Here is a 576,716-nt window from a genome sequence, read left to right as displayed (position 1 = left end):
AACAATCCAATACAAACTTGTACTAAGAATTGTGTATGGAATGTGACTGCTCTTGAGAAGTTATTAACATGAAAATACATCCTCCATTGTCTGTACATTCAAGACAATGGACATCCATGCTGCTGACATTAGCTAGTGTGTATGCAAGTTTTGATGTTGGCTCCACTGCCGGCAATGTTGCGAGGTAAACACATCTTAAAGTACGTACCCATCATTAGTGCTCCTAATTACAAGTTAGTGATAATTGTACCCACTTATATTGAATTGTAGCAAGCACTATAATTTTATATATGGATATGCATACCACTGGATGTCCGTACATTAAAGGACTTCACTGTATCCACTTTTTTTAACCTTATTTTAACTTATTCTCTTGACACTGCATCTTATTTTTTTAACAATTTTTCACATCCATTCAGAGACTTGAGACTGGTGCTGGTTTTAAAAAGTCTGGGGACTGGGTCTTTGTTTTTTTCCACCACCTTTTTTCCACAAAATTGCACATGTACTGAAATGCACACTTTTTCTTAACTAAAATCACACAAATATTGCATCATATCGCACCATATTGCATTTTTTTTGCCGCGTAATTTGCATCTAGTTAAATAGTCGGATTCTGGCTAAAAAATGTGATTTGAAAAATGCATTAAGGTGCATTTTCGGAACCTTCCTAAAAATCACATCCTATTAAATATCCCCCTTGGAATGGTGCCATTTACAGCAATCTGATGTAACTTGCATAGAGTAAGATTTGGGTGTGGTGTTTTCAAACCATCAAATAATTTTTCCGCCAGCACGACATGCGAGGGGATGTGTCTTTGTGACACATCCCCTCGCATGGTTGCAAGTAGGGTGGCCAATCCTGGGATCGGGATCGGCGGGATCCCAGGATTTGGCCCTAAAAACACCAGGATTTGAATCCCGGGATTGGAAGGTCCAATCCTGGGATTCTGGGATTAGTCTGCGCATGCGCAAATATAATGCCGGGCAGCGTCTGAGCATCTACTCAGACACTTCCCGGCTGCTACTGACCCCGGCAGTGTGCAGCATGACATGATGTCAGAGGTCACGCTGCACAGCCTGAGAGCCAATCACCGCAAGGCCTCCTCCGGTTCCTCATCATCTCACCGCCTCCGGCCCGGGTCCTGTCACAGCAACCCCCCGCACACTCAGCTCCGGCCCTCCTCTTCTGTGCACCGCCTCCTGACAGCTGCACACCCGGTCCTCTGCTCTGCGTACACGGTCCTCCTAACAGTCGGCTGCCCGGGTCCTCTACTGTGTGCCGCACGGCCCGGCTCCTAACAGCCGCACATCTCCTCCTGCCTAAGTCCAGATCCTTGTAAGTACATTACTACACTGCGGGCCAATTAATTTAGGGTTAGAGGGGGGATTAAAGTTCATCATTACATTGATGAACTCAATTCCGGGTATCCCGGGAATCCCGGTATTGAGTATTTTTTTTTATCCCGAATTCTGGGATTGAAAAAATGCCCCGGGATAGGCTTCCCTAGTTGCAAGGGGATACAGCGGAGATGGGGGGTGGTGATTCTGTGGGCGGCAGGGCTGCTTACTGAGTCAACCCGAATCAGGGCCTTGGGGTAAATGTAACAACCTGCAACCTGGAGTCATCGGTAGGCTCCCAGCAAATGGTCATAATATTTTAAAGTAGTATTCATTCTTTTATTGAAAGCTTGCTTTTGTAAAATATCGGGCAGATTTGCCAGGAGCCTGCCAAAATATGTAGTTTGCAGGCTATTTATTAAATGTGCATTCATTTTATTTTTAAAGTTACAAGCTTTGATTTTAAATCAGATGTCTAAATATAGTTCACTTTTTCTGCATTTCATAAATGTTAATTTTTTCGATAAATGTTCTTTATTTTCATATTTTTTGTGATAACTGTTTTTATTGAAAGGGAGATAGAAAACATACACATAGAAACAAATTAACTGATCTCATTTAAAAACATATACTACAAACGTACTGTATATATTATACTGTGTATCTTAAAAGTTAATAAGATTCTTTAAAAGGTGAAGAATCTATCCTTAAGGAAATTCAAGTCACAATGCTTTTCTTACTTCACGTTCATATTAAAATATTCCCAATACATGATCCTAGCTTTTCTCCAGCAAACTATTAAGTATTATTTTTACAAGTTCAACTCTCCCAGGCCTACAGTAGGAGTTACTTTAAAATGGGTTGCTACAGTATAATTAATTTATAACTTAGCTTTAAAACATAACTGTACAATAATAAATCATATGTGTGTCATTAAGATACCAGCATTGTTAATTCACTATAGTCATTCCAAAATGTTGACATTTTATAAAAATTGTGAAACAATACTTAAAATACAGTATCAATATCAGGAATTCAGAAAAAGTCGGTGGTTAAAAGTTGGTTGGTGGTAAAAAGTAACTGCAACTTTAAACAAATGCTGCTACAAACACCTTCCCTTGTGTTCATCTATACTGAGATGCCCGGTTTTGGCATCTGTGTATGCGGTAGGGGTGTGAACCCACACATTTTTCAGGTTTTGGAGGAAATTTACTAAGATGTGTATCCTACTTCACATGTGATGTTGCTATGGGAATCCAATCAGATTCTACTTCTTATTTATTTAGCACCCTCTAAAAGATAGTAGACAGGAACTGATTGGTTGCCCATAGCAACATCACATGTGAAGCAGAATACACATCTTAGTAAATTTTGGATTTGGATCTGGATCACCTCCATGTTTTGATTTGTATTTATTTCCAAAAAATCATAAAAACAGTTAAAATCACATTTTTTTTTAGTTCCGACAGTATAATCAGAATCAGAATCACTTTATTGCCAAGTATATCAATGTACAGCATACATAATATACAGGGAATTTTTTTCCGATAACCACTGCTCCCACACAGTGTACACACATAACAGACCAATATAAAAACCAATATAAAAAAGAGGATCATTTCAAGGGGAGGTCATCAGGGTTGTATTTAGATTCATGTGTCGAGTGCCTAAATTAGCGCAATGGGGTAGAGTCGGTGACTTTTAACCTTTGAGTTTATTATTGATGTTGCCTGTGGAAAAAAACTGTTTTTGTGCCTGGCTGTCCTCCCCAGTTGGGAGCTGTATCGCCTGCCAGATGGTAGCCTTCTGAACAGGTCATTTGCAGGGTGGGAGTGGTCACTTATAATTCTTTTGGCATGTTTTGTAACCATTGACCTATACACATTCTCAATCGCCGGGAGATCTGATCCTATGATTTTTTCCACTGCTCTTACGATTCGCTGTAATCTATTTCTGTCAAAAGCCGAGGCCGAGCCATACCAGACTGTGATTGAGGTACAGATCACTGATTGTATAATTGCAGAGTAGAAGAGCATTAGGAGTTCCCGCGGCAGTTTGAACTTCCTTGAGTTGACATAGGAAGAACAGGGTCTGTTGGGCTTTTCCCACAATGCCATCAATGTTAGCCCTCCATTTCAGGTTCCTGGCAATGTTGGAGCCTAAGAATCTGAAGAATTCCACTACTGCCAATTCACTACCTTCCACCTTTATCGGGGGGAGAGTAGGGGGGTTCTTCCTGAAGTCTATGATCATCTCAACCATTTTTGACGCATTCAGCTGTAGGTTGTTGGCACTACACCAGGTGGCTAGCCTTTCCACCTCTTTCCTGTAGGCGTTCTCATTGCCTTCTGTGATCATTCCAATTAGCGTGGTGTCATCCGCAAATTTTAGAAGCTTCACCGATGTGTCTCCAGAGGTGCAGTCGTTTGTATAAAGAGATCTCAATGACAATCATTTCCACTAATTTCCAGACTATAACACCTCAAAGCTCACAATACTATTTTTAGGACAAAATGTTGCACCAAGGTAGCTGGATGGCTAAGCTAAGTGACAGAAGTGGGTGAAATATGGGCTGTGCCTGAATTTTCCCAGATGTAATGCTCACAAAATATTGGTGGTGTTGTCAGATATCACAACTCCAGTGGAGAGTCTATCTCTGAAGACACAATTGTTTCCTCTGCTTTAACAAGCTTTATTTTGAACATTCTTGAGAGGGAGGAGGACTTCCATCTCATGAGAATCTGAACCACTGAACATGGGACCTTATTCTGATTGACTTGCAAGGCTGCCCTCCGCCCACAGTGTTGGCCGCCCCCCCTCACACATAGTACCCCCCGCACGGCTGCAAATGGATGATTTACATCATCATCCATTCGCAGGCGGGGAGAAATCATTCGATGATTGCCAACCATCGAATGATTTCTCCCGTGCATACAGTTCAGAGAGACCTATATAGTTACTCTAAACTGTGGGCGCTCTGTGCAAGGACAGGGCAGGCAGCTGACATCCGGTGATGTCAGCTGCCCCCCCACCCCGCATGTCCATCATGGCCTCATTAGCCTGAGAACGGGCTACGCCCATGGAACACTGGGTGTTCCCATATGCTAATGGGGCTTCCCGGTGCCCCCTGGCCTTCTTCGCCCCCCCCCCCACTCGGCGTGTACAGGGTGCGTGCACCCAGCGAACCAAAAGTTTGCAGTGGGTGCACGCACCCTGTGTCAGCACATACACAGAAATGCACCTGCGCAAGGCCTTAGCCTTTCATTGCCACTACATGTAATGTTTCTTCTCAGATATAATTTTTATTATAGTAGCATTTTGCTTTTTGGATTTTTCATGCCCTCTATGACATTGGGCATTGGCCTTAGGGGATGACATTGATGGACTTGCATTGTTAATGTCATGACTGGTGGCAGCAGCTTCAGCCCTAGTAGTAGGAAGTTGTTCCCAATCTTTCAATATTTTTTCCTCCAAATTTCTGCCTCCACTGTAATTAATGGCAGACAGGCAGCACCCCTGTAATTTACAGAATAAAGGCAGCACCCCTGTAATTAAAGGGCAGACAGGCAGCACCCTTATAATTTACAGCAGACAGGCAGCACCCCAGTAATTAAAGGGCAGACAGTCAACACCCATATAATTTACAGCAGACAGGCAGCCCTGTAATATATTGTATGGCAGACAGGCTGCACCACTGTAATGCAGGGCAGAGAGGCAGCACCCCTGCACTCTATGTCAGACAGACAGCCAGGGCCGGCTCTACCATTAGGCAGCTTTAGGCAGCTGCCTAGGGTGCCGGGATCTGGGGGGCACCAAGTCTGCAAATCAAAAAATCAAGGATGGCTATGAGGATCCTTGTTGTAATTAATGCAGGTGGCTGCTCTGGAACTTCTAAGACCTCACCCCCATACTTTCCCCTGAGACTGTACATCCCTACTTTGCTGCCCCCTCCTCCTTGTACTCTGTTGTGGGTGGCTTAGTTGGAGGGTGCAGAGGGCCTCCAGAGAAAGCAGAGGACTTGCCCACCTTACTGGGGGCTGGGAGGACCACATGATTTTTTTTGCGGGGGGGAGGGAGGGAAATTTCGCCTAGGGTGCTGAGAAGCCTTACACCAGCCCTGCAGACAGCCCCCATGTAAATGTATGGCAGACAGGGCAGTACCCCTAGAATACTCAGACCATCACTGGGTGATACTGCTGTGCAGAGTAGGCACCAACTAAATAATAAACCAAAGCAGATTTGACTAAGTTTGTGATGTTAAGGGGGGTCTCTTTTCAAATTTAGTGTTTTGGGTCTGTATCTTCGGACACTCAAGTCGGAGCTTCATATATACATAGGTCGGAGAAACCTGTTAGTGTGGATCCCTAATACAAGCACCGCCAGCTACATATTGCTCACCTTGTGAGGATTGGCCCTGGATAAGGTGGAGTGCTAACCAGCCGGTGGGATGCTCCATTTAAAACACATTGGAGGAGGAGCCCTTTATAGGCTTATTGAAAGCCCTGCATAAATTGATTAACCCTGAACAGTAGTTATTATTACTACACTTATTAACAAATATGATGCACTCATTATTTGAGGAATACTAAACAGTCTCTTTCTGTGCACAAGGTGATAAACTGACATCTGCATCATTGGGATGCTCATAAAACACTGGTGTTCCCCTGATGCCGCCCCCTGCCCGCCACTCCCTCCCCTATCAGTGCAAACACCTCACCGAGTGTGAAACTCACAGAAGGCATTCACACAGGGGTCTGCAAATGTGAAAATAAGCACATGCGCATGTGCAGACCCTCAACCACCGGAACGTGCTGAATTCAGCCCCGTTCTAACATGCCTGAATCAGGCTGAAAGAGAGAATAAGTAAGGATATGTTTGGACTGTACAGTGGGGATACAATCGGATAGGAAAGGTTTATAAAGGTTAGTGTATGTGCGTCATTATGGAATTGGATACGTTTGACTGAAAAGGCACATTTTCAGGGAATTCTTGCAGGTTTGGAGAATAACAGAGAATCTCATTGTGTGTTGGAGGACATTCCACAGAGTGGGTGCAGTTCAGAGAAAGCCCTGCAAGTGTGAATGGGAACAAACAATGGGCGTGGATGAGAGATATAGATCTTGTAAACCTATGCTTTGCATCAAGCAATGGACCTACTTAACCTATGGCCCATATTACAGACAATCACTATTAGGCATGCATGTCCACTTACACTGTGGTTACATTCAGAAACATGTGACCCCAGTCTAAGGCTAGTGGGGTGCGGCGGTGCAGCATTTTGGGGTGGAGTTGCAGGGGTGTGGTCCAGACAATGCAGGCATACCTGGACTGTCTGCAGGGTGGGTCACACATAGTCGCTGTAACCCAAAACATGGCAGCACACTGTCTGGTTTTCAGCTCTTTTCCATGGCCAGGAGGCGACCCTTAGCATTGTTAGTCTGTGCTTTGCATCAAACATTGGGGCAGCTGTATTAAGCCTTAACAAGAGATAAATGCAAGGGGGATAAAGAGAGATAAACGTCCAGCCAATCACCTGCTAACTGCTATGTTACAGGTTGTGTTTGAAAAAAAGTCAGTAAGAAGCTGATTGGCTGGATGTTTATCTCTCCTTATTACCCTTGCATTTATCTCTTGTTAAGGCTTAATCCATCTGCCCCAATGGGCCTAATTGAACTATGGCCCAAATTACAAAAAAAACCACTGTTACACTGTTACAGTTAATATCCCCTTAAACTGTGGTCACATTCAGAAAAAAAGTGACCACAGTCTAAGGGCTAGTGGGAGGGCAGTGATGTAGCATTTTCTGGGTGGCATTGCAGGGGTGTGGTTTGGACATTGCAGACATGTATGCAGGGCTGGCAACAGAAATCTTGGCACCCTGTACAATGATATTTTTGGGGCCCCCACCTAATCCCAAATCCACACAACTCTCTTTTGCATTTCGCTGCTCCAGATCCTGCTTTCAGGTGCGGACTTCTCTCGTTCTCAGTACTGCTGGGCCTGGCTCCTGGCTTCTGCCTTCTGCTGGCCTGTCACTTTTACAAAAGAACGCCAAGCACTATGAGCAGGCATGGAACAGAAAACCAATGCATGAGGTTACAGTGCCAGCGGCAGGTATGGCTGTGCGCCTGCGGCCCCAGGCCGTGTGCGCACAAACAGAGTAGACAGCTCTGAGCATCAAATGGCAGCGTACACAGCAGTGGCACACAGTGAGTCAGTCAGACTGAGCCACACACAAATGGTGCACGGCTTGGCCACGAGTGTCACTGACAGGCCATCTAGTACAGGCGGCAGCTGGGATGGGGCATGGAAGCTCTGGGACCCTTCAGATCGCTGGGGTAGCTCTTGGACCCCCTCTGTCGCCTGCCCTGCGTGTATGGACTGTTTGTGGGATGTCCTTTGTGACCTGAAACAGCCACTGTGATCCAAAACATGACAGCTTACTGTCTGGCTTTGCAGCTTGGTTGCACAGCCAGGAGACTACCCTTAGCATGCAAGCACCTTGCTGCATAGCGAAGCATTGGCATGATGGGCAGTGATTGTGCAAAACTTTGCAATCAAGTCATGCTAAGAAGCCAGCATGTGGGCTGACCTTGCCCTGTGCTTAGTGGCGTCCCACATGCTACTGCCAGGAGTTGTTGTTTTGCAAAATAAACACTCAATCTGAATCAGGCACAATTTTGTAAAGTAACTTTGTTTATTTCCCTAACTGTGTGGTATTAATCTGCTATATTGGAATATTGCTTCATTCTTTCTTCAATTATATTTTGCCATCTCTTGCCAATCTTATTTGCCTCTTCAGCCCTGAGATTTAAGACCTGGTGGCACCCTAAATGCCAGTATGTGTATAAAACATTAAGGGAATTAAGGGTGGTTGTTATATGCAGAAGAACCACCAAAGTGGCTCTAGTGGTTTTATGTAATTGTGCAAGAGTTTCCTTTTCCCATATTTATTATTAATATTATTAAGTTTCTTATATAGCGCATACATATTCTGCAGCACTTTACAGCGAATATTAGAACATTCAAATCAGTCCCTGCCCCATTTTATCTTACAATCTATATGCCCTAACACATGTACACGCACACACAGACATTCTAGGGTTAATATTTTGTTGGGAGCCAATTAAACTACCAGTATATTTTTGGATTGTGGGAGGAAACCCACACAAGCACGGGGAGAATATATAAACTCCGCACAGTTAGGTTCAAGGTGGGAATCAAACTCATGACCTCAGCACTGTGAGGCAGTAATGCTAACCATTATATCATCCGTGCTGCAACATATTTAGGCCAGTGTGCACTGGCCACTTTTCGAATTTAGTGTTTTGGGTCTGTATCTTCGGCCGTGTTTTGGATCTGGATCTATTCCAAAACACCACCCTTCCATGTTTTGAGTTTGTTGTTTTTGCTCCTACGCTATAATAAACCTCAATAACATTAATTTCCACTCATTTTCAGTCTATTCTGAACACCGCACACCTCAACTACTATTACTATGTAACCTCAACTACTATTACTATGTACTGTGACTAGTGGGCAGTGGTCTGATATGGCACACTTAGTAGTACACATGGACTGACATGGCACATTTAGCAGCATGAAACTTAACTTAAAACAATGCTATCTCACAAATACCACCCAATAAAATTAAAATCTTTAATCTTAGTAAATACACCCTATCTCCAACAGAAATGAGGGTCTTAGAAAAAGGTTTGAAGTATGCTCCAAAAGCCAATCTCAACAAATTTGAAAGCTTTGTGGACGTACACAAGTTTGTTAGAAAATTATGCATTAAAAAATTCTTCCTTAATAAAGACTCGGAAACACCATCAGAACCTGAGGTTATGGCTACCACAAGCCATTTCAAAACCAAATCAATATTCTACCCTGCTCATGTGAAGGGGAATTTTCTTGATACATTTAGTACTCTAGTCCTGGAAGATATCAAGAAAGTGACTTCAAAAAAGACCAAATATAACCTCACTAAAAAAAGAAAAACAATCTTTAAAGGACCTCAGTACCAATAAAGAAATCATAGTGAAACCAGCTGATAAAGGTGGTGGAATTGTTATCTTGGATAAAGATTGGTATATAAATGAAATGATTAAACATCTTGAGGACCATTACACCTACCGCAAAATTAGGTTAGATCCAACTACTAATATTCAAAAAAAAACTCCTCATATTTCTGAATAAATATAAAAACTTAGATGTAATAACAGAGAAAGAATTCAAGTATCTTAATATCGAAGAGCCCATGATACCTGTGATATATCTTTTACCCAAGATTCATAAAAATCTCACCCACCCCCCCGGACGACCCATAGTCTCCGGAATAAACTCAATAACCGCCAATCTGTCAGAATTCACCGATTTCTACTTACAACCATTGGTGGTAACTAACCCGTCTCACTTGAAAGACACCAACAGTCTGCTCAATCTCCTACCTACCATCCAATGGGAAACAGGTTACTTCCTTGTAACGGCAGATGTTAAATCGCTTTATTCTATCATCAACCATGATAAAGGCATCAGAGCCATAACTAAATATTTAGAAGGGAGTAATCTCCATACACACTTACAACAGTTTCTTATTGAAAGTGTGGATTTAATTTTAAACAACAATTATTTCATGTTCGATGGTACCTTTTATACCCAGAAGGTGGGCACAGCCATGGGCACCAGGTTCGCACCGAGCTACGCCAACATCTTCATGGGCCTCTGGGAGGAGGAACATGTACGGTGTGGGTGTGGCGTCGGGGCGGACCTGGTGTCCTGGTCAAGGTACATTGACGACATCCTGTTCGTGTGGCGGGGCGACCAGGACAGCCTGAAAGTTTTCTGTGACTATCTGAACAATAATAATGAAAATATCGAATTGTCTTTCAATATTAGCCAGTCTAAGGTTGACTTCCTGGATATCACCATTTATGAGGAAGGTGGGAAACTTGAAACAAAGACATATACCAAACCCACGGATTGCTCCTCATATATACAACCTGATAGCTGCCACCACAACACGTGGCTTAATGCCATCCCTGGCGGACAATTCAAACTTCTTAGACGCAATTGCTCAGATACTGGAGTATACCAACAACAAGCCACTAGGATGGCAGATCGCTTTATTGCTAGTGGATATCCACCGATTACCATTTCTCAAACTTTAGCCCAAACAGAAGAAATAGAGAGAGATACACTCCTAAAACCTAAACCCGCCAATGAAACTAAGAATGGAGACTTCAACTGGGCATTCATAACCAACTACAATGCCCAACACAAATTAGTTGAAAAATCGTTTAAGAAAAACTGGAATATCCTTTTAAAAGATCCAGTTATAGGCAATCATCTACCAAAGATCCCCAGATTTATATACAAAAAGGCTCCTAACATCAAAAACAAACTGGTACGGAGCTCTTACAATGCCCCTAAACCAACTGGGAGAGTTCTTACTAAAGGCTTCCATAGGTGTGGCCTATGTAGAGCCTGCAAATTGATAAAAAGTGGCGGTTGCTCTAAAACCACAACTGTAACCATCAATCATACCCCTATCACTATTGAAAATTTTATAACATGCAATACATCCAACGTGGTTTATGCTATTGAGTGTTCATGCCAGCTCTTCTACATAGGTCGAACTTTGAGACCTCTAAAAACCAGACTGGCTGAACATCCTAATAATATTAAGAAGGGTTTGGAAACTCATAGCCTATCCCACCATTTCAAAACTACACATAATTCAAATACAGGAGACATAAAGAGGTTTCTGGGTATCAAAATTGTTACAAATGACCCCAGAAAAAAGAATAAGACTAGCCCATGAGGAAATGAAATGCATCTACAATTATGACACCTTGCACCCACACGGGCTCAATAAGGATTTCGAGGTCATGTGGTTTTTATAGGGGGTATTAATTTATCCTTTTATCCACCTTTTTCTTAGTCAAGTTTTAAAACCCTTTTAAAATCAGTTTAATCATGTCATTTTAGTATTTTTTTTTAAATGGGAGGACATTCAGATTATCAAATATTAATATCTATATTTTATAAGTCTGATCCATATTCATGTTTAATATGCCTTTTATGATATCTCGTATATTTTCGTTATACACATAATTATACACACCGTACTAATTATGTTATATATATTTCTCTGTTTCTATGTTCCCCTATTGTATTTAACTCTACAAAGAGTATCTAAGATACATCTCCAATACCAAATAATAAAAAAGATAGAAGCTGCCGTATGCCAGTGACGTGCACATCATTTATTGGAGAACCAGCCCCGTGCCTGCATTGTAGAAAATACGTAATCAAATCACGTGACCAAAAGCGGGGAAGCCCTCCGCCTCCAGACACAGACGGAAGTGGGGAATCCTCAACAGCATCTCTATCACGCGACGCCACCGCCCACAAATGACGCTGGCACAGACACAGAGAGAGACTCCAGCCGCGTCACTCATCACGTGACCGGAAGGACAACGCTAACGCGAACACAAATCGGATAGGTTACCTGTCCTATTTATACCGCATTAGATCATCATTCTGGACACATCCTTGAGAAAGACCGGAGTACCGGTAGAAACGCGTCGGTTCACTCACCAGGACACCCGTGGGACCTACTGTTTTGCCGAGTTTTGCTGTGCCACCTTTGAGAGTTTCCGGGACTTTTAAATTTCGAGTGCATATGAGAACTTATTCCAACTAGTTCTCCTCAACTTCTGGTAATTGTCCGCTCCCACTGCGGTTTCTATGTTATTTTATCTATATGTTTTTATAGCATTACCTGTCATTCCATATCTATGTATGTTTGCACTGAATAAAATAGTGTTACACTATATGGCCATACTTTGTCTCCCATATATGTTACACTTCCGGATACGGATTTGTGATTGGTGAATTTGAAAAATCCACCACCCAACGCTGATTGCTATCTTTACTGTGCGGAGGAGAGGAGACTCATATCCCCAGATAGGGATGTACGGTATCTTCTCTTTTTCACTGTGGTGAAGGGAAACTGTTTCCAACGTTGACTGCTGTCCTTTGCATACGGAGAAGAGGAGACGCATATCCCCTATAAGGGATGTACGATATCCTCCCTATATACATGTGGTGAAAGATAGTTTGATCTCTGTATACATGGTGGAGGAAATCTATTGAGACAGAGGAAGTATCTCTCACCATATAAAGGAAGGCGGGAGCCATAATTGTAGCAGAGTATAACACAAAAAGCAAACATCCTTGCAGGAAAAAAAAATATTTTTTTTACTTTTAACTTAAAAAAGGGAGTAACTCCTCTGGACTAATACAGGACACTGGGCACCACAGCTGGACTGAGATGGTAAATAAAAAGTGACGAACAGAGGGGGTTAGTCTAGTTCATTCTTTCTTACAAAATCCTTCTTAGATGGACAAAACCATGTGCACTGCGGGTGGGGCAGATGTAACTTGTGCAGAGAGAATTAGATTTGGGTGGGGTTTTTCTTCAAAGTGAGATCTATATTGCAGTGTAAAATAAAGCAGTCAGTATTTTCCCTGCACAGAAACAAAATAACTCACCCAAATCTAATTCTATCTGCACATGTTACATCTGCCCCCCCTGCAGTGCACATGGTTTTGTCCATCTAAGAAGGATTTTGTCAGAAAGAATGAACTAGAATAAACCCCAGAGAGCGCACTGTATTGATCTAATTTACTTATTTTTATTTTATTTAGTATTATAAAGATATATATATAATCTAAATCACATGTATAATAAAACAATAATAAAACAATACTTAAATATACCTTAAAAAAGATTGTAATAAATGTTACATTCATTAATTCTCAATATGCAACGGCATCCACCTTATTGAAACAATTATATTGATAAATTTCCTTCTAAGCAACTCAGACCCATTTAGACAAATTATAACTTCCCTTGTATATGGATAGTTTTTAAATATCTTTTTTTACTCCAAATGGATAAAAGTTTGTAGCAATAGTAGTGCAGCGGAGACTGGGGCACTGTGCTGCACAGCTGGACTCATATGGCACACTTAACACCCCTTGCATTAAAAAACTTTGTTCTTTTATTTAAAAAAAGGGTAGCATCGCAGGACTGATATAGTAGACTTATCAGCACCCCATGAATTATACGTCATACTTGGCCCATCGTTGGACTGATACAGCACCCCTGGAATGATATGACAAGCTTAGCAACCCTTGCAAATTGTTATTTTTATTAAAACATGGGGGGGGGGGGGGCAGCTTCCCTGAACTGGGATGGGACACTTGGCAGCAGAGCTGGACTGATACAAGACATTGGGCAGCACAGCTCTACTGATATGGGGCAGCCCTGTAGTTAAAAAAAAAAGAGAACCCCTTAGTTTCCCCCCACAACAGTCCCATATAACAGCCCCCCTTAGTAGTGCCACCAAAATAGCAGCCTTAGTAATGCACCCCTAGTAGTTGTTCCTTCAGTAGTTCCCCCTTAGTATAGTTTCAGAGTATATACAGAAACTATTAGGCCACACAGTGTGTACAGATGTATTTTATACTGTGCAGAAAGTTCACTGTGGCGCTACTGCAATGTTTTAACATTAAGGCATACCTCTGGCTCCCCATTGTAGTGCTACAAATAGCAAAGTAGCGAGAGCATGTTTATGCATACTTCTGCTGCAGCATACTTTTGCCAGTACTTACAGCTCATGTCATTATACAGTAAATGGACATATCTGTATGCACAATATATGATGGAACAATGTGAAGTTATTTTACAAACAACAGAGAGTGAAGAAATCAGATGCGATAGGTAAACACTTCAAAGTTAGCAAAAGATACATTAATTGCAAGTCTTAAACCTGTCACAATATAGGTCACAAAACAATCATTTGCAAGCAAAGAAAATCGAATCCTTTGCTGGACCAGAAGTGTGATGACAGAGATCAGTCAGCCCTTAATGTAAAAGATAACCACAGAAAGGACTCTTGGTATATTGATTCAGGTGCAACAAGACAATGCAATGAGGAATGGGTCACCATGTTAAGTGTGTGCGACCTTACTATAATCAAAATAATTGGTAATCAAACATTGAAAGACAAAAACATTGGAATAATCATACCAAGAACAAAAGTCACAGGTCACCAAGATATATTTTTTTGTACCATAGTTGGAAACAACACTTATTGCCATGGGTGTCCTATAACAGATAGGCCACAAAGATCAGTTTACCAAAGGAAAATGCATTATGAGAAACCAAAGTAGGAAATTTATTGCTGCAGATAAAAGACAACAAATGATGGCAGCTGTCACAACCATTAAAACTCTAACATAGAAAGTATGATCACCTTGTAAATGACAGTGATCAAAAGCTGCAGAATGGCATGGTCACTAGAATGTCAATGACTAACACTGAGAAACCCATGTGAGAAAGCTGTAAGAAACCAATCTTCTGCACCCTACAAGAGGGTAAGCAGGTCTATCCTTGAGAGGTTTGGCAGGACAAGGGGGTTTATAATCATAAACTAAACCTGACAACCCCCTAACTCAATTACAAATATTGCATATACCTCACAATCTCCCTTTCCTTACTCAATTACTGTTTTTATTTGTCTCAAGCCTGACAACACCTCTAGTAAAATCATGTCCCAGAACTTGACCACAAAATAACAACCCATCCTTATTTGACAATCTAAATCACATCCAACATCTGTTTCCCTCCTGACATAAAACCTTCTCTCCTTCAATGAAAAGCATGTCCCAGATTTCACCATTAAATCTAGTTACCCCCTTCACCTGTTAATAAAATAAATTCCCAGAACTGCCCCACTCCCCATGATGACAACCCTGTTCTCCTCAATGAAACTCATGTTCCAGAAATGCCACCCCTAAAATGTTGTCCCAAAACTGCCTCCTGGACCTATTGTCCCAGAAAGAAAATCACGTTCTGTGACTGCCTTCCCTATACCAAACAACCCCCCTTCTCCTTCAATTGAAATCATGTCGCTATACTCCCCTCAATAAAAGATTGATTTCTAATGACTTATGCGGGGCAGCTCAATACATCTACTCACACTTCTTCTGTATCATCTCTAAAGTACTGTAGCTCTCTCTCTGTTTGTGTGACCACTTACACTGCAGTTGCCATCCAGTTGATATATCCACAAACCCTGCAGATAGCACTTAGATACTCACATAACTGTAATAGGTGAATGACCACCAATTGACTTTGCACGCAGCTTGCAGTTCAGTGACGTCATGCAGGCTGCACTGCCCCATGTCTGGGCTCTGGAATCAGAACATAACTGGTGGCTGGGAGGCTAACAGTGAATGCTGCTCAGCCACTCCAGTTGTTGCTAGGCAGCATCTTCTGCCAGCCTCCTTGCTGTGATGCAAAATTTTTACAAGTGTACTGCCCCGTGGTAAATGCCACTCTGCCTCTATGTGCAGCCTGCCCCTAATGACAGGAATCTAAAAAGAAAACAGGAATTCTAAATAAAATGGTGTTGATGTTGAGCTTCTGGATCATAATTTGCTTGTGGGCCATATCACTAACTAAACTGAAAAAAAAAATATGGTGAGTTATACAGCAATATAATTTTAAAGGAAGGATACATGTAGTTTATTTGTCTTATTTAATAAAAATGTCCTATGCTACTAAATGTGTTTTACTCCAGTGATCCATTTAAGTGTAGTGTAGTGTTACAGGTGCGGTACAATACAATTCCTTAGAATGAAAAAACATGTACAGCTAAAGCCCATTTGCTGGAGAGAGCATTTATTTGCCTAAACCTAATTTCTATTCTGTTCAGCAAGTTAGCAAATGAATGAAGCAATTTCTTTTGGCCTTCAGAATAATAAACATTTAAATTAAATACTATGTCATTTAAGATTATGTTCTGCCATGTGAAGCTGATTAAACTAATTCATTTAAGAGATATGGACTTTATAAAAATCAGTTAATGTTCTACTGAACACAATTGTGCATCCTATTAGGTTGAAAATTTAACAAACATAGCTTCTTTAAGTACTTCATTGTCATGGTCACTTAGAAACCCATTCAGTGGGAAAAAACCTCAGTCTATAGCTGATCAATTATGATCACGAGCATCACAAAGCTAAATAAATTCTGGATAAATCCTAGATTTTAAAATCTTAAAGACAATGGGGGGATGGAATAGGGTGTGAGAGTCAGAGTGTAATATTTTGTGATTTCTCCATTTTGTTTTAAAGCAGCAATCGTGTTCATGGCAAAATCAACCAGGTTTGCAGTGCAAATGATTGGCACTTTTAATAAGGGGGTTACTAGGGGGTTAATTTACTAAGATGGAATGTTTATTGAAATGAAAATTTACAAGGCTAAACTATTTCCTGAAAATGACTGCACCTTTCAAATCTTGCAAATTCAGCATGGCTGCTGAACTCCAATAGTATTACATATGGCCGTATATGAACATTTACATTATCAATCACAAAATGATTATATTCAAGACCAGCTATATCAGTGGGTCTCGACTCCAGTCCCCAAGTACCACCAACTGGTAATGTTTTATGGATTTAGATCTTAGAAAGTAAAAGGGTTGGAGAAAGAAGAAGAGGACAGAACACATCAACAAGACATAATGAAGAAGTGCAAGTCAAGAAAACAGCAAAAACATTACAGATATACCAAGAGCCGGGCTTAGACCCCATGAGGCCCCAGACAAGATACTGGTTTGGACCACCTCCCTGACAGAATCCTATATTTTTGTTCCTGATTGCAGGCAGGGTCTGAGTGCTCTAGTAATCAGACCCAACTGTGCATGTGAGAACCTCTGCTGCTCTGCGGAGTCTGAGCACTAGAGCGTTTAGACTCCACTGTGCAAGCGCAGATAGCCAGAAAATGTCAGAAATGCCATATTGTAGGCAATATCTACAGTGCTCCTGACACTACTGTGGGATTACTGGAGGGTAGGTATTTAAAAAATAGGTGCAGTGTGCACGTGTGGGCTCCTCTAGGCCTCAGGGACCCATGTGCACTGCGCACAATGTACCCATTATATATAATAATATAATGCCACTGTCTTCTTTATAAGATGGCTGCCTCTCAAAAGATAAGTTTGTCACAGAAACAACTGCAACAGAAATAATACTTTTAGGCAAATAGGACTGCACTATCATTTTTAGCAAAGACTATGGGGTATATTTACTAAAGGTCAGGTTTTTAGAAGTGGAGATGTTGCCTATAGCAACCAATAACATTTTTTTTTATTTAGCACCTTGTAGAATATAATAGTTGTCTGATTGGTTGCTATGTGCAAAATCTACACTTCTAAAAACACACAATTTGGTAAATATACTCATATGAGTAGAAATTACATAGTTACCTAGTTACATAGTAGTTGGGCTGAATAAAGACTTGCGTCCATCGATTTCAACCTTGTTTAGCATGTAGGATCTATGAGCTTCATCTCTTATAATATACTATGAGTAGAAGTAAAATTTAACTGAATGTACGTTAAATCCGTATTGTGAATTAGTCCGAAAATAACAATCAGATGTATTAAATATTATTTCATATTATGTGGCATAATATGAACTGGGGTACTCTGTGCCATAATGGGAACTGGGAGCAGTGGCGTCACTAGCCAGGTGCGGGGGGTGCGGGCTGCACCGGGTGGCACCAGTCTCTGGGGTGACACCCAGAGCTCTGAGACGGCAGGTGTTCTCTGTCCCGGCCCTGGCTTAGTCAGTCACTCTCAGTGACAGCCATGCCAGGGCAGCAGGCTGTGAGCGGCTGCGGCGGCGCACAGACCGGGGGGGGACTACAAGTCACAGCAACAGCATGATGCCGCAGCCGCACTGCACGGCGCACACACAGCAGGGGGAGAGGGGGCGGGGCGGCATAGCATGATGCGCAGGGAGGCTGGGCGGCTGGCAGCGTAGAGAGGGTGCCTCCCCCTCCTGTGTGGGGATTGGCCACCCCAGGGGATGGAGGGACCTTGTTTGGGCCCACAGGCTGAGTGAGCCAGTCTGTCACTCAAGGGGGGGGGGGCGCGGCCGTATTGAATCCGCGGCCAGCGCCATTTTAGGTTGCGCAGTCAGTGACTAGTCTGAGACTGAACTTCAAGCAACGCAACGAAGAACCATTACCATTCCTAACTCCTAACCAGCTGGAATCGAATCCCAACGTTTGGGTGCAGCAGGTGAGGCTTCTGGCACTGTAGGGGGATACAGTATGATATCAGTGTCTGGCACTATGGGGGCATATGTGAGTGTAATGGGCATCATGGTGTCGGGTATATGTATTGCACTGTGTGTGCATATCTGGTACTGAGGGCATATCTGGTTCTGTGTGGGCATGTGTGGCACTGTGGGGCATATGTGTTTCTGGCACTGTGGGGGCATATCTGGAACTGTGGGGGCATATGTGTATTTGGCACTGTGGGGGAATATCTGGCACTGTGGGGGCTTATGTGTCTCTGGCACTGCAGGGGCATATGTGTATCTGGCACTGTGGGGGCATATGTTTAATGGACATCACATTGTGCGGTGTAATGGGCATCATTGTATGGGGCGTAATGGGCATTACGGTGTGGGGAGCATTGGGTAATTGCCATCACAGTGTGGGGTGTAATGGGTATCAAGGTGTGCGGCATAATGTGTAATTAGCATCACATAGTGCGGTGTATCGTGTAATTAGCATTGCGGTATGGGGCGTAATGTGTAACTGGCATCAGGTGTGCGGCATTATGTGTAATTGGCATTACGTCATGTGTAATGGGTATAGTTCGCTAAAATGTGCAATCTGCAGGTACACAATACAATCATGGTACAGACCATGCCCCTTTCTGATAGGCCCCCCCCCCCAATTTTTCGGTGCGCCTCCGGGGCGCACAAGCATCCACTCTCCGTCTTCCAGAAAGTTGGTGGTGGGGGGGTGACACCATGAGTTCCTACAGCGGGTGACACCAACCCTAGTGACGCCACTGACTGGGAGCATTATGATATAAAATAAATAACATGAAGTATATTGCATATATGTGGACAGGGGGCACCGTATATACGGTTTGGCATTATTTAGTTCTGCTTTATAAGCTGCGTACAGTTGTGAACTAACAAACAGATCAGCGCCACCCCTATGAATACCTGACCCTTCCACCTCCCACATCCCCTCGCAAGCATGCAAAGGGATCTGTAAGAGAACACATCCCCTCACCTGTGGCTGAAGAGGAGAGAAATCATTTGATAGTCGTCGAACATGAAATGATTTCTCTCCCCTTCAGTAATAACAGTCAGGGCGGTATTCAATGAGCCTGATTCGCCATGTTTTTATGGCGAATTTGTGCTGTTTGGCGAATTTTTGACTAAAACGGTGAATCACCCTATTCAATGACCAGATGGCGAATACATTTGAAGGGTTTTTTCGCCATGATTCACCGAGTAGCAATTGCTATCTTTTTATGGTGAAGTGGAATGTGAACTTTTAAAATAAAGTGTTTGGTTTTTTACATTTGGTGTCAAAAAATCAGGAATTTTATTCTGAGGAGGGGCATGCTATTTTTATTCATGTGCTGTAAGCACATGAATATATATTTAATTAAAAAAAAATATATATATATTTTTTTTACACTGACCAGCCAGCAGGGGGCGCCGGAGCCGAGCCGCTCATTAGATATTCATATATTTACTGCACCCGATTGTTACATATGCATGTTCGGGTGTAGTGAATATACCGGTCCCCTGCTGGCACCCCCGGGGGGCAGCCTGTGCTGCCTGGCACCCGGGGAGCCCACCTCCCCCCCACATATGCTCTGGGGCAGGCAGAGAGACTTCCATCTCCCTGCCTGCCACCATCCTCAGGCTCCCTGCGGCGTTCGCCGAAGGAGCTCATATTCGCCTGTCAGGGGCAGCAAGCCCCTGACTCGTTGAATACCGGAGCCGGCGAGGCTCCGGAACGTGGCGGATGCGCAGCGAATCCTAAACAGGTTCGCTGCACCTCGCAGGTATTCACATTGAATACCGCCCTCAGTCTTAACTGATTTTTATTCCCGCGGCAGATCATCATATAACGTCAGAACAACCCCTCCCCCCCTGTGCAGGCATTGACCCGCCTGTGGTGTGGTTTCATGGGGATTCCAACAGTCCGGCACTCTTTTCATGGGGATACCCATAAAACTCTTTGCGTTCCCCTGTCCCAGCCCCTACCCTCCCTCAACAAAGCGAATGCCTCAATGAGTGCGATACAAATGGGATGCGCATGTGCAGACCCCCAATATCGGAAGCAATCAGACAAGAATCAGGCCCATAGTGTGAACTAGTTGCACTGTGTACAATAATTTGGTCCCTCAAGAGATCTTTGAAGATATCAAATATTTCAGTATTCACAAATTATATCTTTTGTCAGGGAGTTCAAGGGAAATCGTTAACAACTCTAGTATGTATAGGGCTTTAATATATGTACAGTACAGTATTTATCTTCTAATTCAATGCTCTTTACAGAACACAGTGTATGTATAGCTTTATCATAGTGCATTTAGATAGTATTATTGGTAGCAATAAAAAAAATGTATCCATGAACAAATAGCGATGTTAGTAATATTTACAGTAGAATGCATAAATGGTACTTGCGGGTTGCAATTATATAATGAAAATACTCCATGAAGCCCACTCCTATGTCTTTTGAAGACATTACTGGGTAATATATTTTACATGTATAATAAATATTCTGTTTATTTGTGCTTTACAATGACTGTAGCGGCTTTAGTATGAACTAAAAACATTATTTCCTTTTATATATCTGTTACACAAAAAATACAGTATGGTTTGTGTTTCTTTTCATCACAATATATTTAGAGATTGATGCTGTCTTGGGCGCAGTATGTTTTATTATACCACACAGAAAATCAGACATTTCCTATAATTAATTTGGCTATAGAGCTATTTTTATAATTCTTGTAAGAACAGGATTTCATATACTAATAACACGATCTTTGAAACCTGTATCTTACTCACTACAGTGTTCCTAAGCCACCAAATTGATGTCTCATTAAATCCCTTCTTGAGATGCCATTATACTTTTCACATTAAGCTGCTGCTGATTAAATTGAAGTACATTATTTAAGTAAGTGAAATCACTTGCTAACAACCGTAGCTCATTCTAGCCTGATCTGTGTTTCCTATGTTTTAGAAGTGTAATGCAGCCTATGCAAATTAAACTAAGCACATTTTTGTGATAATTTAGCCAGGTAATGATAACCTAGGTCAAATTATCTTTTTAAAAGAAAACCATGTAAGTTAAGGACAATTTTGTTAGAACATTATGTGCAATGCATTTAGGACCTTATTCTGGTCCATGCGCACCATTGCGAATTCGCAACAGTGCGCAATGTTTTCTTAATGCGCATTTCTGCACATGTGCATGCACTGGGTGTGTGGCCACAGCGAACAGAGTATTTGCCGAGTGCTCGGACGCACCAGTGCAGGCAGAGGGGCAGCCGTGGGTAGTTGCGCAAATGAGAATGCCCAGCATTTCATGGGTGTTCCCATGAAAATGCTGGTATCTGCCATGGTAATTACCCAGTAACGTGGGTGCTGGGGGCGGGCAACTGACATCACCAGATTGCAAAGAAAAGGGGTTTATAGGAACTGGCTACCTATTGGCGCTGTTGCAGCCTTGAGTCTGTACTAACCCACAGCTATCACCTAATAGCAATACACAGAATTATACAATACAAAAGGTTTGGGATTCCAGACTTCTAAGGCGCAAGGGTAGATGGTGAGGCTATCAAACGGCGATATTCCTCTTGAGCTTGTTACTCTCTTCAATATTCACACTCGATATGATATGGAAAGGAACCACAAATAAGAAAAAAAAGCCAACTATTATGTGCTGTTTCGCATTCAAATTCAAGGTGATTATGCACAAATACAGATAATATGGGCGTACCCCACTCACGGTATTGGCGGAGGGGTACAAGCACGTAGCGTTATCTTTAGGGACTCTCTGGTTCTTTGTGTCCACCTTTTGTTCTCCCGTGTACGTGTATGTAAGTGAACAAATAAACAAAATATCTCTATTAGTGCGTGTTCTTTGTCTAGTTTCTTAAAACAAGTGTTTCCAAGGTACAGGACACCTAAAGGTCTCCTTTAGGTACGCCCACAATAAAGGAGAAAACTTTGTCCTGTACCTTGGAAACACTTGTTTTAAGAAACTAGACAAAGAACACGCACTAATAGAGATATTTTGTTTATTTGTTCACTTACATACACGTACACGGGAGAACAAAAGGTGGACACAAAGAACCAGAGAGTCCCTAAAGATAACGCTACGTGCTTGTACCCCTCCGCCAATACCGTGAGTGGGGTACGCCCATATTATCTGTATTTGTGCATAATCACCTTGAATTTGAATGCGAAACAGCACATAATAGTTGGCTTTTTTTTCTTATTTGTGGTTCCTTTCCATATCATATCGAGTGTGAATATTGAAGAGAGTAACAAGCTCAAGAGGAATATCGCCGTTTGATAGCCTCACCATCTACCCTTGCGCCTTAGAAGTCTGGAATCCCAAACCTTTTGTATTGTATGACATCACCAGATGTCAGCTGTCCGTCCTATCCTCGGTCAGGACACATGCAAGCCTAAGACACCTGAGAGTGTCTTAGATTTGCATGTGCACACCACATCATTCGATGGTCGGTGACCATCGAAAGATGTGGGTGTAACCCTATGGGCTGCAAATGGATGTTTATGCAAAACATCCTTTCGCAGCCGTGTGGGCAAATTTGCCCTGCAAACAGGGGCGGTGGCTTCTGCTAGTGGCAGGTGGGCTAAAAATTACACACAGTGATGAGAACTTTACAGCGCTGCTTGTCAACCAGAATCATCCTTGTAATGTGTTATTGTTGCTATGGATACTCTGTGTAAAACAGGCATATATTATTTTCAACTTTGTAAATCAGCATTCTACATTTGTATTCAATGTAGAAAAGGAGCATATATTTCAAATATGGGTTGCTTTGTTAAAGTAATAACATTAATAAATATTGTATTAAATTTGAAGCCATGTTAGAATGGAACATTGCTCTTTAAGCATCTCTGTTTTCCATCACAGACTATAGAGAAGACTTGTTATAACGAAACTACCATGTGTGCAATCTGACATAATAACTACAGTATGCCCAGTGGCAGAAATATTGAAATTGAATTACCCCCATTGAAGGGAAATTTTTGTATTTTATCTGGAAAATATATTTCATGGATGCATTATATTATGGGGAAAATATTTTTTTTCTATACATACATGTAGAGTTAGTAAACATGCAGGGTCTGATACAGCTTTGCAAGCAGATAATAGCTCTCAGTAGCAACTGTGTTTCAGGATCATCATCTGACCTTCGGAGTTCCACATCGAACCAAATGCCAGCTTGGGTCATTCGGCCAAGTTCAGATCTTGGGCACCAAATGTAATAGGAGATTTTGGGAGGGTTTTCCATTTTTTTTAATGCGGCTAAAGCGGCTAAAAAAACAGGTTGATTTTGCCATGTAAATGATTGCCAATTTAAAAAAGAGGAAAACTCTCCCAAAATCTCTCACTTTCTGATTCCCACACCCTATAATTTATTTATTTTATTTATTAACAGTTTCTTATATAGCGCAGCATATTCCGTTGCGCTTTACTATAGCAGTCAGTGATACAACAAAACAGGGTATTTACAGACAGTCAAAATGTAGGAGGGCCCTGCTCGCAAGTTTACAATCTATAGGGATTACATTTAGCATTGGATCTTAGAAACTAATCTAACATGATTTGGATTGTATGTACTGTAAGTTCTACCTTAATGCTTTCAGGTGCCATTTAACACTTAAAATAAATGGAAATAAATTAATAAATTGATGTAAACTATAGTGTAGGAACAAAACAGGTCAGTATTACAAGTCGAGTATCCCGTATCCGAATATCCGTTATCCGAATTATTCCGAAATACGGACATTCCAGAAAGTGAACATTTTTTTTTTTTTTTGCTAAAAACTCACTGGGGACATTTGTAACAGCATCACTGGGGACATGATATGTAACTGGCACTATATATGTGCAAGACAATGATTGCTTGGCATTCAAATTCAATATCTGAGATAGTACACACATTTTGTTTCACGTTTTGAAACCTTGTTTTTTGAACAATTAAAATATATTTGTGTGTATTTTATGTGGTAATAAAATATATTTGTGTGTATATTATGTGTTTATACAGCATAAATGCAAGATACTTCAAAATACATCATTGAAATATTAAAATATTCCGAAATACGGAATAATCTGTTATCCAAAATTCTCCTGGTCCCGAGCATTTTGGATAAGGGATACTCAACCTGTATATGAATTTACTGTAGCTGTTTTCCATATTTTTTTTACCCAAAATCAGAACACTTTGTTTCAAAACACAAACCAAAACACAACAATGAATAAACTTTAATTGATACATTTATGCATCTCAGTTGCAATTTAGTTTTTGGGAAAGAGGGTGTAACTGAGTGAAAAATGGACATGGTCACATAGGAGAAGTGTGACATGGGCATGTAGACAGAATTGTGGGTTTGTAAGAGATTTGCTTGATTCACTATGGATGTCTTCTATCAAAGATACAGTAGGTTTATTGCAAATATGTACGGCTAGTGATGACAGCAACTTTCATATGAGGTTGCATGGGGTGGTGTGGCCATACTCTGAATGCACATGGCTATTTGCTGTCCACAGTGACAAAAATGGTGAATGATCTGGTAACTGACACTACTTATTCTTCTAGATCTTTCTGCTGCATTTGACACTGTTGATCATACTCTTTTTATACAAAAGCTGCACTCCATAGGTCTTAATGATTCAGACCTTTCCTGGTTCTCATCTTACCTATCTGATCGCTCTTTCAGTGTTTGCTTCTCTGACTCTACCTCCTCTTCACTACCTCTGTCAGTCAGAGTTCCGCAAGGCTCAGTCTTAGGTGCTCTGTTTTTCTCAATCTATACCTCATCTCTTGGCAAACTAATCAGTTCTTTCGGATTTCAGTATCACTTGTATGCGGACGATACTCAAATCTATCTTTCAACCCCAGAGTTGTCACCAGTGGTCTTGGGCCGAGTCTCTGAATGGCTCTCTGCCATTTCATCCAGGATGTCTTCTCGCCATCTCAAACTCAATACTTCCAAAATGGAATTACTTATATTCCCACCGGCCAAGAACAGTTACCATCCTGATAACTGTTGACAACTCGACAATATACCCTAGCCCACAAGCTCATTGCCTAAGGGTCATCCTCGACTCTGAACTGTCCTTTGTTCCCCACATTCAATCAGTTTCCAAATCATGTTACATGGATCTAAAAAAACATATCCAATATATGACCTTATCTCACACAAGACACTACTAAATCTCTTATCCATGCGCTCATTATATCCCTCACTGAATATTGCAATAGTCTTCTAACTGGTCTTCACAAGAACAGACTCTCGCCACTGCAATCCATTTTAAATGCTGCTAGGCTGATATTCCTTGCAAGACGCTCATCGTCTGCTGATCCGCTCTGCCAGTCCCTCCATTGGTTGCCTGTATTTTACTGTATTCAATATAAACTACTTCTACTCGCATATAAAGCTATTAACCGTACTGCACCAGCTTATATCTCTTTACTTATCACAAAATATCTCCCATCTCGACCACTCCGCTCTGCACAAGATCTGCACCTGTCTGCTGCACGGATCACTAGCTCCCAGTGCAACGGAATCTGCTGCACTGTATAAGAAACTGTAAATAAATAAAATGCACTTAAGGGTGCAACTCTAAATCATTAAATGTGTTATGTTATTGAAATACATATGTGCAAACCACTGTACTGTATGATTGCCAAGATGAGTCACTTCTCTTATCCCAGAATGAGGGAATTGCTAACAGGAGTCTCTGCAGTGCAAGAGATAAACATTTAGTTAATTGTTATAATAGGCAAATAACCGACAAGATAGACAATGAAGTGTAAAATCTCATATTATGACTTCATAAAACTAGATGAATTTACATTTTTCAGTAATATAATTAATTTTTACATTGCTATATGAATCTCAAAATGAAATAATCACAAAGCTGCAGTAATGTAATATTTAGTTTGGCAAGTGAAGCTAAGAAATAGTGTGTCCTTCGGGACTATAATTACCCAAGTGACACTTTTAATTGCTTTGCCCTCCTTGTTGAAGATCTGTCCAAAGACCTATCAACAATATCGTAAAATCGCTCTGGTAAATTAAAATAAAAACATAAATTGAGATTTATATAGTAGCATAGTCAATGAAAAATAATATGATCTCGGAGGAACTACATATTTTATTAAGTTTATTAAATTGTCTTGACTGGTAGAAAAGGCTTTCAGATTACATTATAGCAACAGAATATGTGTTTGAAATACAGTACAGGCTTTTCAGTCACTGTGCAATTAGAGAGAGAGTGTACTGTAAAAAAAAAACAATTACAGGGTCAATCAAACTGTATTGCTTTGTAATCAAAAATACTTTTCTCTCTTTGAGAAGCTTTATATAAAACTTATCTCTTGGTATACCAGTGCACTTGGAGAGTTGTGCACTCACTGTGATAAGCACTATCAATGTACATTAAGCATGCTCTGTTTCCATGCTTATTTGCCCTGTGGATACCAAATATTTATATATGAAAATATAGTCTAAGTACATGTGGTGGTGATTTTTCGGGTGCGGCTATGCTTGAACCTTAACCAGACCATAAGGAATGGAACCATAGTTTAGGGATTAACTTTAATGCATGAGGTAAGAATACCATTGTATCAAATATTTCCACAGTGACCAGATGAATGGTGGATATCTACCAGATGGACCTTTAAAAAATGTGGTCAGTTTTATGTTCGAAAAATATATTGTTATACAAGCAAGCACAACAAAAAGTGCTTACCAGGCTGATGCTGAACCTGCATTTAAGGTGCAGGACACAAACGAGTAGTAGAGTATCTCACAAGTGCACATGCACATTATCAACGTGTGGAAAGCTATACCAGTGTGTTTTTTTACTACCCTTATATCAACAATGCACACAAACACATTATCCAGCGCTAGGAAAAATGTTCTCTTCTTGATTTCCTTGATTTACTCCAAATGAGTGCCATGTAATATGAAGCGAGATTGTACATAGTGAACCTGCATGCACATTTGGCAAAAACAAGAGGCAGCAATTGTGTATTGGATTAACTATTAACAGAGCTGACAAGCAACTTTACTTTTTATGGGACTTTTGCAGATGGCAAGAGTGGGGTATTCAATCTTTTTTTTCGCTAGACTTCTTTGAAAAAGGCGACGAAATGCATTGAGACGCCTCCTCATCCCTTATTTTGCTTTTGGACTGCTATACAGCAATTTAGACTATTGTCATTTTAACCTTCGCTGGAAAAGAAATTGTTAAGCTAAGTACTTCTTTGTGTGTGCTATATAAGAAACTGTTAATAAATAAATAAATAATGTACATTTGTTAGCATTTTTTACCACAGTATCCCATTTTTATGGCAGGTACGTTTTTTTAAGTCCCATCCATATATTTTTAATAAATGTACCCTTATTTCACATAAGTCACATGGGATAGTACATTCTTAGTACTGAATGTAACAACCATACAAAAACTATTAACCAGCAACATAGCAAAGTACAGTATCCTCTTCCTAATCAGTGAAAGGACTCACATCAAGCACAGATATTCTACAGCCTCCATAGGCAAAAGATAACAATTATTTGTTTGGTAAGCACATTTTTTATTAACAGTTGAACAGACCAGCACTCCACGGACTCTTCTCACGATATTCACAAAAAATAACACATGCTGCTAGCAATAATTTTGCAATGTTTCGGGCCTTTATTGGCCTGTCACCAGGCAGTTACAGACAAGAAAACATAAATCAAACTGACCTTTTATCCCTGTGAACCTCCGTTCATCAGAAGCCGGGCCTCCATTCACTTCCTGCTTCCGGGACCGGAAGTGCAAGACTCTAATGCCTCAGACACTGTTCTTGGTTACCTTGGTGACCTGGCATCTTAGAAATGGAGTCAAAAACAACAACTGAACCACCAATATAGTGACACATGGATGCTAACAGTTATAAAGGTGACGTTAAACTGATTAAAAAACATACTGGATCCACCACAATAATCTGCATGTACTGTGCTACAACAAATCATGTTACAGACAGACATTCAAGTTTAAATGGTCATTCTCCCTTGGTTTTACAGTGTCTAGCATGAAAATCCATTTGGATTCTAGCCTTAAAGGTTTTCTATGTCTATCCCCCCTGCGATTGTCATCTGGTACATGATCTGTTACCATGTGTTTAAATGTGGAAACTGCATGCTTTAAATCTGCATTTTGCCTAGCCACTGGCTGATCAGATGGTTTCCCACCCAATGCAGCACATGGCAGATGTATGCATCACTGCCCTCTCTTTTTTTATCGTCTTTCCCACATAACGCACACATCAGGAGCATTTTATCAAATATATGACATACTGTAAGAACTGTTACAGGGCAGGGGGTATCTCATTTAAAATTTCTTCCCTGTGTGAGGATGCACAAAAAACTTCCCAGAGATCATATGATTGCAGGTGGTACAATCCAGACAAGTAAAGCATCTTCTCTTTCTGGGGACTTCTGCCTTGATGCTCTTATTATGTTGGGAGACATCTGATTTTGCCACATCTGTAGCATGGCATAGCCTTGGCATTTTCCAGACTTTTTGATGATATTCTATTTTGTATTATAGTCCTCAGATTTTTAGTCTTGCTTTCTATATCTGAATGGGTCTAGTAGGATTATTGTACCCATCTCACTACTGCTTGTGATTTTTGTTGTTTTTGGTGCAGGGTATCATCTCTAGGGATTCTGTCAACACAAGATCTAGCTTTCTTAATAATATCCTCCCTATATCCCCTCTCCCTACATTTTTATCTGTTGGTTTCACAAAAACGTTTGTGAATAGCTTTGATATTGATGTCTTAAAAGGTTGCTGTTTTAAGACTCAAAGAGTATGTATATTTGATGGTGCTACCTTTTTTATTAATCTCTTTTTTAAATCATTGAACTCTGAAAAGCTGCCTCTCCAAAACAGAATAACATCATCAATGTAACGTTTGTAAAAATATATTTCATCTCTTAAGTCTCTGTTGAAGAATAACTGCCTATCAGGGTAATCCATGAAGGCGTTCACATACGTAGGTGCTATGTGCAAACCTATTGCTACTCCCGCTTGATGCAGGTAGTAGTGACCATCAAAATAAAAGTAGTTCCTGTGGAGATATCCAGAGTACACAACCAGGTGTCCATTGTTATCTCTTCTAAATCTTGTAACATCAACAGCAGCTGTGTTGTGTTCTTCAGTTAAGTATCTCCAGCCTTTTCACATGGCTGCAAATAATCTAAATATTTGGAAATGTTATCAAACAGAGTCACTTGCAGATATTATGGGTCTCCCCAGTGGATGCACAAGACTTTTGTGGATCTTGGGAAGTGAATATAGCAAGGGTACTCTTGGTTTATCCACCATCAAGAACATTTTGGTGTCAAGATTAATAGAACCATTTGACCATGCACCATCCAGATCTGCATGTACTTCCATCTTTTAAAAAATCTGTTAGAACTTTAGGTCATTTCTCATACACTTCAGCCACTGCTAGCTGCTTGTATATTTATTCTGTATATTGTAGAACATCCATGGCTACAATCTACCTCCTTATCTGCAGATCTAAGCACCACAACTTTATAATTGCTAAGCTCTTTGAGTGTGTCACACTCTTCATTAGTAAGATTATTCCATTGGGTTTTGGGATTCTTTTGTTGTTTAGTTGTAACCTGGGTGTCCAATGACTTCATAAAACTCAATATAGCAGAATCGCTGGATGGGGGATCAAAGTTTTACTTGAGTTTGAAGGTATGTCATGGAGATTTTGCACTCTGTAGATTTTTTTTGTTATAAAAATTGTCTTATTTTTAGTTTTCTTGTTAGTCTATGTTGGTCGACTTTCCACTTAAAGGCTTCAAACGAGCTGGTGGGCACAACATATCCTAGGCCCCTATTATTAAGGACCCTCGGTTCCATTGGTGAAAACTCGACAAATTGTATACTACTGTTTCTTCCAGCTGTGCTCACCCCTGAAGGGGGAGGCTGCTTGGCATATATATATATATATACATACAATCGGGGGTGATCCGGCACTCCAATATACAATCAAATAGGTGCCCCGGTGCCTCCTCCAAGAGGCCTGGTAGCCACAATATAACTGGCGGGGGGGGGGGTGGGAGCGGCACTCGGCGGTCTCCAACAGCAGTAATCACAGCAAAAAATGCAAATAATCAACGTTTCGGTTTATTAAACCTTTGTCAAGATCTTGACAAAGGTTTAATAAACCGAAACGTTGATTGTTTGCATTTTTTGCTGTGATTACTGCTGTTGGAGACCGCCATGTGCCGCTCCCCCCCCCCCGCTTGTCGGAGTTACAGTTATATATATATATATATATATATATATATATATATATATATATATATATATATATATTGGTCCAAGTAGTCTAAGGGCAGTATTCAATGAAAAAAATTCTCTGTGCATGGCGAGAGATTTTTTCTCTCGCCATGCACTCTCCCTGTTCCGGAGCCTCCTGCTCCCACTATTCAATGTATTTAAGACTCGCCGCCACTCGCGGCGAGTCTTAACCCCTGCAGCGGACGAGCGTCCGTGGCAGGGAGCTTTCAGGGAGCCGGGGGACGGAAGCAGCCAGAGAGATTAAAGTCTCCCTGGCTGCTCCAGAGGAATGTGGAGGGGAGGAGGGCTCCCCGGGACCCAGGCAGCACAGGCTGCCCCCCCCTATAGCCAGCGGGGGACCCAGTATTCACTGCACCCGATCGTGCATATTAACGATTGGGTGCAGTGAATATATGAATATCTAATGAGCGGCTCGAGCGCTCCGGCCCCCTGCTGGCTGCACTGTGTAAAAAAAAAAATAATAATAAAAAAAAATATTTTTTTTAAATTAAATATATATTCATGTGCTATAAGCACATGAATAAAAATAACATGCCCCTTCACAGAAAAAAAACCTGATTTTTTGACACCAAAATTTAAAAAAAAAAACCTTTTAGTTTAAAAGTTCACATTCCAGCTCTCCATCAAAAGATGGAGAATTTCTACACGGAGAGAGACGGCGAAAATCACTTAGAAAGACGGCGAATATTTCACATTGAATAGGGTGGTTCACTTTTGGAGAGCAAAATGCTCCGTCCAAGGCAAAAAAAGCAAAAATTCTCCATAAAACACAGAGAATTTTTCTCATTGAATACTGCCCTATGACTCAAATGCTAATTTAAAAAAATATGTGACAAGAAAAAGATCAAATATAATAACAATACGTGATCATGTAAATATGTTAGTTCAAATAGGAATTGAGAAACAAGGTCCAGAAGCAAAACACTTGGCCCCAGGCTTGAGAGGCGGCAGCCTTTTTTTCTGTTGACGATTTGGTGGGTCGGCTGTGTACAGTATATAGAATGAAGATATGCAGACACCACATCAGTTTTTGTAAAACAGAAAATGAAAATAATCACTTCTTTACCAGTGAAAATTGTTTACTTTCTCATGGGATTTTTCTAACAAAACAAATATAATTTAAACAAATGTTTGTAATACCCCTTTCACACTGATTATATCAAATTGCACTTTTTTATTTATATTGACTAAACCTGGCCTGGGCGGCACGAATCCTTTTCCAGCAAGTGGAACGCAAATATGCGTTCCACAACCACTCAGAGGATCTGTGTGACGCCACGCGCCGGGATTACGAGTGTGTGGAACGCAGAAACTTCCGTGTTTGTGTTCCACACCCCGACCTTATGGTGGAAGCCAGGTCATGTTCACCGGAAGTTGTAAAATAACGCGGTGGAGCGCGGAAGCACGGGATGTGAAACGCATGCCAGTAACTGGCGTGCTTCCTGCACTACGCAGCAGACGATAATTATATATTTATTTATACATTGATTGGCGGCTCCCCATTGTGTGACTGCATATAGTAATGAATTGTATTATGTATTTTTTAGCGACGTGGTTAAACAGGAAACAGGAAGAAAAGGAACTTCCTGCCCAGTGGGTATATAAACCCCTGACTACTAGTACTCTGCACACCTTGATAAAGACCCAAGTAGGGTCAAAACGCATAGGTGAGCAGAGAAAGGAGGACAACCTTTGGATCCAGATTGAAGGACTGGGACTCTAAGTCGGAGACACCTGGGTTGCAAGTCCGGACACTATTCCAGGTTGTAGACTTCGATGTTAACATCCACCCTATTTTAAAGTCTGGAATCCACTGTATTGTTCCTCACTATTTTTTTATTTTAATTGTATGGTGTATCCTGTTGTTGGAGGAACTTGTATTAAAGATTCCTGTGGAAAAGTTATTGTTTGGCCTCTAAAGATACATTCATTTTGCCGAGTGAGTTGGGGTATGCACCTCATTCCTATTGGTCTTCTGAGTCTAGACGCTATTTTAAAAGATACCTTGATAGGCTTCCCCATTCCCACCATTTATGTGAGTTGGGTACGCAACTTTGTCATATTGGTGAAGGGCCAACCAGCACGTCTTTCAGAATAAGCTGCACGGGTGAAGAAAGATTTTAAGAACTGTCTGGACATACTTCACCATTTTTTGTTTATGTATTCTCTTTTTCATGTATATATGAGCATGAGACTTCATCTGTAAGGAACCATTCCAATCCATTTGAGGACCAATTTTGGTAACCACATATTTAAAAGGGAAGTACTCCTCTCATTTTATAAGAGCCAATATATCTCTGTCTGAAATCCGTTTTTCTGAACTATATGAAGAGGTCTGTAAAGACTGGCGGTCAGGTTTGGAGATTTACAATGCAGTAAATACAAGAAAGTTGGCTACACAAAACTAACCCATTTGTGTGTGTTTCTGAGTCACAAGCAAATCCAAAAAGTTGTCACTTCTTGTGAATTTACATACACTGAATATATTAAAATAACATTTGTTTAATTTGTTTTAGGCAAATGGGTTTGTCTATGAAGCTAAAAATAAATATAAATCATTCTATGCAATGTATACAAAATAAAAAAAATAAAAAAATAAAAAAGAACATGACATGTAATATTGTACTATAAAAGAATCTAAATAAAGCATAAATAAGGAATTGAGGACTGCAGCAAAATATGATATGCTGATATAATACCCTATGCACAGCAGTTATTTATAAAGGCAGATGGGAGAGTTATGCATTAAAAAGTATTAGAGACACAATCGTCACCTGATATACTGTGATACACTTTACTATTTTCTATAAAATATCCTAATTAAGTGCGACAAATGTCTAATTAAATTAACATATGAGAAATATTTGCACATATTTAAGGTCACAGCTATTATTTCTAGTAAAACAAATGGTGGTCATTATTGCAGTGTCCCATGAGGCCCAGAATGAAGAGTGTAGACTAAAATATACAGTAATTGGTTACAAATAAAGCTCTTATAGCTTCACAGTACATTTAAATACATGGCTATTAATTCCATGCAAAGGTATATGTGATTTGCTTTACATGATAGATTTTTTTGTGCAGCACATAATGAGTAAAAATATACACACATGTAGTTTAATATTTACCAAGGAAATTCAATGTGTGTATATAATCATTATTCTATATGCAAATCTGGGTAGTATTAATAGATGAACAATTTTAGCATTGGTTACTTTGTTATCTTATACATGTGATGTTTCTGTTAAAAAATAAAAAAAGAGCTAACGTAGTTTTGAAATATCATTTATGTGACACTGGGGCAGATGTATTAAGCTTTAACAAGAGATAAATGCCCAGCCAATCACCTGCTAACTGCCATGTTACAGCCTGTGAATAAAGTCAGTAAGGATTGGCTGGACGTTTATCTCTCCTTGGCCCTTATTCTGATCTGTGCGGCCGGAGCCGCATACGTTGCTCCGGCCGCACAAACCAATCCCCGCCTACAATACGGATCGCCACGGCCGTCCGTACGCGGACGGCTGGCAATCCGCATGAAAATGGTGGGGCGTACGCCTCCACCATGGTGGGAGCTGCCCCCTGCATTCGATGGTCGGCGACCATCGAAGGCAGGGCCGCACGCTCCACCAGCTCACGCAAGCTTAGACCACACGGACAATCGTCCGTGTGAAAGCTTGTATGGGGGCGGAGAGCTGACATCCGGCGATGTCAGCTTTCCGCCCCCATCACTGGCGTCATAGCCTCATTACCATGCATACGCCCCGCGTTTGCATGGGAACGCCCATGAAATGCTGGGCGTATGCATAGGGTAATGAGGCTATTAAGCCCCTCACGCCCCTATACGCCCCCTTTGCGGCGTATACATTTTTTGTGCGGCGATTTCCCCTGCACATGCGCAGAGTGACCTCTGCGCATGTGCAGAGTGAAAACATCGGCGGTACGGCCGCACGCGGGCCGTACCGCCGAGATCAGAATAAGGGCCCTTATCACCCTTGCATTTATCTCTTGTTAAGGCTTAATACATATGCCCCACTGTATGGTAAGAGGAATGTGCAATAAGTTTCCGTTTACACAAAAAGCATTATACTTTTAAAAGATGTAAATTATGTTTTTTTTTCATAGTAAAAATACATGCATGGTGAAGCACGTGGACCAGTCTGAAGCAGGTATCTACATGCTAGATATGGGGTGGGTAATAAGCGGCCCTTCAGCTGTTGATGAACTATACATCATAGCATGCCTTGCCTTAGTTTTGCCATTTGTCCATGCTGAAACTGATATAAGGCATAATGGGATGAGTGGTTCATCAACAGCCCAAGTGCCGCTTATTGCCCACCCTTGTGCTAGATAAAGGTCTCCACTGCAACTTTTGGTGGAGTGTACATAGAAATGGCTTCCAACACTCATGGCTGGCAATGGTTGGAATACCAGCTCCCATGCTGCTGCATGAGTGGTATGGTAGCTACAGTACATGACCAGTCTTGGCCACAAAAACAGCCACCATCTGCTTGACCACACTGTGCTCATATTGCAACTTTTGTGGCAGTGCACCCCCAGCTAAGGTCATCTGGGGTTGAAATTGTACATCTAGGATTCATCACCACTGGTTACCTCCCAGACAGACTTTGAGCTATTGCCAACAATATAAACTAAAAAATTAGGTGAAAATTTTGATACAAATAATGAATAATATATACACATTTACCACTTAAATATTTAGAGCAGCTCCCATATGGTATTCTTGGTCATCCATATAAAGCTAACATAAAAATAAAAAAGAGACCGCTTCAGAATAAAGAAAATAGTTGGTAATTTTTTTTTAAAGCGTAGATAAACAATAACAAATATTTTAGACACAAAATAAAAATAATATATACATATACCCAATTTTACTTATGCTGTGTACACACTTGTACAATCTGCATGAGACCAGATGAGATTTTGACTATGTATACAATTTAGACTATGTATACAATTTAGACTTTCTGCATGACATCCAGATGAGATTTTGACTATACAGTCAAAATCTCATCTGGATGTCATGCAGATTGTACAAGTGTGTACACACCATAAGAAGACAAATGAAACAATAATACAATTAATGATCAAAATGTTTACTGTATCACTATAAGACCACCAAATGGTCAGGATTGCAACTCTGGTATCTTATACATATAAATTTCACACTCAGCAGTTGAATTTGATATAATGATACCTATTGAAAAGCTCAAATGTGCAGTCTCTTAGGGGTGCCGGACAGTTTCCCGACAGTTGGGACCCTGACAGTCATTACCCCGATGTTGGTTTCCCAACAGTCAAAATACCGACACTCAGGGTCCTGACGGCCAACGGCTATTCTCCCTCGCCACCGTGCCCACAACATGGCAAGTGCAGCGAGCCTGTAAGGGGCTTTGTTGCGATTGCCCCGGTGTCTGAGTCCGGCCAGTTGGGATCCCTACGTTGGGCTAAGGACTGTCGGGATCCTTACTGTCAGGACCATATACCACACCCATCTCTTAGCAATCAAAATCATCTCCCTTTGGAATAATAATCAAGTTGAAAAGGGGAGCAGGTAAATAGTCATCGTAGTGTGGAAAGCATGAATCCCACAGATTTTCTTTATGTGTGAGACAGAGTGATTCCTTAAGACAATTGCTGTATATTGGTGCCAATATTTAAATTCAGTAGTATAGTTCAGTTACCTTATGCTTTCACGTTAATCAGCAGGAATAAAGAGGCTTTAATGTCTTTAAGCCACAGTGTGCATTGCTGCCTCAGGCGGGTGCATCCCGTGGCATCGGGGATAGAAAATGCCAGCTAGCCGCTTAGCCATTCAGCCTTAGGCAGGAGAATGTGTGCACAGGAGAATGTGTCCACAGCTGATGGAATAAGCTGCGGCTGTTCGGACACTCGGTCAGTATCAATCTGTGTGTGCAGTGGTGGTGGAGAGCTCCACCTGTTGTTTCCAATGTTGGTGTCACAGGTGGGCAGCTCAACACGGGAGGCTCTCACATGAAAATTGTCTGCTTTGGAGGTAGCACAAATATAAATGCTGGTTGTAGCAGACACCAGATTATGTTGCAGGATCACCATCTCTACGCATTTCTCCACCATGGATTGTGGCAGTTTTCTCAGCTAGTATGATGTGACATCACGTACCCAAGCATCCTTGTGCTCTCAAATCAGCTGATAGGGCACCCCGCATGCAGAAAATTTGCTCAGGCCAATCTTTTTTAAAGTTCACAACCGGTCTGATTGTGTTTACTCTAACTTTAGAGAATACTTTATACATGAAATACAAAGCACAAAAGATACACATTTATAGGAATGGCTCCATGGAAGTCTGCCAATTTCCAAAAGATTATGGGTGTAAATGTAAATGTGCATGGGGACAAGAGTGCCAATGTGATTTTAAAGGTTCACTATGTAGTTCCCAATTTGAAGATGTCAACACTCAGGAGGGGGACAATGTTTGGTTGTAATGCTGACTTGATAATAGATCTATTAAAATTATATACTGTATGCATTCTTTAAATTGCCTTATTAAAAGGTCTGCATTACAGCTTCAATTATCACCTTCTCCTGAGGCTGTGAGGATAAGTACACCCCAGGGCTTAAAATGTGGGGTAAACCCTGCTAATTTAAGTGGTTGATGTGTATAGGTAGGTAGAAGGAGAATGCAATACATTTTACACAGAAGCTCGTTATGTGTTGTTAGATATTTCGGTACTTGTGTAGTTTCACTCGCTTCGCTCGCCCGCGCTGTGGGCTCGGTGGCTCGCTACGCTTGCCACGCTATCTAAAATCAACTCCCTGCCAACATGAATAGTGGGGGTATGAACTATCCATGTTGGCATGGAGTTAAGTTAGTTTATTTTAGATAGTTTGTGGCAAGAGTAGAACCCGCCGTGAAACTACACAAGTACCGATATTTCCATATACATACAAAAGGTGCGTCTGAACGCTCATGCGCCCCAATCTCAGCAATGGATGCATGAGCATGTTTGATGTCCACGTGTGCATCAGCTGCCACAAACGTATCGCTGGCACACTAGACAGGGATGGCTCCATCTGGGCTGAAGCCTGAGATGCCAGGTCTAAGTGAGCTGCCTGGTCCCTGGCAACTCTGCTAGCATCTGGCCTCTTTTCTTGCCAGTTGCAGACAAGATATGAAGAGACTGCTAATTAATTTTCTATGCAAAAATTTTTGTGCAATTGAGTCTGTACTGTATATGAAACATAATGATACTATCAAATTGGCTCCCCTCACCTAATCAGGGCTGAGCTCCAGCAGAGTTCCGTGGCTGTTTGCATGTAACCGGCTCCATAAACTTCCATTTTATGAACTTAACATGGGAGCGCATGGCCGGTTCTCACCATAGAACCCTGAGATTATACAATTTCTAATTGTCGATACATCTAAAACATAATATGAGAGGTTTCTTTCTAGCTTTATTGACAGCTGGCTTTGAGGGACTAGAATTTTATTACTGGTTAATATTCAAAGTGCTCCAGAGATGGAACTAGTGAGTTATGGGCCCAGGTACAAAAATATGCTTTGAGCCCTATATTCCACCATCTTCCATACCTGATGTTTTTACAGTTTGTTTAATTTCATCTTTTCCTTCAGCCTTCTTAATAAAAAAAACTTTTTAACTTTTATTTTGTACATTTATTTTGTAAGTCCTCATAGAAATTAAAAGATTCAATTTGACTGGCTGGGGTGAATTTGAGGACTGAAAATAATTTTTGGTACTTGTGTAGTATCACGGCTCCCACGATGGGCATCGTATAGTAAAAAATTGCATTGCATCGCATGCGATCGGATCGCATGCGATCGCATGCGATTTTGATCACAAATGCATCCAAATGCATTTAAATTAGTAGGAAACATGTTAAATGCACCCCAAATGCCATTTTACACACTGTACCACCCCCACTATCAACGCCAACCCGAAGCGTGGCGAGCGCAGCGAGCCCGCGCGGGGCGGCGTACGCGTCCTACGACCTTTTCATACCCCCACTATCCACGTCGGCGTGGAGTTGAGAATAGAAAGCGTGGCGAGCCCCGCGTGCACCTGTGAAGCACGCGAGGGGACGCGGATACCTGGGAAGGTATCCGCGTCCCCTTGCCACACTTTCTATTCTCAACTCCACGCCAACGTGGATAGTGGGGGTATGAAAAGGTCGTAGGACGCGTACCGCCGCCCCTCGCCACGCTTCGGGTTGGCGTTGATAGTGGGGGTGGTATAGTGTGAAAAATGGCATTTGGGGTGCTTTTCACATGTTTCCTACTAATTTAAATGCATTTGGATGCATTTGTGATCAAAATCGCATGCAATTTTTCAAAAATGCATCAAAAACATTTGGCATGCGATGGCATGCGATGGCATGCGATGGCATGCGATAGGAGCCGTGATGCTACACAAGTACCTAATTTTTTTCTAAGATTAACAATTGTAGTTCTTCTTTCTCATTTCCCTTCAATGTACTGTACTTAAAAACCTCTTACCTCTTTTAGTCTACCCTACTTTTTTCTTATTTTTTGTTACTGTGTTTAAAACCTCTTTTTGAGTGCTAACCTTAATCTTAAACATGCCTTCCAACATGCAAAATCTTAAGTATTTGAGCTACATGATATCCTCTCTGGTCACTTTATGGCTCATTCCACCAATGACCACTCTGTCTTGAGTCCTGATGCCCAGTGTAATTTTCTTCCTGACATTGTTATTATTTGGAAACAGCCTGCTCTGATTGTTTTTCTTCCTCTCTACTCTCTTCCACTAGATACTGGGGAAAGATTGGAGTTCTATTTCAGATGGGATGTTGCTATGGGCAACCAATCAGATCCTGTCTATTATCTTCTAGGGTGCTAAATAAATAAGAAGTAGATACTGATTGGTTGCCCATAGCAACATTCCATGTAAAATAGAACTCCCACCTTATTAAATTCCCCACCCTGTCTCCTATTCTCCCTATTTCTCATTCTTATTTTTGCAGTTTCTTCCAAATGATTTTTCTTCTCAATATTTTTCTTCTTATCTTTATTAACATTTTCAAAAAAGTTTATGTCTCTATAAAATTTATTATCTTTTATTTTTCTTGTTTGTGTGGGGGTACTTAATATGGGATTTTGACTGTTGGAACATCCAGGCAGTCAGAATCCCAGGCCATTTTCGCCCAGCTCGACTGAAATTTGAGTGTCAGAAAGTGGGTGTGTCAGCTGAAATGGCTGCGGATTCTCAAAAATCGCCCGTGAATTCAACAATCCGCCAGCGTTTCTGAAAAAACAGATCTGACTTGTTTTACAAGTGCTTTCCCCCCCAGCGGAAATAGTAGCAGCCAATATTGAATGCCCCCTTTTACTCTTTCAAATCATAGGGAACTGCAGGTTGGATTTGGCAAGATTTTATCACATGTTTCTTATCTTTTCTTTAGCTTTAGCTGCTCCTTTTCTTTCTCAGTTTTTAACTGTTAAGTGCAATTATCAAAGATTTTGGATTGTCTCAGTAAACAATTTCAGTGCATTATGTATCCCTAAATAGTTGCACCATAATCTGTAGTGAATAAATCTCTTCGTTCTGCATCTTCAAAGTGCTTCTATGTTCTTTTAAAATAAATGCAATAAAACTTAAATGAACTCTGATTTAAAATGAGATTCCACTTTTTTCTAAAAACTTTATTTATATTAATGCCTGATTTGATGATTCCAGGCATTTTAGGTCAGGTTCAGAAAATCTGAATATTTAACATGCTTATTATTCTGATTCCATGACCTGGCGAATGTGGGATCGATACATTGCAACATACATCTCTGAAGTATAGAGGTCTTTACATTATATAATCAAAGTTTGTTTTTAAAGATTTTATTTATATCATGAAATGTAAAAATGTATATGCTGGTATATTAATACAAAATGTTGCATTAATAGAAATATTTTTAATATAAACATAACAAGTTATTTTCTCAACAAGTAGATACTCTATCATAGGCTTAGGTCTTTGACAGGCATTTTAAAACTATTATGTTGTGTCATACAGTCCAATTTTTAATTGCTAGTCTACAGATGGTCTGGAAATGCTCTTGACATAGTTTTTATCAGAGTCTATTTTTCTCTATTTCTTATGCTCAAGGAAGGTTGCAAAGGTGACTTTAGAAGACATCTGGATTCCTCGGTAAGAATGTTAGACATGCCCTTATGCTTATGGTTTAGAATCAGATCATTAGATTTAAAGGATCATTAACTTATAGCTTCAGCTGTAGTCTTTTCACAATATAAAATTTAGGGGAGCTGCAGGAAACTTTTGAAATCGTTATTTATGCTTAGTTATATGTATAAAGTTAAATATTTCAGAAATTCACAATGCTTGTTTTGTAGGTGCTTACAGTAATATTACTATTAAAAAATGTAAATTTTCAGTAGTACATTTGTAATTTTACACTCTTTGCTTGTACGTATTAGATATTAGAATAATCTGGTGCACACTGTCTGTGAAACATAGAGCCACTTATCTTACAGTATTTATTACACTAGAGTCTGAGATGATTGGACTATTAAGAAATCTCATATGCATTTCCTTTATAATACAAATGGACATTTAAATGACTTGAGAATTCAGCATAATGGCAAATTTCTATTTAAAAAACATGAATTATCAACAAGGAGGAAAACTCCAGATACTGTAACTTGGAGGATATCTTCCTTAATATACCTACTAGTGGTAACCACCATAGTATTTGTATGGAAGCTCTCAATACTTTAAAATCTGTACTACAAAGAATGGTAAGAGTCTTGGAGAAGTACACCAAACATAAAATTATCCCAGAAGGACTAAGGCCCAAAGTATTGTCTGAATTTAAATTGGTAACAGCAAATCTAACAACAGATTAAGAAGCTGCATTACTGAAATGCTCCAAGGATTTAATGCACATTCTCATCAAACATAATCACATTATCCTAGACCAATGTAAAAAAGAAATAGATTGTAAGCTTGCAGCAGGGCCCTCTAACCCCCAAGTCTGTCTGTTACCCAGTTTGTTTTATCACTGTCTACTATTGTAAAGTGCAACGGAATCTGCTGCGCTATATAAGAAACGTTAAATAAATAAATAAATAAAAAAAATACCTTGTAAAGAAGTGGGATAGTTGGTTGAAGGACAACTTTTTTTTAAAGAAACCTTTAAAAAGTATCAGAAAACCTAGAAACCTATTATAGTAGTTTAACATCATAAAGCAGAAAACAAATTCAATCAAGATAAAAATACTTCCAAACAGGAAACATTTTTAAGTGAAGTTGATCAGATTCCAGAAGACGACCCTAAAACCACAGGAACAATACACATCATCTAAAGCTGTATCATCTGGTGTGGAGGATTTTATTGAAAATCCTAGATCAAGTAATCAATCCTTTAGAAGTGACCACTATAGTTACCACATCTTTTTTTATAGGATGAGGGAGATGCACAAGATACCATGAAAAAGAAAAATGAGAAAAACCCATTGCACCAACAAGGATGGAACCAACAACTAACACCATACTATTAGACCAGGACATGAAAGGGGAAGTAACTCAAAAATAAAACAAAACAAAAAACCTTAATTGACATTGTAATTAAAATCTTGGGGAAATACAGGTATATATCCTTTAGCCAACCAGAATTGTGAAATACTTTAGATGGGAGAAAAATCTCAAACTGTTTGGAGGCAAATTTCTTTTAAAGAAATGATTTGCTAACCAAGACAAATTGATGCCAAAATTTGATTTCATAGAATGCGGTTATAGCAAGAGTAGGTAGACAAATTTTGCAAAAAGATGATCTTGTAGCACATCAGCAGCTAGAACAATTACAACAAGAGACCCTACAGAACACCATGCACCAATTTCCACCCAGAACAACTCTGCCCTGAGGTAAGGACAAACTACAAATAAAACCAGAGAGGAGATGGATTGGTAGTAATGCAGACTTTGAAAGCGATTTGAAAGAGTTGTACTGATGTGGTTATAAAACCATCTGATAAAGGTTCAATGTTGTGCTTTGACCTACTGAGATTAACCACAAGGAGGCACTGATACACCTGAAAGACTCGTTATAAATAGAATTGTGGTCAATCCCACAGATAGGCTTAACCTGATCCGAATCAGATTCCTGGATCAGGCACTCTCAGCATATGTATCTTGAAATAAGAATTAGAATATTTAAAAACATTAAACCCCAAAACACCACAGAAATTCTACCAAAGTGGGAATACTTACATATTAGATGTAATTGTTCAGATAAAGCATTTGAGAATAAATGTATTGAGAATTCTCCTTGAGAATGGTAAAGCGGGAAAACAGTAATGCCGCTGTAAGAATCATTTTGGGTAAAAGAAAGATGCAAAAATGATGCCTAATAGTATCTGAGTCTCAGGGGACCTGTAATTGTGGGAGGAACTATGGGAAAATTTAATAAGATGAGAGATTCAGAAACTGACAGATTCGGTAAGAAATCTAAATTTTTTTAAAGTTGCAATCATTTACACTGCAAAACCAGTTTGATTTTAAAGTGTAAATGATTGACACTTAAAAAAACTGGAGATTTCTTACCAAATCTCTCACTTTCTGAATCTCTAATCCATTTAAATTATCATCAAAGAATTATGCTAGGCAGGATACAGGACATCAAACCAAGACCTTGCATTTACAGAGTTTAAACTTGGAATTTTGCTACCCTTTGCATGGCCACAGGCCCTCCACAACAAAGGACAAGATTTGGAACAAAAACACAGACACAGACAAGTCAATAAGGTGGCACCACATTATTTTTTGCAGCCTTTTTTGGCCATTGGTGGTGGTGGGGAGTTGGGTGTGGCTGGTCTGTGCCCTCATCGGCCTGTGGGGTTTGGGGGGCTTTACTGCTGAGGAAGGGGGTGGTGGTGGGTCCCTTCTGGCAGCACGGGGTGGGGCAGCTGGATTATTTGCTGCTTGGGCTGCAACAAGTGCCCTGGTGGTGCTGGCAATTTCTGCCAGAATAAAATTATTGCCGATGGTCTGCTGCGCCATAGTGGTCTGCGCAGCCATCTTCACCAGCACCACCAGTTGCCGGTCCAGCCAGTCTGCGACCTCTACCCCCTGCTGTCGAATCTTCCCCAGCAGCTATGTGTTCATGCCCCCCTCGGGCTGTGTGGGGCACTGTTCTTCTTGTCGCCCTGATTTGAAAGCTGGTGGGGATGGTGGAGACTCCTCCTCAGCTGTGAAATAAACAAAACATTGTCACCATTACATCAATATACAGTGTATGTGAATAAGAATAAGACATTTTGCACATTTACCTTCTAGCTCTGAAGCAAACACCTCCACCGGGAGCTCACTATACATTGTGGCAACCCCCCTGATCCCTGCCACATCGATACAGTCCTGTGCCTGCAGTTCCAGGGGGGTCAGCTCCAGGTGGGATGGATAGGCTCCACCCCCAGTGGTCTGGCTGCGGGCCCACCATCCACTTAGCTTCCTCTTCAGGGCACATTTGAAGTCCTGCCACCTTAAAAAAAACGAGAAAAAAATGTAAATCAACTACATATGTAATGGTCTTAGCTGCCACACATCATTACTAGTGAAAAGTTAGCATTGTGGCTGGTATGATCTGAATCAATATACGTTTGCTGCTTCCTGATTGTGGACTCCATAACACAGCATCAAAGTATAACATATTGTAACCCATTGAAGGGAAACGTCATCCACATGTTTAACGGCTAAAGTTTTGGACATGTTACAGTTGTTAGGCGCCGTACCTGGCGTCGCCACCGTCCAGGTCCCTCGGCAGCGTCTGCGCTGCTAGGACGCTGGCCATCTTCCGTCGCACGTCACCAGGAAGCTTCGGGGACGTTGCTAGGCAACACCCCAAACTTCCGCTGCGGCCGTCTCTGCAGGGGGAAGACTCTGCAGGGCGGACAGGAAGTGATGTCGCCACAGGGGGCGGCTAATTCAAATATAAGCCGGCATCTCTCTCACACAGACGCCGGTTATAGCGTTCTTTTAGTGTTACACTGAGATCGTGTTCCTGGTCCTGGAGTCTGTTGGAGAAACCCTTTTGCCGTGCCTGGTCCTGCGCTGCCGTGGTCCTGGTGCCTGTGGATTGCCGTGCTGTCAGATTCGCCATCCTGGGAAGTTTGGAGGGGCTTGTCTGTGGATCATCACCTTCCAGATAAGTCAGGGGTCACCCTGTGTTCTCTCCTGCTATCTGCTCATTTACCATCCCTAGGGCATTGTTGTCAGTATTATATCTCCTGAAGCATTGTTGCTAGTTTTCTTGTCATTCCACCTCTTGGGCATTGTTGCTATTTCTTTATACTACATCTCTTGAGCATTGTTGCCATTTATTATTCTTTGTTACACCAGTATCATCACCCCTCGGGGAATCCGGGGACTCCTATCCTAGAGTGGGGTTAGTTAGTTGTCCCCTTGCTCTCCTCTGGCCTTGGTGGGCGTGTTGTCACTCTCAAAGACCAGGTGGCATCGGGGTTGGAGCTGGACTAACCGGCTCCTTCGGACGCGGCTAATATTGGCTAAGCCTAGTTCAGCACACGTCCGCCAACCCTAGCTCGAGGCAACGGAGGTAGGGCAGGATAGGTGGTCCTTGTTCCCTTACATTATAACCGGTCATTTACAGGGTCCTCAGCAGTGTAGGAGGATCTTCTTATTTTTTTTTTCTGCCCAGGTTATTGATTCTTTTTCTTGTGTGTCCATCATGGACCCCGCGGCAGGGAATCCTGCTCAAGTACTCTCTGACCAGGTCCGTCTCCTCACTCAGCAGATGGTAGAATTGTCCCTGCGAGTGGAGACACAGGAGGAGGTTAGAAGAGTAACACCTGCTATATCCAACCAGTAAAAGAGCCCAAGATGAATATACCCGACCGCTTCACTGGCGACCGGAAGCAGTTCTTCAATTTTAGGGAGAGCTGTAAACTATACTTTCGTCTCCGTCCCGTATCCTCCGGCTCCGAGTCTCAGAAGTTTGGGTTGGTGATCTCCCTACTCCAAGGGGATCCACAGACCTGGGCCTTTGGATTAGGGGCAGATAGTCCTGAGCTCAGCACTGTGGATGCATTTTTTAACGTCTATGGGGGTGTTGTATGATGATCCCGATAAGGCAGCCTCCACCGAGGCTCACATTAGGGCCTTAAGACAAGGTCGCCGTACTGCAGAGGCCTATTGCTCCAAATTCCGTCGCTATGCTGGGGATACCACTTGGAATGATCCTGCACTGCGGAGCCAATTCCGTCTTGGCCTGGCAGATCAGGTCAAGGATTTCCTGGTGCAGTATCTGGCGGCTGCTTCCTTAGATGATTTGATGCAGTTGGTAGTTTGCATCGACAGGCGCATCAGGGAGAGGCGTTCTGAGCGAGAGCTGCCTTCCTGCCCGCTTGCTGATGCAGGGGGAGATTTCGTAGGTGGGACTGAAGAACCAATACAGATTGGAGCGTCTCGCTTATCTAACCAGGAGAAGGCATGCCGACGTTCCTTGGGGTTGTGTCTGTATTGCGGGGGTAAGGGGCACCTTGTTGGCACATGCCCAGAGCGCCCGGGAAATGCCAAGGCCTAGGGGTTAGGGGAGGAATCCTCTTAGGCCAATCTCGGTTGTCTCCCAATAACTCGCTTTTATTATTAGTATGTTTAGGTCTAGGGGTTCAACGATGGGAATCCCAAGCTTTTGTGGATTATGGAGCAGCCGGGAATTTCATCGATTCCCGGTTTGTCCAGGATCTTGCCATTCCACTAATTCCACTGTCATCCAAGTTATCTGTTTTTGGCTTGGATGGTAGTCTTCTTCCCAGGGGACTGATCTCCCATCGTACCGTGCCGTTAGACCTAAACATAGGCTCCACCCATTCTGAAAAGTTAGAATTTTTTGTTATCCATAGTCCCTTGACACCTGTGGTGCTTGGCTTGCCTTGGTTGAAATTGCATAACCCTCATTTCGATTGGCAGACTGGGGAACTGCTGTAGTGGGGTAGGTCATGCGCTGACTCATGTCTACACCTTCCTGTCAGGGTCTCTAGTCTCGTCAATCCCCTACTCCCTGCTCCTTATGCTTCGTTTGCTGACATATTTTCAAAAAGGGAGGCCGATACGTTACCACCCCATCAGCCATACAACTGTGCCATTAGTCTTCTGCCACAGGCTAAGTTACCTAAGGGTCGTTTGTACTCCTTGTCGTTACCCGAAGCAAAGGCTATGGAGGAGTATATAGCCGAGAATTTAAAAAAGGAGTTTATACGTCCCTCGAAGTCTCCGGTAGGGGCAGGGTTTTTCTTTGTTGGTAAGAAAGATGGGACCCTACGTCCATGTATTGATTACAGACAACTCAACCTGATTTCTGTCAAAAACTCATACCCTTTGCCTTTGATTTCCGTTTTCTTTGATCAACTTCGGTCCGCCACAGTATTTTCTAAGATCAATCTCCGAGGGGCTTATAATTTGATTAGAATCAAGGCAGGGGATGAGTGGAAGACCGCTTTTAACACTCACACAGGACATTATGAATATCTGGTTATGCCCTTTGGGTTGGCTAATGCCCCTGCTGTCTTTCAAGACTTCATTAACTACGTCCTTCGGGATTTTTTGGGTATTTTTGTGGTTGTTTATCTGGACGACATTTTGATTTTTTCTTCTTCTTTAGAACAACATAGAATACATGTTAAAAAGGTATTACTTAGACTCAGGGAGAACTGTCTCTATGCCAAGCTTGAAAAATGCGAGTTTGAGGTCCATAGTATTTCCTTCCTTGGCTACATTATTTCCCCGGAGGGGTTCTGTATGGATCCAGCCAAAGTTCAGGCTATAATGGATTGGGTGCAGCCCACTACTCTTAAAGCGGTCCAGAGGTTTCTGGGATTTGCGAATTACTATCGCAGGTTCATCCCTGCGTTCTCAGATATTGTTGCGCCCATCGTAGCACTTACTAAGAAAGGTGCTGATCCTGCTGTGTGGTCTACAGAGGCCTGTAAATCTCTTCACCTTCTCAAAGAGGCATTTGTTTCCGCTCATATCTTACGCCATCTGGATCCTGACCGCCCTTTTATTCTGGAGGTAGACGCCTCTGAGATTGGCATTGGGGCGGTACTGTCACAGGACATCCCTGTGCCTTCCATTCTCGTAAATTCTCTTCCGTGGAGTGCAATTACGATGTGGGGAACAGGGAACTCCTTGCCATAAAATGTGCTCTGGAGGAATGGAGGCACTGGTTGGAGGGAGCCAAATTTCAGGTGACCATTTTCACGGATCATAAAAACCTCTCTTATCTACAGGATGCCAAGAGGCTTAATGCCCGTCAGGCGAGGTGGACGTTATTCTTTGCGCGATTTAATTTTCTTATTACTTTCAGGCCAGGGTCCAGAAACACCAATGCAGAGGCCTTGTCTAGGAGTTTTTTGGGCCTCCAGGAGAGGGAATCAGTGCTAGAGCCCATTATTCCATCTTCCCGGATTTGTGTTGGTATAACTCAAACTCTCTTAGATAAAGTCTTACGGGCACAATCGGAAGCACCCGAGCTCACTCCCTTGGGGAGATTGTTTATTCCCTCCAGACTCCGAGGAAAAGTTCTAGTCGAGTTTCATACAGTCAAGACTGCAGGTCATCCAGGTACATCTAAGACATTGGATTTAATTTCTCGTTCAGTGTGGTGGCCATCGATGAGGGGAGATGTGGAATCTTTTGTCAAATCCTGCGAGGTCTGTGCGAGAAACAAATCCCTCCGCACCCCACCTACAGGTCAACTTCTTCCATTATCGTGTCCTGTAAAACCATGGACCCATATCTCCATGGATTTTATTGTTGATTTGCCCTGTTCCACCGGTCATGATACCATCTGGGTGGTAGTGGACCGCTTCAGTAAGATGGCTCATTTTATCCCTCTTGTCGGTCTTCCCTCCGCCCAGAGACTGGCTGCATTATTTTTGCTTCATGTCTTTCACCTCCATGGTCTGCCGATGGACATTGTCTCGGATAGGGGGGTACAGTTTGTCGGCAAGTTTTGGAAGTCACTCTGTTCTGCCTTAGGCATCAACCTCAGTCCATCTTCAGGATATCATCCCCAGTCTAATGGGCAGACTGAAAGAGTCAATCAAACATTGGAACAATTCTTAAGATGTTACGCTTCCAAGTGCCAGAATAATTGGTCGGAAAATCTGCCTTTGGCGGAGTTTGCATATAATAATGCATGGTATTCAGCTTCCAAGATGTCCCCATTTTTTTGTAATTCTGGTCAACACCCCAGAGCTAATTCGTTTGATCCCGGATCTTCTTGGGGCGGGTCTTGGCTGTCACAGAAGAGGGCCATTTGGAGCAAGGTTCATAAGGCTCTTCTTGCTTCTTCTTCATCTGCCAAACGGTTCTCCGATCGGCACATTAGGCCCTGTCCGTTTAGAGTGGGAGACTGGGTTTGGCTTTCAACCCGGAACATTAAGCTTCGCCAGGTCTCTCATAGACTTGGTCCTTGCTTTATTGGCCCTTTTAAGATTATTAGACAAGTCAACCCAGTGGCCTTTAGGCTCCAACTTCCCCGGACTATGAGGATTCACAATACCTTTTATTGCTCCCTATTCAAGCAGGCTTCTCAGCCCAGGCGCCAGAGACCCGCACCAATCCTTGTCCAGGGTCACAAGGAATTTGTGGTGGAAAGGATTCTGGATTCCAAGGTGATCCGCAATCAGCTCAGGTTTCTGGTTCATTGGAAGGGATACGGCCCTGAGGAGAGATCCTGGATTCCGGACAACCAGCTCCATGCTCCTTCTTTGAAGAGGAAGTTTTTTGAAGAATTTCCTCATAAACCCAGGGTTGGGGGTCCCTTGACCCCTCCTCAAGGGGGGGGTCTTGTTAGGCACTGTACCTGGCGTCGCCGCCGTCCAGGTCCCTCGGCAGCGTCTGCGCTGCTAGGATGGCGGCCATCTTCCGGCGCACATCACCAGGAAGCTTCGGGGACGTTGCTAGGCAACGCCCCGAACTTCCGCTGTGGCCGCCTTTGCAGGGGGAAGACTCTGCAGGGCGGACAGGAAGTGATGTCGCCACAGGGGGCGGCTAATTCAAATATAAGCCAGCGTCTCTCTCACACAGACGCTGGTTATAGCGTTCTTTCAGTGTTACACTGAGATCGTGTTCCTGGTCCTGGAGTCTGTTGGAGAAACCCTTTTGCCTCGCCTGGTCCTGCACTGCCGTGGTCCTGGTGCCTGTGGATTGCCGTGCTGTCAGATTTGCCATCCTGGGAAGTTTGGAGGGGCTTGTCTGTGGATCATCACCTTCCAGATAAGTCAGGGGTCACCCTGTGTTCTCTCCTGCTATCTGCTCATTTACCATCCCTAGGGCATTGTTGTCAGTATTATATCTCCTGAAGCATTGTTGCTAGTTTTCTTGTCATTCCACCTCTTGGGCATTGTTGCTATTTCTTTATACTACATCTCTTGAGCATTGTTGCCATTTATTATTCTTTGTTACATCATTACGCATTGTTGCGTCCAGTTAAGGGTTACCGCCCAGTATCATAACCCCTCGGGGAATCCGGGGACTCCTATCCTAGAGTGGGGTTAGTTAGTTGTCCCCTTGCTCTCCTCTGGCCTTGGTGGGCGTGTTGTCACTCTCAAAGACCAGGTGGCATCGGGGTTGGAGCTGGACTAACCGGCTCCTTCGGACGCGGCTATTATTGGCGAAGCCTAGTTCAGCACACGTCCGCCAACCCTAGCTCGAGGCAACGGAGGTAGGGCAGGATAGGTGGTCCTTGTTCCCTTACATTAGTAAGGTGAGTTACCCCACATAACTATTTTTACTTTGACCATTTCCCTAAATCCTTTGTGGGTCATGTTCAAAACCATACATATTTATTCTCCTCTTTTTTGAACACACAATTATGGGTGAACCATCAAATATACAATTCTTGTCCATGGTGAAAGGTGTCAGAATCACACCACCTGGACAGCACTCCGCTCTATAAATGTGCTCACATGTGTAAATGAACTAACTACATATCAACAAACACACCTTTTGTCCTAAAAGGTCTATATCATTTTTTTGTTGTGACACAAACAACTTCATATCAGTTAAAAACACACACTTGCCTTTTGCGCACAACCTTGACATCCCTGTGCTGTGGTGCCACCTTATTTACTTCATCTGTGAGTTGGTCCTAAATCTTGTCATTGGCAGCTTCCTGCTGGAAAACTCGATTCATTCTCATGCTCGGGGTACCAAAATCTGAAGTTCACACTCTGTAAATGCAAGGTTCTTGGTCTTTTTGACGGCATCCTGCCCACCACGTTTCCTTGATGATGCAGACCCAGTCCTGGGGTGGTCAGTCACATCAGCACGCAACTGCTGTGTCACAGATGTCTCAGGTAATGGCACATCTTGTCCTGTCTGGGAGATTGTGCCTTGTTCTGGCTGGGAGGTTGGGCCTTGCTCTGGTTGGGAGCTTGGCCCTTGCTCTGACTGGGAGGAATGGGGTTGGTTCTCCCTTCTCCTTCTCGACTCCCCTGCCCACTTGAGGACGTTCTCTATCATGGAGATTATTTTTGACAAAATAACCTCTGGGTCTGATCTGCCTCCATCTGATTCAGAATCAGACATGTTTGCAGCAAACTTTATTTCTGGGTGGTCACCTATATATACGCTACATACTGTACCACCGATTTTAAAAAAAACAGCCGAAAACGCAGAATGAATGCACGTGTGCAAGCGACAGATCACACACAAGTTGAATGTGTGGGCCATGCCCCACTGTGTTGAAGTGTCATTCCTCAATCAATATGCGCACAAGAGACGCGCACGTCCCGCTTCCAGTGCTTCAAAGGTCAGTCTTGGGCCCCAACATTACTAGTGGCGGCCCTGCTTACAGGTGTTATTATATGCTTCAACATCCTACTCACTATGCAAATGCATTGCAGAGAAGGATAAAATGGACACATCTGTAAATCATCTCACATACAACTATTTTGCGACAACAGTGAACATTTTAAAAGATAGATATACTACTCCAAAAGTGATAAAATGGAGTGATAAACAAGCAACCAATCAGCTCCTGTCAAACACAGTCTGTGACATGCAAACAACCAACCAATCATCCATCCATTAATCTATCAAAGCATACTGCCGTTAGTTCATTTTTAAAACTGTGTTTCCAAGATCCCACATAAAGCTATGATGCTAATTAACCTTAATATTTATTAACCCAAACTTATTTTAAATTTCATATGGGAGTAATTTGCATGCTAAATGAACATTCTCCAGTATACATATCAATTAGGCTCCCTGAAAATGTTGCAGCAATTTCGTAAGAAAACATTACACTATTTGCATCGTTGCATAACATATTTGCTTTATATACAAAACCATAGTGTCAGAATCAAGTAAAACCCCATTTTGGTAAAAAATATGGGCAGGGGGGATTTTTTTTAAATTGATTCAAAAACTGTAGTTTACATAAATAACCCTTATTTACAGTATAACAGGTTAAAACCTTTAAAAATGATGGGTTTGTCCCGATCTGCTCCTTCAATCTCTGTCTTCAATGTTCCCTCTCTCCATATCCAGCAAGTTTGAAACAGATCATCTTGCTTTCACTTTCTGTTAAGGAGTAATTTGGTCTATTCAGTGGCCTTGAGTGGTCACTGACGGTACTTCACCTCATAGAGGTGAGGAATAGTTAACCTTTTATACAGATGAGCCGTGCTCATTCAACCTGCCGGGGCGCCACAGCTTTCCGTCTCAGTGCACCATTTGCCTATTATGTGACGCTCATGCATATGAGATGCGCACCCCATTTGCAGCAATGGGATGCACTTGCATGCGATATGCTTGTGCGCCCCCATCTCAGCGAATGGCACGCCAAGATGGAAAGCTGTGGCACTCTGGCATATTGAACGAGCATGGCTCATCCGTATATATTGGTGTAGAGTTTATGACCCTTATGGGTGCAGAACACCAACAGGTATACAGCAAGCATTCATTTTTTTCCTAGTGTGGGTGTCAGTGTCTCCCATAGAATGCAGAAATGTATTGCTATTTCTCAGTCATGCTCCTATTTAAATTATTTCCTCCTAATCAGTCTTGAATTGGTTTGTATTAAAATAAAAACTATTGTACAGTAGTCAGTATTTAATGATACTGGCAAACAGAACATCAATCTAATAAGCTTAGTTTTTTATGAATGAGCAAGATGTAGGATACAACAGTGTTTCAGTGCTGTGCTGTTTTTCCTTCATAGATATGTTTCCTTTGAAGATAGTCCAAATATGATGGGCAGAACATCAGGATTAAGCAGAACAAAGAAATGGATAAAGAAGTATTTCTACCGGTTTAATTATTAGTTCAGGAGCAAGAATAAAGTAAGATGAAAGACTGATTCTTTAAGATTTTCATGGATTTTTAATGGTTTTGCTCGTATATTTTCACACTGAATATTTATTTTTAACAATTGGCTTCAGTATATTTGTCCTTTCTATGACCCCTACAGTAGAAAAGGTATAAAATGCTCTCTTACTAGTTGAATAGTCATAATTAATTTATATATATATATATATATATATATATATATATATATATATATATATATATATATATATGTTGAGCTTGTTTTCAAGTTATAATATATATAAATGAATTACAAGTTACAAGTTTGCAAGTACTATACAGACAGTAGTACAATCCCTCAAAGGAATAGAGAAGGGAAAACTGACTAGGAAAAGGCAAGCAGAAAAGATGCCAGAAACAGAGGACCGTATGCAGGGCCTAATTCAGGCTTCCACACATATCTCCAAAAAACTATTCAGCGAATTCCGGAGATCTGCTCCAGTGTGCGTGCGCAAGTACTTAAACTGTGGTCTTAACGCGCCAGGTTTTGACTGACTGCTACAGACAAAAAACAAAACTTTTTTTTGGGCCAGGTCTGGAAAACACAGGCGTGTCTAGACACTAGCTTGCTGTGTAGCGAAGTGCTCAAACTTTAGCAACGTGCCTGCACATAGCGAGGAGGGACCCGGAATTTGGAGCAGTCTTGCCCTGTGCTAGGTGGCCCTCCTGCAGCCTAGCACCAGGAGATGTCATTTAGCAAAATTCTGCAAAACTGAAAATTAAGCGGTAATACAGTGTGAGTCTGGTGGCCATGTGTGTTGCCGGCTGAACTCAGAGATTTTTTAAAATGGTAGTCATTTATTTGTACAATATTTGTGCATTAGCACTGTTATTATATTGATTCTCTGATATGGAGGAGTGCTGCTAACTGCACCCACAAAAAGTAAACAAATTGCCAAAAAATATGTTGTGCATGTAAGACACCAGAACCTTGGCATAGACAGATGTACAAATTAGCGGTCAAGGCCTTGACAATAGCCTGTGGGAGCCTGTGATACACAGCATATCTCTTTCTGAGAAAAATCTGCATTTTTGTGACTACGAAGCGTTATATACTTACCTACCACCTGAAAGTCATCTGCTTATTAATTAATGCCTTTTTGGGTATCCAAAACTCCTTGTGAAGTAGGTGACCGTAAATAAACCCATTATAAATATCCATTCTACCGATCCTACTGCAGCTAATTACAGGATTAACAGTATATTTCTGTACTAAATAGAGGTTATACTAATATTATATATATTTATTGCCCCTGATAAAGTCCTGAAGGATGAAATGCGTACGGATGGGGATTGTCTCTGTTTGTGGTACATCTTGAAAAAATGGAAATGTTCAGCTGAAGAAAACACATATATTGTATCATTGAATACATGTATATTTGATTTTATCTATTTGAGCTATCTGTTTTAATAACCACCTGAAAAGTGGGTACTGGTGACAAATAAATTGTAGCGCACTGCTGATCTGTGAGTGTAATATTCTCCTGTGCAGTTTGCGGCCAGTAAAGTGACTCGGGCTCCCCGAAGGCTTAATATGCCCCTGAAGGAGTCTGTAATTATTTTAAGACAATAGTTGTGACATTACCTCTGAAGGCCAATAAAGGTTTAAAAGGCCCCTGCACTGTAAGCTGCTTGGAGCAGAGCCCTCTTCCCTCCTGTTCTCACAGCCCTCTTGTCTCGCACATCAATTACAGCTCTTTTACCAACCTACCATCTATACATGCATCTCTTCTCACTTGTGCTCATTCATTTCTATGACTGACAACTGGCCCCTGGTAGCATGCAGACTGCTTCTTTACATCTCAGCTGTATTGTGTACAAAAAATTGTGCTGCTAATTGTTACCTGTACTCTGTTTTATGTTCTTGAAGGGTAGATTTATTAAGCTTGGTGAAATGATAAAGTGTCTGGTTTTTATCACCGGCCAATCAGCTCCTAACTGCCATTTTTTAAACCAAGTCTGTAACTTCACAGTTAGAAGCTGATTTGGTGGTGATAAAAACCAGACACTTTGGGCCTTATTCTGGTTGGTGCGTACTTTTCCGTATACTTTCGGATGGCGTTTTTTAGCCGTCTGCGCATGCGTGGGGAACGCTATGCGCATGTGCCACGCATGGTCTCCGTACTTGTACTCACTCATACCGTACAGAAATGTGCACCGCAATCACTCGGGAAATATGGGCGTATTATGGGCGTCATTCGGAATGACACAGGGGCGTACTTTCAAAGTGGGCTAAACTGGGCGGAAACATGGGCGGACACTGGGGAGTGCACTTATTTTGGTGGGCGTGCATTCGGACAGCACACCGAATGCACGCGAACAAAAAGGCCAGAAATATGCGGTGTCCATAAGCAAGTATTGCTTTGCGGACACCACTCGGTCATGCGCTAGGCAATCGGAACGCCTAATCAGTATGGACGCACCTCAACCAATGTCAGCTGAACACAATACAAACACCTACTTTACTCATTACTTGTTAATTACACGCTTGTCACTGCTTCAATTGGAACCATTGCAGCTTAAATGGAACATTACTAAACACACACATATATGCTGCACTTTTCACACACTTTTACACTGCAAATAATGAACACAACTTAATATTAATAATACAAATACACATGTCACTTCTACATGTATCAATTAAACCACACATTTGGGGGAAACAAAAAACCATTTATTAAAGGAACTTATAAAATACATTAGAAATCGCAACAAAATAAAAGGTAGCATAGCAGGAAGACAATCAAATAATATATCATAAATCCATGTCTTCTAGACATACATAGCCACAGCAGAATCATTAGGAACACATCAGGTGGCTTCACAACAAAAGTATAGCACCAACACTTCAAGTACAGCAGACAGTAATGCTAGCCGAAACAGGGCAACAGGGGAACCAAACATGACATTCGAAGCGAGGGCAAATGTGGGTACCCTCGGCACGGAATTGGACACAGGAAGCTGACACACACAGCTCAATGAAAGATTTGGTAAGACATAACGGTGGAGATTAATGCGGACACAAGTTCATTTGCGGGCACGTTTGCCCCTGGCAGGCTCCTTGCCACGTGCAGCAGCTCTTCGGCCTCGCCCACGGCCAGAGTCAGATGGTGGGTCACGTGGAGCACATGCTGGGGAGGGGGTGGATGTTCTTCCCCCTCTGGCAGCAGGGAGTGATGATGGTGGTAATGCACCAGAAACGGATGACATTAGGACCCTATTGCTGGCAACTAGCTCCACCATAAGATCATTATGGCGGAGGAGGAGGTCATTTTGTCGCAGGGCTTGATCAGCCAGCACCTGCAGGCTAGCAGCAATTGATTGCTGGGTGGCAGTCATAGCCTGCAGGCTCTCAGCGATAGTCTGCTGGCTGCTGATCAAACCCTGCAACACCTCCTCGGTCCTACGCACCCGCTCTGATGCCGACTCTCCCTGCTGCTGAATATTGCCAAGCACATGCCCCCACGTGGCCAATTCAGCCGCGGTCAGTGGCTGCTGCTGCACGGGCCTGCTACTGGGGCCAGGTGGCACAGACTCCTCAACCTCCTCAAGAGATTCTTGACCAAGCGGTGGGGATGCTGGTGAAAGAGAACATTACAATTACCACACATTCCATGCCAAATTAGAACCAGCTACTTATGGCTTGCCAAATAATTACCTTCAAGCAAAGAAGCCATGACTCTCGCTGGGGACTCGCTGTCCATGGTGCTCACCCCCCGGACCTCCTCGACTGCAATGCAGCACTCGGCCATCTCTTCCAGGGGGGTGAGCTTCAGCTTTCCAGGCATGGGGCCAGCCCCAGAGGTGTGGCTGTGTTCCCACCGCTGGGTCAATTTCTTCTTGAGGTTCGTTTTGAAGTCGTGCCACCTGCAATCAAAGTTTACATATTAATACATGTCACTCCTCATGTTTGCTGTAGCACCCATTGCAATCTGCAACATAATACAACATGGGCCTCATGACACCAAACTTAGAATATATGAAATTTGAAAACCAACCCTTAGAAGATACACTCACGCTCACCCTACAATAACTATCAATTAAATGACATGGCAAACATGTCTGTTCCTCCAAGCAACGTGACCGCCCATTGACCAACTCCATCTAATATCTAATGTAAACATTAGTGGTCTTGTACTGCTCCAACGTAACACACATGAACTTGCCTCTTCTTAACGTGCTCCGTCTCACGAACTTGTGGAGCCACCGCATTAATCTCCGCCGTTATGTCCTCCCAGATCTTCCATCTCCTTGTGTGTGTCAACCAGTCCTGTGGACACTCGATCCAATCCCGTGCCCGGGGCACCAGGATGGCAAGCTCCTGCGCTTCGAATGCCATGTTTCTGGTGGTTGGTTCCTCTGTTGACCTATTTCGGCCACGGCCACGACCACTGGCACCGCCACGGCCACGGCCACCTGTCGCTGTACTTGAAGTGCTGGCCAGGCTACTCTGTTGGGAAGCCACCTGCTGTGTTCCCAATGATTCTGCTGAGGCTGAAGATGGGCCAGCTGCCGATTGGCCTGATGTCGATGGGCCATCTGGCTGCTCTTCCCCCAATGGCTGGTCTGGGTTGATGGGCACATAGGTGGTGCTGGAGTCCATGCGTGCAAATAGGTCCTGCCACTACTGCTCTTCCTCAGATAGAGATGCAGACATGTGTGCAGCAACATTGCATTTGTCAAACACACCTTTATATACTATTTCTGTAATTGGCGTACATCAGCGACACCCTGCGTTCCGTACGGCCGCGTTCCGTACGGCAGCGTCAACCGTGCGGCGCATAGGCCACGCCCCTAGCTGCGGAAAATTATTTGAAAAAAACCTGGTAAACTTAGTAAGTCTGATTTAGTAGGTAAATGCAGATTTGTACACCAATGACCAAATAAAACTGAGGTCAGACATGAAATGTATATGTGAATGTACATCTGTACTGAGCACTTGTTTGGTATGTAGTACAAATGACAATACCCATTCCATATGTAAATCCACTCCACCACTTAGGCACAAGTAATCAGTGCTAGCATCCAAATCACATGTGTAAGCTCTCCAAATTCAGCCTTGATGCTAGCTACTTTTCATTCTACCTCTCTAGTATGGGCCAGTAGAAGGTAAGTGTACACATGGCAGCATGGCCTAATTTTGGGAAAAGGTCTGACACTATTTGCTATGTTTCAGCTGCATAACTTTCACTATAAAAAAGCTGTTTAGTACCTTGTGGAGTTAGGTGTAAGTGGCTAGTGATGCAGACTATTTCACCTGTTGCTTATACCCATGTTTGGTGAATGTCATAGATTATATATAATGGGTTCCCATCTTATTTTACACTGTCTGTTTAGGAGATAGTAAGTAATGGCATGGTCTGCTTAACTATGCAAAGGTACAGCAAGTGTGGGTTTGCGATGCAATGGGTTAGCCGTCTGTTCTGGCGCATACACGCTGTTACTGTAAAAATGAACAATAAAGTTAATACCAAATATCACTCTGATCAACCAATGACAGGACATGATCGCTTGATTTGTGCCATTGCTAAGATGGCGGCCTATGGCAGAGCAGCCCCTTTTTCCCCTGCAGAGCTAAGGACACTGGTCGCCGTTATGGAGACCAGGCTGGGCCGTGCAGGGCCCTTCATAACGAATCGACAGAAGCGCAATGCCTATGCGGTGGCCCGCCGGCGCATATACGCCCGCATGCAGGTGCGGCGGACCATCGTACAGCTGGAGCGGCGGTGGTCAGACTTGAGACGTCGCCAGCTGGATTTGCTCCAGCAAATCAGGGCCAGCATTGCGAGATGTGAGTGTTTATACATTAAATGGCCATTTGTACATGATTGCTTACATTATTTAAGCCAATAAGGTAACCAGCCTGATCATGAGTTAAACATGGCATACACTATATGTGTGCTACTTCCTGTTTGACACCCTGTAATGGTCATAAAATATGTTATTGGTGAGGATTAATGCTTGTGATGCTTACAATGGCCCAAATGTCACAGCATACCTGCCATGCTACAGGCTGTGTTTTGTAAAGGGCACTAAGGAGCTGTTTGCCTGTCCAATTATCTGTACTTATAACCTTTGCATTTATAGCTTGTTAAGGCTTAATACAAATTACCCCTAATTGGCACTTTTTTGTTTTTTCACAAACACAGCACGGGATCGAGCAAGACAGGCCCGGGAGGAGGCAGAGGTGGGCCAGGAGGAGCTTGCAGAACCAAGGGCCGAGGAGGTGCTTCCTGAGGAAGGGATGGCGGAGGAGGTGGCAGAGGAAGTGGAGGAGGAGGGGTGGGCTGTGGAGGCGCTGCCAACAGAGGAGGAGGTGCCACCAGAGGAGGCCCCTGAGGAAGAGGAAGAGGAGGAGGTGGAGGCCTGTGAGGTGGTCCAGGCGGCTGAAATTGGTATGTATACATAAGGATTACTTTTTCCTTTTGTCATCTACTATTTGCTATGTAGCACTGGTGATTCAATTGTGTTTTTCAATACTATAAAGTGATAAAACAAACTGGGTAGCAACAGACACGCTTAGGGGTTAGCTAGGTGGCCAAACCATCCCTTTCATCCAGGACACATATTAATGACACAGGTTGTGGGGATGGCTTTCAGGTCGATTTTAAGTGCCACTGAACCTGTGTAGTTAATCTGTATCCTGGAAGAAAGGGATGACGTGCTCATGTAAGGGTTACATGTCCCTGCTTCAAGCGTACAATCTGTAGTCTCATATAGGTGAGTAGAGTTTACAGGTGATTAATTTGACCAAACTAGATTCAGTATGGCATAAATGGAGTATGGACAGGCGGGCCTTAGACTGGAGTAACAAGTGGTCAGTGCCCCTGGGCCCTCCTCTAGCTAACCACCACCTGCGGGCTGCATGTATGTTTGGCACCATAATTGTGTGTTGATTTGGTCTTAGTAATGATTTTGTGCATGGGAGTGGGTTAGTGCTGCAGCTTCACCTAACTGGCATTATGACAATGTTTTAAGGAGCAGACCATCAGCAGGCAAGCCATGCTTGATTGCAGAAATGTACTGAGCATTCGTGAGAGTTGACTAACTCCCCTGCCATGCTCCATCATATAACAGACACTGAACTTTGTTTGCAGAATTGGGATTGATGCAGCGCGTGACATGCTTCTCAGAGCTTAGTCATGGGTGGGTTTGTATTCAGAAGGAGCACTATGACTGTGAGGTGTTCTACAGAGTAAAGGGTAGAGGGGAAAAAACAGGCTTTCCATGTAGTATGTATGCATGTATGTATAGATGTATGTGTCATATATATAGTTATATATGTGTCTATATACATATATATATATATATATATATATATATATATATATATATATATATACATACACACCTGTCACGGTGCATGTTTCAAATTTAGGTATGACTATGTTAAATGTATGCATGAATATCATTATTAATTTGACCATTTTTATTTTGTCCACAGATGAGCCAGCCCAAGCACAAGAGGGTCTCCGTGGGGCCCTCTTACGTATAAGAGGCCACTTGCGCCAGGTCCTGGCAGAATTAGACCAGCTCGTGGATGGGGAGATTTTTTTTTTTTTGTTGCTTTAAAATCATTTTTGTATGCCAAATAAATTGTTTATTACAGTTCGAAGTTGTATGTGTGATTTTTAAAAAATTAAAAGTATATTTGTAACCTGTTTATAATCTTTTAAATAAGCAAAATTTAAATACTGTATATAGATGTATGTTAGGATCACATGCTGTAAGGGTTAATGTGTGTAATGAATGTAGTAGTAATGTGGTTCAGTATATATTAGAATTTAATTGATTGAAATAGATAACAATCCCTTTTTAATGAGGTTGCCTAATTGCCGAAGTGGGTCATGTGATCGCTGTGTGTGGTCAGAAAAATAGTGTTGGATTTAGCGAAAATACTCTGCATCGGTGCGTACGGCCAGCTTCCTATCCGTTCTAACGCGGTAAGACCGTGCTTACGCTGTAAGACCGTGCAGAATCCGTACGTGTCCACCGCACACGCAAGGTTTGTATGTCGTCCGTACACACGCCCTGTTGTTAAAGAGTGAGTCCGTCCGAATGCGGAGGACCGGTGGGCGTTTCTACGGACGATGTCCGCACGCCACCGCACAGCGTGGCGTGCGGACCGCTCCATAGGAAATCGGGAAAGTACGCACCGATCAAAAAAATGCCCTTTATTACTTCACCATGCTTAATAAATCTGCCCCTCAGTTACTGTTATGTTTAGTCATGTGTACCCTGTATTTTTCTAATTATGGGACCTATGTACGGCTCTGCTTGTTGGGCCTTAGAAATAAAATGTAATAATAATAAAACTGTGTCTGACACGGTGGTTAATAATAAATATATTTCCCAGATGAACAAACAAGAATTTAGAGATAGCGCTGATCCAAGTACTTTTATAAAAATCAAGTTTTTAATTTTGAAAAAATGGTACAAGTTATAATTATAATTTATACACAATTCACCGGCCGGTACTAAACAGACATACAGTAAAAGAATTATATTTATAATGTGACTGTCACTTTAAGTATAGCAAGGGTGATAATGATAAAATGCTTTTCCTGACTCCAGGTTAGTATAAATGCTAAAGTTCTGTAGCAAACAGTATGATGCAGGTTAGTCAAGTCACCAACAGGCAGCTCTCTCACAGCTCCTATTTGATAGTAGGTAGTGGCATACATTCTCCAATGGTTAGTATAACTGAATTTCAGTCAGTGATTTTAAAACATAAGAAGCTCAATTGAGCTATAACTTGCCAGCCTCCCGATTGTAGCCTTTAATACGGGGTAGTGGTGTCCCAGCTGCTGATTCCCTGCATGTGCAATGCAGCTTTAAGCGGGTTTCTCCACACTCCTGGACAGAATGTCAGTGAGGTCAGCGCTTGCAAGGCTGTATAGCAGTACCGGCACCAATGGATCTCCTTAACGCGTTTCCCCGTCTTTGTCTCGGCAGCTTCCTCAGAAGGACGAGTATTTCCCAGATGTTAAGTAATCGTAATTACCAATAAAGGCAGATGACGCTAAAACACAAGAAAAAACATTTACACAAAAATATGTGTAGGGTTTAAAGAAACAGCACTATTCTCTTGGGCCTTTGCTGATTCCACAAATATTGGGGGTGGGGATGTAGGGGTCCCCAGTATTTTACAAATAAGCTCCAAGCTCAACTAGTCAGTAAGGTAATGCCACATCCACATGAATATCGGTTCCCTAGTTTTGCTACTTTTTACCAAAACCAAATTGGGTAATCATGATAGTATAGAACTCTCTGTATGGCCTTTGTGAATCTGAAAAACTGGATATGTGGTATACAGAACATTCCTCCTACCAATGTGGTTTAAAATCTAGTTATTTCTCTGTCCAGTTATTTGTCCTTGAGTAAAGACAGAACAGTCCAGGGGGTAGGTTGAAACAGCCGAGGACACAATGCTCAATAAGTTAAGAGCTGTGGGCATCTGCAGAATCCAAACAGTTCCAGTAGAAACGTAACCAGAGAGGCATCTTAGCAATTATGACAGTTTCAAACAGCCAACAGCAGAAAAGAACACAGAGAGCTCCACAAGGGCAGCCACAATCACATTCTGTCATTGATACAATCAAATACAAGTCTGAAGCCAGATCAAAACACATAGGAAACACAAAGAGCAGGAAAGTCCTGAGCACAGAAATCAATCAACCAGTGCAAAAACAGAAAAGGAGAGTCAAGACCAGCAGGGAAATGGAACCGCAGCTCCAGCAGCCCTGGCATGGACAAGATGGAAAAATACATGATGGGTACACTACAGCAACAGCATATCTGAGTCACCAGCACACCATTCCAGAGATGTACAGTACATATAGGACTTAAGCAGAACGTGTAATGCTAAGGCAGGATATGTAACTGGGTAATGGAGCTGTATTATGATGTGTGTCAGTATTACTGTTCCTGCTATCCCAGGCTGGACTCCTGCAGTATTACTTCTCCACTCTGTGGATTGTCTCTCTGCATCTAGAGGCAATTAGCTAATCAGCTGCACCTGTGACTCATTTTTATAGTAAATTAATGTCACAGTGAAACAACCCAGAGCAGAACTTTGCAAACAGAGGTATAAATTCTTCAGGGAAGACTGAGGTACAGGCCCCCTAACAGGCCCCCTAACAGCAGCAGCCCCTTAGCCTATCATCTTGGCAATTAGTTGAACATCAGGAGCACTGTTCCTTCTGTCTAATATTTTTTTTAAATAAGCAGACAAATATAAAAGTAGTCTGTTTCTTAGGGCCCCCATACACTATGCAATTTAGGCTCAATTTCATTCGATTCCAGCAGATCGGGCCTAGAAATTGGCTGAAATCGTCCCAAATCTCATGTGTATGACATCCGATCTGATCTCATGCATGGTGCTATGCACATTATACTGGAGTACTGGAGTAGGAGTATATAAGTGCTGAAAATAGGATAAATCGGAATCTGACCCATCAGCGGCACATTGCGGATGCTTTGTAAAATCCTCGATGTATTGCGTCCAATTCTGTCCGTAGGAGTGTGCCATCAGTGCAAAAGAATGCAGTGATTGGGTCCCTTGTTTAGGGTTGTGGGCCCCTTTTTGGACAGCAATCCTCTTTTAAATATTTGTATGCATTTAATTTGAGAGTTCCTTGTCATATAGTTACTTTATCCTTTATTTAAATCACACATTTCTTAGCCATACCCAGGACCTTCACTCACATCCTTTTTTATTTAAAGCAAACACTTCAAAATACAGTACTGTCCTGACTGGGATTCAATCACTTGACCTCCACTTTGCAAGGTCTTCGGATCCATGGATGTGAGAGCATTTTGAATGTGTGCCTTAAATAAAGGTTTGACTAAACATACTTAAGGATGTGAGAGGGAGATGGGGGGGTACCCATCCTACCAAGGATGGGTGCACTGGATCTCCGACCCTGCTAATACTAGGCCACCTGTATTATGAACTGGCCAAGTTATGATGACCCTTGCCATGGCTGAAAGATCTGATTGGCAGGGACATCAGCACTTGGAGATGACATAATCTCCAAGTGTTCACTGTAATCCAGAATAACTGGTTTCAGTGTTAAAGTTGATGGACCCATGAAATAACCTGGGTCCATCACTCATACCTGACAATGGGGTACATATTGAATCCTCAGCTTTGGCCTGTGTTCTGTGTCCCTGGTCATAGCTGGGTTAAAGTTGGGGTTTATATGTGAAAGGGGTATTATTTTCATATACTCAGCTCTGGAGCACAAGGTTCATCTACAAAACTGAAATGTAATAGACCCTCAAAAGAGATGCGGTCATATGTTCGACAGTAAAAAGTTCGACAGTCATTAGGTCGACCACAATTGGTCATCAGGCTAAAGGTTGGCACACGTGACATGCATTAGTGTGACATAGACAAAAGGTCGACACGAGCAAAATGTCCGCATGGAAAAGGTCAACATTAAAAAAGTTTTTCTAGATTTTGTTCATTAATGCATCAATATTGTATGTGCATTGAGTAACATTGGTTTACTCATTTTTTCTCACAAATAAAGGAGGCTTTTCTTCCGGCAGGCAGGTCTCCATGTAATATGTTATAAATTCCAAACAATAATTCAGTATTAAAATGATTAAGAAATAAAACATGTAAAGAGGCCTAAATTGTGGGTATTGCTAAGTACAAAATAAATTAGCATTCTAAGTTTAGCTTGTTGGCATTATTTCAGTTCATTAAGCATTCCATTTCACTTTTTAATCATAAATGTAGTTCTATTCCTGTTATCTTATGTACTGTAAAACAATTAGTCTAACATGTCAAGATGACTAAGTGCAAAGGATGATAAAACTGTTTAATGCTGTATATTTTCAAATAATGTTCTTGGTGTGTGTTAATGAGCTTGTTTAATATTAAGTTACACTACGTAATATGCATACAATACACATGCACATAATATAAAAAAAAAAAACATGATTTTATAATTTTTTTCCTTCAAGCCAAATATTTTTATTTTAGTTCTAAAGTCCTAAAAGTAATATTAGAAAAAAATATTTGTAACATCAAAAAAGAATGCGATTTATATTTATTTAATTTGTTAAATCAAAATTGCTGCCAATCCTGGTTGTATTGGAAAAAAACATAACTTTTTTATTTACTTATGGAGGAAGATACATGTAATTCTATAAAAATGCCTCTGTATTGTTTTTTTTATTAACCTTGATGGTCTGCTACCATTAATGGTTAAAAAAAATATATAATATGGAAAAGGTCCATTGGCATGTTTACAGTGGTTCTGTATAAGAGTTCTATGGTGATCATCAATGTGGACTAGTTTTAACCTTGGTTCCAAATAAGCCAAGTTTAGGAAACTATCTGTTGGCTTCTCGTGAGTCTTACAATTGTTGAAAACTCAGGTTTACATCTTTGTGGCCTCCGTGGTATTCATTGGAATCTTATTTGCATCATGGAAGTACCAAAATTGTAGACCTAACCTTAAAAATGGAACATACAAAACATTATTTGAGAAAGTAATAAAGTGCAGTGAAAGAACTATATTATATAGAGTGAACTTCATTAAGACCTCTTCCTTTTACAGTATAGGGGGCGAAATAAGCACAAAATATTCATACAAACAATGATAACATATTAATTTGTTTAATTAACGTGTGGACAAGGTGAGCATCTACTTCTGTTAGCTCCCAGAATGTTATTCTTTCAAAACTGTTAAAAGGTTTTGTAGCATTTTTTTATCTTGCTGACATTGTGGTTCTGACATTTTACTGCTAACAAGGACATTATAGACTAAGGGTTGGCCACATTTGGCCTGCGGGAGGGATATGGCCCATGAACTGATCCTGACTGGTCCTCTTGCCATCCACCTGTGCGCATTGTCAAGCGACCCAACGGGCTGAGCTGCTTGCCATTGCACCACATTGCATCCCAACCCATGGCACCGCTGAGGAAAACTTTGTCTCATAACGGAGGCAGCTGGGATTTCCTTTGTGATGTTAGATGCTGGGCGACGTGCTGAGCCAAAGCGCCAGTTAAAACCCGTTGTGCTGCTTTGATCCACTTTTGCATGTTGGCACTGTCCCCCACCACCCTGCATCTGATGTCACAAAGGAAATCCTGGCCGGCTGCCCTCATGACACGATAAATTGAATTGACCATTGAATCATTTCTCCAGCAGTGATTACATGCCAGAGATGTTTTTTCATAACACATCCTCTTGCATGGTTGCGAATGGATACAATGTAGGGGGATGCTTTTTTTGGCAGGCTGGTGGGGTTGGCACACTCAGACTCAGTAAGCTGTGATCTTTGCAGCTTACCGAGTCCTCCAGAATCAGGCCCATAATGCATACCATCAGTGCCTGGATGAAACACTTTGAAGTCTTTGATCAGGAACTGTAATGAAGTTGATATCTATGGTTTCTGTATTTTAAGTTGGTAATGGGTATAGCACATTAATACAGCATTTTCTGTGCAGAATCTTTAATTTAAACATTTTTTACATTGCGTTGATTACATTTTTCTATCTTTTGGAAACACTTTAAGAAAGCTTGATTGTAATTTACTTTCAAGATCAAATCAATATTATTTGACAATACGTCACTGCATTCAGTGATAGCTTCTTGTACTGTATATTGTATCACAATGTGATTAAATTGTAATAAACATAGGAACTGAGTAATTGTTTATTATATGTTTGTAATGGAATGTACGTTATACAGTATCACTGAGATGTGGTGACACCTCTTGGCTACATCTATCCAAGCAGCCTTTTGACCCACAAGTTACGATAAAACCCATTTATTTATTTTTTATTTCAAGATGGCTCAAAATTATACAGCATAAATTTCAAGAGGAAGAAGGTAAAACAGCCATCACCACATAGATATGCTCTAATAAATATCCATGTGCTGAAGATCTTAATGGTGACTATTAGAAATAACGAGATGCGGTCAATTGGTCTACAGCAGGCATGTCCAACCTGCGGCCCTCCAGCTGTTGTGAAACTACACATCCCAGCATGCCTTGCCATAGTTTTAGCATTCCCTAATATCAAAACTTTGGCAAGGCCTTCTGGGATGTGTAGTTTCACAACATCTGGAGGGCCGCAGGTTGGACATGCCTGGTCTACAGCATGATGGTCGACAGTCTTTAGGTAAAACCCCATGTCAACATTTTGCCTGTCGACCTAGACATTGTCGAACTAATGACCTGTTGAACTAACGACATGTCAAATGAATGACCTTTCGACCTAGAACCATGTCGACCTAGACACATGTTGACCTTTTCCCATGTCGACCTAATGGTGTTGACCTAATGACTGTCGACCATCATGCTGTAGACCAAATGATCCCAACCCGAAATTACTGTGTTGTGTGTGGATTTAATACCCACCTTATCAAATCTCTTTAAAAAATCATAACGAATGTATAACATATCATGGCTTCAATGAAGCCTTTAATATCGTCATTGCTAAACTAATTAAGAATGCTAAATGTATCATGTACAACAGACTAGCCTCTCTCTTTAACCAATGCTTTAAGTTATAAGCCAAGGTAATATTGACACAAAAATATGTGCCATATATTTTAACACCACACCATACTATATGATGTGGAAGGATTTAATTTTCTTTATATTTTGGATGCAATGCTTAATACAATACAGTTTAAAGAGCTCAGGTCCTAGGCAGTGAGGCGGTGTCACATTATCCTATACTGTATGTATCTAAGCTAAAAAAGACTTGATGAAACAATACAAGGCATTACAACTTGATGTAGAATCGGCATTCAGAAATGATCAAATTAATCAAACCAATGCTAATTTAAATGTAATTGCCAGGCAGCGTTACAAGGACTCAACACTTTGTAGCTTATTGAGTCAATCAGACTCTTATTACAAATTATTGGAAAATAAATAACACCCCCTTTTAGAATTATACAATAAACTATTACAGAAGCTTACATCTCTTACAGAGGTGTACTGTATATAACACTAAACCGGGCAAAGACTTCTTGCTAGCAGAATCCTTCCATCCAATATCCCTTTTAAATTCGGATTTTAAAATACTATCCAAGGTAATGGCAAATAGACTGTAAAATATCCTGCCAGATCTACTTACTTCACATCAAACTGGATTTGTATAGGGAAGACATTATGTGGCTATTGCAGCAATTCGCATGGTTATTGCAGTGGTCTTGGCGGGTACAGCTGTAAAAAAAAAAAGAGAGGTATGCTGCTTAGTCTAGACACACACACAAACAAGGCCTTTGATATTGTGGCTTAGCCTCATTTGTTATTCTAAATGGAGATGAGAGATTTTGATCCATTATTTATTAAGCTAATATAATATTTCTAAACACAGCCATCCGCAACTTTACTAATAAATGGAACATGGGGTGAGCCAACATATATTGTATATATGTATAGAGAAAAATATCAGGGATGTCCCCTCTCTCCTCTCTTTTTGTTAATTATGTGTAGACCCACTATTTCATATTTTCCTACCATGGCCTTTTTTTCATGGTATATGGGTAGCAAAATGGAAATTAAATGATCCCGCCATAGAGCTGGAGGGCTGTAGCCATCTTCTTTTATTATATATGGGCAGAGCTAATCTAATAAAAATGTGGACCATTCCCTGATTATGGTCCACACTTTTATTATCTCAAAAAGACCTGCAACTACTAAAATCTTATTTAAAAAAATGTATTTGAGCAGCTAAGCGACCCTGCATAGGATTAATAAAATCCCAACAAATAAAACCTAACAGAGGTATCAATTTTCACAATTTGATGAATTATAATCATGTGGCCATTTTACATTTTCTACGAGGTTGGCTGCAAGATTATGATACATATGCTAATGCCTCATCTGATCAACAATTTTTAGGGAGTTGTAGCCTTTTGGGATTTTTACACATGCATGATAGTGACATCCCAGAACATGTACACAATAATTCTCTTTTATGGACTACACAACTGTTGTGATTTACAGTATACTCAGACACAGACACAGACCTTAACCCTAAAAAGTCTATATTTTTGTTATTTTTGGGAAACCCAGAGTTTCAGAGGGGGCAGGTGTCATTTCCCTTCATGAAACAAAGCAAAACATTATGTATCCTCCATGATTAAGTGATTTTCCATAAAAGATTGAAAATACTCTAGACAATATGCTTCTATGGGAACAGGGTCTTAGAAAAGTAATATCATTGCATTATAACTTTTTAAGACAACAAATGAAATATCAGGAGGTACTGTACGTACTGGGAAGAGTAGATAGGCACAAATTATTCAAACACTGTCATGCAGCATTCTTTTGAAAGGGCTCCTGCTCATGGAAATTTACTTCCAGCAATTTAATACCAAAAACTGTTTTGAAATATATTTCATAAAGCATACTTTTCCCCAGCATCATTAATATTTGGCATGGACATTCCTTTAAGTCTCCTATCCTCGTTGTAATTTCCCCATAGCGGACCTATATCACTACTTCTGGAAGTACCCTCTTATAACATCACTTTGGTTACAGGTTAGAAATGTGCTTTAGAACATTTGGTAAATTCCATTTACTGATGTATGGGCACTTTTTGGTGTTTTACCAGAGGGTTGGCGAGTGGATATGGGACACCACTGCTTATCATCAGTTCCGTGGCCCAAAAATTGATCTCGCACACATGGGTTGATGCTACGCCTCCTACACCACGACTATTTCAGGATAAAATTTTTCATGTCTTTAATATGGATTGGATAGAGACCACACTGGAAGAGGAAAGAAAAACTACCAAATTCTTTGAAATTTTTGAAAGCTATTTTACCACCCTTACATATCCTAAATCAGAGATGTAGAATTGTTATTAACCAGGTGCGATATCTGGAGATCCCCCAATCCAATCATAATATTAGGCAAACTAATTTGTTAAGCTGTTCGCCCTGTGTTCCTGCTACCTTCTCTCACTTTGTTGGGGACAAAGGTGAGGACATCTATAAGGTAATTCGTGCTCCCAACTCCAATAAATTCTGAATATTGTACCACAATGAGCACAACACAAATGACTGATGGATACATTACTAATTGTGATTAATTTGCTTGTTTACAGCATTTGTATGTATGATATATTTACCATCATTACTGTATTATTGTATAACAATGTCAACTCATCTTCTATGTATTGTTATAATTCATCTTCTTGGTCTTTCAATAAAAAGCTACAGATAGAGCCATCCTCATCTAGCCCTTCAATAGGATTAAGTGAGCCAGAGCTGTCAGACTTAATCCTCTGCTAATCCCCTCCTGTATTCAGGGCCGGCGCCACCACTAGGCAGCTCTAGGCAGTTGCCTAGGGCGCCAGCCACTGGAGGGCGGTACTGAGCTGTCAAGTACCATAGAAAGTTTAAACCTGAAGAAGTGCCTGAAGTCATCCCAGCAGAGTCAGGGAGCTGGGAGCAGGTGAGTTAAGTGACACGACGCCCCCCCCGGCAATCCCCGTGCGGCACCCACCTGCAATCCCACGGCATCCCCAGACCCCCCCTGGAGCGCTGTAATCCAGGGGATTTACCTGGGGTGCAGACGGTGCTTGTACCGGCCCTGCCTGTATTGTATTGCAGCTGAGAACAATAGATGATAATAAACCTTGGTGAGCCATTGGTATAGAATACTGTGCCCGAAGCATGGTGAGCATGGATAAGTGTTACACTAATTCAACTGTTGTCCATGTCAACATGTGTGCTAATTTAAACCAAAAAAAGTGAAAAACTCATGTCGACCTGGTGATTGTCAACCTCTTGACCAAGTCGACTTTTTGACCCTGTTGACCTTTTGGATGTTGAACTTTTGATTTTGACATTTAGAACATGTTAACCTTTTGACCCTGTCAACTTATTGCATGTCAATCTACTGACGGTCTATCTAGACCAGGGGTAGCCAACCCCAGTCCTCGAGAGCTACCAACAGTTCACATTTTCCAGACAACCTAGCTGCTGCACAGGTGCACTCATTACTCACTAACACATTTTAAAAGAGCCACAGGTGGAGCTAATTACTTCACTTGTGATTCTGTGAGATCTGGAAAACATTAACTGTTGGTAGCTCTCGAGGACTGGAGTTGGCTACCCCTGATCTAGACACTGTAGATCTATCCATCCACAACTGAAAACTGAGGATCTTCCATTAACAGAAAAGAGGGGCAGATTTATTAAGCTCTGTGAAGTGAAAAACTGTCTGGTTTTTATCACGGGCCAATCAGCTCCTACCTGGGATAAAAACCGGACAGTTTATCACTTCACTGAGCTGAATAAATCTAACCTTGAGTTTCATACTGACAGATCCAGTATGAACATACCTGGCATGGAAAAAGAACAGCAGGCTGTGGTTGAAAAGTATTCAGGCCACATATTTGGTGTGGTCTTTGAAGAAGTTACACCTCGTTTGCAGTAGGCCTGCTGTGATCTGGTATGTGTCATATACTGTAACTTGCATGTAAACTGATGACTTTCTGCTAAGATCTACCTGACTGTGAAAATCTGTGAACAAATAAACCTGCAGGTGTTTATTTACGAAGATGGGAGTTCTATTTCAGATAGGATGTTGCTATGGGCAACCAATCAGATTCTGTCTATTTATCTATCTTCTAGAAGGTTCTAAATAAATAACCTGGTTTTGACTCTTAATTGATTCCCGTTGTAAAAATTTGGCCAGTCTTGGACAAAATCAGGGACTTTTGGCAACTCGGATCCTATTACATTTACACCACATTTGGAAATGTAATAAGACAGATTGTAAAAAGGCACATTGCCTTGTATGGTAAACAATTACCCTATTATATAAATACAATTCTAAGCATAATTCTAAATTTGATCAACATGCATAGATGTGTCAGTGTGTAATTGTACTGAATAAATACACAGTAATTCAAGATAAAAGATTTGATTACATCAAATATAAATACATATTTTTTCCCTTAATTATGAAAATGTTATTAAGGGCCTTATTCTGATCGGTGCGGCCCGATCAGAAATATGCGGTCATGTCCGTGCAGGCGAATCCCCGCCTTCCATACGGATCGCCACCTCCGTCCGTACGCGGATATGTGGCGATCCGCATGAAATTGGATGGGGATACGCCTCCTCCGTCTTGGGAGCAGCCCCTGCATTCGATGGTCGCCGAACATCGAATGCAGGGCCGCACGCTCCACCAGGTCCCGCCACACAAGACCACACGGACACTTGTCCGTGTGAAATCATGTATGGGGGCGGGCAGCTGACATCCGGCGATGTCAGATGCCCGCCCCCTACACACGCGTCACGGCCTTATTACCATGCATACGCCCCGCGTTTGCATGGGAACGCCCATGAAACGCGGGGCGTATGCATAGGGTAATGAGGCTAAGTAGCCCCTCACGCCCCTCTACGCCCCCTGTGCGGCGTATAAAGAATACGTGCAGCGAAATCGCCTGCACATGCGCAGAGTGACCTCTGCACATGCGCAGACGATCAACATCGGCGGGACGTCCGCATGCGGTAAAATCCGCACCGATCAGAATAAGGCCCTAAATCTTGTACTAAACATTGTCATTCTTGTGCATTAATTTTCCATGACCGCAGAGTATACTGACCTTGGCTTTGTTCCTGACTCTCCTCTGTGTACTCTTTGTGGCTTACATAAATTATCAAGTCTACTAGACCATGGCTAACTGACTTGTTTTAGTGTCAACAACCACCTATCCATCTTACCAATAACCACTTTGGGACATGTGTACCAGTCACAGCACAGTCCAAACCTCCTTGCGGGGGTCCCTTGTAAATACAATCAGTGCATTAGTGTCACATCTTGGACAGCAGTTTACTCTTACCAAGTTCAGTGTGGATAGAATAAAGAGGTAATATTATTGTGCAAAATAATGCAGTTCTGACTTCTGACTCAGGTCCGATGCACATGAGACCGAGCATCGGACCCAAAGGCATCCAGTTTGGGCTGATTTCTCGGCCTGATCTGTATGGAACGGGTGAAAGTGGCCCACATTGTTGTAGTGTATCGGGGCCTTAAGTGCTCTTGCACAGAATGACTAGGCTCTATATAAGATCACATAGGGGTTATTCTGGTTGGTGCGGGAGGACCGCGTTCGCACGGTCAGGAGTTTTTTTTCAACTGTGCATGCATACCATTCTCTATGCGCATGTGCGGCGATAGCCCACCGCACGCGAACGTACCTTCCCGAGCAAAAAATCCTGTCCGCTATTGCACGGACACAGTGGGCATCTTTATGGGAGAGGCCAGAAAACTGGGGTATACTGTACCTGGACGTACACGGGGTGTGCATTCAAACTGCATGGAGGGACAACCGCCTCGTTTGGCGAGCGCATAGTGCATTTTTGGGCAAAAACAGTTGGACGCCAAAGAGTGCTCTTAGAGTTTCCGCCTGAGTGCGGACGCCCTGGTCTGCTAGTTAACGGCAATTACAATTAAATGGCATACACCTGACTGCTATATTAAGCAATGCTGCAGCCTATTAAGAGAAATGCCTAATTTCAGTACCTGCAAGCCAGACACAGCCCTGAAATACTTTGGAAGGTTCTCTTTCTACACTTCTCACCATTTAAAGGTTGGTTTATTTTAATGGAGTATTAATCCAATTACACATGTTTCAATATGTACATTAATTCATTTTGTATACATCTACAATCTACACCCTTAATGCAAGTGTGTTTTCCATATTTTGAAAACAGGATCCACAAATCATAGGAGTCGACATGTGTCAACTGTTTCATTGCAACACAAACATACAAGTCACATTACTTATTTTCACACATCTATCAAGTCTAACACCAACAATGTGTTTTTGGGTCAGCTTTTCTACTTGCAATGTTTGTTAAATGTCTTATGCTCATGGACACGCTGAGTCTCCGAGCGATAAAGGCTGAGATCCGTCCGAGCACGGTGGCATACGCTCATATGTATGCCAGATGTTGGTGGAAAAGGCTGAGATCTGTCCGAGCACGGTGGCGTATGCTCATGTGAACGCCACTCCCCATTGGTGGTTGCTGACTTCGTCCGTGCACGGCTGTGCTGTGGGCGGACTCACGCTCTCCCGAGAGAATGCGAAATTTGCTCGGACAGACCATGCGAACGCGGTCCCCCCGCACCAACCACAATAACCCCCATAGTGATATATCTAGCAGTCATAGTCATAAAAGTGTATTAAGCAATGTAATAGTCCTACAGTGTATATAACATAAGTGGATACTTAATTAGTGTATGAGGTTTATTATTTGTAATGTATCTTAAATAACTGATGTGAATAAATATTTCAATCTGTGGACTGTGTCGGTATTCTCATTTCAGAAGATCTTATTCTCCCTGGTTTGGCATTATGGACTCATCTCTTATTCCTATGTTTAATAATGTTTGCCTCAGAAGGCTGTATAAATGTATAATTTTCAGATACTGTAATTAGATTCCTCTCCCTTATTAATAATATACAGAGAGTTTAAAATTCAACACCAGCTCACGGTTATTCAGATCTGTTTGATTTAGATTAGTATTGGAGATTCTCCCAATAGTATCACCACCAATATCCACAAAGATTTCCAATATTCATAAAGGTAATATGTAGTATTACATCTTCTGATTAACCACTGTTTATAATACAGCTTATGTGACTACTTTCAATTGCTCTAAATTGACTTTATATAACAATACAAATTATTCAGTGTCTTAATAATTTCACTCCCTCCGTGTATTTTACATCCAGCAGAAATAAAGTGTCCTGCTAATGTATTAACACATTTGTAGTAAGCTGGGATGTCTATTTAATAGCACCCTTTTCTATAATTGCAGTAGTGCATGCAGGGGGATTTCTGAGTACCCAGAAACCTCCCAGGAGTCTAAGGGTCTTAGCCTGAAAGCTGAGGGTCCCCTCTTTCCATGGGTACAAAATTTTTAAAAATCGGCCCTTGGGAACCGGAGATATCTGACTTCAAAGCAGTGGTCCCCATCCAAGCCTGTTAATTGCTCTTCCCAGTCAGATATTTAAGGTTCTGTCTGACTTAGAGTTTTTCTGAGGGTATATTACAAAAGCTGGGACGCTCCCTCTTTGAAGGACACTAGTAGCTTGTCTCTACTGTTCCCAAAACCAGAGCTATCAGCCTTCCAGCAGCTGGTTACTGCTCCAGCTCCACACACCTGGTATGTAGTTTTATATACTCGTTGGCAGATTGCTCTGCCTCCTTAACTCGGATCATCTAGTCCCTAATACCATTTGGTAGGTGGGATTCTCTAGTTTTTAATTCTATTAAAATCTAAGAAATCTATTTCCGGGAACTGGAGATATGTGCAAGCTGTCCTCCCACCAGAAAATTATGAATAATAAGCCCACTCCACTATACACCCCTCCTCTGCGTATTAAACATCCTCTACTACCCTGGAAGTTATGTATCAGGGCCCCTTCATTTAGCCCCATGCCCCCTTCTCCCACCCCATCTCCCACCATCTGTGCAGTAAAGGGGTAATTAGTGGAAATTACTGATCCAGGCCCTACATGCTGAGCGGTTGATATAATACCCCATACCACCCGCGGGACATTAAAACTCCCCCCATCCCAACCACTGGAGTATCGGTAGGGGCCCCAATACATTGCTATGCCCAGGGGTCTAAACTGCTGTTGACGCCCCTGTATGTATACAGATGTATCGGGCCTTATTGTTGCTGGCGATCCCACAGCAGCATGCTGCTGTCGATCCGCCAGCAACACGGCGCCTCTATCTGACTGAGACGCGCGTGCGTCCCCCACGTACGTGCGTCTCAGTATCCGGGCGGCGGGGCGGCGAGGCGGACGCAATACTGTCCGCCTCCCGCTCGAGGGGGCTGGGGGGGACCTCTGGCCACTGTGGGGGGTGCGGTCGCCCGGTGTGGGCACCGGGCGACCGAGGGCAGCACCATTGGAATGGGATGGCATACAGATTGCGGCGGGGCAGGGGATGGCGATGGCGATGCCATCGCCATCCCCTGCAAAGATGAATCCTGCTACATCTGTATATATGTATGTATGTATATGTATATATATATATATATATGTATATGTGTATGTGTGTGTGTGTATATATACATATATATATATATATATATATATATATATATATATGTATACATATATATATATATAGCGGTGATGTTTCAAAATAAATGAAGACTGGAGGCGGCACTCTCAAAAGGCAACAAACTTGTATTCAAAACATGAAGAGCATAGTGCAAAAAATCACAGCAAAGGTGGTGCGTAGCAACAAAACTAAAGTGCAGAGAACTAGTTTTGTTGCTACGCTTTAGTTTAGTTTTGTTGCTACGCTTTGTTATGTTGCACAGTCAGCAGTCCTGAGGAAGGGGCGCAAGCCTCGAAACTGTCGACATGCTAATGCTGACACCACCTTTGCTGTGATTTTTTGCACTATGCATGTTTTGAATACAAGTTTGTTGCCTTTTGAGAGTGCCGCCTCCAGTCTTCATTTATTTTGAAACATCACCGCTATACTTATATTGTGGAAGGCACCTCCTTGTTGCCAGCTATTGTACCAAGTGCCGGTCGTCACCCACCGACATATATATATATATATATATATATATATATATATATATATATATATATATAATTATTATTATTATTTATATACATTTGGTCTATCTATAATACTTTAACTGACCCGGCATATACTGGGTCACTTAAGTGTCCATCTCCATGCTTTGCTCCGCCCCTCTGGAAACCCCCTTCTGAAAATCCTGCGTTTGCCCCTGAATTGCAGTAACATAATAATATACAGTAATTAGGGAGGAATTTTGACAGGAACTGTGCAGATGGGTCATTTTAACCTGCATACTCATTCTTAGCCAAGTCTTCAGCTTTCTTCATGTAGGCCCTTATTCAGATCTGATCGCAGTACAAATTTGTTCTCAAAATGGGCAAAACCATGTGCACTACAGGTGGGGCAGATGTAACATGTGCAGAGAGAGTGAGATTTGTGTGAGTTATTTTGTTTCTGTGCAGGGTAAATACTGGCTGCATAAGTTTTACACTGCAATTTTTAATTTCAGTTTCAAAACACCCCACCCAAAAGTGGCACTTTTACATCTGCCCCACCTGCAGTGCACATGGTTTTGCCCATTTTGAGAACAAATTTGTACTGCGAACAGGTCTGAATAAGGGCCAGAAGTTGTTCCTGGCTGCCTGGATTCCTGGGGGTAAATTTTACTAAATCTTCTAAGAATAAAAAGAGGTGATGTTGCCAAGAGCAACAAATCAGATTCTGTCTATAATTTCTCTATTGTATCCTAGAAAATGATAGACAGAATCTGATTAGTTGCTATGGGAAAAATCTTTTTATTTTTAAAGCTTTAGTAATGTACCCGGTAGATACTATGGGCTCCTGGTGTTCCTTGCTAGTTCTGTTGTATACTTGCTAATTGAGTTATTGACTTTTTCTTGCCACGTGACTTGTGCAAAGATATATATATATGGCTGGGTATGTTTGAGAAATTTTAACTAAGATGTATTTGCCTTTGCTCTCTATATATGATTTGGACATTACTAAGTTTCAACTGGACAGCAACTGAGTAAAAACAACTAAGAAAACCATCTCATTGGCATGTACACCATAATGCTGTATGCCATATTCTAGGTTTGTTCATATTTCAGTCGTATCTAGCATTGGGTACAGTGAGTCTGATTCAGACCTGTGCACTAGGCTGCGTATACTCGCAGCCTAGCAAACAAGTAAACCCCACCCACCACCCTGCTGAATGCCCAACCCCCCACCACCCAGAACCTGCTTGCTAGCATGCAAGTGGATTTGTTCACATACACATCTCCTCGCATGTGGACGAATGGAAGAGAAATAATTTAATGGTCGCTCACCATTGAATGATTTCTCAATGATTTCCGTTCGCTAATAAAAGTCAGTGAAGACAGACTTTTATTTTTAATGGAGATGGCCGATTTCAGGATGGGAGCAGGCATTGACTCACCTGCATTCGCAGGGATACACCCAGTGTTTTCATGGGTGCACCCACCATTTTGTTGGCACACTGAGCAAATCTTGTAGTATTTACTGGTTGGAGGGAGAGCCATGTAAAATACAGACAGTGTTAGTAACAAGTGCTCTTTTTAGTCACTGCTGAATATATTTTAAGTTTCCATTTATACATCACTGTAGACATCAGGCACATTTGAAAGTGCAATTCACGCCATTGCATGGGAGTTCAACACCCAAATTTGGAGCCCAAAAACATGCGATCTTCTGGATGAACTATATTATCTCCAATACCCAGTGCAATGTAAATCCTCACTAAACCATTGACCATAGGATTTATATCTGCGGAATGCATCCTGTTGATGGACACATATCGGTGACCAAAGGTGGGGATGCCAGCATTCAGAATACCAATGCCATTATCCTGATGGAGGGAATCCCAACAAGGATCAGGTAAGTATACTTACCTTCCCCCTAACCCTCCTCTTCACAACCTAACCCCAATGCCACCTTACCCAAACCTCAACACTATTGTTTAACCCTCATATCCACCCAGGTAAACCTACCCCCCACCCCCCACCCTGTATCCTAAACCTAAACCTCCTTATAAGTGCCCTAGCTTTCCTCCCCACAGTCTAACCTATCATGCAACCTAACCCTAAGGCCTAACCCTAGTGCCACCCCCCCCCGTGCCTAAACCAGTGGTTCCCAAACTTCCTTGAATCACAACACCATATCAGAATTTTTTTTTTAAAGACACCCCCTGCGCCAAATGTTTCTTATTAATACGTTTGGAAAAACATTAAATCAAGTTAACTGTGTCGACTTTTCATCCTTACTGTCAGTTATGTGATGGTGTAAAGAGCTGTGCTTATGTCCACACATTTTATAATTATCAGAGATCCTCATTGGTTTTTCCTATACATTTGACCATAAATAATTTTATTTGGTCCTGCACCAACCCAAGGTACAAGAGCCTCATAGCACCCCAGGGTGCCTAGGGACACAGTTTGAAAACAGATCGGCATAAATCTAACCAGGCCTTTCCCCAGCCTATTTCTAAGCTGACCTGCATACAGGTTGAGTATCCCTTATCCAAAATGCTCGGGACCAGGAGAATTTTGGATAACGGATTATTCCGTATTTCGGAATATTTTTATATTTCAATGATGTATCTCGAGGTATCTTGCATTTATGTTGTACATATACATCAAACACATGAAATAAACACAAATATATTTTATTTGTGCATAAAACAAGGTTTCAAAACATGAAACAAAGTTTGTGTACAATCTAAGGCACTGAATTTAAATGCTAAGCAATCATTGTCTTGTACATATATAGTGCCAGTTACATATCATTCCCTCAGTAGTGCTGTTACAGATGTCCCCAGTAAGTTTTTAGCAAAAAAAATAATTTTTTTTTCACTTTCTGGAATGTATGGTTTTCGGAATAATTCGGATAATGGATATTCGGATACGGGATACTCAACCTTTACTTACATTCGGCATCAAAGCAGACAGGATTCCCGCGCTGACATCCCCATTGAAGATGGGTAATGTGAACACCAGCATTCTCGCTGCCGCATCACATTTTTGTACCCCATTTTATTCAATATAAATAAAGGATAATAAGAATAATGTATAGCCCAGCTGCAGCCTGAAATATAATATTGTTACATGGTCAGACATGTGCAGTACAGTATATCACATGCTGTTTCTCTTGTGGTGCTAGTGCTGGACAACTATTGAACATCTTGGCTATGGTTGCTCACTTTGATTTAATTATAAAGATGGTTGGAAAGCAAGTGTACTGTTACCACATTTCTGTTCATTAATTTCACAATTTCTTTTTTGGGGATTATATCAGAGATTGATCATGTTAAATGGCCATGGACACACGTTATAAGCCCATGCATGATTTCCCAGCCATGTTACACTTGCATGTGCATCTACTGTATTAATGCTCCTGTGTCTCTTAATCAGTTCTACCTCTTGGCATAATTATTTTAGTAATCATATATATATATATATATATATATATATATATATATATATATATTTGCTTATTACTTTGGCTTAGCTATAGGGGATAGAAATATTCTGTTTTGATGTCACTGTTGTATATTATTTCTGTGATTTGCAATATAATTAACTATCTGCCCTTCAGTCTAAGGTTATACTTTCAATATATCAAAATTATTTTAGCTATCAGTGGACCTGCTATGTATATGTTATGTTTTTACATTTTTAATCTTTTCTATTAACTCTTATTATTGATTGTTTTATTGGATTTTTGGTAAATATGTTTTCTCTGCTTTGACGAGTTGTGTGACCATTGTTATTATTCACCATTAGAATATTATTTCCTCGCTTGATTCATTTGATGTACAGTATGTGAATTATGTACTACATACAGGTATGTCTCCATCCATCATTGCTGAAGTAATGCCAACCAGCCCCTCTCAGCATGCCAGTGTGTGTGTGACGGAGTATGAATTTGTTTACAAAGTCCTGCAATGGAGCCACCACAGCTTTTTCCATACCAAGTTCCATTGTGGCTAATAAACAGACACAGGGGCCATTTCAGACCTGCTCGTATCTGGCCGAATTCAGGCCCTTTGGGGGTTTGCCCACATGCGTTTATGCACATGTGCAAACCCTGGGAGCAAATGGCTTTGTCGAGTTTCACACACGCCGAGCCTTTCGCTCCAGATGGGGGCAGAGACGGGGCTGGATCAGGGGAATGCCCAGTGTTTTATGGGCAATGATGGGCATTACCCTGGGAACGCAGGCGGGCTGAGGCCTGCAAGAAGTAGGCGGCTGACGTAACATGATTAAGGCCAACATTGTCCTATATCAAATTGACAAGCAGATTTATCTGGAACCTGGCAGGTCAATTTCACTAGGCATCTCAGGCTGCATCCATACTTATTACGAAATTCATATACTGTATATGGTATTCACATTTAGTGTTGTACTGCTAACATTACTCTATTTTGTTATGTGAGGATTTATGTTAATGTAGTGTTTGTTATTTCCAAAAGAATTAGCCATGGGCTTTGATATATAACAGTTTAGAGTAAAGAACTTGTGAATATGTTTTTCTTCTAAGTACAGTAAATGTTTACCATGGCCGGATATGATAATGCTTGGATTTGTCCTTGGTCACTTAAGCCCTTTCAACTGGCCAATTTAGAAAAGTTAAGATAAAAAAGTTAATTGATATCAATAACAAATATCTTTGCATCATTTTTTTCTCTTAATTCAAATCCTAATCACACATACAAAATTATTATAAAATACGCTAGTGAAATTTTAACAAAAACTAAGTTGTTTATAAATTACTGCTTTTTTCAAGGTGTAAAAATAATACTTCAATTAAAAAAATCTACTTTGTGCAATGCCTACGGTATAGCACAGTAAGAACTGTGTGTTGTAATATGTATGTGCTGTACAATAGGAGATGTCAGAGAAAGGAGCAATACCTTGTAATGTTCTAACAGCAACTAGCAGACCATTTATAATTCACTGTAATGGATGCAGAAAATAAAATATACTTTCAACATAGAGTAATATTAATAAACACTATAATCACTATACATTTTGTGTCTATACATACTGTACAGTCATTTTATATGAAATTACATTTTTAGGTCATCACAAAACTTTTATTGTTTGATGGAACTTATCCAAAAGATGCTTCATTCATCTTACTTTAATGATTGACATTTTGGCTTGACTGCCCAGATCTTGTTATTTGAAACCCCTCCCTGGGAAACTTCCAATTTCAAGGAGAAATTACCTAATTCTGTGAAAGTGTCTATGGGATTATGTTTGTACCCTGTGTGCTTCTTTGCTGAAAGCCATACTGCATCTATACTCTTACATCCTTGTTTAATGCAACTCACATACACATAGTCATTTTAGTGTATTATTAATGTGATAGCAATGAGAATAATTGAAAATATTTACGTTTTTGTAAAATGTAGTAATAAGTAGATAATTCCTTAATACTGTACATGTAGAATTCATGCATTGCCAAGATTTACTTTTAGACAAAAATGGGGTTGAACCAATTACCCATGAGTTGACTCACCCTAGAATCAGATCATAACACTTGCCTGTACCCAGAGGACTGAAGTCCACTGTCTCTCTCTGTGGCTCTTTTTTGGGCGCTCTCCACTGTGGCCTCCAGTTTCATCCATTCCAAAGCAGTGGCGTAAGTTCGTCCCAGTTGAATAGAGGCAAGATAAATATTGATGCCCCCCACACGCATGTGTATATGTTTAGAATAAAGAGATGGTGAAGTGTCTATGGTCCTGCTAGGTAGGGGAGTCAGCCACAGAAGCACATTCAATTAACTGATTCAAACTCACAGGGGAGGAGAGGTGCCCCCTTGGGAGCAGGAGCCCGGCGGCAGATGACTCCATTGCCTCCCAGAGTTATGCCTCTGTTCCAATGGGAGCCTATAATGAGTCTATACAAGGTGCTCCAGTGTCCCATTTGGAGTTGTTCCTGCTGGCCCAAGTCTGTGGGCACTACCATGTTGGAGTGAGTTCACTGACTGCTGCCTTACCAAAGACAACCCAGTTCCTAGAGCTCTTTCCAATCAGCAACCATCAAGAGGGATAAAAAAAAGAGTAGCTTCAGTTTAGGCAAGGGGCCACTACAATGTTTCTCTATGCTCCATGTGAAAGAGAAGTCCTACACTCCCCAGAATTTATTCATGCATATTCATCTGAGGTTAAGCATACCAGTTCCAGCATTGCTGGTTCCCGCCTGATGTCCAATAGAAACTTTAGCTCTCTAAAAAAATTGCACCCTATTACATTTTGCCCCTAGTCTCTATGCACCAAGTTACTCCGGGTCTTTTTCAATTAAATATATGTCTTAATCACAGCAACTGCCAATTACCATATATACTCGAGTATAAGCCTACTTTTTCAGAACATTTTTTATGCTGAAAAAGCCCCACTCGGCTTATACTCGAGTGAGGGTCCCACTTGAGTCAATACGTTTTTACAGTTTTTTGTTGTAAAATTAATGTGCCTCGGCTTATATTTGGGTCAAATTATACTCGAGTATGTACGGTATGTCTCAAAATGCACTAAGCAGGATTGTTGCATCTCTTGACCTATCAGTCTGCGCACATTCAGATGCAACTTTTACTCAAAGATAATTGCTTTTACTAGAAGCAACACATACTGTAGATCAGGCATGTCCAACGTTGGCCCTCCAGATGTTTTGAAACTACACATCCCAGCATGCTTTGCAATAGTTTTAGCATTCTCTAATAGCAAAACTGTGGCAAAGCATGCTGGGATGTGTAGTTTCACAACATCTGGAGGGCCAACGTTGGACATGCCTGCTGTAGATGGTGACACAAGCATGAAAAAAGATGAAAAACTGCTGCAACAACATGCTACTTAGAGCCAGTCCCTTTGTATTCTCAATGCTCATCATGCAGGCTTATTGTATGTTTTACTCTATATCTATAGGCTGATTGCTCAAAAACACACTACTTGAGTTTAAACAGTTATCCGGTATCGATTGGTCGACATGGATTAGGTCAACAGACAATAGGTCACCCACTATTGGTTGACCAGTCAATAAGTCAGCAACTACCACTATGGGACAATAGCTTGACAAAAGAAAAATTCAGCATGCACAAGTAGACATTGACAACAGATCAACACAAACAAAAGGTTGACATGCCAATGGGCAACACAAGAAAAGATTGGCATACATTTTTTATGAGTTTTTTTAAACCGACTTGTTTTTACTTTATGATCCAAGTGGGAATAGCATGGCGAGCGCAATGAGTTATGCAAGGGGACGTGGTACACTTATATGGTGTCCATGTCGACAGATGTCAACCTAGGCACAAACATTTGAAAAACTCACATTGATCTTTTCCTGTGTTGACTATTTCCTTGTCCATCTATTGCTTATTTCAAACTTTTGTCCATGTCGATCTAGTGCATGTTGACCTTATTCATGTGTCAACATAGTGCCTGTCGACCAATAGTGGTCAACTTATTGAATATTGACCTAACTACTGTCGACCTAATGATCCACAGCCTTCCAGCACACTGTCATAAGAACCTTTATCTGATTTTGTATACCCCTAATTTGGAAACAAATACAGAACACAGCACTTCTTATACCATACAAAGACAGCTTGTATTACATTTTTGGGGTATGGTCTTTCCAATCAATTTTATTGCAAAACACACAACTTGCAATTTCCCTTATTCTAGGTTTCAGATGACCATCATTCAGTATATATATGAATTTAATAAATGTTCTTATTTTAAACCAAAAAAGGATGATGCTTTGCAAAACCAAAACAACAAATACAGCATCCTTGTGTCTTAACATTAGCAATATGTTCTAATATTAACATTCCCAAGTGAGTTTTATTGATATTATGAGAAACAAAAGAAGCTAGCATTTATTAGAAAATTATGCGGCATCATTTCCTTTTTTTTAACCATTATATGGAAAGAATTAGGAACCCAAAAGAGAACAAAAAATTATTTTGCCTTATAATTCAGTCATCAGCTATTTCTAACAATTAACAAAATATCAGATGCCTCTTTTATTCCAAATAGGATTATATTTTATTTAGCTTTGTTTGTACGAACCTAAAATCATACAGCTGATTCATATTCAACCCACTATGTTTGAGAATGACAAAAGTGTCAATAGGTCAACACTATCTAGGTCAAAAGTCAATAGGTCAACCACTATTGATTGACAGGCAATCAGTTAACACATGAAAAAAGTCGACATGTCAATGGTCGACACAGAAAAGGTCAACATCCGTTTTGTTTTTGGAACTGACTTACTTCAAGTGGGTTTAGAGGTAAAATGTAATAGTGTGTTAAACCCAGGGAGGCACCAAGCAGGAAGCATAGTGAGCGCAGCGAGCCATGCGAGAGGACCCAGTATACTCTACAGTGTCTATGTCGACAAATGCCACAAAATAAACTTATGTTGACCTTTTCCTTGTGTTGACATTTTCATTATGTCGACCTTTAAGCAATGTTGACCTAGAACGTGTCAACCATTTGCATGTGTCGACTTATTGCCTGCCGACCAATAGTGGTCGACTCATTAACTGTCGACCCAGTCACTGACGACACAATCATCCACACCCTTCTTTAACATATGACCAATCGTAATATAGAATATAAATAGATATATACTGTACTCTGCGCTATAAGTTAAAAATATTCTATAATAAAAGGGAGAAATGAGCGCTAAAACGGGGCAAATGGGTTAAAAGAAAAGAAAGATAGGGAAGTAAAAAAAAGAGCGCCTGTTGGAGAAAAAAAGGAATTATTAAGAATTGTAAACATTTATTTTTTCTCCAACAGGAGCTCTTTTTTTAAAATCTTTCCTAGATTTCTTTTCTTTTAACCCATTTGCCACATCATAGAATATCCCAAACTATGATATAGTTTTCAAAGTTAATTCAGTTATATGTTTTGTGATTTCCAGTATCTTTGATAAAGCATGTCTTATGCTTTGTACATACGGTGAGATTTGACATTAGATTTGGACTATATAGTCAAAATCACATGCAGATCGTATACAAATCGTATGAAGATTGCACAGGTTTTTTACCTTGCGATCCCGATGCACGCTCCCGTGACAGCACAAATCGAAACACAGACAGACAGGGCAGTAATGACTAGATAGTGCAAATCTAATGCTGATTGTATGAATTGTATGTAAATCGTACAGCGTTAGCAAAGATTGCATAGCACTCGAATCAATGGTGTGTACACATGGTGAGATTCCCTTGCTATTCAACTTATGTACACACTTGTACAATTTAGACTATATTACAATTTAGACTATATATAGGTCGACAGTCATTAGGTTGACACCGTTGGGTCGACAGGCAACAAGGTCGACAGGATTCTAGGTCGACATGGATGAAGGTCAACAGGTGTCTAGGTCGACATGGGACAAGGTTGACATGGTTTTAGCTTGATAAATTCATTAGGTTGACAGGTCGTGAGGTCGACATGGGTTTTTTCACTGTTAATTGAGCCGACATGTGCCTACAGGCGGTATTTTATGCCCAACCACCCACTAGGGCATGGTGGGAGAATAGTGTGCAGAGCACAGTGAGGCACCGTTCCCGAAGCATTGCGAGCAAAGCAGTTGACTTCCAACTGTGTCCATGTCAACTGTGTCGACATTCGGGTAAAAAAACAATGAAAAAACCATGTCAACCTCGCGACCTGTTGATCTAACCCATGTCGACTTAATGCATTTGTCAACCTAAACCCATGTCGAGCTTGTCCCATGTCGACCTAGACACCTGTCGACGTTCATCCATGTCGACCTAGAACCCTGTCGACCTTGCTGCCTGTCGACCCAACGGTGTCGACTTAATGACTGTCGACCTAAGTGTGGTCGATAATACGATCCACACCCGTGTAGACACCATAACTCTCTTATTTACTAAGCTCATTTTTTTATATGCTGTATATCAACACAATCTTAAAAGGGAAAAAGAAAAATGAAACAATCTAAACAAACTTGTTGAACATTGATCAGACTGATGTTTTGAATGTATTTTCAAAATATCAGTTCAAGTAAATGACCTTTTTGTCCTTTCTTATTCTTTAGTGTGTGGCAATACATGCTTAAAGTTAGGACACGCTGAGAAAAGTCATAGTACACACAATAGAGAGATTCTTTTCACCAGGTTCAGTAGATCAATTAATTTGCAGTAGGTAAACAGGTTCATCCTTCCATATTAACTGCTGAAGCTTTTTGAGTAAATAGTTTCCCAATTAAAAGTCTCCCATAAAAATGTCCCTTAAGATTTTTCAGAAGGTCACTTTTATTTGCAGCTATAAGTAATTTGTAAACAACAACTCATCCTTCTTCTGGTCAACAAACATTTCACTATAATAACCTGAGACAAACTCAATAAGGTGTCGACTACACCGATTGTAAATGAAAGCTGTGGTCATTGGGGGTTATTCTGATTCACTCGGAAAGGCACAATCACTCTCTAATGGACAAAACCATATGCACTGCAGGTGGGGCTTATGTAACATGCAGTTTGATTTGGGTGGGGGGTGTACTTCAAATTGATATCTATACTGCAGTGTAAAAATATAGCAGCCAATATTTACGCCGCACAGAAACAATAAAACACCCAAATCTAACTCTCTCTGCACATGTTACATCAGCCCCACCCAGGGGCGGGCTGGGTCGGGGGGCAGGGTGCCATGTGCCCCCCGGGCCGCTCAATCTATTGTGTGCGGGCCGCCTGTTTGGTTCTGAGGCTGCTGCTGCAGCCACTGCTAACCAGTCTCCGACTGGTCTTCGGAAACATGGCCGCCGGCCTCCTGCACTGAGGACGTCTAGTGCAGGAGGCCGCTACAGAGAGTGGCTGTGGACTCTCTGAGGAGCTCAGACCTCTGTGGCTGCCAGCAGCTGCTGCGCCTGTATCACACTGCATTACAGGCAGCAGCGTGGACAGCACAGAGGACCCCTCCCTGCTCCTGGTCAGCGTCCCTGTAAGGATCGAAAAAGGGGTGGGGCTAACGTCCGGAGGGGGCGGAGCTACACGACTGTGAAGGAGATGATGAGCTGCCAGCCTGAAGTGCCCTGAACCAGTTAAGTAAAATGTGAGTGTACTTTAACTGGTGTGGGCATGTGTACAAACAGCGCTACTAGTGTCGGAAAGTGGTGTGGGCATATGTACAAGCAGCGATACTAGTGTCGGCAACTGGTGTGGGCATGTGTACAAGCAGCGCTACTAGTGTCGGCAACTGGTGTGGGCATATGTACAAGCAGCGATACTAGTGTCGGCAACTGGTGTGGACATATGTACAGGCGCGTTACTAGTGTCGGCAACTGGTGTGGACATATGTACAGGCGCGTTACTAGTGTCGGCAACTGGTGTGTACATATGTATAATCAGCGCTACTAGTGTCGCCAATTGGTGTGGACTTATGTACAGGCAGCGTTACTAGTGTCGGCAACTGGTGTGAGCATACGTATAATCAGCGCTACTAGTGTCGGTAACTGGTGTGGGCATGTATACAAGCATCGCTACTAGTGTCGGCAACTGGTGTGGGCATATGTACATGCAGCGCTACTAGCGAAGGCAACTGGTGTGGCATATGTATAATCAGCGCTACTATTGTCGGCAACTGGTGTGGACATATGTACAGGCAGCGTTACTAGTGTCGGCAACTGGTGTGGGCATTTGTACAAGTAGCGCTACTAGTGTCGGCAACTGGTGGGGGCATTTGTACAAGCAGCGCTACTAGTGTCGGCAACTGGTGTGGGAATATGTACAGGCAGCGTTACTAGTGTCGGCAACTGGTGTGGGCATATGTACAAGCAGCGCTACTAGTGTCGGCAACTGGTGTGGGCATATGTACAAGCAGCGCTACTAGTGTCGGCAACTGCTGTGGGCATATGTATAATCAGCACTACTAGTGTCGGCAACTGGTGTGGGCATGTGTACATGCAGCGCTACTAGTGTCGGCAACTGGTGTGGGCATATGTACATGCAGCGCTACTAGTGTCGGCAACTGGTGTGGACATATGTACAAGCAGCGCTACTAGCGTTGTCAACTGGTGTGGGCATATGTACAGGCAGCGCTACTAGCGTCGGCAACTGGTGTGGGCATATGTATAATCAGCGCTACTAGTGTCGTCAACTGGTGTGGGCATATGTACAGGCAGCTTTACTAGTGTCGGCAACTGGTGTGGGCATATGTATAATCAGTGCTACTAGTGTCGGCAACTGGTGTGGACATATGTACAGGCAGCGTTACTAGTGTCGGCAACTGGTGGGGGTATATGTATAGGCAGCACTACTGCTGCTGCGTCTGGTGTCGGTGTGGGTGTTACTTATAAGCAGCACTACTACTGTCAGAAACTGGTGCGGTTGTTATGTATAGGCAACGCTACTATTGTCAGCAACTGGTGTGGGTGTTACCTATAAGCAGTGCTACTACTGTCAGCAACTGGTGTGGGCATTATGTATGAGTTGTGATACAACTACTGTCGGCAACTTATGTGGACGTTATGTACAACATAAGTTGCGCTGCTACTGTCGGTAACTGTGTGCAATATATATATATATATATATATATATATATATATATACAGCGCTACTACTGTCGGTAACCCTGGGCCATTATGTAGTCATATGCAGGTGTACTCGGGGCATTGCGTGGAGCATAATGTGTGTCGTAATATCATATGGGCATTATGCTGTGTGGCATAATACATAATGGGCATTACTGTGTGTGGTATAATGTGTTATGGGCATTACGATGTTATTAATACTTTTATAGGGCCACGCCTCTTCCCCATGAAGTATCGCTCCTACATTTTGCCGCGTGCCTTCGGCGCGCACTCTCCTATTTTTAGTGTGGTGGTGGGGCAAGCACCAATTTCCTTTCTGGCACAGGGTACCAAAGTGGCTAGTAATACCACTGGTTCTGGCATAACTAGCCAGGGGAAGCATCCTGTGGGGCTCCTGATATTATACAGGGGAGCAGCCTGTGGTGTCCTATTATTGTTTTTTTTTTTATTAATGCATATACGAAAAACCTCCATTTAACGATACGCTATTACTTATGGGCCGGTGCTCTGGACTTGCCCCCCAGGCTAAAAGTTGCCAGCCAGCCCCTGGCCCCACCTGCAGTGCATAGGGTTTTGTCCATTAGAGACTGATTGTGCCACTTCGAGTGAATCAAAATAAACCCCATTGTCCAACTAGCTCCCATATTTTTACAGTAGGCCCCCTTACACTTCTACAGTATATTACAACAGTACCCACTAGAAAGGGATCTGCTTTGTATTTCATCTAACAGAAGGCAAGGGAAGAAGTGACACATCAAATCAATTTATTGAATAAAATATAATAAATAAATACATAAAAAAATAAACAACAGGACTGTATGCCCTGCTTGGGATCAAACCCAAGAAGCATGCATTGCAAGTTGCTTACCATACCCCAGGCATTTCCAACCACGGTCCTCAAGGCACACCAACAGTGCAGGTTTTAGTGATATCCAGGCTTCAGCACAGATGGTTTCATCAGAATCCCTCAGATACTAATTAAGTCACCTGTGCTCAAGCCTGGATATCTAAAAAACCTGCACTGTTGATGTGCCTTGAGGACCGTGGTTGGGAATGCCTGTCATACCCACTAGGCCAGTGGTAGCCAACTCCAGCCCTCGAGAGCTACCAAGAGTTCACATTTGCCAGACAACCTAGCTGCTGCACAGGTACACTCACTACTCACTAACACATTTTAAATGATCCACAGGTGGAGCTAATTACTTCACTTGTGATTCTGTGAGGAGATCTGGAAAACACTAACTGTTGGTAGCTCTCGGTGACTAGAGTTGGCTACCCCTGCACTAGGCCATAGCCATCTGCAAAATGATTAGACACGAGGGCCTGCATCCTACAGTATACATCATAATTCGAATGGCAGCACAGCAATGGAGACCATGTGGAAGTCATATTTATGAGACACTATACAGTACAGAGTGAGTGGTACAGTGAATTACATGTTTCTTTCCATTTAAGAACAAAACCAGGAATACGTTTAGCTATATTAAAGCTGATTCTCCAAATAAAATGCCAAACTTAGTACACAGAGTAAAGGCAAAATCATGGAAGGATCCGATGGCTATTAAAAGCATGCATTTTACGGTTTAGGAAAGTGACATCTGGTGGACAGAAAGTAGTATTGCACATTGCAATTAATTAACGTGGCATTACATTTATAATGGGACTTGTAACGCAAGGATCTAGCACAAGTTGCATGGGGCACACTACACAGTACACAGCAATGATGTATGTGGACACATCTGTAGTATTAGATAATAGGTATCTATACTGTACATTGTATTTTGGTTGCTATATTGTATCCTTCATTATGGGAAGCTCTTATATAATCCATCATAATAGTAAAACTAACAAGTTATTTTGGTACTCTTTACCTAGAACGGCGCCGCGGGCGTCGGGGGTAAAAAATCGCGGCCATCGCGGGCATCGCGGTCATCGTATGCACATAAAAAAACGGGTGCGACGCGATGCCCGCGATGCCCGCGATTTTCCCATAGGGATCAATGTTAAAAGTCAGATTGGACGCGATTTTAGTGTTAAATGCCTCAATGGCCGCGATTTTTACATAGGAAACAATGTTAAATGGGCCACAGAGCCCTAATAGTCCCCCTGAAGTCTTAAATGGCCCCCACAATTTTTAACGCCACCCCACGATCAACGTGAACCCGAAGCGTGGCGAGCGCAGCGAGCCCGCGAGGGGCGGCGGTACGCGTCCTCCGACCTTTTCATACCCCCACTATCCACGTCGGCGTGGAGTTGAGAATAGAATAGTGTGGCGAGCGCAGCGAGCCCCGCAAGGGGACGCGGATACCTGTGAAGCCCGCGAAGGGACGCGTTTACCTGTGAAGGTATCCGCATCCGCTCGCCATGCTTCGGGCGCGGTGGCTCGCTGCGCTCGCCACACTATTCTATTCTCAACTCCACGCCGACGTGGATAGTGGGGGTATGAAAAGGTCGGAGGACGCGTACCGCCGCCCCTCGCGGGCTCGCTGCGATCGCCACGCTTCGGGTTGACGTTGAACGTGGGGTGGCGTTAACAATTGTTGGGGCCATTTCTTATTTTAAGGTGACTATTTGGGCTCTGTGGCCCATTTAACATTGTTTCCTATAGAAAAATCGCGGGCATTGAGGCATTGAACACTAAAATCGCGTCCAATCTGACTTTTAACATTGATCCCTATGGGAAATTGCGGCCATCGCGGGCATCGCATCGCATCCGTTTTTTAGTGCATACGATGGTCGCGATGGTCGCTATGGGCGCCGTTCTAGGTAAAGAGTACCGTTATTTTATATCAGTATTGCACAGATTCATAAAGGCCAGTTACAAAATGCAAACCTTTAATGCAATAGACATTTTCTAATTACTATTTGATGCAATAGGTGTACAATAATAAATATAAATAAAAAGCCTACATTGTGTAATCTGTCTGCAAAACATAAATGCCTAATCTTCACCAAGTGGCAATGAGCATTTCAGTCCCCTTTGGCAATGCGCATTTTACTCCACCTTGACAATGAGGTGAGCATGTAATCCCCCTTGGCAACAAGCATTTCACTTCCCCTTGGCAATCAGCATGTAACCTCCCTTGACAATGAGCATTTAACTCCCCATGGCAACTAGCATTTAACTCCCCTGTGGCAATAAACATGTAACCCCCCATTGCACTGAGCATGAAACCCCCTTGGCATTGAGTATGAAGCTCCTGGCATCAAGCAGGAAGCCCCTGGCATTGAGCATGAAGCCACTTGCAACACTTATATGACATTATATGTAATGGGCATCACGGTGTATGGCACAAAGAGTAATGGTCATCGTAGTGTGTGTCACAATGTTTAATGGGCATCACTGTGTGTGGCACAATGTGTAATGGTCATTTTGTTGTGTGGCCTTGTATGTAATGGGCATTAAAGTCCGTGACATAATCTGTAATAGATGTTACATCTTGCAGAATAATGTGTAACGGGCATTGTGGCGTGCAGAGTAATGTGTAAAGGGCATTACAGCATGGGGAATAATGTGTAACACACATTGTGGTGTTTCATATAATGTGTAATGGGCATTACAGCATTTGCTATAATATGTAATGGGCATTACAGTGGGCCATTAAATATTACATATCTTGGACCACCCATTATCATATTTCTAGATTCGCTAGCAGGTATGTGAGTGGCCATCACTCAGGGAACAATGTCGAGGGCACTGTATTTTGACTTGCAGTGTACCTGGAATTGCCCTTCACAGCATTCAGAGCTACAGTATGGCCCTCATTCTGATTAGCAATCTCACCCATGCATTTGCACGGGGAGTTCTATGGTGAAGATCTGCACATGCGCATAAGCAAATAGGTGCATGTTCAGGTCTTCACTGTGGGTTCCCTTGTAGACTGGCATAGTCTCTGATGTAATCACAGCATGGGGGGTGCAGGAGGTGGAGATGGGCGGAGGTGGGCATTGGGCATTTGCATGCAAACACCCTCTGTTTCTTGGGTGTACCCATGAAAACACTGGGTGTACCCATGAAAATGCTTGGTGCACCAAGAAAAATGCTGGGTGAACCATGAGGGCGGGGGAGGCCTTCCCAGGGTGGGCGGTTGACAATACCAGATGTCAGCTGCCCGCCCAGTTCTCGGAACAGCTCACCGCTAATCCAAGTCACCATAGAATGAGTTAGATTAGCAAATTCTACAGAAAGCATCCGATGGTCGGTGACCATTGAATGAGTTTGGGCACCCACAAAAGTGTGCGAATGGATGTTTATGCAAAACATCCATTTGCACCACTGTGGAGAAAGTCAGCAAGTAGCGGGGTTTGGGCAGCATTACAAGGCTCGAAAAGCAGTGAACTAATTGGTTGCTATGGGCAGCATCACCTCTTCATTTGAAGATGCTTTAGTAAATTGAATTCATTGTCTCATGTAAAAAAAAAAAAACAATAAAACAGACAAAGGCACAGATGGAGTAGTGTTTAGCATTATTGCCTCATGGAAAATCTGTGTTGCTTGTATATATTAGAAACTTTAGACAGTCATCTACACTGAGGCAGGGCTTACATTGACATATTTTTTTCATTTGTACAGCACTACATAAATTATTGGTGCTATATGAATAAACGCTAATATGAGAGACAAAGGGAGAGATGTATTAAAATGGCATTTACATTTTTAATATAACGGATCCCGCTTCTCCTGCATAACGAGAAGAAGCAGGCACCCATTACTGCCAGATGTATTAACCCCCCCCCCTTCCCCAGCCGATAAGGAAAAATGCTATGCCCAGCATTAACGGCTCTCCTTATCAGCGTCCCCGGCGTCCCTGCGCATGTGCGATCTCCCTTTCCCCCCAGCTGGCTCTAATGGGCATGCGCGAGATCTCGCTATTACCGCGAGATCTCCAGCGCAGGCCAGAGCCACAGCACGGATAGTGTTGTCCCCACAGTGTGGGATAGGATAATGCTAGCCCTGAGCTGGCGAAAGCGACTTGGCCAATTTAACACCTGGGATGCTGTTAATACATCGCCCCGGCCGCTAATCACTTGGGGGGGGGGGGGTGTGATTGCACGGGACTGCCCTGCCGAGTATAACATTAGGTGCGCTAGTAATACATTGGGGAAAACATAATCCCTCCAGTTAACTAGCATTAAGTGCATTTCTGCACTTAACACTTAACGCCAGTTCATACATCTGCCCCAAAGTAACAAATAATTGATAGTAGGGGGAACATTTGCAATCAGCTAATTACATATGGTTTTATAGTGCTAGTGATCATTATAGCCATCGGCTGTTTGAACTTGCCCTTGAACATGCACATTTAAAGCATACACTGTATGTATCATTTTCCTTACATGCATCCATTCATAATTGTGCGAATATGACTTTACTGTACTATGATGGAATGCAGAATGAGTGGCAGAATCATGAAAATCTGCTTGAGTGCATATGTGTATGTGTCCAGTCTTCCGGGCATATGCTGAGTGAAATCCTGTAATTACGGAAAACTGGTGTTTTACTCACTCATCATTGGACCCATTATTATAGATAACTGTACGCTACAATTATTTATTTATACAACAATAAAGATGTATGTTCACATAATAGGTGTTTTTATTCTCTGTAATTTAAGATATTCACAGGGTTAAAGTATCACTAAAGTAACCCCATTGCAAAAATATCTTGTCTGTTGAGATATTCTTAAGTCCCAGCTGTCCATTTCAGTGCTAAATGATTTAATATGTATGGACTATAATTTACATAGCAAGTAGTTGCGTGAAATGAATTATTTATTCACTGACAAATACCCTTTTTCCAGTCTACTGTCAGATACAGAGATGAACCATATTTGACCCATTGTGCAAATTTGCTTTTGAGAATTTATTATCTTTGTATATAAGTGACATTGAAGTCATGAGTAAGTTCTGTCACTGGAAATGCAAGTAATTTAAGCTATGATTAAATAGGCTTTAGCATTTTTGACTTAATGCAGTATTCCTTTATCTGGAAGAAATAATGAATAAAATAAATGAAACAGCCTGACACTCTAAAATTTCTAATTGTAAAAATATAATAGTACATTTTGAGAACACTAATCCTAGTGTGAGTGTAAGCTCTGATTATCTTTTTTTATAATAGAAAGAGAAATTAATATTAACTATAAAATAATTTAAACTACCTAACCTTAAATGATATTGAAACGTAATTCTGGCCAAAATTATAGTCTCTATTAGTGAAGATATGAAGTATGTGCACTGTACAAACCCCTATCATGGACCATTGGCATACCTTTGTCAGTTCAGTATCCATTTTCACACAGAAGTACTATTCAGAGATCTAGTATTTCACATTATAGGGTATTTTCTTTACTAATGCTTTCTACTCAATTTAGACCCCATGAGGACCTAGAATTTAGAATCTATCTATCTATCTATCTATCTATCTATCTATCTATCTATCTATCTATCTATCTATCTATCTACCTATCTGTCTATCTATCGGTCTTTCTATCATGTGTCATTGACAATAAACTTTGTCAAATCCATAATAAATTAGCTAATAAAGACCAATGAAACACTAATTACAGCTGTTCTAGCTAGCTTATGGTTAATGTTAGTATTAATCAGCATGATTAACGAGGTCGTAGCATTTGACCATGTAATATTAAAGCTCTTCACTAATGAACATGCTATGACATGATGTACAGTAATTGACATTAATAAATGTATAAGAAAGTTTTTTTTGGACACTCTTTCTTGCATAAAGACTATATATAATAACATCTTCTCTAAGGGAGCATTAATTTGACCATTTCACATACTCGGTCAGCTGATGCCCACATTGATTTACATAGCAAAAGGCTGATGTTCCGTTCTGGGTTGTGACTAAGGGGTTATTCTGATTCACTCGGAAAGGCACAATCACTCTCTAATGGACAAAACCATATGCACTGCAGGTGGGGCAGATGTAACATGTGCAGTATTTTAAAAAATTCTGTTTAAAGCTTTTTAATTAAGCCATCTAAATCAGTTTGGATGCTACGGAAATACTCCTTATAATAATTTCTTAGATTCATTTAAAAGCCTGGCTACAACAAAATATCCACTAAACTTAGACATGGATTTGGGTTTATTATATTTTTGATTTGTAGGGCAGCTGGTGCCATAGGCAAATTTGTGAAGGTAGATGTACGAATAGATTCAACTACTAATGATCAAGTAAAAGAAGCTGAAGAAGTTGAAGCTCAAAATAAAATATTTTAGTATGTATAACATTTGGAAATATACATCAAATACAACAATGAAGTATTTAACTGACAGCAGAAAATGAAAGTTGTAGGATGCCTTTCTGAGTCACTAGACTTAAATAGTATTTGAGATATGTGAAGGAGTCTTGAATATAAGAATATAAAAAAAAAGTTCTACAAGGATAACAGTAAACAAGTTATCACAAATGTAATATTAAAAACAATGACAAAGTGTACACAGTATAATTGTGAAAGGAGATATTTTACTGAGTGAGAAGGGTCGATATATTCTCCACTGTTTTTTTTTACTTTAAAAATACTTTAAACCTGCTCATAAAAAGTGTTATGCATTCAAATTTGTCCTATGGCATAGCATTAGCAACATGAAAAATTCCAAACTTTAGTGCAGACAAAAAATTGGAGCCAGCTAAACAACACAAAATAAGTGCTATCACACTGTAATGCTGGCCATACATCAGAAAGATCGATCTTAAGACCGATTGCGCTCATGATTGTGTCCAACTTCCCTTCAATTCCCCCGGCAGTCCTTGGTGGTTTTTGGACACACAATGTGCACACAATCTGCATACAATCCATCTTACAATCAATTGAGATTGTATAATTGGGTACAATGTCTTTCTGATGTATGGCCAGCTTAAGTCATAAGTGAATTAAAAATAAAGTTAAAAGGTTTCACCCTATTAAAAAGAACCATAGGGGTTTTACTAAAAAAGCAATGTAAAAGAGGAGAAATACTTAGAAGTACAACATTTCACTGAAACGTATGTTTATTTTAATGTCCATCAGCCCTAGTTGATCAACTAATATTAAATAAGGTGAATATTTAATTGGAACAGTATATCAATTACATCAACAATGCTTTAAGGGCATACTCATCATCGTGAACCTTCAGCTCCTCAGTCATTTCATGCACCACAACCAATTTTTTTTTTTTTCGTTTGCCTCAGGCTGGTGAAACGAAATCCCCAAAAAGCACCCCATTTTGAAAAAAACAGGGCTGCTTCTGGTGAAAACAAACATTAGTGTTCATTCTAGCACCCGCCATATTTGAAAACCCATGCAGTTCCTCTTCCCTGCCTGGGGTGTCACTGTCTTCTGTAGTGCTTCTAGCACAGTGTGGTCTGTATATCAGCACTGATATGCAAACCGGACCTTTGCTAGAAACACCACAATAGACAGTGACACCCCAGGCAGTGAGGAGGAACTACATGGGTTTTCAAAGATAGCGGGTGCTAGAATGAACACTAAACATGTTTGTTTTCGAATGTGGATCTTTTCTTGGGTAATCCAATAGGATAGCAAAATAAAAGGCAATCGATAAAACATCGGTATGTGTTACTGGGGATAATAGAATATCCCTCTGTCTGATTGTTATCAAGTTGCATATAAAGCATAACAATACATGAAGCAGGTCACTTATTAGAGATGTGTATTGCCCTCTTAAACAGACTGTATACTTGTTCCTAAGTTTACCTATTTTACTCTCAGTTGTGATTCTTAGTTTGCATAGATTGATACCTAGGATTATTATTATTATTTTTTTTTGTAGCAAAGGAATAGTCAAAGATTAAGCATAGCAATGCATGGGGCGTAGCATCAGACCAGTCCTTGGTCTGTTTAACAACTTATTGGCACTTGTCCCTCATTTTTCTTCATTTTGCAGATGACACAAAAGGTATGCAACAGGGTGGACACACCAGGAGGGGTAAAAGAAATGATTGATGATCTAGGTAGATTAGACAAATGGTCAAGAGCATGGCAACTACAGTTTAATGCCCAAAAAATGTAAATTTTGCACTTGGGTCACAAAAATCCAAAGACTAAATATAGTATAAATGGCACTATAACGGAAACTACCGTTAATTTCTAGGACTCCACCTCATCTTCCTACCTCTATCAGTTGGAGTACCATAATACAGATTCTTAGGTCTTGTGCTTTTTTCAATCTTAATCAAGTGGGTGATTCTGGATGACATGTGTTTTTGAAATCCCGCCCACCACCCGCATAGACTGCCACCCCCCTTTGCAGGGCAAATTCACCCGCACAGCTGAGAATAGATGATTTGCATAAACATCCATTCACAGCATATGGGGCGATGCCCACATCATTTAATGGTCGCCGACCATCGAATGATGTGGTGTGCACATGCAAATCTAAGATACTCGGGTGTCAGGCTTGCAAGTGTTCTGGAGGGGAACACCTGTGATGTCAGTTGCCCACCCACAGCACCCGCGTCACTTGGTAATTTCCATGGGAACACCCAGTGTTTTCATGGGAATGCTCATGAAAAGTAGGCCATTTCCATGGACACATTCCCCAGCCCGCCTCCCCACCCCTTTTGCCCGCAGTGTTGTGTGCGAGCATCCGGCAAACATTCTGTTCGCCATGGCCACTTGCACACACATGCGCAGAAATGCACATGCACAGTTGTGAAACATTGCACACCCTTGCGAATTTGCTCGGGTTGCGCATGGACCAGAATAAGGTCCAAAATCTCTTGCCAAACTAATCAGCTATTTTGTTTTTTTATATCATCTGTATGTGGATCCTTTCATCTTGGATGTCATCTCCCCATCCCAAACTTAATATTTCCAAAACAGAATTAATTATATATCAAACGACCAATAGTGTTAACCAAACTGATATCTCTATCTCCTTTGTTCCCCACATTCAATCAATCAATTCAGTCAAAATAATGCTACATGCTGTTAAAAAACATGTCCAAAATATGACCATAGCTTTCACAAGACACTGCAAAAACTTGAATCCAGGCTCTTATTCTCTTCCACATTGAGTAGTGCACTAGTTTTCTTACTGGTCTTACCAAAAGAGACTCGCACCACTACAATCCTTTTTAATGGCAACTGCATTGTTAATCTTCCTCACTAGATGTTCATCATCTGTGAATCCATTCTGTCAATCCCTCCATGTGTTACCTGTATTGTACCATATTCAATTTAACAGATTGAATATGATTTGTGCAGCCATACTATCTGGTATTAAGGGTCTGATTCTGGTTCACTCACAAAAGAAAATTCTCTCTCTAATGGACAAAACCCTGTGCACTGCAGGGGGGTAGAGAGATTTAGAATTGGGTGGGGTTTTTACTTCAAACTGATATCTATATTGTGGTGTAAAAATAAAGCAGCCAGTATTTTCCCTGCACATAAACAAAATAACTCACCCAAATCTAACACTCTCTGCACCTGTTACATCTGCCCCCCTGCAGTGCACAATTTTTTGTCCATTAAAGAGGGAATTTGCTTTTGCAAGTGAACCAGAATCCAGCCCTAAATGTGTAATATCACTTTTCAAAATAAAAAGTAATGTTTTTATCCATATTTTACAAGATATGACAGGCACCATTATAAAGTTAATGATGATGTCCTGCCTGCTGTATATTTTCCCCAGGCACAGTTTTTTATTCTGTCCACTTCTATTTACTGGGCATTTATGCAAAACAAATATATAACTCTTCAGATACATTTATTTAAATCTAAAATAACATTTTTAGATTTACTGTAGATCTAATGAATATACTCTGTATTTAACACAGCACTAACTATTCCTGTACTATTTTTGTAGCCCTGTTTAAATCTATATTTATTGTAATGTTTATTTTGTGTGAAAGCTAGTTAAGGCTGCTTTGCTCTTCACCCACATTTTCACTCTCTTTTTGCCTGCAGCAAGCTTTCACTTCAGGGCTGCTGTGAAACAATTATAATAAAAGTAAGATATTATTGACTTTGAATTTTAGCTGTGCTGGAACTGTCACTGGAAACGATAGGCAGCTGGGGAGTATAAAGTATGTAAATTGCAACTTGTACTATTTACAAATGGACCCACATTTCTATTTGTGAGCAATTGGATGTTTTCTTTAAGATTTCAATAGAAAATGTTATATAAAACTTAATAAAATAAAAATATATATGCAAAATGATTTATTGTATTTGAATATACAGTACTCAGCATCAGTAGAAGAGCAACGTGTCCGATCAAAAGCCTTCAAATTGGGAGGCCCCAATAATCTTCCTACAGTATATGTGATACCCTGCCCAAGCCAGATACAGTATCATCATTAAAAACATACCTGCCTACTTTTTATCACTCCTCTCCAGGAGAAATGGGGGGACATGTGTCAGGGATGGAGCGAGGCTGACTTTACCAAGCTTCGCCCCAAAACAGTCAGCAGCGCTAATTTGCGGGTCTGCAAATTGGGGGTGGTGCTAAAATGACACGACATGGACATGGTTATGTCCATTAAAGAAGGAGTTTGCATTTGCAATCCAAACAGAATCAGGACCATAATGCCCCCCCATTAGTGCCGCTGCCTTACAAACATAATGCCCCCACTAATGCCGCTTACACATAATGCCTCGACTAGTGCCGCTTACACACATAATGCCCCGACTAGTGTCGCTTACCCCCACTAGTGCCGCATACATATATATGGGTCAACATTGGCAAAAGATTGGCAAAAGTTAAAAAGGTTGACACATGAAAAGGTCAACCTGACTTTTTGATATATTTTTCCATTTTTATGGACTATTTAATGACTTACCATCCACGTGAACTCTGAATGGGAATGGAAAAATGTTCGAATGTCAAAATTGACACTAAAAAACATAAAAACTCATGTTGACTTTTTTATGTGATGACCTTTTCCATGACAACTTATTTCTTTTATGGTCCTTTTGTCACTCTTTTGTCATTGTTGACCTATTGGCTGGTGAACTTTTGGGGCGGTTTTCATTTGTTTTTCACCAGCATTTCAGCTCACATTCCCCGGTGGTGGTGAACTAAATTTATTGTTCAGAGACGAACTGCTCAATTTACCATTGGGTCAAGACTGGGAGTAAATGTTTCTGGCTGGCTGAGCTATGGTACTGATTTAGGGAATTAGTGGTGTATTGGTGAGAGCCTGAAACTGAATACAAATGGTATGAACACTAATCACGAAAAAAGGGTGGGATCACTAAAGTCTGGATATGCTTGCATTATGCAACATTGAAAGGGACATGATCTCCTAGACTTTAGTTGTATGTCTTTCATAGATGACTGGGGTCATATTCTCTGTATTATTGAATTGCTTGGGATAATGCTTATGGATGTTGCTTTCTGGGACTAATGAATTTCATATATGTTCTGTCAGGATGCAAGTCATAGAAGGGGGTTAACCGATAATAGACTATCCGGTTACTGTGTGGGCATACTTTACCTGTATTTGTCAACCAATTAGGCGGATGTTGTGTGTTGTATGGTCTACTAAAGTGCACATCAAAAGCTCAATAAATTCACAGTGATGCTTATATGTATATTTCCATACCTTGATTTTCAAACCTTCTTAACAGAAATACACATTTTCTCATATAGTCGTAAAATTACCTTTTCAATTAAGTTATTAATATCTAATTAACCACTCGAGAAACTGAAACAGTGTCATCAAATAGACCAATAAACACTAAAAATTGCAGCCACACAGATCTATGCAATTTAACTCAAGTATTTGCAAAGCTAGGTTTAATAAAATGTAAACATTAACAAACTGTTCAATTTAATTAACCTGTAATGGTGAAACGTTACATTACTGAAAATATTATATTACATTTAAATATAGATAACTTAGTTCCTGAGAAGCCAGAGAAAAATCCCAAACAGTCATGTTAGAATAATGATAAGGTCCATTGACCATCATTTCAAATACATCAATCACTCCAAAAGTCACTCAGGGCAGCACGGATGGTGTAATGGTTAGCATTACTGCCTCACAGCGCTGAGGTCATGGGTTCGATCCCCACCACGGCCCTGACTGTGCGGAGTTTGTATATTCTCCCCGTGCTTGCGTGGGTTTACTCCGGGTACTCCGGTTTCCTCCCACAATCCAAAAATATACAGATAGGTTAATTGGCTTCCAACAAAAAATTAACCCTAGAATGTCTGTGTGTGCGTGTAGGGAATATAGATTGTAAGCTCCACTGGGGCAGGGACTGATGTGAATGTTCAAATATTCTCTGTAAAGCGCTGCGGAATCTGTGTGCGCTATATAAGAAACTGTTAATAAATAAATAAATAAATAAAAGTAACCAGAACATATTAAAAGCTAAAGGCTAAGTATTAATTATTAGCTCTACATGTCAGTAGGTGATATTTTAATTTGTATTTCACCCTGCAGAAAAGTTATTATCAATTTATAGGGTGTTTATTTGACGGCAAATGGAAATATTAAATCTGGTTTTCTTTTAAAAGACTACTTCTCTAGAAAAGGTCAAGTATGTTTTTCAGATAGATTAGTTTATTAAATTCTTAATTATCAGATGCATACATGCACAAAATAGCCACTGAATATATATATATATATATATATATATATATATATATATATATATATATGCTATTCTGTGAGGTACAGCACATGAACCTTTATGTGTGTATTTTACCCAAATGAAAAAATAATAAAAATTTGGGATATGGATTCAAAAAGTATAGTGGAAATTTTGGTACTTGTTTCCTAGCACGGCGCCCACGATATTAAGTTGTATGACATCGCATGCGATGCGATTTTAAATTGTACAAGCCCCTATACGATTTGTAATTGTATAAGCACCCTAATGGGTGCTTACAATGTTAAATGCACCCCCACGCCACCCCCACTATCAACGCAAACCCAAAGAGTGGCGAGTGCAGCGAGCCTGCGAGGGGTGGCGGAACGCATCCTCTGACCTTTTCATACCCCCACTATCCACGTCGGCGTGGAGTTGATTTTATATAGTGTGGCGAGCCCGAAGTGTGGCAAGCGCAGCGAGCCCCGCGAGGGGACGTGGATTACTTCACATATATTACGCGTCTGCTCGCCATGCTTCGAACTCGGTGGCTCGCTGCGCTCGCCACACTATCTAAAATCAACTCCACGCCGACGTGGATAGTGGGGGTATGAAAAGGTCGGAGGACGCGTATCGCTGCCCCTCACAGGCTCACTGCGCTCGCCACGCTTAGGGTTGGCGTTGATAGTGGGGGTAGCGTGGGGGTGCTTTGAACATTGTAAGCACCCATTACGGTGCTTATACAATTAATTATCTTATAGGGGGCACATTTAACATTGAAAACACCCATTAGGGTGCTTATACAATTTTAAATCGTATACCATTGTATATGGCAATACAATGGCATACAATGCAATGGTATACAATTTAAAATTGTAAAACATCGGCTGCCATCGCGTAACAGCGCATCGCATACCATCGTATGCCTTATTGTAGGCGATTCGATGGGCGCCGTGCTAGGAAACAAGTACCGACATTTTTATGGGGGCATTTTATGTACCCATTACTTTTCGAGATCACTGTCTTATTGGTCTCATGTCTAAATGAAGCATTACATGTTCTATAAATAGTTAAAAAAGTATTCGAGACATTCTCTATGATCCTTTAACTGTAGAAGTTAGAGCACAATGAATAGTGCCTTAATAATGGGTTGCAATTAAAATACTGCAATCGAGATCACACTGGTCAGGATCCAGACATCGTCCAGAATCACCACACTAGAATCTTGACCAGGGTTAGGACAACGGTGCCAGAAACCGACATAGGAGATCATGATCCTCTGACTTCTGGGTGAGCTGAGTATGTCTCTGGGGATGGGGAGTTAGGTTTAGGACATACTTGCCTACCTGACCCTCCCCATGTGGGAGAAAATGCTCTGTTCCTGACTTCCCTGGTAATGTATGATTGCCATCACCTGTGGTGAGCTAGGTAATTGATAAGAAAAGTGTCACCACAGGTGATGGCAATTATGCTTTACCAGGGAAGTCCAGGAGCAGAGCATTTTCTCCCTCACGGAGAGGGTCAGGCAGGCAAGTATGGTTTAGGCACATACTGGGGGGTTAGGGGTAGGCTGCTAGATGGTGAGGTTAGGGTTATTCTGCAGGGAGAAGAGGTTAGTGTTAGGCACCTCCTAAGGGAGATAGGGTTAGGCACCACCTAGGGGGATTAGGATTAGACACTAAGGGGGGGGGGGATTAGGGTTGGCTGTAGGAGGCAAGGATTGGACTTAATGGGTTGGTATTGGGTTATCTTACATTAGGAACCTTTGTTGCCAGCGTTTGTGATGCTGGCACCGGGATATTGATTGTTTGCATCCCGACCATCAAGAAATCATTGTGAACCATTAATAACTGTGCCAAATGTATTGGGATTCAGTGGCAGAATAGAACTGCTATATTCAATGCTGAAGGCACCTTATGACTACAATACACAACTAAGTACAGTATGTGGTTCTAAAGTGGTAAAAGTAGAATTGGAAAATAACGTAGTAAAGCTTTTCCCCTTGCAAATTTCTTATGTAAACACAATGGCCCTTATTCTGATCGGTGCGGCCGGAGCCGATTATGCGGCCAGGAGTGTGCGTGCGAAACCCCGCCTTCCATACGGATCACCAACTCCGTCCGTATGCGGTAAGAAGCTGTCTGAACGGACCGCACGTGTATTTTTCACGGAATACGCCTCCTCCATCTAAGGGAACCTCCCCCATCATTCGATGGTCGCAGACCATCGAATGCAGGACCGTGTGCTCCACCAGCACCCGCAACCTCAGACCACACGGACATTTTTCCGTGCAAAAGCAGGGATCTGGGCGGGCAGCTGACATCCGGCGATGTCATATGTCCGCCCCCTACACGTGCGTCACGGCCGCATTACCATACGTACGCCCAGCGTTTTCATGGGAACTCCCATGAAACGAGGGGGTAAGCATATTGTAATGAGCCCAAATAGCCCTTCACGCCCCTCTCCACCCCCTGTTCGGAGTGTTCACATATCATGCGGGATTTGGCCGTACGCCCCGCTCGCACATGCGCAGAGACGCCTCTGCACATGCGCAGACACAAAACATCGGCGGGCCGAACGCACGCGGATATATCCGCACCGATCAGAATAAGGGCCAATGAGATGCCCTTATCAGTATGAAGGGAAAGGTCCTGCTTCATCTGCCTGACCTCACCATTATTTCTGTGTACTGACTCGGCTTTTATTCTCAATTTGAAAGAGCTAAAATATTATATACAATTTGGCCTTTGATTAGAGAGATATAAATTCCTATCACTATCCCAAATTTTGTTCTAGATTTTGACATATATAATATTCCATGTGCCTCTGCAGTTTTTTCAAGGAGCAGAGGCAGCAAAACACGTTGGCCACTGGCGCTTGTACTTTCTGTTGGTGTGACTCCATACATCATTTCCATCACCTTACAGAAATTGACCTTTCCAGCCCACCTTGCTAAATACCTTGTCATTGCTATCTACAACTACTGAACCCCCCATCCCAGCTACAGCCTCTATTTCATGGCGCGGTAAGGCCAAGGACTGCCTTGCAAACATAGTTTCCCTAGCTTCTCAATGCCCACTCAATGCCCACTCAAGTCTGAGTGAATTCAGTCTTACTCAGGCTGCAGTCACAGATGAACATCACCAATGATGGTCCTGATGTTCTTCTAGAACTGTGATCTCATCAGAATTTTGCAAGCAAATATGCATGAATCGCCATAATTTTCATTGCTAAGGATTGCATTGGGAGCCAATTAATATTTTTGGATTGTGGCAGGAAACCAGAGTACCCAGACAAAACCCACTCAAGCATGGGGAAAATATACAAACACTGCAAAATTAGGGCCATTGTGGGAATCAAAACCATGACCTCAGTGCTGTGAGGCATTAATGCTAACCTTTACACCATCTGTGCTGCCCAGAATTTGCACCACCAATTGATCTGAACATAGCACAACATTCCTCATACAGACCATTTACATTTTAGAATATACTACACACACTCAGCTTTACAGAACCACAACAAGGGTGTTATTCTTCACTGACCCAGCTCTATTCACACTGCATACTAGAATTGAAACAAATATGGCACAGCATGTACTCCTTTATTCAACTTCCACCCATTGCATAACACTGGTCAGCACCTAATCTACTACATCAGAAACATTACATTAGTCAGAAACACTAATACTTCAATATGATGAAATCCTGGTTTATTGCAAGATTGTAAGCATGATGTGAGCTTACAAGTCACCTCGCCAGTAGGCAGTGCACGAGTTCATTTCCAGACACTGTCCAAGTTTAATGACACTCTGGACACTTCAAGATTGTCAAGAGTAACACTAGTGAGTTGTCATAGCAAGAGGAACACTTTATGTATAGTGTACATTTTAGCTTTTAAAAATACATAGAATTGCTGCATCATCATCATCATCATTGACTAAAAACATCCATAGATTTTAAACACATAGCAAAAAGTAATACCATCTACATTTAAACCTTTTGACTTAACTTCCATATTTGCAGTAAACTATAAATAACAATTGACAGATTACAGGAAAAGCATACTGTAACATGATTTTAGTTTTCTCAGAAGAACATATTTCAAAGATAAATGCAGTTAATCTAGAACTGTCTGACCCCTATCTAATATGATTGTGTACAATTTCACTGTACAAATTCATAAGGTCAAAAGAGTTAGTGGTAAATTATTAATAAACATGACATGCATCATCTAGCTTAATTATATTAAGGGTTTACTAACAGATTGAAAACCAACTGTGTATCTTTAACTGTAAATTCTGCAAACCATTAAGTCAATTAACACATACCTGCCTACTCTTTCTTTCCATGGTCCTAGGAGGTCCAGATGTGAGCAGAGAGTGAATCATTACTGGATTACCCATGCAATGTAATGCCATGCTGTGATTGGTGGCATTATACCAGCCACAGCCATGGCAATGTAATTTATAATAAATTGCATCAACACACCTTATTGAGATGATAGAGAGTTGTTTACTCTAGCTAGAGCAGTTTCACATTTATGAGTCTCACAGAAGCTGGTGGGAATGGGCAAATTAGTATAACAGGGTATACAGTAACATGAGCAGCAAAATAAGTGTATTCCAGAGCAAATTTGTTCAAAACAGCTATAGATGTTTTATATATACAAATCAAAGAAACATAAGTCTACATGTGCAATAGATATACTGTATAATTAGAAACAAAGCATTTTATTCAAAATTAGCAAGCACCGTCGAGAGAATATGTCCTATAATCTTCAGAAACTCTTTTAACGTGCTAGTGCTCCGGTTAATGCTATAAGCATTGTTATGTTGTCAGTACATATTTTAGTGATATTCCTAGAAGTGTCTGTACTATAAATTTTAACTGTGTAGGGATTATGGAGCTGGTTATGGGTAACACACATTTGCACACACACAGCAGTTATAGACTGTTATCTGACCATTGTTAGAGGCCGCGTGAGCAGCTCCGGCGCTCACGCAGCAGCCTCCAAGCAGCGTGTCCCGGATGTTGCCAGGCAACTAGGATGCCGCTACGTCAGCACGCTCAGACGTCCGGCGGGCGTCACTGAGTGCCCTGGATCTTCTGCACGGCTGCTTCCTCCCCTGCCGCAGCGATTGTCTAAGAGACGGGGAACGCCAGGCGGCCATGCGGAGGAACAGGTGCAGCGTTCAGTCTGGGGACAGAGGATCTTACTCTGTACTCTGCAGAAATTCAATCCTACTGGTGTTTTCCTCCAGATAAAGTTGCCCGAAAGACATTCAGCAACTGGGAGGCACAAGAGGACATCTCTATCTTCTAGTTGACATCCCTATGCACCCACAGAACTGCCTATAACTTTCTTTGGCAATTAAAAGCAACTAATCATAAGCTAATAACTACAAATTATCTTCTCAGCACCAATTGCCATATAGAGACGTTATTAACCATCTGCATGAAGGGCTCTTTACTTAACCATAATTTACATATATGTTTTAATAGTTGTTTTATTTATTTGTACTTTATTGTGATTGTGTTATGATTTTATAATAGAGTGGCCACCTATTAGCTGTACAGCTTATTATATTATTTTGTTTACATCCCTTGTAATTAAATTGATGTTGTTTTAAAAGTATTCCAACTCTGCGCAGTTTTGTGTTTTTTTTCTTAGTCTTTTTCCATTATTGGGGCATTGAGCTGCCCTAAACAAGACAGCAGCACCGTTAGGAATACCTTAACATATTGCACAATATTTATTTTATATATTTTTTATTTTTACTGTGAATATCGTCACCAGATTCATATAGCGCTGGTCTTCTGTTTCTTATATGAAATCAATATCCACAGCGGCTGCAGGTGCTTGTACAGTCTCCCTTCTCTCAAGCAAATTTCCATATTGAATATGAATTAATCAGGTAATGATAATTTCACCGGCTGTACACTGGGCCCTACTGCGTTTTGTCCCTGGTGGGGACTTTGTGAAAGAGCATAAAGTTGACTTCTGTCCTGCATTCAGCCAGTTATGTATCTAAAGTACCTGGTCTACCTCCAGTGCAGGAACCCTCTGTGATCTCAGTCTGTATATTTGATGTTAATAAGGAACCATAACTACAAAATTATTTATGAAACAAATGGCAAAATTAGGAAAAATCATTCAGATGTCTGGTCCATTAATGGATTTTAATAAGGTATAATATTGATCTTGGAGAAAACTTATGGCATTATCATGCAAATCATATAGATAATGCCCAACTTACAAGTTGTATGCTTAATTGTAAAATAAATTCTAAGGAATTAAATCTTAAGATCCAAATGTAAAAGTAGTTGAAGAACTACATGATGTTTCTACATATTGTGGATCTGAGACGCACCAAAGTCTAAGGCAGGTGGAGTGCCTCTCCGCCGGTGCCCGCATGATCCCCTCTCTGCCGGCATCCGCCAGCGCAGGGGACCTGGTGGTTACTGGCGTTGTGTGAAAAGCGCTCACTAGGCTTGTCATGGATGCTGGGGACAGAGCCATGGATGCCGGGGACATAGCTGGGCTGCTGCGGAGTCACTACACTAACTCCGCTAGGCAGCCATTGGGCTGCCACGGAGTCGCTATGCTAAGTACGCTAGGCAGCCATTGGGCTACGCTGACAGTGTAGCTTAGCCTACGCTGAAAACATAGCGTAGCCAGGCACCATGTTATTACAGAAGTACCGACATTCCTTATCTTTATACCCAGAGAGTATGATAATATACAATGGTGAATGGATTCCAATGCAAGAATGAGTAGTCTTAGTAACTACAGGACATCTACTGTATGTGAATAGTTAATTATATCAACATTCAGTTATACTGTCATGGAAAATTCTTACAGTTTAGAGATAATGTGGTATTAAATTATTGCCACGTTTTTTCCAGGTAAAAAATCTGCATTTTTTCCCCTTTTATAGGGCAAATTGCTTTCGCCCTTTTCAATGCCCAGGCCAATTTTTGATGGGTTGATTAGAAAATACACTGCCAATCTACAGTTAGTGTTTTTGACCACTTTTAGGCTGAATTTGTGGTTTACTTCAGTTCCTTTCACTCATGCCAATTCGCCCACACAAAAGATGAAAAGGCATGGGCACAAAAATACTCAAAAATGGGGAAAAACGCCCACAATTGAATACTGTGGGAACACTATGATGTTTGTGAAGTAGTTCCTAACTTTCCTTGAATCCCAGTGCCCTGGAGCACCTATAGGGCCAAAGGTTATTAATCAAAAATTTGGTAAGAAATCTGCAGTTTTTTTAAAGCGGCAATCATTTACACTTCAAAATCAATCTGGATTTGCAGTGTAAATGATTGCTGCTTTAAGAAACCTGGAGATTTCTTACCAATTTTTTTGTTAAAAATTATATATATTTGCAGACCTCGGGAAGATGCACTAAGCTTCAAAAGTGATAAAATGGAGAGTGATAAACAACATTGGCTGCAGCTCCTACCTACCATGTCACAGACTGTTTGAACAATGTCAGGCAGGAGCTGATTGGCTGGTTGTTTACTCTCCTTTTTATCACTTTTGAAGCAATGTCAGTATTACTGTATCTTAATATTAATAGTGTAGACAGACAGACAGACAGACAGACAGACAGACAGATAGATAATGTGTTTATATACCTAAAAGGCCATAACATTGAAACCACTGACAGGTGAAGTACAGTAAATTACATTGGTTGTCAGGTATGGATATTAAATAATGAGATTGATGCTATCATTTACATTTACAGTCTAATTTCCTAATAGCTACAGTTCATATTTTGACAGTCTCACCTGTCAACCGGTTGGATATATTAGGCAGCAAATAACTAGTCAAACCTTGAAGATGATTTTTTGGAAGCAGGAAATGAGCAATCATAAGGATATGAGTGACTTATGCTGGGTACACACCAGGACGACTAGGGCCCAATCCCCTCAATCTAGATCCAATTCCGACCAATTGGATGTAGATTGTGTGGTGATTGGGCCCTTTTCTGTCCTGGTGTGGACCGATACCGATCCGATGCGCGGTCCCGCGGGTCGGTCGGTCGTTATTCAGATCCTACCTGCTGCAGGTAGGATCTGAATAACGACCATACTGCCGGGTGCGGGTCGCCATTGGATCGGACCCACTCACGGTGCACATCGTGAGCGGGTCGTGCCCCCCCGCGTCACCGTGAGCGGGTCGGACGAGACACTGACGACCCGCTCACGATGTGCATCGTGAGCGGGTCATCGTGGTATGTACCCTGCATTAGATAAGATCCAACTTGGATTTGCTAGATGAAAGAGCATTACAAAAATCACGTTTTGTGGTGTGTTCCCTGTATGCAGTGGATAAAACATACTTAAAGTTGTACAAAGAAGGACAAATGGTGACTGGGTCATGTGCGCCCAAGGCTCACTGGGGAGCAAAGGATAGTCCATCTGGCTCTATCCCACAAATGACTTACTGTAGAACAAATTACAGAAAAAATCCTATCTGGCAGTGTTAGAGAGGGTTTAGAATAAACAATGCATCATAGCTTGCGGTGTATGGGCTGCATAGCTTTAGACCTGTTAGGGTGCTCATGTTGCTCCCTTTCCACCACCAAAGGTGCCTACAATGGGCAGAACTGGACCATGGAGCAATGTTATTCTTAATCACATTTTATTTTGCATAATGTAGATAGTCAGATGTGCTTGAATCATTTAACAACTTGCACTATTGGAGGAAGAAAATCCTGCAGAGGTACTGTGATGCCCTGTGTAATGCTTTGCTTGGAAATTGTGGGTCCTCCATTCATGTGGATGTTACTTTGACATGTACTACATCTTAAACGTTGTTGCAGACCAAGTACATCTATTATTGGAAAAGGCGATCCTTAATTGCTTTGGCCTCTTTCAGCAGGATAATGTTGTCATAGGTATACAATATGGTAGATTTTCTGTGACAGTTAGGGCTAAATGCTTATATTACAAACTGTTTTTTAGAGGTCTCACAGAGAGATGTGTTTCACAAGAAAGGACAAAGATCACAGACTAGTTAAATAACCAGACAGACAACTGTTTGGGTTGCAGATAGATCTTGATTGACTACCTTGTTGCTTAATCTATGAACACATGCTAATAATTGAAAAATGTTATCACATTAATGACATGCTTGTGACAATACTACATAATAATACTAAGGTTAAATTAATAGTTATACATTAACAATAATTTAATGGATGATGGATGGATAGATGTAGATAAAACAATCAATAAACCAAAGAAGTACAAAAAAAAATTGCCAAAAATGGAGCAACCAAAAACTTGCCTGCATGCTTAATGACTATATGCAGAATATAATTCAATGTTGAATCCCTAAAGAGGTAAAAATAATCTTTGGAGCTTGCAAAGTAAAAAGAAAAAAAAAAGACTTCAATTTTGACATACGTGCCTCCTTGAAAGTAGAAAATGTTCTTTAACATTCTAAGTGATTGGTTTGTGCACTGAACTAAATGGAATTGGCTATAGCATTTAAACATAATGACTTAAATAGAAATGGCAATATTTTTCAAGGTCAGTAGAGGTTTTTTGTGTTGAGTTTTATAATGACAAACCTTTATTGCCTCACTAAATATTGTACCTTTTTATTCATTAATTTGTTTACAGGCAAAATACATACAATACATTCTAAATTTCTGTAAGCAACGAATACAGCTGCAGCAGCAGCACACCAACAACAAAACTTACTTTCAAAAGTACTGCATCCTTTAAATTTGGTGACATGCAAATGATTTGTACAGTAGTATGTTCTGTACCTTACAACCATTTTGATATTCTTCTATTAGTTCTATTTTCAAGTGAAAAAAATATGCTCTTGACTGATATTTTAAAAATTGACATTGAATGTGTTTTCTGATGGAGTATTATTTCCTACGGGCATTTTCAAAAATCCTACATTCCACTGCTCTGAGCAAAATGGAGTGATTGCACTTTTATAATTGTCACATACCTATTGTCAAATTGATTTCTCCTGACCCTTTTTGTATAATTTGCTATAAAGTCATGTAAAGGTTTATACTGAGCAAACTAGTGACCATTTTGATGTGCACTGTAGGTGGGGCAGATGTAACATGTGTGTGCAAATCTGGCTCTGGTACTTGCCAAGGACTCCTCAGCCATTTACCTCACCACACATCCAGTGGCATAGCTAGAAATTTTTCTCCCCCCCAGCCAAAATAAATTCCGAGGCCCCCAAGAAGGGGCGAGGCGATGGCCTATGGGCACCGCTGGCTGAGCTGACAGGTGACCCAGGCAGCAGTAAGTGCTGAGCTGGTCCTGCTCCATGCATATCTAATGAACGGGGACCCAATGCAGTGCATATTTAATGAGCGGGTCCCGCCCCATATGGTGGGGACCCGCTCATTAAATATGCACTACACTATGTCCCCGCTCATTAGATATGTACAGAGCGCCTGGGTCAGCTGTCAGTTCAGCCAGCAGCACCCACCACAGACCCCACTAGCGCTGCTCCCCCAAGAAACATATCCCTGGCAGAGAGAGGTAAATTTGGGTGGGGTGTGTTGAATCTGAAATCTACATTGCAGTGTAAAAATAATGCAGCCAGTATTTACCCTCACAGAAGCAAAATAACTCACACAAATCTAACTCTTTCTGCACATGTTACATCCGCCCCACCTGCAGTGCACATGGTTTTGCCCATCTAGAGTTTTAAAGTCATAACAGTATGTCCCATAAAATACCTGTATTTGTTTGACAGGTCTCCATGAAACAAATGGAATAATGCTAGTTTTGGGGACGGAGTGAGTGAGATATTCAAATCTACACATATAAGAGCAAATACATTGCCACAATTGCACCAAACGAGATTCAACTGAGATGGCCAGATTTTATGGAGGATCTCTGGAGTTAAATATAAGCAATGTAAATGATACAGGTTGTGTATCCCTTATCCAAAATGCTAGGGACCAGAAGAATTTTGAATAAAAGATTATTCGTATTTTGGAATATTTTTATATTTGAATGATGTATCTTGAGGTATCTTGCATTTTTGTTGTATAAACACATCAAACACATGAAATGCACACAAATATATTTTATTTGTGCATGAAACAAGGTTTTAAAACCTGAAACCAAGATTGTATACAATCTCAGACATTGAATTTAAATGCCAAGCAATTATGTCCTAACACATATTTAGTGCCAGTTACCTGTTATTTCCCCAGTAGTGACAGTTACAGATGTAGGCAGTAGGTGTTTAGCAAAAAAATAAAAAATAAAAGTAAATTTTGGAGACCATGGTTTTCGGAATAATTTGGATATTCAACCTGTAATAAAAAAAAAAATTGTGAATGGGAGGCACAGTTAGATAATTTAAAACAAGACATAAAATTAATTGCCAATCATCCTTGTACTTATGTTTTTATGTTTGTGCAAATAATGTTTTGTCTATCAGCCATCCTTGGCCAGGGCACGCCAGACCCTCCCTGCTGATGAGTGCCGGCGGCAGGGGCTTCACTGAACTGAGACGCGCGTGCGTCTCACACGCACGCGCGTCCCAGTCTCTCTGCAGGGACGCTGGGTGTCCCTGCCCATCTCCACTTCACAGAGACGGGCAGGGTTAGGGGGCGTTGGAGGCGGCGAGGGCGACGGCCGGCGATGGCGGGGGAGGCGGCAGGGACCGGAGGAAGGCTCCGGAGGAGCGTCTCATGCACACACGCCCCCTGGCGGGGCTGGCATGATGGCAGGGCTGGCATTGTCATTCTTCACTATACTATATATATTTTTATGTGCATGAATCTAATTTTATTATGTTTGTTTTCAAAAGAATCCCATGAATTTGGCCCTAATTCAGTTAGATTAGGGTGGGGTGTGTACAAATTTAAATTGCAGTGTAATAATAAAGCAGCCAGTATTTACTCTGCATAGAAACAAATTAACTAACCCAAATCTAACTCTCTCTACACATGATATATTTGCCACACTGTCAGTGCACATGGTTTTGCTCAGTTTAAGAAGAGGTTTGTTCTGTGATCAGGTCCTGCGATCTAGCCCTTTGCGTCATGTGTATACTCAATTAAGGATAATTATACAATTCAGGATTTTTTTTTTGGTGATATGACATCTGTCATTATAATAACTTCTACTATTTAACAAATAGAATTAGCACCATCTAGAGGCAACAGTGTGGCCCGCAAGTTGGATGAAATGTACTAAAATTACTACACTTTATGCTTTATTTCAATGTGTTTTGTACTGTATTTAAGGCAGGGGTGGGGAACCTCAGGCCCAGGGGTCATATGCGGCCCCCGTAGCCGGTCTGAGTGGCCCAACCACCCGCCGGGTGGATTTGCCGGGAGTCCAGTACAGGGGAATGCTCGCGAGAGGTCGGTAGTTCTTGCGAGATTCCTCTTAATCAGCAGCAGCCAGAGACTGTCAGTCCTATTCAGCGGCAGCCGCTGGACCATAGGACGGCTGCAGCAGGACAATTTGTAAGATAAATTTTTACATATGGCCCCCAAAGGATATTTTTCCCCATACAAATGGCCCTTGGCACAAAAAAGGTTCCCCAGCCCTGATTTAAGGGAACATCTTTCACAAGGAGGATCAACAACTCAGGAATTACACTTCATCCGTAGAATAAATAAGTCATTGTTTTGGAGTACCATCTTTATTAAACCATCTGGTACTTGTGTATTTTGGCGGCGCCCATCGCATCGCATACCATAACGCATACGATGGTATGCGATGCGACACGATTTCGTTCGATAGTGTACGATAGTGTACAATGGCATAAAATTTTCCGAGGGGGCGCGGATACCTGTGAAGCCCGCGAAGGGACGCGTTTACCTGTGAAGGTATCCGCGTCCCCTCGCGGGACTCGCTGCGCTCGCCACGCTTCGGGCTCTGTGGCTCGCTGCGCTCGCCACACTATTCTATTCTCAACTCCACGCATACGTGGATAATGGGGGTATGAAAAGGTCGGAGGACGCGTACCGCCGCCCCTCGCGGGCTCGCTGCGCTCGCCACGCTACAGGTTCACGTTTATAGTGGGGGGTGGCGTGGGGGTGCATTTAACATTGTAAACACCCATTAGGGTGCTCAAAAGCACCCTTTAGGGTGCTTATACGATTTTTCATCGTATAGGGGGTCAAAATCGCGTCACATCGCATGCCATCCGGTACATGGCATGCGATGCGATGCGATGCGTTCATCGTACGATGTACATCGGGGGCGCCGCTATAATACACAAGTACCAACCATCTTTATCAACGACTGTGGTCCAACAGGGTAGCAGGTTTTTTTTTTTTTTTAAGATTCTTGACATTCTACATCTTATTGTGTCTGGGCCTTGACCTACAACAGTTACAGGTTTTATGTTTATTCTGCCCTATCCTTTGCATCCATTCAACAATGAGAAAGGTTGGCACTTGCTACACTATTCAAATGAGGGGAGTTACAGTAAGTGTCCCTGCAGCAGATATTTAGCAACACCTAATTAAACTGTCAAAGAAACAGAACATAAAAATCATATTATAATTAATCTACATCATTTATTGAGTGGCATGTCACAAAGGCTTTTCATTTCTTTAAATGATTCGACCTTTTTAACAACTGTATCACAAGCAATTCCTGCACAGTAGACATTGCTTCTTACATTTGATATAGGACTCAGCATCAGATTAATGAAAATGTGTCTCAGAGGGCTAAATGTTTAAAGAATCTTAGGGGTGGTCCGACTCCTAATGGCCTGCAAGGCCAGGCACATCTCTCCTGATCATAATTCAGCCACTTTAATTTGAATAATTCCATTCACTTGACTTTACCACATGGCTGTAAATGGTAAGGTAAATGTTACTGTACCTTAATACCTAACAGGTCACCCTGGGGAAGATGTATTATAGCAGTGCTTAGTGCACCACTATAATACTTCCTGCTTTACCTCATTAACAAAGCAAAGCAGGAAGGGACATGTGTTTGCATCTTGTCAGTCGAAGCAGGGAGGGTAAACTTTCCCCTCTGGCGATGTCCCCATCCTGGAGACAGCACGTGCTGTCTCTACCTGCCCAGTCAGCTCACTGGTCATGAGATCTCACTATTATTGTGAAATGTGAGATCTAGAGCGCAATCCAGACTGCACAGCGGGGGGAGCGCAATGAAGCCCCTTGCGGGCTCGCTGGGCTTGCCACGCTGCGCTCACCTATTTGATTCTCCCTCTATGGGGGTCGTGGACCAGCATGAGGGAGCAGTTGGGATTCCGACATCGGAGTAATGACAGTCGGAATCCCAACTGTCAGGGAGCTGTCCGGCACCCGCCCAGAGCCAGCTGTGCCCTGCAGTAGGAATAGGACAATGCTAGCCCTGAGCTGGCGAGGCTGCCTGGGCAGATTAACACCTAGAAGGCTGTTAATACATCACCCTGGATGCTAATTCCTTGGTGGATTGAAAGGGACTGCTTCACCGAGCATTACTCAGCAGGCTGTCCCTAGCACACATTAGGTGCTCTAGTAATACATTTGAAAACACGTTATCACTCCAGTTAACTAGTGTTAAGTGCAGCAAATGCACTTAACACTAGTTAATACATCTGCCTCATATTTTCTTAAATACAGTACAGTACAAATCCAACAAAATGGATACCTTGGTCAGAAGAAATTACTTGAGTTATCCATTTGCCCACAATTTTTTGTGTCAATGTGTGAACATAACAGAAATTCATTGGCATAATGCACAAATTTGGAACCCTTTGAATGAACAAAATTAGTTAAATTATTACTTAAAGCTTGTCTATAAATGGACAGGCTATCTGTTCCAGGTGTCCATATTAAACACTTAGGGGGTATTCAATCCTGGGTCCCCACTGTTGGTATGTCCCAACAATCAGACCCTGGTCTGTTTTCGACCCGCTCACCAGTTTTCGGCAGGCGATATTCAATGTCCATCCTTCTGTCACGCCAGGGGGCTTAGTCGACAAGACTGAGACCTCTGGTGGGGACCTGGACCGGTACCTGAACCGGGGAGGTTGGAGAGGACCCTTGCGCATGGACTGCGCGACAGTGCACCCGGAGCCAATAAGTAGTCAGAGGTAAAATACAACCGAGTTTATTTAGCAGATGGTTGTAATATGACAGGCAGTAAAGTATGCAGGGATAATGACACAGTTCATGCAGATTGCAATACTTTACAGATATGATGAGAAATGGTATCGATGGTGGAACATCGGATCCGGATATCGGATGTGGAAACTGTGGGTCCGGAATGACGGACGGAAGGCTTGGAAGCTTGACTGTGGGTCCGGAATGACGGACGGAAGCTTGAGCTGGAGATCCGGAATATCGGACTACAGGTGATGTGGGAACATCGATGGTTGGTGGTGATGCTGGAGCATCGAAGGACCAGAGTCCCGGAGCTAGGCTTGGTCGCTGGGCTGTAGAGGCAGGATCACAGGCGATGGAATAACCTGGACTTCACAGGAGATGGAACAACCTGGAATACACTGCAGCATAAAGACAACACCAGCAGAGAATACACTTGCACGGAGACAAGGACAGCTGACCATACACTGGAGACAACTGAAGCACTAGCAAAGGTTCTGAGAGCTCCCAGCATACTTATACCCACTGAGTGGCCAGGATTGGCCGGGCAGGTATGACTGGGAGATCAGAACCTTCAGGATTGGACAGCACAGACATGTGACTGGGAAGAACATGGCAGCCCCCATGTCTGCTATGGCGGGAAAGTGTGTTTGTGCACACCATGCTGGATACTGGGAGCAATGGCGGCGGACAGGTGGATTGCCGTGCACTGGGGACTGTCACTGGGAGACAGGACGCCGGCAGAGATGACGTCTGGACCGCAAGCTGAACCTGCGGAGGCACTTAGCCGGTAAGAAAGTCTGTCTGACAGCTTGGATCGTGACAGCACCCCCCCTTTAAGGGTGGCCCCAGGACACCTTTTAGGCTTGCGGGGAAACTTGGAGTGGAACGCCCGGATGAGTCTGGGAGCATGGACATCGATGGCATTGGTCCATGATCGTTCTTCGGGGCCGTAGCCCTTCCAATCGATCAAATACTGCAGAGGACCATATCGGATGCGAGAGTCCAAGATTTTACTGATCTCATATTCTGTTCCACGCTGGGTGCAAACCTTAGGAGCCTTGGGGAGCTTGGAATGAAAGCGATTCAGAACCAGCGGCTTGAGCAGCGAAATGTGGAATGTAGCTGGCACTTTCAAATAGGGCGGCAACTTGAGCTTGTAAGCTACAGGATTGACGACTCGCTCAACTGGAAAAGGACCAATATATCGGGGAGCGAACTTCATCGATGGCACTCTCAATCGGAGATTCTTGGTTGACAACCAGACACGATCTCCTGGACGGAGGGCTGGCACAGCTCTGCGTTTTCTGTCGGCAAATTTTTTGTACCTGCTTGAAGCCTTCAGGAGTGAAGAACGAATGAGCTTCCAGGATTTAACGAATTGCCGGATGGTCGTGTCGACCGCTGGAACAGAGGACACAGGTTGCAGAGTGAAGTCAGGAACTCAAGGATGAAACCCATAGTTGGCAAGAAATGGAGTGACATTTGATGAAGAATGATATTGGTTATTATGGCAGAACTCTGCCCATGGAAGGAGTTGAGCCCAGTCATCTTGGGAAGAAGAGACATATGTGCGGAGAAATGCTTCAAGGTCCTGATTCACCCTCTCCATTTGGCCATTTGTTTGAGGGTGATAGGCTGTGGAAAACTTTAGCTTGATTTGAAGCAGGGAGCACAGGCTTCGCCAGAATTTGGCTACGAATTGGACTCCTCTATCGGAGATGAATTCAAGTGGCAGTCCATGAAGCTTGAATATCTCTTTGATGAAGAGCTGGGACAGCTTGGAAGCTGACGGAAGACCGGTGAGGGGAACGAAGTGAGCCATCTTGGTGAACCGGTCAACAATCACCCAGATGGTGGTGAACTTGTCAGACTCTGGAAGATCAGTTACAAAGTCCATAGAAATATGCGTCCAAGGACGATGTGGCACTGACAGTGGCATCAATTGCCCAGGAGGAGACTGACGACTGGTCTTGTGCTGAGCACATTTAGCACAAGAGGATACAAAGTCCTGTACATCCTGTTTGAGGGACGGCCACCAGTAGGACCTGGTGATAAACTCGTAAGTTTTCTGAATGCCTGCATGGCCAGCGAATTTTGAAGAATGCGCCCAACAAAGCAACTTCTTTCTTAGAGCTGGCTTTACAAATCTTTTCCCTGTAGGGGGCGTGAGATTAGAAACTCCCGTTGCGGAGAAGGCCACTGGATCAATAATGAAGTGTTGATGTGTGGACTTAGACTCACTATCTTGCTCCCATGAGCGGGAAAGGGCATCAGCTTTTCGGTTTTGTGTCCGTGGACAGAATGACAGCTTGAAACGAAACCTGGAAAAGAAAAGTGTCCATCTGGCTTGACAGGGATTTAAACATTGAGCAGACTTGAGATACAGAAGATTCTTATGGTCTGTGATAATTGTGATCTCATGAACAGCGCCCTCTAGAAGATATCTCCATTCTTCTAATGCCAACTTGATGGCGAGGAGCTCTTGGTCACCGATGGCATAGTTACGCTCTGCAGGCAGGAACTTACGGGAGTAGAACCCACAGGGATGAAGACGACCATCGGGCGCTTTCTGCGAGAGGACTGCCCCAACACCCACGGAGGAGGCATCAACCTCGAGAATAAAGGGCAAGGTGGTATCAGGTTGTCTTAAAACAGGAGCGGAAGTGAACCTCTGTTTCAACAGATGGAAGGCTTCGATGGCTTCTGCCGGCCACTTCGCTGGATTAGACCCCTTTTTCGTTAAGGCAGTGATGGGAGCCACAATAGACGAGAAATTACGAATGAATTTTCTGTAATAATTGGCAAAACCCAGGAAACGTTGAATACCTTTCAGCGAAGAGGGAATTGGCCAATCTTGGATGGCCTGCAGTTTTCCTGGATCCATTTGAAGACCAGAACCGGAGACAATGTACCCTAGGAAGGGTATAGACTTCACCTCGAAGACACACTTCTCCAGTTTACAGTAGAGATGATTAGCTCGCAGCCGGGACAGAACCTCTTTGACCCAATAACGATGTTCAGTGATGTTATTGGCGTAGATTAAAATGTCATTGAGATATACAACTACATGACGATACAGAATGTCCCGAAAAATCTCATTGACATAGTGCTGGAACACGGCTGGGGCATTGCTGAGCCCAAAGGGCATGACGAGGTACTCATAGTGGCCGTCTCTGGTATTAAACGCCGTCTTCCACTCGTCGCCCTCTCGTATGCGGATGAGATTGTATGCACCCCTCAGATCGAGTTTCGTAAAGATGGTTGCACCGCTGACACGGTCAAACAGCTCGGTGATGAGGGGCAATGGATATCGGTTCTTTACTGTAATGTCATTGAGGCCGCGATAATCAATGCAGGGACGTAGGCCTCCATCCTTCTTCTTGACGAAGAAGAATCCTGCGCCAGCAGGAGAAGTCGAAGGACGGATGAATCCCTTTGCCAGATTTTCCTTGATGTAATTGGTCATGGCTTGAGTCTCTGGAAGAGAGAGAGGATAGGTTCTACCTCTGGGTGGTTCTTTGCCTGGGATAAGTTCGATAGGGCAATCCCACGGTCTGTGAGGAGGTAGGACATCAGCGCCAGACTTGCTGAATACATCTGAGTACTCTTGGTAGGGAAGAGGCGGAAGGTCTGCTGCATCGGCTGAAGAATGACGAGCTGGGAGTACCTTTTGGAGACAGGTACCGGAGCAGGAAGGATCCCAGGAAAGGATTTCCGATGTCTTCCAATCAAGACGAGGATTGTGAAGACGGAGCCAGGGTAAACCCAGAACCAGATCATGAGTGGCTCGGGGTAAAACCAGGAAGGACAAAAGTTCAGTGTGCAGGACTCCCACTTTTACTGTAAGTGGCAAAGTTCTGCGGGAGACTGTCGCATCAGGAATCCTACTGCCATCCACAGCAGTAAGGAAGACAGTCTTGGAAAGACTTTCAGTGGGCAACCCCCACTTGCGGACCAGTTCTGCAGTAACAAAGTTGCCAGCGGCACCGGAATCAAGAAGTGCGGAGACAGTCTTGAAATGCTGACCAACTTGTAGGGAAACTGGAAGGACACAATCAGTTGCTGATGGAGAGGACTTAATTACTCCTAGCCTACCCTCTCCTTGATGGGCTAGGAGGAGGAGTTTTCCTGACGCTTTGGGCATGCAGAAATTTGATGTGCAGGATCGGCACAATACAGACAGAGCTGTGACAACCGACGACGTCGACGTTCTCCGGGAGACAAACGGAAGCGGTTTATCTCCATTGGTTCTTCTTTGGAATGGACTGCGGGAGCAGTGGGTAAAGAAGGTGGAGGAGTTGGCACTTTAACTGAAACGCTCTTGTGACGTTCTACAGTCCTTTCTCGGAAGCGTAGGTCTACTTTGATACACAATGATATAAGGTCACTTAGACCTGAGGGTAAGTCTCTGGTAGCGAGTTCATCCTTAATACGATCGGATAGGCCATGCCAGAAAGCTGCGTATAAGGACCCATCACACCAGGAGAGTTCAGACGCCAGAATCTGGAACTGGACCAGATATTGCCCGACGGAGCGGGATCCCTGTCTGAGACGAAGGAGTTCAGTGGAGGCAGATGCTGATCGCCCAGGCTCATCCAAGATACGCCGGAATGTTGACACGAAGTCCTTGTAGTTGGACAGGATGGCATCAGTCCCCCCACTATCCTTGTTGGCGTGAAGTTGATTTTATATAGTGTGGCGAGCGCTGTGAGCCACCGAGCCCGAAGCGTGGCGAGTGCAGCGAGCCCCGCGAGGGGACACGCATTACTTCACAGGTATACGCGTCCCCTCGGGGGGCTCGCTGCTCTCGCCACACTTTGGGCTCGGTGGCTTGCTGTGCTCGCCACACTCTATAAAATCAACTCCACGCCGACGTGCATAGTGGGGGTATGAAAAGGTTGGGGGACACGTACCGCCGCCCCTCCTGGGCTCGCTACGCTCGCCACGCTTCGGGTTGGCATCAATAGTGGGGTGGCGTTAACAATGGGGGGGCATTAAACATTCTTAATACCCATGAGGGGGCATATACAATGAGAATTTGGCCATGTTGGCCCTTTTCCCATTGTTCCCTATGTAAAATCGGGTTGATCGCATCGGATGCCATTATAATGGCATGCGCCCGATGCGATCAACGCAATTTTAACTTTAAAACTAATTTAACATTGTTCTCTATGGGAAATAGTAGGAGGGGGACAAAGGGGAGCTGCTTGTCCCTGTTATATTAGTTTCTTTCAGTGTCCTGGTATTTACATGAATCATCAAACAGGACCCCTGGAAATTCAGATCTTTTGCAGTTGCTAGGAAACTGTCCCCTCCCATCTTGGCTTGGTGTCACTGTCTATATTGGGAACATACTAAATCTAAGAAATTTTTAGACGTTTCATCATCAGGGCCAGTAACAGAAATCTTGGGGCTCTTGTATACTAATGTTTATTGTCTATGCACCCCACGGCTCATCTCCATCATGCTCAACCAGCACACACACATCCATCCTGAGTGTGCTAATAATTAGAACACCACAATTGAAACACTCATACAAAAAAAAAGAGCCCAGGCTTTTAACATAAATTATAAATAGAATTTGAAACATAAAGAGGCTTCATTAGTAAAGGCAGAATTAAATATATAAGTTAGGGAGCATTATTCCTGATGGACTAAATAAAGGATTTTAAATTAAATGGTTCCAGTAAGACCTTCACAAGCACATTCCATTTTAAATCTTTATAAGAATGTTCATAAGATCTTTATAAGATCTTCCTTTTAATGTATGGCTGCCCTGGTCTTATTGAAATTGAAGCTATCATTGTTAACTTTAAAATAATAGAAAGGTGAATCACTATTTAGCAAAAACCAAAAGGGTTTTTAGAGCACTTGGAATGCATTTTCTGTCTTTTAAAAATGCACGATTGCTTTCCAACCAAAAATGAATCGGATATAGGTGTGCCATATCTTGGATATGGAATGCAGGATTAATTTCCATTTTATTATAAATAAACTATGTACTGATCATAATTTGCAGGTAAAAAGTGCAACATTAAGGGTCTCTGATGCATTTCCAATTTAGATGTGAAACAATGGGGAAAAAACTGTTTAGATCTGGGAATGATGTCAGCAACAAAGATAACATACAAAGGGCTTACACACATGGTTTAAGGTTGCCTGGTTTATTACTAAGGTTTGTGTCATATCATTTTTAAAGTGCCCATGACACTTTATTTAAGTTGATATGAGTATTTAAAAGGAGAAGAATTTATTACAATAGACTTACAGTATTTTAGTTAATAAATGTAGGGTCATACAGTATTAAACACTTTAAATTTACTTACACCATAAATGCTTGAATGAGGCAGGTAGGAGTCATACTGCATTGAGGAAGAGTCATTGGGGGAAATTTACTAAGATGTGTATTCTACTTCACATGTGATGTTGCTATGGGCAACCAATCAGATTCTGTCTACTATCTTCTAAAGGGTGCTAAATAAATAAGTAGATTTTGATTGGTTGCCTTTAGCAACATCACATGTGAAGTAGAATACACATCTTGGTAAATTTCCACCATTGACTTGAAATGTGTTGACAGCACTTTGACTATACAGACCTGCACCTAAGGAGGTTTACACCATCATTTCTGTATGCTGGTGACTGCCTTGGAGGGAGAAAAGAAAGTAATCTAGATCATATCATTCATACTTAAGCTAGCCGTGTATTAGAACAATTTCAGGCCCAAATGCATGATTTTGATGGCTTGTGCAAAGCCTTGTGTGTGTTTTTGTGCACATCATGAGTTGTTTTGGTATGCTTATGATCCAATGCGCTGGCCCATAGATCGTGAGATGGATTGTATGATGTTATGTACTACACACATGATCTGAAGTTGCTAATAACGAAGAGTATGCTGGCAGTTGCAGATCTTATGATAGCTCTTATGTGACATTACCCATATCATGTGTCTGGGAAGCTGTTGGGAAGTTCAAGGGAAATCGTGACAAGATCTTGATTAGATGCTGGTCTTCCTAATGTATGGCCAGCTTTACTCCTATGCTCCTACCTGGAGCCATTCATGTACAGTTTCAATTTTTGTGTACAGCATATATCATGTTGGATTTGATCAATATGAAGAAAGATAAAAAGCAAGAACTTTCTGAATAAATATCTTTATATTTTAAGAAGTTTATTTCGATCCCCTGCTTATTATCTACCTGTGAACTGGCAGCTCTGAATAGAGGTATGTCTAGACTCTTATGGTGTGGAAAAAGACCAAGGATGTCTCTCAATAAACTTATGCACTCTAAAATTAAAGGTGGCCTAAAAATACCGAAGTTTCAATTTTACGTTTGGTTGGTACATTTCAGGTATATTTCTGATTGGCACTATAATAATTCTATTTACACCAAAGCAAGTCTAGACAACCATCTATTTTCCCCTTATTCCCCCAGTGCACTCCTTCACACTCCGCTTAATTTAATCCCACCAAATATCCAAAACCACATTATTTTCAAAAGTACTTACAGTATGGTGCTTGGTTGCAGATCAACAAAAAACTACATAGGGACCATAAGCTTACACCATTTATACCAATATGGGGAAACCCCAACTTTCCCCCCTCACTACATAACTCATCTTACAGCACGTGGAGACACAAGGGACTTGACTTGGCTACTAAACTATTCGACCCAGGACACATCATCTTCCCCTTCGCTGCTTTAAAGCTTAAATATGACTTGCCTAATAAGCACTCCTTCATGTTTTTACAAACCAGACATTACGTTACAACTTTTCTATTTGTCATTATGTCTCAAACAATCAATGACCCTCTGGCACATCTTTTTTGAATGCTCCACCATCATTCTTTTAAAACAAATCAATTATAAGACATTTTAATTAATAACATGACCGACTCTCACCTAGAACTGTTAAGTCAAAACTGGTCTTGTGATATCCCTGATTGCTCTTCCCCCACTGACCTATTCAAGCAGTACCCTAATACTATGAAGATACTACAATCATCTTACCTACAAGAGGTACACTTAAAGGTTATTCATCAAATATATATGGCACCTGCCCAAACCAAATACATGTCTCCTGATGCCTCTGTCTGAAATGCAAAATAGGGAATACCAAATTCTTTCATTGTTTCTGGTCATGCTCAAAGATACCTAAATTCTGGAGAAAAACTACCCATTATATAAATTCTGTATTCTTAACATCACTCCAAATAGACCCTTTGGTTTGTCTATGCCTGAACTTTAGTAATTGGCAACTCAGTTCCTCCTTCAAAAAACATCCCCTTGCTAGTCATAATACTGACTATTGCTAAGAAACTAATATTGACACATTGGATAGCCCCATCCTCCCCTTCCATAACAGATCTAAAATCCAAGCCTCTAATTTTACTATATTTTGACAAAAGATCCCTGAGATATGGCTCTCACCCCTGGCCTGCTAAATTTTTATCTAAGTGGAATGCCTTTATAGACTCACTAGACCCTGTTTTAAAGACTCAGATCATATCTACATTTCCTTCACTGCAGTTTCACATTCTTCAGCTAAGTCGATGATCACCCCCCACAAATGAATCCACTCCCATGTAACGCCTCATTAACACATGTTCCTGGCATTCACTCCAATACACTCAATACTTATTTCCTCCTCCCCTCCCCCTATTCCCTTCCATCCCTCCATGTTTTTGTCTCGAGTTTTATATGTCATCCCTAAACTTTTTGTATTTTCCATTTATTTAAACAAGAACAATATAGCTCAACTTGTACTGATATTGTTATGGTAATGTTAAGTCATTATTACCATATTGTTCTCTTAAGCACAAGTTATTGTCTACTGGTCCAGACTATTGGTGGACATTGCTATGTACAACCCAATTTTCTTGTAATATTTGTCTGCTATTATTATTATGCTTTGTAAGCAATTATTTACCCCAAATAGGTACTTATGTATTATCTGCGCTCCCATGTTAAATGCACCCCATTTTTTCATACCCCTACTATCCAACTACGCATGGAGTTGATTTTATATAGTGTGGCTTGCGCAGCGAGCCACCGTGCCCAAAGCGTGGCGAGTGGACGCGGTCTCATAAGAAAAACGGGAGCCCAGATACTACATAAGTACCCCCCAAATACAATACAAAATTATTGAAATCAAGAAGTTTATTTCACTATGTTTCTATTTTAATGTGTTCAATATATGTGGATAATTACAAGCAAAACTTAGAGCTCTCCTTGTACATTAAAGAGTGATACAGGAAGGACACACAAATTATCATCTTTAACTGAACTCTAATTACAAAGACATTGAAACTGAGTTTATTTATAGACTGATAAGGAGATATATTTAGTACTTTATTAATTTGAAAGACATTTGTTTGAGTCGACATCATTAAAAGTTGTTGATCCATAGTATAAGAATTAATATTTGTTATTTCCTTGAGGAGACTATGTTGATTATATTTTTCTAACAGACATTCCATTGTTCATATAAACCTTTAATTCATTGTGCATTTAATGTAGATAAAATGTAAATATTTTATATGATTTTTTTGGTAGTATATTCTCAAAACGTTGTACTACTAGAATACTAGATTGATTATTATTGATGGGTGGGATCCACTAGAGCAGCGGTTTCCAACCTTTTTTTCTCTCCCGTACCCTCCTTGATTAGGCTTTTCATTTATAAGTACCCCCCCCTCTCAATTTGAAATAGCCTCAGTACTTATGAGTGGAGTGGAAGTGAGTGGTATACGTATCCTTATATTAAGGATCCCTTTGTGTCTGACCGCTGGCTGTGTACTGTCTCCAGGCTTCCTGCTAACACCCGTAGAGTTAGTGCTGCTGCTTCCTACAGATGAATGCTGACGGGCAGCTCCCAGTGGATTGCTGTTTGGGTAAAAGCAAAAGAGACACTGATGACACTGCAGACAGAAAGAGAAGTGGTGTCACTTTTTTTTATCTCCACAGCAATGGGAGACATCTTATGGGAGACATCGGGAGACTTCTTCCTCTTCTTCCGCCATTACCTATATTCATTTCAAGTACCCCCAACCGGTCTGAAGTGTACCCCCACCAGAACTTGTACCACAGGTCTGGAATCACTGCACTGGAGCACACCTGGGATGATTTAAACCATAGAACACCTGTTGCATTTTTGTTTTTTAAATAAACACTGTGGGGTATGTGTAATAGGGTCCTAGTTTTCCATCGGTGAGGGATGTCGGTTGATAATGTCTAAATTTATAAAGTGGCAATCATTGACAATGCAAAACCTGTAAATGATTGGGGTTTTAAAAAATATGTGTCCCCCACTGCTGTATTCCTGCTTCAGTTACTTTAAAATACTGTAGTGAGAAATGTCTTCCTGTCTAGTTAATGCACATCTGCCACACCACTTTCAAAATGTTTACTTTGGCTCTCCATATCATCCAGTATTTAGTTCAAATCACGAAACAATCTTTATCTACAAAGTTCTTACTCCACAACCTTATTTAAATATCCTCTCTGGATATTCAGACATTCTTTATATAAGAAGATCTGTGAAATGTATTTTATGTTCCTCATCCTGTACATAAAATGATGAAAATAATATGTGGAATTTAATATTTTTTACTTTTTTTTTTTACAAAAATCATTGCCATGCTGGAGGGTTGCACGGACAAGGGCACTTTTTCACATCTCTGGTGATCATGTCCGAAGCTTGCCAATATTTGGCAACAAATCATCACCTTACTCTCAGGCCTATTAATACCAGTATTCCTTTTGAGTCCAAATACTTTCTACTTTCCTTAGTTCTCCCCTCTCTTTCTCATCACATAATTTCTGCTATGACATATCAAAAAGCTGTTGACTGAAAACAGCCCTCCCTATCCCCCATACAGGTGATTATTTCCCGAATTTCTACAATGTGGAGTACATGACTGCTATAATACGTACTGTAATTTGCCTAAAACATTTAACAAAATCTGGTCTCCCTGGCTAATTTCTCAATAAGCTCCCTCCCTGATTTGCCCCTGATATACTTTTTAGTACCTCAATAAATTGAACATCTGACAACTCGGTTCTCCTGGGTTTTTTTTTTTTGAAGACTTGTGGGGAGGCCACCTCACCAGCCGCCCCACATCTGCCTTCTAAACCCTTTCTTTGCACTTCTCCTATTGATGGGTCGATTTGCTAACTCAGCCAGGTTTCTTATAAAACTGGATCACTTTATTGTAATCTGAATAATTGTGTTATTTTACTGTTACTGTAGTTTGTCATGTTTGTCAAAAAAAATCTCATATGTTAGTATACAGTGTCTGATTTAGATATAAACAGCTCCTTAATTAGAAGATCAACTATAAAGTTAAATAAAAATATGTTGTGGCTTTTGTTTAATTTATTTTATTTATGTAAGGAAATAGAAAATGATTTGTTTATTTAATTATCTGATTGGATGCAATCCTAATTGTTCTGCCTGTATTATTACAATATATGAAAAATAAACTGATTGACTTAACTGTTTACTCTTGTCCAGTAGTTTGGGAGAAATATGAGTAAAATATACAGTAAATGCCCTACTATGTTGCATTAACCTATATGTGGTAAATATTAGCTAGTGTTAATAAGAGTGTAGATTACTATCATTGATTTGTATTATGTCACAGTGTTTAATAGTGCTGTCAGTGGACTGGACTAGAGAATCCAATCCCGGGGCATTTTTTCAATCACAGGATTCGGGGTTGAAAAATATTCAGTCCTGGGATCCCTGGGATCCTGGGATTGGCTTGCTTAATAAAAAAAACACCCCTGTTGCCCTGCATATTTACTTACATGGACAGGTGCAGCTGGGAACTGAGCGGGCAATGTGGGATGGTGCCAGGCAATGCGGCTGAGAGCGAGGTGGGCGGTGCAGCTCGGAGCAAGGTGGGTTGGACAGGTAGTGCAGCTGTGCAGCCATTGCAGTGTGACCTCTGACCATGTTTCGCGGCTCAGAGCCAAACAGCCGGGGACGGAAAAAGCCAGGCAATGTCTGAGTGGGTGCTCAGATGCTGCCTGGCATTAGATTCCACATGCGCAATCTAATCCTGAAATTCCGGAGGTTGAAATCCAAGCAAATTTGGGGTCAAATCCCGGAATCCCTATGATCTCCATCCCGGGATTGGCCACATTAATAAACAGGACATTAATAAAACAAACACATAAGTGGTACACAAAATAAATGTTAACTTGAAAGAAAGGGCCTAGTCATGAGTGAACTTACATTCTAATTATGTGTGCACAATTGAAACAAGAAGAGCAAGCTTGACAGTTGGTGGCAGTTGCTGTGACTTCCCTATGACTATTAGTTCAGAAACAGGAAAAATTCAGTGAAAACATAAAAAAAAAAAAAAAAAATGCGGACAAGCAGAAAAGGCACCAGCTAGATAAATTTAATAGAAAAGGTTCTGATGTGTTTATGATGCTCCTCATTTTCAGAAATCCTCCACGGGATTGACTTCCTTTTACTGCTCAAAACCTTCTGTCCAGGTGCATCCATGCTAACATTCCCACCACCAAGTTCAAACTTAGATCACTTATGGATCTTTCAACAGGCCTAACAGCTATAATGTAACACTGTATTTTTATGACTGCAGCAGGTGTTCCTTCAGGGTGTGTGTGACATCTCTACATCGCTTGACATAGACATGATCATGGACCTAAAGAGACATATATTGTTGTGTAGGACAGTCCTACAGTATGCCCTTACCAAATAGCAAGCCTAACCAGACACACCACTAGTCTCTTTTTGTTTCACCGGGTCTGGGGGAATTTCAATACTTAATCCAACATTTTAGAACTATGTTATACCTTTTTCACATCACAAAATTGTGTCAGACCCGGGTTTTGAACCTGGGTCCAACCTGGGTCAGATCCTTGTTTAGTGCTTTTTAGACCCAGGTTATTCTCAGGTTGGTGCATTTTGATGCCTTATTAAACAACCTGGGTCAACCATGTTAAACTTGTCATTTGAATTTAAATTTACTTTTTGGGTTCACATTTATGATGTTTCACATGAAACAAAAAGAGAGGCTGGGGAATGTTCTGAGAAGTCCAGCAATGATGGCTGACAGATCAGTTGTCACAGCACACAGTACTGACTTCACATTTGTTTCTGCTGTACTTCTGGTAATTCTTCCTCACCCCTCATCTTCAGCAGCTCCCTCACCTCTTAATCACTCCAATAGCCTTTGTTAAAGAGCAAAGTGTGTGGGGGGAATAATAATGTGCTCTCTGAATATAGTGTGCTCAGTACAGAAAATGTTCTTGTGCTCAGGCTTGTGACATGGAAACAGAAACAGCCATTCAATATCCTTTTTCACAGATCGAGGTAAAATATCCCAGGTCTATAGCTTTTCACAACACAACGACCCAGGTCCGACCCAAGTTTAACCCTTCTTTTAGTCCAGGCTCAAAACCTGAGTTGGTCGACCTATTGAGTAGTGGTCACTGGTGCAGTCTGACCCAGTTCAGTGGAGTGGGATGAAGAATGCTATCTAATTACCGCGGATGTAACATCCTTATACACTATAATTAGACATACAGATGGAATACAAGCAGTTGAGCTGGCCCTCATGCAAACAGAGAATACTGAGGATTTGAAATCTCTGTTAGTACAGGGTATTGAATTTATTTTGGTTAATAACTATTTTAACTTCAACGGTACTTTCTATAACCAGGAAGTCGGCACGGCCATGGGGACCAGATTTGCCCCCAGCAATGCCAACATCTTTATGGCCCACTGGGAAAATCTTATGGTGTGGCAAGGGCATAGCTGGGCGGCAAATCTGGTTCAGTGGTGGCGTTATATCGACGACATACTTTTTATATGGAGGGGTCAGGAGACAGAGCTGAACAAATTCTGGGAATACCTCAACCAGAATTGTTTTAATATCCAATTAACATTCAATGTAAGCAAAGTGGAGGTAAATTTTCTGGATTTGAGGATCTATATTGACAACAATAAGATTGAAACTTCAGTGTATTACAAACCTTCCGATTCTAATTCCTATATCAACCTGTTTAGCAATCACCTGAAACGGTGGATAACGAATGTCCCCAAAGGACCATTCGTCCGATTAAAATGGAATTGTTCTAACCAAACCAATTTTGAAATCAGTGCTACCAAAATGAAAAATAAGTTTTTAAATAAGGGGTACAACACTTCATTAATAGAGAATGCGTTGGAAGAAACCAGGGCTCTCTCGAGAGATGACCTCTTAAAGGAAAAAGAAGCCAATAACTAGGAATCCAATAACTATACCATAGCATTCAGCACCCAATTTAATGCATATCATAGATCTATTGAATGCATTTTTAAGAAAAATTGGAAGGTATTATTAGAGGATCCAGTATTGGCCAAAATTCTTCCCCGCACCCCCAAGTTCATCTATAGACGGGCCGTTAGTCTTAAAGATAAATTAGTTAATAGTGCTTTCATGGAAAAAGGAATAATGTCTATACACAATAATGGATTCCATAGGTGCGGAGACTGCGCCATGTGCAAAACATATCTATCGCCTGTTAGAAAATTCACAGAGATTGAACTAAATAAATGTTTGTTCAAACCCAAACAATTTATAACATGTAATACGAATTACGTGATTAACGTCATCCGGTGCTCCTGCGAAAAATTATATGTGGGAAAAACTAAAAGAAATTTGAAGGTACGCCTCGCCGAACACGTTCAGAATATTAAACGAGGATTTAAAGATCATCCATTTTCCCAGCACTTTTTGGATGTACATAATTGCTCCCCTAAGTGTATTACTGGGTTTTGGGGCTTAGAAGCGGTAAAAACCAGTTGGCACCATAACAATAGAGACATCAGATTGGCAGGCAGAGATGAGATGGATATTCAATCTTTCCACTCTTACTCTGCATGGCTTAAATCACGAGTTTGAATTTAAATGGTTCTTATAAGCCGTTTGTGATGCCATCTATTATTGTTATCAATGGTTGTATGCTCTGCTTTTATTGCACTAGAAATGCACTTTATGTATTGTTGTTTTGCTATTGTAAATGTAGGAACCATGAATGTGTCTACTGTTGTACAGGGGAACCGAATAATAGTGACACCAGTAGTCACCGGTTTGTGTACACATAGATCAATAGATAACCTCTGTGATTCAACAAATCATTCAATATATAACCGATACATCCCCAATATATATTGCTTTGAAATATGGTTTGCAGAAGCATTTGGTAAAAGGGTGCGTTATGCTCCACTTGCGGATCGGAAATGACATTTCCGGATTTGCGGTCCACTAACATCCAATCATCTTCCGGACATGCGTTCCACGTCCTGGAAGATGCATAACATTACTGCACAGACTGGGCGGCGGAGGACTTCCGCCGACGTCTATTGCTATGCGGCTCAAGAGACAGACAGCTGACTTCCGGGTGTGCGTTCCATGTCCCGGAAGTAGCGTCTGAGCTCCGATACGCAAACTACATCTAAAGATGCGGTTTATATAGTTACATTGCCGGATTACATTTTATATATCCAGCGGCACTATCCTCTAAAAATGCATACCATTAGGAGACCCGGTTTTTTATAGTTAAAGCACAGTATTCGGCTTTACTTAATTAAGGTGACCCGGAAATGGTTCCTACATCCGGTATAAATATCCTGTCAATCCACTCACTTGGCATCCTTGAGAAAGGCGGCTGGGACCGCCGAAACATGTTGGAAGCTAAGTGAGTTTTATTCTTGTTTTTATTTGTTATTGTGGCTTTTGGCCATTTGGCCACAATACTATTGTTATTAAATTACTTTTTACTGAGACCGGTACCCCACTTTTGTTTTCTGGTACTGCATATCCCATTTGGGGAAGTCTGTGGGAGAATAATCTTGAGGGGAATTCTGCACAAAGATACCATTATATGTGTATCTCATCTGCCCACGTAGTGAGTATGGTACGCTGTCACAGTGTCCTTCTTCCTATTTTTACCAGCGTGCATGGTCTGGTTCTATTGGTTTAAAGATACCTTTGTATGTCTGCAAATTCCTGATTTATCAGTGAGTACGGTATGCATCTCCTTGATCACTTTGTCACGATTTTCGTTATTAATTGATGCCTATCCACGGTGGTGACCCGGTAAAAGATACCTTTACACATCTTGTACCGACCATCTCAAAGTGAGTCTTGGTACGGGACCTACATCACCTTATATTTACTTTTGGGTATCCCTTGACCCCCAAGAAAGTTTATTTTGATCAGTGTCACTTACACACTCTTCTTCTGCACTAATCTGAGAAAAAAAAACACCAATATCGAACAAACCAGTCAAGCGCCATCGAAATTCCACCTTTGTTCGGGAAAGAGTCTGACCCAGTTATTTATGTGATGTGAAATGGGTATTACTGATACCTTTATCTTTTCAATATATGTTTGTTCTTTTTACACTTCTATTTGTTATACAGGAAGTGTTTGTTATACTGGAAGTGCCCCCGCAACCATTGTTCAGTATGACTGCACCTAGGAGAGACACACTTATGTTGCTCTCTAGAATCCTGTGGTGATTTTTAAACAGGTTTGTGTACAGATTCTAAAAGCAACTATAAAATACAGAACAATATCATTCATTGACATCATAGCAGCTCCCAGTCAGCAAATGTTTATTCAGTGTCTGTCTTATACACTGTAAGCCAGTGTTTTCTAAACTGGATGTAGGGCCGGTGCTAGGGGGTTCGGCGCCCTCCTGCAAACTAAAAAATTGCGCCCACCCAAACTTTACAAAGGGAGGGGTTTGGCCACACAATAATGCTCCCACTCCAAATTACACCACACAGTAGCACAATCTTATTCACCTAACACAGCACCAGTGCCGTAACTAGCAATCTTGGTGCCATGTGTGAAAAAATAGGGACAGTGCGCGCCGAAGGCGCGCGCAAAATTGTAGAGGCGTGGCTTCATGGGGAATTGGCGTGGTCACATAAAAGTACCAATAACACCATAATCCCCATAACACATTATGCTTCAAACCTCAAAGCCCATAACACATTATAGTAACCACACACAGTAATGCACATTATTTGTAATGCCACACATCATGATGCCCCTTGCACAGTATGCAGAACACCATAATGCCCATTACACATTATGCCACACACTGTAATTCCCCTTACATAATATGCCATGCATTATAATGCCCATATGACATTGACACACATTATGCTACACATAATGCCCCGAGTACTCCTGCATATGCCCACATTTGTAGCGTTGCTTATTCTTAACACCCACACCAGTTGCGAAAAGTAGTTGCTCTGCTTACAAGTAGTGCCCACAGCAGTTGCCGACAGTAGTAGTGCTGCGTAACCATATACCCACTCCAGATGCTGACAGTAGTACCTCTGCTTATACATAACACCCACACCAGTTGCCAAAAGTAGTTGCTCTGCTTATACACATGCCCACACCAGTTGCCTGAAAGTAGTACCTCTGCTTATACGTAGTGCCCACATCAGTTGCCGACAGTAGTAGCACTGTGTAACCATATGCCCACACCAGTTGCTGACATTAGTAGTGCTGCCTGTACACATGCCTACACCAGTTGCCGACATTAGTACCGCTGCCTCTACTCGTGCCTACACCAGTTGCCGACATTAGTACCGCTGCCTCTACACGTGCCCACACCAGTTGCCGACAGTAGTAGCACTGTGTAACCATATGCCCACAACAGTTGCTGACATTAGTAGTGCTGCCTGTACACATGCCTACACCAGTTGCCGACATTAGTAGCGCTGCCTCTACATGTGCCCACACCTGTTGCCGACAGTAGTACCGCTGCCTACACACTTGCCCATACGAGTTGCCGACATTAGTAGCGCTGCATATAGACGTGCCCACACGTTGCCGACATTAGTAGTGCTGCCTATACACGTGCCCACACCAGTTGCCGACGTTAGTAGCGCTGCCTATACACATGCCCACATCAGCTGCCGACATTAGTAGCGTTGCCTATATGCGTGCCCACACCAGTTGCCGACATTAGCAGTGCTGCCTATATACGTGCCCACACCAGTTGCCGACATTAGTAGCGCTGCCTACATATGTGCCCACAACAGTTGCCGACATTAGTAGTGCTGCCTACAAACGTGCCCACATCAGTTGCCGACATTAGTACACTTACACTTTACAATGGTGGCAGCTCATTCGCTCCTGTTTCCTGGTGTCTTCAGTCAGCGAGCCTTGCTCCATTGTAGCTCCGCCCCTTCTGGTCCATGTAGTTACGCCCCCTCCGTCCGTGTAGCTCCGCCCCCATTCGGACCCTGCCGATGACTATCTGATAATAAGCCAGGAGGGATCTCTCTCTGTGCCTCCGGCGCTGCTGCCTGTGATGAAGTGTGACAGGCGCAGCAGCAGCAGCCGGCAGGCACGGAGGACAGCAGAGGATGCAGAGCAGGGACAGTGGCGCCTCTCCTGCACGGCGCCTACCTGCTTTGCATCCTCTGCTGAGTGGGTAGCGCCGGCCCTGACTGGATGCCATGACACCCTAGGGTGTCATACAGAATTTACAGTGGTTCCAAGGGTTAATGGACTAATAATTATAATTTATGGCTGCTGTAATAAGCCATATCAGAATTGTGTGGATGCCAAACCTATATTATGTAGAAAAAAAGAAGGATAACAGGTAAGCATGATTACTTAATTTAGTAATGTCTGAATTTCTCAATAACAAATATTAGGCCTTGGGGTGCTGTGAAAAATTATAATACTCTATGGTGCCATGATTAAAGAAAGTTTGGGACACAATGCCACAGTATAAGCTAATATACTAGATATTGTAATGTTGAAATATTGCAGATTAACTTTAATAATGTTTACATATATTTATTGTAGAGATGTGCAGGTTCTGATTTACTCTGATTTACTCTGATTCCAAAGCAGGATCTTATTGGCTATCCCAAATCACATGACAGTTGTTTACAGTTGATAGCCAATAAGATCCTGCTTTGAAATCAGAGTAAATCAGAGCCTGCACATCTCTAATTTATTTAGAGATCCAAGATAATGCCAACTATAAATGCAATGTTTAGATAATACAAAGATTTTGCAGTACAAAAGGGAGAATCAAAATCACATAATGTTTTTACTTAAATTAGTCAATGCACGATTTTGATTATCAATAAACAAAATATATTTGAAGTCTGAAGAGAGTCACATAGCAAAAAAACTGATCTTCTTGTCAAATACAGTTTTACTAATTATCCAAATTCCAAGGCAATCATACAAACATAATCATTCACCTCACGCCTGGAAGCATAAGTCTTGTTCTTTTGATGAATATTTATAAGACAGTGTAAAGCAGCCTACTTTTCCCTTCAGGCAAGACAATTTGGAGTTCATCAATATGTATTACCAAGGACTTTTATAAAAGGCACTTCAAAGGAAATTTATCAGGCATTCCTTTTGTCTTGATTTCTGTTAGACTGGTACTTCCTTTTGACAAGTATCAATAAATTATCCTCTGATGACTAGAAACTTGATGTCTTATTCAGAAAGCCCCTCATACAGCATTATTTGAACTATACTTTAGCCTCCCAGTGAACTTGTTTTAATCTAATATGTAATTTGAAAACTTGCAAATATGGAAATTAGACTAAACATAGTAACATATACAAACTAATTTTGTGGAACAAATTTCTGCCTTTTGTTTGAACTTTCCTTATTTTCTGCTATAATTAATTATTCGTGACATAGATTATATTTTTCTACCATCCTAAACTTTAATAAAAGCTACAGTATTCTTATGATTTAAAAATCACCAACAGAGATGTCCTCATACACCTCTCCCTATAGCGTGAGGCTCCTGTGCTGCTAAGCCACACTCAAGCAGTGTAGCAAAGTAACTATTATTCGCAATTGTAGATGCAGCTGCACACCAATCAAAGGGAGAGATGTATCAAGCTTCAAAAGTGATAAAGTAGAGATTGATAAACAAAAAGCCATTCAGCTCCTACCTGTCAATTTTCAAACCGAGCCAGTAACATGCACTTAGGATCTGATTGGCTGGCTGTTTATTACTCTCCACCTTATCACTTTTTGAAGCTTGATACATCTGGCTCAAAGTATGCAAGAGATGCTGGACTGATATATAACCACACAGGAATTAATTTTAAACTAGTACAAACACACATATGAAGTAAATGGAATTTGGAATAAAAAAAGCCATGGTTGATGCATCGTAGTGCTACATGGTTATGGTATAAAGGGCCAACAGTCTCTAGGCCATCACCAAATGGTAGACATGTACAAGGTAGACATAGACAAAGGTAGACACAAACCAAACATGGTTGACACATGAAAAGGTTGACATGAGTTCTTATATATTTTTGGTGCCAATTTGTTGATGTCAGCAGATGCACCCCAAGTCGTTTGGTTGCTTTCAGTTTTTTTTCTTTGTGCAAATAAATAAGAATAAGAATAAGTATCCAGGAACCTACAGTAGTGTGCCAACAGTGTACAGTAGTGCCACAACAAAAGCCACAATGCATGAGAACATATCTAGAGGTTCATGTTCTAGCTACCGCCTGCTTTCACTACTGAAAACAGTCAACAGATACATTTATCAAGCAGTAAATTATATTTTTTATATATTATCCTTCAAATGTTGCTTACTGTATAGCATACTACTACATAATTCTAAAAAAATAGAAAAGCACACACTGTTAAACAATCAAGATGAAATTCCATTAACAGACCATACATGCCACTCGCCATAATGATAAGCTACTGTAAATGCCTGAGTCTCTCAAAGTCAGAGTACTGTAACTAGATCACACTGGTTACGTCAAGTTGCTATACTGGGACTATGTCAAACCAATGAAGACATTCAAATGGAATTGCTCATTATGTAAGACTGTAAAGGACAACCATTGATGTTCATTATTTACTGTAAATGGTATTCATAATGAAAATAAAGTTGTTCCTCATATGATGATTGCTTAGTTATGAGCAGAAGATAGTATGCAGATCCTGTAATCAGTAAATCAACAAGTCAAAAAAGCTATTACAATGTATAAAATTAAGTGAAAAATTATTCAACATTAGTGCCATGTGCTGATGGATTCTGCTGCACTCTGTTAATATGTTATGTTATGGAGTGCTGTACAACTTTAACAAAAGGAATTTAATTTGTAGCCCATATGCTTCTTAAATACTTCTGCTTAATGGTACTTCTGATTAGAGATGAGCGGTTCCGATTCCACAGAATCCGAACTGCTCCAAACACAGTTGGCCCGATGACCTACGAACCGCGGTCGCGAGGTTCCGGCTTTGTTCGGAAACCCGAGCATGGCCGAATGCGGGAATCTGGCATCTGATTCTCACGAGATGCTGAGTCTATAAAGGCTCAGCATCCCTAGAATTCGGCGCCATTTCACACTCACGCTTCCAGCTGCGCACAGCTCTGCTACTGTAGATATGCTGCGTGCAGGAACCTGGGTGAATTTGAACTTGAATCATCAATCACTTGTCAGTTGAGGGGTTTTGTGTACAGTGTAGAGGGGTGTTGTGCAGTGCAGAGGGGTTTGTGCTGTGCAGAGGAGTTTGTGGCAGTGCAGTCAGTGCAGACTCAGCAGTGGGGTTGTGCAGTGCAGAGGGGTTTGTGCTGTGCAGACTGCAGAGGGGTTTGTGTAATATATATATATATATATATATATATATATATATATTAATATAATATATATATATATATATATATATATATATATATATATACTTATTTATATTGATGTACTGGTTGTGTGTTAGGCAGGCAGGCTGTCAGTCAGTGTAGTGGGGTACAGTAGTACACAGACAGGCTTTCAGCTTTTGTTATTTTTTTTTCATTGTGGTGTGTTCGTGGTCACTGTGGTGTGCTGCACTGCAATCCAATACACCATATACTACTGTCAGAAGCAGTTGTGTGTGTGATTGTTCTGCATCCACGGTCCACGCAGTGTTATCAAAGGCCCATCCATAAAAAAGTACAATATAAAAATAAATTTGGCTGTTCTTTATTTTTTTGCTGTATACTGCACCCCAATAGTATACACCAAAAGTTGCGTGTATGTGATTGTACTGCGTCCAAGCAAAGTTATACAAGCTGCGCATTAAAAAAAAAAAAAAATCCTAATCAATTTTTCTCGTCTTTAATTATTCATTCTTTGTAGTGCACCCATAGTATATGCTGTCAGAAGGTGGGTGTGTGATGGTTCTGCGTCCAAGCAGCATTATACAAGCTGCGCATTAAAAACAAATTTAATTTAAAAAATCCTAATCAATTTTTCTCGTCTTTCTTTTTTGAGCTCTGTCCTCAAAAACAAGAAAAAAATATTTTGCTCTTATTTCAATTTAATTTAAAAATGGAGAACAAACAGCTTGGACCAAATATTCCCATACCAGCTGCTGCCATCATTCATGGTGACGAATATACAGTAGTGCTATTACTAATACTAGCACCATCGCTGATGCTCATCCTCAAACTGGGCAAGGAGAGTTACCCCAAAAAGTTTCTAAAACAAAAAACCTCAAACAAGAATAAAAAGAAAAAGTAAGTCTGATCCACCTGTAGCTGAAAGAATGAAAATTGCCAGAATGCCATTCACATCACGCAGTGGCAAGGAAAGACTCTTCCCTTACCCTCTATTTCTGAGTCAGACTTGGGAATCTGCAGCTGCTAGTGAGGCATCTCATGCATCTGACAAAGAAAGACCTTTTCATTCTGCTTTCCTACGTGAGAAAACAGGCCAAACCACTAAATCTGCGGTAGAGGAAATAGAAGCACTCTCTTTTTTGGGGGGCACACTTTATAAAACTTATTTAATTACTCATTTAAAAAAAAAAATTAGATAATTGCAGAAATACATATATGACATACACAGGACACATACAAACATATACATTGAATGATACTTATGAATACATTAAATCTTTGATCATTCAACAGATAATACATTTTTTGAACTAATCAAATAATCTTAAATTGTCAAGGACTGTCACTCAATATTCTATAATGAAATCTTTTTATAACGATTACACATTGGCTAATAGTGTGTACAGAATTTTTTGAGAAAAAACAATATTTTGTATCCTTTCCTCTCCAAAAGAATGGTACCTATATATAATTTCAGCTTATAATGATGACTATGGTGCCATCTAGTGGAGAAACACTAGAGAAAAAAGAAAAATCTTTAGATCAGGTAAGGAACAAAAATAGGAAAAAAGGAGGAATTGGATTGTGGTAGTATATCCCTGCAGTGTGCTTTACACAGTAACTGCTGCTGATTGTTATATCTCGGTTGGCTTAACCAGTCCTCACAATTGAGCGAGTCAACCCGTGTGACAGTAGCAGATATGGATATTGGAACAGTGACTACGTTCTACGTTAGGGTGGGGATCCCCCTGATTGGCAAATAAGGCCCTTGCAGGGTGTTGTCTCCATGATCGCAGATGAGTGTGCCCAGAAAGTGGTTATAGATGGTGCAAAGGAAATGTACTTAATATTTCAGATAACGCCAGTCATATCATATCCTTTTTAAGGAACAAAAATCTTGCACCTCTTTTTTTGCAATTATGTGCTTTTTGAGGCATACTTTTTCAAACTGCTATCCTGTCTGCTAATCACAGAGCTGAGCAATGACTTTATATGGATGACTATATGGATCGCTTTTCATTATAATATTAAATTATTATATGAATGATGGGTACTTGTTTCCTAGCACGAGCCCCCCGATTTTGATTGTATTACATCTTATACAATCGCATCCCATGCAATATAGCGGCATGCGATGCAATGCATTTTTATTATTGTACAAGCACCCTGATGGGTGCTTTTAATGTTAAATGCACCCCCATTGGCAATGCCACCCCCACTATCAACGCCATCCCGAAGCGTGATGAGAGCAGAGAGCCCGCGAGGAGCAGCGGTACGTGTCCTCCAACCTTTTATTACCCGCACTATCCACCTCGGCGTGGCGGTGATTGTAGATAGTGTGGCGAGCGCAGCGAGCCCGAAGCGTGGGGAGTGCAGCGAGCCCCGTGAGGGGACACGGATTACTTTATATGTATTGCGCGTCCCTTCGCGGGGCTCACTTCGCTCGCCACACTTCAGGCTCGTATTCCACGTCCCATCGCAGGGCTCTCTGTGCTCGACACGCTTCGGGCTCGGTGGCTCGCTGCGCTCGCCACACTACATAAAATCAACTCCACGCCGACATTGGATAGTGGAGGTATGAAAAGGTCGGAGGACGCGTACCGCCGCCCCTCGCGGGCTTGCTGCGCTCGCCACGCTTCGGGTTTGCGTTGATAGTGGGGGTGGCATTGACAGTGGGAGTGCATTTAACATTGTAAGCACCCATCAGGGTGCTTGTACAATAAAAAATTGCTGGCATGCAATGCTATGTGATATTTCATTGTACAAGCGCTCCTGTTAATTTAGCATGAATATTGCATCACATCGCATCACACGCATCGCATACCACTAAGTATGCTATGCGATGGGCACCGTTCTAGGAAACAAGTACCGAATGATGCACTATTTTTTTGATCATAGCTTCTTTTATTATGGGTGGGCCCAGTGGCAATTACATCTTGCACCTCTTTTTTGCCATTATGTGCTTTTTGAGGCCTACTTTATCAAACTGCCATCCTGTCTGCTAATCACAGAGCTGAGCAATGAGATTGTTATATGGATCACTTTTCGTTATGAAATTAAATTATTATAAGAATGATGCACTATTTTTTTGATCATTGCTTCTTTTATTGTGGGTGGGCCCAGTGGCAATTACATCTTGCACCTCTTTTTGCCATTATGTGATTTTTGGGGCCTAGTTTATTTTTTTTAAGGCAGCTTATTGGGTGTTAAACTGATAAAAACAGATTAACACTTGCAGTTGTTAACAAGTCAGTGCTGCACGAAATGCCCACTGCTCCTCAACTGCACATCGTAAACACGATTAAGCCAGATAGGGGTCTTTTTAGGGCCTAGTTTTTCAAATTGCCATCCTGACTGCCACTGCAGTGCCACTCCTAGATGAGCCACATGTTTGTGCCACATAATTGTGTGGCTTAGCATAGTTTTACAGCTTCCTCTGTGCAACCTTTTGCCCTAAAAACAATATTGTGAGGTGTAAAGTGGTCAAAATTGTCTGGAAAAGGCTGGAAATTTATGTTATTGAGGTTAATATTACTCTAATTACCCACCCTCCCTTCCCCCAATTAGGCAGAGACAGGTCCAGTGGTGGGAGTTTTTGCATTCCCCTGCAAACTACAATGCTTTTTCTGTGAGAATTTCTGTGCAGAGCCATTGTGGAGGTTAAAATGTTCCACCTCACCATTGGCCAGATGTACTAAGCTTGAATAGTGATAAAATGGAGAGTGATAAACAGCCAGCCAATCAGCTCCTAACTGTCATGCCACATGCTGTGTTTGAAAAAATTACAGGGAGGAGCTGATTAGTTGATGGTTTGTCACTCTCCATCTTATCACTTTTCAAGGCTTAGTACATCTCGCCCCATTAAAGGTGGTGGAACTTATTTCCACCCTGTTCCCTCTCACTTTAACCCCTGCTAAGGATGCATGACCACAGTTTCTGAAATTAGGCCACGCCTCCAGCCAGGCTCTCTTCTTCCCTGAATATGTTTTATGACCTCTAATAACCTTTGTTTGTCACAGTCACTTAATGATATATCCCCGTTCTCACAACCAGCCTGTTTCCAAGTACTTTAGACTGTAACCGTGTCAGATATGTTCGTCACGTCAGCACTCACTTGAAGCTGGCATGACGTGGTTTTTTAATGCAGAGTTAGTCAAATCAATCTTCTGGTCTGTTACACAATGTATACTACACTACCACAGCATGACTTCCACTCAAAAGTAATAATCCAAATTTGGAATCGGAATAACAAAGATCAATACTTATTAATTCAAAGTTTAATTTAAAAAAAAATAATCACAATGCTTAAGACAGTAGCTACAAAAATGATTGCATACATTGACATAAGGATACTATAATGCAAATACAGTAGGTTTGTTCGAATTGAAAGAAATAGGGGGCAGATGTATTGAGCCTGGTGAAGAGATAAACTAGAGATAAAGTAGAAGGAGATAGCACATCAGCCAATCAGCTGTGTTTGAAATAAGACAGTTGGGAGTTAATTGGTTGATGCATTATCTCTTTCCATTTTATCTCCAGTTTATCTCTTCCCCAGGCTTAATACATCTGCCCCTAGGCCACTTAAAAATACAGTATAAAGAGGACTTTGTTAATAGTTCACAAACATTTTCAGAAAAGCCCCATGCAGGATAAACTGTCAGAATTGAACCTTAATTTTAAATTGTCCACGTGCCTTATATTGCAAATTGGTAAAACAGCTACCTCTCCTTTCATCTGCACTATTAAACTGTGTCAATGCAAAATACCGCCTCCTGAAGTACACAAATTCTTTGTCCTAGTTTTATTTTAAATGAGGGGGGGGGGTGTCTTCCTGACAGTCCTCTTAAAAAAACTCTCTTGTACAACTGGTAACCTGTTTTTCCTGGCCTGTGCTTGGCTTCAAATAGCTCATATATCATATATATATATATATATATATATATATATATATATATATATATATATATATATATATATATATATCCATCGCAGCAGTGGCACTCCGGTCTTACCCAAAAAATTTGAGACAGGAACACAGATTAAAGTGCAACGTTTCAACGGGTTATTTGCGTTTTTATCAAGCGCAAATAAAGCGTTGAAACGTTGCACTTTAATCTGTGTTCCTGTCTCAAATTTTTTGGGTAAGACCGGAGTGCCACTGCTGCGATGGATATGCTAGGATATCAGTGGTCAAACTGATAACCTTCAGGGGGCACACGGCAAGTTGATTACCGAATCCAGGAGTGCCGACACACGAAGTCTATATATATATATATATATATATATATATATATATATATATATGCAATAAGATCGCACTCCATACAAAAAATATTCAACCGCTGGGGTGACGTCCAGAACTTTCCTTACAAGAAACAAAGTCCATGTATATAAAGACCAAAAAGACACACTCTCCAGACTGTTTGATGCAAAATAAAAAGCTGTGTATTTGTATTCACATAAACATCAAATGTAAAAAGAAGGGTACTCAACGTTAGCGTTTCAGTCCATAAAGGACCTTCCTCAGGAGTTAGGCAACAAGGGCATCCATTTGGGGTGAAGCACAGCGTGGACCACACAGCAGGTTCCTACACCTGTAGGAACCTGCTGTGTGGTCCACGCTGTGCTTCACCCCAAATGGATGCCCTTGTTGCCTAACTCCTGAGGAAGGTCCTTTATGGACTGAAACGCTAACGTTGAGTACCCTTCTTTTTACATTTGATGTTTATGTGAATACAAATACACAGCTTTTTATTTTGCATCAAACAGTCTGGAGAGTGTGTCTTTTTGGTCTTTATATATATATATATATATATATATATATATATCTCGGGTGACGGACGACACTCTCAATTTATATCCATTTGTGCTGAGGTGTTCACTCAAAAATATCCTTTTTAGTTAGAAAAGAATATCCAAATGTAGAAAAGTTTTATTGTTCCTCAGTGAGAAAAACAAAAAAGCAATCTAGCAAATATGATACCTTTTAATGGCTAACAAAAATAAATGTTGTTAAAATGCAAGCTTTCGAGACTACTTAGGTCTCTTCCTCAGGCATGGTATAACAAGGTGTGTGAAGAAACACATATATATATACACAGCAGAGTAGGAACAAGATGTGTTAGATGGACATTTTTAAGATCAAAACAAAACAAACTAACAGAATGAGCTTGTAAATTGAGTCCTTAATTAGTTTGTAGATAAGTAGTGTGAAAGTTTTATTGTCTCTAAGTTGATGACAGACCAGAGTTAGAGCTCCGATGCCCTCACTCTCTCTGGGCTAGATTCCTCAGATGTTGTAGTGGGCCATAAATCCCTCGGATAGATTCAGTCCTGTGTTAAGGGTGTCAAACGTTGTCATTAATTTGTATTCCCAGACCCTCCTGTCCCTTTGTGATTTGAAATTTCCTTTTAGTATAATCACTTTCATATGATCCTGATTGTGTCCTGGGCTGCAGAAATGTTTGGCCACAGGAAAGTGTGTCTTTTTTTCCTTTATTGTGTGGCGATGGGACCTCATCCTTGCCTTAAGTTTTTGTCCTGTTTCTCCAACATACAGACCCCCAATAGGACATTTGGTGCACAGAATCAGGTACACTACATTGGTAGTAGAACATGTGAATGTCCCTGGGATCTTATAGTCCTGTTGTGTGTTGGGGATCCGTACACTGTCTGTAGTGAGGATATGGGCACAGGTTTTGCAGCTCCTTACATTGCAGGGATAGGTTCCTCTTTGTGTAATGGATGGCAGTGAACTTCGGATTATAATATTTTTCAGGTTTGCAGGTTGTCGGTAACATAGTAGTGGAGGGTCTGGGAATATTGTTTTCAGGCGGTCATCTTTGTGTATGATGTGATGTCGTTTTTTTGCAGTTTTTCTTAGCACCTCAAGCTGTGGGTTGTAGGTGACTACCAGAGGTACACGGTTATTTCTTTCTCTTTCTTTATATTGGAGAAGTTGATTTCTGGGTATCCTGATGGCTCTGATAATCTGATCGTTGATTGATGTGGGATGATATCCCTGATTTAAAAAAGTCCCTTTAAGTTGTTTTAAGTGGACATCTCTATCTGCTGGGCTGGAGCAGATGCGATGATATCTGATGGCCTGGCTGTAGACAATGGATTTTTTGATGTGTTTCGGGTGGAAGCTGTCCCATCTGAGGTATGAAGGCCGATCCACGGGTTTTCGGTATAGGGTTGTCTGTATTGCGTTGTTTTGAATTGTTATAGTGGTGTCAAGGAAGTTTATCTCGGTATATGAGTAATTCATTGTCAGGTTTATTGTTGGATGAAATCTGTTAAATTTTTCATGGAAATGTATGAGTTCTTGTTCAGAATCAGTCCAGATGATCAGGATATCATCGATGTAACGGAAGTAAGCCAAGGGTTTGATTGAGCAGGATGCCAAGAAGTCACTCTCGAGTTTTGCCATGAACAGATTGGCGTATTGCGGTGCCATTTTACTGCCCATGGCGGTCCCGGTGCGCTGTAGAAATATTTCTTTGCCAAAGGAAAAATAATTGTGTGTAAGGATGAATTTTGTAAGCTGTATTGCAGGACCAGGAGCAATCCCATTGGACTCAAGATATATCTGGCATGCTGTCAGTCCATCTTCATGGGGGATATTGGAATATAGGGATTCCACATCCATGGTGGCCAGGATGGCTCCATTAGGGAGGGGACCTAGGGTTGATAATTTATTCAGTAGGTCCGTGGTATCTTGGAGAAAGCTGGTTGTATGTCTCACCAGTGGTTTCAGGACACCCTCTACCCATCCTGAGATTTTTTCAGTGAGGGTTCCCACGCATGAGATGATTGGCCTCCCTGGGTTGCCGGGCTTATGTATTTTGGGAAGCATGTAGAGTATTCCAATTCTGGGACTGTCGGGTATCAAGTCCAAAAGTTCTGTAGACTCTGCTGACAGCCCCCTGACAAGCCTTCTCAACTCCCTTAAATATTTTTGAGTTGGATCTTTGTCTAGTTTGGTATAGTATTGGATATCCATCAGCTGTCTATTTGCTTCCTTAGTATAGTCCGATGTGTCCATGATGACTATGGCCCCACCTCGTCTCGAAAGCTTGCATTTTAACAACATTTATTTTTGTTAGCCATTAAAAGGTATCATATTTGCTAGATTGCTATTTTGTTTTTCTCACTGAGGAACAATAAAACTTTTCTTATCAACTGGCTAACACGGTACCAAACCTTTTTCTTTTGACTAAATGGAGGATACCAGAATGTACCGCACACACATGGAACTAAAAGGTTTACTGAAGAAACTGGCTCAACTGGACAGCAACCTATTCTTTCTAACCAGATGCAAGAAGGAACACTTAATCCCCAAAGGACTTTGCCTTAAGAACCCCATTCTGCACACCTACAAAACTCAATATGCACATCATCTCTGCTACAGGACTTCTGAGAGACTGCGAAAACACCTTATTCATGTCTTCTACAGCACCAAGAGAAATGTCCAAATGGAAATACAAATTTTAAAGCGCTCCCTCACAAAGGACTCAATACAGATACTACAACAATATTATAAAATACTACAGCTATGTCTAATCAATAACAAGAAAAAGAAACTTCACAGACTTCGCATAAAAGCAGGACTTTATTCAAGCACACAGAAAGTCCACCCCAAGTCTGGAGGGATAGAACAGAACTCCCAACAAGACACAGGTAAATTTAACTGTGTGATTAATTTGTCATCTCACAAACCCACTAAAGTAGAAGTCAGTGTGCTATCTAGAGGACTTACATTCTGTCCGACCAAGCCTCTCGACAAAACAGAACTATGTAGTGACATGGAAGAATATTTTAGGAAACTAAGACTGAAGGAGTTCTTCCATGACAGAGAGGAGACAGAACCTACAAATAGCCAAACACAAATTAGACCAGTCCACAAGAAGAGTTCTGTCTGGACACCACCACCTGGCCGCAGTACCATTTTGGACCTATATATTGACTCTTTTAGAAATGTGGTCCAGTCAACAATATTGGAAAAACATAAAAAGGAATACTTTAACATCAGTGTGCAAGAAAGAAGAGCTATTCACACCTTAAGAAACAACAAGAAAATCACCATCAAGCCTGCAGACAAAGGTGGGGCCATAGTCATCATGGACACATCGGACTATACTAAGGAAGCAAATAGACAGCTGATGGATATCCAATACTATACCAAACTAGACAAAGATCCAACTCAAAAATATTTAAGGGAGTTGAGAAGGCTTGTCAGGGGGCTGTCAGCAGAGTCTACAGAACTTTTGGACTTGATACCCGACAGTCCCAGAATTGGAATATTCTACATGCTTCCCAAAATACATAAGCCCGGCAACCCAGGGAGGCCAATCATCTCATGCGTGGGAACCCTCACTGAAAAAATCTCAGGATGGGTAGAGGGTGTCCTGAAACCACTGGTGAGACATACAACCAGCTTTCTCCAAGATACCACGGACCTACTGAATAAATTATCAACCCTAGGTCCCCTCCCTAATGGAGCCATCCTGGCCACCATGGATGTGGAATCCCTATATTCCAATATCCCCCATGAAGATGGACTGACAGCATGCCAGATATATCTTGAGTCCAATGGGATTGCTCCTGGTCCTGCAATACAGCTTACAAAATTCATCCTTACACACAATAATTTTTCCTTTGGCAAAGAAATATTTCTACAGCGCACCGGGACCGCCATGGGCAGTAAAATGGCACCGCAATACGCCAATCTGTTCATGGCAAAACTCGAGAGTGACTTCTTGGCATCCTGCTCAATCAAACCCTTGGCTTACTTCCGTTACATCGATGATATCCTGATCATCTGGACTGATTCTGAACAAGAACTCATACATTTCCATGAAAAATTTAACAGATTTCATCCAACAATAAACCTGACAATGAATTACTCATATACCGAGATAAACTTCTTTGACACCACTATAACAATTCAAAACAACGCAATACAGACAACCCTATACCGAAAACCCGTGGATCGGCCTTCATACCTCAGATGGGACAGCTTCCACCCGAAACACATCAAAAAATCCATTGTCTACAGCCAGGCCATCAGATATCATCGCATCTGCTCCAGCCCAGCAGATAGAGATGTCCACTTAAAACAACTTAAAGGGACTTTTTTAAATCAGGGATATCATCCCACATCAATCAACGATCAGATTATCAGAGCCATCAGGATACCCAGAAATCAACTTCTCCAATATAAAAAAAGAGAAAGAAATAACCGTGTACCTCTGGTAGTCACCTACAACCCACAGCTTGAGGTGCTAAGAAAAACTGCAAAAAAACTACATCACATCATACACAAAGATGACCGCCTGAAAACAATATTCCCAGACCCTCCACTACTATGTTACCGACAACCTGCAAACCTGAAAAATATTATAATCCAAAGTTCACTGCCATCCATTACACAAAGAGGAACCTATCCCTGCAATGTAAGGAGCTGCAAAACCTGTGCCCATATCCTCACTACAGACAGTGTACGGATCCCCAACACACAACAGGACTATAAGATCCCAGGGACATTCACATGTTCTACTACCAATGTAGTGTACCTGATTCTGTGCACCAAATGTCCTATTGGGGGTCTGTATGTTGGAGAAACAGGACAAAAACTTAAGGCAAGGATGAGGTCCCATCGCCACACAATAAAGGAAAAAAAGACACACTTTCCTGTGGCCAAACATTTCTGCAGCCCAGGACACAATCAGGATCATATGAAAGTGATTATACTAAAAGGAAATTTCAAATCACAAAGGGACAGGAGGGTCTGGGAATACAAATTAATGACAACGTTTGACACCCTTAACACAGGACTGAATCTATCCGAGGGATTTATGGCCCACTACAACATCTGAGGAATCTGGCCCAGAGAGAGTGAGGGCATCGGAGCTCTAACTCTGGTCTGTCATCAACTTAGAGACAATAAAACTTTCACACTACTTATCTACAAACTAATTAAGGACTCAATTTACAAGCTCATTCTGTTAGTTTGTTTTGTTTTGATCTTAAAAATGTCCATCTAACACATCTTGTTCCTACTCTGCTGTGTATATATATGTGTTTCTTCACACACCTTGTTATACCATGCCTGAGGAAGAGACCTAAGTAGTCTCGAAAGCTTGCATTTTAACAACATTTATTTTTGTTAGCCATTAAAAGGTATCATATTTGCTAGATTGCTATTTTGTTTTTCTCACTGAGGAACAATAAAACTTTTCTTATCAACTGGCTAACACGGTACCAAACCTTTTTCTTTTATCCAAATGTAGACATGGGTACAGAAGGAGGCCACTCTCCAGACTGAAGTTTTCACAAAATGCTTATTTATTTATTTACGCTGCCACATCACGGGTCAACGTTTCGACTCCAGACGGAGCCTTTGTCAAGAATTAGGGGGTTATTCTAGTTCATTCTTTCTGACAAAATCCTTCTTAGATGGACAAAACCATGTGCACTGCGGGTGGGGCAGATGTAACTTGGGCAGAGAGAATTAGATTTGGGTGGGGTTTTTCTTCAAAGTGAGATCTATATTGCAGTGTAAAATCATGCAGTCAGTATTTTCCCTGCACAGAAACAAAATAACTCACCCAAATCTAATTCTCTCTGCACATGTTACATCTGCCCCCCTGCAGTGCACATGGTTTTGTCCATCTAAGAAGGATTTTGTCAGAAAGAATGAACTAGAATAAACCCCTTAATGACAGCCAGAATTATTTACAATCAGTGAGAAGACACCTACAATAAATACATAAAGAGTGTACATGTAAACAAAACATATGTATGTATTATGTATATGTTTTGTTTACATGTACATTTTTTATGTATTTATTGTAGGTGTCTTCTCACTGATTGTAAATAATTCTGGCTGTCATTAAGGGGGTTATTCTAGTTCATTCTTACTGACAAAATCCTTCTTAGATGGACAAAACCATGTGCACTGCAGGTGGGGCAGATGTAACTTGTGGAGAGATAATTAGATTTGGGTGGGGTTTTTCTTCAAAGTGAGATCTATATTGCAGTGTAAAATAATGCAGCCAGTATTTTCCCTGCACAGAAACAAAATAACTCACCCAAATCTAATTCTCTCTGCACATGTTACATCTGCCCCCCCTGCAGTGCACATGGTTTTGTCCATCTAAGAAGGATTTTGTCAGAAAGAATGAACTAGAATAAACCCCTAAGTCTTGACAATGGCTCCGCCTGGAGTCAAAACGTTGACCCGTGATGTGGCAGCGTAAATAAATAAATAAGCATTTTGTGAAAACTTCAGTCTGGAGAGTGGCCTCCTTCTGTACCCATGTCTATATATATATATATATATATATATATATATATATATATATATATATATATATATATATATATATATATATATACAGATAAGTATATACAGTAAATAAGTAATGTTCTTAAATCAAAGATCCCTGGGCGGCACCTTTCTGAAACTCATTTTAAAGTACATGGATACTGGACATATTCATCCATATCATATCCAGTCACAAAGACCAAGACGTGTTGCACATCACAGCCTATTATCCCCCTTGAGATTAGAGGTGTTGTCTACCCAGAACTGTATACAAGCTATATCGGATCATACATGGATGCTGTACTATTAGCAGTAGTGGGCAGTATTATGCCATTTATGGTTTTGAATAATAACATATTTGTTCCATCTATTTACCTGTTCTGAAGGCCACTGTATTGTGACATAGCTCCGATAGCAAACCATTTGTCTATGCCAGTCTAAGCAGAATCCATAGGAACAGACAAAATGTTGACTTCATATCCTACATCACACTGATTTATGCAACCTTATACTGACTATCAATATGGGACAAGAATCACATGCATTAAACATTAACCCAGTTGCATATGATGCGTACATATGAAGATACATGTGAAATAAAACAATCTGAAAGTTCTTGCTCAATTACATTACCAGTTGGTTCCTATGCTTTTTATTAAATGCCATATACTGTATGTATCCATTTTAATTGATCCTATTGAATCCAGTCTGCGTTTTGTGTAGTATTCGCACTGTGTTTTTGTGAGATCGGATCCCAGCAGTGCTGTCTCAGGGATAACTCAGGATGATTCTTCCTTGGAAAGGAAATTCCTATGCAGATCTCCAGGGAACAAAAGATAATTGTTATGTTTTTGCAGTGTAAATGATTGCCGCTTTAAAAAAACTGGAGATTTCTTACCAAATTTCTCACTTGGGCCCTTATTCTGGTCGGTGCGGATATATCCGCGTGCGTTCGGGCCGCCGATGTTTTGTGTCTGCGCATGTGCAGAGGCGTCTCTGCGCATGTGCGAGCGGGGCGTACGGCCAAATCCCGCATGATATGTGAACACTCCGAACAGGGGGTGGAGAGGGGCGTGAAGGGCTATTTGGGCTCATTACCATATGCATACGCCCCGCGTTTCATGGGCGTTCCCATGCAAACGCTGGGCGTACGTATGGTAATGCAGTCGTGACGCACGTGTAGGGGGCGGACATATGACATCGCCGGTTGTCAGCTGCCCGCCCAGATCCCTGCTTTTGCACAGAAAAATGTCCGTGTGGTCTGAGGTTGCGGGAGCTGGTGGAGCACTCGGTCCTGCATTCGATGGTCTGCGACCATCGAATGATGGGGGGGGTTCCCTTAGATGGAGGAGGCGTATTCCGTGTAAATTACACGTGCGGTCCGTTCGGCCAGCTTCTTACCGCGTACGGACGGAGTTGGCGATCCGTATGGAAGGCGGGGTTTCGCACGCACGGTCCTGGCCGCATAATCGGATCCGGCCGCACCGACCAGAATAAGGCCCTTGATTCTCTCACCCTATAACATTTCCCCTACTGTGTACTTACTCACCGGTTAACAGATTTCAGTTAAATACATGCAATCCGACCATAAAGATGCTCCCATGAGAGTAATGACGATTATAGTCGCATAGTGAATGGGGGCCTTTAAGCCTTATACACACTAGGCAATATAGTAAAAGATATTGCTCTGAAGGGCCCTACTGTCTTTTAATATTTTGCCTACTGTGTACACTGAATATCATTACCAATGCATGTTCTGATGAGGGAGGTCCTCGATAATGATGTAGCTCCTCTGTCGCCCACCACTGTTGCTCTCTTCCCCACTGGCATTGGCAAGTGTGTATGCACTTACCGTTGCCAGCACCCGTTTTACTCAAGTTAAGACTGGGCACTTCCAATAGGTCTGGGTGGACAAAGCACTATACTCACACTGGGCCTGATTCCTAGACAGTCACAAGTGAGCGATTATTAATGGACTGTACCATTTCAATGCGGCTTGCAGTGAGATATCAGTGGCAGAGTGATTGACAGGAGGAGGCATTTTAGGAACCTAAAGGGGGGTGTCTGCATAAAATCAGGCATACAGTATAATGAGCATTTTGAAGGTGTCTCTGCATGCGACAGTGACCATGTATACATAAAATGTAGCACCAGCCCTGATCTCCCTTGTCTATTCTGCATGGCCATGGAGGTACTTAGGGAGTCAAAGTTTCTTGCATCATGGTAGCTGAGCATATTGCGATGACTTTGATGGGCATTTCTGTTCACTTGTGGGCAGCTGCTACACTTGTTATGCCTCAAAGTTTTGTCACTAAAAAAATTGCTGCTGCATTAGCATTGTTACCATACCGGATCCGAGGGGGAGCACTGCTGTCTCCATCAGGTCTGACTAGGACCCGCTGTGGCTCTAAAAGTAGACAAGTCCTGCAACATGTGCAGTGCTACCAGCTAGAAAATACTTAAATGAGACTCTGCCCCCCTGGCTGGTAAAAATTTGCTGCGCTAGAGCTGCCGACCAGGCATCCATTGTCACAACCAAGTGCCCTGCAGTCCCTGCTCCTTGTCATGGATACATATTACTGTATATCTGCAAAGGGAACAGATTGTAGCTGAAAGCCCAGCTCATCATCACACGGGACCAGAAGTCAGGCACCATTTTGGTGGCAGAGTAGGAGACACCTAGTAAACATGGTGGCATGGGGTGACATTTATTAGAGATCGATGTTGGGTTTTTGGCGATTTATATCGCAAAAACGGCCGTTTTTTTCATTTTTTCCCAAATCGACTACTTAATGGGTGGCGATTTGCGGCATAAATCACACTTTTTGCCGCGAAATCGCACTTTCTGAAAGTGGGATTTTTTTTAACTCCGGAATTCGCATCCAGATGTTTTCCCCATTGAAAAATATACAATTCGCATTTTTAATGAGATGCGAATTTGGAAAACGCCAAAAAAATGGTCTAAAGTTCAAAAAAAAAAATAGACCTGATCCTGACTGGCGATTTTGTCAGAAAGATGGCGATTTTGTCAGAACCATGCACAGATCATTGTGATCTGTGTATGGTTATTTGGTAAAATATGGGTAAAAGTAAAAAAATAAATTGGCGTGTGGTCCCCCCTCCTGTACATAACCAGCCCCGGGCTCATTGAGCCGGACCTGGTTCCAAAAATACGGGGGAAAAAAAAGCGTAGGGGTCCCCCGTATTTCTGAATCCAGCCCCGGACTCTTGGTCCGGTCCTGGTTCCAAAAATACGGGGGACAAAAAATCTGGGGGTCCCCCGTATTTTTAAACCAGCACCGGGCTCCAACAGCCCGCAGTGTCATGCCACAGCCGGGGGACACTTTTTACACAAGGTCCCCCGGCCGTACCATGAGCACCGTGGCTGGTCAGCCTTGGACAAGGTACCTGGAGGAGTGGTGACCCCCCAAATAAAGGGGTCCCCCCAGGCTTCACCCGTCCAGGGCTGAAGCCCGGGGCTGTCACCGGCGTCCCTGGCCATTGGACGCCGGCCTGATAGGGTTAAATTCACATTCCTAACATTGCTTAATACAGGAGAAATACAAGTGCCAGCAGACCTCCCCCGCATGCTGGGACTTGGAGAACCACAAGTCCCAGCATGCGGGGCATTAATGGGCCCGCAGGGACTTGTAGTCCACCTGTAAAAAGAATGTTAAAATAAAGCACACACACAGAAAAGTAAAACTTTATTACATACACACATCCACACACCTCACTTTTACACCGCTATACATACCGATCCAGGATCCAGCGCTGGTCTCCCTTCTGCTGCAGAGCCGGTCAGCCCGCACTATCAGCGGGGACAACCGGCTGTCTCCGATGCAGCTAACAGCTTCTGTCGCGCTGTCCCAGCGCGACACAGGCTAAGAGCGTGATTGGGCAATGCGTCTCCATGGAGATGCATAGCTCAGCCCTGATTGGCTGAGCTATGCGTCTCCATGGAGACACAAAAGCCGGAGACGCTCTCAGCCTGTGTCCCGCTGGGACATTTTTTTTATTTTTTTTATCACAAAATCGCACATTTTAACAAAATCGCACCTTTTCATGACTAAAAAATCGCACTTTTCATCCCGAAAATCTGCCTACATCGCACTTTCTCACACTTTTCATGCCGGAATACACACCTCATTAAATATTCGATTTCTGGGAAAAAATGCGATTTAAAAAAACGGCGATACAGGGCGATTTGAGCAAAAATCGCATTTTCGGAAAAACGGTCAACACAATAAATCTCGCCCATGGTGTCTGAGAGAGGCGGGGGATTAAAACAGTCAGGAGCTTGGGTGTGGAGGATGTGGTGGATTAATGGCTTTCACTCTTCTACACTGCAGTGAATCAGAAGGGGTTACTCAGTGTCTTCCTGTCTGCTAGAGCTCAAACTGGGATTAAGGGACATTAACTTTCTTGTCACTTTTCAAGTGTATTCAAACAATGTTGAATACACTTGAATAGTGACAAATAGTTTGCAGACTGTTCCTTATCCCCAGCATGAGTGAGATTTCGCAGATAGGTAGAATATACAGCAGTTGTCCAGCAGGCAGCCAGTGCAGTAAAAATTATTGGGGTACTGCAATGGTCAGGTATAGATTTGGGTTACCTATCATCTTGTGTGATTATCTCTTCAGCCTGTGCTAAATCTAGAGGACCTCAGTATTACTGTTACCCCTACCCAGTCCACCCTACCACTACCACAATCACCCACACCAACCTCCCCTAAATGCCATGTATCTCTGCAACTTTCCCCAGCCACTCACTACTACTTTGCAAAATTTACCCTGGATAATGGCTACACATGCGCCGCCACCATCACTGCCGCCACTGACATCACCCTTCCCATCTCATCAAATTGACATGCCCTTCTTCCACTACTGTGGTACTCCCCTTTCATTTTTTACTGGATCCGCCTCTGATTGTTACCGGATCTTAATCAGCCCCTCTATCCATTAGCAGATCTCCTTTGTTTTATGACCCCAATTACTTTATGATTGTAGTCTTTTAGATTTAGATGTACATCTGATATTAACTTTATCATTAGTATAATATATCATCCCAATGTAATTTTCCAGAACCTTTTGCTTTCTTTTCAATATCTACAAAAATGATTTTCATTACCTGACACAGAACTTTGTACTGTATCTATGATCAAATTAACCATTGGCTGTATTCTTCACATTAAATATGAAACCCTAGTTATCCTAATGATCTTTAGACTTACCATGGCCATACAGCTACAGATTTATTGTCCAATCTGGCTGGTTGTAACAAAAACCTGGTAATGGATGAGAGCAAATGACAGTTAACCATTCGCTTTGAAAGGCTGGAAAACTGACACAAACTGTCATTCAGATATTACTGGGTTATGTTCCAACCAGGCAGATCTGACAACAAAATCTGTAGATGTATGGCCAGCTTTACAGATGGATAGGGAAAAAGAGCAATATCTATTTGGTAAAGCCAACTCACAGATCTCGCTCCAAACTCAAAGTCTCTATTCCAGGCTAGTTATGAAATTGATCTTTGTTAAAACATTTCTGACAGTTATTTACGCTATATGTATTCAATTTAACCCATGACCTCAGTGCTGTGAGGCAGTAATGCTAACCATTCCACCATCCGTACTGCCTTCATTTTTTACAATACATATATTTTTGAATATCAATCTCTCTCTCTTTCTCACTTTTCCTCTCTCCTCTCTCTCTCTCTCTCTCTCTCTCTCTCTCTCTCTCTCTCTATCGCAGAAATTGAATTACTTAATTATCTTTTTATCCATCCAAATGTATTTGTATAAAAATAAGTCTCAAGGTGCCCATACACGTACCGATTACCCGGTACGTTTTGTACTAAAATAGCATCGCATTGTATGTGATGCGATCAAAAGACAGTACAAAAAGTATGTGCAGCACATACTTTTTGTACTGTGTGATGAAATGCCGCGGGAGTGCACATCTCATAGCATACATCGCGCTGGGAAAAATTGGTGCGTGTATGGGCATATATTAATAAAGTGGGGGGGAATGGGGTGAAATTGAGTTCCAGCACCTCTAATGGAACTAGTTCAACCTCCACCTGGGCCCTGAAGAGTAATTCTAACATAGCAATATAGTTTTCATGGTGTGCCAAAACCCTACCACTGGCCCTTGCTCTGCCTAATGGGAGGATGGGAGGGGGATAATTAGGTGGCAGATGGAAATGAGTTCCCCCACCTCTTCAGGACCACTTTATGCCCTTATAAGAGCTATGAAGAGATTTCTTCATTGGGTCTAGAGCAAGTTGATTGACAAGTGTTGGGTTGACACTGTTAGGTCGACATGGTTCTAGGTCAAAATGTGTCAAGGTTGACATGGGTTTAGGTCGACAGGTCATTAGGTCGATACATGCATTACGTTGACGGGTCCAGGTCGACAGGCAAAATGTCAATATGGGGTTTTTCACTGATTTTTGAGCCGACATGTGCCGACAGGGGGTATTTCATGCCCTACCATCCACTAGGGTGTGGTGGGAGAATAAAATAGTGTGCCGAGCGCAGCGAGGCACCGTGCCCGGAGAGCGATGCGAGGGGATGTGGTACAGTACATTGGAAACTGTGTCCATGTCGACTGAGTCAACATTCGGGTCAAAAAACAGTAAAAAAACATGTCAACCTTTTGACTGTCGACCTATACTCTGTTGACCTATTACTTGTGTCGACCTATTGACCTGTTAACCTAGAACCATGTCGACCTAGACCTATGTCGACCTAGAACCATGTCAACCTAATGGTATCGACCTAACGCTTGTTGACCATTTTGCGGTAGACCAAACTATCCCAACCCCATTGAGCATAAGGGAAACTTTATTGGTAATCCTCAGTATCAACATGATGTTCAATTTCTGTATATGAGCCCTTCCAGGAGGATTAGAGTTTGTGCTTGCATGTGCATGTGCAGTGGTTCCGAGAGGGGGGGGAGGGCATGGGTACTCTTTACCTGGGCCCAGGTCTGATGGAGGGGCTCAGGGCCCGATAACCTTTTGCAGAGAGCTGTGCAGTGGGAGAGAGGACAGACTGCTGCTGAAGCCGCTACTCGGTGCTGTGTGCTCATCTGGGGAGAGAAGCATCGGCAGCCTATAATTTCTCTACATGAGTGGGTGTGTGATCCCAACTGCCACCTGGTTTAGGCACCGGCGACCGTCCCATTGGCCATGCCCTCTCATTTTTCCGGGGCCTGGTAAAACTGTAGGCATCCACGTGCATGTCAAGATAAGAATTATCTTTATTCCCCCTACATTAACCTACCTATAGAACACCCAGCCTACTGTTACAGTTTTAATGAACAGCCATCTTGTGTGAAATTTAATAGGATGCAGCAATCATTTATACAGCAAAACCAGTTTTATTTTGCAGTGTAAATGATTGCTGCATTAAAAAAACCTGGAGATTTCTTACAAAACCTCTCACCTTCTGAGTCTCTCATCCTATTAAATTCACCCCATGGGACTATTCATATACTCTCACATTATACACCACTAACAAATATTGTTTATTTAGTAAATCAGGGGTCTGAAATAATGCTTTGTGTGGGCTGCAAGGGGCAAATTCTTGGAGTGCTACATACAACATTGGTCCATCTGCCAAAATTCACTGGTCTGAAAATAGAGTAGCACTTCTTATTCAATGGGAGGATTGTCTTTGTCCAAAGGGACAAAAACAATATTCATGTTAAAGTGGGACTAATTAGGAGGAGGAGGAAGTTGTATTAATTCAAATAGTGCCTGTCAATGAGTTTCCATTTTATGCGACCATCACAGGTAGTCCCAGAGAATTTCTGATGGTCTGGGGGATCTTGGGGAGGGAATGGCAATGTATGAGAGTGCTGCAGTCAGTTTTAAATGTTCCTTTTTTTTTCCCAGTCCCAGTTTTTCCAGTTATTTTAACACTCAGACTGGTATACACAGATGGGCACATGGTAATTTAAGATACATTAACATAGACACCTATTTTCAGTTCTTTCATTCAATTATGGTACTGCCTCTGGTAGAAGGCTGAAGGCTGAGTGGGCTAAGCATCTATTAACTAGCTTGACAAGAAATGCACTAGACGTGTGCCTGTCATTCAGTCAAGAGGGTGTCACATAGAAAAACATTAAGGAAAAGTTAAATGCCAGATATGCTGACAACTTGTAATTGTATAAGGTTATCTTTAGGGCCATGTCATTGGCAGAAGACTCATTTCATGCAGAGTTTTCTGGGGACCGAGTAGGAACTGCAGTCACTGTCTGTTAGTCTAGCAAGCCAAACCCTTGTTACAGTTACAGTACATATGTTATTTTTCTAGAGAAGGTGCTTAGTTGAGTATGTTATGAGATATGTATGGGTCTCAGAATTTAGTCTGAGAATGTGAAAGCAGGTTGTGAAAGAAGCTGATGAGTTCTTTGCAAATTGCATTGGGTGGAGAATACTGCACTGTCAAAAATCTAAATTATAAGGAGATTGCAGCAAATTCACATTGCACCAGTGATCACATGGGCCCAACCTCTACAATGATCTTCAGTTTTACACACCTATTCAACAATACAGAAAATGTCTACAAATGATAAGACATGCTGCTGCTTTAAGTGCTACAGTATAAACAGGTATATTAGTAGCAAGATTGCCCTAAAGGCCCTACTGTAGGTAACTCCTGGGACTTGGGCTCTAATACCCAGAGTAGCCATTTACCATAAACAATCTAACTTTGGGCATGGAGGTAATTATACAGGAAACTCAGGCACAGGTGGTGAATGATCTGGAGTACCAAGTTAATGTGGGAAAGTCCATGCCCAAAAACTGGAGACGTCAGTTGCAATCAATAATATTAAATGGAAAGCATGCCAGCAGATATTGGATTTAGAAGCATCTATATCCTGGTTCTACCTTAATTATGTTGCTGAAGGACTGCTGTGCTTATAATGTAAAAACACAGGTATTGGTATGGCAGGAAGATGGGATAAAGACAAATATCTTGCTACAGTATATAATAACATCAAATATAATGGGAAGATATCAAAGTGCATTTTAAATAAAAGTTGCACTGGAACATATTTTAATGGGGTAATGGCATGACTGATGTACATTATCAGCTGCATCTTATGATAATAATAACAACAATAATAATAATAATAATAATAATAGTATAATTTTATTTATATTTTCAATAGGAGCAAGATGCTTTACAGATAGTGGGTGAGATTCTCTAAAAATTGCCGCTCAGCTCAGCCCCCCCTTCGCCGCCCATCGCATACATAATTATCACATATGTTCTAACATATGCGATTATTATGGCAAAGGACAGCTCTTGCGTTAAGAGCTGTCCTTTGCGGTGAGAGTCGCCGGGTCCCATCGGGTCCTGGCGGCTCCCCCCTCCCTCCCTTACCCGGCGCTGCTGCTGCTGCGCCAGGCTCTCCTCCTCCCTGCACCCGGAAGACGATTTTAGTACAGGGAGGAGGAGGTCACAGGTCCGGGCAGCACAGCTCTGTGCTGCCCGGACACAGGTAAGGGGGGGTCCATGTGGGGCGGCGGGGGTCCGTGCGGGGCGGCGCGGCGGTGGGTTTGCATTAGAAGCCCATAGGCTTCTATGGGGCATAGCCAGATTTATTTGGCGATGCCCCCCGCCGCGGTAACCCAGTGGGGGATGCTTAGAGCATCCCAAAATGCGGTAAAAACCCAGATAACGGGCTTTTTACCGCATTTTTTGCTTAGAGAATCTCCCCCAGTATCAACATAATACAAAAATTAAAAAATACAGTAAACATGATGATCATATAAAGATGTGGTAGTAATTTTGGAACATCAGTTCGAAGCATTATTCATACTACCATTTAAGGATCCTGGTGAGGCAGCCTTTTATTGCACAACATAATATTACACTGGGCAGAAATTACATTACATGGAAAAAAAATGCTAGGCAAGCCATCAAAACCATGAATTGTTTATTATAAAGTGAGCTTCAGGCAATGCAGCCATGTTGGGCCGACTACATTGGTCACAATGTGCAATAAGCAATGTTGGAAATAAGACAATAACAGGATATCCAGTGCATAAATATTTAAACAGGTTAAACTATTAGATACGATACATATCTAATGCAGCTTATATGGTAATTCAGGGTGCAATTTAGCCTGTGGCAAACTCTGGTTCCCCAGTGTTTCACTGAGTGGTGTACAGGGAAAGAGCATTAGGTGGTTAAAGAAGCAAGGCGGACGGAAAGCAGAAAAGTGAGGTCTAACTGCTCTTCCTTTCCACAGTCTTCCTGTGTTGAGTGGCTTCCTTGGGCAGTGGACAGAATCCCACAAAATGACAGTGTATATCTCAAAAGTTGAGCAACACGCTCATTGGTGATCCCATCAGGTGGCATTATAGCTTCTCTGGCATTGGCTGGCAGGATCACTGGTGGTCCAAGTAGTGTGACTTTTGACTGACACACACCAATCAAACCACAGGCCTCCACTGCCATTGGAAACTGGAACATATAATCCAGGTGCTATGCCCATGCTATGCCCCTATTAACATCATACCTTTTTGCCCTGCTGGAAGCTTCCAACGGTAAACAATATTTAAGGTAGCCCCAGAGGTGTAGGTGGCTCTCCCAACCCCCTCATTCTGACCGCTTCCTACTGAAGCTGGCAAAATTAGGTTAAAAGCATTTGAATCCTATCAGCGCTGTGAAGGTGGCAAAGCTAAATATGGATATGCGATCATTTATTCCAGACCCCTGCCATGGACCCATGAGTCTCAGGTATTTCCTCATCTTGGGGGTAGAGCCTGATGACTGGACAGTCGGAACACCCCCCCAAAGTGACGTGCTGCATCTACATTTCTTCTCTGGCTTTCAGAGAGAAGAAATAGAAAATGAATAAGCATGGCTTACATGTCGCTAATCTTTAGCAATGCCACTACTCTTCACTCCACAAAAACCAATCTTTAGCAATGCCACTACTCTTCACTCCGCATTTGTAGCGCAAGAGATTAGCACACTAACCAGACACATATACAAACAGTTTATCATGCTAACCAATCTGGTGCAGAACGGATATGTTTTCATTAAATAAAATGTAAAATATTGTGTATTGTTTGATATTTGCATTAAAACAAAATATACTTAAATAGGTCACAATGTTTAAAACAGAAAATAATTTTCTTTCACTGAAAATAAATAAAATACATTTATGTGTATACTATATGTAATTGTTGCTTGTAAGAACATGTCTTCTATCTACTAGTGAAAGTGAAACACTGAATCTGTTTTGCTAGTTATTGGTAACAGGATAGCAATTACCTCAGACATATTTAATAACTGTAGAAGGGCTAGCTGCTATGTTGAAGTATATTTGTGCATGAAGGGTGAAGGAATTTAGGAAACATTTCAGTCTTTCTGCAAGATTTCCGTCTATCTTTTTTAATGATTAGAAAGTCATGCTTCTTCTGCAGTGTTCTTTATGCCTCAACTCCTTAAAACCTGACCTGAAGCTTAATAAGCTTTAGATAACATAATCTCCATATAATAGGATTTTTTTGAGGCCAGTTGCTAAGTATATGAATTATTACAAGGAAAGAAAGCAAAATGTAATATCAAAGAGCCAACTTTAGAAGTTCAAACAGAGGGCAACACATACTTCCATCAACAAAATTGTTTAATAAGAGACAATCAACAGTTCACAAAGTTAAAGGTTCTCAAATTAAAGGTGGGTTGCAATGTTGTACAGTATTTCAAATTCCTCTATAATAGTGAATGCACAGTTTTTTTGTTTTTTTACACATTTATATTTAAAACAGTCAAGCTGAACAAACAAGCAATAACTGATTACAGGCACGTAGATTCATACATGATTTGCATGTAATGGAATTAAAAGTACAGTATTCACCCATATGAATGAGGGATAAGACTATTCTAAGCGGTACTTGTTTCCTATCTGGGCGCCCAGGTTTTCTACGTACGGCACCGTAATGAAATCGGATCGCATCGCATCGTACACATACATGATATTGAATGATGCGATGCGATGCGATGCGATCCGATTCGATTTCCCATAGGAAACAATGTGAAATGGCTCAATTTAGCCAAATTCTCATAGGAACAATAGTAAATGGGCCAAAAACACCCCTGGACATTGAAATGTCCCCCCAAAAGTAGTTGACGCCACCCCGCCATCAACGTGAACCCGAAGCGTGGCGAGCGCAGCGAGCCCGCGAGGGGCGGCGGTACGCGTCCTCCGACCTTTTCATGCCCTACTATCCACTAGGGCGTGGAGTGAGAATAGAATAGTGTGGCGAGCGCAGCGAGCCACCGAGCCCGAAGCGTGGCGAGCGCAGCGAGCCCCGCGAGGGGACGCGGATACCTTCACAGTTATACGCGTCCCCTCGCGGGCTTCCCAGGTGTCCATGGCGACGCGGACACCTGGGAAGCCCGCGAAGGGACGCGTTTACCTGTGAAGGTATCCGCGTCCCCTCGCGGGGCTCGCTGCGCTCGCCACGCTTCGGGCTCGGTGGCTCGCTGCGCTCGCCACACTATTCTATTCTCACTCCACGCCGACGTGGATAGTAGGGCATGAAAAGGTCGGAGGACGCGTACCGCCGCCCCTCGCGGGCTCGCTGCGCTCGCCACGCTTCGGGTTCACGTTGATGGCGGGGTGGCGTCAACTACTTTTGGGGGGACATTTCAATGTTCAGGGGTGTTTTTGGCCCATTTACTATTGTTCCTATGAGAATTTGGCTAAATTGAGCCATTTAACATTGTTTCCTATGGGAAATCGAATCGGATCGCATCGCATCGCATCGCATCGTTCAATATCGTGTATGTGTACGATGCGATGCGATCCGATTTCTCTACGGAGAATAGCATGGTGCGCAATTAACTTAGCGGGCGCCCAGATAGGAAACAAGTACCTTCTAAGCTTTTCTATACACTTTGGTCCATGCTAAGGATTGCTAATAGAAAAAAATGTGTTTTTTTTTGCCAGATCCTTGAAATCCTTTTATTATAATTATGAATGAAGTTCACATTCCCCTGTAATTAACTCCTCAGCATGGATTGGTACATGTAGTACTTAGGCAGAGTTCTCTGAGTCCCGTGCAGAGTTTTTATTATTTCCAGAATGAACGGTTTACTCTTTTGTATTTTTTCTGTTATATATTTTTTTATCAATTATTATTAATACTTTAGACTTGGAATACAGAAAACAAAAAAATTGTATACAGTATACAATAACAAATTTAGGTATGGCGTGGTGTAGTTAATCACACACTCTCCTATTTCCCAGAGCCCACTGTTTCAATTGTGCAAAATGCAACATGGTTGCCCAATATGGTCTGGGAGACAGACATGCCACATCACCCCAATAACCATTGTGCTGTATATAGTCCCGTCACTCTTGGCCAAATAGTCCTTCCTCAACTGGGACTTCTAATAAATAACCAGTTGGATTTTTCTTTTAACAGTGCTTAGCTTTTACCTAGCTTAGCTTTTACTCTTGCAATGACAAGGGCCTAGTGTCTTCTTTAGCTGGGACTTCTACACTGCCTCTTGATATGACAGGGCATTGTGCACTTTGGTAACTTAGGCATAGTAGCAGCCTACAGTAGGTTACCTGTAAGTTTTAAGACCAATATCCATTTTTTTTGTCTTGGGCCTAGTGCCTTCCTACTGTGTGTAATTTGTGCATAAAGCCTGTACATGAGATGGTCTAGTGCAGGGGTGGCCAAACTTGCCCTCAAGGTCTACCAACAGTTCATGTATTTCAGGCAACCTGTGGATCTACAGTAGGAGAATGCAGCATGTTTGAAAATGTGACAGTTAGTAATGACTACTGCTGTGCACTGTCTGATGGTGGTGTCATCAATGTCACTCTTCCCCTAATGTTTGCCACCATTAGGGCTTCCTCATTCTGTCCACAAAACAGGGACATTTTAACATATATGCGCACTGTGCAGTTGCCCAGGGCCCCATCATTCTAGGGTTATCCAAGCAGGGATGGGTGATCAAAGCATTCTCAACCTTCTTCCTCCATGCCTGCAGTCAGACTGTGAAAAGCTGTCAGCATGCTGATTGGTGGCTAGTTGAAGCTATCCAACAATCAGCATGCCGACAGCCATTTACTATAGAAAAAAATGTCACTAGTCACCTCTGTGTTTGTGTTAGCAGAAACTTTAAATATGGGCAGTATATCACATAATATCACTAATATTAAGAAGCTACAGCTGCTGAAGAAGCTCTGCCATAGTTTTTCTCATTTTACAGATTATTGGGTTTATTTACAAAGCTTTGGGTTGTAAAACCTGGCAATTCTTGTTATGTTTCTGCATGAAATTTAAACAAACCATGAATATACTAGCCATGTTTTACTAGTAAAATAATTGCCCTTTTAATAAAAAGCATATACATGATCAGAAGCACCCCTATATAATAGAATGTTTTCTTCTGAATTTAACTCATTAAGGCAAGAAGAACTTCTTACAATTACTCAAAGTACCAGTAATACAGCAGATGCTTTTCTTTGATTACAGATGTGTCCTCAGGGCCGGCGGAACCCGCTCAGCGAGGGATGCAAAGCAGGGAGGAGCTGATCAGTAGAGGCGCTCTCCCTCCCTGCTCTGCACCCTGATCCTGCTGGCTGCCGCTGCCTGTCATACTGCATGACAGACAGCGGCACCGGCAACATGAGGCACTTATCCCCGCTGATGTCTTGCATGCAGGAAAGGGTGAGGGTCGGGGGAGGCAGAGACTTGATGAGATCTGCAGAGGATGGCTCCGGAGTTACTGCTGACTGCAGTACTGCCAGGAGCCACTAGATGCCCCCTGCTGATCCCAGGGCGGGTGCTAGGTGTGAGGTTATCAGACTCACTGTAAATCTGTAATTACTATATTTTATTAGGTGTAGTAATTAATGTACTATTTTAGTCCATCGGTACCCTCATATTCCCCATAGATGTTTCTATTCCCCATATCTGTGTGTACCATAGTATTAGATGCTGTTAAGCAAATCTGGTCGGACAGGAAATAACCTTGTGGTGAATTCTTTCCTGGGTATGTCCAATTACCATACTTTTGTTCCTGCTATCAACAGGAAATGTTCACAGGGGGTAATCAGGACATAACCAAATTACCTTAATTGTATTTACACTCCTTTGTGCCTTTCTGGACTCTAGTAGACTCTTTGGGGCCTGACCCAGCAGGGGGGGGCAGCAGCAGTACCTGGGAGGGGGGATAAACCTGACTCTTGAATCCACCAATCGAGATCGAGTGCAAGCCCACTGATGGTATGGAGACGCGTGGGAAATTAGAAGTTTTTAAAATGACTTGCACACAAGCCAGGAGGGAGATTTTTATGGACTGTCCTGGACTAAGAGGTTGTGCTCTGTCTGGGTATCGTGTGGACTTATCTGCTATCACTGCTGTGTGGAGGAGTGATAGTTTTGTGCTTTGGAACTGCTGCTGCAAGGACTGCCATTGGACTGCTACCCGATAACATTTATATGCTACATTTGCCTCTTGTTCCTGTCTTTATCTACATGTGTGTGCTGTGATAAAAATAAACCATATTTTGGTTTCATCTGCTCGGTGTCTGAGTGATTGAGGAACTCGTATCTTCACATTTGGCGGCAGCGACAGTGGGATCATTCAGACACCAACCTTCGAGCACAGAAAGCACAGAGAACAGAGGATCAGACCATATGTAAGGAAATGGAAAATGCAATAAGGTGATGTTCAGCAAGTGAGCAGGTGTCAGTCCTGTGAAAGGGAAAATGTTTCCAAGGAAAGAAAATCGATGCCTCAAGACCCCTGTAGCAGAGGAGCTCAGGGATGGAGGTTCTTCAGTGTATCGGCAGGCTGGGAAGCCGGATCTGTTATTTATTGTCAGAAAAATGCAGTATATCTGGAAGTACTGGGAAGAAGCTCAGCAGATGATCAGCGGGTGGAGAGTATCCAGCATACAGGACAAGTTGTGTTACCTGGGGGATGCATTCCTGCACTGTAAAGGTGAGGCCACCTCGTGGAATCTGCTTGGGGAGCCAGAGTTTGTAGAATTTACAGAGGAAGTGATTGCTACAGTTACCCAGATGCTACAAAGAGGACAATATTCTGAGGCTGAAGGACAAGTCCAGAATAAATTGATGCCCCAGATAGAACCAGAGGAAAGGTCTAGAAGGGGGCTACTGCAATCTGGGCAGACAACCGAGGGGTCTGCCACAGAATTAATTGTTACCGCAAGAGAAGGGTCATTGTCAGGGGGGCCCCTAACTGCCCTTGAAGAAATGAGTATGGAGGAGCTGATAGCAGAATGTCAGCTGCGAGGTATACCCATCCAATCCTGCACTCGCGGGGAAATCCTTCAGCAGATCCTTCACGATCAGGGAGATCCTACAAATGCATTTGCTGATTATCGGGCATGGATCCTCCATTTTGGTGCACAGTTGGGTGTGTGGGAACAATTGGAGTGTCTGGAGGAGTGCTTCGTGGTGGCAGAGGAAGAGGCGATTGATCGCGGGCTCCTGGATACCCCAGCCTGGCAAGATCAGTGTCGCAGGGGGCGTGATGAAAGGCAACGCCTGCAACAGCTTCTCCCACAGCCTAGGGAAGAAGCTGGTCAGTGTTCTATACAGGGGGAGGTTATCCCCAAAGTGAAGGAGGTTATTCAGGAGGAGCTGCACTACAGCTTCCCTTTTGCTGAGATGGAAGATGAAGAGCTATTATCCTGCTGCCAGGGGATCTATGAGGACTGCGTCCAAGAAGAGATCGCCGTGGTTAGAGGAGTGTTCGCCAACATCCAGGCCACAGGAATGCCAGTCACAGATGACGTCTTGTTTCAGGCTGCCCAGCATATTCAGCTGGGGAAGGTGGTTATCCTGGAGACTGAGGACTGCGCAGAGGAAGCGGCAGGTGAGACCCAGGCTTTTGAGGGGGTAGGACTGGCCTTGGACCAGCCTGCCCTGCAGCCACCAGCGGAATTGTTCCTGATGGAGGGTCCCTTCTCAGCCCTGGGCCTTGAGACCAAATGCTGTAGTGAAATTTGCCATGCCCCTAGTTTGGGTTTGAGGGAGGAAGGATGTGACAGAGTGGCGGAAGTGCCAGGGCCAGAGTCCCTATATTGGCCAGCTGTTGGGCAGCTGTTCCTTGTGCAAGAGGGGGAGGTGGAAAGTGCTCCCTGCCCCATTATGCCAGGGGCAAAAGTATTAGTACACCCTATAGGTGTACCCAGTGTAAAAGGTTACAATTTTGCAGAGGGGGGGTACCCAGCATCTGAAGAGGAGGAATTGCTAACTCACTTGTTAGTTAACATGCATAACTTATATTGTGATATTGCCCTTGCTGATTCTGCAAACCAGCCGCCTCTTCCAAGATGGGTTTGGTATGATGTCACTCTGTGGGACTCAGGTGGTGCGCCTCTAGCCCAGATTCTCTGCTCTGAATCACACTACAGGTTGTTATTGGTTCCAGAACAGCTTGGTACCGGGACTACAATAGTAGGGGAAGGAATGTGAGGTATTCAGACTCACTGTAAATCTGTAATTACTATATTTTATACTATTTTAGTCCATCGGTACCCTCATATTCCCCATAGATGTTTCTATTCCCCATATCTGTGTGTACCATAGTATTAGATGCTGTTAAGCAAATCTGGTCGGACAGGAAATAACCTTGTGGTGAATTCTTTCCTGGGTATGTCCAATTACCATACTTTTGTTCCTGCTATCAACAGGAAATGTTCACAGGGGGTAATCAGGACATAACCAAATTACCTTAATTGTATTTACACTCCTTTGTGCCTTTCTGGACTCTAGTAGACTCTTTGGGGCCTGACCCAGCAGGGGGGGGCAGCAGCAGTACCTGGGAGGGGGGATAAACCTGACTCTTGAATCCACCAATCGAGATCGAGTGCAAGCCCACTGATGGTATGGAGACGCGTGGGAAATTAGAAGTTTTTAAAATGACTTGCACACAAGCCAGGAGGGAGATTTTTATGGACTGTCCTGGACTAAGAGGTTGTGCTCTGTCTGGGTATCGTGTGGACTTATCTGCTATCACTGCTGTGTGGAGGAGTGATAGTTTTGTGCTTTGGAACTGCTGCTGCAAGGACTGCCATTGGACTGCTACCCGATAACATTTATATGCTACATTTGCCTCTTGTTCCTGTCTTTATCTACATGTGTGTGCTGTGATAAAAATAAACCATATTTTGGTTTCATCTGCTCGGTGTCTGAGTGATTGAGGAACTCGTATCTTCACACTAGGATGTCCGGCGCCCTCCTGCAAACCATAAATTTTGTGCCCTTTCCCATTGCCATTGCAACAAGCTGCAGCCCGTTTGTGGGAGTGTATGCACCGTCCACCATCCCCGCTGCCTATGGCCTGTTGCGGCGGCATCACTTCAGCATTTCATGCAAGCCTCCATCAACACCCACCCTCCCCACAGCAAATGGCCTGTTGTGGGGGCATTGCTTCAGCATTTCATGTGAGCGGTCGAGACAATGCAGGCATGTCAGGTGGAGGGCTTCGACAGCTGGGTGACATCACACACAACCCAAAACATGGCCGGCCTGTGTCTGGCTTCACAGCTACTGTAGACTGCACAGCTAGGGTGCAGCCAATACTGCGCAAATGTTTCACTGTGTAGCAAACCATTACTCCCCTCTCAGACTGAGGGGGAAAGGAGGGGAGAGAAGCAGGAGATGGAAGAAGAGGGGAGGAGATAGAGGGGGCGGAAAGTTGAGGAATGGGCTGCATTGCACACTGAGAAGAGGGAAGGAAGGGAGGCGGCGCTGCTGCCTGTTTCTCATTTGATTGACAGGCGCAGGGAGCAATGGGTAGGGGGCGGACCCTGACATCACATCCAGGCATTCACAGTGTCAGTGAGTGAGGGGAGCCGCTCTTCAGGCTGCTGGCTGCCTGTCACAATATTTGACAGGCTGCGGCAGCCAGTAGCCATGATCAAAATAAATATAAAAAATATAAAGTTTAGCCAAGCGCACAGCACTGGCTGCGCAGGCTGTACAGAGACTGGGCAAGGGGTGGAAACAATCATGCACTGCCGCACCACACTCTCACTGTTATGACAGCACTGCCTGCCACAGCGCAAGAGTTTGATGACCTTCTGTTGAGGAACAGGGGCAGGAGGAGGACTTTGGAGGACAGACAGTGTGTGTGTGTGTGTGTGCACTCGGGTAAGGGACCAGCTTTTCATACTGCCACCCACTGTCAGACAGGCGCTTCGGTCAGCGTGCAGGCAGTGACAGTGAGGGCTGAGGCAGCTTTAGCAGAGCAGGGAGAGAGCGCCTTTTCAGCATGGCGCCTCCCTGCTTTGCAGGAGCTGCTGAGTGGTTAGCGCCAGCCCTGGCTGATCCCACTGTGGAGCTCTGCCCTTATCAGTGGAGAGAGACAGCCCGGGACCCGGCTGGAGAGAAACTGGCTGATGTGAGTTTGTTTTGTATGTCTGTCTATCTATATATGTACCTCTGTCTGTCTATATCTCTGTCTGTCTATATATGTACCTCTGTCTGTCTATATCTCTGTCTGTCTATATATGTCTCTATATATCTATATCTCACGGTCTGTCTGTATATTTCTCTCTCTCTGTTTATATCTATATCTCACTCTGTCTATATCTTTCTCTGTCTATATCTATTTACCTCTATCTATCCTATCTATCTATCTATCTATCTATCTATCTATCTATCTGTCTGTCTGTCTGTCTGTCTGTCTGTCTGTCTGTCTGTCTGTCTCTCTCTCTATATATATATATATATATATATATATATATATATATCTGTCTGTCTGTCTACAGTCTATCTGTCTGTCTGTCTGTCTATATATGGGGGTAGATATACTTATAGGGGGGCTCAGCCTCTTCATAGTAAAAGGCAATTGTTACTCCAAAATACTGACACAAACACTCAACCATTTAAAATTATGTGAAAGAGATACTGTAACAAAAAAAATCAAATGGGAAGAGCTACTCAAACAAAATGTTTTTTGAAGCATGAGTTATCCATTTATGGGCAATGGAAGGGAGGGCGCAAAATTTCAGTTTGCAGGGGGGCGCCAGACACCCTAGCACCGGCCCTGTGTGTCCTTACTTAGTGGGCACCCGTAGTCACTGTAAAGCTGCAGCTCTGCCCCAGGTGTCCCTGGCAAGCCTAGTGAGCGCCTCTCCGACATCGCTGACAAACGCCAGATCCCCTGCGCTGGCGGACGCCAGCAGAGAGGCGATCATGCGGGTGCCGGCGGAGAGGCGCTCCATATGCCTGAGGCGCACGAGCGTCTCATATGCTTGTGCGTCTCAGTAATTCTTAGGGCAGGGTACGGCAACATTGCTTGTGTCAGTTTCAGGGAGACGGACAGGGTTAGGGGTTCGGTAGCGCGTGCACAAAGGGGGGTGTGCAAGTGCGTCTTATGCACAATAAATGACGCATTTGCCAGTGCTCCATGTTCCATACTGGCAAATGCCAGTAATTTCAAACCCCCACTATCCATGCCAGCCCGAAGTGTAGCGAGCAGACACGGTAGGTGTTCTCCTGACCTGTTCATACCCTCACTATCCACGTCAACGTGGAGTTGATGTTATAAAATGTGGCGAGCCCCGCGAGGGTATGTGGAATACACATCAAGTAATATGCATCCCCTCACGGGGCATGCTGCGCTCGCCACACTTCGGGCTCGTTGGCTCGCTGCGCTCACCACACTTTATAAGATCAACTCCACGTCAACGTGGATAGTGGAGTATGAACAGGTCAGGAGGACATGTACCACTTCCCCCTGCGGGGCTCGCTACGCTTGCCATGCTTCAGGCTGACGTGGATAGTGGGGGTGTATCAGGAACACATTCACACCTGTCATGTCAGGCAGGTTAAAATTTGTCAGTGATTCCCACGCAATGTAATAAGTGGTGAAACAATGCTGACTGACTACGCTTACTGACTACGCTAACTACGTATGCTCCAGCTATCCGCAAACGTACTGACTATGCTGGCTGCGGCAACATGAATCTGATACTGACAGGGACGCTGACTTCGCTGATTACGCTGGCCACGGGAACACTACGCTGATTCAGACAGGGACACTACACTGACTACGTAACTGGCGCCGTGATAATACACAAGTACCATTTTTCACATCCCATTGATCAGTGTACAAATCTTTATCTGAAATGATTATAGTAATCATAATACTGTTTGACCTTCTTGATGACCACTGGACTATCAACCACAAACTGGTTAACCCAGGGTAATTTTGCTTGACACGATGGGAATTTGGTTACCGGGTTCAGGACTGCATCCCTCAGGGTCTGTAAGACCCTGTTTTTAATGTCACCTCGATTTTTACGTCTATAGCTACTGTACGTTGCTCAAAGTCTTCTTGCATCACATTGAGGTCATGTAAAGTTTGTTGTGGGTCACTCGTAATGCGCCTTACTCTCAACATTTGAGAGTAAAGCAAGCCTTTGCGCAGGGGCAATTGATGGCAACTCTTATGTCGTTACAAAGTGTTGTGATCCGTCTCTTTGACAAAAATGGATGTAACAAGTTTATTATCAACTAGGTTCATTTTAACATCCAAAAAGTTGACCGTCTGGTATAAGTCTTATCATATTTTAACTGTATTTTGCACTAATGTATGTCTAATGTTTTTTCTTGTTGATTTTTGTCATTTCAGTGTTATGTATTCTGTTTTTATGGTGACGGCTCTCTGCGCCCGCCTGCCACATGCCCGGCAGCCTAATGGATCTGATAGTGCTGATGTCATCTAACAGCGCACCAGAGTTGCTGCACGTGGTGTAGTGAAACCCGGAAGCGCGTATGGAGTATCGGGCAGTCTGATTCAAAGGCGCACGGACAGCGGGGACGACTGACTCAGGTGAGTATGATTTTAAGTGGGTGGGGATTGTTCTGTGGGGTATTTTAATGTGTACTTGTGGCTTATTTGGGTTGTACCGTGACGACGAGCACTAGCTCAAAACAGTCCCAGATGAAGGTCCGTGGGGAACCAGCAAACAGAGGGTAGCAAGGAGACGGCACTCAACAGACTGCAATGAAAACATCCTTTAATCCAACGGTTTTGGGGTTACCCCCCGTCATCAGGGATGGACAGCATACACGAAGTATGCTGTCCATCCCTGACGACGGGGGGTAACCTCAAAACCGTTGGATTAAAGGACGTTTTCATTGCAGTCTGTTGAGTGCCGCCTCCTTTTTACCCTATATTTATATATAAACAATGGTAAGATGGTGCCCAATGGTGTTAATCCTTATTCAATATAACCTTATAGGGTCATCAACAATAAAAAGTCCCAAAATCCTTGAGAATGTTTATTTTTTATTAAAAAAGTCTTTAGTTCATTAAAGTTGATACATTTTCACTTATAACAGATCCTCTGTTACGATATGCTCAATACTTGTAAGAATAGATGGAATACTTTCACAGTAGCAAAAATCCAATGCGTTTCGTCAATATGAGACTTCATCAGGGGTTATTCAGTTCTGAGTGTACATTAGCATAGAGGTTGTTTTACATGCAATGCATGGAACTTCAAACTTTAAACAATTCCTGAAGCTTATGCACTCATACCATCAGAGAAAGATTTTTCCTCAGGGGGTGATATGTATTGTACAACTGATTATCTTTAATATTAACCACCAATAGTAATGTTGGTATGGGATGGCTTCAAAAATCTTTATACTTATATGGAACAATGGTAACTTAAAGTGTTAATAATGGCCTAAATCAAAGTTCCTACTGGTGGATCCAAATTTGATGGGCCATATCATGTAGAAAGAGCTTTAAATCAATGTCATAACTGCAATTACCATCCAAAGTTGACAGATAGTATAAGAGATAGTTAAACTCCAACACAATAGACCATATGAGATGTGCTCTGCAGTGTGACTGTGTCAGAATATATATAAATATATATATATATATATACAGTATAAATATATATATATATATATATATATATATATATATATATATATATATATATATATATATATATATATATATATATATATACCTGATCTGTTGGGGATACTTGAGGCCCAGGGTTGGGAACCACTAACATAAACAATCAGCATTTAAACAAATAGTACCTACAGTATGCTACTGATGTTTCCATGTTTCAGGAGTTAATAATGTAAGTATGTAATAAATTAATGATTGCCCAGTTCTTAGTCACTTTTTATATTTCTATTTTAAAACAATAATTTGCCTAACTATCAGGACACTTTAAGAGAGGAGGAGGCCTATGTGCATCCTCCTCCATTCTGGCCCCCTTTTTCGTGTGGATAGCAGTGCCACGCAGTGCAATACACTCTGAGCTCTAGTGGGCTCAGACTCTACTGCGTATGCGCAAATCTCTGGAAAAAAGGCACATCAGCAATTTTTCATGTGATTTCAGCATCTCTGCTTTCTACGCCATGGGATTCCACAGAAGTGAGTATTAAAAAAATGGTGTGGTGTACACTCATTTTAAATACACCATTGTTAACTATGGGATTCTAGTACTTTGGGCCTTCGGTGTGTTTGCACCGGGACTGATGTTTCTGTCCTGCACATGTGCATATTTGCATATGTGCATGTGCGGGGCCTCTGTGTGGGCACCTTTGGAAACTTGCATAGTCGCCGTGGCGCTTGCACAGGAGGGGGCAGGTTGGAGGCGGGCATGGGGCTGGTGCAAGTAGATGCCCAGAGTTTCCTGGGTGTACCCATGAAAACGATGGGTGGGTCCAGGAAAATGTTGGGCCTCCCCATGCAAATGCAGGACACAGAATATCAGCCGCCCATATACAGTAGTTTTCAGACCCGTACCCCGCAAGTTTAAGTCGGCCCAGACTGATTTTGATTTGCGAGCAGGGGAAAAATCATTCGATGGTCAGTGGCTATCAAATGATTTTGCCCCCGTACGCTACCCTGCGAATGGATGTTTATGCAAAACATCGATTCACAAAGCGGTAGGGATGTGCGGACAGTGTCAGGGGGCGTTCATTAGCATGCAAGGTGGGTGGCGTGAAAAGGCTCGTTAAGTAGCGAACTTTCACAGCTTTTGCAAGCCACCCAGAGTGACCACCTATATATGCATAACTTATGTGTCCAAGTTTTCATTATAAATGCAGCATACTTTATTTCTAAAAGATATATAACCCAGCGCAATGTCATCAACCAATTCTTTTTTATTGAATATTTGGTACTTGTTTCCTCACACGGCGCCCATCGCATTGCATACCATAAGGCTATATAAAATCAACTCCACGCCGACGTGGATAGTGGGGGTATGAAAAGGTCGGAGGACGCGTACCGCCGCCCCTCGCCACGCTTCGAGTTGGCGTTGATAGTGGCGGTGACGTGGGGTTGCATAAAAAATCGTATAGGGGACCATTTAACATTGAAAAAACCCATTAGGGTGCTTATACAATTTAAAATCGCATTGCATTGCATTGTATGCCATTGTATGTCATATACAATGGTATACAATTTTAAATTGAATACAATGCCATACGACTGAATATCGTGGGCGCCGTGCTAGGAAACAAGTACCAAATATTTTATATCAAGTTGCTAAATATTTCCTGAACTTTAATTCCCCATTACAAACCTATATGTTAGTATAGGACATTATTGCAAGGTACTGATCCCCAGAGCTGTTTTCAATTAAATTAGCTGGTAATTTAGGAGTTGTTTACTGTTGTGTGAAATTAAGTAATAAATGTGTGTCAAACAGTAAAGTGTGACATTTTGTATTAGAAGCATCAAAGAATGTTTACATCAGATGTTATTAATCTCTCTAAAGAGCATCACATATTTCTAGGTGGACTATTATTATCAAAGGAGACACATGCAATTAAACTTTATGAAGAGATGGATCTTTTGCAGTCTTTGTTATTAACAGGCCAGTTCTCTCGTGTTCAATTCAAAAAGTTTACATCAAGGCTGTGACAGAGTAGTTCTTGTGGCTTATTCCTAGCAATATTCTAGAAAATATAATTGGTTTCTTTGAGCATTCATCTGGCATCACGTCAACAATTGGATTTGTCTATAAAATTGATTTAACACTATAAATATATTAATATAGACAATGACAATATAAGCGGTGTCAATTATTTTAAATAAAAAAATAAACAAACAGTACTTTGATGTTTTGCATTAATTTGACAAGTCCTACATAATTATGCAGATTAGTGTATTTATTTTTCTAATTGACCTGCTGTATTATTTAGAGTTCCACAACTGTGAATTTTATTGTATGAATTTTCAATGATCTAGATTAAGACTATCTCTAGGTAAAAGTTCAAGAATGTAATAAATTGCATCATCATGCAATAATATTACACTAGGGACTTAAAATATGTTCGATTAAAAAAACTGTGCACATATTTTAATTATACAGCTTAGACTTGAGGACTTATTCATGTTCTGGAAAGACAAATCTTCAAAGCACTGGTAAACTTTCAGTGAACCTGAAATGCTGAAATTATCATCAGCCCTCAGGATCTGAATCCAAAACTTTGCTTCCTCTGTATCAAACAGAATATATGATGTGTAGTCTATATTGGAAATGCTGAAGTTTTAGACAAAACATAAAATATTTAATGTGATAAATAATTTTGCATTGACTGGTATTAGATTCACTTCAAAGATCATTACTTTGTGCAGTCATCTTTACACCTCAACTATTTGTAATCATGTATATGGTAAGTGAATTGTGATATGCTGTAAGACATCATTTAAAAGTAATTTATAACCAATTAACTATATTTACAGCAAGATGTCACTTCTCTGTTTTGTGTTACTGGAAAAAACCTGAGACAAATATAGGGCATTTCAGAATTTTTATTTTAATTGGGCTGCTAACACACTAACATACATACAGTACTGTATATTATAAAACAAATGTAAAGAGCTGTAGGAAAGAACATAGTAATGTAGGTGCCATTTTGAAAAATAAATGAGTGTAGATATGGATTATTGAATAAAAATAATCCAAGGGAAATCTATGAAATAAAACAGTTCTTTGATATTGTATATATGCAAATGATGCTGCTTGAATGTGGAATATTCTGTGACCTTGAACAGATATATTTATTATTTATTTATTTATTAACAGTTTCTTATATAGCGCATACAAATTCCGCAGCGCTTTACAGAGCATAGTTATGAGCAAACACAAAACAAAATTACATTACAAGACAGTTTAGGACAAGTACATGGTTAATAAAGATAGTTGCATCAGGGGACAGGACACTGAAGCAATTATCAGGATGGCAGTGGTTTATATATTCTAAGAAAGGCACATGAGGAGAGAGGGCCCTGCCCGTGAGAGCTTACATTCTAAAGGGGAGGGTTAGACAGACAGGGGTAACACAGAAGGGGGAGAGGTGAGCATAAACAGGTTAGGATGAGAGATGGTCAGGTTTTATGCAGGAGGGTCGGAAGAGGTCAGCTTAGTGTTTGATATTTTAAGTCTAAAAAAGCGCTGGGTCATCCAAGAGTAGACAGCAGAGAGACAGTTGGAGATATGAGTTAGGATGGAAGGAGAACGATCAGGAAACGAGGGGTAGATTTTAGTATTTTCGGCATAGTAGAAGTCGAGTGAGCAAATAAGTTCACCCAGAGAGGACATGTAGAGATAGAGAAGAGGGCCAAGAATAAAATAATCAGGGACACCTACTCTCAATGGAACAGCAAGAGAGGTAAAGTCATTAGAGGTACAGCTGGGCATTTTCAAAACGGACAGTGCAAGTACAAGCATAAAGAGTGATATTCAAAAAGTTTTAGCAGATGGAGAAATGGTGATATCACAGCTGAATAGGCAGATTAAGCAGCCAGGAGTAGTATGATGTGAGAATGAAGTGAGCTCACTCAAAGCAGTCTCTTGGTTTTCTGGGTTGCTGGTGTCTTTCTGAGTCACTTTGATACGAAGATGTTAAGTTGGTTGGCAGTTTCTGTCCAGAATAAGTCCAAGCTTTAATCTATGTAACTGTTTTCGCCCTACTTAAAAATATTCCTACTTTAAAATATGGCAAACTAACAATAGTCAGCCAGGCTGAGGTCAGCCTTGTGTTCACAATATATACTAAAAGCTGTTTCTAAGTTAATTGATTGAGACCCCACCCAGCCAGAGCCCCTCTTCCACTAGCAATAAAACTAAGATAACAAATGGTAAGAGGTTACATACCATCCCAGCCACTAATAAATTCTAACTCACTTTCAAATCGTATAAAAATATATGCACAATTACCTAAATATAGCAGTTTGCAAGCAGCTACTTCAATACTGGTGTAACAGATGATATGAGTTACCTAAATATAGCAGTTTGCAAGCAGCTACTTCAATACTGGTGTAACAGATGATATGAGTTACCTAAATATAGCAGTTTGCAAGCAGCTACTTCAATACTGGTGTAACAGATGATATGAGTTACCTAAATATAGCAGTTTGCAAGCAGCTACTTCAATACTGGTGTAACAGATTATATGAGTTACCTGTAATGAGAAGGAGACAGGAGTTACATCACAGTTGGTCCAGAATAAGTCCAAGCTTTAATCTATGTAACTGTTTTCGCCCTACTTAAAAATATTCCTACTTTAAAATATGGCAAACTAACAATAGTCAGCTTGCAATAGTCAGCCAGGCTGAGGTCAGCCTTGTGTTCACAATATATACTGATATATGAACTTGGACTCCTACAGGGCTGTAACTTGCAGAGACAATGGAGGCTCCAGCCTCCAGTCTCCAAGCCCTGAATGGGGCACCTGCATGTAAAGCAGCACCTGTGTGGTTCACAGCAGGATAAAATTGTGACAACTGCTCTTGGTTAATTGGCTCTATACCAGGAGCCCTGCAATAGGAGATAGGATGCCTCCAGTCTGGTACTACTCAGCCTTCACTGCTATATACATATATATCTCTCTATATATATAGATATATATCTATATATATATATAGATATATATGTATGCAAAGAATGGGAGACAGCGCACGATGAGCAATATAGGTAAATTTATTTTATATAATAACAAACAACTCAAGTACAAGTAAGGTTTTAGATATACAAGAAGAAAAATTTCAGAGGCAGCGCTGATTCAAATAAACAATTTAAAATTTATTAAATAACACAATTTATACAATTAGTACTCAGATACATGCCGGTACTTCAATATAAAAAATAATAAATATAAATAAATAAAGCAAAGTTATGCAGTAAAATTTGTTAGTGGCTTGCTGCAATATCATTACATCCACTTTCCCTCTCTCCAGCTTTCAATGTAGATTAGTAAGCAGATGGACAATTAGCTCTCTCACAGCTTAGTCCAGGTTAATAGGTTAGATGGCATGCATGCTTTTGATGTTAGAAAAGGTTATTTGAGAAAACATGGAAAAAATGGATGGTGCTCAATTGAGCTATAACCTGCCCGCCTCTGGCTCAGTCACTCAGTCAAACTGTGGGGGATTATCCGGCTGTTGATTCCTTGCTTATGTGCAAAACAGCTCCCAAGATGAGATCCACAGAAGGGTGTGCTGTCATGGAGGCGGAATGTATGCAGGAAGGCACGGTGAGGCAGCGGTCGGCACCTGGTCTCCTTAACGCGTTTCTCGGAATTTCACAGTCGGCCGCTTCATCAGAAGGACGTCCTTCTGATGAAGCGGCCGACTGTGAAAGGCCGAGAAACGCGTTAAGGAGACCAGGTGCCGACCGCTGCCTCACCGTGCCTTCCTGCATACATTCCGCCTCCGTGACAGCATTCCTGACTTGTTGCCTAAGGGGCTGGGGTGTCCCCTTATCAGAGACAGCAGCAGATTCAATTATATAGAATTCCGCTCTGCCACCTCTTTCTTCTTTTAGATATACAGCTTGCCAGCAATATCAGGGGAAACACAGGATGATCTCCTCCAGCAATGCACCAAAGCCACACAGCTTCTGGCTCACCGTTAATCGGACCTCCCGGCTCCACATAGTACGTCGTTACTGGAACACCCAATGCGTTTCTTCACTTGATTGGACTTCGTCACCCTCTGACGAAGTCCAATCAAGTGACGATACGTGTTGGCGTGTCCCAGTGAGGTACTGTGTGGAACCGGGAGGTCCAATCGATGGTGAGCCAGAAGCTGTGCAGCTTTCGTGCAGTGCTGTAGATTGTCCTATGTACCCCTGATATTTCTGGCAAGCTGTACAGTATATCTATAACATTACTTGTACGTGAGCTACAGTATTTGTTATTATAAAAAATAATTTTACCTACATTGCTCATCGTACGTTGTCTCGCATTCTTTGCATGTACTTGGTGGAGCCATGGGTTTGGCTGTCTGGAGAAAAGCGGCACTGTACTTATCACTGAATATATTGGAGAATATTTTAAAGGACTAGTGCGGCCAGTCTGTCATATATATATATATATATATATATATATATATATATATATATATATATATATATACTGTGACAAGAACACTGGAATAGTGTTTGAGGGCAGGTATATTTGTCCCAGGTTCTTGTCTTACACCTTTTAGAAACAGGAAAACTTCCATGAGAATGTTTCTTTTTTGTGAGAAAAGGTCCAGCTCAGGTGTTTGGCCTCACAGAGGGTTAATCAGCACGTGCAGCTGTGCAAGGCCCATGTAGAGCTGCTGGACTGATCAGTGTGTGCAGACTGCCTTGGGAGGCTGCAAAATCTATGTGAGAGGACCAAGCTTTCTGATGCAAGTAAGCCATCCAGTAGTGACTGGAAAACGTGGTGTTTTGTTTAGAGATAGTTAGGAATATCATGTTTTTAGTTAGTGCCGGACAAGCAAGGTATTTTCTTTTGTTGCTTATTTTTATTGTCTTCTGAATAAAACTGGTTGCGGCCAGTTGCACCCCAAAGACTGGACTTGTATGATTTCTCAGCTGCTGCTTTCTGCCTTCTACCCCAGGAAAAGGCATCCAGTTCCCCTACAGTGTTACAACTTGGTGGAGAATGCGAGCAGCCTGTTCTGCACATAAGTGAGAGCAGCAGCTTTATGAGGCCTGCAGAAAACGGTGTTTTATATAGATACAGCCCAGTGTGATGTTGCAGAGACTCGTCTGAGGATTTGATATACGTCCTGGGTGAAAGCAGCTACAAAGCTGCCAGGGAAATCTGTCAACATGGAGGAACTGCTTACAGTCTTGCTGCAAGCTACAGCAGCTCAGCAGGAGGCCACCAGGCAGCAGCAGGTGGCAATGGATAAACTTTTCAGGCAACAGCGTCAGCTTTGCAACATGGATTGGGGATGTGGCCATCAGTGCTCTGGCCAGCTCTAGTTCTATATGGGCCAGTCACTTCCTGCAGACTGATGATGTGGGGGCCTATCTGACCATGTTTGAAAGGACTGCCGAGCGTGAGAACTGGCTGAAAGCACAGTGGGCCAGTCTGCTTGCACCTTTCCTCTCGGGTGAGCCCCAAATAACATACTTTGATTTAAGCCCTGCCGATGCTCGGGCCTATGACAAATTAAAAACTGAGATCCTGACCCGCCTGGGAGTCACACTAGCTTGTACTGTGGTACCTTCACCTAAATTGGAAAAACAAATGTGTGACGTGTTCTTAGAGGGTAACCGGGTAGAGGCCTTGCTAGATTCAAGAAGTTTAGTTACCCTTGTGAAAGCTGAATTAGTGAATCCCTTAAAGATCCAGCAAATACCTATTGGGGTTACTTGCATACATGGGGATATCCTATATTATGCCACTGCTGAAGTACATATAGAAACTTGTTGTGGGTCAGCAATTGTTAAAGTAGAACTGGTCCCCTCCTTGGTGCATGAGAAGGGAGAAGTAAAGAGCAAGTACTGTAGTTAATACCAGTGATTTTGTGGATGTATGTGTGTCCTCTGAACCTTCTGACCCTTTACCTTTTGCTAGTTTGGCTGGGGAGGGGACAGATGGGGAGTCCAGTGAGGACCCTCTTGCTGGGAATGGAGATGTAGTAGATAGAACTGAAAGCATGCCTGACCTGGAGGTAAAGAAGGATCTGTTTGCGTCTGAACAGTTAAAGGATCCTACCTTAATAAAGGCTAGAGAGAATGTTAAGATTGTTAATGGGGAACCTGTGGTATCAGGTAACAGGGTTACGTATCCCCACATGGGCATTTGTAATGAGCTCTTGTACCACATTGTCAAAAAGGGTGAGGATGTGATGGAACAGCTGGTAGTTCCCCAGCCTTATAGGAGAATGGTACTAGATTTAGCTCATACAAAGACTACTTTTACTTTTGGACAGGGGTTTATAAAGAAATGTCTGAATATTGTTCTTCCTGTCCTGAATGCCAGTATCATGCCCCTAGACCTCATTTCAGGAGCCCGCTAGTTCCAATGCCTATTATAGAGGTCCCGTTTGACAGAATAGCCATGGATCTCGTGGGGCCCTTGTTAAAGTCTGCTCGGGACCATCAGTATATCCTGGTAATAATGGACTATGCCACTCGATATCCTGAGGCTGTCCCTTTATGCTCTATCACAACCAAGGCAATAGCTAGGGAACTGGTGCAGGTTTTCAGTAGAGTCGGAATACCAAAATAAATTTTGACTGACCAAGGTACTCCAATTATGTCAAGGGTCATGAAAGAATTGTGCAAATTGTTTAAGGTCACCCACCTCAGGACGTCTATCTACCATCTCCAAATTGATGGGTTGGTGGAAAGATTTAATAAAATGTTAAAAAGTATGTTAATAAAAGGTTGTTGACAGAGATGGAAAAAACTGGGATTGTTTGTTTCCCTACTTACTGATGGCCATCAGAGAAGTTCCTCAGTCCTCTACTGGGTTTTATCAGTTTGATTTGTTGTATGGTAGACACCCCAGAGTGCTGTTAGACATTGTAAAGAAGAAGTGGGAAGGACAAACCACTACTTATAAAAGCGTTGTTGAACATGCATCACAAATACAGGATAGGATTGCAGCCGTAGTACCTATTGTCAGAGAACACATGGAACAGGCCCAAAGTGCTCAACAGAGGGTATATAACCGAGTGCCAAGATCTGGAAATTTGCTCTGGGGGATAGAGTTCTTGTGTTGGTGCCCACTGTGGAAAGCAAGTTCCTAGCTAAATGGCAGGGTCCATTTGAGATTCGGGAAAAAGTGAATGAAGTTAATTATAAAGTATACCAACCAGGAAAGAGAAAACCCAAACAAATCTACCATGTTAACTTAATCAAACCCTGGAAAAATTGTTTTCTCTGTCAGCGGAGCCTTGCTCTTCGGTGTCTTCACCTCATACCCCTTTCACACTTGCAAAAATATCCCGGGTTTTTGCACACGAACGCGCATCAACCCGTGATTTAGCTCAGTGTGAAAGGGTCTTGTCACCGCATCCCGTGTTCAGAATTCTGGGATTTCTATCCAGGTCTATAAAGAAGCATACTCTTCTGTTATGATTTTCGTAAATTAAATGAGTTGTCCAAAATTGATGCATACGCCATGCCCCGTCTGGATGAGCTTATAGAAAGGCTGGGAACAGCCAGGTTTCTCACCACATTGGACTTGACTAAAGGTTACTGGCAGATACCTTTAACGGATAGCGCAAAAGAAAAAACAGCCTTTTCGGTTCCGGAGGGGCTATACCAGTACAAGATGTTACCCTTTGGGTTACATGGGGCTCCAGCAACCTTTCAACAGATGGTGGATAATATTTTGAAGCCCCATAGAAAATATGCAGCTGTCTATTTGGATGATGTGGTAATTCACAGTACGGACTGGGGGTCCCACTTGGTTAAAGTACAAGCAGTACTGGACTTAATCAGAGAAGCAGGGTTTTCTGTTAACCCAAAGAAGTGCTGCCTCGCAATGGAGGAGGTTAAGTGCTGGGCTTCACCATTGGTAGAGGTCTGATTAAGCCCCAATTGAATAAAAAATTATGCTATTCAAAACTGGCCTCATCCAGTGAATAAAAATCAAGTAAAGGCTTTTTTGGGAATAACTGGGTACTATAGACAATTTATTCCTAATTTTGTGGCCACAGCAGTGCCGTTGTCAGACCTTACCAAAGGGAAGCAGTCAAATATGGTGAAATGGAACTCTAATGCAGAAAAGCATTCCAAGCATTACAAGTGGCTTTGTGTTCACAACCTGTACTAATAACACCAGCTTTTTCAAAATAATTTGTTGTACAGACAGATGACTCAGAGGTAGGGATAGGGGCTGTGCTCTCCAAAACCAGAGATGGGGACGAACACCCTATCCTCTATTTGAGTAGGAAACTCAATGAGTATGAAAAAAGGTATGCCATTGTGGAAAAGGAGGCTTTGGCCATTAAATGGGCATTACATTCCTTGAGGTATTATCTATTTTGAAGACAGTTCAGGCTAGTGGCAGTTCACACCCCTTTGAAATGGTAAACAGAGGTCAGAATGCTTGTGTAACTAGATGGTTTCTAGCATTGCAAGATTTTAAGTTTACGGTCCAACATAGACTGGGTACACAGTTGGCAAATGCAGATGTGTTGTCCCGCATCTTCTGTTTGGGGGCTACAAGTGTTCCGTCCCCAAGTCAAAATAGGGGAGGGGGATATGTGACAAGAACACTGGAATAGTGTTTGAGGGCAGGTATATTTGTCCCAGGTTCTTGTCTTACACCTTTTAGAAACAGGAAAACTTCCATAAGAATGTTTCTTTTTTGTTAAAGCTGAGTAAAGGCCCATCTCAAGTGTTTGGCCTCACAGAGGGCTAATCAGCACTTGCGGCTGTGCAAGGCCCATGTACAGCTGCTAGACTGATCTGTGTGTGCAGACTGCCTGGGGAGGCTGCAGAATCTCTGTGAGAGGAACAAGCTTTCTGATGCAAGTAAGCCATCCAGTAGTGACTTGAAAACTTGGTGTTTTGTTTAGAGATAGTTAGGAATATCCTGTGTTTAGTTAGTGCCGGACAGGCAAGGTATTTTCTTTAGTTGTTTATTTTTATTTTCTGCTTAATACAACTGGTTGCAGCCAGTTGCACCCCAAAGACAGGACTTGTATGATTTCTCAGCTGCTGCTTGCTGCCTTCTACCCCAGGAAAAGGCATCCAGTTCCCCTACAGTGTTACAATACATTTTTTTTCCCAGGGATCTGTCATTATTGAGTTATTATTCTGGAAAAAGAGAAAGGATAGTAGTTCTGAACCATGTTTAATTCCCATCTGTTTGTCCAATGTACTGTATGGATATTAGTAGCACTGGAGTATAAAACTATTCTTCACCACCACCACTATGGTTCTAGGGCTTCTGTCATAAATTTAAACTTTCTCAATATGGAAAAAGAAGTACAGGGTTACTCTAGATGTGGTATGGTCTGTATTATAGTGCTACAATGCTAGACACAGGAATAAATATGGTACACAGGAAGCCTGACCAAGTCAAACAGCTAATAGTTACAGACATGTTTGGGAATTGTAGGAAACATGCACAAAACATCAAATTAGGCAAGAAATATATACCAAGGTCTGCCCCATTCACATGCCTTTCACACACACATATAACCAGCCCTGCCCACTCCATGGGGTTTATTCTAGTTCATTCTTTCTGACAAAATCCTTCTTAGATGGACAAAACCATGTGCACTGCAGGGGGGCAGATGTAACATGTGCAGAGATAATTAGATTTGGGTGAGTTTTTTTGTTTCTGTGCAGGGAAAATACTGACTGCTTTATTTTTACACTGCAATATAGATCTTCCTTTGAAGCAAAACCCCACCCAAATCTTATTCTCTCTGCACATGTTACATCTGCCCCCCCTGCAGTGCACATGGTTTTGTCCATCTAAGAAGGATTTTGTCAGAAAGAATGAACTAGAATAACCCCCCATATGTGCTAATGTCCTGTTATACAGAAGGTTGGTAGGACATTACTAGTGGAAAGGTAATGAGGCTTTTCTGTAAACTGTTGTATCACTGGATTTTGGCCCTTATTCAAACCTGATTGCAGTAAAAATTTGTTCTCAAAATGGGCAAAAAAATTCTGCACTGCAGGGAGGGCAGATGTAATTTGTGGAGAGTGAGTTAGATTTGGGTGGGGTGTGTTGAAACTTAAATCTAAATTGAAGTGTAAAAATAAAGCAGCCAGAATTTACCCTGCACAGAAACAAAATAACTCACACAAATGTAACTCTCTCTGCACATGTTACATCTGCCCCCCCCCCCCCCCCTGCAGTGCAGCATTTTTTTTTAATAAGGGCCAAAAGGCAGTGATAGAAAAGTTCAAAAGCCTCATTACCTTTCCACTAGTAATGTCCTACCAACCTTCTATATGACAGGACATTAGCACATATGCAGTAAAGCTGATTATATTTTTCACAACCTTATATGAATTTAGGAATGTTTTGTGATAGTAATGTCATTCAAGTATAAAAAAAATGAAATCTGTAAATTTAAAAAAACATACTATTTAGTATTGTTTGGAGCACTGTGAGTGTGGTATATTGTGTCTTATCAATAAGAGGGTCTGGTTGTCAGATCTTGCAGAAATAATAATAAGAAATAACTGTTGCAGTCTGTTATTGAAAAACAGTAACTTTTACAATAAGTATTACAAGTAACAGTGTAAACTGTTGAATTTATAATTTTAATATCACTAAACATTAGATGTATTTGTTTATTACATCAAAATACACTTCAACGTATTTAACTGTTAATATATTGGCTTATTTTTGGCATACCTATATGCCGTAATGCAGCCCATTCATGTTCTCAGCATAGGAGATGCAAAACAGTTTTTCAGACCAATTCATGTTTAAAATAAACTGCCACAAGTAAAGACAATAAACAGAAGTGTTTTAAATCCTGCACCTAAAGAACAGAGTGTAATGCATTGTTACTGGACTAAAGAGTTTGATGGACATTATAAGACACATAGGTGCACTAGTCTATTAAAGGCAAACAAAAGGGATTTACCCTGTTTTTTTCCCCACCAAGTTTCTTTTCTTGATCACATCAATTACAGAGCACCCCCCCCCCACTTCAACGTATTTAACTGTTAATATATTGGCTTATTTTTGGCATACCTATATGCCGTAATGCAGCCCATTCATGTTCTCAACATAGGAGATGCAAAACAGTTTTTCAGACCAATTCATGTTTAAAATAAACTGCCACAAGTAAAGACAATAAACAGAAGTGTTTTAAATCCTGCACCTAAAGAACAGAGTGTAATGCATTGTTACTGGACTAAAGAGTTTGATGGACATTATAAGACACATAGGTGCACTAGTCTATTAAAGGCAAACAAAAGGGATTTACCCTGTTTTTTTCCCCACCAAGTTTCTTTTCTTGATCACATCAATTACAGAGCATCCCCCCCCCACTTCAACGTATTTAACTGTTAATATATTGGCTTATTTTTGGCATACCTATATGCCGTAATGCAGCCCATTCATGTTCTCAGCATAGGAGATGCAAAACAGTTTTTCAGACCAATTCATGTTTAAAATAAACTGCCACAAGTAAAGACAATAAACAGAAATGTTTTAAATCCTGCACCTAAAGAACAGAGTGTAATGCATTGTTACTGGACTAAAGAGTTTGATGGACATTATAAGACACATAGGTGCACTAGTCTATTAAATGCAAACAAAAGGGATTTACCCTGTTTTTTTCCCCACCAAGTTTCTTTTCTTGATCACATCAATTACAGAGCATCCCCCCCCCCCCCACTTCAACGTATTTAACTGTTAATATATTGGCTTATTTTTGGCATACCTATATGCCGTAATGCAGCCCATTCATGTTCTCAGCATAGGAGATGCAAAACAGTTTTTCAGACCAATTCATGTTTAAAATAAACTGCCACAAGTAAAGACAATAAACAGAAGTGTTTTAAATCCTGCACCTAAAGAACAGAGTGTAATGCATTGTTACTGGACTAAAGAGTTTGATGGACATTATAAGACACATAGGTGCACTAGTCTATTAAAGGCAAACAAAAGGGATTTACCCTGTTTTTTTTCCCACCAAGTTTCTTTTCTTGATCACATCAATTACAGAGCACCCCCCCCCCCCCCCCCAAAAAAAAAAAAAAACACGTTCTGGAGAAAAAACACATATTCGATGAAGAACAAATTCCTTGTACGAGGATACAGCCCTAGGAGTATCATCCATCAGGTGAGGACTGTGGGAACTCCACTCCCAGGCCCAGGCAGAAAGGGGGCCCAGGACTGAAGTTTATAAAGTATAAATTGTCATAAACAAAGTTCACTTTTCCCTTGAATCAATGTAGAGTTTGAGTAGTGTGGCTAGTGCTGCAGATGCCGGAGGTCTCCCCAGGCATTCCAGGTGTTTGAGCAGTCCAGTCCTGGTCCCCACAATTTCTGATGGCAGCCCTGCGAACTGCTGTCCAAAACTGGAATAATGATGTGAGATGTATTGATGCATTTACCAAGAACATGCTTTAGAACTAAGTAAATGAACTAATTAAATAGCATGGATTCCTCAGATGAGACAGCTGATACTGGGTGGAAGAACTGCCAAGCCATGAAAGTGCTGAAGCTTCATAATCCCAATCTTAGGTGCACTGCAGATTTTTATCAATCATAATTTAGGAGGGAAGTCTAGGTAGAGAACAATTTTTCCCTCATGGAATAGGTCATGTTGAGATGCATTAAGGAGGTCATTCTGATAGACTCGCAAAGCTGCAAAATTTGTAGCTTTGAGAGTCAACTAAACTCTGCATGCATGAACGCCCGTTGCATTCAGATCGGTTTCCCCTGCACGCAAGCGAATGGATGTTTTGGATAAACATCCATTCGCAACTTGCATGCATGGATGAAATCATTCAATGGTCGACGACCATCGATTGATTTCTAAGGTGCTCGCACTCTCTGGGTACTTAGATATGTGGCACCTTGGTATGGGAAGAGGGCGAGCAGCTGACACCAGGTGATATCAGCTGCCTGTCCCTGTGTCATGGGCGAATTACCATGGGAACGCCTAACGTTTACATGGCGATGCCCATGAAAAGCTGGGCGTTCCTATGGGTGCAACTTCAGACTGTGGCCACATGCCCCCTGCCCACAGTGATCCATGCAAACAGGACAGTGACTATGCAAGTTGCCGCATCAGCTCGCACAGATGGCCTGCACATGCGCATAAGCATATATGCGCATGCACAGTCCATCAACATCGCTCACCGCTGCAAATTCACAACGGTGAGGATGAACCAGAATGACCTCCTAAGTAAAACTAAACCAATGGTGTATATTAGATGTAAACTAATAATTTAAGAATTCCTGGACACACAGATGGGAAGGAGAAAAAGCTAGAATTCCCTTGCAGCTCTATCCACCCGCTTTACTTTCCTCTGGTTTGGAAGCTCCATCAGTAGCTCATGAAACCTTATACCCTTGTGTCTCTGCCTGCACTGCATACTGTCCTGCTCAAATTCTGAGTGACTGGTCCTGCTGCTGCATTAGTGGGACAGTTAGTGATGTCAGCATACCCTCCAATATGACCCATTCCATTAGGTACAAAATACACTGCTTCTGGACTTCCTTTTAATTGATAATTGCAGTTACCTGTGTTGAGCTAGTTCAGTGATGATAACGGTGTTCCAGCAAAGGTGAAGGCAATCCTAAATTAAGGAAGAGGTCCAAAAGCAGAGCATTTTGTACCTAATGGAATGGGTCATGTTGGAGGGTATGAGTCAGTGTGCTCTGGCCAAAGAACCCCTTAACAAAGTGGCGTTTAATCTGGCTAATGGACCACCCTATTCTTATAACACATCTATTTATATGTACATGATACACAACTGAACTGTGTTGTATAGACTGGTCAAGACTGTTTTGCAAAGCGAAGCATACAATGTAAGTGTCTCATTTAGGAAAGAGATATCGGGGGAAATTTACTAAAGGAAATTTGTAAAAAATAGGTGTATTTGTATCCAGAAATACACTTTATTTTGACATTTACTATCCCGAACATACGGCAATTCGTATTCGTATTGATAGCACATCAATACAACTACGAATTGCCGTATTTTCGGGATAGTAAATGTCAAAAATAAGTGTATTTCTAGATACAAATACACCTATTTTTTTTACAAATTTCCTTTAGTAAATTTCCCCCATCATGCCTATGACAATCTGAAATGAAGCAATAGCTACTGTAATACCTGCGAACACTGAATGGTCTCTTATTCAGATCTGATCGTAGTACAAATTTGTTCTCAAAATGGGCAAAACCATGTCCACTGCAGTTACATAGTTACATAGTAGGTAAGGCTGAAAAAAGACTTGCGTATATCTAGTTCAACCTGGTATAGATATCCATTGCTGATTTGGTAGGTTCTGGTATTTTACAGACAAATTATATTTCTTATTTCTACCCATGGATGTTTTTCTCCAGTAAATGTTTGTCCAACTTTGCCTTGAACGCATTTAATGAGCCAGCCGTTACCACCTCTCTGGGAAGAGAGTTCCAGAGTTTGACTGTTCTGACCGTAAAGAAATTCTTTCTACTAGCTGAATGAAATCTTTTTTCTTCTAATCAATACTCATGCCCTCGTGTCCTAGATTCCTTTCTAGTAGAAAAGAGGGTGTGTGACAGTTCCTTATATTGGCCCTTGATATACTTGTACATGTTGAGCATGTCCCCCCTTAAACTCCTCTTTTCTAATATAAATAGTCCCAAATTGCTTAATCTCTCCCCGTAGCTTAAATTCTCCATTCCCCTAATAAGCTTTGTTGCTCGCCTTTGGACTTTTTCTAATTCTATGATGTCATTTTTATAGTGTGGGGCCCAGAACTGTACTCCGTACTCGAGGTGAGGTCTCACCAATGCTTTATATAGTGGCATAATTACCCTTGAGTCCCTAGTTTCCATTCCCCTCGTAATACATGCCAGAATTTTGTTGGCCTTTTTTGTAGCTACATTACAATGGGCACTACATCCCAGTTTGCTGTCTATTTGGACTCCTAGATCCTTTTCAAGTATGGAATTACCCAGTTCCTCTCCGCTAAAGTTGTAACTTGCACACTGGTTGTGTCTCCCAAGGTGCATAACCTTACATTTATCTACATTGAACCTCATCTTCCATTTTTTTGACCACTCATCTAGAATTGCAAGATCATTTTGAAGCATGGTGACATCTTCTGATGACTTTATGACTTTGCTAAGTTTTGTATCGTCCGCAAAGATGGATACATTGCTGAGTAACCCTATCCCAATATCGTTAATAAAAATGTAAAACAAAATGGGCCCCAAAACCGAACCCTGGGGCACTCCACTTAGTACCGGTATCATTCACAACCACTCTTTGTTCTCTATTACATAGCCAATTCCCTACCCATCTGCAGATATTTTCACCCAATCCTAGGTTCTCCATTTTATTAATCAATCTCTTGTGTGGGACAGTATTAAATGCTTTAGCGAAATCTAGGAAAATCACATCTACAGCATTTCCATTATCAAGGTTTTTGCTAACCTCTTCATAGAACCCTAGTAGATTAGTTTGGCATGAACGATTTTTCACGAACCCATGTTGGTTAGTACTGAGTAGACGGTGATGATCTAAATATTCCTGGATACCATCCCTTAAAAATCCTTCAAATAGTTTACCCACAATTGATGTTCAACTAACGGGTCTGCAATTAGCGGGATCTTCCTTTTTTCCTTTTTTGAATATTGGCACTACCTCTGCTATTCTCCAATCTTTTGGTACTATACCTGACGATAGTGACTTGCTAAAGATATAATGTAGGGGGGTAGCTAGTTCATCCCTTAATTCCATTAATACCCTCGGATGAATCCCATCTGGCCCTGGTGATTTATTTGTTTTGAGTTTGCTTAGCCTCAGTATTATTTCCTTCGGCGTGAAATTCACAATGAGATCTGGCTTATTTGTCCCGTTTGTGGTAAATGTTCGTTCCACAGTCTGCTCTCCCTTAGTAAATACTGATGAGAAGAACTCATTTAACAGTTTTGCTTTTCCCTTGTCCTCAGTAACACTTTTTCCACTAGTATCAGTTAGTGGGCCTATGTTTTCCTTAATTAAACGTTTACTATTTATGTATTTAAAAAACTTCTTTGTGTTGGTTTTGCTTTCAGTAAATTGGGGCAGATGTAATATGTATAGAAAGAGTTAGATTTGTGTGAGTTATTTTGTTTTTGTGAAGGTTAAATACTGGCTGCATTATTTTTACACTGCAATTTACACATTTACACACCCCACCCAAATCGAACTCTCTCTCTGCAGGTCTTACATCTGCCCAACCTGCAGTGCACATAGTTTTACCCATTTTGAGAACAAATTTGTACTGCGATCAGATCTGAATAAGGGCCTGAGACCAGGTAGTAGAGGTTCTGTATTATTACTGAAACTCTCCTCTGTAGCTTATTATTTTGCTTAAATATTAATATTTTGAAATATTTCTTGCTTTCACTATCCTAGATTGTGCTGTCAAATTGAAACTATTTTCATTAGAAACCTTTAACTGCTTTTAGTAGAATTTTTAATTTTGATATTTTAGACATAATTACTATTGTGTTTAGTAGCTGTTCAAGAAAGGCACACTCAGTATTTAGCCCAGTCCAGCCAGCTACAATTCAGTACAACCTAAAAAAGCTAACCTTTCCTGAAGAAAATAATATAGACTTTATTTTAGACAGTGGCACCTGTTTGAACTGTATCCCATGCAATAATTAAAAGCATTTGCAGCATTTTAGAATGATCAATAAAGAAAAGCTAATTTAGCAATCAGATGAACGTTGTTAATGCTCTTTAAAACACATTCCGAAATTAGTCAGTGAATCATGGCAATTGTTAAAAACACATTAGTTTTTCTTTTCGCTAATGGATAAGTACAAATGGTAGTAAAGCAAGGCCTAAACCCTTTAATTAAAAAAAAAATATTAAAATATTTATAATAAGAAATGTAAAATTATAAACAAATGAATGTAAAAAAGTAAAAAAAAGTATTTGATGCTATAGTACATACAGTAATGGTGTGTACACACGGGGGCGATATGATCGCATCGGAACTCGCAACGCACGGCATGCTAGAGTGGCACAATTTAGACTATATAGTGCAGATCTGCACTATATAGTCTTGCCTACCCTCTCTATTTCACTGCCGATTTGCGTTCAGACGGGAGCGCGTATTGGCAGCGCATCGGCTCGCAAGCACTAAAAAAGCATGCGATCAGCATGCGATATGGCTTCCAATGTTCACTATATCTGCAACATCAGAAGCCATATCTTACCGTCTGTACACACTATGGGCCTTATTCTGTTTGGTCCGGTGGGACCGTTTACGGGCGGATTGTTTTTTTTTTAAATCTGCGCATGCGTATCTTTCACAATGCACATGTGCGGCGACCTCACACCGCTCACGGACGGGTCTCTCCGTGTGAAAAAACCTGTCCACAAGAGCACGGTCATTGTGGGCGGCATGTGGGCGTTTTTATGGGAGCGGCCAGAATAATGAGGAAAACTGGGCGTAAACATTGGCGTACACGGGGGCGTACACGGGGGTGTGCACACGAAATGCACAGTGCCACAACCGCCTCTATCGGCGAACGCACCATGCATTTTGGCCAAAGATAGCTCCAGACCACCCCTAGAGATACCGTATGAGAAGGATTTTGTCAGAAAGAATGAACCAAAATAAGGCCCCTTATCTTTCTACACTTCTCAACATGTAAAGGTTGGTTTAATTTTAGCTAATATTCATTCTAATACCTGGTTATATATTTATTTAATAACCATCGACACCCATTCAGAAAGTGTTGTTTTATACTTTAAAAAGCAGGACACTCAATTCACAGGAGTCGACATACCAGTTTTTTAATATGAAAAAGACACATAAACCACGTCTAAGAGCAACAAGGATGTTTTTGGACTCAATTTCTACTTGCAATGGTGGAGCAATGTCCTAAGGCCATGGCCACTATTTTGCACACAATCTTTATATTTTTGCCCAACAACATACATTATGCACTTTCATATCTGCTATGAATTTTATGTAGCACACTCTGTATGTAAGATGCCACCAAGCACATTATTGCAATCACATATCTCTAACAAAGGCGTACGCTCAGATATACGGAAAGTATCGATTGGAAAACAGACGAGATCCGCCCGTGCACTGTGGCGTATGCTCTGATGTACGCCAGGTATCGGTGGCTAAGAGAGAGATCTGTCTGTACACGGTGGCGTACGCTCAAGTGAACGCCACTCCCCATTGTCGGTGTTTGTGACCGTCCGTGTGTGGCTGTTCTGTGGGCGGACTTACGCTCACCGTGAGCGTATGGGAAACATACGTTGTGACGGACCGTATGTACATTTCACCGTGCCAAACAGAATAACCCCCTATAAGTGTGTAAATCATACCTAGACCATCAAAGTACACTATAACACCTGCTGTGATGCTGCTTTCAGACGGCAAAACTGGCTTTGACCAGGTATTTTAAAATGTTTCTAAAAACGGGTCTGCCAGCTAAAACCCCTTTCACACTATGGGTGAGATTTAATAGGATGAGATATTCAGAAAGTGAGAGATTTGGTAAGAAATATCCAGTTTTTTTAAAGCAGCAATCATTTACACTGCAAAACCAGTTTTATTTTGCAGTGTACATGATTGCCGCTTTAAAAAAACTGGAGATTTCTCACAAAATCTTACTTTCTAAATCTCTCACCCTTTTAAATCTCACCCCGCATGTCTTTAAATGGTATTTCAGTGCAGTTTTTGTCCTTAAACGGTATTTCAATGCAGGTTTTGTTCCTTCGCAACAATGAACCCATTTTAACCAATAAAAAACAGTGGATGACAAAAAAAAGGGTCTGAAACGGGTAGGACCCTGCTTTATTACCGTTTAGAAATACCAGTTCAATAGAACCGGTAAATTCACTCTGAACCTTTCAGACTGCACAAATTACCGTTTTAAAACGATAAAAAAACAGCAAAATAACGGGTAAAAAGTGCGGTCTGAAAGGGGCATACAGTCAGTAAGCATTAACATGCCAATTCTGGTACACCTGATTCGCTAGTTCACATCTCATGTTGTCTATCTGTCCCTTTCACTAGGATTGTGAGTTTTGAATTTACTAAAGCTTCTAAAAATGAAAGGAGGTGATGTTGCCCATTGCCCATTTCTCTATTGCATTCTAGAATATGATAGAGTCTTGTTGCTATGGGCAACATCACTTTTTTTTATTTTTAGAAGCTTCAGCAAATTAGATCCCAAGAGCAGGGTTCTTCCTCCCTCCTGTTCTCACAGTTTTAATCTCTTGATGATCTACTATAACCTTTACCTACTCTGAGGCTTTTTAGTACGGAATTCCACTTGCTCACAGTCATTCACATCTTATAGCTATTCTAAAACTGCTTGTTGCACCATCACTTTTGGACAAAGTTTCCAACCTACTGTACACCAATTACTCTCTTGCACCCCTTGCTTCCCAACTGCATTGTGCACTGATAGGTGATGATGATCATCGTGGATATAACACTGCAATCACCCATAGAGCAGGTACTAACATCCATTATGATCTAAACCACAGGTCTTCAACGTGTGGCCCTCCAGATGTTGTGAAACTACATGTCCCAGCATGCCCTGACAGTTTTGGCATGCTATTAGGAAAAAATGTGGCAATGCATGTTGGAACATGTAGTTTCACAACATATGGAGGGCCATAGGTTGAAGACCCATTATCTAAACCATGCTAATCATTAAGCTGCGCCTTTCCAGTGAATTGGGGCTTCCAACAATTCATATAATATATTGAAACATGAAAATATGCCATGTCCATTTACAGAATTTTATCATGCTTATATAGGTGATTTACGAAAACACTGTTTGGGGAGAACGACCATGAAATCATTATATTTATATAGAGTTTTATCAAATATAATGTATGCACACTAAAGATCACCAAAAAATGTAAATGTACTACACAAGGGATATGTGTGTTCTCTTCTCTTTTGGATGTATATATCTTAACCTGACAGAGAAGGAAACTTCTTGTCTGGATTGTGGATAGTGGAAACTGCTGGTGGTGAGTGTAAAGTCGCAGGTATTTGCAAACTCTTTGAACTTTCTACTCATTAATTTGTGCTGTCCATGATGAGAAGATATGATATATCATGTGTATAAATGTGTATCTTGAGTTTAGCAACAGCATTAGCACTGTTGATCCCAGGCAACCTTGAATAGGAGTCCACCTAGACTAAATGTCATAACTTGTGCGTTGCTGTCAATGATTGTTGATCAGCCGTGTAGCTAGGTGCCATGGTTCCCGGAGCAAGGGCATACTTCGCCCCTCCCCCCCCCCCCCAGTAATGAATTGGAGGCGTGGCTAACATGTGTTGGCATGTTAGATTTTAAAGGAAAAAAACTTAAAAAATAAGACACTATATAAGACGCTGTAATGGAATCTGCTGCACTATATAAGACGCTGTAATGGAATCTGCTGCACTGTATAAAACACTGTAACGGAATCTGCTGCGCTATATAAGACACTGTAACGGAATCTGCTGCACTATATAAGACACTGTAACGGAATCTGCTGCGCTATATAAGACACTGTAACGGAATCTACTGCACTATATAAGACACTGTAACGGAATCTGCTGCACTGTATAAGACACTGTAACGGAATCTGCTGCGCTATATAAGACAATGTAACGGAATCTGCTGCACAATATAAGACACTGTAACGGAATCTGCTGCGCTATATAAGACACTGTAACGGAATCTGCTGCGCTATATAAGACACTGTAACGGAATCTGCTGCGCTATATAAGACAATGTAACGGAATCTGCTGCACTATATAAGACAATGTAATGGAATCTGCTGCACTATATAAGACAATGTAACGGAATCTGCTGTGCTATATAAGACAATGTAACGGAATCTGCTGCGCTATATAAGACACTGTAACGGAATCTGCTGAGCTGTATAAGACGCTGTAACGGAATCTGCTGCGCTATATAAGACGCTGTAATGGAATCTGCTGTGCTATATAAGACACTATAACGGAATCTGCTGCGCTATATAAGAAGCTGTAACGGAATCTGCTGCGCTATATAAGACGCTGTAACGGAATCTGCTGCGCTATTTCAGACATTGTAACGGAATCTGCTGCGCTATATAAGACACTGTAACAGAATCTGCTGCGCTATATAACACGCTGTAACGGAATCTGCTGCACTATATAAGACGCTGTAACAAAATCTGCTGCGCTATATAAGTTGCTGTAATGGAATCTGCTGCACTATATAAGACGCTGTAACGGAATCTGCTGTGCTATATAATATGCTGTAATTAAATAAATTAATATATAGATAAAGATATATACAGCACAGCAGGGCGGCAGCAGAAGCCAGAGAGATTCACCCCTCTCCCGGGCCCCACCAATCCCCCAAACCCCAAGTTTATTACCATGTTTATTACCACCATTAATTAACTTTATAAAAAAAATAAGAAATACACCTTTAATAATGATATAACCGAGTGAGCACAGCAGGGCGGCACGGGTGGCAGCATAAAACCTCCTCCTCCTGGCTACAGCCAGCGCTTGGGAAGGCTGATGACGCTGCTGTAGCCAGGGAGGAGGGAGTAAGTCACTCTGCGTAGCAGGGGCATGTGACTGCTCTGGGAGGAGTCTGGAATTCTCCTGCGCTGCCCGGGAAGCCAGTCCGAGCAGCAACAACTTACAGAGGAGTCAGCCTCACTGTCCGTGATGTTTGGCGGCAGGGACTCGGTGAGCAGGGCAGAAGCATGTGCCCGCTGCCCGTTACTGTAGTACTAGTAGTATAATCTTGGTGCAGGGCTCATTTGCGGAGGGGGGGCGGGCCGGCGGCGCCATGTAACCAATCGGCACCCGGAACGTGTGCTCTACTGGCTCTGCCCTCCCTACGCCTCTGTTGTTGATGTCTTAATAGTGTGTTGAAATACACAGGATCCATGCATATTCGAACAGATCCATCTTTTTTACTGCAACTACCAGGGAAGAAACCCTATGTGTCACTTCATCTATTGGGTTATTTACAATGAGCTTTGACATGAGGTTTAATCAGCAAGCTCCTTCATGGCAACCAGGTTGCACAGGAGTATAAAGACTATGGGGACAATCAACTCACACGTGATTTATAAAGATCCAGTGCCCATGATTTTGATGATGTGATCTCCGTATGCCACCAGATAGAAGGTCTTTGATATGACATTGTTTTGGCATCAATAGCATTATTTATTTTCAGTATATTTCTGTTGTGTTTGAAGCAGGCTGGGAAATATTTATCCCTTTTCAGCAACTACAGTAGATCTTATCTCTCACAGTACAGTATATCACATTGACAGGTTCTGATGTGCGTATTATTGATTGTAAGTGTCTGTCTTTGCCTAATGCATGCCATGACGAAGCCCCCAATGGGAGAAATGGATGGAAAGCTTGTGACATCATCATGACCCGCTAGTGGAACACCAGGTAGTCAACAACCAGGAAGCAGTCATGCAACACCGACCAGATGGGACGGAATGGATTATATTCACATTGACCAGAGTCATTAATATCTATGCAGAGGGAACTCCATTGGGAGCAAGCAGCAGCTTGCAGAACACTCACCTCTTATTGCACTAAGAGGGGCTGTATGCACCACAACATCAGGATAAACAGCATAACAGCAAAGTAATTCTCAGATATAGCACCCAATGGGCATATAGGAACTGTATTTGTACTCAATCTCTTCAGAGATCCCAGCCTTGTACCTCCCCCACAAGGGTGACCACATGCCTCCATTATGGGAAACAGAGGCTTTAACTTCCCCCTGCTCACCAATTACTGACAGTCAGATGCTGTATTGCATCCTATGGGGTCAATTCAGACCCAATTGCTCGGTCTGAATTCTGACCCGTTTTCAATGGTGGGAGTGTGCGCATGTGCAAACTCACTTTGTGAATGCCTTCAGTGAGTATCACACTCGCCGAGGCATCCACATAGTAAGGCTAGGGGAGGTGGCGGGAGAAGGGCCCACTTCCCTCAACATAAAAAGGCTGGGCATTCCCCTGCTAATGCAGGCATGACTATGCCTGCTTGGGGCGAGTGGCATCAGCACCCACCAGAAATTTACTTTTCAGAGCAAAGGCTGGAAAAATCATTAATTTCACTTACTAAAACAAACAATATAACACAGGCACTACTTAATGACTGATACCCCTTCCTGACACACATTACTAACACAGACAACACTTACTGACAGACACACTTCCTGGCTCAGACACCACTACTTACTAACAAACATAACCCAGATGACCATATTGAAACAGACAGCACTGACAGACACACACAACACACATAAACATACTGACACAAGCACCTAGTGTCAGACTGGGGCATGAATTGGAAAGCTGTGGTAGGCACCCATTAATAGGAATGTAGAAATCCTCCAGAGGCTTGGCTAACCATTACAGAGATCATGGGCCCCTTGATGAATATATAAAATAAATACTGCTAGTATATGGATGATGATTAACTACAGCAACACTGTAACAAAATAGGTCACAGTCCTGTGCAGTGTAATATATATATATATATATATATATATATATAAATACTCACGCTGCCAAGGCAGCCGCAGCAGCACACTGAAAGAAGTCACTTGAAGCAGGTAATCGACAGCAACGTTTCGATTTATTCAAATCGTCATCAGGCTTAACATACAAATACAAACACTGACCTTATATCCCCATCCAAGTGACAGACGCAGCGTTACGTTTCCCGCGGTCCCTGCAACACAGTCATCAGAGCGCGCCGACCTCGCGCATGTCGCCACGGCAACCCCTCCAGCCGGAGACGCGTTGCCATGCCGCCGGCGCAGCGTGTCTACGTCACCTCGTCTGTACTGTGTACATGGAGCGTCTCAGTAATCCGAACGCTGTGAGTTTAAAAACATAAAATACCCCCAAAAAAACATGGCGATCCAGAGGGATATGAGCGGAAGACATTACATTTAAGGTGATCACAGTATAATAATGATAATAATAGCATCTATATTGCCGTAAATAACACGGAGCCAGTCAATGCATAATATACAGTTTTACATGGCAATAAATGTCATAAAGAAAAAAATAATAATAAAAAGGATACAGAAATTGCAAAAAATTACAAAAATTACAGAAATTACACAAGGTATGATATATAGCTACACACTTAAAGGAAAGCATGCAATCCCAGATGGTCATTAAGACCATATGGTTGCATAGTCCTCAATCGGTGAATCCAATGTGATTCACACTGTATGAGGGCCAGAGGACGATTACCACCGCGTAGCCGCGGGGGTATGTGATCAATTATGATGTATTGGAGATTGGCCATGTTGTGACCAGCCTGTGCAAAATGCCGAGCAACAGGCTGGTCACTAGTACCTGTGGCCAATGCAGCTCGGATGGCCATTCTATGATTGGCCATTCTTTCCCTCAGGGTGCATTGGGTTTTACCCACATAATGAAGGCCACAAGGACAGGAAATAAGGTACACAATGTACTTAGTCGTGCATGTGACCCTATGCCTGATTTTGTACATTTTCCCACTAAAGGGATGAAAAAAACTGTCACCAATCTTCAAGCTCCTGCAAGTTATGCAGTTGAGGCATCTAAAGCAACCATTGCGCCTACCAAGGAAATTAGACACCAGGGACGGGTCAGGAGGGCTAGAAATATCAGTCCTCACGACCCAATCCCTGATGTTCCTTCCCCTGGTGTAGCAAGGCATCAAGCGGGTCTTAGATAAGCCCAAATCACGATCTGTACTAAGAATAGGCCAGTGCTTTCTGGCAATATTTCTAATACCAGAACTACGAGGACTAAAATGATTGACCCACGGCATAACCTGTGTATCGGTATTCACAGACACCGGTTTTGGAACAAGTAGAGCTGCTCTAGGGGTATTAAGAGCCTTAGCTTTAGCCCTATTCAGCAGATCAAGATCATAACCCGAAACAAAAAGTTGTTAAGCATGCTATCAATTTGAATACTGGCCTCAGCAGGATTGCTGCAAATCCTGCATGCACGAATAAACTGGGAGAAAGGAAGGCCATACTTGAGGGGAGCTGGATGGAAACTATATGCATGTAAAATTGTATTACGATCAGTCTCCTTTTTAAAGAGTGAGGTTGAAATAACCTCATTCTCAAGACTCACTGCCACATCCAGGAAATTAACCCTGGATGCACTGATGGTAAATGTGAATTTAAGAGGAGAAGCAGAGTGATTATGCTGTTCAATAAATTCCCCAAGCTCGGCCCCCGATCCTGTCCAAATCATGAAAATATCATCGATGTATCTGGTATAGAAAAAAATCCTACCAGATACATCGCAATTGTCAAAAAAGATTTCCTTTTCAGCCACAAACATATACGCATTGGCGTACGATGGGGCCACATTGGACCCCATCGCACAGCCAGAGCGCTGCAGGAAAAAACAGCTGTCATGAATAAAATAGTTGTGTGTCAAAAGCATGAGCAATAAATCACATACAAAATCATCGGAAGGGCCCAAATACAATGAATTGGAAGTAATGAGATCACGTACAGCCTGGACACCCGACCCGTTGGGTATCACCGTGTACAGGCTCGATACATCGATACTGCACAAGAGGCTACCCACAGGGACCGAGTGCACTGCCTGCAATTTATTGATAAAGGAAGTAGTGTCAAGTAAGTAACGTGGATGATTTACAATACAGGGTTGAAGTAACGCATCAAGGTAGACCGCGGCATTTTGGAACAATGAATTATTAGCAGCAATAATCGGCCTCCCAGGGGGCAACGTGGGATGCTTGTGCACCTTGGGCAAGGTGTACATAACCGGTGTAACAGGCCATAATGGAACTAATGCTTCCCCCAATTTTTTGCTAATAGTTTTATCCCGAACTGCCCGATTGATAAAACCACTAAGTAAAGCAGTATATTCTTTAGTGGGGTCCCTAGAAAGAGCCTGGTAGACCTCACAATCAGACAACTGTCTAGCAATCTCTTGCTTATACGTCACCAAATCCTGTATCACCACCGCCCCGCCTTTGTCAGCGGGGCGGATGATGATATCACGATTTTTTGACAAACGTTTTAATGCCTGAAACTCTTCAACTGGCAAGTTATTAGGCAACCTGTTGGATTGAGATTTTACATAAATACCGACATCATGATCAATCATTCTGTTAAACGTTTTAATCGACATATTGTTTGATAATGGGTCAAAACGTGACTTAGGCAAAATTTTACGTAATTGAATAGGGACATCCACAATAATATCAACATCATTAGGGGGTTTCTCAGGCATGGGTTTAAGGTAGTGTTCATGCAGCCGCAATTTTCTACCAAGGCGGTACTTCTCAACCTGCCAGTCAAAGTCATTAAAGTTATTGGTCGGAACATATGATAGTCCCCGGCTAAGTACATTAGTGTCCGCTTCAGACAGGGAGTAAGAGGAGAGATTAAATATTATTGTGGCCTCCTGTTGAGAGGCGGCCTTCCTGGCTTTCTTTTCTCTCGTTCTCTTACCACCCCTTCTGGTTCTGTGTCGTTGTCGTGGAGGAGCTGTTTCCTGGTGCGTACCCCTAAAGGGGCCCCAGGACCAGGGTGTTGTGGGCGTGCATATCTATCATAGGCGTAATCAGAATCACTGGTATTGTATTGATCATCATAGCGAACTGCACGCATAGGTCTTGAACGTGCACCCCTCCTGCGCTGACGGCCCTGGCCCCTGGGTTCAGGATTAGTCCATAAGTACACTGTATTACGATCATAGTCGCCAATTACTTTCTCAAGTTTTTGGCGTTTATAGGCCAACAAATCACGTTGGTAAGTGGCCAATTGTGCTTTAAGTTTCTCACACCAGTCAATGGTTTTATCAGCATCAAGTAATGGTTTATTAGCAGCCTCAAATGCAGCAACCTTTTCACGTGTGACCTTCAGCTCCCGGCCCGCCTCCTCAATGACCAGGAGCATCAGGTCATAGCTGCACTTATTGAGTACTGCAATCCAACGCTTACAGAAATTCATGTTATGGCGGCCAATGGTTGGGCAATTTTTTACCCTAAAGCCGCGTGGTATACGTTTTTCCTTATAATAATCAGTGAGGGTCACCCCATGATAAAGAAAGTCCAATTCCTTCTGCTTTAACTTCAATAAATCACGGTATAGCAACTCAGGTGATTTGGTCGCAGTGTCGACATACAATTCTTTAAATAGGATATCATCTGCTTCCGATTCAGAAAAAGTCAAAGCGACACCTTGTGTCAATTTAGCCAAGTTTACACCAGGTGATGGATCCACACTCTCACCTCCTTCAGCCATGATGGGGGTAAACACAGGACTTAGTCCATAAAGCACAAAAGAACAACTTGAGTACTGGGAATAACTCCAAATAGTAGCGGGGTGCTATGAGCCAGGTAGAATCCAATCCTGCATAAGGATTCACCAATAAATACTGTCCTTGTAGGCAAAGCACATCCCCAATAGTGGCATAAATGGTCAGGTGCCCGCTGTAGGCTGTGTCCAGCCAAATACAAATACTCACGCTGCCAAGGCAGCCGCAGCAGCACACTGAAAGAAGTCACTTGAAGCAGGTAATCGACAGCAACGTTTCGATTTATTCAAATCGTCATCAGGCTTAACATACAAATACAAACACTGACCTTATATCCCCATCCAAGTGACAGACGCAGCGTTACGTTTCCCGCGGTCCCTGCAACACAGTCATCAGAGCGCGCCGACCTCGCGCACGTCGCCACGGCAACCCCTCCAGCCGGAGACGCGTTGCCATGCCGCCGGCGCAGCGTGTCTACGTCACCTCGTCTGTACTGTGTACATGGAGCGTCTCAGTAATCCGAACGCTGTGAGTTTAAAAACATAAAATACCCCCAAAAAAACATGGCGATCCAGAGGGATATGAGCGGAAGACATTACATTTAAGGTGATCACAGTATAATAATGATAATAATAGCATCTATATTGCCGTAAATAACACGGAGCCAGTCAATGCATAATATACAGTTTTACATGGCAATAAATGTCATAAAGAAAAAAATAATAATAAAAAGGATACAGAAATTGCAAAAAATTACAAAAATTACAGAAATTACACAAGGTATGATATATAGCTACACACTTAAAGGAAAGCATGCAATCCCAGATGGTCATTAAGACCATATGGTTGCATAGTCCTCAATCGGTGAATCCAATGTGATTCACACTGTATGAGGGCCAGAGGACGATTACCACCGCGTAGCCGCGGGGGTATGTGATCAATTATGATGTATTGGAGATTGGCCATGTTGTGACCAGCCTGTGCAAAATGCCGAGCAACAGGCTGGTCACTAGTACCTGTGGCCAATGCAGCTCGGATGGCCATTCTATGATTGGCCATTCTTTCCCTCAGGGTGCATTGGGTTTTACCCACATAATGAAGGCCACAAGGACAGGAAATAAGGTACACAATGTACTTAGTCGTGCATGTGACCCTATGCCTGATTTTGTACATTTTCCCACTAAAGGGATGAAAAAAACTGTCACCAATCTTCAAGCTCCTGCAAGTTATGCAGTTGAGGCATCTAAAGCAACCATTGCGCCTACCAAGGAAATTAGACACCAGGGACGGGTCAGGAGGGCTAGAAATATCAGTCCTCACGACCCAATCCCTGATGTTCCTTCCCCTGGTGTAGCAAGGCATCAAGCGGGTCTTAGATAAGCCCAAATCACGATCTGTACTAAGAATAGGCCAGTGCTTTCTGGCAATATTTCTAATACCAGAACTACGAGGACTAAAATGATTGACCCACGGCATAACCTGTGTATCGGTATTCACAGACACCGGTTTTGGAACAAGTAGAGCTGCTCTAGGGGTATTAAGAGCCTTAGCTTTAGCCCTATTCAGCAGATCAAGATCATAACCCCGAAGCAAAAAGTTGTTAAGCATGCTATCAATTTGAATACTGGCCTCAGCAGGATTGCTGCAAATCCTGCATGCACGAATAAACTGGGAGAAAGGAAGGCCATACTTGAGGGGAGCTGGATGGAAACTATATGCATGTAAAATTGTATTACGATCAGTCTCCTTTTTAAAGAGTGAGGTTGAAATAACCTCATTCTCAAGACTCACTGCCACATCCAGGAAATTAACCCTGGATGCACTGATGGTAAATGTGAATTTAAGAGGAGAAGCAGAGTGATTATGCTGTTCAATAAATTCCCCAAGCTCGGCCTCCGATCCTGTCCAAATCATGAAAATATCATCGATGTATCTGGTATAGAAAAAAATCCTACCAGATACATCGCAATTGTCAAAAAAGATTTCCTTTTCAGCCACAAACATATACGCATTGGCGTACGATGGGGCCACATTGGACCCCATCGCACAGCCAGAGCGCTGCAGGAAAAAACAGCTGTCATGAATAAAATAGTTGTGTGTCAAAAGCATGAGCAATAAATCACATACAAAATCATCGGAAGGGCCCAAATACAATGAATTGGAAGTAATGAGATCACGTACAGCCTGGACACCCATCCCGTTGGGTATCACCGTGTACAGGCTCGATACATCGATACTGCACAAGAGGCTACCCACAGGGACCGAGTGCACTGCCTGCAATTTATTGATAAAGGAAGTAGTGTCAAGTAAGTAACGTGGATGATTTACAATACAGGGTTGAAGTAACGCATCAAGGTAGACCGCGGCATTTTGGAACAATGAATTATTAGCAGCAATAATCGGCCTCCCAGGGGGCAACGTGGGATGCTTGTGCACCTTGGGCAAGGTGTACATAACCGGTGTAACAGGCCATAATGGAACTAATGCTTCCCCCAATTTTTTGCTAATAGTTTTATCCCGAACTGCCCGATTGATAAAACCACTAAGTAAAGCAGTATATTCTTTAGTGGGGTCCCTAGAAAGAGCCTGGTAGACCTCACAATCAGACAACTGTCTAGCAATCTCTTGCTTATACGTCACCAAATCCTGTATCACCACCGCCCCGCCTTTGTCAGCGGGGCGGATGATGATATCACGATTTTTTGACAAACGTTTTAATGCCTGAAACTCTTCAACTGGCAAGTTATTAGGCAACCTGTTGGATTGAGATTTTACATAAATACCGACATCATGATCAATCATTCTGTTAAACGTTTTAATCGACATATTGTTTGATAATGGGTCAAAACGTGACTTAGGCAAAATTTTACGTAATTGAATAGGGACATCCACAATAATATCAACATCATTAGGGGGTTTCTCAGGCATGGGTTTAAGGTAGTGTTCATGCAGCCGCAATTTTCTACCAAGGCGGTACTTCTCAACCTGCCAGTCAAAGTCATTAAAGTTATTGGTCGGAACATATGATAGTCCCCGGCTAAGTACATTAGTGTCCGCTTCAGACAGGGAGTAAGGTCCTATGTGGCCCCATCGTACGCCAATGCGTATATGTTTGTGGCTGAAAAGGAAATCTTTTTTGACAATTGCGATGTATCTGGTAGGATTTTTTTCTATACCAGATACATCGATGATATTTTCATGATTTGGACAGGATCGGAGGCCGAGCTTGGGGAATTTATTGAACAGCATAATCACTCTGCTTCTCCTCTTAAATTCACATTTACCATCAGTGCATCCAGGGTTAATTTCCTGGATGTGGCAGTGAGTCTTGAGAATGAGGTTATTTCAACCTCACTCTTTAAAAAGGAGACTGATCGTAATACAATTTTACATGCATATAGTTTCCATCCAGCTCCCCTCAAGTATGGCCTTCCTTTCTCCCAGTTTATTCGTGCATGCAGGATTTGCAGCAATCCTGCTGAGGCCAGTATTCAAATTGATAGCATGCTTAACAACTTTTTGCTTCGGGGTTATGATCTTGATCTGCTGAATAGGGCTAAAGCTAAGGCTCTTAATACCCCTAGAGCAGCTCTACTTGTTCCAAAACCGGTGTCTGTGAATACCGATACACAGGTTATGCCGTGGGTCAATCATTTTAGTCCTCGTAGTTCTGGTATTAGAAATATTGCCAGAAAGCACTGGCCTATTCTTAGTACAGATCGTGATTTGGGCTTATCTAAGACCCGCTTGATGCCTTGCTACACCAGGGGAAGGAACATCAGGGATTGGGTCGTGAGGACTGATATTTCTAGCCCTCCTGACCCGTCCCTGGTGTCTAATTTCCTTGGTAGGCGCAATGGTTGCTTTAGATGCCTCAACTGCATAACTTGCAGGAGCTTGAAGATTGGTGACAGTTTTTTTCATCCCTTTAGTGGGAAAATGTACAAAATCAGGCATAGGGTCACATGCACGACTAAGTACATTGTGTACCTTATTTCCTGTCCTTGTGGCCTTCATTATGTGGGTAAAACCCAATGCACCCTGAGGGAAAGAATGGCCAATCATAGAATGGCCATCCGAGCTGCATTGGCCACAGGTACTAGTGACCAGCCTGTTGCTCGGCATTTTGCACAGGCTGGTCACAACATGGCCAATCTCCAATACATCATAATTGATCACATACCCCCGCGGCTACGCGGTGGTAATCGTCCTCTGGCCCTCATACAGTGTGAATCACATTGGATTCACCGATTGAGGACTATGCAACCATATGGTCTTAATGACCATCTGGGATTGCATGCTTTCCTTTAAGTGTGTAGCTATATATCATACCTTGTGTAATTTCTGTAATTTTTGTAATTTTTTGCAATTTCTGTATCCTTTTTATTATTATTTTTTTCTTTATGACATTTATTGCCATGTAAAACTGTATATTATGCATTGACTGGCTCCGTGTTATTTACGGCAATATAGATGCTATTATTATCATTATTATACTGTGATCACCTTAAATGTAATGTCTTCCGCTCATATCCCTCTGGATCGCCATGTTTTTTTGGGGGTATTTTATGTTTTTAAACTCACAGCGTTCGGATTACTGAGACGCTCCATGTACACAGTACAGACGAGGTGACGTAGACACGCTGCGCCGGCGGCATGGCAACGCGTCTCCGGCTGGAGGGGTTGCCGTGGCGACGTGCGCGAGGTCGGCGCGCTCTGATGACTGTGTTGCAGGGACCGCGGGAAACGTAACGCTGCGTCTGTCACTTGGATGGGGATATAAGGTCAGTGTTTGTATTTGTATGTTAAGCCTGATGACGATTTGAATAAATCGAAACGTTGCTGTCGATTACCTGCTTCAAGTGACTTCTTTCAGTGTGCTGCTGCGGCTGCCTTGGCAGCGTGAGTATTTGTATTTGGCTGGACACAGCCTACAGCGGGCACCTGACCATTTATGCCACTATTGGGGATGTGCTTTGCCTACAAGGACAGTATTTATTGGTGAATCCTTATGCAGGATTGGATTCTACCTGGCTCATAGCACCCCACTACTATTTGGAGTTATTCCCAGTACTCAAGTTGTTCTTTTGTGCTTTATGGACTAAGTCCTGTGTTTACCCCCATCATGGCTGAAGGAGGTGAGAGTGTGGATCCATCACCTGGTGTAAACTTGGCTAAATTGACACAAGGTGTCGCTTTGACTTTTTCTGAATCGGAAGCAGATGATATCCTATTTAAAGAATTGTATGTCGACACTGCGACCAAATCACCTGAGTTGCTATACCGTGATTTATTGAAGTTAAAGCAGAAGGAATTGGACTTTCTTTATCATGGGGTGACCCTCACTGATTATTATAAGGAAAAACGTATACCACGCGGCTTTAGGGTAAAAAATTGCCCAACCATTGGCCGCCATAACATGAATTTCTGTAAGCGTTGGATTGCAGTACTCAATAAGTGCAGCTATGACCTGATGCTCCTGGTCATTGAGGAGGCGGGCCGGGAGCTGAAGGTCACACGTGAAAAGGTTGCTGCATTTGAGGCTGCTAATAAACCATTACTTGATGCTGATAAAACCATTGACTGGTGTGAGAAACTTAAAGCACAATTGGCCACTTACCAACGTGATTTGTTGGCCTATAAACGCCAAAAACTTGAGAAAGTAATTGGCGACTATGATCGTAATACAGTGTACTTATGGACTAATCCTGAACCCAGGGGCCAGGGCCGTCAGCGCAGGAGGGGTGCACGTTCAAGACCTATGCGTGCAGTTCGCTATGATGATCAATACAATACCAGTGATTCTGATTACGCCTATGATAGATATGCACGCCCACAACACCCTGGTCCTGGGGCCCCTTTAGGGGTACGCACCAGGAAACAGCTCCTCCACGACAACGACACAGAACCAGAAGGGGTGGTAAGAGAACGAGAGAAAAGAAAGCCAGGAAGGCCGCCTCTCAACAGGAGGCCACAATAATATTTAATCTCTCCTCTTACTCCCTGTCTGAAGCGGACACTAATGTACTTAGCCGGGGACTATCATATGTTCCGACCAATAACTTTAATGACTTTGACTGGCAGGTTGAGAAGTACCGCCTTGGTAGAAAATTGCGGCTGCATGAACACTACCTTAAACCCATGCCTGAGAAACCCCCTAATGATGTTGATATTATTGTGGATGTCCCTATTCAATTACGTAAAATTTTGCCTAAGTCACGTTTTGACCCATTATCAAACAATATGTCGATTAAAACGTTTAACAGAATGATTGATCATGATGTCGGTATTTATGTAAAATCTCAATCCAACAGGTTGCCTAATAACTTGCCAGTTGAAGAGTTTCAGGCATTAAAACGTTTGTCAAAAAATCGTGATATCATCATCCGCCCCGCTGACAAAGGCGGGGCGGTGGTGATACAGGATTTGGTGACGTATAAGCAAGAGATTGCTAGACAGTTGTCTGATTGTGAGGTCTACCAGGCTCTTTCTAGGGACCCCACTAAAGAATATACTGCTTTACTTAGTGGTTTTATCAATCGGGCAGTTCGGGATAAAACTATTAGCAAAAAATTGGGGGAAGCATTAGTTCCATTATGGCCTGTTACACCGGTTATGTACACCTTGCCCAAGGTGCACAAGCATCCCACGTTGCCCCCTGGGAGGCCGATTATTGCTGCTAATAATTCATTGTTCCAAAATGCCGCGGTCTACCTTGATGCGTTACTTCAACCCTGTATTGTAAATCATCCACGTTACTTACTTGACACTACTTCCTTTATCAATAAATTGCAGGCAGTGCACTCGGTCCCTGTGGGTAGCCTCTTGTGCAGTATCGATGTATCGAGCCTGTACACGGTGATACCCAACGGGACGGGTGTCCAGGCTGTACGTGATCTCATTACTTCCAATTCATTGTATTTGGGCCCTTCCGATGATTTTGTATGTGATTTATTGCTCATGCTTTTGACACACAACTATTTTATTCATGACAGCTGTTTTTTCCTGCAGCGCTCTGGCTGTGCGATGGGGTCCAATGTGGCCCCATCGTACGCCAATGCGTATATGTTTGTGGCTGAAAAGGAAATCTTTTTTGACAATTGCGATGTATCTGGTAGGATTTTTTTCTATACCAGATACATCGATGATATTTTCATGATTTGGACAGGATCGGGGGCCGAGCTTGGGGAATTTATTGAACAGCATAATCACTCTGCTTCTCCTCTTAAATTCACATTTACCATCAGTGCATCCAGGGTTAATTTCCTGGATGTGGCAGTGAGTCTTGAGAATGAGGTTATTTCAACCTCACTCTTTAAAAAGGAGACTGATCGTAATACAATTTTACATGCATATAGTTTCCATCCAGCTCCCCTCAAGTATGGCCTTCCTTTCTCCCAGTTTATTCGTGCATGCAGGATTTGCAGCAATCCTGCTGAGGCCAGTATTCAAATTGATAGCATGCTTAACAACTTTTTGCTTCGGGGTTATGATCTTGATCTGCTGAATAGGGCTAAAGCTAAGGCTCTTAATACCCCTAGAGCAGCTCTACTTGTTCCAAAACCGGTGTCTGTGAATACCGATACACAGGTTATGCCGTGGGTCAATCATTTTAGTCCTCGTAGTTCTGGTATTAGAAATATTGCCAGAAAGCACTGGCCTATTCTTAGTACAGATCGTGATTTGGGCTTATCTAAGACCCGCTTGATGCCTTGCTACACCAGGGGAAGGAACATCAGGGATTGGGTCGTGAGGACTGATATTTCTAGCCCTCCTGACCCGTCCCTGGTGTCTAATTTCCTTGGTAGGCGCAATGGTTGCTTTAGATGCCTCAACTGCATAACTTGCAGGAGCTTGAAGATTGGTGACAGTTTTTTTCATCCCTTTAGTGGGAAAATGTACAAAATCAGGCATAGGGTCACATGCACGACTAAGTACATTGTGTACCTTATTTCCTGTCCTTGTGGCCTTCATTATGTGGGTAAAACCCAATGCACCCTGAGGGAAAGAATGGCCAATCATAGAATGGCCATCCGAGCTGCATTGGCCACAGGTACTAGTGACCAGCCTGTTGCTCGGCATTTTGCACAGGCTGGTCACAACATGGCCAATCTCCAATACATCATAATTGATCACATACCCCCGCGGCTACGCGGTGGTAATCGTCCTCTGGCCCTCATACAGTGTGAATCACATTGGATTCACCGATTGAGGACTATGCAACCATATGGTCTTAATGACCATCTGGGATTGCATGCTTTCCTTTAAGTGTGTAGCTATATATCATACCTTGTGTAATTTCTGTAATTTTTGTAATTTTTTGCAATTTCTGTATCCTTTTTATTATTATTTTTTTCTTTATGACATTTATTGCCATGTAAAACTGTATATTATGCATTGACTGGCTCCGTGTTATTTACGGCAATATAGATGCTATTATTATCATTATTATACTGTGATCACCTTAAATGTAATGTCTTCCGCTCATATCCCTCTGGATCGCCATGTTTTTTTTGGGGGTATTTTATGTTTTTAAACTCACAGCGTTCGGATTACTGAGACGCTCCATGTACACAGTACAGACGAGGTGACGTAGACACGCTGCGCCGGCGGCATGGCAACGCGTCTCCGGCTGGAGGGGTTGCCGTGGCGACGTGCGCGAGGTCGGCGCGCTCTGATGACTGTGTTGCAGGGACCGCGGGAAACGTAACGCTGCGTCTGTCACTTGGATGGGGATATAAGGTCAGTGTTTGTATTTGTATGTTAAGCCTGATGACGATTTGAATAAATCGAAACGTTGCTGTCGATTACCTGCTTCAAGTGACTTCTTTCAGTGTGCTGCTGCGGCTGCCTTGGCAGCGTGAGTATTTGTATTTGGCTGGACACAGCCTACAGCGGGCACCTGACCATTTATGCCACTATTGGGGATGTGCTTTGCCTACAAGGACAGTGTATATATATATATATATATATATATATATATATATATAAATAAAAAGTAGCTGTAGGCTTGGCACTCCCAACGACCATTAGTAGTGCTGCAGGTGCCTTCACAAAAAAGCGTAGACATCTGTTTGTAGGTGCAGCACTCAGACTTAGAATAACGGCATAAATAATGACAAAGACACGGCAGTCTTATTAACGTTTCAAATGTTAATACATTTTTCTTGAGGATAGGTATTCTAAAGAAAAATTTATTAACATTTGAAATGTTGATAAGACCGCCGTGTGTATATATATATATATATATATATATATATATATATATATATATACACACATTAGTACAAAACAAGTGCACAGGAACTTGATCCCTAAAGGAGTAGTTGACACCTCATGTAGTGTGGCCCGCTGGATTTCCCCTTTATTCATGTGAGCAGAAGGAGGAGAAGAGACTTTTAGGGAAGGTTTGCACTGTGACTCACCTGGTTTTGCAAGCCCGCTCTAGTCTGACATCCAAAGATCCAGTTCCCATTAAAGACATCAGCCTCTTCCTCTTGCCCTTCCCCTCTTTCATCCTGGGGAATGGTTAGCATAAGCAATACAGTAGCTTCTGATGGACCATGGAGGAGAGCTTCAAGTGGTATGAGAGTGTAGTTTTGGATGGTATGAGAACAGAGTATTTCATGGGTCCAGGGGCAGAGCTTTGTTGGTATAGGGACAAAGATTTGGAAAGCTGCAAGGGTGGAGCCTCAGACAAGTTGAAGCATGGGTGTTTCAGACTGTGGGGTGATCGGGACTTTGGCTGGCCAATTTGGGGTCAGGGTGTATGGGCAACCAGAAGGCCAGTGAGATGAGCTGTTAGTGGTGACAGAAATTTAGTTTGTCCTTGTCAACACTGGCTGCACTAGGAATACGGTAAATCTATTTTCAGTGAGGGGCCTGGAGCTGCAGTTCCCTGTGTCCCATTGCTATTCCATCCCTGAAAATGCATAAACCCTTCACTTTAAACCTGGAATCTTTCCTTTTTGAACTTTTATGATTTCTCCAGTACTTTTTCTTCAGAGCATATATCCATAATTATAAGTGCACTTACTTCAACTTCACCATCACTAGCTCCACATACTGTAGTGAGCATGTATACCCTCTGTATACCCTCATTTATTTCTGATTATGATTGGTAGAGAATTAGACCATACTGTCGGTACAGGTTAACCAGCAGCTCTACCTAGTTCTACATAACCTAGAGCACTTGTCTAAACCATGTTTTCATGTAAAAAGATTATAAATTATTATAAATATAACCCTCTGTATGATGTTAAATTATCCTGTATTTTCTGCAAGTATAAAGCACTTTAAGTCCTATTAGAAAGATAATTCTATTAATAAAACTATAGTGATGATGATGATGATGATGATGATGATGATGATGATGATGATGATGGTTATTATTAGTTTTCAGTAAATTGGCTGGCTATAGAAATCTGGCTTTAGAAATTTTGTCAGAATTCAAAGTAGGAAGATTCTAAGTAGGAATATACAACCGCACACTGTCGCCTAGACTTAGCCTGGACTTGCTGTGACATAACTCCCGTCTTATTCTCTTCTCATTGCAGGTAAAATATCATTCATACAACAGTCATAGGTGCCGATTCTGTGGGTGCTCAAGGGCCCGAGCACCCACGGAAATTGATGAGCACCCACGGGCCCGAGTTCCGCTGCTGGGCCACCATATTAACTTGCTAATTTGCAGCTGCAGCACCCACATCGCCAGACCCGCCACCTGGGAAACAGTATGCCGGGAAGAGTTTATACCGGCACTGTGGGGGCATTTTATGTACCTGCACTGTGGGGGCATTTATGTACCTGCACTGTGGGGGCATTTATGTACCTGCACTGTGGGGGCATTTATGTACCTGCACTGTGGGGGCATTTATGTATGTGGAACTCTGTTGCAGTAACTTGAATATTGGAGACAACTGTGCTCCATAATATAAATTGGTATTATTTTGTGGCCACACCCCTTCCCTATGAAGCCACTCCTCTATATTTTTGGCTTGAGCACCCACCAGCAAAAACATAAATCGGCACCTATGGCAACAGTCATATTTGAACTAGCATCACTGTGATTAGTATACTGCATTTTCTAGGTAAAATATCATTCATGCAACAGTCATATTTGAACTAGCATCACTGTGATTAGTATACTGCATTTTCTAGGTAAAATTTAATTCATGCAACAGTCATATTTGAACTAGCATCACTGTGATTAGTATACTGCATTTTCTAGGTAAAATATCATTCATGCAACAGTTATATTTGAACTAGCATCACTGTGATTAGTATACTGCATTTTCTAGGTAAAATATCATTCATGCAACAGTCATATTTGAACTAGCATCACTGTGATAAGTATACTGCATTTTCTAGGTAAAATATCATTCACGCAACAGTCATATTTGAACTAGCATCACTGTGATTAGTATACTGCATTTTCTAGGTAAAATATCATTCATGCAACAGTCATATTTGAACTAGCATTACTGTGATTAGTATACTGCATTTTCTAGGTAAAATATCATTCATGCAACAGTCATACAGTATTTGAACTAGCATCACTGTGATTAGTATACTGCATTTTCTAGGTAAAATATCATTCATGCAACAGTCATATTTGAACTAGCATCACTGTGATTAGTATACTGCATTTTCTAGGTCAAATATAATTCATGCAACAGTCATATTTGAACTAGCATCACTGTGATTAGTATACTGCATTTTCTAGGTAAAATATCATTCATGCAACAGTTATATTTGAACTAGCATCACTGTGATTAGTATACTGCATTTTCTAGGTAAAATATCATTCATGCAACAGTCATATTTGAACTAGCATCACTGTGATAAGTATACTGCATTTTCTAGGTAAAATATCATTCATGCAACAGTCATATTTGAACTAGCATCACTGTGATTAGTATACTGCATTTTCTAGGTAAAATATCATTCATGCAACAGTCATATTTGAACTAGCATCACTGTGATTAGTATACTGCATTGTCTAGGTAAATGTACAAATTTATTTTTAAAATTAGATAGTGACTTAAAATTGACTAGTGACTTGGACATAGTCTGTAACATCTCACCATTTGCTTATCTTAGTTTTATTGCTCACTTTCTCTAGTGGGAGAGGGGCTTTGGGTGCGGTCTTAATTACTGAAGTTAGAAACAGCTTTTACAGACCTACTTATTAGAGTATAGGAGGCTGACTAAAGAAATCTGGCTTTAGAAATTTTGTCAGAATTCAAAGTAGGAAGATTCAAAGTAGGAATATACAACCGCACACTGTCGCCTAGACTTAGCCTGGACGTAAACTGGACAGAAACTGAAGGAAACTACAATCAACATAAGTGCAACTCTTAACTGCTAAAACTTTGAATATTACTCTTTCTGCTTGCATATGCACTGTCTGTTTTGAAAATGCACACCTCTCTTGCTCTTCCATTGATAATAGGTGTCCCCCAACATTTTATTCTTGGCCCTCTTCTTCTATATCTCTACATGTCCTCTCTGGGTGAGCTTATTTGCTCACTTAACTTCCACTATCACCTCCATGCTGATAATACTAAAATCTACCGATCCTTTCCTGATCTCTCTCCCTCTATCCTCACTCATATCTCCAACTGTCTCTCTGCTGTCTACTCCTGGATGGCCCAGTGCTTTTTTAGACTTAAAATATTAAAGACTAAGCTGACCTCTTCCCACCCTCCTGCATAATATCTGACAATCTCTCAACCTAACCTGTTTAAGCTCACTTCTTCACCTTCTGTGTCACCCCAGTCTGTCTAACCCTCCCCTTTTAGAATGTAAGCTCTCACGAGCAGGGCCCTCTCTCCTTATGTGCCTTTCTTAGAATATATAAACCTCTGCCACCCTGATAATTGCTTCAGTGTCCTGTCCCCTGGTGCAACTATCCATATTAACCATGTACTTGTCCTAAACTGTCTTGTACTGTAATTTGTTATGTGTTTTTGATTATAACTATGCTCTGTAAAGCGCTGCGGTATCTGTGTGCGCTATATAAGAAACTGTTAATAAATAAATAAATAAATTGGCATTTGCAGTAGAAAGTATCTGAGCTACCTGAACTGGATAATATCTAGCGTTTTTGAATATATTTTATCAAACCACTTTACACAAGACTATAATTTACTTATTTGACATGCACCAACTCACCTTTTACGTAAGGTAATTATCCAGTAGAATTTTGTATTTCCACTGACCTCTTATTAAAATCTACACCATTCTTTACTCATCAGTCCCTTAAGTGCTCACATCCTGCTGGGTCTTGATGAGACGGTATAAGTCTTCATGTCAGATAATCACTTCAGTCCAATTAAATCAACCATTAACATTGTGGATAGCATGAAATGCAATGAAACAAAACCTCCAGAAAATCAAAAATATAATTGTTACACATTAAATAATACAGGAGTCAAACTTAATAACATATGAATTGTTTTGGTATGAAAATACTTCTGTCACTAATTTTGATGTTGCTGTTAAGCTGGCCATACATATACAGATTTATTGTCAGATCTGGCTGTTTTGAACAAAAAACCTGGTGATATCTGAATGACAGTTTTTGGCAGTTTTCCAACATTTTGAAGCAAATGGTCAACTGTCATTTACTCTCATCCATTACCAGGTTTTTGTTCCAACCAGCCAGATCAGACAATAAATCTGTAAATCTTTGTGTATACAGTATGTGCCTACATCATAGAGCGCTGTGTGCGGTATTGAATGGAATGCACACTTCCGCATTTTGCGTTCCACTGTTCTGGAAACACTGACTTGTTCACTGACGTCATGTCCGGCGGCGCCCGGCGATTGTAGCACACGCCGGAATGACTTTAATGCTGCACGTTGCGACTGTTGTAGTAGGTATATGTGCAATATTGTTAAACCCGCTGGCCAACAGTGGAATGCGCTGACGTCACATCCGGCTGCTGTAATAGTATTGGACACTGTGGTTGTTACTATTTTCAATCAGCTTGTGTAAGTAACCTGTGGTAGTGGTCTGGCTGATTTATTTTTCATGTGTAGTTGATATATGCAACGCTATGTCACTTTAAAAAGTATACTGGTAGGTGTTCGGGGCGAAGCCTAAGTAGGAGGTATGGGCTTAAATAGCCTGCATTTGGCAATTATGGTTATGCACTTTAGGAGGAGATAGTGGGGGCCTTGAGGGTGGAATTAGTGCGGCTCCATCTGTAATCAAAATACTGTATGAATATATCTTACACAAGACACTGCTAAAACCCTAATCCATGCTCATATCATCTCTCGCATTGATTATTGCAATAGTCTCATTACTGGGCTTCACCAATACATACCCTCACCACTACAATTCTTCATGAATGGAACTGCAATGATAATGTTTCTTACTAGATGTTTATTGTCCCAGATTCTAGCAGTCGCCGAACCTTCAAGTGTTCCCTGACAACTCACCTCTTAAGGCAAGCTTATCAAATTTCAGAACCCCCCCCCCCCCCACATATCCTTCATAAACCTTTTCTATCCAATTGCATTCCCACTGTAAAGTCCAAACATATCCACACTCGGGTGAATTGGTCATTTACCTTACATGGAGATTCCTGGGAGGCCCTGCCCAGAGTAGTGGCCCTGTCCCCCCAGCTTCCTCCCACTCAAATAGCCTTTGTGGTCACCCATCTACAACCATTGTGGGTACCCATCTATATCTACTGTGACATCTGCTAAAGCAACAGGAATGGGTGATATCTGGGAGTGGGAATCAATTGAGATATTTGTGGCATTCAGCAGATTATGGTAATGAGTTGCTTGTTTGCTTCATGGAGAAATACTTGAAATGTGGAGGTTTGTGATTTTTCACAGCATCTGAAAGGTCTGGGAGCCATCAGACTGCCAAGCATTTTGAAACCAACAGCTTCCGCACAGGTGCAGTGATGTATTAATTGTGAAGGGGTAGGGACTGTGTTCTGTTCACATTTGCAGGGATGAGAGAAGGAAAGAGAGCATGAGAGGTACAGGGATGAGAGAGGGGAAAAGGTAATGAGAGGTGCAGGGGTAAATGAGGCAAGGATGACATGAGAGGTACAGGGCTAAATTAGGCAAGGAGTGAGAGAGAGGTGCAGTGGTAATTTAGGCAAGGAAGGAGGGAGAGGTGCAGGGATGAGGAAAGGGAGGGAGATGTGCAGAGGTGAGAGATGGAAGGAGGAAGGGAGAGGTGCAGAAGTGAGAGAGGGAAGGAGGGAGCAAGAGGTGCAGGGGTGAGAGAAGGAAAGAGGGAGGAAGAGGTGCATGCTAGGGTAATAGAGGCATGGATGGAGGGAGATGTGCAGGGTATAAGTAAGAGAATAAGGAAATAATAGGAAATAATAGGAGTAGGGTTGATGTGAGATATTAGGAAAAATAAAATAAAACATATAGGGGTAAAAAGTGGAAGAACACAGGAGGTAGGTTGTATATCTTTATATAATATAATATGGTTTATTTGGTACTTGTTTCCTAGCACGGCGCCCACGATTCCATTGTACGACATCTCATCGCATCGCCCGCAATATTGCGGCATGCGATGCAATTTTTAATTGTACAAGCACACAGATGGGTGCTTACAATGTGATTCCATCATTTAGTGTCACCCCCAGTGTCAACGCCACCCCCACTATCAGCGCCAACCCGAAGCGTGGCGAGCGGCGGCGGTACGCATCCTCCGACCTTTTCATACCCCCACTATCCACAGCGGTGTGGAGGTGATTCCAGATAGTGTGGCGAGCGCAGCGAGCCACCGAGCCCGACGCGTGACGAGCGGACGCGTAATACGAGCCCGAAGCTCGAGGAGATATTTCTCTACAGATTCAGCAATTTTCAAGGAATTTAAAAGTAGCCAAGGTGGGCATTTTATTATGGCATCACATACAATAGCCAATGCACCTCGCCAGTACTTATAGGACCTTATTCAGGGGACTGATGTTTTTTTATTGCGCATGCACATTTCTGTGCATGTGAATGTGCTGGGTGCATGCATACCAGCGAAAATTCTGATCGCTGGCTGCACGCACCCATCCTTGCGTGGGGAGGGTGGTGGGTGGTGGGCTGGCCCATTAGCATATGAGAACGTCCAGCGTTTAATGGGTATGGGCTTTCCCATGAGAAGACTGGGCATGTTCTCATGCTAATGGGATATGATGTGGCCGACGGGGCAGACAGCTGACATCACCGGATGTCAGCTGCCCTCCCATTTACTTCAGAGCATCCACGCATATGTAAGGGTGCCTCAGACCACTCTTACATATGCGTGCACCTTCCACATCATTCAATGGTCGGTAATCATCGGGTGTCCCCCTGCATGATGCGAATGGATGTTTATGCAAAACATCCATATGCAGCCAGTGTGAAGGAATGCGCCTTGCGAATGTTGGGCCGGTGTGTAACCATTTGCAAGGCGGGGTTAGGTTGACTCGTAAGGATGCGTATACGTATCTGAGCGAATCAACCAGAATAACCCCCATAGTTTGAAATAACCTCTAGAGAAATTGCTTTCAGTATACTGGGTATAGTACATCCTGATATCTTAAATATTCATTGCAAGTTACAAAGTGATTTATTACTGCAGTGTTGTAGTTGTTACAATCATACTCTAGCAGATTATCGTGCTGCAGAAGATGCAGATAATATTTTTTATTCAACACAGGGGATTTATGAATAATCATTATGGCTTAGTATGTGACCTATTTGTGGAGGTCAGAAAACATGTAAAAATCTACATTTCTTAGCTACTCTTTGACCTGTTATTATGTATGAAATTAGATAGTATATTAAGAACTCCGCATGAATTTAAAAATATAACCCCAGGACAATTAAAGGATTATAGGTCTCAGACAGTGACTAAATCTGCATAGAAAATTGCTTGTGCTCTAAAATTGACTGCTGTGCATAATTTGTAAATAATCAATCTTGAAACGTGAAACAAAACGATACGAAACAAAGATAATAATATATATTTTAAATCCATAGTTTAAAATAAAAAATGCACAGAATACTGTATTTTATCTTACGATGCTACATTTTTCTAACTTTAAATGTAGACTTTAGCTTAATTGGTGCTAATTTGGACCTGAAAAAACATTTTTGCAATGAAGGGGTGCAAGTATTTTTGAACACAGGAAAACATTTCCTGGTTTTACATCATTTAACTTTGTCCCTCTGATAGGGTGCCCATAGGGTGAAGCAGTGCAGAATAGGGAGTCCAATTCTGGGTCATTTGTTCAATCCCGGGATTTGGGATTGAAAAATGCTCCCTAAACCACCCTCCCTTCCTGGCCCGCACATACTGGGTCATGTGACAAAGCAGAACAGGGAGTGGGCAGGAGTGGCAGATCAACATGCCAGGCTGTGCAGCCAGGAGTGCGTGGAGCGGCAGAGCAGAGCTGGGAGCGGCAGAGTGTGGAATCCCCGGGTGAGGCTGTAACTTGAGAGTGGTGGTGCAGGGGCATGGCTGGTGGGCTGAGCGAGTGCTCAAATGATATTATATTTCTATATTACATCATGGGCATGTTAATATGTTAATATGTATGTATTTTCTGGAATCTACCAGTGTCTTGTTTTTCAGCTTTCCGTCAACTACATTTCTACATTTAATGAGTGTGTAGCAAAGTTGTTACCATTGTAAAGTTGTATAACCCGGCAGTAATCTACATTAAATTTCTTGTTTCCTAATTTTGTGTGGCTGAGTATGTTACTATATGTTTTCTACATTTTTATGTAGAAAGTATATATAACTATATTCCTTTCCCCCTTTGGTTTAAAAAAAAATATAGATTTGTTTATGTGGAACAAAGAGAAGGATTAAATGTGTAGAATTATTACTTTTCTTTAGAAGGAAGATAAAATAAAACTTGAATAAAACGTACCACACTCACAAAAAGTGTGTGCGTTAAAAACTCAAAAAGGTATTTTTGCAATGGTGTTAATAGCCTTCACCAAAATACACCACATGTTTGAGGAGTTTTTTAAATGTATATTTTCACTCACTCGAAAACAGAGGATGTACACATACAGTATAATGGTTTCTTTTGTGTAAGCGTACCAATAACTCACAATTCACAAGGAAGTTTTCAAACGCATCTGGGTTTCTTTTACTTGAACATTTTTTTTCCTTTAATAGACGACCAATGGTGGAGAATTTGCATAAAAAACTTTTTAATAATACCCAAAAAAAGTTTTTATAAAATTGGATCAAACTTCAAATACACTGAAGTGACAAATCAAAATGCAGGTGGATGATGTCAAAAGACTCTCTGTACAACATAGAAGACATTCCGGATAAGTTAAAAATGTTGGTGAGTATATCACAAAGTACTTCAGATAAATGTCCAGCAGTGACAAAGAAGTTGTCCAAAAAAGTGCAGGTCAAGATAGCCAACCAACGCATTTCGATTTCCAATCTTTATAAAGGTCTTCTATGTTGTATAGAGAGTCTTTTGACATCATCCACCTGTGGGTATATTGAGCAGCTTTTCTGTTTTTTTGCGCCTTGGAATCCTCCAGTACCTATATTCTATATTATAGATTTGTGTTATCAGTACATTTTTAATGGCCAATTTCAAGGTAATTCATAAAAAGACATAAAGGGTCCAATATTGATCATTATGGAACACCGCTAATAACTTGCTATTGTTAAATATGTTCTATTTTTTGGCTTCTATCCTGCAGCCATTGTATATCCTTGCACATTCCCTTGGCACTAGTTCTCTCCCCTGGACCATGCTGTTACGTGAAATAGTACCAAATGCGTTATCAGAATTTATATTTCACATCAACCCAAATTAAAACGTACAGTATGTCTTCATTAAACTAAAAAACACGTTTGAGAGATGTTATTGATCCTTTACAAAACCTTACTGTGACAATGAGATGGTAACTAATACAATTAACCATTTCCGAGAGTTGTTCGGGTATAAATTGTTGGCTCCAATTTTGTACAAATTTAACAGGTTTTTAGTACCACATGTGCTTTTTCACTAATTTTGTGGATCGGACCTGGATAAGATATAGATTATGCTTTTATTGTAGTTGTCTTTTACTCTTGGGTTACCTATCCAATTACATTTTCAAACAATAATTGCATTGCATGATTATACTGGATAATAAATTGACTATGGTACTTTGACAATTTTATAGCATATGCTTATTCATTGCATGGGAACTTTACTGACAACTCCTTCAACATTAGTTTACATTTTCCTGTTTAGTCTGCCAGAGGTCAAATATAATATCTATGTATATACCAGTAATTTTGAATAATGATTGGACTGTATTTGGGGAAAATGTAATGCTGTTCATACTGGGTCATAAAGAGGCATACAACAGTGCCAAATGTGATCCCATTTCAGTCCCATAATTCATAAAAAATAATATATTCTCAAGTATCAATAATGATATTAAATAACAGAAAAATTAAGTAGATAGCCCTTTGAAATGATTAAGCACTATAATAAGTGTACTGCTTCCACTGCTTTCTGGTAGGGAGTAACTGTATACAGGGACTTTATAGCTGCTGTTACAAACAGTCCACACTCTGATATTTCTGTCAATGGCTAATCTTGTGTATCATGAATATAGCTATGAGTATAGGTTGGAGATCATGATCAACTTTCTGTGCAAGTGGCTGTAAAAAATAGGGTTAGTGGAATCTAGTAACACACTGAGTAAATCCTATGTCATCTTATTTAGGGAAAGGGAAAAATGTACTGGAAAGTAAATGTAATTAGATTACTGTTCCAGTGATATTAAAATAAAGTCATCAAGATCTATCTCCTTAGCCAATTAACTTGCTATTATTTTTTCTAAAAAACACTCAAAAACAGCTCAAGGTTTATACTTGAGCTAATTTAAGAACACCTATTTAAGATTTATCCAAATCAATTTTTTTTTTATTTTTTTTTTAAATTAACACTTGGAAAAAATGTCATAGATTCAGATTTGGATGAGTCATATTTTTTTCTGTGCATACACACAGTGCAATTTTGCCTTGTGATTCTGACAATATAGGTAGTTAAAAACATAAGAAAAGTTAGCCAAAATCACAAAGTATACAGCTTGTGATACCGATGCGCTGTCCTGTGAGTTAATTTTGACTATGTCGCATACAGTGTATTTGGCCATAGGCTAAATCGCACATAGTCAAAATTGCTAGTGCATTTAGTCAAAGTTGGCTCCATGCACTTTAAGGGGAAACCGCACAGTCAAATATCTACTATAGCGAGAATCGCACAATGTATATGCACCTTAAGACAGTTTTATATTTACACTACAATTTAGATTCAGTTTGAACACACCCCACCCAAATCCAACTCTCTCTTTAAATTACATTTGCTCCACCTGCAGTGCAACATGGTTTTGCCTAGTTGTTTTCTTTCTTGCTGTACTTACAGTACAAACAAGAATCAGTCCCTCTGGTGAACCTCTATCATGTGAATATTGATTTTTTGCATGGAATACACTAGGATTTCTGCCTTTTAAGGGGGATATTCAATCTCCCGCCTCTATTCCTGATGGGGGAAATGGCGAGGGGGGGCCCTATTCAATGCTGTCTTCCTCGACAGCATTGAACGTGCCCAACTGTACAAGCACTCTGCCGAGAACACCAAGGAATTGACATTGAATCCCACCTGCAAAATATCAGTCGAGCAGACCGAGAAAGGAACAGGGTCATGGCTGTCCAGTTTAGTCAAAAATTATACTATTAAATAGTGCTAACGATAAATTATGAGGCTTGTGTAAGCCTGAGGTAAATTTACAGTTTCTTATATAATATACAGCATATTCCGTTGCACTTTACAATTGAAAAACATTAATATTCGGATTATTTCATTGTTATTCCAAAAAGAAAATAATTATTGTATCTGGTGCAAACTGAAGCTGGACAAATACTAGTGAATTATTACTACTACAATGAAATGTATGTCTTAATCACAGATTTATACTTTGATTAGGAATTGCTGAATTTTAGGTACAGTAGATAATTCATTACTGTATATACGTTTTTTCTGCTGTGTAAGTGAAGGACTTCTTAGGTCAGATGGTCACTGTCTGTGCTCTGCACCCATACATTCAAAAGTAAAGCTGGACTTCTCATGTACATTACTTTGATTAACACTGATGTGGTAGAAATAGACAGGAACAAATTAAAGCTGAAATTTAATTACAAGTCTATCTAGAACTAATTGGAACCTTAGAAAATGTTCACCCTTCTAATTCATTAATCAGCTTTTCTGACTACCATCAAATTAATAAATGTAATTTAAAAGCCATATATTTAAATGACCAGTTTTGCATATTAGACAAGCTTTTCTCTTTGCGTGTTAGCTTTATATCACAATTTATTTCAAATCTATATTAAACTAATTGCACATACTGTATAACATGGCTGTAAATTAATGACACCAACAAATAAAATATATTTTTAAAGTAACAATTGTAGGGAATTTAGAGTCTATTTCAGTGGTGGGTGCAAATTCTGAAACAACTGCAATCCAGTAAGCATTATTCCTGTGAAAATGTACTTATGAGGTCGCTGCTGAAATATGCAGAAGTCTCTAATACACAGCTTATGTACAAAAGATGCACATCAGCAACAACATTGGTCGCAACATCATAATGTCTCTGACTGCACAGAATGACTGTCGGAACAAACATGCCACTGACAGTACATCTGTGAATGAAGATGCATTTAGGGCTAGGAGAAGCACAGAAAACAATGGTGACACACCTTGTTAACGCCTATAAATGCACACTACCTGTCAATCACTTTGTATGAAAATTTTCACTATGGCCATTGTCGCTAATCAAATGCCACATGATAAGAGTTACTCAGACACATGTGGAATAAAAAACATTGGTCAGTTGCACAAGCATTGGTATTGCATTAACATCTGAATTGGTCACTGTAGTTGTACAATTTAGACTATATTACAATTTCGACTATCTGCATACAATTTAGACTATATAGTGCAGATCTGCACAATATAGTTTACGCAGCCAAGACTTTCTGACTGCGATATGGGAGCACACATCGGGATCGCAAGGGTTAAAACCTGTGCGATCTGCATGAGATCTAGATGAGATTTTGACTATATATTCAAAATCTCATGCACATTGTACAAGTGTGTACACACCATAAGTACGGTATTTGTATGTGCACGCATATGAATCTGTACATATTCTATTCTAAAATTATTATACTATGGTGGCCTAACCTCTGCCTAGATTCTGTAGGAGACTTCCTGAAATGGTAGAAAATCTCCATGTCTCCCTGAAGAGTCCATCAAGCTCCCTTATTTCACCTAGGCCGCATTATGCAGCTGTTACATTTTTGTGGGGTACAAAAAGAAATCAGAGATGTATACATTGAAATGGAATCATCAGAGCCATTTCCCTGCATTTGTTATAAAGCACAATGATCCCAATGGCTACATGCATTTAAAATAAGGTTCAACATAGTAACTTATATGGAACCACATATAAAACACAATACATGGACACACCCTGACACGGATCAATGTATTTTCTTCAACAAGTACAGTAGATTTTAATAACTGCTTTAGGGCTCATCTACATTTGGATGCAAGTCATTTTATACAGTACGTGCCGGTGCTTCTAGGTGTCACCTTCACAATATCCCTGAAATGTTTTTTCAAAAATATGCACCTATGGTTTAATTGCATTTGGAATAAATTGCATATGCATCAAATTTATTATCATGTGTATTTTGCTGAGGGAGAAGAAAATAAGAAGTTGCAAATAAAAAAAAATCCCATATTGCAGGCATCATTTATTTCAGCAGTTATTATCAATACTTGTTAAATTTCCCAAAATATATAGTTAATAATGATATCTAAAAATACATCTCTCACATGCATGCGTGTCCCATTGCCGCGAATGGGGCATGCAAGCAGCTAACATGGGCTCACAACAGTAAGTGTACCATGGTAAGACACCATGCCCAAAGCATTATGGGTGTATGTAATATATATACATTTTGTGCACATGTTCTTAAATCTACAAATAGACACAAAATAAATATAAAAAACTCATGGTGATCTTTTCAAGTGTCAACCATTTCCTGTCAACCTTTTACTTGCATCAACCTTTTCTCTATGTCAAACATATGGTGTCGACCTTTTAACTGTCGACCTAGACAGTTGACCTATTATACTATAACCACAATTATCAGTGATCTACAAAGAGGTACAAGCTATGCGCATGTGCAGTTTAAATAATTTTAAGTGATTCACATAATAAAGATGCCCAAAACCATTTGTAAACTGCTGAATCGCCCTTTGTGATTATTATTTGCAAATATTAAATTTGTCACGGCTGCAACTAGAGGGTGGGGGGATCGCATTCATGGGTGCTGTATGTGATATGTGATGTAGTTATCATAGTATATTTGTGAATAAGACATGTCTACCTTTAAATAAGGATATTAGTTCTATCTACTATCACATTTGGACCTTTAATTTTTGGAATCCATCCTTCTATTATTTGTCACATTTGCATTGGATTGGCTATGCCAAGGTATATTTCTACACTACAGTTTATCATACTGTATGCCTAGATAAAGAAAATAAGGTGGTTCAGATTAATGTACACACCATTTACAAAGTGATGTTAAAGTGATAAGTATTTTATTATTATTATTATTATTAGTATTATTATTATTATTTGACAGTATTCACAATCTTTCCTTTTGTATACTCTAGAGCCGAGGTGGACAAAAAGCGTCCCTCTAACTGTTGATCTACACATCCCAGCATGCCTTGCCTTACTTTTGCTATTTGGCTATGCTGAAACTGATGCGAGGCATGCTGTGATGTGTAGTTCATTAACAGCTGGAAGGCTGCTTATTGCCCACTCCTGCTTCTAAAGGTTGCTTTGGCTTTCAAACATGTAGCTATAATTTATAAGAAATTGTGAGAACATTGCTGAGAGTGGCACTGAGAGAGTGACAAGAAAGAAAAATAGAAAATCAAAACAATTATCGAATATGTTGCTATAAGGTAATACATTTCTTTTCAGAAAAATACTATTTGACACTAATGGTTTAATTGATATTAGCAGATACATTTAATATAGCTTTTGCTGTACTTTGTTGCACATGTAACTTGGGGCCTTATTTTGGTTCACTCTTTCTGACAAAATCCTTCTTAGATGGACAAAACCATGTGCACTGCAGGTGGTTCAGATGTTACTTGTGCAGAGAGAATTAGATTTGGGTGGGGTTTTACTTCAAAGTGAGATCTATATTGCAGTGTAAAAATAAAACAGCCAGTATTTACCCTGCACAGAAACAAAATAACTCACCCAAATCTAATTCTCTCTGCACATTTTACATCTGCCCCCCTGCAGTGCACATGGTTTTGTCCATCTAAGAAGGATTTTGTCAGAAAGAGTGAACCAAAATAAGGCCCTTGATCCTGACCTATTTAAACGTATTAGATTATGAACTGTACAAAAAAAGGTTGTATTTTTCATTTAGTTGTTAATGATATTTGCAATGTTCTAGAAAGAAAATGGACAAAAAAAAACATCAGTCATTTAAACAAAATTTTTACAATTGTTAATGTTAAGAAAAATAAGGGAACGGTCTAGTGTTATTAAGATTTTCCTTTCAACTGAATACATTTATTCTACTATATAAAAACAGACAGCACATAGTACAGATGTTGAAATAAGTATATTCTCAACTAACTCCAGTGCTAGAGAGTCTGTGATAGTTTTCACTATGATGGGAGACTGTAAGTATAGTCTCCGCCAGCTATAGTAAAAATATCACAATCTTTTTAAACTGGCTACAAAAACTGCATTCCATACTACCGTACAGTAGTTTGCCTTCTGCATATTAAAATACTTGTTATCCCCATGATTCCAATATAATAGACATAAAGAATTTGATTTAAAAAACCTGATACTCACTGTAAAAAATAGAATCTTTCTTCCCTCTTGATCCATTGTAATCTGTGAGGGTAAAGGTTCCCGTAAGAATCCTGATAAGTATTCATTCACACAGATTAGAAGATATTCAAATCCAGAATGCAATTTTAATGCAGTTAGTTTCTAGTGGTCAGTGCGGGAGAAAAAAATTAGTAATCAGCTGCACTACGAAGAAGACCATCACAACCTTGGGTATTTAGGAATCCTGAATACACTATTAAAAATGAGCTATATGTTAAAAGATGTTCATTAGCAACAGTCAAAGCTGACAACAGAAATCACAGGGCTCAGCACACTATTTTTTTTTTTTGGGGGGGGGGGGGCATTCCACCCCAGATTCAGATGATGTTCCATAATTAGGGTAACTTGATATTGCAGACAGAAATGGGACATGCTTCACACAACACGAATCTCATACTGGATGTGTGGTTAGTTAATCTATGATGATTTCATCAATTAATGAGCTACTTTCCCTGAAAAGTGTCTTAACTTTCTACAAAATAATCATCAAAGTGTGTGTAAGCAGTGTTACACATACAGTATGTGGTATAGGAGCTTATGTCAGTAGTATTTGGTGGTGTGTGTAATGTGTATATGTAATGTTAAGTGTTCGCAAAGGACAGAGGCTGATTGGAAAATTAAGGTGGACATGGAAATATTTCTAGAAGTGGCCTTACATGGGTGGCACCGAATCAAATGTAGGCAGGACCAGCACCAATTTTGGAAAGAATGATTACATCACTACGCCTGAGTGGAACCATTGGCAGACTAGTGTCCCCATACCTTTTAAGATGCTGGGACAAAATACAAACATCCACATTACAAATAATAGAAGAGAAAAGTGAACCGCAAAACCAGTTAAAGCTGCTGTATATGGGAGTGTGTAAAGCTCCCTGTATGTGGGTATAAAAGAAGAAAAATGGTATTCAGCGCTTGGGTTAGTCTGAATGATGACCAAACATATTTATAATATGAAAATACAAATGCATTTATTACATTACACAACAATTAAGAGAATTCTCTATATATGAAAAAAAATGGGAATTTTGCAATGGATAAAAAATGGATGGTTAAAAAACAGTCAATGCATGCATATTGCTCGAGATGAGAACAAAAAGGCAGTTCATATGGGCCAAAGTGTTGGGTATAATTACCACCGGAGAAGGTCAGATGTCAGGACCTCATATATATTGTCCAATTGAGCAGTTCCGTTCTAATTCCCAGCATATGGATCCAGATATCCTCAGATGGATTTGGGCAGGAATGGCTGGTGGAATGATGGAGAGGCCGACGAAGATCACTGCTATGGAGGTGTGGACCTGTGAAGGCGCAAGTTGGTAAGGGCTGGTCCGGAATGAAGTTAACCGTAGTGGAGGCTTTAGCTCCAGGAAAGCTCTGGTAGATTAGGTCTTTCCTGGAGCTAAAGCCTCCACTACGGTGAACTTCATTCCGGACCAGCCCTTACCAACTTGCGCCTTCACAGGTCCACACCTCCATAGCAGTGATCTCTTGACTGTTTTTTAACCATCCATTTTTTATCCATTGCGCAATTACCATTTTTTTCATATATAGAGAATTCTCTTAATTGTTGTGTAATGTAATACATGCATTTGTATTTTCATATTATACATATGTTTGGTCATCATTCAGACTAACCCAAGCGCTGTATACCCTTTTTCTTACATTACAAATAATACCCCACTTACAATGAGACTGAAGACAAACCCCAAACCTCCATCAAACAGACAAACAAATGACCATAGTCCCCTGAACATTACAAATATCCCCTTCCCCATTGGAGCCCATAAACACCACAGAAATTGTTACACCCCCACATAGCACTCACACCTTTAACAGATGTAACAATGGATATAGATGGGCCTCATATTAAATGAGAATTTGCAGCATTGGTTTCTCTGCTCTGTGAACAGGCTAAGGTTGATTATGTGGGAGACAGGAGGGGGACAGGGCCGCTAATCTGGGCAGCGCCTAGAACTTGGAAAAAAGTCACTCGCTTATAAGTAGCCTCACAGGGGCCTCAGCCTACTGGGAATCTTCCCTGTAATGTCTATGACCAATCCACTCCTGGTCAAGGATTAGTCAAGTTCTGCAAGGTTTTACCAATAACCCACTGGCTGCACAGCCTAGCTGGAACGACAATCATGGTGCAAAGAGATTTATATTTGGGTGGGATGTGAAATCTAAATTGCAGTGTAAAAATAAAGCAGCCAGTATTTATTCTGCATAGAAACAAAATAGTATAAAATAGTTCACCGAAATCTAACTCTTTCTGCACATGCTACATGTGCTTCGCCTGCAGTGCAGCATGTTTTTGCCAATTTTGAAAAAAATTGTCCTCTGATCAGTTATGAATTAGGCCCAATGTCATTTTCAATTAGATAATAGTATGTGTGATGTATGAAGCTGATCAATTTTATGGTTGGATCCAATGACTAAAATAAGACAGTAAATATAAAAGAAGGATGATTCTTTCAAAGACATGCTTCATGTTTTACTAGGTGTAACAGCGCCCTCCAGCGGCTGACGCCCTAGGCAGCTGCCTAAAGCTGCCTTATGGTGGCGCCGGCCCTGTATGCATCATAGCAACCCTGGACGAGTCAGTGTATGCAAGCCTCTGAAGAAGCTGGGGTTCCAACAGCAGGCAAACACAAGAGACACTGGGCCTGATTCAGGCCTGTTAGGAAGGCTGCATTTTTTGCAGATGGACAAAACCCTGCTGAACTGCAGGTGGGGCAGAGAGAGTTAGATTTTGAGTGGGGTGTGTTCAAACTTAAATCTAAATTGCAGTGTAAGAATAAAGCAGCCAGTATTTACCCTGCACAGAAACAAAATAACCCACCAAAATTGCAGTCTTGCTAACAGGTCTGAATCAAGCCCACTGACTCACCCTGGACTTTGTTGGGATTTTGTTGACTCTTTTCAATTGCAATTACCAAAAGTCAACCTTGTTTTGGACACACATGACACCAAGGAAAGGATGCTGTGGACATGTTTACAAAATATATTTTTTTTTATTCTTTTCCCCTATTTTCTTTTGTGCATTCTTGAGAGCATTATTGGCATGGCAATAATATTTTTAATTGAAAACCTTATGATTAATGTTAATAATACTTTCATATTCAGTATTTTTAGTGTTTTTGATTGTCCTGGAGGAATACAAATACAAAATGCATCTGTGTTCAATGTTAATTTTTAATTGATCTTTGTACAGTGTTGTAAAATTAACATTAGTCTAACAATCCATCAGTTATCTATTTATTTATATTTATATGTTTAGTATTACCTTTTACCTTTTGTTATATTTTAAAAATTCTTATCAATGTGCTTTCCATGCATTAACTATTAGTGCTGCTCCAATGTGTATATACTGACATCTTGGTGTGTAGTGTGTTAACCTTAGAAATTTTAACTCTAGTTCTTATTCTAGGCTGCCTGAAACAGAAGTCGATAATTGCACATTGGCCACAGTTATCCCAGGAGTAAGAATTACCAAGGATTTGGAAGACAGGCCCTGTTCTATTCCCATAGATGAATACACTTAAATATAGATATTAAGGAGTATGCAGCAGATAATGCAAACTTCAATTCTGTAACTTATTTTTTATGAGTAATTGCCACACTTTTGTTTCTTGTGTGCACTGCAAATGTTATTTGGACTGAGAATGTTTGTGTGACCATAATTCAATAAACAGTAGTACATTACCTACAGCTTCCTGACTGGGAGCATTCTGTCCTCTGAATGACGATTTCTCCCCATAGCTGGGGCTCCTGGGTCTCCAAGTGACAGAAGTCACTCGGGGACACAGCATTTGGGGAAAGGGAACCTATGTGTATTCATGGGTTCAATTTAGTTTGTGTGATTTTTTTTTTTACACGTACCCTATGGATTCTACTGGTTAAGAGGACCAAAGTGTATCATGGAAATTTAGGTGAGTATACAGTATGTGAGTGTGCATGGATGTTTAGTAAAGTTTTATTTTTATGGTGTGTTTGTGTGTTTATTTTAAGATCTGCTTTACCTGTGGATCTAAGTACCAGCAGGTCATTTGATTCCCCACATACTGGTACTGCAAGTCCCAGCATGCATGGAGGCTTCTTGGAACGTTAGTTCCACAGGTAAAACACAATATGTATTCCATTACATTGAAACCTATCAACTCGATACAAATCACCCATGGTGCCAATGTTAGCCCCAGACATGGCCAATGGCTTTAAAGTCGACAGCTGCCTGCTCGCATACCTGGATTCCTGGAAGGGAACTTACTTGGAACCCAATCCAGTTACCTCCCTCGGTCTGGTCACCTGTCTGGCTACTCATACTTATGACTTGAATGACATCTTGCAACACAATAAACTGCACAACACAAAATGCTGCCCCCCCCCTAATTACATTGCATAGTGAATATTAATAATAAGAAAAAATACATTCAATATTCAATGTAAAAAGAAAAATCAGTGTGCATGCTTGGGGGCACCAGACATATCAGTGTACCGGGCCCCAAGTCACAGAGACTGCAGAATACATGCTTACAATATCATCGATGTGAGTGCCCTGGCATAGAGTTTTTCATTCTGGGACAGTCAGCTTTGTCCAGTGGCATTTCTATGTCCCTGCTGACAGTCAGAGGACAGTTCTCTGAATTACTCCTACATACTATATGGGTTGCTTTCATCTGGTTTTGATGATCTCCCCCACAGAATCTTCAATCTCAGGCTGGCTTTTCCAGCAGCACGGAACAAGTTTTCATCCACCCATGCTGACAGACCTTGATTGCCCACTCCAGTTCTTTCAAGCACTACTGTATGACCCTTCTACTAAGGGTGAGTACTCCCCACTGGCACACCTCTACATTAAGCCACTATTCCCGTGGTTGTGACATTTTCTTCTACACAGCTTACTATTCACCTTGGAAGTAAGTATATCATATTATCTCTGTGCATACCATGTCAATACCAAGCAATTTTTTTTTTAGCAGAAAAGCATTACTGTTGCCGACAAGAGAGTGCCTCCTTTCCCTTAGGTTAACATTTATTTCCACAGTGTACAGACATTTATATTTTAAGCATATCAGTTATTTGCAAAATGTTCTAGGACCAATTTTTGTTAAGATGTACATTTTATGTTTTGTAATATGTATTATTTTAATTTTTTTAGTATATATTTATTTTAAAAAAATTCATGTATTATAGGGCCCACACACAGGGAGATGGGCTGCGAGAGCATTCTGAGCGAAACTAGATCGCTCAGAACGCTCAGCATTGCTCAGCGCTGTGTAGTGATGTGCCGCTGAACAATCTGTCAGGGCCAGTGTTCTCCACTGAGACGTATGGGGCTGTGCATTGCTATCTTTATGCCCCTACACAAAGATCGATGTAGGATAATTTTCTTAGCGATCTACAGCGATAGCTTAGAATATGCCTGTAAATCTCTACGTCTGTAGGCCTTATAAGACTAAAGCTCATTTGTCATTATTTTGTGCAAATGCTGCAATTTTTTTTCTTTCTTTAATGCGCAGTGTTCCCTTTATACCACAGTCAAATTTCTTGTTTAAGACACTTTCTAAAAGTGAGAATAATTTTATATTAAAAATCTGTTACATATATTTTTTACATTCTAAAAATGCTGAATTGGTAGAGCTAACTAAGGGATGAGCAAAAAGCATTCATCAATATTGAGATTCAATGAATTTCAGCAATGCATATCTCCTGATTAGTTTGTGAACTGTGCTGATTCATGAATACTGTAGGTTTGGTAAAAAGAAAAATAATGAATGAGATTTATCATCTATTCTCAAATCATAACTCTACTTACTTGTGGATCATTTAAGAACCTTGCACTTTAAATTACAATATATATTTATTTTAATACTTACATTTATTGGTTGTGCTCCCATTGAGGGTTGATTCAATCACCAAAGTGTTGGTCATTATCTGCACTTAATAATTTATATAAAGCATTTTGTTGCTTTGCCTTACTTATCAGACATAATACTGTATGTAATGGGCAATACAGTGTGCGGCAATGTGTAATGGGCATAACGGTGTGTTCTATAATGTGTAATGCCTCCTTTTTGTGATGCCACACCTTCTTTTCATGAGGTCACGCCCATTTTTTCCTGCGCGGCTTCGCCATGCAAATGTTCTGAGGTTGTGCCTGTGTACTCAAATTGCCAGGCCCGATTTCTGGTCCCAGTCCGGCCCTATTTTTGACCCATATTCTGCCTCACTCGTAAAGGAAAATTCCTTCTCAAATGGAAAAAACCATGTGCACTGCAGGTGGGGCAGATGTAACTTGTGCAGATAGAATTAGATTTTGGTGAGTTATTTTGTTTCTGTGCAGGGTAAATACTGGGTGCTTTATTTTGACACTGCAATATAGATCTCACTTTGAAGTAAAATCCCACCCAAATCTCTCTCTGCACAAGTAACATCTACCTGCAGTGCCCATGATTTTGTCCATCTAAGAAGGAAGTTGTCAGAAAGAGTGAATCAAAATAACCCCCAAGTCTGTTGGAGTGCCGCCCACATATTGGAGTACATAGACCTCACAGGTCTTGGAGGACACCGCAGCATAAAGATTTATTGAGGGGAGTGCCTATACCCTGCAGCACTAAACTGGTAGTTCCCATCCGCAGGGATTCCACCACTGACAGCCCATTCACAGCAGGGACCCCGCGGCTGCAGGGGGAGTTACAGCAGCAGCCGCGACCAGCATCTCCTTCGTATCCCCCCTTAGCATCCTGACAGCTCCCCCCCTCAGCAGCTGCAGACACCCCCTCCTCCCGCAGAAGCCGGTGACAGCTTCCCCCCTCTCCCCCCTCGGCAGCAGCAAACTGATTCCCCCCCTCCACCAATAGTGGAAGAGTGGTATATATATATATATATATATATATATATGTGTGTATGTGTGTGTGTGTGTGGAGATATAGATATGTATGTGTGCATATATATACATATATATATCAGATACAAGGTACCTCAACCGCGCCTTTACAAATTTAGGCAGCAACTCTGAGGGATCTTCTGTTAGACAGGACCCAAGGGAGTAGAAATGAAAAATAGAAGTTCAGAGTGCGCCTGTATACCCACAGTATAATTGAACATTCAATAAATGCAACTTAAAATTCAATACAGTAAAACAATTTTAATTGAGGTGTCTTCTGCAATGGTGTAGATAGCCCAATGCGTTTCGTCAATAACTTGACTTCCTCAGGGGCGTTATAGCAGATTTGTACAGAACATGTTCACACTGTGAATCATAATAAAATCCATATGATTTTACATATATACATAAAAAAAAGAAAAAGGAATACAACAATTTAACATTATTTCATAAAAAGGAAGAACATGGCGATGAAGAAGAGAAAGGAGAGACAAGGAGGATGAAGGAGAGGTCACTAGCAAAGCTAATTTATCCAAAAGGAGGGGGTCTCATTGATTAGACCACCAATATGGAAACAATTGTGCATAAAGAAAAGCTCTATTGGAGATACATATGAGACAGTAGATCGGTCCAACCACCATTGGTCAGAAACTGTGAAAAACCAGTGATGGGAGCAATAAGTACCCAAGTATAATCATTTAGATGGTTTATCATACCAATGCAATTTTCTTGAGTGGAATTTCTGTAATTGTAAGACCAGAATTCCCGTATAGAGAACAACCTTGCATCTAAAGCAAAAAAAATGATAACAACCTTGCTGTAATGGTACAATCTTAACACTCATTTGGGTCAAAAACAATGTCGGTGTTAATGGTTACATACCACTGATGATTAGGGGCAACGATTATGCATCATTGTACAAGCAGTTCAATATTTCCCAGATGGAATTGATTAGTATAAGAGGAATTAATGGCCCAAAAAATATTTTTTTTTTTCAAAAAAGGCACCAGGAATAAATCAGGCTATAAGAAAAGAACAAATTGTCCCCTTTCAGTACATACAAAAAGTCTATGTGACAGCAATTTAGATTCAGAATGAAAGCAGTAACTTACTTAAATGGTGCTAAACTGGATGTGGATTCCAGGATTCCAGAATGCTGAATGAAATCCAGGGATCCCCTCAGGTTATTTATAGGGCTCAAGTGATTGCATCACTTCCTGTGTATGCAACTATTTCTAGTTATCTATTAAGCTATATGAATACCTTATACAGTGTCTAACACCACATGTGGGGAAGACTCCCTTACTTACAATGTTTCAGGAGTGTGGGAGCAGTTATCTTTTAGATAATAGAGACTGCTCCCACACTCCTGAAACATTGTAAGTAAGGGAGCCTTTGTCGAGATGTGGAGTAAAATACATCACAGACCATAGAAGAAATTGATATTAAGTTTATAACAAAGTTTCAGCAAAGCAAATTCCAAATTTTCAAAAGATGGAGCATAATATAGACTAGAATGTTATACAGCCCATAGGTTGCCAGTGTCTAGATAGACAGTCAATAGGTTAACATCAAAAGGTGGACATGCACAAGGTTGACATTGACAAAATGTTGACATACACAAATGTTGGGATTTAGACCGATGGAATCCCGACTGTCGTAGCATCATACCACCCAAATTGGGAACTTAAAAGTGTGCATGTCAATTTTTGCTTGCGTCAAACTTTTGTCACTGTCAACCTTTTGCATGTCAACTGGTGACCTTCTGTCTAGACTCTGTAGACCTTTTCATCCGGAACCACCAATATCTTGGTTCTGTACAACATTTTCAGGTAGCACATGGTTGAAGGCTTTACATCTGTTTTTGTGAATCATTAAGACCTTTGCTCAACAAGACAAATATGAATCATTCTATATTTGTAATATAATACATTAAAATGTATAGCGAATCAATTTATATTATTAGTATTATACACAATAGGAGAATTCTTATGTACAGTAACATATTTGAGTAATCCTTTTTTTTCCTCTTTTCTTATCTATCTTTAGAAATTCAGTGGAAGTTTGATGCCCCATTATGGTTATTGTTATGTTAATGAGATTTTGAATGTTATTTTAAAGATATACTGGACAAAATATATTTTTGGTAACTGTTAGTAAAGTGTTACTATTGTTCTAATTACAGGAAGATGCTGAACAAATGTCCAGGGCAATCAACACTGTACCAGAAGATCATTGATATTGCCAGAGAAGTTAAACCTTGTCAGACTGTTACCTCAACTAATGTACAGTACTTTTGTGTTTTATGAGGATGTGTTTTATGAGGCTACTGGAAGTGCTCTCAGAATGTATAGTGTATAAATTGTTTTCACTCACTTGAATTATGTCATGGCTTCCTAGTTCTCAATAACCGTTAACCTTCAACAAACAAACACCATGATAGTTCCCAATTCTAGAAATAAAAGCCCTACACTAATAAAAGGAAAGCTGCCATTAAAGCTGATAAGTACCAGTTTACATTTATTTTGTGCAAGTAACACAGTAAATAAGGCAGTGGCCAGATGCATAGTAGAAGCTAGAAGCTTTATAAACAAGAAACTGCATTTTGTAAATTGAAAATATTTTAAAATCTGCCCTTTAATCTTCTAGATTTATCCAAAGAAAAATGATTAATATATTATTTATTTACCAACTCAAACATAAATGTATTTAAAACAAAAATAATATAAAAAGTTGTATCTGATTCCATGGCTATTTTTGTATAATCTTACATGATTATTCAAAAATGAATTCTATTTTGGTTTCTGTCTGACCTGTGGAAAGTGACTCACCACCACGGAACATTAAAATTTGTATAATCTTGGTCTATGCTAAATCGTTTAACTCACAGCACAAAACTGCTGGGAGGTGATGAAGACAACAGTGTTCAGAGTTCAGAGATTAAATACATAACCCACAGTGAAAGGGAAAGTGATAACATGGAGATGCAAGCCGAAGCAAAATGCATTTAAAGTAGAAGTTAACTGGGGAAAAGAACCCTTTCATTAGAACTTGTAACATTTTACAATATTTGTTTATTTTGCCACAGCCCTCTTTAAAAAAAGCGATTTCCCAATTTTAAAATATTCAAGTACAATTCCAAATATGCAGACCATTACTTTTATAGTCTAAAAATAAAAGCAATGCATCATTTGTAATTCATAGTAATCTATGACACTTAAGTTGCTCCATGAATAAAAAATATTTTTCACCTCATGTAGCTTTAATTTGTTTATGCCTGAAATATCTCATCTCCACGGTTTGGAAACTTACCAAGCCTTTTGTACGGCTACAGCTGGAAAGAGAGAGTGTGAAAATAATAAGACATTGACAGCATGGGCAGCATAATCATAAAAGTCAGGCACAAGATAAGAGCTGTCTAATTCAAGGCTGTGTCAACAGCCTTCCACAATATCACACTAATTATTATTCTAATCAGCACTAGTGAAGATCTACTTTGAATGTAAAATCTAAAATGCAAGAAAGAATAACAACTTGAAACTACAGTAATTTACCTAAGATTCTTAGGAAAGTGTTTCATCTTCCTTGCTTCCTTTAACAACACATGTGGGGTCAGGAGAAAGGTTTCCTTTGCTTTTTACTCCCTAAATCAGAGACTTCAAAGAATCAAATATCTGTACATCATTAAATGTAGATTGCAGAAACCTAAGGGAGTCTCAGACACTTACCCAGCTGAGAAGTGTCCTCCCTTTGTCCTTGCTGATAAATTTACTTTGCTGTATTTATCTTTGTCAGACCATTGTATCCCAGCGCTTTCATGCACCTTTAAAGTGTAAATATCCTAGGATTGGAAACAGGGTCAGTTTTGCACTTGATAATAATACTGAAAAAAGAGCATTGATAATAATACTGAATTTTTACATAATATCTCTAGATTGACAGGGTTTGAGTAACATCTTCATTTTTTATAGGCATAGCCTTGTAACAGGCTAAAATTTATGAACATATTTATTAAACCAATTCTATTTCAGTTTTCAGGGGGGTACCAGCAAAATGTAATTATCTCCTGGATGTATGTGCAGCAGCACCCCTATTTCTGATAAGCATTAAACCAGAAGTGGGATTAAGCACTGTTGAATAATGGAATCTGGGTAATATATATGTACTGTACCTATATCCTCTGCTAGTTACTTAAGGGAATGCCCAGCCCTTAAAAAGTGACAAATGGATACAGGATTGCTGCACAGGGTAATAGGTAAATTTACACAAATGTATTAAATTGCTCCCACAAGATTATTATACTGACCAGTACTAAAAGAAAACAATATAACAAATATTGAATGTTAATAACATGCAATGTTAATAAAATATTCTACAAGACAATCCTAAACATTATTAATATTTTTGTTAGTATCCAAGCAAACATTTTTTTCACACAGTGCTGTGTTAGATGGCTATCTGCATAATGAGTTCATATACAGTATTGTTAGTCCTGTTAGAAGTCCTTCTCCAAGTTGGTATCAAATAACCACTGCATACATATTTGTGTTTAGGGTCTGGCCAACTATGGTACCTCATAGTTAATCAACGTAATACAGCTCCCCTGTTATCTCTGTCTCCCAGCAGATTGTGCTTGTCCAATGAAGTTGCAGAATTATCCAGGGATTTAGTCTCAATTGGGCAGGCTTCAATGGCTGAATGGTTGATGTACAGTATCACTATTTCAGTGCAGAAAGTGTTAGTATTATGTGGAGTGTTTTTTTGATGCATTTCAACACCTTCCCATACTCTCAGCTACCTCTTCAGAAAAACAGAGGCATAGTAAACTGCTGCTTTATACATACTGCACATTATTAGGCACATTACAGGCATGTTCACCCTAATTTCTTGTAGCCACGCTACTTCCGGTAAGTGGTCTTCTTCCAGTCAATGCATTCCTTTCATTCATTGCGTAGATGAGCTATTTCTGGTTATGGCACATTCTCTACTTATGTTTCATGCATACCAAGCCTCAAATTGACATATCGGGTTTGTGCCTGTGTGTTTTTAGGTTGTACTTGCACCTGCATGTTTCTATTTTGGCCAGTATGTGTCCATTCATGGGATTACACTACTCTCCCTTTTTACGGAGCTTGCGTCAATTTTATTTTGGGGCATATCGATTACATTCCCTATAGATTGTAAGCTTGCAGCAGGGCCCTCCTACCTCCAAGTCTGTCTGTTGTTACCCAGTTTGTCTTATCACTGTCTACTATTGTAAAGCGCAACGGAATCTGCTGCGCTATATAAGAAACTGTAAATAAATAAATTACATTGGCCATTTGGCAGGGTTTGATTAACATCTGCATTGTAACATTTATAGAAATGTAACAGGCTAAAATTCTGGGCATATTTATTAAACCAATTTTAAGTCACTTTTCAGGTGTACCAGCAAAATTGAATTATCTCCTGAATGTATTTGCTGTGTCACATCTATTTCTGATAGCAATAGTAGCCCCCATAGATTTCTATGGTAAGATTAACCAAGCTTAGACCAATTAGCTGACACCATTTCAGATGTTACAGGTATTAGATATTTTAGACTTTAAGCTACATATTGCATATTTTAACCATTTGATAGAATTTACTGTAACTACCTTTAATGCTTTGCTTGTTGCCACTTACAGCCTTTTACATTGTCCTGCTATCTTATTTGCTTTTATTTGCATTTCACATACAATAGGTTGCACACCGCAGAGTTAATGGACCGCATTGCTGCAATGCCCACACCTTGACGTTTCCATTATAACTGCATTGGTATTGGATGCACACTTGATGAAAAATATCCTGCACAATAAACTTGCTGTTAATTGAATTTGTTATTTGATCTCTTTTTATTTATTGGTTTCTAAAGACTTCAGAAAATGTTGGAATCAAAACAAAGTGGTTTAAAAATATGTTTGGACTTAATTTTTACTTCCTTGGCTTGTGCATAAGTTGGCCTGCAATGTTACAACTGGTCTTAGACCAGGCATGTCCAAACTATGGCCCTCCAGCTTTAATGAAACTGCACATCCCAGCATGCCTTGCCATAGTTTTAGTATTCCCTAATAGCAAAACTGTGGCAAAGCATGCTGGGATGTGTAGTTTCACAACATCTGGAGGGCCACAGTTTGGACATGCCTGTCTTAGACAAAATGCACTTTTCAGAATTAGAAAAGTGGACATTGATATATTGGGGGATATTTTTCCAAACGTATGTGTCTAAAGTCGGTACAGTACATACAGTGTATGTTTCTCTTTTTCTCTTTTTCTACATGAGTGACTAAAGCCTATAAAATGTGAATACAGCCTATAAAATGTATTTTCTTTTATTTTGGAATGCACATTACTAATAATTGATTATTTCTGTATAATAACATAACCTTTATTGGTATATATTTAAGGGTCAAAAAAGCATAAATATCAAAACGTGGAAAATATATGTACAGTGAGTAAGAGCATAATCCAGTCACAACTGAAACCAAAATGTGCAACAAATAGAACAATCTTCTTATATAATAGTTAAACAGAGACAAAAATATTTGTTTGGCAACCAAATGACAAAGCCTAACCAGCAATATTCATGTATTGGCACCAGGGTCTGATTTATCGCTAGGCATCCTAGGCACCTGTGCCCGATGGGTGCCAAGGGACCTGTGTCTTCCAAAATCCAGCATTGTGCACTGTTCAATGCAATGAGAAGGATGAGATCTTGCTCAGGGATAAGGTCATAGGCAGAGATGGGGTGAAGGGAATGGCAGCACCTGCCATCTTAGCACAGTACAAGTAGGAAGGTGACACCTGGCCTGAGGCTGCAGCTACACAAAGGCTAGAGCAAGAGGGGGCTCCACGTGATGTGATTCATGGTAATTTAGAGGTCAAAGCCTAATGCAGAGAAGTGGCCATCCCAAAAGCTGCTGGAGCTAGCGAATACCCCCACCCTCTCCCCCTCTCTGTCCCTCTCAATATCCCTCTATATCCCCCTCCCCTCCTCTGTTTTGCTACATAGCATAACGCATAAAAGGGAATCTGAATGATGTAATGTGTGTAATGGGCATAACGGGGGTCATTTTATTTTGTTCGGATGGGCCCGAATTTGGCCCTGTTCCAATGGTTGGTGGGTTCTGAGCATGTGCAGGTTCACTGTGCAAATGGCTGTGGCGATTTACAATGTCGTTGGGCCGTTCACACGGAGCGGTGCAGGGGGGGCGTGCAGCGGTTGGGACAGATGCTGCCCATGGGAATGCCCAGCATTTCATTGACGTCCCCATGAAAACACTGGGCGTTTCTATGGGACAACAGGTGTGATGAGGTGTGCTGGGGGCGTTAGGCTAACGTCACATGATGTCAGTCACACTCCCTGCCTTCTGCCAGAAGCATGCATATATAAGTCAGTTTCCACTGAGTTATATTTGCGAGCTCTGGATAAATCATTTGAATGATTATTTCTCCTCGCATGGTTGCAAGGGCTATGGGGGCGGGGGGATTATTCAGCTGGGTGGGGTGTACCCTCTGGGACTCAGGAAGCTGGGAGCTTTGCTGCTTAATGAGTTAACCAGAATGAGGGCCAATATGTATTGGGAACTATACCTGGTGTAGAAATGGCTCTGGGGGAGATTCTCTAAGAATCTCCGCCCCCCTTCGCCACCCACGCATTTATAATTATCGCATATGTTCTAACATATGCAATAATTATAGCAAAGGACAGCTCTTGCGTTAAGAGCTGTCCTTTGCGGTGAGAGTCGCCGGGTCCCAGCAGGTCCCGACGGCTCCCCCTCCCTCCCACACCCGGCACTGCTGCTGCTGAGCTGGGCTCTACTCCTCCCTGCACCCGGAAGAGGATCAGTGCAGGGAGGAGGTCACAGGTCTGGGCAGCACAGCTCTGTGTTGCCCGGACACAGGTGAGGGGGGAGGGGGCGATGCGGGGCGGCGGGGGTCCGTGCGGTGCAGGGCGGCGGGGGGTCATTGCGGGGTGGCAGTGGGTTTGCGTTAGAAGCCCATTGGCTTCTATGGGGCATCGCCAGATTTTTCTGGCGATGCCCCCCGCCGCCGGTAACCCGGCGGGGGATGCTTACAGCATCCCAAAATGCGGTAAAAACACGATAACAGGGTTTTTACCGCATTTTTAGCTTAGAGAATCTCCCCCTCTACCTGGAATAAAGGGGCTCCGCCTGTGTAACACGGGCTCCGCCTGGCATAAAGTGTAATGGGGACGCTGCCTGGCATAACGTATAACAGGGACTCCACTATCATAAATTGTAATGGGAGCTCTACCTGGAATAATGGGGACTCTGCCTGGTGTAACATGTAACAGGTGCTCTACTTAGCATAACATATAATTGGTGCTCTTCCTGGTGTAACAAGGGCTTTCCCTGGCATTAAGCATGACAAGGACTCTGCCTAGCATAACATGTAATGGGAGCTGTATTTGGTGTAATGCGTAACAGGGACTCTCATAATGTGTAAGAGGGCATTAAAGTGTGTGGCATAATGAGAAAAGGGAATGTGGTGTAATGTTTAAGGGTTAATAAAGTGAGTGTTATATGTAAGGGGCATTACAGTGTATGTCACTGTGAGGTGTGATATGCAAGGGGCATTATTGTGTACTGTATAACATGTAAGGGGCTTTACGGCATGTTGGGTAATGTGTAAGGTGCATTATGGTGTGTGTGGAATAATGGCCCTGATTATGGTTGACTCTGTACGCTGTAAAGCTCGCAGCTTACTGAGTCCAAGAAAAAACCCCGCCGCCATATCCTCTCACTTCCATGCAAGGGGATGTGTTACATAGACACAGCCCCTCGCATGTGCCCGCTGCAGGAGAAATCTTTTAATGGTCACGACCATTGAATAATTTCTCCTACCTTTACAAATATAAATCAGTGGAGACTTAAATTTGCGGGCAGCAGGACGAAGATAGGGTGGGGGGCACACCTCGTCCCACCCACAGTCCAATGGGAACACCCAGCATTTTCATGGGGACACCTATGAAATGCTGGGCATTTCCATGTCTGTGCACCATCACTGCCCCCATTCCCCTATCCCGCCCCCGGCCCTCAACCCCACTGTGAATGACATGGTGACATTATAAATGGCTAAGGCCATCCGCAGTCGGGGTTTGCGCTTGCAGAAGAAATGTGCATGCACAAACCCGACAATCAGGGCAGGGGTCGAATTCGGTTCACTTTGAGTGAAACAGAATTGGCCCCAATGTTTAAGGGCCATTACGGTGTATGGTGTTATGTGTTAGGGGCATCATGATGTGTGGCGTTATGTGTAAGGGACATTTCTATAAGGCGGTAAAATACCAAATGTAATGGCCATGAATCAGGAGCTAAAATATAGTGCAATGGGTTGATTGGGGAAGGGGGGCCCCAATCCAGTAACTTGCCTGATGCCCCATAAAATCTATATTCGGCTCTGCTTTGCACAATTTCTGGATTAGTTATGGGTGGGTGGAACTGTTGGTCCAGGCCCTCCCATTATAACATGTATAAACCTAGCAGCAGAATGGGGTGGTTACTTGGGACATTATTCAAAAGATAAAATGTTTTTGATGTGGCCACATTCTGCTTCATTCATTGAAGAATTTGTACAATATATCGCCTCAGCTGATGCTATTTCTCATACGTACACTGCACTGCTGTGTAGAAACAAGCAGCCCTGTAATAAGTGGCAGTGCAATGGACAGTCACCAGGGGGAGCGGTAGAGATTTTTTTAAGTTTAAAAGGAAAGCCTGCACACTTTTGGCATGTTCTGCTCCAGCATCTGCCACCCACCCACTATATTTCTGCCATCTTCAGCTGGTGGGGTCACCTGACTCTTCTTTAATGAGCATGACCATATCTCTTCTCCCCTTCACTTGACTGCAACATCTAAGTGTCACTGGTGTGTTTACATGGGAATGCCCAATGTTTTCATGGGAACGCCCATGAAAAAATGGGTGTTATCATGGGTGAAGCCCATCACCGCAATCCCACTCCCCGTGCCCGCACTGCTAGGTGTGAACAGGATGGTGAACAAGCAGATTGTCGCTCCTGCTTACACCAAGCATCTGCACATGCACACACTAACCATCGCTCCCCTGTGTGAATGCACAGGGGAGAACACAAACCGGATTAACCCCCTATGTGTATTTGTCTTTTAATGAAACATCAATGTGTAAACCGATCAGCTCCTATGCATAAAAGTTATGTTTAAAGATAATTATCATATCATATGGAAGAGCTCTTTCAGCTATAAAGGTAAAATAAACCCTTTGTACTTGATAAAGGTAGTTGCTCTAAATTGCAAAGCAATCCTCAAAGCATAATAGTCTGAAAATCCGCATTGCTTAGATTCCTGAGATGAGGGTTGAAAAATACTGACCTAAATAAAAACCGCTGATTGATTTCCTTACACTGCACGAAAAAAAACAATTAGGAAAAATCACTGAATCAACCAAAATGTAATAATAAATGCAGATAAAATCTTAAAACCTAAATATCATCATAAAGCAATAAAAAACCTAGAAATTAAAACTTATTAAACAAACCTAAATGACCAATGCATTAAACTTGCATCACTCACCTATTGATGTGACTATGTACATTAGATCATTACTTTTGCTATTGTATTTTTATTTCAGTGTCTTTTTGCCATTAGAAATTATTAGGAAAATATAGCTACAGTACAACAAATTTAATATATTAACCACTTCATAAAAAAAAAATAATATAAATATGTTTGCTGCTTAAATACAGATGTGTCCTCATACATCAAGCCTCAAAACACCATTCAGCAGGAGATACCTAGCAGGAGTGTGATGACAGATGCCGCGCAACTCTTCTAGCATCAGGCATCTTTCTTTACTGAACATGTGTCTAATGAACTGTGCTGATTGATTTGATATGCAACTCTTTTATATCTGCGTGTTACTGAATCTGTACTGTATATGAAGCTTAAAGGAAAGCCACGTCATGGAAAAAAGCAATGGTATCTTCGTCATAGCATTTCGTATGCAGATACTCAGTCACACAAAGATATACAAGTATTGCATGTCAAAATAATAAGTAAAGTTCCTGGTTCATATTTGAAATGAAAACATTACGGCAAGTCCTTGGAAAAAATCATGGTACCCTGCAGGTGGGGCAGTTGTAACATGTGCAGAGATTTACATTTGGGTGAAGTGTGTTCAATCTGAAATCTAAATTACAGTGTAAAAATAAAGTTATCTAACATGTGTGGGATACATGCAAAAGCAGCCAGTATTTACCCTGTGCAGAAAAAAACAGAAATATATTTGCTCCTCTTTCATGGCAATAATGTTTGTCCCAGACCCACAGTTTTATTGCTTTACTTACGCTAACCCGAACCAGCATGGACTGTCAGGAGAAGCCACACGGTATCTGTGTTGACATTGTGCGGCTCCTTCTCCCGAATGCCGCTATTGGCTGGCTTGAGGCCTAGCGGCTCCTGATTGGCCGCTAGCCACCGCTAGCTGGCCAATATCGGCATTCGGGAGGAATAGCCGCACGATGTCAACACAGACACCATGTGGCTTGTCCTGACAGTCCGTGCTGGTTGGGGTTAGTGTTTTATTTCTCTGCCTAGAACGTGGATACCTACTAGGAACCAAGAGGACCGATCTATGCCGGAAGACCCGCGTGCGTATAATTTGATTCCACGGGTACCCCCCTGGATTTCTTCAGCATTTTTTATTATTCATAGTTTAACTTTTCTGGTGTGTGTGTGTGTTTATTTAACTATTTGTATTACTGTGGAACTACAAGTTCCAGTAGGCCCTTTAATGCCCTGCATGCTGGGACTTGTGGTTCTCCATGTCTCTGCATGCAGGGCAGGCTTGCGGGGACTCATAGTTCACCATCAATATACAATAGTTTTTTTTTCTAATTTTTACACTTTAATCAGCCCGATGCCCACAGCCCAGGTGCATTTGGGACAGCCCCAGGCTTCAGCCTGGGCAGGTAAATTCTGGAGGGGGACCCCTTCATTGGGACCCCTTCATCCCCCAGGACCTCTGTCCAGGCTGACCGTTCAGGGGGTAATGCTTTGGTCGGGGGGACTTGTATAAAAGTCTCCCCATGGCTGTGGCATTACCTGCTGGCTGGTTGGGCCTATTGCTGGTTCTTAAAATATGGGGGACCCCTAGTCATTTTGTGCCCCGTATTTTGGGAGCCAGGACCAGTCCTTGGGCCTGGTGCTGGTTTTAAAAAACGAAGGGGAACCCTATTCATATATTCCCCTGATTTTTTAAAACCAGGACTGGCTCTTTGAGCCTGGGGCTGGTTATGGCTGTGGGGGGGGGACCCCACGCTGTTTTTTAAAATTATTTATTTTTCTCTTTTATTTTTACATTGAAGCTTGCACGGATCTGACTGATCCATGCAGGCTTCTGCCAAATACACCAGGAAAATGAAGTGTATTTTCCTGGCATATTTGGCCGGCAATTAGCGGCCTTATCCTGTTAATTGTCGGTAATTAGTGGCTGTATTTTCAAAATGGCTACTTTGTAAATTAGGAAACACCATTCTTATGAATGGTGACTCCCATTTATATTATATTGATGGCGTATACATTCATATTTGTAAATAAAAATGTGCCATGAATACGAATGAACATAAATCCTGAAAATACGTATGAGCCCAAAAAATTTGTATACAAATACAATTTTTTTTAGCCGTATGTGGCTTAGTAAATTTCCCCCTTTGTTTCTGCCCTGAACTCAGAGCCGGATTAACAATGGGCCTGATGGAGCTACAGCTCCAGGCCCACTCTCTAAATAGGCCCATTTTGTAGCTGAGGGTCAGGGCTTTCCAACGAGCCCAGCCCCGCGTCTCTAGCCCCCCGGGAACCAGAGATACTGCCAGGCAAAGCTGGAACGTTTTCCCCATAGGATAACATGAGACCCACAAATTCCGACTCCCACCTGGTTCCAACAGCATCACAGAAGCTCAAGGTTGATCTCAGTGTAACCCAAATTGCTGGGCCTTCAATCTGATACCAGGCTGGTCCATATGGGTTTATTGGTTCTAGAGATATTTTGTGTAAACCGATTTTTTTTTTTTTTTTTTTCATTTTTGAAATGTAATTTCATGGTTGTTCATGTTGTTTGAGGACAGATTTCTCTGGAACCAAATGGCCCAGTTTCACAGGACCAAATTAATTTGAAAATAATTTGAATCCCTCGTGTAAATGGGTCAGTTGGTTCCGAAGATATAGCTGGTTGTTTAAAGGGGGGAGGGTAGTTTTCTCTCCTCCTCACACCAGAAAATGCAGGAACTAGGCTGGTGTAAAAGGGGCCAATCCGGGAATGTCCCTGCATGATCCTGGGTCAATATTCCTGGGTAAATCCCTGCATTTTCTGGTGTGAAAGGGGTATTATATCAAATAGCTGTGACCTACATTGCTCTGAATACAGCCGGGCAGCCCCCTGCTCTCTGTCCGGCTGTCAATGGCTGTCATTTCTGCCTGGCGGCGGCTGTCCCTCAGTTACCACAAGCATGTATTCCCCCTTGGCAATGAGCATGGAAACTCTGGCAATGAGCATGGAACCCCTGGCAATGAGCATATAGGTAAGCAGCACTTATGTAGCATAATTTTTAATAGGCATTATGGTGTTTGGCTTAATAAGTAATGGGCATTATGGTGTGTGGCTTAACATGTAATGGATATTATGGTGTAATTTTTAATGCACACCTTTGGCGCGCAATGCCCGTTTGAGCATGTGCATTATTGCTCAATCTGTTTGGTATAGTGTGTATTTTGGCTCAATCCATGTGGCAGAATGTGAATTTTTGCCTTAATCTGTGTGGCATAACGTGAATTTTGACTCAATCCGTGAACCATAGTGTGAATTTTGGCTCAGTCAGTGTGAATTTTTTTCTCATTCCATGTGGCATAATGTGTAAGAGTATAAAGGGGTGTGTACAGTATAAAGGGGTTACTATTGTGTTGCATGATTTGTCTAAGGGATATATGGGGTCCGGTATGATATGCTGGCGGTCAAAATACCGACGCCGGACTCCCGACTGCCGCAATGCCGACAAGGGGGGGCTGTGGATCGCTCCCCCTTTCGGGTTCGCTGCACTCGCCAAGCAGAGGGCACGGTGCCTTGCTACGCTCGGCACACTATTTTATTCTGACTGGAGTGGCGCCTCACCCCGCAAGTATCTTAGGACATCAGCATCCTGCGGGTGCACCTTTGGATATCTCCCTGCATTTTTCCTATGTCAGCCCCCTGCTTTTTCCAGGCATATATATAATTAGTTGAAAGTATTTACAAACATAGAGACACACCCATGAGCAGACCACCCAACCAGAACACTGGTCACGCCCCCCACATTATTAGGTGCTGGCCACAACCCCTATTATTGCGCATAATAGGCCCTTGATCATTTTCAGCTCCAGGCCCATTTAGACCTTAATCTGGCTCTGCCTGAACTGTGACATGGAACCTAAGCATTGTGCATTTGCACAGTACTGTGACACTCTACACAATAAAGTTGGTTCTGGGTGCACATGGTGAGAAACTATATGTCTTCCAGTAGAACTGGGTGTTCCCCAGTCATCTGTACAATTCTACAGTATAGATCTTTATATTGGCCTTTGTAAATTTGTAAACATACTGTACTAAATGTCAACAATAAATTACATTTGTTTTGTTTTTCCTGAAAGGATATCCACCATTTTTAATTAATATTTGCCTTTTTTTGAACCCTCTGCTGTGAACTTTTATAGACTCGTGCCAAAAACTGTACTGCATATTTGACATGTACAGTACTGTATTCAGGTAATACCTGTACCTTTAAAGAGGAGTATACTTATTTGCATTCCATGCATGTAACCCACTTTGCATGAATCAAAATGTGTATTATCCTTAGTACAGAAGCTGCTGGTGATTCTGGATGCCGTCACTCACTTTATGAGAAATATTCCATAATATTATTTATCTTCAATTTCCCCAATTATATACCATTTAAAATGTACAATACTGTATATACTGTAGCATTGCTATTAATATAGCCTAGGTACATACTGTAACTTTAAATATATTTATGTGCCTTTAAAAAACAACAACTTTGCAATCTTATCCAGTAATTTGACAGTGATATTAACTTTTGTGTGTAGATCACCTACAAGGCTATCACTATAAAGATTGAACAGGACATTGCCCAGTGCCTAATCACTGCAGTACATATCTTAATTTCATAAGAAAAGTTTTATTGTTCCTCAGTGAGAAAAACAAAATAGCAATCTAGCAAATATGATACCTTTTAATGGCTAACAAAAATAAATGTTGTTAAAATGCAAGCTTTCGAGACTTCTTAGGTCTCTTCCTCAGGCATGGTATAACAAGGTGTGTGAAGAACCACATATATATACACAGCAGAGTGGGAACAAGATGTGATGGATGGACATTCTTAAGATCAAAACAAAACAAAATAACAGAATGAGCTTGTAAATTGAGTCCTTAATTAGTTTGTAGATAAGTAGTGTGAAAGTTTTATTGTCTCTAAGTTGATGACAGGCCAGAGTTAGAGCTCCGATGCCCTCATTCTCTCTGGGCCAGATTCCTCAGATGTTGTAGTGGGCCATAAATCCCTCGGATAGATTCAGTCCTGTGTTAAGGGTGTCAAACGTTGTCATTAATTTGTATTCCCAGACCCTCCTGTCTCTTTGTGATTTGAAATTTCCTTTTAGTATAATCACTTTCATATGATCCTGATTGTGTCCTGGGCTGCAGAAATGTTTGGCCACAGGAAAGTGTGTCTTTTTTTCCTTTATTGTGTGGCGATGGGACCTCATCCTTGCCTTAAGTTTTTGTCCTGTTTCTCCAACATACAGACCCCCAATAGGACATTTGGTGCACAGAATCAGGTACACTACATTGGTAGTAGAACATGTGAATGTCCCTGGGATCTTATAGTCCTGTTGTGTGTTGGGGATCCGTACACTGTCTGTAGTGAGGATATGGGCACAGGTTTTGCAGCTCATATACCGAGATAAACTTCCTTGACACCACTATAACAATTCAAAACAACGCAATACTGACAACCCTATACCGAAAACCCGTGGATCGGCCTTCATACCTCAGATGGGACAGCTTCCACCCGAAACACATCAAAAAATCCATTATCTACAGCCAGGCCATCAGATATCATCGCATCTGCTCCAGCCCAGCAGATAGAGATGTCCACTTAAAACAACTTAAAGGGACCTTTTTAAATCAGGGATATCATCCCACATCAATCAACGATCAGATTATCAGAGCCATCAGGATACCCAGAAATCAACTTCTCCAATATAAAGAAAGAGAAAGAAACAACCGTGTACCCCTGGTAGTCACCTACAACCCACAACTTGAGGTGCTAAGAAAAACTGCAAAAAAACTACATCACATCATACACAAAGATGACCGCCTGAAAACAATATTCCCAGACCCTCCACTACTATGTTACCGACAACCTGCAAACCTGAAAAATATTATAATCCGAAGTTCACTGCCATCCATTACACAAAGAGGAACCTATCCCTGCAATGTAAGGAGCTGCAAAACCTGTGCCCATATCCTCACTACAGACAGTGTACGGATCCCCAACACACAACAGGACTATAAGATCCCAGGGACATTCACATGTTCTACTACCAATGTAGTGTACCTGATTCTGTGCACCAAATGTCCTATTGGGGGTCTGTATGTTGGAGAAACAGGACAAAAACTTAAGGCAAGGATGAGGTCCCATCGCCACACAATAAAGGAAAAAAAGACACACTTTCCTGTGGCCAAACATTTCTGCAGCCCAGGACACAATCAGGATCATATGAAAGTGATTATACTAAAAGGAAATTTCAAATCACAAAGAGACAGGAGGGTCTGGGAATACAAATTAATGACAACGTTTGACACCCTTAACACAGGACTGAATCTATCCGAGGGATTTATGGCCCACTACAACATCTGAGGAATCTGGCCCAGAGAGAGTGAGGGCATCGGAGCTCTAACTCTGGTCTGTCATCAACTTAGAGACAATAAAACTTTCACACTACTTATCTGCAAACTAATTAAGGACTCAATTTACAAGCTCATTCTGTTATTTTGTTTTGTTTTGATCTTAAGAATGTCCATCTATCACATCTTGTTCCTACTCTGCTGTGTATATATATGTGGTTCTTCACACACCTTGTTATACCATGCCTGAGGAAGAGACCTAAGAAGTCTCGAAAGCTTGCATTTTAACAACATTTATTTTTGTTAGCCATTAAAAGGTATCATATTTGCTAGATTGCTATTTTGTTTTTCTCACTGAGGAACAATAAAACTTTTCTTTTTATATGTGGTTCTTCACACACCTTGTTATACCATGCCTGAGGAAGAGACCTAAGAAGTCTCGAAAGCTTGCATTTTAACAACATTTATTTTTGTTAGCCATTAAAAGGTATCATATTTGCTAGATTGCTATTTTGTTTTTCTCACTGAGGAACAATAAAACTTTTCTTATCAACTGGCTAACACGGTACCAAACTTTTTTCTTTTAATTTCATAACAATCCTTTATTATGAATCAAGTACCGTATTTATCGGCGTATAACACGCACAGGCGTATAACACGCACCTTCATTTTAAAAGGGAAATCTCAGGAAAAAAAGTTAAATTTCTAAATAAAAACTTATTTTTTTTTACAGACGCTGCTGTAGCCAGGGAGGAAGGAGTCACTGTGCAGGGAGGAGCTTTAACCCCTTGGGTGGTGGGTTGTGCTGGGGCAGGACAAACCTACCAGGGCAGGTTTATCCTGCCCCAGCAAAACCCACCACAGAAGGTTAGAAGCAGCCCGCCCCCCCCCTCGCCTCCGCTCCGGCGTTAGTACGCCGGAGCTTCCCTGCTGCCTCTCTCCCCCTTCCTAGCCGCCTGTCACATTTAGCAGTGACGTCGGCGGCAGGCTGGGGGATGTTCGCGGCTCGGGAGGACTCGGGTGCCTGAGCGCTTCCGAGTCCCCCCGAGCCTGGCCGACATTACCCGAGCCTGCCGCCGACGTCACTGTAAAGTGACAGGCGGGCCGGGGGGATCGGGGAAGCTCCGATCGCCGGAGCACAGGGACAGGGGGGGGGCTGGAGCTGATCGGAGGTGTGGGGTAGAGGTGCTGCGCCAGTGGTGCACACCTGGACACCACTGGCGCGCACCTATTATATGAAATTACCGCCGTATAGCACGCATATCGGCGTATAACACGCACCCATCTTTTCCCCCTGTTTTCAGGGGGAAAAAAGTGCGTGTTATACGCCGATAAATACGGTACTGTATTTACACCTTTTTCCTTCTATTCCTATCTAGGTGTCAACCTGTTATGTATCAATTGCTTTTGAATAATCCAAATACTACATGCATTGGCCTAATCTAGTTTTACTACTTGTCATGAGTTTTGCATGTTTTGCATAATATGGGACAGTTATACTGTTGACATTCATTATGTTGATATGAGAATGTCAACATGCTCATTATGTTGATGGTAACCATGTTGACATGCATCATGTAAATAGTGATAAAATGTCTACATTTTATCACTATAATGGATTCTGATTGACTTTTATTGGGTACATGTATTATTTCTATTGGGAGTTTGAATTATCAGATGCCTCTTTGAGGACTGTATTTCACTTTTCCCTAGTTCAACACAACTTAAATTTACAGAAGACTGACTTTAATAGACTTAAAAAATATAACAAATATGGAAATTGATATATATATATATTTATTATTATTTATTTTTTATTTTTTGATTGTCACATTTATGCACCTTGATAAAGAGGTCGTCTGACCTCGAAACTTTGGTTAATCCGCCTGGTGTGGTCTATTCATTACTGCGAGTGCCGCCAACCCTGTACCCCATATACCAACAGCCTAACAGCTGCCTATGGATGGGCACCGCTTTATTGACTATTGAAGTTGTTACCTATGGTGCTTGGAGTGCCACCACCCCTCGGAAATATATATATATATATATATATATATATATATATATATATATATATATATATATATATATATGGAAAAAGCGGAATGGTCGGCGCTACCCCAAATGTGAACAGGTCACACACAAGCTGCTGGTCCTCAATGAGGGTGGCCTACCCTCTAAATGGTATTGTAAATAAGGGGGTTCTGAGGCCTGCGCTAAATGTGTGATTGTACTGATCTGGAACTATAATGGTGTGTGCAATAAGGGAGAAACGTAACTGCTGGGTGTGTGGTGTGACACTGGAAGTACAATCATGCACAGTGATGGTCGAGAAATAAAGAAATTTATTGCACAAGAAAAATTCAAGTTTGCATATCTGCAAAGATGATGTGGTCTGGGGTGGGGAGGGGGGTGGGTGGTGCTGCCTTGCAGGGCACGGGGAATGCAGGGAAAGTATGGGGTATTGTTCAGGTAGGCAAAACACCCCTGCACCTTGTGGGTGTCTGTGGTCTGTTTGCGCTAATAAGATGGATCGCAATAAACTGTGAGCAGTCCAGAGTAAAGTCAATACACTTGTCCGGCAGGATGTGGGAAAGAGTAACAGTCACTGGGGGGTCAAGGAAAGTGTTGGAGTGTCACCAGGGGCTTTCATCCCTAGCACTCCCAGTGGTGCACTGCACACTTACCTGATACCCTGGGCTTCCCTCTTTCACAATTGTCCTAAGCCACGATGTAGCTTCTTCCTCCGCTGGTGCCTGCACAGCCGTGCAGGTACACCAGTTGTTGTACCGCGTTGCTTCTACACTGTGCGCCCTGACTTCTGGGTCCCGATTTCAAGCATTAGCCGGCAGCAGAGGTTCAGTGGAGCAACATGCACTCAACTCCTGGTGAAGAGGAGACTTCAGGTGATGTGTGGTGCTAAGGTGCTCCAACGCATTGCGACCCTTGTTGGGTCTTCTTCAGGGAGATATGCTTGGATTTGTCCTGACAGGGTATTTAACCCTGTAATGGTGGGCATTTCTGTAAGTCCGGTGGCCATCTTTGTTGTGGGCAGCTGTCCCTTACTTGTTAAATGTGCTTTACGGTGAGCAACATTATGTGGGCAGAATAAATGTATAAGTTCCAGCATTGTGAGTTTTCATAATGTATGTAGAAGGCTGTTTTTCTCAATCATTCGGGTGTGCCTTCGTGAACGTCAGAGTGATGTATGTCTATGGAAAGGGGTGGATTTATTAGTTCAGAGCGGGCATAGTTAATGTGGAATGATGCTAGGTGAGCCTGTATATAATGACAGTTGGTAATTCTGGTGAGAACAGTAGAATGTCTTTCTACGGTAGCCTATAACGCGCTTGCCTCAGTGGAATTAATGTATAGTTATGTTGTCTCTGGTATAGATTCCCTACAGTCCTCAGTGTTAATATGTCAATTATTGGACATAACTGTCATCTCAGTAGTTGCTAATTGATCTGACCTCGTTGTCATCGTTAAGTCCTCTTGGTGTCATGCACCTGAGTGTAAAGATCCACTTAAGTTCTTCCGTGTTGATGGCCTTAATAAAGTCACCTCCTCGCCAGTTTTTGTGTACTAGTCTTATCCCTATGATGGATAAGCCTGAGGGGTTGCTGCTGTGTGTATCCTTAAAGTGCTTGGATAGGCTGTGTGTCTCCACACCGTTGGTAATATTTCTATGTGGGAGTTGGACTTCCATGATTAAGGGCCTAAACAGGTCCGAAACGTCGGCTTATTTTCTCTGACTATGATGGAATTAAAAAAAACATTGATTTACTGCTATCTGGTGAGTGCCCTGAATATATTTTGGACTTTGGATTTGGACCGTGTGCAAATGTGTGCCTGATGGGAGCACCACCTTTGAAAAAACCTGTAACCGTGAGTGCATAGGACATATATTTATATATATATATATATATATATATATATATATATACAGAAGATGATTTGCACTCCGGATATAGCTTTATAGGCATGTGCCGCGGTGCCTTCCAGGGTTACATATACAGATGGGGCCGGGCTCATCTTTGCAGGGGATGGCGATGCCATCACCATTCCCTGCTCCCGCGCCATCTGTGTGTCGGAAGGGGACGCGCGCGCACGAGGTGCGCGCGCGTCCCCTTCCGACGGTGCTGCCGTCCCCTTCCGACGGTCGCCCGGTGCCCACACCGGGCGCCCGCACCCCCCCGCAGCCTCCTCGGGTCCCCCCAGCCCCCCTCGAGCGGGAGGGGGGGACGCACGCGCGTCTCAGTCAGATGGCGCGCCGTGTTGCTGGCGCATCGCCAGCAGCATGCTGCTGGCGATGCGCCAGCAAGCATAAGGCCGGCGCCGTCTGTACTGTACACAAGTAAACACTCGCTGATGCCGGTAAAAGCATTTAAAGATACTGTACTGTAGATAGGCGGCACTCCATGGGCTTGTCAAAAATGTAATTGTATTTAAAGCATAGTGGTGAAACAACACCACTATGAACCAACAGGGTTCTATGAAGAGGTTAGCAAAAACCTCGATAATGGAAATGCTGTAGATGTGATTTTCCTAGATTTTGCTAAAGCATTTGATACTGTCCCACACAAGAGATTGATTAATAAAATGGAAAACCTAGGATTGGGTGAAAATATCTGCAGATGGGTAGGGAATTGGCTATGTAATAGAGAACAAAGAGTGGTTGTGAATGGTGCCGTATCAGATATGATACCGGTACTAAGTGGAGTGCCCCAGGGTTCGGTTTTGGGGCCCATTTTGTTTAACATTTTTATTAACGATAATGGGATAGGGTTACTCAGCAATGTATCCATCTTTGCGGACGATACAAAACTTAGCAAAGTCATCAAATCACCAGAAGATGTCACCATGCTTCAAAATGATCTTGCAATTCTAGATGAGTGGGCAAAAAAATGGAAGATGAGGTTCAATGTAGATAAATGTAAGGTTATGCACCTTGGGAGACACAACCAGTGTGCAAGTTACAACCTTAGCGGAGAGGAACTGGGTAATTCCATACTTGAAAAGGATCTAGGAGTCCAAATAGACAGCAATCTAGGATGTAGTGCCCATTGTAATGTAGCTACAAAAAAGGCCAACAAAATTCTGGCATGTATTAAGAGGGGAATGGAAACTAGGGACTCAAGGGTAATTATGCCACTATATAAAGCATTGGTGAGACCTCACCTAGAGTACGGAGTACAGTTCTGGGCCCCACACTATAAAAAGGACATCATAGAATTAGAAAAAGTCCAAAGGCGAGCAACAAAGCTTATTAGGGGAATGGAGAATTTAAGCTACGGGGAGAGATTAAGCAATTTGGGACTATTTACATTAGAAAAGAGACGTTTAAGGGGGGACATGCTCAACATGTACAAGTATATCAAGGGCCAATATAAGGAACTGTCACACACCCTATTTTCTACTAGAAAGGAATCTAGGACGCGAGGGCATGAGTATAGATTAGAAGAAAAAAGATTTCATTCAGCTAGTAGAAAGAATTTCTTTACGGTCAGAACAGTCAAACTCTGGAACTCTCTTCCCAGAGAGGTGGTAACGGCTGGCTCATTAAATGCGTTCAAGGCAAAGTTGGACAAACATTTACTGGAGAAAAACATCCATGGGTACAAATAAGAAATATAATTTGTCTGTAAAATACCAGAACCAACCAAATCAGCAATGGATATCTATACCAGGTTGAACTAGATGGACGCAAGTCTTTTTTCAGCCTTACCTACTATGTAACTATGTAAACAGGGTTCCATAGGACAACGTTTCAAAACCACGAGGGTTTTTTCATCAGGTCCAGTTGATATCATAAACATAGTGCAAAGTTGACAAAACGTTTTTTTTTTTCTATAATAAAATATCACATATTTTTGGCTGGAAACACATTCCCACATACATTAAGAGTTGCTCTGCCTCTATAATTATAATACTCATTGATACCTAGGGGTATTTGGCAACCCCAAGGTACCACCATGTATCACCAAGTTATCACCACCATGTATAACCAAGGTATCACCACTCATGAACAGTGAGTGGAGTGCAGAACACCATAATCGGCACCTATCAAGCACTGACTTTTTTGCAGTACATTAGAACAAAATGCACTGTACTACAGTATATACATATCTGACTTGGGTAGTGATCATAGGGTGTACAGTAATCAGTTAAATAGTGTTGAGGTTGACCCAAAAGTTCAACAGACACAAGACTGGAAAAAAGGTTTACACAAACAGGTCAACAAAAAAGTTTTGATACATTAAAAGGTCGACATGAGTTTTTCAGTTTGCTTGGTATAAATTTGTTGATTTGAGCACATGTACCCACCACGCACCCTTCCTTCACTCCCCATGCTTCAGACTAGGTGCCTCGCTCCACTACCATTGCACTCGGTAGACTATGAAAAAGTTCAAAAATGTAAAAATTCATGAAAAACTCATATAGACCTCTCCATTTGTCGACCATTACTGTGATGACCTTTTGCTTATGTCAACCTATTGTCCATGTCAACCTAATGCATTTCAATCAATAGTGGTTGACCTACCCACTGTTGTCCTAGTATATTTTGACGCAAAGCCTGGAACCCATATGACTTAGTAGCTTAGAACAAGCCATACTATAAAAATGACATTGGCTTGTATCTTCTCATTATACAGAAGAAAAAAATTAATAATTTTGAGAAAATAATAATGTACAGCATTACCATGACCAAAAATTAATCATTTTCTAGTCTACCAATCATTCCTTCTTGTTTAATAATTGATTTTAGTTATATCAGCATGTTTGAAATCCTCCGAAGATAAGAAATAATTAAGTTAGCAGCAATCAGAGTCATGTGTAATGTCTCAATCAGTAGGAATTTTAAAGAAGGGAGAAGCAGAATAAAATTATTTAAAAATAACCCCTGTAGGTTCCTTCTTACTGCATTATATATAACTCACTGTCATATTTAGACAGATGTAAAGCAACCAGTGTTGTTGTGTGAATTGCTAGAAAATGTAACTACTGGCATCTTAATGAAGTCTACAAGGAGAGCAAGTGATTACTTTCAGTGCACAGTTGAATAAATTATTTAAAAAATATATTTTATTAGGAATCATTAAATGTTATGTTAGTCTTTGTTGTACAGTAATGATAAATTAAAATAAAAAAAGGTATAAAAATGAACAGATATCACCTATTTAATAATTAATTGTTGTGCTTATACTAAGATTTAATATTTTAGTACAGTATTCTTGTGAAATTGTGTTTACTGGAATAACTACAGTTATTATTAGTGTACGATGCCATAATATCTAAAGAGCAGAGTTACACTGTCTCAAAGAGTAAAAGATTAATCAACTTATCTGACGTCTTTAAGACTCAAAATGCAAAGTGTACATGTCTGTAATGTGGTTTTAGTACTGAATTATCTACTTACTGTATAAAGGTCACTGAAAGCCTCTATTGGATAGTTCTCAGATTTCTGAAGAGCACATTTTTTTCAAATAAAACTGCCAATACAGTTTTCCACAATAATTAATGCAAAATGACTTTGAAAATCTATAGAGCGTGATATTTAAAAGAACACGAGGCTCATTTATCACTGAGTGATAGAAACAGAATGGTAAAAGAGTTGCTTATGACAAATTGTGCTTCAGCCAATCAGCTTCCAACTGTCAGTAATGAAACTCTTTGTGAATTACAAAATGTGTTGCCGATGATCAGAGGTGTAGCATTGAGCAATGGCACCAGGAGCAAAGTTATGTCATGGCACCCCTCCATACATACAAATACACAAACACAAAAATACTCATAGCCACCACAGGGGATAAAATAATATGCCACACAGAAAAAAGGCTACAGGCTTATGTCTGAACGCATAACTGGACAGAAAAACAGACCAATTAATTTTATATACAGGTTGGGTATCCCTTATCCGAAATGTTCCAGACTACGAGCATTTCAGATAAGGGATTTTTCAGTTTTTTGGAAAAAAAATTTGTACACACTTATTTGGTTCCCCGGCGTCCATGGTGTCCCCCAGCATCCATGGTGGCTGTCACGATTTTCTTCAGCGGTCCCAGGGGTGCATCGCACGAGTTTGCAGGCACGCCGGTGATATCACCGGCACACCCGAGCACAATGCACCCCTGAAACCAGAGATGCCGCAGAAGAGATTCCTGCAGCCTGCCATAGACCCCGGGGGACATGGTAAGTATCAAAAAAAGGCAGGGGGGAACTAAATATTCTGAAAAAACACGGTTTTGGGAATAATTAGTTTTTTGGGTACTTATGTATTATCTGGGCTCCCATGTTAAATGCACCCCATTTTTTCATACCCCTACTATCCAACTATGCATGGAGTTGATTTTATATAGTGTGGCGAGCGCAGCGAGCCACCGTACCCGAAGTGTGGCGAGCGCATAAGAAAAACGGGAGCCCAGATATTACATAAGTACCGTTTTTTGGCTATTCAGATACAGGATACTCAACCTGTATAAGATATAAAATGAGTTACAAGGATAAAATGGGAAATGTTTTTATTTTTAAGATGCAATAAAAATCTTTTACCCAAGCCAAAAACTCTTCTTTCAACACATCTAATGCTGCTTTCCCACTGCAGACCCGTTTAAAGTACTGGTAATCTTAAATGGTATTTAAAACGGTATTAGCATTCCCACTGCAGCAGATTACCATTTTAAATACCATTTAAGTACCATTCCCATTGCAGGTAAAATGTTTAAGCTATTCAAAACATTTTTACAGCAGAAATGAGTGCCTGTCATTTTAAATGGGCTTTTCATGGTTAAAAAGGCACACTGTGTTGGGGATCACCACTCCTGCCAGTACCTAAGCAGGGATGCCAGCCACACTGTGGGTCCCTGCCTGGGGGTAAATGGGGGTGCCAGCTGCGCCGGAAGTTGCATGACTTGCCCAGAGGTGCGAGGGGGTTACTAGGATGCCTGCCCTGCCACACTGGGCATCGCATGGCTTGCCCAGGGGAGGGAAGGGGTTGCTGGGATGCCTTCCACACTAGGACTTCCCTGCATAGCCTGGTGGTGAGTTGGGATAGAGGGGTTACCAACAGCACCGGGGGTCCCGATTCTTAATGGAAGGGGAGCAGGGGTTGCTAGGCTAATGGCCGTGCCGGAGATTACAAACCCTGTGCTGAGCTGGGAGCCAGTTCCAGGGATGCCTTCAGCCTGGGCACATCCAGGGACAGCGGCTGCCGCGGCGTATAGATCCTTTGCCGCCTTGTGATCTAGCGCCGCCTGAGTCCTCCTGCGCGTCTCCACGCTGCTGCCAGCCTCACTGGACTGGACTCCGTGTCCGCTATCTCTCCCCTCCCGCCTCCACAACGTGCACCTTCCCAGGCTCACCGCAACTTCACACGCGGCCGCAGACACGCTGGCCGCAGCCTTCCTACACACTTGGGGATTCCGGGCACGCAGAGTTCTGGAGCCGGCAGGGATCCAACGGAGGTTAGTCCTGGGGGTACCGAGGCATAGAATGCCAGCAGCTCATCTCATCTTCTACAATCTTCTCCCCACAAACTTCTTGGATGTGGGGAGGGTCAGAACACAGACAACAGCCTATCACTGAATTGTAGCCTGTTGTTATCACTAAATAACATTTAAGAGGCATTCCCACTGCCTCAAAAACGTTATTTTAGCGTGTAGGACTCTGCTTTTAAAACGGGTTGAAATACCATTTAACTTTAAACGGTATTTCAACTCTGGCACTTTCCCACTGCAGACTTAAACGGTAATTTGCACTGAAAAATCTGCAATTTACCGTTTTTGAGCTGCAGTGGGAACGGGGCATAACATACCTAATGATATTGCTATATTATTTTAATAGTTGGATGTTTTAGTGAGCCATTATTATTATTATTATTATTATTATTATTATTATTGTTGTTGATTTTTTAAGGAGCTTATCTAACTAAGTTAATACAAGATATGAAAAAGGTAGATATAAAAATAGATATTTTTAGGAGGGCTCTGCTCTTAAAAGATCCTACAATCTATTGGGATAAAGATAAAGTTAAGAGGGGAAACTGTAGCTCAGAAAAGTGATCAGCACAGTAACAATGGTGCATCAGTAAGGACTATAGCAATGATTTAAAGATTTGAACACTGTGGGAAGTTTGATTGAGCATAGTAGAAATGTTAAAGGTCAGTAGAAGTAAGGATGCAGCCTTGTAGACAGGAGATCAAGGTTCAGGCCAGAGTTGAATCTGACAAAACATTTATGTATGTGAGGTTTAAGAAGTATGAAAGGATAGTGTTGAGTGCTTTCTATAAGGAGTTCAGTAATGTGAATTAACCAATTAAGAGGAAATTGTGAGCCAGTATATACACTTGCAAAGTGGTTTGGCAGAAGAGGAGCTGCAAGAAAAGAACATCAATTTTTCTCTTAGGATTGATTGAAGAAAGTGCAGATGGATCCGGGGAATTCCATAAGAGTAAACTTTTTGTTTCATTTATTTTAATATTTGTTTATTTAATTTTTTTGTGTGTTTTGATGCTATAAATTTTACAATTAGGATACAGTATTTGAGTGGAAATGGTGCTTTATACACATGCGTTATTTAAGACATTACTCAGGGGGTTAAAGAACAGATATTGTAAAGCTCCATACACATGGTGATATATCGCTGAGTGTCCCATTTTCATCAGTGCGCGGGGGGGGGGGGGGGCTGCTTCTGGTCACTGCAGGGCTGGTCAACAAAGTGCACTCCCAGCAACTGTTGCCCTGTATACACGGGGATATGGTCGCTCAGTAACCATGTCCCCTGCAATTAAGGCTGAAATCACCCCATGTGTACGGACGGGGCTTTAGTAATTTGGAGACATTTATGTATTTTAACTAGGGATGGAATAAATACATATTGTAGAAGCACACCACAAGCATCTAATAAAACATACAAATGTGTTAAAATTGAATGAATGATCATAGAAGTACAGTCCCAATATTGCAATCATACAGATCTCCAATTCATGTTACATCTCGCAATCTCTTTGGCTAGTTTAGGTCTTTTTTTCTAAATAAGATAATACTTTTTCTAAATTAAAAATACTTTTTTAAATATTTATTAGCATTTTTTATTTTATGTAAGACATATGTAAGACATATTTATGGACTACTTTATGTCGTCTGAAATTGACCAGTCATATGTGGTCTATTGGTTTAATCTTTTTGATTATTCGATAAAGGGCCTAATTCATTTATACAGACTAGATGCAAATTCCTATGCTGGAGGAAGAAGTATACTAATTTAGAAATTTTAAATTAGTGGTAGGAGAACATTTCACAGCAAACTGGTAAAAAAAAAAAAAACGTAAATGGGTTTATTTAAAATTGCATACATAGTAGTGCATAATCCTATATAATATGTGCTGTACAGTATGTTATTATTCAATGCCTGGTTTATAGATTTTACTGCAAAAAAGTTTATAAATGTAATAATTTTTCTCTGCAGTCCGTCTTCAAAATTAAATAAAATAGAGCCGTGATGACAGAACAAAGTGAAAAAAATGAGTTTTCTGGTAGAGAAATAAAGATATCTTAAGACCGACTTCAAACGATATCCATAACAAGTAACTGCAGTGAAACTGTTTCATCTTTGCCTCTGGGATATTATTAAGTCTTTCTAGTAGTACTAACAGCAGAGGCAAGGATTACAGAAGGTACTACAGTGCAGCTTCTTGCCTGCCATACAGATAGAAGAAAATGCAGAGATCTAGTTCAGTTATAAAGGTTATACATTTCATAGCACATCAAATTTAACCTTCTGAAAAAGAGGAAATAAAACTTCTACTTATCAATACTATATGCCTTAAAAGAAAAAATGGAAACAGAAAAGTGTAAAATTAGTAATTTTAGACTCTAGAATTTATACTTTTACTAGCCTATATTTTACTTTGTAAAATCATATATATATATATATATATATATATATATATATATATATATAGAGAGAGAGAGAGAGATCCACGAAACAGAGGCACACGGACACCAGTCAGCAATATATATATGCTCCTTCTATGCCGGCACTCCCAGACAGCTTTATCTGGTGCACTCCAAATAAATTCCATACAGATCCACGAAACAGAGGCACACGGACACCAGTCAGCAAATTCAAATAAATGTATTGGGCATAGCACTATCAAGTGCTTTCGGGGACACCACCCCGTCTTCAGGATAACAGCCCTGCACAAAGGTTTGGTCACTTGTTTGTGCAGGGCTGTTATCCTGAAGACGGGGTGGTGTCCCCGAAAGCACTTGATAGTGCTATGCCCAATACATTTATTTGAATTTGCTGACTGGTGTCCGTGTGCCTCTGTTTCGTGGATCTGTATGGAATTTATTTGGAATGCACCGGATCAAGCTGTCTGGGAGTGCCGGCATAGAAGGAGCATATATATATAGTTCTTTGCGACAACGTTTCAAGACCACTTAGGGTCTTTTCATCAGGTCATACTTATAATGACATTTGTGCAAGATTGTGACAAACAGTCAGTTTCTCACCTCTCACATGAGACAATAAATAGCAGTGCATCTAGCATGCATCACAGGACTTCCGGGAGGCTGGACCATCAAACCCGCCCAGCGGGTGTTACTTTATCCTCTTCCACTGTTAGGCAAAGTGCATAGTGAACAAAAATTAAATCATCATAAAAAAGTGAAACGCCAAACCAAAGTGCATTATTAAAAAGTGCTCTAACATTTGTGACCGCTTAATTATGTAGAAAGATAAAAGGTGACTAAAACGTAAAATGAAAATACTGCATATTAGGATTAATGCCTCTATTTTTATATTTAATTTTTTTAAATTTATATTTTTGAATATATTCTATGGATCACTGTATTCCTGTAATTCCCTCCATTAAATTCACATAAATATTTTGAAAACAGCACCGGGATCCAACAGCCCGCGGTGTCATGCCACAGCCGGGGGACACTTATTATATAAGGTCCCCCGGCTGAAACATGAGCACCGTGGCTGGTCAGCCTTGGACGGGGTATCTGGAGGAGTGGGGACCCCCCAATAAAGGGATCCCCCATGCTTCACCTGTCCAGGGCTGAAGCTCAGGGCTGTCATCGGTGTCTGTGGCCAGTGGACACCGGCCTGATAGGGTTATTTCACACATTCCTAACATTGCTTTATGCAGGAGAACTACAAGTGCCAACAGACCTCCCCCGCATGCTGGGACTTGGAGAACCACAAGTCTCAGCATGCGGGCCATTAATGGGCCCGCTGGGACTTGTAGTACACCTGTAAAAAGAATGTTAAAAGAAAAGACACACACACAGAAAAGTCTAACTTTATTTCACACACAAACACACACTTCACTTTTACACCAATATTATTACCAATCCAGGGTCCAGCGCTGGTCTCTCTCCTGCATAGCCAGCTCACCCCGCACTGACAGCGGGGTGAGATGGCTTTTTCCTTCACAGCTAACACCTTCTGTAGCGCTGTACCAGTGCTACAGAGGCTTATAGCATGATTGGCTGATGCGTCTCCATAGCTCAGCCCTGATTGGCTGTAACGTGAGGCTGTAATGAAGGATTTTGAGCCAGCTACAAATTCTACGCTGGGCCTACACATCCATTTTCACAGCGAACACATTCATTCTCAAGGCGGGATTTCACTCTAGAGTGGCAAAGTCTACCTGATTTCTGTACACTGCTAATTCGCTCAGTAGCAATCAGGTCTGAATTACTTGCATTGCCCAGGAAACATGTGAATCATGGCTACTTAACTAATTGCATAAACCATGCCCATTAAATGTGCCATGATGTAAAAGGGTTATTTAATTTATCAGCAATTATTAATATAACACCAGCAAACTACTGTGCTTTACAACAAATTCAGTAAAAAAATTAACATGCAAGTCCTTCCTTATAGCTTACATTCTGTAGGAAAATAGAAGTTTCCTACACAAAGCTAGGAATCACATAGAGCATATACCGTAAGCGAGCCAGAAATAAGCTTATATAATGCAGTCTCACAGTATGTTGGTTTGAAACTCGGAGGGTGGTTTAATTTTGTTTTAATTGTTTCAGAAGTAGTTCAAAAATATAGTAGATGTAAAAAAGAAAAGCATAAATAATGATGAAAAATTATAGAAATAGAATTTACAGAATTATCAGATTATCAGAGGAAATAGTAATAAGAGAATTTGTAAGGATTTAGTGAGTGATAAGTATATTGGGAGGAGAAGAGAGTAAATGTTTCTCATCTGTGAAACATAACGGAGATGACAGATAGACAATGTCTGAATTGACAATGACTTAGTTGACTGCGACTAGTTAGACACCTAAAAATGGTTGGCATGCACTAGATTGACACTGATAGAAGGTCAACACTTCGAAAAGCCAACACGCAAGTTTTTCATGTTTTTTTAAACTATCCCAATAAAGTTTTTTTAAACTTTCCCAATGAATAAATGATTGTTCCAAAGCCCAACGAGTGACCATGCCAAAGCATGGCAAGCGCACCCATTCCAGAGAATGTGGTACAATTATACATTGTCCTGTCAACTTTTGTTTACATAGACACCCAAACATTTTGAAAAACTCGTGTTGACCTTTTCACTGTCGACCATGTTCCTGTCGTCCTTTTGCTTGTGTAGCTTTTCTGTTACTATCATTCTGTAATCCATTTTCAGGCATCTAACTAGTTGCTGTGGACCATTAGTGATTGACCAAGTCATTATCGATTTAGACATAACTGATCTTCTATACTATATAACCATGTAGAATCAGTGATGCAATGAGGTTGACCATATTTTTTTTCAGGTAAGAGAGTAACTATTGATGATGCACCATGATTAGATTATCCTTATAGAAGAAGCAATTGGTGCCGGAAGCATTATTTTTAGTGTGCTAAACTATTGTTTAATGGAGGTAGGCAGATATAGAAATCTGTAAATTAAACAGTCACAAATTACACCATACTAAGCTTTATTAATAATGTTTTAAGGGCAGAATATTTACCTGGTACACTGAGAATAAACAAAACAAATTATACACTGCACAAAAAAATAAAGGGAACACTTACATAACACAATGTAACACTCACTTCTGTGAAATCAAACTGTCCACTTAGGAAGCAACCCTGATTGACAATCAATTTAGCATGCTGTTGTGCAAATGGAATAGACAGGTGGAAATTATAAGCAATTAGCAAGACACCCCCCAATAAAGGAGTTGTTCTGCAGGTGGTGACCACACACCGCTTCTCAGCTCCTATGCTTTCTGGCTGATCCGTTTTGGTCATTTTTGAAAGCTGGCAGTGCTTTTACTCTAGTGGTAGCATGAGACGGAGTCTACAACCCACTCAATTGGCTCAGGTAGTGCAGCTTATCCAGGATGGCACATCAATGCGAGCTGTGGCAAGAAGGTTTGCTGTATCTGTCAGTGTAGTGTCCAGAGCATGGAGGCACTACCAGGAGACAGGCCAGAACATCGGGAGGCGTGGAGGAGGCAGTAGGAGGGCAACGTCCGTCTTTGTGCAAGGAGGAGCACTGCCAGAGCCCTGCAAAATGACCTCTAGCAGGCCACAAATGTGCATGTGTCTACTCAAATGGTCAGAAACATACTCCATGCGGGTGGTATGAGGGCCCAACATCCACAGGTGGGGGTTGTGCTTACAGCCCAACACTGTGCAGGGCATTTGGCATTTGCCAGAAAACACCAAGATTGGCAAATTCCCAACTAGCACCCTGTGCTCTTCACAGATGAAAGCAGATTCACACTGAGCACGTGACAGATGTGACAGAGTCTGGAGATGCTAAGGAGAATATTCTGCTGCCTGCAACATCCTCCAACATGACCGGTTTTGCATTGGGTCAGTAATGGTGTGGGGTGGCATTTCTTTGAGGGGCCGCACAGCCCTCAATGTGCTCACCAGAGGTAGCCTGACTGCCAATAGGTACCGAGATGAGATCATCTGACCCCTTGTGAGACCATATGCTGGTGCAGTTGGCCCTGGGTTCCTCCTAATGCAAGACAATGCTAGACCTCATGTGGCTGGAGTGTGTCAGCAGTTCCTGCAAGACAAAGGCATTGATGCTATGGACTGGCCCGCCCATTCCCCAGACCTGAATTCAATTGAGCACATCTGGGACATCATATCTTGCTCCATCCACGAACGCCAAGTTGCATCACAGACTGTCCAGGAGTTGGCAGATGCTTTAGTCCAGGTGTGGGAGGAGATCCCTCAGGAGACCATCCACCACCTCATCAGGAGCATGCCCAGGCATTGTGGGGAGGTCATACAGGCATGTGGAGGCCACACACACTATTGAGCCATTTGATTTGTTTTAAGAACATTACATCAAAGTTGGATCAGCCTATAGTGTGTTTTCCGCTTTAATTTTGAGTGTGACTCCAAATCCAGACATCCATTGGTTAATAAATTTGATTTCCATTGATAATTTTTGTGTGATTTTGTTGGCAGCACATTCAACTATGAAAAAACAAAGTATATAATAAGAATATTTAATTCATTCAGATCTAGGATGTGTTATGTTAGTGTTCCCTTAATTTTTTTGAGCAGTGTACAAAAAGCTATGGTCAGGGCTGGTAATAAATAAAATGGATCCAGGTACACCCACAATATTGGTCTCTGTCAGGTACAGGCCAGTGACTTGAGAGTCTGCCTTAACTTTATACATGGTATCTCTGCAACAAAGAATTTATGGAGATATTATTTTTTGTTGGGCAGATGGTGTTCTAAGTTGGTATTCACTATCCACTTAAGAGATCACATTCTGTAAATACTTGGGCATAAATATGTCAAGGGATCTTGCATGGAGTATACACACAGATATTGTTATAAAGAAGACCCACCAGCGAATGTTTTTCTTAAAAAAATTATGTTCGTCTGGTATGTGCAAGGGAACACTGGTGAAGTTTTACTCTTGTATTATTGAAAGCGTTCTCGCCTATAGTGTTTTAGCATGGTTTGGTTCTTGCTCTGCTGCTGAGCATAAATCTCTTCAGAGAGTTTTTTCAACAGCAAGTAAAATAATTGGGGTAGCTTTACTAAGCATCCAGCATGTATACGAAAACCGTCTCCTGTCAAAAGCGAAAAGTATTTTGAGGGATCCCACTCACCCTAGTGGAGGGTTGTTCTCCCTATTACCATCGAACAGGAAATACTGTTGAATTTTGTGTAAAACTAGACGTTTTAGGGAGAGTTTCTTCCCAGTGGCAAATCGCACTTTAAATAATTAGTGGTATTACTGGTGGTAATGGAGCACAGTTCTGTATCCTGATGTTGTCTTATTCCTTTTGTTTCTGTCTATGCTGCTGTTTACACTGGAATTTTGTTAATTGTTCATATTTTATGGGGACATTTGATGACAATAAAGATTATTATTTACGTAACAATATAACCAATGTCATTGTCATATAGAAGAGGTTCAAGCAGTTAATACATGGTAGCAGAAGTAAAATTAAAACTTCCCTGATGCAACAATTTTATATAAATAAACTTTGTTTGCTAATGTGGTGCTATTTGTTTCAGTAATGAAATAACTGTCCTACAAGCCTTTTCCTACTAATACAGCACGTTGTGAACATTCTATGACCACTTTCACCAACTCTCTTCAACCTCATCCCACAGTGTCTGTCCAACAGTGTCTCTCAAGGCCCACAAGGTCTACTCAGCCCCCACAGTGTCTCTTCAGCCCCCACAGAGTTTCTTCAGCTCCATTCATTCTTTCAGACCCTCTACATGTATGTGCCTTGCTGATCATTGCAGAGGCACAGGCAGACTTTAGAGTTATATTTATTTGTGGGCCCCTCTGGAGCCCCGAACACTTTTGGGCCCACTACAGCTGTGCCAATATTCCCCCCTTCCATGTCACCAGGCATGGCTGCTAAGGTGCCTAGGTATGTATAGATGAGTACATATATTTTTTCATTCGCAGTCACAACAGTCCATAAGTTTGTAAACAGACATCAATTACAGTATGTTATTTGTAACTTTTTTCTATAGGATTAGTTATATTCTTGAAATAAGACCTCATATACAGTTGCTGTCACTTTGTAAATGAACAGGTACAGGTGGGAGACATTCTTCACAGGTAGAGGAGCAACAGAACACGAGGACATTGACTAAAACTAGAGGGAGGAAGATTCAGGGGAATTTTTAGGAAAATACTTCACAGAAAGAGTAGTAGATATGTGGAATAGCCTCCCATCAGAGGTGGTAAAGGCAAATACAGTAGTACAATTGAAACATGCTTGGGATAGGCATATTGATATCCTTACAAAAAAATAAGGATCAAATATGGTTTGAGGTAACATGTTTAAAAAAGGGGCAGACTAGATGGGCCAAGTGGTTCTTATCTGTCATCATACTGTACTCTATGTTTCAATGTTTCTATGTAACAGGCAATGGTTTGTTTGTTTTTATTTATATGGGTACTTTTTTTTCTAATTTACCCCATGACTTTATAACCCTGAATTAAGTAGGTAGCAAGATCTTGTACACTGACAGTGGCAGGTGGCTTAGGTGAGGGAAGGATGAAAAATGATTTTAAAAATTACATTTGAGGTTAGAAGCTTGAGGAGAGATGGGAGTTTTGAAATGTTTTGTTTAGCAGTGTCCAGAGCAATACTATAGGAGTGGTAGATAGTCCTACAGTATTTGTGAGGAAGTCCATTAGACTACGAGGTCTAAGCCAGCTATGTTCAACTTTCTGTGTTTTTGTAGGTTTCTTGTTAATTTAGTGTCCCATGGTTGGCATCTAGGTCTATGTGGAGTGTAGCAGGTACCGGGAGTCACTTTATCCAAATCTTTTTTAAGTGTCTGATTGAGGTGGGATACAGCCATCTCAGGAGTAGTGAAAACAGAAATTGATGGAAACAGTTGTTGCAGAGGAGGAAAGGTCTTGAAAATTAATATTTCTGTTGGTTTGCGGTGGATTGGGGGACTTCAGTGAGAATGAGTTTGAAGTAATGAATATTAGTACTGTATGTTGGCTATGGTATATATATTGCCCTCTCTAAGATGACTTCTCCATGCACAGCAGCCCTTCAATGGCTTTTATTTAACTTATGCAGGAACTTCTGACTATTGCTGCCTGGTTGGTAGCAGTTTTCCAGCCTGGCAAGCGATGTATTCAGTCTAACAGGGAAAGAGTCATGGGACCATCCAAGCAAGAAATTACAGTACTTGCTGTCCTTGCATCCCAATTGTGCAACCACAGAGTGGGGTAGAGGGGCTGCGGACACCCATATTCTGCTGACTACAGTTATTATTTAATCATCTTCAATCAAACACCTCCAAGAAATACTCCTATTAGTATATGAAAATGTGCTTAGGTGAGGAAGCGGTCAGGATACTAGTGGTTGAATATTGTCAGTGACATCCTGATGATTATAATCCATATGGATACTGACAGTAAGTACTGGGATTAGGGTTAGGTTTAGAGGTTTACTCTAGGGGGGTGGGGTTAGGGTTAAATTGTGGGATGAAGGGATGCTTTAGGTTTAGGCTGAAGGAGGGTGAGTTAAGCCTCGTACACACAAGCAATTTTAGCTGAAATTCTGGGGGATATTGTCGCTGAAATATCATATTCCCATGCGTACAGGGCGATGGTCAATGGGAGCGCACTCCCGTGACCAGCCCTGCAATGGCTTCCCGCAGCACAGTGTCTCATTTCCATCAGCAACCATTGCTGGTCGCTGGTGAAAACGGGACACTCAGTTTGGTCGCTGAGTGATATATTGCTCAGGACCAATCGCACCATTTGTACGGAGCTTTAGCATTTTGAATTTCTGACCATCTTGTTTTTAACTGCTGGGATATTGATAACATCAGGTCAATGTCTTGTCACATGAACGTGCCCTTACTGTACCAACACCAAACTTGACTAGCCTGTTTCCACTTCTGTTTTTCTTAAGCATAGCGACTTGTATAGCAAATGTAATATTTTATACTTACTGGAAATACATATTTTTCCAGAAAAAAGAAAAACACACATACAGTATGTTCATCTCTATATGAACAATCACAATAAGGTATAAGGAAAATCATTCCTCCTATTGTTATTTATAATAATGTATTGTTTAGTTGTGTATATGCATGTAGCTTTTTTTAAAAGGTATTTAGCTTTTTATGCATAAACACATTTAGTATTATGGGGTTTATCCTGCTGTTCATTGTAATCTTACAGATACCAGCAGGAATAGTTTAGTTACATACATTGTGGCAGATTATATTTTTAATGATACCACTTTTATGTTTTGATTATTTTCCACCTTTAATGTATATTATCTACGGGAGGCAAAATTTAACTGATATTAGATACTATCATTGTATCATCGCTGCTTTAAATTGTTTGCATGCATATTGAAATGTACCTAAGTGAAAATAAAACTTAATTTACCTAAAACCTTTTCTTGGAATAAAAACATAATTCCGATGAAAATATAGATGTGTTTCCAGGTGATTTTATAATTATGTGTAGTTCGCTTCAATTTTACCATATTGTAGCACAGCACTAATCCTACTTAATAAAATGAGTTGAACAATGGGGGATGAGAACAAAATCATATTGCAATTTTTCCCTTGAAAAGAAAGGAATTTACTTTGTATATGGACTTAACCTTTTCAGTGCTTAAATCTTGCGTGCTACAGAACTTGATCATTATGCATTGCAAAATAGGAAGCTGTAATTCAATACATTTTCTGTTCACTACTGACCTTGATGTTAAACTAATGCATAATATTAAGATATTAATCTTATAATACATGTGTTATGTTTATACTGGGATAATGCCATCTAAATTATATTCTTATAATCTTTAAGTAGTGATATCATCGTTCCTATATTATATTTAACAACAGGAATCCTAGTGTAGATAACAAATATATCAAAAGTCACTTTAGAGCTATATGACCTGGAAGAAAGCAGTTGGAGCCCTGCAATTTTTCTTGTTCACTTAACTACACTCTGACTTACATGAACATGTTCTGTAAACTATTTTTACACTGCAAAATCAAACTGGTATTGCAGTATAAATGATTACCGCTTAAAAAAAACTGGAGTTTTCTTACCAAATATCCCACTCTCTGAATCTCTCATCCTATTGAATTTCACCCAGTATGTCAGTTGTGGGGTGTTTTTTTTTTTGGGGGGGGGGGGGGGGGGGGGGGTGCCCTATGTACACAGCCCCTGTACACTGGACACAACCCTTGTACACAGCCCCTGTACACTGGACACAACCCCTGTACACTGGACACAGCCCCTGTCACTGGACACAGGCCCTGTCACACTTGACACAACCCCTGTACACAGCCCCTGTACACTGGACACAGCCCCTGTACACAGCCCCTGTACACTGGACACAGCCCCTGTACACTGGACACAACCCCTGTACACTGGACACAGCCCCTGTCACACTGGACACAGGCCCTGTCACACTGGACACAACCCCTGTACACAGCCCCTGTATACTGGACACAACCCCTGTACACTGGACACAGCCCCTGTACACAGCCCCTGTACACTGGACACAGCCCCTGTACACTGGACACAGCCCCTGTACACTGGACACAAACCCTGTACACAGACCCTGTCACACTGTACACAGGCCTTGTCACACTGGACACAACCTCTGTACAGCCCCTTGTACACTGGCCACTGCAGCCCCTGTACACTGGACTTGTGTACAGCAGCCCCTGCAGACCCTAATCGAGTGAGCAGCAGCAAAATAATATACTATTATTATAGCACAGCACACAGCACAGAGCACAACCACCCTCTTCCCTCTCCTATGCTGGAGTAAAGATGGCGGGCGCACGTGCGTCTTATATAGAATCCAGATCCCGCGAGAATCCGACAGCACGATGATGACGTTTTGCCTCTTTTTCAGTCCGGAATTCAGGCTGGAACTCCCGAGCCGACCACAAGGGGTGGTTAGCTAGAGGAGGGCCCAGGGGCACTGACCACTTGTGACTCCATTCTAAGCCACGCCTGTCCATACTCCATTTATGCCATACTTAATCTAGTTTAGAAATATCAATCAACTGTAAACTCAATTCACCTATATGAGGCTACAGATTGTATGCTTGCAGCAGGGACATGTAACCCTTAGATGTGCACAGCATCCCTTTCTTCCAGGATACAGATTAACTACACAGGTTCAGTAGCAGTTAAAATCCACCTGAAAGCCATCCCCACAACCTGTGTAATTAACATGTGTCCAGGATGAAAGGGATGGTTTGGACACCCTATCTAACCCCTAAGTGTGTCTGTTGGTACCCAGTTTGTTTTATGGCTTTATACTTTTGTAAAACACAATTGAATCACCAGTGCTACATAGCAAATAGTAGACGCAAAAAAGGAATAATGATTCTTTATGTATACATACCACTTTCGGGCGCCTGCACCACCTCACAGGCCTCCTCCTCCAGCTCCACCTCCTCCTCTTCTTCCCTGGCCTCCTCCACTGCCACCACCTCCTCCTCCACTGCCACCACCTCCTCCTCCACTGCCACCACCACGTTATTGTAATAAATTTATATTTTGATCCCCAAATGTGTGGTTTTATTGGTAAATGTACAAGTGACATGTATATTTATATTAGTGATAGTAATTTCTGTCCATTGCTTGCAGTGTAAATGTTTGTCAAAACTGCAGCATATATTTGTGTGTTTAGTAATGGTCCATTTAAGCTACAAGGTTTCCAATTGAAGCAATGACAAGAGTGTAATTAATGAGTAATGAGTAAAGGAGTGGATTGTATTGTGTTCAGCTGACATTGGTTGCGGTGCGCCCGTACTGATTGGGCGTTCCGAATGCCTAGCGCATGACCGAGTGGTGTCCGCAAAGCAATACTTGCTTTTGAAGACCGCATGTTTCCTGCCTTTTTGTTCGTGTGCATTCGGTGTGCTGTCCGAATGCACGCGTACCAGAATGAGTGCACTCCCTCGTGTATGCCCATGTTTACGCCCAGTTTAGCCCACTTTGAAACTACGCCCCTGTGTAGTTCCGAATGACGCCCATAATATGCCCATATTTCACGAGTGAATGCGGTGCACATTTCTGTACGGTATTAGTGCGAACAAGTACGGAGACCATGCGTGGCACATGCACATAGCGTTGCCCACGCATGCGCAGACGGCTAAAAAACACCATCCGAAAGAGTGCGCGAAAGTACGCACAGACCAGAATAAGGCCCCTTATAACACTTGCATTTATCTCTTGTTAAGGCTTAATACATCTGCCCCATTGTCTGCTAACACAAGTTGAGCTGTTGAAAGCAACTGATACTGTATAGTACATATGGAACTGTAAATAAAAGTGTAGCTTCCGATGGGGAAAATGCAGGGTTGCCGACTTTATTATGCTCCTCTCCGGGAGAAGCCCGGACAGGAGAGTTTCAGCAGCCGCTCAGGGGGCGGGGCTTAAAATGACATCCCTAAGCCCCGTCCCCATGATGGTAAACCAGCAAATTCACTGATCTCCGTGGAGGGGGCGGGGCTAAAATTATGCGATTCTGCCGTTATAGCTCCGCCCCCTCCTCTGAGACCCGAGAAATGCGGCATTTTAATGCCGCGATCCGGGGGACAGCGGGGATTTTCGGGAGATTCACGGAAATTCCGGGAGGGTCGGCAACCCTGATATACTGTATACCTATTTTAACTTAAGACAGGACCTTACCAACTTCCAAGAGACTGTCATTCATTAGCCATTGATAAGTAACAATATAGCCTGTATCCACTGATAAGTAACAATATAGCCTGTATCCACTGATAAGTAACAATATAGCCTGTTTCCTACAGATATTTGTGAGGTTTTATGAGAATATTAGACTATTTTAATGTGGCAATAATTTAATAGGTTTAAGTTTTTGCCACTTTAAAAAAACAGGGCAGACTCCATAGAATCTCACTGATGTCTGATGTCTGCATCTCAGAGGCTATTACTCTTCTCCCCAGGGCCTGATTCAGATATACACAAACAGTATTCCTGGAGAGTAATACAGGAAGGTGACTAGCCAGACACAGACATGTTGCTTACTGTAATTATGTGTGCAATAGCTTGGGAGGCCAGCAAAATTGTACAGACTCCAATCTTCCTGATCATCAGGGATGCTTCATGCCCTCTCCCGAGATGACCCTCAAGATCTTTAAATTACTGAAAAAGCTTGCAGCAGTAGTACGGTATATTTAGATATTTATAGGCCTATAGCAAAGTTTTGTAAGGGCCACTATATACTACCCAATGGTGAAAAATTAATTTAGCACATGTTACTTTGACATTAATGGTGGGCCCCTCTCAGTCCCCATAGCAATTGCACTCCCTGCACTTATGGTAGTTACACCTTTGGCTTACAGTGTTTAGGAGTTAAAAAAACAGTGTGCTACTGAGCAGGCTTCAGTCTGAGGCTTCAGGCTCTATCCCAAAATAACCATCAAGATCTCCACTGAGCATGTGTAGCAGTCTTTACTGTGTAGAGTGATAGATAGAAATATCCTGGTAGCTCCTATGAGAAACCTGGTTATTACCTGCTATGAAACTGTTCCAGCATCTCTGCACCACTTCCTGTTTGCAGTATACAATCACCTGCAGGTGAGCTGTATGAAACTCCACTCTGCTACAGCCACGCTCCATCACCAGTGCACATGTAACAGTGAGCCCAGCTTTCTATAAATAATCCAATATGACTGGTTAAGTAACAAGGCTGTTCATAGATTATAGCATCATCTGGGGTGTGCCTATATGACTCATACATCATACTGCACATACATCATTTGCAACATAAATTGGTAAAATGGTGCATCCTAGCATGTGCCACAAGGAAATGGCACCTCAAACAGTCTGGGAGAAGTAGAATGGTCAAATCCTTCAGGTAGAGTGGCAATGTGGGTGCATTCCCTCAATCTGATGCTCAGACCAGGTATTGCTCCTTAGTATAAGAGGCAAATAGGTTTAAGAATATGACATCTGACTACAGCAAAGTGCGACTGACTGGTGTGTGAAGCTATATATAAAGGGCAGGTCAACACAGGTCCGCCATTCGATTGGCACTAGCTGGAAGAGAGGTAGACCAGCCAGTAGCCAGACATTACAAACAGGCTGGACATTCTTTGGCCCAATTAAAATACAAATTGGTAGACCATGCCCCCCCCCCCCCCCAGACGAGGAGGAGATGGAGCACGTCTATTGCTACAAAAAGAAGTCCATTGGATAAGGAAGATGAACACTCTGGCACCCAAAGGATTAATTGAGAACTGCAGCTTAAATTGTTTTCTATGAATTCTCAGAGATTTAACTTCTTTTTGGGGCATATTTTTAAGGTAATTTAGGAAAGTACTTTGCACAGAGACTGACCTACCAGGTTAACCTAGATGTTTCAGTTAGTTAACTAAGCAGGTTTTTTGTCCTTCTTCTATTTTCATTTTTACATTCTGTATATTTTTATTTTTTTCTCTTCTTCATAATTACATGAGGCAATATATTTTTGTGTGTTTTAGAAGTTAACACATTTTCTGTTTTCACCAGGAGCTCCGGAAAGAGCTACAGGAGCTTGGAAGCTGCCGCAGACGGGGGTATATGCAGCAAAAGCGTTACCAGGCAACGGAGAAGCTAGAGGAGACCACGTGACCTCAGCAAGCTGGATTACGCGTGCCGTCTGAAAGCTCCCTGTCAGCCCCGTGCGCTGGCGCATGACGTTCTGAAATCCGCAGGCGGAAGTGCGTTCCCTCCCCCTGACACTCTCCGGAATCCGCCGTGATCGGGATCATCTCCACTGATTCGGTAAGGTATTTAAACTGTCTGATTTATCTGCACTGTACACCCTGATGAAAAATGTGTAAAATACATTTGAAACGTCGGTCCACCACTTCAGTGTGCTAAGTTGTTTTTCTGTCGGAGTGCCGCCCCCGTGTTGCAGTTATATATATATATATAACTGCAGCTGCTGCTCCGGTCACCCAGGGTTTTCCCCTTGACTCTTCGTTGATTTCATTGCACTACTGAACTTAAAGCCTCTTGAGAAAGATCCCCTCTAGTGGGATCGAAACGTCGGGGCATGTTCTACAAAACACTTGTGAACTTATCTACTAGACACCGTGTGCAAATTGAATAAACTTCAGCTATTTGGATTTTACCAACTTGTTTGGAACTCATACTTTGGAGAGTGCTGGATATTCTACACCATGGGTTCTCAAACTGCGGCCCTCCAGATGTTGTGAAACTACAAATCCCAGCATGCCTTGCCACAGTTTTGCTATAAGGGAGTGTTAAAACTGTGGCAAGGCATGCTGGGATTTGTAGTTTCACAACATCTGGAGGGCCGCAGTTTGAGGACCCATGTTCTACACCTATACAGGTGTAGTTACACCCCGGATTATAATTGGATATACGCTTCGCACGCATCTCCTTTATCTGGCACCCCGTGACATCTCAATTATTAGTGAGAGTGCGGTCTATACTTGGAACTATATATATATATATATATATATATATTGCATTGGCCATGCTGTCTGAGACCAGGCCATGCTGTCTGAGACCAGGCAGTCGGGATCCCGACGTCAGTGTTGAATCTCCCACATTTTGACTTTGATATAAGTGATTTTGATTCTATTTCTCATAGAACCGCTAGAGAGGTTTGTACTGACTTCATCATGAGTATAGTGCTGCTTAGGTGACTTTGTCCTGCCCATCCACTCCAGCACTGCTGAGCTTACATACATCCACTCCAGCGCTGCTGAGCTTACATACATCCACTCTAGTGCTGCTTAGCTTACATTCATCCACTCCAGTACTGCTGAGGTTACATACATCCACTCTAGTGCTGCTTAGCTTACATTCATCCACTCCAGCGCTGCTGAGCTTACATATATTCACTCCAGTGCTGCTGAGCTTACATACATCCACTCTAGTGCTGCTGGGCTTACATACATCCACTCCAGTGCTGCTTAGCTTACATACATTTACTCCAGCGCTGCTGAGCTTACATACATCCACTCCAGGACTGCTGAGCTTATATACATCCACTCCAGCGCTGCTGAGCTTACATACATCCACTCCAGTGCTGCTGAGCTTATATACATCCACTCTAGCGCTGCTGAGCTTACATACATCCACTCCAGAGCTGCTGAGCTTACATACATCCACTTCAGCGCTGCTGAGCTTACATACATCCACTCCAGTGCTGCTGAGCTTACATACATCCACTCCAGCGCTGCTGAGCTTACATACATTCACTCCAGTGCTGCTGAGCTTATATACATCCACTCCAGCGCTGCTGAGCTTATATACATCCACTCCAGTGCTACTGAGCTTACATACATCCACTCCAATGCTGCTGAGCTTACATACATCCACTCCAGCGCTGTTGAGCTTACATACATCCACTCCAGTGCTACTGAGCTTACATACATCCACTCCAGTGCTGCTGAGCTTACATGCATCCACTTCAGTGCTGCCGAGCTGACCTATCTGTCCACTCCAGTCCCGTTAGTGTTAATATTGGCCAAGCTAGATACAGTAAAGGCACTAAACAAGTCATCATTTATTATTTTTTATAGCAATGGGATCTTGAAAATTACTTCTACAGTATGGAAATATATATCTTGAGTAGAATTTAAGAAGAAAAAAGTTCAGAACTTTAGTAAAACAAATTTACAGGGAGATTTATCTTATGTGATGTGCACTTATAATAGGGCCATATGTTAAGTCAGCAGGTATTAATCAGTGAATGTAAGAGCAAAACCCAGAGGTATAAAACAAATGACTGCTGTAACATCATATGCTGACATTCATTGACCTGGATGACTCATAATATTCACATTTTTGCCAGCATTTATTAAAGCTGACACACACTCCCCCTGTCACTACTCCGCAGGTTGTATCCTTGGCTTATAGAGATAAGACATTGCCGAATAACACAATTTGAAGTGAAAAGACTGCACTAACCCTGCCCACTGCATTTGTACAGTATGCACTCACCCACTGTTTTGGTTTCCAAATTGGAAATTCCAATGTTTATTCTTACCCTTGAGCTAAGAACTTTTGCTGGTGACAAACACTATTTACCTCTATGAGACTGAGAGCCAGATGTATCAAGCTTCAAAAAGGGATAAAGTGGAAAGTGATAAGCAACCAGCCAGTCAGCTCCTACCTGTCATTTTTTAAACCCAGCCTGTAACATGGCAGTCAGGAGCTGATTGGCTGGCTGTTTATCACTCTCCATGTTATCACTTTTTGAATCTTGATACATCTGGTCCTGAATGAGAGAAATGTATGACTCCAGTTTACTATATTCTAACTATTTCAATTTTCACATGGGTTATGTGCTTACTGAAATGATTCCAAGATTTTTATGACACAATCCAATCTTGTATAAACTACATTCTACACAAGATAATTAGCATTTTCTTTCAACTTCTGTCCTTTGCCCTTTTTTCAGAGTGACATTCTCAACTATATAAAATGGCGTGCTAAACATTCAACTAATAAAGGACCATTTCATTCACATTATAGTGACACATGGAACATTGATCAGATGGGCAATTACATTTCTGTCACAGTATATTAGTCAGGGCTAGACTTTCATACTGTCAGATTTTATAATGTACAGTACAGTGCTATCAATGTTAAATCATCACAAGGAAATTAACCTATTGTTTGTATTTTATCATTCATTAATTAAATGTGTTAACATTTTTATTATTTATATAAAAGTATGAGTGTCTTGGCTAGTATAATGGTAGCAATTGATGTGCTGGTAAGCAATACAGCCTCACAGCTGTGAGGGGCAGATTTATTCATCTCAGTGAAGTGATAAAGTGCCTGTTTTTTTTATCACCGGCCAATAAGCTCCTAACTGTGAAGTTACAGGTTTGATTTGAAAAATGACAGGTACTGTAGGAGCTGATTGGCCAGTGATAAAAAACACACTTTATCACTTCACCAAGCTCAATAAATCTGCTCCACAGTTGTTTAGATCAATTCCTGACTGAGGGTCTTATTCCGAGATGTAGGTAAATTTTAGGTGTTTTTTTTTTTTTTAATATCCAATGTTTTTAGATCTGTACATGCATAGGAATGGCAATGTGCATCTGCAGTTCTGATCCTGCCACATCAGTTGCAGTGCCCCAAAATTCACATCATGATTAAAATGTAGCCGGCATTTGGTGGTAGCAATAGAAAGTGTTCCAGAAAATAGGCGGGTTTACTCAGATGTGCGATTTTCACACTTATATGTTTTGGTTTGAAATCTGGTTTTTATTTTATCAATTCGCTAAAACAGCTTAATTATAGATATCTAGGGTGAAATGTAATAGGATGAGAGAATCAGAAAGTGAGAGATTGGTAAGAAATAATTTTAAATTGGTAATCACTTACACTGCAAAATCAAACTGTATTTCTTACCAAATCTCTAACTTTCTGATTCTTTCACCCTATTACATTTCACTAATACTACTACTACTACTACTACTACTACTACTACTACTACTACTAATAGTAATAAGGATTCTAAGCCTTTATATGTTCATATATCCATGTATTCTATATGTGCTGTTGGACTATTCTTAGGATTATGCTAAATTTTGTATCCCTGTTTATTGTACCCCTCTAAATTTCAATAAACATATTTTGCACTAATAATAATAATGATAATACTCTAATTTTACCTCAACTATCAACTTTGCACCCACTCTCCAGAGGTGCCAGGGAAAGGTCCTCACTTTATAAAGAATACAAGGGCTGGAGTACCTAGAGAGAGAATGCTTTAGCTACAGTAGGGATGCCAATAAACTGCATCCCATGGCTATGGCAATACTCCCCACTTATAGAAGACCAATGCTGGTCATGTAAATACAGGAAATACCTATGCATGTTCCCCTTTATTTCCAGGACCCCCTCCTGGACAACATCACAAAATTTGTAAAAATAAAATTAGCCCTTTAATTTAATTTAATGAAAACACAAAAGACTGCACAGATATAATTGATCTGTGCAGGATTTGCATTAAAAAAATATTTTTATTTAACGTTTATTGCTTTAATGAATTGTGATTTTGGAGTGAGTTTACATAGACAAATCTTAAGGTGCCCATACATGTTACAATTATTGAACAATTATTATAATTGTAATGTGTATGGGCACCTTAGGTAAAATCACAATTTGCAGTGATGTCAACATTAATCCATCTATGCATGGTCCGATGGTAAGTTCGGTGATTTGGTTTGCAAACTGATGTGTGATATGCAATTTCAGTGCTTTACAACCCATAAGGCTGACTAAGCTGAATCCTAGGGGTTCCGCATGGACTAGGGTCCGAATGGACATGGATCCCTCATTTTTGTTTTTTTTGGTCAGTCACTGTTATCCCCACCCACTGGCTCCAATGGTAAAGGCACGTATCGCTGTAGACCTATATTGCACTAGAGCTATTTTAAAAGAGAACAGAATAGGAAGAATGATTGAGCAAACTTTATTTCAAATATGACTACTGCCCTATTACCTCAGTATTACCTCAAATACATAATATGCCCAGCAGTGCTATAACTAGATATTTTGTTGCCCTGTGATAGAAAAGGAATTGTTGCCCACATACCAAAATATTAGGGACTGTGCACGCCGAAGCCGTGCATCAAAATTTTTCACTGTAATGCCCCTTATGCATTATGCAACACAATGTAATGCTTATTGTACATTGTTCCACTCACTGTAATGCCCATTACACATTATGTCACACCATACACAATTACACCACACACCACGTAATGTGCATTGCACATTATGCCACACATCGTTATGCTTGAAACACATTATACCAGATGCCATAATGCCAATTACACATAATACCACACACCGTAATGCCTAGTACATATTATTCCACAGAAGTGCCATTTATACCCCTTTTACACCGAGACAAAAACCCAGGTTTTTGCCTCGTGGACCCGGGTCAGCATGTAAAAGGGCTAGCTGAAAAATGGGCAGGGGCAGTGTAAACGGGTATGCCGGGTCATCCGACCAGTTTACAGAAATTGGGAGCCCAACCTCCGGACCGCAGCATCATGTGGTCAGTATGGACCTGTACTGTGCAGGCAGCAGCGGAGGCAGGGAGGAGATGAATGAATGCCTGTGTGCGGCATACATTCAACTCGGAAATGGGGGCTGTGGGATTCATGGATGCTGGTCCAGCCCAGCAGCTTACATTGGTGCTAGCTGGGCTTGCCTTCAGCACGGCGGTCCTGGCGCTCTGATATGATGTAATCTCCAAGTGCCGCTCCTGTTTACACTGGGGTTGGCACAGCAGTGTAAACAGCAAATCCCAGATCCAACCTGGCTTAGAATCGTGTTCAAAATACTGGGTCGGATCCAGGATTTCGGTGTAAAAGAAGTATTACCTACATGCTCATTGGGGGTTATATGCTTGTACCAGGGGTTTCCTGGGGTTTCCTGCTTGATGCCAAGGGTTTATTACTACTTGCCACAGGGAATTGAATGTTCCTTGACAATTAGGATTACATGTTCATTGCCATGGGGGATAACATGCCTATGGGGGATTACATCAGGGACGTGCAGTGAGGTAAATGGATGAGGTGTCCCTGGCAAGTACCAGTGTCAGATTTGCACACAATTTATGAGCCATTGGGTATATGTGGGCATTATATACAAGTGCAGCACTATATACTGCTGAAGATTCACTGAGTTTTAATAAGAAATGTGCAGAAAAGGTGGCCAGGTGAGGCACTGCATCACCTGCAATAGACTTTTTACTCCAGAGTTTTGACTATAAAAATTATTAGAAGAATAAAAATAAGAATTTTTGGTACTTGTTTCCTAGCACGGCCACAATCGCGGGCATCGGGTGTCATTTTTAGTGGTATACGACGCGACCAACGCGATGCCCCCGATTTTCCCATTGAAATGCATTGAAAACAGTCAAAATCGGGTCGGTCGCGTCGTATGCGGCTAAAAAAGGCTTAAATGGTCCAGACGCGATGCCCGCGATTTCCCCATAGGGAACAATGTTAAATGCCTCAATTTAGCCGCGATGCCCCCGATTTCCCATAGGAAACAATGTTAAATGGGTCAATTTACCCAAATCATCATAGGGAACAATGGTAAATGGCCCAGAAACCCCCCAAAACACCCCATAACAGTGAAATGTCACCCCAAAAGTATTTTACGCCGCCCCACGATCAACGTGAACCCGAAGCGTGGCGAGCGCAGCGAGCCTGCGAGGGGCGGCGGTACGCGTCCTCCGACCTTTTCATACCCCCACTATCCACGTCGGCGTGGAGTTGAGAATAGAATAGTGTGGCGAGCGCAGCGAGCCACCGAGCCCGAAGCGTGGCGAGCGGACACGGATACCTTCACAGGTAAACGCTTCCCTTCGCAGGCTTCACAGGTATCCGCGTCCCCACGCGGGGCTCGCTGCGCTCGCCACGCTTCGGGCTCGGTGGCTCGCTGCGCTCGCCACACTATTCTATTCTCAACTCCACGCCGACGTGGATAGTGGGGGTATGAAAAGGTCGGAGGACGCGTACCGCCGCCCCTCGCAGGCTCGCTGCGCTCGCCACGCTTCGGGTTCACGTTGGGGGGACATTTCACTGTTCAGGGGTGTTTTGGGGGGTTTCTGGGCCATTTACCATTGTTCCCTATGATGATTTGGGTAAATTGACCCATTTAACATTGTTTCCTATGGGAAATCGGGGGCATCGCGGCTAAATTGAGGCATTTAACATTGTTCCCTATGGGGAAATCGCGGGCATCGCGTCGCGGCCATCGCACCCGATTTTTTAGTGCATGCGATGGCCGCGATGCCCCCGATTTTTCCTCACGATGCCCACGATCATGATCTTTGTGGCCGTGCTAGGAAACAAGTACCAAATTTTTTTATAGATTCTTTGTATTTTTTACATACTTTATAAACTCAAAACTCCGGTGTATACGTTAGTATGACAGGAAAGGCTGTGCCTCACCTGCTTAACCCCACCGCACGCCACTGAATTACATGCTTGTTTCCCAGGGAGGGTCTAAATGCTTATTTCCCAGGGGTAGGTACCCAGCGCTACTGGAATCCACAATTCCGGATAATGCTGGGCTAACATCATCTTCCCCCATCCCCAGCCCCCCCAACAAACCCACTCCCGGACCAGCACCTGTCCCCCCTCTGCCCAGCAGTGTCTGTCAGGGCAACAGAAGCTGCTGAGCAGAGCGGGAACAGGTGCTGGGCCTGGAATGGGGTTGTTGATGATGTTAGCAGCAGAGGGGAACAGTTAGGGAGGAATGGGGAGTTGAAGAACCTGTATGGGGAAGAGGGTATGTGAGAGGGTACAGCAGAATCAGCAGAAGAGAACCGGTGTAGGGAGGAGAGAGGGAGGGGGGATGTTGTGGTTGAGGAGGGGTGTATGAGAAATAGTGAGATAGAAAGGAGAACCTGTGTGGGGAGGGGGAGTGTGAGGAGTAAGCAGTGGCAGGGAGCGAATTTCGTGGAGGGGGGGGGAGGATGTGGAGGAAGGAGGGGGGTCGGGGTGCCACAGTTAGGGGAATAGGGGTTGGGGGTGCCATGGATGGGGGAGGGGAGAAAATGAAAGCAAAACCCTCTAAAAGAAATAATAAAGCCTGCATACAGAGCTTACCCTGTTCTGTAAGTGCAGAGGCTCTGCTGTGTGTCTCTGTAACACTGAAAATGCTGTCTAGATGCCAGGGCTGATGTAGTTTCCTGTTCCAGATCAGCAGTACAAGCTCTTCAAAGCTGCTGAGCCTCTGTAGATGCTGGGGTGGTGCGCTCTGTGAAGCGCATGGTGAGTAATGTTCTATGGGGGACAGGAACACCTGCTGTACTCCTTCCTATAAGCTCCCAGTAGCTACCCTTTAAAGCCCAGACTTAATTCCATACTGGGAACTCAGTCTCCCACTCTATATATTCATGGGGAGCTGCTTGGAAATCCGGGAGCTGCATGTCAATTTGCAGGGCAGTGGGATAATTGGGCAAAATGCAGGAGCTTTGGTAAGTCTGACACAGCAGAGTTGCAGAGCAGCCTACACAGCCTGGCACCTCCCTACTTTGCAGGCTCTGCTGAGTGGGTAGCACCGGCCCTGGGCATAAAAACAGATTTGGCCCTTCGTAAATATCTGACTTCCAAAATGAGAGATTTTCTTACTGTAAAACTTTTACTTGGCAAAATCGACCATTTGTATTTTCTCCCTAGTTTCAAATTGAATATAAAGACTTACCATTTACAAACAATGTCTAGCTTTACCATCAAATTTAGCATTTACATAGGTGAGACTAGTTAAACATTTCTTGGGTCCTTTTCCCTAGAATAACCCACTTTTATTATTAATCCCTATCCTATAATGAAATAGAATAACAATCCTTCATGATCTGGGTGTAAGTCTGAAAAATGATGTACAGAATGGTATCTAGTCGTTTTTTGAAAAAACACATATACAGCCTAAGGCATACTGTATGTATCCTAATGGAACTACAAGTTGGACACATCTCAGTCTTTTCTCTCTGCCCATAACATGGGCATTTCTGGGGTGTAAATGGGATAGAACAATGAGGACCTATTATGAGTTGATTGTTCTTGTCTCCCCCTCCATCACTTGGATATGCTGTGATATTGCTGGATGCTTTTTGCTGTGTTGATAAAGGTACCAGGATTTTATCGCAGGATGGCCTCACACTATGATCTGTACACTTGCAAAAACTATCAATAATCGCTCCCGTTGTGAGTTTGCAACCATTTGATCCGGTCTGAATAACCCCCAATATACAGTATGGTTTGAATTCTGAGTAATGACTAATTGCTTGGAACAGAGTAAAATTTGGACAAAATGTATCTTTTATAGCTCAGCTGCTTTGAATAACAGAAAAACTTAGGTTGAAACTCAACCAATCGGGCGCAAACACTCTATTTCACCCTTGGAAAGAGAGATTATATTAAAAAGTAGATGGCTGCTTCCAATTAACAAATTGGAGGGTTTGTTGGGATAGAACAATAAACAGATGAATACATGTGAATACACACATGTTTCCAGAGAGCGCCACACAATTGGAATTAATTCAAAGCGTTTGTAAATTTATTGTTGTAAACATATATAAAAAAAAATGGTTATACCATAAGTACAAATTTATAATAAAAAAGACATATATTAAAAATGAAGATAAAAGGAGCAATACATACTGGTATAAAAGTAATTGCAGCAAATAATAGTCCGAATAATTGGTAGTGCAAATGAACTCTCCTTAGTTGTAAATTACAATTAGTTTAATCGCTCCCTGTATGAAGCTTGAATATGGTATTTTTCAGGGAGACTGAATGGATATTTAGTAGCCGTTTTTTTTTTTTTAGGTTTTGTAAATATAGTCCATCCTGTCCATGGACCGCTCAAGCTGCACTGTCGGCTGTCGCCGCCTGTTGACGATCAGCTGATGTACTTGATACAGGGAGCAAGACTTCCACCTTTGGCGTACAGCCAGATGGAAGCCGCTGAACTGCCGGGGACTAGGAGGAATAATGTAAGGTGCAGGTAGACTCACCCAGGCCGCTCTGGTTTTATCTCTTCTGCGAAAGAACGGCTTGTGTTGTAGATGCCAGGGCACTGGGGGTCTCCTGTTGATCACTGGCGTGGATAAGCCGGCTCAAGTTGGTAATAGGACGGTCTTTTGTAGATAGCATGGTAAGCTGCTGGTGTGGGGTTCAAAAGAAAGGTATGCGTTGACTCTGCCCCTTGACGCGTTTCTCCACTGTATTGGCGTATAGCGGTTTCTTCAGAAGGAAACATTTTTTTTCCTTCTGAAGAAACTGCTATACGCCAATACAGAGGAGAAACGCATCAAGGGGCAGAGTCAACGCATACCTCCTTCAGCCTAAGTAACTTCACTTTTCAGTTCAGCAATGTACAGGTTCTATGACTAGTACACAACACCTGCATGATATCATTATGTATATATTTTATTTATGTAATATTACTATTTCTATTTATATTGTGGGCCATATAAAACATTGATTTTGTTTTGAAAAGGTAACCTGGTAAGAATAAAAAGATTTACCCTCAGCAAGTTGTGACCAGGTATGTGACCATATCTAGCACCTTCATACTATAGGATACCTAGATGATTACATTGAAATGTATGAAAGTATCTTTGGAAAGAAATAATAAAGTCCTTTTTTAGTAGATAGATTTTAAAATGTTTCTAATGAAAAAAATAAAATTTTCTACATAAGCGAGAACAATAATAAAGTAAAAATTGACAGAAAGAGAGTAGTATATTTTATTGGTTTAATGTTTTGTATAGGGGCATACACATGGTGTGATATGAACTACCGATATGGACAATATAGTCCATACCAGTAGAAGATATATATATAACTGTGTGTATACAGCTTGTGATGCCGATGTGTACCACCGCGTATGAGAAAGTGTACAATCTAGTATCAGCAATTTCTAGTATAGTGAATATCGCCATAGCGTAAAATTTTACGTAGCCAAAACCATACATACTGTAGCAAAAATCTTGCAGTGTGTATAGTCAATATCTGTGGTTCTGGGAAATTAAAAAAAATTGCATAGTTAAAATTGTACGTCCTGTACTCAAAATCGCAACATGTGCATTAACATTTAGAGCAGGTTTGTAATGTATGAAACAGTATTGTATTTGTTTAACATCAAAATACTTTGAACAGTAATCAAATCTAAGAAATAAAATATTTAGCATTAAACACAATTAAAAAGTGAAAAATCAGATTGTGAAGGCTAAAAACTCCTACTTATATTTATTGTACCGTTAATTGATAGAATTTTTTTGCACTTTTGAGCTTGTACTTTAGTCCACTCCAGAAAATAAGTAAAAACCTGATGACTTAATAAAACTGCTATTTCAGGTAGGTATAATTTAAAATCAATCCCATAACATTTACTATACCATGAGTACCTCTGTATTAGAAGTGAATGATTAAATGACAAGTACTGCATGTTCCTATAACATATTTGTATGTACAAATGAAAAATGAAATGCAAGTAAATATAAACATGTTTCTAATGTTCTTTACAAGATTATATTCTTTCTTTTGTTTTTAGATGTTTTTTTTTTCATTTACAGGAATAAATTTCTCACTAGTAGTGATGACTTGTTTCTTTTCACATCTCAAAAGGTGTCAAGAAGTTGGAATAGAACATTGTGGTTGAACAGATTCATTTTGAACAATGGCCAGGTAATGACAGTTTAAAATAATTAAGATATATTCCAAGCAGCAAAAGGGCAACTTCTGGCTAGCATCAGAATATGTCTCAGTAAATCAAAGAGATAAATCAACAGAACTTAAGCTTCAGAAATAAAGAGTAATAGAAAGTAAAGAAAGAACCTACAGCAAATTAATTGTCTGGAGAGATGAAAACAACTCACTAATTTCAGGACAAATTGAATAAAGCTGATTATGATATCACATAAGTAATGAGAATTATAATTCCCGTGGAGTTAATAATTGAGATAGTATTCAAATAGCATCAACTTAAATATAAGAGTTTTCCGTTATAAAATATTTTGGGGCAGATGTATTAAGCTTTAACAAGAGATAAATGCAAGGTTGATAAGGAGAGATAAACACCCAGCCAATCACCTGCTAACTGCCATGTTACAGCCTGTGTTTGAAAAAAGTCAGTAAGGAGCTGATTGGCTGGATGTTTATCTCTCCTTATCACACTTGCATTTATCACTTGTTAAGGTTTAATACATCTGCCCCATTGGGCAGCTCCTGTCAAGACTCCCCACTTGCTCCAGAGGTCCGGTTTCCTGAGTCCGCTGTTACTTGTGTCATTCTCAGCGTCCCTGGTCATTCCACTCCTGCCAGAAGCTTCCACGAGTTCCGTCTGCCGTGTGATCCAGTCTTCTCTGTGCAGCCCAGGTTGTCTCCTCAGCGTCCGGATACCAGTGGGTTCCCATGCCCGTCTCCTCTCAGCTCCTAGGCCGCTCCAGCGATCCCCAGCGATCCCCAGTGATCTCCAGTGATCCCCAGTGATCTTCAGTGACCCCCAGTGATCACCATCGTGTTTCCTCCAGCTTCCAGGCCGCATCCCACATACTCAGTCCCATTATATATTCATATTCCTCTGTGCCCTCCGTGTTGCTATCAAGCATTCAGTGCCATCGATCACCATCGATAGTTTAAGTACCCCTCAACATCCTTGCTCTAGAGACTCCAGAGTATCAACCCTGCCTAAGCCACAGAGGAACCTGGGCAGAGGGCCGCGACCTGGTTGGCAGTTGCAGCTAAGTCCATATCCCCTTGCGGGGGTACCTGGTGAATACCACTGTCGGCTTAGACCCTGCGCCTCTGCTTTAGGTCTCAGCCAATGCTCTGGGTCCCCGGCAGATCATCCACATCTATCCTCCGTGCATGAGCTCCAGCTACCTCAAGCCTCCCCGCTTCCGGTTCCCTGTGCCCTCCACTGGCGCACCCAGGTCAGTGCCGAGAACACAGATAGTCCAGGCCGTGACAGCCCCGTTCTATTGGAGCCCACCTTTGCACTCTGCCGGCTCCCCATCACCACCTACAGCCCCCTGCACCCCCAATAACTTTGCCCATCTACCTGAAGAGGAGACGGGCAGGGATTCTGCTCCCCACCGCCGAGTGACTGAGATACACGAGTGTGTGAGACGTTCGTATGTCCCCATCAGATGGAGTGCCTCTCCGTCTGCCTGTGCCAGCTCAGGGAACCTGGCAATTACCTGAGCTGGCTGAGAGGTGCTTCATCATAGAGGTTGTTAAGACCCAGAGCAGGGGTGTAGACAACAACACACCAGGGGTCTTCACCAGGGAACCCCACAAGGGAGTTTGAGCTTTACAGTGCCCAACATGTAGCTCATGTCTCCAGAGCTCCTTCACATTAGTGTCAAAGATACAAAATGCATGAGGTGTAACTAGATATGCTGAACTGTTATTACTGGAGACAAGGGTATATCGTACTGGATTGACCGATGACCAGAGGTTATTAAATGACTACCAAATTAATAAAGATACTAATTTCAAAGGTACTCGTCCACAAAACTGAAATTAAGAAACTTGAAGAATACACTGGGACTGGGGAATTACTAGGTGGACTGGACTGAACTACTGAAGATAAAAAAACTGGATAATAACCAGGCAAACTGGATTGACTTGCTGAATCCAATGAAACTTGATAAAGACACTGGAACTTGATAATAACCTGGTAGACTGGACTGGATAACTAACTTGAAGAAGACACAGAGAACTCAAAAATTAGTTTATGGGTAGAACCTTTCTAAACCCTACAGTGCCCTGTGATTGACTGTTAAGGAATTTCCTGCAGCCAATAAGCTATTCTGTCATCACACAATGGCAAAAACAATGGCTGTGCCCATACTTGTGGGAAGCTACCCCTGCCAAAAGGGGAAGCCCTTCAGGCTGGCAGTAGCCAAATGTGCACCCTCACCCACCAGAAAAACACTGTTTTGACTCATAAACGATATGGCAAACTACGCTGGATCGTCCAGATGGGTACATGCTGCACCCACCCCATCCTTTCCGAGCACAGTTCATTTTATATCTGAGACTGTGCAAGCATTTGGCATCTTTTTCCTATCCTTTTATCCAAATATAAAATTTAGTCGCAATGTGATTCTGAATCTGTATGAGGCAGCAGTCATGGCTTTTTTTCATGCCAAGCTACATTGTCCTATGTAACACAGACTTAGTCACACACAGATACAGGTTGAGTATCCCTTATCCGAAATGCTTGGGACCACGAGCATTCCGGATAAGGTATTTTTACGGTTTTTTGAATATTTTTTTTTAACATACTTACCTGTCCCCTGGTGGGTCCCTGATGGTCCCTCTGCATCCATGGAGTCCTTCAGTTTCATCTCCGGCATCTCCAGCAATCCCAGGAATGCATTGTACAAGTTCCCAGGCGTGCCGGTGATGTCACCGGCGTGCCTGGGAACTCATGCAATGCACTCCTGCGACCGCCGGAGTTTAAGTGAAGGCCTGCCGTGGACGCAGGGGGACTAGGTAAGTATAAAAAAATTGTCGGGGGGGGGGGGGGAGAAAAAAATATTCTAACTATTCCAAAAAAAACACGGTTTTTGGAATAATTTGGATAACGGATATCTGGATACTGGATACTCAACCTGTATATAATTTTTATATATTAAATTAATCAGCCCAGTCTCCTGATACATCATAGGCACATCACATGGCAAGTAAAGCCCATACACACGGTGACTGAGCTGAAATCTGCTCAGATTACTTGTTTGAGCGGCTTTCAGCTTAAAAGCCACCCAGTGAGTAGGGGGCAGCGATGAACAGTGAGCAGTGATGCATGCTCCTGATTTATCTCTGGCCCAGACTCTCGTCTGCTGAGCGATGAAGTGGACGGCTTTCCATAGCACCCTGCTAAAAAAAAACATATGTTAGGAAAAACTGTATGCACTGAGCGCTTTTCAGTCCAGTGATTTTCCCCATCTTAGGGCACTATACATGCTGGGCAAAATTCCCCAGTGTGTATGGACCTTAAGATGCATTATCATTTAAAAAGATACAAAAAAAGACACCTGACACTAGCAGTGTCACACGGGTGTGTTCGCTTACCTGCACAAAACATCTCCTGTCACATGGCATATTAAGGTTAGTTGTACGAGCAGAATTTCCATGTTTGTGCATAACATCCCAAAATGTATTTGATTTTTTGTTGAAATTTCATGGCAGTTTGCAGATATTCCATTACTGCATGGACAGGGAATATGTAGTGCGATTATAACTAAAATAATTTATTTTACTGTTTGTAAAAATCATAATACACTATTGTGGTTTCTATCTTTTTATTTTTTGGGTACTTACCAAATGAAAACAAGTGAAAAGGCAATATCAGTGCCAAGGAATTGTCGGTATTTTTGTATACTGATCTATGTAGCATTATTCCTGTACAACACAGTGGCGAGCCAAGACTATTGGCCACAAGTGAACCCACCCTTATGGAGATACAGTTAGCTCTGCATACTGTACACATGTGGAAGCAAAGGCAGACAGTAAATAGAGACAATGCTTCACATATTCACATATTCATCCACAGTACTGTAAAGTAGTTTTCATTATTACCACCACCCAACTGCGAAGCAGCGTAACTACACGCTTTCACATATATTCATTATAGTATGCCTTAGTAGGACATTTTCATGACATGGCAACAAAGCCAGGATGGCACACCAACAGTATAGATGAGCACGGCTACATCTGTACTCAACCCTGGCTCTCTAACCTTACTCACTACAGAGTATGGTACCAGCACATCTGATCGAAAATGTAAGAAGTCTTGCACTCATGCTGACAATCTCCACTTCAAATTTATGTTTTTGTCATAAAGTTAGCAATTTATTTAGCTACAAAGTAATGCTGGAAATCTCTTACCTGTTTTCAATATACCCACACCACTAATTGCAACTTTAAGATCCCTCTTGAATTTCACCTTTCTTCATCTGTATCTGCCTATGCCATTGTCTCTACCATTGCAACCTAATTCAGTTTAAAAATTGAAGCCATTCATAATGCCATTTACTCTATATGTACATGGTACTAGAAAGTCATTGTGCTTTCGATTGCAGCTCATCTCTGACTCCCATCTAGCTACAGTGAGTTGCTCTATCATTCTACTTTTGTAGGTGTCACTCCCTGGTTATAATTTTACTGCCATGATTGTGTTCATGCTTTATACTGACTGTCTTGATTTGCATTTACGGTATGTTTGGAATTATGCCTACTGATTGTATGGCACACATACACCTAGTGGGGCCTTCTGTTCTGGAAACATATCTTTGCATTTACTGTACATCATTTCCAAGCATATTTGCATCAAAACTTCATATTATGGATCTCAACATAATTGAAATGCACTAAGCTATTTCAGGGCTCATCTAAGAAGCAGCTGTCAAAGTTAAGAAATTGTTCATATACAGTAATATTGGAAGTGGATTTTAGTGAACAAGCATATCTGTCACCAGGTCAATGTCTACCATAATGGAAGTAATTTTAATTTTCTTTTTAAGACAGTAGCTGTCTTTGGGTTCTCAAAGCAATACACCACCTAGCATGTGAGCTATTCTTAAGTAATCAGATGTAACAGCCACAATCAAAGTTTTAAACTTTATTATAAGAACAATATCATTTATACCTTTCTTCTCTGACAATGACAATGTTGTTTTACATCTCACTCTGCAGAATAATGTCCTCTTTTTGTCATACGAGAGGGCTCACTCATCATCTTATACCAGACAGTATGAGCCCATACAGTAAGCATAACAATGAATTTGTATCCTTGAACCAAGCCTCAGGACTTCGCCGCACACGATCGGGAGCACCGGGACCACAGGTGGAAGACAGGACGTCACTCCGTCAGCAAGAATAAGCCACGCCCAACGCGTTTCGACTACGGTCTTCGTCACACCCCCTGACGAAGACCGTAGTTGAAACGCGTTGGGCGTGGCTTATTCTTGCTGACGGAGTGACGTCCTGTCTTCCACCTGTGGTCCCGGTGCTCCCGATCGTGTGCGGCGAAGTCCTGAGGCTTGGTTCAAGGATCCCTGGGTCTGCGGCTGAGTGGCGGTGCTTTGGCACAATTCAAGGAGGTCCACCGAGATTAGGCTTCTACTAGGCTGGCAAGCATATTCATTTAAACTTTCAATGTACGTGAGCCTTATTGTGCAGTAAATTTGTCTTGAATTATATGCTCATGATTGCGTCTCTTCTTTGGTTTTTTGCAAGTGTACTACTCGGATCTTGGTACGATCCTTTGGAAGAAGATTGCACACATTGACTGATACTGTGTGGACATATTTCCTCCTGAGGACTTTTGCGCTGGGTATCTTGTTTTCTTCATATATATATATATATATATATATATATATATATATATGTGTGTGTTTAGCAATAGACCGGCACAAAAAAAAGCATTATTACGTTAACATTACTAGGCAGATAGCATTATTGAAGCTTATTAAAGTGCAAAATACTATGCATAAGGTTAATATTAAATAAATGCATAACCTTCATTCCCTAATTAAGCATGGACTGGCTGGAAAAAAAGGATTAATTATTTGAGCACTACCTATAACATCCAAAAGTCAGGAAAAATACCAAAACAGATCATCTATAATAAATAACAGCAACCTATACAAAAACAGTAAACAAATATAAAAAAAAACTTTGAATAAATTTGTGAGTCATACAGCTGATGCCAAGGTTTTCATTCAGGCCCCTAGGTGATATTGTATCTAATTGGTGTATCCACCGTGTTTCACATTTTAGTAATTTGAAACCCCTATTACCCCCTCTGATGTTATGCAAGATATGGTCAATCATCCTATAACGGAGGGATGGTAAAGTATGTTTCATCTCCAAGAAGTCTTTTGGTACCGATAAGTCACATTTAACACCAGCCAATGCAGCCCGTATGCTGGAATGGTGAGTGATAATTCTATCTTTAAATAACCTTTCGGTCTTACCGATATATGACAGGCCACAAGGGCATATCAATTGGTATACTACAAATTCGGCCTCGCAGCTTAAGATGTGTCTGATGCTATATTTTGTACCGCGGTGTAGGTGATAGAATACATTCCCAGGTATCAAGCATGTACAAACTGTACATGTACATGTACACCTAATACAGGCCCGGGGCGGTGGTTTAGGGGGAAAGGCTAAAATTTGTGATGTCTGCTTTGACCAGCATATCACGCAGATTAGGGGCCCTTAATTAACATGCCATAAGTCTAGTATCAGATATGTTAATATCGTGATCTTTTTTCTAAATGTTGTTAATAATGTGACTAGCATTGGTATATTTTGTGACCCAAGGGAGTTTTAGATGCCAGCAGTTGTACAAGAGAAACACGTGAGGCTCATCATTTAGCTAAAAGTAGGGCTTTTTTCTTAAAGCCCCTTTCCATAAATGTATCCATAAGGGAATCAATTTGATCTTCTGCAGCTTTTGGATCAGATACAGTTATGGCCAGGTACATCGTGGTTTACAACGCGCTTTTGAGGGCTCTGACTCGCGAGTTGCAGATTGCGTTATGTCCTGCGTTATGTGCCACGCCATGTAATACATGGTTTAACCACTGGGTGACTAATGCTCCACGTTAAGACTTTACGCTACGGATTTTGTCCTTACTTTACGGACAGAGTTTTTGTATTTTATTCGCAGCCGCAGTGACGTATGGTCATGTATGTAATTGGTACAGAAGCCATGCTAACCTTTGCTATTGCTGGATGACTACTTAAAACATTATTTGAGGACCTACAGTATCATACTTTACACTACGGATTTTGTCCTTACTTTACGGACAGAGTTATTTTATTTTATTCGCAGCCGCAGTGACGTACGGTAATTTATGTAATTGGTGCAGAAGCCATGCTAACCTTTGCTATTGCTGGATGACTACTTCAAACATTATTTGAAGACCTACAGTATTATACGGAGCATGTCATACAGTACGTACAGTACTGTACTTTATGGGGCATGTCTTGTATTGGACGTTGCTGTACAGTATATCACACACCAAGGGAGCAAAGATAATCACAGGCAACAGTGGCCTAGAGGGTAGAGGCACAGCTTCACTACAGTATGTCAGTATCAGTAGTTCGATCCTCAGTTGGTTACAATATATTTTCATTTTTTAAACGTACTTTTTTTTTTTAAACCAATACAGGTACTGTAGTTACAGTAGTTGGTGCTTATCAAATTCTTTCGGACTTTTCCACAAACAAAAATTCACAATGGCAGGCCTCCATGTACACGATAGTTAATACCCATACATACTGCGCTACAGAGAACGTTTTTTTTTTCGCAAAATAGATTTAGCTTTTCAGGTAAAAGTCCTTGCTTTGAGGACCGTGTTTCGGGATTAAATTCGCTAACCTTTGCTAAACAGCCACGACTTTTCACTACGGATTTTGTCCTTACTTTACGGACAGAGTGTTTGTATTTATTCGCAGAAGCAGCTACGTAGGTCATTTATGTAATTGGTACAGAAGCCAAGCTAACCTTTGCTATTGCTGGATGACTAATTAAAACATTATTTGAGGACCTACAGTATCATACTATACACTACGGATTTTGTCCTTACTTTACGGACAGAGTTTTTGTATTTTATTCGCAGCCGCAGTGACGTACTGTATGGTCATGTACTGTATGTGATTGGTGCAGAAGCCATGCTAACCATCTGCTATTACTATAATCACAGGCAACAGTGGCCTAGCGGGTAGAGGCACAGCTTCACTATGTCAGTATCAGTAGTTCGATCCTCAGTTGGTTACAATATATTTTCATTTTTTAAACGTACTTTTTTTTTTTTTAAACCAATACAGGTACTGTAGTTACAGTATTTGGTGCTTATCAAATTCTTTCAGACTTTTCCACAAACAAAAATTCACAATGGCAGGCCGCCATGTACACGATAGTTAATACCCATACATACTGCACTACAGAGAACATTTTTTTTCGCAAAATAGATTTAGCTTTTCAGGTAAACGTCCTTGCTTTGAGGACCGTGTTTCGGAATTAAATTCGCTAACCTTTGCTAAACAGCCACGACTTTTCACTACGGATTTTGTCCTTACTTTACGGACAGAGTGTTTGTATTTATTCGCAGAAGCAGCTACGTACGGTCATTTATGTAATTGGTACAGAAGCCAAGCTAACCTTTGCTATTGCTGGATGACTACTTAAAACATTATTTGAGGACCTACAGTATCATACTATACACTACGGATTTTGTCCTTACTTTACGGACAGAGTTTTGTCATTTTATTCGCAGCCGCAGCGACCTACTGTATGGTCATGTACTGTATGTGATTGGTGCAGAAGCCATGCTAACCATCTGCTATTACTATAATCACAGGCAACAGTGGCCAAGCGGGTAGAGGCACAGCTTCACTATGTCAGTATCAGTAGTTCGATCCTCAGTTGGTTACAATATATTTTCATTTTTTAAACGTACTTTTTTTTTTTTTAAACCAATACAGGTACTGTAGTTACAGTATTTGGTGCTTATCAAATTCTTTCAGATTTTTCCACAAACAAAAATTCACAATGGCAGGCCGCCATGTACACGATAGTTAATACCCATACATACTGCGCTACAGAGAACGTTTTTTTTCGCAAAATAGATTTAGCTTTTCAGGTAAAAGTCCTTGCTTTGAGGACCGTGTTTCGGAATTAAATTCGCTAACCTTTGCTAAACAGCCACGACTTTTCACTACGGATTTTGTCCTTACTTTACGGACAGAGTGTTTGTATTTATTCGCAGAAGCAGCTATGTACGGTCATTTATGTAATTGGTACAGAAGCCATGCTAACCTTTGCTTTTGCTGGATGACTACTTTAAACATTATTTGAGGACCTACAGTATCATACTTTACACTACGGATTTTGTCCTTACTTTACGGACAGAGTTTTTGTATTTTATTCGCAGCCGCAGTGACGTATGATCATGTACAGTATGTAATTGGTGGCGAAATCTATTGTTGCGAAAAATTACGTTCTCTGTAGCGCAGTACAGTATGTATGGGATATTAACTATCGTGTACATGGCGGCCTGCCATTGTGAATTTTTGTTTGTGGAAAAGTCCGAAAGAATTTGATACTGTAAGCACCAAATACAGTAACTACAGTACCTGAATTGGTTTAAAAAAAAAAAGTACGTTTAAAAAATGAAAATATATTGTAACCAACTGAGGATCGAACTACTGATACTGACATAGTGAAGCTGTGCCTCTACCCGCTTGGCCACTGTTGCCTGTGATTATAGCAATAGCAGATGGTTAGCATGGCTTCTGCACCAATTACATACAGTACATGACCATACAGTATGTCACTGCGGCTGCGAATAAAATACAAAAACTCTGTCCGTAAAGTAAGGACAAAATCCGTAGTGTATAGTATGATACTGTAGGTCCTCAAATAATGTTTTAAGTAGTCATCCAGCAATAGCAAAGGTTAGCATGGCTTCTGTACCAATTACATAAATGACCGTACGTAGCTGCTTCTGCGAATAAATACAAACACTCTGTCCGTAAAGTAAGGACAAAATCCGTAGTGAAAAGTCGTGGCTGTTTAGCAAAGGTTAACGAATTTAATCCCGAGACAGAGTTTTTGTATTTTATTCGCAGCCGCAGTGACATACTGTATGGTCATGTACTGTATGTAATTGGTGCAGAAGCCATGCTAACCATCTGCTATAATCACAGGCAACAGTGGCCAAGCGGGTAGAGGCACAGCTTCACTATGTCAGTATCAGTAGTTCGATCCTCAGTTGGTTACAATATATTTTCATTTTTTAAACGTACTTTTTTTTTTTTAAACCAATTCAGGTACTGTAGTTACTGTATTTGGTGCTTACAGTATCAAATTCTTTCGGACTTTTCCACAAACAAAAATTCACAATGGCAGGCCGCCATGTACACGATAGTTAATATCCCATACATACTGTACTGCGCTACAGAGAATGTAATTTTTCGCAACAATAGATTTCGCCACCAATTACATACTGTACATGATCATACGTCACTGCGGCTGCGAATAAAATACAAAAACTCTGTCCGTAAAGTAAGGACAAAATCCGTAGTGTAAAGTATGATACTGTAGGTCCTCAAATAATGTTTTAAGTAGTCATCCAGCAAAAGCAAAGGTTAGCATGGCTTCTGTACCAATTACATAAATGACCGTACATAGCTGCTTCTGCGAATAAATACAAACACTCTGTCCGTAAAGTAAGGACAAAATCCGTAGTGAAAAGTCGTGGCTGTTTAGCAAAGGTTAGCGAATTTAATTCCGAAACACGGTCCTCAAAGCAAGGACTTTTACCTGAAAAGCTAAATCTATTTTGCGAAAAAAAACGTTCTCTGTAGCGCAGTATGTATGGGTATTAACTATCGTGTACATGGCGGCCTGCCATTGTGAATTTTTGTTTGTGGAAAAATCTGAAAGAATTTGATAAGCACCAAATACTGTAACTACAGTACCTGTATTGGTTTAAAAAAAAAAAAAGTACGTTTAAAAAATGAAAATATATTGTAACCAACTGAGGATCGAACTACTGATACTGACATAGTGAAGCTGTGCCTCTACCCGCTTGGCCACTGTTGCCTGTGATTATAGTAATAGCAGATGGTTAGCATGGCTTCTGCACCAATCACATACAGTACATGACCATACAGTAGGTCGCTGCGGCTGCGAATAAAATGACAAAACTCTGTCCGTAAAGTAAGGACAAAATCCGTAGTGTATAGTATGATACTGTAGGTCCTCAAATAATGTTTTAAGTAGTCATCCAGCAATAGCAAAGGTTAGCTTGGCTTCTGTACCAATTACATAAATGACCGTACGTAGCTGCTTCTGCGAATAAATACAAACACTCTGTCCGTAAAGTAAGGACAAAATCCGTAGTGAAAAGTCGTGGCTGTTTAGCAAAGGTTAGCGAATTTAATTCCGAAACACGGTCCTCAAAGCAAGGACGTTTACCTGAAAAGCTAAATCTATTTTGCGAAAAAAAATGTTCTCTGTAGTGCAGTATGTATGGGTATTAACTATCGTGTACATGGCGGCCTGCCATTGTGAATTTTTGTTTGTGGAAAAGTCTGAAAGAATTTGATAAGCACCAAATACTGTAACTACAGTACCTGTATTGGTTTAAAAAAAAAAAAAGTACGTTTAAAAAATGAAAATATATTGTAACCAACTGAGGATCGAACTACTGATACTGACATAGTGAAGCTGTGCCTCTACCCGCTAGGCCACTGTTGCCTGTGATTATAGTAATAGCAGATGGTTAGCATGGCTTCTGCACCAATCACATACAGTACATGACCATACAGTACGTCACTGCGGCTGCGAATAAAATACAAAAACTCTGTCCGTAAAGTAAGGACAAAATCCGTAGTGTATAGTATGATACTGTAGGTCCTCAAATAATGTTTTAAGTAGTCATCCAGCAATAGCAAAGGTTAGCATGGCTTCTGTACCAATTACATAAATGACCGTACGTAGCTGCTTCTGCGAATAAATACAAACACTCTGTCCGTAAAGTAAGGACAAAATCCGTAGTGAAAAGTCGTGGCTGTTTAGCAAAGGTTAGCGAATTTAATCCCGAAACACGGTCCTCAAAGCAAGGACTTTTACATGAAAAGCTAAATCTATTTTGCGAAAAAAAAACGTTCTCTGTAGCGCAGTATGTATGGGTATCAACTATCGTGTACATGGAGGCCTGCCATTGTGAATTTTTGTTTGTGGAAAAGTCCGAAAGAATTTGATAAGCACCAACTACTGTAACTACAGTAACTGTATTGGTTTAAAAACAAAAAAGTACGTAGAAAAAATGAAAATATATTGTAACCAACTGAGGATCGAACTACTGATACTGACATAGTGAAGCTGTGCCTCTACCCGCTAGGCCACTGTTGCCTGTGTTTATAGTAATAGCAGATGGTTAGCATGGCTTCTGCACCAATCACATACAGTACATGACCATACAGTACGTCACTGCGACTGCGAATAAAATACAAAAACTCTGTCCGTAAAGTAAGGACAAAATCCGTAGTGTATAGTATGATACTGTAGGTCCTCAAATAATGTTTTAAGTAGTCATCCAGCAATAGCAAAGGTTAGCATGGCTTCTGTACCAATTACATAAATGACCGTACGTAGCTGCTTCTGTGAATAAATACAAACACTCTGTCCGTAAAGTAAGGACAAAATCCGTAGTGAAAAGTCGTGGCAGCCACTGTTTTGTAGAAGAGATTTTTACGCATGCGCTGTACTGTTTGGGAAAAGTGACATCTGGTGGTCAATGAGTGTAACTGCAGGTTACATTTACAAGATTACGTTACGTTATAACGCGATCTATAACGGGACTATAGCGCAAGGAGCAGGCGCGATCCATGCGCAATTTGCATAGCGCACTTTATGCGCAACGCAGCCACGATGTACTTGGGCATATCTGTACTATGTGCTTGATGTGCACCGTCTGATAATATGACACTTTTATCAAACTGGAAGAGTGGGAACTGATACTATGTAACAGATTGTTCCTGTCATTATCTTTTTGAAACAGTGAAGTGGTGATACAGCCATTCTGAAGATGTATAGCTACATCCAAAAAATGGATGGTATGCTGATCATGTAACATGCTAAATTTGACCGGGCTGTCACTACTGTTATATCTATCAAAATGATTTTTCAAATCAGAAATGGGACCTGTCCATATGATGAGCAGGTCATATAAGTAAAGGGCAATCCTGGCTTCAATCTCAGGATGGTTAAAAAAATGGTTTGTTCAAATGAGAACATACAGATGTTAGGTTATGCATTGCGGCATTCGCCACATTGAACATCAATTGAGTTGAAGCCAAAATTTCCCATCATATAAAAATGAATTCTTAATGAGCACAAACTTAAGTAAGGACATCAAAACACTGGTATCCTGTCCAGCATAATGAGCCTGTTGTTGAAGAAAAGACTCCCCAGCCAACATGCCAGCATTATGTGGAATGATGGTGTAGAGGCTCTTGACATCTAACGTCACAAGCCACACCTTGTTCAATAGAGGAGGGAAGGTCTGTAATCTTTGCAATAATGAAGTAGTGTCTAAAAGGTATCTTGGATGTCTACGGATGTACAGTATGAACAAAAGAGGGAGGGGGTATGTGGTGTGTGGGGAGACTTCACACACTCACAATTTTCTGGCGCTTATATTTGGAATATATATATAATTAACAATTTATAATAAATATATCCACTGCTGCTGCAGGTGTATCAGTGGATCAGCTGGACTCACAGAAATAGAACGATTCAAAGTTTTTTTTTAAGACACCATGCATTGCTAATTGGATTAAAATAGGTCAAAAGAAATACCACCAGACAGAATGAGCACTGGACGCACCGTAATTGTATAAACTTTTTATATAAAAAATAATAATACATGGTAAATCAATCAACAACATAATTTGCACATAAATTAATACACAAAAAATATATGAAAATAAAAAGTGATAAATATATATACAGGTATTTGCAGTAAAAAAATCACGTTTGAGTAAGGTCTCCAAATGTCCAGTCAATGAAATTAGTATGGGGTTAATTGGGATTAGTTGTAATCCTTCATTAAAAATAGCAGCAAGTTGTTAGATCCAAGCAGATTTGAAAAAAAAATATGGGTAATGCTCAGAGCCAATTAGCGTGTATAACTGATATGCATGAATCAGTTGTTAGGCACTGTAGCACAGATAATGACACAAGTTTGTTAGTTTTGTATCTCACCCTCCTTGATAGATGGTACTTTGTATGGGAGGGCAGGGGAGCGCATCCAATTTGTGACTCAACGCTGTGAGAGGCCGGTGGATGTGGAGCCTTGTGTGTAGTTTAGGCTGCTGGATGATTAGCACAGGGAGGTGAGGGGCGGTGGGAGATACTGCTCGACTGCTGGTTGGAGTTCTGTGGCTGCTGCCTTGAAGAAGCAGCTAGTGTAATGAGGATCCTGGCAGACCAGCTGAGAGACTGGGACGTGGAAATACAGCTACTGCGGGCATGATGCGGAAGTGACGTCGACGGGTTTTGTCTCTATGGTAACCGGAGACTTTTTCAAGGCGGATGGTAACTTCCTGCTAGCAGCGTTTATTTAAGGGCTGCAATGCTCATGGTAATTAACCTATTAATGTATTCATTCTAGTAAGAAATCACTTGTAAATTTATAAGGTGCGCCCAGTAGTATGACCAACATATATACAATCAATAGTTTATAACAAATATGTTACAGCGCACTTCATTAGTAATAGGTTGTGCACTATTAGAGAGAGGTAAGGCGTAAAAGAGAGATATTCAGTTTAATAAGTGCATACATCACTTAAGGTAATACACATTTATCCCAATCACATATATATTGGTTTATTTTAGGGATTAAGAGGCTTTCAAATAGATAAATTTGTAGCAAGGGATAGAGTTGAGAAAGATAAAGTACAATTTTGTAATAGTTGGAAAATATATATTCAGAGTCATTTTCATCCAAATGGATACAGATGTAAATACGGTTAAAGATATAATAGAAATAATAAAAATAATAAAAATAAAGGTAAATAGTAAAAAACTAAATGGGATATACAGAAATTATATAAATAATGTAAAAAATATAAATATATATATATAAAACTGAAATGGAATAAAGTACAGTATAATAAAATAAATACATACGTATACTAAAATAAAAAAATGTGTGTGGAAATAGATATACTAAATTATTCAGTACATCTCTATGTATTGTATACTGTAATATTACTTCATTGGAACCAACGGTTTTTCATTTTCATTTTTGTTTTTATTTTTATTTTTATTTATCCATATATATAAAAATATGAAAATATATATGTACATTGATGGTATATATATTATAATGCAGAACAAAAACTATTTCCTATCTGAACTAATGACAAACAAAGGGCACACTAGATTACTACCAGTGCTATATTAGAATAACGTATAGGCTGTGTTATATTGATATGAATTCAAGGCTGTAGGGGGTGGGGGAAGCAACAACTGCAAACTCGCAATGTCGTGGGGAGGGGGGAAACCTCCTCCACCATGCACGACGAGTAGATGTCGGTTTCCTCAGCCTGTGCAGGACGAAGATACATTTAAAATGAGGTTCAACCGCCGGAAATGGGTTATGATAGAAGAGATGTGTACCAATTAGGATAAGGGTCAGGATATGGAGTCTATAGTATTCTTGTACCCTGAAGAACCCCGGATCTAAGATGGAAAAGTATGTTTAGTTGATTTAATTGAGTCCATGTCCATGCAGGTTAGGTCCAAGGCTTCATTTAGACCTTGTGGGTTGAGAGTGTCCAGCTTGAAAATCCATGAGGTTTCAGACAAACATAATTTTCTAAAATGGTCACCTCCTGTCTTGTATTGGAGATGTGTTCAATTGCTGTGACAGTGAGTCCACTAGGATCACTATCATGGCATTGAAAAAAATGACGAGGAATACTGTGATTAGTAACCTTTCTAAGGATGTTTGTTCAATGTTCTCTAAATCTCATTTTAATGCTGCGTATAGTTCTCCCGGATTCAGTATGAAATCCCGGCGGTCGGGATCCCGGCGTTCAAAATACAGAAGCCGGAATCCCGACCGCCGAAATCCCGACAAGGGGGGACGTGGATCGCCCCCCCCCCTTGCGGGCTCGCTGCGCTCGCCACGCAGTGGGCCAGGTGCCTCGCTACGCTCGGCATGCTAATTTATTCTCCCTCCAGGGGTGTCGTGGACACCCACGGAGGGAGAAAGTGTCAGCATTTCGGCGGTCGGGATTCCAGCGTCGGGATTCTGAACGCCGGGATCCCGACCGCCGGGATTTAAACTGCATCCCGTTCTCCCCACATGTGTGCTGGCAGGCATGTGAAGGGGTGCCAGCAGTGTGCGCAGCGTGACCATCACGGTGTGCAGGCCGCATGCCGGGTCAGGAACAGTCGGGCAGTGTCTGAACGAGTGCTCAGATGCTGCCCGGCATTAGACTGCGCATGCGTAGTCTAATCCCGAAATCCCGGGATTGGATACTCCAATCCTGGGATTGAAATCCCAGACTCCGATCCCAGGATTGGCCACCCTACTCTAATGCAATCTGGTAGTCATTGTTATGTTGGACACCAGCCCTGTATGGGTGTGCATGGGAAACGTCCCCAGAAATTAGCATGTCATGAATATGTATGGATAACAGGTATTTAAGTAGCCCCCGGATGTGAGCCAGGTTGGTCCAATTAAGCTCCTTCTGCGAAGCGTACGCAAACCACACCCCGCACTCCCCTCCCTCTTGAAATGTTATTTTGATCTGTGTAGCTTAAAACTGGTGCGTCCTGTTCTGTGGTAACCCGGTCTGTCTGAAGCCTGAGACGCAGTGTTTTGGCGTCTAACACTGGCGCCTCTTCCACCTACAGGCAGACGGACCTCCAGGAGTGCGGCGGCTCTCACCTCCCACTGTCACTCCACATGGACGGTCTGCGGCTGCTGCCTATCACTGCCCTCCCAGACGACTCACGAGTGTGACAGCTCCCAGTTGACTGGAGGACAGGGCAGCCCTCACAGCCACCCCTAGTCCACGCTATAAAAGTGGCGCTGTGACCACATTACACTTGTGGGTCACAGCGAAAGGTATATTACCCATTCCAGGATTATCATTGTGTCCAAATGTGCACTTACCTGACCAATATTCAAGTGTGACCTGCATATCACGGGGATATTCAAAACTTGCCCACATAGGAGTAAGTCATTGTGCCGAGCAGTACATGATACAACGCACCATAAATCTTAAAAATTAGAAGGGAGACTTAACCCAGGGCCCCACAGTGTGAGGATTATACATCTTTTTTATCATCACTGTCCGTGTCTTATTTGTATTTTTTGTGTCTTATATTTCGTATCATATTTTAATAAAATGTCCAAATAAAAGTTACATTTTAAACACTACCCAGTGCACATACTTCCCTCTCTTTGTCTTTATGCATTAAACTTTTGTCCTGTGGTAGCACACCCCCAATCCTGTCATTCTGCCATTGTGACTGAAGACTATATACTGTATATAGGGAGTACCATTGAACAGATTCTGAGATATTTTCTGTGCGACTAGTCAAACCAAACCCCACGTCATCTTTAATTTGATATAGTCAGGACAGGATTCTTTCAGTATGCTAGTCCTATGGCGTTAGATTAATATCTATTCCTCCGGATGATCCCCAGTGCCTACAGATGCCATTCTATAGTATTGTACACTTCATATGTTTTTTGTTTGGTCCCACAAGTAGTTCCTACTGCTGGCCAGCAGGGGCTGTTGTCCACCTGTGCAGGGAGACTGGAGGAGCATGGCAGGTAAACCACAGGAAGTTCCAACTGGAACGCATCTATGATGCTTCCAGACTGCGAGAGCCGCATTCCCGTAAGTGCGGGTCCGTTTACTTCCGGCAGGAGGGATGGCGGCACCCGGCGACAGAGGAGAGCCTGGAGGGACTCACTGGGGGGTATTTAGAGGGGTTAGTCATTGTTGTATATGTTTCTCTCCTGTGTTATTGTGCCCTGAGGACGGGGTAAAACCCGAAAGCGCTTGGTGCTAAATACACTTTTTTTTTTGCTACACTGGCTTTAAATTTATTTGAGTGCCTCCCATGCATTGGATTATGTCAGGATTTTCTTAGGGAAGGCACATTCCATGTGAGCGCCGGAATATCATGGACTATATATATATATATATATATATATATATATATATATATATATATATATATACAGCACTTACCCAACCTTGCAGAAGGGAAAAGGACAGCCCAGCACTCGTTTTTTAAAGTTGAAAAGGTTGAATGTATTTAAAGAGTATTTACAACATTGCAAACATCTTGTTAAATGTCAAACAGACCCGACAGTCTGTTTCAACTGGGTTCTAACCAGTTTTCTTCAGGGGTATAACAGAATAGCAAAGCAGGCAGTATTTATCAAAGAAAAAAGCGCCAGACCCAGCTTGGAGTTCAAAGTGCGCTGTCACTCTCGGTGCTGAGAGCATCATGTTGCTAGGTAACAATGGGCTGGCCTGGGGTGCGTCATTTGGGGGATCCCCGTGACGCCTGAAGTACTTTGCTATATGCCGCTTGATGTTTGAAGATGGCTGGTATGCGGGAGTGTGAGCGGGGCTGTACAGTTGAGTGACTATCTTAGTGGGAGCAAATCAAACTAATTATTAAAGTGGTCTGTGAATAAACATGCAGAGAATGGGCTTACTGATGGGGATATTAAAGATAATAAAGATTGGAGATTGCATCTCCGCCAATTGACAGAACTCCTGGTGTGGGCAGATGTGAATGATGGGCAACTATATGTAGCACTCAATGGTTACAGGCAACATAGTGTCAGCGCATTTGGATACACAAAGTGCCTTGGGTCTTAGAGATTAGCACCGATGTGAGTACTCAGTGGCACTATAGGAAACTGGTTAGCACGCCTGTTTGCAAAGGTAGATGCTGTGATATGGGGACATTTATAATAGATGTTAACTGTTAATTGAAGTGTTCAGCAGCAATACACGGAGGAATTGCATGACGCAAGGTAGCGCTAGGACATAAAGATATAACACACGGAGGTGTTACGTAATACAATGGACACCATTTGCATATAAGCAGTCACTCAATGAATAAATGAGCATCATAGTTTAAACAATAACACACGGAGGTGTTATGTAATACAATGGACACCATTTGCATATAAGCAGTCACTAAATGAATAAATGAGCATCATAGGTTAAACAATAACACACGGAGGTGTTTACAAATAAATCATGTAGTGCTCTCACTGCAATCATAACTGCTGATCAAAAGTGGCAAGGGTTACCATAAGATCAGCTGGAACACACAGAGGTGTTTCATAAGACCCTCGGCGGTGGTTATGGAGGCATTAACTCAGTCATAAAGGTTCATATATCGATCACTGTCCAGTGAGAGCAAAAATAGTGACACATGGGGGTATGTGATCAATAACATGACATTTGAGCTGTATAATGTTATGGCGTTTCTCCAGAAAATGTCTGGCCACAGGGAGTTGTTTCAGATCCAGTGTCTCGTTGCTGGTGGTGAAGCATTTTTTAATGGATGATCTGTGTTGTTCTAGCCTCTCTTTAATCATCCTGGTGGTCTTACCCACGTATAGAAGATTACACGGGCAGGTGAGCGCATAAACAACAAACTTGCTGTTACAGTCAGGTCTATGATTTATTTTGTATTCCTATTGGTGTTGAGTACTTTCTCTCGTGCTGTCTTCACATCATGTTTGCTGTAGCCTCTTGTGAGGAAGCGCTTGCTCATTTCATCTAGTGCTGCTGTCAACGTCTCTGGGTCTGAATTGATGCGATATACCCTTAGCATCTGCAAATATGGGAGCCCTCTTTTTAAAGATTCAGGGTGGAAGCTCATGGCATGAAGTAACGTGTTTTTATCCGTACTTTTGGTGAAGACTTTGGTTGAAATAGCGCAGTCTTTCAGAGAGACACTTACATCCAGAAAGCTGATGGCGCTGTAGCTAAAGTTGATGGTGAAGCGAATTGTACCAGGGATTGAGTTAAGATGGTTTACAAAGGTCAACAGGTTGTCCTCCCCACCGGTCCATAGCAGGAAGAGGTTGTCTATATATCTTACATACATCTTTATGTATTTGCTGTATTTAGGATGACTATAGATGTGTTTGTTTTCATACACCGTCATAAAAAGGTTTGCAAAGGCAGGGGCCATATTGGACCCCATCGCAGTCCCCTGGCGCTGTTCAGAAATAGAAAATAATTTTTATTGAGGATTATTGAGCAAATAGTTACCAGTCCACATGGGATTGTAGCTCTTGCTGTGCTGGGCGTTGATACCAGATCCTATATCTGAGCAGAGACTGCTTTTAGTTTTGCAGTGGATATCCACTCCCTTAATGAGGGGAGTTCAGCTCCAGGTACTGGTTAGCATCCCCAATAGTGTCCGAATCCCCAATGGGATATTTGTAATCCACACAGTGATAACGACTGGCAACAATCTGGCTAGAGCAGGCTTCAGTATCAACGCCCAGCACAGCAAGAGCTACAATCCCATGTGGACTGGTAACTATTTGCTCAAAAAGGAAAAAGTTTTATTGTCTCATGAAGATTTACATGCAGTCATAAGCCTCATAGCCAGCCCGTGTCTAGTTACCTTATATGTTTTGTGTTGTATGTCTGGTGTGTCTTATTTGAGTGTAATGATATATATGTAAAATGCGCATTCTTCATCTTATTATGTATACCATGGTTTTTTAATAAATAACATAAAGATCAAATATATCTCTCTAAAAGAGTCTTATTGATAAATCTTATTGAGTGTGGCAACACCATCTGGTGGGGATTCACTGTCTCCACACACTTCTTGTTCTGTCTGCTTTACAGAGAATCACAATCTCTCTGATAAGGTGGCAGCAGCCATACTCAAACGATTTGATAATAATATTGTTAATTGGATGTGATCTCAGATCCCCCAGTAGAATCAGCCAGCGCTACTGAGTGATTTTTCACTCCCCACTCCCCCCTACTTTGTGTATGCAAATGCCCTGACACTATGTTGCCTGTAACCATTGAGTGCTACATATAGTTGCCCATCATTCCCATCTGCCCACACCAGGAGATCTGTCAATTGGCGGCGATGCAATCTCCAATCTTTATTATCTTTAATATCTCCATCAGTAAGCCCGTTCTCTGCATGTTTATTCACAGACCACTTTAATAATTAGTTTGATTTGCTCCCACTAAGATAGTCACTCAACTGTACAGCCCCGCTGACACTCCCGCATACCAGCCGTCTTCAAACATTAAGCGACATATAGCAAAGTACTTCAGGCGTTACGGGGATCCCCCGAATGACGCGACCCAGGCCAGCCCATTGTTACCTAGCAACATGATGCTCTCAGCACCGAGCGTGGTGCTGAGTGACAGCGCACTTTGAACTCCAAGGCGGGTCTGGCGCCTTTATCTTTGATAAATACTGCCTGCTTTGCTATTGTGTTGTACCCCTGAAGAAAACTGGTTAGAACCCAGTTGAAACAGACTGTCGGGTCTGTTTGATGTTTAACAAGATGTTTGCAATGTTGTAAATACTCTTTAAATACATTCAATCTTTTCAACTTTAAAAAAACGAGTGCTGGTCTGTCTTCTTTCCTTCTGCAAGGTTGGGTGAGTGCTGCCTTTATCAATTTCAATTGGACCCTGCACCACTGTTGCTACATTTATGTTTTTTGAGTGCCGTTTTGGAAACCATGATTATATATATATATTTATATATATGTATATTATATATATAGTGACGGTGGGTGCCGGCACTCAGCTCCTTTAAATAGGGAATCCGCCCTGTGCCTTTGGCTTCCACCAGTTGAAACAAACTGGCGGACACATATATACTTGAAAGCTGGGGGGGGCGCGGCACTAGGGACTTAGTACACAAAGAGACCATGCCTGGTTTATGTGTTAACGTTTCAGCCCTTTATTCGGGCTTTTGTCAAAACAGCTTACAGTGTTGTTGATCTTTGTATATGACTATCTGAATCACTGGATGTTATCAAACTGCAAAGAGAAATTCAGAATTTAGATTTCTTAATTGGTAAAAAGATATGGTAGATTTAACTTTAAGTCATTAATAGTCATTAGATACTATAATAGTAAATTTTTGGAAATAAATTACAATATGTTCATGAATGCCTCAAAGTTTAACAAGTTAAGAAAAACTAAAAATAATTGTATTATTACAGGTTGAGTATCCCTTATCCAAAATGCTCGGGACCAGGAGAATTTTGGATAACGGATTATTCCGTATTTCGGAATATTTTAATATTTCAATGATGTATTTTGAAGTATCTTGCATTTATGCTGTATAAACACATAATATACACACAAATATATTTTATTACCACATAAAATACACACAAATATATTTTAATTGTTCAAAAAACAAGGTTTCAAAACGTGAAACAAAATGTGTGTACTATCTCAGCACTGAATTTGAATGCCAAGCAATCATTGTCTTGCACATATATAGTGCCAGTTACATATCATGTCCCCAGTGATGCTGTTACAAATGTCCCCAGTGAGTTTTTAGCAAAAAAATTTTTTTTTTCACTTTCTGGAATGTCCGTATTTCGGAATAATTCGGATAACGGATATTCGGATACGGGATACTCGACCTGTACTTCCAAGTTTAAATTCAATACAAATCACAGTACATCATTGAGCTTGTACACTCATTCTTTCTGGATATTATTGAAGCATTATCTGATAAACAATGAAAAATAATATTTTAAACAATATACAACATCAAGCTAAAAACAGATAATAAAGCAAACTCTAAAATGTTTTAAATTTTTTACAAACTACAGAAAAAAAATACATACATATATATATATATATATATATATATATATATATATATAAAAACATTCCTAATCATTGTTTAAGAATGTTTTAAAATATTTAGAAGTTTCCAACATGTGGAACATGTTTCAAAACTATAGAGGCATTATTATGTCATAATCTTCACATAATAATATTCTAATAAATTCTAAAACAACCTACCTACAGTAACTTGCATCACATTAAACCAACGTATTTCTTGTAATAAAACATACAGTATACAATTTGTTGGAAACAAATGCTCATTTCTATAAATACTGTATACAAATATTTTCAAGATATTTGGCCCTCGTAAATTAAGTCTCAATATGGTATCTAATTTTATAATTTTTTTTCTATTTAAATAAATAGTGCAAACACAAAAAAAATTGAATTTTATTTACTTAAAAAAAATGTTGAAAGGATATTAAAACACAATACTAAAACTGTTACTCTACTACAGTTCGTAAAAGATTTAAAAGTAATTGTTTAACTATCAACACTTAACTTTGAAGTTTAACAGATGAAGTAGATTCATAGCCCATTCAGTGCCACCATCATTGGTTTTATAGTAATGACTGCCCAACATTTAAGACAATCACCATAAACCTGCTAACACTGACACCTGCATACAGTGTGTTCTTAGCAGCTATTAATTACAGTGAGGCAGGAGAAATCCAACTCACATCTGAAAAGAGAAAAGTTGTGCTCCTAGACACTTCATTGATTTCTGGACACATTAGGAAAGTATTTTTTAATAGAAATGGATATCATTATGTATTACAAAGCTGCTCTGGTAAAATTGAGAAAAGCCTGATGAAATGCAGGAGAGGAAAGACTAAGCAAAAACCATAGATCAAGAAACCTGGTATTCATTGTTAGATGCAATTAGACCTCTGACATTTTATGGGTTTAATTCTTTTTTCTTTGTTTCCTGATTTTGGTTACCTTTTTCTGCTACCCACAACCAATGGCGGCTCATGGTGTTGTGCTGTAGCACAGTTAAATTGAAATAGGGGAGTCAGTGATGTAAGGCAGTGTTTGCAGTGGTATTGGTGTGGCTCCCCTAGTTGAATTTTGGAAAGCTGCAGCCCCAAATCTTGAACCACCACTGCACACAACAAAAAAATTACTCAATATTGTAGTTTTTGTGTCTAAACACACCAATCCTCAAATTGTGCCAAATATAGGGTATAAGACATAAATCTATATCTACCTCTAAAAACAATTCAACAATCTGTTTGAAAGAGTAAACATCTGTAACCAGGGTTTCGCTGACAACTTTAAACCAAATAGGACAAACACAAGCAAGTGGCCTTGGCTTATCTAACAGTACCCTGCAATAGAATAATATGGTCCCTTTTTTTGGTTAAAGGTAAATAGTCAATCCAAAAATGACCTTACTGGCTCCTGTATGTGTGTGCTCTCCTGTGTCCAAACACCAAGTGACTTGGTGTTTGGACACAGGAGAGCACACACATACAGGAGCCAGTAGGATCATATTAGGGGACCATATTTTTCTATTGGAGGTATTTATGGAGTAAAGAGGAAAGGGGGATTTATGGAATACAGGTAGACCCCAAGTACTAAATACAGTAATGAGTATATATCAATCCCAGAAACAATTATACTTGGTAAATCCATTGAAATCTTACTAAAGTTTTCAAATAAAAAGAGATTCTTAAAGATCTACTCTAAAAATATTACACCCCTGATGAAGTCTCATAAAGAGACGAAACGCATCATTCTGTTGTGATCCATAATCTAAGGAAAACACTTCTAATACAAGATCCATTCCCAAGAAAAATGTTTGACTTGTTTTAAATGTTTTAAATAAATGTTTTATATTTGAAAAAGGTTTATGGTGATTATGGTTCTATGAAGTAAAGGAAAGACCCGAATTATCCTGTAAATTGTTTATGGGTGCTATATAACACTACTGTTTTGGATATTGGAGGATTAGGGTTCTTCTAGTAGGGGACCCAGTGTTATCAAGCGACCACTTTATTGTAGCGCAAAATCTGGAGATATTGTACGTTATATATATATACAGTGCCAGATTAATCCTTCGGGGCCCGGGGCACTGGCCGCAAACTGCATGGGGGAATATTACACTGTCAAAACACAGAGTAAAGGCAGTATAAACTTGGTCAATGGGTATCTTCAGGGTATATATATATGTATATATATAGATATATATATATAGATATATATATATCTATATATATATCTATATATATAGATATATATATATAAATATATAGATATATAAATATATATATATATCCATATATATATATATATATATATATAGATATACAAACTGATAGCCAGCAACATCAGATAAATGCAAAAAATGTTTTTATGGCATATTAAAGTGCAAGAGTGACAAGCATACAAAAAGAGATCCGGTACATGCAAATAAAGTGCAGTAATGAGATACTTAGCAGCATAGTAGAAACCGGTACATCTCCAATAAGGTCATGGCACGACGGCCGTTTCGGTGCAACCAAGCACCTTAGTCACATGACTAAGGTGCTTGGTTGCACCGAAACGGCCGTCGTGCCATGACCTTATTGGAGATGTACCGGTTTCTACTATGCTGCTAAGTATCTCATTACTGCACTTTATTTGCATGTACCGGATCTCTTTTTGTATGCTTGTCACTCTTGCACTTTAATATGCCATAAAAACATTTTTTGCATTTATCTGATGTTGCTGGCTATCAGTTTGTATATCTACAAATTTACCATATCTGTGCCGGGCACTCAGGAGTTGAACTCAGTACGTGTGTGCAGCTTATCCCTCATCCCTATATATATATATATATATATATATATATACACACATACATACATTCATACCACAAGAAAAGCCTGTGTTTGTCCCTCTGCACCTTACTCTGTAGGAGACCTCACAGTCCCACTGCTGCCTCTGATTAAAAACCCTCCTATGACTAGGCTGCTGCTGCTGTTATCCATGGGCCTGAGAAGCATGTAATGAGCTACACCAATCAGAGCTCAGCACAAACGTCTCAGCCTCTGCCCTCTGGGGCAAAGTGTCATGGGACTTAGTCAACTCCCAGTAATGCACTGCACACTTGGCTCCCAATGCTCAGCACCACTAATCATTGTCACATTGGCAGATAGGTGAAGCTGCAGCACTACCCCACTCCAATGCACAAAACCTTTAGCTATTTTTTTTCAATACATGCCAACCACAGGGGGCCCCTAGCTGACCCCTTGTGCCCCCATTATAATCCGGCCCTGTATATATGTATATATATATATATATATATATATATATATATATATATATATATGCACTAAACATCAGCACTCGCCTTTCCTAGTTTTGGGATGCCCTATGGCTTGTGACCACATTGTTTAAACAGAAATTGTAAGGGCTCTGCACTAACTAAATTAACTGATATTAATAAATAGTGATATTAATATATAGTGGCTGCAGGCTTAAATGCATTGATCAATTCATGAACTAAATCTCCACTATTTATTAATATCAGTTAATTTCTTGAGTGCAGAGCCCCTACAATTTCTGTTTAAACAATGTGGTCACAAGCCATATGGAACCCCAAAACTAGGAAAGACGACTGCCGATGTTTAGTGTATATTGTTTATTATATTAATTTTTTAATTAGTCTTATTGTGGTCACATTCTCTCATGTACCCTGTTTTAACCTATATGTCATAGCTTATGTTAACCATTTCCCTATATGATTAGTGACAGGTGTGTTGGTAACTGCTCACCTTTAAAAGACCTACAATTTGGAGGATCAATAAAAACCCCTTGTCCCAGTACCCCTACCCCAGTGTTGGTTTGCTATTTACTACTGCTGCTTATATTACCATCGCCTTGACAAAGGTCTGCACCAGGACCGAAATGTTGACAGACAATCGATTGGATTAAACTCTGGACTTTATACTTTCTTGAGAAGACTCGTGAGTGCTTTTTATATATATAAATACATACAAGACCTAACAGCCACATATGACAAACTAAGATTGAGATATTTAAAAGATAATTACTGTCATTATTATACAATACAGAAACAGATTTCTACTGAAAATGTGCAGTGAAATGAAAAGGGGTTGCCCATTCCCCATGAATCTGATAAAGCTATGGCACAATGCCTGAGAGCTGGGATTGTAGGCCAAGGGAACATCCTGACATTCAGATATCTGCATGAAGTGGCCATCAGAGACCCTAAGGGATGCAGAATGGGACATAAGGGATTAGGGTCTATGTGTTTTTTGTCTTAACACTGGAAGCTTTAGACTTTACATGCTTAGATTGATCTCACGTAGAGGGGTTGGACGAAAAGCGGTACACAAGTTGGGGTCCACCACTGTGGTCACTGTTTGTTCTCCTTCTCTTTCCCGTGAATCATTTGTTCTAAAGTTGCACAGCCTATAGGGCAATATGTCACCCCACTGTTTTTCCCTGCCCATTCTTAGTTGTTTTGGATGTACCTTATCTTTGATGCTTTGGGTCTGTATGAGGGAGAGGGTTACAGAACTCAATCTATTGAATTACCTGGGATTATGTCTCCCTCTACTGCTCTGCGCAGTCATTTTATCGCTGCGGGGACAGATTGGATTATATGTCCATATTAAATAATAATATCTTTTGGAAATATCTCTATCCCCATCCCTATCTACTTTTATTTGATACTTAGTAATTATGGTTGTACATCTATCAGTTCATATATATAATTATATATTTTATACTCAAAAGTTATCTATCTGGACACGTGTTCTCTCTTTATATGTGCCTGGAGAAATGTTGTGATTCCTTACAATTTTGCTCTGCTGTTATATTACAGTACGGATAGTACTGTAATATAACTGGTACAGTACAGTATGGGGCAGTACGGATGGTGTAATGGTTATCATTACTGCCTCACAACGCTGAGGTCATAGGTTTAATTCCCACCACGGCTCTAACTGTGTGGGAGTACCCCAGGGATCTGTACTTAGACCGGTGCTTTTTAATATCTTTATTGGTGATATTGCAAATGGAATTGAGGGTAAAATGTGCCTTTTTGCAGATGACACAAAGGTATGCAACAGGGTAGACACACCAGGAGGGGTAAAACAAATGGTTGAGGATCTAGGTAGATTAGAGGAATGGTTTACAGAAAGTATTTATAAACACTGCGCTCTGCCTGTGTGTTGTCCTAAACTAAACTCAGGTGCTGCTTTTCCCTAAGGGTATCCCGGTCCCTTGTTGGTTATAGTAAAAAATAATTTTCAGAGTAGTAAAGGTAAAAAATGAATCTTTATTGGGGACCCCAATATGGTTTGAGGTAACATGTTTAAAAAAAGGGGCAAACTAGATGGGCCAAGTGGTTCTTATCTGCCGTCAAATTCTATGTTTCTATGTTTCTATGTTTCTATTCTCCCCGTACTTGCGTGGGTTTCCTCTGGGTACTCTGGTTTCCTCCCACAATCCAAAAATATACTGGTAGGCTAATTGGCTCCAAAACAAAATTAACCCTAGAATGACTGTGTGTGCGTGTATATGTGGTAGGGAATATAGATTGTAAGCTCCACTGGGGCAGGGACTGATGTGAATGTTCAAATATTCTCTGTAAAGCGCTGCAGAATATGTATGCGCTATATAAGAAACTGTTAAATAAATAATAAATAAATAAGGTACTTGTGTATTATAGTGGCGCCCCCGATGTGCATCGCGCGATGTTTATATCACGTCGCATCGCATGGCATGCAATGCATCGCATGCGATGCGACGTGATTTTTGCCCCCTATGCGATGAAAGATCGTATAAGCACCATAAAGGGTGCTTACAATGTGAAATGCACCCCCACGCTACCCCCCCCCCACTATAAACGTGAACCCGAAGCATGGCCAGCGCAGCGAGCCCGCGAGGGGCGGCGGTACGCGTCCTCCGACCTTTTCATACCCCCACTATCCACATCAGCGTGGAGTTGAGAATAGAAAGTGTGGCGAGCGAAGCGAGCCACCGAGCCCGAAGCGTGGCGAGCGTAGCGAGCCCCGTGAGGGGACGCGGATACTTTCACAGGTATCGGAGTCCCCTCGCGGGCTTCACAGGTATCCGCGTCCCCTCGCGGGGTTCGCTGTGCTCGCCACGCTTCGGGCTCGGTGGCTCGCTGCGCTCGCCACACTTTCTATTCGCAACTCCACGCCGACGTGGATAGTGGGGGTATGAAAAGGTTGGAGGATGCGTACCACGCCCCTCACGGGCTCGCTGCGCTCGCCACGCTTCGGGTTCAGCTAAAAACATTAGCTGCACCTATGAGGTTATGAGCACAAAATTCTGTACAGTCAAAAAAATTATTTTGTCCATTTACTACAGTGTATAGCAGTGCCGAAAAACAGATACGTAATGTGGTCAAAAAGAACTGGCACATACTCCAGCTAGATCCCATTTTAGGGAAAAAATTACCAGAGAGACCCGACCTGGTGTTCAGGAGAGCTAAAAATGTAAAATCTCTGATCTCTAGGAGCTGCCTTGAGCCCATTAAATCAAATCCAGTAAGGATGCTGGGAGGTGTTGTAGTTTTTTATCCATGTGGAGGGTGTAAAATCTGCCCACTTGGGGAAAAAGGGGCAAAACAATTTAAAAGTAGATCTGGAAAATCTTTTGCCATTAAACAATTTATTAATTGTAACTCCAAATGTATTATTTATATGTTAACATGCCCCTGCGGCTACTGTTATATAGGAAAAACGAAACGGACACTAAAAATCAGAATCTTAGAGCACACTCGTAATATTAAAAACAAAGTAATTACCATATATACTCGAGTATAAGCCTACTTTTTCAGAACATTTTTTATGCTGAAAAAGCCCCCCTCGACTTATACTTGAGTGAGGGTCCCACTTGAGTCAATAAGTTTTCCCAGTTTTTTGTTGTAAAATTAGGTGCCTCGGCTTATATTCGGGTCGACTTATACTCGAGTATATACGGTAATCACAGTGTCCCAAGACATTTTTTGGAATGTCATGGTGGAGACCCCGAGTGGCCTAAGATTCAAAGGGATTGAAATGGTGGAGGCAGACATCAGAGGGGGTGACAGGGAAAAACACCTAACACGGCGAGAAACCCATTGGATCTTGGCCCTGGATACACTGATTCCAAATGGGTTAAATGAAAATTTTGAAATCATTCCTTTTATTTCTAATAGTTAAGATCATGATTGGCCCTGCAAAACTGCCATATATATTGGTTTCTGATTCTGCTGAGTCGCACTAATATGATGGGATAGACTAGGCCCGGTAGTAAGAGGCAGTGTACTCTTGCCTATTCCCTCGTCTGATGGTTTATACTGTTGGGTGATTAATGTATAGCCTCCTTTCTTTTGGGAACATGCTTGTGTAAGCCCCAGGAGACAGGAAGGGGTTAATGTCAGACCCAGCAGTCACACTCCAGCGCATGTGGGGTTAATACACCCTGGCCGGCGCTGCGTGACTGACAGGAAGAGAAGGAACGGAAGGCGTGAGGCAGGAAGGAGGAAGAAGGGGCTCACGTGGACGGTTGGAGCCTGGCGCGGGGGAGAGAAACCTGGAGCAGCGTGGGACAAGGAGGCAGGAGGAAGCGCTTGCCACCCGCCGCCCGCCAGAGAAGAGACCGGAGCGGCAGCTGATGTCACCGTGACCCCCGCCAACCTCCAGCTTGAAGGTCCCGGCACCGCATCCAGCTGGAGTCTGAAGGAGGGAGCGCGGAGAGGCTGTGACCCCCCGCTGACCTCCCGGCAAGTGTGACTGCCGGATCCAGATGCAGGGGAGTGCGGGGAAGCCACTGACCTCTGCTGACCCCACCACAGTAGCCAGCTGCATATAACAGCCCTCAGAGGCTGGTCACCCCCGCTACCTCCCTACAGCAGCCAGCCAGAGAGGCGGGGCACATGAGGAGTGTGACCCCTCTCACCTATCACAGACAGCCAGCGTGATCAAGAGGGCAGAGAGGCTTGTGGCCCCTGCCGGCCACAGTATTCACCAGCCGCATCCAGGGTGCCACAAGACTAGTGACCCCTGTTGACTTCCCTGCCCACCACCAGAAGCCCACAAGAGAGAGAGAGGGAGAGAGTGACAGCAGCCCTCAGACAGCTGCCCCAGCCGCAATTCCCACAAGAAGAAAGAGAGACGCCGCCGATCGCATTCCAGGCCCCAGGAGGGTACATTAGGATCTGCCACAAACCGTGAGTCTGCCCGTGGGGCATTAAATGCTGAAACCTCTGTTATAGAGAAGGGAAAATCAGTGTAAAGAGACCGCCCCCAGCAGTATTGACTGCATAGCCTGTAAGGCTTTCCTGCCCCTCAACCCTACCTATTGGCAATGGCCCTATTGATAAACTCGGGCTGGTACAGCCAAGGCCCGTTGTCCGGAAGGCATCCCTATTAAGGCCTCACCTATCCTTCTGCCCTGGTAAGGAAACATAAGATACTATAAGGGCCAAAAGGCCTCCTTACCATCTTGCCGAATAACCTGATCAGGAGAGAGAAGGACCTTTCTTGGAACAATACTGCCACCTAGCGGTTCAAGGACCAAATTGCGATCTCCGATAGAATACGCAGGAACAGTAACCCATTACGTTAAGCCCTAGGCATAGGCCCTTCATCGGGACTGACCGGTCTTAAGTATAGAAAGTGTACCCGGGTACTCAGAGTGGGTAGTGCACTGCTCTGATGTTAATTGATTAATACTATTTGTTAATATAACTGTTGTGGTAAAATTCACTCGTTTTCGGCCTGTCACTGTATGCTGCTGTAACCCGTGGGCCCGTACGCCGGTCCAGTGGAGATTAGTATTGGTTCCTCAAATCGCAGTGACAGGCCGGGTACGGAGTGACTTAGAGTTACCGTTAGCTCCATAGGCCCTGTATGGTATCAAATGCGATACTGCTGTTTATGCCTTGTATAAGTTATATTGCATTTATATCGTGAAATTGCTGTTATCTTATTCCGTAAAAGATGCTTTAATTGACCGTTTTAGACTAAAAGGTTAAACCATTTCTGTTGTCAAGTGTTCTGTGTCCATTCCTGCATCAAGAGAAGACTCCAGACTGAGATCCGTGAGTTCAGGGAAGCACGACCCCCACCGCATCCATAAGGTAACCCCTCTTCAGGTGTCTACAATTCTTTGGCATCACGAACAGGATATAGTCGACGCGGAGTATAATCCGATCCCAGGATGGACACACCACAGGCCGGGGGCGGGCAGGCACCCGTTGTGCCCCCCAACGCCGAACAGCAGGTTGCCGCCCCAGTGGTAATACCTGCACCAGCAACGACACCTCATGCTCCCATCACACTACCCTACTACTTCGGGGCCCCTCGGTGAGGTCGAATCGTGGGATGACAACCAAAAGATGGGCACCGACCAGATCTTGAATCGGCTGGCCACGATCTTCGAGACCGCCACTCTCCCGGAGTTGAAGGTGCAACTCTACTGTCGAAAACAACGACCGGGCGAAACCCTCCGGGACTTCGCCCTAAGTCTACAGAAGGCCCTGAAGCTCATCCAAGCGGTTGACCCAGATGAGGTTCGTAACAGCGACGAGGCGCTCACTCTCCAGTTCATGGTGGGAGCGTCGAACCCCACCATCAAGACCCAGTTGCGAATCCCGAAGATGCAGATGCCGGGGAAGTCCTTTGACGACTTTAAGCACACCGCCATCCTGACCATCGGGAATCACGCCGACCCGAGATAGAATATCCGGAGATGGCGGGGGCTCGAGGACCCGTGGCCACGAGCTCTGAACAAGTCGGCCGACTGAAAGACCGGACCATCCAGAGTGGCCACCAGCCAGCGGGACATCCAGATCAATCCCTCCAGTGCCAGGTGGAAGACCTGGCCCTTGGGATGGCTGCAATGCAGCGAGACATGCGCCAGCTGACACAGCAAACCGCGTCAAACCGAGGGGAGGCCAGATGGAAGACGAAAGGACAACAGTCGAACCGGAGTCGATGGGACCCACCCCGAGAATATGGGAGGCGAGCCTCAGACCAATTTGACCATCAAGGCCAGCCCATCTGTCGACACTGTCAGGAGGCCGAGCACATCGAGAGAAACTGCCCCTCGTCCGACCATTTAAACTTCAATGCCCCGAGGGAGAGGGCCGAACCTCGGGGAGAACACCGGGAGTAGACTCAGACCCGGAGGAATGGTGGGCCCAATATGTAGGACAATGCCAGAGGATCCCAGTAGTGATCAGCGGGATAGAGACAGTGGCCATGATCGACACCGGGTCACAGGTATCCATGATACAGTTACCCACTCTCCAAAAGTATTGGGGAAAAGAAGTACCGTTTAGACAGCCCCCCACGCAAGTGAAGGTGGTCGCTGCCAATGGCCGAGAGGTCGTCTGCAACGGGTACTGGGAAGCAGATTTGCAGATTGGACGAACACGTTTACCCAGGCAGGGGTATTTAGTGATCACCTGCGGGGAAGGGAGAGTTGCCCCCATCATCCTGGGCATGAACATACTAAGGAATTGCCCTGAAGAGCTGATTGCAGCGTTAAAACAGGAACCAGTTAACCAAGACCAGGCTGGGGAGATCACCCAACAGCACATAATCTGCGTCCAGGGGAGCCAAGTGGAGAAGAGAGTGCTGGCCCCGCGTACCCAAGGGACGGTCAAGTGGTTTAACATCCGAAGGGGATTTGGCTATATCAACCAGAACGACACAAGGGATGACGTTTTTGTCCATCGGACAGCCCTAAGGAAGAGCCACTCGTGGAGACTTCTGTGCAGTCTCAGAGAAGGCGAGACGGTGGAGTTCGATGTGGTGGAGGAGGAAAAGGGTGCCAAAGCGGTGAACGTGACTGGTCCAGGTGGGGTGCCAGCGAAAAGAAACCGGCTGGGCCCCGACAGGCGTCCTTTCCGCAGGCGTGCCCATCGGTGCCAAAGTGGACAGATGGAGGCACCGATTTCCCTCAGCCCAGTCTCACGGCATCTACTCTCAGGGATGAACCTTTTACCCGCCAATAGAGGAGAGAAGCCGGTCGCTGAAGAGAAGTGGAATCACCTCACCCCTATTGTTAACAGTCGTCCACGGCGTATATTTCACCATAAATGGGAGGCCGAGCCCTACGTGGTCACCAAGAGCCCGACGGCAGCAATCGAAGTCCACCAAAGCGGAGAACCGGACGGGACTCGACTGCACTGGGTACATCGCAACCAGCCTAAGTCATACTCTCGACAGACGGAGGCCCGTACCGTCGCCCCCGGGAGCATGCCCAGGGGCCCGCAGGAACTGCTGTTGAACGTAGGGTGGAGCATACCGTCCATCCCGGCTGTACTGACCACAGAACCTGTAGAGGACTACGTGACCCAGGTGCCAGAAGAAGCGCCAGCGTTACCGGTAAGGCGATCCTCCCAAAGTACTAAGGGTACGCTACCAGCCCGATACCAACAATAAATTCCCAAGCCCTAAGGGCCTGTCATTATTGTATATAAACATGTTCTCCTGTTATTTATGATGTCGCTCTTAATATACAGTTGTTGTGATGTTATACCCTTGTGTGAGAAAGAGACTTTACTTATTCGGAACTTTGAGCGGTTCGGACTTGTTTCTCTGATAGCGTGGCGTGAGGACACGACCACAAAAAGTAGGGGTGGATGTAGCCCCAGGAGACAGGAAGGGGTTAATGTAAGACCCAGCAGTCACACTCCAGCGCATGTGGGGTTAATACACCCTGGCCGGCGCTGCGTGACTGACAGGAAGAGGAGGAACGGAAGGCTGAGGCAGGAAGGAGGAAGAAGGGGCTCACGTGGACGGTTGGAGCCTGGCACGGGGGAGAGAAGCCTGGAGCAGCGTGGGACAAGGAGGCAGGAGGAAGCGCTCGCCGCCCGCCAGAGAAGAGACCGGAGCGGCGGCTGACATCGCCGTGACCCCCGCCAACCTCCAGCTTGAAGGAGGAGAGAGACGCGGCGCGTCCCGGCACCGCATCCAGCTGGAGTCTGAAGGAGGGAGCGCGGAGAGGCTGTGACCCCCTGCTGACCTCCCGGCGAGTGTGACTGCCGGATCCAGACGCAGGGGAGTGCGGGGAAGCCACTGACCCCCGCTGACCCCACCACAGTAACCAGCTGCATATAACATCCCTCAGAGGCTGGTCACCCCCGCTACCTCCCTACAGCAGCCAGCCAGAGAGGCGGGGCATATGAGGAGTGTGACCCCCTCTCACCTTTCACAAACAGCCAGCGTGATCAAGAGGGCAGAGAGGCTTGTGGTCCCTGCCGGCCACAGTATTCACCAGCCGCATCCAGGGTGCCACAAGACTAGTGACCCCCTGTTGACTTCCCTGCCCACCACCAGAAGCCCACAAGAGAGGTAGAGAGAGAGAGAGTGACAGCAGCCCTCAGACAGCTGCCCCCAGCCGCAATTCCCACAAGAAGAAAGAGAGACGCCACCGATCACATGCCAGGCCCCAGGAGGAAACATTAGGATCTGCCACAAACCGTGAGTCTGCCCGTGGGGCATTAAATGCTGAAACCTCTGTTATAGAGAAGGGAAAATCAGTGTAAAGAGACCACCCCCAGCAGTATTGACTGCATAGCCTGTAAGGCTTTCCTGCCCCTCAACCCTACCTATTGGCAACGGCCCTATTGATAAACTTGGGCTGGTACAGCCAAGGCCTGTTGTCCGGAAGGCATCCCTATTAAGGCCTCGCCTATCCTTCTGCCCTGGTAAGGAAACATAAGATACTATAAGGGCCAAAAGGCCTCCTTACCATCTTGCCGAATAACCTGATCAGAAGAGAGAAGGACCTTTCATGGAACAATACTGCCACCTAGCGGTTCAAGGACCAAATTGCGATCTCTGATAGAATACGCAGGAACAGTAACCCATTACGTTAAGCCCTAGGCATAGGCCCTTCATCGGGACTGACCGGTCTTAAATATAGAAAGTGTACCCAGGTACTCAGAGTGGGTAGTGCACTGCTCTGATGTTAATTGGTTAATAATATTTTTTAATATAACTGTTGTGGTAAAATTCACTCGTTTTCGCCCTGTCACTGTATGCTGCTGTAACCCGTGGGCCCATACGCCGGTCCAGTGGAGATTAGTATTGGTTCATCAAATCGCAGTGACAGGCCGGGTATGGAGTGACTTAGAATTACCGGTAGCTCCATAGGCCCTGTATGGTATCAAATGCGATACTGCTGTTTATGCCTTGTATAAGTTATATTGCATTTATTGTATGGTTATATCGTGAAATTGCTGTTATCTTATTCCGTAAAAGAGGTTGATGCTTTAATTGACCGTTTTAGAATAAAAGGTCAAACCATTTCTGTTGTCAAGTGTTCTGTGTCCATTCCTGCATCAAAAGAAGACTCCAGACTGAGATCCGTGAGTTCGGGGAAGCACGACCCCCACCGCATCCATAAGGTAACCCCTCTTCAGGTGTCTACACTTGGTTCCCTAATTAGTTTGTGATGGTCCGTTGGCCGCATTAGTTTTTTGTTCCTGTGTTTTCTGTTCCTGAGTAGTTCCTTTCTGTGTTTAAAAAAATATATATATTAAAAAATACTAAAAGGATCGACACAATATATGTCAACTAAGGCTTAGTGGAGCAGAAAGAGCTGATACTTATATTTATGTTCTATATTCTAAGGTTTGTTGTCTTTAAAAATGCTCCTTTAAAAATACTTATCTGTTGTATAGGCAACTGTCAGAAATATCTCTGTCCCCATAAATTTGCATTGTAGACCTATATATATATATATATATATATATATATATATATATATATATATATATATATATATATATATATATATATATTTTTTTTTTTGCTTGTATTACTAACTTTGCTTTGAATAAGATGACTATGAAAACGCTTAAATTCTCTGTGTTGTTAAAACTCCATCTATATGAGAGATATGGACAGATCAACATTATGATAGAAAAATCTATTAATGTGTAAAAAAAGCAGCGACATAACTTGTGTCGACTGGCTGTGTCGCCGAGTCTAATGAAACTAAAACTGGTGACGGACATCCCCATAGTAATTTTCGAATGATGTATAAGTATTTTTCTCCAACAAAGTATATAAAGAAGTAACTGTAGTTCAGATATAGTTATCCATTTTGAACTGCTAAAAGTCGGGCAGCTATAATTAGCGCCGGCTTTTGTCTCTCTAACTGAGAGAATCAATGTGGTAACTAATATTTTTTAGTAATTAAAACCAACCTAGTATGCATGTGTCTTTGTTGTCTAATGTCTTTTGTATCTTGTATCTTGCAGATTTTATCAATCGAGTGTTTTTTAAGTATCATGGAAGCTCTAGCAGCTTTACGCAGAAATAAGCTTAAAGATTTGCCCATTCTCTGAGATAAATGGAGTTAATTAAATCCAGCTGTATCAAATAGAATGCTGATTGTGTCTACTAGAAATATGGGGAGCTTGCGTCTGGTAGGACAGCCCACTGACAAAGTCATCGACGAAACGCGTCTGGGCGGGTCCTACCAGACGCCTCTGTATTGTATCGCCGTCCACATTCCAGGAGAGCAGAGGAAAAAGTGCGCCAGCAGGTCCAGCGTGTCGAAGCTACACAGGACGCAGCAGCATTGCCCGGTGTTTCTCAGCCTCATGATTGGAAGTGGAGTCGGTAAATGTGTTTTTAAAAAAACCACGTGGTAGTTTCTAGCCCACGCTGATGTATTACATGGTACGAGTTGTACATTTTACTCTGAACTTTTAAAATTGAAAACTTGTTTCTTATTAAAAAAGCAATACTTGCACTATGAAGAGCTTCCCCCATTTCTTTTCCTATATATATATATATATATATATATATTATATATATATACACAGCAATAACTGGGCGTCACTCAGAGTCTTGTAATCAGGAAAAACGTGTATTCAGTACACAGTGATACATCTACGTTTCGGGGACGTGCTCCCCTTCGTCAGGATGGGGAGCACGTCCCCGAAATGTAGATGTATCACTGTGTACTGAATACACATTTTTCCTAATTACAAGACTCTGAGTGACGCCCAGTTATTGCTGTGTGTGTATGGACTTGTCCGTTTGGGAGGGCACCAGAGCGCTGTATCCCTGTGGGGGAACCAGTTGAGCCGGGGCACTATTTGCTGTATATATATATATCGCTTTGTGGGGCGGGCCGGCACTCTATCCCTTAGGTCTGTGTGCTGCAGTGCCTTCCAATACGAATTGTACTGTAGAGAAAGAACAATGGCGGCACTTGCAGGCTTGTGGTAAAAAACAATTATTATCATAAAAAATGGTGCAAACAGTGTCCGACATTTCGGGGAACACCCCCATTTTCAAGGTGCAGAGAAACAACAATCAGATTGTTTGTTTCTCTGCACCTTGAATACGGGGGTGTTCCCCGAAACGCCGCACTGTTTGCACCATTTTTTATGATGTGAGATAAAAGAATTGTTTTTTACCACAAGCCTGCAAGTGCCGCCATTGTTCTTTCTCTACACTATATAGCTTGATAATGGTTAATAAACCGAAACGTTGCTACAGCAAAGACTCTCTGTCTTGCATTTTTTCTGAGCTAAATCCTACGAGTGGCTATCCTGACTCCCACTATTTAGTGTGCACACTGCACACTGAAAGGCACCAAGGTCGCTGCTATATTGGAGATACACCACTGGAGTGCCGAATCCACCCTCTGTGTTATATATATATATATATATATATCAAAGTTGTGCAGGGCGGCACTCCATTCAGGCGAATAAGGTGCAAGGTCCATAAAGTTAGTAAATACAAAGCACTTACCCCCCACACTGTATGTGAAGGATCCAGACCAGCACTCAACGTAGGTGAAGAAAAAGGTATTTATTCCATGCTGTGCAGTACAACGAACAGCTACCTGGCCCGACGGCCGTTTCAACTGGACTTAGCCAGTCTTCGTCAGGGGTCACCCCACATCGGGTGCAGAGCACTTATGTAGGCTGTAAAAGCGCCATATTTTTCAAATTCCAACTGACAGCAGCCTCTCTCTGGCCGCTGTGACAAGGGGGCGTGTGGGAACGCGCGTCACTGGGAATCCCGAGGGTTGGTCCCGCAGCGTCATCAGGCACAGCTTGATGCTGTCTGATGCGGCTGCCGAGAACCATTCGCGTGAGGAGTTGTATGGTAACTGATGCAGTGTACTACAAAAGCACGGCAAGGCTTACAAGTGGTGTAATTGGATAATACTAAGTGGGCTAGTAAGCACTATCCGTGAAAGAGAATAGTGAGTGAAATGTCTGTGAGGAGAAGGACGGACAACTGGGGGTGCCGGCATGATCAAGTTGCTGAGCAACTTGATCATGCCGGCACCCCCAGTTGTCCGTCTTTCTCCTCACAGACATTTCACTCACTATTCTCTTTCACGGATAGTGCTTACTAGCCCACTTAGTATTATCCAATTACACCACTTGTAAGCCTTGCCGTGCTTTTGTAGTACACTGCATCAGTTACCATACAACTCCTCACGCGAATGGTTCTCGGCAGCCGCATCAGACAGCATCAAGCTGTGCCTGATGACGCTGCGGGACCAACCCCCGGGATTCCCAGTGACGCGCGTTCCCACACGCCCCCTTGTCACAGCGGCCAGAGAGAGGCTGCTGTCAGTTGGAATTTGAAAAATATGGCGCTTTTACAGCCTACATAAGTGCTCTGCACCCGATGTGGGGTGACCCCTGACGAAGACTGGCTAAGTCCAGTTGAAACGGCCGTCGGGCCAGGTAGCTGTTCGTTGTACTGCACAGCATGGAATAAATACCTTTTTCTTCACCTACGTTGAGTGCTGGTCTGGATCCTTCACATACAGTGTGGGGGGTAAGTGCTTTGTATATATATATATATATATATATATATATATAGTCGTTGTGGAGTCGGCCCGGCACTCTCCCTTTAGGGCAACTGCCCGGGTGCCTTCTATATATATATATATATATATATATATATATATATATATATTTTTGAAACAGCACTGGATTTAAGAGAGAGGCTGTACCTGTTTATTCCACCACTCTCTATCCCTTTAAATAAGGGATTAGGGTGCCATCTGATTGTCTCTGAACGCAGCACAACATGGCCAAAACAAAATTGATGTGGACCCCTGGAATCGACTGGGTAGTTGAAAAACGATCACATAAAAACACTGGTATTTTATTCAATAGATAATCATGATTTTATTTAAGGATCACAGTAAAAAATACTGATTTAAACAAAAATATTGCTTGTTAGCCAGTTTATTTGAATTTTTTTTGCTTGTTTTTAACTCTGACTGTTGACCAGATAAACTCAATGCATTTTCATCAAAATATCAAGAGAGTATATTCATCATTTCCAAATGTCAAGTACATTTTTTTTTACGATTTATTAGTCTGAGAAGATAGGAGCTTACAATATAACAGCCTAACACTTCTGCACTGTAATGGTAGTAATAAGCTGCTTTCTGAACCATAAACACTACCTTAAACATTGTGTGAAACATGTACAAGTCAAACTTTATTAAAAATATTACCATCATAAGTTTTTCAATAACATTGTGACAGCTCATAGAAATGTTATTACAAGAGGAGTGTGATTTCTGGAGATATTTCAGTGTATATGAAAGTTACAGCAAGATAGAAAAAAACTCATATTGATTTTGTAGTCTATACCTGGAATCTTTTTTTAGTTGATGACAAACTGCTTTTAACATATTTGTAAGATATCAACTTTTGGTAAACTTCAGATTATAATTATACATATTTGAGGATTTTATTATGTGGGTGTGTTTCACAATTGTAAAGCGCAACAGAATCTGCTGTGCTATATAAGAAACTAAACAAATACCATATATACTCGAGTATAAGCCTACTTTTTGAGAACATTTTTTATGCTGAAACAGCCCCCCTCGGCTTATACTCGAGTGAGGGTCCCACTTGAGTCAATACGTTTTCCCAGTTTTTTGTTGTAAAATTAGGTGCCTCGGCTTATATTCGGGTCGACTTTTACTCGAGTATATACGGTACATTACAGTTTTGGATCTGAATTTTTTCTAACAGTCATGGGATGTTTGCCTGTTTTATTTCTATGTTATTACTAGCCTCAAAAACATTCATTTTCATTTATTTCAAGTTCATTTTGACCACCTCACAGCTTACAATATTATGTTTACCAATATTGGTGGTTAAGGTTTAATGGTATTGGGTTAGGGTATTAGGGGTAGGATATCAGGGCTGTTTTAGCAGTTTCATTTAAGGTTATAGGTGTATGGGTTATGGTTAGGGAGATGTTTGGGGTTAGAGATGAATTTGGGTTGGAAGTTATGGTTGTTAGGGTAGTAAGGATAGGGTATTAGGATACATCAAATTAATTGAGAGAGCGCACTGTTTTGATTCTAAATGATCATTTAACAATTATTAAAATCTTAATAGATGTACCATTTAATAAATACAAAATCAATAAAAAACATATAAATAAAACCAATTACACAATTACTGCTTTGTACCCACAGCTGAAAGTCACTCTGAAAAATCAATGTCCATAATCAAATTAAATACTGATAAAGTTAAAATATACTGATCCGGAGTGCTCTTACCCACATGTGCAGTGAATTATGCGTCCATTGGACTTGCGGGGAGCTGTAAGCTGTAAATGATGAGTGATGAAGATGGTGAAGCAAAATATATTGATGAATTGAATGAAAGAATACTGCAATGGGGTGAAACTGTAAATTGAAGATCCTGACATATGGTGTAGACAATTTAATTGATGGATGTTTTGATGTGACAAATAACTATATAGTGGAGGACCTTGCCAGACGACTTGCAGCTGGAAAACCTACTCAAGCTATATGATGGTATCCCAGGCTAAGTCGTGGAGATGTTAAACATGAGAAGGGGATGGAAGGCAGGGCGGCTGATGGTCTAGATCAGTGGTTCCCAACCCTGGACCTCAAGTACCCCCAACAGTGCATGTTTTCCAGGTCTCCACACAGAATCACAAGAATCACAATTATCTCCACCTGTGGATCTTTTCAAATGTGCCTGAATAATGAGTGCACCTGCCGGGTGACCTGGAAAACGTGCACTGTTGGGGGTACTTGAGGACCTGGGTTGGGAACCACTGGTCTAGATGGCAGTCACTACAACCGGCATATTGCTTTTGGCCAAGCACCCAGGTCACCTTGAAAACGGGGCATGTCAGACCCCGAAACGTTGGATACGAGATGTGTATATTAGTCACATTAAAACTATTTGTTTGTTAAAACCTTAGTCTCCGCTGTGCCGCAGCAACCCCCACAGCGACTATATATATATATATATATATATATATATATATAAATGGTTGGAATAGAGGTATCAGCGACAATAAATACCTATGTACTACACAAAAAACTCTTTATAATAAAAAAGTTTTATTTTATATACATAAACAAGTGCACAATAGCACTGAAAAAATGGAGAACAGACAATAATACAGTTTATATAGAAAAAACAGTAATAATAAAAAATGCGAGAATGTTACTAAAAAGGCCTACAGGTGATGTCGCTAAAAAAAGGGGGGAGGGAAATATATTCTAAAAAGTCTAAAAAGTGAATGACTTATCTTAGTGGAGGAGTCAGCAGGCACTACCCAACGCGTTTCGTCTAGGAGACTTCTTCAAGGGGTACAACCTATATATATATATATGTATATAAAAACCAGTAGCGCAGGCGTCACTCGGAGACTTTGATGCAAAGCAAGTATATGCTTTATTGCATGAAAGGATAATACACCGACACCAGTGTTTCGAGCAACACGCTCGTCCTCAGGGTACCCTGAGAATGAGCGTGTTGCTCGAAACACTGGTGTCGGTGTATTATCCTTACATGCAATAAAGCATATACTTGCTTTTCATTAAAGTCTCCGAGTGACGCCTGCACTACTGGTTTGTGTTTATCCCCTTTGGGGTGTGGATGGCACCGGAGCAAAAAAGATCAAAAAAGATCCGATATTGATAAGAGGCTGATTGCCTCTTATCAATACATTTTCAACAGCCAGCAATTCAACAAACAGCAAAGAAATATTGGCCCATGATTACATTGGACCCGGATCTCCCCACTCTGAGGAATTCGAGTATCCTCCCTTGTTATAAGAGAGGTCGCAACCTCAGGGACATACTTGTTAAAAGCGATGCAACTCAAATGGGTACAATGGCTAGTACACACTTCTTGTCCAGGAAACCGGGCAACTACAGATGTACTGGCTGCATTACGTGCAGATCTTTGGAAGCAGGATCATCATTTAAACACCCACAGACAGGCTGCTCAATCAAAATTCACCAAATACTTACCAGCTCCAGCCGTTTTGTTGTGTATGCCGTCCAGCCCCCATGTGGGTGGTTTGGTATGTGTTGCATTATACTTTTGTTATATATACACTGCGCTTGTTTAATATGGTTTAATGTCCTAATGACGAGCCTAGTGCTCGAAACGCCTTAGACAAATTATACTTTTGTTATATATACACTGCACTTGTTTAATATGGTTTAATGTCCTTCATATGAATCATTGGCTAACCACTAATTGGCTAGCCATAGCAAGATATTATATAGGGCACACAACATTCATATTTTTTAATCAAACACTTATGATTTATAGTAACTTCACACATTAAATATGTATATGTGAATTAGTTTATAAGAACGTAGCAGTAATACTTCAATAAAATGTATTCAATACAATGGTATACTAATGCTTCTGAGCTTTCATTGATTATTAAATGTGTTTAGTAGTATTTGTTAGGTTACTGTTTTATTTTATTGCTGTTAAGGAAAAGAAATTGAATGGCACAATATCTTCTGGATAAGTAGGATGGATGAGGATTATAAAAAAAATGAAATGCTTCTTTTGTGGGCTTCACAGTTTTCCTAACTGATAAATAACATTACACAGGACAATTCCGAAAGGACTACAGTACTTATGATCTACAAACTACAAGCACCATAATTGTAGAGTTTAAAAAATAATTTCATATGATAGAATCAAAAGAACCATTTCTAAATATTTTAATGTAAAAAAAAGGGTTAATTCATTTTTGTTTGATACATTTTACGTATTCATCATAAAAGTTATACACTAACAAAAATAAACTTAAAATAAAAATAAAGCAGATCTGAAAAAGGAAGAGCTCCAACACTTTGAGACTAAACATTATTCTTCTGCAAATCTCCTGGCTACAAGATATATAAATTTAGTATTCCAAAATCTTTGACTGCTGTGTTGACTGATCTTTCTTCCCAAGTAACAGCAAGAGTCAGAACGCTATAAAATGTTCTTAAAAAAGCACTGCAAAATAAAGTTTAGCTTTAGATACAGTAATAAATGTTTCCTTCATTGCATTAAAATATAGAAAAACGTCATTGTCAGCCACATACTGAAACCTAATTCCATTCTGAGCAAAACTTTTATGTTAGTAATTGTTTATACTGTATTACACTATTTAAAAGCCTATTAAAATGACGACTTCTACAATGTACTTTCACTCGGAGCAATTTGGTCCGTCAAGTGGTCGCTGGTGGTACTTCACCTCAAAGAGGTACTTCACCTCATATGGGAAGCATGGATGGTGTAATGGTTAGCATTCCTGCCTCGCAGCTCTGATGTCATGGGTTCAATTCCCCTTATGGCCCTAGCTGTGCAGAGTTTGTATATTCTCCCCATGCTTGAGGGGGTTTAGTCTGGGTACTCCATTTTCCTCCCACAATCCAAAAATATACTGGTAGGTTGATTGGCTCCCAACAAAATTAACCCTAGAATGAATATGTGTATGGTTAAATGTGGTAAGGATTACAGATTGTAAGCGTCACTGGGGGAAAGACTGATGTGAATGTGTGTGCATGATATCAATAACTGGTAACAAATAAATAAATTAAATAAGGTGAGGAGTAGTTAGCCTTTTATATATAGTTAGGGAATATACCTGGGGCCAAATGTAGCATTGAATCCCACCTGTGTCACAATGAATGATGATCTGTCAACATGCTTCAGAGTCTAATGGATTACCAAAATATTGCAAATAAGAAGCTCCACATTGAATATAATGGTATGCTGGATCCCAAGGTAAGTAGTTAATACTAATTTTTTTAATTCAAATGTTATTTTAATATTGTCTTTTACTGTGTACAGATGGAGCCAGTTTCATCTATGACCGATGCACCATATCTGTTCATCTCTGTGTACCGAGATGGGGATGCACGAGCGTCTCACATGCTTCAGTGTCCCATTGCCAAGAATGGGGCACATAAGCATCTCAAACACACGCACGTTCCATTCAAGACGGAAAGATATGGTGCGCCAGTCAGATAGATGAAACTGGCTCCATCTGTTTTTCTCATTGTACATACAGTATCAATGCATTTTAGAAACTTAGAGGTCCAACTAGAATAGGAAGTTACTTGTAGGTATAGTAATTAATGTCACACAGGCTATGTATTGAAAAAAATGGCATAAAACCACTTTATCTCTTGCTCCAATGTTTGATACATAGAACCCTGAATAAAAATGTGGTGTTATAATCAAGAAAAAGACATGAAGCAGCAAAGCTTTGGTTATACAGTTCCCTAATTCTGTGAGAGAGATAAAAATCTGTCACTGTCTGCAATACACAGGTTTGCCACTAAATCAAATACCACATGCAGGGAAGGTGTCAAGTGTAGGCTAATATATTTAATTTCAGTTGCCACATAGAATTGTGTTGTAACATGCTATTTAAATTAAATTATTCATCTTTGAGATACATACGGTATTATTTAGAGTTACATAAATACGAAACTACAGTACATTAGGGGTGTTCAGCAGATCTGGCCAAAAGGTAGAATGTGATCTACCAGTAGATCTCAGGTTCATATGCAGGTAGATCAAATGAACAAAAATACACTTGAATTGACATCTGAAATCTCAGAATGCCATCTCTCAGTAGTGCAGTGTGCAGGAGTGCCGAGAGGGGGGTGGGGAGCAGGTACAGTTTACCCGGGCCTGTCAGGGGGGCCCTGGTCTGGACACACAGTTTTTTTTTAAATTTGGTGGCGAGTGCACCGGGTCGGAGTGCGCCGGAGTCAGCTGTTGAGCGGTGACATTGGGAGTGCAGATGTGGGCGGACGTGGGCCGGTGTGGGTCATCAGCATCACATAGGTCCTTCTGAGCGTCATTCCGCTCTCCGACTCCAGGGCCTGCTGAGAGCCAGTCACGTGACTTGGGAGTTTACCGTGGGTCTATAAACATCATGAGTTTGAGCGTCTATAAACATCCTCTCACTATACATTGTATCAAACCGTGAAACAGCATAATTTCTTTGGTGGAGATTGTCATTTAATGACAGTAAATACAAGACTGTGATAATCAAACTACTGACTGCTAAAGTGAACTCTATATAAAACACGCTAGTTCTGAGTACTGGACCAGGTGCACTTTACATTTTATAGAGGAATACTTAATGTTATATTTAATTTTAAATATATAGTCTTAATTAATTATTTGTGCTTATATTATATTGATTTTTTTTATCGTATTGGTGTTACTTATTTTTTATGTGGCGGCTAGAATTTTTTATATAAATTTTTTTATTTGATATAATAAATATGATGATTTATTGTTGATCATTATCAAAAATATCTGTATAAGTGTCTGTTATCCATGGTGCCTTCATTCTTAAAATACAATTAGCGCAGCCACTCAATTCTTTTGGTTTTATAACTATATATTTACCAGAAAAATATACAGCATCTTAAGCCTAACCTTTATAAGTAATAGATAGACCTACAGAGTTAGGACTCCTTAGTCTTAATCAGAGGCAGATTTTTCACAAGGCAACCTAGGCACCTGTCTGGGGCCCAGGAGGTCCCAAGGGCCCCGTAAAAATATCCTGACCATCCCAAACATTCCCAGAGGAGCATTGCGTGACTATCATGTGACATTATGACATCATGTGGACCTGCCCACACTCTGAAGGTCCCTATGAAGTTAAAATATTTGGACACATAAAATGATTTCATCCCCTATGCGGGCAGTCAGTTTCATTTAAATGTGACACGAGTATTAAACCTACCTCCAAAACTAGAGCCTAATTCAGATTTCTATGCAATGCTGATGTTCAAGCAGCTGAGAATTTATCAGTAGACTGTGCACGTATCGAGGTACTCTATCAATGCCATCTGCAATCAGCATCAGATTTTTATAGGGAGGAGCAGTGGCGGAACTAGCGCATTGTGGGCCCAGGTGCAAAAATAGGCTTTGGGCCCCCCTAAAAATTTGAACAGTGCTCGCCAAAGATGGGCTGTAATGTGTGTGTGTGTGTGTGTGTGTGTGTGTGTATGGTTAAGTTTATAGGCTGCAGGGTTTGTGTGTGTGTATGTGTGTGTATGGTTAGGGTTTTAGGCTGCTGTGTGTGTGTGTATGTGTGTATGGTTAGGGTTATAGGCTGCAGGGTGTGTGTGTATGGTTATGGGCTGCAGTGTGTGTGTATGGTTAGGGTCATAGACTGCGGTGTGTGTGTATGGTTAGGGTTATAGACTGCGGTGTGTGTGTGTATGGTTACGGTTATAGGCTGCGGGGTGTGTGTATGGTTAGCGTTATAGGCTGCAGGGTGTGTGTGTATGGTTAGGGTTATAGACTGCGGTGTGTGTGTATGGTTACGGTTATAGGCTGCGGGGTGTGTGTATGGTTATGGTTATAGGCTGCAGTGTGTGTGTATGGTTAGGCTTATAGGCTGCGGGTGTGTGTGTATGGTTAGGGTTATAGGCTGCGGGGTGTGTGTATGGTTAGGGTTATAGGCTGCGGGTGTGTGTGGTTACGGTTATAGGCTGCGGGGTGTGTGTATGGTTATGGTTATAGGCTGCGGGGTGTGTGTATGGTTATGGTTATAGGCTGCAGTGTGTGTGTATGGTTACGGTTATAGGCTGCGGGGTGTGCATTTTTTAGGGTTTTAGGCTGCGGTGTGTGTGTGTATGGTTAGGGTTATAGGCTGCAGTGTGTGTGTATGGTTAGGGTTATAGACTGTGGTGTGTGTGTGTATGGTTAGGGTTATAGACTGTGGTGTGTGTGTATGGTTAGGGTTTTAGGCTGCGGGGTGTGTGTGTGTGTGTATAGTTAGGGTTATAGACTGTGGGGTGTGTGTATGGTTAGGGTTATAGGCTGCAGGGTGTGTGTATGGTTAGGGTTATAGGCTGCAGGGTGTGTGTGTATGGTTAGTGTTATAGGCTGCGGTGTGTGTGTATGGTTAGGGTTATAGACTGCGGGGTGTGTGTATGGTTAGGGTTATAAGCTGCGGTATGTGTGTGTATGGTTAGTGTTATAGGCTGCGGTGTGTGTGTATGGTTAGGGTTATAGACTGCGGGGTGTGTGTATGGTTAGGGTTATAGACTGCGGGGTGTGTGTGTGTATGGTTAGGGTTATAGACTGCGGTGTGTGTGTATGTGGTTAGGGTTATAGGCTGCAGGGGGGTGTATGGTTAGACTGTGGAGGGGAGTGTATGGTTAGGTTTAGGCTGTGGGGAGGGGGATGGGTGGGGTTAGGCTGGTTAGGGTGGTGAATAGTTGGGCTGTCAGGGGATGGGGTGTATAGATAGGGTTAGGCTACTGGGGGGGGGGTGTATAATTAAAGTTAGGCTTCAGGGGTGGGGGATGTATAGTTAGAGCTGAGCTGGAGGGGGTGTATGACTAGAGTTAGGCTGGGGGGGAAGGGGGGTAGGGTACATGTTTATTTTATTTTTGTGCACCCTGTTATATTTTTATTTTATTGTCCCCCTGTTCCCTGTTATAATTGAAGTGTATATTTGTATCCCCGTCATATATTTAGGTGATTTTTAATTGTGTCTGTGCCTCCAGCTTCCGTTTAATTTGAGATTTTGCAGCATTAAAGTACTGTAACTTACTTCTGCAATTGCTGCATTTCATGTCATAGTTGCTGCTCCTCGATTCCTTCTTGCTCAGCCTCAGAGCAGACAGGAATTCACTTCCTGTCTGCCTCGGAGACTGAGAGCAGCGACAGGCAGCCTTGTGATTGGTTGCCTGTTGCTGTGGGGATCGTAGGAGACCAGCAGACCACCAGATAGAATGGATGCAGAGGTACAGGGCGCTCTTGCCGCTGCATCTTCATCCATCTCTGTCTGACATACACCTGCCGCCCGGCCGCATACCCCCTGCCTGGTTGCACACCCCCGTCGCCTGCACGCACGGCCGCATACCCCCCCCCCCCCCCATACCTCCGACGCCTGCCCGGCCGCATACCTCCGACGCCTGCCCGGCCACATACCTCCGATGCCTGCGGACACGCATAGCGCCGCACATTTAAAAATGTAAAAAATGATATCTTCAACATGCCAGGCGGACAGCGGCACCGGGCCCCTTTAACCCCTTGGGCCCCGGTGCACTGCACCGCCTGCACCGGCGGTAGTTCCGCCCCTGGGGAGGAGTCCAAAAGGGTATCTTGCCTAGTTCACTGTGGGGTTTAAATCCACCTCTGGTCTTAGGAGATTTGAATATGACCCCTCTACTGAAAACTATGAGCTTAGAACAAAGCCTGGACTCTTCCTAACAAACTTTGGCTCTGGGTTATCAAATAGTAATTACTACTGAAGGCAGCTTGGTGAAGCAAATTGCAACCAAAGATTAACCCAACATTTGTAGTAAATTTTTAAGGTTTTGCATCACTCCACAGGTTATTTCCAAAGTTATTGCAGCACTTTTTTGTCTGGCTACATTAACAAGCAAAATTTCCATTGCTGGGTGGAAAACAATCCTTCCATTATGGGATCACAGATATATAGTTATTAAATATCTAATTTTTTTTAGAGATGTGCTTATTGTTGTATTTCATTGTATATTTATTTTATTGTATAATTATCCCATAATTATCCCATTCTTTGCTTTTTGACCCTGTACTATACTTTCTGTTTACCTTAATGTAATTTTCCATGTACAGAACTATGTATACTTGGCCCAATCTAAATAAAATATTATATAATAATAATTATAATAATAATAATAATAATAATAATAATAATAATAATAATAAAATACAAGCTAAAAGTATTAGCAGAGTTATTCTGTAGTAAACGTTAGGAAAGTAATTACTGCAGTGCAACACATGCAACATAAATCTGGGCATTTCCCCCCGGGAATAATTATGTCCATAGACGCCGAAAAGGCCTTTGACCTTCTTCATTGGTCCCATCTCCATTCCACCCTGGCACAATTTGGTTTTCCAACAGAATTTATTGAATACATTAAACTCCTATACACAAACCCAGTATCACAAATTTTATGTAATGGCCAAATCTCAGAACATTTCCAACTTTACAAGGGGACGAGACAGGGATGCCCCCTATCCCCTCTCCTTTTCGCCATTGCGATCGAACCGTTAGCCCTTCTTCTGCGACAATCTCTGGGATTTAATGGCATATCGATCAATGGGCATACCTTAAAAGTATTGCTCTTCGCAGATGATATGCTGCTTTTCATCAATAATCCCGCAGAGTCTATTCCATCTATTGTGAATTTAATACAAGAATTCGGTATGATTTCAGGTTATAAAGCCAACTTAGAAAAGACAGAACTACTCATGTTGGGTAAATATACCCTAGAAAGCATCTCATAACCCATTTTTGCTAAATTTAAAATAGCCCAATCACAACTTAAATATCTAGGCATTTACATAACAAATACAACGGACAAATTATATAAAGCTAACATATCCCTTACTACAACTAAAATTATAGCACTGATGAATTCATGGTTACACTTGCCTCTCTCACTCCTTGGTAGGGCGGCAGCAATAAAATCCATTATCTTCCCTAAAATATTTTACTCCATGCAATTGCTCCCAATAGCCTTAAACTATAAAGACCTCCGGTTGATTAATACCCATATATCAAAGTTCCTCTGGAAGGGTAAAAGGGCCAGGATTTCTCTGAAAAAAATTGATGCTCCCTAAACAAAAAGGGGGACTTCGTATACCTGATTTGAAGGCGTACTCCACCTCTATCTTCTTCAGGTATGCTAGTGACTGGTTACTGGAGAAATCACTATATACTGATCTGGATTTAGATCATGCAAATTTCTTCTCTTATTCCCCAGCAGCCCTATTACACTTGAAGGCCTCTGATGTCCCAAAAGAAATAATGACAAATATATTATTCAGAGATACGTACCTTAATTGGATCTCCCTCCACAAAAAACTACAACGAGACCGTAAAACCTCTCCATATATCCCTCTGTGGGGAAATCCTAATTTCCCACCCTCACTTACAAATGCTTCACTTCAAAAGATGGAGGAAGAAAGGCTTGTCACTAGTTTCCAAAGTCTTTGAGCCAGGTGGAATCATATTACCCTTTGAATCACTAGTACAGACGTATTCTATCCCTAATTCACAGTTCTACCTTTACTTGCAAGTAAGACACTATGCTCTTTCACTTGGCCCGTTGGTAGGGGGAACCATCCCTCCACATCCTATCATGAAAGTTCTATTGTACAGGGAAAAAATGACGTATAGAATTAACCTTTTATATCCTATATTGATCGAAGTAAATAATCCACTAAACCAGCAAGCCTCTCTTTTACTCTCTAGTTGGTCCCAAGATATCCCAAGTACACCAGAGGGTCAGGACGGTGTAATACAAAAGTACTGTATGTATTCTAAACAATTAGGCTCGGCCTATTTACAGGAAACACATTTGAAATTCTTGCATAGAGCATTTATTTCACCAGCACAAAGAAAGCACATGGTGGCTGATGAACTGGGCCAATGTTATAAGTGCGCGATGGCAAATGCAAAGCTCCTACACTGCTTTTGGGAGTGTTCAAAAATCAGAAGGTTTTGAAACAAAACCATTAACTTTATAAAAACTACTTTGCAAATTGATATTCCACCTTCACCAGTCTTATGCCTCCTTTTAAAGTTTGACTCAGTGACTCTGTCTCATCCTATTTTGCAACATGCACCAATTTTGGTTATTATCTTTACCTGGGCCAAAAAGTTAATTCTATGACATTGGATCAAAAAATCGGTCCCAAGTATCCAAGAACTGAAAACGAGAATTCTACAATACCTGTATTTTGACCTAAGAACCCAACTTCTTTCAGACAATACCTCCTCTGAATCATTCTTCAGAAAATGGCGACATTACATCCTTTCTTTAGATGAAGATTCCAAATCTGCAATCCTTCAGTTTTTCAATCATACGACATGGACAAGGCTGTACCCTTACTTGGAAGGCCTAAATCACTCAAGTTCAAGATCAGCTCTTCTATCCCGCCCTCCTCAAAATCAAGAAGATTATATAACCAGTCCATTGTCGGGCACATCTGCATAAGATCCAGGTTCCGGTTTATGCTATTTTTGGTACTCTTTACCTAGAACGGCGCCCGTCGCGGGCATCGCGGGTACATTTATGCCTGCCCGCGACGCGACCGACGCGATGCCCGCGATTTTCCCATTGAAAACCATGTTAAACCTGAAAAATCGCGTCGGTCGCGTCGCGGCCGGCCATAAACGTACCCGCGATGCCCGCGACGCGATGCTCCCGATTTCCCATAGGAAGCAATGTTAAAAGCCGCGATGGACCCGATTTTAGTGTTAAATGCCTCAATCCACCCGATTTGGCCATAGGAATCAATGTTAAATGGGCTACAGAGCCCATTAACCCTTAAATGTCCCCCCAAATTTTTAACGCCACCCCACGATCAACGCCAACCCGAAGCGTGGCGAGCGCAGCGAGCCCGCGAGGGGCGGCGGTACGCGTCCTCCGACCTTTTCATGCCCTACTATCCACGTCGGCGTGGTGTGAGAATAGAATAGTGTGGCGAGCGCAGCGAGCCACCGAGCCCGAAGCGTGGCGAGCGCAGCGAGCCCCGCGAGGGGACGCGGATACCTTCACAGGTAAGCGCGTCCCCTCGCGGGCTTCACAGGTGTCCGTGGCCACGCGGACACCTGTGAAGCCCGCGAGGGGACGCGTATAACTGTGAAGGTATCCGCGTCCCCTCGCGGGGCTCGCTGCGCTCGCCACGCTTCGGGCTCGGTGGCTCGCTGCGCTCGCCACACTATTCTATTCTCAACTCCACGCCGACGTGGATAGTAGGGCATGAAAAGGTCGTAGGACGCGTACCGCCGCCCCTCGCGGGCTCGCTGCGCTCGCCACGCTTCGGGTTGGCGTTGATCGTGGGGTGGCGTTAAAAATTTGGGCGGACATTTAAGGGTTAATTGGGGCTATTTGGGCTCTGTAGCCCATTTAACATTGATTCCTATGGGAAAATCGCGGGCATTGAGGCATTTAACGCTAAAATCGCGGTCAATCAGGCTTTTTAACATTGTTCTCTATGGGAAAATCGCGGTAATCGCGGGTACCCGATTTTGATGTACCCGCGATTTACCCGCGATTTACCCGCGATGCCCGCGATTACCGCGATTTTACCCGCGATGCCCGCGATTTCAATCGTGGGCGCCGTTCTAGGTAAAGAGTACCCTATTTTTAAACTAATGTCTACTTCAAACTGTTTTTTTTTTTATTTAATAATTGTTCTGCTGAGCCAGAAGTCTTAGATTAGGCAAAATGATCATTTATTGACTGTAAATGTTATAATACAGCTAGACATACTACTAACAAGTCTTATATCTACCCCCCTCTATGTCTCTGTCTTTGTATGTTTGTATTATTTGTCTACCTGTTTTGTTTTAATATTAGACTGCATGGCCTAGCTGTTGGAGGACAAAACCCCATCTTTGTGAAATGAGAACTAATGATTAGGTTTCTCAGGGTTAGACATTACATTTACTTAATTTGTTTACTTGATTGATACCTGTGAAACCGTGTCTCTCTCAAGCAAAGAGGCAAGGTAACAGCAACTGGTACACGATAATTGAAGCTACATTGTTTACCTTGCAGACAGTTATATTATATGTATTATATTTTGTCTATTATATTATGCCTATTAGTCTACTGTATACTCAATGGCTATGTTATGCTTTTTCGTGTTAATACATATGAAACTGAATAAAAACGTATTTACAAAAAAAACAAAAGAAGTATTAACAGAGTTTTGATACAGTAAATATGGACAATATGGTAATACACCAAGAAACAGAGCAATACAATTATGATATGCCTGATTCTACACTTGTGACATATGTATATCACCAAAATAAACATACATACTGTATCTGCACCAGAAAAAAAATAGCTTGTAGAGAAAAAAAAATATTGCATTATAATACGCTGATGAATGAAAAAAGTCCTGGACATTAATAAGTAAATCATACCATGATATAAAATAATTTAACTGTATTTTTTAAAGGTCAAGTTATTTTAAATAGTGTACACCATTTACATTTGTCCACATGTCTTTGTAAAAAGAAAAAAAATACACAGTACATACTTACTAAATATTGGAATATAGATAGTTTTCTATATTTAATTTGTAGTCATTTCTTTTTTACCAAATTTGTGGAAAGGTTAAAATACTTTTTCTTTGATGCAGTAGCTTTTAAACATGACAAGGATAATGCAAAATAATATTTTCCTGATATTTTAGAACTCAAATGTTTTACCTGTATTCTGCAGGATACATGAGAAAAAGAATTCTTTCATACATCTTATATATCCTTTAATAACCTATGCATCAAATAAGAAGTTGTCTTTAATCAATATATATAATTTCGCAAATCTTAGGTTTGACTGAAAGGAAATGTAAAAATTATTGATATTGGTTGATTTGATAAATATTTTGTTGAAGCCATTCACACTTCTTAAATGTTCTCTGGTAAACCTATATTAATTCCTAAATACTTTACAGATGATATTGCTGTTTACGTCTGCATGTAATATATGAATGACCTTTATGAGTGTTCAAAGTTCAAATATCTAATCAAAGAAAAGCTGTAAAAACACTGCACGTTCTTCAATATATGACTCCCGAGAAATAATATAATCTGGTGATTGAATGACTGCAGCTGCTGACATGGATAAAACTTTTGTAAAGGCTTAAAAAGTGATCATAAAATAAGTTGGCATATTATTTGCTTAAAATGTATCACATTTTGAACAATAAAGCATTATAAGAGACAGATATAAAATTTCATTAGCCCGCAATCAACATCATTTTCTTTTGTGCACGCTTAAAACATTCAGTGTGTACCCCTGGTTCACAGAGGAAATCCTCAGTGGGTTCAACTGCCTGAGGACCTCCCTCCTCTAGAACAAAGATTCTAGACTGTACTTCAATTTATATTTTACAGTACATACAGTGTGTTACATTATACTGCACAGGATTATGGTATGCTAGGTCCACCATGTTTAGGTCAACATTCATTAGGTCGACACCCTATGGTCAACAGTCAGTAGGTTGACACCACTGAATGGCCAACATACTCATGGTCGATAGGGTCTAAAGGGCAACACAAGCTTTAGGTCGACAATGGGAAGGTTGACAGTCAAAAGTTCGACAACATTTTTTCTTAATAAATATATATTAACATATATTTGTTATTTTCATTTATTTTCTGAAAACTCAGTGTAATCTTGAAAAATGGATAATTCAAAGTCTATTAACTTCTATGTGATATTGACATATTTTTGCCAGCCTTTTTTGATGCAAATTGTATTTATTGCTGTTACAGAGATTATAACAATAACATAAGTAGAAACATTACATATAGGTGAGCAAAACAGTCTACTAGTGGCAGCTGAGGGGCACTGATCGGCACTACCATTTCCCATACAGATGTCCCTGACAGCAGGGAATTGATTGCACATCATTAAGTCAGAACTATCTAACATACTGGTTCTCTGCAGAACATCTCACCACAAGCTTCCAACCTTTTGCTTTAAAGTGACACTTTACAAACTCAAGTCAACTAAGGTGTTCTCTGACAGCAGGGAACAGTGCATGCGCCTACCACTGCATAGCCATCTAACAAAGGATAGAACCTTGGTTCTATGAAGAGCATTTCACCCCAGTTGTTGAATTAAACTGACATTCTCTGCAGAGCATTTCACCCAGGTGTTGAATTAAACTGACATTTTTTGCTGGAGAGATATCTCCTGTTATACTAAGTGCAAAAAGATAATGGTATACTCATTTACACAGAGTTATCCTGCATGTTTAGATATTAATCAATATATTATAAAAATTGCTACAGTTTCAAATTGCAGTTAACCTAGCATTCTCATTTGGCACTAACCCAAAAAATACCACTATACCTCACTGGATTTCCCAAAACCTTCAGAACTTGGAAGCCAAGCAGTGAAGGGCCAGGATAGTACTCAGATGGAGACCCCTGGAGAACAACCAGTGTTGTATTTAGGGTTCAGTGCCCGTTATAGTAGATGCATAGGAGCCGCCTACCTCAGGAGCTTATAGCACACTCAGTGTCCTACAACATGCATTATTTGCTGCTCTAATCATTCATTATTGATGAATCAGGATCTGTGGAATTGTCAAAAGGGTAAACAGTCCGATAATCAATTGGATGCCAAGGCATACTTATGGGTTTATGTACAGTACATTGGGACTGTAATAATTTATTCGCCTATTGTCACATTGTTCAATTATCGATGCTGACAAGACGTTATGCGCCAAATGAACAATAAAGTGTGAATCACATTGAAGTGGGCTAATGAGCCAATCACACAACATTTATACATTAAAACTGTCTTTTTACTCTTGGTTTCTATTTTTGAAGTCTAATTAAAAGCTATTTTTTTTTAAAATAATTCACCCCCATATATTCAGTCTCTTCTACTGAATGCTGGGCGCACCACCAATCCATAACTACAAGAATTAGTCATAAAGTAGTTTGTTATATTGTTTGTTTGTTTTTTAATTCACACTGCATTGTTATTGTCTGTGCAGATCCTCCCACATTCACAACGATTGCTATAATAATTTGCCAGACCAAATTTGTATAAATACCTTTCCATTTTAAAGTCCAATTTGGAATGCCAACCAATTATAAATGTTTTGGTTTTGGGAGAAGTTATCATTTAAGCTTTTTAATGTAATGTAAAAATGCAGTAGGATTGTAAGTAAATAGATTAGACTAAACTGTGCAAAGTCCCAGACACAGATTATAGCACTAAAGACCCCCCTTCACTGGGCTGATTTGTCCTAAGGACAAGTCGAACTACAGTAGTTTGCCCTTGAGAGCCCCCCCGGCAGCTCCCCGGGAGGCTCACATGTGATCTGGCACTTAATGTGCCATTTATACATGCAAGAAATTGCATGTGATTTATTGCATGTAATACTCCCATGGAGCTGCAGTGGCAGCGGGGAGTGGGCAGTGGGGTACGGCCAGCTGGTGGGGGTGGCAGGGGGTGGGCAGCTTGTAGTTGCGGGCAGTGGGGTCTGTCTGAGCAGCATCGGTGGCTGGGAGCTTGTAGCCACATTTTGCCAGGCGGCTGGGTGGGATGCGGCTGCTGCATATTTTGAAATGACTGACCGGACACTGATTGGCTGAGAGAATTCTCTCAGCCAATCAGCAGCTTCCCATCTGATTGGCTGAGAGAATTCTCTCAGCCAATCAATGTCCAGCGAGTCATTTCAAAATATTCAGCAGCCGCATCCCACCCTGCTGCCCGTCAAAAAGCTGCTTCCACCTCTCAGCCGCCACTGATGCTCGGACGGTCCCCGCTGCCTGCCTCTATGAGCTGCCCACCCCCTGCAACTAGGAGCTTCCCACCCCACAGACCACGCTGACCTCCCCCACCACACCGGGAAGGAGGTCCCGGGTTGGGTGGTCAGACAGCCAGCAGGTCCGACCATCTGCACTGGTCCGATGGGCACAGGGCCGCACATCGGACCTGAGGGGACATCAAAATGAGCTGATGTGGGCTGATTTCACGGCCCAATTTGTCATAAATCGGCTGAAATCTGCTTAGTGTATGGGCACCTTAACACACTATATATAAGGTTAAAAAAAAAGTGAGGTAATAAACTAAAGTAGATTTTTGAATACATAACAAAAGAGGCACATTTGGGAAAATTTTGACTGTTGAATTTATTTAGTAAGCATGTGGCACCACAAATAATAGTATTGCCCTTTTAAATTGCAGGCATAAACTCAAACAGAAGCATTGGGCTTTAGAACTCAATGCTTAATGAAAAATCTCCTTTATGCAATTATGTATTCCGCTACTCAGTAATGGACGACTCCTGCAAAAGTAGTGATCTGAGCTGCATCTTAGAATAATTGGAGCAATGCAACACCATTGGGTGGCTTGCAGCAACAATGTGGTTGTGCAAACCAGTCTGCGCAGTACCTTGCCATTAAATCTGCATTTTGTCATTAAGGGGGTGAATCTGGTTTAACCGGTCTCTTGCGCGTTCGCATGGGGGAGCAACTTTCTTGACTGCGCATGCGCATAGTCATTTATGCACATGTGCAGCAGCTGTGTGTGAGCAGCCATGGCAAATACATTATTCACTGAATTTGCAGCCTTGCGAGTCAATCAGAATAACCTCCTAAATTTCCATCCAATGACAGTGATCCTGTTCAAATGATGATGACATGCCTCCTTTTGTCGCTGCCCCCTCCCCACCCTCATAAGGCATCAAACAATGAATCACTGACAGTATAAAGGTGGACTGCATCATGTGTCGCAGAACCCATTTGTGCACATGCAGGATGGGTCCTGATCATGGGCAAGTGGTACTTTGCACATAAGGATGAAGTAAAAACTAAACCTGATTGAGGTTCAGGTTGTGGTGTTATTGTGCTACAAATGAATAATCTCATTCATTCTCTACCAATTAAATCAGTAATTAATAAATAAACACATAAACTATGAATATACGGTACATGCATTTAATGCTTAAAGTTTTTATCTTACAGCTTTATGTATTTTTTTTGAAGAGACAACCCTGTTTGCAAAGTATATACATCATTTTGCATCTATTTAATCACCTGTTTTATCAATTAGCGTGACACTTTCATGGCAAAACTAAAAGTTATTCAATGCCTTGATTTCCCAACCTTAAACTATAATAGTGGTTTGTAACAAGGTACTCTGCTTAGTTCCGTGCAATTGAATCTTCTAAGTTATTCTGTCATGCAGTAGTGTAAGCATTAAATGGGTAAGACAGGTCAGTTCAGAACTGAATTCTTGCTTCTAGTTTTCATGCTGTGCTGCTGTATATATATATATATATATATATATATATATATATATATATATATATATATATACATACATACCATCACACAGGCACATACGGCTGCATGCTGCATATTGTGTGTTCAATAAGTCTGTGATAATTTGGTCAGAATATAAAATTGTTAGGTTTCTTGTCAGTTAGTGCCTTATCAAACAATTACTAACCAATTATTCATTTTCTGAAATCAATCTTTTTCTCTATTTTGCAAGAAAGGTAAGACCTAATCTATACATTCTCATAAAAATTCAACAACCTGAACTTAAACTCTTGAGAATTAAGCACTTGATCAGTCTAAGAGTTTCAATAAAGAAACTAGTGTTAAAAGTTTATTCATTCAGTGCACTCTTTAAAGATGATTAACTGTCTTTATTATATTAAAGTAAACCCACAGCCATCTGCCAAAGGCGATTGTGTCCAAGCACTGAAACCATTTCATGCGAAAACTCATTTTCAGGCTCCTAATTATTTTTCATTATAGTGGCAGTGTGGAATAGATTGGAATTGGACAGTAATTGCCAGGTCTGAGCAGTGTGGACCATTGCAATGTATCAGTTTAGATGAAGTGTGACAAGGATACATCTAGCTACTATATAACTTCCATTAAGCAACTTCCCTGTCCCTGATCATGTAGCACTTCATAGAATGTGGTCAATGCAAGGTCATAATAATGGCTTTCAGACTAACTTCAAGTGCATCTTGCTGCTACAAGCTGTAAAACCAGTCTTCCTGGAAAAGCTTAATCGTTTAAATTTGAAGAAGATTTTGTTTTAGCCCAAAAGATGAAAAAGTCTGAATAAATATTTGTAATATAGAAGTGGATTTGATTTTCTTAAGTCAAAGAGCTGAACATATTGACAAAACAATAAAAGGCTCAAAACAACATTCATCCCTAAGTAATATTATTCAGGTGCAGACGGGATATTGTTCAATTTAATTTAAAGTTGTAATTATTATTAAATATCTTAATATTAATATCAAAGACATTTTCTTAGATTGTATAAGCTATACCAATAGTGAGAAAAAAATGAAAATGTTAAAATATTACTATGTACCAACCTTCATGTGAAGTAAAGGATTGGTCTGTTCTTGCCCTTTAAATGTACGGGAAATAATTGTGTCATCCCTAATTTAGACAAAAACTGCATTTTACAAATTAAAGTTATACAAATTGGGAGTACAATTACATTAATAAAGATTAGTCATCTTTTTTACATAGTGTAAAGCCGTCAGGTTGCAGCCGGATGCCACCACTGGAAAGGACGTCTGCCGGGCCATCCCGACCATTGTAAACTTCTGTGTACGGCGCGGCTTCTTGGCCGTGCGGGGTTTAGCTGCCAAGCATCAGCTGGAGCGTGTGAAACAGCCCTAAGGGTAGTGAAAGAAGCAGGAGACATTAATCAGTAATTTCCTGCAGGAAACAATTGAACATAAATTTAATCTGAACTACAGAAGAGGAAGCTGGCTAACCAGTCACTCTTATACAAACTTTATACAGAATTAATTAGAGCTGCTTTTCAAAGCATACCACGGTTTAGTTTTTTTTATCATTTTACAATATTAAAATACGTGAATAAGCTAAACTCTTAAAATAGTACAACAGGTACATGAGTCCTATAGTCAGAACAAGCTATTATAAGATTTGTCAGTCACTTTGTCATATATGTAGTGGATAAGAAAATGTAAGATGTGTTCTTAGTGTACTATTACAATACAGTGCAGATATATATATAGTAGTTAATAAGGAATATCAAGTTCACTTTCTATAAAATCTAAAAAAAACTGTTCAGCAGCATTTAGGGGCATATCTATATATAAAAGGCTAACTACTCCTCATCTCTATGAGGCAAAGTACCGCCAGAGACCACTAGAGGCCACTCGGTGGACCAAATCATACTTAACAGAAAGTGAAAGCAAAATGATTTCAAACTAGCTGGATATGGAAAGAGGGAGCTGTAAATTCAGAAATTGGAGGTAGGAGCAGATAGGGACTAAGCCGTATTTACACTTTATATCTCAATGGATATTATCAGTTATACATAGAGACACCCACATGGACAGTGGTAGTGATATTAGATTCATTTTTATGATCAAAACTCTTTCATAGAAATCTGACATTAAACATGCTCACGGTGTCAGTTTTGGGGGATAAAAGCTGGTGGCCATGTGGAGGCTGTGAGGGGAGATCAAAATCCTGGGTGTGGATTGTTTTATTGACCACACTAAAGGTCGACAGTCATTAGGTTGACACCATTTGGTCGACAGGCAGGAATGTCACAGTCGACATGGACACTGTTTGAAGTCAACCGCAGCCCCTCGCATCGCTCGCGATGCTTCGGGCACGGTGCCTCGCTATGCTTGGCACACTATTTTATTCTCCCACCATGCCCTACTGGATGGTAGGGCATAAAATACCGCCCGTCGGCACATGTCGGCTCAAAAACAGTGAAAAAACCCATGTCGACCTCGCGACCCGACGACACAACCCATGTCGATCTAACGCTACGTCGACCTAAATCCATGTCGACATTGTCCCCTGTCGACCTAGACACATGTCGACCTTCCACCATGTCAACCCATAATCCTGTTGACCTTCCTGCCTGTCGACCCAACAGTGTCGACCTAATGACTGTCGACCTAAGTGTAGGCGATTATACGACCGTAAGCCAAAATCCTACAATGGTGTCGACCTAATGAATGTCGACCTAAGTGTAGTCGATTATACGACCGTAAGCCAAAATCCTACATAGGTTAAAAAGAGTTATTCCATCTGAAGATGGTTTTAAAGTACCGTAATATGGCCAAAATATGAAAAGCTTTTCTTTTCAGGGTTTAATACATAGGGCTCCATTAATAATAGGAACTGCAATCTCTAGTGATAATTAGCATTCTGCAGGAGATATCTCTGTACAATGGTTTTCTATTTACAGTTTGTCACAAAAAGCATTTAGTAATTTTAGAATAGTAAATAGTATTTTGCCATTATTTACATATAAATATACATGGTCTTAAGGCCCCCATACATAGAGCCGACTTGTCCTAAGGACAAGTCGGACCCAATTCTCCTCTGAGCCGCCCGGCAGCTCCCCGGGAGGCTCACATACGATTAGGACTTGAGTTGCCATTTTTTACATGTGATAAATCACATGTGATTTATCACGTAAAAAAAAACAAAAACAGGGAGCTGCAGGGCGGTGAGGAGCAGTGGGGGCGGGCAGCGGCGGCTCTCAAATGAGTGGCCGGCTGCGGAGGAAGGAGTGGGGCAGCAGCGCTAATCAGAGGACTCACTATTACATCTTCAAAATAGCATGTTAAATGACTCTCCGGCTTTTGATTGGCTGAGATAGAGCACTCTCAGCCAATCAGCGGCCACAGGGGGAGGCCACTGATTGGCTGAGAGTGCTCTATCTCGGCCAATCATTAGCCGGGCAGTCATTTGACATGCTATTTTAAAGTTGTAATTGCCGCGGCTGCTGCCCGCCCGCTACGGTGCTGGAGTGGATACTGATCATCATTGTGGTCACCGTTGCCCGCCCCAGCACTGCGCCCGCCCCAGCACTGCGCCCGCCCCACGATTGCCGGATCTTATGTCCCGCCGGTCCGACCCCTGGGGCCGGGTCCGATACGCACGGGACCGCACATCGGACCCCACGCCATGTCATGGAGAAACGATTTGGTCCGATTTAACGGGCCGATTGATTGCAATCGGCCGAAATCGGACCAAATCGTCTCGATGTATGCCTTTACTGTTATATTATTAGATGAGACTGCTCTGCTATTTGAAGAATATAACAGAAAAACATACATACAATAAGTGTTTTAATGTTTTTGCTGCCAGGAAGCACCATTATCAAAACACATAATTGAAGGCACTGAAATTAAAGGAATGTTTTTCATTTCACATCACCTGTAATAAATATATTATATATCAAAAAAGATACATTGTTTACACCAATTTACTCAAAATCTTTATGAAATAACTTGCTAGTGGTCTTTACCTTAACATGTACTGATGATTAATACAATGATAATGCTGATAATATTTTTTTTTTCCCATTGGGGTAACAATACTCTTAAGAAACAAAGCAGAATTATGTGTCTACTGATTTTTAATCAGTTTTATCATAATATTATTTTGTGTAACGCTGTAGTATTAGGACATATTAATATTTCTTGTTTTTCTGGTCAATTCCACTGTTTAGTAAAAATATTTATTGTTTCCCTTTTATGTAGATAGATTACACGGAAAATGCCATGCAAAAATTAATTCTTTCTGAATAAAACATTAAATATTTTAATTAGTTTTTCCCAGGGCTTAAAGTGGTCATGCAGAGGTGGGGGAACTCATTTCTCTTTGCCACCTAATTACACCCCCTCCCCCCATTAGGCAGAGACAGGCCCAGTAGTAGGGTTTTTGGCATCCCCCTGCAAACTAGTAAGCTTTTCTGTGAGAATTACTGTGCAGGGCCAATGTGGAGGTTAAAATGTTCCACCTCACCATCAGAGGTGGTGGAACTCAGTTCCACCCTGTTCCCCCTCACTTTAACCCCTGAGGTTTTCTGATGAGAGTGAAAAAGAGGGAATTTCCTATAAAAACAAACATAATTTTGTGTATTATATCCCTTTCCCTCCTTCCTGGCACAACCTGTGCACAGTACAGTATATAGGAACATTAAAATTATGTTATGAACTGCTACAAACTGAAATATGGCAAAGTTTTGATCCACTAGGTTCTCAACCCAGGACCTCAAGGACCCCCAACAGTTCCCAGGTTTCCCAGGTCATCTGGCAGGTGCACAGGTGCACTCATTTGTATTATTCTTTAAAAGATCACAGGTGGAGATAATTATTTCACCTGTGATTCTGTCCAGAGACCTGTAAAACATACAGTGCTTGGGGTCCTTGAGCAGCAAGGTTGGGAAACACTGCACTAGAGCGACCCAGAAAATGAAATTAAACAATAAAGAAAAGTCATTAGAAAAAGCCTAGACCATCAAAATAAACCAAAATAATGTAAAAGGTTAATTAAATAAACCAATAAGCTAATGTGTATCTACTTTTGTGAACAAGTAAATTAGATATTGAATTCACAAATGAGCAAAAGCATTTTTTATATAAATTAAATGAAAAAAAGAAGGTGGATTAATTTATATAAAATATTTGACATTTTAAACTAGCCCCATACTTAAAATTACTAAACTCCTGAGAAGTCATTTATATTCCAGTGCTGAACATGGCTTGATTTTACACTGGTTTGTATTTTACATGTACAGTCCCAATCCCAAAAGTTACATCAGAAAGTGCTCGATTGGTAGAAAGTCAGATGGAATAATGTATGTCACAGCCATATAAATACATTCCAAACCAAGCGAACCTATTTCATTCAGTTAGAGAAGTTGGTTGGAGGTGTGTGGAGGATCTGAAGTGGTTTGATGGTTTGTGTAGCCATTATCTCATTGGATTTTGTTCTTGTAGGTTGTCTTGTAAAACTTGTTGTTCTGTTCATTATTAATTTGTTTTATTTTTCTGTATTTGTGATTATTTTATTTATCATTTCAAAAAGGTATTTTGTTTGAGTTTCAGTGGGTGTGTGTGTGTGTGTGTGGGGGGGGGGGGTGCTGTGTTTTGTGTGTTGGAAGGAGAGGAGTGTGTTTGTTTGTCTGTATTTATTTTATAAGTGTTAAGTGTTGTTTGTCTGTTGTCATGTCTGATGTGTGGGAGGTCATGCGTCATCACCGGTAGTTGTTTGGACATGATGCTGCAAAGTTGTTTACCCGCTGGAAGAACACCATCTGGCAGAAGGTTGTGACAGCCCTGAATGTGGATGGAGCTGTGCACAGATCCAATGACACCTGTTATAAACATTTTTCAATATCAAGAGGTGTGTCAAGTCCAAACTGTCAAAGGAGGCAAAGGTGGGACGGCATGTATCATGTATTTATCTTTATATAGCACTGTTGCTTTTGTTTTGGTTCAACAGACAGACCAGTATGATGATAATTGTTTCTTTATCTGTTTATTCTATTCATGTATATTGTAAATGAAGGCATCCTGGAAATGTTCAGGTCTGTACCACCTTTTTACATTTGAATGTTTACACAATAAATACGTAGTTGTTGGCCATCCTTGGGCATGATGTTTTCTTTTTTATTATCGTAAGCAATCAAAATGTGTGTGTCTGTCTTACTATGTTAAATCATGCACAGTATTGCATAGTTAAATAGGATATTTCTGGTAAGAATGTTTATAGCAACATTTTAAAATGTCAATTATATTGTTATAGCTAATGTTTTTTTTTTTCTCTCTGCTAAATTGTAAAAACTGCAAAAGAAATGTTGAACATAAATCAGTAATGGTCTTAGATAGGTGAAGGTAATTTATTTTGACATGATAAAGGTATATTCACGTACTGAAAAAAAGTCATGTCTTACTTAACACTATACCTTGCATCATTTTATGGTACATTATATATATGTTTCATAATTAGCACTTCATTCATATTCATCTTCATGGCAATTCTATCCCATATCCTGTGCTCCAGTGGTGCTGTCTTTTCTGATAGAGCCAGCAGATTCCTTCTGCATATGCACCTTCATTGGTCAGAAAAAAGAGTGTGGGACTGCTGGGATTTCAGGGGCCAGAGCCAGCGGTGGATGCCAGGCAGAGAGAGGAAGCACTGAGCTTTTTACAATAAGGAATCTGTGGACAGCTGTGGAAGGCAAATCTGTATGTTCTCTAATGATTCACAATCCCCATAAAAAAGTATGGCGCGGCAATTCAGACACAGAAGAATTAAAGATAAAAAAGCCCTACTATCCACCAAACAGTCCACTGAAAGGTAGAAATAGTCTTATGAATCATCTGAAATTATCACTTTTATTCACTAAGCAGTATATTAGACTGTAGTGGCCACATATTCAACAGTAATTGGATGATATATAGGGGTCATTTGAAATGTTGCTGGCTCCCAGCATGAGTCCCAGATGTTGCCTGATAACCAGGATCTTGCACATGCTACAGGCAGGGGCCGGGGGATGCCCTCTGCTTTCAACTTATTGAGATGCCTGTCTGGTCTTGTTAATTTAGATTTGTGTCCTAGATCTGCCTATCCCTGACATATTGGGTTGGTCCTTGTGCCATATAATCTGTGCCATACGTATGGCATCTAATTCCGTGTACTCTGCCTAAGATTTCACCTGCAATCTCATATCCAATGCAGATACCAGATGAGCCAAACAGAAGGCCGCGACCTTCAGGCCTGATGCCGCAAAGACCAAATCCCCTTGTGGGTTCCCTGATGACCACACACAGCATGTGAGACTCCATGCCTCTATTTTGGGTCATGCAAACCACCTGATATCTGCCTTCGGTATGTGAATACCCTAAAAAATTGCTTAAAAATATATAAAAAAAATCTCTTATACAGTATATAAAACTAAACAAGTGTAATAGGATGTGGGTTCCTCAATGTGTGACAAAAAGATCAAAATATATTAGTATAATTGGGCTTGAAAAAAGTTTTCAAATAAAACTGAAACGTTGCCAAGCAAGAATTGTCTGCAGGCTTTTTGTATCCGAGTGCCGCACCTGCTCCTATCTATATATATATATATATATATATATATATATATATATATATATATATATATATATATATATATATAAATATATATATATATATATAATTATATATACGTTTTTTAGAAAATTAATACTATAATATTGGTTTTGGATATACTGGCTGTCAGGAGCTGCAGGGTTAATAAGAGACTGAGGCTTTCTGTTGCCGCATAGCAGCTGCATTTACTTTTTTAATTTGGCATTTACTGCAGTAGATGCTGTAGATGCATTTAAGGAGCTTCCTGTCAGCCCATCCCTGCTGGTAATAGCTTCCTGAAGCCTTGTTGCCAGCCCCTGGTTTCTGAATCCAGTCTCTGCAAGTTTGTATCCTGTTTCCAGTCTGTGAGATCCAGCTATCCATTATCCAGTCTGGAATTCTGATCCCGTGCTGTATACTGCAGTCTACATCCCTCGTAGTACCTTGAGTCCAGTGGCTTCACCACACATTGGCCCTTATTCTGGTTGGTGCGTATATTTCCGAATTATTTCGGAGCGGGCCGCACGCCACGCTGTGCGGACATCGTACGAAGAAACGCCCACCGGTCCTCCGCATTCGGACGGACTCACACTTTAAGAAGAGGGCGTGTTTACGGACGACATCCAAACCTTTGCGTGTGCGGTGGACACACACATATTCTGCACGGTCTTACAGCGTATGCACGGTCTTACCGCGTCAGAACGGACGGGAACGTGCCCGTACGCACCGATGTTATTGGTGAATGTAAAAGTGACATGTATATTTATATTAGTGATAGGAAGTTCTGTCCATTGCTTGCAGTGTAAATGTGTGTCAAAAATGCAACATATATTTGTGTGTTTAGTAATGGTCCATTTAAGCTGCAATGGTTCCAATTGAAGCAATGACAAGAGTGTAATTAATGAGTAATGAGTAAAAGAGTGGATTGTATTGTGTTCAGCTGACATTGGTTGAGGTGCGCCCGTACTGATTGGGCGATCCGAATGCCTAGCGCATGACCGAGTGGTGTCCGCAAAGCAATACTTGCTTATGAAGACCGCATGTTTCCTGCCTTTTCGTTTGAGTGCATTCGGTGTGCTGTCCGAATGTATGCGTACCATAATTAGTGCACTCCCTCGTGTACGCCCATGTTTACGCCCAGTTTAGCCCACTTTGAAACTACGCCCCTGTGTACTTCCGAATGACGCCCATAATACGCCCATATTTCACGAGTAAATGCGGTGCACATTTCTGTACGGTATTGGTGAGAACAAGTATGAAGACCTTGCGTGGCACATGCGCATAGCGTTGCCCACGCATGCGCAGACAGCTAAAAAACGCCATCCGAAAGAGTGCGGGAAAGTACGCACAGACCAGAATAAGGCCCATTGTGGCTTAAGCTGCCTTTCTTTTGTATTATTATTTTGATATGTTCTTTTTGCACTTTGTGGCAAAAGCTGCACATTATTGTTTGTACGTTTTCATGTTACGTTATTGTGACAGTGCCGCATATTAGCAGTTGGCCACTAGATCTTGGTTGTCAGTGTTATTCAGTGTTATTCCCAGCGGAGCTGCTCATATCTGTTTTTTGTTATTATTTTGAGCCTGGTTTTGTCTCTTGTGTTTCGCCAGTAAGGTTTCCTCTTACTTTTACCCTGTCTCTGTTGATACCTTGTCACCCTGCAAAACCTGGTGGAACCCTTTTACCGGGTGGACCTAATTTGCCCTGGAAAGGCAGCTATTATAGGCAAAGACATTAACCTGCAGGTGCTAACCGACTTCAGGGTGTGGTAACCGAGGCAGGGCAAGCTCAGGTGCCTCTGTGGCCTTACCACCTTGGTCACAGTGGTACATTACAGGATGGTAACTACCAGTCAGATCTTGTGTTTATCTATCCCTGGGTATCAAAACACTGGCAATTTATAATTTTTTATTTCATTCATATAACTATCATAAAATTCATTAACATAAACACACAGTTTTATTTTTTCTTCTTTCAAATAAAATACATCTCAATCTTGATAACCAATTTAACTATCTACTCCACTAGACTTCATTTAATAGACTCTTTCTGTTCATTCTGACTAAAGTAACACTAAAGGCATATCTTATGAAACAGACGCCTCAAATATCTGCAAACATGATAAATTGTTCATGGCATATTTAAGGAGTTTTCAATGTCAGATTTCTTGCTTTATGATACTGCTGAATTCACAGCAGGCTTTCTAATGTTTGAATGATTCTTAGCTGAAGCATCAAATATGTAATCTTTGAGACTAACAAATAAAAAAGGTAACATCATATTAGCTTGAGTAAACATTGATAAACAGAAGAGTATTTTCCAGCTCTAAATTGTCAGCCAGTCATGTAAAACTGCAATATTCCAATATGCCTTCTGGACTTTGTGATAGATCCTAAAGCTTCAAAATGTCATCAGTGACTATCCATCAACTCAAGTGAAGTTATGAAATTTAATTTCCTCATGTCCCTGGCATTACATTCCCCTGTGTTTGTTCTGCTTATCAGCATTTAATGTTTAATATATGTCAAAAATCTATTTTACCTCATCATTAAAAGTAACAAAGTACTATTTGTATGTAAAAGAAAAAAAATAGATATTACTCATTCCCAATCCAAGCCATTGACGGTTTTCTAAAAACCTATACTGAATTAAAAATAAAGAGGGTAAATAATAAATAAATAGGGTAAAGTGTTATATGCCTTCCAAATGTCATTTTTTGGATGGATGTATTTTGAAATTTTGTACATTAATTGGATGGACCAATATCTACATATTTTTGATGCAACAATTCTATAATTATTAAATACATTATAAATTATAATTATTATTTTGCTCTTGCCATTTTTACTCAACAGATACTTTAATTTAAAGCCATTTATATAGCTAAAAATCACACAGCAGGAGATTTGGCCTATGGTTCTGTAGTTGTGTAAAACTACAGCTACTTTATTTGTTGCTTTTTTGGTAGTTGTAATTGCACTGGATTTATTCTCAATTCAACTTGCATTCTTTCTAAATTTTGACAGAAAATGTCAGGTTTTATTTATGATTGAATTACAGTAGGTCAAGCACAGGTAATTATCAAAACACCACCATTAGAACATTGGAAACATCAGAAACATCACAGCATCCCAAATTGTTCAATAGTCAATAATAAAATATGGCTGTTGTCATCAATATAAAGCTGGGTATCAACCATTCGCTCCCAAATGCTGGAAAGCAGACAATATTCATTCAGACAAATTGGTTAAAGCCATTGGATTTAGGAAATTTATCCAAACAGTAATTTTTATCCATTTTACATAATTTGGGAGCAAATTGATTGTAATTTGCATTCATACATTGTCAGATTTTTGTTCCCACCAGACAGATTGGACAGATACATCTTTCTATGTGTACCCAGCTTAATTTGTTTTGAGTTTGCTCGAGTGCTGACTTTTTGGCAGTTTACAGAATATATTTTCATTGATTCTGATTCAAATATTTTAAAGTAACAAAACTATTGAACATTTACAGCAGTTTCACAATCATCCTTCAAATGAATGACAAATTCCTGTAATTTGGAAATAAAAACAGAAATCTCTGGCTACAAACCTAGTCAAATTATTCTGTAGTTTTACATACACAATGATGAGTTTGAAGGGTGGAAAGATCATCCACACCACAAATGTCAACTTATTCATAGAAATATTCCTAAAAAACAAAACACAACAGTACTGTAGTTCAAAATTATGGACACAGAAAAAAATTCTGCAACCATCATTCTTTTATTTCTTCAGAAATGGTGCTACTCAAGATTTAAATCCGTAATTGTTGCCCATGAAGTTTTCAGGTTAAAGGAATTCTGAAAATATGTACTTTATTTGACACATGCAATACAAGCTTTATCATTAAGTTAATAGGGCTCATTTAAAGTTAAACATATATATATATATATATATATATATATATATATATATATATAGCATATGACGGGCCCCTCAGGGTCCAATCAGGGCACTCACCAGACAATAGAATCGTGAAAAATAGTAATAGTCCTTGTCTCGCTGTTACTCTGCAACACTGCTGTTGTCTTGACAAAGGCCGGGTCACGGCCGAAACGTCGACTGGGACTGCGGTCCTACACTTGATGTGGTGATGTATTAAATTACTATTTTTCACGATTCTATTGTCTGGTGAGTGCCCTGATTGGACCCTGAGGGGCCCGTCATATGCTATATTGAAGGAGCACACGCTGCTGCCATAAGGAGCACCCCTCTTACCAAAAGCTGGCTTGGAGTGCGGTTACATTGTGATTATATATATATATATATATATATATATAATGTTTGGTGACATAGTCAACCTTTTGACAGTGAATATGTCCTAATTTTTAATTATATCATGATTCCTTATACCTATCATCAACAATAGCTTTGTCTGCTTGGCTAATTGCATATTGAACCAGTGTGACTCCAAATCCAAACCTCCATGGGTTAATAAATTTGATTTCCATTGATAATTTGTGTGTGATTTTGTTGTCAGCACATTCAACTATGTAAAAGAACAAAGAATTTAATAAGAATATTTCGTTCATTCAGATCTAGGATGTTTTATATTTTTGAGCAATGTAGTATACATACACACACACTGCTGACAGACTATATATATATTACACTGCTGACAGACTATATATATATTATAGTAACAGGTTTCTTGCAAGATTGTGCTCTGCTACAAAACTTACAGCAGCCACTGACTCCATGCTTGTGCAAAAACAAATATCTTTCATTCAGGTTGCTCAAAAACAAAGAAAAGTAAACAACCAGGGAGGTTAGGCCCTGCCTCACTCCCTTTTACTCAATCAGGAACCCCTCAGGTCCCAGTGACCTGACACTAGTGCCCCAGTCTTTTGGATCCAACTGTCCCTAGCAGACCTATCACCTGGACACTACCATTAGTCAGGGCTCCTGATGGCAGTTAGAGACTGCTTTAAACCCAGCAGCCAGGTGCTGACTGATTGAAGCAGCTTCTTGGGCTAAGAAGCCAATAAGATCTGGCCTGGGCCCATTGGATGGGAACCATCCAGGGGTTACAGGGACAGCCTGGGCTTTACCCCTGGATGGGTGTAGCCTGGGGGTCCCCAGTTCCCCAGGGTCCCCATACAGGGCTCCCCATGGTGTTAATGTAACACCCAGAGGACCTTGTAAAAGAAGTGGCTGGCTGTTGGCGCCCAGCGCTGGTTCCATAAAAGGGGGGGGGGCGGCACTATTCTTTTTATCTGCCTGTATTTTGGAACCAAGACCAGTCCAAGAGCCCAGCATTGGTTTCTCAAATACGGGGCACTGCAGTTAATTTTTCTCCCCATATTTGGGAAACCAGGACCACTGTTTTATTTATTAACTTTTCACTTTTATACACTTTTTTTAGTCAGAACCATGCACAGATCTCAATAATCTGTGCAAGATAATATCAATCTCGCCTTACAGAAGTAGGTCTATTCTTCTTGTGACTTGGTCATGATTTGAAAAATCAAAAAGATACTACATTTGCAATTTTGCGGTTTTCAATGAATAAACATCTGGATGCAATTTTTGAAGTTCAATTTTTATTTTTTTACTCACTGCAAACCATGTGATTTTTACCACAAATCGCATAGTACTACATTAACAATTTTCTGTAAATGTGCAGTTTTGTCCATTTTTGACCAACAAAACACACTTTCTAAAACTCTCTATTCGTACATCTCATCCAAAGGGTGGAATTTAATTAAGTCCAAGGGCAATTGCAGCCAAAATTTAGAGGTCCAGTCTTTTACAAAGGAAAAACCATGCCCTGTAAATGATTCCTAAAAAAAAAATATCTGAGTTGGACGTCATCCTGCATGTCCACCAAAAATGGACTTCACAAAATCCCACCCAACCAGTCGCGAAAAGCAAAATTTATGTTTGCTGTATCAGATTATCACCTATTATGACACAGATGTGATTACATTTATTATCTATGGTAAATCTTAAATACAGTTAATACTGTTTTTTTTTTATTTTAGAAATATCATAGATCCAATATCATTGTCAGTTTGCTTATACCAAAAAAGTGACTTGTAGAAATGTTTCTGGAAGACAGCGTGGAGCAATATAATAACTATATGTTGGATATGGCTTGAAATTTCTGACTAAAAGTACATTCATATTGTTTATAGCGTTAGTAACATTTTGCAGAACATTTCAAACAGCTGACTCTGTGTTTCTGCTGAGAATTACCATTAAATATTGATATATGGTAATTATTTTTTGCTCATTAATACACTATGTTATTTTACTCTGACCTTTAACTAATTGTTGTGTACACGCTTAAAGATTGAATATAATAGTGTCATGTATTTCAACTTTAATTTGTACTACATTACTGATTAACTGTAGAACCTACTGATAAAAATATAAACAAATATTCGCTGTGACTGATTTCTAGTCAAATGGTTTTCCACTCCAAAACGGCATTGCCTAGCATTTGGAACATATTGCAGAAGCATGCTTTATCAAATAAGCCTTTATCTATTTACAGTCTGTAAAATGTAATCATGTGGAAAAAGTGAAATAACTAATTGTAATGATAGCAAGGTAATGTAAAGCAAAAAGGTCATTTACGACCGATGTCCTGCTGGAAGTGCTGCTGCAAATTCTAGCAAACCAGCAAAAGAGTAAGAGTTTTGTTTTTTGCCTGCAAGAAAGAAAGAAATATGTGGGCCAGATGTACTAGGCCTTGAAAGTACTAGCAACCAGTCAGCTCCAAACTGTCATTTTCAAACACAGCCTATGGCATGGCAGTTAGTAGTTTATTGGCTTATGGTTTATAACTCTCCATTTTATCTATTTTCAAGCTTAGTACATCTGTCCCACAGTAGATTTCAAACGTTGGAAAACCTTACTAATTTTCAGGGATGCACATGGAATATTCTCAGAAAGAGACAAAATGTTAACATACCGGCTCAGTTTATCATTGACAAAGAGGCCAAGTGCCTCGAAATGCTTTGGACCTAAGCGGAACTGCTGAATCTGGGTATCACACTGACTGGAAATGAAGGTCTGACCTTCGGTCGTAGAGAAAAAACGCTAAGGTCCATATGGTTGGAAGGTAGACATGAGTTTGGCAGTATTTGATACCCTACCATCCACTAGGCCTTGGACGGAGTATATAATAGTGTGCCGAGCATAGCAAGGCACCATGCCTGATGCATGGCTAGAGCAGCAAGCCTTGCGAGACGCAATACACTGATACAGTTTCCAAACAGTTTCCATTTTGACTCAACGTGAAAAGCTCATGTTGACTTTTTGAATGCTTGTATCGACCTTTCGACCCTGTCAACCTTACCCATGATTACCTATTGCATGTGTCGACCTAAGCTCTGTTAAAATTTAGTTGTCTACCTTATGTATATCGACCTTCATAGTGTCAACCCTATGAACCATACCTATACAAAGTGTCACAATCCTAGATAAAGCTGCTAATAAGCACAATTAAACTTTTTTTTTCCTTTTTACAGCCATTTGCTTAGCAGTTAGTAGCTGATTGGCTAAAGGTTTATCACTCTCAATTTTATCCCTTTTCAAGCTGAGCACATCTGGACCACAATTGGAGAACTTTATAAAGTTCAGATGTTAGACAACTTTATTCTTAAACAGAAAGAGGCAAAATGTTACCATATGAGCTCAGTTTATCTCAAATAAAAACTTTCCCTCCACTGATTCTAAGGGGTTAATTTACTAAAGCTTCTAAAAATGAAAAGAGGCGATGTTGCCCATAACAAACAATCATATTCTCTCTCTCTATCATTTCTCTATTGGATCCTAGAAAATGTTGGACAGAATTGGATTGGTTGCTATGGGCAACATCATCTCTTTTCATTTTTAGAAGATTGAGTTAAGAGTTAATATTATTAGTAAAATTTAAGACGTTCATGCCTAGACGAAACATATGCATACTGTACATCACAAACATACAATAACATCAAAATATACTGTATATATAAAATCAATTAGTGATTCCAAAAAAAATAGCTACCTAAATCAGGATAACTCAAAACATGTTGGCGAAGCATTCATAAGATGGTTTATTTGAGAAAGAAAGAGTTTACTAGTCCCAAATAATCTGACAGTTATTATGTTTTGGATGGGGTATCATTGCTAATTAGCATGCAGGAGTCTTGTTTGTTATCAGTAGTAACCACTCCACCATCTAAGAACAGCCGTGCACCACCATCTAAGAACAGCCGTGCACCACCATCCACAGAATTAAGAAAGAAAACCTATTTAAATGTTCCATCTAGGAGATCCTGGAGAGGATGTAAAAAACGTGGTATGAGGGGTCTGTGGCATCAAGACTTAGGCCAGGTACACACCAGAACGATCCTGATTGTTAGTAGATTGTTAGCAGATTGTGTGATGCTCGCACGATCTGTTGGAGCCACACAATCTGCTAACGATCTGCATCCAATCTGATCCCAATCCGATCTGAGTCTGTATCCAGTTGAATGGATCTTTTACAGATCCTCACTGCAGCAGGTAGGATCTGTAAAACGACCAAACGACAGCGGGGACGCGCATTGGATTGGAATCGGATCGGAATTGGACCTAAACATGCACAATCTACACACAATCTGCATCCAATCGGTCGGAATTGGATCCAGATTGATGGAATTGAGCCCTAATCGTTCTGGTGTGTACCCCCCTTACAGGATGTGTTGCAAACCACACTGTTTTGAAGTAGGATGTACTCTGCTATCTCCATAAAGCAACACACTTATCAAGATAGCCTCCTCCTCTTCTGGTCATGTAGGGTGCCATATTGTTACTGTGTTTGTGTGTAACAATCATAATATGGATGTGATCCACTTAGCTCTAGTGACCATGTATAAATTCCTGTGAGTATCCTGCTAGACCCTGCATATACAGATATGTCCAGTCTCAACACAGTTGTTACTACATGCAAGTGGGTATGAACAGTTGCTGCCATGCTGTACTGTAGCTCATTATCTGTCAGTGTCTTAACAGCTCCATCATATTCTTCTTACCCTCAATAACTAATGCAAAACAGGTTTAATTGAGTACAGATTTGATTTAGGGAAAAATAAAGAAGTCACAGTCTGATACAGAAGCACTGCAATTTGTTCTCGGCCAAAAACTGCTTTGCAACGAGAGCTTTGTGAGCAGGTGTATTGCCTTGATAGACAATGAAACAGTTTTACCACAATTTTTATGATATACAGGAAAATGCAACTTCTTCAAATGCTGTGTGACAGCAAACTATCTGTGTGAGAAGGGTGACCTTGCAAAACCCTATTGGGATTGTCCAAAGTGAATATTCTCAGTCTTCCTTTTAAGTCACTCAGTATGGTTTATTTTATACAAGTACAATCTTGTTATTTAATAGCCACTCCTCATATATGTTACAAGTACTTTGACATTATAACTGAATACAAATATGAAAGATAGTCTTACATAGATAACTGCTAATAAAAAGGTGTCTAATAATTTTGTCAGAAACCACGTGACGCATTGAGCGTTACAGTACAAAGTAAACATAAAAAATGATATAATTTAACTAAAACATACTTGTGTCTAGTATTTTCTTTAGCCAATCCATAATAAACCAAATCCTTTTGTTGTGTCTTCTAAAATATTCAGTCCTCTGTACAGTATAATATATTGAAATAAAAGCAGTTTTAATAAACAAAAATGTAGGTTTATAATGCTATTATGTAGATCAGTGGTCTAGTCATTTCTGCATATAACTTCTTTTAGTACATTAAATGCAATTTCCTCTAGAACCAGTTTGTCACTCACTCTTACACATTATCCCCATATGAGTTCTTTAAGATTGACATGTCTGGCCCATATGATTTTGATTGATTGTTGGTTCTGCTTTACACCTGTAATTATGCATATTTGCTACCAGTCCTTTGAGGGACATAATACATAATCTGGTACTCCAATTATAATAAACTTATGAGAAATGAGCAAACTGTGTTCACTAGCAAGCATCAAACTGTCTACATATATAACTGTTAATGAACAACAAAACAGTAATTTTAATCAATTCATCATTAAACAGATGGTGCAGTGGCACATTATACAATATATATGAACTATAACAACTTGTTTGGAATGTAAAACAGATGTTTATGAAACAGACTAATAACAGTGATGTTTTATTCATACAAATGTATAACGTAAATGATCCCACCCAAAGCAGATTTATGTAATTAGTAGGGGAATGGGACATAGACTGGTCTGCCTATTATTAGGATTTTATTTTTTGGAAATGTTTAAATTATTTATTAGAGGGCACAGTGTAGTTAACAGCGCAAAATAGATTGACCATGTAGCTTTCCATTTTTTATACGAAAGAAGAGACACATATAACAATAGAAATACATTTGGTAAAGAGTTTAGGTTGTATAGGTAGAAGTACTGTAGTTCACAGTTCAGCGATTTCTATTACAAGTATTTTTAACCAACCTCGGAATGATTTGGAGACTTGTCATAAATAGAGAATATATTTGCAACCAGTTATCTACATCATCTGCTGGACAGCAACAGCTGAAACAGCTCATGGCTCTGAATCCGAATTCTTTCCACATAAATATCCTCGATTGAAGGAAGATTTAACCTTATGATTTTTCTGCTGTCTTTACCACTATATCTAGCCTCTTTCTATCATGACATAGTTCTTGAACAGCTGAAGCCAAGAAATAGTGCCACAATCTGCCAGATTAATTCCCTTCCAACTGAAGCCAAACAGTACCACAGCACACAAAATGAATGGTTTGTTGCAGATGTTATTGGTTAATAGGTATAGAGTGAGTTCAAGCAAAGAACAATACCTAAATGTCTTTTGATGCTCCTTTTACTGGCAAGATAATATTGCAGCTGCTGCCTTCTGTCCTCCTTGTGCCTGCTCCTGGCTGCTAGTGGCATCCCTTTATATATAGCCTTGTCTGGATGCTACTCTTGTTAGACTAGGTAAAACCAGTCAGCAATTTTTGGGTCCTCTTTATTGAATTCCCCATCTCTTAAAGAATCAGAAAGAATAAGAATGATAATTTAAATCAGGAAATTGTGCTCAATAACCATTCTTAGGTTTCGCCATGTCACTTTTATTTGACTTGCAGCATGGCTCCATTGCCTTCAGAAGGCAAGAAGATGAAAGGCAAATGGTGAAGAAAAAAACAAAAAACAAAAGGGATGGCAGGAGGGAGTAAGAAAAACAGTGGTTTGTGAAGGACACAGGCAAAAGAAGAGTGGTGGGAGTAAATGAGGGAGAATAGGTTTGGAGAAGAGAATAAAATAAACAAGAGAAGAAGCACGTTTTTCTTTGAAGATTGAGCATTCAGTACACTTTATTATTACTGATATTATCTTGTAGCACGTATTCTACAGATTTGCCCTCCTACACATAGCATCTTTTCACCATATGGCTTAGCCCAACCTAGCTGCATTATGATCATATGCAAAGCCATCACAATATACCAGTGAGGTTACAACTTTAGCTGCAAAAACACGTGGATATAGAATGTATATACATTAAAAACACTTAATGTAATGTAGTGTTAGAGCAATTTTTACACAGAACAACCACCCTCAAATGTGCTGGTTGAGGTTTTGGATCTGTACTTGTCTCCAAAATGATTAAAAACCGCTACAATCATGAAATTTGGACATGTTTTTGGTTCTACAGCATTTTAACCTTAACATTTACTGTATTTCTAGTCATTTCCAGTCACAGCTTACAGTATTGTTCCCTAGTATATTTAGGCCAAAGGTTGGCTAACTTATGCCAGGTAAATCCTGCTGTGTGGCATATTAAAGCAAGCTGTATGAAAACACATCTGTAACACACTGAGGGTTCTACGTGTGAACTATAATACATTCGTTTCTATAGACATAACTGACAGTTTTTTTGTTTAAACTACAGTAAGAGTTTTAAACAGGAAAATAAATGAAAAACTATTATGAATCTCATTGCTAGAAACCCTGCGGACATCACTAGGCAGTCAAGATCTCGAGGCCCCCTCATAATACGTTTTTAATTTTACTAACCAACAGTCTGTAAACTCAAAACAGTCATATGAATCTGATGTCTATGTTTTATGTTATATTATATACTATAATACGTTATATTATATATTTTAATTTGTTATTGGGTACTGCGAAATATACAAATTCCCATGCTGCCATTGTGATGCTGAGTACAATTCTTAAAATCATTATTATTTATTTAATACAATACCACATTCTGAGACAAAATCTTCATGTCATATAGCTCCCAGTGTACGATGGCAGGACCTAACTAGTCTGCCCTGGGTGTGATTGTTACAATGAAGTATATGTTCTGTAGATACTGTACTCCTCCTACTGCTTTCTGATAAGTCATGTATGATTATGTACGGTCTTGTGCGATTTTGCTTTTGGCACATAAAGCCCTGTCTTGTGTGTCAGTGCCTACTCTGCCTATTTGGCTATATGGCACTGCCCATTCCAGAACTTCTAAAAAGTAAAAGCAATACAATTTACAGTTCTGCTTACCAACCTTATGGTGCTTACACATTAGACGATAAAATAAATCATATGCATGATAACAACCATCATTAATTATATTTTTCATGCATTTTGTCTAATGTGTCATGCAGGGACACGGTCATTGGGTCACCAGCATGATGGTCGACAAGCATTAGGTCGACATGACTTAAGGTCGACATGCAGGAAGGGTTAGGTCAACAGGGTCATTAGGTCGACAGGGTCATCAGGTCGACATGGTTAAATTTCACAGGATCATTAGGTCAACATATGGTGTATTATTGTTTTTTGAGTCAAAATGTGCCGACAGGCGGTATTTCATGCAAAAAAACACGTTGACTTTTTCAATGTCGACCTAATAACCCTGTCAACCTTACCCATGTCGACCTAATGACCCCTGTCGACCTAAAGTCACGTCCTGCATGTCTACCTTAACTCATGTTGACCTAAATGCATGTTGACCTAATGGTGTCGGCCTAATGCTTGTCGACCATAATTCTGGTGACCTAATGATCCATACCCATCATGCATGACCTCTCTGGGGACACAAATCATATAATGAATACTCAGCTTTTGACAAGATAAACATATAACTTTCTCTCCACCAGAGATCAGCATATTAAATTACCTACAACATCAAGTTTCTCTGTGCAACATAAACATCACCCACATCATACATAATAATATCCGAACTAGGAAGCAACAACATACCCTAATCCAGACACCAAATCACCAGATTAGAGTCACTGAGTTTTCTAAATACAGAGATAAATATTATTTACAGTAGCTGGCTGGTGATAGGCTGTGTGACTCCCTCCTGTAAACTAGAAAATTGCGCTCTCCTATAATTTACAAATATAGAGGTGCGTGCCTAAAACACAGATTAAATGAAGGGTGTAAAATGCCCATAGTAGTAGCGCCTCTACAAATAATGTGCCAAGTAGCAGCATTGCTGTAACTAGAAATGTTGGTGAACAGTGCCAAAAAAAGGAATTAGTGCCCCCCACACACTGAAGACACGCATTAACAGTGTTACTTCCTGGGAAAGTGGCATGTCTGCATAATAGTATTAATTCACATTACAATACACAGTAGTGTCCATTACTCACATTACACCACTCGTTACTCAACACATGTTATTCACATTACACTGTTTATACACATTGGCAGGTAGAGCTCCTTAGACACATTGCACCAGGTAGAGCCCCTTGGACACACTGGGGGAGATTTACTGAGATGGGAGTTCTATTTCACATGGGATGTTGCTATGGGTAACCAATCAGATACTATCTATTATCTTCTAGAAGGTGCTAAATAAATAAGAAGTACATTCTGATCCCATGTGAAATAGAACTCCTATCTTAGTAAATTTCCCCCATTGCACCAGGATCACAAACACACACCGTAATGCCTATTACACATTTTGCCACCCATCTTAATGTCCATTACACATGATATCACACACCTTAATTACACACCTTAATGCCCATTACACATTATGTAATTCCGCTGCAACTTTGGTTGGTTCTTTCAAATGAGGTGAGAAGAGATTCACACTGCAGCTGCCTGATAGTGTTAAAGGCGCAGCCGCTGGCAGCAACAGCAGCCATCAGCAGGGATGCAGAATGTCTCTTGCCTGAAGCCTCCCTACTGTGCATACTCTGCTGAGTGTTTAGTGCTGGCTCAGTACAGTAGAGAACTTTTCCTGTACAACTATAACTTTTTTTCTAATATATAATAAAGCCCCCCAAAAATAGTGTGTGTGCGCGCGCGCGCATGTATGTGTATATATATATATATATATATATATATACACACACTCTATCGTATGCTGCTTTAAGAGATGAACAATGGCTGGCCATCATTCATCTCTTAAAGCAGCATACGAGAAAGGTGGCAGTGATCAACCCTTGGCACGCCATTTCTATGAGGCTAGACATAGTATAGCTTCTTTGAAGAGTATGATTAGTGATCATGTCCCAACCTCTTTGAGGCAGGGAGAGCGATCATTGAAATTGTTAAGATGTGAAGCAAGTTGGACCCAGAGACTGGGGACGTTGTCACCAGGTGGCTTAAATGAGTCACATGGGTTGCACTGCTTCTTATAAATATGTTTGCTCTTATCATCATGTTCATGTTGATTTGGGTCATTGAATGAATTATGTATGGGGATGGTGTAATTAGCACTGTATTTTACATTATTGCTCAGATTAGTCCTTATATCTATTTATGAAATGTACTCTTGTTTAGGAGAAATATACACCAATATTTTATCCATCATATTTTATGTAAGTAAGTAAGTTTTATTTATATAGCGTGATTTCTCCAACAGGACTCAAGGCGCTTTACAGACATTAAAAATAACAATGCACATACTGCAATACAAAGGGTTATCAGTACAAGGAACAGGCAACAATGGCAGTACAGATATACATCACACATACAGATATGCACAAGACGCATTCTAATAAGGGACACAAACATGGGGAACATATTTACCGAGGTTTGCAGTACCCAGGCAGCCATTCAGTGGCGCCACATGGTGATTGCACAGCCAGCTAGCTAGCCAGTAACAGTACTGATATATATATAAATATATATATATATATATATGAACAAGAAAAAGTACCCCTTCAATGAGCTAGAATTTGTAAATAGATATGGGCAGCAACTAGGTGAGTCCCCTCTGTTAGTAGGGGATAAAGACAGAAAATGGAACAAAAGAATTGACCCAGTGCGCCCTAAGTTATAGTATCCTCCACCAGATCAATGATAGAACACAGTGGCAGTTCTATTACAGAAACATTTAATACAAATGGTTTAAAAGTTACAATAAAACATTTTTCATCTGTATATTCAAATTCAGTCAGTTTGTGGGAAACCCAACGCGTTTCGTCGACCAGGCGACTTCCTCAGGGGTTAATTTTTATCCAAACTCAACTAAGAAGTGTAACAATGAGCCTTCAGACTTCTGACTTCATTTACAGTGGATAAGTCCTTATAAGGTCTTAAATCCTATATGGTGTAGTATGATCTTCAATTTCCAGGTGGTGCCTTTTTATGCGAAAAAAGGGGAGGAACGGGTTCAAGATGAATCCACAAATTCCTTAAGCAAATCTTACAGCCACCTTGCACTGGACCAACACTGTGTCTTTACATACAATGAATCAGATAAAATAGATAAAAGCAGGTAACATTTATTGTAAGGTTAAATCCAGCATTCAGTTTTTCATTTAACAGTTTTTTTATGTGCCACATATAGTTCAGATCCGCTGCCCAACGCGTTTCGTCCCTTGGGACTTCATCAGGGGCGATAAACCAATCTATATAGGTGGTGAAACATGCCGTTATAAACATATAATAATAAAAAATGCATGGTATAACATATAATAATAAAAAATGCATGGTATAAGATAATACAGTTAAAAATACATAAAATGATACAATATGTCTACATCATATATATATTTGTGGGGGGTATATACGATCCTTTATATATATATATATATATATATATATATATATATATATATATATATATATATATATATATATATATGTAAACTAGATGTACTCTAATGAGGGAAACAGACATGGGGAACATATAATTACTGAGCTGTGCAGCACCCAGGCAGCCAATCAGCGGCGCCACATGGTGATTGCACCAGCCAGTACCGTACATATAGAACACAAAAGAACAGTACAGGGTACACAGAACTAGACACAATTAAAGCACAATTCTTAGTGCACAATACAGCTGAGATATAAGGAAGTGAATGAGAATAGATGCAGGTATAGATTGTAGATGAGTAAGAGAGCTGTAGTTGAAATACAAGAAGAGTGCTGTGAGAACAGGAGGGAGGAGGGCCCTGCTCTAAGGGGCTTACAATATAGAGGGAGGGAGAGACAGACAGGTGACATGATGTGCAGGTAAGGAGATCTGAGGCAAGAAGTGAGGATGGCAGGGATGGTCAGGACATGAGGTAGCAGGTAAAGAGAATGGACAAAGTAGTCCTCTCTCTCCTCCTATCCTCCTCTTCCTCTTCCCCCTCCACCTGCACCCTTGACCCCTAACAGCTTTGCACCATGGGTCATGCCACAACACACCCTGCTAGGGGCAGAAAGCATGCAGAGTGAATAGGGAATGCTCATGATTGAGGAACCATGGCTCTGGTACAGAGATTGGTTCAGTATGTACTGTTATTTGATGTATTGTTATGTGGTTGCTATGACCGCGGTGATCAGATGGTGATAGTGGGAGATGTGTCATCTGTATTTTGCGGGCATCATGTTACTATGGCAACATAAACAGATGATGACGCCTTCACACTCCATAACCTCTGACCGGCGGGAATGGCGGGAGACAAGCCATCTGTGCGCCGCTGCTGGTAGGTTGCCATAGCAGCGGCAGCTGGATGATGACGTCATGACGCTACGTAACCTCGGATCACATGCAGTCGGCGTCCACTTCACTGGGGGTCTCTGTTATGTATAAAAGTTGGTATTGTTTGTAATGTTGTTATATCCTGATGTCAAAGTTAAAATAAAAACTTCGAAACATTGATATTAACTCCGATTGTGTGACTATCTATCTATTTATTTATCTATCTATGTGTTTACGTATGTGCTGAAATAATATGTATGCTTCTCTATGTTAAAGAAAACTTTAATTCAGCACTCTATATGCAGTACTTGACAAATACTTCCCTTACTCTGCATAATAAGATTTACATTTCTAGAAAGGTCAGTAAAAATGTGAATAAAAGCCTGAAGGCTTTGGATTAAATGAATATTTTAATAAGTTATGTGTCTTTTAAGTGGATTTTTCTCATGATCAATGTATTTACATTTTTGACAATTGTTAGGAAACTATTACACATTCATATTAATCACTGGTTAATTGTTATGTTGTCTGAGTTTTTTTTTTCTACTTTTTTTTTTTGGTACTTGTGTACAATCACGGCTCCCACGATGTCCATCGCATAGTAAAAAATCGCATCGCATCGCATATGATCGCATGCGATTTTTAACAGAAATGCATTTGGATGCATTTCTGTTAAAATTAGTATCAAACATGTTCAATGGCCCCCAAATGTAATTTTTCAGGCTCCACCACCCCCACTATCAACGCGACCCTGAAGCGTGGCGAGCGCAGCGAGCCCGCGATGGGCGTCGGTATGCGTCCTATGACCTTTTCATACCCCCACTATCCACGTTGGCGTGGAGTCGAGAATAGAAAGTGTGGCGAGCGCAGCGAGCCACCGAGCCTGAAGCGTGGCGAGCGCAGCGAGCCCTGCGAGGGGACACGGATACCTTCACACCGATTGGGTAAACTTAAGTCAGGAAAAGATGGAAAACACCATCCCAGACCGGTCATCTTTAAGTGTTTAAACTTCCTTCATAAAGATGCGATATGGACAGCCTCAAGATGCATATGAGATTTAAAATGTGAGGAAAGACGCATCTTAATATTTCAAGACTATTTGAGTGATGTATCCAGAGTGAGGAGAGATTTTACCCCGGTTTGCTCCCTGTTAGTGAAAGCTAATAGGAAATGTGCACTGCGATACCCAGCTCGGCTTCAAATGTTTAAAAGAGACACATATAAGGACTTTGAGTCATCCCAGAAAGCCCAGACCCATCTGGAAGAGATGAACCGGGGAACAATGGCGTGTTCTCAGGAAACTTAATCAGGGGGAAAAAAAGTCAAAATTATATCATGACTAAGCCTGTATCTTTTTTTTCTTTTTTTTTCTCCTTCCTGGCTATAATATTTGTTAGAGAGCTTGGCACTTTCCCAGAAGAAAACAAACATAAATACATAAACAAACAAGTACAGAGGGGTAGGGTGAGGAGTAACAACCCTGAAAAAAAAAGAGAGTCGAGCTGGTGGAGACCCCTCATCTGCCCCCATCCTTTATTGGGGAGCAGGGGAGGGATTCCCCCCCTTCATAGCTTGACCCAAAACATCTATAGTTGGGAAGTCAAAATTGAATTTGAAGTTAATTCCCTTTAACCGCGGTTATTAGGAATTTAAATGTATGTTGAATGTAGTCTAATGTGTAGTTGTTTCCCCCACGTATGTTACCCCTATGTGTTGTCTTTTCACCCAGTGGTTAGATGCCTAATATACTTAAAAAGACAAAAAATTATTTAGCTATGTCAAGCCTTAAAATAGCAACGTGGAACGTAGTAGGTATAAATTCTCCTGCAAAAAGGAAAAAAGTCTTGACATACATAAATACGTTGCAGATTGGGATAGCTTTCTTACAGGAATCCCACTTGATACCCACAGAGGTAATGAAGTTGAATATGATGGGGAGAAAAGTGATAGCTGCGGCATCCTACAACTCAAAAGCCAGAGGGGTGGATATCCTTATCTCCTCGCAGATTCAATATAGTGTAAACGCAATAATTAGTGATGAAGAGAGAAGATATGTGATAGCAGACATATGTATAAATAAGATTAGATATATATTATCGAATGTGTATGCTACTAATGTATACAGTAAAGGGTTCTTTCTTAAATTGTTAGCCAAGTTAAGATCATTTGCGTCATGTAACTTGTTAATGTGCGGTGACTTCAATATAGTGACTTCTAAATACATGGATCGGAGTGCCCAAGGTATAACACGACCACAATTACCGAAATGTGGTATAACATGGTTATGTAAACAGCAGAAATTAATACACATGGAGGGCCCATCATCCGGTGGAAAAAGAATATACATGTTATTCAGGTGTTTACAAGTCACTATCTAGGATTTGACTATTTACTCATTACAGACTCTTTGTTTGGTAGAGAGATGGAAACAGAAATTGAACCCATCACGGTATCCGATCAAAATTACTCTCCAACAAGATAGAGGTACCTACAGGCAATGGAGGTTTCCGAAACATCTAACTAGCTTTAGCCATATTTAGGGGAAAATTGAGAATGCATTGGGAAGATTTTGAAAAAAATAATAAACAAAACACAGAAGATAACCCTCAAAATTATTGGCAAACAGCGAAAGCAGTTATAAGAGGTGCATTGATCTCATATGAAAGCCAAAACAAAAAAACACAGTCAGGAGCATATAATATAGCTCAACAAAACCTTACGGAGACTTACCAAATTTTTAAAACAATGGTGAATCCTCAAAGTAAAATAAAATATTCCTTGGACAAACAACAGTTTGAAAACATTTTACAAAATATTGCGGATAGATATACCTTTTATAAAGAGTATTGATTTCACAAATTGGGAAATCGAATGGGCGGATACTATTAAATTTACTTAGAAATGCACAAACACCAAGCATAATACAGTATCTAGGCTTATTAAGAGAGATGGTACAAAAACATCGGATAGTGCACAAATAGTAGAGACCCTGAGAAAATTTTATGAACAAATATGCAAAGAAGATGACCCCAATTTAGAAGCCAAAACCTAATTTTGGGAAAAAATAAAATTACCAAATATACCACAAGAAATTACATCAGAAATTCACGCTCCAATAACAACTATAGAAGTACAAGCAGCAATTAAAGCACTTAAACCCAATAAAACGCCTGGCCCAGATGGGTTTTCAGGAGTATTTAATAAAATATTAGCACCCCAAATCACTGAGACCCTTAAAACAGTTTTTAATTCTATCATAACTACTAATCAAATTCCACAATATTTTAATTCAGCTTTAATATGTGTATTGCCTAAAGCAGGAAGTGATCTAACCCACCCAGAATTGTACCGCCTAATATCACTTTTAAATGTGGATTATAAAATTTGGTACTTGTTTCCTAGCACGGCCACACCGATTTACATCGGGGTGGTCGTGTCGGAAAAATCGGGTCGATCGCATCGCATGCGATTTGGTCGCATGCGATGCGATCGACGCGACCGACCCGATTTTGGACCCGATTTTTGGATTGAATGAAATGTAAATCGGGTCCCTGGGACCCGATTTTACATTGGATTCAATGTAAAATTTTCCCTAGACCCCCAAATTTCACGACGTAAACCCCACCCCGCCCCACGATAGACGCCAACCCGAAGCGTGGCGAGCGCAGCGAGCCCGCGAGGGGCGGCGGTGCGCGTCCTCCGACCTTTTCATTCCCCTACTATCCACTAGGGCGTGGAGTGAGAATAGAATAGCGCAGCGAGCCACTGAGCCCGAAGCGTGGCGAGCGCAGCGAGCCCCGCAAGGGGACGCGGAAACCTGTGAAGCCCGCGAAGGGACGCGTTTACCTGTGAAGGTATCCGTGTCCCCACGTGGGGCTCGCTGCGCTCGCCACGCTTCGGGCTCGGTGGCTCGCTGCGCTCGCCACACTATTCTATTCTCACTCCACGCCCTAGTGGATAGTAGGGGAATGAAAAGGTCGGAGGACGCGCAGCGCCGCCGCTCGCCACGCTTCGGGTTGGCGTCTATCGTGGGGTGACGACGGGGACATCTATAATGTGAAATGGGTCATATTGGCCCATTTCACATTTTTCACATTTTTTTAAAGGTGAGATGGACTTAATCAAGTCCATCTCATCTTGTGCCATTATAATGGCACAAGACCGACGCGATCCTCACGATTTCAATGTTAAAAAATATTTTAACATTGAAGCCTATGGGGAAATCGGGGGCATCGCGTCGGTCGCGTCGGGACCAATGTTAATGGTCCCGACCGACGCGATGCCCCCGATATTGTGTCTTAGCCGGCAAAATGGACCTGATTTCAAAGGAAATCGGGTCCATCGTGTGGATCGTGTACCTTAACTTAAAGGTACACGATCCATAAGATTGTGGCCGTGCTAGGAAACAAGTACCTAAAATTTTCTCAAAAATATTAGCTGATAGAATAAAACTACTATTACCAAAACTAGTAGGGGAGGACCAAACAGGCTTTATAGCAGGCAGACACTCCACTTGTAATATTAGCAAAATAATAGCCGCAATACAAGAGTCAGAGCAAATACAAACTAACACAGCAAACATATTAATGACAATTGATGCGGAAATTATCTACATATCTATTGGGCATATCTTCTTTTACATGTATTACGAATGCCCTGAATGCTTTACATGGTTTTATGACATCACACCCTAAAAAAGAAACCCAGATACATGGATCATCTGATATCCAAGTGTGAGTTGAGGTACACCCTTCTTTCTGCACTTTCTGCACTTTAGAGTTGTTTTACTAATAAGGGCAAGTGAGGCATGCCATATAATTTGGTAAAAACCTCCCCCCTATAATTAAGTTAAACTGTTCTACACATTACATATTTATCTTCTTCACATATTCGAGCACATGTGAAAGGTGGGACTACTGTAAGACACTTAAGGACAGCATAAATAAAAAAAACCTTTATTGGTTTGAATACCACAAAATCACTGTGAGTAGGCGTATGCCCATACTACAAAGAAACCTTTATATATTTGTTATATTTGTGTTCTTGGTAAGTGAGGTACGCTGTTTAATATTCTTCAGCACCTCACACACTAACAACACAACTTACATCGCAAGTCTACACATGATTTGTATTTTTCCTTCTTTCGAGTTCATGGGGGTGATATGACCGCATTTCATAACCCGGATCAGAACATCCTATAACCACATTAAAGATACCTTTTATAAGCTTTGTATCTACTTACATAAACGTGAGTTTGGTACACCTGATTGAAACTCCACTTCACATTCAAAAAGAGCACATTTCTTCTTAGAAATAAACACTCACAAACGGTTTTAATTTTTTTATTATTGCTGTTTATTTTACATGGTTAACCACCCTCACCTGAGATTGATCATCATGACTGGACACTAACATCACTAAAGAGAGAGACTTGATTACAACAAAGGACTATATTTCACGGTCTCCATAAATATACATTGCGCACTATTGTTCCATTTTTTTGCTTGCTTGAGAGGCGGTGTAATGTTAGATGGTGAAGTACAGGGGTTAGATTTTTTGCAGCAGCTGGGAGGGTTAGGGACATGCTGCAAGTGGGGATGAATAGGGTAGGCTGTTGTAAGGGAGAGTTAGGGGGCAGTAGATGGGTAAGTATATTTACCTGAGTGTGTAATAGGCATTATGGTGCATTGTTTAATGGGTATGACAGTGTGTGGCATAATGTGTAATGGGAAACACAGTGTATTGCATAATGTGTAAGGTGAATTACACTGTGTGGTGCAGTGGGGGCTTTAGAAATGAGGCTGCAACACATTTCAAAAATAAAATAGGGGAGCCACACCTACTGCCATTGAGTCAGTTTGGAATGGCAGTTGATGGAAGTTGGTGTGACACCCCTATTTGACTTTTGAACTGTGCTGCAGCCCCTCCTTTGGAGCTACCATTGGCGTGATGTAATGTGTAATGATCATCATGGTGTGTGGTGTAATATGTAATGGGCATTACGGTGTGTAGCGTAATTTTTTATGGGTGTTACGGTATGAGGTCAGAAGGAGATCTGAATATTATTTGTGAAATGCTGACTGTGTGTCTTTTAAGCAACACAGATGTAGTATGTATTCTAAAAAATAGGGGACTGCACACCAAATGATTTAATTTTCAACTGCAGCTCTTCATGACAAACGCACAGTTCAGTTCTACTATGTACTGTAAGACAGGTTCCATCAGCCAATCAGTGAGATCTGTGACAGAAACGTCATTCATATTTCACACATGCACAGTGTAGTTAGTTAAAAGCAATATCTGGACAGAAAGTGGCATTACATTCTCTGGCTTTTCCAGAACCAAAGTATATTAATATGTAACTTAATACAATATGAGGCAACTTAGAATGCTAAGTAGTGACATAACAGAGTGCAAGTAGCAGGGTACACATCTGTATATCCTTTTCATACACAGCACACCTTTTTTATTTTTATAAAAACTGTGTATAATGGAACACTATGCTACACTATATAGGTCATATTATTGGACTGATCCAGTAGTTCAATACATCTATCACATTCACATGTTATTCAAACTGAATTTAAAGAAAAAACAAATAGTGTGCACTATTCCTCCCCTCTTCTTCTTCGTCCTTTTTTTGTTGGGGAGACTTAAATCAGGAAAATCTAACAGAGACTCATGGGAATGACAAGGAGGGAGAGGAGGGTGGGAGAGTGTATGGCCAGTTATATGGCTAGACATTTTCCTTACACTACAGAAAACAGACCACATTATTCCAATATTCGTACAATAACATAATGTGCTATTGGTTTTAAATTCAGGTTAAGCTGCAATTAGGGTTAGAAGTGGGATAACACAGGAATGTCAAAATTATTACTGTCAACATCCATCATGACATTATGGTGGTATTCAATCTGCCACTATTTCCACCGGCTGAAATAGCGGCACTTGCCAATTCAATGCTGCCAGTCGAATCTGAATTGTCGGAAAAGGATGCTAATTGTTGAATTTGTGGCAGATTCCGACAATTTAGGGTAAAAAATGTCTGTGAATCTAACTGTCAGGAATGGATTTGGAATTGAATATCCCCTTTGTCACTGTTGACTTTGTGAAAGTCAACTTGTCAAATATTGTAATTTAAAACATAGAGTATACTGTATATAGTACAGAAGGTTGCATACATGTTCTACTTTATAGGGCTTCCTTTTTTAATTGCAGGATAAGGCATGGACCTTCAGGGTTGTTTAGTGGCAGTCTGCTGCAGATACATACCCATTATCAGGATATGTTAAGAATTTACCCCATCTAAATCTCTTCACATGTTATATTTGCTCCACTTGCTGGGTATGTGGTTTTTGCCCATTAGAGAAAGATTTTGCTATTGCTTTTGTGTTTAAGGTGTTAAAGAAAATTAAATATATTTTGTGTTTAGACTTGGGTCCCATGCCCAGTCATTAAAAAATTGGCTATATGGCAAATAGCGATCCATGCTGAGGCCCATTATGCGGTGGAACCCTGTGTGTGTGTGTGCTGCTTCAGTGTAGGGAAGGGATGATTAAAAGGACTGATGAGGAATGAGAAGGAGACCTACCATGGATGGTATAATGTGTATAGGGGCACTTGTGTGGAATAATGTGTATAAGTGGCTCTAGTGCAGTGTAACATTTATAAGGGCACTACTGTGCAGTGTACTTTGACTAATGGACACTGTGTGGAGTAATATGTAATCTGTAGTGTATTTATACTGCAGCTCTGTTATTAATTTTCACATGCCATCTCACTGCAGCCTTTGGCCAATAATGTTGAACAACTAATAACTAAGGGGTTTATTCTAGTTCAGTGGTTCCCAACCTTTTTTGTCTCCCGTACCCCTTGATTAGGCTTTTCATTTATGAGTACCCCCTCGTGAAATTTTCAGGGGGCGTGGCCTAAAAAGGGGTGTGGCTTAACAGGGGCAAGTCATACTGGCAATGACGAGAAAAAAAAAAGTGCAACCACTTGGCCACAATATAAGCTCAGCCCATTCTGCGGACAGCATATAAAATAACAGAACCTTGTCAAATCTCTATTACTGAAGCAACAGACATTCCAGCAGATCACGTTAGCCTTCCAATAGTGCCAGATACACATATGCCCCCAAAAGTGCCAGATACACATATGCTCCAATGGTGCCAGGTATGCCCGCACAGTGCCAGAAACGGGAATGCCACCACAGTGGCAGGTATGACCCCATGGTACTGGGTATGTGCCCACAGTGCCAACAATGCCCCTACAGTGCCAGCAACAAGTATACCCCCATAGTGCCAGCAACAAGTATGCCCCACAGTGCCAGGATTGCCCCACAGTGCCAACAATGCCCCACAGTGCCAGCAACAAGTATGCCCCACAGTGCCAGCAATGCCCCACAGTGCCAGCAATGCCCCACAGTGCCAGTAACAAGTATGCCCCACAGTGCCAGCAATGCCCCACAGTGCCAACAATGCCCCACAGTGCCAGCAATGCCCCTCAGTGCCAGCAATGCCCCACAGTGCCAGCAATGCCCCTCAGTGCCAGCAATGCCCCTCAGTGCCAGCAATGCCCCACAGTGCCAGCAATGCGCCACAGTGCCAACAATGCCCCACAGTGCCAGCAATGCCCCACAGTGCCAGTAACAAGTATGCCCCACAGTGCCAGCAATGCCCCACAGTGCCAACAATGCCCCACAGTGCCAACAATGCCCCTCAGTGCCAGCAATGCCCCACAGTGCCAGCAATGCCCCTCAGTGCCAGCAATGCCCCACAGTGCCAGCAATGCCCCACAGTGCCAACAATGCCCCACAGTGCCAGCAATGCCCCTCAGTGCCAGCAATGCCCCACAGTGCCAGCAATGCCCCACAGTATTTCCCAGCAGCAGCACACTTACCATTGACGCTGCTGCTGCTGCTGGGGAGAGGACAGTCCAGCTGCCGCGCTGCAGTGCTTCTCTCAGGGAAGGAGAGTACACTGCGTATCTCTCCTTCCCTTCAGTGTGACTAGGCTGCCCGTCAATCAAAGTTCGCGGGCCGGCTCCTGATTGGCTGCCGGCCCGCAAGCTCTGATTGATTGGCGGACGGGCGGCCAGTCACAGGGAAGCACACTGAGGGGTAGGAGAGATGCGCAATGCACTCTCCTCCCCTCCAGCGACCTGTCTGGCGGCCGCCATTACAGGCCGGGCTGCGGCGTACCCCCCAGCGTGTGGACGCGTACCCCCAGGGGTACGCGTACCACAGGTTGGGAACCGCTGTTCTAGTTCATTCTTTCTGACAAAATCCTTCTTAGATGGACAAAACCATGTGCACTGCAGGGGGGCAGATGTAACATGTGCAGATAGAATTAGATTTGGGTGAGTTATTTTGTTTCTATGCAGGGAAAATACTGACTGCTTTATTTTACACTGCAATATAGATCTCACTTTGAAGAAAAACCCCGCCCAAATCTAATTCTCTCTGCACAAGTTACATCTGCCCCACCCACAGTGCACATGGTTTTGTCCATCTAAGAAGGATTTTGTCAGAAAGAATGAACTAGAATAACCCCCTAAATGAGATGTGAGGTGGTCAAAATAGACTGGTCATGACTGGAAATTAATGCTATTGTTGTTAAAATATTGTAGGTAAAAAAAAGGCACAAATTCTCTGATTGTTGTGTTTTATATCAATAAAAAAATAAAACAATCAAAAATAAAAATAAAAAACAGTGACCCGGGTCTGGCAAAGCCAAATCCAAACCTGTTAACAAATCAGAGCCAAATCTAAATCAAGCAAAAATGGTCTGACGCACATCTCTGTATATACCTTTTATTTTGAAATAAATAAACAAACCACTTTTAATAAGATATCAAGCAGCCACATACTGTAAGTGAAGTATAATGAGAATAATTTTTATAGCTATTGTGAATAATTTTAATTGAAAAGAGACAGAATGTATGACTATGAAAAGCAACTAAAATTAAATATTTATATCAGAAAAAATATCAGTTTCAGAAAGATCATTTTGCTTCCCTACGGGTAAAGACTTGGATTCAGATGTGAATAATACAAATTACTATGGACAGGCAGATCTTTTGGAAACAAAGACTATTTTATAACACACATGTTCTCATTCACAGAGGGAATAACTGTCCACACCCCTTTGCTTAGCTGTCACTGGGGATTGCAACAAATCATAGACTGTGAACATCTTTGCTTTTTTTGTTTCAGTGCGTTAAATATTTACTAATATGCTAACATATTAGCAAATAGAAAATATGTAATTCATTAGGTAAGTTTTATTTTAATGAATAACTTAAAACTAATTTATTATTGGAAATATTGAAAATATCCCTGAAAAGAAGACTTGCCTGATGTACTGGGAGGAATCCTCATGATACTGTACCTTGTGATGTCTCCAAGAGTGCTGTACCTACAGTACTGTATTGTGTGAAATACACAAACTCATTAAAGCTTCCTGAAACAAAAATGATATGAAGGTATGTAGTCTAATCTGGAATTATTTGCATTTCTACAATATGCTGTTCCTGCTGCTGTCTATAGGTCGTAAAAAAGATCTGGAACACCACACTTTATATTGAAAGTATTGAGAACATCTAAATTACATACATATACTGTATAAACTGTAAATAATTTATAAATCCTGATTACCACACGTTTTACGGAATCTACGGACTTTATTTCCCAGTTTCTAATAAAAAACTGGATGGAAATAGTAAGGGGTGGTTTCCTAATTGAAAATAGCTTCCGCGGGGTCATCAAATTATTCTAAATAATGTAGCGCATGCTTTGGCTTATCAGGGGTTTTGAGTCACCTTCCTCATGCAGTCAAAACCAAATTCCTGAAAGCGGTGGAGAAAACACACAGGTTTTATTAAACCTGTGTTTTTTGGTTCAAATTATTTTTTTTCTTCGGGTGACCAAATTGGAAAGCCCCCTCTCCCAAAAAAATATTGGAGAAACAGCACAAGAAAGAACCAATATTGCTCATCTCTAATTTATATAGTAACAGGTACTGTGTGGATGTTAAGCAGAATTTGATATGCACAGGGATCTCTCAGCGTAACGTAACATGGCGCTGTGATTTGTTAGAACATCTGTGTATCTATGCATGTGTTTTCTGAATACATTATTTGCAATTTATTATAAGAAAAACATAAGCAGGCAAAAAAAATTCCCCAGCTCACTACAATAAGCCAATAAAAAGCCAGCATTGCATATGTAACTACAATGCAATATAGGACCTCTTATTGTCTACTGGCAGGCCACATTGAAAAATAAAAACCACATGTAGTACATTGTTTGTAGAAGACACCCCAATTAAGGGGTCCCCCCCCTCCAGAACTTACCTGACCAGTCTGAAGCCTGGTGCTGTCCCAGGTGACCCTGTGCGGTGGTCACCGGGCTGATTCACTGTAAAAAAAAATAGAATAAAAACTATTTTCTTTTACTGTGGGACTATGAGTACCAGCAAGCCTTCCCACATACTGGGACTTGGAGAACCACAAGTCCCAGCATTTGGGGCATTAATGGGCCCACTGGCACTTGTAGTTCCACAGTAATAAAAATAGTCAAATAAACACACTGACAAACAATAAAAATACAACTTTAATACATCCAAAGCCCATACATACTGATACTTACCTATCTTGAGCCCGTAGGTAGGTCCCTGGGTCTTGGTCCGGGGTCCATGTCGGCGTTCCGCTCCATGTCGACATCCAGGTCCATGTCGGCGGCATCTGTGTCGGCGTTCGGTCCAGGTCCGAAGAAATCCATGGGGGACCTGTGGAAGGAAATCCAACTCAGCCAGGTCCTCCTGCGAAGATCTGTCCTCTTGATCCGACATAGTCCTGGTCTTCTGTCACATGCCGGCGGTTCCGGAAGCTCCCCGCATCTGACTGTGGAGAGGCGCAGAGATCTTTCATCTTCCGCGCCTCTCCACTGAATGATTCTATTGGCCGCCTAGCGGCCAATCAGGAGCCGAGAAAGTCAGCATTTTTTAAGAGCATATCTACATCATTGATTAGGAAGGGAAGGAGCTCCATGACATAGAATATTTTTGGGAATATCAATGATTTCAGTACGGCTATCCTATATATAGCTGACAAAGGGAGGGCAGCCCATCCCTCTAGATTGGTAATTACTTTTACGATAGCGGATGTGAAGTTTAAGTTATATAGATTAGAGAGATGTCTGGGAATCTGGACCCCCAAATACTTAAAATGGGACTGAGTCAATTTAAAGTGAGTGCAGGAGCCAAAAGTAGAGAGAGGGTAGAAGTCGGGCAGTTTAGGGGAAGCAAATCTGTATCCAGCAACTCCACCGAACTCAGCAATCAATCTCAATATCTCGAGGATTGATACTAATGGGTCAGAAACGAATAAGAGCATATCATCCGTAAAAAGTGTGATTTTTAAGCTCAATGTTACCTATCCCAATGCCCTTATAGATAGGGGAGGAGGGCCATAGCCAATGGCTCCAGTGCTATTGTGAATAGAAGGGGTGAGAGAGGACAACCCTGTCTCATCCCCTTTTCAATAGTAAAGGTTTCTGATAGGAAACCGTTGCAAGACATCTGGGTGCAGGTAGATGAATAAAGAATACGAATTGCTTTAATGAAAGAATTAGGGAAATAAACGCGGGTCATAGTGACCTAGAGATGGGGCCATTTGATGAGCTCAAATGCCTTTTCGGCATCTAAGGAGAGTATTGCAGAATTCTGAAACAGTGGATTGGTCTTACTTTCGGATTCTTGTTCCAGCTTGCATTTGGAGAGACATTCCACCTCACACCTTCTCCAGCAAAATCCTTGGAATCATTATACCAGACTTCATCCGGACCAGTTTATACCACCACTTTGTATCCCAAAAGTCCACTCTTCAGTAACCAAGCTAGGTATTGGCATACCATAAGAACTGCATCATCTAACAATTGAGTGACGTTTGGAATCCATCACTGGGTAATCACCGGGACTTAGATCGTCTGGTAAATATATGCCTATTGGTGTTGATTTGGACACAAAATTGATTCCCCATAATATACTTGAATGCTAGCTGGAATATTCACATCCATTATTATTTTTTTAATTATTATTGATATTTTTAACAACTTTTCATATACAAGTTTATCTCATGAGAATTCTCATATGAAATGTACATTGTGTGATATTTTTATTCATTAAATTATTTTGTAATAAAAAATATTCCATAAGTTTAATTAGAAGCCTAGTCTAATTTCCATTTTTTATTACCCCACACACCACCCATGGCAGGGGCATTTTAAGAGAGGAGGAAGCCTTTGTGCAGCCTCTTCCTACTGGCCCCCTTCTCTCTGCCGCGAGTAGCAGAACTCAGTTGAGTATGAGCATTAGACAGCTCAGACCCTATTGCACATGTGCAGATCTCTGAAAAAATGGTGCTGCAGCCATTTTTATGTTGATTTTCACATCACAGCATTGTGGGGTATGAGTACTAGAGCCCTCAGACTCCACTGTGGCACAGTGGTAATTTTTCTGGGGACTTTTACAGCACTGCTGCTGCCATTGCTGGACTCCGAAAGAGTGCAGCATCTGTGGTTTGCCCCCCCCCCCCTTTAAGGCCTCAAAGGCCCAGGTGCACTGAGCACACTGCACCCATTATAAATATGCCCCTGACCCATGGATGTTGGAAGAGACGCAGATCTGTCAGCACGGTATAGTTTTTTCCCCCCTAATTGTGGGGCCCATATTCTTCTGTCCTTATCTGCCTTGGGCTGGCTGGCACTATGGAAGTGGTACCCCATGCTATGGGTTTTTCTGCTATAATGCTGTCAGCTCTGGCTGGCAAAAATTAAGGCCTTATTCTGGTTCACTCTCAGAGGCAAATTCCTTCTCAAATGGACAAAACCATGTGCACTGCAGGTGGGGCAAATGTAATTTGTGCAGAGAGAATTAGATTTGGGTGGGGTTTTACTTCAAAGTGAGATGTATATTGCAGTGTAAAAATAAAGCACTCAGTATTTTCCCTGCACAGAAACAAAATAACTCACTCAAATCTAATTCTCTCTGCACGTTACATCTGCCCCACCTGCAGTGCACATGGTTTTGTCCATTTGAGAAGGAATTTGCTTCTGAGAGTGAACTAGACTAAGGCCCTTAGTGATTATAATGGTGTTTTTTGGGTAGAACATATATTTGCCTCCCCAAAAATAATTGCCATTAAAAGTACTAGTGCTGGTTTTAGCTTTATTTATTTTAATGCAAGATCTACTGGTGATCATCTTTATAATCTACAGCAAAGACGAGGCAGCTGCTGTAAGATGTGTAAGTGTGGCATCTCCAACTCTGCATCTTTCCTAAGCTGAGAAGGCATGCCTTCGATGTACAGTACTTTGCTAGCCAGCCTCTATTACATCTCTGAGAGTCACCTGCAGAGAATAACCAATTCTTAAGGGCCCCTAAAGGTGCCCATACACGTTACAATTATTGTATACAATATTGTATACAATATTGCATCTCATCCGATCTCGGTTTTGCGATGACATCAGATGAGATGAGATCTAGTACAAAAAGTATGTGCTGCACATACTTTTTGTACTAGATCTCATCTCATCTGATATCATCGAAAAACCGAAATCGGATGAGATGCGATATTGTATACAATATTGTATACAATAATTGTAACGTGTATGGGCACCATTACACTTGTGAGATTTTGTGAGATTTGATCCAATTTGAGTCAATTTATCTGACAAGATCTGCTGTGCCGTCTGACAAAATCTTATGTGCCTGATGTGTAGGACACAATCCACAATCCTGTGCCATTGGGTATAACCAAGAGATTGGAAGAGATTGAACCTCCTGCACATAGGATAAATCTCGAGTCAATCAGGTTCAATTTGTTGAGACAATAAGTTGACAAGTGTAAGGGGGCCTTAAGATACATGTTCATGTACATTGGGACGTTCGTCACTATACTTTAAATATGAAAAATACCAAATATCATTTAGCCAGGACAACATATGCTAATTTGCTTTAGGTCCAACTCTGCATGAGCCCATACACGTGCAAAACTGTTCTGGACACTACTGTTGGTGCAACAGTTAACAAATAGGCAATTTCCATTTAATAGTTGCCTAAGTTTGATAAATACGCATTCTGTATTTATTCCAAGATGACTATACAGCAGTAAAGAGTATTAAATCTAATGTTTTCATTTGCTTTTCTAAGTCAAAGCTTATATTGATTCCTAAGGGGTTATGACACTTTTTCTTCAATCTAATAAATTAGTAAATCACTGCATTATGCTACATTAAATTTCAAAGCTACATATGCTCCCTGGCCAGTTATTGGATTTGACATCTCATGATGAGACCTCTGTAACTTTGAAGTCTCCCTTGACATAATATCTTGTTGATATGCTGGTCCATTAAATTGTATTAAAGTGTACAAATCTTTCTTACATTTATAGCAATAACCCAGGAGGAGAGACGGAAGGAGGGAGACATACTCACTGGTGTGTATGTGGATATGATAATGTTAGATAGGGAACACCATCTGAGGGCAAAAATATCATGACACCAAGGGCCAATTACTAATAGATCACTGGAGGTGCACCTATGAGAGCAAAATACAGGTATAAGCAATAAGTAAGAAAAGTACAGTACTCTCCTTGGTACACTCACCTTATTAGAGGCAATGAAAACATAAACAAAATGTAATGCCGCCCGAGTTCAGCGGCAGTGCGAGATGTCCGCCAAACTCAGACTTTTTTAAAGGGGAATTAATACAAGGCAAAACCATGCCTTGTAAGTTACGTCCCCTTTAAAAAAAAGTCCAAGTTCGGAGGACATATCGCACTGCCGCTGAACTCAGGCGGCATTAAATTTTGCCCAACATTTCTGGGCAATACAAAACAACCGTGAACCATTTGTAGGTTATAGTGCTAAGTACAGAAGAATGCAACCTATAGTGCTGCACACCCACAGTGACATGCTTTATTATGTCTGTTACTATAATAAAACTTCATATGACCTGAATACTTACTCTACAGTGACAAGTTTTCAAATGTTAGCCCTATAATGCCTTTATGTGCAAAATGAATGTTCAGTTACTTTTTGCAGTGATATGTTTTCAGTTATTTGTCACTATAACTTTGCTTTTGTTTTTTTAGACCACATTTATTGCATCATCCTGTGTGGTTCTACATTCTACAGTGACATGTTTTCTACTGTTGGCCCTATGATGAAGTTCTGTTCCATTTAACCTATCTATAATAGCATACTAAGGGCCAGATGTATCAAGCTTCAAAAGTAATAATGTGGAGAGTGATAAATAACCAGCCAATCAGCTCCTACCAGCCATTTAAAAAAAACAGCCTGTACCATGGCAGTTAGGAGTTGATTGGCTGACTGATTATCAGTCTCTATTTTATCACTTTTTAAAGCTTGATACATCTGGCCCTAAATTAGAATTTTGTTTTGAGTGGCACTCACTAACTCTGACTAAAAGGGATGTATCCCTAACATAATGATCCTTTCTAGATGTTTCACCTACAGTATACCATACTGTACATGTTGTATAACATATTGTTAGAGTTTTAGCTCAGTTACCATTAGTAGATACAGATCTCTGATACCCCTTTCACACTTGCAAAAATATCCTGGGTTTTTGCACATGAATGCGCATCAACCCGGGATTTAGCTCAGTGTGAAAGGGTCTTGAAAGAATATCCCGGGATGAACATCCCGGGATTGCTACCTGGGTAGATTCCAGAATTGACCTGGGATGCGGTCAGTGTGAATGGTCCAGTACCCGGGATTGGGTACACAGGACTTTAAAAAAGCTGCTGATTGGAGCTTTCTTGGGCTCACAAATGCTGATGTCATCTTTCAGAGCCATGGAGTCCATTTTTTTTAAGTAAGAATTTACAGGAAAATTCAGGGAAATCCCACAACCACTGCCCCATGCCTGAGTGAACTTCAGAGTATACAATAAGTGGTCTGAGATAATTGTAGTGTATTGAGATGACTTTTTCTGCTGCATGACTAGCTCTCAACATAAAGTGTAGATCATAATACCAATCCTTATCAGAAAAGCAAGCAGTCACTGTAGTAGCAAAATGATGCATCTGAAAGTATGCCAGGGGGTAGACATTAAGTATAGGGAGTTCCCAGATCTTGGCACTCCGGTTATATACCCTCTATTGAGCACTTTGGGCCTGTTCCATGTGATCTCTGACAATAGGTACCATGGCTGCAATCCTATCCTGCATTTGTGATACATGTTCAACAACACTTTTATAAGGAGTAGGTTGACCTTCCCACGTCTCCGTGGCAATGTCCAATAGCCCTCTGGGGTATCTACCATACAACAAATCAAACGAAGAAAACCGCCGTAGAGGACTGAGGAACTTTTCTGATGGCCATCAACAAGTAGGGCAACAAACAATCCCAGTTTTTCCCATCTCTGTCAAAAAACTTTTTTAACATACTTTGTAATGTTTTATTAAATCTTTACACCAACCCATCCATTTGGGGATGGTAGATAGACGACCTGAGGTGGATGACCTTAAATAATTTGCACAATTCTTTCATGACCCTTGACATAAATGGAGTACCTTGGTCAGTCAAAATTTCTTTTGGTATTCCTACTCTACTGAAAACCTGCACCAGTTCCCTAGCTATCACCTTGGTTGTGATAGTGCATAAAGGGACAGCCTCAGGATATCGAGTGGCATAGTCCATTATTACCAGGATATACTGATGGCCCCGAGCAGACTTTAACAACGACCCCATGAGATCCATGGCTATTCTGTCAAACGGGACCTCTATAATAGGCATGGGAACTAGGGGGCTCCTGAAATGAGGTCTAGGGGCATGATACTGGCATTCAGGACAGGAAGAACAATTTTCAGACACTTGTTTATAAACAAAAGAAGGAGAAAAATTACTATTTTTGTTGGGGCACTCTTTAATTTACTTATTTATTGTAATTATTATAGTAATGCATTATTATTGAAAATAAACTCCTAATCAAAATATTAGTTTTGCCGTGTCTTTGGGGTAATACCCCGATGAAAATAGTTAAAATTTAACTTTTAGTGACTCAAGAATAAAATAAATTAGGATGGGTTGACACACACTGATACAGACACATACACAAAAAACATATAACATGTGTACTTTAATACACTATGCAGGAGAATCTCAATTTTAGTCTCCTTCCTGGATAGATAGAACAGTAAGGTTATGCTGTCAATATGGAAAGTATAAAATTTTTTTAGAAAAAGCTCATTACAATGTAACAATTAAAAGGTGGCAACATTGTTGTCTATCTGTTAGCTAGTATATCCAGGTTGTGTATTCAGAAATCTATGTAATATAAACACTCTGTTAGCAGGTATTATAGCCCCTCGATTTTCTCCTATCTGGATGAATTAGTGCAAATTAGTCTGACAAATCACAGTAATGCAATGTTAATGAGAAGACAAAAGAGTATATGCTTCAATCAAATTTAGAGTATTCTTATCAGGAAGATATATCTGACAGATAATTAATAAGTCTTAAATCATAGTCTTCCTAAGTACTCTAATAAGTTTATAGCCAGCGAAAATATTATTCAAAGGTAAGAAATGTATATGAATAACAATTATAGAAAATTTGTGACAATCCGCAGTGCTGATATCTACTTTCTCCTTTATGGGGAGGGCTCCCTGATGTAGATATCAGCATCTGTTTATATCCCTAAATTTTTACCATGTAATAACTGACATGCTTGCTCACAATACCTACCAGCCCATACACATGTAATGGCAGCTGGCAGTGGATGATTTAGGTCTGAAAGGGAATGGGTGACCTTCCTATGACCATCTAATGATTAACACTGCTCTTTCCAGGTATACAAAGTAGAGCAACAGCAGTCTGGGTGGGATCAGTGCCTGATTAAGGTCTAAATGGGCCTGGAGCTGAAAATTATCAAGGGCCTATTATGTGCAATAATAGGGGATGTGGCCAGCACTTAATAATGTGGGGGTGTGGGACAAGTGTTCTGGTTGGGTGGTCTGCTCATGGGTGTGTCTCTATTTGTAACAGCGATGGCTAACCTTGACACTCCAGCTGTTGTTGAACTACACATCCCAGCATGCCCAACATCATTTTAGGATGGCCAAATAGCAAAACCGTAGCAGAGCATGCTAGAATGTGTAGTTCAACATCAGCTGGAGTGCCAAGGTTAGCCATCACTGAGTTAGAACTTTCCTTGCAGGAAGGGTTTGGTCTAGATGACAGCTTCCATAGACTTACTGTACTATAGACTATTTGTTTCACCTTTTGTGTGTTCAAAGTGAACTTTACCATTTAATGCATTGATGTGTGTTGCCATGGTGTCCAAAGAATATGGCACTGCATATTACTATCTCAATGCTTTCTTTTGGTCAGTGACTGAATCCACCTTGTTGCAACAATCTTTTATATTTGACTTTAAAGTTTGTACCGTGCCTTTTGGGTCCAATATACACATGCCAAGACCGAGGGTACAAATCACAAGATCTCAAATCTAGGAATTGAGGTAGATACAGCATATTGGCTTGATGCCAGCTCTTGTCAAAGAAAAAAAAGCTCACATTTTTCTTATAATTTACTGTAAGTTCCCAGGGCTTACTTTAACCCTTTAAGTGCCAAGTGAATTTGTCCAAATTGGTGTGAAAATTGCCAAGAAAACATTTTATTAATGACCTGTAATGTTTACTTTATATAGGAAATCTATTATATAGGAAAAATATTTCTTATTTGAATTTATACAACAAATGTTAGAGACGCTGACATATTTAGCAGATAATTTGCACATCTCTTCCAGAGATGTTGCCAATTTTAGGGGATATTTTGTGCATTAAAAATATGGTTTATGGTTATAGCTACCAGTAGCGGCTCCAACCCAGCCACTGGCCAGCACACCCCTCCCCCTGCCACCACTGCTCCTGCCAATCCATGCTGCTGCTGTTCCTGGTTGAGCCCCGCCGGCAATCCCCACCACCAATGTTCCCTCTGCTGCATTTCAGATGCTTGGATGATGACAGGAAATGGCACATGCGCAGCACCGATCTCTGTTTTGAGCCTGTGCTGGCCCCTACCTTCTATTGGCTGCTTCGTCGGCAGTCCATAGAAGTTAAATACTGGTCCTGGTGCCTGTACAATACAAATGATGTACAATACAAACTAGGTACTGCACATGCCCATACCCCTGTTTCTATGTTCTGCTATGGCTACAACCCATAGAAGCTAAAGAGGCAGCCCCAGAGGAAAGGAACATCTCCCAATGGGACTGTCTTGGGTGACTGACAGTTCGAACTTCCGATAGGAAGTCACTGCCAGTCACAATGAAGCCAGTTCAGTCTCACATACTGCATGTGGCTTCACTACAGTGTACGATTTTACCTGGGGGGGCTGCACCCATGCAGCCCATAAGTAAAAACTGCCACTGATAGCTACAAAAACACCAGCCATTAATATGTATACAGTGTCTACATTGTTCCCAAAATGCATGAGCTTCATCAACTAACAATTAAAACTATTAACTAATTATAGTTGAGAAATGTAGACTATTGAACTATTGAACTATTAATATAACTATTGAAGTACATTATATTATACCTAATAAAATGCTAAATCATTATTTAAACAGCTATGTAGAAGATTGTTCAGGTAGACTACAAAAACAATATTTTTCTTGTAAATAAAAGGTGAATATTCCATATTTATTACACATTTTATTAAATACCATTCTATAAATGTTCAGCAATGCAGGACACTGTTATGGATTATATGGTTGCACAATAATACACAATCTTGTATATTAAATTTCAAACTGTTACTCAGACTGAAAGCTATTCAAAATGTCTGCAATGACATTTGTGGTTTACATGAAATGATATATCTGATGTTTACGTTACACTTTATTCCTTGATAAAATTATTTCCATTCATGTGACTTCCTTCTTCTCTGTTCTCATTTCTTAAAATATATATTAGAAAGATAAACTCAGAGTGTTGCACGCAGCAAATCATATATCAACAGCTACTTTAGATCTGCAATTGGAATCTTTCAATAATAAATTAGCACCAGCAGAGCAAGCAGTAATAAATCAAATAAACATATCCTGAAAAGCCATCAAACAACTGCACTTTCAGTTTAGAAGCATTCATAGGTTTTGCAGCCCTGGAGATCACAGATTTACAAGTTAATGCAGACTATCTTTTAGTGCTTATAATTTCAGCAATATGACATAAAAATGATTTTAAGTAAATTACAAATTTTATGACACAATGTTAGTGAGTTATTACCCATTTTATTTGGCATAACGACAAATAGGAACATGCACAATGGCAAATATACAAATAAAGCACAGTGTACAGGAAGAACACATTTACAAAACTCACTAGATGCATGTTGCTAAATACTTGTGTATAACTGCAACTGTAGCAGCCCATGTAACTGCCATGTGACCTGTTGGTGAGGGAGCATCAGGGCCGGCAACAGGAGGGTCAAGGGGGACATCTGTGACGGGCCTCAGCGATCTGAAGGGCCCCAAGCTACTGAAGGACACTGAATGAAAGCCCTGGCATCAAGCATGAAACCCTTAGCAATTAACATGTAGGTAAGCAACACTTATGTGGCATCATATGTAATAGCCCTTACGGTGTGCGGTATAATATGTAATGTAATGGGCATCATGGCATGTGGCATAATGTGTAATGGGCATCACATTAGTCAATAAATGTGTAATGGGCATCACGGTATGTGGCGTAATGTGTAATAGGCATCACAGTGTGAGGCATAATGTGTAATGGGCATCACGGTGTGAGGCGTAATGTGTAATGTGCATCACAGTCTGAGGTGTAACTTGTAATGGGCATTATGGTGTGAGATGTAATGGGCATTATGGTGTGTGGTGTAATGGGCATCACGGTGTGAGGTGTAATGTGTAATGGTCATCACAGTGTGAAGCACCACGTGTAATGTGCATTATGGTGTGTGACATAATGTGTAATGGGTATCATGGTCTGAGGCGTAACGTGTAAGGGGCATCATGGTCTGAGGCGCAATGGGCATCACAGTGTGATGCGCAACGTGTAATGAGCATCACGGTGTGAGGCGCAACATATAATGGCCATTATGGTGTGTGACGTAATGTGTAATGGGCATCCCATGTGAGGTGTAATGGGCATTTTGCCGTGTACAGTCAGTGCCAGGCCGCCCGTAGCCACTCAGTGCTCGGCTGTCTCCTGGCTGCACTGCACATGGACCTTTCTACGCATGTGTGGCACCACGATCTGTGTTCCACACTGTGTGCTACCTGCCTGTGGCTGCCTCCGATTCCTGCCCTGCTCCTGCAGAGATTCTCCTGTACAGTTGGAGAAGTGAAGAGTCCCCAACTGAAGTCTGAAGCCCCCCTGGTCTGGATCCGCAATGGTATAGGTAAGGAGGGAAGGAGGCATTAGAGCTAGGTTTGTGATTACGTGGGGGGGGGGGGGGCAGAAATATCAGCCACCTTGAGAGGAGGGAACAAAGAAGGCAAACTCCTTGAGCGTGTGGCTTGTTGGATCTATAAATTGGGCACTAGCAGGTCCAAAGGACTGAATGAACGCCTGTCCTTTGGTGTTTTTAAATCCTGAAGCAAAATCTCAAATACTGCCCCCCATGCTGTTGTTGGTCCACCAGAGCACAGAGTACTTAATTTGATAAGCATAGTTGTGTCTACTGGGACTGTACTATTAATTGAGAGCTGCATACCGACATTTCATAGCAACATTGCTACGGATTTTTGATAAAATAGTTTATTGTTGTAATGCCAGCATGTAGTCATGTCTTTATCTCTCACTTTATTCACTATGAATATATTTTTACAGCTTCTTAATTGCTTATTTATTTATGCTCTAATATCACATTTTATTTTACCAGGAAACCCGGCGCTGCAGGTTGGCTCGCTGGCATAGACAGCACAGGTGTTGCCCATCAACCAGTGAGCAGCATCTCAGCTCACAGGAAGCGTCTTACGCAGGAGCCGGCACCTAGCAACAGGCTCAGCCAGCGTCCCCACGCAGTTCAAACCCGGCCACCCTCCGCAGCAACGGGAGCCCTCTGGACCACCGCACATGTTATATAAGGTATGATTGTTTTATGCACACACTGTACACATTGACAAAGGGGTTTGCTAACCCCGAAACGGACTACTAAAGTTTTGCTTTTCACAACAAAGACCTCCAGAGTGCCTCTGCCTGTTTATTGGATTATCTATCTATCTATCTATCTATCTATCTATCTATCTATATATATATATATATATATATATATATATATATATATATAGCATTCAACACAGACAAGCAGCGGCACTCCACGATTTAAATGGTGCAAAAAGGTTTTTAATACCGACGTTTCGGGGTATATGCTCCCCGTTTTCAAGGTAAACAGTGCAACCATGAAAACGGGGAGCATATACCCCGAAACGTCGGTATTAAAAACCTTTTTGCACCATTTAAATCGTGGAGTGCTGCTGCTTGTCTGTGTTGAATGCTGCATATGTTACCGGAGGGCACCCACGTGGAAGAGATCAACTAGGGTGAGTGCCGGTCTGAACAATCTGTGTATATATATATATATATATATATATATATATATACAGTATATATATATATATATATATATATATATATATATATATATATATATACAGGTCGAGTATCCCGTATCCGAATATCCGTTATCCGAATTATTCCGAAATACGGACATTCCAGAAAGTGAAAAAAAAATTTTTTTTTGCTAAAAACTCACTGGGGACATATGTAACAGCATCACTGGGGACATGATATGTAACTGGCACTATATATGTGCAAGACAATGATTGCTTGGCATTCAAATTCAGTGCTGAGATAGTACACACATTTTGTTTCACGTTTTGAAACCTTGTTTTTTGAACAATTAAAATATGTTTGTGTGTATTTTATGTGGTAATAAAATATATTTGTGTGTATATTATGTGTTTATACAGCATAAATGCAAGATACTTCAAAATACATCATTGAAATATTAAAATATTCCAAAATACGGAATAATCCGTTATCCAAAATTCTCCTGGTCCCGAGCATTTTGGATACGGGATACTCAACCTGTATAACATGTAAAAATTGTAGCAATGTTACACAAATGTTCTATGATAAATGAGACTTCCAATCATGGATTGCCTTCCCTGACAACCTAATCCCATTACTGTACCTCCAACAGTGTTAAATCTACCATGTCTGTTAAAGTGGAGCAATATAGAAAATAGATATTTTCTTTTTCCTTCATAGTTCACAAAATCTTTTTCATGACTGGTGGGAGAATGCTGTATGTGGAGTTATTAGCAGCTATACGAAATAAATCCTGTAAAAGCATGCAGACACCTAACCTGCCTCTCACTTAAGTTATCAATCAAATAACATGTGCATGTTGCTTTTTATTACTTTTCCACTAGATTTCCTTGTTCAGCTACAAATTTCTTTTTAGGATATGCATTGTCGCAAAATTGTCAACCTGAGGCACATAGAACAGAAATACTGTATTACAGAAAGGCTTTTACCTGCAATAGGGAATGTTCACCTAGGAGATCATTTAGGAAGAACAATCACCTACTGTACAGTTCAAAAAAGCTTTGGTTCCAAGGCACACCTCATTCTGCCAATGTGTGCTTAAATTTAATTTTATGTACATAATTTTACAGAGAAAGATGATGACGTTTGCAAAGGAACAGAGCAGAGTAATTGGATGTAGTGAATACTGTATGTCCCTAGTAAAGAGGACATGTTTCTTTGCACTGGAAATAAAGTTTAAATGTATTTGAATTCTCCTCTTAACATTTCTGTAAAAAAAATCACCAGGGATCTTTTATTTGTAGGTAGAGGTGTACACGAGTAGTTTTTTAGTGGCTTCTAAACTATTTTAACTATTTTAATCTATTAGATCTGTTTAGCTTTTGCAAAAATATCCTCAAAGAGCATTCAATTATTGATCTTGGATAATTGTGTTGGCGGGGGCTATTCAATTAGCCCTGATAAGCCATTGCAAGCCGCGGCTTATCATTGATTTTGTTTCTTCTGCCACCTCAGGGGCTGTTTCTAGCAAAAACACACAGTTTTCACAGAACCTGTCTATTTTCAGGTGGAAATGTATTTCTTTTTTGGGCACATTAGGTAGCCAGGATAAAAATATTGGAGGCCTGCATTTCCCAGGAATTAACCCTTTCCCGACGGGGCGTTTTTTGTTAACTTTTTTTTTTTTTTCCTCGCGTTCAAATAAGCGTAACTTTTTTAATTTTCCGGCTATATAGACACATGAGGGCTTTTTTTTTGCGGGACAAGTTGTACTTTTTAATGGTACCATTTACTATACCGTATAATATTCTGGGGAATCAGGAAATAATTCAATGTGGGGTAAAAAGGAAAAAAAACGCAATTCCACAATTTTGCGCTGGTTACGTTTTTTTTGGAGTTCATAGTTCGTTTAAAATGATGGGTTATCTTTATTCTATGGGTCGTTACGATTCCGGTGATACAAAACTTATATAGTTTTCGTTACGTTTTACCACTAAAAAAAAAAAAAAAATTTACGGTTTTTCTAATTTGCGTCGCGTCGCCATGTTCTGCGGCTTATAACTTTTTTATTTTTCCACCTACGGACCTGGGTGAGGGCTCATTTTTTGCGGGCTGAAGTGTACTTTTTAATTAATACTATTATGGGATATGTGCGACTTTCTGATCTCTTTTATTTTCATTTTTTTGGGTAGGCGATGCGACCAAAAAACGTAGTTTTGACGTTGGGAATTTTTTTCCGTTTACGCCTTTAACCGTGCGGGATAACTAATGTTATATTTTAATAGATCGGACTTTTAGGAACGAGGCGATACCAAATATGTTTATTTTTTTTATTTTTTATTTATTTTTATTTGTGAAATGGGGAAAGGGGGGTGATTTGAACTTTTAATATTTTTTTATTTTTTTTTTATTTTTAAACTTTTTTTTTTTTTTTTACTTTTACTACAATGCCCCCTAGTGTACTTGACCACTAGGGGGCGCGATCGCCTGTACTAGGTTCAGCCATAGAGCTCTATGGCTGAACATAGTGATTTTCAGCACTTCCTATTACATCCTGCTTCAGGCTTCAATGCTGACATGGCCAGCACAGGGGTCTACATTAGACCCCTGGCTGCCATGGCAACCGATCGGCACCCTCCGATCTCGCCGCGGGGGGCCCCGATCGGCGCCGGAGGGGGGCGCCCCCCCTCCGATCAGCTATTTAAGCACTGCGGGCGCTTTGCCCGCGGTGCTTAAAGGGTTAAACGGCCACGATCGGCGAACTCGCCGCTCGTGGCCGTGAGAGCAGGTACCTGGCTGTAATATACAGCCATTACCTGCTCTCTTTCAAGCCAGCTCACTCCGTGAGCTGGCTTGATTCCCCCGCAACCGACATATGACGTACATGTACGTCATATGTCGGGAAGGGGTTAATTTAATTTAACATTGCTGTTTGAAGCAGAGATATGATCTCTATAATTTTTTAAAAGATAGAGGTAATTGGTAATTGATTTGGGGCAATTATTGTTTTTATTTTTTAAATCAAAACATGATTTACTTTGTAAATGATTGAGATGAGAGCTTTTGTGGCCAAATGTAAATGCCTCTGAGTTCAGCGGCCGTGTGGGATGCTGGCTGAATGCAGAGGTTTTTTCAAAAGGCCAATATTTTCCAAGGTATGGTTTTGCTTTGTGAATGATTGCCCCTTTTAAAATCACCCTCTGAGTTCAGCCAGGGTTACGTTTGTAAGTTGCCATTTTGTTGTTGTTGTGGAGCTTGGACAACATAAAATGCAATATGTAATATATTATTAATTAAGATTAATAGCAGAAAATGTTTTTTAATAAGTTTTGCTACAAAAGGGTGCTACAGTACTACAATTTACAGAGGACAAAGCTCACAATATGCTCTTCCCTAATATTTTTCCATTATGGGTACTGGGTCTTTTTCATGAGCATCCGCATTTGTTAGGATAAAATGTTTGGCTTTGCTGCTGATTTCCCCAGATTTTCTCCATTTAAATAATAGGTTGCACAAACGTTTCTGGTCCCAAACTGCATAACCTTGCGTTTATCAATATTAAACCTCATCTTTCATTTTGCTGCCCAATCCTCCAGGTAATTTAAATTGCTCTGTAGAAAGGCCACATGCTGATCTGATTTTAAAACCTTACACAGTTTATGATCATTTGCAAAAATGAACACTTTGCTCAGGAGGCCATCTCCTTGGTCATTGATAATAATGTTAAAGAGGAGTGGCCCCAGTACCGAACCTTGTGGTACACCAATTAAAAGTTTAGACCAATTTGCAAGTGTTTCATTTACAACAAGTCTGTGTTCCCTATTCTCCAGCCAATTTTTGACTCAAGTGCAAATATTGCTTCCTAGATAAAGCTCCCATATTTTGTAGATCAACCTTATGAACCTGATGAAACCGCTGAAAGGGTTAATACCGTAGAAACGCATCAATGACTGAGGCTTTTCTGTACCCCATGGGTTTTAAACTACTTCGGACATACTGATTAAACCCGCTGTGCTGGGGTGAAATCGCACAGACGGCCTATATTGTCTGCTGCATGCTCGTATCTAATACCTGAATCGGCCACCTGTGACAGACAGCTTCTTTGTGTCCGTCTTCCCATTGCCGATGGCTTGGAATGAGTCTGCGCAGATTGTTAACACCGCTGACGGCTTGTGGCAGACGACTCGCTCCCTGCCCATTCTGACATCGGCGGTTCGTCAACAGGCGGCGACCGCTGAGTGAGGTACTTAGAGCTGTCTGCAGGTACAGATTCTTGTGAAGAGACAACATCAGGTTTATTTCCAGCTATTTAAATCTATCACTGAAGCTCGCCACAAAGAGAGGGAGCTAAATCCAATATTACGGTAAAGTGAAAAGTAAGTGACTCTGTGCGCTGACACCTGTCCAAAAATTGTGAGGAAAATTGAAGTTGGTGATAAAAGGAGGTATAGAGATATATTTATATAATAAATGTTACTCTCCTTATTCACGATCTCTTCACCTAACTAGAGGCTCTCCATTTGTTTGTTTATTGGAGACATAAGAAAAATAAAATGTTCATAATAGTTTGATATTGTAAAAAGAACACACTTATTTGTAAAAAACACACTAAAAACACATACATTCACACATAGACAGTTGCTTATTTAAGCATAAAATTGCTGCTTCTTAAACTAAATAAGATGGAGGTTTACCAGATACTGGTGCTTTGAACGCCTGTAGAAAAAGTCTTTCAATTCTGAAGTCACTCTGGTTCTCTGGAAAACCAAGGGCTCAGGTGTTGCAAAGGACCAGTTCTGGAAAATCTCCCTCCACCAGTGACACACTCCAGTCTGCTGCAACGCGTATCGGGAACTGTTTGTCCCTTCCTCGGGCACTGCCTCCATCTTATTTAATTGAAGTAGCAGCAATTTTATGCTTAAATAAGCAACTGTCTGTGTGTGGATTTATGTTTTTTTAGTGTGTTATTTTACAAATAATTGTGTTATTTTTACAATATAACACAGGGCCTTATTTTGGTTCATTCTTTCTGACAAAATCCTTCTTAGATGGACAAAACCATGTGCACTGCAGGTGGGGCAGATGTAACATGTGCAGAGAGAATTAGATTTGGGTGGGGTTTTACTTCAAAGTGAGATCTATATTGCAGTGTAAAAATAAAGCAGTCAGTATTTTTCCTGCACAGAAACAAAATTACTCACCCAAATCTAATTCTCTCTGCACATGTTACATCTGCCCCCCCTGCAGTGCACATGGTTTTGTCCATCTAAGAAGGATTTTGTCAGAAAGAATGAACCAAAATAAGGCCCACTATTATGAACATTTTATTTTTCATATGTCTCCAATATACAAACTAATGGAGAGCCTCTAGTTAGACGAAGAGATCGTGAATAAGGAGAGTAGAATTTATTACATACATCTTGGTTTTGCAGCGCCATGTATGGCACAATTTGGCACACCTTGGACTCTGCAAAAGCCACACTTTGTGATTTTTCTAAAAATGTCCACCTCTAATCTACTGCTTTATACAAATTCTACTGCTGCAAACAATTTTCAGAATCCACCCACTTGCTACATTTGGAAAAACAGCTAAGCCGTGTTTTACATGTTGCAACAAATTGAGAAAAAAATACAAGATTTATGTGGACACATCTGTATACAGTATATATATATATATATATAGAGAGATTTCGTGGTCCGGCTCTCCAAAGTAAAAGGAATAGCTGCCGCTGGTGCCCTCACTGAAGCGGGGTGTCCGCTGCTTGTACAGTGTATCTGGGGTGCGGCACTCAGCTGTTAAAACATGCGCTCCGGGAGGCAGTTGTAGACAACGTTTCAGTTCTTTAATAAACTGTTTTCAAGTCAAGTACAAAAAAAGTGACAGTGCATACCGTATAAATAATGGTATGCACTGTCACTTTTTTTGTACTTGACTTGAAAACAGTTTATTAAAGAACTGAAACGTTGTCTACAACTGCCTCCCGGAGCGCATGTTTTAACAGCTGAGTGCCGCACCCCAGATACACTATATATATATATATATATATATATATATATATATATATATATACTGATGTGAAGGGGCAGCACTCTTAGGTCTTTGAAAAAATATTTCAGGCGAGAAACACCATAACTTATATCAACGTTTCAGTTTTATTATAAAATTTCATCAGGATAGTTTATAATGAAACTGAAACTGAAAACTGTTTCTCGCCTGAAATATTTTTTCAAAGACCTAAGAGTGCCGCCTCTTAACATCACTATCTACCCTCCTCCTGGATTGGAGTAATTGAGGAAGACACCAGGGCAAATACAAGTAAGAAGGGATTGAGTGCCGGTTCCAACCAACCTCTCTCTCTCTCTCTCTCTCTCTCTCTCTCTCTCTCTCTCTCTCTCTCTCTCTCTCTCTATATATATATACCTACTTTTGTCACCAACTTCAATTTTCCTCACACTCTTTGGACAGAGTCACTTACTTTTCACTTTACCATACAAGCCTTTTAGTTACTGGGGAGTAACTTCTAGTGGTTAGTGCTTCAGGCATCAAATTCAGCGCATAGTGTTTAGACTCAATCTATTATATATAAATGCAATATGAAGTTGGAGCCGTTTCCATTTCCATCTGCACCTTTTGCAAAGCTGGGGCTCTCAGCACCGAATTAAAATCATAGGATTTCTGTCCAGGACTCCAGGTTATAACCAAAATTTCTATACCATGGGGCATGTATGAATTGGCATGTTTATATTTTAATTTATTTTAATGTATGTGTATTATTTTATGTAATGTGCAATGCTTAAACAAGTTAATTAATACATTTAATACTAATTATCCATCCAATTGTGTGGCGCTCTCTGAGGTATATGCATAGAGGTAAAATTTCTGCGTATCTATATCTAACTTGTCCTTTTAGTGTTTACTGAGCAACTTCCAGTTTGCCATTGGGAGCAGCCACCATTCGTTTTCATCCAATCAATATAAATTGTTTATTAATTCTAATTTATAACTAATTTATAATCATTTTGTCAATATTTGCGCCCGATTGGTTTTCTTTATTTACCATATTAAACGCCTTAGCAAAATCTAAGTAGACCACATCCACTGAGTTACCCTGGTCTAGGTTCCCACTCACTTCCTCATAGAAGCTAATAAACTTAGTTTGACATGACCTATCCCTCACAAATCCATGCTGGTTAAAAAAAAAAAGGTACTTGTGTAGTTTCACGGCGCCACCGCGCGCACAGTCTGTGTTTGAAACTTGGCAGCTTGCCAGACTCTGTGTTGAACTGTGCGTGTGCCGCTCTAGCTGTTCTCAGCGCAGCGCGTGGCTGCTTTCTATATGTAATGTACGTTATCAGAGTAGCGCTGACAGGTCATTGTGGTACTTGTAGTTCCACAGTGAAATAGACAGTCCTGCACACCGCTGACAACGGGGGCATGTAAACTGGACACCCCGGCACACCGCAACGTACGGGGCTTCTAAACTAGACACCCCGCTTTAGCGTCTAAATCCAGACTCCCTGCACCCCAGCACATGCTACAATTTAGACGCTAAAGCGTCCAAATCCAGACTCCCTGGAAACCGCTAAGAAGGGGGCAACTAAATTTAGACGCTAAAGCGTCTGAGTTTAGTTGGGTATAGGGGTACATAGGGGTGCACTGTGCAAAACACTCTTAAACCTGTTAACAATGACACTAGTCGACGTAACAGCTGTCTACCTTGTTAATTCCACTATCCATGCCACTGCGAAGCGTGGCGAGCGCAGCGAGCCCCGCGAGGGGATGCGGTATGCGTCCAACTGACCTTTTCATACCCCCACTATCCACGTTGGCGAGCGCAGCGAGCCACCGAGCCCGAAGCGTGGCGAGCGAACGCGTATACCTGTGAAGTAATCCGCACCACCTCGCGGGGCTCGCTGCGCTCGCCACACTTTATAAAGTCAACTCCACGCCGACGTGGATAGTGGGGGTATGAAAAGGTTGGTCAGATGCGTACCGCGTCCGCTCGCCACGCTTCAGTTTACATGCCCCCATTGTTAGCGGTGTGCAGGACTGTCTATTTCACTGTGGAACTACAAGTACCACAATTACCTGTCAGTGCTGGGCAGCGCATGCTGCTGCTGCCAGCGCTACGCTGATAACGTAGATTACATATGTAAAGCAGCCACGCACTGCACTGAGAACAGCTAGAGTGGCACGCGCACAGTTAAATACAGAGTCTGGCAAGCTGCCAAGTTTCAAACACAGACTGTGCGCACGGTGGTGCCATGAAACTACACAAGTACCAAAAATTTTTTAGGGTTTGTCTTTCTTTCCATTGCACTTTTTTTTTTTTTTTTTTTAATTTTAGCAGATCTGATTTCTTTTTTTGCATGATGTATTATATTTCTTGTATAAGAGGAAGTACTTGTCGTCAGATTTATACAATTTAAATGCATTCTTCTTTTCTTTTTCTTTTCTTACCTTCATATTTAGCCATACTGGTTTAAACTGAGCAAATTTGCAGGCCAGGTGATTAACAAAAGACTGTGCATGTGTATGGCCCATAGGATGCATGCGTGAGACCATCCTGCCATGAAATCCTGATACTTGTTTAAATGCTAGCCATACCCAAATTGATTGACAGAAAGACAGCATTTGTGGGTGGTAACTGTACAATTTCTGTGTCAAGGAAAATGCAGGTGTGTCCAGGCGTTTGAAGGGAAATCCGGTGACGTCAGCCCTGATTACGATCAGAATGTTTCTATGGTGCTTTGAGTGCCAACCAGAATCAGTGCCTAAGTGTACAGAGTCCAGGTTACACAAAAAAGAGTTGTTTGTTGTTGCTATGTATTCCTGCAGTCACCCTGATTATGTATACAGTAGAATGTTCTCCTGTTTCTCTTTGGTATATCATTGGTGCAACATCAAAGTTCTGTTTTAAAGTTTAGCTATTCTCTGAATGAATGTCCTTACCTCTGAAGCACTTATGTATTATATAGGTTCTCTTCTGGACCTGTAACTTGGTGGGACTGCTATGCTATTACTGGTACCTGTCCTTGTGTTTTCCTCCTATGTCCCTTTAGATTGTAAGGGGATATGGTCCTATTGTCGACCCGACTTAGGTTGACAGTCAGTAGGTCGACACCATCGGATCGACAGGCAACAAGGTCAACAGGTTCTAGGTCAACATGGATGAAGGTCAACAGGTGTCTAGGTCCACATGGGACAAGGTCGACATGGTTTTAGGTTGACAAATGCGGTAGGTAGACATGGGTTAGGTCAACAGGTCGCAAGGTCGACATGGGTTTTTTCACTGTTTGTGAGCCAACATGTGCCGACAGGCAGTATTTCATGCCCTACCATCCACTAGGGGGTGGTGGGAGAATAAAATAGTGTGCCGAGCGCAGCAAGGCATGGTGCCCAAAGCATTGCGAGCGATGCGAGGGGCTGCGGTTGACTTCCGACTGTGTCCATGTCAACTGTGTCGACATTCGAGCAAAAAAAAAAACATTGAAAAAACCCATGTCGACCTGTTGACCTAACCCATGTCGACCTAATGCATTTGTCAACCTAAACCCATGTTGACCTTGTCCTATGTCTACCTAGACACCTGTTGACCTTCAACTATGTCAACCTAGAACCCTGTCAACCTTGCTGCCTGTCGACCCAACGTTGTTGACCTAATGACTGTCAACCTAAGTCGGGTCAACAATACGATCCACACCCATTGTAAGCTTGCAGCAGAGCCCTTCTACCTCCAAGTCTATCTGTTACCCGGTTTGTTTTCTCATTGGCATATATTCAATGCCGTGGGCGAGCGGTGACTGCGAGCAGGACTTTTTGCTCGCAGTCACCGCTCACCCTGTCAGTATTCAACTGACCCCCCTCATTCGCAAATTCCCCCTCGCTCCGTTTTTTGAGCGAGGGGGAATTTGCGAATGTGCCTCCAAAAGCTGCGAGAGCCGAGGCTAATTACAGCGAGTTTGCTGCACTAGCCGCGGCTCTCGCAGTTTAGGGGAATCCTCGCAGTTTTGTGACTGCGAGGATTCCCCCGGAACGTTGCATAGTGCGAGCGGCCGGCGCGGGGGTTAAACTGCGAGGATCACTGGTTTTCTGTGATCCTCGCAGTTTAACCCCCTCGCCGGCCGCTCGCACCGGCATTGAATACTGCACAATGTCTACAATTGTAAAACGCAACGAAATCTGCTGCGCTATATAAGAATCTGTAAATAAATAAATAAATAATTCTAAAATTCTAAAAAATTTGACTAAACATGAATGCAATGATTACACCCAGACTGCAATGGACCCCCCTCCCCCCAAGCAGTGACTAACAATAAACCAGTTTAAAATGAAACAAGGGGCCAAATGTAATGGGGTGAGAGTTTCAGAAAGTGAGAGATTTTGGGAGAGTTTGCCCATGTTTTTTAAAGCAGCAATCAATTACATGGCAAAATCAACCTGGTTTTGCAGTGTAATTAAGTGATGCTTTAAAAAAAGGGGGAAAACTCTCCCAAAATCTCTCACTTTCTGAAACTCTCACCCTATTACATTTGGCCCAATGTTTTTATATCAGCCATCTAAAATGTAAATAGAGTCACACCCTCAAAGTCATGATGATAGTCAGGAAAAAGTTAATTTATCAATAACATCACATCATATACATAGGTAATCTATTACAAAAGCAGATGCCCTCAGGTTCGAATTACTGGCTGATAGACTTCCTATATTTATACCCAAAGAAATTACTTGATTAGGGGTGATTCCATAGGCTTGATTACAATACTGTCAACCAAGAAGTGACGTCTGCGCTCCGGGATGTACTTCCTATTGCTTTCCACACTGTTTAAAAGTAATTTATCAAATCTTACATAATAAGCACTTCCGGCAGGTGTGCAGTCATAGAGGGACATCCATGCTCCACCAGGGATGCCTACTCTCACCTATAGCACTGGGTTCCACAATCACCAATACTGAAAGTGTGTTCCATGGTTGACTGGTATGCGGTTCAATTGAAGGCCATCTTTAATATGTATTCCAATGTCTCTTTAATAATTGCATTCCAAAGGCATCCAAGTATTACGTAGCTCATACTTCAAACTTTGTAGACATCCAAATTCTAAAGCAAAGTAATCAGTGCAGGATTTCAAGTGGGTTATCGCTTATCCTCACTTCCCCACCAAGTTCTACACTGTACTTTGTATTCCAGTACTGTTGATCCCTATACCAGGGAGGAGAAGAGCATATTAACCTTTTTTTATGTATTCCTTCAAGTTTAGATAATAAAATGAAATGAGAAAAAGAAGAATAAAACACAAATTAATAAAAATAAATAGAAAATAATAGACAGGATCTGATTGGTTGCTATTGGCAAATAATTGGCAATATTGGCAAATTATATTTAGAACCTTTAGAAAATTTACCTCTATGTATGTGTGTGTGTGTGTGTGTGTGTGTGTGTGTGGGGGGGGGAGGGGGGGTGGCGGCATATATATATTTTTAAACTGCAGATTCAATCTTCACCTTCCCAGGACAAGCTGTGATTTTCCAAGTGCCATATTTCCTCGGCAGTAGGTCAATGATGGGATCAGTAGTTCACAAACATAATAAAATAAGACAATAGCTGTTTTTTTTGTCTATTTTAAACATGCAAGAATAGTCAGAAAATGTCCACTTACTTAAGATTTCAAACACCCCTTTCTCATCAGTTTTTACTAAGAAGGAGCACACATTGGAATCTAAAGAGATCAATAAAGGGATGAGCCCATTAATACTAAATATATAATTCACTGCAGAGGCAGTCTGTAAGTGGCTTGGACCAGCACCAGGTCCAGATGGGATGCCGCAAATCCTTTCAGTCTGTATTGTTCCAAGGGACTGGAGATTAGTGGAATTAGTATCGGTATTTTAAAATGGACAAAGGGATGCACCAGCAAATTATAGACCAGTAAACTGAACATTGGTCATAGGAAAATTATTTGCGGGAATTTTAAGAGATGGTATCCAGTAAAATTTAATGCTGAATAAAAAAGTAGTAGCAACCAATATGGATTTGTAAAGGACCACTCAAATCTGTATCTGGATAAAAAAACTATCTGCTAGACAGAGAACAGAGGGTGGTTGTAAACAGTGCAATTTCAAATTGAATACCAGTATTGAATGGTGTACCGCAGAGTTCAGGTGCTTAGGCCTCTTCTGCTTAACATATATATTAATGATATAGAGTATGGAATACTAAGCAAATTGTTCATCTTTGCAGTTGATATTAAATTGTGTAGAAGGATCAAGATGGATAAGGATGTATCCATGTTACAGAGGGATTTTATCAAATTGGAGGAGTGCGCAGATAAATGGAAAATGTGGTTCAATTTTGATAAATGTAAGGTCATGCATCTTGGGAGACATAACTAGTGTCCTTCATACAATCTAAATGGGTTAGAGTTGGGCAAATCCCTTATGGAAAAGGACCTGGGAGCACAAATTCATAAAAAACTTGCTCAGTGTCAAGAAGCAGAGATTAAAACCAACAAGGTACTAGCCTGTATAAAAATCGCCATTGAAACTAGGAACAACACTGTAATTATGCCACTCTAAAAGGAACCGGTTAGGCCTGGAATTTTGAGTACAATTCTGGGCCTAACACTACAGAAAAGACATGGTAGAACTGGGAACACTACAGCGAAGGGTAACAAGCTAATACAAGGGATGAAGTACTTGAGCTATGGAGACAGATTAGCCAAATTGGGACTGTTTATGCTTGAGAAAAAATATTTAAGAGGCAATATGCTTAACATGTACAAAAGCATCAGGGGGCTACACAAGAAACTATCAGGCACCCTCTTTACCTTGAGATGGGTGACCAGGACATGAGGGCATCCATTTAGACTATACGAGAGGAGATTTCAGACCCTCCATAGGAAATGTTTCTTTATGGTCAGGACAGTTAAGGTTTGGAACTCTGTCAGAGGAGGTGGTGTCGGCAGACACAATAAATACAATTTAAGATAAGGTTGGACAAGAATTTATGGGATAACAACATTCAGTGTTATAATACCGAACTACGGTTTAATAAAGATTCAGGGGATAAGTAATGACAACATAATTACTGCTTAGCCCCAAGTTGAAATTAAAAAAAAATATCTCAGTTGGGGATATTATATCTAGACTGAACCCTTGGTTATGCAAAAAAAAAAACAGGTTGAACTTGGATGTACATTTTTATTCAACCTTACTCATTAGTAGAGACAGGATTATATTCATTTGCATATTTGCATATGCATTTGCATATTTTGCCCATTCTCACTGGTTATTACATATTTTACCTAAAATCTAGTGATGGTGCATATTTTAGGACAGCACTCTTCCTACCCGCAACTCACAGCACTGCTTTGCCCTGCTGCTGCTGGCCAGGTAGTGGTAGAGTGTGTAGGCCGGGGCAATATGTGCGCAGAGTGGGGAACCTTGGATGTACGCTATGTCTGACAGTGCTCTAGGCTGCCAATCCATGTTGATAAAAGTCAGTGAGGGTGGATGCCATTACGAAGCTCCTGAACCTTTGTCTGCCCCTGGCCTGGGACTTTACACCAAGAGACAGACTTCTGCAGCAGAGGAGGCAGGCAGAAGGGTTGTGATATCACGCAGCGTGAAGAAAATGCTGTGTCACAGTGAGTATGCGGCGCAGGGAGGAAGCCTTCCACTGCGCTGCCCTCACACGCTATGCTGACATTTGATCCATCGGCGCTGGAGATGAGGGTCCGTGCAGTTGATGCAAGAAGAGCTTTGGATGCTGCAGTATGCTGTACCAGCCAGCATACTGACATCTGCAGATGCTGTGGGCTTATTTTTGAGGTTTATTTGCAACTAATTGTATGCTGCTTTTTAAATAAATAAGTTAAAAATTCCTTTTTTTATTATTTAATGTAGCATATTTCAACACTTTTCATGCATATTTTAAGTATTTTTCATGCATATTTGCATGCATATTTCAAGCTTTTTTATTGCATATAATCCTGTCTCTACTCATTAGGTTAATGTGGACCTTATTCTGGTTCAGTCGGCCAAACGTGCGTACGTTCCGTATCACCGTACATTTCCCGAGCGAAAGTCCACCCACAAAACATCCACATACGGACGGTCACAAACACCGACAAAGGAGAGTGGCGTACAATTGAGCGTACACCACCGTACACGGACGGATCTCCTCCTAGACACCGACAACTGGCGTACAACAGAGCGTACGCCACCGTATACGGACGGCTCTCGTCCGTTTTCACACCAACATCTTACGGCTATCTGAGCGTTCGCCACCTTGCACGGACGGGTCTCGCCTGTTTTCAATGGAAAACTCAGCGTATGTCACCGATCGTGAGAGTGAGCGTACGTCCGTGCACGCTGGCATAACCTTCACATATATGGCCCTGCTAATCTAGCCTTTTAACTATGATTAAGCCAATTAAATGAATTATTCTAATTGTTCATCAATTATTGTTTTCTATTACCTCAATTGTCTACCTTAATGAACAGCCTAATAAAAATACATTTTAACTAAATAGTGGCCATGGCCTTAAAACATTGCTGAAACATCCTTGTAGCTGTTAGATGGGGTTTATGTATTTTTATCATAATTAAAAAAAACTATGTTTGTATAAGAGTGAAAAGGTTGACACATGTCGACTTGTGTAGATTGTGTGTGCTGCTGTTTAAAGTCTATGAAAACACTTACTGAATGTGTATAAATGGTTACAAAATACCTACCTTAGCATACAGTATATAAGCAGGTCTTAAAAAGATTCTTACCTTAAATTAAACAAACCTTTAAATGTAGAGAAGTATAGAAAGATATGCTTCCAATGTGTTTGAGTGCTGTGTGTGGCTTGCAGGTAGTGAAATAATGGTTTGGACTTAATAGACTGCAGCATTGCTTATTACATTCAGGTGTATGTGTTTGAGTAGTAATCAGCGTTAATTAGCAGACCCAGGCGTCCGCTCTCATGCGGTATCTGTAGGGGTGGTCTGGAGGTGGCGTGGCGGCCGCCTGTTTTGTGTACGAAATGCACGGTGCTTTCGCCGATCGAGCGGTAGTAGCACCGTACATTTTTTGTGCACACCCCCGTGTACGCCCATGTTTACGCCCAGTTTCCCTCATTATTTCGGCCGCTCCCCTCAACATGCCCCTATGCCGCCCACAATGACCGTACTCTTGCGGACAGGTTTTTTCGCACGGAAAGACCCGTCCGTGAGCGTTGTGGAGTCGTCGCGCCTGCGCATTGCAAAAGGTACGCATGCGCAGATAAAAAAAAAATCCCGGAACGTACGCGTACTAACACTTTTGGTGCATGTGATGTCATGAAGTAATCTAACAAGTACTGTCCTTGGAATTGATGAATGCTTGGCACATCCAGAGTCCTGTGATTTTTATGTAGTGGTGTGAAAACATTTCTGTCATACAATAGACAACATTAGTGAATGTTCAATTTAGGTTTAGGCAATGTATGTTTCTCATGCAAAGCAATTAGTTATTATCAATTAACTCTTGCTTGCAAGTATAACAATATGTATTTTCCCACTTACCTATCTCTTGATAGTTACAACACAAGATCATTCTTATGATACGACTATCTTTAAATACAAGTAAGATCCACTATTTCTTTATCTACAAAGTGAATGCTGAACCTCCCTGCAAATGTGATGTTTAAAGATATATTTAGATGTTGTACAACTCCTCAACAGGAATCTTTATACATTTTGTGTAACACAAACACACACACACACATATACACACATATATATATATATATATATATATATATATATATAAATTGTAGACATTTTATTTTATTTATTCAAGCTTTTGAATCTTGAAATAAATATTAGAAAAAGATGAGCCTAGAGGTGCCTTGTCTACTGTTATAAACTACATGTCGGAATGAAGACCCTTGTTATCGTTTGCTCTTGCAGTCTTATCAGAAAGTTTGTCATGATTTATCAATTTCATAGTAATCAGTTGTGAACCTGAAAATATATTTCAGCAGTGGACTTGACAACTATGCACTGCAAATCAAACACTGTAGACTGTACTATATGTGGAGACAAGTTGTTGAAGGCGAATAAGCATTACTGTAAATCTATTTTGCAGATAACTAGCAGACAGTGAAAAATAGGCATGTACTGGTTGAATAAAGATGTCTTCCATCAATTGAGAGACTGAGATATGAACAACAGATTCCAAGAGCAAGACCAATCCATTAAAAAACAAGTCATAATACCATTTAATGATAAAACACTGTCCTGTACTGTAATTTCATTTTTTAAAGCAAATCATTAGTGCCAATTGTGTCACATAGATTAGGGTTTCACTACGTGGTTCATACCTCACCAGTTTTAATACAGCTGTAAACTTTTACAGTACTTAATGCTTGGTAAGCACATAAAATATACTCTAACATTTCTAATTACTATGCAAAATCTTAATGCTGCATTTAACACTTTAGACTGCTGGATGCTTTATTCTTTATTCAGTATTTTTCATACAAAATGTAGTGTAAAAAATATAAAAAAAAATAGATATTGTATGCCCTTTGACTAAAACTATTTGATTTATTAAAAAAGAAGTGTGGTATATATGTAATTAACATTAAAGCACATGGCTATTTCACAGAGACATACAAAACTGTTTTCGGTACTTATGTAGTATCTGGGCTGCCGATTTTGAAATCGGGTCCATCGCATCGCATCGCATATGACCATATCGCATGCGATGCGATGCGATGGACCAGATTTTTCCATAGGATTCAATGTTAAAATGGACTAAGTCCATTTTAACATGGAATTCAATGGGAAAAAGGGGTCCTTTTCATACCCCTACTATCCAAGTGGGCATGGAGTTGGATATAAACCTGTAGCGAGCCACCGAGCCCGAAGCGTGGCGAGCGTAGCGAGCCCCGCGAGGGGACACAGAATACCGTCCCCTCGCCACGCTTCGGGCTCGGTGGCTCGCTACGCTCGCCACAGGTTTATATCCAACTCCATGCCCACTTGGATAGTAGGGGTATGAAAAGGACCCCTTTTTCCCATTGAATTCCATGTTAAAATGAACTCAGTCCATTTTAACATTGAATCCTATGGAAAAATCGGGTCATCGCATCGCATGCGATGCGATGCCGCATCGCACTGATTGTATGCCTTAAGTTAAGGCATACAATCAAAAAATCGGCAGCCCAGATACTACATAAGTACCCTGTTTTCCATGCTCCATGTCCAATGGCTAAAGAACAATCATCTGGAGGAATTAATCTACATTAATAAATAATCATAAGTTTTCTTTTTATTACTACAATAAACACAACTTCATCCATATTGGGAAATTCAGTTAGCGATAGAATGTAAAAACAAAACCTTCCTTTGATAAAGTTGTCTCATAAACAACAAATGCATCAGTCGCACTTATCTGGACAAGTGCTCAATTGAACTCCTTCAGTGTTTTTTTTTTTTAGGAATACTCCCGAATGGGCAAGTTTTTTAGGTGGAACGCTCCCTAAAAAAACCTACCACTGTCTCCCCCAGGGCCAGGCAGCGCCACTTAGCACTATATCAGCCACTGCCTGGCCCTGCCCCCAGCAACCCGGCTGTGTGCGGCGTGACATTAGCAAGCCACACCGCACACAGCAGGAGGTGAAGGAGGTGGGGCTGGGCAGAATCTGACGCTGAGCTCAGCACTCAACTTAGCGATCAGCTCAGCAGCATTGCCTGGCACTAAACAGCACAGATGGTGGTAATCCCAAGAATTTTCTGGGCACTAGAGTATAGCCCGGAACAGGAGATCTCATGGTTTACCGGTGCTGTGGGAGAGGCGCTCACTAGGCTTGCCAGGGATGCCAGGGACAGAACTGCAGCTCCCGGGGGACAGTATGGTGACTATGATAACTACGCAGGGCTGCGACGGAGACACAACTTACTACGCTAGGCAGCCGTTGGGCTACACTGACAACATAGCTTCAAACATAGCTCAGGCTACCGCCATGAAACTACACAAGTATTGTGGATGCAACTCCCACAGGTCTCCAAACCTTGCAACAGTTGCATTTCATGTTAACAACATTACACCAGATCCTGCTAAAAAATTTAAATTTATAGTAAATTTGGTTCAAAACAGGCGCAGATATTCCACCAGTGCAGCCCACCACACACACAGGACTTTCACCTTAGGTCTTAAGACAAATTGCAAACAGTAGTGAGAATTAATGCACAAGGATGCTTAGGTGATATACTTCACTTCATAAAAAATTTATAATTACGCACACAAACTGGTTGTCCCACTGCGTGTCTGATATCCAATCAGTTTTTGTACCAAGAAATTGACCTGAACACAGAACATCGCCAAACATAGTACAATATGTTTCAAAAATATAACAGTTTAATAGTATCAATGTCGATATAAATATAACCAGATAGACAATAAGTGAAGTGCGCAGTTTATGTACTTTGTCCGTAAACCACTAACCCTGTATTCCTAGCTACGTGCGAACAAAGCATAATGCAGCATAGTGAACCTTGTCCATGTATAGTACACGCTATACCGATACCTATGAAACTGTATTCTTTCGCAGTACGCGGTATCCTTTCACAGTACTTAGTACCCAATTCGAGTACACCTTTTGAGGACAAATTCCTTATTAAACCTTTGTCGCTGAATGCGAATAAAAGCAAAGACTCAAGTATAAATTACGAAATAAGGAGATAGAGTCTCCTAATAATGTATTTAGTCCCTAGCGGACAACAGGGGGTTACAGAGAGAGAGAAACACAATATAACACAGTGTACGGTTTGTTATACAATACAAAGTATGCTTTAAGCTACTAGGAGGAAAGACAACAGGTTTCTTTGTCTTCATGTATCGTAATAGGGGGTCATGGCTCATGCTGAGAAACCTGTTACATCCGGATCCGGATCTTCTGGTTACACTGTCCTCGTGGTGAAATAACAATGAAATATGTAAAGTTCCATAACTTCTGGCCGTTACAAGATATGAACTTCTAGCTCCGACCGGAACACAGAGATGCTAAATATATACATGAGAGGTCGTGTATTACCAATTTAAACTATGCGCTGTGAATTAAAACCATATTAACTATATTTTAAAACGTGAGAGTGTGGGATATGAATTTATGTTTATTAGTATGGCAGCTCACTGGGTTCACCTTATTACAAAACTGGTTATTATACTTTATTTGTGTAACTCTGCGAACCAAGATAGCGGCCATACCATTCTAAAATGGCATGTATGCAATTCGACAATAGTCTCGCAGTACACTTACAAACAGGATAAATTGTGGTAGGAAGAGTTCCTATAACACCGGGTTCAAGACGTCCGCAGCAGGTCCCAAGTTTTCTTTAACAGCATGCCAGATATTCAGCAATGCATGTCATAATGGGAGAAATGCACATAGGACCAGATGTAGTAAGCTTGAAAAGCGAAAAATGGAGAGTAATAAACAATCAACCAATCAGCTCCTAACTTCCATGTCAGACTGTGGGGCAGATGTATTAAGCTTTAACAAGAGATAAATGTAAGGGTGAAAAGGAGAGATAAACGTCCAGCCAATCACCTGCTAACTGCCATGTTACAGTCTGTGTTTGAAAAAAGTCAGTTAGGATGTAATTGGCTGGATGTTTATCTCTCCTTATCACCCTTGCATTTATCTCTTGTTAAGGCTTAATACATCTGCCCCTGTATTTGATAAATGTGAGGCAGCAGCTGATCCGTTGGTTGTTTATCACTCTCCATTTTATCACTTTTCAAGCTTAGTACATCTGGCCCAATCTTAGAATCTATAAATAGACAAGCAAATTATTCTCCATTTGAGATTCATTCTAACAATATATCCTTAATTATAAATGAATATTCAGATACATATGACATAATTCTAAACAAATCTTTCTCATCATATTTATACTGTTACTACATCTGCATAATGAGAATGCAGTTAGCTAAACAAACATCATTAAAAATCTAATAAAAAAAATCTAAAATTCAGATGGAGAACCTCTCATTCAGCACGGGGAAATGCCAGATTGCCTCCAGTGATGATCAAAGGCGGAGAGGTACTCCATCTTACTGGGATGCCGTCTCACACGCACATCTGTCTCAGTCACTTGGAGGTGGGGAGCGGCCACTTAAGGGAGATGGGCAGGGTTAGGTGGGGGTGTAGGCAGCGACTGGGGAGTGGCGAGGAGCTGCGGGGAGGCTGTAGAGAGCTCTGATGGCATTGGAAACGTGAACATTTCATGAACAGGCGCCCCCATCTGGTGGCTTACAGAGGCTGGTGGTTGGCGATTCTATTGCCAGCCGCTGGCAAGAAGAAAGGCGCTCCATCTGTTTATACTCTAACTAACTTTCAACTAACTTTCAACACACAGATACATATGTATCCTCCCTTATTCTGGTTGAGTAGCAAAGCTGCAAATTTCACAGCTTTGCGAGTCCACCAAATGCTGCCTGCCGCCCGCATAGCCGCCAGACTCCCCTCGCATGCATTTCAATGGATGTTTGGCATAAACATCTATTTGCAGCTTGTGTGCAGGGAGCAAATCCTTCGATGGTCGCAGACCATGAAATGATTTCTACAGTGCTTGCAGATGTAAGACACCTCTCTGGTGTCTCACATCTACAAGAGCCCTGTGCGGGAAGCAGGCGGGCAGCTGACGTCAGCGCCCGGACATGCATCACTGGCCCATTTCTATGGGGATGCTTGGCATTCCCATGGGCGTATCCCATCGCCGCCGCACCCTGCCTGCACTTTTAGGAGCGCATAAGATGTTGAACAAGCAGTTCGCCATGCCCATTCACACCAAGTGTCTGCATAAGCGCATAAATGATAATGTGCATGTGCAGGTGCTAAGCACCACTACCCCATGTGAACGTGTGGGGCAGCGATCAAACCAGATTAACCCCCTTAGTGTGGGGAAATCTTATTAACAAAATTTTGGATAGTTATAACTTTTGTTGCAGAATTTAAAAAGGACCAGATTTTTTATATATTATATTTACAGTAAATAGATCTTATTTTTCTTATAGAAACTATTTTTTATCTCACTGCAGTATATGCATATTATTTTATAAAATGTGATAGAAAGAGTGGTCCGAAGGGACCTTCAATCCCAACCCATCTCACACATCAGTCATTTTCATTCATTAAAAGATCCAAATACACAAATTCATGCCATTATAGATATTTAATTCTACTACTGTATATTGTGATTTGCGGTCAAGTCTATATTAAGCCCTAAGTTTGAGAACCACTGCTCTAATGCTTTGTAAACACAGTGTGATTTTGGCTATGGATGATTTTGACTATGCAAGTTACCTCCCCAGAGCCCAGAACCATACAATCTGGACTTCACTTGCGATTTTGACTATGTGCTATCTGGCCTATGGGCCGAATTCAGATGTGACTGTGAATTTGCTAATTGGATGACTGTAAATGTGCATGATACCATGTGCGTGAGTCATCTTTGCGAAGGTAGCCAGTGATTGCTGCTGGCAGGGTGATTGACACCCTATGGCCATTTCGAGGCAGTAACCCAGCAATTTCTGGGAGTGACTAAGAAAATGCAGGCCTTCCCTGTCCGTTGAGAGGGAGGACCGCTGACATCAGCTGCGGCCTCCTTTCTCCCATGGCCATCACAATACTGAAGTAGTCCTGGCTTACTCGCCAATGTGAACTAAGGTGAAAATCATTAGATGGTAAGTAATTGCGAATGGTTTTCCCATCATGTTGCAAACAAAAAGACGTGCACATGGGCAGCGTGGTGTGGCATTTACCTGATTGCTGGGCTCCAAAACGGCCCTGTTTCTCATGGGTGTTCCATGTGCCGGAGGTGGGCGGCTGGTGTCACATGACATCAGCCGCCCACCCTGTCTTTGTCCCGGAGACCGCAAATATATAAGTCAGTCTCCAATAACTTATATTTGCGACCATCAAGCAATTTGATCTAACTAATTATAGTCTGTGATCTAGTCAGAATTGCCTTGCCTGCACAGTCTATCTATTCTAGGAGATACTGACGGGCTGTGCATCAGTATCTTAAGTAGGGAAAACACAGGGAGATTTTGGCTAATTTTCTAGGTGATTTTGACAATCTAGTCAAAATCGCCTGCCAAAATCACACCGTGTGTGCAACCCTTAGGTTATTTCCCTGTAAACAGAAAGACAAATGAAATATTGCTCTATTATTGAAAGCACAGATACAGTGCAGGGATAACATGTTGTACATGAAAGTATGCCTTTACGCATATCACTTAACCCTGCACTCAAATGTTAGTTTTGTCTTTTGCGCCTATAACAAAATGCTTATAAATCTTTTCTAGCTTCTAGCCTCAGATTTACTGAGAACACATACAGCTGTTCTCTATTAACAATAATTCCATAACAGAAACCACTCATGTAAATGTTAAGTGGCCTACCTGTCTGTAGCCAGTCTAATTCAGTCATAAATAAAGACATTTTCAGAAGTTAACACATTCAAACAACCAAGATGTGAAGGCAATTTATAATGCATTTGATATTTAAATATAAGTTAATGAGAATAAACTTTTTTAGCTTCTTTTCTTTTACATATTGTAGCCATTATTACCTTATTACAGATTGGCATTAGCATATTCACAGCAAATTGACAGAAGGGAATTCAGCAATACAGTATATTTTAATGACAGAAATGCAATAATAATATCTATTTCAAACTCTATTCATTTTTATTTCAATGTTATTTTTAAAATGTTTCACATCATACAGTACATATACCAAATCCATTGACAGAGTAGCACATGAATGATGCTGCAGAGGTGGTTCTATTGCAATAATCACATCCAAGCATTACATTAAAATCCTAACACTGACGCACAATCCTGGCTCAAGGCACCCTTGGGAGATTACATTGCTCAGAAGGGGAGAAGATACTGTTTGGCATATTCGTAATGGCAATCCCACAACTGGAAGGGATGTGACATCCTCATGAAGGGAGCCAAAGGCCATTGCCAAGCAATAGCCTCAGCGTGGTGACAGCTGCTCAGTCTAAGAAATTGTAATTTTGTTCCTAACAAACATGAATACTCGCTGTATTTTAAGATGTAGAAAACTGTATGTTATCCTGCAGTGTAGCAACCTTGATCTTAGTTTCAACCTCTCATCGTTTTTGTCATATATGTGTACCATATTGTAATAGACCTAGTTCCATGATACTCCCATATTTAACCACTGTAAATAACTTTGTCAAGATCAACACACAATCATGGGTGAATTGTCCATAGACCTTACAGGGAAGATTTCCGGCAGCCTGATGCATCTGTGTTGTCACATGTCAGCCATTTTACTTTTCTTTAATGTGGCTCTGTTCAGAAAAGTGGCCCTATTCCCCTCCTGTCTCCCTCACAACCCGCCATTGTCAGTTCACAGAGCACCCGACACTGCAAATACTTATCTAAGGCAGGCACTTATCTTTATTCATTGTGTCATCTGTTAAAGGGAAAGGAATGGTGCAATCTGGGGGTGCAACAATTTCTGGTGTGTTTCTGGGCTACATTATGGAGAAAATGGGATATTAGTGCTATATGGGGGATTATGATAATAAGCTATTTGTCTGCTTAATGGAGGTTTTGGGTCTGTGTTCAGTCTCAGTGGGAGGAGGTGGGCCATTATTTAAAATGCAGAGGTTTGTGGTTCATTACAGCAGCTTAAAGGTCTGGGGGCAACTAGACTACCAAGCATATTTAAACCAATGGCTCACACAAAGGTGTAGTAATGTATTAATAGTAATATCATCTATTTGGGGTTTGGTTCCACCTACATTTGATTTTGTTTTGCCCGCGAGGCCACTGAAATAAATTTCCTGTGCCACTTTTAGTTTTCTATTTACTCCTGCACACAATTAAATCTGTGTGATGTGGGTTTTACATGAGTTAATTAAAAAAAAAAGAAATAAAAAACACTTGGTAGGTTACAAAAATGATTAGTCTTCTCATCTTTATTAATTTTCCAAAATTAAGAGTTTTCAGGAGCTACTTACTCCAAACAGGAAATGTTAAGTTCCCGATGCAACTACATTAAGTTCCAGTCACCCAAATAATAACCTTTAATACAGATATATTTGAGTAAATAGAGAGTGCTAGTACAATCCACCACCTTGTAAGTTTTCACCAATAGTTTGAACAGGTATGGGAAAATGTACACAACTAATAAACATAAAAGTTATGTTTTTATTAAAAATCATTAAAATGTCAAGATCCACATCTGTTGATTCAAGATGATACAAGATAAGTCCAACCCTACGCGTTTCATCTTACACAGACTTCATCAGGGGTTAGGTGACATTGAGCTGACGTGTCTCATAACCCGTGTCCCCCCCCCCCCGGGATTTAGAGATACTACTGGGCAAATCTGAGATGTTTTCCCCATAGGATAACATGGGACCCGCTAATTCCAACCCCCACCCGGTTTCGATGGTGGCTTCCAGTTCCTCCGCTGGCATCATAAAAGATTGGGGTTGATCCCATTCAAACCCAAATCGCTGGGATACAAGGCTTATCCATATGGGTCAATTGGTTCTGGAGATATTACATTTCTGAAATGTAATTGCATGGCTTTTCACATTCTTTGAGGGCAGATTACTCTGGTCCAGTTTCACGGGACCAAATTCATTGGAACAATATGATACTTGTGTCATGTAAATGGGTCTGTTGGTTCCGAAGATATAGCCAGTTAAGCGATATAGCAGGTTAAAGGGGTGGGGGAGAGGGGATGGTTTTTTCTCCCCCTCACACCAGAAAATGCAGGGACTAGTCTGGGGTAAAATGGGCCAACCTGGGAATGTCCCTGCATAATCCTGGGACCATATTCTCTGAGAAAATCCCTGCAATTTCTGATGTGAAAAGGGTATCTTTTCAAATAGCTGGGACCTGCAATGCTCTGAATACAGCTGGGCAGCCCCCTGCTCTCTGCCTGGCTGTCAATGGCTGTCACTTCTGCCCTGCGGGAGCTGTCCCCCAGTTACCGCAAGCATGTATTCCCCCTTGGCAATGTTAATTTAATCCCACATGGCAACCAGCATGAAACCCCTGGCAATGAGCATGGAATTTATGTAGTATAATGTTTAATAGGCATTATGGTGTTTGGCATAATAGTTAACATGTAATGGGCATTATGTGTAAATTTTTAATGTGCGCAATTGGCGCACAATGTCCCTGTTTATGAAGCATATTGTGAATTTTGGCTTAATCTGTGTGGCATTATGTGAATTTTGGCTCAATCCGTGTGGCATTATATGTAGTTTGGCTCAATCCGTGTGGCATTATATGAACTCTGGCACATTCCATTTGGCATCATGTGTAAGGGGCAAGTAAAATGGGTCTGGTATTTTGTTGCATAATGTGTAGAAGTTGTATACAGTGTGGTACACTACACTCAAGGACACATCCCCTTTGGAGTGGCCACACCCCCTTTCCAGAGCGCACAACTGCATCCTTCACTTTTGTCACCAAGGTAGGCCTGTGTACTTTAAATGCCAGGGCCTATTTTTAATCCCATTCCCACCTTCTCTCTGATCTCTCTCTCACTGCTCTCTTAGCATGTGCACTGGCACCACAAACACCCCCCTCCCAAACAATCTCCTATCATGGTGCCACCCCTGTCATTTTCTCCTGGATCCGCCCCTGATTATATAGAAATATATTTTAATCAAAGTCATATTAGCTTTAAAAAGTTTAATTATAAACTATATAAAAATGACAGCACCCAGAAGCAGGATATGGTGGAAAAATTTCTGGGGTATACGCAGGGGGAAACCAGGATGCACTGTCAGCAGCAGCAAGTTCCATGGGACTGACAACAAGTGCACCCACATATTCTCCACCAACCAGCACACAAGCACTAGCTAGTTGGTCTGTGATAATACTTCTAGAATCAAGCATCTGCAGTCTACAAACACAGAAGATCTCTCAAGTGTATATTCAGCCTGGAAGGAGGCTCAGCAGACAGCAGTTAGTACAACAGTCAGGGCCAGATTAATAATGGGCCTGATGGAGCTACAGCTCCAGGCCCACTCACCAAATAGGCACATTTTGAAGCTGAGGGCCAGGGCTTTTAAATGAGCCCAGCCCAGCGTTGCTAGCCCCCCGGGAACTGGAGGTACCGCCAGGCAAACCTGGAAAGTTTTCCCCATAGGATAACATGGGACCTGCTAATTCCAACTTCCACCCGGTTCCAACGGCTGCCAGTTCCCCCTCCGGCATCACAGAACTCGAGGTTGTTCTCAGTCGAACCCAAATCGCTTGGCCTTCCATCTGATACCTGGTCCATATGGGCTGATTAGTTCTAGAGATATTGCGGGTAAACCATTTTTTTTTTCATTTCTGAAATGTAATTTCATGGCTGTTCATGTTGTTTGAGGACAGATTTCTCTGGAACCAAACGGCCCAGTTTCACAGGACCAAAAATATAGCTGGTTGTTTAAAGGGGGACGGGGGTGGTTTTGTCTCCCCCTCACACCAGAAAATGCAGGGACAAGGCTGGTGTAAAAAGGACCAGTCCGGGAATGTCCCTGCATGATCCTGGGACCATATTTACGGGTAAATCCCTGCATTTTCTGGTGTGAAAGGGGTATTATTTTAAATAGCCGGGACATGCAGTGCTTTGAATACAGCCGGGTAGCCTCCTGCTCTCTGCCCGGCTGTCAGTGGCTGTCATTTCTGCCCGGCGGCGGCTGTCCCCCAGTTACCGCGAGCTTGTATTATCCCTTGGCAATGAGCATGTAATCCCACATGGCAACGAGCATGGAACCCCTGGCAATGAGCATGGAACCCCGGACAATGAACCCGGAACCCCTGGCAATGAACATGTAGGTAAGCAACACTTATGTAGCATAATTTTTAATAGGCATTATGGTGTTTGGCATAATACGTAATGGAGATTATGCTGTGAGGCTTAACATGTAATGGGCATTATGGTGTACATTTTTGATGCGCGCCTTTGGCGCGCAATGCCCCTATTTCTGAAGCATATTGTGCATTATTGCTCAATCTGTTTGGTATAGTACAGGCATGTCCAAACTATGACCCTCCAGCTGTTGTGAAACTACAAGTTTCATGATGCATTGCCACAGTTTTGCTATTAGGGAATGCTAAAACTATGTCAAGCCATGCTGGGACGTGTAGTTTCACAACATCTGGAGGGCCACTGTTTGGACATGCCTGGTATACAGTAATGTGTTTTTTGGCTCAATCCATGTGGCAAAATGTGAATTTTGACTCAATCGGTGTGAATTTTGGCTCACTCCATGTGGTTTAATGTGTAAGAGGCAAGTACAGTATAAGGGGGTTACTATTGTGTTGCATGCTTTGTATAAGGAGTATATGGTGTGGTAAACTTAGGTGACCACATAATAGGTGCTGAAATGTTGTCTACGAAGTTTCGGCTTTTAGTATTTTTTTTTTATGACTGGAGTGCCGCCTCACCCCACAAGTATCTCAGGATATCGGCATCCTGCGGGTGCACCTTTGGAGTGCACCCGCTGCTGCAGCCCCCTGCCTATTCTAGGCATATATAATTAGTTGAAACTATTTTCAAAAATACAGACACACCCATGAGTAGACCACCCAAACAGAACACTGGTCACGCCACCCACATTATTAGGTGCTGGCCACAACCCCTATTATTGCGTATAATAGGCCCTTGATCATTTTCAGCTCCAGGCCCATTTAAACCTTAATCTGGCTCTGACAACAGTGTCAAGTTTAAACTGAAGAGGTTGCAGCTTGAAAGGTTTGCGCTGAGCTGATTTCTCAGACAAGAAACTTGGCAATACAGTATTTCCTGACCTGCAGGACAGGTGACAGAGGTAACTCAAAAGTTAAGCTACTAGAACATGAGAAAAGTAAGTAAGGATTCAGATTTCAGATTTAACCCAGGATATTTATTTAAATGTGGGCATTTGACATAGTTGAAAATTGGAGATCTTATCTGTTCATCAGCAATACTTAATTTTTAAGTTGATAATTAAATAAGGACACTTGCTCACTCTGTCCTACTTTTCAATTTTATGAGTTCATGTAATAATGAATTATTCAAAATAAAAATATTTTCAGTCTGAGCACTGAATTGATAATATGGATGATACTTTATATATAGCCACATTTTAAGCGTGTGAAATCGACAGTACAGTTTAGCACATCCTGATTTGTATTCCTTGTGTGATCTACATATGGGGCCCGATTCTGGTTCTCTTGCCAAAGCAAATTCTCTTTGTACACACGGGGGCAATAGAGGCTGAAATCGCTGGAAATATGGTCGCTGGTGACCATATTGCCAGTGATGGGAGTGTGCCCCGGTGATAAATCACTGGGTGCGCGCTCCCGTTTTCAGCCCCGTTCTAATTGCACCGCCGGCAGAGGTTACCTTTCACCAGCGACCATCTCTGGTCGCTGATGAAAAGGAGAAACTGAGCAATATATAGCTCAGCAATATATTGCTAGCAATAAATGGCTGAGCAATATATCCCCCCCGTGTGTACGGGGCTTAATGGACAAAACTATGTGCACTGCAGATGTAACATGTGCAGAGAGAGTTAGACTTGGGTGGGGTTTGTACTTCAAAACTGATACCTATATTGCAGTGTAAAAATAAGGCAGCCAGTATTTACTCTGGACAGAAACAAAATAACTCACCCAAATATAACTTTCTGCACATGTGACATCTGCCCCACCTATTGTGCACATGTTTTTTTCCATTAAAGAGTGAATTTGCTTTTCAAGTGAACCAGAATCAGGCCCATGATATGTTTTTCAATCTAATGCCATAAAATGAACATAGAAAAAACAGATACATTCTGCAATATTGTTCTATTTAAAAAAATAAAACAGAAAGCATTATATAGAAATGTATTTCAAACAAAGTCATCTTAGCTTTAAAAAGTTTAATTATAGAAAAATATAAACATTGCAACAGTCAAGAATGTATTTTTAATTGGAAAAAACAAAGATTTACAGTGAATTTTATGAATTTACAAGTGTAATAAAGAAATGTTTTCCAATTTAGGTTGAATATGGTTAATAGAGATGTAGCAAACAGTAAAACTATTATAGTGCAAACTACTGATTTTTACACTGTGTACATTGTTTATTTATTTTCAAATCAAGATTACTAGACTGATTAGCTGTTGTTATTTCTATCTCTGCAGATTTGTCCATCACATAATCTTTTTATTATATCCTCAAGATATATGTTACTCTGGCAGCTGGGTTAAACTACAGATTCCAGATGAGATTAAAGACCAAGAAGCTTTATAATGTTAAGAGAACATTAACATCTTGTGTTTTGTACTTCTCAGCAGCAGAAATGTGGATAAATTTGATAAACGCAGACAAGTGATGAAAATAAAATATGGAATCTGTTACTGATCTGTATCTATTACACATTAGCGACCATCCAAATGTTCTCATTGCATAGAAATAAGACAAATCTGATAATTTAGAATTAATTAGCTTTTCAATTTTCAGTTTGTGGTTTAGTAATTAAATTGTCCTTTTTGGCTGATTAGACAGCCAATGGATCATTTGAATTGGTTGCTAAAGAAGCAGTTTGGTATTATGTTCAGCCTTCATTTTAATGAGAAGACATATTTAAGTTATTCAGATAATCAGATGTTGTTGTAGCTCTCACGCAGATGAAGCATACTTGTCATTCCGTGGACACACAGAAGTGGATTGCACCAGTTGAACCATCAAGATGTGAACTCAATAAGGAAGATGGATTTCTGAAGGCAGTATCATAATGTTACTTTGTAGAAATGAATGTCTTACAGTATATGAAAGTTAGTAAATGTTATCAAGAAATAAGCTCCGTAACTACAAATTTTTGTGCCCTGCTCAATAAAGAGAATTGTGCAACTCTCCCTCCCATATTCAACATAACGACCATGTGTGCTAGAGACATGCACCAAAAATATAGGAATGCTGGTTCATGGGAAAGTGGCATAACCACAGAATATTAGCAATTTGCATTGTGCCACATAGTGGTGTCCATTACTCACATTACACCACAAAGTAGAAACTCTTCTACACATTATGCCACACAATAGTGCTCCTCACAGGCAGCAGTATTCTTCAGCCAGGAAGCATCTGTCCGCTATGCCGATCTTGAGTGCCAAGCATCTAGTGGGGATTGCCATGCATCGGCTTGATGACGTCACCGCTAGGTCCAGGGAGCGGGCAAGCGAAGAGACTGGTGGGCGTCTGTGTCCGTGTGATACTTTTTCAGGCTCCAACTCATTTCATGCCCGATGGGGCACTTTTTCAAATCCTTTAAAAATGCTCCTCACACATTATACCCTCACATGCTTCGGGCACAGTGGCTCTCTATGTTTGGCACACTATTCTATTCTCCCTCCATGCCCTAGTGAATGGTAGGGCATGAAATACCATCTATCAGCACATATCAGCTCTAAAAAAAAGTGAAAACCCACATCAACCTTTTGACTGTTGACTTAGCCACTGTTGACATAATGCTTGGGTTGACTGCCCATCCATGTCAACCTTCAGTACTCGACCCAAAGCATGTCGACCTGAAAACTGTATACCCACAGTAGTAGAGCCCTTTACACACATTGGGGGAAATTTACTAAAGGAAATTTGTAAAATATAGGTGTATTTATATCCAGAAATACCGTTATTTTTGACATTTACTATCCCGAAAATACGGTAATTCGTATTCGTATTGATAGCACATCAATACGGATACGAATTGCCGTATTTTCGGGATAGTAAATGTCAAAAATAATTGTATTTCTGGATACAAATACACCTATTTTTTTTACAAATTTCCTTTAGTAAATTTCCCCCATTATGTCCAAACAGTAATGATCCCATACAGTAGTGAACCTTACATACATTATGCACACAGAGTAGTAGTGACACATACTGTATTAGGCCCATACTATAGTGACCCAAAAGTGGTGGTGCCCCTTACAAAAGTTATGCCCAGAGTAGTAGTGCCCCTTACTAATATTAGCACACTGCAGCAGCACATCAACTTTATGCTGCGCATGCTTCCTAGAGTGATAGACACATGTCACAAACCCATACCCCCTTTTCATGAAGGCACAGATGGACACTCTCTTTTCTTTATGGGGGGGTTCTAAAGGAAACAACATGGTGGCATAATGTGAATAAGGAGCAGTATGTGGTGGCATAATGTGAATGAGGATCAATACGGGGTGTTGTAATGTGAATAATGAGCTATACTGGGTGGCATAATGTGAATAAGGAGCAATATTTGGTTGTGGAACAGGAATTATTATAATTATTATTATAATTTTATTTATAAGGCGCCACAAGTGTTTCGCAGCGCCGTACAAAGGAACAATACAGGGAGACAAAGCTTGGCATAACATTGAATAAATAACAAAAATACAGTACAAATAAAGAGCGCCAGAGTTCAATACACATTACAGCTTATATATAAGTAGTGAGGACTCAATCAACATACAACTAGAGGCTAGATGCCAATGATGGAGATGAGTATGCGGACGAAGATGGTCACTGAGTGTTGGAGTATAGGAGAGCTGTGAATGACATGTGAAGAGAAGTGGGCTTTGACAACAGGAGGGAAGAGGGCCCTACTTGGAGGAGCTTACAATCTAGTAGGAAGGGGAGACAGACAGATTACAAGAGGTGCAAGCAAGTGGGTGGTGGTTAGATAGCAGGATGTAAAAAGGCAAGAGGTCAGAGAACCATCTGGTTTATGTAGTGGAAGGGTAAGCTTTGATGAATAGGTGAGTTTTCAGTGCCCATTTGAAGCTTTGCAAGGTCGGGGAGAGTCTAATGGAGCGAGGGAGTGCGTTCCACTGAAGGGGTGCAGCACGGGCAAAGTCCTGTACTCTAGCATGGGAAGCAGTGATCAGGGTGGAGGAGAGTCGACAGTCGTCAGCCGACCGTAGAGGGCGGGAGGGTTTATGAATGGAGATGAGGTTAGAGATATATGGAGCAATGGAATTAGAGATGGCCCTGTATGTGAGTGTAAGGTGTTTGAAGAGGATTCTGTAGGGGAATGGAAGCCAGTGCAGATTTTGTTGAAGGGGAGTGGCAGAATTAGAGCGGCGGGAGAGGAAGATAAGCCTGGCTGCAGCATTGAGGACAGATTGGAGAGGAGCCAGTTGGGATTTAGCAAGGCCGGTGAGGAGAACATTGCAAGAACAGGAATAAGGAGTAGCCTATTGTGAACGACAGTTTTACATTGTGTAACAGGTATAAGGTAAAGGGGAACAACTGAGTGGAGTAACATGAATAAGGGATGTGGCATAACATGTATTCGGTGTGATGTAGCATGAATAAGTATTATGTGTGATGTAGCAATAATTACGTGTGATGTAATGTGAATATGATTGCACTTTATGTGGTCGAATTTGAATTGATGTTACTATTGTGTGAACACACACCTTCAAGAAAATGCACTTTTATGGATTGCGTGCCACACGCTGTCCATGTTTTTAGATATGAGGGTGGGGGTTGCCAAAATCTTGACTGGCATCAATTTGATTAGGGCTGGCTCTGACATACTGTACTATTGGAGAAGTACATGGGCAAGCATGCAATAGCTGTAAAATCACTGTACCTCTTTTGCTTACATAAATGCTAACATGCTAAAGTTGACAAATCTTTTACTAAATTATTTCTCACATATACCTTTAACTTGGTATTCACTGCAGCAGTGCACCTGTATGAGACCCAGATGTGGCTGGTTATTCTTAGAGACTTTACATGAGTGCTCAAATGACATGTTACTGGGTATGCAACAATAAATCACTCCCTAAATGTCACTGGACTTAAAAATGATAAAATCTTCTGCTTGTATTCAGCTGTTGCTTTGGTATGCTACTTTGTCACAGTTTTTTTATTTTTTTATTTACTAAGATGCAATTTTGAAAACTATTGATCTGGAGATATTAAAGAGACCTCTGCTCTGCATGAGGCTTCTGTCCTCTGTGGACTAGCCAGCAGGATTTCATGACAAACATGCAGAACACAGTTGTTTCACACAGTCTATCGGCGCCATGCACTGTATCAATGAGTTTACACAGGAGACATCGCAAATATCTCTTGTGTAATTATAAAAATGCTAATTTCTTGCATAACATTTCTGGAGCCATAGAAGATTATGTTAACAGTAATATTATTAAAATGTATCAGATGGCATTAGCAGGCATTTTAGCAGAGAGTGCGTTGGGAAAATACATCTTTACATCTCTACCCCTGTGTCTCTGCAGACTGCAGCTCCTTCTGAACTGATTCCTGAATTGCCAGAGACTTGAGACTCACATATATCAGCATATATTCTAAAGCCAGCAGACTTTCTCATAGTAAAAATTATTTTGTATTATTAACAAAAAAAAATTAATTGAAGATAGTTTATCTGTATGTACACATTTTTAATATCCCTTTTGTTAACATGGGCTTGTTTGCTACTTTATCATGGGTGTCTGTTCTTACCGATTACCATCCCTCAGAAACACTTCTTAAATGTAAATGTTCATATCACTAGCCTCAGAGGTGGTGTCCTCACTAAATTCATATAGATTGTGAGACAATCAAGTTCCTACAGTATACTTCGGATTACATAAACAAGTGGTTCCAAAACTTTCTGGAATTTAACCCTTTGAGTGCCAACATCTCTGTGAGAGATGTGCAAAACATTAGCTCAAAATGCCAGCATCACTCACATTTGTTATATAAATTCAAATAAAAAATGTTGTGTAAAAAAAAGATTATGGGTGAAATGTAATAGAATGAGCGATTCATAAAAATGAGAGATTTGGTAAGAAATCTCCAGGTTTTTTTAAACCGGCAATCATTTACACTACAAAACCAGTTTGATTTAGAAGTGTAAATGATTGGCCGTAACAAATGGAGATTTCTTACCAAATTTCTCACTAGCTGAATCTCTCATCCTATTAAATTTCACCCTATAGTTCCTATAAGGTAAACATTAAAAGTCATTATGATAAAAAAAATGTTTATTTGGCAATTTACACACCTGTTTTGACAAATTCACTTGGCACTCAAAGGGTTAGGTATTTTTTTCATAGTGCCCCTGTAGGATAAAACTTTTTATTAATACATTTGGAAAAAATATTAAATCAGGCAAACTATGCCTACAGATGGAACGCCTCTTGTTTGTTTGGTGGGGGTCTAGGTTCAGTTATGAGGTGGTGTACAAGTGTGCTTCTGATTGTTTAAATTTGATGATTGGCAGCAAGTAGGACTGGTTTTTACTATCACTATCACCATAAATAATTAGATTTTGTCTTGAAACATTAACCTAACGCACCCCTGCAAGAGCCTACTAGCATCCCAGGGTGCCTACGCACACAGTTTGGAAACTACTGGCATAAGCCACGAGACAGCAAGACATTGTAGGAGCTTTCCAGGGCATGCACCTTAATATATAATTGCAAAAAAGCTTGCGGTAGCATCACATTCTGAGATAATTTGCAACAGTAATGCTGGGTACACACCAGGACGACTAGGGCCCAATCCTGTCAATTTAGATCCAATTCCGACCGGTTGTATGTAGATTGTATGTAATTTTAGGCTTTTTTGTCATTTATTTATACCGATTCCGATCCGATGCGCGTACACGCCACTCGTTTGGTCGCATCTTTGGTCCTACGTGCTGCAGGTAGGATCCGTCAATCACAGGACGACCGACCGTCAATCGCATGCAGATCGTGAGTGTTTTTTGTTGCCGTCCGTTGGTGCGTCCGTCATTTGATCCAGCCTATTTGAGTGGCATTTCCTAAACACTTCCCCCGGCGCCATATTTTTCCACATAGCAAACAGTGCTGGCGCAGCAGTTGGACTCTCCTTCTTGTCTCATCTCCCAGAACAACAACCTGGTATGTTTGCACTCCCAATGCTCTCCTATGCATGCCCACTGTTGCCACCAATCTATATAGTCTGTATAGAGCACTAGCTTGTCAACCGGGCACCTGACCATGTCACTGTTTGCTCGGGTGGGCCCCATGTGTGTGTGTATATATATATAAAACCATTGTCCACCATCACAGTTTCCATGCACTCTCTGCTAGGCCCCATTCACCTGTTTGTGTGTGTGTGTGTGTGTGTGTGTGTGTATATATATATATATATATATATACTGTATGTATGTATGTTTATATATATATATATATATATAACCATTGTCCACCATTGCAGTATTCCATGCACTCCTCTGTGCTAGGCCCAATTCACCTGTTTGTGTGTGTGTGTGTGTGTGTATATATATATATATATATATATATATATATATATATATATAAAACCATTGTCCACCATTGCAGTATTCCATGCACTCTCTGCTAGGCCCCATTCACCTGTTTGTGTGAATAGCAATGTGTACAATAAAATGTATAGTGGTTTTCATAAAAGTTTATTAACATTTTATATACTTGAAACATATGAACTAGGTAAATTGATAACTATAACTATAAAAACTTAAATGTGAAACAAAACATGGTTATAAATATAATTACGAATGGTTTTATCTTTTTACAGTCCCAATGTCTAACGCAAAAGTCCAAGGAGTATTCAAATAAAATGAAAAGAAACCAAGCCTTGGAGGACTTGTCTCGCTACAGTCTCCCATGTCACCCAGAGGCCAATATAGAATGGGTGCGGAAACGCATCCAGAATCTCCGGACTGTTTTCTTGAAAGAACACAAGAAGGTGGAGGCTACAAAGAAGTCTGGTGCTGGAGTCGACGAGATGTATCAAACATCGCTCTGGTACTACGACAGGTTGACGTTCACCCTCAGCCAGAAGTCGATGAGGACAGGAGTAGTCCTGATGGTCGAACATGATAACCAAGAAGTCACGGCGCATGAGGAGGATAATTCCCAGTCTGTATTGGTGAGTCTAGTTTTTTGGCTATCTAATTGATTCCTCCTGCCAATCCACAGCCCCGTCTCCATTAAAGTAGGCCATGTACTCTTCCCTCACCTGTTTGGCTCGTGCACTCCCTGTGAAGTGTTGTTTTGGGGTTTGCAAGGAGGATATCTGCACTACCGCCTCTGGCAGATCTTAGTCTTCTTGGAGTGCTGTGCCTGTAGCCCTTTGTTGTGTGGCTTTTCTGCATAGTAAATTGTGCAGGACACAGCACGCCGTGACAACCCAGTCAATTTTGTCCACCCTCAGGTTAATGGCAGTGTGGAAAATGCGAAACCGGCTAGCCAGGATTCCAAAAGCATTTTCCACAACACGCCGTGCCCTGGATAGCCTGTAGTTGAAGATCCTTTTGTCATGGTTAAGGCTACTTTGCGCATATGGCTTCATGACGTGCTCGTGCAGGCCAAAAGCCTCGTCCGCCACAAATACAAAGTTAAGCCCCTGTTTAGTTTCCTGGACAGACGGCACGTGAAGGGTGTTAGCTGTGAGCCTTTCATAGAACTTTGTGTCCTTGAAAGTGCCACCATCCGATGCATGGCCATTCCTTCCTACATCCAGGATGATAAACTCATAGTTCGCATTAACCACAGCCATTAGTACAATGCTAAAATAGCCCTTGTAATTAAAGTAGTAGGAACCACTATTGATAGGCTGGGCTATGCGGACATGTTTCCCATCAATGGCTCCACTGCAATTTGGGAAGTTCCATCACTGTTCAAACTCCTCTGCGATGACTTTCCATTCATTCACGCTGGTAGGGAACTGAAATTAGAAGTAAATAGAATTGATTAGTAAACGTGTTGTTCAATTTTTTTACAGCTTGCTGACGACCCACCTCCAACCCCGGACCTGTCTGCGCTATCAGATAATGCATGTACATCGAGCGAAGGTCGTACTCCGGCACGCACTCCGCCACCCACCCTGGAACCCATATTTTTGCTAATTGTTTCCTGGGGACTGCCTGGGAGCTCCTGGGAACGTGGACGATGATGGTCGTCCTGGTGTGTACCCTACATAAGACATTAAATCAAATTAATTTTGATACATTGGCCCTTAATTCATCAGATATAAAAAATTAAATACAGTATATTTTCAATCAATTGAATTTGTTTCTGATTTTTAAGGACTTCAGATATATTTTATCGCAGTCTAATTTCCAGATTTTCTGTTTAAGCTGAGAAGACACTGGATGATATATATTGTAACCGATATGCATGACAACGATGTCCTTAACGATACATTGTGAACATTGGTCAGTGTAATTAATGATGTGCAACCTGTGCATCTTTAACAACCCCCTTGTCCAATGTACATGCAGCTCAATCTGACAATATCGTCGTCAGCGACTGCATCTACTGAGCGGTGGGTGACGTCACTGACCGATATCATGAAATATATGGTTCTTCCGTTGCACCGCCGATATATTTATCTATTTTGCCAATAATGAGAATCAGTACGTGTAAGAGTTATGAAACCAGTTAACTAGATTCCTCCATGTGAAGATTGGCATTTGTGTAAACTACAATTATTTTTAGGCCTCTTTACATTTATCTCCGAACCTTAGTTCCCCATAGAAGTGAAATAGTCGGCATCAATGTAATTACCACCTTATATACAGTGACTAGTAAAGTTAATTTTGATTTTACATATTCTACAATCAACCCCTTCAATCTAGGAAATACTCTGGTGTGAGAATTTATGAATGGCATTTGATTTAAAATAGAACTACTGTAAACAGAAGAATACTTTCTCACTGTGATATTGGGCCATGTTCTAAGTAATCCAGCCAAGAGAATAAAAAAACAAAAAAGCTATTTGAATTTTATGACATTTTGAAAGTGCATGTTCCGTAACTGCTTCTAAAGTAATCACATTTCTCATAAATGCACAGCCACAGTTTTCATTTTGTTTTGTTATGCATAAAATACCATGGAAACAGCTCTACGTTATGAGACACTAGTGTTCATGTCTTTCCTTGCTACTGAACAGATGTATACCTCTTACATATTGAACACTATCCTTTCCTTTTATATTTAGCATCCACTCACTAAAATAATTAAATGATTCTAAGTGGAAAGACACCTCAAAATAAATTAGGATTATTTTGACATGAAGCAACTGTAATAACACCAATTTATTCCATTACAGCTTTTACCAGTACTGATTATTTTGATCCAATCTTGAGAACTACTGAATATTTTTTCTACTCTATTTAAGTTCATTTTAATACATATAGTTTACAAAAATGTTCAACTATACATTTTAATTCTAGATATTCATTCCTGGTCATAGAAAATAAACAAAGATGAAACATAAAAATCTGTTCTGCAAAAACTGAGTTATCTGTGATATCATTTTTTTTTTTAAATTCTCCCTTTTCCAGGCCGCCAGACAATCACAGCAGAGCAAAACAAATACCAGGATGATAACCAGACACGTATATCAATGTTTTTGGTCATCTTTTAATTCTTACACTTTATTCTCTCTAGACTATTAAATCTACAATTTACTGTATCTATACACAGGGCAGGCGACAGGGGGGGTCAAAGGGGACACTCGTACCGGGCCCCGACCAGTTGGGGGGCCCCAAAGCTTTGAGGAACTCAGGATCTGTAAGCATGACTGCCTAATCACCTGTCTGGCTACCTGTACTAATGAGTTTAATGACACAAAACACTAAACCACACAACGCACAATGCTGTGCCCTCCCATCTGCACTTCCTTATTATATTGAATTGTGAATATTAATGATCTGTTTATTTCTATTAATAAAAAAATACATTCAATATGCAATGTAATAACAATCCGCGTTCGGTGTTGGGGGGCCTCAGAGATATCAGTGTTCCGGGCCCCAAGATTTCTGTTGCCTGCCCTCTATACATTTTTTGTGCAATATATATATCGCTATATATTCATTTCTCTGTAACTGGGGCCCAAATAATCTTCAGATGCTTATTTTGCTATTTTTAAAACATAATATTAATCTAAATATAATATTAATCTAATATGTTTTTAATAGCAGAAGAATGTGTTTCCAAATGTACAGTAAGCAATTACTGTACTTCCAGTATTTGAAAGTGAAACATCAGAGATTGGGGAAGATCTCAGGTTCTTTATTTATTTTAGCTTTTAATAGTAGCTTGAACCTACAGTACTTTTCCTATTAATGACCTTTCGTCTTACTGCTATTGTTTTATATTTTTAATAATAACTGTTGCTTGTGCATATTTTTGTGCGCATTAACCCTTTACTCAGTGCAGTTCATAGTACCTGTCTTCTGGACTTATAATGTTGATTATGGTTTTCTTCTGCCTTCTACATCTGTTTTAGAAACTTGCTATCCACTGGCCTGTTTTATGGACCTGGATATTCTCCTTCTTGCTTGTTAGTTACTGGGATTACATTAGTGTGTATCTATAATCGTGCATGGTGTGCAATGCACACAGATACTTGGGTCTATGGATTTCCACACCACACATCCTGAACCCATATTTAAAATGCACCTCTCAAGAATCCAGGGTGTAGATCATAGCAATGAGTGCTGCCAGGCTATTAGAATATAATGGCAATTTATGCAATATGGGCAAATAATACATATTTCTTAGAGAGTACATTTATTTAAAACAATGCATTGTGCTATAAAAGAAGACTACTATCCTGGACCTGGGCAACCTGTGGATTTACAAGTGTTGTGAAATTATTATATCCAATATACCTTAACGTGATTCATATGGATGACTGACGGCCAGGATGCTGGCAATCAGAATAACATTGCCTGGATCCTGAAGGATGGACTCCTGACAGGGGTAAGGTAGAATACTTACTCTCCCCCTGCCACCCCTCCAACCCTTCCTTGCAGCAGCCTAGCCCTAGTGTCTAAACCCAACACCCATACCCCTGTAAATCTAACCCCATACCCAGGGCCGCCGAGAGGCAGGGGGGGCGGGTACATTTTACCTGGGCCCGGGCCTGCCAGGGGGGCCCGGGTCCAGACACACACTTTGAAAAAAAATATTTGTTGGGGCTGCGGGAGGACTAGCGTCCGCCCGCCCGCCCATGTGTCCGGCCACCCACTTGTCATCTGTGGCTGCCCCTGCCTTCCCCTTCCCCTGCATATAGTGCACAGTCAGTCAGTCAGTGAGAGACAGACGCTAGAAGTGATAGTTCACCTCTAGCGTCTGACAGGAAGCACAGCTCTGCACTTCCTTGTAACGCTGCAGAGCTGTGCTCCCTGTCAGATGCTGGAAGTGAAAAATGACTTCTAGCGTCTTATCAGCGGAAGCAGGGGAGAGTGAGACTGACAGCCAGGGCTCTGCACTGCGGGGCAGGCCCCGCCCACCACACTCGGAGCAGCAGCAGCAGCCAGGCTCCGTGTGTCAGGGACAAGCCCTGCTCCTGCCTCTTCCAGCTCCTATATGTCTGCCTTTAGCTGCCTGCTCCACTACACTGCCGGGTCCCTGCACCACAGGAGGGAGAACAACACAGCCAGGTGAGAGCTGTATCTCCTGGGGCAGTGGGGGCTGCAGAAAATGTGTATGTATGTGTGGGGTGGGGGTGGGGTGGGAGGAGTTGGCTGGGTGTAATTTAAAACAGAGGTTTTCATGGCTTTAATATGATTTTTTTATTTTGGGGGGGGGTGTATAATGTAATACTGTATAATGGTGTGTGTGTGTGTGTGTGTGTGTGTGTGTGTGTGTAATGTAATTGTAATGTAACAGCAGTGTGTGTGTGTACTGGCTGTAAGATGGCATGCTGTGTATAATTTAATATAATGGTGTGTGTGTGTGTGTGTGTGTGTGTAATGTGACAGCAGTGTGTGTGTGTGTGTGTACTGGTTGTAATATGAAGTACTGTGTATAATTTAATATGTGTGTTATGTGGCAGTGTGTGTATGGGGGAGCTGTGCGTAATGCAGGGCTCGACAAACCCCGGGGCCAGGTCGCCAGATTTGCCAGGTATCAGATCACACTGCGCAGAGTGGTGGTTTCTGTCAATGCAACAGCCGGGCAGAGTGGGGGACAATCCCCCTGGCTCCGGCTGTGTCAGATCAAGTCCGCAGTGTGGAGATGGCTTGCGACCAATCGGAGCTCGCACTTCGGGAGCCAAGCAGGAGCAACAGTGTTGGCTCCTGATTGGCTGTCAGACCACAAGCTCCAATTGGCCCTAAAGCCACCTTGAGTTTTGAAATAGCCACGCCGTGGACCTGATCTGATACAGCCAGAGCCAGGTGGATTGTCCCCCACAGCGTTTGTCATTACCGCGCATTGTAGCGGTGGGGAGGGAGAGAGAGGGAAGAGGAGGAGGAGGGGTAATCCCTTATGGCAAATAGCATGTTACCCCTGGCAAAGAGTATGCAACCCCTGGCAAAGAGTATGTTACCCCTGGCATCAAGCAAGTGGTATAATATGTAATGGGTGTGTAGCATGTATAATAGGCATTGCAGTTCACACATTTTCATCCTGGCTCCTACATTTTTAAACATTTGCCAAGCCCTGGTGTAATGTAATAGCATGTATGTACTGGGTGTAATGTGGGGGAATGTGTGTAATGTAATATAGTGGTGTGTACTGACTGCAATATGAGGGGAGGGTTGTGGGGTAGATGGATGTAATGCATACTTATATATGTATAGGCAGCAAAAGAGGCAGAAGTTTTCTTTCACATGTTTAGTGCAGTGTTACAGGAAGCAACATCCGTAACTGAATCAGGCCCAAAGTGTTCCAGAGTTTTATTCTGCCACTGCAGGAAAATCCCATAGTGGCCATAGGTGCGCCCATAGGTGAAGTTAGACACGCCCTCTGGGCAGAGCATGACACACCCTCTCAGTGACACATTGCGTTCTTTTAGCAGCTCAAATCTCCCTGAAATTAGTTTTCAAAAGTAGGCAAGTATGATTAACCCCTTGGCAACAAGCTAGAACCACTGGCAATGGAAAATAACCCCCTTGGCAACGAGCATTTACCCTTGGCAAAAAATAATCCCTTGGCAACATCCAATAACCCCACCCCTGGCAACGCATATTAACCCCTTGGCAACGAGCAAGAACACCTGGCAACAGACATTAACCCCCCCTTGGCAACGAGCAAGAACCCTTGGCAACAGACATTAACTCCTCTTGACAACAAGCAATAACCCCTGGCAATGCATATTAACCCCTTGGTAACCGACATTAGCCACCTTGGCAACGGACATTAACCCCCTTGGCAACGGACATTAACCCCCTTGGCAACAAGCAGGTAATTTATAATTTATTAGAAGCCTTACTGTGGGGGGGCAATGTGGTGTGGCATAGTCAGTGTGTATCGATTTTTGTGTGACATCCCATTTTTTGGGGACGGTCCTGCGGGAATTAAACACTGCATGCGTCTAATAAGGCGGGGAGGCTGAGGGCATGGCCAGCAGTTCACACAGCACTGGCCATGTCCTCACAGCGACAAAACGGCACCCAAAATTTTTTGGCGTGTGCCTGCGGCACGCACATATATTCCTTTGTCCGCTGCCAAAGTTGGGAGGTATGCACCTCTTTTCTGTAGCTCGCCACTCCAGGGGGGGCCCCGTGACGCTGTTGTACCGGGGCCCAGGATTTCTCTTGGCAGCCCTGCCCATACCACACATAAATCTAACTTTGCTGATTCCACAGCCTAACCCCCCCAATGTTGGTGCTCCTCACCATCTTTGCCCACAGCCTAAACATAACCTTTGTCTTTCCGCAACCTAACCCTAAGTCCACATACGCATTGATCTGCATGTTGGCTGTCAGTATTCTGGAGTTCTGGTGTCAGTATACTGAATGCCGGCATCCTGACATCCAGGATGCTGACTGCATCCCACCTTACCAGGAAACATACCCTTTTACTATTTAGCAGCACATCTCATGGCAAAAAATGTCCTCAAATATTTTTTGCCATGAGAGCCAAAACTTTCCAATGTAAACAATCCTTTTGCTGTCCATTTTGTTTTCCATGAAGTATACACATCACACAAACAAAGTCTTGAATAACAGTGCTCTCATACTGTATTTTGTTATTTTATATATGTAGGGGTATTTAATACTGTGAGCAAATTTGAACACACCTCTCCCATCATAGCAGCATTACCAGGTAAGGGTTGTTCGTTCACACAGTACAAAATAATAAAATTATGTGTAACATTCCTATTTCAATAAATGTGCTGTATTTTGTTGCTCAGATAACATTAAAAATCTTTTTTATTGTATACAACTGTAGCATTTTGAGATATTGCATTACACATTCACCATCTACTGTACATACTGTTGCTTGTGCATAAGCCTATAAAGCACAATAAAGTATAACAAATTACCATTATAGTGTACAATTAAAAACTGTCAGTAAATATAAAGTGTAATTACAGTATAACATGCTTTTTTTAAACCCAATGAAAATTACAAATAAATGACTTACAGTATTAAAAAATGTGCCATGTAAAATGCTAGAGAGTAATCTGTAAAGGTCTATTCTATTAGATTGCTTATATTACGCAGTCTATAAATAGAGTATGATTGATTTTCATTAGGGTGGCCAGTCCCAGGATATGGAATGGCGGGATCCAGGGATTTGGCCCTAAAAAGCTGGGACTTGAATCCCGGGATTGGGCATTCAAATCCTAGGAATCTGGGATTAGACTGCACATGTGCAAATCTAATGCAAGCCAGCGTTGAGCACCCTCTCTGATGCTGCCCAGCTGCTCCTGACCCTGGTCATGTGGTTCTGCAGTAGTGCACAGCGTGACACGATGTCAGAGGTCACGCTGTGCAGCCTGCCTGCTGACCACCACACAGCCTACTGCCCACTGCACTGCCTGGCTCCTATATATAATCATATATTGGGCAAGGTGTGCAGAGAGGGCTCTCATGGACCCATGTTCCCTTGTGCAATTCACACATGAACCAATTAATAATGAATAATTTCATGACTGGCAGCTGTAGGGCTCTTAGCCTCCGAGAATTCAGCTGGCAAAACTAAACCAGCTGACAGGGGCCTGATTGCAGTCATATAAATACTCTGCTGTGCAAATTGTGGAGATTGTCGCACTAGACCATGATATGCAGGTGTTAGAAGGCTTGGTGCAGTAGTGAGCCCTTCAGGCTGACCCACAGACATTTTGAGGAGTTGGCAGTGGTGACTGAATGGCACCTGAACCTCGGATAATTGAGTAAAGCCAGGTAAGGATTCATGCCAGTACCAAAGCCCACAACTCACGTCCTAGGGTGTACTTTGAATGTGAAGAGCCTGGGCATGTGCGGCAAGACTGCCCAAAACAGGGAGAGCCAATGGATTGCAGTATGGGAGAAGTGGTTCAGCTGATGTTCAGCATGGCTACTGTGTCAGGAACCAGTCTGTTTTGTTTTCTGTCAGTTTCTGTTTGGCATTTTGACTCACTGGTCCCGCCGTGGCTGTACCCCTCCGTGGGTCCGCTGTTACTTTGCGGTATCATTTCTGTTGTCCTTCCTCTTTGGTTATTGTCTGTCACCTTAGCGTTGGGTAGGCAGGGGTATTTCCCTTCTAGCTACTCCTTGTTTTGGGGAATCGCAGTCTCGGGGTGTCCCTGTTCCGAGATTCCCTATTTCCTTGTTTGTGTCTGCGACTGGGTCGCCGTTCCCCGTTCTTGGCCAGGTGCCGGTAGTTAGGGGTCTCTTCCCAGCTAGGCCCTGTAGTTAGACGGTCCTTTTGAGATACCCCCTGGCGATCGCTCACCCCTTGTCTTTACCTAACACCTGGCTGCATCGGGGTCAGAGCCGGCCTAACTGGCTCTGTCGAACACGGCGGCTACAGGCGAAGCCTAGCACTTGCAGGGGTATTCCATCTGCCCGGGGGACTCAACAGAGTCAGTGTAGGTTTCGCTGTGGCCGTTCTAAACAGCGGTCCCAGCTGCGGGCTCACGCCTGACCTTTTTCCAACTGCCAGCTGTCGTATCACCCAGAGCCCAGGCGAAAACCAGAACATACTGTGGCTGTATCCAAAGCAGAGTCTACCCTGTTCCGGATACTGGTTCAGTTGAAATGCCAGGAGATCTGGGTACTGGCTGACACTGTTAGTGTGCTTAACATTGTCACCACCAATGTGGCTCCCCTGGGAGCTGACAAGGTCCTGCCTCCTGCCAGGGTATTGTCTATATATGGCAATATTGGGGAGTGCCCTTAGTGTACATGTTACTGATAGTTCAAAGCTGACCACTGACGGTGGTAGCTGTGGATACCTCCTGACCACCTTATCCACTAATCATGAGCCATGACTTCCTGTTTCTGCAGGAGCTGGTTACATGGCATAATGCTAAGAGTCAGCTACTGAGGTGTTTTAGGAGCCAGACACCAGAGACTACTAAAGTTTGGCATCTGGGAAAGCTACTGCAGCTACTGAACCACCCAGGAAACTGACTGAGGCCCAATGAAACCCTGTTGGTGGTAAGATATCATTGCAGTATTTTGGGTGAGACCAATAAAAGTGGTTAATGGTGGGCTGGTTGCTACATTACCACCAGAGGGTGTTCCATATTCTGTTTTGACTTGTTACCATTTTTACAGGGGAAAAGATAGATCAATTGTTATTTCCCTGAAAACTTGAGTGGTTGGTATTGGAAGCTGCACATATACATTTGTGGGGTGGCCATTTAGGGGAGGAGAAAACACTCCAACGCATACAGTTAAGGTTCTTTTGGCCATGCATCTTTGTCTCAGTCAGGTATTGTCAGGAATGCCCAGTGTGCCAGAAGACGGCCCCTCGGCCAAGGTTTAGGGCTTCACTGATACCCATCTCTATCATTTCTGTTCCTTTAAAATGAATTGGAATGGATCTGCTACTACCAGTGGAAAAATCTGCTCGAGGGCACAATACATACTAGTGATAGTGGATTATGCCATCAGATACCTGGAAGCTATACTCCTGCATACAATGAAATCTGGCACTATTTCCAGAGATCTACTAAACCTGTACCCCTATGAATACCAAAGGAGGTCTTTGTGGACCAAGGTACTCCTTTTTTTTTTACAAACTTATGAACGATTTTTGTTCATTGTTGAAAGTAGACAGGATTACTCTCTCAATGTACCACCCGCAAACACATGGCCTGGTATAAAGGCTTAATATTACCCTTAAACAGATGATAAAGAGGGCAGTGTCCCAAGAAATATTATTTGATGATAGCATTCAGAGAGATAGCCCAATCCTCCACAGAGAGGTACCCCAGAAGGATTCTGGATCTATTAAAAGAAGGATGAAAAGAACAACCTTGTCAGCACCCTAACATGATTCAGTTTGTGTCCCAATTTTACAGCTGTTTAACCTCTTCAGTGGCAATCCCGAGAATTTTCCGGGCTGTGCCTCAGTGCCCAGTCTGGCAAGCCCGGAAAATTCTCGGGATTGCCACTGTTTGGAGCCGGGCAGCGCTGCTGAGTTCACTCTGATCTCAGGCAGCGTCGCGCTGCCCGGCTCCCTCCCCTCTGCGCCGTCGCCTCCTCCTCCCTCCTCCTCCCCCCTCCCCTCCGGGTGTTCAATAGAAGTCCCCGGCGCCGGCTTATGACAAGCCGGCTGCCGGGGACAGCGATGCGGCGCGGGGGGCGCAGGTCCGGGCAGCCGCTGATTGACAGTTCAGCGGCGCTGCCCGGACCCAGGGGGGTAGTGGTGTTTTTTTTTAAAAGGGAGCACTCCCCATAAAGAACTCGCCCAGTGGGGAGCGCTCCCAAAAAAAACCCCACCACTGAAGGGGTTAAGGCAGATTGCGCCACTCCTGAATGTGCACATCGAAAGGGCTCAACAACGTCAGAAACAACGTTATGATGTAATCTCAGTCGACCGGCATTTTAAACCTGGAGACCAGGTGCTAGGGCAGTACGGATGGTGTAATGGTTAGCAATACTGCCTCACAGCACTGAGGTCATGGGTTCGATTCCCACCATGGCTCTAACTGTGCGGAGTTTGTATATTCTCCCTGTACTTGTGTGGGTTTCCTCCGGGTACTCTGGTTTCCTCCCACAATCTAAAAATATACTGGTAGGCTAATTGGCTCCCAACAAAAATTAACCCTAGAATCTTTGTGTGTGTGAGTACATGTGGTAGGGAATATAGATTGTAAGCTCCACTGGGGCAGGGACTAATGTGAATGTTCAAATATCCTCTGTAAAGCGCTGCAGAATATGTATGCGCTATATAAGAAACTGTTGTGCCCACTACAGAAAGTAAGTTGTATGCTCAGTGGTGAGGTTCTTATGAGATCATGGAGGCAGTGGGACCACTGTTACAAGGTTTGACAGGTGGTTAGAATGAGTGAGGTACAAACCTACTATATCAACTTGTTAAAACCTTGGAAGGGAAGTGCAAGTCAGCCGTCTTTAGTAACAAAAACATTCCAGAATGCCAGGTACCCATTGAAGTCATACTTAGTCCTGGACAGAAACAGTAATTGGTGAATTTGGTAGCAAAGTGCCAAGATGTTTTTTCTGCCATTACGGGAAAGACACAGATCATCCAACATGATGTTGTGACTCCACGTAGGGTGGTCATTAATAAAAGGCCATATCACATGCCCTAGGCAAAGCTGGCAGCTGTAAAGCAAGAGGTGGAATAGATGCTATGCATAGTTGTCATAGAGGAATCAACCAGTGAGTCTTATTGTCTTATTACCTAAGCCTTCAGGTACTTTAGGATTCTGCAAGTTTCTCGCTTTGATTAGCAACTATGCTCAGGGTTGATGAGTTGGTAGAAAATTTAGCCAAGAGTCAGTATCTCACCATTCTTGATTTGACAAAAGGATATGGGCAGATTCTTTTGACAGAAGCTGCTAATGCAAAAACAGCCAGCCTATCCAGAGGGCTTATTTCAGTACAAAGTGTGGCCATTTGGTTTGCATGGTGCTGCAACCTTCCAGAGAGCTACAGTATAAACAAGTTTCTGTGGCCCCACAGGGAATATGCAGCTGCAAATTAGGTGACATCATCATCTTTAGCTCTGACCTGGAGTTACACCTACCAAAGGTGGAGGCCGTATTAAAGTCTTCACAGGCACACAGGTTTACCATCAACCCTAAGAAATATGCAATTGGCATGGTGAAAGCCAAATAAGTCCAGGTAAGCCTATTAAGGTAGAAGCAGTCCACACTTGGTCTAAACCTAAATGTAAGTAACAACTTACAAACAAATGTCTTAAAAACAGTCCCCAGACAAGATAACATCTTTTTAACTAGTGGAAAACTGCTTGGCAGAATTTAAGACAAGCTTTGTGTACAGAGCATGTCTTGCAAGCTCCTGACTGTAAAAAACAATTTGAGTTTATCCCCCCTCCTCTCTCTACTTACATACCTAACTTCAAGCATACAGTGTTTTACTCAATTTAGTGTATACTTGTTTGTTGTTTGAAGTTCATTGGTTAATCCAAATGTTTCACACTTTCCTCTCAAAAAACCACTACAACATTTCGGAGATATTTAAACTCTGATGTAACTTCTTAAGGTTTTACTTCTTAGTATAATATCCTGACTCTATCACCATAAATGATGAATTTTTATGTATGGGTATATTGTCAACAAAAAAATTGTTATTGATTCTGAAATTGATTGACCAAGTTATTCTGTTATGCTTTTGAAAAATCAGTAACATTTATTTAAAAGAAAACAATTGGAGTTACAGACAGATGCCTCTGGGACAGGATTAGGGGCAGTCCTTTCCATAGAGGTAGATGGAGAGAAGAAGCCTATCCTCTAATTTAGCCATAAATTACTGCCCAGAGAATGCAAGTACTCAATTGTAGAGCAGGAGTGCTTAGCAATTATGTGGGCAGTCAAAATTTTTGTTGGGACGAAAATATATTCGGTGGTCTCAAACCATGCACCCTTACAATGGATGTTTACGAACAAACAGGTGAATGCTCGTGTGACCCATTGGTTTTTAGCCTTACCGTCATTTAAGTTTGAGGTGTGGCATCCTCCGGGTAAACAAAACCTCAATGGGAATGCCCTTTCCAGGAGATTTGTAGGTCCTAATCCTCCAAGCAACCCTATGGTGAAGCTCGGGGAGGAGGAAAAAGGCAAGGTGGGCGATCTCTGGAAAGTGGTGGGCTGTGAACCTGGGCGGATGACACAACTAGAGGTGGACGAGTCAGAGAGCTCACCTGAAAATTTAGTAGCTTCACCAGGGTGGTTGAAGCTAAGGGGAAGAAATGTGGAGAGATACAGCATATTTCCATATGAGGATAATGTGGAAAATCCGCACCAGGTTTTAGAGCAGCAGCAAGAAAATTATATCCTGTCCAGGTTTCCTAACTGATGTGATCAGGGTTGGGCTGATTAGCAGCACCTGTGGATTTCTCATATTAGTGTTTCCAGGGCAAGAGGTCAATGTTCCTGAAGGTGGAATAGCCAGCCAGGTGATAGGCCTGGGGGAGTGGACTATGGTAGGGACCACTGGAACATTGGGAGGAACTATGCTGTGACACCTGTATGCTGCAATGCTGTAACCGTGCTTGCCTATGTTATTTACCTGCTGTGCTGTTAACTTGCTACAAAATAAATACGTGTATGTGATTCCTTGTCACAAACTATAATTACAGAAATAAAAAAGTTCTTTCTTTACAAATGCACAGCTTAAAGTGTTGGGAACTAAGGGCAAATGTATTATAGTGGCACATTCTGTACCAATATAGCACTCCCTGTATTGCTTTATTATCGAGTTGAAGCAGGAAGCTACATTTACAGGTATGATCATTTTACCTGCTGTAGTAAGGGGTGAAAACTTCCCCACCCAGTGATACCCTCCAGAGCCTGCAGCGCATCAGCTTAGTACTGATGTGCTATGTCTCCCTGCCCATCCAGAGTCAGTACACATGTGTGTGAGGTCCCTACTCATGCAGAATCTCACATGCCACTTGGAGCTGGCACAACCAATGCTGTCCCTGGTGACCCCCCACCACACACAACCACACATTTTTTGTAGAAGGAGGTCTTGTGAAAAAATATTGTCAAACAAGAGTACCACCAAATAAAACTATGCTACGCAATAGTGTATCCTGATTTACATTAAAACACTGATTAACATTACAACTCTCGGTAGTACACCTTATTCACATAATGCCAATTTGTAATTCCTTTATTCATATTATGACACACAGTAATGCTCTTGTTTGTGTTACGTCCCACTGGAACACCCTTATTAATTTTGTGCCCCTTTTTCACATTACATCACATAGCACCACTTATACACATTAAGCCACACAGTAATTCCCCCTATTCACAGCAGGTGACATAGGTGACATAGTTCCACTTATTCACCTTATACCTCAATGTAGTACTCGTTATTTATGTTATGCAACACAATATACCCCTTACACACAGCATTCCAAACCTTAGTGCCCCTTATTGACAGTAAAAAAACATTAGTCCTGCTGCTAGATGAGGCATTAGAATGCAACTAATGAATAAAATGAAAGATCAAATTCTCTAGCACCCCTTTTGCTTAAGGTTGAGGAAGCTCAATACTACTGTTGAGATGCCATGACATCGCTCCATGCACTCTGTCCTGGAACCAGAAGGCAGAGCTCCGGAGGACAAGTTCAGAGGACATTGCTAGCTGAACACTGAAAAGTAGTCGGATGCACATTAATAAACATTACTTTGTGTATTATAAATATTATGGTGCATATCTTTCATCTAAACACTGTTGCTGTCCCATTTGATCATCATAAAAATTGTATGTGTACTATAATGACAACCTTAAGAAAATAATACGTATAAAAAAAGTTATTACAGATTAAATTTTTTTTACATTGGCACATTTTCAGCAAAAACATTTGAATATGAATTGTGCAACCTAGGAAATACAGCTGTATCAGTTAAAAAGATCTACAAATGTATACCCATGGCTCATATGTGAATCTAGAGGCAGTTAAGTTTAATAATGCAAATTCACATCAGACGGAAAACATGCTTAATGTTGCAATAATATTGACTTGACTCGCTGTTACTGGAAGATCATAGAATAATAACAATTTGCCATTTATTGAATCTCACAGCAAGAGACACAAACATTTGCAGAATTGTCATTTTTGATTTAAACAATTTTAAAAACCTTTTATAACATATAACTATTTTATAATGGCTAATAGTATACAGTGAAGGATATTATAATGTAATTATCTTCAATAATTGAACACTATCCATTCTAAAATGACTCTTATAAAATTAGATCACTTATCTTTTATTCTTTAATAAACAAGGTTTATTAACATAAAAAGTATGAAGTTAATGTATGTTACAGGAAAAAGCCCTATGTCCCTTCTCAAATAATATATAATATAATAGAGAAAATGAAGAACATCTGTACACGTAATCTAAAGTATTTTTCAAAACTTAGGACATAACAGTAACTAGTTATATTTCATCTAGCTTTAGCTAGTTGCATACATTTTATCTCATTTTTATTCCTAAACAACAGAAACATATAACCGTAATCCTTAGGACACTTTATAAATCGCTCATGACTGCATAACATTGCCACATATGGCCCTTATTCTGATTGATGCGGACTTTACCGCGTTCTTACGGATAGCGTCTTTACGGCGTCTGCGCATGCGTGGAGAACGCTACGCGCATGTGCCACGCCTTGACTCGGTACCAGTTCGGACAAAGCCCGTCCAAAACTGGTCCCCGCAATCAGTCGGGAAATAGGGGCGTATTATGGGCGTCATGCGGAATGACACATGGGCGTAGTTTCAAAGTGGGCAAAACGGGGCGGAAACATGGGCGGACACGGGGGAGTACACTTATGTTGGGGGGCGTACATTCGGAAACCACTCCGAATGCACGCGAGCAAAAAGGGCTGAAATGTGCGGTGTCCACAAGTGTACTATTGCTTTGCGGACACCACTCGTTCATGCGGTAGGCGAACGTACGCCTAATGACTACAACCATTAACACCTGAACCCAATAGAATCTACTCCTTTACTCATTACTCACTAATAGGCCGCTTGTCAGTGCTTTAATTGAAACCATTGCTGCTTCAAGGAAACCTTAATAATCACCCACATATGCTGTACTTCTGACACACTTTAAACCTGCTAACAATGGACATGACTGAATATTAATACTAGCAATACACATGTGTATGCAGTTTTTTATGAGGATAGGTAATTGAATAAGTGGGTCATGTGATGGATTGCAGAAGATACATAATAGTGGGTTGTTTGGCGTAAATACTCCGCTTACGTGCGGTAGCACCGCTTGGCTCCCGGTCGGATGCGGTATTCCCGAGCATACTCTGTAATACTCTGTAATACCGTGCCGAATCGGAGTGTTTCTCCCGCACACGCATGGTTTGTATGTCGTCCGTAAACACGCCCTGTTCTTAAAGAGTGAGTCCGTCCGAATGCGGAGGACACGTGGGCGTTTCTACGGACGATGGCCGCACGCGGCAAAACACCGTGGCGTGCGGACCGCTCCGTAAGAATGCGGGAATTTCCGCACAGATCAGAATAAGGGCCAATGTATTTTAAACTTTAACTGCAGCATGCAGGGCGGCATTCAGACTCCAGTAATGTCAGGACACAGGACAGATATTTCCAGAATGTATTTAATTTCCTTATGAAAGAAATTAGTAAAATTCTGAAACGTTGGCAATATTTGTTACTTGTTGTTATCTTATTGGAGCCTGTAAGACAGGGGTGGCCAAACCAGTCCTCAAGATCTATCAACAGTCCATGTTTTCAAGGCCACCTTGAATGAATGCAGCACATTTTGAAAATTAGACAGTTAGTAATGACTGCACTTGTGCACCAGTTGGGTGGTCTGGAAATGTTCTTCAATCTCAAGGACTGGTTTGGCCACCCCTCATGCTACTGCTGTGTGTGTGTGTGTGTGTGTGTGTGTGTGTGTGTGTGTCTGTGTGTTTGCATATACAGTTGTGCTCATAAGTTTACATACCCTAGCAGAATTTGTGATTTTCTTGCCATTTATCAGAGAGTATGAATAGTAACTCACAAACTTATTTACTTATTTTCTTTCACTCTTGGTTAGTGGTTGGATTGTCAATCAACTGTGTTTACTTTTCTAAAATTATTATAACAGCAGAAAGGGATATAAAAAGATAACCAAGCAATTGAGAATGCCAATCAGCAGTGTTCTAACTCTAATTAAGAAGTAGAAAATAAGGGATTCTGTGGTAACCAAATCACGGTCAGGTAGACCAAAAAGAAATTTCAACCACAACTGCCAGGAAAATTGAAAGACTGGGAGATTGCTACTCACACAGGACAGTCATCATATGGGAGGAAAATCTTTGCCCCCCCCTGATAGTATTAGATAGATACTGTGTAACAATTTTCACTGATGGGAGGTGTGCCACCACTAGACACAACATTGGATAATCATAGGCAGAGAGGAAAGAAAAGGGTGTCTATTGCATGGTGCACCTATATGGCCTCTCACGAGAAAAAGTTAACTTTTAATAGTATAGTTAAAAACTAGTGAAATATAAAACACACAAGACAACATAAAGTAGGATATCAGGAAAGAATAGGGTGTGTTTAAAATATGGTGGCTCACAGACTATGCACTATTTTATGAGTATAATACATATAACAAACAGGTTTCTCCCATGGACACTGGTGTATTAACTTGTTTGGCAAATAAATTGTCTCATTGTGTCTTTATTGGGTATTGCCTCTTTTATTGGGGTGTGAAATATAACCGGGAATGAGTGTGTTATTTCTCATTACATAAATATGTGATATGCCCAGTATATATTTCTTGAATTAAATTAAATTGGTAAATTCCCCTTCGGGGTTTCCCTTAATGTGCACACAGTTTGTCTTATAAAATATATAACAGTTTAAATAAACTGTCTCTTCTGTTAGAATATATGAGGATGTTGCAATACAAATATAGGTTCAAGATGATAGCTTAAGTTCTAACAGTCGACATAAATGTTGATTAGTGTTACAGTTTATATACTAGAGACAGAATATCGGGAAGTGGCACTGCAAGCCTTAGGAAGCCAGTGTGCAGTGGATCATAGTCCACATAGATCAATATCTTCTTTATCTGTTTATTTACACAGCTTCTAGGCTTACTATGTGTGGTGGCTAATGGGAATTCTACTATTGAAAAAATGGTCACAACAGAAGTTTATTTTGCAATTAATTGCATCAATTGCTAATATATGGTGATGAGCTCAGGTTTTCTCAATTAATACCAACTTTGTGGTTCCATGGATAAAACCGGCTTTATCACCAAGTAGGATGGAGAAGGATGTCAGATCTCGAAGTCTGGAGTTGTTAAATTCAAAAAGCGGACTAGCCCACTCCAAAGCTTCTCCTTTTAAATGCCAAAAACAGGTAAATGACGATATTGGCTAGCGTGAGACCAGATGAAGGTTCGGTTTCCAATACGGAAAAATATTGGTTCACCAGGGCTTCATAATGGACAAGATCCCCATCAAAATAGATGGTCGATTATTCTCTGCTTGAATCTTTAAATTGATTTGATGGAATTGGGGCTTTGGAAGGCTGTGACTGATCAAGAATCTTGGACTTTTTAAGAGGAACTGGAACCACGGAAGCCTCAGACAAGGCTCAGCAGAGGATGCGAAGCAGGTAGGCGCTGGGCAGGAGAGGCGCTGTCCCTGCTGTACATCCTCTGCTGTCCTCTGTGGCTGCCAGCTGCTGCTGCGCCTGTCACACTGCATGACAGGTAGCAGCGCCGACACCACAGAGCTCCCTCTGGGCACCTAAACATCAGCCTGGTCACTCAGCTGCAGCTCAGCAGCACGGACCAATAAGAGGCGGGGCTACACGAACGGAGGGGGCGTAGCTACACGGGACATAAGGGGCGGAGCTACAAGGAGCCAGACTGGTGGTGACAAAGGGAAACAGGATGATGAGGATGAACTGCAGCCTGCCAGGAGAGTAAACTGTGAGTGCAGTGTACTATTGTCAGCAGCAACTGGTGTGGGCATGTGTATGGGCAGCACTACTACTGTGGGCATGTGTATGGGAAGCACTACTACTGTCGGCAACTGGTGTGGGCATGTGTATGGGCAGCACTACTACTGTCGGCAACTGGTGTCTGCACATGTATAGGCAGCACTAATAATGTCGGCTAATTGCTGTCGGCATATGTATAGGCAGTGCCGCTACTACGGTCGGCAACTGGTGTGAGCATATGCATAGGCAGCATTACTAATGTCGGCAACTGGTATGGGCATATGGTTACACAATGCTATTAATGTCGGCAACTGGTGTGGGCATATGTATTGGCAGTGCTACTACTACCGGCAGCTGGTGTGGGCACGTGTATAGGCAGCACTACTTCTGTCATCACCTAGTGGTTATGCAGTGCTACTAATGTCGGCAACAGATGTGGGCATATAATTACGCAGTGCGACTAATGTCGGCAAATGGTGTGGGCAGTGTATTGGCAGCACTACTAATGTCAGCAACTGGTGTGGGCATATGGTTAAGCACTAATGGTATATTGGCAGCACTACTAATGTCAGCAAATGATATGGGCATTATGAATAAGCAATGCTACTAATGTGGGCATATGCAGGAGTACTCAGGGCATCATGTTTAGCATAATGTCATTTGGGCATTATAGTGCATGGCATATTGTGTAAGGGGAATTACGGTGTGTGGCATAATGTGTAATGGGCATTATGGTGTGCTGCATATTGTGTAAGGGGCATCATGATGTGTGGCATAACGTATAATGTGCATTATTGTATGTGGTATAATGTGTAATGGGCATTGAATTGTGAAGCATAATGTGTTATGGGGATGACGGTGTTAATGGTCATTTTATATGACCACGCCCCTTCCCCATGAAGCTACGCTCCTAAATGTTTGCGCACTTTCCCTGTTTTTTTGTTGTTGTGGTGGGGTAGTCACCAATTCTCTTTATGACACATGGCACCAAAATGGCTAGTTACGGCACTGGTGCTGTGTAATGTAAATAAGATTGTGCTACTGTGTGGTTTAATTTGGAGTTGGAGTACTATTGCTTGGCCATGCCCCTCCCTTGTGAGATCACACGTCTTTCTTTCGGTGTGCGCTGTCCCTTTGTAAATTTTGGGTGGGCGCAAATTTATAGTTTGCAGGAGGGCGCCGAACACCCTAGCACCGGCCCTGGACAAGGCAGGCACATTTGAGTGTATTGTGCATGGCAGACCCCTCGGATGCCTTGGGCAAGGCAGTCTGCACCGGAATGACTGGAACAACCTCAGGCCTGAACACCAGGGCATTAGGGACCTCAGGCCCAAAGGCAGTGGCATTAGGGACCTCAGACCCAAAGGCCAGGGCAGGTGTGTCCCCAGGCTCAGAAGCCTGGGCAGGTGTGTCCCCAGGCTTGGAGGCATGGGCAGGTGTGTCTCCAGGCTCGGAGGCCAGGGCAGAAGTTACAAAAGAAAAACGTGGGGCGCTCAAAGGTGAACAAGAAGAATAACAATTTATTAAAAACAAACAAGCAGCACAAAAAAACACATACAATCTGTAAAACCACATTAGGTCAATGCGACATAGGTTTGTAAACACTGGATATGTTAGCAAATATATAATGTGCCTACTCCCCTTTTGAGCAGGGAAGGAATGATGGAAATAAATGGGTACAAGTCCAATTTCTTTTTTAAGACTGAAAATGTCCACTTATTTTAATAAGACCATATGGATTTTAGTAGGGTGGCTGGTGTGCACACTTATAACTTTGCAACAAGGTACCTTGTTTTAATAGGCATATGACCACTCATTTACTTTGGAAGCAAGGACTTCTGTTTTGGAATGAATATAAACAGTGTCCGTCCTGTCTCCACATAAAGCTCTTACCGCTCGATCAAGTGGAGAGTTGGAATGTCAATCTGTAGAAGAATATGCGCTGTAGTGCTCACTCTCTCCGTATACCTCTCGGCTGTCCTGTAGCTTGAAAGGGATCAGCCGGCTGTAATGTCCCGACAGAAGCCGCCTCCTCGTTGCAGCCTTCCCTAGCTGTCAGTCCCGCACGATGCTCTGCCACAGCGTCTGTGGTAATGGGTCGAGTCTGAGGCTGGAGGAGATGATGATTCCGGCTCTGTATGTGACGGGTAGTGAGGTTACGGGGGCAACCTTTCAGATGTCCTTTTGGAACGCGTTTCGCTGCACACTGGGCAGCTTTTTCAACCAGGTAGAAGCCAGGGCAGAAGTGTATTCAGGCCCGGAGGCCAGGGCAGAAGTATCCTCAGGCCCGGAGGCCAGGGCAGAAGTGTCCTCAGGGACTCTCCTCCAGGGTATCTGGTATACAGAACCCCCTCCTGGGACTGGACACTTGGAATCGCCCCGTCCGGGAGCTCAACACCTGAATCCAGCCTCTCCTGGAGCCAGACACCTGGAATATCCCCCTTCTGGGACTGGACACCCGAATTAACCCCCTCCTGGGGCTGGAAACTTGAACTCACCCCTTCCTGGAGCTGAACACTTGAAATCCCATCTTGGGGCTGGACACAGGAAACCTCCTTCTGGGATTCATTATGCTGAACCCCCTCTTGGGTCTGACGATGCTGAACCCCCTCTTGGGGCAATGAACCTCTAATTGAGGCTGTAGACATTGAACCACCTCCTGGGGCTGTAAACAGTGAGCCCCCTCCTGGGGCTGTAAACTGTGGGCCCACTCCAGGGGCTGGAAACAGTAAGCTCTCTCCTAGGGCTGGAAACTGCGGACCCCCTCCTGGGACTGTAAACTGCGCACCCCTTCCTGGGGCTGTAAACTGCGTGCCCCCTCCTGGGGCTGGAATCTGTAGGCCCCCTCCTGGGGCTGTAATCTGCAGGTCCCCTCTTGGGGCTGGAATCTGCGGGTCCCCTCTTGGGGCTGGAATCCGTGGGCCCCCTCTTGGGGCTGGAATCTGTGGGCCCCCTCTTGGGGCTGGAATCTGTGGGCCCCCTCTTGGGGCTGGAATCTGTGGGCCCCCTATTGGGGCTCAGGGTTGCGGACCCCCTCTTAGGGCTCAGGAATGCACTGCTGATGTTCCTCCTCAGACAATTTGGGTCTTGGCCTGCTTCGTGGACCTTTCTCTCGTAACCGCAAAGGTTTCACAGAAGTAGATGTAACTGAGGCAGATGAACCTTTGAGCTCAGGACCACTGGTGAAGGGTGTTAAAGAAGCAAAAGAGTCACCTAAGATGACGGAAACCACTGGAAAAAATTTGTACAAAATTTCTTTTAACTGCTCCAGCAATTGATGCAATGTCCTTAAATATTCTACCTCTCGCTGTGTAGAAGTCGGGAGGAAATTACAACCCCTGCAAGAGGAAGGCTTTCCCATGAGAAACTCAGAAGCCATAGTAACCTCTTCTCAGAAGCCATAGTAATCTTGTTTGGTGTAGAATGGCGGATGTAGATGTGGTGCTTGAAGTGTCCTTAGCTGGAAAGGATTGTCGCAATTTACTGGAACAGCTGCAGAACTCCTGCAGAAGCCTCATGACTGGTGACTGCATATCCTTACTGCACACTGACCAAACACTCTGGTCACAGACTAAGTCCATGGGCCTTCAGCAAACTGTCACGACTAGGAATTTTTTCTGACTCAGTCGTGACCTTGGTGGTCTGGTGGCTAGTGCAAACTATCACAGCGGGCGATGTTTAAGGATCCATCTCAGGCTGCTGTCTCGGTATGGGCTGCACTGAGGGTGCTGAAAAACATAGACACAGGAACAGGTGACAGGGTAACAGAACTGAAATGGCTGACCTGGCATTTACACAGGAACAGGTGATGGAGATAACAGAACTGAAGTGGCCAACTTGGCGTATAACAGATAACTGAAGAAAACGGCAACTGAAGATGGGCTACTTGGCATACAGATGGAGCCGGTCTTGTCTATCCCCGGCGCCCGCCAGATCCCTTGCGCTGGTGGCGCCGGCTATGGAGACGCGCGTCCCAGAATCGCGTCGGCTAGGCAGCGTCTCCCAGCCCGTCTCTGCTTCGGGGAGATGCTGCCCAGTTCGGGGGGGGGGGGGAAAGGGAGGGGTCAGGGCGGCGAGGGGGATCGGTGGAGACGGCGGGGGAGGCATTGGGGACCCCCTCTGTACTCCATTGCCACGGGGCACGCGGGTGTCTCGTGTGTGCGTGCCCCCTGGCGGGAGCCGGCCACCGGCGTGGATGGTGGTAGGGCATCCACAGCAAGGACAAGGCCAGCTCCATCTGTTTAATGGACAACTGAAGAAAATGGCAACTCGGGATGGCCCACTTGGCCTATAGCAGGTAACTGAAGAATACTGAGAATAATCACAGGAACTAGAGGAACAGGAACCGGAGAAGGAATAGGACTATTTGTGAACCGGACTGGGAACGCTGGACCAGACGTACAAGTTGAGCCTCTGGGAGCTGAATGCTGAAGACTCACACAGGTACTGCAGGAAGCAAGCTTGAACAGTGAAGATCATCTGGAACATGCAGCACCAAGAAAAGTTGCTGAAGGCAGTTTCTGGGTCTGTGAGCAGGATATTTAACCCTTGCATTTAAGCCTTGCATTGATTGGAGCAAAGGACAGAGGGCAATCTGCAAACTAAGGCATGAATCCAGGAGACTTCCATCTGAATTTAACAGGTGAGCAACAGGGAACAGGACAGCAAAGGGTTACAGGTGATTTCAGCTTCAGACTGGATTCTACTCAGGTGCACAATCAAGGAGCCAGCAATGCATAGACTCACTGGCAGCATGAATGTAGACAGAACTGATTCAGACTGAGACTGAGAAACAACAGAATTACAAGTCATGTAAGCTTGAATAAGCAGATCCATGACACATACTTTACTATTGTATTCAGGCATTGTATTAGGTATCCATAATTAATGGTGGGGAACCTTGATGCATTGGATACAAACAGGTACTGATGGGGGTTGATGTTATTTGTAATCAATTGTGGAGGTTAATGTTAGATGGGATTGATGACAGAGGTTGATGTTGGATTGAACAGATGGAAAATATCAATATTGTCTTGGAATGATGGCAGTGGTCAATATTTGCTGGGACTGATGGCAGAGGTCAATATTGGCTGGGACTGATGGAGCCAGGTGGTGCAGCAAAATGGAGGGCTTTGCACTGAGGTCACTGTAATGAAAATAATCCAACAGGCGCTTCCCTTGATCTAAACAACTTGGCTACAGACAACAGTGCACTGGCAAGTTATGAGCAGTCAACTGTTCCCTTTTATAGGTGTCAGAGATAGATAATAGGCTGCAGGGATCAACTGACAATGAAGTAATGACATGATTGCCTGTGAGATGGTCAGGTGATTGAAACCAAAATGGCTGAGTTTTGGAGGGAATTTGGGTGTAGCAGGGGATGGCAGAATTCTGGAGAAATGGAGAGTGGAGATCTACAGGGAAAATTGGATCTGAGAGGCGTGCTGCACACTTTTAGCATGGACAGTTCATAGCACTGGCATTGAGGGAGGACTAAGCACCGATCTCCATGCTCCACATGAACAGCGCAATCGTACTCTGAATGTGGACTGTAGCCCTAGCCTGGAAAAGCATCTAAATGGTAAGTCTTTTCTAATTCTTAATACACATCCCTACCTTACTGAATGAAGCACATCCCTCCCTCACTACAATATGTTTCACATCAGTGCCTCACTAATAGCAGCACATCCCTGCCTCTCTGACAGCAGCACATCCCTGCCTCTCTGACAGCAGCACATCCCTGCGCTACTAATAGAAGCACATGCTCAATGAAAGACTTACATATTCTGACAGAAACTGTTTTATATACTTAATCCTGTTTTAATTAAAAGTAATGTTATTAGATAGATATTCTACTCTTGTATCTGCGATTACACTTTCATATATATACTTTGAATGCATACCAAGGCGTGCATATATCAGAGCATGACCGTACACTTAACAGTGGCATATCTATTTATTTATTAGATATACAATAGACAAATATATATATATCTATCTATCTATCTATCTATCTATCTATCTATAATATGTGTGTGTGTACACATATACTGTATATGTGTTTTCCAGGTAAGCCTAATATTTTGCTTTTTAAGTGTGCATGAATTTATAATTTACAAATATAACTTTGTGTTATGCAGTATTGATTTAATCAGCTTTGGGCACACCCTTTTTTCAATTTTTTTCTTTATTGTTCTGACTATTCCTTTTCGACCTTGTCAGAAAAAAGTTGAAGCTACAGTATTACAAAAAAATTAGCTAATATCCCATTTCTTTGGCTTGGTTAATTTGTGCACTGAATAGACACACATAAACATACACAGACAATACAAGGAAAATACAAATATGTAAGGAGATGATTGCGCTCAGAAACTGCAGCACGGTGTCCACCAAGGGTTACCAATCCTACGTGAGACAATTATAGCCAAAAAACGATGTACCCATTTGCGCTGTTTCAGTCATGCATATGCTTAGACTTCTTCTTAGTCAAAGGGCAACTCCCATGGATTTGAAGGATTCGTGAATATTAGAGAAATAAGACAAGGGGAAAAAAGGTCAGTAGCTGGTTTCTAAGTATTGAAATCACAAGCATTTCCACAACTTGAAGACTGACCTTTCAACCCTGCCCTATTTGCACATAAAGGTTTCTTTTATTCCATTCAGGTCACACACTCATAGGTAACAGACGCTCACCTTTTAACACTTTTCCAACTGTGTGGCACACATCTTGTTCTCCTACCCGGGTGAGATAAAGCTGGTGGTTCAGGACTCTGTGACCATTGGACTTTTTACTATTTTAATTTTTTATCTTTTATTTTATTTTTGGAAATCTGCTTCTTGATCTTTTTATTGTGAATGTGTATGTGAAAATTAAACCTTGTTATACTTCACATTGAACTTCACGTGTATTCCATACCCGTTGATGAAGACCTGTGGTCCACAACAAAGATACCGCTTTGTGAACATAGGACACTGTTAAAAGGTGAGCGTCTGTTACCTATGAGTGTGTGACCTGAATGGAATAAAAGAAACCTTTACGTGCAAATAGGGCAGGGTTGAAAGATCAGTCTTCAAGTTGTGGAAATACTTGTGGTTTCAATACTCAGAAACCAGCTACTGACCTTTTTTCCCCTTGTCTTTTTTCTCTCATATTCACGAATCCTTCAAATCCATGGGAGTTGCCCATTGACCAAGAGGAAGTCTAAGAATATGCATGACTAAAACAGCGCAAATGTGTACATCGTTTTTTGGCTGTACACAGACAATACATATAATTTGACAACTGAACATAAATATAGATAACATTTTCATTTTTAATATTTATTTGTGAATCCTTGCAGGTAAGGTAATGATTGCCTAAAGTCTGGAACCCATGTACATGACCAAACGCTGGGTATCCTCTACTGATATGCTTTGCTAGGCTTTTATTGCAGCTGCCTTCAGTTGTTTGTCTTTTTGCCTTTAGATTCATCTTCAGTAAGCATGCTCAATCTCTTGCCTTTCTGAGCAATATTGTTAACAAATATCCCCTAGTGTGTACACTCAATATTGTTAACAATGCACACTCCTGTGCACCCTTAATGACCCCCTCCTTTGTCTGAACAGCCGCAGCATGATTGTAGCTCCCCCTGCCGTCCTTTTCCCCTTGACATTGGCAAATGTGTATGCGATTATGGCATCATTGGGGACTCATTAAGTGTGTATGGGGCTTAAGTCATTGCAGACTATTACACTTTCTTATGATAAAAAATCCTGGGTTTGCAGAATTTAACTGAATTCAAGCAGTCAGTAAATCTCTGTACATGTCAGAGTTCATCCAGCTGCTTCTGTTTTCTGTCACATCAACAATAATCGCTAGTTACTCAGTTCCATTAAAAGGAACATTCTATCACATTGCCTCCACCAATAGGTGTGGCTTGCTGCTGACAGTCAGGATTCCAACAGTCATTAGTCTGACATCAGAATCCCGACTGCCAGGACTCAGAACTGTATACAGAGACTTGAAGAAGTCAGACAGACGAAACGTGTTGTAAAACCTATTGCCTACTACAAAAAAAATAAGCTTATTGTTACACTTGTCCTTTTTTACCACCTCATGATTTTATATGCTTTGCGAAAAAATTTGTACTGTTTTTTTTTATATTGTACTAAATAAAGTTACCCCTGTTTATAAAATTTATATATATTTATGACCATATTTTAATTTTTAATTTGACCTTATCCAGTCACTAATTATGATATATTTGATAAATTATACAATTAGTTGCCGCACCCATATCCATTGTATACATTCTTTAACATAAAGTATCTTACCACTACTTTACACTTAAGGATTGGCTGACACCCTATACAAGATAAGGGAATATTGTTCATTTTGGGACATTTACTAAGAACATACAAGTGGCGCCGCCCATTTATTTTCCATATCTCTTATATATTTGGCTACATCTGTCACTCAAAGTGTGTGAGTGTGTGTATAACAGGAGGGACACATTGCTCTGTTTCTGGACTTCTCCCTTAATTAATGATTGCCAGCACCTGTGTTGAAGCACCTTTCTAATCAATTAACATGTGTGAAACAGGTGATGGCAATCATACATTATGAGGGAAGTCCAGAAACAGAGCAATGTGTCCCTCCTGGAGAGGGTCATGTTGGGAGGTATGTGACTGACTCACATGACAGAGAACCAGCCCAGCTAGCCCAAAGTGCCAGACACCCTCTGCCTCCCCATGTTGCCCAGCAAATACACTGCACCAGGCGAGCGCCCCCCGCCGCCCCACCCACGATTCGTGCCCACCCTGTGACCCCCCTCCCGCAATTCGCGGCACCCCCCCGCGACCCCCCCTCCCGCGATTCTCGACAAAACACCCCCCCACCACCCCCCCTCCTGCGATTCGCAGCACTCCCCCCACGGTTCGCGGCACAACCCCCCCCCCCGCGCGCGATTCGCGGCAAACACCCCCCCCCCCCGCAATTCATGGCTATGGTCGACAATGAAAAAGGTTGACATGAGATTTTGAGATTTAGTTTTCATTTTTTTAATGTTCTCATATTCATTCTCATGTGTCGACATGGACACCAATGAAATGCCACACTTATGTCAACATTTACATGTGTTGACCTTTCTGTGTTGATTTTTTTCTTGTGTCGATTCGCGGCACCCCCCCGCGACCCCTCCCGCGATTCGCAGCACCCCCCCTGTGACCACCCCCTCCTGCGATTCGCCGCCAACCCCCCTCCCATGATTCGCGGCAACCACCGCGATCCACCCCTCCCACAATTCGCGGCAACCCCCCGTGCCCTCCCTCCGGAGATTTGCGGCAACCCCCCTGCCCCCGCGACCCCCCCTCCTGCAATTCGCTGCAACCCCCCGCGCCCCCCCTTCCGCGATTCGCGGCACCCACCCCCCAATCCCCGCGACCCCCCCTCCCGTAATTCACGGCACCCCCCCCCCGCGACCCCCCCTCCTGCAATTCGCAAACCCCCCCTTGCGCGATTCACGCCCCACTCCTGCGCTTTGCGGACCCCCGCCCCTTCCCGAGATTCACCGACACCTGCGCCCCTCCCACAATTCACAGCACCCCTGCTCCCCTCTTTAGTCCCCCGTATGCCCACACACCCCTATCACTACCCAGCTTCCTGCTCTCCTGAACCATAACTTCCACCACTGGGGAGTCGCTGACGCTGTGTTGCCCACATACCCCTATCATGCCTCATAGCCCAGCCTCCTGCTCTCATGCACCCTAACTCCCACCCAGTAGGAGGAGACACTGACTCAGGGCCACCGTCCTGTACTCCTGTACTGCCACGCTGGACCCTCACCCACTGGCAGAAGCTGCACTGTGTCTCATACCCTCCTCTTTTGTCCCCCTTATGCCTACACACCCCTATCACTACCCAGCCTCCTGTTTTCCTGTGTTGTGACCTCCGCCAGTGGGGAGCCGCTGACTCAAAAACACCCTACTATACTATTGCACACACACACACACACCCTCAAATGTCACTGTACCATCCACACTATCAATGCACATCTTACTCTGTAATTGCTTTTTAATTAAACAAAACAATACACACCCCCTTCCAAATCGTATGCTCTCTATGTAAAGGCCACCATACATTAGTCCGACTTGTCCTAGGGACAAGTCGGACATTATTTCCCCCTGTAGCTCCCCGGGAGGGGGACACACGATTAGGCACTTGATGTGTCAAATTTTGCATATGATAAATCGCATGGATTTATCATATGCAGTCCCTGGGGAGCTGCAGGGTGAGAGCCGGGTGGGGGACGCTGGGGAGCAGCAGGGAACAGCTGGGCAGGGTGACACTGGTGATCCGGGCATGGGGAGAGTCTGGCAGGGGCACCTTACACATAGGCAGCGGGCTGGGGACGCTGGGCATGGGGAGAGTCTGTCAGGGGCAGCACATAGGCAGCGGGCGGGGGACGCCGGGCATGGGGAGAGTCTGTCAGGGGCAGCACATAGGCAGCGGGCGGGGGACGCCGGGCATGGGGAGAGTCTGGCAGGGGCAGCACATAGGCAGCGGGCGGGGGACGCCGGTCATGGGGAGAGTCTGGCAGGGGCAGCACATAGGCAGCGGGCGGGGGGACGCCGCAGCTTCAATACAAAGAATGGGGAGCCAGTGATTGGCTGAGAGCTCTCTCAGCCAATTGCTTAGAGAGCTCTCAGCCAATCACTGCCTCCCCATTTGTTTGTATTGAAGCTGCGGCTGCCGCCCTGGTCCTCCTGCCCAGCACGTGAGCTGTTCCCCTCGACGGTGTGAAGAGCGCCCGTAGGGCGCGATGAATCATCTAGTTATATATATATATATATATATATATATAAAACGCTGTACAAAATAAACTTATTGTATAACAAACAATTTAGACTTTTTCCAGTAATTATGGACCGTAGTAATTTACAAATGCGTGGTTCAATGTTTTATCTTTATTGAACTTAAATAATGTCACTATTTCTACAGTAGGTCTTGAATGTCAAAAAATACAGCTGGGTCTGTATGATATGAATGCTCTACTTATACAGTACTAGCTGCTGAAACTTAATTAAAACATTTAATAAAGTTTGGCTTAATTGTACAAAGTCTACTTATGCCCGGTCCCCAGTAGGAAATTGATGCCTAGTATCTGTTTATTATGAATTGTAACCTGCCAAAATGTTAAAAGTATTCTACTAATCCTTGACATTTTTATTTGTTAGGTATTTGCTGATTATTTTATATGTTGCAATGTTCTAATTTTTCACTTTATTCTGATATTCTATTTTTTCCATTTATTCTGATATTTGAAACTGAAAAAAAAAAAACATTTTAAAGATGAGTACGGAATACAAACAATGGCACTTGACCTTAACACTGATTGAAAAATGTATTTACATTTGAGGACAAACTATACTGTTACAAAATACAGTACACGTGGCAATATTATTACTATGAAATGAAAGAACCCTTTGAAAAGGTGTGTAAAGAAGAGTGATCATAAATATGTTGTTTATTAGTATTATTTGTATTATCCTTTATTTACACGGTGCCACAAGGTATCCGCAGCACCCAATTACAGAGTACATAATCTAATAGGCAAAACAGTGACTTACAGTTGAATACAATAGAGGACAAGTACAGGGAACATAACCATAGATGCATCAGAAGTGGACACTGGAATAAGTATCAGTGTGGCAGGAATCTGCAGGTGCCATCAAAGATGGTTTAAGTAGAAGAAGGAGAAGCATTTGAGGGAAGAGGGCCCTACTTGTTAGAGCTTACATTCTAAATGATTTAGATACAAATGGGGTGAGAGAGAGTCAAAAGATGGTGATGGAATAAATAAGGAGACCATATAAAGAAAAGATAGTAGAGGTAGGAAGAACCTTATTCAGGTATCAAGTACCGAGTCACGTGATGCCAGGGTGCGGGCATTAATAGAGGAATTGATCTATTACAGTATTGAAGTCTTTGTTTGTTAGAAAAAGTCCTCTATACTCACTATCTAAAAATGTAATAAGATCTGTATTTGTCATAACTTCAGCATCATTACAGTATATGTTTTTTGTATGCACGTTCTGTGTAAATGCCACCTAATGGTCAGTCAGATATCAGCTGTGTTAGAATCTCATAGTATACTGTTATGATTGGAGGTACCAGAAACACAGCTGTCCTTGCCCAGCAGTCCTAAAGCCTCCTGCACCCAGAACATTCACCTATAGCAGCCACATTTCCCAGGAGAATTAGGTCCTCCCAGTACTCAGATGCCCGCAGGTCTTTATACTCATAGGCGAATCTAGGGGGTGGTCCGGGGGTGCACAGGACCACCCATTAGCCTATTTTGTAGCTGAGGGATGGGGCTTTCCAAGGAGCCCAGCCGCGTGTCTCTAGCCCCATGGGAACCGGAGATACTGCCAGGCAAAGCTGGAACGTTTTCCCTATAGGATAACATGGGAGCCGCTAATTCCGACCCCCACCCAGTTCAACGGCTGCCAGTTCCCCCTTCGGCATCACTGAAGCTCGAGGTTGATCTCAGTCGAACCCAAATTGCTGGGCCTTCAATCTGATACCAGGCTGGATCCATATGGGTTAATTGGTTCCAGGGATATTGAGGTTAAACCGTTTTTTTTTTTTTTCATTTCTTAAATGTAATTTCATGACTGTTTATGTTCTTTAAGGTCAGATTTCTCTGGAACCAAACAGCCCAGTTTCACGGGACCAAAATCATTCGAGGCCAACAGCGGCGTAACTACATTTTGGGTGCCCCCCGCCGTTAAAGGGAGGGCGCCCTGCCGCCCACCCGCCCCTCCGCCCGCCGCACAAACCCCCGCAAACCCCCCCCCATCCCCCGCAGTCTTACCTAGGTTCAGTACGCGCTGGTCCCGGCTCCCTTCTTCTGCTATGAGGACCACCACAAAATGTCCGCCCCCATACAGCAGACAGTTTCAGAGAACTGTCTGCTAAATGGGGGCGGACATTTTGTGGTGGTCCTCATAGCAGAAGAAGGGAGCCGGGACCAGCGCGTACTGAACACAGGTAAAGACTGGGGATGGGGGGGTTTGCGGGGGTTGGTGCGGCAGGCGGCGGGGTGTAACTATAGCACTGAAGCCCCTGGCGCCCGCACATGCATAGCGCCCCCCTGCGGTCGCGGGGGCTGCGGTGCTATAGTTACACCACTGGAAGCCAACTCAAAAGTTCTTCAATATGATACTGGTCTCATGTAAATGGGTCATTTGGTTCCGAAGATATAGCTGGTTGGTTAAAGGAGGGTAGGGAGAGGGGAATGGTTGTCTCTCCCCCTCACACCAGAAAATGCAGGGACTAGGCTGGTTATACAGGGGTCATCCTGGGAATGTCCCTGCATGATCCTGAGACCATATTTCTGGGTAAATCCCTGCATTTTCTGTTGTGAAAGGGGTATTATTTCAAACAGCCGTGACCTGCAGTGCTCTGAATACAGCCGGGCAGCCCCCTGCTCTCTGCCCAGCTGTCAATGACTGTCACCCCTGCAGCTTCCGCTCCAATTCTTCTCCCCACTTTCACCTCAGCCCGCCCCCCCTTCAATCATGTGGTGCCGGCACCCGGCGTGCTCCCCCGACGTCACGCACAACAACAGTGCGCACAATATTTCAAATGTACACTCGGCTAGAGGGGACACTAGGAGGGGAGTGGGAGCGTGCTCTGCTCTGCGCTCTGCTCCTCTCCCCATAGATGCAGCTGCACCGCTCTCCATCTCTCCCTGCAGCAGCAGTGAAGGCTCATATAAAAATTTACTGTAAGTGGCATTGCTTAAGGGATACTACAAGTGGCGGTATGTGGGGGCATTACGCATAATGTGTGGCTTAATGTGTAAGGGGCATTACGGTGTGCAGCATCATGTGTAATGTGTACTATGGTGCGCGGCATCATGTGTAATGGGTACTATGGTGCCATCAAGCAAGAACCCCCTAGCAATGAGCACGTAGGTAAGCAGCACTTATGTGGCAAACATGTAATGGGCATTACGGTTTGTTATATAGTATATAATGAGCATCATGATGTGTGGCACAATGTGTAATGGGCATTATGGTGTGTGGCCTTAAGTGTAATTGGCATTACGGCGTGTGGCTTTATGTGTAATGGGTATTACGGAGTTTTCTAAAATGTGTAATGGGCATTACTGTGTATGGTCTAAAGTGTAATACCACACCCCTTTTTGTGATGCCACGCCTCCTTCCCATGAGGCCACACCCCATTTTTGCCGCACGGCTACGCTGCGCAAAGGTCCCCCTCCTTTTATGTCTAGATCTGGGACCATCCATTACCATAATTCTAGATTCGCCTATGTTTATACTGACAAGGCTGCTAGCTGGGCAAGACATGGAGTGCCTGAACTAGATATTCTTAGAATGGAAACAAGGAAACCACTGTGACCTTGGGTAGAAGGACAATGCATGCAAAAATGCACAAGGTGTAATAATAAGAATGATAAATGTAACAATGCACAAGGTGTACTAATAACAATAATATTAAATGTAACAATGCACAAGGTGTAGTAATAACAAGAATGATAACTGCAACAATGCACATAGTGTACTAATCACAATAATAGTAAATGCAACAATGCACAAGGTATAATAAAGAGTCAGGGGAAATATGGGAATAATTCCCAACTTAGCTTTAGCAAGACTGGTGAACTCCAGGGAAAAAGGAAACGGCAGGCTTCAGGCAAGGGAACTGGTGAATGCTAGGACTCCTGAGAGGTAACAGGACCAAATGCATGGAATGACACCAACAGGCAAGGTAAACCTATAACCGGCATCTAAGAAAGGGACCGAAGGACTGGTAATTAAAATGATAGGGCAAAGGTGTGCTAATTACCCAGCTGCTTCCTCAGAGCTCTCAGCCATGCTCCCCTGTGTCCCTGTTACCCAGTCAACCACTGGAAGCCTCCTTCGCAGTCTTATGGTAACAGGAAGCTACCTACAGCAGTGAGGGACCGACACTGGTGGTTGCCTAGCAACCACCCAAACGCTTGCAAAGACAGAGCAGCGTCCTGAATGGCTGCAGCAGCAGCATGATCCCTGACACCAAGCAGGTGCCCAGCTGCACGCAGGAACACAGCCACGTCCCGGGCAGCAGCACTGCAGCCACTAACATATACACAGGTCCACCATTTGGCAGCCTCTGTTCACTTCAAAAGGTGAGGTTAGTCTCCCTTTGTAGAACCAATGGTGATAAGAATTTCGACTATATGCTACCATTAGATCTGAAGATAGTTTAGAACTTAGGTGTATGTTTTAATAGTCAATACATTATGCTCATGTATGTTTTTCATGTTGTAAGCATACAATATATCATATTAAACATATTGCATGTCTTAATGTGCATACTGTAATAACATTCCGTTCCTTTTTTGTATTACAGATTTCAAAATCAATTCACAAATCCATTTACTACAATAAAAAGGGTACTTGTTTCCTAGCACGGCGCTCAGATTTTCTACGTATGGCACCGTAGGGAAATTGCATCGCATCTCATGGCGGTATACGATGCGTTTTTTTCATGTAATTTTTTTTCATTTTACACCACAATATCGCATTGCATTGCATCGCATGTCCCGCAAAATCGCATGCGATTTTATAGGGTGTGCGATGCCACGACTTTATGTATACAATAATATGATCGTATGTCCCAAAAATAGATGTAACGCCCCCCCCCCCACTATCCACGCCCGAAGCGTGGCGAGCACAGCGAGCCCCGCAAGGGGATGCGGATTACTTTACATGTATTCTGCTCCCCTAGCGGGGCTCGCTGCACTCGCCACACTATATAAAATCAACTCCACGCTGACGTAGATAGTGGGGTAATGAAACAGTCAGAAGATGCGTTCCACTGCGCTCGCCATGCTTCGGGTTGGCGTGGATAGTGGGGGGGGGGGCGTGCGTTAAACCTATTTTTTGGGACATACAATCATATCATTGTACACCTAATGTCATGCCATCATACACCCTATAAAATTACATGCGATGGTATGCGACTTTGTGGCAGATGCAATGCGATGCGATGGACTGGGGCTGAAAGAGCAGTGAATAAATTACATAGGAAAATCGCATCGCATCACACATCGCATGGCCCTAAAATGGCCCATGCAATGCGATTTCAGTACGCAGAATAGCCCACTAAGCAACTTGCTTAGTGGGTGCCGTGCTAGGAAACAAGTACCATAAAAAGCATTCATCCCATTTTTACACTCATTTATTGAAAAAATAGAAGGGGTAATGCTGTCTATCACCTTAGGTTATGCTATGTGAGGCTATGGGGAAATTTATTGTCAGAGGGCCGGATTCAGACTTGATCACTCTGCTGCAAATTTGCACAGTGGCAAATTATCGATACGCTGCTCATGTATATGGTTTGCAGTACGCATGCAAAAGGCCATGCTGCAATGAACCTTTACAACTTTTTCTGATCACTGGCCATGTGCAGGTGGTAGCCGACCAATATTTGAGAGTGGCAAGAAAAACACTGGGCGTGCAAAAAAAAAACGTTGGGAGTGTCAGGGAAAATTTAGATGTGCCAAAGCCTGTTAGGGGCGAGTGTGTGACATCAGTAGCACCCCGGATATGCCTGTGTTCATCACATCTGCCAAAAAATCCTGGGCTACGAAGTGGCCATGATGAGTAGTGGCCAGTGTAAATATCATTCAATGGTAAGCCTGTTGCGATGGGTTATGGATGTTTTTCTAAGGTGTGAACAGATGTGCAGTTGTACAAATACATTTGCCAGACATTGTGGCTGCTGTTACTGTTCCCAAGTCTGATTCCTGTGCAGGTGGCCATCTGGCATACAGATCTCCAATGTAGCAGCACCTCCTACCCAAACGGATGAATGGTGAAAGATGTACTGCCGTGTTTGAGTTACAGAGGGACACCAGGGTTATTTCTAGTAGGGGCTAGTACTATTGTAAATTGGATATCAGTGTGTATACAATCTATTGGACCTGTTTTACCTCTATCTATATTTAAGAGGCTTTATCAAAAAAGGTACATCACCATTCATCCTTTTGAGAAGGAAATACCATGGCATTTAGTGGCATTGGGGATCTGTATAGATGGTGACCACCTGTGCATATGCCAGTCTTAAAACAGTGATAGCAGCCAGAATGTCTAGTAATTGACTTTAAAGCAAGTGCTGGTCTTAAGGTGTGTACACACGTACAGATTTTTTGTCTGATCTATCTGGTGGGAACAAAATCCTGGAAATGTATTGGAGCAACTGACAATCAAAAAAAATGTTCCCAGACACTTGAAAACAGACAGTGATCAGTCAGACAAATTGTTTAATCGTTCTGATATAACAAAATTTATAATTTTTTTTCTGTTTTCCTGCATTTAGGTGGAAATTTTTATTATCATTTGCTCCCATACATTTCCAGGTTTTTGTTCCCACCAGATAGATCAAACAGAAAATCTGTACGTGTGTACGCACCTTGAGACTTTGTATTTGCAACTTTGTAATTGCGCATTCTAGCATAAACTGTACATATTGCTTGAGATTTTAAGTCACTGCTAATACTGAAATTCAGAGGATAACAATTCCAAGCATCTTTCTTGATATTATACTTATTGCTATAAGCATGACAACACATTTTTACGGGCTTTCAACCTTATGAAATATATTTTAATTGTCATACAGTATTATGTTTATTATTCTAAAGCTATGTACACACACTTCCATTTGCTTTTGATTCTGTTAGATTTGATTTTCTATTAGATCTGGCATCAGATCTTCCCATTGAATTTGACATTAGATCTGTACTTTTGCATTAGATATTTACATTAATGGTACATTGTACACATTCGATTTACTGGATCGAATTAGATATTTCCTTAGCTGCACAGTAGATTTGTCTTTTGTTCGATTTTGAGAAAACGGGAGCGTGCATCGAATCGAATGCAGATTGAAAGTGTCCTAAATACCATTCGATGTGGATTCGATTTTCCTTCTATAAGCAAAATCGAATCGAATACAGGGGTAAATCTAAGCGTGTGTACACAGCTTAAAACTTATAATCGTTATTTCCTTTCATTAATTGAATACTTTCAACTTTTTATTAGCATTTCTTGATATTTGTCAGCCTTACCAGTATTGATTTATGTTAATATTTTTGTCATAGGCACAGTTCCAATAATTTTACTATTATCTATGACATTGTACATAGCTTATGTAGCACAACTTTGATTAAATGTTCATTGTAGCTTTAATGTGAATACATTTTGGTGATATGTTTTGTAATATTTAGTTTTAGCATAGGATGGTGTGTAGTACAGTATGTGGGCATTTCTTGGTGATTATGGTAATACATTTGTTGGCAGATAAGAACCAGGTGGCCCATCAATTCTGCCCCTTTTTTTTAACATTTTGGTAACCTCAGCCCTATTTGATACTTAGGGCCTGATTCAGACCTGTTTGGTAGGCAGCGTTTATTTGCTGCGTAGAGATCAGTTACATGCAGCCCTGGAGAACTTCCCCCTGCTGAGGAATTCCCTGCATCCACCCACATGTGGGCACACAGGCTAAAATAAATAATAAATTGATGGTCATCCACCATTGAATGATTTTTCTGCCGTTTGTAGATCTTAACTGACTGTTATCCTGGCCGCTGATGGCTAAATTCAGGGGAAGGGGGGGGTTTACTGATATCGAGTAATGTCAGCCACTCACCCTGAGCAGGCTTCAACAGGCCTCCATTAGCAGGGGAATGCCCAGCATTTCTATGGGGGGGGGTAGGGGGGGGTTTGCACATGCGCATATTCATGCATGCACAGATTCCCACCATTGGCCGGGGGACCGAATTTGGCCGACTATGAGCAGGCCTGAATAGACCCAATTAGTTTTTTTATAAAATATATTCTTTTGTTGGAGACATTCTTTAAAGTCAAATTGACAGGTCATTAGTTAGACGATGTCTAGGTTAACAGTCAAAAGGTCGACATGAAGTTTTTCACTGTTCTTTGAGCCAACATGTGCTGACAGGCAGTATTTCATGCCCTACCATCCATGAGGGCATGGTGGGAGAATGAAAGAGTGTGCTTAGTGTAGCGAGGCACCGTGGCCGATGCATAGCAAGTGCAGCGAGCGATGTGAGGGGATGCGGTGCACTTTAAACTGCGTCCGTGTCGACTGTGTTGACATTCAGGTTAAACAAACCGGTGTCGACCTAGACATGATTTTAACTGTCGACCTAGACATTGTCAAACTAATGACCTTTCGAACTAATGACCTTTTGACCTATAACCATGTTCACCTTTTTCCATGTGGACCTTTTCCCATGTCGACCTAATGGTGTCGACCTATTGACTGTCGACCATCATGCTGCACATCAAATGATCCCAACCCATACTATTGACACACTGGGAGCAAGCCCAGCACCTTGGAAAGCTGCTGTAATTCCCCCATCCTCTGTTCATGAGGTGAATGGATGCCACACACAGGCATCCATTCCCTTTCTGCCCGGCACCACTTTTGTCTGCATAGTACAGCAGACAGCAGCAGAGGCTGTATTCACCCCATGCCCAACTTCCAAACCAACCGCAGGATGCTGTGTTGAGAGGTATAGTCTCCCCCATTGGTGGAAACGGGTCTACCCATTTACACTGGCCCCATTTACAGTGACCCTGATTGACTCGACAACAACCCAGGTTATTGCTTTGGTGTAAAATAGGTATAAGGAATGTGTTGTATGGCACAGCACAGCGATCACAAATTTGTGACTTCACATCCATTGCTTGCTGTGGTAAGAGAGGAAGAGCCCTGTGGTCTCTGATGGAGTAGAGTGCTCTAATCGATCTCATCCTCTTCAGAAATGAATATAGACTTTTTGTTGCCTGGCTCCCCTCTATCCCACTGGATAGCAGTCACCCTTTATCTATATTACCACCGTATAATATAGACCAGTGTTCCAAGTGGAAATTTTTACGTTGGCCATGGAAAAGTGAGGGATGTAGTATGCGCTGCAGAAAAGAGGGTGTGGCCACTCAAATGGGGGCATGTATTTGAGTGTAGTGTACACCACCATATACCCCTTATACACATTATGCAACTCAATAGTAGTCCCCCTTATTCTTTCCCCTTACACATTATGTCACACGGAAAGAGCCTGAAATTACATTATGCCAGACATAAGCCAAATTTCACACAGAATGCATACAAATTCACATCATGCCACACGGAATAAGCAACAGTTCAAACAGAATGAACCAAAATTCACATTATGCCACATCGATTGAGCCAAAATTATCACAGAATGAGTCAAAATTCACATTATGTCACGGAATAAGCTGAACTTCACACGGATTGAGCCCAAACTCACAATATGCCATACAGACTGAGCCAAAATTCACATTATGCCACATTGTTTGAGCCAACATTCTCAAGTAATAAGACAAAATTTACTTTATGCCACTCAGTGCCAAAATTCTCATGGAATGAGTCAAAATTCACATTATACCACATGGAATGAACTAAAAATCACATTATGCTACATAATAATAATTGCACATTATGGGGGAAATTTACTAAAGGAAATTTGTAAAAAAAAATAGATGTATTTGTATCCAGAAATACACTTATTTTTTACATTTACTATCCTGAAAATATGGCAATTCGAATTCGTATTGATATGCTATCAATACGAATACGAATTGCCGTATTTTCGGGATAGTAAATGTCAAAAATAAGTGTATTTCTGGATACAAATACACCTATTTTTTACAAATTTCCTTTAGTAAATTTCCCCCTATGTATCAATTATAATAAAGTTATGCCAGAGGATGAAGGTGAGCTGCAGAAGTTCAGTCCATATAAAGTATCTTGGGCCTAGTTGCGTGGAGCTTGTATAGTCTCTGAGTATTCTCCTCATGTTTGTATGGTCTTCCTCTGGGTACTCCAGTCTCCCACCACACTTAAAAAAACATACTATGTGCAAATGTGTACATGTAGGGCAGACTATATGGGCAAAGTGGTTCTTAAATATCATCACTGTGTTTCTTTGTGTACATCTGAACAAATAGCTCCTTTAGTTTAGTTAGCTATTAGTTAACCACAGGCTTATAGTGTGTGTATATTGACAAGATAGGGGAGGGGACAGAGATATCAGTGTACCAAGCCTTGAGATCTCTGTTGCTGGTCCTGGTTCTACTCATTTATATCTTTTTGAGTGCTGTAATAATTCATAGGAAGGCCTACTCCTAGTGTTTGAAGTGACAAACGTAGGAATGCATATGGGGTGTTAGCCTACACCAGAACCACTCAGTGGGGCAGATGAATAAGATGTAGCCTACAGCTGGACCCATGGATGAATTCAGGCTGAGCAGGTGCCATCTATACAGTACTTCCCCAGCGGCCCTTGTCTGCTTCTGTTTGCATAACTGTATGGTAAATGAATGCTGAAAATGCTGCTTAAGGGGGAGCAGAAAATCTACAGGACAAGGTGACGGTAGAGCTCAGCTAGCTGGTAGTACCAGAGAGAGCAGCCGTCTGCAGCCCAGGTTTGTCCCACTTACCCCAATCTCTACTTCATGCCGGTTCTATTCTGTTTCTGTCAGTGTCCCACATTAGCCAGTGCTGTTGCCAGGGGTAACGTTTTTCATCTCTCAGCTCCTCCATGTCACTTTTGACACCTTATGTCTGTCAGCCACTATGCGTCCCTGTCAGCCTCTGTCTCCTCCACTGCCTAACACCAGTGACACCCTCTCTGTCAATGACTACATGTCTTCAATGTGCCTACTATGTGTCCTCAGTGTCACCCTCAGCCTCTTATGCACTAATTGTGCTCAGTGTCACCCTCTATCTTTCTCCCACTGCCTCACCCCAGTGCCGCCTTTCTCTTGTCTTCACAAATAGAAGACAGTCTGAACTGAAATTTACTTGCGAGCGCTAGCAAAGACGAGGAGAGGGCTGACATCCTGTGACATCAGCCGCATACCCCGGCAGACATCGGCCTGCCCACGTTCCCATGGGAATGCTGGGAATTTTCATGGAGACGCACATAGAACGCTGGGCGTTACCATGGTCCGGCCCTGGGTCTGCCCCCGGCCTTCCCTCCGTGCAGCTGATGCCCTGCAAGTGTGCAACTTGCCTAAGCAACCATTGTTGGAGTTTGAACATGTGCAGAAATGTGCATGTGCAAACCCCGACCATCGGAGCTGGGGATGAATTCTAATCACTATGAGCAATCCTGAATCGGTCCCGTATTTTCTTTATATACTATGCTAGGTGGTTCCTATTATGCCTGGCCACGCCTCTTTTAGCAAATGACCACACCCGTGTGATTGCATTTCTCTGGTGAGCCCTTGCACTAGAGACCCGTGCAGTAGGCCGTGTGATTGCATTTCTCTGGTGAGCCCTGCATGCTCCAGTCCAACACTGTATAACATATTGTAAATGATGTAGAAAATTCCAATTCCATACCAAATTTTTTAACTATTTATGACATCATTGCACCCCGAAATCTGCTAAAAAAATACATTGACCCTATTACAAGATGTATTCATTTGTTAAGCTCAAAAAAACTACTGTCGTATTTCAAGGATAAACACTTTTCAGTTTTTGTTCTGTTTTCTGCTCTGTGTGAAATAAGCAAAGGCATTTCTGCATGTCTATGCATTTTTATTACTCTTAACAACGTGTAGATATATGCAAAATTATGCAGACAATAATTTCCACTACCATATGGCATTAGAAAAAAACCCTTCTTACATGCAATATTCTATTTATTCCTGTGGTTTTTGGTTTTGACTACTACAGGTAGCAAGCACACAAACCTTCAAAATAAAAAAAAACTAGCTACTGTATGCTGATGTAGGCTACGTTTCAGCCATTTCTTGTGTGTATTCTGTTCTGCAGTCAGAAGGATCCCTGTCTGAGACGGAGGATAACACATACCAATAAGCTGGATAAAATGATTTTCCATATGAATGAGGCTCATAGGAATCCATGTTTTGTTTTTTGTTGATTTTTTAAAATGCATAATGCTCAATGTAATAAAACAAACAATGAATGATTGATGGCCTGGTGATATGCCAGCATTAAGATTTTGCTAGTGCTTTTTAGTAATTTAATTATTATTGCAAAACAGATGTAATGTAAACATTATGGGTGAAATTTAATAGGATGAGAGATTCAGAAAGTGAGAGATTTGGTAAGAAATCTCAAGGTTTTTTTTAAGGCAGCAATCATTTACACCGCAAAATCAAACTGGTTTTGCAATGTAAATGATTGCCACTTTAAAAACTGGAGTCTCTCACCCTATTAAATGTCTCCCTATATATCCATACAAAAACTCATGATTAAAACAGTATTGCATACTATTGCAATATATTCAAGTCCATTCTGTCCTCTGTGCATTCACACAGAGGGCCGATGTTGTGCGTCTGCGCATGCACAGGCATGTTTCTGCGCATGTGCAGACGCAGGGTGCCTGCACCCACGGCAAACTTTCGGTTCGCCGGGTGCAAGCACCCATGATGGCGTGCGGTGGGGCGGAGAAGGGCGACGGGCTGCGACATCACCATGTGGGAAATCACCGGATGTCTAATATAGCCCGCCCATATCCGTGCCAGCGTGCACGCATAAGTAAGTGACCTAAAAGTCACTTTTAAATGCATGTACCTTCCACATCTTTCGATGGTCACCGACCATCGAAAGATGTGGGCGGATACCCAAGGTGTACGAATTAATGTTTATGCTAAACATCCATTCGCAGCCTTTGCAGGTGAACCCGCATTGCGAGGGGGCGGGGGGGGGCGTTCTCTTCGCTGGGAGGGGTTTGGTGGACTCGCCAGGCAAGCAGAATAACCCCCTGTATACAGGTATTTATATGTGTGTGCACATCTGTGTTTGTGTGTGTGTGTGTGTGTCTGGGGAGATTCTTGGCTTTTTAATATTTACAATCTAGCAAATTCATGATCAATCAAAATTTGGCTAGGTAAGTAAACACAATGCATTTTAAAAGAGAAGAATTTGGAGATAAGGGTAACTTTAAAAAGGACAGTGAAAAGAACAATTATTAATTATCCATTTATCCTTCTGCTATGGATTTTCTCAACCAATTAAAGTTGTGGTGCCTTGTGATGATTTCAGACATTTCCCAGACTGTGTAAGGGTGTAAGGTTGACCAAGGTGATGTCCACTAGTTCCTGTTGGTTCTCTCCATTACCTCCAACATGTTTCACACCACTCAGGGTTCTTTTTCAGGGATGTTGCGGTGTTCACATGCAACATTTATTTACTGTAGGGACACTTCACTTGGAAAATATAAACCAGAAATCATCATAGAAAAGGAGGTATGCACATGTTTTTCAGTTTGTTATGTTGCTATAGAAACAGAGCCTGAGATGCCAGTAGTATGTCAATAGTTACCACTTTTGCGGGTATTTGATTGGTGTATTATCCAAATCTGATTAACTAAAAAAGTTTTTTTTATTAAGCCCTGGGATGTGGTTTGGTGGTGCCCTGCACTCCAGAGGTAAGCCCTTATAATGTTAGGGACCTGTCCAATGAGGTCACCTTGATGAGGGGTGGGCAGGCTCATATTATTGGGCAATACTATGCCAAGAACCTCATATATTATATATAAAAATTTAAATATTTAAATGGTGTATGGTGCACCTGCTATTCTGTCACTACTGTGTTATATTTCTATATATACAGTATATATATACTGTATATATATATATATATATATATATGTATTTTTATATATATATATATATATACACAGTGTTGGGCTGGCACTCCATGGACTTCTATGCACTTGCAACGTTTCGGGCCTTTATGAGTTCGTCGTCAGGCAGATACCTACAAACAACAAGATTTGCAGAGAAAGACTAACCGTATATCCCCGAGTGTCACTGTCCTCCGGACAATGGGCCGCCATTAGCTTCCTGTCAAAACTGGAGGTACGTCTATGAAGCTGTTTCAGTTGTTTACTGGTTGTCATGGTGACCCGGCTGCTGGACATGGAAAAAACATATATTACAACACCATACCTGTGATCAAAATAACACTATATCCAGATGACAATTACTGTAACAATCATTTTAAAAGGACATATACCCACATCACATGTTTGGAGCAAAAATCAGTTACATCATAGCACAGTAACTTTTATTTTATATGCAGACATTTAAAATTAGATGATCATTTAGGCCCCTTGGCTTCACTGTGTCCATCAGGAAGATCCATTTGGACTCCAGCTTCAGTTATTTTTTATGTCTGTCTCCCCTGCGATTGTCATCAGGGACATCATCAATTACCATGTGCTTAAATGTTGAGATGGAATGCTTCAATTATGGCTACTGGTACTGGCTGATCTGACACTTTACCATCTAGAGCTGCTAGGCCAATCTATGCATTGCCCTTCTCTCTTTCAGTGGGTGAATGGTCTTTCCCACATAACACATGTCACATGGGCATTTGATTAAATAGATGATGTTTGAGCTGTTACATGACAGTGGGAATCTGATAGCATATTTTTGTCCAATATGGGGATACATAGATTATTTACCTGTAATCATATGATTACACGTTGTGCAACCTATGCAAGTACAACAGCCTGCTCTTCTGGTGATTTCTCCCTTTAGGGAGAATAAAACCCTAAAGGGAGAAATCACCAGAAGAGCAGGCTGTTGTACTTGCATAGGTTGCACAACGTGTAATCATATGATTATAGGTAAATACTTTATGTATCCCATACTGGACAAAAATTTGCTATCAGATTCCCACTGATGACTTGAAACCTGTGTGGTCTACATTTATTACAAGACATCTGCGTGCTGCCCTCCTACCTACATATATATCTATATCTATATATATATATATATATATATATATATATATATATATATATAGATAGATATATCTATATATATATATATATATATATATATATATATATATATATATAATTCACAATGTGTATGAATGAGTACTGCCTTTTGACTTCTGTTGTCCCAGGTGCAGATTGTCTGCAAGTACAACAGGGGTATTTAAGAACCCAAATGGACACTCTTACCTCCGCTGTAATTTAGACAGAAAATTGCATCAGCTGCCATGGACCATCTACTTGCCTCATCTGTCTCTACAAAAAACTGAACCAGCCAGCCATTTTCTTGCCTGATTGGAATGCAATTACGCTGCGTCATCTTTCACCACCCCCGCATTTACTGAAGACTCCTTGCTGCAATGCACTCCAATTTGGAAATCCACCTCTAGCGGCCTTTGCGGTAACTATACTGTACCTTTTGCGAATATTTTGGCTATTTCCAGCTAAAGCCAAGAATGGCATGTCTCTGCACGATACTTTGCATCATTGATGTCATTATAGGAACGGGATATTGGTATTACAGTGACTATATATCAACATCAATATACTAATGGTATTTTTTTCACTTTGTTCTTTACATGTTTTTAATTTATATTTAAACTGTATTTATTTATTCCTCTAATTGGTTGTATTAGCGCCACTTCTTGTTTTCTTGCTGCATTTTATATGGGAAAGATTATCCCATTCTAAGTGGCTGCTTGGCAACACAACCCCTGATAGAGCCCGAATTTATACCTCAGTATATATCTACTGCCCTCCACTACAGCACATGAAAGTAAAAGTGGAAAAGAGGTGAGTGGTGGGCAAACAGACATCAGTGGCCTGCCCATAAGACACATAAAGATTCTTGAAGCCTAGACCCACCTCCTGCTGGCTGATTAATTGGCTAGGCATTGGATAGTCATATCAGTGACAAAACAAGGAGTTTTGGTCCAGCCTACCAGCCTAGGCTCTTCACCAGTGTTTAACCCTTGTTAACCCCAGTGTTTAACCCTTTTCTCAGCCTTTTACTGTACTTCTGCTTAGTTGTGTATATTTAAGTACAGTATATCTTGCAATGCATATGCATCCAAATATGGGCATAAGTACTGTACACTTCTTTTGTATGCATTGTTTAGAGCTTAACTTTGGAGACATATGCAACCAGAGCAGCATCATTGTGCCCAAACTCTGATGTAACCATAATTAAAAGAATGCATTATTAGTGTTCCTTTTCCAAATATGCAGAATTAAGGTTATTATTTTCCATATTAGCAAAATTGCTTAGGCACAATATCACTGCTCATTTTATTAATTTTAGTAGCTTAAGTTCAGCTGTACTGTATTTCTCATAATCATCTTCAGCACATGGAACAATAGTCCCTTGATTCTTAAGTTAATCATCATAAACCAATGGTGGCATTTGCAATTAAATACTAGATTTATTTTTCCCCTTCACATTTTAAGGAAACCATATGACCTTCACATTCCTTGTAACTTAATACTGAAATCTAACTGCTTTAATCTGTCCCTAGTTATGTTCTTATAAAAATTAGGTTTACAGTAATTTGGCAGTTCAGTTTTTCCTTCAAATGTGCACATTTTCTGTAACAAAAAAAACCTATGCAGTAATTAAGTAAAATCATTAAACTTTACAGTACACTCTTGCAAAAAAAAAAAAAAACTTTACAAATGAAAACCAGTTTTGGGGCTGGTGTTGAATTGACTCCATAAGATAAATAAATGGTTCAAAGAAAATGCACATACAAATATTGTATTGACAATAAATGCTCAGTGGGATTCAGCTAGCAAGGCTATTAATAATGAGTAGCATATTGTATTCACCAGATATAAAGTGTGTTAGTAAATTAGAAGAAAAAAAAAGGATACAATAGATAGCATTCAATGAATAAGGTGCAATGAATAAGGTGAGTATACACAATTACATTCAATAAATAATTTTAAGCAAGATCATGAAATACTTAAAACAATCTTTATTAATATAAGCAAAGTACAAGCAATGCAAGAAGGCAAATAAAAGGGTTTTAACATTTGTGTTGATAAAACACATTCATTAATTTGCACCTTCAGGCACACAAGTGATAAAGCTTTTGACAGGTATAATTTCATAACAGTGTGGTCTCATACTGTTCTCAGAGTCAGAACATGGAGTTCTTGAACCAGGAGCAGGTTCGTGTCACTTCAGCCCCCTCCCATATACACATACAATAGCCCCCAAAGGGGAAAAATCCTGCATAATTTTTTTTTTCAAATTTGCTATTTTGTAAAAGGAAATGAGCAATTAAGTTTTAGTAAATCTGCAATGTCGCCTAGCATACATGGTATTGTATAAGTGGGTGTTGTATACCAGATGGACAGTATGGATTCAGGCGGTCAGTATACCGACATTGGAATTCCTGTATAAAATGTTTCCAATTCACCTTATACTTATAATAATAAACACTTTAATGCTTATGCGCATGCTTATGTGTATGCAAAGTAGCTATACATCGCTCCCCTGTGCGAACGCAAATTAGGGAGTGCAAATTAGAATGACTTCCTATGCCTACACAGTAGTAGTGAAGCTTATATGATATCCCACTAAGGAGTATACACAAATCACACAGTCTGAGCTAGTGTATAGTAGGGCAGATGCCAAGAGCTGTATCTGTCAGCACTGAGAGGGGACAGAAAAAGACAGAGCATGGCTTAGCAATGCACACAATTAGCATGAATGGAAAAAAACATGGTATATTACATGATCCATCCCGGTTCCCCCCTCTTTCTGGTTACAGCGGAGGATGATCAGGTGACCTGGCAGGGAGGAGGTGTGGTGTAGCGAGGCCCTTCAGCCATTCTCAGCCAACCAGCAGCCTGTTACCATGCTAGCAGCCACTGATTGGATCTGCGAGCAGCCAGCTTTCCAGAACAAAACATTGAGATGCAAATTCGGGATCTCAATGTTTTCACTTGTTTTTGGATCTGATCCCAGGCAGGGAGACTTGATCCAGTACTCAGATCCCCTAAGTTCGGATGGATTTGTCTCGGTTTACATGGAAACATGACTACTCATCTCTATCTGTGAGTCCTGGCATGGCGCCCTAAGTTTTCAGCTCAAGCTCCACTGAAACTACCCTCTCCAATCCCCTGACTGTTCTCAAATACACAAACTCCTGCTTACTATACATATTTTGTTTGCCAACTTCCTTTTTTTCCTCTATTCCATCTCTATACTCATAAGGAGGCACAAGTGTCAAATGCACTCAGTTTGCTATATGAACATAGGCATATATTTGTTTTGCGAACTTGCGCTGTACACATTTTAGTATTTTCAGACAACCAGGCAAACACACAGCCCAATATGTGTTTAGAAAATTCAGTGATTAATATTCAAGGAATCTGTGATTTTAATTGTTCCTCCCTAGCCAATCACTAGCTCACATTTCAGAGAGTTTAGCAGCTTATATTTTTAGTTATGATTAATTACTATTATAATAAGCTTCAACAGAGGACAAATGAACAAAGCCAAGAACAGATTTGAAAAGAGCAAAGTGAAAAAATCATGGGCATCGTGCTAATTATCTACATACAGTAACAAAGTGCAAGAGTTAGTGAGTTCCCAAAATGACCTTATTACATCTTATAACTTAGTACCATTGGATCTCTCTGCAGTTAAGAATAATTTTGCAGAGCGAGAAGACAGGTATGATAGAAACAATCCTAAAATCAGGAAGATAATACTGTTTAGTGATGCCTCTGGCACTATACCATGACTTTTTTCCAGAAGCGGCTCCTCTCCCTGGATGATCACTATTTGTTCATACACTGGATTCATCCACTTCAAAAAAATGAAGTATGCTCCTGGAAATGCACTTGTCATAGCATCCCCCAGGTCCACTTCTTTCACGTTATTGAATACATTGACAGGGCTTCCAAACTTGCCAATGTCTTGTGCAATTTCCAACTTGTTTCAGATCTCTTGATACACATCTCTCCTTACATCCCATAACTGCAGCACGTATGGCACAGGATATCTAGCACTGTATTTGTTTTACACTTAAGCACTTTCTTTGCAAATAATTAACCATTTACATTATTTCATCTCCATAAACTTCTCTTCCTGACTTTAGGGTTCATAGATGCCCTCATCAAGAAAATGTGCATAGCCATTATGTTCCACACTAAAACCCTTTTTATTCTTAAATAGAAGATATCATGAATGACATGTTCCTTATACTGTTGGGTGCTATTGAGGACAGTGTCACATTGCTCTCCTTTTTATGCATCAAAATCAAGAGAAGTCACTTTCATTCTTGAGGTATTTGAACAAATTCAGAGGGTCCATTTAGGTAAGCTCATCTTGTTTGGGGATTTTTATTTGGTGTTTGACCCCAGACCCAATAATGCCTACTCTTTGTGTTACAACCCCCCTCCTCAAGATACAGTATGGGTTGATTCCTTTGCCTTTAAAATGCTGTTATCCATATTTGACTTATATAAAGCAAAATTAGATTGATTTTACTTTCTGTTGTACTGTGTACAAGTCTTAGTCCAGGATTGATCCATATAGTCTATATAGTCTTGTTAGAGAAGTGGAGAAGTTAGAGTTTCATGAAACACTATTTTTACATACTGGTATACCTTTAAAGCTGTGCTTAGAGGCACTTCCGTTCTGAATGAAGCTCAACTGAAAGTCCATTTCACAAAAAAAAAAACTTGTTTATCAGGTGTCTACACTTCAGTTGTAATTGTACTCTTCCAATTTTCGTTTTGAGGCACAGCACAGACCCAATATACAGCTTGCCCTTATCCACTTAGATCAAAAGTGACATACTGTACCAGCAGTTACATAACCTCCAAACTCTTGTCTTGTAAGCTACGGAATTCCAGGTCCGGAACAGTCAAATGTCTTCTTGACCCCTCTGGGATTTAGATACTGCTATCTTGTTCTCTGCCTACTATATATTGTTATACAAAGATAACCAATCCATCCCTCAACTTTGCCCTGCCCAATAAGCCTTTCCCTTGAGGCTCCCTCCAAGACATTTATGACTCTGGATGATATATTATTCCCTTCTTCCCAAACCATTTTTTGATCTCTGTACCAACCTACTGTAAATGTCTTTAATTCACCCATTTCTAAGACATTGGCAAGATTGAACAATTCCTTCTCACAGAAGTCATTTAATTCTGGTACACCTCCTGTCACCTCAGATATACCAGGTAAATTCCCTATTTAATTTAAATGGGAGGCAGACCTTCTACTTACCCAAACACAAAATGAAATCTATACACCTTACCAATATACTGTGTCAAATCAAAATACACATCAACCTATTGAACATACCCTACCTGACTCCCACCAAACTCTACAGGATGTGGTCCTATTGCTCAAAGCTCTTCTGTTGCTGCTGTAATAGGAAAGCTACCATTATTTTGGGACTGTCCTGTCTTGCATCACTTAAGGATGGAGGTGCTCATGACTGGTATTATAAAGATAATGACTGATAATTATGACCCTTATGAATGAAAAAAAAATTGTCAATAAAGTAATAAACATTTATGAAAAAAACTTTTTGGGGGAGATTTTTTGGGACAATTAAGTATCCCACTAAATCTGACAATATCTATATGTGATTACACAATAATAGCATATATATAGGTGAAAATTAACATATAGTATATCACAAGTCATGTGATGTGTCATTTACAATACACATCTATCCATACTGCACTTCCATTGTTAATGTAGAGTTTGTGATGTACTGTGAGTAGTATCATATGGTGAATTCCCTGCAAACTGCTTTGAAAAGCTAGTTGCGGAACCTGTAGGTAAAGTAAAATAAAATCTAAGGAAGTAAGCAACTTTTCAAGCAAAGTACAGGTGTTGAAATCTGTAATGACAGCAAAAAGTTGATTACATTTTTATGATAATTTAATTATAACAGCATACATGTTACCACTGATGTGATTTTGAACCAGGTGGTTGGAAAATATTCTGCATAATATTCAATAATAAATGACTTATTATTTTAGATTTACCAAAGCATAATCTGCTGATACCCTCCTCTTCTCTGAATTGTATATAAATCTCAGGATGCAAATGCAAGTGAATAAAAAAACTAGTTCTATTTCACAGTTAGCAGGTGAGACAGGAAATTATGTATCAGTTTAGACATTTTATTAACAAATTTTATTAAAGTATTATATTTGAAAATATATACAAATATAGGCAGTATATAATGTAAAAGGATACATACAATAGTCTTCAAATATTGGTATAGTCGACCTACAATCATTTGACTCAAATAAACAACATATTTAAAAAAATGGTTATCTGAAGATTTGTTTTTGTACTTATCATCCTTGTATTATCCTTTTATAATAGTAATAAAATAAATGATACCGATCTATATTACTGTAACAAAAGACAGAAATAGGGGGAGGAAAAGAGATGGGGTAGGGAGGAAATATTAAGAAACAAATGCTAGCATCAATGCATTCATTAACACATTATCAACTATCATTGAATAAATAAAATGTTGGACTAAGTTCTGCATTCTGATAACCGGCAGTGAGGCTAGAGTGTTCCTGAGAGGTGTGATGCAGAAAAAAATATGTGATTTACAGTAGTAAAAACATCAAGCGTATTGATAAACAGTGTCCACTTTTGTTAAAACAAGCGAGCTCCAAGTTGCAGGTCCAGTCATGCATATCTTCTTTCAAAATATATCTGTACTTATACTAAAATAGAGAAACGTTAAGTAAGTATGGGGTTTGTATATCTTAAAGTGCGCATACAATGCAGCTAGGGTGGGATCTCTGGGGTTGTTTCTTCTATTTTAGTCTAAGTATGATTTCCTATGTGAGGGTCTGTGCATCTCTGCATGCAACTGTTTTCAGCTGTTGACATTTTCTGATACCATAGATCCAAATATCCAATGCATGTCTAGACAAGGAATAGATTGCCTAAAATGTACTAAAAGAACATACTCTTTTCTCCAAAGCTTATGGACATTACGTTTTGGTGTTTACATTTCAGTTAATAATGTTTAAACTGGTAGATTGAAGCCTGTATTGCCCTGCATCATACATAAAGACCAATCTGGGTTTATTACAGGGAGGCATTCAGTGGAAATGTTAGAAAGGTACTGGCTGATATACAACATTCTGCTGATTGCTCCACATCTGGGGAGACATCTAATATGGTGCTAAAGCTGGACACGGAGAAAGCATTTGATATGGAGTTATGGCCTCATCTTTTCAGGACATTAACTAAATCTGACTTTCCCTGTCAATTCTTTAATCTGAGTTGCACGCTATATTCCTGCCCTAAATCCTCTATAGCGTGTAATGGCCTACTTTACATTTTTCAGTTGGGACGAGGAACCCGACAAGGGTGCCCACTATCGCCCTTTCTATTTGCAATCACAACAGAACCACTCGCCATTGCGATAAGGTCATCCCCTCTTATACAAAGTATCAAGATTGGCCCTGAAGAGTTAATTGCATTATTTGCAGACAATACCATGATATTTCTCTCCAATCCCACTCACTCCTTGCCGGCTTTGATACATTTTATTGTTCGGTAGACTATCAGTTTATAAAGAAAGCTGACCCAAACTTTTTAAAATCTCTTAATGTCCCATTTGCTCTTACTCCCTCTCACCTCAGATATTTAGGGATATAAATTTAATTTCTCAGATAACGACTAAGTTAGGGTCTTGGAAAGATCAACCACTCTCATTGTTAGGCATATTGGCAATTATACAATCTATCATATTCTATATTTTTTTTAATACATGCAAATGTTACCATTAGCCCTTCATAAATCAGATATTACTAGATTAGTTTCCTTATTTTCCAAATTTATTGGAGGATCAAACTCAAAAACTCTAAAAATGGAAGGTGGTCTAGGGTACCTGGATTTACAAATGTATTCTTCAGCTGCATTCTTTAGGTATGTATATATATATATATATATATATATATATATATATATATACTTGCTGCGAGCTGGCACTCCAATATAGAACAGTCAATAGCCCCGGTGCCTTTAGCCGATTGAATAAAACACAAATGGGTCCCGAAGGGTGGTCCAAAGGAACGGCACTCGCAGGTCTTGATAATGCAAATTTTAATAAACAACGTTTCGAGGGTCCACAGCCCCCGTCGTCAGGTAACAGCACTGTTACCTGACGACGGGGGCTGTGGACCCTCGAAACGTTGTTTATTAAAATTTGCATTATCAAGACCTGCGAGTGCCGTTCCTTTGGACCACCCTTCGGGACCCATTTGTGTTTTATATATATATATATATATATATATATATATATATATATATATATATATATATATATATATATATGTATAGGCTGGAATCTGAACAAATCTATTTATACTGACAGCTCATTAGAGTTTGTTCTATTTTCCCATATGCTCTGGGAGCTTGATTCCGGCCAAAAATGGAAGTGTCCCATCAAATAAGTAAAATAAGTAACATAAACTCTTATACTTCTCAATTTATCCCTCTGTGGGGTAACCCCTCTTTCATCCATCCCTGTTTATGACATGGAAGAAAAAGGGATTAGATTCTGCTAACAAAGTTTTTGACCCAGGGGGAGTAATACTGGGCCTTATTCTAGTTCACTATTTCTGACAAAATCCTTCTTAGATGGACAAAACCATGTTCACAGCAGGGGGGCAGATGTAAAATGTGCAGAGAGAATTAGATTTGGGTGAGTTATTTTGTTTCTGTGCAGGGTAAATACTGACTGCTTTATTTTGACACTGTAATATAGATCTCACTTTGAAGTAAAACCCCACCCAAATCTAATTCTCTCTGCACAAGTAACATCTGCCCCACCTGCAGTGTGGATGGTTTTGTCCATCTAAGAAGGATTTTGTCAGAAAGAGTGTACTAGAATAACCCCCACTGTCTTTCAAAGATTTGTCACCACCAATCCCATATGTATATGTACTTTGAAATGAGACACTATTTGAACTCAATAACGTCACTGAAGCCTGAATCTACCAACCATATTGTTATATCAAAAATAACAACAATAGATATGCTTCTAAACTACATCTTAATGAAACCATATAAAGTGAAGTATTTATATGTGATGTTTCTGAAAATTGGTAAATCTGCTTGCCGGCAGTGGAAGCGATTACTGAATAAATGGAGAAAAAGATATACCATCACTTGGCACTAAGGATGATATCTTGGGGGTAATTTAATAGGATGAGAGATTCAAAAAGAGAGATTTAGTAAGAAATCTCCAAAATATAATATCATATATAAGACAAATACTCGCATCCCTGCACTCTTTGTTTCCCGCATTGATTATTGCAATATTCTGCTTACTGGTTTCCCTACTCCAATCCATTTTAAATGCTGCTGTGAGAGTGATCCTCATCACCAACCATTCATTGTCTTCTGATCTGCTCTGTCTGTCCCTCCATTGGTAACCAGTACTCCACTGTATTCAATATAAAACACTTTTACTTACACATACGTTTCTTCGCTTATCTCAAAATATCTCCCTACCCAACCTCTCTGTTCTGCGCAAGATATGCAACTATCATCCACACGCATTATTTGCTCCCACTTATGACTACGAGACTTTTTTAGGCTGCAAACATTCCCTCTCCACGCCTTCAAGCATTCCCTGAAAACTCATCTCTTCAGAAAAGCTTATCGAATTCTTGAACAGCCCTTTTGACCTTCATAGTTCATCCTACCTAATTTCATCTCTATAAATTCTAAACAACCTATTTTATTCTAATTTGACTTTATTCGCTTTACTCCTAATGACCCCAAGCCAACATTGCTGAGTGATAGCTCACATATACTGTATATAGTGGTAGCTGCTCAATTAGTTTAGTAATACCATTCAGGTGCATGAAAGGGAGGGTTAAGACTTGATTAGTAACCTGTCTTGAGCACTACATGATAACACAATTAAGACATATTGGTTACATATATTTGTGCAAATGTATGATAAGTCCCCAATCCATTATCAAGGCTTCTCTGTATATTGGGGTCCCTAGCGCTATCTAGGTGCAGAGTGTGGCACCCCTAAAAAACAGCATAAGCCAGAAAGCCCAAAGCAGCACACCAGTGAAGAAACTTTGCTAAGTGATAAGTCATTAACCCCTTCAGTGGTGTTTTTTTTAAAGGGAGCACTCCCCACTGGGCGAGTTTTTCTGGGGAGCGAACCCTAAAAAAAAACCACCACTGTGTCCTTGGGTCCAGGCAGCGCCACTGAACTGTGTATCAGCTCCTGCTCTGTCCCTTAATGCAGCAGCCTGGCTTGTCGTAAGCCGGCGACGCAGGCTGTAATACAACAGCTGGGGGGGGGGGGGGGGAGGCGTGGTGGAGGAGAGGGAGCTGGGCAGCACTGAAGCCAGCTGAGTTCAGCGATAAACTCTGAGAATTTTCCGGGCTTGCCAGTCTGGGCATTAAGGCATAGCCCGGAAAATTCTCAGGATTACTGGCAAAGGGGTTAAGAACCCATTTAATCTGGGAGAACCATTATGCAATTGGTAGCATCTCTTCCTTGTGTATCAATGCCTATCTTCCTTTGTAGGCTTGCAAGCAGGGTTTTCCGACCTCTATATCTGTTATTACCCAGTTTTGTGCTATTACTGTTTTTACAATTGTAAAGCAAGATGTAATTTCTAAAAACTAAAATAAATAAATACTAGTGAACCCAGTTTTTAATTTAGGGTGGCTATATATACAATTAACACATGTTCTGAAAAATGTCCCCCTCTCTATTTTTTAAACAGTATTTTTGCAGAGAAGCTGCCTGAATTCCTTTAAATGTTTTAGGGAAAAATGTACAATTCAATATCTCCTCTTATAGCAATTTTAATGAGGGTGTGTATTGCTGTTCCTAAAAGCATCAGCACATTAAAATATAAGATTATAATGGAATGCCCAATTAAACCTTGATTATACTAGAGCAGGGGTAGCCAACTTCAGTCCTCGAGAGCTACCAACAGTTCACGTTTTCCAGCTCACCTCCCAGGTACACAGGTGCACTCATTAATGACTAACACATTTTAAAAGATCCACAGGTGGAGCTTAATACTTCACTTGTGATTCTGTGAGGCAACATGGAAAACATTAACTGTTGGTAGGTCTCGAGGACTGGAGTTGGCTACCCCTGTACTAGAGGCTAACTATTTTGCTCCACACAAACATATATATGGTTTAAATGGAATTTATTGCACTGATCTTCAAATTAGATTGAATGTTGTTGGAGATAGAAATACAAAAACATTTATGAATGTACAGTACCAGTTTAAAAAAGATGTCTATGTTAATAGAACATCTACCAGCATCAAGTTGTCACTGACTGGACCTGATGTAATAAGCTTTAAAAAGTGATGGAGAGTGATACACTACTAAACAACCAGCTCCTGTCATTTTTTTAAATACAGCCTGTAACATGGCTGGCACTGATTTGTTGTTACTTTATCACTTTACATTTACAACTGTTTGCAGTGTAGTACATCTGGCCCTGTGTGTTTTATATTCAACCCCACATTTATTGGAAACAAATACATTGTTTAGCAGTCATTCCCAGGATTAGAATATCCGACCCATCTCACTGGAGGCAGACACCTTACTGACAGAGCTACAGTATTTGAAAGCTATTTGCTTCTGCAAAGTAAGCCTGCAGATTCTAACGATGTATAATGGTTATTTCAGAGCCATTAATATTTTTAATAATTTGCATGTTTCCTAAACATGAGCAAATAGCTCAGTCAGTAAAGTATTCTAGTGGAACAGGTCATGGGTTCTAATAAAGGGTTTGACACTGGCAAAAATTATCTTTAGAATAAAGAGAATGTGAAGTTTATTGTCCTGCAAGGAGGGGGAGACAGCCACAGAAGTGACATTGATGGCTTTCGATTAACTGATTCAAACTCGCAGGATACACACTGGATACACAGGGTACAAACTGGACGTGTTATTGGCCATTTGTTTGAATGGCCGATATATTACTGGTCTGCTGGACAGTGTGTACCAGTGATATGTCATATAGGGCAGTATGGATGATGTAATGGTTAGTATTACTACCTCACAGTGCTGAGGTCATGGGCTCGATTCCTGCCATGGCTCTAACTGTGCAGAGTTTGTATATTCTCCCCGTACTTGCGTGGGTTTCCTCCGGGTACTCCGGTTTCCTCCCACAGTCCAAAAATATAGTGGTAGGCTAATTGTCTCCCAACAAAATTAACCCTAGTATGTCTGTGTGCGTGTACATGTGGTATGGAATATAGAGTGTAAGCTCCACTGGGGCAGGGAGTGATGTGAATGTTCAAATATTCTCTGTAAAGCGCTGCGTAATATGTATGCACTATATAAGAAACTGCTAATAAATAAATATGTCTGTGAACAGTATCATTTACAGACATATCGCTTCGGCTGTGCAACACAAGATGTATCGGCTCATAATGCTGTGTCTATAGGCGATCAAACAACTGAATGTATACCATCAGGAGTTGGCGGTGATTTAGCGGCAGATATATCTAATAATGTGCATCCAGCCTACTCACTGAGTTGCATCAGCCCAGGTAATTGCTTTATATTACCGGAGGGAGGGTTTCCTCCCAGTACTCTGGTTTCCTCCCACATTCCAAAAAATATACTGGTAGGTTATTTGGCTCCTAACAAAAATTAACCCTAGAATGAATGTGTATGCATGTACATGTGGTAGGGAATATAGATTATCAGTTCTCTCTGACTCAGGGGAGCACCTCCAACCCTCTTTGAATTTCTTGACACTGAATTAAATATCAGGTTATATAATTGGGATTTGGAAAAATTTGAAATTTCACTCGCCCTATATTGTGACCTAAAGTAGATTAGGGGTCACGGCGAAAATCCTGTGCGGGAACCACTCAAAAAAATTGTACATAGGGAATATAGATTGTAAGCTCCACTGGGGCAGGGACTGATGTGAATGTTCAAATATTCTCTGTAAAGTGCTGCGGAATATGTATGCGCTATATAAGAAACTGTTAATAAATAAATAATAAATATTACATATACCCATTAGTCCAGGTAATAATAGCCCAATGCTTCCTCTAATTGGCCACTTAAAAAATGACGCTTATTGGTTATTAGAAATCCTGGCAAAAAGTCGATTGAAAACTGTAGCCTAAGGATAACAGTGGCAGACAAGTGAGGCATTTTCTCATCATTATACTACTAGTAAGCCCGTTCGAAGCAAATGCTTTGAAAGTAAGTCTGTTACCTTGTGATTGCCTCTGTGTTTGTGCATGTGTGATAGAGAACACTACTTCTGATTGTTTGTGTTGTACGTTTTGTCGCTTGGCATTGTCAAATGTATTAGTGCAGTCCAAGTGACTGAATTTTTATTTCAGAAATGTTTAAAAGTCTTTAAATGTTCTGAATTGTTTAACTCCCCTTTTTGCTGTTGAAACTTAAAGAGCAATATACAGTTTCCTTTAATAAAATAATCTAAGTACGCTTAATTACACTGTAAAAAAATGCACAAATAGATTTTATATTAAAGATTACGTGCAACACAGTGAAACAGTGATGATTATTATTGCTACATTATAGTATTGGGTTGTGAGTTCAATTATAACCAAGGCATTATCTGTGTGTAATTTGAATGTTTCTCCAGGTGTTCCGGTTTGTTACCAGTGTAAAATACTGGCAGGTCAATTGCCTGTATGTTGGCTGGGATTGTAGATTTCAAGCTCCACATGGGTAGGGATTGATGTAAATGATTACACATTCATTTTAAAGTACTGTATAATATTGTGGTTTATATATATACAGTACGTTACTCACAAAAATGACAGTTCTTCTCAAAATTGTTTACCTACTGTATACTAAAGGAAATTCAGCCTCTTAACACAAGGTGGTGCTGTTTACAATATGTATTATTAAAACATACTTAAACTTTATATCAGTAAATATCCCATCTCATGCAACTAACATATTTAGAGAAGGCTTTCTGTTTTTCGTTGAAAAAAAATTGTGAGTACCCTGCCAAAAGTTACACATTGATAGAAGATTTATACACTCAGATATTGATTTTATTGATTTCTGAAATTAAATCACTGATAACATCCTGTATAAAGAACTACTGTAGTTATAGAAATTGAAAATTTAACTAAACAAAAAATGAGCCGCTAGCACACCAAAAATACTGCCAATCAGTAAATAATGAGCAAAGACACTTTTATTTTTGATATACACAGTATGCTTTATAGAAACAGGTTCTTATAGTCTAAAAACTCAGATTCTGAAGATAGAGTTTGAATATGGATTATCAATTCATCACATATAAAGTACTTTACTAATAACTTATTGTATTTATACTGAACTATAACTGTTAAAAGGCACTACTTTTACATTAATTTAACACAGTTTGTTTTTAACTTGTACTGTAATTCACAGAGCAAAATATACTTCAGGAGTTTGGAATAAAAGGCTCAACACTATTATTCACAAAAAGTGTATCATACAGCACCTTGTAGTTTTGCGGAGATGCCGTAATTGCGAGTAATGCCTTGCATTTGTCTTCACTGTGAGGGTATGCACAGCACTTTGTAAGCTGCTAGCATGCCCCCAGTATCTCTCTCGAGTGGCTGGGTAGGCACTGGGCCAATGCACAAGACATGACAGCTCTGTTCTGCTATGATAATGAGAGGAGGTATGGCCAAAATTGGAGGGTGAGGCAACTCCCACTTATGTGAATGAAAGTTGCTGCATGCTCTGCACAGAAATGGGGGGTGCCATTGACAGGAACGATGGTGGCAGGGGTGCAATCATCACCCCCTTCCCGCAGGTCATATAGGGATCGAGGACTGACTGCTGCAGCTGCCTTACTCCACAGTGCTCTGTGCTCTGCTGGGGAAAAGGGCTGCTGCAGCAGTTGGTCTTCTCTCTGAATGGATGGCTGGTCTAACGGATAAACGGGCCAGTGAGGGGGAAGAATGCAGAATGAAAAGTTTTAAATAAGAATAATAGAGGTGCTAATATTATTAAAAACAATAAACAGGGAAAACAAAATGGGGCAAAGTCATACAAAATATAAAATGCATACATCGTTTAAAACAGTAAGCTTGAGTACTAATTAAAACCTACAAATACAGAATACATTATTCTACAATATATATAGGATTACCTTAAACCAGGACACTTATGAATTACAGGTTCTTTGGCTGGCTGGCTGACTTCAAGCTTACAATTCACCTTGTTTTACTTTTAATCAGCCATAGAACCTGTGTAGTTCATGAGTGACCCAGTTTAAATGGATACTATTGGAAACCTACTTACAGTATATACCATTGAATTACAACTAAAATGTGTATAATCAAGTAAGCTAATAAATATGTAAATCAGAAGATACAGCATAGGCTGGCAAAGAGTAGAACTTGAGGCCTGATTAGAATACCATAGTACTCTGATTATGCATAAACAATTATCTATTCTCTAAAAGAGGAGAAACACAAGAGAATAGCAAATCTATTAAGCTCTTAAACCAAATTCACTTATAGATCAGCAGTGGCTCTTAACAATATAAAGTCTTTAAGGCAAATGTGATGATACAGAGAAGTCAATTCTCAATCCTGTTCAGAGAGCTGCTGTAATATACTGTTTATTCATAGCAGTTCTCCTGTGGGTTTGACCATTTTCATATCTTAGCAGTGTTGCCAGCAAGTCAGAATTATGGTAACGCTCATTGAAATAGAACTCTGGCAAATAAAAAGAAGAGAGTTACTAGTAGGTCTGTATATTCATCGCATAGAACACCATAAAAACTGCTACATTAAAGCAAAAAGCCAGTGCTTAAAGAACTTAAATACCAAATATAATAGAGTAAAAGACCCAGGTCAACATATCATGCAAATTATACTATATTCATAGAATGAATAGAGAACACTTAAAGAAAATGTTATCACCTGGAGATTGAAACAGTGCGGGCACTCATAACACTTTGTAGTAGTATATCTGCTGAAAAATAATCATACTATGTATACCAGGTGATTTCCAAAGTCGTTGGATTCAAAATACTGTTTGCCCACTATGTATTAAAGTAGTATCGTTGTCTCCAAATATAAATATAGACAGAGGCTTCCTTGAGCAATAAAGAGCTATTATCTGCATAGTCTGCTTAACAAGTGTGCTAAATTAGTGCAAACGTACTCATCAGGATTGACAGCCACATAGCAAATATATAGCTGCTGACTGATACTCATGATACTTTCATATAAGCAGGATTCATTATGAAAATAAGAATGTAGCCAAATATAACAATTCCCCTGGCACGTTGCTTCATGTTTGTGTGTGTTTCTCTGGTGCTGGATATCACATACAGTATATTGTCTTTAGAACAACAAGGTGCAAGACCTAATAAAAAGGTAAACTTTTTATTAGGGTGCACGCTCCCATGTTCAACCTTCTAATGGTCGCTGGTCTCAGGAGCTCGCTTTTTCTCTCTGCGGCTCCCCTGGCAGAGTCTCCTGTTCATCAGAGACCATCTCTGGTTGCTGTATTAGAACCCATGACCTGTTCCACTAGAATCAGATATTGAACTATTTTATCCTGCTTAGGATGCATAAGAATTCTAGATATATGAAGTTACTAAACTACACAGATCTGCCTAAAACGTAAAATTTGCCAACAGATGGCAATGTTTCAGTGACACCACATGGTCTAAAGCAGTGGTTCTCAACCTCGGTCCTCAGGACACCCCAACAGTGCACGTTTTCCAGGTCACCTGGCAGGTGCACTTATTATTCACTGACACATTTTCAAATATCACAGGTGGAGCTAACTGTTTCACCTGTAATTCTGTGTGGAGACCTGGAGAATGTGCACTGTTGGTGGGTAATGATGACTGAGGTTAAGAACCACTGGTCTAAACTGTATGTATATCCTGTATGTAATGAAAATAAAACAATGACTTAATACAGACTAATGCCATTGATGCCAGTATCTGCATTATGAACTGATGTCCTGAGAGTGCCACAGGCTCTTATTTACATTATATATAAATTCCTGTGAAATGTCAAGATACGGAATTGTATACAAGCAGCATGCCACACTGAAGAAGTCCCTTCCTGCACATACTTCTTATGGTCTCAACAGAGGCCACTGGCGAGCAATAACCTTTTATGACTACCGAAGTAGCCTGCAACAGCAGAAGACATTTGACCATCTGCAAGCTGCTTTTTAGGAGAGGAAGCACCATTCCAAAAGCTCTGCAATATTTTGTCATGGAAGATTGTCACTGGAGAACGGTGATTACTGCAGCTGACCTGCCTGGGTCCACAAAAACTTGAAACAATGTTGCTGCCCTGTGGGCTTGAGCAAGGTTTCTGTATATTTGGTGCACCAACAGCTAACTGGAGAGAAGTTTTAATGGCATTTACTCAAACTTATTATCAGTGGATCTGGATCTACAGTTTCAACCTTGGGACCAAACAGCATTCAACCCAGTAAACCCCAATTGGGGATGTGTCACCATAAAATGGGTCAAGGCTAAGGTTAATTGTAAACTCGGGCGAGGATGAGCTGCCAGTGGTCTGGAGCAGCGAGGACAGAAGCTAGAAGGTTTAATATAAGACCTGCTCATAAGATGGGACAGGTCAACAGTCTTTGGCTAGAATTATATGAAGCTTGTGACACCAGCAATGCAGGAATACTGGAAGACCTGAAGCTGGATATCAACAGAGCAGGATTCTAGATGAATTGAACTGGGGACATCAGCGATCAAGGAATACTGGAAGATGTGAAGCTGGATATCAGCAGAACAGGATTCCAGATGAGTTGAGCTGGAGACAACAGCGATGAAAGAAAACTGGAAGAAGTGAAGCTGGATATCAGCAGAGCAGGATTCCAGATGGGATGAAGCAACAGCGAAACGACTGTCTAGCCCCCTCCCCCATATGCTGCATCTAGCGGCACACATCAGCTGCGCCATGCACATGGACTAAGAAACCAGCAATTACTCCCCTTCCGGAGCCGCAAGGAGACCAGCTGTAACTCCTGCCTAATACGTGCGACTGACAAGGAGACGCTTCCCTCCCAGAGGCGCATGGTGACTACTTAATAATCCCGGCTCACAGGCATCACTGATAAGGAGATATCCCCTCCTAAGAGCCGCACGGAAACCAGCTGTAACCCCGATATGGGCCACTGACAGGGATACTGACTATAGCTGACCAGAGTGGGTTAGGAGTCTCGGACACACCGGACAGCCCTCCCGCATGCCGCAGATAGGAGTTAAGTATACTGGCTGCCCCCGGGTCCACTACTGTGTTTATTGATACAATACTCTTACTGCTATAGCACATAAGTTTAAATGTGGTTAAATATTCTTATGTTTTCGTTGTATAGGACCATAGACAGACAGGCATTGTCCTGAAACTTGTATTGTGTCACACATGCCCTATTAAACGGTATATATATTGAAATATAGTGTTACCCAGTAAAATGTAAATTTGTTATTAGAGAGGCAGCTATGTATTATTGAATCCTTGCTTTTTTTGCATAAAAACTATGGCTTTGGGGAGTAATCGTTTTCCGCATAATTAATTCGGATGACAAATGTATATAAACTCAGTGTCTTTACTGTACTAAGATATTGTGCATATAATTAACCACTGTAATATAGTGCTACATTTTGCCATTTATGTGCATGTTAAATATCCTTATCTTTTATTCCAAATCTAGTGAGGCTATTCATAGTCTCACATTTCTAGGTTTTCCCTCCCCTGCCATGGATCGCTCATTTTCCCATCAATGCCATACGGTAAATGGGTAAAAAGCAGCATCCGGGGCTAGGAAGAGGGTTTACCTCTGATACATTTTACCCATATCTTTCCTGGGCTCTCTCATTGGAGCTTATGTGTGTGTAGCTTTCCTGCAATGACCCAGTGGTAATCAGGTGGCTCCGCACACTGAGCTTTAACAGCAGAAGCCCTCTGACTCCTTCAGTAGGCGTAATAAACCTGCATGCACTCGCTCACTTGCTACATTGGTACAGGTGCACTGCCCTGCAAGCAGCAGTAGCAGCAGATTTAAAGGATATTTTTCTTTCTCCCTTTCCTATTTTTTCCTACGCAACTTTCTGCGTCTACGAATTAAGTATTCTAATTAACTCAATCGTAATCATGTACGTAAAAGCACAACAAGGCACTCTTCTATAAATTAGTGTCTAAAGGAGTTATGTTATCATGTCCCCAATAAGAGCAATGGTTCATTGATTTACAGCCATTCATTGCACTGATGTTTACTATACCTCTAATTTCTCCTGCATATCTTGTTCATTGAGATATCCCATTTACTAGCAGGGAGATCTTTTATTAAAAAAGACCTATTGAATATCAATGGGTCTCTGAACTACGTACCTAGCTGCTTCCTAAAAATTGTGTCTTCTTATACAAGGGAGATTTTTTCACTAATTATTATTAGTGTCTAGCTGCATATTTAATAATTCTCCCTAGATCTTGTCTCTGCTATTTAAAAAGCTTGGGAGATTGTGAAAGTTAGTGTCCTAATTGATTAGCAACTACAAGGCTGCATAAAAGTAAACAGCAAGACACTATACTGGTAACCATATTGCAACATAATTACAAACTATTGACCTTAGTGTTGCCAATTGCAGTATCTCCTTGTACTCTAACTGAATTATTACAAGTGAGGTAATATCACATTAGAAGAATACTAGATATCCTTTCACAAGGTGATATTTTCGCTAGTTCGCTATCACTAGAACGTAGCTCATCTGCTCTAAACTATACAGAAGCAGAGACGCTACATCTTGTATATTACAGAATTTCCCTCTGTTGTATATATTTTGAATACTTTTTCGTTGTCCTGTCTAAGAGATACTTTCTTTGACAGGTGTTGTATGTTTTATGTTATGTATGTAGAAATGTCTTTGTTCTGATAGTTGGCTCCCAATATTTTAAATTGAATCCTAATAAAAGTTAATTTTTAATATTAAAACACTATACAATCAATAAGTTGTGCCCCTAAAAAAGAGAGAGTTCTTTTCTGTCTTCCCTTTTTGCAGGATTCCAGATGAGTTGAGCTGGAGACACCAGTGATGAAGGAATACTGAAAGACGTGACACTGAATAACAGCAGAGAAGGATTCCAGATTACTGAATCTGTGGATGCCAGTACTGCAGGAAGACTGGAATATGTGAAGCTGGTTAACAGCAGAGCAGAATTTCCAGATGAATGAAGCTGGAGATGCCAGCAATGTGCTTGTACTTAAAAGAATGTGAGTCTTGGCTAAACTCATTGGTGAGGACTGATCTAACTGATCAGCTAGAAGCACTCACGGTGGAGCTAAGAGTAGTGGATGAGAATGGCTTGAGGCTGTATGCACCAGCAGGACAGGATAGTTGGATAGCTTGAGACAGGAAACACCAGCAAGTCAGGATAGCTGAATGGCTTCAGGCTGGGAACACCAGCAGGTCAGGATAGCTGAGTGGCTTGAGACTGGAGATACCAGCAGGACAGGAATGCTGAGTGACTTCAGGCTGGGGACAGCAGCAGGATGGGAAAGCTGGATAGCTTGTGCTTGGGATTCCAGCAAGTCAGGATAGCTAGGTAGCTTGAAGCTGGGGATTCCAGAAGTGCAGGTTAGCTGAGTAGCTGGAAGCTGGGGATTCCAGCAGTGCAGGTAGCCGGATGGCTGGAAGCTAGGGAAGCCAGCAATACAGTATAGTCTTTATGACTGGATGCTGAGGATGCCAGCAATGTTGGATAGTCTTTATGACATTAAGAGGTTTGGCCATAGCTGCATCTTAACTGCAGGTAGCAGCCCCTCGCTAGAAGCACTCACATTAGATCTAAGAGGAATGGCTGAGGATAGCATGCACCAGCAGGGCAGGATAGTTGGATAGCTTGAGCTGGAGATTCCAGCAGGTCAGGATAGCTGAGCTTTTGGCTGGGGACACCAGCAGAGCAGGAAAGCTGGACAGCTTAAGCTGTGGAATCCAGCAATGCAGGAGAGCCAGTTAGCTTGAGGCTGGGGATTTCAGATACACAGGAAAGCCTGGTAGCTTGAAGCTGGGGATTCTAGCAATACAGGAGAGCCAGGTACCTTGAGGCTGTGGATTCTAGCAATGCAGGAGAGAGCCAGGAAGCTTGAGGCTGGGGATTCCAGCCTTGCAGGAGAGTCAGGTAGCTTTAAGCTGGGGATTCCAGCAATGCAGGAAAGCCAGATAGTTTGAAGCTGGGGATACCAGCAATGCAGAATAGCCAGATATTTAGTCAGGAAGTGCAACAGATGGTAGCTGCACAGAGCTAAGCATGGCAGGAGCGCCTTACATGCTGACAGATAACATAGCTGTTCTGTTCCCTGAGGTGGGCTTTATACCTCCTGCTCAGTGCTGATTGGCTGGAATGTAACTCTGCCTGGAATCTGTCTCCTGACTGGATGTAGCAGAGCAAAGAGGTGTCATGGCGCTGTCCACAGAGATAACTAGTGGGGAACATGAGTGTGCCTGCATTGACGTGTGGTGACTGGACTGACATCTGTGACAGAATGCCGCAATGGCAATTCAGGAGCGCCAACTGGGACAGTGGATGACAGAAAGTGCTGAGGATAGCGCCGCAGATATGATAAGGTGCAGCTGGGGAGTGCTGTGAACCTCCATTTTGTGACAAGAAGTGTCAATGTTAGGGCAGCATGGCTAAGTAGATGGTGACTTTATTCATAGCCAAAATTGGTCATGTAGATACTAAACCTCCCTTGCAGCAGTGCACTGTTGCTTGGCTGCTACAAGTGCCTAGAAGCAATATTCAGGCGTCATCCAAGAACTCACACTTTCCCTATTCTCTGGGATCTTCCCCTCCTCCTTCAAACACGCTCTTGTCTCCCCAATTGTCAAAAAAACTAATCTGGACCCCAACTCTGCGTCCAACTACAGGCTCATCTCCCTCCTCCCTTTTGCCTCCAAGCTCCTAGAACGTCTGGCCTATAATCGTCTCCTATGCCACCTTACTGCTAACTCCATTCTAGACCCCCTCCAATTTGGGCTCCGCCCTTCCACTGAAACTGCCCTGACCAAAGTCACTAATGATCCACTAAATCCAAAGGCCTCTTCTCTATCCTCATCCAGCTTGATCTGTCAGCTGCCTTTGACACTGTTGACCACCCTCTCCTGCTCAACACCCTCTGCTCCTTTGGCATCACTGGCACGGTCTTCTCCTGGTTCACCTCATACCTCTCCGATCGCTCCTTCTCCATCTCCACTCTGAGCTCCTCCTCTCCTACTACCACGCAGCCAGTCGGTGTTCCCCAAGGGTCAGTCCTTGGCCCTCTCCTCTTCTCCCTCTACACCACCTCTCTGGGCACCCTCATCAGCTCCTACAGCTTCCATTACCACCTTTATGCTGATGATACCCTAATATATCTCTCCTCCCCCGACCTATCCCCATCACTCCTGTCCAAGGTCTTCAAATGCCTCATGGCCATCTGAGCCTTAATGACCCAATGCTTACTGAAACTAAACATGGCTAAAACTGAACTTCTAATCTTCCATCCCCCGAACATCCCCTCTTCTCCCACTATCTCCATCAGCATTGGTGAAACTGAGATCACCTCCACCGACCAAACGCGATGCCTCGGTGTCATCATTGACTCCTCCCTCTCTTTCACCCCCCACATTTGTGCTCTCTCACAGTCTTGCCGCTTTCACCTCCGCAACATCTTGTGCATCAGATCATTCCTCTCCACTGACGCAACCAAAATTCTCATTCACTGTTTTGTCATCTCCCGCCTTGACTACTGCAACATTCTTCTCTCCAGGCTACCTCTTGCCTGCCTTGCCCCTCTCCAATCCATTCTTAATGCCGCTGCTAGGCTCATCTTCCTCTCCTGCCGCTCTATTACCGCCTCCCCCCTCTGTCTATCTCTTCACTGGCTCCCCATTCCTTTTCAAGTTCTCTTTAAACTCCTCACCACTGCCTACAAGGCTCTCTACTCCTCCACCGCTCCTTACCTCTCTTCAGTGATCTCTATCCACACTCCCTCCCATCCTCTTCGCTCCGCCGCCGACCGCTCACCTAATCACCTCCTCCCACTCCCGTGTCCAAGACTTCTCTTGCGCTGCCCCCCTGCACTGGAACAACCTCCCGCCACCCATCAGGCTTTCTGATTTCCTTACCTCCTTCAAGCATTCCCTCAAAACCCACTTCTTCCGACTAGCCTATCCCTCCTCCTCCTAACCTCTTTCGCTCCTCCTATCCTGCCTACCCTACCCCTCCATCCGTCCCCGTCCGTTCCTCCTTATCCTATTGTTTTTCGTTCATCCACCCACCTCCTTTTAGTCTGTTAACTCTTATGAGTAGGGCCCTCCTTCCTCACGTACTCACCCTACCTCTTTACCTCACCAGCATTCCTGCCCTGTTCTTCCCTTCCTCTACTTCATCTTCAGTCTCCTCAACAATTTCGACACCTACTTCAGAACTGATGCTGATCTTAGTTCTACCAGCTATACCTCTGTTTATGCTGTATTTTATCAACACACCCTGTACGTTACCTTGTAATTTGTTTTTTGTTTGCTATGTACGGCGCTGCGGACACTTTGTGGTGCCTTATGAATAAACAAACTACTACTACCCATGTGTTGTCATACTCTGGATGTAAGTGTGGATTCCTTCCAATTTATGTTTGTATGTGTATATACAGTATACAGTATATATATATATATATATATATATATATATATATATATATATATATATACACATACAGTATATATATATATATATATATATACACAGTAAATATGTATATATATATATATATATATATATATATATATATATATATATATATATATACACAGTATATACAGGTTGAGTATCCCGTATCCGAATATCCCTTATCCGAATTATTCCGAAAACCATACATTCCAGAAAGTGAAAAAAAATAATAATTTTGTTAAAAACTCACTGGGGACATTTGTAACAGCCCTACTGAGGACATGATATGTAACTGGCACTATATATGTACAAGAACATGATTGCTTGGCATTCAAATTCAATATCTGAGATAGTACACAAACTTTTTTCATGTTCTTGAAACCTTGTTTTTTGAACAAATAAAATATATTTGTGTGTATTTCATGTGTTTGATGTGTTTTTATACAACATAAATGCAAGATACTTCAAAATACATAATTCAAATATTAAAATATTCTGAAATACGGAATAATCCGTTATCCAAAAATCTCCTGGTCCCGAGCATTTTGGATACGGGATACTCAACCTGTGTATATATATATATGTATATATAGGACCAGTAACAAGTAATAACTTCGCCGGTGCCTCCACTACAATGTAGTATAGGAGCGTGACGTTGTGGCACTCGTATCTATTGCAAAGAAAACAGTTGAGCCAAATAAGCAACAACGTTTCAATTTATCGTGTAAATTGTCTTCAGTTAACCTGAAGACAATTTACACGATAAATTGAAACGTTGTTGCTTATATATATATATAGACCAGGGGGATGTCCGGCACTATTCGCATTCAAATGGTATACAGTATATATATATATATATATATATATATATATATATATATATATATATATGTATATATATATATAAAAAGATGGGGGTTATCGGAGTGCGCTACAAGTTATTACCACCTAGCCAATCAATACAGATATATAATTGATCAACAGGACCTGATCATCTGATCAGGCATACAACACTCTTGTCCTTTTTTGAAATTAGACGTAGGATTCATTCAGACTTGAAATATCTTTATTTAAAACCCAACGTGTTTCGTCAAAACAACTTCATCAGGGGTAAGACTAAAAGTGGTAGAGAAAAGAAAATGGGATGTACTGTAAGTATTAAAACCAACAATGTACACGATAAGGAATGTTTCAAGTAATATAGATATGTCCTATACAGTAGGAGCCTGTCTCATCTGTCTTCCTTTGGCCATGGCTCAGGATGGCTAGCCATGGCTATCCTATTGTTCTCAGTTGCAATACAATACATAGAACAATAGAGTAGAGAATTAGCATAGTAATCCGATGTGGCTCCCACTGTACATACCGATATGTATAGTACATATCTGTATTACTATATATGTATGTATTTATATATATATATATATATATATATATATATATATTTGTATTTTTATTTCATATATATATATATATATATATATATATATATATATATATATATATATATATACACACACACTCTTGGTAAAGCTATATTACACATAAATTCTCTGTGACACGTGAAGCCGACCTCGTATAGTAACACATAAAATGTTATTTCAACACTATTATTTTAGGTCAATTATCTAGCTTACTCATATCATGTTACATGATGATATAAGTAAACTTATCATGTTGTGTATAATAGTTTACAGACAAACCTCCATGGCGCCTTGTAAATGTCAATGCCACACACTTGAACTGGTGTCCAGCCAAAAAAAGAACATATTTCCTTTGATGTGCATGCCAAAAGCAGGGTATCCTTTTCTCTATCACCTTCTGGAGATTAGTTATCTACTGATAGTACTGCAGCTTAAGTCATGTCACATGTAAGAATTTGTTTGGAATTTGTTTGATACACTGAAATGAGCATAATTCAATACATATCTGATACATATTGGATGATTATTCTCTGCATCACCTTAAACCTCATTAAAAGCAGTTTCATTATATTTATGTATAGAGTAAATCAACGAACTTTAAATAGTGTATGACTGATACTCAATAGGAAATACAGTCTGTTTACAAATATTGTTCTTTTTAATTTCTATAAATATTCAGTATGAAATACAAGCAGAAGTAATCCTGCAAAAAACAAAAACCGTATACGGCTTCCTTATAGAGGAAAGCTGTAAGATAATTCATAGACTTTAATCTCACAGTATCCCCAAAGGCAAGATCATCAAAATGGAACAATACTTGCTTGAATTCACCTGGCAATAACTTTAGAACAAAGCAGCCCTCACATATGAGTCTAAACTTATTTTATTTCAATAGAACGGCTCTATAGACATAATGTAATGGTTTGCAAGATCATTATAGAAGTTATATCCTTTACATTCATGTATTACACAATATACCAATTTGTTTCTTAACCCCTCCAGTGGTGGGGTTTTTTTTGGGAGCACTCCCCACTGGGCAAGTTTTTTCTGGGGAGCGCTCCCTAAAAAAAAACCACTGCTTCCCCGGTTCCAGGCAGCTTGGCTAAACTGTGTATCAGCCGCTACCCTGCCCTGCACCCCGGCGCCCCGTCCCTTAATGCAGCAGCCTGGCTTGTCATAAGCCGGCACCGCAGGCTGTAATACAACAGCCGGGGGTTGGGTGGGATAGGAGGAGGCGCGGCGGAGGGAGAGGGAGCCGGGCAGCATTGAAGCTAGCAATGAACTCAGCAGCGTTGCCCGGCGCTAATCACTGGCAACCCCAAGAATTTTCAGGGTTTGCTAGTCTAGCATTAAGGCATAGCCTGGAAAATTCTCGGGATTACCAGCAAAGGGGTTAATCTTTGTACCCAATATCACAATTATTCTATCTCATGGTTTTGCAGTTCTAGAAGCTATAGATGACATGCCTTCAGTAAATTATATTAATGTTGAGCCTACATGTGGACACTCTGGGAAAGGATGCATAATAATTTCATATGCATGTTTTAGGGAACTACAGTTATTAAGGAAAGCTGGGAGCCAAAGTTTAAAACTTTGATCACAGACGGTGCAAAGACTTGAATAGATGCAGGGGATTAGCAGTTGCAATGTTAAACTGTATAGTAAAAAACAAGAAGTGTGCCTGATTGCATATTGACCCGTAAAGCTGATATTAATTTAATAATCTGAATCATGGCCATATTATATCAAATCACTGTTTGCTGTATTTAATTAACATTATATTTGAATTTCTGTAGAGAAAAAAAAAATTCCAACTGAACTTTAAAGGTCTCAACATCAAATGTTGTGGTGTTGTTTTTAAATATACATAATATGGAATTTTATATATGGCAAAGACAATGTGCCTTATTCTGGTTCACTCCTTCTGGTAAATTCCTTCTTAGATGGACAAAACCATGTGCACTGCAGGCGGGGTAGATGTTACTTGTGCAGAGAGATTTAGATTTGGATGCGGGTTTACTTCAAAGTGAGATCTATATTGCAGTGTAAAAATAAAGCAGCCAGTATTTTTCCTGTACAGAAACAAAATAACTCAACCAAATCTAATTTTCTCTGCACATGTTACATCTGCCCCCCTGCAGTGCACATGTTTTTTTCCATCTAAGAAGGAATTTGCCAGAAGGAGTGAACCAGAATAAGGCCCAATATCTTATCTTCCATATATTATTCATTATACTTTGTACAAATGAGATATTGGGCCCCAGGCGGTTTACATTGATAAAACCATGTTGCAGCACAGGTGAGGCAGAGTTAAAGTATGCACAGAGATTTAGATATATGAGGGGTGAATCTAAGGTACTTGTTTCCTAGCACGGCCACAACGATTTAGATCGTTGTGGTCGTAAGATAAAAAATCGGATCGATCGCATCGCATGCGATTTGGTCGCATACGATGCGACCGATCCGACCGACCGATTTTTCACCCGATTTTTTTTTTTTTTCACCAGATTTGTTTCAATTGCCCCCCCAAATGTTACTAAGTGGGCTAGACCCCACGATAGACGTCAACCCGAAGTGTGGCGAGCGCAGCGAGCCCGCGAGGGGCGGCGGTGCGCGTCCTCCGACCTTTTCATTCCCCTACTATCCACTAGGGCGTGGAGTGAGAATAGAATAGTGTGGCGAGCGCAGCGAGCCACCGAGCCCGAATCGTGGCGAGCGCAGCGAGCCCCGCGAGGGGACGCGTCTAACTTCACAGGTATACGCGTGCGCTCGCCACGCTTCGGGCTCGGTGGCTCGCTGCGCTCGCCACACTATTCTATTCTCACTCCACGCCCTAGTGGATAGTAGGGGAATGAAAAGGTCGGAGGACGCGCACCGCCGCCCCTCGCGGGCTCGCTGCGCTCGCCACGCTTCGGGTTGACGTCTATCGTGGGGTCATGGCGGGCACATAAAAAATGTGAAATGGGTCATATTGGGCCATTTCACCTTTTTTATCATTTTACCCTATGTGAGATGGACTTAATCAAGTCCATCTCATCTTGTGCCATTATAATGGCACAAGACCGACGCGATCCTCCCGATTTCAATGTTAAAAGATTTTTTAACATTGAAGTCTATGGAAAAATCGGGTCAATCGGTCGGTCGCATCGCGGCCGATTTTAATTGGTCGCGACCGACCGATTGACCCGATTTCTGTCATTCAAAGTGAAAAAATTGTAAAAAATCGGCCACATCGTGAGGATCGTGTCCCTTAATTAAGAGCCACGATCACTCACGATTGTGGCCGTTCTAGGAAACAAGTACCGAATCTAAATTGAAATCCAAATTGCACTCACTCCTCACTGGTTAGGTGCAAGGTGCTAGAATGATCACTACAACATGAAAATTGCTTTCTGAAGAACAGCCTATATTTAGTAGTTAATGTATGTTTTTCATTAACAAGCCAACACAGCATTCCTCTGCACACAAAGTACTTGCAGAGTGTGGGTAGTATTCCCAGATGCAAACAGCATACAATCACAAATTTGAATTTTCTTAATTCCAACACTGAATTAGCATTGAAGCGCTGAAAGCATTGTTGCTAACCAGGCACTGCGCAAACAGGTGGAAGACAATCAGTAAACCTCACTAATACCCCACACTAGAAGCAAAATCCCAGATAATTGCATATGTAGCAAACTGGAGTTACCTTAATGTGAAAACAAACAACCCTGAGTCCTAGGTTCCCAACCCTGCTCCTAACCAGGGCCATGGAGCGGAGATGTGGGAATTTGCCATCTTGCTAGACCCCATAAATTCTTGTTTCACATGTCTAATAGCATCATAAAAAGCCATCTCTCTTAAGCTGTGTACACACGGGGGCGATAGGGGCTGAAATCGCTGGAAATATGGTCGCAGTCGACCATATTGCCAGTGATGGGAGTGTGCCCGGCGATAAATCGTCGGGTGCACGCTCCCGTTTTCAGCCCCGTTCTAATCGCTGGTCGCAGGAGCTTGCTCCTGCGACCAGCTGATTACCTCTGCGGCGCCGCCGGCAGAGGTTCCCTTTCATCAGCAACCATCTCTGGTCGCTGATGAAAAGGAGAAACTGAGCAATATATTGCTCAGCCATATATTGCTAGCAATATATGGCTGAGCAATATATCTCCCCCGTGTGTATGGGGCTTTAGAGATGGAAAGCACAAATTGTCTTATTTAGTGTTACTGAATGCTTCTATTAGCAGCAGAATTCATGTAGTGGTAAAAAAAGCTTATAATAGTATGAGGGGCAACACAAGTAAGATGATTACTTTGCCAAGGTTAGGATTCCTGTCCTTTGATTAGAAGTTGGCTTTCTTAGCTCAATGTCTCTTTCTTGCTCTCTCTCTCAGGCATTACGTTCAAAAATCACTAATTAAAAAAGTACATTGAACTATTTTCCAAAACGTCACTTATTTAAAAATTGTTTTGATAAATCAGAGCTGTCGCCCAAAATATTATCTACTGGAAACGGCTGACTCCACGCTGGCTGACCTGACTGTTCTCTCTTCCTGAAGAGGGACTTATAAAAGTATGCAAGTGTGGGCCCCATCCAAAATGTTTTTAAAAAAAATTGAAGGTGATACTCTGAATGGGGTGCATCATTGCCTCTACTATAACCTTATTATACAGTACATATTATTAACCAGGAGATTAGATGAATAAAAAAAATACAGAGGCAGGGCTCTCACTGGAGGATTTTTATTCATTTCTAGCATGGAGGTTATTTATCAAAGCTTGGCAAGAGATACATTTATGAGAAATTCTGTACTAGTCAATCAGTTTCTACATTTTACAACGAATACAAAACAAGGTTTTACAGATGACATTGTATTGTACTGAACATACTAGTACAAATAAAACCGTAATCCCTACTAAAACATACATAAATTCAATTGTTTTTTAAATAATAAAAAGGTACATCATAAACATCTAATATATAACACATTCAACATGTGTACAAAGGATGGAAGAAAGCTATCATGCAGATGACTTGTACTTCTAAACCTTTTCTTCAATGGAAGTTTAAAAAAAACGTGAAAAGGATGGCTTGGATCAAATAAAATATTCCTGGTTCTATTTAAATCACTATATCTGTAAAGCTCCAGAATGTTTGGAAACCGCACTCCAAGACAAAACATTCGGTACTCTTTACCTAGAACGGCGCCCGCGATAAAGAGTACCAAACATTCCCTAGCAGCATAAATACTGGCTGCTTTATTCTATCTCTAGCTGCACATATTAAATTTGCCCCACCTGCAGTGCACATGTTTTTTCCCATTTGAGAAAGATTTTGTTGTATGCTTAACCAATCATACCAAACAGGTGATAAGAATCATAATTTCCATGTGTTTACTGTATATTTCAGTTTGTTTTACAATTCCCTCATTAATTAATAACATTTGATTTTAGTCCTCTTCACTTCCACTCAGTCACGACTGAGTGGACAAAGGTGGGACCTTGGTGGCTAGCTGACTACCAATGGAAACAGAGGCTCCAGGATCTGAAGAAATCCATAGGGGTACCTGTGGAAGAAAATCCTACTCACCAAGGTCCTCCGGCGAAGATCTCATCCTCTTCATCCGACGTAGTCCAGGTCTTCTTTAAAAAAAAAATGCGTCTATTGCCGCCGGTACCCGTCTGACAAACTAACCGGAGAGACGCTGATGTTCCATCTTCAGCGTCTCTCCTCCGAATGATTCTATCAGCCGCCAATCTTGGCTCCTGATTAACAGCTAGGTGGCCAATAGAATCATTCAGAGGAGAGACGCTGAAGATGGAACATCAGTTTCTCTCCGGTTAGTTCGTCAGATGGATACCGGCGGCAATAGGTGCATTTTTTTTTTAAGAAGACCTGGACTACGTCGGATAAAGAGGACGAGATCTTCGCCGGAGGACCTTGGTGAGTAGGATTTTATCCACAGGTACCCCTATGGATTTCTTCGGATCCTGGAGACCTGGAGACCCGGACCCCGGACTCTGCAGCCCTGGAGCCCCGGACCCAGGGAACCTACCTACGGGCTCAAGATAGGTAAGTATCAGTATGTGTGGGCTTTGGATGTATTAAAGTTTTATTTTTAATGGGTGTCAGTGTGTTTATTTAACTATATCTTTTACTGTGGAACTACAAGTGCCAGCGGGCCCTTTAAAGACCCGCATGCTGGGACTTGTGTTTCTCCAAGTCCCAGCATGCGGGGGAGGCTTGCTGTGACTCATAGTTCCTCAGTATAATGCAATATTTTTTCATCCATTTTTTACACAGAATCTGCCCGGTGACCACTGCTCCAGGCTCACAGGGGACAGCACCAGTCCGGTCAGCCTGGCCAGTTAAGTCCTGGATGGGGGGGGGGCCCCCAGGACCCCTGGCCAGGCTGACCGCTTACAGGGCTGAATGCTTTGGCTGGGGGGACTTGTATAAAAAGTCTCCTCCCGGCTATGGCATTACCCTGCTGGCTGGTTGAGCCTGTGGCTGGTTCTTAAAATATGGGGGACCCCAAGTCATTTTATCCCCCGTATTTTGGGAGCCAGCCCCGGCCCTGGAGCCTGGGCAGCGGCATAACTATAGCACCGCAGCCCCCGCCACCGCGGGTGGCGCTGTGCATGTGGGGGCGCCGGGGGCTGCGGTGCTATAGTTACACCCCCCCCAATCCCCCGCAGACTTACCTATCTCGCTGGTCCCGGCGGCTCCGTTCTTCTGCTGAGGACCACCACAAAATGGCCGCCCCCATATAGCACACAGTTCTCTGAAACTGTCTGCTGTATGGGGGCGGCCATTTTGTGTTGGTCCTCAGCAGAAGAAGAATGGAGCCGCCGGGACCAGCGCGATAGGTAAGGATGCAGGGGATTGGGGGGGGGGGGGTTTGCATGGGCGGCAGGGGATTGGGGGAGCTTGGCAGGGCGGTGGCGGCGGGGGGGCGCAACCCCCTAACGGCGGGGGGGGGCGCCCAAAACTTAGTTACGCCACTGAGCCTGGGGCTGGTTTTAAAAAAATCCTATTTGTCAGGTTTCCTGATTTTTTAATACCAGCCCCTGCTATTCAGCCTGGTGCTGGTTACAGCAGTGGGGGGGGGGGGGGGGGGGGCTTACTATTTTTTTTAACCGGGTAGAACAGAGCCATTCTCACTGCATTGAAAATGGCTCTGAAATGTGTAGGACTCTGCTTTCTAAATGTTTTGAAATACCGCTTATCCTTAACCGGAAAATCAACTCTGGCACTTTCGCACTGCAGCCTTAAACGTTTTAAAATGCGGTGTGAAAGTAATTTAAAATACATGTAATGCTGGTATGTTTTATACAATAAAGTGCTGCTGCTGCACTACAGATCCCAGCAAGGTGGCCTCATTTAAAGCTAATGTTCATAATAGAGGTTTTGGGGGCATGCTGGGTCTTGTAGTTCCACAACTGCAGTTATTGTAATAAAACATTACATAGCATTGTAAAGGTAGGAGTAACACCATCATCGAAAACGACACATAGCTAGTTATTTTTAGTATATACATGTTGTTTAGTTTGCAAAAAATAACAGAAATTATGGTTTTCCATGATTTTGTTGCATCCAAAGTATTCAGAGATAGTCCAAATTCATGTTTGGGCTTGTAATCAATTAGTTCAGATCAATTTACACATGTGTTCATGCATGCTGGTTCTAAAGGTCCTTAATGCAAATACTTTTAACATTGTACTCTATTTTGATTACACCTCCACATCTCAGAAGGCCTTCTGCTACATAGACTACACAGCGTGTAAGACAGGATTCACAAGCTGCAGGTGAGAAATTCCTTTAAAAATGTACAAACACACTATAAATATGTACACAAGCATGCAACACTTAGGCAACAGTCAAAGACATCAAAAACACTCCCAATACATTTTACATTCACTAACATATTAGTAAACAACACATAACCCAACGCCCCATGGTAAGCCATGTTTCCTTACTGAAACATGCACATAATAAATGTCCAAGAAGGGGTTATGTAAGAGTGAGCATTACTGTAGCACTTTTAGGACCCACACCCATTATGTCAATGCTATATTATTAATAATAATGCCACCACCACCACAAGATATTTCTCCATCACTTCATGTTAACACATATGGTGATGTTAAAAATAACAGTATAAAGGAGTTTTAAAAAAATGCATATCCCAACATTTGCCCAAAATGGCACAATAAAACATAATACTCAGTAATGTGAACATATTTTACCAATCTGAACATCTTCACAGGGACATCAACACATCCAGTGCAGCCACATGTAACACCACAAAGGACGAAGAATAAATTGCACTTGTTTCCTAGCAGGGCACCCAGTATGCATTTTGCGTACTGGGCTATTCTCCATAGTGAAATTGCATCGGATCACACAGTGTGTATAGTGCTGTGCGATGTGATGCAATGCGATGTCCATATTAAGTGCACAGGAGTGCTTATACAATGAAATATCGCATGGGATCGGAGGGCACCAAAGACAAGGAGCAATCCGATGCTATGTGATGAGATATTTCATAGTAGAAGCACCCATGCGATGAGATGTGATGTGTGCTTTACTATTAGATGTCATAGGATGAGATTAGATGTGTGATTAGTATGAAAGCACCTATGCCATTGTTTAGCGTCACCTCCAGTATCAACGCCACCCTGAAGCGCCCTCTTCACCTTTTCATACCCCCACTATCCACATCAGCGTGGAGTTGATTTTATATAGTGTGGCGAGTGCAGCGAGCCACCGAGCCCGAAGCGTGGCATGCGGACACGGAATACTTTACATGTATTCCACGTCCCCTTGCAGGGCTCGCTGCACTCGCCACACTTCAGGCTCAGTGGCTCGCTGCTCTTGCCACATATATAAAATCAACTGCACGCCGACGTGGAGAGTGGGGGTATGAAAAGGTCGGAGGACGCGTTCCACCACCCGTCACGGGGCTTGCTGCACTCGCCATGCTGCGGGGCGGCGTGGATAGTGGTGGTGTTTTAGGAACACATTCACACCTGCAAAATCATACAGCTGACACAGTAATGACAACATGTGTTAACTAAGAACTTTAATTTACTTAAATAATTTCATTGAAGAAGCATAAATAATTAAGAACATTGATTACAATAAGTAATGAGAATAATAAGAATATATGAACTTAAAAAACAAAAAACTTTAATGCTTAAAAATCAAGAAATAAAACCACACTTAAGGGGAAGCAATGACATTTATTTCATTGCACACATCCAAATACTGGTGAAATTCTGCCATATCAGCTCATTCCGAATCACATCCCCCTCCGTGTACACTTAACTACCCTAGGTTGGGTAGATTCAGCTTCCTCCACAACTACTGCCATGTCATTGTAGTAGCCAGCCCTTAGGCATGGTGTGCCCCTGGAAGCAGTACCAAAGGCCCGAGTGACGCAGGATATAGGCATCATAGCAGTTCTCAGGGTAGCCTGCTACCATACTGAGAATTTTCTGGTTGGCATCACCTACCACCTGCACGTTGAGGGAGTGACGCCCACTTCTATTGAGATAGATGTGCCCCCTCATGTGTGGTGCCTGAATACCAATGAGGGTGCAGTCTATGGCTCCCAGTACCTTAGGAAATGTTGTGAGCTGATAGAATGCACCTTTAGGTCCTGCCACTCGAACTCAGAATGTGGGAATGTGATATATCTGCTTCTTCAATGCATATAACACCTAAGTTAAATGCTTAGATAAAGTGGCTTGTGACACCCCCAATGATCATGAGCACACAGACTGAGTGGAACCTGTGACAAAGAAGTTGAGGGCACAAATTATTTTTTGCAGCCCAAACACAGCATATTTGGCAGCCCAAAAAAGGCTTCAAATAATTTCTCACTTGCTGATATAAGTTCAACAGGTTATTGTGGTTCAGCCGAAACATCCCACCTGTTGATCAGAGAGGGAGTCCAGGTACACCCTGGCACAGAACCTACATGAAGCATAAAGTGCTCGGGGGACCTGGATCTCCTGCGCAGCTCCTCCAAATGGGCAATATGCCAAATGACCAGATCTACCCCTGACAGCAAAAACTCCATCTCTCAAACCATCACAGGTGAACTTGATGATGTTGGGGTATATGTAGGGGAGTTTCTTATTATAGTATACATTTCCATTTATTTTGAAGTTGGCCTGTTTCAAAACTGCCCATCAGAACCTGGTCTGTTCATGTGGTAATTTTTAGTAAAAATTCAGAGGCTAATTCCAAATTCGTATTCTATTAAATTGGCGATTTGGTACTTGTTTCCTAGCACGGCCACAATCGCGGGCATCGTGTGTCATTTTTAGTGGTATACGACGCGACCGACGCGATGCCCCCGATTTTCCTATTGAAATGCATTGAAAATAGTCAAAATCGCGTCGGTCGCGTCGTATGCGGCTAAAAAAGCCTTAAATGGTCCAGACGTGATGCCCACGATTTCCCTATAGGAAACAATGTTAAATGGCTCAATGTACCCGCGATGCCCCCGATTTCTCATAGGGAACAATGTTAAATACCTCAATTTCACCAAATCATCATAGGGAACAATGGTAAATGGGCCAGAAAGCCCCAAAAACACCCCAGAACAGTGAAATGTCCCCCCAAAAGTACTTTACGCCACCCCGCGATCAACGCGAACCCGAAGCGTGGCGAGCGCAGCGGTACGCGTCCTCCGACCTTTTCATACCCCCACTATCCACGTCGGCGTGGAGTTGAGAATAGAATAGTGTGGCGAGCGCAGCGAGCCCCGCGAAGGGACGCGGATACCTTCACAGGTAAACGCGTCCCTTCGCGGGCTTCACAGGTATCCGCGTCCCCTCGCGGAAATCGGGGGCATCGCGGCTAAATTGAGGCATTTAACATTGTTCCCTATGGGGAAATCGCGGGCATCGCACCCGATTTTTTAGTGCTTGCGATGGCCGCGATGCCCCTGATTTTTCCTCACGATGCCCACGATCATGATCGTTGTGGCCGTGCTAGGAAACAAGTACCGGCGATTTGTATATTTTATAATGGGAAAACATCTGGATGTGAATTGAAGCAGAAATGAAAACTGTCAGGTAACCATGTGCGAATTGACTGGGGAAAAATGCGATATTAAGAGCAATTTGCATCCTATTAAGTTGGCGATTTCACAAAAACGTGCAAATTCGGAAGTTTTTTGACTAAAAAAAATCTCATCCCATTAAATGTCACACCTAGTGTTTTATAAACTGGTCAGGCAAGGTTCATACTGAAGACACAGATCCAACTCAAGGTACTCTGCATATTGGCAAATATATATATTTGTTCAGTGCATGCTTTTTATAAGCAATTTACACCTGATTTACTGTACATTAGCCCCATTATTTCAGCAGCCACCTGTCAACTGGCAGCTAATTGGACATTTGTCTCCCATCAAGCAATGTTAAAATAGATATAACTTGCCTGTTGTATTGAGTTATTACTTTTCACAAAGATCTTTTCAATCATTTTGCCAAGTACAGATATTTTGTGCTGTTCATTAGAATTTAATGTTAACCTATTAACAAATGTTCCAAAATGATTTTTTTCCTATTTTACTGTGATTGCTTCATAATTAGTGACTTTAATATCTAGTTTTCACTTCCCTTATTCCATAAACATTTACAATTATATAAAGTGAGTTTTAGATAGATATTATGATATAATCTGCACAGTTAATTTCTGCTACTTTTTTATATTCTAAATCAACATTTGATTTTATTTCAGTTTTTATAAGAGCCTTTCAATAACAGGGTTAACAGACACATTTTAAATTGCAATAATGTACTGTATGTGTGTCTGGATAGATTCAGCTAGCTTATTACTAATTATATTCATATATTTATGTTTTAGTATACCCACTGTTAAACATTTCAAAGAGCAGGCTAGATTGTGAGAACCCAAGATACGATCCCATACCTAGCACCAGAGATGTATCTAGCACTATGTGGGCCCCTACAGCAAAATCTTGAACTGGCCCCCCCATAAAAATACTCTTTGGGGGCAGAAGAAAGAGTGATTGAGAGACGAAGTAGGTGTAGGGGAATGAAAGAAAAAAAGGCAAAGGAGTGAGGGGGTGTCAGGGAGAGAATGGGGGAGAGGCAGGGAATGAGAGAGTGTGTCTCTGAGAGAAATGGGGAGAGATTGTAAGTAAGAGAGGATGCCAGGAAGACAGAGAGAGAGAGAGAGAACGCCTTGTAAAAAATTGTCAGAAAGAGAGGGAGTGGGAGGAAAAAAGAGGGGAAGGGTCGAAAAAACATTGAGGCTCCTGGTCCCTAGCACTGTTCATATGCTCATGCTCTCCAGCGCTGGGTTTTCTACTCCAGCTCCTTGGTGCCAGGTTTCTTACTCCTACTCCATGGTGCCAGGTCTTTTGCCACTGATATGAGAAAAGGTGCAGGAGGTTGCCTGCAGTGCCTTAAAGCACCCTCTATATTTACACTACTGCCCAGCACTGTCATAATTCAGGCAAACTTAACCTATCCAAACCAAATATTTCCAAAGTAGGCACTGATTGGACAGAATATGGACATAGCTATGAAAACGCTAGGCATTCCCATGGGATTGCAGGTGGGATCAGGGCCGGTGCGTGGCACTGGAGCGCCCCAGGTGGAGGAGGCGCCCCGGAGCTCACACGCTCTACGGGGGGGGGAGCTAATGGGTATGCGGCTGCCATCGATGCACTCCACGGGAAAGAGGGTTGGTGGCGGAAGATGCGGCAGGGGGAGGGGGGTTTGAGATGCGGCTCAGGGTGGGATCCAGGGAGGGGGGCGGGGGTCACTAACCTGCTCCCATCTCCTTTCTTCCTGCTTTCCTCGGAGGGAGCACTGTTGCTGCAGCTGCTTCCTGCTGCACAATACCGCCCTCCAGTGGCCGGTGCCCTAGGCAAATGCCTAATGCTGGCAAAGAAGGGGGTGTGGATGGAGGATCACAGGCGCTTGGTCTGGTGTTCAAAAAACAATTTTATACTCCAAATGAAAATTGAAAAAAGCAAGTGCTATTTATTTAATAACATATATATGGATAGTCCCGGATGGGCAACAAAGTTAAAAATCCAGAAACAAAAAAAAAAAAAAAAAAAAAAAAAAAGGAAAAAAATAAAAAAATGTCACCTAAAAAAAGAAACTGTCTCTTTAAAAGTTCATTTAAAAAAATTGGGCACAATCCTGATACAAAGTTCCGTTTTGACTCAAAAAACAATCAGTGATATTGCAAGAAGTAGTAATACAACACGGGGTGGGAAAGAGAATGAACAGTTCGTACCTCCACTCCCGTGTTCTTCTGTTCCTGACCGTAGTGGATGATTTTCTGTAGGTAGGGGAGATGTCTCTTTCACCGCCGCAGCCGTGGATCCGGCTTCCAGCGGTAGTGGGAGATATGCACTTCCCCGACTTGCAATTAGGGACCTGTCTGTTGAATACACGGACGCTGAAATGAGCAGGTGCTCTGTTAACAGACGCTTGCAGGCTTTAGTTGTTCAAGATGCATGTAGTAGCTCCGGCATCGTTAGGGGATTTTCTTTGAATATAGGACTTCTATTGGAAGTTCTGTAGAGGTTTGAAAGTTGAAAGATAGGGTGACCACATCCACCTGCTGCCGCCAACGCGTTTCAATCCTTCTAGGGATCTTTTTCAAGGCACAGGTGAAGGTGGTCACGTGGTCACCTTATATGTCAAAATGTTATTAATTATCCATGTTCCTACAGGAATTCTTAGCTATGTAGGTTCCTGGGTTATCTTAAAGGGAGACACACTCTGAACCCAAAAAAATTATTATAAAAATATTGTAAGAGTATTATAAAGAAGGGGGACTTCTATTTGTAATGATATACTTTCAGGTGTTGCAGGTAATATACTTATATACTTGGTGTCTCATATTTTTTTGTAAAAAGGGGGGGAAATACTATTTAAATGAACCATTTAAGCTCGAAGTCCCCATTGAGTCCTTGGGGACTTAGAGTTTTTAATTCGTATATCCAGCGCATTTCTGCCTGCGCTAAGGCCACTTCTATATTTTTCTTGCGCCAATTGCCTCTCACCTGTTCTATGGCTTTAAAGCTTATTATGTCATTGGTGGAACATTGATGGGTTTGTTTGAAGTGTGCCGACATACAATGGTTCTCTAGACCATTTCTTATATTGCGGAAATGTTCGGCTAAGCGAACTTTCAGGGGTCTACTTGTTTTTCCAATATACTGTTTTTCACATTTGCATTGTATTAGGTATATTACATTTTTACTATTGCAAGTCGCAAAACTTTTAATTTTATACTCTTTTTTTGTGCTGCAAGATTTAAACGTTGTGATCTTGCTACCTTCTTTGGAGGTACAGTTTCTACAAGCTACACACAGACCGCAGCGATAAAAACCTTTAGATTTGATGCTGGGGCCCGTGTTTTTAGGTGTTATAGCACTTTTTACTAGGTGTTTGCTTAGATTGGGCGCCTTTTTGTATATCATTATTGGTTTTTCCGGCAAAATTTTCTGTAATACTGGATCTGACATTAGTACTTTCCAGTGTTCATTAACGATTTTTTCTATATTCTTATATTTATCATTGAATGTTGTTATGAATGAACATGAGAAATCTTGTTTGTCCCCTTCTACATTTTTTTCCTTTCTTCCTTTCAAAAGATCCTGTCTTTCTGTTTGTTGGACCTTTTCTAAGGCACGATCTAGATTTTCTTCCCTGTAGCCTTTGTCAGTGAACTTTCTTTTCATGTGGACCACCTGATTTTCATAGGTTTCTTTGGTGGAACAATTTCTCTTCACCCTTTGAAATTGGCTAGCTGGAATAGATGACAACCACCTTGGATGGTGGTTACTGTCTGTTCTGATTAGTGAATTGGTGTCAGTAGGTTTTTGGTAGTTTTTTGTAAGGAGCTTTCCACCATCAATATAAACTGTTAGGTCCAGAAAATTCACTGTACTGCTACTGACTTCGAATGTTAATTTGATGCCATAGTCGTTGTAATTGAGGTGATCCAAAAACATCATTAGACTTTCCTCACCTCCTCGCCAGACCAGTATGACGTCATCTATATAGCGATGATATGACACGAAACCCGCACCGAGCCTGCTCCAAATGTAGGATTCCTCCCAATAATTCATGAAGATGACCGCAAAGCTCGGTGCGAATTTCGTGCCCATCGCGGTCCCAGACCGTTGCAGGAAAAATTCACCTCCAAAATAAAAATAGTTGTTTTTTAAGATGAACTCTATCCCTTCTAAGATGAATTCCTGAGTACTTATGGGCATGTCTTCCTGCATCAGATAGAATTTTACTGCTTCGATACCCTTTTCATGGGCTATTATTGTATAAAGGGACCCTACATCACCCGTAACCAAAAGGTCACCTTCCTCCCACTTAACTTTTTCCAATTCCAATAGGGTTTGTGTGGTGTCTTTCAAAAAAGATCTACCCTTTTGGGCAATAGGCTGTAGGAAGAAATCTATCATTTGAGATAGATTGGAGGTTATAGACCCTATCCCTGCAACAATAGGTCTTAAGGGGGGATCTGCAGTGTTTTTGTGCACCTTTGGAAGTCCGTAAATAACGGGTATTGTCGGGTCATCGATTTTTAGGAAATCTCTTTCCTTTTCGGTTAATGTTCCCTTAGAAAAGAATTTGTCCACAAAGATAAAAAGATTTTTCTTAATATTCTCTGTTGGGTCTTTTCGTAGAGGGATATATGTATTGGTATCCTTTAGTAATTCGAAGACCTTATCTTCATATTTTTTGGTGTCCATCACCACTATCCCGCCGCCTTTGTCGGCGGGCTTAATGGTGAGGGAATCATTCTCCTTCAGGGACTTCAAGGCATTTCTTTCAGCCCTCGTCATATTGTTTTTACTGAAGTCCTTTGAGGTATTGCACAATTTTTCAACATCCCTTGTGACTAATTTCCCAAAAGTCTCTAGGAAACATCCTCTACTATGGGTTGGGTTAAAGGTTGATTTTTTCTTGAAAGCCTTTCTCCCCTCATTTTCATCCGGGTCTGTCCGTATGGGCTCGTTATTCTCCTTCTCTTTGTAAAAAAACTTCTTTAGGGAAATTTTTCGCAGAAATTTTTGAGTGTCAACATATAGGTCGAAAGACTTAGGGTTGTTTGAGGGGGCAAACTTCAAGCCCTTGCTCAATACTTGGTTCTCCATATTTGATAGGGTTTGTGCACTTAGATTGAATATTTTTGTATCTTCATAAGTGGTCACCTCCTGTTTTCGATTAATTTTTTTCATTTTGCCATAAGCTTTCAATCTATTTTTACTTTTTTCTTTTTTGGATTCCGTCCCTCCTCTTTTCCCTCTATACTTCTTCATGATGTTTCTTATGAGGAGACGGTTTTTACTGATATTCCAGCTTAGATGACACCCTCCATAGAAGTGATCATCTAAGGGATAATAATGTCACCACCATACCCTCTCCCAAAGGACAACAACCAATAAGGAACCATTTTTTAGGGAAACGCAAGAACAGAAACGAAAGAGAATTCTGAATATCAGTAAAAACCGTCTCCTCATAAGAAACATCATGAAGAAGTATAGAGGGAAAAGAGGAGGGACGGAATCCAAAAAAGAAAAAAGTAAAAATAGATTGAAAGCTTATGGCAAAATGAAAAAAATTAATCGAAAACAGGAGGTGACCACTTATGAAGATACAAAAATATTCAATCTAAGTGCACAAACCCTATCAAATATGGAGAACCAAGTATTGAGCAAGGGCTTGAAGTTTGCCCCCTCAAACAACCCTAAGTCTTTCGACCTATATGTTGACACTCAAAAATTTCTGCGAAAAATTTCCCTAAAGAAGTTTTTTTACAAAGAGAAGGAGAATAACGAGCCCATACGGACAGACCCGGATGAAAATGAGGGGAGAAAGGCTTTCAAGAAAAAATCAACCTTTAACCCAACCCATAGTAGAGGATGTTTCCTAGAGACTTTTGGGAAATTAGTCACAAGGGATGTTGAAAAATTGTGCAATACCTCAAAGGACTTCAGTAAAAACAATATGACGAGGGCTGAAAGAAATGCCTTGAAGTCCCTGAAGGAGAATGATTCCCTCACCATTAAGCCCGCCGACAAAGGCGGCGGGATAGTGGTGATGGACACCAAAAAATATGAAGATAAGGTCTTCGAATTACTAAAGGATACCAATACATATATCCCTCTACGAAAAGACCCAACAGAGAATATTAAGAAAAATCTTTTTATCTTTGTGGACAAATTCTTTTCTAAGGGAACATTAACCGAAAAGGAAAGAGATTTCCTAAAAATCGATGACCCGACAATACCCGTTATTTACGGACTTCCAAAGGTGCACAAAAACACTGCAGATCCCCCCTTAAGACCTATTGTTGCAGGGATAGGGTCTATAACCTCCAATCTATCTCAAATGATAGATTTCTTCCTACAGCCTATTGCCCAAAAGGGTAGATCTTTTTTGAAAGACACCACACAAACCCTATTGGAATTGGAAAAAGTTAAGTGGGAGGAAGGTGACCTTTTGGTTACGGGTGATGTAGGGTCCCTTTATACAATAATAGCCCATGAAAAGGGTATCGAAGCAGTAAAATTCTATCTGATGCAGGAAGACATGCCCATAAGTACTCAGGAATTCATCTTAGAAGGGATAGAGTTCATCTTAAAAAACAACTATTTTTATTTTGGAGGTGAATTTTTCCTGCAACGGTCTGGGACCGCGATGGGCACGAAATTCGCACCGAGCTTTGCGGTCATCTTCATGAATTATTGGGAGGAATCCTACATTTGGAGCAGGCTCGGTGCGGGTTTCGTGTCATATCATCGCTATATAGATGACGTCATACTGGTCTGGCGAGGAGGTGAGGAAAGTCTAATGATGTTTTTGGATCACCTCAATTACAACGACTATGGCATCAAATTAACATTCGAAGTCAGTAGCAGTACAGTGAATTTTCTGGACCTAACAGTTTATATTGATGGTGGAAAGCTCCTTACAAAAAACTACCAAAAACCTACTGACACCAATTCACTAATCAGAACAGACAGTAACCACCATCCAAGGTGGTTGTCATCTATTCCAGCTAGCCAATTTCAAAGGGTGAAGAGAAATTGTTCCACCAAAGAAACCTATGAAAATCAGGTGGTCCACATGAAAAGAAAGTTCACTGACAAAGGCTACAGGGAAGAAAATCTAGATCGTGCCTTAGAAAAGGTCCAACAAACAGAAAGACAGGATCTTTTGAAAGGAAGAAAGGAAAAAAATGTAGAAGGGGACAAACAAGATTTCTCATGTTCATTCATAACAACATTCAATGATAAATATAAGAATATAGAAAAAATCGTTAATGAACACTGGAAAGTACTAATGTCAGATCCAGTATTACAGAAAATTTTGCCGGAAAAACCAATAATGATATACAAAAAGGCGCCCAATCTAAGCAAACACCTAGTAAAAAGTGCTATAACACCTAAAAACACGGGCCCCAGCATCAAATCTAAAGGTTTTTATCGCTGCGGTCTGTGTGTAGCTTGTAGAAACTGTACCTCCAAAGAAGGTAGCAAGATCACAACGTTTAAATCTTGCAGCACAAAAAAAGAGTATAAAATTAAAAGTTTTGCGACTTGCAATAGTAAAAATGTAATATACCTAATACAATGCAAATGTGAAAAACAGTATATTGGAAAAACAAGTAGACCCCTGAAAGTTCGCTTAGCCGAACATTTCCGCAATATAAGAAATGGTCTAGAGAACCATTGTATGTCGGCACACTTCAAACAAACCCATCAATGTTCCACCAATGACATAATAAGCTTTAAAGCCATAGAACAGGTGAGAGGCAATTGGCGCAAGAAAAATATAGAAGTGGCCTTAGCGCAGGCAGAAATGCGCTGGATATACGAATTAAAAACTCTAAGTCCCCAAGGACTCAATGGGGACTTCGAGCTTAAATGGTTCATTTAAATAGTATTTCCCCCCCTTTTTACAAAAAAATATGAGACACCAAGTATATAAGTATATTACCTGCAACACCTGAAAGTATATCATTACAAATAGAAGTCCCCCTTCTTTATAATACTCTTACAATATTTTTATAATAATTTTTTTGGGTTCAGAGTGTGTCTCCCTTTAAGATAACCCAGGAACCTACATAGCTAAGAATTCCTGTAGGAACATGGATAATTAATAACATTTTGACATATAAGGTGACCACGTGACCACCTTCACCTGTGCCTTGAAAAAGATCCCTAGAAGGATTGAAACGCGTTGGCGGCAGCAGGTGGATGTGGTCACCCTATCTTTCAACTTTCAAACCTCTACAGAACTTCCAATAGAAGTCCTATATTCAAAGAAAATCCCCTAACGATGCCGGAGCTACTACATGCATCTTGAACAACTAAAGCCTGCAAGCGTCTGTTAACAGAGCACCTGCTCATTTCAGCGTCCGTGTATTCAACAGACAGGTCCCTAATTGCAAGTCGGGGAAGTGCATATCTCCCACTACCGCTGGAAGCCGGATCCACGGCTGCGGCGGTGAAAGAGACATCTCCCCTACCTACAGAAAATCATCCACTACGGTCAGGAACAGAAGAACACGGGAGTGGAGGTACGAACTGTTCATTCTCTTTCCCACCCCGTGTTGTATTACTACTTCTTGCAATATCACTGATTGTTTTTTGAGTCAAAACGGAACTTTGTATCAGGATTGTGCCCAATTTTTTTAAATGAACTTTTAAAGAGACAGTTTCTTTTTTTAGGTGACATTTTTTTATTTTTTTCCTTTTTTTTTTTTTTTTTTGTTTCTGGATTTTTAACTTTGTTGCCCATCCGGGACTATCCATATATATGTTATTAAATAAATAGCACTTGCTTTTTTCAATTTTCATTTGGAGTATAAAATTGTTTTTTGAACACCAGACCAAGCGCCTGTGATCCTCCATCCACACCCCCTTCTTTGCCTCCATAAGATACAGCTAGAGGATTGCACTAGCAGGAGGGAGAAAATAGGCTGCTGGGAAGGGCGCATTTGATTTTTTATACAAACCCTACTGTACTACCAAATGCCTAATGCTGCCTAGTGGTGGCACCGGCCCTGGGTGGGATGAGGTGTACCAGGGATGGGTGGCATGACGTCAGCCACCCGCCCTTTCTTCGGCCAAAAGCCCGCAAATATAAGTCAGTCTCCACTGACTTACATTTGCAAGCCCTTGAGAAATCATTCAATGGTCGCTGACCATCCAATGATTTTTCCAGCTGTGGGCACATGCGAGGGGATGTGTCTTCGTGACACATCCCCTATAATGGTTGCGAGAAAAAAAGGGCAGTGAGGGGGGGGGTGACAGGGCGGTGTTACAAGGACTCAGTAAGCTGTGAGCTTCGCAACTTACTGTGTCAATTAGAATCAGGGCCTGAGTGTGATATGTGCACCCAAAAGCACATTGCAGTATGTGATTATTTTGACTGCAAACCTGTATATCATTCTACATCTGCAGAAACATTTCCCAAATATAGCTGATATCCTACTGTACAACAATTTAATGTAATTTAACTGTATGCATATCTAGAAAAGTTAACAATATGTATACAGAATTAATGTTACAGCATGGACACACATTAGTAATGTATGGCCCTTATTCTGGTTAATTTGCAAATACAAATTCCTTCTCAAATGGACAACACCATGTGCACTGCAGGGGGGCGCAGATGTAACGTGAAGAGAGAATTAGATTTGGGTGGGGTTTTACTTCAAAGTGAGATCTATATTGCAGTGTAAAAATAAAGCAGTCAGTATTTTCTCTGCACATAAACAAAATAACTCACCCAAATCTAATTCTCTCTGCCCCAACTGCAGTGCACATAGTATTCTCCATTTAAGAAGGAATTTGCCTTTGGAAGTGAACCGGAATAAGGGCCTATGTCTGTTGCATTTTACCAGTGACAGTACTTTATCTAGGTAGCTGCTACTTGGTGACCTTGCAATTGTTTCGTTTCTTTACTGCTTAGGTTTAGAAAGTTGACATCATTGTTTCATCCAGTTTGACATGATCCGATTCTGCACCATTGATTTTAATGCTCTCTGAAAGAGAGATAGCAGAACTGTTTAACTGCTGTGACCTATTGCATTGTTCAGTGATTTCTTCTTAAATTCTGATACAAAATAAATACATGCAAACAGGTAATAGTATTTGCTATTTTTTGTAAACAGGTGGATATTTTTGTAAAATGTGTGAATTATACTGTAATTAATTTCACCAGCTCGACTATATATACACTACCTTACAAAAGTTTAGGGTCACTTACAAATGTAATTATTATTTTAATGAAAAGCACTGTATTTTTCAATGAAGATAACATAAATTTTATCAGATATACACTCTATACATTGTTGTAAATGACCATACAAACTGCAAATGCCTGTTTTGCGATGGAATATCTACATACTGTACTACCAGTTCCAGCAACCATCAATCCAATGTTCTAATTATTATTATTTACAGTTTCTTATGTAGCGCAACAATTGTAATGGTACATTGTGTTTGCTAATCGCATTTGCAGACTAATGGATGATTAGAACATCCTTGAAAACCCTTGTGCAATGAAAATGGGTTTTTGTGTTAGAGAAGCTATAAAACTGGCCTTCCTTTGAGCTACAGTAGTTGAGTATCTTGAACATTACATTTGTGGGTTCAATTATACTCTCGAAAAAAGAGAACTTTCATGTGAAACTCGACAGTCTATTCTTATTTTTCAAAATGAAGGCTATTCCATGTGAGAAATTGCCTAGAAACTGAACATTTCCTACAATGATGTGTACTACTCCCTTCAGAGAACAGCACAAACAGGCTCTATCCAGAGTATAGAGAGAAGTGGGAGGCCCTGGTGCACAACTGAGCAAGAAGACACGTACAATAGAGTCTCTAGCTTCAGAAATAGATGCCTCACATGTCCTCAACTGGAAGCTTCATTAAATGGTACCCGCAAAATGCCAGGGTTAATGTCTACAGTGAAGAGGTGACACAAGGATGCTGGCCTTCTAGGCAGAGTGGCAAAGCAATATGTGAGACTGGACAATAAAAGGAATAGATTAATATGGGCAAAATAACACATAAATTGGACAGCAGAAGATTGGAAAAAAGTGTTATGGACAAACAAATCAAATTTTGAGGTGTTTGGATCATACAGAAGAACATTTGTGAGAGACGGAACAAGTGAAAACATTCTGGAAGAGTGCCTGATGCCATCTCTTAAGCATGGTGGAGCTAATGTGACGGTCTGGGGTATCTGCTTTGGTGCTGGTAAAGTGGGAAATTTGTAAAAGGTGAAAGGGATTTTTAATCAGAAAGGCTATCACTCCATTTTGCAACAACATGCCATACCCTGTAGATAGCGCTTGATTGGAGCTAATTTCCTCCTCCAAAAGGACAATGACCCAAAGAACACCTCCAAATTATGCAAGGACTATTTAGGGAAGAAGCAAGCAGCTGGTATTCTGTCTGTAATGGAGCTACCAGCACAGTCTCTAGATCTCAACCCCATTGAGCTGTTGTGGGAGCAGCTGGACCGTATGCAGGGACGTGTGGTGAGGTAAATGGATGAGGTGGCCCTGGCAAGTACCAGAGTCAGATTTGCACACAATATATGAGTCATCGAGTACATGCTGGCATTATACACATACAGTATGCAGCAGTATATACTGCTGGAGATTTGCTAAGTTTTGATAAGAGAGGTGCAGAAAAGGTAGCCAGGTGAGGCACGTATACTGTACGTTAGTATGACAGGAAAGGCTGTGCATCACCTGCCTCACCCCACCGCACACCACTGACTGTATGGTATGCAAGAAGTGCCTATCAAACCAATCCAACTTGTGGAAGGTGCTTCAGGAAGCACGTGGTGAAATTTCTTCAGATTACCTCAGCAAACGAACAGCTAGAATACCAAAAGTTTGCAATGCTGTAATTGCTGCAAAATGAGCATTCTTTGAAACAAAAGCAAAGTTTGAAGGACAAAATTGTTTCAAATAAAAATCATTATTTCTAACCTTGGCAATGGCTTGACTACATGTTCTTCTCATTTTGCAACTCATTTGATAATTAAAAGACAGTTTTCATATAAAACACAAAATTATCTGGGAGACCCCAAACGTTTGAATGGTCGTGTATATATAATATATATATATATATATATATATATATATATATATATATATATATATATATATATATATATATAAATAACAGGTTTGCCATTCAGATAGGACAAAGCAGGCACTTTTCAGTATTTGTGCAGTATTTATTCTCATACAATGTAATGTAACACATAATGAGTTTGACTTGAAAGTTGACAACTATAAGCTACAGAGGAAACTAAGACTGCATGAATAGTCTGACAAACAAAATGCATTGACAAGTGTCCCATCCACTAAGAGTGGACTGCCAATGTCACAGATGATGCGGGTATCCAGGATTATGAGTAATATCCTCGAGATTGAACCTCGACAGGATGCCCTCATTGAAAAATGTGTGTGTAAGGGCTATGATCGCTCTATTTTATTATTAATGAAACTTTTTTGAGCATATCTAAATCCCAATGATTCCCACCTACGAAGGGTGATCCTTCTTCTGTTACCTTGGTCTAGTGCATTTTCTGTTGCTAGTCCCATCATCCAATATGCAATGAATACACTTTGGCCAATCATTAAAACTGATCATGAATTGGCAACTTTACGAAAGGTCAGACCATTTTCCGCCTTTAAATGGGGATCTCTGAGACCTTCTTGTTAAGACAGTTGAATACGTATACTAAACCACCCGGCTGTTATAGCTGTTTCTCCTGTGCCACATGTAAACATATACTGTAGTTGTCTGCAAGCAATTTAAACATCCCCATTCTACCAAATGTTTTGACATCAGGCATGTAATGATATGTAAAGCTTATTTTGTTGTATATGCTTTAGTCTGCCCATGTGGGTTATACTACATTGGGCAGACTTTATGACCCCTTTGGGACAGAATGGCATTCCGCCAGTTGACCATTAACCTATCTCTTAAAGGTAGGGATGTAGACCAGTGGTGGCGCGTCATTTTAAAGTGATGGGTCATTCTATTTTGGATCTCAAATACTTTATATTGATCATGTCAATGAGTCGATGCGGGTTGGCGATAAAGCAAACAAATTGCTTAAATTGGAATCCAAATATATATTTAAACTAGGTACCATTCACCCTGGAGGCTTAAATGAAAAGATCAATTGGAACAGCTTAATGTAAATTAGCATTGTTAGTCCTTGTTTGTTTTTCCCTTTTAAGATTGTTGTGTGTGCACTTTGTTCATCTTTATATGTGTGTGTGTGTGTTTTTGATATACATATACTCTATATTCTCATATTTTTTCTTGCATGTGTTTGTTTTTGTCTGTATACTTATTTCATTAAAATCATTTTGTTTCTGTCAGTGGATGGGAATGATCAAGTTGCCCATTCGGAGTGTTTGTGGTAGCATTGTATATCACGCTGGAGCTGTGAGCTGTAAGGGCAGTTGCTAAGCAATTCCTCTTACTCACTATCTGATTGCTGATATGTGCACCTTCTCACATGGTGATGAAGCAAGATCTATCTTCATCACACTGTTCTAAATTTATCCTTTTCCTTCCTGTGCCCATACCCGGAAGTGTCGGATGATTGCTCCTGGCCGGCGGATTCCGGGAGTGTGGTGACAGCAGGAAGACCAGAGGCTGATAAGTATAAAGATCTTGTATTTGGGGAGCCTCCTTGCTGTAGGTTTGGGGCTGAGGACAGGGTTCACTCCCTGAAAACGTTCCCCCATGATCCCTTAATACACATGTTATTTTTATGACTGTCTCCAGAGTGCTTCTTATTCCATATGGATTTCAAATTATTTATATATATATATATATTATATAGAAGAAGGGTATAGAGGTGCGCTTATAGGTTTTCACCAGAGAAAGTACACAATGGTAAAAACAAGATGTGTTTATTCTGAACAGCAGTATAAAAGATTTCTTTGAATAGGTGGTTTCACACAAAGTTTCAATATTTGATCCAACATTTGGCTAACATTGCCTGAAATAACCTACGCGTTTCGTCCCATGAGGACTTCTTCAGGGGTAACTAAGGATCAAATCGGATAAGCAGCTAGTACTCTTTGACGGTTAAAAAGCGAGGTATGGGATATACCAATATGGAACGGTATCAAAGCATTAAATCATACAACATGATGTGGCTTCAATAGCGATCAGAAGTTAAGAAAATTATTAGGCAGCTGACCGACTGATGTCTTCACAATATAAGCATTCAATGGTACATTCAATTACTGGGATGGAAATCATATTGTCAGTCAGATGATATGATTTGCATCCCAGTAATCTCTGTTCCTCTATTAATAGCGAGGTTCTATAGAAGTGCAGCTACCCCAACAGAGCAGGAAAAGGTCACAACCCCCCATCTTCTCTGATAGATATATATATATATATATATATATATATATATATATAAGGCAGAAATGCCCAGCACTCATCCGTACTTGAAACAACTTGTGCGGTGCACGCAATCTCGAAATGGAGAAAATGTAGCAAACTCTGTGGTGAGCGGCACTCATCAAGACAGGCATGTCTTGATAAAGGGTTTGAGTACCCGAAACGTTGACTTACCGCACTGCCTTTGGCTGATTTATTTGCGATGTACCTGCTGTCTGACTGATGAGTGCCGCTCACCACAGAGTTTGCTATATATATATATATATATATATATATATATATATATATATATATATATATATATAGCAAGGTAGGATATGGTTAATCCAATAAGGGCACTAAATGTCACACTCATATAGCAAGGTATTATATGGTTAATCCAAGAAGAGCACTCACCAAATGTCTCATCATGAAGCTTTAATATTGGTACATTACCAGTCAAATCATATGTAGGTCTACGTTTCGGCCACTAGGTGGCCTTTCTCAAGACAGGTCAACAGTAGACGTCCTCACAGCTCCAGAGTCAGAGCTGTGAGGACGTCTACTGTTGACCTGTCTTGAAAGGCCAACTAGTGGCCGAAACGTAGACCAACATATGATTTGACTGGTAATGTACCAATATTAAAGCTTCATGATGAGACATTTGGTGAGTGCTCTTCTTGGATTAACCATATAATACCTTGCTATAGGAGTGTGACATTTAGTGTCACCTTAAAGGAGCACCCCCTATAATTCCCAATGTTGGCTGTGAGTGCGTAATCTCCAAATATATATATATATATATTTCACATTGTGATAACATGTTATTACCAATGTCACAAAAATTACTTGACAGTAAAATGAAGTATTTCTTATAAACCAATCATTTATTTATTATCAGTGCATTAACAAAATAATAGGTTATTTTATAAGGTAGACTTTATGACACTAGGTGTATCAGATGTTGGCACTCGATTACTAATTTATATTACAAATCATAAATCCTTTTATGTATTCCCATATTGCGGATATATCCTGTGTTTTATATATTACATTTTATTTGATAGTTTTGGAGATAGTTACTTGTGCTTTGGATTTAATGTGGTGAAATAAAATGTACAAAAGAGTACAAATATCAAACATTTGTAATGTTTATTGTATGTATATGTTTTCCTTGAGAAGCTAAAACATCACATCTATTATGTATGAGATTAGCAATTGCATTCTCTTCCTGGAAGCAATGTAAGCTAGACATAACCATGCAATTTAAAACTGTACCTGTAAATGCTTTCACATACTATTTAATGCATTTATATAAAAGATAATAATCATGTACTCCAATGGAAATCCTTTTAAAAGACAACTGTGTGCTCATTTATGAAATGTTCTTTATGCTGTATTTGTGCTCAGCCTACATACCAAATAGCAGTTTGTATAGATGACGACTAGGAACAATGGCTCATATTCAGATCTGATCGCAGAACAAATTTGTTCTCAAAATGGGCAAAACCATGCCCACTGCAGGTGGGGCAGATGTAACGTGCAGAGAGAGTTAGATTTGTGTGAGTTATTTTGTTTCTGTGCAGGGTAAATTCTGGCTGCATTATTTTTACACTGCAATTTAGATTTCAGTTTCAACACAGCCCATTTACATTGAACTCTCTCTGCACATGTTACATCTGCCCCACCTGCATTGCACATGGTTTTGCCCATTTTGAGGACAAATTTGTACTGCAATCAGATCTGAATAAGGTCCAATGTGCATTTAAGAGAGTTACTAAAATATGACAAAAGAGTCAGTGAAAATCAAATATGTGTTTCAACATGACTGACGCGTTTATGTAGGTAGTCCAACATTCACTTCAAGGTGTGTGCCACAAAAATGTAATTTGCCACATCCTTACTTTTAATGCCTACAATATGAAAGTTATAGGTAACATTCTACTAGGCCTCTGTATACTGACTGTTCAAGTCACAAGGCATACAGTATTATAGACACATCGCATTATAAACTGGTTAACGAGGATTATTATCTGCAAAAGAAGCAGAGAAGACAAAAGAAAATTACACCTTTTTGGGGCAAACTTACATACTTTTAATTACTTTTGATAAAAAAAAACATGTAACTCAAGACTTAAGTATCTATAAGTACCTTATATAAATCTGTATTTAAATTACAAGTGATATGGTAGAAAATAGTAAACTATGTGTTACCATTGTAACAAGGATATTATATATAGAAGATCATAGGGTATTACTAGGGTTATGCCTGGTTATTTGTGCCCACGGTGCTTTACAGTACCATTAATGAAGAGATAAGCATAGAAACAGTATGGCAACTAGTTTGCCACACTGATACAGTCACAAATCAATCTAGTTCTCTTCAAGAAGTATTTCCACCAATCCTATTTTAACATGTCAGTTATTTAAGTGACCATTACTGGATTTTTGTCTTAGTACCATAATTTAGTGTTACAAAAAATAAAATACATACTGTGGGCCTTATTTTGGTTCACTCTTTCTGACAAAATACTTCTTAGATGGACAAAACCATGTGCACTGCAGGGGGGCAGATGTAACATGTGCAGAGAGAATTAGATTTGGGTGAGTAATTTTGTTTCTGTGCAGAGAAAATACTGACTGCTTTATTTTTACACTTCAATATAGATCTCACTTTGAAGTAAAAGCCCACCCAAATCTAACTCTCTCTGCACATTTTGCATATGCTCCCCTGCAGTGCACATGGTTTTGTCCATCTAAGAAGGATTTTGTCAGAAAGAGTGAACCAAAATAAGGCCCTGTATGAGGGAAGAAAAATTAAAGGTACTCTTTACCTAGAACGGCACCCACGATTTGGATCTTCGGCATCGCAAGGTAAAAAATTGCGTCGGTCGCATCGAATGCGGCCAAAAAATCGCATGCGATGCGACCGACGCGATTACCGCGATTTTACATAGGGAACAATGTTAAATGGCCCAATTGACCCGATTTTACATAGGGAACTATGTTAAATGGCCCACAGACCCCAAATAGCCACCCTAAAGTGTGAAATGGCCTTCCCAATTGTTAACGCTACCCCACGATCAACGTCAACCCGAAGCGTGGCAATCGCAGCAAGCCTGCGAGGGGCGGCGGTACGCGTCCTCCGACCTTTTCATACCCCCACTATCCACGTCGGCGTGGAGTTGAGGACAGAAAGTGTGGCGAGCGCAGCGAGCCACCAAGCCCGAAGCGTGGCGAGCGCAGCAAGCCCTGCGAGGGGACGCGGATACCTTGAAGGTATCCGCGTCCCCTCGCGGGCTCCACAAGTATCCGCGTCCGCTCGCCACGCTTCGGGCTCGGTGGCTCGCTGCGCTCGCCACACTTTCTATTCTCAACTCCACGCCGACGTGGATAGTGGGGGTATGAAAAGGTCGGAGGACGCGTACCACTGCGCTCGCCATGCTTCGGGTTGACGTTGATCGTGGGTGGCGTTAACAATTGGGGGGCCCATTTCACACTTCAGGTTGGCTATTTGGGGTCTGTGGACCATTTAACATTGTTCCCTATGTAAAATCGGGTCAATTGGGCCATTTAACATTGTTCCCTATGTAAAATCGTGGTAATCGCGTCGGTCGCATCGCATGCGTTTTTGGCCGCATGCGATGCGACCGACGTGATTTAAATTTGAACATGCATTTCTATGTGAAATCGCAGGCATCGCATCGGTCGCATCGCATGCCATTATAATGGCATGCGATGTACATGCGATGCCCGCGATGGGTGCCGTTCTAGGTAAAGAGTACCAAATTAAATATGATACAAATATGTCCAAACATCTGATATGAATCCTACATGAATAACTTCAAAGCAAGTTGAGAAGAAAAAAATCAATCTAATTTTTAAGGTAAATATAAAAATCTTTCAAATAGTGTAGAATGGGTTAATGCTTTAGGTTAATGATTTACAGAGGATCATAATGAGCTCCACACTTAGGGGGTATGATTACCCCCTAAATGTGGAGCTCATGATCCTCTGTAAATTATAGAGAAATCCCTGAGTAGTAAATGTCTGTGTTATATAGAGGCAGTAGATAATGTAGGTCCAGTGGCCCGGTCTAGTTTCTGCTTTCTTGGCATATGCGAACCTGTTGGATAGATAGTTTCTTAGTATATAGGGAAATGTCAGTGCACGCAAATACACATTGTTAAATAGTATCAGCTATGTAACAAGACATTGTAAAAAGACCTTCTGCTTTAAATATTGACAATGGCATCTAAAAAGGTAGTTTTTCCTATGCTACTCTATGTACAGTAACTTAACTATCTCCAAAAAAAAAAATTATTTTAAACTAGCATTTTCTTTTTTCTCAGTCTATGGATTTTTTTACAGTTAACTCTTCCACCCACGATACTTCTAATAATTGTTGTTTAAACTGTCTAAACGTAACTGGGAAGAAACTGTTCCTGAAACAGCTTTTGAATTGCTCCTCATTCCTCTGTTCAAAACTGTTTGCTGTACTACCTGAACTTTGAAAATAAGAACAGGTGGACATGAAAGTGCTATTAGGAAATGGTAAAATTTATATGAGACACAGAAGAGTCAACATAAAATGAAACTTGTGTGGTTGCAATTTTTTTGGCACTCCCCAGCAGTAAACGTTGGGATTGCTAGCACAGTAAGTAAGGTAAGTAAGTATGAATATGTATTCACGCAGATTTTTCTACATATTACAATTTATTACTCTAAATTAGAGCTTGGCATAGCTGTGAATATGTCTTTCAATTGGTGTATTTATTGTGGGCGCTCCACCATCATCACGTAAATGATGATTGGCATCTCTGCCATGCAGCTTCATCAAGAAATGCTGGAAGCATATCTTATTGTTATTTTTATGTATCTTAATGGAGATAAAGATCCAACTACTGCTGTGAGTAATGACAGCAATGCTGTGTGTCCAGCTATAAAACTGAAAACAGCTCCTTAAAATGCAATTTTCCAATGCTGCCACACTATGAAATGATGCAATTCAACAAATGTTTGTTTTTATACTTGCATACGGAACTAAGCACAATGGCCCTTATTCTGGTTGAATCGGACGGATGCGTATTTCGGACAGGAACCGAGTGTGCTTAGCCCCGCCTATCGTACGGATCGCTCACACCATCCGAATGCGGTAAAATATGCTGTCCGGATGGACCGCAAGTGGATGTTTCATGTGAACATCTCCTCCATCTGTGGGAACCTCCCCCATCCTCCGATGGTCGCCGACCATCGAATGATGGACTGAGTGGTCTGATAGTACCAAGTGCTCCAGACCACTTGGACATTTCACTGTATGAAAGCAGGGATATGGGCAGCCAGCTGACATCTGACTATGGGCCTTATTCTGGTTGGAGCGGCCGCGCCGTACGCGTACGTCCCGGGATTTTTTAAGATCTGCGCATGCGTACATTCGCTAATGCGCAGGCGCGAACACTCCACAACGCTTACGGACGGGTCTCTACGTGCGAAAAAACCTGTACGCGAGGGTACGGGCATTGGGGGCGGCATAGGGGCGTGATGAGGGGAGCGGCCGAAATAATGAGGGAAAATGGGCGTAAATATGGGCGTACACGGGGGTGTGCACCAAAAATGAGCGGTGCTACTACCGCACGATCGACTAAAGCACCGTTCATTTCGGACACAAAACAGGCGGCCGCCAACCGCCATCTCAAACCACCCCTACAGATACCGCATGCCAGCGTGCGCCTGGGTTTGCTAATTTACGCTGATTACTACCAAACACATACACCTGAATGTAATAAGCAATGCTGCAGTCTATTAAGTCCAAACCATGATTTCACTACCTGCAAGCCACACACAGCACTCAAACACATTGGAAGCTTATCTTTCTATACTTCTCTACATTTAAAGGTTTGTTTAATTTAAGGTAAGAATCTTTTTAAGACCTGCTTATATATGCTAAGGTAGGTATTTGTTAAACAGTTAGACACATTCACTACGTGCTTTCATAGACTTTACACAGTAGCACACTCAATCTACACAAGTCGACATGTGTCAACGTGTTCACTCTAATACAAACATAGGTTTTGTATTTATGATACAATAACATAAACCACATCTAACACCTACAAAGGATGTTTCAGCAATGTTTTAAGCCCATGCCCACTATTTTGCACATTAATTAATTCAATCAATTAATTCATTTTCATAATTATAGTTGAAAGGCAAGATTTGCAGGTCCATATATGTGAAGGGTATGTCAGCATACACGGACGTACGCTCACTCTCACGAGCGGTGACATAAGCTAAGTTTTCTATTGAAAACAATAGGGACCCGTCCGTGCAAGCTGGCGTACGCTCAGATAGCCGCAAGAAGTCGGTGGGAAGACGGACGAGAGACGTCCGTAAACGGTGGCGTACGCGCAATTGTACGCCAGTTGTCGGAGTGTAAGGGCTAGCCCGTCCGTGTACGTTGGCGTACGCTCAATTGTACGCCACTCCCCTTTGACGTTGTTTCTGGCCGTAAGTATGCGGTTGAGTTGTGGGTGGACTTAACCCCAACGGCCGCGTGCGGATAGCGTACGTTAATAGCGAACGTACGCACGTTTGGCCGCTACGATCAGAATAAGGCCCTATGTCAGCTGTCAGCCCCCCACACGTGGTGCGTCACGGGCGCATTACCATACGTACGCCCACCATTTTCATGGGAACTCCCATGAAATGTGGGGCATACGCATATTATAATGAGCCCAAACAGCCCTTCACACCCCTCTCCATCCCCTGCTTGGATAGTTCCGTGAGATCAGTTTCTGCACGGACCTCACGCTGCGTTGGTACGTGTGAGGCATTCACACATGCGCAGATACACCTCTGCACATGTGCAAACACCAACCATTGGCTGTCCGTCCGCACTCGGAGCCATCCAACTCAATCAGAATAAGGGTCTGCTTGAAAGTTTAGATGCTAGAGTAGAGTCCTAATGTACGTGGAATTCCAAAGGAAGTGTGCTGTGGGTGTGATGTTCCTCTACTATTTTCCTGTAACTGTGAAATCATATACAACAGTTTATCTAGAAGGAGATGCACCTAATCACATAGTTCTAGTGTTGCACATCCTTTAGATACATGGTAGTGCAGCATTGGATGAGCATATTATCTGCCAAAGAAACACACCTTTGCAAACTATGAACCCAATTTACTACTGCTCACTAAGCAGCGGTCATATGCTGCTTAATGAGTGTCTAAACGCTGCCCCACCCAATGCCCCCCTCCACCCCCGCCTCCAGCACTGCTGAATCCCCTTGGTAACATGCGAGGGGATGTGTCGTATGTGGCCAAAGGAGAGACATAACATTCAATGTCACTGACTATCAAATGACTTCTCTCTTCTTTGTGAATAAAAGTCAGTCTAAACAGACTTTTATTTCCATCATAGTCCGTGAAAGAGGGGGAGGGCGCCTGCATTCCCAGGGGAATTTTCAGCATCTTCAAAGGGACATCCATAAAATGCTGGACATATTACTGCTCTGGCCCCTGCCCGCTCCTCTCCCTCCCCTACCCATGACTGTGATAGTCACCAAAGGCATTCACACAGTGGAAATATAGATAGTAGGTATCCAGCAACAAGCTGGTATCCCTAGGTGGCGCTGCTTAGTCAAAAAAACCAATTAGTCATTCAGATCCAATTGGAATATGCATATATTTATTAAAAATACAATTCATCATAAAAGGAAAATATTTTCCTAAACATACATAACATACTACATATAACATACAATAAATATTTAGGCGAAGCTGATATTAGCTTTTGAATGTCTGTATACTGAGGCTTATTTTATAAGATGACTGTTTGTCATATCATAGAGGCATTTCCAAGTATAGAGGCTTATATAGTTACCAGTCCCAAGGGCCGTTTGTAATGGATAAATTTCACAGATTTTTGCTGCAATGTCCTATTGGACTTCCTCCCTTTATCTGAGCCAGGTATATGTTTGTAATCCTTTGAGTGGTCAACCTTTTTTCAAAGGGACCGGCTCCAGGTGGTGTCCGTCCAATGGAACTTATCTGTTACACAGTAAAGACTGTGTGTAGATTTACTGCGGCGCTGGGCTGGACTGCTTCCGGGCTAAATAAGCGAGGCTCCCAAGTACGCGTTTCTCCGCCTGTTAAGTAGATCAGCGGCTTCATCAGCTGGGTGCCTCCATAGTGTCTGCCTCTGTCCTTTTATGCGGTGTCCGTTCGCGCGGTCCGTTCGCATAAAAGGACAGAGGCAGACGCTATGGAGGCACCCAGCTGATGAAGCCGCTGATCTACTTAACTGGCGGAGAAACGCGTACTTGGGAGCCTCGCTTATTTAGCCCGGAAGCAGTCCAGTCCAGCGCCGCAGTAAATCTACACACAGTCTTTACTGTGTAACAGATAAGTTCCATTGGACGGACACCACCTGGAGCCGGTCCCTTTGAAAAAAGGTTGACCACTCAAAGGATTACAAACATATACCTGGCTCAGATAAAGGGAGGAAGTCCAATAGGACATTGCAGCAAAAATCTGTGAAATTTATCCATTACAAACGGCCCTTGGGACTGGTAACTATATAAGCCTCTATACTTGGAAATGTCTCTATGATATGACAAACAGTCATCTTATAAAATAAGCCTCAGTATACAGACATTCAAAAGCTAATATCAGCTTCGCCTAAATATTTATTGTATGTTATATGTAGTATGTTATGTATGTTTAGAAATATATTTTCCTTTTATGATGAATTGTATTTTTAATAAATATATGCATATTCCAATTGGATCTGAATGACTAATTGGTTTTTTTGACTAAGCAGCGCCACCTAGGGATACCAGCTTGTTGCTGGATACCTACTATCTATATTTGCACTGTGAGAGGTACACAATTCTTCTGAATAGGAGGCTGCAGCTTGGTCAAAAGATTGAATAAAATCCCTACCCATCTACTGTAGAAACCAGCGCTTTTGAGTGACCCTAGTGGCCACACACGTATTCACACAGTGGCCCTGCACATGTGTATAGTCGCCCATACACAGAGTCATACCACCATTCCCTGGCACAAATACGTTGGGGATAGAATGATATTGAATTGCCCCTTATAAGTGTGTATGTGCCTAGCTTTATATATGTTTTCAATAAACCATGACAGTGAGAAACATTGGAGGCCTGTTACAGTACATGTAGCACATTTTAATGTCTGAATCTACTTCTATATTGAGAAGAAGGCTCCTATAAATCCACTTCATACAAGTGCAACTTCAAAGTAAATAATTCAATAATTGGTGAAAACACTTTGACCCAAATATATTGTAATAGCCTGAGAGTTGCAGGCATCATGGATATTTCATTTATTTAATTACAGTACTTGAATAAATGCAGACAAAAGCAAATTAAAAAATAAAACAGGCTTTATATCTGTAGGCCACATCACTGATATCTCGCTGCTGCCTGAAATTTGCAGGCTATTGACTCTGGACCTATTTCTGCCAAATCTATAGCAGGGGCAAACACAAGATTTTTAGAGTGGGGTTTCTAAATTGTTTTAATATATCTATAATATATATTTATATATATATATATATATATATATATATATATATATATACCTAAAATGGGGGGTAGACCTGTGTTTGCGCTTAAAACTGTAGCAGCACTCTATAAATCCTCCCTGTTAGTAGAGGATAAAGTAGATAGATAGAGATAAGATATAGTGTTCACTTAGTATCGTCCACCACCTTATTAAATAATTTAAGGGTAGACAAAAACAATTAAAATCATATAAAATTTGTTAGTCAATCAGACAGGGTTTCCATAATCCAATTCTTCCAAGATACAATGATACCCGATGCGTTTTGCCATAAATTACTTCATCAGGGGTTATGTTCTCTAAAACATTGAAGATGGGTTTAGAGTTTAAAAGTAGTGTATCCACTTACTTAAGTTCTTTATGTATATGGAAAAACACTTTTATATATATATATATATATATATATATATATATATATATATATATATATATATATATATATATATATATATATATACATTCCAGAAGTAAAAAAAAAGTTTTGCTAAAAACTTACTGGGGACATTTGCAACAGTACTACTGGGGACATGATGTGTAAAATATTGAGAGACGTAAACTACTGGAGTAAAAAATTATGGCCAGTTGTGCAAAGTGATAATTATCTAAAAAATTTTAAACATGTAAAAATTCGATCATGTTACAAAAAGGGCAAGAGCATACGTGATTGGCTGGTACACACGGATATCAGTGAGCATATGTCCGCTGACAATAGAACACGTAGAAGGAAACCTGGCTGCTACAAGTGTGTTGGCTGTACTACGTGTCGGCACACTGTGGTGACCAAGTTCTTCTTCCATCCACATACAGGCAGGAAATATGTTATACGCCATGCCACGCACATGTACCAGTGCTTTTGTTGTCTATATGGTGAAATGTCCATGTGGCTTGTGCTATATTGGGAAGACCATCCGGCCCTTTAAAGAAAGGATGGCCATGCATCGCACATCTATCAGGGCAGCGCTTGCAGGCAAACCCTCAGATCAGCCCCGAGCCAGGCATTTCGCCGAGATGAAGCATAACATTTCTAGTTTCAAGCATATAATTATAGACCACATACCAGAGAGCAAAAGACGTGGTGATAGGCATAAGAGCCTACTGTGTCTGGAAGCAAAAAGGATTTTTATCCTGCAGACGGTTAAACCTAAAGGTCTAAATGATATGCTTAACTTCAATGTGTTCACTTAAAATTGTTTCTTCGTTAAAGTTCTATATTGATCTCTCATTTTTGCACCTCTGGTCTTCTCCAGAATTTTATGCTATACACCCAGAGTTATGGTTTACTGTGAGATGTATTTTCGCAAAATAACTTCTTTGTAGTATAAGTATGAGCTTTTTGTGCTGTAGTGCTTATATATTTGTAAATAGATGTATGCCTTTATGCTCTTACATGTTTGTAGTATGTAAGTAACATTTTGTTGCATATTTAGGTGCCGCGTTGCCATTGCAACATCTAGTGTGATCTCTAGCGGGGAATACCAGAAGTGGGACACCTGGAAGTACCGGCGGGAGGACACGCTGAGGACGCTGCTGGCGGCGGGGCAGCGCTGAGAAATTACCTACACAGGTATTTAAATGTTAAATGTATGTATGTGTTTGTATATGTGCTGCCTGACGAAGTGCTAGAATAAAGGCCCGAAAGCTTGCAAAGTTCTCAATGCATTGAGTATTCTTTTCTACAAGTCCGTGGGTGCTCGCTACTGGAGGTCGTATATATATATATATATATATATATATATATATATATATATACATAGGTTGAGGTACATATACTATATATATATATATATATATATACATAGGTATATACATATACTGTATATATATATATATATATATAATATTGATAGATAGATATAGTAAATACAGACCCGACTTGCTCTGGTGCCCAGCTAGTAGCAAAGTAAATATATAGCAACAATCCACGCTGCACTCGAAGGAGTAAGAATAACAATCAATACTCCACACAAATGATATTGTGCTCCTTATACAGGAGCGTGCTCCTGATTTTGTGCTCATTACATATTATACCATACACCATAATGCCCATTTCACATTATGTTACACACAGCATTGCCCATTACACATGATGGCGCACACCATAGTGCCCAGTACACATGATGCCGCACACCAAATTGCCCATTAGATTTTATGCCACACACTGTAATGCCCATTACACATAACACCACAAAATACCCTCCAACGTATTCAGTATTAAATCCCGGTGGTCTGGTTCCCGGCGTTCAAACTCCCGACGCTGAAATCCCGACAAGGGGGGGACGTGGATCGTCCCCCCTTGCGGGTTCGCTGCGCTCGCCACACAGCGGGCCCGGTGCCTCGCTATGCTCGGCACACTAATTTATTCTCCCTCCGAGGGTGTCATGGACACCCACAGAGGGAGAAAGTGTCGGGATTTCGGCGGTCGGGATTCCGGCATCGGGATTTTGAACGCCGGGATCCTGACCGCCGGGATTTACACTGCATCCCCCCTCCAACATGACCCATTCCATTAGGTACAAAATGCTCTGTTCCTGGACTTCCCTGCCAGTGGCAGTTACAGAGGTTGGACTCCAGCACCGTCCAAAATTCAAAGACAACACATCAACTGCCAGTGAGTCCAGGACAGTGATGTTTGAGGTGGTAGTAGGTGTGGCTCCCCTTTTTGAATATTGGACAGTGGTGCAGTCCCACCTTTGTAACTGTCACTGGCAGGGAAGTCCAGAAACAGAGCATTTTGTTCCTAATAAAATGGGCCATGTTGGGGGGTATGCCGCACACTGAAATGCCCCTTACATATGATGCTGCACAATATGCTATACATTATGCCCCCACATAATGCCATTAGTAGTGCCCCTTAAGCAATGCCCCCAAAAGTGCCACTTAGATTTTGATATGAGGGCCAGCCCTGTGTTCACTGCTGCTGCAGGGAGAAGATGATTGGAGCAGCTGCTACAATGGGAAGAGGGGGAGAGGAGCAGAGTGTAGTGCAGAGCATGCTCATGCTCCCCTCCTGGTGTCCCATACAGTGAGCATTTTTATTTTTCATGTCCAGGGTCTGACTGGACGCTGTCAGAAGTAAGCGCGGAGCTGGGTAGCACTGCGGCTGCAGCTTCCTGTGATCAGAGGAGCAGAGAAGAGGAGGGGAGTGACAAGAGGGGCAGGAAAGGGAAGTGGTTTTCCTCCTCTTCCCAGGAGAGAGTAGACTCTTTTCCACTTCCTCGATATGGCCACGGCCCCGGCACTGAGCACCACAGCAGTGAAGGGGCATTTGTTCACAGGGCAGCAAAGAATAGGTGCAGGGGGTTTCTGGGTACTTGGAAACTTGGAACCCCCTCTGCGTGCACCACCATATAGTACTGTACTTGAATTGTTTTGCAGAATGATATCTTCAGTAAATCAACGTGCACCCCCAACAATGTGCCCTCTCCATCCCTTCACCCCATTTCAATAATTGTATCATGAGAATAAATGTAATGTTTTCACTTTTCTGCAAAACTAGGACACCAGCTTAGACACACATAGGGCATGATTCTGGTTAGTTTGCAAAAGGAAACTTTTTATTGGACAAAACCATGTGCACTGCAGGTGGGGCAGATGTAACATGAACAGAGAGAGTTACATTTGGACGAGTTATGTTGTTTCTGTGCAGAGTAAATAATGATTACTTTATTCTTACACTGCAATTTAGATTTCAGTTTGAACACACCCCACCAACTCTCTCTGCAAATGTTGCATTTGCCCCACCTGCAGTGCACATGGTTTTGGCCATTAAAGAAGGAGTTTGCTTTTGCAAACCAACCTGAATCATCCCCAAACTCCAATCTTATGTTCATCTGCAAATTCCACCAATCTTACATCACAACCCTATGCACTTTATTTAGCAAGCTAGAACAACTACTCAAAGCATTTTGTGCTGTGTCTCAACCACTATGCTCATTGTACTGTACTACTGATGACTTCATCTGTGCTTAATTTTATATTAACTTGCAGGTACTTTTTCATGTTTATATATATACTCTATAATATTTTACATGGTATACTATATTTCACCAGTGATAATGGCAAAGTCTTGAATATATGATGTACAATACCTGTGTAATTGGAACTAAACAACTTAAAAGGCAAGGTTTGTTAACATTTCCTCTTTATATGACTAGCACACATTGGAGAGTAGAGATGTATGACCCATGGTGTACATTAAGTCAAATCTATATTAGTATAATAAAACAAAAACAAATTGTAAAAAGCCATTGTCACCACAGGATCTCACTCTATAGTGAATGCTAAAAACAATGACCAAGGGTTGTAATGTCTTTGTAATAGGCATAAGCCTCAGTGGTGCAATTCTCTTATAGTGTAGATTCTGTAGCTGTAAGTATTGTATTGTGCCTGGCAGCCGTATGCAGAGCACATTGTTTTTTTGACATAATTATGTGGCATAAAAATACATATTTTAGCAGATGTCAAGGATTAAAATGAGGCAACAATATTGTTCATAATTATGGTTCATGTAGGTACATCTTGTGCCCTGTAGACACATCATTTTTTATTCATTATTGTAAAAGGGCTTTTTCACTCCTGGTTTTTGCGTTCATAGCGATAATTGATCAGTGAATCCCTGAAGATGTTCTTCCTGAAGATTTTTTTTCTATATACAGTATATATAAAGTTTATCATGCTGACAAACATCACTAATATTTTTTTAATAGCAAAATGCTCCAGTGATGTTAATATTATGTTTATCAAATATTTAACATTAAATCTTCCCTCCAAGTGACTTTCTAGTTCACAGCAGTTGAAATGTTAATAAAATAACTGTCATATTTTAAAATGATTGCATAATATATAATTTAGATGACACACATGCATATTATGTTTTTTCATTATAAAGAAAATAAAAATGTATCTGTATACTGTACGTAAAAAAGTATGAACCACAAGATAAAATACATGTCCAATGTTAACCTCTATAATAATGAAATTGCCAGTAAAGCCACTATTTGACAATAAAACACGAAATGAGCTGCATATTTTTAAAATGTAATAAAATACATGAAATAGCCTGCAAAAATCCCAGCAGAGCAGGGAAAGGCTATTTAATTACATAGGCGTTTAACTGCACTAAAATATTGGGATTTAAGTGTTGAAACCAACTGATTAAGGACCTTATTCTGGTTGACTCACAAGCCTGTGAATTTAGCAGCCTTGTGAGTCCACCAAACGCCGCCCGCTGTTCGCATGGCCACCCACTCCCCCTGGCATGTTGAATTTCCCCACAGGCGTGAGAATGAATGTTTACCATAAACATTCATATGCAGCTTGTGTGCGGGGAGGAAATCATTCAATTGATCTAATGATTTCTACAGTGCTCGCTGATGCCGCCCTCCCCCCCCCCCCCCCCCTGTATGGTAAATTCCCTGCATGTCTGCGAATGATTTCTACAGTGCTCGCAGACCTAAGACACCTCTATGGACTGTGGGCGCTCTGTGCGGGAAGCGGGCAGGCAGCTGAAATCCGCTGACATCAGCTGCTCGCCCCCCCCCCCCCCCCCGAAAACGCGTCATCACAGAATTACCATGGGAACATCCAGCATTTTTGTAATAATGCCCATGAAATGCTGGGCATTCTTATGGGCGCAGCCCGTCAACGCCACCCCATGCCCCCCCGCCCACACTGGTAGTTGCGAACAGGGCAGCAAACAGGCAGTTTGCCATGCCTGCTCACACAAGCCTGTGTGCATAAATGCGTCTGCGCATGCGCAGATGCCAAACATCGCTCTCCATGCGAACAGAATAGAATAACCTCCTAAGTTTAAGCTGTGTATGTTGTTGCCTCTCAGTTCAATGAGCTGTGAGGTTTATTGAAAACATGCGGCATAGCAATTAGCTGCAGGATAAACCTGGGACTAATTGAATATCCGTCATAGTATATTTATATCAGTACATACAAAACTGCTTGTCTATTATCATTATTTAAAGATTGTTAGCCTGCCACAAAAAGTTAAATGTTAAAATGCAATAAACCATTTAAATCTATAACTAGGTACAGTATGCCATAACAGTGGGCATGATATTTGCACACTATTATTTCAATGAATGTGTACATTGATATCTCTTTGCGATGACCTAAATACAGCTGCAAACATATTTTTCACCAATTGTTATACTGCTACTGTCTGTATCATTTGTTTTCAAAACGTCTTGGATACAGTAGCAAGCTCATCTGGCATGAGACATCTTTACTTTGGGTTTCTAATCATTACCGTACCTGTATATGTAATTTTGTGCCATGTCATGATCCTCTCAAGATGCAGTGCTGTAATACTATATGGAAGTGCTTTGCAAAGAAAAAAATGAATTGGATTATACACCCTCCTGCTCTTTCATAAGCCTTTTAGTTTTATTTAAACAAAAACATTTATAAGCCCCTATACTTATAGAGTTTTTAGAGTTCTGCGGCTTGGTGAAAGGGAATAATGGCACAGGGGTAGAATATGAGAATATCAACATGCTTGGCATGTCAACATTGATCCTGGAAACATCATGTTGACACTGATGACAAGTCAGCATGATTATAATATTTACAAAATGTACCTAGAGGTCTAGTGGTGACTTACCTGGAAAGATGGGTCCAGTGATCTGTGAGATCTATCTTCCAGCAGATCCAGTGGCGCTTCTGGCAGTGAGTATATATATATATGTGTGTCCTTTTTCATATTTCATGCATGTGAAAGATTAGCACACTGAGCAGCATATAGTAGGTTCCATGACTATACAATTCATGTGAATGGGCTCGTGGTGTGAGTGTATGCATAAACTGCCACAATTGTCTTACCGTGATGTGTATGCATTTAATGTAAGATGAAAGAAGACTCATCTGTTCAGTATATCAATAAATCCAACCCGTTACACTAACACTCCCCCTAAACTCACCTCCCTCAGCTTAACCTTAACCCTCCACTGCTGGTCAATCCAGAATGTTGACATTTCACATGTGGACATTTCATATGTCAACATTGCCGACATGTTTAATGTCTTCATTTAACACTTTTGACATTGAGAATGTCTACATTCTAAATTTTGACATTATGACTACATCCTAATAAGATACTTTTTCATTTAATAGAGGATTTTATTATCACTGATACAAATGAGTAAGTAGTATAATCAGAGCATGTTCACTTTAGTCACCATATATACAGACACTATACTATCTTCATAATATAAACTGATTTCCATTGATACTATTACTACAGAGATTTACAAAAATGTGTGCAAAAGTTTTAGGTGCCTACTAGTAAGAGAATATATGAGAAAGATATTTGAAGGAGAGCATGAGTTTTGGTTGATCCATCTTAACCTTATTTCTGTGCATACAGTACCTTATACCTTAGTCTTTGGGTGTGGCTGCCTCCTACGCCACTGGCTATATAGGTATGCTCCAAGCAATAAACCCTGCCAGTTATATTCCTGTGATGCTCTTAGTATATTCTTGGTTCCTGGTGAAGTCTATGTTCCCAGATATTCTCAGAGTTCTAGCAAACTCCTGTCTGAGACTATTCCAGAGTTCAGTGTATTCCATCCTGCGTATCTAAGACCTCGGAGCAGCAGCTGTGTCCTAGATTGCCTCCAGTCTGTGAGATCCTGCCTGTGTCAGAGAACCATTGCCCCCAGTCTGATATGAAGTCTAAGACCTGCGCAATGCCAGCCATCTCAAGGTATAGTAACAGAGTCAGGCTCAGGCTCAGGTGCTGCTGTGGCTTCACCACCTTGGCCACAGAAGCACAATTCAGGATGTAATCAACATCTTGCAGACCTGCCAGTCAACGCGAGGGTTAACACAGAGTTCACCCCAGATTATCATAATGCTTAACATCAATAGATCAGATGGCTACAATACCCTCTCTTGGTCTTTCTTCTTTTCACCATGCATCTTACCAGCTGATTCTAAGTCTGGAGCCCATGAGCCCTTGACCTACAGATTCCAGGTTAGAGACAGGGGGTAAATTTACTAAGATGGGAGTTGTATTGAAGATAGGATGTTGCTCATAGCAACCTATTAGATTCTATCTATTATGTTTTAGAAGGTGATAAATGTATAAGAAGTAGAATCTTGATGGTTAATATGGGCAACATCCCATCTTCAATTGAACTCTCATTTTAGTAAATGTATCCCAGGGACTCTGCAATAAAATTATTGGAGTTGTCAGAGACATGATCATCTTCTGGAGTTTGAAGTGTAGGGTGGAGAGTTAATGAGTGTCCTGTCAATACACTATTGCAAGTGCTGAATAGCTGAAAAACACTTACTGTAGTATGAGGAATTTAAAGTGGCAGAGTGGAAAAAATTAGAAAATTTGCAGGAGAGTCTGGTGAGTTATGTATAAACTGGCTACTGTATATAAAAGACAAGGAGGAAGGAAAAACAAATTAAAAGTATTTTAATACTGGACATTATATTATATCAGACACATAAACAAAAAAATGAATATGTACTCATTCAGCTGACATAGAAAGCTTTGACAAAAACAAAAATTAACAGCTAACATGAGTCTAGGTTGACATGGGTTAGGTCGACAGGGTCATAATGTCGACAGGGTCATTAGGTCGACATGGGTTAGGTCGACAGTCAAATGTCTACATGGGGTTTTTCACTTTTTTGGACACAGGTTAAAGTGCACCGCATCCCCTTGCATGGCTCGCTGCACTCGCCATGCTTTGGGCTTGGTGCCTCGTTACGCTCTGCACACTATTTTATTCTCCCACCATGCCCTAGTGGATGGTAGGGCATGAAATTCCGCCTGTTGGCACATATCGGCTCAAAAAACTGTGAAAAAACCCATGTTGACCTTTTGACGGTCGACCTAACCCATATCGACCTAATGACCCTGTCGACCTAACCCATGTTGACTTAGACTCATGTCGACCTTCCTGCATGTCAACCTAGACACATGATGACCTAAATGCATGTCAACCTAATGGTGTCAACCTAATAACTGTCTAACAACTTGCTGGCAACCCAATGACCATATCCCCGTGAGTTACATTTGTGTAACATTGGAATTTCGATGTCCCGTTTAAGCTACACTGCAAAGAACGCCTTTAATAACAAATGCCAGCATTAAAACAATTGCATTAGGTGCAATTTTAACCCATGAAATCCCTGATCTATCTGTCATAGCCTATATTATATGCCCTTCTTGGTTCACTAATAATCAATTACCACTCTCTCCCTATACCCTTCCCCACCATCATTGTAATAAGAAATAATCAGATTACAGAGCAGCTAAGGGTCAGGATTGTTTTAAAATAAAGCATCTGAAAAGGGAAAAACATAAGCTCATCCAAGAGAAGTTTACTTTAGCACTGCATACATATCAATAAAAAATACCATAAAAATAAATAAATCTTCAAATTAGATTGTACCAATACGTTTCTTTAATACCACAATATCCATTTCTAAATCAAAAGAAACCAAACATTTAGTCCTGGAAATAAGCATCAGCTACAGCATCTGCTCTTCAGATTCCTGTTGAGACATCATTACTAAGCACTTCAGATTCAATAGAAGGTGCTGACCCTATTATAGTGGGCAAGATGAAACAACTATTCTGCAATTTAAAAACCAAAATGTCCATCCAATTTAAAGATATCTTAAAAAAAGCTATTTATACATTAGGTGCAAGAACAAATCAATTGAGTCTAAAATAGAAAAAAAATGTTGGCTCACATAATAATGTGATAACTACTGGAGTATCTGGAGTATCCAGGAAACTAGGCAGAGTAAAATTACAGTACCACATTAAAAAAATGTGACCTGGAATATCAATGACATGGTATTCTAGAATCTATGCCTTATTCACAAAGCTCCAGCCTAATCTGGCAGAAAATGTTTTTTTTTTACATATAGAGTAAAATACAGTATTATCACATTCCAAAATCTTAAAAATGCCCTTGAAAATGTATCTTGAAATACTATTATTCTGCTATGCTCCTTCCATATTAAGAAATGTATCCTGCCCCCCCTGTAAGATCTAATGATGCTGTAGAATTAAACCAGGGAGAAATAGGTATTTCTTTTCTTTTGTCAATTAATGAAAAAAAAAATTTGGGCCAGATTATCATTCTAAGAAAGACAGATATACAGTTCCACACAGATTGGTGTTTTCAGTGAAATTGATAGTATCTTAAAATAATTATAACATACTCATACTGTCTCCTGATGAAGGCTCTAAGATTATTTAGATGTAATATGTAATGTATGTAATGTGCCAACTAGTCTATTATGCTGACCAAAGGCATCACCATAAAGGGTCTACCATAGCAGGACATCCCCGGTAAAAATTACAGAATTATTTAGCTGTATTATTTTTCAAGATGTAATGTAGTATACAAAATAGCTGATTTGGAGCAATACATAGAATAATAAATAACATGTCATAGTATTTGTATATATGCCAGAACTATAACATCCCAACTAGCACTAGAATATGTCAAGTTTGCTAGTGTTTCCTCTAAAGTGGCCTCATGGAAAAAGCTTTGGATACAGAGCTTCTAAGTACCACTCATCCTCTCTCTTTCTCTCTCGCTTTCTCTCTCTATAAAGTCATTATAAAAGCAGGGATTGCTATAATTACCTATCTTAAATGAATATATATATATATATATATATATATATATATATATATATATATATATATATATATATATATATATATACAAGAAATAGATATGTTTGCTAGGTAAAAAAAAATGAAATCATGTTAGTTGGAAGAGAAGCCAATAGGCCCCCAATATTAAACTTTAATAAAAAATTAAGATTTATGTCCCAAATTTAGATTATTTCAATATGGTAAATCTCATCCTTATATAAAACATTAATCCATAACTCAAAAATGTCTCTTCAAATTCAGACTGAATATGAAATGTTTCATATTTTTCATGCAAGCCACCCGACTGAGATTACAATTAACTTAGCTGTATCTGATAAATGGCACTTCAAAATATAAATCAGATTAAAATATCTCACTGTTCATGGACAGATCATACTTTTATGCATATTATGTGGGATATAGGTCCAGGAAAAACTCAAAGGAGACCTTGGGGAATGGCTAATTATATATTGACCTCACCTGCGGCTAGGCAAGCATTGCATCAATCATTAGCAATTCTTGTCAACAATCTTGAGGATACTTGTATCTTTAATTTTCTTTCTTCATTTTAAGAGCAGTGCTTAGCGATTTAATAATATAGAGCTCAGTCAGACTTAGAATGGCTAATATGCGATTGCAAAAAGATCAACGAGATATGAGACTACAATTCCAAAAGATCATAATGCCATAATAATGCAACTGATTTTTACAAATAAAAAAATAAAATAATGAAGAATCTGCAGACTTTTAGTGTGGAAACTGAAAAGTAAAGGACAATATGAAAAATAATAAAAAATAGTAATAATAATAATAATAATAATAATAATAATAATAATAATAATAATAATATTACCAGAGCTAAGGCAAACATTTTAAATACTTACATTATAGCCAATGTATTTAAAAAAAATATCTTAAGAATAATTAATGTATTTTATTTATTATTTAAAATTAGATGTTAACACACTGCATCCATCTTTGCAGGACAGTAACACATTTATATTTATATACTGTACATTAAAGATCACAATTTTCTTAATTTTAGATGTGGAAGTCTCCATAGCTACTGTATAAAGTCTTTACAATAGACTCCACTGTGAAATAGAAGTATGAAATGACTTTGTAGTGTAAAATAGTAACTAAATGGTTTAAAAAAAAAATGGGTGGTGGAGGTCCCTCACCAAAGCAATAACCAGCGCTAGACCTCTCAGCCTGGTTTGAAACCATATAATTGGATGAAAAAATTAGCATGGGGGTCCCCTTGATTTTCTAATAACCAGCATCAGTCTGAACCAGTTTAAGGTTTTCAAATTGGTCATGCCAGGCTGAAATTCCTCAAGAAGTAGGGACCCGGTGGCAAAAGCAGAATTTTTAGACGGTATTTCCAAATGTAATCCAGAATCTTCCACTCTGCAGCACACTGAAGCAAGTATGCGAGTCTGGGGGAGCAGTGACAGTCCTGAATATTAGTATTTTTATACACTGGATACTGTATGGAATACAGTATTCATATTTAGCAGTACAGATGTTCTACAGTAAAGGCTGTTGCAAACATTTAAATAAGATAAGTGGTCAGGAAAAGGTAAACATGTAAAAAATACACAAACATAACAGAACCAGTGATGCACTTTCTAAGCTCACAATCCCCCACTTAGTAGTAAGGCTCCTATCTCTTCCTCCTGGCAGATGCTCTCTGGTCCATGCGATGTTTGAGGGCTCAGATCCACATATATCATAAATGTGGTAGAATAAGCTGGTACACTAGGCATGTGCAGCAGCTCTGCTCTGTCCTTACATTGCATGATGTGGTGCCCGCTCTATTGATCATATTATATACCAGTGCTATTGTTGTCATAATTTAAGGCACTTGTCAAGAGGAGGGGGGTTTCTTGGCAACCAGAAACCCCCCCTGTGTTTGCCTATGGGACCTCACAAAAAAATGTCTCCTCGCCTGAAAAAAAACCTGTGCCAGGACTGAAAGCTCAAAGCTATTTCCACCCTTTCCTGCTATCAGTCAGTGTGGTGTTAATATTGTAAAGAATAAATCATAATACTGTTCTTCATAGTGGACCTACAGATCCCAGCAAGCATGCTCCAACATTATGGCATTTGTGGTAGTGACCAGACACTAAGGGCCCACTGACACCGGTAGTCTTACCTGTAAATAAAATATGCATATAATGACAGGATACAGAGGGAATTATTTTAATAAAAATAAAAATGTCCTACTCACCTTCCCATGAATCGATTCATCTTTGCCAGTAGTAAATCTTCAAATTGAAATTTAAAAAGATATAATAAAAAAAACTCAAATTGACCAAAATAGACACTTACAGTAGTACATTTTTCCCAAGTTGCCCAAGAACTAATCAGCCAATTGCACTGTCAAATTGTATAAAAATTTACAGAATGTGAAGAATGTATCAAACCACCTGATCCATTTGAAACTTGACCTACTGGAGTTACAGTAAATATATCCAGACATGTTTTGTGTGTAATCATGAAGCTATACACAATAGATAGAGTATTATATATAAGTGAAGCAGCAGACTTAGCTAAAACCCAATATTATTGCTTTCATTGGATGCTGAAAAGGCATTTGGCTCCCTTCACTGGGGATATGTCAGAAGTTTTGAGGATGTTCCCAGGAGACAGATTTTTGGATGCCATCCATGCTCTGTATTCTTCCTTCTAAGCTAAGATATTTACTAATGGTTTTTTTATCATCATTATACTTGGCAAGGATGTACATTTTCTCCACTAAGTTTTGAAATGGCTATTGAGCCCCTTGCAGAGTACTTATAACTTAGTGACACTATACTGGGGCTAAATGTTAAAGTCACTCAACATAAATTAACATTATTTGCTGCTAATGTAATTGTTAATTTTAATTAATCATTGTAACTCATTATTAGCTTTGCACAAAGTCTGAAAGACTACTGCATACAACTGTAGTCTCATTTTATAAGTTGAATACATTTAAAACTGAGGCATTACCTATAAATCTTGGAATAGATTTACAGTTGAATTTTAAATATGTATGGCAGTACAGGAATCTTTCTTATCTTGGCATTCATAATATTTCAAAAGAAGATGATCTTCTAGTGAATAACTATCAACCACTGACTGGCCCTAAATAATTTTGGATGCTCTATGAAGTATCCTTGCTAGGCTGCTTATTAGTATTTAACATTACTTTTTAAATTCTATATTTCTACTGTGCTTTTTCAAGAATTCTCTCACTACATCTGGGGGAAATACCCGTTCTTTCATGGGCATTTCCACAAAAATGCTGGGCAGGCCCCAGGTTCATGCAGGCATTCCCCTGATTGCTTTGGGTGGATGGCTGACGTCACATGACGTTAGCACCCACCCCCGATTCAGAGAAAGCCATGCAGCTGAAAAGTAAGTCTTGGCCTTCCTTTTAGAAGCATACAGAGGAAAAATCCTTCAATGGTAAGTACCCAGCAAAGGATATTTTTCCTCTGTGTGGGTGCTTGCAAATGGATGTGTAAGCATACACATCCATTTGCACCATAACGAGGGGATTCGAGCATAGCGGGGCAGTGTTAACCTGATCGCTGGGTTCTTAATAAATCTGTGACTAGTGAGCAGGTCTGAATTGGGCCTTATGGGTGATGCTGGAAGATAATATGCCAAATGGTTTTCTGCTTAGAGACCTGCAGCAGGATGTAACAGTCTGAGTTTGCTGGAGCTGCAGGATGCTGGCCCAACACAGATTTTTTTTTTAAAGCAGCAACTATTTGACCTTTAAATGCTTGGGACAGTTTCACAGGTCAAAAAGATACCATAATACCAAAAACATCCAACTCTGGACATCCCCTTCAGTCTTTGGCTAAACTAATCTCTGATTTGCAACTGAATAATTAGTATAAGAGGGGTATGAATACATTGTCTTATATTTTCAGAGACAATGGCTTGATATCTTTCACCTAAATCCAGGAATGCTACTGTGTCCACAATTAGCTGCATGATCTTCCAAAAATACAGTAATATGCCAGCATACTATTACAGAGATATTTGAACATGCACATCAGTGCCTGCCCCAGTGGAGCTTACAATCTATATAATATTCACTGGTGATGAGGATGAGTCTACTTAGTGCACCAGAGTGGCAAAAATGTTCACATCTCGGCAGATCTCAAGAATTGCACATTAATGATACCTCTACCATGACTTAATATAATACAGTAGCCATCCATAGAATGGTAGAGGATTGTTTTAATGACCATTTATAATTGATCATGTCACGCAGTTGCTTTGACTATTGGGTTCCTTTGTACCAACTGAATGACAGATTACATGAGGAATATTTTTCCCGCTGCATGCGTCAAAGGACAGAGACTTCTGAAATAGTGAATTACAGTGAAAAAGAGTTAATATTGTGTGATGATATTTATACTGATAAAGATGAGGATATGGATTAAAATGATCTTCCCACTGTAGAGAAGAGTTCATTGGCAAAGCAATACTGTTAGTTGCCTTAGGTCCATTGGTACCTTTCTTTTTGTAAGGATTTAAAGACACCAAGCACTTCAGACACAAATGTGGAAGTACCTGTTGCTGAGGTGACTGGTTTGTTAAACTGTGCATGTCCTTTAATTATCCAACAAAAGGGTGGGGAGAAGGACCCAAAGACAATTCCATCTTGCACCTCTTTTCTTTTCTGTGTGTCAAAGTTTTTTAGATGTGCTAAACCTGCCTAGTTTTTGTCACTGCTCTGTCGCTGGAAATTAATGCCATTGTGGTTAAAAATACAGTAGACCAAAATAGGCCCAATTTACTTGATTTTAGCTGTTTTTAGCTGTATTTTTTTTAAATTCAGATCCAAAACCAAAACATGTAAGGGCGGTTATGCAAAATTAGAACCAAAATCAAAACAAAATTAATTCAGATCCAAAACAAAAAAAAGAGGTCAGCACACATCTCTAGCATTGTAATAACACTTGATTACTTATCCAGTGCGAGTAATACCCTAGTCTGTGGTTCACAACTTCAATGTGGTTGTGTGTACTTTGCTATACTGTATTTGTTCCTTTTACATGAGTGCCTGTAATATGTAAATATATAAACATCAGTCCACTTGCTTGATGCTTGTAATGTATCATACAACATGTAAATGTTGTCTTTTGTTCTTTTATTTTCATTATTATCACTTTTTATAGATCATGCTCTGTTGTATTTTGCCCAAAGAGCAACAATTCTGGCTATGAAAGGTGATACATGAAAACTTGCTTCTGGATCATAAGCAGTGGACGTGATGTCAGCAGAAGATCCAATTATGGACTTGGTCAAGGGAACAGGCTCCATTACTGATTAAATTTTTCGAGTGCATCATGAGGACTTCCTGCATACATTCTGTTTAGATTCTGTTCACTTTATCAACGTTTATGAATTTTTTCCTGAAGATGGAATAAAGATTCTGGAATGTTGATATAGCAGGGGTATATAGTCTTCCTTACAATTCTTTGAATATATATTTTATATATTTTATCAATAAAAATGTAATTTTTATTATTCAATTTAAAAAATATTGTTGTGCTGTGCGTGGCTCTTCTACTTGCATGAAATCAAGTAGAAGAGTACATCCTACAGGAAAAATTGGTGAAAAAAAGATTCATCAGAAGTAATGATCATGATAATCTGGCACCAGAATTGCTCCTATGAGCAGCCATATCTCAATTGCAACTGCCTGCTGCATGCTGTGGCCCATTTACAGGAGCATAAACACCAATCCTATGGCTCGGGGCTCAGGTACAGTGCATGCACACACCCGCAGACACACTGATCGTCGCAAATATGTTGCATTTTCCGAATTTGCTGCATTTGGCTTTTAGGATGATCAGAGATACATCTCTATATTAGACTTTGGTCATTGATGCTTACAAACATTAGAATTTCTGAGAAGAGTGATCTAGTGGGCTACTGTAATTCACAAACTATAATTGTGACATTGGGTCATTTTAAGAAATTGTAGACAGGGTTTTAAGGTTCCTTTAAACCTAAACCTGTTAGCAGCTGAGTTTTCCAATTTATAGAATTACAAGAAAAGTGGGTAATAGACACTTTTTTAAAATAGAATTACAATCAATAATATGACCTAATGTAATAAAGAATTTGTTGGTCATGTGATATAGTAGATTTTTGCATCTGCAAATTTGAATTATTATTTATTTTCCATTACGTGCATATATTTTGCCTGTAAACTTTTGATGCCGAAATATACTATAATAATTTTAGCTTCATAAGACATTTTTATTTAATGCTTGAAAGCATGTTTTATGCATATTTTCTGACAGCGTAAATTAAACCTTTTGTCTGTAGTTGACATTTAAGTTGTAGATATTATGAGGTTATTGAAGACAGCTAGAATACCACCTGAAAATAGCATCCCGGAAGAAAAGCCTGCTGCTGCTATTGCTTCCAGTGCTTCTCAATCAACCTCTCGCTGTGTTCTGGGAAAGACTTGACGCTTAGCAGCATTAGAACATCTCAAGTCTAAAAGCATCGCTGTTAGATTTCAGAAAGCAATCCATTTGATCATGAATTAAAGCTAAGTCCTGGCAACAGCATGTTGTTTGGGGCTGAGTTTTTCATTTTCATTAAGATAAATTATCATTTGTCTTTACATTTCAGCCAAAAGATGCCACACACTTAAAGATTTTTCGCTATACATATTATACTAAATCAGTCCTGAACTTGACTTGCATTAATGCAATCTCTTTTAATTGTTAAATTTGCTTTTGGCTGAACAGAATAGTTTACTTATCATCAAACCATGTTAGCTTCACTTCTGGTGCAATGCGCTATTGTTGTGTAGAGAAGAAAATGTTGTCTGCATTAAACAATATTTTTAGAGATGCACAGTATATAATTTTAAAGTTTAAAATTTGGAAAAATGCCCATGTCAAAATTAGAATAAAATAAAAAACATAGAACAGAAGCAATGCTCATTGATCTAATTACATGTGATGGAAGTTTTATCAATCATCAAAGTGTACCCTTCCACTGCAAAACACCTGCCTCATACCTTGACCATCTCTGCTTTACTTACATCCTGCCATCAGACCACATCCCCCTTGCTTGCACCTCATGTCATCTGTCTGTCGCCATTCCCACTAGATTGTTAGCTCCTCATAACAAGGCCCCCTTCTCCTCATATTTAAATTACAGCTTTCTTCTACCCATCGACCATCTTTGGCCACATACTCTTTTGCTGGTAAAGGCTCATCTTTATCTATGGCCACCAGCCCCTAGTTGCACAATGCTCCCTTGCTACTTACATCTAAGCTGTATTGCAGTATGTATTGAATTGTGGTGTTCTTTGTTACCTGTACTCAATTTTTGTTATTTATTTACTGTAATGTTAAGTTCTGTCTGCCTGTACTGTTCTATTGTATTGTACTGTACCACTGTATGCCCTTTATATGGTGCTGCAAAACATGTGAGCCACCTTCTAAATAAAATGTAATAATAACAATATAGTTCTATAATCATGATTTACTCTTCCTATTGCCCAGTCTCTCCTTAAAGGAAAGAGTGTATGCCTTGATGAAGGATGGTCCTCTTCTGAAAATACTTTCCTAACACCACAGCAGAAAGTCAAGGTCTAGCTTCAGGTTAAAAGAGATAAGAATACAGATATGATCAGTGTCACTGCCTAATTTCTATGGGAATGACACAGCTTTTTCATGGGAATGCTAGGCATTACCATGGGCACATCCTCTCGCCGCCGCCCCACGCCCCCCACCTGCACTGGTGGGTGTGAATGGGACGACAACTAGCAGTTCGCCATGCCCGCTCACATCCAGCATATGCACATGCACAGAAATGCGCATTAGCAGAACATCAGTCCCCCATGCAAATGCCTCCATTCACCAGCAGGCATACACAGAGTCTCAAGGCACTCTTTGACAGCGGAGCTGTATTTCACACCGCACATACTGGAAATATACGCTAGAGACAGAGCTCCTCTTGTCTCATATCTGTCACCCCGCTCTGCAGGTCTGATGTGCATTGTAGCAGGCAGAAAAGGACACCTTGCCTCCCCCAATACTTCACTTATCACCAGCGCCTGGGATTCAGCACCCTCAACTACCTACCCTAGAGCCCCGCCCACAAGAAGTGGGAGCAGGTGACCCCTGACCCTTACAAAGTCAAAACTGTGCACACAACTGCCCAGCCATTACACCTGTGATGGGCACTGTACCCTCAACTTGGCAAAGCTGACTCCTGACAGTTTAAACTGCTGCATTGTTTAAACTGCTGCAGTAGCATTGTTTCCCCTAATACATCTTATCGTCCACTTCTAATCATTGGAATATTGGGTATAGCAAGAACGCAAGTACAGGTTGAGTAGCCCTTATCCAAACATCCGTTATACAAATTATTCCGAAAACCATACATTCCAGAATGTGGAAAAAAAATGTATTGCTAAAAGCACTACAGGGGACATCTGTAACAGAACTACTGAGGACATGATGTATAACTGGCACTAAATATGTGCAGGAAAATGATTGCTTGGCATTCAGTGCCTGAGATACTGTAATATACAAACTTTGTTTAAATATATTTGTGTGTATTTCATGTGTTTTTACAACATAAATGCAAGATACCTCAAAATACATAATTGAAATATAAACATATTCTGAAATACGGAATAATCCATTATCCAAAATTCTTCTGGTCCCGAGCATTTGGATAAGGGATACTCAACCTGTACTGTAGTCACTGTTTAGTAAAGAAGTATTAAAGTGTGCCCGGGCTATGTTGCTATGTTGTAAATTACATGCGGTGTAATATTAATAAGATGTGCTCATCATTGTAATTGGGGGTATTAATGTTCGGCCATGCCACTTCCTTGTGAGACCGCACCCTTTTTGCATTGTACAATGAAAGCACTTCAAGGGGCACCAAAATCCATATTTGCATACCAAAAAAAGCTCAGGCTGTAATTAAGGGCCCACTGGGAAAATTCAGTGGTAGCAGCCCATGCTTAGTTGTTTGGCAAACCATTAGCACTTGGTCTGGGCCCCTTAATAAATATATATAGTAAATATTGCTAGTGCATGCATGATCATTTATCACATTAATATTAGCAATGCACTGTAGAAATCAACCCTAAATATTAACCAAGAGAAGAACACAGTTTATGCCTCAACCTGGTGTAAGGCCTTTTTTCAATTACATGCCAACATTGCACATTCCATTAGGTACAAAATGCTCTATTCATGAAGATCCTTGCCAGTGGCAGTTGCTGAGGTTTCAACCCAGTCAGAATTCAAATAAGGGATCACACCAACTGCTACCCCAAACACTGGTAGTTAGTGTACTGTAGCTTCCCTATTTGAATTTCAGACTGCACTGCAGCTCCACATCTGCAGGTGCCACTGGCAAGGATGTCCAGAAACAGGGCATTTTGTACCTAATAGAATGTTGGAAAATATACCATTACATTAGAAATAATCAAGTTATATCCTTCATTGTATTCATTTAATGACAATGAAATCCTACAGATAGTCAATTAAACAATTATGCAATAAATAGTCTCTGTAATATAAAGCATTAGAGTACTCGTTGTGACCAGTTGGTACATGCAGGGCCGTTTCTAGAGGCGGACAAGCCGTGCAGCAGCCCGGGGCGCCGCACGGCTTGTCCGCCTCTGAAACAGCCAGGGCGCCCGGCAGTCTAACCCCCCCGCCCGCAGCCGCAGCCGCTGCCGCTGTCTCCCCGGCCGCCCGACTCCACGCTGGAGAGGGGAGGGGAACGCATCGTGCGTTTCTCCGTCCCCTCGCCCACGTCACTGGGCTGCCGCTGTCAGCCAATAGGAGCTCGGGCGCGGGATAGGAGAGAAGCACGATGCGCTCCCCTCCCCTCTCCAAGTAAGTTTGTTACTGGGGGCATATGTTTGTGACACTGGGGGGCATATATCTGTGGCACTGGGGGGCATATATCTGTGGCACTGGGGGCATATATCTGTGGCACTGGGGGCATATATCTGTGGCACTGGGGGCATATGTTTGTGACACTGGGGGGCATATATCTGTGGCACTGGGGGGCATATATCTGTGGCACTGTGGGCATATATCTGTGGCACTGGGGGCATATATCTGTGGCACTGGGGGCATATGTTTGTGACACTGGGGGGCATATATCTGTGGCACTGGGGGGCATATATCTGTGGCACTGGGGGCATATATCTGTGGCACTGGGGGCATATATCTGTGGCACTGGGGGCATATATCTGTGGCACTGGGGGCATATGTTTGTGACACTGGGGGGCATATATCTGTGGCACTGGGGGGCATATATCTGTGGCACTGGGGGCATATATCTGTGGCACTGGGGGCATATATCTGTGGCACTGGGGGCATATATCTGTGGCACTGTGGGGCATATGTGTGGCACTGTGGGGCATAATTGTGGCACTGTGGGGGCATATATTTGTGGCACTGGGGGCATATGTGTGGCACTGTGGGGGCATATATTTGTGGGACTGTGGGGGCATATATTTGTGTCACTGTGGGGGCATATATTTGTGTCACTGTGGGGGCATATGTGTGGCACTGTGGGGGCATATATGTGGCACTGTGGGGTATATATTTGTGGCGCTGTGGGGGCATATCTGGCACTGTGGGGGCATATTAGTAAACAGCATCGGTTGTGCGGCAGCGGCACATGGGGCATAATGTGTAATGGGCATTACGATGTGGGGAGTATTGTGTAATTGCCATCACAGTGTGTGGTCTAATGGGCATCTTGGTGTGCGGTGTAATGTGTAATTGTCATCACGGTGTGCGGCGTAATATGTAATCGTCATCACAGTGTACGGCGTAATGTGTAATTGGCATCACAGATAAATAGTGTATAATGATTTAAGTAGCCTGTCATTGTGAGGCGTACTAGGTCATTGTGTGGCCTTCAGCCAGCCAACTTAAGTGCGGGAGGACAATAACAATTCCTGCAGCAACCAATGTCTGGTCTTGCAGGTTGCAAAAGTGTGATATAAGGTAATTGTTTTCCTGCTAGACCACGCCTTACATTAAGCCACACCCCTTTTAATATCAAGCCACACCCCCTATTTCGGCGCGCGCCTTCGGCGCGCGAAATTACTATAATACCATGCTATGTATTGGGGGGGGGGGGGGGGCGCATTTTTATTTCTTCGCCCTGGGAGCTAAATTGTCTAGAAACGGCCCTGGGTACATGCTAAATGTTGCCTTCCTGCATACTTACAAGAACAATTGTAGAAATGTCAGTAATAAATATGTAATGTAGTTTCACTGTTACTTTTCTCTGAAATGTAGATGACTATGTGGAACTTTCTCAGCAAGCAGCATGATGTGGAGACAGTTTACACCCTGATTTCAGCTTCTAGAGTACAGTAGGTCTACTACCTTCTGAAAACTCATCACTGCTACTTATCTGTCTATTTCCCCTCTCAAGATGTCACCCTCCCGCTGAAGATGCTTTTCCATCCAGCTCTAAGCAAGATTGCACCACTCCTCTGGACGGTCCTCAAGCTCCTCTAATTTCTAATTTATATTTTTAGGCTACTTCTAACTAAAGGCCCATACACACTTGAAGATTTTCATTTCAAAAGACTTTGCCAAAATCTTTGATAAATATATCTTTCCCCAAAGTAGTTCGTACACACTGAACTATTTTCCCCAAAGAGCAAGAGATTTTCAGGAAGCGAAAGACTTTGCTGAAAATCTTTCATATAAAAGGCTATTTACATAATGGGCGGGGTTTAGATTCCAAGCATGGGAGCAGGGGACATTTTATTCAGTTAATTAATGCTGTCCATATTTAATTGTTATAACCTTATAACTATACATGCAATATGCTGGCGCAGGCTAGCAAAGTATACATTACCGCCACCACTGCCCACCAATGTTTATATATTTATATACCCACTGCCACCAATGTGGGCAATGGGCCAATAAACATTGGTGGGCAGTGTTGGCGGTAACATATATGTTGCTGACGCATGCTAGCAATGTATACATTACCGCCACCACTGCCCACCAATGTTTATATATTTATATACCCACTGCCAGCAATGTATATTTATTTAAATACTCACTGACCACCAATGTATTTATTTAAATGTATATTATATATCTACAGTATATTGCTGGCGCAGGCTGCCAATATTAACCCCTTGAATGGTATGCCCGGAAATTTATCGGGCTCAGCTGCGCTGCCGCAGCGGGCTGTCCCTGAATATTTCCGGGCATACCACAAATATGAAATAGGTGCACGCCAGTGGTGTCCAGGTGTACACCACTGGCGCAGCACCTCTAGAGCCCCCCCCCCGCTCATTTCCCCAACCCTCCCATCACCTGTGCTCCGGCGATCGCACACTGGAGCTCTTCTAACCCCGCTCCCCTTGCCGCCTGCCGCCATACTTTTAGTAGCAGTGACGTTGGCGGCAGGCTCGGGGATGTTCGGGGGGACTCGGGAGTGCTCAGGAACCCGAGGCCTCCCGAGCCGCGGCGAACATCCCCCAGCCTGCCACCGACGTCACTGCTGAATGTGACAGGCCGGCGGCTAAGGCAGCGTGGACAGTGGCGGCAGGGAAGCGCCGGAGCAGAGGTGAGGGACAGGGGCTTCCAACTGTGGTGGGTTTTGCTGGGGCAGGACAAACCTGCCCTGACAGGTTTGTCCTGCCCCAGCAAAATCTACCACTCAAGGGGTTAATAAACATTGTTGGACAGTGTCAGCGATAACAGTGTTGCCAGCAGCATATATAATCGCCATTTAAATAAATAAATAAATTGGTGGCAGTATGCATATAAAAATATAAACATTGGTGGCAGTGGGCATGGGCATATACTGTACTGCACATATAGAAGCATTGGTGGCAGTGGCATATACTGTATATATGTACAGTATATGCCCACTGCCACCAATGTTTTTATTGGTGACAGTTGGCATATAATTCACATATATAAGAATTGGTGGCAGTGGGCATATACTGTATATTTAAACACATTGGTGGCAGTGGGCATCTAAATGTATATATATAAACATTGGTGGCAGTGGATATATTCTGCACATAAACATTGGTGGCAGTGGCATATACTGTATATATGTACAGTATATGCGCACTGCCACCAATGTTTATATATGTAAACATTGGTGGCAGTGGGCATATGCTGTACATAGATATATACACATTGGTGGCAGTGGGCATCTAAAGTATACAGTATATAAACATTGGTGGCAGTGGTACTCACTGCTGTGCTGCAGAACTTTTCCTCCTCCCTGCTCCGTGTAGTAAAAAAAAAGCAGGGGGAGGGAGCGGGGAGGGAGCACACAGACTGTCTCTGCTGCTGCACGGAGACCTCTGCTTCTGCTGCTGCGGCTAGATCCGGGGGCGGGGAGAGGACAGAAGCCGGGCTGAAAGTCTATCATCTTTCAGCCCGGAGGCAGAGGTAAGCATACACACAAAGCGATGATGGCTCAGATACCAGCCATCATCGCTAGACATGCTGGTCAAACCAGCCGACGTGGGATCTTTTCAGCGATGATGCGGGAGCGCGCATCATCGCTGATCTTCAGTCTGTGGCCCATACACACTGAAAGATTTTCATCTGAAAATCGCTCAAAACGCCTGTTTTGAGCGATTTTCAGCTGAAAATCGTTAAGTGTGTATGGGCCTTTAGGATCAGTGAGCTTCTTCTCAGCCTGCTGACAATTTCTGTCATTCATCTGCCCTTTCTCCCTCTGTCACTTCTTTGCATCAAACTGGATTGTGTGAGCTCTAGACTCCTGCAGCAGTGCAGTTCCTATGAAAGAAAAATGTTACCTTGTCACCTGGGGTTATATCATACTGCTATATGATGTTATTTCATCAACTTTTTAAAACACTGGCATTGTGATTAAATATATTATATTGTTTATTAAATATGTTATAGTCTAACACAGGGGTGGAAACCTGGAAGGCAATGGAGTGTTAAGGTGGACACCAGGTTGGTACTAGGTGGCGCTGTTGCTCTTGCCCAGCAGTCATTAAAGCCTCCTGTATGCTAAAGCTTTGCCAATAGCAGCCACCTTTCCCAAGTTACTTAGGTCCACATGGTACACGGGTCTTCTAATGCACAAGGCTGCTACAGAAGGCTGGGCAAGGAAAGTACAGAATTGGAGTCAAGCTGGGACACAAAAACAAGACAAACAAGAGAATAAGGTACACTAAAATTGTGCAACTAGTACAGTACAACTGCGGCAGATGGTGCACACTAGCGTTTCTGTATTGTAGAGTGTAGCATATTAGTAAAGGGTAGTGGACCGCAATGGCTGAGGTGTAATGTAACAGTTGCAGATGGTGTCTAAGTGCAGTATTGAGGAACAACACCAGTACTGGCAAACGGACTACTGGACTGCGGAGCTACACTTATGCAACACACAGAAACTAGAGATATGCAGACTCTGGTTTACTCAGATTTACTCTGATTTCAAAGCAGGATCTTATTGGCTATCCACTGTCAACAACTGTCATGTGATTTGGAATAGCCAATAAGATCCTTCTTTGAAATCAGAGTAAATCAGAGTAAATAGGAACCTGCACATCTCTAACAGAAACACAGAGTAATCTCAAATAGTAGCTAAAAGAATAATTCAGACCTGCTCACTAGGCTGCATATTAGCGCTACCTAGCAAGCAGGTAAACGCCACCCCACCAAAAGCACACTGACCCAGCTGCCCAAATCCCACAGTATGATGCAAGCTGATGTGCACACTTACATATCTACTCGCATGCACCTGAATGCTTCCAGAAGAATTTGGGTCGAGCACTGACATCATCTCACAATATTCACCAACCCCAAGTAGGCAGGGCCATTCCTGGGTTCATAGGTGTCCATGCAGCATTTCCATGGGTGTCCCCACCATTTTGTGGACATGCCCATGAAATGATAGGTGGACCCCATCAAGCGCCCAATGTGTGTCACTCAGGCTGCGAGTGCCTTGGTGAAGAGAAACTTTTCCGAAGCCTGCACAATCGGACCCTAAGTACCAGAAACATACTGGCAGACAAACAAACTGACTATTGAATCTGCATAAGCAGAATAGATGCTAAAGGCAAACAGATGGAAAACAACAGGCAAACAGACACAGGGACCAGACTGAGAAGCAGTTCCATTTACAGACAGGACATGGGTATTAAACAAAACACAAACAGAAGCTCCACTATAGCAAGTATTGGCTGGTATGAAAAGGACCCGACACAGCACAAGGAACATGAAGCATTACAGCAAGCTCTGGGAAGCAGGATCAATCAAGGTGATAGCAGGGCTTGACAGAATCTCATCAGGATAACACAGGCTTGGTCAGGAAATGCAGGCTAGATAGGATCAGGGTTGTTCAGAACTTGTCAGGGTAGTTCAGGGTTGTTTATGTTATCAGGAGTATAACCAGCAATCTAGGGCAGGCTGGGTAATATAGGAAGTAATACCCAATCAGGACAGCCAAGAATGGACAAGACTCATGATACACAGATTCACTGCAGCTGGGCATTCAGACACAAGGTAATTGCCTAATTATGTGCCAGGTGAGACTGCACAGATAACACATACAGGAGTCAGGCTGCAGTTACATGGACTAGCCAGAGGTGACTCATAACAAGGAGTCAGCAGCCGCCGGGCTCCTGCTCCAAAGTGGGCACCTCTACTCCACCTGATGAAATACACTCATCAAGGGCTTGAATTGCAGGTAGGAGCTGGGCTGGAGAGGAACTCTCCCTGCTCTGCTGCACTGCTGTTGCAGCCGGCTGCTGCTGTCTCTGTTAAACACAGTGACAGGCAGCAGCACTGGCCGCTTGAAGCACGGCTTCACACTTGGTAGGGGATGGTGGTGCATCTGGGCACTATGGGCTCTACTCTTTTACTGTCACCAGCGGGAGCTGTCACCAAACTGATTTCACGGCTCCAACCCCTGGCACTACAGGTTTAAGCTTGTGATGATAACCGTTGAGTGAGTAACGTGAAAGGTTATGGGGGGGACAGTAGAGCAGTAGGAGCCATTTTTTTCACATTTATAGCATTTTTATTGGTGAATACCCATTAACTATATGTTTAGAGTAGGGTATTACTGCCTGTTTTTAGAAATGGGGTATGCTTTTGTTTAAATTAAATCGACATGTATATATTACTCTCTCCCTATAATGATCTTATAAATTAATATCAAGCATAGTCCATTGACATAAGCATAGTCCATTGACATAAGCATAGTCCATTGACATAAGCATCATCTAAGAATTAGATAGCGTTGAAACTTTATGCAACAAAGAGGTTACTTAAGGGCACAATTTTACAGGGATTATAAAGCTCTGTACATTCCATATTACAGCAATTTTGCCTCTGGACTGCCTCATCTATTAACCAGGGGTTTGGTGGTTTACCACTCAAATTATTGACCTGAATAATAATAGTATACACAATGGAATATCACATAAATTGGCAACAAGTTGTATAAAAATACAGGCTTAGCGTATAGAGGCACTGTGTGCTGGAACAATCCCAATGCTCTTACCAATCTGGTTACTAGAGCTTTGCGTTGAAAATGAATCTAGTACCAGCCAGCCCACTTTACAGATCGCCAGTCAATCCAGAAAAGTTTCTTATTATTAAAAGAAGTATGCATTTTTACAAACTAAACTACAATAACCTTTGCCTAAGCTGTCTATTGTATTGCAAATATCCTGAAGCAAACATTGGGCCTATTTACGACTTGATTGCAGGTCAAATTAATTCTCAAATTGGGCAAAACCATGTGCACTGCATATGGAGCAGATGTAACATGTGCAGAGAGAGTTAGATTTAGGTGGGATGTGTTCAAACTGAAATCTAAATTACAGTGTAAAAATAAAGCAGCCAGTATTTACAATGCAAAGAAATAAAATAACTCACCCAAATCTAACTCTTTCTGCACATGTTAAATCTGCCCCACCTGCAGTGCACATGGTTTTGCCCATTTTGAGAACAAATTTGCCCTACAATCAGGTCTGAATTAGGCCCATTGACTGAAATGTGTATAATGTACAATACACTTAAAAACGTCTATGTAAAATAAAATTTGAACACACAGAAAAAAAACTCTTTATTACAAGTAAGATATATTTGTAATATAGAAACACTATTCTTCAAAGGCATTTTTGTAGACACTTACAGTGAACTTCAGCACAATTTCATTTAAACTATTCAATGTTCTAACAGTAAAAGATCAAATGCTTTCAACTCTGCAAGCGGCATCAGATATATTTAGAATCAGTGCTATTTATTCCATTTATATAAAACCTAGGGGATAAAAACCTAAGTTCGAAAATGATAAAAAAAAAATTCCCACCACATCTGTTGGTCATCACACTATACTAATTACTTTTCTAATAGTGTAAAATACTGTATGCAATAATTCCTCATTTTTTTATTAGAAATTTACTCATGTGTAGGCCCACAAACATATATATAATATAGCATGGTGATGCAGTAATTATACTGGATTCAGTATGAAATTCCGGCGGTCGGGATCCCGGCGTTCAAAATCCCGATGCCGGAATCCCGACCGCCGAAATCCCGACAAGGGGGGGACGTGGATCGCTCCCCCTTGCGGGCTCGCTGCGCTCGCCACGCAGCTGGCCCGGTGCCTTGCTACGCTCGGCACACTAATTTATTCTCCCTCCAGGGGTGTCGTGGACACTCACGGTGGGAGAAAGTGTCGGGATTTCGGTGGTCGGGATTCCAGCGTCGGGATTCCGAACGCCGGGATCCCGACCGCCGGGATTTAAACTGCATCCCATTATACTATATTCCATGTCATTACTGCTAAATTATTTAACATAATAAGTTATTTGTAATGACAACAAAAATATTATCATATACAGTATGCTACCTAAAATTCATACAGCAAAACATATAAATGAATAGCATCATTCTAAAAAAAAAAAAAAACAATTTAAGGCTAGCAGTTTCAAATGTTTCAGTAAACTAATAATCCAACATTTATTTCTTAGCATTGTAAATGCTGTAATCGGACATATTTATAATGTTATATAAAAAACACATGTTAGAAAATACAATTTTTAATATAGGCAGTATAGTTGAATGGATGGATGCATAGTTTTGTGTAGGCGGGAAGTCATTAGATCAGTGGTGTCAAACAGGGACGTGTAGTCAGGGGAGGCAGTGCATCACTTGTCATAATTGAGTAACAAAAATACAAAGATATTTATAACACATACTGCATTCTATGTAATAAATTATTATCTTATCTTATTTGTATTTTTTTTTCTATAAAGTATTAGGTGGGACACTGTTGTGAGGGTGGGAGGCTGGGGGAGCTGTGCCTCCCGCTGACAATTGCAAACTATCAGCAGCAGGGGCGGGGCTAATCACGGGCAGAAAAAGAGGCTGTAAAGCCCATTGAAAAACAATGAGGAATCGGCAGCCCATATACAAGGCACACCCCGTCACTGTGACAGATGTAATAGGACAGTGGATCAGGCTGTCACACACGGACAGCCTGTATGGTTGCATGGTATGCATGGTTGCAGGCAGGGTTGGGTTAAGGAGATCACCTCCCATACATAATACAGCATACCATGTGCTGCCACTGTGTGCCGATGTCAGAGTCCAGGAATCTACATCAATCCCTCCCACAACAGTGAAGTCAGCGCTGGGTCAGACAGACAGGAGTGAGCCAGCAGCAGCACTTGTGCAGAGGTAGGAGAGCTCCCCCGAATCCTGCCCCCGTCTGCTTCTCCTCTCTCCCTTCATTGGCTTTCCCCCCTTCTGTGAGCCAGCCTCCAGCAAGCAGAGCATTTCAGGTGTGCGAGTCTGTGTTCTGCTGCCCAGTATCTCATTATCACCTCAGCTCCACAATTTTTATGTCCCGCATCTAAGCTTTTTTATAGTTTACGATCACGGAAGTTCATTTCCGGTGGAACGCACGCCGCCCGATCTGATTCTTGATAGAAATTGGATGTTTTAACATAGTTTTATGTACTTTAATGTCTGATTGTGAAAGGATCATCCTATTTTTGTGCCAAATTTATGTATCAATGCATGTTTTTTATGGTATTGTGTAAAATTAGATTAATGTTTGTTTACCACACCCAGGAAGGGGAGGACATTTCCCAGTCAGGGTATAAAAGCAGCACCGAGCAGACTATAAATTTACACCTTGAAAAAGACTTAAGTGTTGAAACGCGTTGGTGTTTTTTATCTACCAGTCAGGAGGCCTTCTCTATCACTATAGTGAGGTGATCTGTGGTGAGTTAATGGTGGCGCCCCTTTGTTGCTCCCCAGTCTTCTCACATATTTTTTCATCTGTGAAGAAATGCCTTCCTGTTTTATGTATATATTTTATTTTCAATAAATACATTTTAAAATAATTTTTGAAAACTGTTTGGTGCTGGTTCCTAATATTTGGAGAAAGAAACGGAGATAGGTGGACTGATTGCGGAGAGGAAGTAAGATCATGTGAGCACACTATCTATTAAAAAGATACCTGTTTTCCATCATTAGTGCTAATGTAAGCCAATTGTAAGCACCTGTTGATGACTACCACACAAAGGGTGACCCCCTAAAGAATAATATCACGAGATCCAGCCAGAGGGGATTAAATCTTATTTGGACATCACATTTCTAAAGGACTTTTTGATCATAAACAATATCACACTATATTTGTTTTTTTCCTTATTTTTTATATGTAATATATTGGAAAAATATTGAGAATCTACACAACAGGAACTTCTGACTTCTTCTTACTACCATTGATACGTAGCTATATAAAATCTTCTATATAGTTAGTGCGCATAGATTATTTCACCATTCCTTTTCTTGCATCACCTCAGCTCCGTTTAGACTGATCAGCATAGGCGAATCTAGAATTATGGTAATGGGTGGTCTCAGATCTAGACATAATAGTAGGGGGACCATTGCGCGGCGTAGCCGCGCGCCAAAAAGGGGGTGTGGCCTCATGGGAAGGGGGCGTGTCACCACAAAAAGGGGTGTGGTATTACACTTTAGACCATACACAGTAATGCCCATTACACATTTTAGCAAACTCCGTAATACCCATTACACATTAAGCCACATGCCGTAATGCCAATTACACATAAGGCCACACACCATAATGCCCATTACACATTGTGCCACACATCACGATGCCCATTACATACTATATATCAAACCGTAATGCCCATTACATATTTGCCACATAAGTGCTACCTACCTACGTCCTCATTGCTAGGGGGTTCTTGCTTGATGGCACCATAGTACCATTACACATGATGCCGCACACCATAGTACCCATTACACATGATGCCGCACACCATAGTTCCCATTACACATGATGCCGTGCACCATAGTACCCATTACACATGATGCTGCACATATAATGTCCCTTGCACATGATGCTGCACACATAATGCCCCTTACACATGATGCTGTGCACATAATGCCCCTTACACATGATGCTGCACACCGTAATGCCCCTTACACATTAAGCCACATATTATGCGTAATGCCCCCACATACCGCCACTTGTAGCGTCCCTTAAGCAATGCCCCCAAAAGTGCCGCTTACTGTAAATATTTATATTAGCCTTCGCTGCTGCTGCAGGGAGAGATGGAGAGCGGTGCAGCTGCTTCTATGTGGAGAGGAGCAGAGCGCAGCACAGAGCACGCTCCCACTCCCCTCCTGGTGTCCCCTCTAGCCGAGTGGACATTTGAAATATTGTGCGCGCTGTTGTTGTGCTGTAGGGGGAACACACCGGGCGCCGGCACCACATGATTAAAGGGGGGGCGGGGAGAAGAATTGGAGCGGAAGTTGCAGGGGTGACAGTAATTGACAGCTGGGCAGAGAGCAGGGGGCTGCCCGGCTGTATTCAGAACACTGCAGGTCAGGGCTGTTTGAAATAATACCCCTTTCACAACAGAAAATGCAGGGATTTACCCGGGAATATGATGCAAGGATCATGCAGGGACATTCCCAGGCTGACCCCTTATACACCAGCCTAGTCCCTGCATTTTCTGGTGTGAGGGGGAGAGACAACCACTCCCCTCTCCCTACCCCTTTAACCAACCAGCTATATCTTCGGAACCATCTGACCCATTTACATGAGACCAGTATCATATCGAAGAACTTTTGAGTTGGCTTCGAATAATTTTGGTCCCGTGAAACTGGGCTGTTGGTTCCAGAGAAATCTGCCCTCAAGGAACATAAACAGTCATGAAAGTACATTTAAGAAATGAAAAAAATGGTTTAACCTCAATATCCCTGGAACCAATTAACCCATATGGATCCAGCCTGGTATCAGATTGAAGGCCCAGCGATTTGGGTTCGACTGAGATCAACCTCGAGCTTCAGTGATGCCGAAGGGGGAACTGGCAGCCGTTGAACTGGGTGGGGGTCGGAATTAGCGGGTCCCATGTTATCCTATAGGGAAAACGTTCCAAATTTGCCTGGCAGTATCTATGGTTCCCATCGGGCTAAATACACAGGGCTGGGCTCGTTGGAAAGCCCCATCCCTCAGCTTCAAAATGGGCTAATGGGTGGTCCGGTGCACCCCCGGTCCACCCCCTAGATTCGCCTATGCTGATCAGTAGTACAGTCTGTCTCTGTCCGTGATTTCTCCCTGCATCCAGTGTACTAAACAGGACAAGGTTAGCCCCTACCCTGTCCCTTATCTGTACAACCTCAGGGCAGCAGCATTCCAGGATCATTCAGCCATACTGTATATACTGTAATGATTGATGGGGCTATGCTGTGATCTGAGGTCTGTGTGTTGGGGCAGGTTCCAGAGGGAGCTGCAGTATCTGGAAAGTTTTTTACTGAATCCTTCATGCAGCCATCTCTCACAGATTAGGGGGGCATTTACTTCGGTCTATCACACCATCTGTATATAAAATACAATGTATATATAGAAGCAGTCCCTTTAAGCACTGCTTCTATATAATATATACTTTGTATTTTACATACTTTGGGGGTAGTCATCAAAGCTCTCACAATTGAGCATTGGCATCGGTAGTTGGGATACTGTCGCTGAAGTTGCTGTATTGGGCTTTGGTAGTGGGACTCAATCCCATTTCAAAAATGGGGCCACATAGCCTCACCAGTCTCTCACCTCACCGCACGTCACTGGTATCTAACTCATGGCCCTCCAGCTGTTGTGGAACTACACATCCCAGTATGCCCTGCCACAGTTTTAGCAATCCATTATATAAAATCTGTGGCAGGGCATGCTGGGATGTGTAGCTCCACAACAGCTGGAGGGCCATGAGTTTGACACTACTGCATTAATTAATTAGTGCACAGATTGTTAGGATAGATACTGTAGTCAAAATGCAAACAAGAAATTGAGGGATAAAATTATCTAAATGATATTTTGGTTTGGAGATTGGGATGTGCTTTTGAATTAATTCTACCTGCTTTTAAAATGATAGTGAAGGTTGTGTGGGACATAAAGGCTAGTTGGAGAGAGCGAGAATGAGAGGGAGAGGGAAAGAAAGAATGCAGAAAAGTTAAGATGGTATACTCCTATTTTAATGACCTGCTTGTGCACGGATAATGTACAGTATACTGCAGAAAGTAAGAGAAGTATTTAAAACGGGATGCGGTTAATTTCCCGGCGGTCGGGATCCCGGCGGTCGGAATCCCGACACTGGAATCCCGACCGCCGAAATCCCGAAACTTTCTCCCTCCGTGGGTGTCCACGACACCCATAGAGGGAGAATATAATAGCGTGCCGAGCGTAGCGAGGCACCGGGCCCGCTGCGTGGCGAGCGCAGCGAGCCCGCAAGGGGGGGCGATCCATGTCCCCCCCTTGTCGGGATTTCGGCGGTCGGGATTCCAGTGTCGGGATTCCGACCGCCGGGATATCATATCGGATCCTTTAAAACAGAAGTTAACTGTAATCTGCAAACCTGCTTTGAGATTTCCATCAAAATTGCTCAGCAGAACAGGTGAAAGACAAGCAGTATGCAGGGATGAAGAGAGCAGGAGACCCATGTGCAGCCTCTTCCGTCCGGACCCCCTTCTCTCTGCTGGAAGCCGAATAGTGAAGTGCAGTAGAAGGCTCAGGCTCAAATGCACACATACAGATCTCCCGAAAAACAGCACAGCGGACATTTTCACAGCATTGCTGCTTTCATTGCGGGACTCTGGAGGGGTAAGTATTTAAAAAAAATGGGTGCAGCATGTACAGTGTGAGCCCACTGGCATTCAGGGGCCCATATGAATACACAATAACTAGCTGCAATGTATGCTTTATATATGATGGGAATTGTACATTGTTGCATGTTTTTGTACCATATGTATATATGATATACTGTTAGGAAGCAGGTACTTTGTACATGCTTGCCCTGAAGAAAAGCATTATGACAGTCTGTGTATAATGCAGTTAGCTCACTCAAGCAAAATGTAAGGAACACTGCTACAAAGGGTATATTTAAAAAGGGCCCTTAAAGAGTTGTAAGACACACAGTAAGACACATAGTGGGTGGCCTAGCACATCACATGGACTTCATCTCCTACATGATGAACTGTGCCAATTCAGTAGCGAACGCAGGGGGTTTTCTGAGTACCCAGAAATCCCCCATGAGTCTAAGGGCCCTAGACTGAAAGCTGAGGGTCCCCTCTTTCCATAGGTACAAGAATTTTAAAAATCGGCCCTGGGGAACCGGAGATATCTGACTTCAAAGCAGTGGTCCCCATCCAAGCCTGTTAATTGCTCTTCCCAGTCAGATATTTCAGGTTCTGTCTGACTTAGAGTTGTTCTGAGGGTACATCCCAAAAGCTGGGACTCTCCCCCTTTGATGGACACTAGTAGCTTGTCTCTACTGTTCCCAGAACCAGAGATATCAGCCTTCCAGCAGCTGGTTACTGCTCCAGCTCCACACTCCTGAACTCTGATCCCCTAGTCCCCAATACCATTTGGTAGGTGGGATTCTCTAGTTTTTAATTCCATTAAAATCTAAGAAATTTATTTCCGGGAACTGGAGATAACTGCAGTCAAGCAAGCTGTCCTCCCACCAGAAAATTATGAATAATAAGCCCACTCCACTATACACCCCTCCTCTGCATATTAAACATCCTCTACACCCTGGAAGTTATGTATCAGGACCCCTTCATTCAGCCCAATGCCCCTTCTCCCACCCCATCTCCTACCATCTGTGCAGTAAAGGGATAATTAGTGGAAATTACTGATCCAGGCCCTACATGTTGAGCGGTTGATATAAAACCCCCTACCAGCCGTGGGACATCAAAGCTTCCCCCACCCCTACCGATCGGTAGGGGCCCCAATACATTGCTATGCCCAGGGGTCTACACTGCTGTTGATGCCCCTGTATGTATATATATAAATATATGTATGTATGTATGTATGTATATATATATTTTATTATTATTATTATTATTTATATACATTTGGTCTATCTATAATACTTTAACTGACCCGGCATATACTGGGTCACCTGTGTCCATCTCCGTGCTTTGCTCCGCCCCTCTGGAAACCCCCTTCTGAAAATCCTGTGTTTGCCCCTGCAATTAATTCCATAACTGGGGGGGGGGGGGGGGGCGGGCACTGTGTGACATATTGTAATTTAAGGGGCATAATATGATCTAAGGGAAAACATGGCTTATTACTTCTTCTCCAAAATTTATAAGAAAGCCAACCCTGGAAAATCAGTGCTTTTGGCCTTTGTGTCCATAAACGGTTATGGCGAAGGAAGATTACTGGTTGATTCTTATTGCTTGTCACTGAATATATTGCACCATCGGAAAATGACACTTTAGTCCAAATTTATAAACCTGTGATTTGCATGAGATGGAACAATTCTGGTAACATACAGTAGTAGCGCTGTATCTATGGGAAAGGAATAATATTTCATGGTTATAACTCACTAATTATGATAGTAGTAATAATAAAAGAGTTCAGGGCACAAATTTGAAAGCTCAAATTAAATATGTACTGTATTCAGAAAGTGTATAGGTACAATACACAGAAAGGAATTAGGATTAGAAGTTTCCTTTGGCTCTGGTCATGTAGGGTTTTAAAAGAGGAGGAGGTAGAGAATGTGTGTTATGTGGCTGGAACGGGGCTGGGTTGTTTTTAATAGCCTGGCAGCTTCATATTGTACCATCTCCAATTGGTTCAATTATTTTGCTGGAATACTAATTAGGTACAGGGCATTACAGTAGTCTACGCATGATTGTACAAATGCATTTATGGCTCTAGGTAGAATATCTGTGGGAATTTAGTGATTTTTTACTGGCTATGATCCTCAGATGCAGGATTTGGGGGGTGCGGGGGGCTGTGGGCAGCAACGGGAGAGCAGCAGGAGACTCCATTGGATGAGGCACACAGGCGTCTCATGCTCACGAGCCCCCTTCCGCCGGATGGCACAGGCTGGCAACTCAGACGGGAGCTGCTCCATCTTTATATCTTTTCCTGAATTCTGATTGGAATGGGACACAAATATCACGAGTTGACAGGTGGGTTTCTAGTTGAGTTACACATTTTTTGGCAAAAACATTTTCTAGAAAAGAAATGTTTGGTACTGGTCTGTATTTGTCCATTCACTCAGGATATAAATTAGTTTTTCTCTGTAGTCTAGCACTTTCTTCATTTAGTGGTTCAGGAAAAATGCCTGTGTACATTGGCAAGCTTGGTAGCTTGGCACTCCATTGATGGCTATGTTTGAATTCTAACCTGGATAGAAAATGAGTTGTTATTATTAATTAATTATTAGGTGGCCAAGTTAGTTTATTTAATTAAACATTAAAACATGTTTAGTAAATTTTACATCCTTTATGATATTTTAAATACATTGCAATACCAAATTGAGTACTTATGTAATATCTGGGCTCCCGTTTTTCTTATGAGACTGCGACCGCTCGCCACGCTTTGGGCACGGTGGCTCGCTGTGCTCGCCACACTATATAAAATCGACTCCTTGCGTAGTTGGATAGTAGGGGTATGAAAAAATGGGGTGCATTTAACATGGGAGCCCAGATAATACATAAGTACCCCAAATTGTGCAGCCAAAAAATGTGATATAAATATAGTAATCAAAATGCTACCACCTTGAGTTTTGAGACTTTACCGATGATTCTCAATTTGAGAAGCAAGATTATTGGTTTATTGGCCAGAAATTATGAACCAGGTTGTAGAGAGATATTATATCTAATAATAAAAAGGATATTGTTACATAATACTGTTGAATATAATTTGAAAAAGATGGAGGCGGCACATGTGGCAATCGACTGCTACACGTTAAAACAGGTTAATAGATAATAAAGATTAAAAACATACAGCTACAGATAAAGGTGATACAGTACATACCAGGAATAAGTATGACAAAAGGCAGGTGATTGACTTAATGCAGAAGAAATATGTTTGTTCCTTACAATGACAATTATAGCCTGATGGGAATTAAATTGCAGCTTTATTGATGGAATTTCAAAATGGAAAAATCGCTATTCTTGCAGTAAAACAAATCAAAAGGTAAGTAATAAATGTAGAAAGTGAGGGACATGATTAAAAACAATATATATGAATAATGCCTACTAGTGTAACCAACCCAGTCAGGTAATAAGAAAGTAATAAAGAGCATCCTGTAACTAAATGGTTCTTTTTAGATGCAATTATATGTTATGACATAACCTTTATTAAATCCTTTCCAGGATAGGCCTGTACAGTACAGGACATTATGTTCAAGTCTTGCACTGAAAGGAATTTAATATACTGGTGCCGAATATAGGACAAGCTGTGATATGTTATTTATTGCATCAATCCTAAGACAAATTGTTGGTTTAGCTTGAGGTTTCAACTTCAGTTATGTATTTCAATAGAACGAGGCAGTTTTATTTTGTTGTGAATTGGTATATTCAAAAATTTCTATAGAAGGAAGATCTTTTTGGAGTTGCATCATTTTGATGGTGCTGAATCTTTCAATCTAAAATTGATAGTTTGATGCAGTCCTACAGGGCCTTATTCTAATCCACTCTTTCTGACAAAATCCTTCTTAGATGGACAAAACCATGTGCACTGCAGGGGGGGCAGATGTAACATGTGTAGAGAGAATTAGATTTGGGTGAGTAATTTTGTTTCTGTGCAGGGAAAATACTGACTGCTTTATTTTTACACTGCAATATAGATCTCACTTTGAAGTAAAACCCCACCCAAATCTAATTCTCTCTGCACAAGTAACACCTGCCCCACCTGCAGTGCACATGGTTTTGCCCATCTAAGAAGGATTTTGTCAGAAAGAATGAACCAAAATAAGGCCCACAGTGGGACATGCAGGGTCCTGACATTTGGCTGCTGAGAGGAAATGCACATATGGGATGTAGTGTGCTTAGTACATGCAATTAGTAGAGAATTTCTTGTTGTATCTGCGCACTGAGATTGATGTTATGACTAGCTGCGAACACTTATGGATCTGACTGGGATACAATCTTTTTGAACGTATATAATTTTTGTGAGTTAGTGTCGCGCTCTATCTTAATTATTAATCAATATGCAGTGAATATACATATGTCACTCCTCCGAGTCTTTCAAACAGGACTCATCTCCAGAAGGCAAGAACTGCATTTTGAATAATCCTAGACTCTGTACGA

This window comes from Crinia signifera, chromosome 3 (assembly GCF_055691185.1).
Source record: "Crinia signifera chromosome 3, ASM5569118v1, whole genome shotgun sequence".
Taxonomy (NCBI): domain Eukaryota; kingdom Metazoa; phylum Chordata; class Amphibia; order Anura; family Myobatrachidae; genus Crinia; species Crinia signifera.
This window is presented reverse-complemented; position numbering follows the sequence as displayed.